The sequence below is a fragment of the Papilio machaon genome, chromosome 2 (genome assembly GCF_912999745.1).
Source record: "Papilio machaon chromosome 2, ilPapMach1.1, whole genome shotgun sequence".
Lineage (NCBI taxonomy): Eukaryota > Metazoa > Arthropoda > Insecta > Lepidoptera > Papilionidae > Papilio > Papilio machaon.
This window is the reverse complement of record NC_059987.1, coordinates 8,638,993-9,137,418: the sequence shown is the minus strand read 5'-3', so window position 1 is coordinate 9,137,418 and position 498,426 is coordinate 8,638,993. Positions and strand designations below refer to the sequence as shown.

The 498,426-nt window shown below is 34.1% G+C and overlaps 20 protein-coding genes and 3 non-coding genes across 38 annotated transcripts; 8 read left to right on the top strand and 15 right to left on the bottom strand.

Moving 5' to 3' along the window:
• Positions 1–1,212: 1,212 nt before the first annotated feature.
• Positions 1,213–3,183, bottom strand: LOC106716876 (N-acetylgalactosamine kinase). Its single transcript, XM_014510520.2, has one exon. The coding sequence runs from the start codon at positions 2,839–2,841 to the stop codon at positions 1,288–1,290; it is 1,554 nt and encodes a 517-aa protein (XP_014366006.2). The 5' UTR covers positions 2,842–3,183; the 3' UTR covers positions 1,213–1,287.
• A 2,162-nt stretch (positions 3,184–5,345) lies between these two features.
• On the top strand, positions 5,346–9,052 carry LOC106716881 (zinc finger protein 501). Its single transcript, XM_014510526.2, has 8 exons — positions 5,346–5,524; positions 5,898–6,035; positions 6,185–6,306; positions 6,632–6,770; positions 6,889–7,113; positions 7,271–7,426; positions 8,129–8,246; positions 8,667–9,052. Exons 1-8 carry the CDS (start codon positions 5,405–5,407, stop codon positions 8,933–8,935), a joined length of 1,287 nt encoding a protein of 428 aa, XP_014366012.2. The 5' UTR covers positions 5,346–5,404; the 3' UTR covers positions 8,936–9,052.
• Positions 9,053–9,072: 20 nt separating this feature from the next.
• On the bottom strand, positions 9,073–12,768 carry LOC106716896 (gastrula zinc finger protein XlCGF28.1). Its single transcript, XM_014510545.2, has 6 exons — positions 12,505–12,768; positions 12,092–12,353; positions 11,460–11,565; positions 11,248–11,386; positions 10,735–10,965; positions 9,073–10,262 (listed from the first exon to the last, which is right to left on the bottom strand). Exons 1-6 carry the CDS (start codon positions 12,616–12,618, stop codon positions 9,789–9,791), a joined length of 1,326 nt encoding a protein of 441 aa, XP_014366031.2. The 5' UTR covers positions 12,619–12,768; the 3' UTR covers positions 9,073–9,788.
• An 813-nt stretch (positions 12,769–13,581) lies between these two features.
• LOC106716855 (probable peroxisomal acyl-coenzyme A oxidase 1) lies at positions 13,582–25,162 on the bottom strand. Its single transcript, XM_045684656.1, has 13 exons — positions 24,756–25,162; positions 23,780–23,939; positions 23,376–23,544; positions 22,920–23,043; positions 20,544–20,788; positions 19,134–19,294; positions 16,988–17,150; positions 16,251–16,441; positions 15,306–15,452; positions 14,966–15,071; positions 14,446–14,598; positions 14,066–14,182; positions 13,582–13,894 (listed from the first exon to the last, which is right to left on the bottom strand). The coding sequence occupies exons 1-13, from the start codon at positions 24,880–24,882 to the stop codon at positions 13,751–13,753; spliced, it is 2,007 nt and encodes a 668-aa protein (XP_045540612.1). The 5' UTR covers positions 24,883–25,162; the 3' UTR covers positions 13,582–13,750.
• Positions 25,163–25,398: 236 nt separating this feature from the next.
• On the top strand, positions 25,399–28,234 carry LOC106716879 (60S ribosomal protein L19). Its single transcript, XM_014510524.2, has 5 exons — positions 25,399–25,469; positions 25,657–25,763; positions 26,232–26,395; positions 26,888–27,078; positions 28,045–28,234. Exons 1-5 carry the CDS (start codon positions 25,465–25,467, stop codon positions 28,178–28,180), a joined length of 603 nt encoding a protein of 200 aa, XP_014366010.1. The 5' UTR covers positions 25,399–25,464; the 3' UTR covers positions 28,181–28,234.
• A 476-nt stretch (positions 28,235–28,710) lies between these two features.
• LOC106716922 (probable peroxisomal acyl-coenzyme A oxidase 1) lies at positions 28,711–37,101 on the top strand. Its single transcript, XM_045683352.1, has 13 exons — positions 28,711–28,990; positions 30,041–30,200; positions 30,325–30,493; positions 30,633–30,756; positions 30,829–31,073; positions 31,177–31,337; positions 31,681–31,843; positions 32,890–33,080; positions 33,278–33,427; positions 35,350–35,455; positions 35,732–35,884; positions 36,110–36,226; positions 36,958–37,101. Exons 1-13 carry the CDS (start codon positions 28,873–28,875, stop codon positions 37,099–37,101), a joined length of 2,001 nt encoding a protein of 666 aa, XP_045539308.1. The 5' UTR covers positions 28,711–28,872.
• A 439-nt stretch (positions 37,102–37,540) lies between these two features.
• Positions 37,541–48,238, top strand: LOC106716923 (probable peroxisomal acyl-coenzyme A oxidase 1). Of its 5 annotated transcripts, none has more exons than XM_045683331.1 (14): positions 37,541–37,593; positions 41,012–41,143; positions 41,476–41,632; positions 42,036–42,198; positions 42,938–43,061; positions 43,140–43,384; positions 43,518–43,678; positions 44,038–44,200; positions 44,784–44,974; positions 45,667–45,816; positions 46,553–46,658; positions 47,191–47,343; positions 47,454–47,570; positions 48,063–48,238. In XM_045683331.1, exons 2-14 carry the CDS (start codon positions 41,020–41,022, stop codon positions 48,207–48,209), a joined length of 2,001 nt encoding a protein of 666 aa, XP_045539287.1. In that variant the 5' UTR covers positions 37,541–37,593; positions 41,012–41,019; the 3' UTR covers positions 48,210–48,238. The 5 variants fall into 5 exon arrangements, with proteins under 5 accessions (XP_045539287.1, XP_045539281.1, XP_045539291.1 ...); XM_045683325.1 differs by lacking the exon at positions 37,541–37,593 and adding an exon at positions 37,741–37,909; XM_045683335.1 differs by lacking the exon at positions 37,541–37,593 and adding an exon at positions 38,884–38,971.
• A 1,726-nt stretch (positions 48,239–49,964) lies between these two features.
• Positions 49,965–57,410, top strand: LOC106716854 (probable peroxisomal acyl-coenzyme A oxidase 1). Its single transcript, XM_045683345.1, has 13 exons — positions 49,965–50,241; positions 51,059–51,215; positions 51,656–51,824; positions 52,619–52,742; positions 53,650–53,894; positions 54,291–54,454; positions 54,630–54,792; positions 55,371–55,561; positions 55,665–55,814; positions 56,165–56,270; positions 56,454–56,606; positions 56,714–56,830; positions 57,103–57,410. The coding sequence occupies exons 1-13, from the start codon at positions 50,109–50,111 to the stop codon at positions 57,244–57,246; spliced, it is 2,016 nt and encodes a 671-aa protein (XP_045539301.1). The 5' UTR covers positions 49,965–50,108; the 3' UTR covers positions 57,247–57,410.
• A 1,299-nt stretch (positions 57,411–58,709) lies between these two features.
• On the top strand, positions 58,710–69,041 carry LOC106716871 (probable peroxisomal acyl-coenzyme A oxidase 1). The gene is made up of 13 exons (XM_045684669.1): positions 58,710–59,069; positions 61,752–61,911; positions 62,196–62,364; positions 62,478–62,601; positions 62,785–63,029; positions 63,212–63,372; positions 63,817–63,979; positions 64,293–64,483; positions 64,754–64,897; positions 65,156–65,261; positions 65,470–65,622; positions 68,165–68,281; positions 68,685–69,041. Exons 1-13 carry the CDS (start codon positions 58,946–58,948, stop codon positions 68,826–68,828), a joined length of 2,001 nt encoding a protein of 666 aa, XP_045540625.1. The 5' UTR covers positions 58,710–58,945; the 3' UTR covers positions 68,829–69,041.
• An 84-nt stretch (positions 69,042–69,125) lies between these two features.
• Positions 69,126–71,122, bottom strand: LOC106716897 (hornerin). The gene is made up of 2 exons (XM_014510546.2): positions 71,025–71,122; positions 69,126–70,903 (listed from the first exon to the last, which is right to left on the bottom strand). Exons 1-2 carry the CDS (start codon positions 71,092–71,094, stop codon positions 69,270–69,272), a joined length of 1,704 nt encoding a protein of 567 aa, XP_014366032.2. The 5' UTR covers positions 71,095–71,122; the 3' UTR covers positions 69,126–69,269.
• Positions 71,123–73,606: 2,484 nt separating this feature from the next.
• On the bottom strand, positions 73,607–73,686 carry Trnal-uag. The gene has a single exon. It is a non-coding gene; the product is annotated as a tRNA-Leu (tRNA).
• A 2,905-nt stretch (positions 73,687–76,591) lies between these two features.
• Positions 76,592–265,982, bottom strand: LOC106716939 (syndecan). Of its 3 annotated transcripts, none has more exons than XM_014510619.2 (5): positions 265,772–265,982; positions 79,843–80,224; positions 78,224–78,351; positions 77,760–77,886; positions 76,593–77,511 (listed from the first exon to the last, which is right to left on the bottom strand). In XM_014510619.2, the coding sequence occupies exons 1-5, from the start codon at positions 265,835–265,837 to the stop codon at positions 77,339–77,341; spliced, it is 876 nt and encodes a 291-aa protein (XP_014366105.1). In that variant the 5' UTR covers positions 265,838–265,982; the 3' UTR covers positions 76,593–77,338. The 3 variants fall into 3 exon arrangements, with proteins under 3 accessions (XP_014366108.1, XP_014366105.1, XP_014366106.1); XM_014510620.2 differs by having other exon boundaries at positions 80,047–80,224; XM_014510622.2 differs by lacking the exons at positions 79,843–80,224; positions 265,772–265,982 and adding an exon at positions 79,234–79,377 and having other exon boundaries at positions 76,592–77,511.
• Positions 265,983–267,865: 1,883 nt separating this feature from the next.
• LOC106716898 (ATPase inhibitor mai-2, mitochondrial-like) lies at positions 267,866–270,383 on the bottom strand. The gene is made up of 3 exons (XM_014510547.2): positions 270,228–270,383; positions 268,996–269,122; positions 267,866–268,151 (listed from the first exon to the last, which is right to left on the bottom strand). The coding sequence occupies exons 1-3, from the start codon at positions 270,281–270,283 to the stop codon at positions 268,020–268,022; spliced, it is 315 nt and encodes a 104-aa protein (XP_014366033.1). The 5' UTR covers positions 270,284–270,383; the 3' UTR covers positions 267,866–268,019.
• A 628-nt stretch (positions 270,384–271,011) lies between these two features.
• On the bottom strand, positions 271,012–272,750 carry LOC106716853 (putative uncharacterized protein DDB_G0267716). The gene is made up of 4 exons (XM_045681519.1): positions 272,323–272,750; positions 271,856–272,122; positions 271,199–271,348; positions 271,012–271,033 (listed from the first exon to the last, which is right to left on the bottom strand). Exons 1-4 carry the CDS (start codon positions 272,748–272,750, stop codon positions 271,012–271,014), a joined length of 867 nt encoding a protein of 288 aa, XP_045537475.1.
• Positions 272,751–275,552: 2,802 nt separating this feature from the next.
• Positions 275,553–298,634, top strand: LOC106716873 (protein scarlet). Its single transcript, XM_014510517.2, has 12 exons — positions 275,553–275,827; positions 284,204–284,426; positions 286,896–286,944; positions 288,431–288,614; positions 289,677–289,829; positions 291,806–292,044; positions 294,506–294,716; positions 295,473–295,501; positions 295,599–295,704; positions 296,526–296,756; positions 297,741–297,876; positions 298,046–298,634. Exons 2-12 carry the CDS (start codon positions 284,225–284,227, stop codon positions 298,429–298,431), a joined length of 1,926 nt encoding a protein of 641 aa, XP_014366003.2. The 5' UTR covers positions 275,553–275,827; positions 284,204–284,224; the 3' UTR covers positions 298,432–298,634.
• A 528-nt stretch (positions 298,635–299,162) lies between these two features.
• On the bottom strand, positions 299,163–315,952 carry LOC106716852 (protein white-like). Its single transcript, XM_045682757.1, has 12 exons — positions 315,846–315,952; positions 314,771–314,900; positions 314,393–314,441; positions 313,657–313,837; positions 313,238–313,387; positions 311,737–311,975; positions 309,591–309,761; positions 307,872–307,977; positions 306,052–306,276; positions 302,726–302,861; positions 302,058–302,264; positions 299,163–299,344 (listed from the first exon to the last, which is right to left on the bottom strand). Exons 1-12 carry the CDS (start codon positions 315,858–315,860, stop codon positions 299,163–299,165), a joined length of 1,791 nt encoding a protein of 596 aa, XP_045538713.1. The 5' UTR covers positions 315,861–315,952.
• A 505-nt stretch (positions 315,953–316,457) lies between these two features.
• On the bottom strand, positions 316,458–316,530 carry Trnav-aac. Its single transcript has one exon. It is a non-coding gene; the product is annotated as a tRNA-Val (tRNA).
• A 2,124-nt stretch (positions 316,531–318,654) lies between these two features.
• On the bottom strand, positions 318,655–338,993 carry LOC106716938 (ras-related protein Rab-32). Of its 7 annotated transcripts, none has more exons than XM_045681463.1 (5): positions 338,726–338,993; positions 321,812–322,025; positions 320,859–321,040; positions 320,437–320,580; positions 318,655–318,843 (listed from the first exon to the last, which is right to left on the bottom strand). In XM_045681463.1, the coding sequence occupies exons 1-5, from the start codon at positions 338,726–338,728 to the stop codon at positions 318,715–318,717; spliced, it is 672 nt and encodes a 223-aa protein (XP_045537419.1). In that variant the 5' UTR covers positions 338,729–338,993; the 3' UTR covers positions 318,655–318,714. The 7 variants fall into 7 exon arrangements, with proteins under 7 accessions (XP_045537419.1, XP_045537395.1, XP_045537415.1 ...); XM_045681439.1 differs by lacking the exon at positions 338,726–338,993 and adding an exon at positions 336,713–336,956; XM_045681459.1 differs by lacking the exon at positions 338,726–338,993 and adding an exon at positions 335,780–335,981.
• Positions 338,994–341,142: 2,149 nt separating this feature from the next.
• Positions 341,143–350,912, bottom strand: LOC106716878 (mitochondrial folate transporter/carrier). Its single transcript, XM_014510523.2, has 6 exons — positions 350,531–350,912; positions 349,032–349,185; positions 348,522–348,771; positions 345,513–345,626; positions 344,887–345,032; positions 341,143–341,344 (listed from the first exon to the last, which is right to left on the bottom strand). Exons 1-6 carry the CDS (start codon positions 350,679–350,681, stop codon positions 341,200–341,202), a joined length of 960 nt encoding a protein of 319 aa, XP_014366009.2. The 5' UTR covers positions 350,682–350,912; the 3' UTR covers positions 341,143–341,199.
• A 605-nt stretch (positions 350,913–351,517) lies between these two features.
• On the top strand, positions 351,518–353,161 carry LOC106716875 (mitochondrial-processing peptidase subunit beta). Its single transcript, XM_014510519.2, has one exon. It carries the CDS (start codon positions 351,620–351,622, stop codon positions 353,021–353,023), a length of 1,404 nt encoding a protein of 467 aa, XP_014366005.1. The 5' UTR covers positions 351,518–351,619; the 3' UTR covers positions 353,024–353,161.
• Positions 353,162–353,199: 38 nt separating this feature from the next.
• LOC106716877 (conserved oligomeric Golgi complex subunit 3) lies at positions 353,200–358,313 on the bottom strand. 3 transcript variants are annotated; one of them, XM_045682008.1, is made up of 11 exons: positions 358,094–358,313; positions 357,748–357,939; positions 357,320–357,446; positions 356,499–356,647; positions 355,831–356,087; positions 355,405–355,611; positions 355,189–355,328; positions 354,726–354,883; positions 353,996–354,640; positions 353,690–353,866; positions 353,200–353,523 (listed from the first exon to the last, which is right to left on the bottom strand). In XM_045682008.1, exons 1-11 carry the CDS (start codon positions 358,241–358,243, stop codon positions 353,269–353,271), a joined length of 2,457 nt encoding a protein of 818 aa, XP_045537964.1. In that variant the 5' UTR covers positions 358,244–358,313; the 3' UTR covers positions 353,200–353,268. The 3 variants fall into 3 exon arrangements, with proteins under 3 accessions (XP_045537964.1, XP_045537971.1, XP_014366007.2); XM_045682015.1 differs by having other exon boundaries at positions 353,690–353,863; XM_014510521.2 differs by having other exon boundaries at positions 357,748–357,936.
• A 1,414-nt stretch (positions 358,314–359,727) lies between these two features.
• On the bottom strand, positions 359,728–497,135 carry LOC106716899 (protein bunched, class 2/F/G isoform). 2 transcript variants are annotated; one of them, XM_014510548.2, is made up of 4 exons: positions 494,155–497,135; positions 430,261–430,395; positions 374,714–374,765; positions 359,728–361,269 (listed from the first exon to the last, which is right to left on the bottom strand). In XM_014510548.2, exons 1-4 carry the CDS (start codon positions 496,878–496,880, stop codon positions 361,057–361,059), a joined length of 3,126 nt encoding a protein of 1,041 aa, XP_014366034.2. In that variant the 5' UTR covers positions 496,881–497,135; the 3' UTR covers positions 359,728–361,056. The 2 variants fall into 2 exon arrangements, with proteins under 2 accessions (XP_014366034.2, XP_014366035.2); XM_014510549.2 differs by lacking the exon at positions 430,261–430,395 and having other exon boundaries at positions 494,155–497,134.
• Positions 453,922–453,994, bottom strand: Trnak-uuu. The gene has a single exon. It is a non-coding gene; the product is annotated as a tRNA-Lys (tRNA).
• Positions 497,136–498,426: the final 1,291 nt, after the last annotated feature.

The following is a 498,426-nucleotide window of genomic DNA, read 5'->3' as shown; positions in this document are numbered from 1 at the left end:
AATTATATTTATGAATTCATATTTTAAATTGTTTATAAGAAATTTCTTAAAGAAATTTTAGTCTAGGTCTATTTACAAAAAAATATGGATGGATTGTGTGCAAGAGGTTGAAAGTAAAAATGAAGTTATGAGGTATGCAATAGTAGTGCCATACTGTGCCTTTCCTACGAAGGACAAATGACCGGAAGGTGATTTGCATGTAGGTTCTATTGTGATACCAAGCCTACGATTTATTAGGTAAAGTATGTTTGGATGGCTGGATGGATGGACAGATGTATGTTTGTTTGTAGGTATCTCCAGAACAGCTCAACGGATCTCGATGAAATTTGGCATAGATGTCTTCCAGACTATGATATACATAGTCTAGAACACATAGACTACTTATTATGTTATTTTTAATTGAGCGCGGATGGAGTCGCGGGCGACAGCTAGTATGAAATAAATTAAAATGTTCTTCACCAATACATACACGTCAGAAGACCTGTGACAATTTCTTCGCACTATCAAGTTTGACCTTAACATACAAAGGTAAACATAGCTATAATTTTGCGAGGTCAGAGATTAATCTTACTTCTTACAAATGCGATGGATAGATGGATGGATTGGTGGAAGTTTGTTTGAAGGTATCTCCGGAACTGCTCAACGTATCTTGATGAAATTTGGCACAGATGTAGAACATAGTCTGGAAGAACACATAGGCTTATTAAGTATTTTTTTTAATTCCGTGTAGCGGAGTAGCGGGTAAAAGGTAGCAGATACCAACTCCAAAGACTACTTCTAAATTTTAGGTATGGGTAAGAAATAAATAAAATACAAACGATTTTGTTTCTGAATAAATTTATTATTCGACATATAAAATATTGGAATAAACATTTGTTTCATAACTAACAAAAACTAGACTAATCGAAAGTTTTATTGCAGCTGTACGAATTACGAAAAACGAACGAATTGTGACACAAATATGCAAAACCTAAAATATCACATGGAACATCGCCTTTACCTTGGAATTGATGTAAGATTATGGTAATTTTAATTGATTGGATGTTTTACATTATTGTAACACTGCTGAATGAATTAAAAAATATTTCATTTTAATACCTATATTTATGAAATTGGCAATCAGTAGAATGGTAAATAAATGCGTAGATGGCGTAGATAATAACAAATATGACCTAGTAAATATCTTTACATATAATTTAATTTTAATGTTTCTAAAAATATAAATCGTAGTCTTTATTGTAATAACTTTAAAAACAAATGACCTTGAAATCATCATACGATAAATTCTTATAAATTTCTATATATCAAAGCACCGTGATTTGGAGTTGTTGCGAAAACGTAGGATTCCGCGCTCTTTTTATCTAATTTGCAATATTTTACGTAAAATTCTTCTTTTAATAATTCTATATACTGCTCGACTTTTTCCTTTGGACATAGAGCAACAATGCAGCCTCCCCATCCTGCGCCTGTGAGTCGGGAATTAATATCGAATTTTTGAGATATATTAACAAGATGATCTAAATTTTGATGAGAACATTCATATAAGGTTTTTAAACTTTCATGACTTTCAGACATTAGTTTTCCAAGTGCAAGCAATAAGTCTGAATTGTTAGAATTGAGATGTCCATTTCCTGAGCCATTCGTTGCTCCGTTCATGGTATCGTGTCTTAATTCAGATTGTGAACATATTTTACGGAATTCTTCAACTCTCTGAGCTTCTTGATAAACGTGCAGTGCTCGTTGCTTAAGTTTGAATTCCGTTAAATGCTTCGTATTACTAGTTAAGAATATTTCATCAATTTCTGCTTCCTTCATATTTAGAATGTCGCATATCTCATTTTTTGTATAAATATCTTGAGGTATATACTTCTGGACTAGTTCTATCATCTCTTCCAATTTTTTATTAAGGTTCCTTTGAAGTTGACTTAGTGTTAAAATTTTCCCTTCACAGGGTAAGCCAGATAACTTGGCTATAATTTTAGCTGCTAATCTGCACTCTATTACCCTTCTATTAAAATCATTAGTAGCTGCTTTATTGGCTTCTGCTAAACTATGAGCTACAACAAATGCGGCGTCTTCTGGTAATGCAACTGGTGCGGCGTTTAATGGTTGAAATGTAATGTATTGAGCACTGTATTTTTTTGCGAGAAATGCAATAGCTTGATCCATACCTCCGCCTTGAGTTCCAATGTACCGCTCACTTTTAGCGCACAAGGAAGCAATTTCAGTCTTATCCAAAGTACCATTTTGAGCGTACAGAAACGCTAAACATGCTGCACTCACAAGCGCCGAAGAACTAGACAAGCCTGAAGCGGGAGGAATATTACCGTCAACGTACAGCTGAAGGCCTTTCCATTCGGTACTTTTCAAGTGTTCCATTGCTCCTTTAATTCCACATAAAATGTAATTATACCAATAAGGTTTTCCATTTAAATCTGGTACGATATCAAGTTCTTCTTGTGTATTTATTTTAATATCAACACTTTTATATTTATAGTCTGCGTTTCGTAAATATAGTTTTGGGTCGTCTATAATATTTGCTGCCATCAATATATCCTGTTCCAGAGCCATGGGCAACACCGGATATCCACAGTAATCAATATGTTCCCCGATGATATTTACACGACCCGGCACTCGGACATAATAACACGGTTTGCAGCCAAAATCTTTATAAAATTTGTCGCTTAATTTTAATATTCTTTCATTACTAGGAATGTTTAAAATAGGCACATTATTGACGTTGTCGCCCATTGTTATGTTTATGACAAATTTGTAAACAAAACACACAATACCGCACTGTATCAAAGCAAACTTGTTACTGAAATGTCTCGTTATCAGCATTGGAACTCCACAATGTAATCCATTTCGTTCATTAATGTTATGCGACCGACGACGTGTAATCTTAGCGAGTTATATTGGCTGAATATGTTGAATTGTATTTTTCATTATTTAACAATACGATGAAGGCAGTCTTTTACACTTTTAAACCTTGACAAGATTTTACGAACACACATTTTTATTTCATAACTAAAACGCGAAAAATATACGCAATGAACATTGTAAACATAACCTAAACTAACTAATGCGATGAAACATCTATTCTACGAAGCGTCTAGCGCCTCGCTAACTGACGTCAGCATGTCAGCATCACAAAACACTTGTTTAAATACAACGGGACTTAACTAATATATATGTATTAGATTAGTGACTATCTAGTATAGTTAATATGAGTGTAAAATAGCTGGTTTAGAATAAAACAACCAGACCCAAGCCGCAGTTGAACTTTAATTTTAATATGTTATTGCTTTGCTCGTACCTACTTACTTGGCGAACAGCGTATTCCTTTTATAAAAATGGCCTTAATATTAACTAGGTGTAATTATATATAATGATAGGTCTTATCATATCTGTGTGTTTGTGAGTACAATGTTTTTTAGATATTTTGACGCCTCTTAACTTCGCGCGATTCACTGCGCAGAACACAATTTTAGGTGCAGCAGGGCGTAAAGGAAAGTGGGGGAGGGCACAGCGCCGCGCGCTTATGACCTAGGGCCGCCAACATATTTGAAAAGCATAATACAAGACTTTGAAATTTTTATCATTATTAAGCATGAATACTTAACGTACTTTGTACAAAGTAGTCTGTGTTGCCGATGATTAATATTACAAAATACTTTAGATAACAATTTTCAATGAGACATTACAGATAAACAGTACTATCACTACAATTTAAGAGTAAGTATATAGGACACTGCAATTAAGTTAAGCTGAAGTTAGCTTCAGATACCTATTGCATTCTGCGGAGTGAGCGCGGAGCTCGATTATGCCATTAAAAGAGCCAGAATTAAAGTAAGTTCACGTAGAAGAGTTATGAATTAAAACAAATTAAACTTCTCTGTTGTCAATTAATAAATTAAACTGTTAAAAAGCTAACTTCAGAAACAGACCGGTTTGTGCATTTGTTTGTTCCTATGCGCCTACAATACGTGAAGGATGATGAATAAATAACTTCCTATAACCATGCAGAACCGCGCGAAATTCAATGGGAATATATGAGATAGGGTAGGGCGGTTCTCGCTCGTCCTTATTACAATGACGAAGGGGGCCTAAGGTGGCTGACCATAAATGCATTAAATCAACTAAAAATAAATTAAAGTAATAAAAGTTCGATAGCCACTTGAGGGCCTCGCGGAAGATAACTTGCCCACATTAAATTCTGCTCTTGCTCCGCCACTGCACTGGTGGACATGTGACACTGTGCTTATGAAATTAAGAATACCCACTTATTCTTGACCTATTAGATAAAGTACTTCAGTACTTATAATATACTAGCTGTTCCCCGCGACTCCGTCCGCGCGGCATTAAAAAAACTCTATAAGTAGTCTATGTGTTCTTTCGGCCTATGTTCTACATCAGTGTTAAATTTCATCAAGATCCGTTGAGCCATTCTGAAGGTAGCTTCAAATAAACATCCATCTATCCATCTAAATATTCACATTTAATGTTATATTAATATTAGTAAGATGGGTTTACGATAAAGTTAGGGCACAATGTCTCCACAGTATGCAAGCTCAGTTGATGTAACAGGCACGTTACTTATAATATTTCTATTAACGTAACAACTTTAATTATTGTAGTAATATTTTTACCTAGGTTTCCTGATCATGAATGGCACAAGAAATGAAAGTTAAGGAATATTATTCCCGCGAGAGTATATAGAGGAACCGATGAATATCATTTCGATACCGGCTTTTTAATCTTACTAATTATCATAGGGAACCGCATGAGACAACCATTCCCATCAAGGGGATCAGGGGTCAAGGGACTGGAACAATTTGGAAGCGTTAGTTTTGTCCAAGTATGACCTCTATTCCTTGAAGAGAAGGGTGAATAGGCATTACTAAACTAGCGCGTACAATCTTTCGACCATATCCGCACTTTACATCAGATGGAATCGGGGCCAGGCGCTAGCTTATACCTACATTGAAAAAAAAAATTCAAATGTTGGGTACCGTAATAGATTAATATTAGAAGAGGTAATCTGCTTCTTAATATATTCATTGCTTTTCACTGTGATGGTATCGGTTGTACGAATACACAAAAGAATTCTGAATTTTATTATTTAAATTTAAAGCTATAAATCTTCAACGAGACATCAATAGTGTTTTCACTTTTGTTTGATTTTTATGAACTGTACTGTATGTCACATATAATGTTTCTTTCTGTTTTTTATTCTATAGTTCATAATGTCATTTCAGTTGTCATTTTACTTATTTACAACATTTACAATAATAAATTTATTATTATTTTTATCAATTTAATATGGTGCTCAAATAGTTAATGCTGGATAAAACTGTTTGCAAACTGATTTAAAACTTTCTATTTTATTAAGTTCTAAAGAACAATGGAGACCAAAATGGATTTTAGCAAAATTTGTCGTGCATGTTTATCTGATACGGGTCCTTTAAAGGAATTATTCGTCGTCTGTACAGCTGAAGTATTTAAGTACTGTACATCCGTGGAGGTACGGATAACATAAAACTTTCTAATTTCCGCCAATAAATTACTACAATAGTACTTTGATTAAATTACAAAAGCATTAATTTAATTTTCAACAAAACTCTTAATTTTGTTGCTGACATAGCTAAGGCTTTTATTATCATCATCTCTCTGGCCTTATGTTACTCATGAGATCGGCGCACACTATCTAAATAAATTCCTATTTACTCAACTCTTGAAGGCACCCAGGTCTTTGACAGAAAAACTGATGCAGGCACTAATAAAGATGATTTAAAAAGATGAACTCTCGTCATAAGTCTAAACAACTGATGGTAGAATGGTGATTGAAGAATTGTTTCAACTTTTGATACTCATTTTTATGTACATACTTTTTTCAGATATCTAAGAATGACTATCTACCACAGTTAATTTGCCAAACATGCTTAGATTTGCTAAACAAGTTCTATTATTTCAAGCAAGGTGTTGTACGCTCAAATACTATATTGAAACAGCAATGTTATGGAAAAACTACCGAGGTATAAATTAAGAAAAGTCATCTTTTCTCATATTATTTAATTGATGAAACAAACAAGTTTTCGTTTAAACAATTACCAGCTAGACTGTTCTGATATATTTACATGTCTATTGTTTACAAAACAATTTCATAATTTCATGTTTTTTTTAGGATATAAGATCAGATCAGTGCAACAGTGAAAGAAATGAATTATTAGAAGTTTCAGTAATAGAGCTTAATGATGCACAAATACATGAGAACATGAATATTGAAGTGGAACAACCAAAAGTTAGGTATGTGTATATATGTTTAAACTTGTGTATTTCAAATTATTTCTGGCAAATCTCTTTTACATATAACTAATTAACATAAAAAATTAAATAGCATAATGATTACCTTTTTATGTGGAATTTGAAATTCTTCTGTTTACATTTTGTTCCATTGGTCATATACAGTTGGACCTTGATAAGTGACAGTCTAAGGGACTAATATTTTTCTTACTAATAGAGGTTTCTTAATAACTTGAGCTTCATGCTTATGGAGGTTGTCTGTCTGGACCAAACAATGACTCTTATCTAGGTTCTACTGTATATGTTGGACTATTTGGATGTATTTTAGGCGAAGAAGAAGAGCCATAAGACAGTATACAGAGAAAACTCTTACAGGAAAAGAACGAATGAAGTGTATGAAATGTGGGAAAAATTTCCAGAAATATGAAAATTTCGAAGCACACATGAGAAGTCATTTTGGAAAAAAAGTGAGTTAATACATTTTATAATTCATTCGACGAATTGACTAATATGTGATTAAACTGAATTTTTTTATATGGCTAAGATTTACAGTATGTCTTAAAATCTTCAAATATATTTTTTTAGCCTGATATCAAGTGCCAATACTGTGACAAGACATTCCTGAACCTCCGCAATCTGAACAGTCACATACGAGTACATACCGCAGGTCGCAAATATCAATGTAGTACATGCAATAAGTGCTTTGCATATCTAAGTGTACTGAAGAACCATGAACTTATTCATTCCGGTGTTAAGAGGCATATGTGTCATTTGTGTGATGCTAAATTTGTACAAGCTTATAATCTTAAGGTTTGTTAAGATATTAATTTTCATTAGTAATTGGCAACATGTGTACCGGCAGAGAAACGGGGATGTTGGATTTCTAATACATAGAAATGCTTCAACAAAATATTCATAGTTTGGTTTATATTTTATATCTGTTTATAATGCAACTGTAAAATTTCAGATGCATATAGAAACGCATAGCAGCGAGAAGAACTATGGATGTTCTCAGTGCGGTAAGAAGTTCTCTCAACCTGGCAACTTGAAGATACATCTCATACGACACACCGGTATCAAGAACTTTGCCTGTAATATGTGCAATATGAGGTTTTATATTAAGGTATCTTGTAATCTTACTAATATTATAAATGCAAATGTTTGTTAGATGATCTCGGCTAATATGGTCATTCATCATCATCAGCTCACTATACATCCTCAGAGGGGCTCGGAGCATACCCTAACTTAGAGGTGACTAGGCCATAGTCAACCACGCTGGCCAAGTGCGGGTTGGCTTCACACATATCATTGAATTTCTTCTCAGACATGTGCAGGTTGCATCACGATGTTTTCTTACACCGTAAAAACGTCGGATAAATAATGTACATATGTAAATCAAAACTCGCAAAACACATTGGTATGTGGCGGGATTCGAACCCAGGACCTGCAGATTGCAAGTCAAGTGAGCACTGAGCCACTGACGCTCTATGATCATTCGTTACGATGTAAGTTGTAACATATAACATATTTTGTTGTTATTTTGGTCATTTTTCTTTAGTATTGTCCGTTTCAATTATTTTATCCGCTTAAGATGAGCTGCACAGTAGCTCCCTTCACATCTCTTAATCCACACATGTTACATCAAAAATTGTGTTTTGTACAGCGATTCGTACGGACTTTCGACCCACCATGATGATGTTCTTGGATATTAAAATTGTAATGTTCTTATATTTAGCTTTTGGTATACATGTTTAAATTGTTTTGCTTATGAAAAGCTAACTTAAGATTAAATATTTCCTGTATTGTTCAACTATTTCTCTTACAGGCAGATTTAGTGAAGCACATGAGGTCCCACTCAGCAGACAAACCGTTCTCCTGTCAACTCTGTGATAAAACATTTAAAAGCAGAAGTTTTCAAGCAATCCATATGCGAACACACACTGGTAAAGTCATTATTTATGATTTAAAAAAAAAAAAAAATCAAGTTCTTAAATGCAACTTTTTAGTCCTCATTTTAAAGAATACATAATAAAATGTAATAAAGAGTTACAATTCTTCCATTCATCATTTTTATGTAGGTCCTATTCCTATAGTTTAACCTACGTAAGCCCAGAAAGTAAAAAGTCCCTAATTTTCGCAACGCATTTTGAAGCTAAAGTCAAAATCTACTAGTCTTCTAGTTATTAAAAAAAATTGAAATATTTTTTATCAAAATCGGAGCACCAGCGGTGGAGCTTCGCGGTAACACACATAAAAAAAACAGTCGAATTGATAACCTCCTTCTTTTGAAGTCGGCTAAAAAACAATAGTCATTTAAAAAGTTATTTGTAATTTAAAATTTTAATTGCTATTTTTGTTATCAGGTGAGCGTCCCTACGCTTGTGATCTCTGTCCAAAGAAGTTTATGGCACGTAAAGATCTAAGGAACCATAGAATGATACATACCGGAGAGAAACCACACAAGTGTCAACTATGCAACCAGGCATTTATACAGAAATGTGCATTAAACAGGCACATGAAAGGTCATGGGAAGGTTTCCGACACACAGAATGTGATGCCCGAGACACAAATGCAATTATTGATGAACGGGCCAAAAACACTCACATATAGAAACTGGAATGGGGAAGCTTGATACTAATAAAATATTTATATAGAAATCAAAAAGTTTGGGAACATTTTTAATTTAAATCAAGAATTATGAGAAAGTGAAAATAAAGTGGAGCTAGTTATCAGTGCAACGAATTTGCAGTATTATAATAAATAAATAAATAAATAAAAAAAATCCAGTTTATTAGCCAAAAACAAAACAAATCACACTTATAAGGATATCGATTAAAGAGAAAAACAAAAAAAAAATTGTTCTTGGCTAAATGGGAAGAGGCTCAGCTGATGCTGCCTCCAGCTTGTCACTGAAGGCCGCGCTGGTTTTCAGCCTCCCCGTAATTTATATACTAGTATATTACTCTAACAAGGTGCAGACAATTTAGTACAGGGGCAGTTGAGAGTTCAGCCATTCATTCATTCATTATGTTTATAAGGATTGCAGTGTATTTAATTTAACTTACTTCTGGAGGGTTTGTGATATAATCTAAATGTTGGACGAGTAATGAGTACAAAACTAAGAAAATCTGAGTACATTTTTATAACCTCACAAGCTTATTGAAGAAATGGTGTAGCAAAGAAAATATTAATAGAAGAAAATTGTTATTCCAGCCAATTTGTACAACTCACAAATCTTTATATATCAAATAATATAAAGCGTGTAACGCATAAAAATAAAAACAGTCAATTTTTTATGAATCGTGATATCAAAGTGTTAAGGATAATCTGTTTTAGTAATAAAAAAGGGTAATTATGAAAATTAGTTTTATTTCAATTTTTCTGAACAACTGAAACTTTTCAGGATCTCTAGTTAATTATTATTTGATGCGATATTCATTGCTGGCAACACTTTACACATTTTATTTCTTTTTATTACACATACATTAGATGTGGGTAGTAGGTAATTTATCATGTACCTTCATATGCCTCTTCATTGTACCTCGTTGTGAAAAGCCCTGATTACACACTAAACATTTATGTGGTTTTTCACCTGTATGAGTTCTATAATGTTCATTTAGTCTTTGCTTAGTTGAAAAACACTTCGGACAATCGGTACATGTAAACGGTCTTTCCCCGGTATGTATTCTTTTGTGTTCAATTAAAGCTACTTTTCTAGCACAGGCTTTGTCACATATATCACATTTGTATAACTTCAAACCTTCATGTAAGCGTAGATGTTTTTTTAAACAGTATTTATCTATGAATGGAAATGAACATAATTCACATATATACTTTTTTCTCTCCCTGTGGTATTTCGATATGTGACTTCTTAAATTTGCGTTTCCAAAGAATTTCTTTCCGCATTCGTTACATTCATATTTTTTTACTCTGTTCTCGTTATGGCTTTCTAAATGAATCTGTAAATAAAAATTTTTATTTCACGTAAAATCGATAGATAAAATTGAGCGTCAACTGAGCTTCAGATATGAATGTTTATAGCCTAACCAAGAATATAAAAGCATTGGACTAAGGGCCCTACTCTCGACTTCCATAACTCCATATCGACGCTGGAAAGCGTAAACGCTGTAACCCCGAAAGTATGAACTTTACAGGAGAGCCAAAAAATCATAACTCGTGAGCTGATACGCCTACAAGCATGCGGTATTTAGCAATGTTGTGTAGTTTGTGCTAACCTATAATAAAATCATTATCGTTTGATAATTTATATAATACTTCTTAAATAAATAAATAAATAAATAACGGTTGAAATTATTAACGTGTGAAAAACATATTCGCGATTTCAAGGGTTACAGCGTTTATGCTTTCCAGCGTCGGTATATAACATAATATGGCGAGTGTTTTATACTTCTGGTCAGACTATATCATTACCTTCAAACTTCCAATGGAAATTAATTTCTTTCCGCAAACATCACATATACAGAGCTTCCGTTCTTTATGCGTGTTCAGATGCATGCGGAGTGTGTGTCTGGTCTTAAATGCTTTGTCACACTGGCGGCATTTGAGACTTTCGGGATCAGTCTGTATGTGCCTCTCCTTATGCCTCCGCAGACCACTCCACGTCAAAAATGTCTTGTCACATGTAGGACAACATATTGTTACCTGAATTATATTAACAGGATTTGTTACATAAAATAAAAACAACCCCGACTGTCCAATGAGACTCCGGGGAAGAAGGCGAATGAAAATGACACCTCAGCTAACAAAATTGGTTAAGTTGATTAGGTTCTAAAATAACACAAAGGAATGAACATAATTATTAAATACAAAAGACATTTTGCTTATACATAAAATCAAAGACAGGATGTTAAGAACTAAACCCTAAAAACTCATTCAATAATTACCCTTTTGTTAGGTATTACTAATAATCCATTAGTAACTTACTTTTTTACCCTCATGTTCTAATTTGTGTGCTTCATATCGTTCTGGAAAACTGAAACATTTCTTACACAGTTTACACGATAAAATTTGTGGCTTTCTTTTTCTTTGTTTAGATAAATTTATTTTTGATATTTCTTGTAGTCTGTAAATGTAAAATATATGTATTAAAAAACTTATTCTGTGTACAATTTAATATTTAATATTATGATACTTACCTGTTAGAAATTTTCTTCTTTCTTTTTCTATTACAATTAGATGAGTCATCATCTGTATTAGTATCATCTGTATTAGCATTTTCAGTATTAATATCATTGTTATCATCTTGAAGAGAAAAAGTCAATTTTAATAAATTATTTTTGTAAACAAATGTATATGACAAAAATTGCATTAGTCTACAATAAAAAAATGCACAACAGCCACACAAGGCTTGAATACTAAGTTTTTACAACATATGTTTTTTGCATATCTATATATATAAAAGAAAGTCGTGTTAGTTACACTATTTATAACTCAAGAACAGCTGCATTGATTTGACTGAAAATTGGTGGGCAGGTAGCTTAGAACCAGGAAACGGACATAGGATAATTTTTACCCCGTTTTCTATTTTTTATTCCGCACGGACGGAGTCGCGGGTAAAAGCTAGTGTACTATATAACTATGTTTGTCAGTTTGTCAATTATATTGTGATCTGTAGCAAAAACAACTTAATCAACAACTGAGGTGTCAATAAAATTGTATTCTTCCTTAGAGTGTTATTGGGTAAATTCACTTAGCTTTCTTGGTTTAAATTAATTAAGTTAATAAATTTAACCATTGTCTGCTTTGGTTTAGAATAAAATTTACCTACCATTTTTTAATTCGTCCACATTTTCTTCCATCTTAATGGTTTCTGGTTCAAATCCATTTTCATAGTCATCATCATTATTTACCTCTATCCCTATATCTACATCACTAAGATTTTTTACATTATTTTCTGTTTTCACATTATTTTTACATTCAAGTAGAGTATTTTGGGATTTGATGCATGTTTGTTTAAAATTGAAAACCTTTGTAAGAAGATCGTAGCAACTATCACATAGTGTTTTAGGTAAATTTTCGTTTTGGTACACCTATAAAAATATTAAATAAATAGTCTTATGAGATAGTTTAATAGTACATACATTTAAAGTAATTTGGGATGTATAATTTGGCTATTAGTCGGTATACAAACTTCGAACCGTAATTATGTTATTACAATAAAAAATAAACAATAAATCTTACTTCAACTGATGTACAAAATGAATAAAAGTCTGGTGAAACATTATCAAATAGAGAATATTTAAAAGATTCTTTGGCATTCAAACATGCCCGGCATACTTTATCAAAATACGTCATACTGGTGTTAACAGTTGTCCTTTAAATTAAGTTTTAATTATTTCTATTTAACATAACTTCATTTTGCAATATAAATATTTGTGTTTTTATTTTTCTGCTTTAGGTTAGGGCTTGCAGCTGTCACCTGTCAGTGTCAATATTACATGTCTTGTGATGAGATCAGTAGATGAGTGTAAAAATCAGCTCTCAACCGATTCATAGTTCTAGTCACATAGCTTGAACCGTTGAGCTGCAGCTCAACAACTAAATAGGTAGCTCACATTTTCTTCGCGGTGTATACCAAAACTGTGAGAGCCAACGAGCTGCTTCGGGAATTGAAATTCGAATCGCAAATCATAAGGCTATGCAGGTACCAATTGAGCTATGTTGCTAGCGAGTGCACTGAACCTGGTTTTCGTTCACGTGAACCGCTGATCTGCAGTCATCAATTTTAGTTGAGTTAAAAAGTGTTAAAAAGCTATGAAAGTGTCTGTTTTAGGAAAAGAGTAAGTAACTTTATTACCGTAAAATTAATATTGACTAAATTACTGTTTTAAGTCAGGATTAAATTAATTATAAAATCACACACCAGAATTTACTATAGCTGCATATTTTATCGAAGTTGTGATACTTATTTAAATGGATGTATCTTTCTTCAATGATTTTTAAAACCTTTTTATGAAACATTTAATCAGGTAAACGAACATATAATTAGATATTACCTTATTAGCAGATCTTAAGAGGAAATAAAACTCCATTAAAAAAACAAATACAAAAATATATTATTAAAATTATAAAATCTCATAAAATTTCATAAAGGAATGTTTCGGTATCCATCACCATAAAGCATAAAATGTAAATATATTTCAATATACTTTCGTTCATAATTTTTTTTGTTATTTACAATAACATTAAAGACAGTAAAATATACACAATATAATGACATGAATTTGATATCACTTTTTACCATAATAAGTAGCTACTTTTTGTTAACCTATTTTTATTTATTGTCTCTATTACTTAAAAATAATACAGCTTTGTAGTCAAATGTGACTGATATTGATCCTTTCCTGCAATATATTTATAGTCAATTTTGAGTCAGTTATTGTGACCTAATTGAAAAAATAGCAACACTCAAACCAATTTACGTTGTTTATAGCTTTCCTTGCATAAATGGTTTTAGATATTTATGAAAGCTTTGATTAACTGGCTCTTTATTTAGTGGACTCTTCATAGCTTCCTCCATAAGTCTCTCATATGCCCGACCATCGTAAGCACCGAGAGCAGAGCGAAGAATCTGTAGGAGAAAATTAACATATTTGATAACGAAGGTTTAAAAAAAAGTGCATATGCAAATTAATGTAAAGAGGAAAATTACGACACTAGCAACATTTTATTACTATTTACCTACTCGCTATTCTCTCATTTTTAAATTAAATATGTTATGAAGGTTTTTGTACGATCTTACCTCATCTCTGATATCAAAAGCGTCGACTAACCCCACAGCGTTAGGTCGGAGCTTCACCAACAAATCTTCGTACCAGTTTTGTAACTCTTCGATATTGCGTTCCGATATCGATGTAAACTGGATAAAAAAAATCATTGTAATACTAATAGTTTAGACATTAAATTAAGAAAAAAAAATATCGGACAAGCAGAAAAACTCCATCCAAATTAAATATTTTCAGATAAATATTCATTTATTGTGTTAAAATTCATTTAACAAGTTTTTTTACAAATTAATTTATCTTCAAGAAATTTTAAATCGTAAAAGCACAATAGTATGAGTAAGAGACATTGTCCAAATAAGATCACAAGATCTTCTCTGGTGATAAAAAACAGACTGACCCTAAGCAAATCGCCGACACATTGCAGCGCCCAGTACACGACATACAGCTCGACGAGCTGTGTGAGTACGAGACGTAGCGGCGCAGATACATCTCGCGAGATCTTCTCTGTCTCCGTGTAGTAGCTTGACAAGATGATAGCGCGGCAGTGCGCCTGGCAACACACACTTTTATACTCTATGACCACATTTTGCACTAGCAACACAGACATATCTGTTATAGTTTGACGGATTTTAAAAAGGTTTTATAACAGTGGAACCTTTGCAGTAATAATAATTATCACTCCGTAATTGTGTTTTTCTAGTTATAAAATAAACTTTAAAAAATCTGATATACTATTAATGTTTCAAAGATTAGGACCAAAATGTTACAGACGTTATCATAATTTACGTAAAACATTAAATTTATTGTCAAAGATTTTTTTGAATTGATTAATTAAATAATTTACCCTAGTAACAAAATAAGAAAGTTTTTATTTTAAATTTGAATGAAAAGAACAAATAAGATGAACAGTATATCACCTCGGATGCGGCCGTGAGCTGCACAGAGGTCATGTTCCAGGCGTCTTCGTAACACATACCGCTCGCCTGACGTTTCTCAATCTGCGACACGCAGAGACCTATTTTCCTATTAAAAAAGAAAATATGTATATACTAAAGTGTTTTTCGTGACATCTTCAAATTTTTATTCAGATCTATGCTGCCGTTCTTGAGATACCTTCTAAAGAATATTCATCCATACATCCAAACTTTCGCATTTATAATATTAGTAAGATAAATGTCCTAAAATCAGTAATAATTAAATTTGATCTGTGTTATATATTTTCAAAATGAAATATTTGTATGTCTGTATGTTAGTTACCCGGCGGCGAGCGTGTGGAAGCCGCTGATGACGCCCCGCAGCGAGTTGTCCCAGGGGGGGGAGCGGCGGGGGGCGCGCGCCTCCCCCACGTACCGCACTGTGGGGGGCAGCGCGTGCGCGGACGTGCGCCACGCCTTCACCAAGTACCTGCAGCCGTACAGGTACTGTATTACTACACACCAGTTAATTTCGAATTCAAATCAGCATTGTGAAATTTATTTAGAAACCGGGATCCGTTCTGGATAAATTTAATAAACCTGCACAAAACTCTATTTGTTCATGAACAGAAAGAATTATTTTTGTATCTATGGCCAAAGTTTAATGTGGCAACATTTTTCTTGGACCAACTGTGATATGTCGTGTTTGTTCATTTACCTATTTAATTAAGTAATATTTACTATAATAGTTGAAATATTTTGTTTATTTTTGAAAGCATTTATTTACTAGTTACACAAGGTGATTGTTGTTTTTTTTTTTACAAGATGGCAAATGATGAAGCGCTGCCCTTAGCCATCTATAAGTACAGATGCGTTACCTACCTTTAATCATCGTAGAATGGGACGCACAGAAAGAAGATATTTCCCCTTCCTATATGTCTCATCTTCTGCCAAATCCAGTTCCCATTCCCATCCTTTCCTAATAAAAAAGGATGAAAACGAAAAGAGGACTAAAATTAGACCTCCAGAACGCAGTGCTATGAAAACTAACTAACTAGGATGATACAGTGATCCGAAGTGGGCCTTATAGTCTCCGACAACAAAAGTCGACACTTTCTCTGATCCCGCGCCGTCCCAACCCAGTCCAGGATCTGTAGCTCCCGAAGATCTTTATCCACCTCATCTATCCAGCGATACCTGGGACGACCAACTGGGCGCCGACCACTCGGTCGACCCATGTATGCTATATACTCTACGTAATTGTACGTTATATCTACGTTTAACTGACCTAGCAGTCTGCAGCAACATGACGGTGTTCTCTCCCTCGTATGTGCAGGCGGCGGTGACCAGGCCGTATGTGAGAGGTAAGTTGGAGGACAGCATGTAGCCGTGTCCTCCACACGCCAGACGACATCTCTCCACACACGCCGCAGCATCACTTGTCGTTATCGCTTTCAAGCAACACGATAACGCATGCAACTAGACAGACAGTTAACACAATGTAAAACTTAAAGTAAAAAACCTAAAGCTGTAAATAAAGTCTCTGACTTAACCCATGTCAAGGGATCTAGAAAAAAATAAAACTAGACAGACAAATCATCATCTCTAAACGTTCCCATAGTCATAGTCAACCAAGGTGTCATATATGTGTGAATTATGCGGAAACAGATTAATATTGCACATTGAATTTTACAATAAACAGGAACAAGATAAAGTTATGAAAGTAAAGTTAATAAGTCAAAAAGAAAATTTTAAAAATGTGAAAAGTTAATACATATAAAGGTTCAAGGAAACGCGACGAAACCCCGAGGACGCAACAATGTGTTTATCCTCCATCGTAGGAATGTCGGATAAAATGTACATAAATTGAAAAACACATTGGTACATCGCGGGATTAGAACTTAGGACCTATACATTACAAATCAAGTGCTTAACATCTGTACCGACGCTCACTAAAAGAAAGACAATACTTTAAAAAAAAAACAAGATGACCTAAAACACTTCGGAAAACAATTTAATACTAACTTCAGGCAGCCTCTCCATGTCTCCGGTCTCGAGTTCTGCTGTGACATTGTTGTACATATCCCAGAGCCAGGCGGCGCAGAGCCTGAACGCGTGCACACTCGAGATGCCGATCAGCAACTTGTGTTGCTGAGTTACGTACTCCAAGATCTGAGGCTCCGGCTCACTTGTCACATCACAAAGTGTACGTTAGCAACGCGAAAATGTCGCCTATTTTAAAACTAACTTAAACTAATAAAGTAATGACGTGCCGTGTACCGTGGAACCCCATCGTAAAAATTTGGTAAAACTTTATAGTTTTTAAAGATTTTTCGCTAGCTCCTAACTTAAAAATATGTTTCCCTTTTTATTGTAGTCATATATTTATCCTAGCTTACAAATACAGTTTTATGTTCATTAAATCGATGGCTCCTACAAATAAGGGCCAATGTGCAAATTGACAACTTTTCAGGAGGCTCTCAACGTTTCAAGCATATAGGAAAAGAGGCATACTTGCTCCTTGTCCTTTTACTTCAGCAAAAAAACAAGTTTACACTTGTAAATGTGTATTTGTGTTTACAAGGCATGCCTTTTAAGTTCTGTCGTTTTAATATTTCCCGGCAATTTTGAAATTTGAACTGTTTTATATTCGAGTGTGCTTACATTTTGAATCTTAAAACAGTTGAAAGTATTAAGATTAATGCTATTGTTTAGTCACAGCGTCGATTTGAATCTGCCAGGTAACGTACGAAAATGAATCTTTCTAAGGAAACTGTTCGTGCAATAATTTTCTACAACTTTAAAAGACGCCTGACACGGCTTCAGTGTTTTGAAGAGCTAACATCTGTGTTCAGTGATGAAGCCCCATGTCTGCGGACTGTCGAACGCTGGTATTTAGAATTCCAGCGTGGACATACTAGTCTTAGTGAAAAATCTCGCGAAGGACGTCCAAAATCCGCCTTCACCGAAGATAACATCATTGCTGTGAGACAACTAATTCTCGAATATCGTCATGTGACGTATCGAGAGATAGAGGTTCTATTAGGCATCTCAGGGACAACTATTCAGAAGATCTTGCATCAAGCGCTTGGTGTGAGAAAGCTAGTTTGCCGTTGGATACCGCATCTGCTTTCAGACGATCACAAGGCGGCCCGCGTCAGATGGTGTAAGAAAACTCTGCAAAGGTTGGACCGAGGAGAGTCAAACCACGTCTACGACATCATCAGTGATGACGAATCTTGGATCTATGCCTACGATCCTGATTCCAAACAACAATCTACAATCTGGGTCTTTCAAGACAAGCCAAAGCCGACTAAAGTTGTTCGTCCGCGAAGCACTTTAAAGAAGATGGTGGGCCACCTTCTTTGGAAAAAAAGGCCATGTTGCGACAATTGCACTTGAAGATCGTAGAACGGTGAATGCAGAGTGGTATACCATAGTTTGTTTACCACAAGTCATCGCCGAAATGCGAAAATCTAACTCAAAGCGACGCATTATCCTGCACCACGACAACGCAAGCTTACACAGCGCTCGTCAAACGATTGAGTATTTGAAGCAGGAAAAAGTAGAAATTCTTGACCATCCTCCATACAGTCCTGATCTAAGCCCTAACGATTTCTTTACATTTCCTAAAATTAAGAAAAGTCTTCGTGGTCAAAGGTTCCAGCCCGGTGAAGAAGCAGTCGACGCTTTCAAGTGAGTCATTTTCAACACCCCCACTTTAGAGTGGAATAAATGTTATAATAACTGGTTTGAGCGAATGGAAAAGTGTATTAAGCTACGTGGTGAATACCTTTAAAAACAATAAAAAGTATTATAAGATTCTAGTTGTGTTTTTTTCTTCAAACGACAAAACTTAAAAGGCATGCCTCGTAGTGCAAGTTGTTAACTAGACAAAGACGTAACTTTTAACATAAAAAAGTAAAAATCAATGTGTTACTTTGGCCCTTATAGGATAGGACCCATCAAATTAAATCTGTGCAGCTCTGTGTCTATGGTTGTTGGTACAATTTGTGTGACCTGATTGATCTAAAGTAGTATTATTGAAAAATATGCTGAGTGCTTTACTACTACGTTAGTTCTGAGCTGTGCATTGTGGACACCCTCTGCGATACATTGAGAACTTAACATTAGTACAAGTCTCTATGTAAGTTGAGTATTTATATCTTACTTAGGTCTGAGCTGCGACTGACGTCTGACGGCGGAGTATCTGGTGGCGATGGTGACGGCTTTAGCCATGTAGTTACACACGTCATGTACCAACATGACGCGCACAAACATCATAGTGCCGTACGTCAGCTTAGAGCTCGGAGCCTTCACGTATGTACCGTCCTGTTGGGTTACGCGTCGGTATTAAATTAAAGCAAGTTTATGCACTGATCGTGGGTTTTTGACACCAAAATATATGTATAAAAATATTGTTATCCCTGTAATTATCTTTGACAGAACAGAGATAATAATATGTTTTATGGAGATCTTGTTCTCAGAAACCAACGGTCAATGATGTAACACAGAAACGTATAAACTTAACACAGCCACGCTACCGCCTGTTGGTATTTTTTTTAAATCTAACTATATTTTAGTATATGTAGTGTATACACGACCACACAGAAGACAGGCGTGAAGTGGAAGCAATTCCACGTTTCGTCTGATGAGTGTGGTACTGGAGGTCTAATTTTTTTTATATTTCTAAATTGGATTTGGCGGAAGAGGGGACGCTTAGGAAAGAGAAATATCCTCTTTTTGTGCGTCCCCTGCTCCGTTGATTAAAGGTAGACAACGCATCTGCATTGTCTACCTTTACCGGTCTATGGGCAACGGTCGCCTCGCTATTGAGGCGAATCCAGGTGGCCGTTTGCACGTTTGCCACCTTATGATATAAAAAAAAAATATTTCATTTACATGTCTGTGTTAGGAAGAGACGATGTTAATTTTACTTTACTTCTTTGTGGGTCCAATATGTCAAATAAAATATATGAACTTCACGGTTAAAAAAAAATTGTAACTATTGTGTACATATTTTACATGTTGATATATTTATTTAGAAATTTATAATAATTGATATGTATTATCTTATTAAAGGGCTGCAGTTTATTGTATTAATTAGTATCATATCGGTTTTATCATCAAATCCAACCTCGGTACATTTTTACTTATCTTTATCACCCGGATATCAATGCATAAAGTAAATAAATTTAATTATGAACAATATGAAATGATTTAAAATTCTTACGGTTTTAGCTCTTCAGGCGTCCTGGGCGAGATTTCTGCGGTGCTCTTTTAACTATTGGTGGGGTTTAACAGAGAACGAGACATTTCAGACTTGTGGCACCCCATTCAGTCCAACGCCTCGGGCGGTCGCCCAACCCTAACGCCGGCCCTTTTTTTATATAAGGTGGCAAACAAGCAAGCGGTCACCTGAGTCATCCGCAATTGCAGATACTTTACCTTCCTTTAATAGACAGAGGAGAGGCCGCATAGGAAGAGGATATATCCTTCTTGTTTCAGCGAGATCCATACAGCCATTCTGTAGATACCTTCTAACGAACATCCATCATCAGATTAGTCAGATATAACTCACCTCCAATACTTTAGAATTTTTCATGAGCATGTGATCTCGCGGTATTCTAACATTGTCGAAGCCTAGGAAGCCATTGTTGGTGCCGTTCATGCCCAACTTGGCGCCGATCTCGCCGACCTTGATGCCGGGCAGTGGCATGTGCGTCTCCTCGTCTCTCAGCTGCACGATGAACGGGTGAATGCCGTGGCACTTCCCTTGTGTATACAACTGCGCCATTACCACACAGTAGTTGGCTGTGTGAGCCACTGTTGGAAACAGACATATCGTTGTACATGTCTTTAAAAGTTATTTCTTAAATTACTCTAAAAAATTCGAGCAGTTTGCTTCTCTGTTCACGGATGTTAAAATCTTTAAACTACAGTCGAACTTGGGGATAAGCGAGAGTCTAAAGTCTAAAGACCGCGATCTTTTTCTCGCTTATTTGGATTGTCGTCAGGACCAGACAATGACTCTCGATTATACTTAAAATACATAACTGAAATTAAACTTGTGACTTCCGAAGTATCAATATCAATATTTTGAAGGGATTACTAAAACATAAATGTGTATTATTTCTTTTATTCTATCTTTAATTTTTTATCAAATCTTTTCTCACTGTCTATTTCAAATGTTGGATCAAATAATAGATCGAACTGTTTACCTACAACATTATTAGAGGTAAAAGAGTCATAAAAAGCTGGAATAATTTATTTATGTCAACATCCTTTTAAAATAGACGAGGAAAACTTAATCTTATTAATATACTGCTGGTGAATATCGTAATAACGCTTAGATATGGATAGAACCATAGAAACATCTAGAACATCGACATCTCATGTCATTGAACTAATCTTTGAATTTCGTAATAATTGTTTACTTAATCAAAATAAATATTCCTTGCACTCAGTTATCACTTTGATAACAAGAAGGTAGATCCTCAAGGTATAGATTATTTTTTAAATTATGTACTAGAAGATCGATAAAAATAATCGTTATTTTCCATTTGTCCCAAATACAATTATTGTTATCTCATTTTTTTCTACTAGAATGAAATGGATGAAGATATATGTTTTATTCGATGGTTTGTAAATTCATAGTAACGTGTTTAGTTTACTCACTTCACACACACACACATTTTCATATTACTGATCAAAGTTCAATAAACAAGGACTCGATTCAAGACGGTTTATTCTATTTTATTAACTGAGAGGTACATATTTTGAGAATAGTTAGGATTATTTTTAAGAAAAAAAAAATATTCCAAGTCTTTCGAATTGTTTAAAGAACGCAAAAAAATTAATGGGTTTGTTGGTTTGATGTATTTTTTTAATCTAAAGGTCGTGAGATTAAAGCCGGGTTTATAAATTAATTTTACACTGACATTGAACCTTGAGTTTCAACTGTCTAAAAACGTGTACAAACATAAATGTAAAACATATCGTCATTCTAACCAAACTCTTTGAAAGAACAGAGATAATAATGATATTTTAAGTTGGTTGAACCTTTTTTTAAGGCCTTAAAGTGTGGGAAAACCGACTTGCAAAAAAATACAAATATGTTTGGTTTAAAACAATGGATTGCGTATTAAATCTAAGTACGGTTTTTAAACATTTTTATAAGATGATATATCTAGATCTAAGATATAAGATATATCTTTTAATGTTTTAAATAATTAATGTTTCTAAAGAAAAAAAATGGTTATTGTGGGAAAACTATAAAAGATAGATATATGCTATCGCGGACTTTTATTTAGCGCATTTAAAGAGCTACAATTCGCCATACATCATTTTTATGTAGGTCCTATAGTTTAGCCTACGTAAGCGCTGAAAGCCAAAATTTCCCTAATTTTCGCAACACATTTTGAAGCTATATTCAAAATCTACTAGTCTTCTAGTTATTTAAAAAAAAAACAAAAAAATGGGACCCACCTGCAAGCACTTCCTTTCGATTAAAATAATTTTTATCAAAATCGGACCACCAGGGGCGGAGTTTCGCGGTAACACACATAAAAAAAAAAAAAAAAATCAGTCGAATTGATAACCTCCTTCTTTTTGAAGTCGGCTAAAAATATTTGTAAAACTGAGTTTTCGGAAGTGCGAACTCACAATTATGTATGTATGTAAATAAGCGAGGACACATGTGTTAACTTTTATAAGTAATGAAGTTATTTTACACAGTAATTTAAATGCAAAATTAAAAATAGCTCTTGACGATTGTATTTTATGTGTTACTGTCGCAGTCATATTCTATAATCCGCCGTATTACATTACGGCTAGCTGTTATCAAAAACAGGGCCGTTTTGAAATGTGGCGGTTCAACGGTTGAACTTTAAGTTGTTGAAACCAAGTTAGCTGTTTGCTCAAGTGATTATGTTATCATAGGATATGATATACTAACGTCCGCCGGGCCACCACTTGTATGCGGTGAGCGTGGGGCTGTGCAGCACGAACTGTTTGGCAGCTGCGTCGTACGTCGCCGTCGTCTCCAGCCCGCGGATGAACGTGCCGTGACCTAACTCCGTCTGAACATAAATACGAATGTTAAAAAAAATGTACGGACAAAATTCGCTACTTAGTTAAAGTTACAGTAATATGTAAAGATATTAAAATTCTTTTTTTTTTTAGTTACATTACAATCCGAAAATACATAAGTGATTAAAAATATAAGCAATAATCAATTCGTTGGTAATTTGCATATTTAAACAATTATAATTAGGTAGGTACTATTATTTCATTTGTGGTGACTAATCAGTTATACAACATTTTGTCATCCATATAAGCATGGAAGAAAACTTCCTCCTCCCTTTTGGGATACGGGTGTGTTATGTTGTTTGAGTACAAAATTTGAGCAAACCTGTGCATATGTGCCAATGATGCTAAGATTGAAGGCTCTACCGATCCAGTATGCTTGCTGTTCAACTGTCGCTTGCCCCATTAGGGTGGGTATAAACATCACATAGTGCAACGTGAGCGGCGAACCGTCGCCCAAGATGGCGGACCCTAAATTCCCGCCCAAAAGTGCCCTGTCCAAAGATTTGACATATATAGAATCAAAATAAAATTGTCCTATTCCAAATGAAGGCAAAAATTTTGTAAACAAATGAACTAAAGATGTAAGCCATTGTTATGAGAAAATAGAAATGGCGTCAGATCAAATAATTTTAGGCGGTCCGTTGCTTGTTTGCCTTCTCCTATAAAAAACAAAAAAGGGTGGTAATTTTTTTTTATTCTTACATTCCATTAAATTTAAGCACTTACCTGTAATTCTCCATACCAGCGTTATCTTCTTCTTGAAGTCTACGCATCATTTTGAACAGCATGCATGCTTTCTTAACAGCTAGTTCATATTTTTCCTTGTGGCTAAGATAGTCCGATGGCACTTCATCAATATGGATTCCTTCGTTGAACACCATCTCCTCTGCAGTAAGAAGTTAATTAGTTATGTAATTTTATTACTAGGATTATTTTGCAATAAACTAGCATGATATGAGTGATGCTCTAGTGATTCTTCTTCAATCTTAGAAAAAATAAGGGATGAATTTGAAAGTAATCTTCATATCAGGGAATTTTTCTGATTCTGAATATATATACAAGTCAATATCGCAAAAAATGTTGCTTAAAACAAATAGCCTTTCACCCCTCGATATGAAGATTTACAGAATTGCTTGTAATTTATGCAAAAATATGTAGAATACACACATGTTTTAATATAAATAAAAACTTGTAGGCTTTAGTTATTGTGGAGTTAAACTATATGAATTATTCATTAAATTAAACATGTAATAAGTTTTTTTTAGTCCATTTGGCTAGTGTTCCAAGTTCCAAATGTTCCAAGTGGCTGCTCACACTTTTTCATCATACGAAATTCTTATTATTAATTTTAAAATCTTTGTACATGTTAATTTCCCTAATAAAATATACATTAACTATTTTGTTCAATATCTAAAATGAAATGTTTATGTGCATCATAATAAATATATTATTCAGGTCTTTAAGATAAATTGATTGAACTATGAACTTTACCTACATTACAAGATTTCTCTTTGTTCTAGTAAAAGATTCGCAATTAGTAGAAGAAATGTCGCGATTTACAGTAGATTGTATGTTTTAAGATAAATCTTAAATAATAAATCTTTATTTTAAAAGAAAAATATATATTTCTGCTCCAAGTATATTTTCTAATAAGAAAATCTGTATTAAAATTGTAGATATTTAATAAAAATTTGTTGATCACCTCGTTTCTTTCTTTCCTCGGTTTTTTGTGGCCCTCCATCAATTACGTTTGTAAGTTCTATAACGTTAAACGTACAATTGTCCCTTTCTTTCTGTAAATCTGGATTCACTTTCACTGATACCGACATTATGAGATACGCGGCACTGAACAACGTAACATAAAATATAATTAAAAATGAACTGACACTTGAAGCTGTATTAAAAAGTGAATTATCGAAATTCTACGTATGTGGTAATTATTTACGATTACGCAGTCAAAACCCGCGCCCCGCCAGTTCCTTGCAATGGTCAAGTGTGCGCAACTCGTAACCAACTCGCAACCTCATTATTTTTTATTGCTCAATGATTTGTTTTATTATTTATAAGAAGCTGTTATCACAAAAACAGCTGTCACTTTCTGTCAATATGTCAAAATTGACACGATGAAAAAGGAAATGACGTATGAGAAGACCAAAGAGTAGGTCTTGTGAATTTTTATTTTTCAAAACCTTTTATCACAAAAAACAAATCAATTTTAAAAATTTACAAACCGTTCTAGTTATTTAAATGTTGATAAAAGCATGTTTTGTAAAACGCTTAAATTTGGATAAGTTTTTACTTGAGGAAATCCGGTGTTGTTTTTTTATTTTACTCTATGAAAATGAAACACTTCAAGTCTAAGGCCCGCCATATTTCTTTCCTGTGTGCGTTGTGGAACTCACCGTTTCAAGATGAGGTTAGTTTTAATTTATTAAAAGTTTTAGGCTTTAAATGTGTGCTAATCTTTGAAAATTATTACATTTTCATCTCTATTACAAATTTGGAATAAAAATCATAGCCGAAAGTGCTACGTATTATTAGTTATGGATTGTCAACACGATCTAATGTACGCCATGTGGTCAACGAAATATTTTATTTTTCAGTTCTCTAAAGCTACAGAAGAGGCTAGCAGCCTCTGTTATGCGATGTGGTAAAAAGAAAGTGTGGTTGGATCCAAATGAAATCAATGAGATTGCAAACACCAATTCCCGTAAGTATTGCCGGTACTTCGATGTTGAATTTATTTGTGTCATTCACAACTACAGGGCATATAACTTTTGTAAAATGGGCTATAATGTTATTGTTTTTAGCACGCGTTCTAATCATACTGGTGTTTATATTTACATCAGTCTGAAAATCAAGTAGTACATTGATCAAAATGATAAAACTATCATTTTATATGGACTAAGTTTTATGGTGCACTAGGTTTTTGTAAGGCGAAGTTTTGGAACATTTCGGCTAAACATTTGCCTAACCGTGCACATCGACAGTAAAGAAGTGCATTATCACAGTGGTCATTGTTATGGAAATGACTGATTTTGGTCCTTAATGATTAGAAGGTATCAATACTTTTTGAGGTTACAGAATAACAGAAAATAGCACCAAGTCTTAGACAAAGTACCTAGATATGTTATCAACGACTTCTATAGATTATAAAGATCTTGATATAATATTCCAGGACAGAACATCCGTAAGATGATCAAGGATGGTCTCGTCATCAAGAAACCCGTAGCAGTGCACTCGCGCGCCCGCGTTCGCAAGAACACTGAAGCTCGTAGAAAGGGTCGTCACTGTGGATTTGGTAAAAGAAGAGGTACTGCTAATGCGCGTATGCCTCAAAAAGTAAGTGTTTCATGATAAAAATTATTAATTGTTCTTAAGATTAGTGTAAAATACATTATTTTTATTTTGGTCAATGTTACATTTTGATTTTTTATGTATTCAGAGCATATCACTTTATTGCTTCTCTTCTCTCTTCTAAATCTTTTTAGACACACACAATTCGGAATCCTAGAACAGATACTTGCAAAGTGTGATTATCAGCAATAAATTTGTCAACATTGAATAATTTGAATTGTAATTGGAAAGAATTTCTAATTTCTACACTCATAAGATTAACTATCATCTAATTTTTTAATTGTAATTATCAACATAAAGCTGATTTGATATGAAACAAGTCAACATTAAAGAATTATCTAAAATTATTTATTAGTCATTGCATAACCATAAAAATTGTATGAAAATGAAAACCGATAACACATTCAGTGCTAACAAGTTGCCTGGACAAGTTCACTTTCATGATGTATTAATTTACAAATTAAATTCTCTCTTTAGGAACTATGGGTACAAAGACAGAGGGTACTCCGTAAGCTGCTTCTTAAGTACAGAACAGCTAAGAAGATTGACAGGCATCTGTACCACGCTCTGTACATGAAGGCGAAGGGTAATGTGTTCAAGAACAAGCGTGTCCTTATGGAGTACATCCACAGGAAGAAGGCTGAGAAGGCCAGGACTAAGATGTTGAGGTATGACCTTGAAATCTTGTATCTCTTATTGTGGGATACCCCTAATTTACATATTATACAATTTTATTATTTATATATTGAGATTAGAACTGAACCAAGACAGGTGTGTTTCATCATCTTGTTCCACTTATGTAGGGTCGGTGCACTGGGTTTCCTTCAAATCAATCTGTCTGCCGTCATGTCCATTGTCACCTCCTTCTTGATCATGTCACCTTTCACGCAATCCATCCATCTCTTCCTAAGCCTATCTATACCGGTGTACCTCCACACACATACTTAACGTTCTCTTTGCCACATGCAATTATTCCCTCCTCATGTCATACCCATACCACTTTAACCTTTAAATGTATGGTTATGGATAAAAACAAACATTGTCATTAGACTATTAATTTTATTTTCTGATATTAACGTAAAATAACAAAATTACATTTGATAGTATTTTAGCTAAAGTAATAATTACGATAATTTTCTTTCATTATGAACACAATAAATAATATTTACTTGTCCATTTGTGACATATTAATTTAATACTTAGTATAAATGTAATTGTAGACATAAAACCCATTAAGGACTAGGGTGTGTTAATCTTTGCGGACTGATGATAGTAATAAATGTAAAAAAAAAACAATTATTGTTTTCAATGACTGAGGAAGGCATTATATTTACAAGTGTTTTGGTAGAGAAATCCCACAGTAAAGTTTTTCGCCTATGTAAATGCTTGTTGGTCGTTTATCCTAAGCCATTGCATACACTAGCTTTTGCCCACAACTTCGTCCGCTAGGATTTGAAAAAAAAAAACTTTGTACCAAAACTTGATGAGTGGCAAACTATGTGATCTTCCAGATTATTTTCTGCCAAATTTTATCGAGATCAGATGAACTGTTCTGTAGATACATTCTAATAAACATCCATCCATCCAAACTTTTCGTATTTATATTAGTAAGGAGGAAAAATTGTTGTGTATAGTGACCAGGCTGAGGCCCGTCGTAACAAGGTGAAGGAGGCTCGCAAGCGCCGTGAGGAGCGCATCGCCGCCAAGAAGGAGGAGCTCCTGCAGTCCTTTGCTCGTGAGGATGAAGCCGCCGTCACCGCGAAGAAGTAACTCTAAGTAACCCTATTGTAAAAAAAAAATGATTCAATAAATGTTTTGAATCCATCTTTGCCTTTTTTATTAATAGAATCCCAAAAAAAAAATTGTTCAAATTTTTAGTTTTGTTAAAGTTTTTCCGTAGCGCTTGGAGCAAAATTAAAGATCTCCAAGCTGTGCGAAATCGGTCAAATTATCTTGTCTTGTATATTATTAATTTATGTATGTAGTACATCACTGCAAGAGAAGTTTATTGGCGAAATGCTGCATAGGGTGTTCCTTACAATACTTACAACACACTAATACTTATTACTACAAATAAGACACTATAATTTATTAAAAAAAAAAAAAAACTATACAAGTTATACAGTTACTTACAGGGTAGCGTAGGTATCTAGTAACATAAAATACCTATAAATAATAATAAAACCACAATCTAGGCTTAATTGTTTTTATTATTAGAATTTTAACAATTACGTTTAAACGTTAATCGACTTCGAATCCACAAACATATTCATAGCTAAACCTTTTAACCGTAACGTAACAAGTTTTCTTAAGGTCACGAATATGAAAGTATGGTGGAGTTAAGTCAGTATCGTATAGTCGTAGAGTAGTGCACACGCGTGTGAGTGAGCACAATATAAATATCAGCTGACGACGCGACGTGTAGTGACATTATTCGCAATTATAAAACTCCGAAAAAGAAAATGAATAAAATCAATGAAGATTTACAAAAGGAACGTGATAAGTGTTCTTTTAATATTAAAGAATTAACGACTTTGATTGATGGAGGACTAGAAAAAACGAGGGAAAGAAAAGATAGAGGTAATTATTTTTAGGACTATTTGTAGCCGAATGATACATTTGAATAAGACATTGAAATTAATATATGCGCAAAAGTTTATGCATTAATTAATTCTTAAAGATGTTTCGTAATTAGATTTAACTTTATAGCAATTTTTTCACTCATTTTAACTTGTGTAATAAGTTTCAATTATAAGGTAATTACCTCCGTATGTAATCATAATATTTTGACTAGTGGTCACCCGCGACATCGTCAGTGTAAAATTTAAAAAGTAGCCTACAATATTCCCGCATACATCCGTCTAATTCCCGTAAAAATTTGTCCAAGCCTTTCGGAGATTATCCGAAACAAATACTGTTTTGCGGACAGACAAAAATTAAACAAAAATTAGATTTTCGTTATAACTAACGCAAATATATCATTTACGCGAAATGATTTTTTTTCGGTACATACAAACACTCCAATTTAATTACTTGAATAGATAATTATACGTCATTAATCCAGATAAAAACTAACAAAGCTTAGAAGTTGCAGAGTAAATTATTATATCGACGCTGGAAAGCATAAACGCTGTAACCCTTGAAATCGCGAATATGTTTTTCACACTTTAATAATTTCAACCATTATCAAATGATAATGATTTTATTATAGGTTAGCACAAACTACACAACATTGCTAAATACCGCATGCTTGTAGGCGTATCAGCTCACGAGTTATGATTTTTTGGCTCTCCTGTAAAGTTCATACTTTCGGGGTTACAGCGTTTACGCTTTCCAGCGTCGATAAGATTCCATTGTGAAACATTTGTACAAAAACATATTATTATGTATGTTTTTTAAAGAGAAGAAAGATGAAAATATGTTTTCGTGTATGTGTTTCAGTAATGGAAACCCACGGTAACGTCGATGTTAACAGTAACGTCAAGATTCCACTTTCAGGCGATAGAACTAGTTTTCTTGAATTATTTTTTAGCCTTTAAGCGGGATTTAGACAATAAACTAGTTAAATTAGAAAAAAAACACCCGGAAATAATAGGATGGTTATTTTTTAGATAAACTTTTTTTTTTTAGAAAATGTAATGCTTAGTAAAAGAGAGGTTTTCGATGGAGTACCAGAAGAGTATCTCAGTCACAAGGAGAGATATGAAAATGCGATAAGGAATTCCGTAGTTGCATTTAGTTTGGTGCGAAAAATGCAGGAAGAAGGCAAGACAAATATTAACAATTACAGGTAACTACAAAATGGTTAAACTTTGTAATAATAAATAGTCTTGGGTCATTCCATTTTTTTCTTATTTATTCTAGATAGTTTCTGGGATAAAGAGATTATATTAGGTTTTTTAATAACTTTATAGGGACGTGGTCGGAGGTCTTCTCGGATCGTCAGTGTTAAGAGATGGTTCTCCGCTAGGACTACATTACATCATGTTTATGCCCGCCATTTTGAATCAGGCCAATGAGGAGCAACAAGAAAAATGGCTGCCGCGTGCTTGGAATTGCAGCATCATCGGTAGTTATGCTCAAGTCAGTGAAAATTACGAAATTTTTTCTATATCCCGATTGATATGGTGCCTAATGATGATAAATGGTTCTTTTTATGTTTGGAGTTACTCATCTGTCATTAGAATGGCAAAAGACATTTGACAATTGTTTTGTTCTTCAGACGGAGTTAGGTCACGGCACGTTCATCCGCGGCCTGGAGACGACGGCGACGTACGACGCAGCTGCCAAACAGTTCGTGCTGCACAGCCCCACACTCACCGCATACAAGTGGTGGCCCGGCGGACGTTAGTATATTATAATATGGTAACGTAGTCATAACTTGGAATTCCTTTCATCACTTGTATAATTTTTTTTAGTTGGTCAAACAGCAAATTATTGTATCGTAGTAGCACAGTTGTACACAAAAGGTCAATGCCATGGCATCCATTCGTTTATCATACAAGTTCGAGATGAAGAAACCCATATGCCTTTGCCTGGAATAAAGATCGGTGAGATTGGCGCGAAATTAGGCTTGAATGCAGTTAACAATGGATTCTTAGGTTTCGACAATTATAGAATACCAAGGACTAATATGTTGATGAAACATGCACAAGTTTTAGAAGTAAGTAACTTTGCAGACCTTCAGAATATTTAACAATTATGGGAAGAACCTTCGCTTATAGTACCTACAAAGTTTATTATAATTAAAATATTCGTTGTTTTAGGATGGTACTTACGTAAAATCTCGGCACAGCAAGTTGAATTACGGTGCCATGGTATTTGTGAGGGTGGTCATAGTGTTTGATATGGTCAACTATTTATCCAAAGCAGTTACGATCGCAACCAGATTCTCAGCAGTGCGAAGACAATGTCAATTAAAAGCCGGGTATGTTGAAAAATTAGTTTTATTATTTTTAATTTACTTTCTATGGTCCTTTGATCAGCGGCGTCGCCACCCTATTGATCTAGGTTAGATCTAAGGAGTGGCTGCCTACCAATAGGAAAAAAAGTATTACTTATTAGCTAGGGAATGGAAAAAAAAACTGATAAATAGCTACTTACTGAGTTATTTTTGTGGACCTATAGGAATAGTAAGAATCTTAGTATTACGAAGTAGATTTTTTTGTCTATTTAGTCAGGTTTGAGAATAAGATAGAAATTTAAAGGAAATTTGTTTCCCCGATGATAATCGCATGATACTTTTTATTGTTTTTTTTGTATTGGTAAAGGGAAACCGAGTGTCAGATCCTGGATTACGTGACGCAGCAGCACAAGCTGTTCGTGAGCATAGCGGCCGCTCACGCGTTTCGTATCACAGCCAACAAGCTCTGGCTAACATTCAACGAAGTCAATGAACAGCTCGTTGAGGGTAACTTGCAGCGTTTGCCTGAAGTAAGTATTCAAAAGTTCAAAGTCATTACCATTTTTACGTACTAAAGTAAATAAGGCTTAGTCTGAATGTTTTAAGAGTTGTTTTTTTTATTATAAGGTGGCAAACGAGCAAGCGGCCACCTGAAATTGACCAATAGCCATCCGCGATTGCAGATGCGTTGATTACCTTTAATCGACGTGGGAGGCACAGGAAGAGGATATTTTCCCTACCTATGTCTCAAATCCTCTTCCCTTTCCCATACTTTCCTTAACAGAAAATGGTGGGAAAGAAATAGGAGTAAAATTAGGCCTCCGGCATTTGATGCTACAAATATTCTAATGTTTTTTTTGTTTAAGCAGCGATCTGGTTCCACGAGGTCGATAAGTTATCAGTCAAAGTGAATGTACTGACTTCAGCCTACGCATATCTTCTCGACCTATTTATTGTAATAACCAAGTTTGATGTCATTGTTGTTCGCTATTACTAAAGTAGCATGTTTTGAGAGAAAGAATTTAGAGTACCTAGTTGTTGTGAAAACTCATGATAGATTTAGTTGTTTTACTCATGAAAAATGGTTGAAAATAAATTATTCTAATATCGATAAAAAGTAGATGATTAAAAATAAAAGTTTGAAAGTTAATCGGAGGGTAATGTCTGACCCGACTTGACCACTATTGTTTGGATATGAACGGTATTAATTAAGTATACGGTGACCATCGCGTCATTTTTTAGACATTATTTTTAAATTAATTCTTGATGATTTTTTTAATTCCATTTTGTACATTAATGTATCACTTTTGAGGGAATAATTGCTTTGTACGAAAGGCTCGTACAAAGCAATTTTTACTTATTACAAAAATACTGCGATGGATGAAATCTATATTGATATCGGAAGACACATGAACATATGACCAATATCTCCAGCAAGTTTTAAATCAGGCTGGTTAAAATCTTAACTCGTTCTGCCAATTCCCACTTTCAGTAAAAGGTTAACACGTTCTATACCGTTCCACGATTTTCTTGTGTAAATTAAATTAATAACACCTATTTACTTCTCATCCTTCAGTTACACGCACTAGCGTGCTGTTTGAAAGCAGTGACGACAGCTGACACGGCGGCTTGCGTGGAGCGCTGTCGGCTGGCTTGTGGTGGCCACGGCTACATGATGTCTTCCAGCTTGCCGCTCACATACGGCCTTGTGACTGCTGCTTGTACCTACGAGGGAGAGAACACTGTTCTTCTTCTGCAGACTGCTAGGTTACACTTTTTGAAAATTAGTTTTATTATTCTAGAAAGAATCAGAGTTCTGGTAATTTTTATGTTGACTGTATCAAAATGTTTCTTTTGCCACATTAACAATGGCGACAAAGTCCAAATCTAAGTATATTTAAACAGATTTGCGTTTTATAGTGAAAGCAATCGTATTAATTATGAGTTTACTATTGTGATTTCAGATTTTTAGTGAAGACTTATCAACAATTAGACTCGAAGGCCCTAACGCCGACGGTGGCGTATCTGAAATCGGCAGCAGCGGAAAGATTTTGCGATGGTTGGTCAAACACGACGGAAGGAATCATTCGCGGCTTTCAAGTAGTCGCCATGAGGTTTGTCAAATGTAGTCAAATAATAGTTTCTAGAAGTGCGGAGTAATATTATGCCTTACCCTATGCCAGTAAAGAAGGGCAGTAGCGCTGTGCTGGCATGTACGGATTCAATAGCGTCAGTTGGTGTTTACATTATGCCAGCGCAGATTTTTAGCGCTACTGTCCTACTGTACTGGCATACTGTAAAACACGTTACCAGTCTGCTTAATATTAATATGTTAAAATACATAAGGATTTTGATGATAGTAAACAGAATGAGAATAACAAAGGAATGTTACCAAACTTTGTTAGAAAACGGGGTAAAAATTATCCTATGTACTTTTCCTGGTTCTAAGCTACCTGCCCACCAATTTTCAGTCAAATCGATTCAGCCGTTCTTGAGTTATAAATAGTGTAACTAACACAACTTTCTTTTATATATTAGGTCCTTACATATGAAATTGGCGTTTTTCGTACTGGCCAATTTAATCACGAATTTCTCCTCTTTGGTAAGGAATTCCAAATTCAAATTTGTACAGCTATAGACTCATGTATCTGTGGTTCGATGACCGTCATTCGTTTGTTTTTTTTCTTCTGTTTTTTTCTGTTTGCGTCACTCATTTTACAAAATGGAAAACTAAAAATATCGCATTATTTACGAGTACGAGTTCCACGGTGGCACTAGTGCTGCGGAAACGACTCGAAGGGTGAATGATGTGTATGGCGGTCGTGTTGCAAAAGAAAACACAGTTCGTTTTTGGTTCAACGTTTTCGTTCTGGAAATTTCGATCTGCAAAACAAGCCCCGTGGACGGCCTGAGACTCAAGTTGATAATGAAGAGTTGAAGGCTATTTTGGAAGCGGATCCATCGCAAACCACGTCCGAGTTAGCTGCAGGCTGCGATGTTAGTGATAAAACTGTTTTAATTCACTTGAAGCAAATTGGGAAGATTAAAAAGCTTGAAAGGTGTGTACCTCACGAATTGACTGAAGCAAACCGGCAAACGCGCGTCGACTGTTGCGTTACATTACTAAACCGGCACAATAATGAAGGTATTTTAAACCGAATCATTACCTGTGATGAAAAATGGGTTCTTTACGATAATCGGAAGCGCTCAGCGCAATGGTTGGATCCTGGCCAGCCAGCCAAATCCTGCCCCAAGCGAAAATTAACCCCTAAAAAGTTACTTGTAAGCGTTTGGTGGACTAGTGCCGGTATTGTTCATTACAGTTTTCTCAAATCTGGCCAGACTATTACGGCTGATGTCTATTGTCAGCAATTGCAAACCATGATGGAAAAGCTATCGGCTAAACAACCTAGGCTGGTCAATCGCTCCACACCACTGCTGCTTCACGACAACGCTAGACCACACACTGCGTAACAGACGGCTACTAAATTAGAAGAGCTTCAATTGGAAAGTCTAAGACATCCTCCGTACTCCCCGGACCTTGCTCCAACAGATTACCATTTTTTTCGAAATTTGGATAACTTCTTGCAAGGGAAAAAATTCAACTCCGATGGGGCAGTCCAAATCGTCTTCAAAGATTTTATTGATTCCCGTCCGACTGGTTTTTTTAGTAAAGGGATCAATGAACTACCTATGAGATGGCAAAAGTGCAAAGAAAATAATGGTTCATACTTTGATTAATTAAATATATTATATTAAAAAATATTCGACTTTTTTTCCTCCCATACAAAACGCCAATTTCATATGTAAGGACCTAATATATAGATGCGAAAGTTTAGATGGATGTATGGATGTTGGTTTGAATGTATCTCCAGAACGGCTCTACTGATCTTGATGAAAATTGGCACAGATGTAGAACATAGTCTGGAAGAACACATAGACTACTAATTAAGTTTTTTTTTAATTCTACGTGGACAGTATCTCGGATAACAGTTATTAAGAATACTTCTTATTACATTTATGTTTTTGTTTGTAGGAAGATAGCACACTGTGTTACAGTTATGACAAACAGGGTTAGCAGAGGAATGTCATTTGAAGATGCTTGGAACATGACATCAGTGCAGTTGGTTGCCGCGGCTGAAGTACGTAAACTAAATTTAACACCGAAGAAAACAAAAAAGAAAACACTATAATTCCCTTGATATAATAAAAGAAATCTACTAAGGGTACACAAAATGCCAATATTGTGGGTTATGTATATATACGTAGGAGCCATTGACGTATGGATTATTTACGAGTTTCATCACACAAGTCATATTTAAAAGCAGTTCTAGTGAACTCCAATTGTGATCTATCATCAGTTAACTAGTACAAGTTATTAACTAGAACTACTTAGTAACTAGTTGTTATTATTTCAGGCACATTGTAGAGTAATTATAATGTCTGCATTTAACGAAGAGGTGCAGGAAATGTCTAGAACAGTGTCGCCACAGTTGAAGGAAGTTCTTCACCAGCTCGTAGATTTATATTGCACTTATTGGGCATTGGAAAAACTAAGCGATTTACTCTTGGTAATATGGTCTTATAGCGTTATGAATGACTATTTTTAACTGAATTAATTAATAATTTACTAATTTGATCCAAATTTTAGACATAAACTTGTTGTATCTAATTCTTAGTAATTTTAGAGACAATCTAGAAATCTAGATGTTTAAAATACTAATAAAGTACTATATTACTTTCATGAAAATACAATTTTTTTTGGAAAAAAATATAATTATTTTGTTTTCTTCCAGTACACTCCAATTTCTCAAAATGAAGTTGAATCATTACGTTTGCGTTACGAAGAGACGTTGACAAATTTAAGACCGAACGCAGTCGGTTTGGTAGATGCCTTTGATTTACGAGATGAAGTAAGTAAAAATCTTTAGACACAAAATGAAAAATTTTTGTTCTTTTCTCAATTGAATACCTTAAAATTGCTTACCTGAGGTAATTAAATTTATAGTTTAATATATAATTGGTTTAAAAACTGATTTAAATATGAGAAAAACGTTGTCTATTCCGGTTAGAATTTTCAGAACTATTGAATATTTTTTTTTGCTTTACATAACTTCTTTGTTAACTCCTCAACAACTTAACTTTCTCATGTAATCAGTCGTGTTATTGGTTTTTTTTTTTTTTAAATATTTTTACATCTACAGACGCTTGGTCCGTACTCTTTTCTGCACAGGTTTTAGTTATCTTTTTTTTTTATTTTTATTAATATCCCTGTGCTACATTGTTTGTTCCTGCTTACTTATAAATACATATAATTTAACTTAATTATAACCATTTACTATACTAAACTTACTAGCTAAATTACTTATATTATAACTTGTTTTTTTTTTTATATTTAAACTGTTATTGGTTTAAATCCATCTATCTATATATATAAAAGAAAGTCGTGTTAGTTACACTATTTATAACTCAAGATCGGTCGAACTTATTTAGCTGAAAATTGGTGGGTTAGCTTAGAACCCGGAAAAGGACATAGGATAATTTTTACCCCGTTTTCTATTTTTTTTTTATTCCGCGCGGACAGAGTCGCGGGTAAAAGCTAGTTAAAACTAGTTGTGGAAAAACATAATGCTTTTTGTTTCAGATGTTGCAATCAACATTAGGGTCTTACGATGGAAGAGTTTACGAGCGTTTGATGGAGGAAGCTATGAAGAGTCCGCTCAATGCTGAACCAGTCAATCACACCTTCCACAAATATCTCAAGCCATTCATGCAAGGCAAATTGTGATATGCTATGTTAAACTGTGATTTATTGTTTAAAATATATATACTTTGCTATTTCCTTGTTAGTGTTTTATTTTTAAACTAAGTGTCGCCCGCGACTCCGACCGCACGGGATTTAAAAAAAAACTTAATTTGTAGCCTATGTAGTCTTCCAGACTATATTCTCTACATCCATGAGAAATTTCAGCGAGATCCGTACAGCCGTTCTGGAGATACCTTTTAACAAACTATCCGTCCATCCAAACATTCGCATTTATAATATAAGTATGATTTTGTTTGGTAGGAGTATTGTTTTGCAGTTTAAAATTTTGTTTTTTGTGTGTATTGTCAACCAAAATAATATTCTATGTTTATTTAAGTATTCTTAAAAAAAAACAAGTACCAAAGTAAAGTCTTACTTGAATTTGGAGGTTATGTTCCATTGTATAAGCAAATAACAGCACAGAAATTACTTTATCGTTGGATAGATTCGTTACAAAGGTCGACCGAGTTGCACGTAAGTTGCTTTATGTTTAAAACATGTATAATAAATTACTGTGACTTTGCATTAAAGCGTTTGAAAAATGACACAACCATAAAAAACTTGTTATCCCGCTCAAACTGTTTTATATCAACGGAGCAAACTAATAATGAAGTAGTATCTAGTTGTATCTAGTTGCAACAAGATTGTAATTAATTTTATGTATGTCATTTAGTACGTTCTCGGAGGATACTCGATACATTAGTCCTACATACCAAAAGTGAAAAGTACTTACGATTTGCATATTTAGTGATCACCAGATTTTATTATAAGCTCAAAGTTACCAAATAAGGTACGTATAATATTAGCACATATAAACATTAAATTGGATACCAAAAAAAATCATATACGATTGAAGTGTAATCATAATAAGTATAGACAACTATAAAATATGACCAATCATAAACTATGTTGCAAGCAGCAAGTTGTCTGTCCATTTACCATCGTGTTGTGCAATGAATAACTCAGTTTTGCTCTGGTAGATGGCTCTGCTTCATAAAATTAAAGTTCATCTTAATCTGAGGTTTATCTCGATAAAATTTGGATAGATGGCGCTCAAATTATATAGAAAAGACCGGATTTTTTGAACTTGTTATAAACGTTAAGGGTTGTCATATTCCTCAGAGGGGTGTTAAGACGGATTAAGGGCAGTCTGTAGGGGTTAGTCATTCCCGTTGCATTTGCCAAAGTGACAAAGTTTATGAGTCTATGAGGTTACAAAATATGAAAAGTAATTGGACTGCCGGTACGCCACCACTGATATTTTTATCATCAGATGCTCGAAAGTTCGGTATATTTTTGTTGTAAAATACAGGGTTATTTTTTAATTACCAGAAAAACGTAGCGACACTGATCATATTTGTGAATTAAAAAAATTAAAATCGACATTGAAAAATTATCTTATAAACACTTATTGGTCAATTGTAATAAATAGTGTAATACTAGTTATCGCCTCGTTCTATTCATAAATACCGGACAATTACACCCACTCCCCGCAAATTTACTTCACCTCACTATGGCCTAGCCATTTTCATGGGTGAAAATTTGCAGTATTTTGTTTGTAAAAATATTGTGTCCATGTTTTTACAGGATTTTTTTTTATTATTTGTTAAAAACTTTATCATTGTTAATTAAAAATAAATAATGGCCGTATATTTAAGATCGTATGAGTATTCTACATTACCTATTTGAGTTTATCAGCCGTGGTGTACCGGCTTTCTAGATAGGTATATATCATAATTTTATCAACATATCATCTGTTAGAATATTGCAAGAACGTTAGTAGATATTCATATTACGTATGTTGTTTTGTTACTTGCGTGATTTGTTTGTTTTTATCGTCTTCGCGATCAAGGTGAGGTATTTTTTACTTATCTTTTTTTGAGAGAAAATGTTGAGTCGTCGACGCGAATTGTCTATTCGGTCAGTTCAGGCATACAGAATACATGTCAACTTTATACATAGCTCCGCCATCTTGAATATTGAAGCGGCTTTTCTTACGACGATTCTCGCGACTCTTTTTGGAGATGACAGATAGAAATGTCGGCGACGCGCGCTGTGTACTAACCTCTATGATTTTGTGTTGCGTCGATTAGCGTCTAAAATCACCGGATTTCGAAGATTAAAGTTCCCTTGTGTACGAAGGGCTTCATGGAAAACGACTAGGACTAAAGTTTTTGTAGGGAAACTAGTACATACGTAACCATTCGAGACTTGGCATTTTTATATTTCATATTTTTTATAGGATTTGTTACGCTAATTTGTTATGTTACAAACTGCGATCTTCTCATAATAAATCGAAATTTTAATAAAGAATAAATAATAAAATTCGTATAAGTGAAATTATCACGTTTTTTTAAGTATCATCATCATCATCATCATCAGCTCACTATACGTCCCCACCGAGGAACTCGGAGCCTACCCCAAGTTAGGGGTGACTAGGCCATAGTCAACCACGCTGGCCAAGTGCGGGTTGGTTGACTTCACACATATCATTGAATTTCTTCTCAGATATGTGCATCACGATGTTTTCCTTCACCGTAAGAACGTCGGATAAATGTACATATGTAAATCGAAAAACACATTGGTACATGGCGCGATTCGAACCCAGAACCTGCAGATCTTTTTAAGTATACTTATTAATTAATTATATGCACGAATTTTTTTTAAATATTATAGGGTGGCAATCGAGCGAGCGGCCACCTTAATTCCCCGAAATAGCGAAGAGACTGCTGCCTATAGACATCCGCAATTTCAGATGCGTTGCCTACCTCTAACCGACGGAGGAGGGGACGCACATAAAGAAAATCTTTATTCTGCCAGTGCATTCCCTCTTTCTATTCGTCAAATCCAATATTTACTACGCAGTACGTACGATGAAATAAGAATATAAAAAGTTGTATAAGTATAATATTATACGTTGAATAGTTAAGGTTAAGAAGCTTTGAATTTCATTTGTAACCGACGCACGTACGAGATATTTATTTGGGCAAAAAAAAATTCCGCCAATGTTACTTAAAACGATAAAAACACATTTCAAGAGGTTTTTTTTTATTAATCTAACTTATAATTAGGTAATGTAATAATAATTTATCTTCTTTTAACAGCATTATAATGCTAATTACATGACTGACGAGAGGTAATGTTTTTATGCTGTTTGTAAGATTGTTTGTATGTATCTGTGAGTTTGTTTATTTGAAAGTTCCATTGGAGAGTCCTTGTCACATTTACGTATAACTTCAGGATACGGTGCCAATACACTATAAATTCGAAATTTATGCCGGCTTTGTTAGCTGAAAGTGCATGTCTGCGTACGTGTGTGCCTTCAAAGAGTGAGAACTGATGTACCTATCAACAGCATTGAAAAACATCTTGGCGATAAGTAAGATTGTGTTCCTCGTAGCGTCTCGTGCTACATTGCATTGCATGCCACCATGAACTTTGAATAGCATTGTACAAACTCTTATCGCAGATCGTGCTTAGTCGTACTTATTACCTGTAAAATATAATATTTAAAACAATTAATATTAATGACGTTAATCCTTAATGTGTTTACAATTTTTTATAACTTCTTTTATAGGACGTATAACAACTTATTCATTACCGTAGTATCTTGAGCGGTCGTGCACGTTTCGTGTATTTGCAGTAATTTGCAATTCGCATAAATTACCGTCTTTAAAGCAAAATTACTACCAAAATTGAAATTAATAGTCTTTTGTACTAAAAATAGTGGTTATCATAATGTTGCATTCAATTTTAACTTGGTTTTTAAATACTTATAGTAAGTTTAATTAAATAAATAATTTTATCTATATAGTTATGTTTTTATAAAACGTGTGTTTTAAAAAAGTTTTTATAGAATACGTAAGTAAACTTTATTGATGTTAATTTTTAGATATTAACATGAGTGAAGTTAATGTAAACGAAGATTTGGTCAAAGAGAGAAAGAAGTGCACTTTCGATGTCGAAGAGTTAATTCATTTAGTGGATGGTGGGAAACACAACACATTGGAGAGGAAAAAAGTTGGTAAGTATGAGAATTATAAAAGACTAGCTGGCGCCAACGACTCCTTCCGCGCCTACAAAAAAAAAAATGAATAAGCAGCCTCCATGTTCTTCCAGACTATGTTCTATATCGTTGCCAAATTTCATCTAGATCCGTTAGGCAGTTACCGAGATACCAGCTGTAGATACCTTCAAACAAACATCCATCGATCCATCCAAACATTCGCATTTATAACATACAATATTGACATTTTCAATCGCTGCTATTTTGTACATATTTTAAACTTTTTTACTTCTAATAATAATAAATAATAAGATAAGAGAAAATAATATCGAAACCGACATTTTTTTCAGAGCAATATGTGCTAAGTATAAAGGAACTGAAAGACGATGTTCCCGAGGAGTACTTGAGTCACAAGGAACGCTACGAGAACTCGGTGCGCAAGGGGAGCATTCTTTTCATGGTGCTTATGAAAGGAATACTAGAGCGGAAACGAAATAAAGATGAGGGGTATGGCTTCCATTTTAAAATAATTACTTATAGGTAGTTTATTATATAATAACGTCCATCACCTACCCTCAAAAACAAAGTCCTGTCAAAAAACGACCCAGCCGTTTCGGAGAATACTTAGAAAAGCGGCATTGAAAGCAAACAGAAAAATTAAAAAAAAACGGTTTTCCGTTATCAGCATATACCTATGTATATGATTTTTTCCGATCTTACATTCAGGCACTCCAATTTTATTTATATGTTCTGTATTGAAATTAACTGTTTAATGTACTTTATAGTAATCGGTCTATATCGAATATGCCCAAGATACTCGTAGAAGTGTGCTTGGATTATGCAATAAATCCGCAATAACTGACACGATTTTGTAAATTTAATTAATACATAATAAGATTTTATTTTCTAGAATTTCATATAACTACAAAATTATAAATGGAGTGGTAAAGGACGTAACACCATTTATGCTTCACTTTGGTATGTTCCTGCCGACGCTCGCTTCGCAAGCGTCGCCGGAACAGCAGCGGGAATGGCTCAAGAAAGGTAGTAAAATGATCGGTACTTATGCTCAGGTAAGTTCTTTGTTCTTTTAATTACACATCTTTAACGTAAAGGACTTTATTAGTAATCTAACCAGCATTATTATTGTTAATTTTAAGATTGTGTTTTTATTTCGTTCCGCTTTGTTAGAATCTGTTTAGTATTGTTACTTTCGGAGCGTCGGTGGCTCAGGGGTTAAGCACTTGACTTGCAATCTTCAGGTTCTGGGTTCGAATCCCGCCATGTACCAATGTGTTTTTCGATTTACATATTATGTACATTTATCCGACGTTCTTACGGTGAAGGAAAACATCGTGATGCAACCTGCACATATCTGAGAAGAAATTCAATGATATGTGTGAAGTCAACCAACCCGCACTTGGCCAGCGTGGTTGATTATGGTCTAATCACCTCTAACTTGGAATAGGTTCCCCTGAGTGGGGACGTATAGTGAGCTGATGATGATTGTTACTTTATAAGTGTTTTATATTTAAATTATTCAGTTACCGTGGAAAATATTTGATGACACCCGAGACTCCGTCTGTGCGGAATTAAAAAGAAAATTAGTAGCCTAAGTGTTCTTCCAGATTATGTTCTACATCTCCAAATCTCCAAATTTCATCAAGATCCGTTGATCATTTACGGAGAGACCTTATAACAAACATCGATCCATTAATCCATCCAACCATCTAAACATTCGCATTTATAATATTAGTAAGATTGAATTTAATTAACTATACTATTGTCTTCTCTTGAACTATTGTCTTCCAGACTGAACTTGGTCATGGAACATTTCTAAGAGGCTTGGAGACAACCGCTACATATGACGCTGACACGGAAGAATTTATCATACACAGTCCAAATTTGACTTCTTACAAATGGTGGCCCGGAGGATGTAAGTAACTTCTATACGAAATACTGTTTAATTGAACTGTGAAGCTGTTATTTGTCGTAACTTTATTCTATGTTTTAGTGGCGCAAACTGTCAACCACTGCATCGTAATGGCCCAGTTATACATCAAGGGAAAGAACCACGGTATTCATCCCTTTTTGGTACAAATACGAGACATAGAAACTCATATGCCGTTACCTGGGATCAAAGTAGGCGATATTGGACCAAAACTTGGATTCCAAACTGCCAACAATGGTTTCCTTGGATTTGACAATTATCGAATTCCAAGAATGAATATGCTTATGCAGAATTCTCAAGTGTTAAAGGTACGTTATGTTTTTTTAAGCTTATTTAATTTCCATGAATAAAAGTTTTACTTCAACTGTTAATACAACAATGAAATTACGACAATATACTAACCAGACGAAAGAACCAACTAATAAAACTTTATATTTACAGGACGGTACATACGTTAAAGCAAAGAACGATAAACTGACGTACGGCGCAATGGTTTTCGTACGAGTCACGATAGTAGCGGACGTGGCGTACGAGCTGGCGCGCGCCGCCACCATCGCCGTGCGCTATGCAGCAGTCAGGCACCAATCCAGACCCAAGCCTAAGTGAGTCAACATTTCATACAAGAGACATATTGGATCAAGATAACCACATCTTCATACAATATTTATCCTAATTTTTTTAAGCAGAAGAGGGGCAAGCGACTAGCGAATCGCTTAATATTAATTTATTTGAAACCTATGAATATGTGCAACATCAGATGAACCGCAGATGTGTTGTTCAGCTTCAAAAGTATTGTCTGGCTGACGTCAGCATTTAAAGACTCCTCATTGTTAAAAAATACTAATTGAGAACATTTTGATAATGGTTTGATGACACCGCTTTATCTGGTTTCGAGAATGACAGTAGAAAATAATGCAAAAAACATTCAAAGGAAATGACGTATCTATATGTAATATTGTAGTGAGCCGGAGCCTCAAATCTTGGACTACTTGACACAGCAGCACAAGTTGTTCATTGCGGTGTCAACGAGCCACGCATTCCGCATTGTGGGCCGCTGGCTTTGGAGCACATATACCAAGGTCGTCGCAGACATACGTCACGGCAATATGGACCAGCTACCAGAGGTGACTACTGCTGCCATAAGTGCTTACTTACAAATATATACCATGGTTAAAACCAAAGAACAAAAATTCACCGCCATATCTTAATAATATTATAAATGCAAATGTTTAGAGCGATGGATGAATGTTTGTTTGTTTGAAGGTATCTTCGAAACGGCTGAACAGATCTTGATAAAATTAGGTACAAATGCATAGCATAGTCTGGAAGAACATGTAGGTTATTTTTAAGTTGTTTTTTTAATTCCGCGCGGACGAAGTCGCGGGCGACATATGCATATATGCATATGCAATTTCTTTTCATTTTATCTCACAATTACCACAGAATTATAAAATGTAATGTTCGCCTTGAATTAAAATTTATATGATAGCAATATTATACGTATTAATTGGATTACAATATTATAATATGTAAAATGGAATGGAATGAATGAACGTCAACACGAAGGCAATCTACACTAAGACTAGAGAGCATAGAGAAGAGAAGATAAAACAGTTGATTAATCCAAATCAACTTAAAAGCTAGGGAAATATTGAACACGTAACTAAATATAAAAAAAGACAAAAACTGACTGAAGACGTGTTTCAGCTCCATGCCCTGGCGTGCTGTCTGAAGGCAGTGTGCAGTAAAGATGCCTCAGTTTGCGTGGAGCAGTGTCGTTTCGCGTGCGGCGGCCATGGCTACATGCAGTCCTCCAACTTGCCCATCATATACGGCATTGTCACGGCAACTGTCACTTACGAAGGAGAGCACACTGTGATGTTGTTGCAGACTGCCAGGTTAGTTTACATAGTTAAAAACTTTGGGTAAACGCAATAAATTCAAAAACCAGCGAAAAGATTATAATATAGCTTTCAGAAGGCCTTGAAAATTGGTAAGGTATGACAATGATGACAGATAACAGGTAAAAATATTGACGTTTATGCTTTATAACTCACACAAAGAAGACAGGAGTGAAGTGGAAGTTATTCCGCCTTTTGTCTGATGAGTGTGCATCCCGAGGTCCTGTTTTTAGACCTCTTTCCCTTCTTATCCTTTTCTTATAAGGAAATGATAGGAAGGTGGATTTGATGAAGGAGGGGACGCATAGGAAGGGGAATTATTCTATTTCTGTGCGTCTTTTACTAAGTCGATTAAAGGCAGGCAACGCACTTGTGGATGTCTATGGGCAGTGGTCGCTACGCCATTTCGGCGAAATTAGGTGGCTGCTTGCTCGCTTGCCACATTATAATATAAAAAAATTCAGTCGAATTGATAACCTCCTTCTTTTTGAAGTCGGCTAAAAAACACGTTTAGTTGGTTAGTATCACATGCATTAGAAGCGTTCTTTTGGGGGATAAGTAACTCTATTGAAATTTCTTAAAATCTTAATTTGATTTTTATGATCACGGAATAATTTCTATTGGTAGTATCGCTTTTTACAGATAACATAGTAAGAAATAATATTATTTGTTAATTTTATCTATTTCAGATATCTCGTAAAAGCATACAAGCAAGCCAGAGAGGGTAAAAGTTTAACGCCGACTGTCGCTTACATGGCCAAGTATTTGAAGAGTGGCAGTCATTGCTGGCAGAACACGCCCGAAAGTATCATTGGAGGCTTTCAAGCTGTCGCTGCTGGGTAAGAAGTTTTTGTCATATTAATTATTTTCTTCATGTGTCATATTCTATTCCAGGGATTGTGAACCGATGGCTCGCCATTCCTAGAATACGGAATAATAATTTTGGATACATCACTAATCAAAAAATCTAGGAAAAAAGTGTGATATAAGTATTATAGGGAAGATCCCTACATTCCGAAAATCTAAGTTCAAAGTCAAAATTATTTCATTGCTCGTCTATGACCTTATTAAATATTTATTTATACAAAAAAACACAGTCGAATTGATAATCCTTTTTTTGAAGTCGGCTAAAAAAACGGCACGTTAACGGGTGAAAGTTTGCCATCCCTGTCATGTTCTATCATACTAATGTTATAAAGTAGCTTTTACCCGCGACTCCGTCCGCGCGGAATAAAAAAAATAGAAAACGGGGTAAAAATTATCCTATGTCCGTTTCCTGGTTCTAAGCTACCTGCCCACTAATATATATAGATGCAAATGTTTAGAAGGATGGATGGATGGATGGATGGATGGATGTTGGTAAAGGCTCAACGGATGTTTATGAAATTTGGTACAGATGTAGAACATAGCCTGGAAGAAATAGGCTACTTATTAAGTTATTTTTTAATTCCGCGCGGACGGAGTCACGGGTGAAAGCTTGTTAAGTAATATATTAGACTCTTAAATTACCCAATAAGTAGTAATGGAAGCTCTATTATTAGTTTTATAACTTAACTCTTACCTTTTAAAATTTAGGAAAACAAAGGAAGCGTGTGAATCATTGTTCCGACATGTCAAGTCCGGGAAGGATTACGAAGATGCTTGGAACTTATCATCTGTGCAACTGATCATCGCCAGTGAGGTAAAGGAGCACCAAATTCTTTGACATTATCATTATAAATAAACTTAGTTTCATGTTTTTCTTGGTCTTCTACATGATATCTATATATATAAAAGAAAGTCGTGTTAGTTACACTATTTATAACTAAAGAACGGCTGAATCGATTTGACTGAAAATTGGTGGGCAGGTAGCTTAGAACCAGGAAACGGACATAGGATAATTTTTACCCCGTTTTCTATTTATTTATTTTTTTATTCCGCGCGGACGGAGTCGCGGGTAAAAGCTAGTCTAATATATAAAATTCTCGTGTCACAGTTTTCGTTCCCGTACTCCTCCGAAACGGCTTGACCGATTCTCATGAAATTTTGTGAGCATATTCAGTAGGTCTGAGAATCGGCCAACATCTATTTTTTATAACCCCCCCCCCCATTTAGTTTTTTTTTAATTGCGCGCGGACGGAGTCGCGGGCGACAGCTAGTATTTTATATATTATTGGTTAGGCTATACTTAATTTAATTGTCCGTAAGTATTAATACAATATTTTATATCGCAGGCGCACGCTCGCGCTGTTCTATGCGAGATGTTCTGGAAGGAGATTCAAAGAATATCATCCACCGTATCTCCAAGTTTGGCGATAGTTTTGAAACAATTAGCGGAACTGTATCTTAAGTATTGGGCTCTAGAGAAACGCGGCGATATGTTAATGGTAAAAAAAAATGGAATTTAAATTTAATAGTTAATATGTAATTTTGTCATTATTTGGTTGTTGATTCGACGTCTAAATATTTGAAATTACTCACATTTATTGGTTTACAGTATTCGAATATAACTAAAGAAGACATCAGCAGCTTGCAGAGAAGATATGAGGAATTGTTGGCACTCATTCGACCGAATGCTGTGGGAATTGTGGACGCGTTCGATATCAGAGATGAGGTAGTTTGTCATACCTGTTTTAACTGCCGAAATACTTGTTAAAACATATCATTGGTCTAATTATTTTTGAAAAGGAACAATAACAATACGTTTTTTGTTAGTTTAGTGAAAACCTACATAGGGTCTAGCATGAATATTTGTGACAATCCCTTTCGTAACGTCATCGACAATTTTTTTTATTAAAATATGTGATGCGCCTCCGTGTTTTTATCGAGCGTAAAGAATACCAAAAAAATCTCAGACTATGACACAGAATGTTACAAACATTTGTGGTAGACAACGATCAGTATAACAGATCTTATTCCATGTTGCTGGACAGATAGACACGAGTTGATTGTCGTGATATTATCCTGTGTAGGAAAAATTTGTGTTTTTCTTACATAAGAGAAGAGTAACAAAGAAATTATATTCTCTCATTAACACAAGAGAGAGTGAGAGACTGTCATCGCCAATTAAAAAACGCTAAAAAATAAAAGATAAAAATTGTTTTAGATTTTGTGTTCTACCCTCGGTGCTTATGACGGTCGTGTCTACGAGAGACTGATGGAGGAGGCGATGAAGAGTCCACTTAACAAGGAGCCCGTCAACCAGAGCTTCCACAAGTACATCAAGCCGCTACTGATACAAGCCAAGCTATAAAAAACCCGTTTAATATGAATATTATGTCCACGTAAACACAAGACATATATATAAATATAAAATTTAGTACAAGTTATTAATATTTGGTATATTTTGTTTTAAATAAAGTACAATAATTAAATTTATGACTTTGTTATTTATTCGGGGTTACGGGTGCATGAGATAATCTTTTTTGGAAACGACTCCATGATTTAAATTTTTTGAATTCTCCCACAGCGAATATATATTGTAGTTATTTGTCTTTTTTTAAGTGAATTACAAATGTGTATTTAGTATTTCTCAACCAGTCGAACAATGACACTGCATCGGATTGGCATTTTAACATATTTAATTATCAAACAATAGCAAATCAAATTTTAAATTTTATACCGTGTACTTGATATCAATAACACTAAATTGGGAAAATCTTTTAAATGTTATTTAACTAGCTGTCGCCCGCGACTCCGGCCGCGCGGAATTAAAAACGTAACAAGTAGCCTATGTGTTCTTCCAGACCATGTTCTACATATGTGCCAAATTTCATCAAGATACGTTGAGCCGTTCCGGAGATACCTTTCATCCATCCATCTAAACCCTTCGCTTTTATACTATTAGTAAGATTTGCTTTACTTATAACGAAAATATAATTATTAGAATTTTGTCTGTCGGTCGTGATTTTCGCAACTGGGTGATTAATATGGTTAAGACTAGGGTTGCCAGGTCGCCAAACCTACTAGCCGAACAGACCATCCAGTTTGGCCGGACATTTGGGTAGAAAGGTCGGACACCCTATATTATTTAGGATTTTGTCTCAGTATTAATAGGTACACTCTCGTTTGGAAAATATAAAAAGCCTAACAAAAGCTGGAAAACCGTTTATTTTGGCCGGACACGCAATCAAAATGCCTACCTATGTCCGGCTTTATCCGGACGCCTGGAAACGCTAGTTAAGACGGTCCTGTCTGCTTCGTAGTTATATTATCATCTTGACGTCAAATTCAATGATCTTTATAGATTGATAGGTTATAGCTTGGAAATTACATCGTTCCGGCTTAAACGCATGTGTTTCAAACGCATTCTATATTTTTTTATTAGTTCCAATCCTTTTCACCGCTACATAACGCAACCGCCAGCGCCAAAATAGCGAATATCAAACAGGAACAAGATACCACAGCTTATAGCCTGTCCGTGTATGTAGGTCAAATTACATATGTCAGGTACTGGATACATGGCATATTACTTAATTTCTATTAGTGGGATACACAGAGTTCACTGTGCACCACTAATTTAATTGCAAACATATGTCGGTGATAAACCCATGAAATGATATCCACATCATGATACTATTTTCGAAGAGTATTATTCTATTTTCTAAGAGTATTATACTATTTTCTACGAGTATTATACTATTTCTACGAGTATTACACTATTTTATAAGAGTATTATACTATTTTCTACGAGTATTATACTATTTTCTACGAGTATTATATTTTCTGCGAGTATTATACAATAGTCTACGAGTATTATACTATTTTCTACAAGTAACGTACTATTTTCTACTAATATTATACTATTTTCTTTCAATATTAGTCAACCATATTATTGATATAAGCGTAAAAGAGAGTGCCAAGATCAGCAATGGTAGTATACTTTTATTTCTCTAACACATTCCTGTTTTGATGAGAATTCAAATATTTAATCCTTAGTTAGTTAATACTGCAACTAGTAGGCTATTATAATGATTAATATGTCAATTTTATCATTGTCTGGTTCCCAGTCATTCGAATTGCATACTATAGTGTTCATTTGTTAGTGAAACTACGTCTCGAAATTCAGTACAAAAGTACGCTTTGTAGCGCGACGGCCGTCAATTTACACGAACATTTTAAGCGCTTTGCATATAAATAAATCGTAAAAAATATGACTAAAGGATCTCAGGCTGATGTGAATCCAGACCTTAAGATGGAGAGGTTAAAATGTAATTTCAATATCCAAGAAGTCACGTATATATTCGATGGCGGCAAAGACAAAACCCTACAGAGGAAAAAAATAGGTAAGAGAATATGTAATTTTAGAAATCTAAGTTAGTTAAAATTTATTTTGTGAGTTGAATACAAAATGCAATATAGAATTGTGTTTTGTGCCAACAATCAATTTAGGTCGCTGCGCCAGCGCAATAACTGATTGACCAGTCTGTCTATTGTTTTACTAAAGTATATTAATAGTTAGGTATTCAGATTGAAAATAACTTATGTATGTATATAGTATTAAGAGTGAAAGTTATTGACCTTTTTAGATTAATTTACTATCCATTTCATTTCTCTTCTTTCTTACAAAAGGTCAGCAAATTCGTTACTTTTTTGATAGTTCCTAATGATGTTGACCACGCATGATGGTACTAATGTAGAACATTAAGAAGCACTCTTCTCCTTAACCTTCTATTAAACGAGGTTGATACTTACTATGAAAATCAGAATAGCTAGCTATTATTGCAATAATAATTAAGAGATTTGTTGATAAATTTGATCATTGTTTACATTTCTTATAGATGGAAACACATCATGTAAAATATTGAAGGTGAACTAGTTTATAGAAGATATCAGTCGTTTGGGATAGTAGTGAAAGTACTGATAGAGTTAACTTGCTTAATACCAGAAGTTGGCAAACAACGAAATGTTTACTTAGTATTGCTAAAATAGCGAAGTTATCATTGAAAAAAGGGGGATGTACTTAAAAAAGGATAAATTCTATAAGTTAATGTCACTTTTAATGGATACAACAAAATAGATAGAATAGTTAAGATATAAATGAAAATATATATTTCTATATAGACTTTAATTAATAATTAGAGATCTATGACTTTCTTACAGAGGATGTAGCATTGAATATTGCAGCTTCAATAGACGAGGTACCAGAAGAGTGTCTCAACCTAAAAGAGAGATACGACAACGCAGTCAGAAAGTCCTGCGTTTACTCTAACATTGTTAAGAATGAGCTACTCGAAATAACGGGATTGGAAGCGCTAGGGTAAGTTGTTGATGTTATTCAGTGGACATTAAAGGACAGTAACAATATTATCACATTTAGTGACTTGTAGACATTCAAGATTCAATTTGATGTAAGTAATGCATACGCCCCAAGTCTTTGATACCGGATGAGCTCGCTGATTGTAATGCAAATATAGTAGGAAATTGTTTTGTTTTGTCATGAGTCCACATATTTATACCTTGCGGTCCTGTTCAAATGTCTAGCAAAGTAGCAAGAAGTTCAAATTACCTTATTTAAGTAATAAGCTAAAAAAGGCATGTAATTTAAGAAGTTTCTTGAGGTTGGCAGTTTTATTCCTTTTGTTTGTCAATATTTCTAGCTTACTAGACCTCATAAATGTAAATCGAAACCAATGTAAACCGTGGTTATAAACAAAAGATCAGCAACAGATGCATATCATGGCAATATTATGTTTCTAGAACTCCGGTGCTTCGACGGACTGCAGATGCGTTCTTCAAAGACGTGTCACCTTTCATGTTGCACCTGGGAATGTTCGTGCCAACCATCATAGGACAGTGCACGCCAGAACAGCAGGCGCACTGGCTGCCTAAAGCCTTGGAGATGCAGATCATCGGCGCCTACGCACAGGTAGAATAACTAGAATGTGTGGCTTTTTAGAGTTTTGATGTGAAACCTGACCCAGCAATGATCTTCTAATGAAAAACGCTTAAAAATAATGTACCCATTGTAAAAAATACCATTTATCTAAAAAAAAAAAGGTGATAGAATAGGATAGATACTCACAAAACGTATCTCATTTACATTGGAGTGTACATTAGAAAACAATACAGGTCAAATTTATTCATCCTTTCTAATATTATAAATGCGTAAGTAACTCTCTCTGTCTGTCTGTCTCACTTTCATGCCAAAACTATGGAACCAAATGAAATTCGGAAATTCAAATGAATACAGCCAAATTTCGTTTAAAACAGTTAGTTTGGTTTAGTGACTGTCTTGTAAGTTTAACATGTTTGGTTGTAATGTTTTAAAGTTTTAGTAAAATACAACAACAACCGGGGAAAGTGCTGCTTCCCGAAGAATTTTTTAAAACGTCGCAGTAGTTTCGAAGCCTTTTAAAGCTAACAATCAAACAATCTTTCCTCTTTATAATATCAGTATAGAGATAGAGAATAAGGATTAAGGCATTTTTTTGTCACGTAAATCACCGCACCGTAAAATTTTATATTGTTAAAAATAAATTACTTGCAAGTTTCGTTAAATTTGTAAATTCAATTCTTACTTTAGTTAATAACAAAAACTTGTCCTTTACCTAACGAAAAACATACGTTACTTGAATTTAAGAAATACCTATTCAAGTATCGATTGAATAAGTGTAATTTATACATCAGACGTGCTTAATTTGCATTTCTATTAATTTCCAGACAGAACTTGGTCACGGTACGTTCATACGTGGTTTAGAGACGACTGCAACGTACGATCCTGCCACTGAGGAGTTTATACTGCACAGCCCCACGTTAACCTCCACCAAGTGGTGGGCAGGAGGACGTGAGTAATAAATACTAATAATAAAATAAAGAAAAAGAACAACAAGAGCCTTGGTTTTTTTTTCGTAAAACACGAAGAATTTGTTCGGCAAAAAAGTTAGTTATTTTTAATTAATCACGATCTATTTGTCAACGTAAATCGGAAATATACGAAGTAATAACAATGAGACTGAAATAGACCAAAATAATAGAATTTATCAAGTGTCTTTGTTTCGTGAACTGATTTCATTAAGCAATGCTTGAATAAAGTTTTCATTGTAATCGAATGTGTTATTTCTATTTGTAGATTTTTTTCGCCGTACGAATTTTGGTATGAAAGTCAAGTTCGTATTAATTACGTATTCATCAAGTGTTTTTCCATATTCAGTAATTATTTTTTGATACTTGACTCTATTTGTTATTACATAATCATACTGCGTACTATGATGTTCTTCTGTGATCTTCAGAACGGAAAAAGGGATCTCGATGAAATTTGGCATACATGTCATAGTCTGGAAGAACACAAAGGCTACTTAATAATTTTAATTTTGCGCGGACAGAGTCGCTGGCGACAACTAGTCTATTCATATTAATAAAATCTAATCTAAGTGTCTTAATGTAATAAACGAGGAAAAAAAACACATTTGTACTTGTGAAATACATCAGCAGCATCAGCGTTGTTGATAACGAAAAATATTTTTTAAAATTTTTGTATGTCTGTCCGTCAAGGCGATGTTTGATTCTGGTAAAGTCCGGAACGGCTGAACCGATTTTAATGGAACTTTGACGGGAAGGCAGTTGAATAACGCACGATGAAATGACGAAGAGGGGGGACCGCTAATATCTAGTCAAAACACATTATATTCTAGATGAAAAATCATAATATTTCAGAAGATCGTAGATTTTTAATACTTGTTTTTTCTTCTCAGTTGGTAATACTGCAAATCACTGTATCGTGGTTGCGCAGTTGTACACCAACGGTCAGTGTCACGGTACCCACCCGTTCATCGTGCCTATAAGAGACTTGGACACCCATGAGCCCCTGCCTGGCGTGAAAGTCGGAGATGTCGGTATCCGTATGGGCTTCAACACTGCTGATAACGGGTTCCTTAGATTTAATCAGTATAGGATACCCAGAGAGAATATGATGATGAAGAACGCTAAAGTAATGAAGGTATAAGTAATTTGTTTTATTCGAATGCATAACTCGACTATATTATTATTATTATTATTATAATCCGGAGAAGAAAACGAACATAATGACACCTTTCTCTCCAAAATCGTTCAAGCTATTTCACAGTACTTTATGAACGGATTCTTTCGATTGTGGCTTTTTGTATAAACACATATATATACTTACAAAATATATTCCTAAGTGCTTTGTACCAGTTTTGCTGAACACGGTATTGCTTGAATTACTTTCGTAGTAATTACTTAATTACTTAAATCCTTTGTAACCACTTATAAACACCAAGTAGGGAATAACCGAGAAGTATAATTATTAAACGCTAATTTTGCAAATTGTCGTTTTACAACAGTTAATTGACAATGTGTGATTTATAATTGGCAGGATGGTACTTACGTAAAAGTGGCTCGCCATGAAAAACTCACATACGGAACAATGGTTTTCGTTCGAGTTACCTTGGTTATGGAAGCAGCATTCAACTTGGCGAAAGCAGCCACCATTGCTGTACGGTATTCAGCAGTGAGGAGACAGTCACAACCCAAACCAGGGTAAAATATGTTTCAAGATTTTGTAATTAAATAAATTAAAAGAGCCTAGAACATTTATACGAGTATGTCCATGACAATTATTTTTTCAGTATTAGTATAGCAGTATAAATAGAGCTAGGAACAATATTTCTAAATACAATGTTTACTTGCAACAACTATGGTACTAAATTCTCAGTGAGCCGGAGCCTCAGATCTTGGACTACCCGACGCAGCAGCACAAGCTGTTCATCTGCATAGCGACAGCGCATGCGCTGCAGCTGACCGGGCTATGGCTGTGGCGCACCTTCGAGGCCGTGCTGGCCGATATGAGGAAAGGCAACACTGATTCATTGCCAGAGGTTAGATTAGATTGTAAAAAATATTTTTCCAAGAGAAATACAAAAATTAATCTTAAGTTTCCAACATTCGTAGTAGACGTTAGTTCAACAAACTTTGTCGTCGTGTTTCGTCGTTGACCTTGGATTCTTGAATAGGTACCTGCGTTACTGGTTTTCTAGGAATCTGTTTTTCTTTACCACATGTTTACATTTTAGTTTCGGTGTACTTTTCTTATCACTTCATCGTCAGTGGACATTCTAAAATTTCAGCTGATTATTACTTTTGTTTGATTACCAGTTTCAATTATAACTATCACCTGTGGTTTACCGATCTCTGGTGTTGTTTGGGTTTTTATTTTATTAAGTTTTTTTTTTATAAAGGTTTTCGCAGTACTTATTACACCATCCTCCCCTTATTCCTACCAATAGAGTTTCATCGAACTGAGTAGTTAGAAGGTAAGTTCCCATGCGAAGGGAGTAGTGGCACGAACTTCTGCAATACAGTTTTGCAATATGCAAATGAATTTCATTGTGTATTGATTCTACTTGTTTCTCCTTTCTTTAAAAGTGTCCGTATCATAAACGTTGTATTGTTCCAGTTACATGCACTGTCAAGCTGTCTGAAGGCCGTGAGCACATCGGACTCTGCCGCGCTAATCGAGCAGTGTCGCTTCGCGTGCGGCGGCCACGGCTACATGATGTCCTCCAACCTGCCACTCCTCTACTCCTTTGTCACCGCCACCAGGACATATGAAGGAGATTACACAGTTCTACTATTGCAGACTGCCAGGTCAGTATTTTTTATGTCTCTGCTCTGTTCACTGTCCGCAGTGCCGCGAATGCGTTACCAAGTTACCATACATTCTAATTAGTAAGGAACATTTGCTTTCCAGGTTCTTAGTGAAAGCATGGGAGCAGGCAGAGAGTGGCAAGGTTCTAACACCGACCGTGGCTTACCTGGCAAGCGCGGCTGCCAAAGAGAAAGCTGTATGGAGCGACTCAGCTGACGGGATGATACGCTCCTTCCAAGCTGTCGCTGCAGGGTAACTATATTTTGTTTTTAATTAAAAAGGTAAATAGGACTAATCTAATCTCTGCCCAAAAAAGAAGTAATGTCAACTGAAGAAATATGATGCATGTAATTGTTATGGGGTTTAGATATGAATTATATCTATCTGATACTAGCTGTCGCCAGCGACTCCGTCCTCGTGGAATAAAAAAATAATTCGTAGTCTATATGTTCTTTCCAGGCTATGTTGTCAGCGTGATCCGCTTAGCCGTTTTGGAGATTCCTTCTAACAAACATCCATCCATTCATCTGTTCTTTGATATTTATAATATTAGTAAGATGTAAGATTGAAAATTATTAAATTTTAAAACTTTATTTTTCCAGTAAAATAGCGGCATGTTCTGAAAATATAAAGCGACTTACGAAGACTGGAATGAGTTTAGAGGACGCCTGGCAGCTGACCACGGTCAGACTAGTTGCAGCGTCTGAGGTAACGTTATACTGAGATACATAAACTTATTCTACCCTAAGTCCCTCTTAATAAAATCGCAGCAAACTTTATGTACCACAGCTGAAAATAACATCCCTCTAATGCCTACTTTTGTTATTAATTAAATTATTACGTTTATTAGTTACATGTCGGACATTAATTACTATAACTTTTAATTTTTAGGCGCACTGCCGTGCTATGATCTGTCAGGCGTACTGGCATGAAGTAACGCGGCTGACAGCTTCTTGTAGTGCCAACGTCAAGATCATTATGGAACAGTTGTCATCACTGTACCTCGTTTATTGGGCACTGGAGTTTACAGGAGATCTATTGAGAGTTAGTATACAAAAGGAAGAAGAAAATATTTTCTGATATTATTGGGTCATATTTTGTTTGATTGACATATGTAGGTAAAAATAAATAAAGCGAACTATTTGTTTCAGTATTCGACGATATGTGAAAATGAACTGAACAAGTTGCAGCTTAGGTACGAAGAGTTACTGGCTCTCATAAGACCGAATGCCGTCGGATTGGTGGACGCTTTTGACCTTAGAGACGAGGTTTGTTATTTTTTTTTAATGATTTGCTACTTTAAACTAGTCTCTACGTCTACATAGTGGAAAAATCACCGAAATTTTTCGCTTCGTGATCCCCCTTTCTACAATGGCTCCCTGGTGGTCGTGCTCCGAAAAAATTACAACTACTGCGTTCAATAGTAACTATGAAGTATTCATCGGCGCAATCATTTTGTTTTAGACTATATTAGCACTGAAATTGTGAGATAATTAAGAGGACTTGTGGGCAAATTACTTATTTAGGTTTTACTTTTTAGATCTTGCATTCAACGTTGGGCGCTTACGACGGTCGAGTGTACGAGCGTCTGATGGCAGAGGCACTGAAGAGTCCACTTAATGAAACATCTGTCCAGTCGAGTTTCCACAAATACATTAAACCATTGGCGAAAGGAAAGCTTTAATAATTAAAAAAAAATATCGAGATAAATATCGATAATATAATCGAGAATCTGCAATCGACTGATATACCATCGTAAACTAGGAACTAGGGACTAGGTTTTGGGAATAACTAGTAAATTACATATTAATATTAAGTAAATGTGAAGTAAAAAAAAAAATTATATAACAAAAAATATTGATTTGGGGTTAATACAAAAACAATACTATCTTAATCTCAGTTTATTTTAATGATAAAATATAGATATGAACATGTATTCTATCGGTGTGACAGGGGCAATTCATCGTTAACGCACTTCGTTCTGATCAGAGTCCAAAAGTCGTATTTTATATTTATACTAGTAGTTGCCTGCTACTTCAACGTAAAAAAAATACACTATGTTACTCCTGCACATAAAGCTATCTACCAGTAAAGGTACCTTCAATATTGATCCAGTCGTTTCGGAAAATACCCGGAACAAACGCGGACTTGCGGATTGACAAACAAAAACAAATAAATAATGGCGTTCGTTATAATTAACGTATATACATCATGTTGTACGTAATAAATATGATTTTTGTCGATATTACTAACATATATACACTCCAGTTTAATTATTATAATATGTATTCTTTATCGTGTTTTTGGAATGCTACTCGTCCGTGTATCTTATCAATCTTGCCTATTTGTTAAGTTTTATCTAAGACCAAAGCGGACTGATTATAGATAACTAAATTATATTATTGTTATTATATTATATTGCAATAAAAATATATTTTATATTCTTTTAAATTGTTCATATTTTTGCCGTCGCATTATTAAACTTATATCCAAATCTATGTATGATTAATGGATAATTAACATAATTATAATCATGGAAAATAATTATATATCAATTAATTAATTATGCCAGAGTTAAAATATCTATAATAATAGGTTATGGTTTTTTAATTACAAACAAATATAATTATTGTGTTTACCAATTATAAAGAAACATATTTTGTTTTACTCCAAATAAATTTTTCAACTTAAGTTGTATTTTTTAATTTATAATCATCGGCCGTTAGTTAATAACATCGAATCTTATATATAAAATTCTCGTGTCACCGGGTTCGAACTTGAACTCCTCCGAAACGGCTTGACCGATTCTCATGAAATTTTGTGAGCATATTCAGTAGGTCTGAGAATCGGCCAACATCTATTTTTCATTTATTTTTTTTAACTGCGCGCGGACGGAGTCGCGGGCGACAGCTAGTATAAATATAAAATTGATAAAAATTGCAATGATTTTCGTAATTATATATATAATTTAAAAGACAAACGATTAAAAATAAAGTGACAGACCGACAAGCATCAAGACGTTATATCATCTGTTCTCAATTACGTTCTTACTCATGCTTGTCGACACGTCAACACGGACTCTATTGCGTTATCGGTTATCGCAATAATCATTTGTTTCTATACATCAGTACTATTTTGAACCGTTAGCGAAGTAGTCATTGTTTTTGTGTTCTTTGTGATAAATAAAAAAAATATTTGTAAAATTTATATTTAAGAGATAAACGTGTAAAAGAGAACGAACAAATTAGTCGTACTAATACTATTTTGTTTAACTTTATTCATGTTATATGTTATTTGTGTACTTTGGTCGCAATAATCTAAGATTTCAAAGTGATAATTTACTTGCTTGTTTGTTTTAGTTGTTGTTTGTAGTGTTGCGCAATATGTCTGCTAACAAAGTTAATGTAGATTTGCAAAGGGAACGGGCGAAATGCAACTTTAACGTAGAAGAATTAACGAACTTTTTAGACTGGGGAGTTAAATATACAGAGAAAAGGAGAAACTTAGGTAGGTTTTCATTGGTCACGCGTAAAGTAATTGTCATAGTGCTGCACCGATTACTCGATATTTAAAATCGATTTTTTATTCATCGATTAAATAGGAAATATTCATTTTAGTAGTTTTTAATTATCTTATTAATTTTATTGTTTGTTTGTGGCTTAATAATAAATCGTTTTGATAAATAAAACTTTATCATTTCATCTTTATTATTTAGTTACTAGCTGTGCTAGCGACGACATAGTCCGCGTGAAATACTGTCTTCGGGTAACATTTCTTTTAAGCTAATTATTTTACTTAATCTACGTGCTATGCTTTGATGTATGGATATAGAAGAACATAGAGAGAGGTGTGCCAGGATCGCGCCAAATGTAGGTCCTGGGTCTCTGCCTACCCCTCTGGGTTACGGGCGTGAATTTTGTTGTTGTTGTGGTATTTTACTTAAACTTTCTCCCTATTCCAATACAAATTTTCATCCCCTATTCTCGTTTATTATATAGCAGCCTTGAGGGTAAAACTTTTACAAACATTAAATATCATATTTATTTATATCAAATCAGCAGCCTAAAACATAAGTTTCTCGAGCTTCTAACTGTAAAAATGACGATACTTCCATACAAATTTCCACCGCCACTTTCAACCCCTTACAACCCTTTTTTCGCGTCAAATAGTAGCCTTTGTAAAGGATTAAATATTGGCAAGGGTAAAAGCAAAACATATTAAACAAAACATTCACCAAAACCGCACATGTTCCCAAACAAAATTTCATCCCCTATTGTTATTTAGCATCCTTGAAGGATTTTATATTTATTTATATCTCTACTCTAGTTAGCAGCCTTAAAAATAAGTTTCAAGCTTCTAACTGTAAATATGACGATAAATCCAACAAACTTTCACCCCACTTTCAATCCCTTTTTCGCGTTAAAATGTAACCTACGATTTATTGTAAAATGTTTATATTTTAATAAAATAATAATAGCTAAAAATTATTTGTTTATTATCATATTGTTAATTAACTTTTAACAAATGAAAATTTCATTAACTTCTGGGTAAAAAAATGATTTTTTTATCGGTTACATGCGTTATTTATTTAAGTTTAATATTCCGAAAAAAAATTTCACTGTTCCCGATAAGTTTAAACAATATGAATTTATTTATCACAGCGCGTTGGGCGCTAAGCGCTGTCAGAACACCGGGCGGATGATAATAAATAAATAAAAAATTGAATTTGACAATAAATCCTGAAAGTTTCATTAGTTTATCTGTATCGGTTGATTTAAAATCTATTTTTTTTAATTAAAAGTACCGAAAATTTTCGTTGTAAAAAAATATTGTTAAAATTTAAATTTCTAAAAATTGTATAGGGGATTTATTTTTAATGGTAACTACTTCTGAAAAAAGTACATGGACTTAATTTTTATGATCAAGTGGAAAGCCTTCCAATTAATAATACATCTAATCATCTACATTATTTCTTAAACATATGTTATTCAACATATATATCATCCTGGCCTCCTCTTATCATTTCATGCTAATGCCAATTACTAATATGGTCTGTCTAATTCCCTGCATGCATAGAAACTGATATTACAAATTTGCAATGAAAAGATCGCTTAATTTTATTTAGTGATGACGGAATGAATTCATGACGGAAAAAATTTAATTGTTTCAGATACATATTAATTTATTGCAACAACGTAAATACTCATTAATTTATATGCAACAATATGTCTGGCATATATGCATATTAATCTGGTTTTTAGATTATTTAAGTCATTCCATCGTATTTATCAAATGACTTACTTCGTGGCTCACTGTTTCGTTTCAACTGAAATATTAAAAATCCTACTTCTGAGATATCATGTAATCTAAGACTTTGGCCGTACACTTCTAATATTCATATTAAAAAAAGATTATTTATATTACAAATTTTTAAAGCATAATAGTATTAGGTTAATACTATAATATTTTTTTATCTAATTCAGTTATGATGTCTCTGAAAAATAAATGTTCGTTTCTTAAAGACTTTTTTAAATAATAGGACGCCTGTTTTACTGCGGCAGCAAAATACTCGTACGTGTATTCAGCTGTTGTATAAGGATTGAGAAAATTTGCAGGCGCATGGAAATTATGTTCTACAAAATCATTAAAATGATAAGGGGTTATTTATTAATTACGTGATGTTTTTTTGCAACTTTTATGCCCCCACTTTCTTTGACTCTGCTCCCATACTCAAAATCAAGTGTATTATTTTAATTATTACATTTGAAATTTTATGAATTATCTTTAAATACAATTATGTTATAATAATTAATAATATTTAATTATATAGTTATAGTTATAATAGTTAATTAATATTATATTAATCGGATTATCGTTAATAAATTAATTAAATTTTTGTCATCAATCAGAAAATAAATACGTCATATCATTTTAGGCTCTCCACCATCCTCGTGATGTTTCGTGATTTTTATCGAAACCATTCACCTCCCTTTCGAGCCTCATGTGATTATTAGACGATGCCTAACTAAAATATTCAAGCATGATGGCGACTCTCGCTTAACTGCGGTTATAACTCCACTTTAGATGCCGCCAAAACCTAAACTTGTGTTATCTAAAATCTCGTGCAAATTAACGAGCTAACATTTAGTATGGAGGGTATTAAAATTTTATTAAATATCTTTATTTTAGAGCAAAAGGTGTTAAGCATTAAAGGCTTGTTGGATGACACTCCCGAGGAATACTTGAGTCATAAAGAGAAATATGAGAACGCCATCCGTAAATCTGTGTTGTTTTACAAAACTCTACATTCAACGGAGGATGAAAACATGTCTATTGACGAGAAAACTAAGTGAGTTAATTATTGGTCCTTGAATTGTTCTTATAGCGAAAGCAAACCGGAAACGAAGCGAAAGTTAACTCGCGAAACATGAAAATAAAACAATGTTATGAAAAATTAGCCCCACCATTACGTGATGCTGCTAAATTGTTCGCTGGATCGAATTAAATCCACGCTACGTTTATAGCAAATTTGGGATCGCTTCGCTTTCGTGACAAAGTACTAGAGGCAGATTCCTCCACTCCTTTACTGGCTGTTTTATAAAAAAGGTATATTAATTCTTATTTCTCTTGCAGGCTTAACTTCCGTAACATAGTAACATCTGCAATATTCAAAGACAACTCGCCATTCATGCTGCATAACTCGATGTTCATCCCGACCATCATGGGCCAGGGCACTGACGAACAAAGGGAGTACTGGATGAAACGGGCAAAGAATATGGAGATAATCGGCACATATGCTCAGGTATCTTGACTTTCCCTTGTTACCAATAAAATATGTAGTAGATATTTCGAATTATTTCATGAACTCATACTATATAAGCTGACAATCGATTAATTTTTTTATTACTTTTGCAGACGGAACTGGGACATGGTACCTTTATACGTGGCTTGGAGACGCAAGCAACATACGACCCAGACACGGAGGAATTCGTTTTGCACAGTCCTGTGCTGTCCTCTTACAAATGGTGGCCTGGAGGCTGTAAGTTATAAGTGTACCAATATTGTAATATAAACCCGAATCAATTTAACATAGCGCGCAAGCAATTTATATATATTTACATAGTACTTTTAAATACATTCAGATTAAAAAGTATTATAATTAATATATAAATTTACAGTGAAAAATAAATTTAAGTGAAAGAAGTAAATCATTAATTTACAGTGGCCCACACGGCGAATTATTGCATAGTTATGGCCCGTCTCTATATAAAAGGAAAGAGCCACGGAATCCATCCTTTCATGGTACAGATCAGAGATGAAGAGACCCACATGCCTTTGCCTGGAATCAAGCTTGGCGAGATCGGAGCAAAGCTTGGTTTCAACACTGTTAACAATGGCTTCCTGGGCTTCGAAAACCATAGAATATCAAGAGACAGAATGCTCATGAAGAATGCACAGGTCTTGAAAGTAAGTCACCTTTTTACTTTATTAAAAATTAACACAAACTGTAAAACAAACTTCTTTTAAAATTACAATGACACATTGAATCAGGTAATAATAAACTACGTAACTACGCTTAGTAAGCTAAAAATATCCAATCTGCTGTCTCCTGTTGTAATTCAACGTAATTCAAATAAATTATATTCCAGGATGGAACATTCGTAGCGGGCAGCAACAGCAAGCTGACGTACGGAACCATGGTGTATGTTCGGGTCCTAATAGTGAGTAACATGGCCAACATGCTGGCTAAGGCGGTCACTATAGCGGTGAGGTACAGCGCTATCAGGAGGCAGTCGCAGCCCAAACCCGAGTAAGCAACAATAAGTTAAACCCAATCTGAGATTATCTACTTCTCCCAAATAAATCCTCGTCAGTATCAAATGCCGTTATCAGCCACCGCAAAAATCATTACCATCAGCTCACTATACGTCCACACCGAGGGGCTCGGAGCCTACTCTAAGTGAGGAGCGACTAGGCCATAGTCAACGACGCTGGCCCAGTGTGGGTTGTATGACTTTACACATATCTTTGAGTTTCTTCTTATGTTTACATCACGATGTTTGCCTTCACCATAAAAAACGTCGGATAAATGTACATATGTAATTCGAAAATCGAATAACACATTGGTACATGGTGGGATTCGAACTCAGGACCTATATATTACAAGTTAAGTGCTTAACCCCTAAACCAACGCCGCTCGCATTTGGTTATTATCTTTAAAGATCGTGATGATGTAGTCTTTCTCTGTGATCAGTGAACCTGAACCTCAAATCTTGGACTACGTGACTCAGCAGCACAAATTGTTCATCGCGATTGCGTCGAGCCATGCGTTCTATATGAACGCCATGTGGTTGTGGGAGATATACTACAGCGTGTCCTTACAACTCGCAAGCGGCAAACTTGACAACTTGCCTGAGGTAATCTACACTGGTGATACTTCACCGACAAATTACCATCAGTTTCTACATATTGAAATTAATATTTTGTAGTTCAACTCTTGCTTACTTCGCTTTTTTACTGGAAATGAAGACATAAAAGTATATATTTAACAATATTGCTGAATTTTTTTAAAGATGCTTCATAAAATAAGATGTCTAACCTGATTTTAAAACGAGAAGATCAACATTATCAATCTTGCAAGTTTACCAGCTTACAGTACCCTGTACGAACTCCAGCTCCAATAACAAGAAAATGAAAATATGAACACAAAGAAACTATATTTTGTTCCAGTTACATGCGTTAGCTTGTTGTCTAAAGCCATTGAGTACAATAGACGCCACGGCAATGATAGAGAAGTGTAGATTGGCGTGTGGCGGGCACGGCTACATGCTGTCAGCTAACCTCGCGCAGACGTACGGTCTGGCCACTGCCGCCTATACATACGAGGGTGAGAACACAGTGCTGCTACTGCAAGCTGCCAGGTAATTGAACCTTTGGACATAATCAGAATTACGAACATGCCACAAAATTACTTTGGTACTAGTTTGTTATGAAAGAAGTAAATATTGAAATGTACTCGTGGCAAATATTCCTCAAGTTTTATAGAGACTTATCTTCATATGCCCTTAACGAGCTATTTTTACTGTACCCCTTTATTAATGACATCTATAAAAAAGCAAATCAGATATCCAAGTGAAATAAAATATACTTATACTATACTTATTCTTGATATGGTGCATATTTATTTGCAGATCATTAGTAAAAGCTTGGGTCGGTCATGTCAAAGGTCGACCTTTGAAAGGTACAATGGCGTACCTAGCAGGAGAGTCTACAGTGAAGGCGTGGGACGGCTCCATTGACGGAATAATACAGAGCTTTAAAGTTGTTGCCATACGGTAATTACATTTTCCTATATAATACTAGCTGTCGCCCGCGACTCCGTCCGCGCGCAGTTAAAAAAAGGGGGGGGGGTTATGAAAAATAGATGTTGGCCGATTCTCAGACCTACTGAATATGCTCACAAAATTTCATGAGAATCGGTCAAGCCGTTTCGGAGGAGTACGGGAACGAAAACTGTGACACGAGAATTTTATATATTAGATTAATCTACGCAAGTAGTTGACTTTAATAATAATTAAATATTATTTTTGTAGTAAAATATCGAGTGTTGTGAAGATTCTACAGGACTATGAGAAATCCGGACTATCCCCAGAAGATGCATGGAACAAGGCTTCAGTATTCCTTACTGCAGCATCTGAGGTACGTTTGTTTTTAAATTGTTACTCCGGTACAGACGCTCAGATTGATATGTGTATTCTATTGTACTAACATATAGAAGAACTTATAATATCTGTGGTTTTTGAAAAATAATGAGAAAGAAAACAAAGTGGTTTTTTTTTGCATGTGTTTCGGCAGCAGAAGCTGACGGTATGTTGTATGCTAAAATGTATTGTTTATTTTGTATCAGGCACATGGCAGAGCTGTTCTTCTCTCAGTGTACAAGTCTGAGATGGATAAGAGAGCCGCCGTCCTGTCTCCGCCTTTAAGAAAAGTTTTATTACAACTGGTGGATTTGTATGTGACGTACTGGGCACTTGAAAAAGTTGGCGATATGTTGCTGGTAAATATATGAAAATAAAATTGTATACTTGGGTCGCGAGTAGCGTTGAATAGTCGATGCATGTCGTCTATTCGGTCTACAGGCATAACGACTGCAAAGTTAACACGAATTTACAAAATGTCAACGATATAGATTTGCTCCGATATCTTCAAAATCGCAGCGACCTTATCTAGAGACCGGCTTAGGCGAGGAAAGAACGTTATATAGGCGATAATTGTTTGTATGACATTGTATTGTGTAAGTCACTTAGCAACTGAAATCGGGTTTCACGTAACCTTTTGTATGAATGGCCTTAGTTAATAAAGCAATTAATACTAGATTTTTTTGCTGTACACGAATAGATAATGTTGAATAGATAATTATCATTACTACTTTTATTTGAAATTGTTCACTTCTTACTAATATTATAAATGCGAATGTGTAGATGGATGGATGGACAGCTAGATAGTTGAATGTTTGTTGGAAGGGATCTCCAGAAAGGCTCGATGGATCTTGATAAAATTTGGCACAAATGTAGTACATAGTCTGGAAAAACACATAGGCTACGTGTTAACTTTCTTTTTTAATTCTGCGCGGACGGAGTCACGGGCGACAGCTATTTCATTTATAAATTAACAAACAAGTTTACTCTCAATTTAATTATTTTGCTAATGAAGTTTTTTAGTATGATCGTCCTTATGATAAATTATGCGTAAAATTTTATTTCATAATTAATTAAGCATTTTTAATAGCTTTTATTAATAGTTACAACCTCAATTATTGACAATTTTGCCATATAAAAAATCACCGTTGCCAGGATCGTTTCCGTAGTCTGCAAGATTCTATTTCTCAGAGTCGTTAAGACTAATGAGGATGTTTGATAATTAAAACTTGTTGATTGTAAAATAAATTACATTAATTTGATATAATAAATAATGGTAATAATATCTGGATCTTCTAAAGTTCATTGACACGAAGATGGTATAATCCTACTAATATTATAAATGCGAATGTTTAGATGGATGTTTGTTTGAAGGTATCTCCGGAACGGCTAAACCGATCTTGATGAATTTTGACACACAATATAGTACATCATAGTCATGAAGAACACATACGCTACTTTTAAGTCTTTTTTTAATTCCGCACGGACGGAGTCGCGGGCGATAGCTGGTTTAGAATAACTGTAATAATTTTATTGATAGAGAAATGGATTCATAAATTATGAATGAAGTCGGAAGCAGTACATATGTATCAAATAAATGCCTTATAGTTACTTACTAATATTACAATAATTATAAATGCGAATGTTTAGGTGAATGGATGGATGGATGTTTGAAGGTATCTCCAAAATGGCTCAACGGATCTTGTTGAAATTTGGCATAGATGTAGAACATAGTCTGGAAGAGCATAGAGGCTACTAATTAAGTTTTTTTTATTCCGCGCGGACGGAGTTGCGGGCGAGTCGCGAATTCTTTAAGCTTAGGTGTTAGCTTACTACTGAAGTTTAGGGGATTCAAATTTTCAAACTCATTATTAGTACTCAGGCCTAATGTTTAAGGATATGCACATCCGAATACGTGGTCGAGGGTTCGAATTCCAAAATTTGACTATTATCATATCAAACCATATCCTAGAATAACCCTAGACTTCGTTGGAATGGTACGAGAAATATTAGAAAATAAATAAAAATCTGCCAATATTTGATTGTAAAAAAAGAATGGACCTTTGTTTATTATAAAAATATTAGTCTCAATAGACACAAGTTTGCCAATTTGGTGAAGAATTGACTGATATGTATGTGTAAAATATTCGATAAAAAAGCAAATGGATGATTGGCAGATTTTAAGTTTTTTGTACGAGATCTCTACACGTCCTAATTAACATTGACCTCTGAATCAACATCTATTGTGGTTGTTCCGATCTCAAGCTTGCGGGTCAACACAACAGTTATGTTAGATAGCGGCCGACTGCACTACATTGCAGTAACAAAAAATATTACAAAGCGTCCCGAAAACGGCTTTTATGATTAAACTAGCTTTTACCCGCGACTCCGTCCGCGCGGAATAAAAAATAGAAAACGGGATAAAAATCATCCTATGTCCGTTTCCTGGTTCTAAGCTACCTGCCCACCATTTTTCAAACAAATCGATTCACCCGTTCTTGAGTTATAAATAGTGTAACTAACACGACTTTCTTTTATATATAGATATAGATATATAGATATAGATGAAGATGATAAAATCTATTGCATGTCCGTTAAGAATGTTTTAAAGTTATTTAATATTTTCTATAAACTCGCTGTTTAGCTATTTACATGTATTTTTTGCTATAAATTATCAATCGAAATTTCAACTCATTGAGTAAAATAAAAAACAAAATAATTTAATCTTTATGAATTTATAAATGAATATAATAATTATATATCTTTCAACGATAAGATTGGAATAATTGATTAAGAATCCGCAGCGGGCAAAGGTTATTCGATTAAGTAACACAAATGATTCACGTGTATGTTTTGTCAAAAATAAATCACCTTATAGATAAAAACTGACTTTGTTTTCAGTATGCATCGATTACGGATAAAGACGTCGACGAATTGCAGCGAAGATACATAGAGCTATTGGCAGCCATCAGGCCTAATGCAGTCGGCTTGGTAGACGCCTTCGACTTTAGAGACGAGGTTCAAAAATATAATTTCCTACTACTATTGTAACTCCCTAGGCCTCCCGCAAGATGGACCGTTGATCTGGTCAAGGTTGCGGGAGTATCCTGGATGCGGGTTGCACAGGACCGATCATCGTGGCGATCTTTGAGGGAGGCCTATGCCCAGCAGTGGGCGTAACGAGGCTGAATGGATGGACTACTATTGTCAATTGTATTCCAACACAACCAATATAATTATTTGTGGTAACAAAGTTATTGTGATTGGAAAGATTTGGAAATGAAAAATAGTTGATATCCAACGTTGAGATGGGATAACACGTTTTCTGGCGTTGGAAAAACACAGATAAGATAATTTTAATTACAACTTAAGGTTTTAATGTATGTAATAATAATATTTATGGTACAATTTATGTTTTTAGATTTTAAACTCAACTCTTGGTGCTTACGACGGTCGCGCGTATGAACGTCTGATGGAGGAGGCAATGAAGAGTCCACTCAACGCGGAACCTGTCAATCAAACCTTCCACAAGTACTTAAAGCCATTCATGCGCGGCAAATTGTAAACAGTAAAATGTTATTTTGTATTTATCGTACGTGTCTCACCTATTATAGCACTAATTAATTTGGTGCCAACTGACGGCAGAATATTTAAACGAATTTATGACCAATTTTGTCAATGTTTTGGCACTGAGACTGTATGATGGATGCGAGATAAAGATATAACTATATGTTTATTTTAATGTGAAGGGCTATGTGTATTTCATTTCAATGTTATAAGGGCATTATTTTACATTAAAAGAGTTTGTTAAAAACATTTTTTTATTTTATATTCTTGACATGAACACATGATCGATCGGCAATTACACTAAAACATGGCATGATTGACAATAATTTAATTAAATTCTAATAAATATGCAAGAAGGATTGCAAAAACATCAAGACAAGTAAACGATTGTCATTTAAGTCGTCTTGAAGTGATCGCTGAGTGTTTACAAGTCGCTTATTCACAAGCTTTGCGCGTTGGCGATAGCAGACCCGTAGCCGTTGGTGTTAGCGGACGTGTTGACGACCCTGTAGGCGGTTTGCAAGCCCTGAGCCCTCGCCGAGGACATGGCGTGACCAGAGCCCGAAGATTGGGCATTGGCGATCGTCTGAGATCCAGCAAAGTTTGGCCCATAAGACAAAACGTTAGAGCTGCTTGATCCGTTACCATTAACGTTCGAGACAGCCGATCCGTAGCCCAAGCCATTGCTGTTCGCAGCTGAGTTAGCGTAACCTGCACCATTCACATTGGCATTTGAGCTCACCGAGCCGTATCCTAGGTTATTGATGTTGGCGGAGGATTTGGCAGAACCATGGCCTGAGTTGGCAACGGTGTTCACGGAACCGTATTTATCATTGGCAACGGAATGCGCATAACCAGCACCGTTCACGTCAGCGGTTGACTGCAGGGGTCCATAGGGTCCTTGCGAGCTGGCTGCAGAGTTAGCGGTGCCGTAACCCTGAGTGTTAGCCACGGACTGCACGTAGCCTGCGTCGTGGACATTTGGAATCCATTGCACCACGCCATATCCCTGGTTAGGAGAATAAGAAGGAATTTGTCCCACAGTATTAGCAACCGTGTTTGGGACTACATGACCATCAGTACTGGCAACCGCGTTTGCGGAGTTAAGTCCATCGGTGGCACTTGATGTGGCGCTTCCAAGTCCATGTGCATTAGCAGAAGTAGTAATAGGGCTGTGTCCGTAGTTATTGACGGTCGGGGTGGAATGCCCCGCTCCGTTAGCGATAGCGTTTGCGTTGACCGATCCGTGGCCAATAGTTTGAGCTGTAGACTGAGCAATTCCAGGTCCGGATTGACTTTGAGCGTGTACGTTTGCAACATTGGATGGTGTCCCATAAAGGGTTCCGAATTGCCATTTAACTCCTTTTTTGCTTGTTGTCTTGGTGAAACCAGTTCCTTGCGCCTTTTGGACATTAGCGCTCGCTGACGACCCATGGCCTTGGGTGTTAGCTGATGTATCGACCGAGGTCCCTGATTGCTTTACAGATGAGGTGGCTGAACCATGAGCACCGTTCACTTGACTTTCTGCTAAGGTGGTACCCAGACCGCTCTGTGTTTTCGATTTGGCTGAACTCAATCCGTTGCCTTGCGTTTGAGCGGATGTTACGGTCGATTCGTGACCGTTGTTCACCGTTGACATTGCAGAACCAAATCCTTGGCTGTAGACGTTAGTGTTAGATGTGACTCCGTATGTGCCTGTGCCTTGGATTTGTGCAGAGGATTTTGCCGAACCAGACCCATAGTTGATAGCAGAAGATGTGGCAGACTCATGATTACCATGGACACCGGCAGAAGACTGCGCCGAGGTTGGTATTAAGTATCCCATACCTTGTGGTGCTTCGAAGTTTTGGTACGATACTACAGTAGCCGGCGGGGGAATGGGGAAATATTGTCCGTTATGCGCCGAAGCAATGGCAGCAGTGTTACCGGGAATTTCGTAAGCTTCGGCTTGGGCGATTGCGTTCCCTGGATACACTTCGGCAAACCCTTGTCCTGGAGGAAACTGTATGTCAATGACATTTGGTAAATTTGCGGCATCGATTGGATAGTTGCGACCCTCACGGTATATTACACCTGTAAAAAAAGAATGATTATAATATATGTTTCACCGCTTATTAACTTAATGGTTATTCTATTCATGGTGTTGGATATTCAAGATCTTTCATTAAAATATTCTAGTAATGGCGTTTCTTACCGTTTAAGAGGACCGGGGTGGATTGGCAGAGAGCGAAGCACGTCAGTGTGACAATGAACTTGGCCGCCATGTTGGAGCTAATACACGACAGCCGACGTTTGAATGAACTGATACAGTGAGAGCATTTCTCTGAGCTTATATACTTAAATCGGGCGTCCACCACTACGGACGGAAGTTTGGCCTAAAATTCATGAACTTCACCCAGAATAGTCGCCGATCGCTCGTTAATATTAGTGATGTGTTACGGTAGTTTTACATCTGATTTGAGTGAATGCTCTCATATTTTTTTAAAATGTCGATGTCGATATGAGATGTAAGTTCCGCGGCAAGTCTCGTGTGATGTGCGGCGAGTGCATTGACCCGCGACTACTTCACTATATCAAGTAAAAAATCTTAAACAACGAAATGTTGTCGTTTATGTCCTTGCCTGAGTTTTCTAAGAAGGTATAAAGTAACTGGAATCCTGGCGTGTGAATTACGTATGTTGAATGTGACAGTTAAAAAAGATCTAACAGTTACATAACTGTTGAATAAGTTAGCGGCAATCCTTTTTATTGAATTTTTAAGCAAATTATTAGTTGTTTGTTTCCCTGAGATTTTGAAATCTCAGTATGATGAAGGATTCAAGTACTAATAAGGTCTATGTAGTATAAGCGTCAAATTTGAAAGATTTTTTTTATAATCCTGTTTATCTGGTATGTATTTAGATCCTGGTTTATAGCGAAAGATAAAAATAAAATCATAATTTACGATCAACAAAAGAAAACGGACAACTTTCAAAATCGTTAAATGCAGTTTCTATGTCGATCGATTTTTAGCTGATTAAAATTTGCCTGTCTGAATTAATATCTATAACAGTAAAAACACATGTCATCTTCCTTAGCAACAACCTGATCTCATAAATTTTGTTTGGTAGAGTTATTAGAAACGATACAACTTCGTTATACTTCATTCAAACTGATTGAATTAGGAAGTAAGTATTTAAGTATGTTAAGTTGTGTTTAACATTCGTGTGCTTATGATTTAATGATTGTTAAACGATTCAAATGATAGGTCGAAAGATAACTAAATATCTATGTACAATAACATTATTCACAATTCGTTTAATGATGAACAAAGATCTTCCGTAATGCCTCAAACCAATCGAAAAGTGGCCCACATTTAGCCTCGCACTTCTCAGGTCAAAAATGCACGCAGTAAAGTATAATAAAATATTAAAGTCTGAAAAATTCGCGATTGTTCTAAGAGATCGTGTACGTCATGATTAAAACTCGCCGGATTTTGATTTGATACTAAAAGATGAGGGTTGTCACAGCATCAGTTTTACAGAAAATAATACATTTTCATTTCTAACAGCGAGTTTCCACTTTTGAAACTTTTTTTTTAATTCAACTATTACCATTGCAAAAATTCCAAGTCAGCATTTGTAGTCGAAAACTCCTCCCAAGTAGGATTGGCGACAGGATGGCGGGCGGCCCTAAAAACTTAAGCCAAAACTTTAAGGTTTATAAAACCTTGTGTGCCGACCCCAAGTGAGTGGGAAAAGGCCAGGGAGATGATGATGATGATGACGTGTTTCAATAAATTTAATTAAAATTAAGATTGCTTTAGTCTGATTAAATATATCTTTAAAATGTTGTTCCAAATTTTTTACACTAAAAAGATAAAAAAAATATATATATTTTTAATGTATTTGACAGCCCTGGAAAGTTTCTTTGTAAATTATAGCTGTTGATTTATTATCTGTACCATTTAGCGTAGACCAACTTGATTTATTAGTACAACATTAATTAATATTTTGATTTGATCTCACGAGCGCGAAAGTAGTGATAGTTGTATGTCATTTTTTGCTGAGAAATGGAGCTTTATTAATTTTATTTGGGGCAAAAATATATTTCAAATTATGATCGTTCATCTTTAAATCGTGTTCTTACTTGACATATAAATTGGTAAGTCTGTATGTATACTTCTGGGTTATTATTAATTATAGGTACATTTTTAAACTGAAATTGTTCTTAAGATCCAAAAAAAAAAATAGTTATAAAGCCTGAATTAATATAAATATACAATGTATAATTAAGTCTATAGTACAGTCATAGTTTTATTCATGATAACATATTTTTTTTTTTATTTTAATGCTTCTAGAATAAATTATGTGAACTTTGTTTTCTTGAAGTAATCTTAAAGAGAGGAATTAAACTCGCACTAAACTCTGATATATGGGTAGTGATTGTAATCAGTCTTTTAACACTCTTATACCAGATTGAGATAAACTGTTCAGATATAAGATATTATCTTTTTATAACGTCGTTCAAGAGGCGATGTTTCTGTCCCTACGTGTCATATTAACGGTAAAAAAGCGAATCTTTGATATTTTCTTTCTTTGAACTGCATGCGCGAAGGAGTCCTTTGTAAATTGTACATATGTATTTTTTCATTAAAAAAAAAATACTAAACGTTAGTAATCAAGATACTTATGAATCAAGTCTGCGTTTATTTTAAGCATTAAAGTAGGTAAGTAGTAAGTAAGTAGTAATTTTATTAAAAAATATTTTTTGCAAAAAAATTATCAAAAAGTCATTTGACAGCGGTGGGATTCGAACCCACGCCCTTTCGGACTGGTGCCTAAAACCAGCGCCTTAGACCACTCGGCCACGCTGCCTTGTGATGCAATGGGCAAAATAATTGGACAAAAACGTTGGATAATTTGCAGATGTAATACTCGTACACCTTATCAAAATTAACATTAAAGTCACAAGTACGCAGAAACTATAATTAATAATTACGAAAAAATAAAAATATTTGTAACATTCCATAAATAAAGCAAAATAATATGTTGAAATACCAAAACGATGTAATGTTATTAAATATACTAAAAGTTTTGAAATGATGAGTTCCTAACATACAAACTTAATAACTGGTAATAGATAACAACGCCATCTAGCTGTAGATATTCGAAGAATTTACAAAATATTTTTTTTTTTAATGTTATACTTTCATTAATCTTTCAGTGAATTATAATATAAATACTTAACAAACTACCTGTGTTATTAAGTGACGTGGAATGATTTTTTAAATTTTAACCTAAAAACAAGTTGACAATTTTTTTCTGTACATTCACCAGTAGATGGCATGACATGCACGTGATTATTGAAGACAAATGTAACCTTGTCTTATTCTTCAAGTTAGATGTGGTCTTCGAATAGTGAAGCCAACGAAAAGGCTGTACTGTACTTTTTTAAATGAAATTATGAAATAGGGAAAACGAAGTACCCTAGTATTATATTATAGGCGTAATAAATAAAACAACAAATTGTTCATGATGACCTTGTATATTTACCTATATGTAAAGGAGCATTATTTACAAGGTGGACACCGATATTTTTATGTCTACCCTACTTCTAAACGTTTCATAGTATAAACAGACACATCAGTGAACGAAAACAATTACGTGTAAAAAATATGATAAAGGGCTTATTTCATCAATATTAAGCTGTGTAAGGAACTTGCTGTGTAATCTATTTCGAATAAAATAAAAAAATTAAAACTGTAATTTAATGTAAGTAAGAAAAAATGTTGTATACATAACAAGTATAAAAGTTTATAATTCAAAATAAAATAGAAATAGTAAAAAACTTGCAGTCATATTTTGTGCCCTTTACATTTATAGGAATTGTGTTTTAATTAAAATATGGATAAAATAAGCCCCAAAAATCTTTATTTCATATAAAACTCACAATGTACAGTCAATTAAACAATTTGGTAAAAACAAAATAGCTTGTGTTGACTTTACAATTCACGCCCGCTGTTTTATATCCAAGTGAAAAAAAAAAACAATTTAAAAATGTTCACAAATTCTTTCTTATCTAAATTTACCATAAGTTATACTAATAAAATTACTTATGACAATTAAATATTACAAACAACGTACAGAAAAAACGTTCACAACATGAAAATCGTTATTCATATTTGTGACACAAATGAGGTTATATATTTCGTCAAAGATTATGTCACTTTTGACATTGACAGATTAGGTTATTATCTACAGATAAAGTATGCGCGTCAAAGATTAAAAATAAAATGTAAACTATAGAATGTTTTTTATTTGTTTTAGAAGAGTTAAAGAAGTCTCGATGTTTATTTCTGAATGTGGTTAGTAAAGTAACTTTTTAAATTTTTTTTCTGCAGAAACTCTACCTATTACAAAGCCGTTTATATAACTGTTAGGATTTTAGTAAACTTAAATACATATAAACTATACGGAGTAAGTTATCTTTAAATATTTTTGGTTACAAGATATTTTTATTTTATTTTAAACTTACGCGGTTTTAGTACTAAAAGATTTTTACAGTTACAATATACAGATCTTATCCTAGTGAGCGTTCAAATGGATTATTATGGCGGAATTACTTACTACCAAAGTATTTTCCGTTTTTATTCAAAATGAACTTATCGTTTAGATGCAATGTATTTTTTTTTTCTTCAGAGCTCGTTCGTTAGTAAATAATCTAGCCATATCAATTATTTATATGGATATATGAATCCCTTAGGAATGTATTTTTATTTTATAAATATGCAAAATCAATTGAATTAAAATAAAAAAAGCTTGTCAGGTAAAAGTACACAAAAGTGTATATTTTAAATGAATTTTATATTTTCGATTTACGTATAAATCCATTATTGATTAAATTCTTATATTTAACATTCTAGAAAAATCTATAGTTAAATACTAATATTTAATTTTAAATAGTTTCATCAATTCAGATATTTTTTTTTTACATACAATTAGTAGTTAATATTATTTAAAAATAATGATTAGCGAAACCCAATTTAATTATAATAACATTTAATTCATTGCCATATTAAAAAAAGACGATGTAAAAATGCGTAAATTTAACACACACGTTACCACAAATTAAAGTATTAAATAACATTAAAAAGTGAAAATGGCACAAAAGTACAAAAAAAAAAAGAATATTCGTTGCACAACCTAAAAAAAGAATTATCATAATTAAATTTGATTAAAAATGACGAGAAAATATTTAACTTATTAAAATAAAACTAGTCTAAAAAAATTATCCAAATGTTAGTAAAAACCCTAAATACAAAAATAATAAAATAAGGTTTAGTGGAAAAACAAAGACAAATGTTGTTGTGAGTTTACACTGTCGAAACATCTGTATAAAAACATATTGTTGTGTTCTTTCAGAAGATGAGAAAGATCACAATGTTTCTAAGAAGTTTCTAGAAAATTGGAAACAAAGATTAGATAAATATAGACAAGACAAAGATTGTAAAAAAACATATAAAAGAATCATAACTTCAAAGTAAGATTTTAAAAGGAAAAGAGATATGTTAATATTAATTTAAATATAGCTGCCATATTTCATAGTTTTAAACGCTTGATGGGTAAAAGCATCTATTGAACAAAAAGTATGAAAGAGCCACTAATTTTTCGACCCGATAATTTTTAATTCATTTTTTTTTAATTAAATTGCCATAAGTATATTCGAGAAAGTATATTTTTCATAACCACGATATTTGACAGACTATAAAACTTAAAGTGAAGTAAAAAAAAATGCGTAATTGATGACTTAGTTAATATTTTGTCAGTTAACACAAAAAACACAACTTGTATTGAAGCACCTTAGATTAACTCTACTGATGTCTTATAGCTTACGTTTTGGGTGAAAGCGGGTCATACAAACACATACAAAAACAATATATTACATAGTTATTACATAGATACTTGGGATATGGACGTACCATAGACATTAAATTATTTGTCTATGAATAAACTATTGCGGTAGCAATGTACAATTCAAGGAAGCGGATGGCACACATTTATTTTTACAGAAAACATACAAGATCTATAAAGATACAAATATAATGATATAATTCATACGTAGTAAATCTTAAACTAGAAATCAATATCAAGATGATACTAACATTTCTTAGTTTTCACTTTCGGTTAATATTTAGGCTTTCAAGATAGTCGATTGATATAAAATTTGGTCTTAAATATGTTCAATTTTGATAATTTCCATCATTTAAATTAAATATCCGACATTACAAAACAATGTACCCGATTTGTACAAATAGTACAATCCGTACACAATAATGTTTTAAAATTCGTAAATTAAATTTCGTAAGAGACGATCACAGAACAATTTTGGCCACGTCAAAGATTAAAACAGGATTCGAAATGGCGCGTAACTGTCAAAAAAAGTCAGACAAAAAAATTCCACAGATTAAAAACATTCTTTAATCTGTGGCTGTTAGTAAAGACGTGGCGCGGTTTGTTCTGTGTCGTCTCACGCGTAGAATTCGCGGTTGTTATGACCTTTGCCGTAGGAGGCGGCGGCGGGACTGCGCTTGGGCTCGTCGAGCGCATACGAGCCCTCGTCCTTCTTGCGCATGCGGTACACTATGAACATCACCACCAAGATGGCGCACAGGAGCCCAACTACCGCTCCGCCGATCACAGCTGGAATAGATAAATACAAGGTTATGCACGCAACATTCAGAGACGTTAATGTCACTGCTTCATTTTCTCAATGACATTTGTATTTCGATTGATTTTGAAAGAATTTTAATAAACTATTTTTTTTAAAACTGTTTTAACATTGAGATCTTTTTTAAAATTCCAAATAGTTGATGGCAGATTTCATCTTTATCTTGCTACAACATTCAATAAAAAACATTAAGAATTTTATTGTGAAAGTGGGCACTCACCAGCAAGGATGCCGGGCTGCGCGAAGAAGCTGGTAGCGCGGTCTTCAGGCTTGGCGTTCATGATGAAGACACCGGTGTCAGCCGGCCGCGCCTCCGTCTCGATGTGTGTGCCTGACGGCACCTGGTCCTGGAACACATACGAACATACTTATTCATAAAGCACAAATCAACTTACTGTCAGAACCACATGCATTACCACACATTAAAATAAAAAATAAAAATGATATACTATAAAATTGATCACCATCAATTGATTTACAGTATACGATGATAATATATATGTTAGAGGAGAGGGCATTCAGGTTGATGACTATTTTTTATGTTGATTTCGTTTTTATAAGTGCGACGAACCTACAGCGCCTAATATCAATGTCATTCAGATGACAATCAGGAGCTGTCTCGTCTTGTGCGTCATTTCCTTTCATATCTATCCACATTCACAAAGCCTCTTTCAAGTTACTTACAATCTCCTGTCCTACGTCCTCTCCGGATATATTGATGTCAGTGACGTCAGGACGCGAGGACTGTTCTCCTCCCGCGCCGCGCGGTTCCCCGCCGGACTCGCCCGCCTCCTGACCCTTGAGAATGCGAGCTGGAATTCAACAATACACAATCACTCACTACATACACAATGAGCAAATATTTCTGTACTTTTTTATTGTATTGTGTTTTCTAGATTCATGTCTATCATATTTAGTAAAAACTCTGAGAAATTTTCAGGAAATAGTCGACATGAGAAGTGTTAAAAATTAATATGAATCCTAACCTAACGAAATTAGAGGAAATTATTGTTAGTTTGACTTTGAAAGTTAAAATACTATAATTTAATATTCAAAACCTAATAATATCATAGTGTTAAAGTTTGTAATAGAAATAAATTACGACGACGAAGACTCGGGTAAGTTAGGGGGTTTTTTGGATTTGTTAGGAGAAGTAAGGATATGGAGTAAAAACTAACTAATACATATGAATTTGGAATAAAAAAAACTATCTAAATTATATTACACTGATACTACAATGATTGGTATCAAGCGTATGGAATGTAACCAGGGTTCATGCTAGGTCACTACTTGTGATGAGAGAATACTTGAATGAATTAGCCTGGTACGATTTTTGTTATTGCATCATGCAAGAATGTCGTGCTCAGTCACTTAGTGATTACTTAGAGTGTACCTTAGTATAGATTTATAACGAGAAATCTAAATTAAGGTACTAATCATTAAACGACTTCGCAGCGGGTAATATTAGATTTTTAACTACAAATTCGGATTTTAACCCGTCCAGTGCCATTCATACACATTAATGCAATTAATAGAAAATTAACGGTGGCATTAAACGGGTTAATTAATACACTATTTTGTAAATTAATTTAACATTATAGATTCGGACGAATAGCCGAATGTATAGTAAAAGTCCGAATTTCAGGTGAGAAAATATATGAAGTATTGTTACGATGTAAATGCTGTGAACTTACCAATTCCCTCCAATGTCGATTAAAAATACGAATATTGAACAAATAAGCAAATATTAATTACAATGTATTGGATTAATATAACACTGACATCCACTTTATAGTACGTGTTAGAGGAAACTAACGCGTTAATTAAAGAATCTAATTAAACATTCAGATTCATGGTGAGTAGACATTGAGGTTAATTATTAAAAAAACGCTGAATCCCAAACATGACGTACGTCATTTTGGCATATCGTAATTATTATTCCTTTTCACACGCTGTTGCAATTGTATTGTTTTATAAAGTTAGTTAAAATAATTATTATAGTGTTTAAAATAGTAAAGCTATTTAGTAGTAGTAGCGCTGTTATTGAACGTAGGTCAAGTATTTTGTTTCTGTCATATCTCTCGTTCCTTTCTTATCGTCGTTCATCCACGTTTTCACTCTTTATACATTATTTAATTTGTATTTATTATTTTTAATCTGCCAACCTACCAACGTGGTCCTTGCATCACTTAACATTTTGGTAATATCCAAAAAACATTATTGAACTTCAATTATGTTAAAAAATAAATATGTTCTAAAAATGTCTAACGCAACAAAACTGGCATGCTCTGGCCTCTACTCACGACTGACTAAATCGGGCTGCTGGACTTTTGGTGTTGGGATCGGAGGTTCTGGGCCCGTTGGGGTCGGGAGGGCGTTGTCCGGCTCAGGGAGGTCCGGATAGTCGGGCGGCGGGGCGGGCGTGCCGGGAGCGGCGGTGGTGCGCGGCGCGAAGTCTTCGTCATCCTCGGGCAGTCCGGACAGGGCGGGGCGGACGGCGCCGTCACCTGATCCGCGGCCGTCTTCGTCGTCGACGCCGGGGCCGGGCCCCCAGCCGGAGCCGGACGCCTCGTCGATGCCTAGGCCGGAGCCGGAGTCATCGTCTATGAAGACGTCCCGGTCGGGTGCTGCGCCGTCCTGCTGTATGTGCACCGTTATCTCCGTCGGCTGCGCGCTCACTCCCTCCTGGAAACGTTCAAATACATTCTTGAATACATGATTATAAAACACACTGTATGCGACGAATCTTGACACTTGCAGAATAGCTATAGTATACATGTAAATTCAGTTTTATACATTTATCATAATTGTTACATGCAACTATAGTAAATTTCGTGCCTTTTACATTGGCCTAAAACAAAAAATGCTAAACAAAACTGGTTACATGAACCTTTATGAACACATGATGATTATTATCTAAATTGAAAAGCATTATCTTCGAAGGTAAATGTGACGGATTACATACGGATGATCGTAGTTAAACCCAGTGGAAGATAATTTTCCTCGTAATTATTCCAAACGCGACCTATTTCCAGAAAGTTCTCACTGACGTCATTAACGCATCGCCCTAAAACACTTCAACTGCACCGAAACGTGTGATTTTAACACATAAAAAAGACACTAAATAGATAATATCTGCAATATAGTGTAATTTGGTCAAGTTTCACGTGTAGAAGATGATAAAAGCACAATAATCAAAATTTGAATAAGTATACGTCATCAATGGAACCATACAACAGTGGGGATGTAGATAAAAGGTCACTCACCTCTGTGTGTTTCCTAGACTGATACAGTCGTACACAGGAAGAGCTGTTTATTATATATTACAGATTGTACTGGAATCTGTTAATATTTTGGAATTACCACAAATGTGGCAGTGCACTTCGGTTAGCGTAGGTTGTGTAGTGCTCGTGGGGCGATCGATAGGCTTTCACGGAGGAGAGGGGAGGGCGCGGCGCTGACAAGGGAAGTAGGGGAAGGGAGGTACAAGCTTTTCGCATTCCCGACGGCCGCCAACAGATGCCGGGATGAAAATCGCGGAAGGCTTTCAATGGAAATGTTTCACGTTTTCTACGGCAGATAGCGCTGTATTCACTTTAACAAGATCACCTCCTTTAAGCTCAAAATTATATAGAATAAATATTTTGATTGTACTAGTTGTACAAGCATTAATAATAGATTGTTAATCGAATTTTAGTTTAATCGATTTTATCTCTAGATTAATTTATAAATTTTACAGAATTACAAAAAAGTTTTTTAAAATTCTACTAGTTGTATTTCATGAAATTTAGGTCGATTTTTACAAACAAAAAATAAATAATTTGGAGATGTCGATCGTAAAATTTAAAAACCGTATAGACAAAAAAAATCGTTAAATAAGATACAAAGGGATTTTAAATAGTCGATTTCGTAGGTATTTTACCAGGCAGCGGTTGCTAAATAGCTTACGGCGGCAATAAAACAAGTGGAAAGGTGCATTAGAACACATGGGGTGTAACAACGCAATATACCTCCACATAAAACGACGGGTGGTCGATCCTGCCCTACAACGGGTCATTCCGGCCCCGCATTATCTGAGCGCAATAAATAATATTTCTCATATACAGAGGTCGGCCGAGTCGTGATAGCAATCATCCAATAATCAGTATTCGAAACAGGTGCTACCAAAGCCATTTTTTTTTGTTGACGCTACACAAATTCCGACTCCGGTGATATTTAGCGCATACCTAATAAATGAAATCTATCTAATCAAACGATGCGGAATCAAGTTTCTACCGTATACAGATTAACAATAATGCTCTCTTTAAGTGAAGATTTTATTACAGTTATCTTTCAGTATTTATATAAAAGATACGAATTATATTGAAACTAGCTGTCGGCCGCGACTCCGTCCGCGCGCAGTTAAAAAAAACTTAATAGCGGTATGAATAGATGTTGGCCGCTTCTCAGTCTAGTCAATATGCTCACAAAATTTCATGAGAATCGGTGAAGCCGTTTCGGAGGAGTACGGGAACGAAAAGTGTGCCACGAGAATTTTATATATTAGATTTAATGTTGGGTTTTCGCTGTCAAAACATTTAAAAAGCATAGTGTCACCTGATGCATCCCTTTTGAAGAAATACCGATAAGAACATTTTGTAACAATTCATGGTAACATTCATCAAAACTTTACTCAGTACATAGCAATTTGTAATTCCGTTTGTAGAATTAATTTCACGGTTCAAAGGCGCTATTCAATCTCACTGAGGTGTCAAATAGAATGCTCTATTAGTTAGCACTAACGATTTGCATATAGGTCAACTGTTCGTACAAATTCGGCATCGTGTTTTTGCAGTCAGTACTACTCAGACATTTGTGTTATAAATTAGGCCTTGTAAGTTAATCCTGCTTAAACCAAACATACAATATGTAAATATAACAACTTATTTTTCAGCTTGTGCCCTTAAGTCCCAGGAACTAGGAGCTTAGGGAATACGAGGCATGTCTTTTAAGTTCTGTAGTTTCCCTATTTCCCGGCAATTTTGAATTTGGAACTATTCTACGAGTATATTCGAATGTGTTTAAATTTTGAATCTAAAAACAGTTGAAAGTATTAATGCTATAGTTTAGTCACAGCGTCGATTGGAATGTGTGAGGTTACGTACGAAAATGAATCTTTCTAAGGAAAATGTTCGTGCAATAATTTTCTACAATTTTAGAAGAGGCCTGACGCGGCTTCAGTGTTTTGAAGAGCTAACATCTGTGTTCAGTGATAAAGCCCAATGTGATTTGATAAATATAACGTGAATATATGATGAAGTTTCATGTAATTTTTATTTGCATATTATTATTTCTAACCCAAAAAAGCAGGGAATTGAAGCTGAAGTATAATTTAGTAAGTAGATCACTAGGTTTCTGATACTACGTTCCTATTTAAACATGGACTTGAAATTGCTTTGGCACTGTGCTAACAACGGAAACGATGGAATTACTCTTGTGTTTGTCGAGTTAATTAAATTAGTTAAGCATATTTGCAACCGTCCTGGTTGTATAGCAAATGATCTATACTAATATTATAAAAGGGAGAGATTTAATAGTTTGACAGTTTCATTTTTAATATTTTATTCAATTTATATTTATCTTTACATAGGAAAACACAAATATAAATTACAATTAGATTTAATTGTTTGTTTGCATTGAATAAACTCCGAAACTACTGAACCTATTTAAAAAATTCTTTCATTGATGGGAAGCTACACTATCCCCGAAAGTCATAGGCTACATTTATTAGGTACTAGCTTTCTTTTTAATTCCGCGCAGATGAAGTCACGTGCAACTGTATTTGTTGTGTACATTATAAAAGTAGAGATACGTCACTGCTGACACAATTTGTACATGTTGAATAGAGTAGTCACCTTCAAGCGCTGTATAATTTCTTATTAAATTTACTTCATACGTTATCCTCGAGTAAACGCTATTTATAATTACTTTGTAAAGGTTCTTATGTATTAAATTTGAATACATAGATATATGTATCACGTTCATTTAAAAGGCAATTAAAGATACAACAAACACTTCCCGGAAGTCGTATCTTATTATTTCACGTTCGTTAAGGTTTCATTATTCAAGCGAAAATCTCTCATAAAATAATTCCCCTTTAAAACATGTTTGTAAGTTAAACATTTTGCACGCGTCGCGTCACCCTCCAAAGCGGCTCAAAAAGTTAAACAAAGCACTTTGTGAGACCTTAAAATATGCGATGAATTCTGAAGTGGGCGCAAAAGGCAACTGTTTAAAATGTACAAAGTTTAATGGAAATCCGGGCCGCTAAGGGAATATTAAGGGGATAATGAGCCGTAGACAACGTATAGTGCCGCGTAGCTAGTGTAGGTAGCGGCCGAGCTTTAGTACGTTGTCTTATTGAGACATACGTTGTAAAAGTTAATCAAACACAGAATGTTGTTACGTCGAAGAAAAAAATCTTTTCTGGTCCTATCGTCTGCTCCGTCAATTGTTTCAAATGTGGGAATTTCCTAATAGAAAAGGCTGGAAAGAAAAGAAAGATTAGAATTTTCTAACACAACAGTCATCAGACCAAACGTGGATTAAATTCCTCTTGTTATCTGTGTGGTCGTTGTATTGCAACGAGCGGGCCATACTTTAGGACTAGAGAAGATACTACGGTGATTACAAATTAGCTATCAAGTTCTCATTGGAGGAAACCTTAAACAATGTTAAGAATCCGAAGCATTATTTACAAAGTACAAGTACATATGTTGTACATAATAGGAATAAACAATATGCAAATACATATCCAATTAGGTTATGTAATGTTTAACATCAAATAACTCGTTAGAAATAAATTCGCGCATAAAATTTTCACATTCAGATGTTTCGCAAAACAAAATGGTAACAAGCAAAATTTTGTAACATTCTGTATTCTGAATAAAGTTAATAATTTCAAACATTCATAACTATGTGCACAGTTTGATGATTGGAAAGTTAGAGACCGGTTTTACTCTTGTTTTTTAGATTTTATCCACTCTTTGATCCATCAGGATAAAGTTAACACAAAACAAACATCGTATATGCTCAAACCTTTGCGATATTTTCCTATATGTACGAGTATTATATTCAAGATGTAAGCGGCAGTATTTTTTCTTTTTTTTTTATATTCTACACCTTCGTTTTACTTCTAGCTGTCGTGATTTTCAAACGGCTTTTTAAACTATGAAAAATTAATCTTCATTGTTATATTAAATTCGAATGTATTTTTAACATAAACGGTATGTTTGCAAAGCGACCGTTACTTCACGGTAAACATCTTTCACGGGGAAATTTCAAAACCGAGTGAAAATATTGCTGACATAAAGAACAAGCGCGATGTCAAAGGCAATGTTTTCTTACTAAACAATTGGCGGCGTTCGCAAGCCAAACCGGCTCTTAGAAACGACGCCCTTCTTGTCTTCTTGAAATTGCCGCGGTGTCAATTGTTGGGTTATTCCCCCTCCCTCTAATTAGCCGACGTAATGTCTCTATGACGGTTCCAAAAACCTTCCTGACGATATCGCTAACGATTTGCCCCCATTTAGATTGCTCAGCTTCAATTAGTATGTTTATTAATTTAATTATCTATTTAACATTTAATAGTATAATAAAACATTTTAAAGTGATTTATTTTGTCTTCTTCTTGTTTCTATAAACAACACTATAACTAGTAATTTGTATTCGAATTGTCAAACAAATCACCATGGCAACGAAGTTTGCATGCTAACTGTACTTTTACCCATATGCCTCATTGAGTTAAACTTTTATACAAGAAACATCCAAATATATAATGTGGATCTCAACACTTATTACAGCGCAGATGTAAGTAAAATAAAGAATTCCTATTTATCTAAAACGAGTCGAACAAAAGCGCGACATTGTAATGTCTTCAGGGTCCGCTGGCGCTTTGAAAGACTTACAGAGAGTAGCAAACAATCCTATTCAAGTGGTGTCGAGACGTCCGAGGAAGTGAAGGGGGCAAGAGGGAAGTGGAGGGAAACGGGAGGACGCCGACAACAATGAATGCGCTCAAGCAACGCGGCCTGCGACTCTTCCACTCCGAGCGCCACTTAATTCACACCTCATTTGCCATTCTAAATACAACTGCATCTCTTTTGTATTTAAGTTCATTTTAAATTGCACCGAGTATAAGACCGATGGGCACATTAACTGAAATCGTTGAATTATTAGTTCATTATTGAAAGAACAAGTGCACTCTCGCCGTCTGGATGCGATGTTATTTTCTTTGATACATTTTAAGCAATAATAGACAAATGAAAACTGTACGACTTCTTTGAGCGCCTTCTGAATTATTTAAACATTTAAAGTTTACATTGAACACAAAAAATCTAAAAATAATCAGATATTCGATCGAGATATTTGATAGTGGCAGAGTTTTCAGAGGCCTATAGAAAGTCAACTTTTATTATAAATAAGTAATAGTATCAGTGAAAGAGTAATTAAAATTTAAATATTACGACGCAATGTCTCCGGAGGAAACCGACTGGCAGTGAAACAATTTATCCGAAGCAAGGTGCACTAAATTGAAGCAGATATTTTAACTTCTATTTGGTATCTGTTCTTTTAATGACATTTTCTCTTAAAATTTTGTTTTTCTAATTACCACTTGCTGAAATGACTTCAAAAAAATAACAAATATCAAAAGAAAAAAAAAAGAAAAATAATGTTAATATTAAACTAGAAGTTGAATCAAAAACGTTATTTTATTTTTTGGATTGCCCAGGATTTAAACATTTTCTGGCGGCCTTAGACCATCATACCAAAGTTTCATCGAATTTTGTTCAATGGTTAGTTTTTTTTTCAAGATTTAATATCGCATCATCGCTTTCATATAATCTTTATTAATTAATAAAAAATATCAAACTTTTTTTAAAGTCTTGATCACCAATTAATGAATTTTACGTAAAAGATATTTTGTACTGAGATAAAGAAGTTTTTCTTTAAACATCACTGGAAAAGGGATCGTCTGTTTGATGGGTGCGTAACAAATTTAATTAGACAGATTAATTAATAACTGAAGGAAACGTCCGTCGCAAGCGCTGCTACACAGCGATTGTAATTTTTCCGAGCGCTGTAATTTTTTTCCCTGCGAGCACTGTGTTGATTTATGGTGCGATCTTTTGCTCGTAAATCAAAACCTTTACAGCCTGCCTCCGAAACGAGATAGCTTTGAAATCCTTCCGAATGTCGGTTTTAACTCTTTTAATGCTGTTTAAATATAACACTTCATTATGCATTTGATACGACAAGTAAGCATAAAATTAAAAATAAAAGAACTTGAATGCGGCCGTATTTTATATAAAAAATATAAACTTTATTTACTATCAGGAAAATTGAGATGAATTAAATAATGTTTTTTAAAATACCCGATCCGAATTAATTTGCCTCAATATCAGTTAACTTACTAAATGAAAACAGGTTAAATCGAATGATTAAAATTACAGACTGTGCTGAAATAAACATAAATATATGGCCACATTAAAATTGTAAAATACACGATTGGGTACTAAATAATTTAATATTGAATGGTTATTTTTATAAAATTAAAACAAAATTAAAATTTAGAAAAATTACTCAAACGATAAAACACGGAAATATAACAGGGAGTGAAGAAGACCAAAGAAAGTATGGATGGATTGTGTGAAAGATGATATGCGTAAGACGGGGGTGAATTCAGATATGACGGCTGATAGAGATGTATGGAGTAGTACATACTGTGCCGACCCTCCATAGGGGTAAGGAGAGGTTGATGATGATTACATAATATCCATAATCTTACTAATATTAAAAAGGAATATGTTTTGATTGATGGATGGATGTTTGTTTGAAGGTATCTGTTATCGAGTGAACTGAATCGTGGTTTTAAATAATAAAAGATTGTACGACAAACATGTATAATTCAGAAAACAGTAACACACATAAAAAAACTAGAACTAGCAAGAAAAAAAAGTGAAAATCATGACATTTTACGAATATAAAATAAAAAACCTCTTTGACTGGCTCTGGCCAGTCATGTACATAGTCCCTTCTTCAAAGAAGCACTAGCTTCTTAGATGGACGCTTGAGCATTCCAGCTCCAGTCATCACGTCGGCTACTCTGATTTTTCCATCTCGTCCAAAGTAAACTTTACACACTCTTCCTCTTGGCCATGTTCCACGTGGTAGCTGGTCATCTACGACCAAAACTATGTCACCCTCTTTTACAGTTGTATCCGTTCCTCCACCACGTCTTGGGTTAAGAGTCGGTAAATATTCGCGGACCCATCTAGACCAAAAGAAATCCAGAAGTCTTACTGCTTTTCGCCAACTGGCTCTGCTCACTAAGTCTCTGTCAGTAACGGCGACAGGGATAGGCCGACCTGAAGAAGCTCCCAATATAAAATGAAAAGGCGTCAACGCTTCCTGACTGTCTGCCTCAGGTGGTACATGTGTAAGTGGTCGAGAATTTATCAAGCCTTCAGCTTCAAGTAAAAGTGTGCAAAATACCTCTTCTGATGGTGAACGACTGTGCAAGGTTACTCTTAATGCGGTCTTGACTGATCGGACAAGTCTTTCCCATACGCCCCCCATAAAAGGTGCGGAGGGAGGAAGAAACTTCCAGACGATGTTTTCATTGGCGGCAAAAGTGGTAATCGCCGCCCCATATAGCTCTCTTAACATTCTACTTGCTCCAACGAAGGCTGTTCCGTTGTCCGACCATATTTCGCTCGGTGTGCCGCGACGGGCACAAAATCGTCGTAAACTCATTAATGCGGAATCTGCGGATAAATTATGAACGATTTCCAAGTGAATAGCCCGAATGACTAAGCAGGTGTATAGCGCAACATAGCGTTTCTCAGTTCTTCTGCCTATAGTCACTGTAACAGGACCGAAATAATCCAAACCCACAAACGTGAAGGGTCTTCTATGATGACTCAAACGTACGGCTGGCAAATCTCCCATCGGCGGGTTTAGAGGCTTGGCACGTTTTATTCGACACAATGGACAATGAAAAGCTACTGAACGCACAGCGCTACGAAGATTTATCACCCAGTACCGCTGGCGGACTTCATTGACCACCATTTCATGGTTTCCATGCGCCGCCTTCCTGTGGTAAAAATTGAGCAAGAGCTTCGTAGTTGGGTGCTTATGATGTAAAATTATAGGGCATTTTATATCTTCGCCAATATCTGGAGCTCTATTTATTCTACCATTTATGCGCAGGAGGTTGTGTTCGTCGAAAGCAGGTGACAGATGGAAAAGTCTACTTTTGCGTGGTAAGGGACGGTGGTTCTTCAAACAATCTATTTCTTCGGGGAATGACTCAAGCTGACTATGTCGTAGCACATGAATTTCCGCAAGACGTAGGTCTTCGGCAGTGAGGTCTTTCTGAACAGATTTATCCTTCAATAGTTTTACAAATTTATGTGCTCTAGCCGTTGCTCGTATTAATCTTAGGTAAGAACTGAGTCTGTTAGGATCGATACTAAGTGGCATGGAAGTGAGTTCTAACGAAATGAGATTGCATGGAATGGATGATTTTAATTCTAAGTTACTCTTTTCGGCCATATCTACGGATGGAAATGATGGCCACTCTTCTATCGATTTAATCAAAAAACTAGGTCCAACTACCCAACGTGAATTTTGATAAAGTGCAAGACGTTTTGAACGAGTTGCGTCATCTGCAGGATTGTGTAATGATGGAACCCATCGCCATTCTTTTACCTGACTGAGTTCAAGAATTTCGCCAATTCTATGTGCTACAAACGGCTTATACGAACGCGCGTCACTACGCAACCATGCAAGGACGTTTAGAGAGTCACACCAAAACACTCTTTTGACCGGCTTGTACTTGTGAGAATTTTCAACAAATGATGCTAAACGTGCTGCTAATAATGCACCCTGTAATTCCAAGCGAGGGATGGAGATGGGTTTGAGTGGTGCTACTCTACTTTTGCTACATATGAGAGAGAGCTTCACACGACCATCGGAAAAGATAATGCGCCAATAGCATACCGCCGCGTATGCCAGTTCACTGGCGTCAGAAAAAATATGAAGCTCGCGCTCTTGAACCAACCCGCTCAGACTGTAATATCTAGGAAGTTGAAGCTGTGAAGTAGCTAGTAAATCTTCAAAAAGTTCCCGCCATAATTTCTGATCAGTCTGAGAGAGTTGATCATCCCAATCTATACCCTTACGCCAAATAGTCTGAAACAATATACGCCCCCTTGAGACTAGTGGCCCTAACAAACCCAAAGGATCATATATGCGCATCAAATGAGACAGAGCGTTACGTTTTGTAAGTACATTTGATACTGTAAAATCTTCCAAATAGTTAAAACTAATTATGTCCCGGTCAGGCTGCCATTTTAAGCCCAGAACTCTAGTAGACACGTTTACGGAGCTCTCACCTAAATTGACAGCCTCTAACTTTTTCGAACGTAATTCAGAAGGTAAGTGGCTAAGTGCTTGTGGATCATTTGAAATCCAATCCCTCATCAAAAAGTTAGCCTTTTTATTTAAATTTACAATGTCAGACGCTAAATTTGCTGCTTTATATACATTATCTACAGAAGCGATGTAATCATCCATGTAGACGTCGTAAACAGTAGCATGAGATGCATCGGGAAACTCACGCTCATGTTCTTTTGCGTTCAAATTTTTTACGTACAAAGCTGTGCACGGGCTTGAACAAGCTCCAAAAATCATAGCAGACATTCGGTATAGTCCCAAAGGTTCACTTGGGTCGTCGCGCCAAATGAATCTTTGAGAGTCACGATCTTGTTCTCTAATTAACACCTGTGGAAACATCTCCCTTATGTCTGCTGTGAGGGCAATAGGATCTTCCCGAAAGCGCATAAGAATTGCGAGAAGTGGTTGTAATAGATCAGGACCCGGCAATAGTAAAGAGTTTAAACTGATCCCTTGAAATTTTGCAGCTGCATCATGCACTATACGCAGTTTTCCCGGTTTATTTGCATTGACTACCCCAAAGTGTGGTAAATACCATGTGATACCTACTGGAGGACTCAGACATTTTTCTGCATAGCCCTTTTCGAAAAGTGCATGAATATTCTGTTTGTAAAGTTTCGCGTAATTTTTGTCTGCTTGCATTTTCTTTTCGAGCGATAAAAAACGCGAAAGTGCCAGTTTAAAATTGTTTGGAACGTGCGTAATATCGGGCCGCCATAATAAACCTGACTCAAACTGCCCATTAGGGAGGCGGTGTGTAGTATTTTCCAAAATTTTGAGCGCATGGGTGTCCGAATTACCCCGAAAATCCTTTTTTGAAATACCTATAGAGTCTAACTTAAAATATTCTTTAATTTCCGTATCTAATAGACAATTACTTTCGTGATTTTCATTCATGCTAACATGGTTAACGAAATCAACTCGCTTAGTTCTACTTGACATAAAACCATATAATACCCATCCCAACGCCGTTTGTACGGCTACGGGCTCGGAAGACTTCCTAAAGCGAGTAGAAGTAGATATCATAAGCTCCCAATTATCAACCCCTATAATTATCATTGGCTGCACATCATCATAACAAAGGAATTCGGAAATGTCGGCGAGATAAGGAAATTTATTTATTTCTTCTCTATCAATGTACGGGCGACGGCTCACACATAAATTTTCGACCGAGCGTACGCCGCGTAAATTATATGACTTCTCACAATATTTTCCTTTAATTCTAATATTTACATAATTTACATTACATTCACGCTTCAAACCACCAACGCAGTCAATACGTACTTGTTTGGATGGACCCACGGCTCCGATTGAGCGTGAGATTGTAGAATCTAAGAAAGTCGCAGTGCAACCATCATCTAACAACGCGTATGTATTTACATAACCGAGCGGACCGGACACAGTGACTGCAACTACTTTCAGTACAGGGTGACATAAAGATTTTAGAGTTCGACTCGGTGAATGTGTAGTAGCGGTATGAGCAGCAGACTCTATATTGCAAAACTCGCGACTCGTATTTTCAGTTTTTTCCGCTCGCGAGGCCTTATCTACATCAGAGTCAGAATGGTCAAGGTCCATGTCAGTATGAGCAATAACGTTCTGTTCCGTATTAGAACTATGTAATAAGTGGTGATGTTTGTAAGTACATCCTTCAATATTACAAAGAGATTTTACTTTACAGAATTTAAACCTATGCAACCTATTTTCTAAACATCTGTGACACACTTTATTTTTCTTTACCCATTGCCATCTGTCAGATATTGACAATGATAAAAATTTGTCACATTTATTTACATTGTGCGACTCACTACAAAATATGCAAATATTTACCGATTTATTTACATTTTTTTTCTCAGGATGTTCAGCGACAACGTTTACTTGGACTCTGCCTTTGTTATCATGCGAACTACGATAGCTTTGAGAGAAACCCTGTGAAGATAAAATATGTGCGCCGTACTTTGCTTGTAATTGAACCTCTCTAGTTAAAAATTCTACGAGAACCTCCAACCGACTACGGTTGTTCACACGATTATCTGCATAGTCGTACCATCGTGTTCTAATAAGTGGAGATAATTTAGACATAATTGCACCAAACAGTTCGGGTGAACAGAGGTAGTCACTTTGATCTAATAAACGAACAATCTCAAGACAGTTTCTTATTTTACAAACAAAGTCAGCTAAATCCTTACCTTCCGCATTTACTCTAGGTAAAGCGCGTACAGAGTTGATCTCTTGTAACACGATCACTTCAGCTTGTCCGTATTTCATTTCTAGTGCATTAATTACCTCCATGGGGTTGTGGGCCGCTACTAGTAGTCTATAGACGGCCTCACGCGCGGCACCGCGGAGAGATGAATTTAGACGAGCGATGTTTTCGGCCGCTGAGTAAGATGGTAAGGTATCTAAAAAAGAACGTTTAAACGCTAGCCAATCCGTAGGCGATTTACCATCGAAGATTGGCAGCTGAATGTTTGAACTTCGCGGTTTGTTTACAATGGCTTCTAGGGCCCTTACTAAACGACTTTCGTCATTATTCTCCATCTGAAAATTAGAATTTAATAAGTGTTTGTCGTGAGAAGTCTTATATGGAAAACGGTCATGTGCTGAAGACAATTTATGGGGCGCAGTGTCCAACGGGGCTGAAGAGCCTGGACACCCACGTGTGGGCTTTACTGCAGATGGGCCATCGTCACTGTGCAAACTGTGTAACCATTTCTTTACTCTACATTGACTACTAACACTATCCGATCCTTTACTACTACGGGAGCTAGCTCGCGCGCTGCCTTGCGCCTCAATGTCAGCGAGTTTTGCTCGTAGTTCGAGATCTGCGGCTTTCCGCTGTAAATTGAGCTCCTTTTTTGCTAATTCTGCAATACGTCGAGCGTGCTCCGCCTCAGCGGCAAGCTGCTGTGCTCTTACTGTGGAAGTACGTGAACCTGATGACCTAAACGTGCGTCTCTCGTAAGACTCTATATCGGATGCGACTGCATTGGGTGCAGGCGGGGTCGGAACGATACCTTTACCAAACACCACTTCTGGCACTTCCCCGGCCTGCGCTGGCGGATCGTTGGTGGAGGCGGACACAGACGGGTTGTCCTCGAACGGCGGCAGCGGCAACGCCCGCGACTCCAGGGCACCAATATTCGTATCTTGTACGAGATCCTGAGCGGTCCTCGACTGGTTGTCACTTCTTTTTACGGATTTATACCGAGTTTCGTAAACCATCTTCTATTATTTAACGAATGCGCGGCGAAAGGACCAATATGTTATCGAGTGAACTGAATCGTGGTTTTAAATAATAAAAGATTGTACGACAAACATGTATAATTCAGAAAACAGTAACACACATAAAAAAACTAGAACTAGCAAGAAAAAAAAGTGAAAATCATGACATTTTACGAATATAAAATAAAAAACCTCTTTGACTGGCTCTGGCCAGTCATGTACAGTATCTCCGTAACGGCTTAACGGATCTTGATGAAATTTGGCACTGATGTAGAAAATATTCCGGAAGAACACATAGGCTACTTAAGTTTTTTTAATGCAACGCTGACAAAGTCAAGGATGACAGCTAGTAGTCATACATAATATTCAAAGAGATATATTTTATGTACAACCCTTGTTATCCTAACTTACATAAAAACAGGCTTTCCGCGGGGGTAGGGTAATCAATATTTTTGTAGGTCACCCACGGTGCGCCGCGGTCGCTTACCATCAATTTTATAACCACTAACAATGTTATTGTTCCATTTAACGCCGACGAAATTTACCTGAAACAAAAAGGTTAAAACGTTAACGAAAAGTCAACGTCCCTTCATTAATTGGTTTAAGTACGCCCCTGGCAATCGTATCTTTTTATGTTACTGTTAAAATGGATGCTCATTTGATAAAGAATGGAAATTATAAGACAATTTCATTCTATTCTCAAGAATAAAACATTATTATATGTACCCAGTATTTCATTAAAAATATACGTTTTATTCAACATAACCTCATGCTGTGCTAATAAATAATTGCTATGAATTATATTGCAGGTGCATTCCTTAACTTTTTCTTTTTTAGCCTAATCTCTTATCCTTTTGTGTCGTCACTCAACCAACTAAACGTGAGTGCAACTATTTTGAATTAATTATTTAGACGTAGGAAGTAATAAAAATTATAGTCATTTATTAAATTATTCCGACAACGAGTATTTATTTAATTATTCCATAAAATGAGATCAAAGACCCGTAAATTAAGGTGCACAATATAAAACGAATCCTCAGAGATTAAGCAAATTTTCTTGATGGTGGGCGAAGGCGTTGTATTAATGGAGACGGGCATTCAGGGAATTGTGGGATATTATCACGTTTTTGTTGATAAATTACGGTGTAGTAGATCTGGAAATTCTTAATAGTAGTATTCAAGGTGAATTTTCCTTAGAAAATGTAGTATGAATGGTACAAGAAAAAACTGCGGTTTTATTTCTTCTTGATAAATATGAGAAATGCGCTAAAAGTACGAGTTATACAAAAGTATTTAATATAAAGGTCTAAATAAGTGCATTGCAACTCTCTAATGTTATAAATGCGAATGGATAGATGTTTGGATGTTTGCTTTTAGGTATCTCCAGAACAGCTCAACGGATCTTGATGAAATTGGCATAGATGTGGAACATAGTCTGGAAGAACACATAGGTTACTAATTAAGTTTTTTTTTAATTCAGCGTGGACGAAGTCGATGGCGACAGATAAAGTCGTGGGTTTCTGAGATCAAAAACTCAGTTTTAAAAATATTTTTGACTATGTTTTATCGAAGATAATGACAGGGATGACGATATGTTTTATACAGAGATTTTGGTCTCAGAAACCCAAGGTAACACAAATTAAGAGATACTGGTGACAAATTTTGACAACATTCCACTTTAATTTCTGTAGTATTCTTTCACGCAAGTTAATGGATCCGTAATTTAATGCGGCCCGGTATTAGGATTTTGTATGTCCCGAATCCGGATTGTCGAATCGTGTCAGTGGGTCAACTCAATTTGTTTATATTTCTACAGTTCTCTTCTAACAGTTCTAGTAGAAGCTTATTACAGTAATCAAATTAATTACTTTGAAGCAAAATAAACAATGTGTTAGAATTACCTAATTCTTTAGGTTTGAAGAAAAAACAAATTATTGTTGGTAATTTAAATAAAAAAAATATTTTAACGCGAAAAAATGACGAAAAAAAAAACACTTCTAGCTTCACGGATAAATAAAACTGGATTAAATCAACGCAAACTAAGGAGACGAACGAAATAAAAAGAAATCTCCGGAGATTACACAAATTTACCCCGTGATGGGTAAAAGCTGAATAATAATGGACTCAGGATTTAAGAGGGAACTTCTGTAAGCGCCTTTCTTGATAAATCACGATGATTTTGCTGATAATATCATATTCACTGGTGTATTAAAATTTAAGATTATTTGAAGAATAACAACAGTACATAATTTTTTTTTTTTATATCATAAGGTAGCAAACGAGTAAGCGGTCACCTAAGTCCGCCTAAACAGCGAAGCGACCGCTGTCTATAGACATCCGCAATTGCAGATGCGTTGCCTACCTTTAATCGACAGAGGATAACGCACAGAAAGACGATATATCCTCTTTCTATGCGTCCCCTCCTCTGCGGAAATTCTTTGTTTTTGTGCAAATAAAAAATACAGTCGATTTGAGAATTGACCGAAAAAAAGTATGGAGAAATTGAACAACCATCATACTAATATTATAAATGCGAATGTTTAGATGGATGGATGGATGTTTGTTTGAAGGTATCTCCGGAACAGCTCTACAGATCTTGATGAAATTTAGCACAGATGTAGAACATAGTCTGGAAGAACACATAGACTACTTATGATGTTGTCTTAACGCCGCGCGGACGGATTCGCGGGCGACAACTAGTCTCATATAATCGTCAGATAATTCTCATAAATTTACCTCTGTTTACAAATAACGTTTAAAATCGTTAGGTTCACTAATCTGCGCTGATTACAACTGAAATGTCAACTGTGTGTAGAATTATTTTATGTTGTTGCAAAGTGCTATTAACATATAAATTTCTGTATGTTGGCAACGTGTGTATAATTAGCGGATTTTACGTGAACAAGTTTCAAGCTTTTAGCGTTAAATGTAATGAATTCATTAAAAATAAACATTTCTATATCTCTGTACAGAAATAGAGAATGACATATGAGATTCGATATGACCTTATGAAATTAATGTTTTTTAAAAGCGCATAAAACATCAGATTTTTATTTATTAATATTATAATACCTTTGTGTAGCCTATGTGTTCTTCCAAACTATGTTCTATATCTGTGCCAAATTTCATCAAGATCCATTGAGCCGTACCAGAGATACCTTCAAACAAACATCCATCCATCCGTCTAAACATTCGCATTTATAATATTAGTAAGATTTAACTGTTATAATTACGTTATAAAAAGGAAAAATGTATATGTTTGTAGCGAATAAACTGAAAAACCAGTTGGACGATTATGAATCCCAAATAAGACTATAAGAATCCTAAATTATCCCTGAGTTACATAGGCTATACGACAGAAAAATATTAGACGTACATTCTTTGTCACCCTAAAAAAGCCGTGGCGTGTCGCTTATGTCAAAATAGCTTTCAATGAACGCGTAGCAATCTGCTTGTAAAATATATAGGATGGAGGTTAGCGCGGGCAATTAGTGGAACAAACGAAGCACACCTGCGTACTACGACAAATAGGTGGCGCTACTGACGTTTGATAATTAATGAGAACCACTAATTACAACGTTTTATGATTGTAACAGATTATAATAATACTGAACAGTCATGATTAGATTTGGTCTTTAGGGTGCAAAAATCGCCTAATGCTAGAAAATATAGTAGTTCCATATTTTTCCCGCTCCAATGGCGATGTTTTTTTATATTAACTGTTAGACCATTTCAAAAGACTTATTATCGCTAGGATGGATTATCACAGCTTTTTTTCAAAATTTAATTTGTTATTAATAGTGTTTGGTAGAACTTGTTACGGCATTTATATATTAGGTGGATGGAAAACTGTAAAGATATGAAATATTTAATGGAAGCTTAATAATTGTAAATTGTAATCTAAATTACGAAAGCTCCTACAAAAAGATGAAATATAAACAAAGTATCTTTTAATGAATAATGAATGTAAAGCCGCTTATTTGATCACTTCCTTTTACATTTAAATCGCAAAGATACAATTTGTGAGAAGAAATATCTTACTGAGATTTGAGATAAGTTAAGGATGGCCTTTAGTTAGAAATGATTCAATATTATTGTTATTCAATATGTTTAAAGGCGTCGTATTTCTCGAAAATTCTTTAATGTAATTTGAACATTAATAATTTAGTTAAGGTTTCCATTGATATCCTTAAATTTTCTATAAATCAGATTACACAACTTACGATTATAAATTGTGTAATAATTTTCAATAATTGATTTAAATTTTGATTACGTATTATATTATCTTACTTAGAGTTACTTTTTAAGAAGTTCATAATAGAATCAATCGCAATTTTAGCACTATTTTTCATACGTAAAAAATTGAAAGAAAAATTGCCTTTGATGACTTATCCTTAATTACAGTTATAATAGTGCAAGTAAAATTAGCGTTATTTAGCGTCGGTGACCCATTGATAGATTTATGATGGTAACAATAAAAGTCTTAGAGGCGGCGTTGGTATAATGTGGTTGCAGGTGTAGCCAACTGTGATATAGAGCGGACTTTGCTACCGCAATAACTTAGCGATTGGACATGTGCGATATTATATAAACTCGCCACTGAATTTATCTAGCGATAAAGGTGAATGTAGCATCGACTACACAAAAAGCTTAAGATACGGATTTATATAATAATGTTAATGTTAATCCCGCTGCGTGACAGATAGCGTTTGACAGATAGAGCTGCCAAATATCAAGAATAGACTTGAATAATGGCGACGAAAATAGTTAACAGTGTTAGAACCAGCAACATTAACATCTGTTGCACGAAAGGTCTTGCTTGAACGGTGAAATACCACGAACATACACAAAGACACGCGTCAAGTGGAAGCAATTCCGCGTTCGTCTGATTATTGTGCATACCTAATTTTGGTCCTCTTCCCCTTCTTACTTATTTCATATAAGGAAGGAAGGAGAAGAGCATTGCCAAATGAGAATTTGCCGAACGATGGGACGCATAGGGAGAGGAAATTTCTTTTTATGCGTCCCCTACTCTGTTGATTAAAAGTATTTGCAATTGCAGATGTTTATGGGCAGCGGTTCAGATGTTGCTAGTTTGCCACTTTATTATATATATATATATATATATATATCTTAATATATATATTTCTTGTGTGCGTGTGTATGTGACTGAACTCCTCCTAAACGACTGGACCAATTTTGATGAAATTTTTTGTGTGTGTTCGTGGAGATTCGAGAATGGTTTAGATTTACAGTTTTTTTTTTTTTTTTTTTTTTTTTTTAATTCCGCGCGGACGGAGTCGCGACCGACAGCTAGTATATATATATATATATATATATATATATATATATATATATATATATATATATAAAAATACGTTTATCGAAAACTTGGATATATCATTACAAAAATCCACAGCATTAAAAGCTTAGTCTTGATAAGGATTTTAATTGGTTTTAATAAATGATTAACGTTATACTTCGATAGAGTTTGCCTTCAGTGAAATTAAACGATAAGGAAGGACTTTTGCTAAAACCCATTTCACAAGGAAGTTGTTTCGATAATAAATAGCAGAATTATAAAGGGTTCGCTGAACTTTCTTACAAATCCCGATGGATTTAATGTCTAAAACAGTTTTCTCTATACGATGAAATTCATCCTCCGTCAAACACGGAGAATGAAGAAATTCTTCATCTTTTGTAAAGTTGTATAAACATTATATATATATGCTGATTTGGATTTTTATAGTAATACTAGCTGTCGCCCGCGACTCCGTCCGCGCGCAGTTAAAAAAAACTTAATAGGGGTATGAAAAATAGATATTGGCCGATTCTCAGACCTACTGAATATGTTCACACGACACGAGAATTTTATATACTAGAAGTACAAATCCAACCATATTGGATCATAAAATGCGATAATTCTTACCTATGCTTTTCTTTTATTTTTATTAAAAAAAAAAAACTTTTTTCAAGAGCTAGACAGTTCAGAAGGATGGAATAAATCACTTCTTTGTCCCGAACAATGTGATGATCAAACGTTTATCGAAGCATTTATTTATAAGTCAGGGTAGAGATCAGGAAAAAGATTAATTTTACTGTCTTTATTATCTTTAATATATATTAACAATCAAACTGAAAATGTAATTCCATAATCACTAATAACATTTACAGATTTTTGTGAAAATAAACGAAATGTCCGCAAAAAGTTCGCAATAAGAAACATCGTACTAATGGAAACAACACTCGCTTATGTAGCAAATATTATCCGATTACAATCTTTTGTGTCTTTTTTCCTTTGTCTTTTATTAGGTTCTTGTATAGATAGTATAGAACAGTAATCCCGAGCCCTCGGCTTTTCATTAAATCAAAACAGACCGATCCGCGCAGGACATTGCTTTATCCCTCTTTTTGTTATTATTATTACAAATTTTCGATTCGGACTAAGTGAATTTTTATAGCAAATTTCTTTACTTGGCTGATATAATGATACTTTAAATACGAAGTCCATTATTCTAATATTTTAAGTAGTTGGTGTTATCTTTTTTAATCTTGTCTGATAGTGATTATGCGGCACTCAGAGAAGTTTAATCCTTACTATACTACAGTATACTTACTTGACTGAGTATGTACTGTACATTTAGTATGAAATATTTACACTATTGGTTAAGTTACTACTAAACTGAGCAACTACTAAGTATATCTTTAAAAACGTAGTATTTCCCCAGACGAACTGATTCAGTCGTGCAATAATGAAGTAGTACAATTACGCTGGTAAGACCAAGTTTTAAAAGACCATACTCACTTATTTACAATGATAAAGTTTTTATAGTTTTAATTTTTAAAGAGAACTTGAATATATTCCATACGACTCAAAAGTTGCCAGATTTGTCCCCTAACAGCTATAAGATTTGAATAACATAAAAAATTCAAGCTTGACTCTATTGCCTACTTGCGACTTGAATGCTGATGCGGTGGATTTACAATTTGATTCTTATGCAAGAAGTTCATAAAGATGAAAATCTCAAAGGGTAAAGAGGTTCCATATTAATGCTAAAGGGACCATTCAAATATCTTTTATGACTTGTTCGTGAAAGGAAAACCTCGATGGGGTTAAAAGTTTTATTTCTAAAAGTATATTACCTTTTTTGATTTAAGAAAAGGAAAATTTAAATTTGATATTACACGAAAAAATTAGTCTTACTTATTAAAATTGTAATTATCAATGTATTGGAGGAATCTGAAAAAACATGCATGTGTAGATATATATAATATAAATGTGGATAAGGCGAACAAAACTGAGCCAGAACCTCGCCTAATGGAAATTAGTTATCTCTGTTTGCTCCTTTGGGTAACAATAGTTGGGAGTTACATTTTTGTTTTGTACGTTCCGAAAAAAAATACTTAGATTTTTTCTTACAATCTTTAACAGTAAAATAATGCTGTGATGTGCTCATCCTTTAATATCAATAAGCCTACGATGTAATATCTCAAATGATATCAGATGAAGGAACTTTTGTGTTGCCTGCCTTTGTACATTAATGGGCGCGTGTAACACAGAGGGGACATGAGACGATTATCCCGGATTCTCGTTTTTTTTTCATTAAAATGAAAACAGAAGGTCCGTGGGAACGAGCCATTGTTTTATCCCTTGTTTAACCTTACCATTTTGTTTGAGGATTGAACGTTGGATATGTTAACGAAAGATTACCTTATATTTTATCTGTTTTTGCTTTAGTATTTTAATATTATATTAAAGGAGATTGTAATATAGATTTGTTGTTTGTGGATACAAAGAGACGTATAGTATGAAGAATCGGTAAAAAAACGAGATTAATATATTTACACAATTAGATAAGTTTGAAAGATTGCATGTCCCCCTAAATTAATTTAACTTTAATAGTTAAAGTTTTTGTATTTACTATTTTCAGAATACGTCTAACTTAAATTTTTAAACACACAAAACTTACGGTAAGTGGAATCAAAACCGAATCAAATAAGTTATTCGTTCAAACATGAGTTGACTTTGTACATTCTACAATTGTATAAAAAAAATAAGAAAGGATGAACGTTTGCTTAAATTCATTTCGCGCGTGAGTTCTTTCGGTAAATAGTAGAATTACCGAGGGTCCGCTGAGTTCTTGTATTAACCCCGGCGGTCCGGGTCCGTACCTCGCAGAATTAATTTGCCAAATTATTTGCATCATGTTGTGACCTCTGTTTGGCTCCTAGTGTAACAATTTCCGGTTACACCTTAGCATCATTTGATTACATTCCTATGTTAGAAAACTACCATACTGTGAAAAATAGTATTATGAGTTTCAAACTGCCGAAAAAATTAAATGAAACTTATTGTTGTCTCATTCATCCTCTTTGAAATTACAGCGATAGCAATATGTTTTGATACAAGGATTCGGCAGTGGAATAGAGCTTTGACTGAGGACATACTAGTAACTACTATTATAAACGTATGGGACAATATTTGGATACTTTCTTCTTCTTCTTGAGGTGCCTCTCCGACTAGCGAAGGTTGGCGGTCAGTTCTCCATATTTCTGTTTATTCCTTGCGAGGCGAAACAGTTGGGCGGCACTCGCAATTCCAGTCCACTCTCTGATGTTGCGCAACCACGATTTCTTCCGACGGCCAACACTCCTTTTGCCGGCAACTTTTCCCATCAAGATGAGTTGGAGGAGATCATATCTATCGTGCCTGAGCACGTGTCCGAGATAGGATACTTTTCTCATCTTGACGGTCTGCAAAAGTTCCCTTTTTTGGTGGACTCGTCGCAGAACCTCCTCGTTTGTCACTCTTTGAGTCCAGCTTATGGCCAACATGCGTCTATACTGGATACTTGGATACTTTAATTAGAGAAAAAATTGATTAGGTCAACATGAGAGTGAAAAAATATTTATAAATTGTTGAATCAAATATGTCATAAAACTGTGATATGATACGCGTCAGTAACGACGTCCCTTAAAAAGCATACAAAATGCTGCGTTTTTGAAATGTAAATTAAACCCGAAAAGCTTCGACCTTCGCATTGCTTTGATGTGTTTATTTCAAAACCAAGGGATCCAGTGCCCGCTCTTATATGCTTTACATTAATTTGAATGTTTTGCGTTTGTCAGGTGAAAAATAACGACAGAGCATTTCTCTGTTAAAACTAAGTGTAACTCGTCAAAATGGTCTGGTTTCTTTTTATTAAATCAGCCTTTATCATCTGCCAATAGCCTCTGAATATTTAAACATAAGTTCAACACTGAAAATATTTTTTTAATTCTTATAAAAATATGCATTTAATAATAAATGAATAGCAAAACAAGCTTCGTTATAAAATAAATGAGATAAACAGAACCGAGAACTGTTTAATTAATTATTCTAAGTTACGTCAAAACAAGTTTACGAGCTTCTGTAAGGAGGCAAAAGTTGCGGGAGACAAAGTCGACGTACAAAAGCTTAATAATTCATTAGAGAATACAGAGTGGCTTTAAACTTGCAAACGCAACTCTGATGGTAACGCCAGAGACGGCGAGTAACTTGACGAATGATGGAGGATTATCATAATTGTTGTTAAAAATTCATGTACAGGATGATAAAAATTAATATAAACATTTCGTACATTAAATTATTCATAAATTACGTTTGTACGATATTTAAGTGTAAATATAAATTTATAAAGAAAATAATTACATTTCGATAATATTTTATATTCCACAGCGAATTCAATATAACATTGAAAGCTAAAATATAAATCAGTACATAAAAATATTTCCTCCATCAACATTTTCTCTAAGAGTTTTCAAAATATATTTCGTAAGTATTTTTATTGTATTGTTAAAGTAAATTGATTTCGAATTCATTTCATTTACGTCAAATATTGCTTCATCCTGAATATAAATATTTTCAGAAGTTCTTACGCGAAGTTTATTTTTTTATGTTGATAAAGAACCTTGACGATTATAATAAGTTTATCAGGAATATTTTGAAATTACAACTCTTTGTTTCATTGTTTTTTTTCATTGTTAATCTATAACTACTGCGTGCAGAATTACGTATTCGAACTCTTTGGTGAACAAAGATTAAACATTCTGCCAAAGAGGTGGCATACTGGCCACTGAGAATCTTAGACTTTAAGATTACGAAAAAGATAGATGACAATAAGAGAATCGCGCGGGAATTCAATGTGTTAACGAGATGTAGTAGTTAATATTGTAAAAATGTAAATATTGTTAGTATAAGCATTTAAACAATGTAATAAACTTATTTTGGCTGCCGTGCTGCTGTTTTCAATTTATGCAATATCTCACTTCTATAAAATCGTAAACAATTGACATTTTAGATCTTCATTAATTTTTAAGGTTTGTCAAAGATGTAATGTAAGTTCAAAGTAATTTTGCTATAAAAAATCTCTGTAATTCTAAAGCAATTCTCGAAGGCGTAACGGGACTTAACTTGATCTATGAGAATGGCTTCATTGATTAATAGATACTTATCAGCCAATTGCAGCGCAATCTAACCTAAGAAGATTTAAGATCACATTTAGAACATAATACTTAAATGATAAACATTGTGGCAACTTCTTCTTTAGATATGTTAAATGTTGTTACTTCATTAATTTAAAATTACATAAAAGAAAAATTAATTGGCAATTAGTCGAATATGTGACCTTTACTAGTCATGCTATTTGTCTGACGTATACTTTCGATGTCAATTACGTGTATTTTGTCCAAATAAGTAAAGTTGTTGCTAAAATTGGTCAACATTAGGGAGTGGAGTGGTAACATCAACATCGAGTACTATCTTCGATAATGTATGTTCATTTCACATCTTACTAATCTTATTTTACTAATGTTATAAACTAGCTTTTACCCGCGACTCCGTCCGCGCGGAATAAAAAAATAGAAAACGGGGTAAAAATTATCCTATGTCCGTTTCCTGGTTCTAAGCTACCTGCCCACCAATTTTCAGTCAAATCGATTCAGCCGTTCTTGAGTTATAAATAGTGTAACTAACACGACTTTCTTTTATATATATAGATGCGAAAGTTTAGATGGATGGTTGGAATTCATCCAATTTGAAGGTATCTCCAGAACGGCTAAACGAAATTTACTGAAATTTGTCATAGATGTAGAACATAGTTTGAGAGAACACATAGGCTAATTAGTTTTTTTTTATACCACGCGGACGCAGTCGCGGGTGACAACTAGTGTGTAATATTATACAATTCTTGTGAAATATCAATTACCGTAAAGATCCTAGAGAGCTTTGTAACAATATTGAGAGGCTATTCAACAAATACGGCGCTTAAATCGTACATCAAAATGTCTCTCCCGCATACCCCTTCCCCTTAGAGAGCCGGTCTCATTCGGGTCCAATCCTGTACCACACAATACAGCGAGACAATCTTTGGTCCGTACAAGGCACCACCATTGTTAGTACCCGGCCATCGCACTTCGACCGTACTCCCCGCGATTTCATTGTTTATTTTTTTTTTATTTATGAATGTACGGAAAGCATCTGGGCCGTAGTTCTTTTCATCGTCTTGGCATACTTTTTTTTTTTCAATTCGACACAATTTTGAGCGCGCGATTTCTTGGAATAACTCGCCATTTCGGAAAAATAAAAAGGTTTGGTGTAAGATGTTGTTAGAAAGATATTTTGTTGTTCCATACCTAAATAATATTAAGTTGAATGTAGATTACATAGAATACTTGCAAAATTAAAAAGTAAAAATTGTGTTTCAAGAATCATTATACTTAAATTAAATAAATTATTACAGTTTCGCATATGCCATAATTTTTTCTAACTTAAATGCCTTTAGCACTTATAATTTATAATATATACAACTTATATATTAGAAACAAGTATATAAGCTGTATATGTAATGGCATAATCGATGTGGGCTGTGTACATTGCATGACCAAACACGACAGCCCTCGAAGCCCGTTGACGCTGGTGTTGGGTTTGCAGGAGACGATTAAATGCGGGCCCATTGTAAACATCTTCCCCCTGGATTTGTTTACACGCAGCAAGTTGGATACGACTACCGGTACTGCGGACTTAATATAAAATCTGAGATAATCAATGGATTCTTATTTATTTCAAAAAAGGTGACAGTTGTTGGTCGTAAACATTTTAAAATTGTGCTGAAGTTAAAATGCTTACAACGATGAAGCTAAAAGCAATTATTAATTAAACTAATACGGAAGAGACACAAAATAACGTTAAGATATATTTTGTAACCTGTCCAGGGAGGACAGTTTATTAGATTAATTTAGGTCCAAACACAAAACGAGAACAAAGATTGTTGTCTCTAAATTTTTAATTTACATCTATCAAAATGTTAAACAAACTCTAGTATCTATCAGCTAATTGGATTATACTCAAAACAATCTCACTAGTCGATTATTTAATAATAGATATACATTCCAAGTAAATTAAGATATAACAAGTAAAGGAACTAAGTCCACAGTTTTAGTGTGCGGAGTACGGGCGTCAACTAGTTTAGTTGTTGCAGCGGGCCGGTTAATTGAAGTTCTGATTGTTGTGCCCCGCTTGATTTGCATTCTCGCACCGCTGCTGAACGCACGTGTTATTATTGTTTGCATTGCCTTGATATTGAGTCGTTAGCTGGGATTTGAATAAAAAAATGTTTTAATAGTTTCCAATATCGCACAGGTTTTATTTTCAATTTTGATTTTTGTATGAATTTGTTTTGATGATTTTTGCCGGTTTCATTTTAGTTTGTCACTAAAATAGTGACTATCATTTGTAGACGTGTTTGAGTTGAATCAATTAGCCTCATCTATCATTTCTTTGGTGTTGACGTAATACGGTGATGTTCGATGCTAATTAAAGACTTGAAAATCTTACATAACATTCTTGATAACTATTGAATAGCACCGTCCTCTCCTTAAGGATTTCGAGATTTAAAGAGCGAGCGATAAAACGCTAAAGGGGAAAAACGTTTGTCGGATGCTGGCAATAAATCAAGACTGCGAGATAAAATATTACAAATTTATCCTTTAGTCACGGACGGCTTTGTCTCGCACGTGTTTGGAAGGAAATTGTCTTAATTGAAATATGAATTTATTCTTGCAACTGATTATGAGAGAGCTCTTTAATTTACAAAATTGCAGTAAATAAAGATAGCTTTAGAAATATACATTTTAATTAAAAAAAATTAAAATAAAGCTAACTAATTTTGCTATTAGTAATTCGGTGTTTACTGTCATCTTCACTACCAGAAAACTTTATACAAACTTTTGAAGTTTCTGCGAATATTCGGATCTTAATCAACATAAACTGATTAAATTCCAGGGATATATTTGTGGAGTCGTCAAGTTATCGTTATAGAAAAAGTAATTTAATCTCGTATTTCGAGCGCATAATAAAATATGCTCGTGATACCAAATATTATAAAGATCGTGTAGATTTCTCATAACTGCGATGTTTGGCTTACTGTCTAGACTCTGCGTCAGACAGTTCATGGTTTAGAGAACGCAATCGACTTCTGTACAATGGTCGAATAAAATATATTTCATTGAACACTAAAAACTTTAACAATTTTATTGTGTTGCGGCTTTATTAAAGTTATTATTTATCGATACAATTATTGCGGTATTCGGCCATTCGAATTAATTTATAAAGAATGTGGGCGACAAATGTTCAGTTTGAATTCGGTGAAACTATACGAAGCAGAAGCATAGGTACACGATAAAAAATATTCAACCTTTTTATCAAACTTAGATAATTGTAACAAAGTCTAAAGCCCGTTAAGTCAAAGAATTAAGTAATTGGCGGGAAAATTTTCGCGATTTCCGCAGCTGTTACGAAATTTAGTAGTGATACTAGTGAAAGTCATGAAAAAAAAGTTGGTAAGGATTCTCCCCGAAGAAAACTGCGAGGCGTGACTGGGAGCCCGCGGCGTTTTCCCCGGCCCACTTGACAAATTATTATTTTTATTACCAGCCTGCAATAAAGACGGGGACACTCTGAGAATTAATTGACCGTGCTCAATAAACTTACGGAGTATAATTACGTAAACTACGGCAAAATATTACAGCGATGGGACAAAGTTTGTTCAAGGGAAAAGGTTGTAACGTTTTCATGGTTGCGCAATTACTATAGTTATTTTGTACAGTTAAATATTAATTAACTTACAGGATCCTAAGTCGTATTGTTTTGTTTATAGTATCCCTCGGGTCTTTATTGTAACATATATAAAGGGTTACATTTCTTCTTCAAAGAAGAAATTAATGATGCACCTTTGTCTTTTATATTAAACGTTTAAATCTAACGACAAACTAAAATAACAGTGTTCGAGCGAAAACATTTGAAAGAGAAACAATTTGCCTCGCTAAGTACGTAATTATAAAAATAAGTAGAGCTTTGAGATGCATCTGGTGGCTCGTAACGACACTATAGCGCCGCTCCGTCACAAAGACACGCTCTCAAAGCAAATTGCTATAACTGCGCACCAGACGTCTTTTTATTATTCACGAATCAAAAAAGGGCAAACGTAACTTTGTCACACACAAGTTGAAATACAGATAGATAGTCCGGTTCAACGGAGGAAAGCGCATTTCCCAGTCAGCCAAAGTACAATAAAAATAAAAATTGAGTTTTGCAGTATACAGAGTGGGTATTTAGTTATTCTTATATGTAAATTTTAGATATTTTACCGTGGGTTTCTGAGACATAAATCCTTGTTTTGATATCTCTGTTTTGTCAAAAAAATGACAGGGATTACGATATGTTTTATTCAGAGATTTTGGTCTCAGAAACCAACGGTAAGAAGTAAATATTTAATTAGTTGTAGTTTGATAGTTTTTAGCACGAGTTTTTAATCGATGATTAAATAAAAAAGAAAGTGTGCATATAAACACATTTTTGTGATTGCGATAAAATTCTATTTAGCAATTAATTACTTCAATGAAGTAAACGATGATAATATTCGAATATTGAAAATTTTCCGCAAAAAAATATGACTAAAAACTTAATTCTGTTCCAATATACGTGAACCAATTTCCATTGGCTTTTAGCTTTTAAATTAATAAAGTCGGTTTAAACAATTTCGGCTTCAACATTGCATTCCAATGCATATGGCCTCACAGTAGCAGTGAGTACACAATTTCAACGATATTGGATACAATGCCAATATTCGTAAGATTTTTGCGACGACATTGGTTTCAGTCAGATATAATATCGAGAAAAGATTTTCCAATATTTGTTATTAGAATATATTTAAGTAACTTTCATTTTCTTATTAATTTTATACAGATTAAATAATAAGTTATTATTTAAAATATGTTAGCATCTGCCTTATCTACCATCGAAATTCTGAAAATTCTTTAAAGATGACGAGTTACTAAATTAGAAAAAAAATCAAAACTAACATACAAGTCAAATATTTTTAACTGAAAGTTGTCTTCAAAGGTTCTATGAACTAAGTAACACTGAACACCTGTTAAAACGAAGCTCATAAGTTTACGTGACAAAGGAACAAAAATAACTGTGCGGGGAAATATTTAACTAACTCCGCGATCGAATAAGCAAACAGCCCGTGAGGCCAGATCGCTTCGTTTCGATTTCGCTCCGTAGAAAAAACACGGTCCCAGCCGCCTTTGACGACCGCCTTTTGTGGCCCGTGCGAGCTACGAGCAACAAATGTATTGGCGCAGTTTACGCCGATTAAAAGTGCGGAATTAGCTCAGCAACTTTGTGCGCTTTTTATTGACTTTTTAACTGAATGCAGTGTTACGTTTAGTCGTATTTTAAACACTTTTTTATCGGCTTCAATTGTAAATTACAAGTTTATATTTAAACAACAGGTTACCTAGCGATTTCTACTTTAAAACCTTTATATAAGCACTATAGAGCGTCGGTGGCTCAGGAGTTAAGCACTTGACTTGCAATCTTCAGGTCCTGGGTTCGAATCCCGCCATGTACCAATGTGTTTTTCGAGTTTCGATTTACATATGTACATTTATCCGACGTTCTTACGGTATTTTTTTTTGTGACTGAGTAGTCACTGTTTGCTTTGAGGAGGCACTTACATTTCACCGGGCTTGAGTTGGCCGGGCGCAGATGGCGCTTAGCCTAAACCTCGTTTAAGAGTAACTAGTCTCGAGGGCTCCCTCAGGAACCTTGGCTCGGGCTGTTACTCCATTAATGATGATGATTATAAGCAATCGGCTTAAGAATACAGGGTTCAGCAGATAAGGTACAATAGATGGAATTATGAACCGGTCATGGATGTTGTTAGGAAATAGCATATTACGGTGATTTATAATTATATGTTTCTCGCCTTTCAATGATTTATTATTATTTAATTTGGGTTTTATTTACACTAATTACTGTTTGTTTGTTCTGTTTGAACGATGATATAAAAGGCTTCAATTACAGATTCATAAGCGCTTCTAGCAATATGCGTGTGTTTTGCAAACAAATTGTATGGTACAAAGGACGACTAATGTTCGTGAAACGTTTTAAATTCACATTTGTTAAATCGTTGTTTAATTTACTTTGAATTGTTACTTGTAATGATAACGAGATATTTTATATTTAATGTTTCTTCACCTTTTAAGATATGAAACAAATGAGTACAAGGCAAGTTTGGAATATACTCGTAAATGTTCTAAGAAAGTTTTTAGGAAGTGTTTCTTACAAAAATTATTCGTCATATTTCAAATAGGTAATAAGTATACATTACTATGTTGGTATATATTTTTTATTATATATCATAGTGTAGAGATAATTTGAATGGAGATTATTCAACTTACTCGACTAATTTATTTTTATTGTTGCAATAATACAACTTTTTCTCTTTCTGGCAAACGAATAACAAAATATTCATATTTTTTAAAATGTCGTAAAAGAGAAGTTAACAGTATATTCGAGTGGCTATTTTGTTTGTCAATTATTCAGGGAGCAGCTGACGGAAGCCGTCCGTCGGAATACAAAGTCAGTTACGCGTGCGAAGAGATATTATATTTTTAATTTAATAAAGAAGAAAAAACAAAAATACTTTTTTTTAATAAACAATGGGCCATTATTTATAATTCAGTCATTGATATTTATTTTTGACATTAAATGATAACCTTTGAATTTTATTGCTTATTTAAATTGGATAATAATTTTAGCAAAATGCTACATGATATTATATATTTACAATATGCAATACATAGAGCTATGAAATAATTAATACCATGTGGAGTTCGACAGTTTGGATCAGGTTCGAATACAGGGAAGCAAACAGACAGGGCGGAACCGGAAGTGTTTATTGGCGCTACACGATGTGATTGACCCGTGAAATTGGGTAACTTGGGAACCACGATAACTGTCGGTAGCTTATTTAACAAATGTTGGACATTCTACAGAAATGTACGGTACAAATAGTTAGCACATTATTTAATAGAAATTATGTTTATGGAGATTTTCTTATGAAGAAGGACTCTACTAATTAATTAAATACAGGGTTGTCACGCATGTACAAATTCGGGATTTCTACTGTCAAAACACTTAACAAAAACATATTGTAAGCTTTTCATTACAAACGAGTTCGTAATCGTTTCATGGCGAGTGCGAGATGCGGGGAGTGTGCGGAGAGTGCGCGGGGCGGCGGGGCGGCGGGGTAGCGGACAAGCGCTCGCGTCACTTCCTCATAATATAATTTCGCAACTGCAGCTCAGTGCAATTTAATCTCCGACGAGATTCCCCTCAGCTATTTTATGCAGCTTACTCCGCTCTCTATCAAAACGCAAAGCTTAATACAATTTAAAGTAAAGGAAAATTGAAAACTGCAACGATACTTGTATTACTCTCCTTTTTACAGTGTTAAAAGGGACCGCTTTATGCAAGCGTAGTCCAACCTGATTATAAATTCTGTAAACGAATTGTAAGGATATTCACTGAAAAAATTGGTGATTTATTAAAGAAGTCTGAATCTTAACTGTTATAGAAAATAACAGTTGCCCGTCTTACTTCGTTTACGCGAACTACAAAATTGATTATCTTTGTTTCTCACTGACATCCTTGATATGAAGTCCTTGAAACACTGAAGGCACATTCGGAATCCATAATTTTATTTAAACAATTAGCTTAATGTATTTTAATACACAAAACTTAATAATTGAGAAATTATTTATACATTTATAAAATAAACTAGCTGTCGCCCGCGACTCACCGCGCGCAGTTAAAAAATACTTAATAGGGGTATGAAAAATAGATGTTTGCCGATTCTCAGACCTACTCAATATGCTCACAAAATTTCATGAGAATCGGTCAAGCCGTTTCGGAGGAGTACGGGAACGAACATTGTGACACGAGAATTTTATATATATATATATAAGACTAATTTATAAAGCTTAGTGTACCATCTCAAAGATAATGCAGCGTCTGTCGTGTAACACGTGCGCACATGACGTCATTTTAATAACAGTAACGAGTTTAATTAACTTTTATACATGTCTCGTAGGAAAAGTTTACAGTTACTTAGTTTAGCATTAAATTAATTACACGTCGTTGCAATTTGTAATTAAAAGTTTCTATTATTTCAGCAAGACTTAAGTTGGAAGTTGTGACGCATAGCATACTTATAATTTTGAAATTCACAACCCAAAAGCTTTTCTTTCAGTATAAAGTGATATATATATTTTATACTATAAATATATTTTATACTTTATATATTTTATACCACGAAATATACTTAGTTAAATTCATTAATATTTATAGTGCATTATTATAAAGACATGACATGATTTCAAATAACTTTGAACCGCGCCGAGTTACTTCTAATGCTTGTGGAGATATTTTTAATTAAAGCGAAGGTGCCATCTGTAGGCACTGAGGCATGTACAAATGAAAGCGAAGATTGCGAAAGTATGAAGAAGATGTGACGGTATTTAACAATTCTTAAGACGATCGCACGTATAGAGTACAATGAACGTAGAGACGTTTTAAATATTTTTTCTTCTTTGAGATAGTCTCCATCGTGAAAATGTCCATTTTACCCCAGTCTATGTGAGATCCGGGCTCCAGGTTTCCGTCCTCCATTACAATAGTACTTTATTTTAGTCGTTTACTCCGTTCTTAATCATGTAACATTTATCTCAATCCATCCATCTCTTCCTATACCCACCCCTACCGACTCTACTTTGTGAAATGGGTAGGAAGAGACACATCGGTTTAATATTATATAGAAAAAGATTTAATACAAAAATATTAAAACTTAAATTATATGCGTAAAAGTCGTAAGTTCTAGTTCAACTAATATTTGAACACCATCACACTTTCTATTCTTATGATCTAATGGAATAAAGTTTTGTAAGTGGGAACGCTCTTGCACTGAGTCTGGAGTTATTTGCCGAGATGCAAACGGTATGCGCGCAACGGAAGTTCACTTTGAAGCTAAACTTAGTTAACCCGTCGTTTAACTCATCTGAATGATGCGGTTGAAAAGGTATTTAAAGGATATGATCAATGTATTTAATACTTAATTTTTTTTTAATTCAATCTTACTAGTATTATAAATGTGAATGTTTAGATGGATGGATGTTTGTTTGAAGGTATCTACAAAACGGATTAACGGATCTCAATGAAATTTGGCATAAATATAGAACATAGCTTCGAAGAACACGTAGGCTACTTATTACTAACTCTGCGCGGCCGGATTTGCAGGCGACAGCAAGTTAAAAATAATAATTAAATTGTGGCGGTTATATGATCCCGCGTATTTCCAAAAGTTTTTGTTAACAAACTCAAGCTATGGAATTAATTTCAACGACTGTCCAATAGTTTATTATTCTATGTCTATTAATTTTTCTTATTTCTTTTGCTATCCTTATTACCTGAGCTCCACTTCATGTATTGTCGTAACATAATGATTTTATTTTATGATGATTTTAAAATGGAAATCCCAATTCCGTTGCCGCGTTGTCTAGTATAAAGATTTATTATTGTGAAAGCTCTGTCAATATCTTGGATGAAAATACAAGTAAAATAGATCTAAAACTAAGATTATTTCTATTTCAAGATGTCAGCGGGTTTATTGATTCGTGTCGTTTGATTTAAATATTTTACATAAATATATTTAAATTTTATAATTTTTAATTGGATGAAATAATACATAAAACTGTTATATATTCTAATTTATCTTATATATATAATTTCCGTGTCACAATGTTAGTTACCATACTCCTCCGAAACGGCTTTACCGATTTTTACCAAATTTTATATGCGTATTAAGTAGGTCTGAGAATCGGCTACTATCTATTCGTCATACCCCTATTAAGTTTTTTTTAACAGCGCGCGGACGGAGTCGCGGGCGACAGCTAGTATTACAATGAAACAAAAACTTTATTACTTGTATCATAAAGTCTGTTTAACGAATTCATAATTTCTTGTTTCATAAATTTTCTTGTTCCATAACTTAATTATTGTAACAAAAATTTGAAAATTAATATTCAAATTGAATCCGTGGTTACGCCGTATTCAATGAACAGTGGAAAACTAATTTTATTACCTGCTAGTTATCGATATTATGTAAAATTAGGTCTTTAGTAATATGTTATTATAACTAACATGAATATGTGGCTTGATCTAAGCACACTGAAACAAAAATACAACCTTTTACTCGAACACGCTATGAGAAAAAAAATCTGTTTCAAAAATGGAACGCCCAGTTAAAATGCAGTTGACATGTAAGTGAATTGCTGCTGCGGTGACGTATTCATTTAAGCCGAGAGTTTAAGTCGAATTTTGGTGATTCGAGTCTTTGTATTATATATAGTTTTTTTTTTACTTTTTACACTACTGGCCACATGTTTCTTTTTTTTAAGAGAGTGAAAGATAGTTTGTATTATATTTCTGTATTGCCAGAAGAATTATTATTATGTTGCATTAAATAAAATAGTAAATATTTACTCAAAGTTTTATCAAAGAATGAAACTTTGAAAAGATAAATTAACATATTATTGAAAAAAATTATCAAACAAGTAACGAGAACCCTTTTATTCCTGTTCAATTAATCAGAGTTCAATGGAGTCTCCCGACACCTGCTTGCTAGCTATTTTTAATTAAAACCAGGTCCCTTAACTCGAGCACAAAGAATACAATAGAGTCGCCATCAAGTAAAAAACACTTAATGCCACCACTGTAAGTAGCGCATTTGAAAGTAAATTAACACACCACAAAACGTTTACTCCACCGTCTTAAAGTCGAGTGCTGCTTGTCAGGCGTGCAGTTAGTGGACCACTTTCACAATGCGCACGTTAAATTACAATTGTGATGTAATATTTTGGGGAATAGCTTTGTTTCATGATTGTAAAAAATTATCTGTATAAAGTTAAAGTGGGTTCTCTACAATAATTACGGCTGAAATAATAATTTAGTGGTAGACGCTAGTGACAACTTTGTGGCACGAATGCCCCGGCTCGACCGGTGAAATACCACAACCACACAGAAGACAGTTGAAGCATTTTCGCGTATTGTCTGATGAGTGTGCGTTCAAATAGGCTTAATTTTAGTCCTAGAAAAAGATTCCTTCCCACCTTTTTATTATAAAGAACGCATGGAAAGCGGCTTTGGTGGAAGAGGGGACACGTCGGAACGGGAAATACTCGTATTATCAATCGGTGCGTCCCCTTCTTTGTCGATTGAAGGTAGGTAACGCATCTGCAATAGCGAATGTCTATGGATAGTGGTCGCTTGCTCGTTTGCCTCCTTATAATAAATATCCTACTCTTACACATGTAATATTAAATTCAATGTCGGATCGTGACTACACACTGATATTACCGTAGGTCTCAATAAATCTGTCTGGTTATCCGGTGCACGTGTTACGAATACGTCACGTCCGGGTGCCGAGGGCGCGCTACCAAAAAACCTTAATCAATCACTACGTTCAAGGACATATCCTTTACTTGAACACTCGATATGATGTATGCTCAAAGTATGTTTATTATGAAATACGACAAGCCTTTGGGTGCATTACAAATAGAAGTAAATGGTAACTATTATACATACTCGTAACATATTTAAGATACTGTTGCATTATATCATTTAGCCCTAGCCATAGGTACCTAATGACAATCTATAATTTTACGATGTATTAGGTGATTGATATTCGAATTTGTCATCCAATTTTGGTTACTCAAATATATACCTTTGGACTCTCTAAACGTACATAAAGTTTTTTTGCTCTCTCACAAATAATAAATTAAAATGTGTAGATTTAATTTAAAGACATTAACCGTAAGTTTCTGACAGAAATAACTTTATAAAACATATCGTCATTCCTGTAATTAACTTAGGCAAAACAGAGATAACGATATGTTTTAACAGAGATTTTGGTCTCAGAAACACACTGTTAAACATACATTATATCGTTTGTTCTGGTCTGAATTTACTATCAAACGTCGTTGGAGCGGCTACATATTATGGCCGGCGCCAATTTAAGCTGCAGCAGTTTAGAGCGGTCATACAGGCATTAAACAATTGCCAGACGGTCGCCAGTTATTTATAGCTTACATAGCACGCAAGAGGTCGCTGTTTATAGCTTATTTACGAGCTGAGCGCACACGTGGACGAGTCAAAGAGCGCAAGTTCAAAACACCAATTCAACGTATAACATATTTTTAAATATAAAATTACATAAATACAGGGAACATTTCTGAGCCTTACAACGTTGTTATAAGAATTACATTTTTTTATTCCTTATTAATAATACAATAAAGACGAGTATTAATTACCTTTAGTGGTTATCGAAATTAATGTGTGAATTTATTTTTAACATCTCATTTCGGATTCGTGCAAGCAGCACTTGAATTAGCTATCTAAATTAGCGAAGAATATTAAATACGTTCTTTCCATAATATATTATTCGAAAACTAACTTATTCGACTCACGTAACGGACTTTGGATTGCGATGGTCTAAGATTTACTTTAGCACGTTGGGCCATGAAGAATAATTGTCTATATTACTTATCCATATTAATCAAGATTACACAAATAAAAATATTTATAAGATTCTCGCAACATTTTTATAAAATAACGAGTATCAAAAATATTTATATTCATGACTTATAAGCAAATAAATACCGTTAAATATCTTAATATATATATGTGTACGAAATTTTATGATTTTTTAAAAATAATTATTAAATTGTAAGTTAACAAAGGATAAAGTTCAAAACGTCATTGGAATACGTAGTATTTCTACATTGTGCGTAGATCTATCGCTTGCTGTGCTACGTAGCTAATGATCGTAGAGCCTGCTACGAGCGGTCAGCGGTCGACCTCCACGGTCGCTTGCAGGTCGAACGGCACCGCAATTCACAGCTCAGTTATTCTAACCTAAGTTTGTGTTACAATTACAGTATAAATGGTTTGGTATTTCATTATTATCTTAATTTTATACTATAAGGAATCTTTAAATAATTATCGATAATTCGGATTAACATATATAAGTCGCGTTCATATTTAAAAGTAGCTCTTATATTTAAAAAAAAAAATAAGGTTCATTTAAGTAATTAGAAGTAATATTACAAATTTAGCAGTAGAAAATAGTAACTAATTTATTTCATACGCATACGTAATACGCAATAAAAAATACTTCTGTAATAATATTTTACCCGATTATTAATTTTCCTAAAAGACGACAAACCCTAAAAGTTGAAAGTCGAGGTACTATATTCAAATTGTTGCCCCGTACGCCGCCGCCACCGCTAACGAACCGACTCAATAACTGCCCTTGTAAAACTGACCGAGATGCTCTGTCTATTCATAAATTGCCTCCGCGATGTGAATCAGTGGAATTTTATATTTCGAGTGCCTTTTGACCTGAAATTTTACTGATTTAACACAATTTATTTTATATTCTAAATGTATCTTTCGATTAATGTCTACATTTATAAAGCTTATACAATATTTTCCTCTAACATGTTCCAGATATCTGTATATTTTGTAATTACAAAGGTCTAAAACTTAAATTTAAAAACTGTGCATTAACAAAACAGAAAATTTCACTATTAGTAGCAGATTTTAATGTTCCCTTTCTTTAATGTAACCTTCACAAAGAACATTATCGGCTCAATAGACAGAGTAGACAGAATGTAATTATTGGTCGTGGTTAACTTGCAGTTGACGTAAATTAATTTCTTTACAGTTGCGGTAACAAACCCATTGTCATACTTAATAGCTAATTCCGGTCTCTCGTTTGACGTTTGTTCACATGTTTCTTTGTTGTAGGCTAATTAAGATTCCTTTAACACAAGTTGCCATCCTACCATGGTACACATCGTATTACTGAAAACAATAATGAGTTATTGATCGTCAGTTGTTGGGCGGAGGTTGTCTCCTTGCAAGGAACAAAGCTATTTTTCTGTAAGTGGAACACCGCGAAGGAACCTGACTGTACTGTATTTCTGCAATAATTGAAAAAATGGTTAAATATTCAATTGGTATTCATCAATTCTTTCAACAAAATATGCTAAAAAACTAAAAAAACAATATCAAAAAGCATACCGAAAGTGCACTTCAAAGAGATAATAAAAAAGTAAAAGTACGTTACAAGCCTGACCCAGGGGAGATGTTCTAGGCATGTAAACGGATTTGGCAGTTGAAAAAAGATCAAAAAAACTTCCATACGGAGTTTTGAATTGGAAAATAATTTTAGTACCGCAGCTCGTTTATACATACTGAAAATTCGTTTAAAACGTGTTGCTTATTTAGTTCGTTATAACTTTGCGAAATTATTAAGTATATAATAAGTTTTAAAACTAAACTTTTGTCCATCATGTTGTATCAAATATTTATTATTAAGTTAAAGAAGTCCCATTTCACAAGGTTAAAACTTACTTGTTTCTTGTAATGAACAACAGCGTTTCTAACGCAAAGTAAGCCTTAAAATTAACTTTACATATTGTCGCCTTAAATCTTTTTTTGATATTCTATTATTTTTTTAATAAAATCACAATAGAGTTTTTATACGACATTCAGTTCTTGTATATAGGCGTTGTTTTTGCGAGGGCGGACGTAGCGTTAATAAAACATGTTCATGTGCCGATGGCGCAGTGCCAAAGAGCCGCAGCAAATCAATCACTCTCCAACAACAAAATAAAAACGAAAGTATATACACAGCTTCAGAGTCACAAAAATGATATACAATGTTAAAAATTTGAATTTCATTGTGTTTAGTAGATAATTTGTTTATCAACGTATAAAGGCACGTTTTTATGGTATTTGATGGACACAAACGATGGACAACAGAAATGCGATCGTCTGTTTGTCCGTCGAACTAGAGTTAAGCACTTGGAGACTTGTCGGAATACCTGTGCTCGTCGTCCATCAGTCCATCGGTAGATTCTTTAAAACGTCATTTTATAAATCTGGTGGAAATAATAAAAACAATTTCTTAATATATAATTTCCTAAGTAGTGTACAGTCAGTTGTTCGATAAAAGTGGAACTAGTCGGCAGTTTGTGTTTGAAAATAAAAGTTTTGAAATAGTGCTCATTGCCAACTGTATGTGGCTTTAAACTTTGGTTCTTATGTCACTTAGTGCAGCGCGGAACTAGTTAATGTGGAACTGGGAAATATGAAGGCTTAACTACTAGTGAACTCGATATTAAACGGAATGCACGAATAGGGACTTATTTAAAACTTAAGTAATGATAACTTGTGATGGAAATCGCATTCATTATAAGTACTAACAAAACGGAGAACCAATTATCTTATTGATTTTTTTTACTTAACCTGTTTGTACTTAAAACTTGTTATTTCTGTTTGATTTATCCCCGACTAATTAGCAGAGCCATTAGCTAAGCTATGACTTAGATGACGTAATTAATCATTAAGGAACATCAGTTATAATGACTTGCTTCTTTCGCGGACAGACACACTCATTCCTATATTAAACCACATAAATTTTCCATAAATAAAATTTATAAAAGTGTCAGAAAAACGGTACACGCTGCTAGGATTTTTTTCGTTTATAGTTAACTCGCCAGACTCGCATAATGAGTTCACCCAAATTTAATTCTAGTGCCGACAACTAGCGAGTGCAGTGAAATGTATACGTCATAAAAGACGCCAAAAAATAATACTTGCATGGAAAATGCTGAGGATATCGATACAAGCTTCCCTGCGTAAAATCTAATATCTCTTAGGTACTAGTTCTTACAATAGCCGTAAGAGGTCGCATGCAATTAGCGGGGTGGCCACAGTTGGCGTTCGCTTCAAGTTTTAATAGCCGGCGTAGATAAGAGCCGGGAACTCGGGTAACGCGCCTTAATTTAATAAGTTGTGTTTTAAGACCATGGCTGGACTAATTTAAGATATTCAATGCGCGGCGCAAACTTTCTTAGTTACCCGGAAAAGAGATGATATCTATATGATAAGAGTTTTCATTTTTCTCTACGGATTTAAAATATAAACATTATTAATGTAATGTTAAAAACATGGCCATAATATTCCAAACTCTACTTTTTATTACTATTTTAATACCCAATATCATAAGAAACAATGAAGAAAAAAATTGTAACCGAGTCGTGCGAAAAAAGAATTGTTATTCTCACAATATGACATTTCTTGTTAAAGTTGTCAGACGTAAATTGAAGCGGGGAAAGGTGTCACTTCCAAAGATGTTTACTTTTACAACAAAGTATGAGTATGACATTACATTTATTTCAAAAGAAGAATAAAGAAAAGTATAAAATAAACTGCAATTAAATTCGCTGTAATATAGCCTTATTTTTGTAAAAGGGGAAGAAATATCGACAAAATATTTTCTAATACCCTTACTATTTATAACATTATCATCATCTCCCAGACCTTATCCCACTCACGTGGTATCGGCAAGCATGGTTTTAGAAATCTTAATTACCCTACGATTTATAGCATACTAGCTGTCGCCTGCGACTCCGTCCGCGCGCAGTTAATAAGCTTATATGACACGTTCGTAGATTTACCATAGCAGCGCCATCTATTGATTACTTACTCAACCCAGTCGAAAGGTATCGACATCTGTTAGAATCATTTGGAGTTAACAGATAATTGTGACTGTCAAATAATAACAGACAAATAATTAGCAATAAATTAAAATTGCGACTATAATTTGAGATTTAAACTATTCTATCTCTCAAGTTGGATCGAACTGCACATGGTGTGCGAATTTTATTATAATCGGTTAAGTGGTTTAGGAGTCCATTGAGGACAAACATTGTGACACGAGATTTATATACATTAAGAAGATAGCGCATTTCAAAGGTATATTTTTTATGTCGCTGGTTGAATGTTCCAAATGAATATACATTTCTCAGTACTATTTGACGTGTCGTCTCATTCGGGTCACGTGTCGTGTTGTCTCATTCCCGTCACGTGCCGCGAGCTGGATTGCGGCGGAGGCGAACCTGCCTAGCTCGGCTGACCAAGCAACGATTTAGATAATCACCATCGGACTTTGCAATCGTTGAACACTGCACAAGTGACATTGTTACGTTGAATAGAAGTAAACATTTAGAGATAATTTAAAATAAATTATAGAAGAAGAAAGAGAGAGAATCTTCTCTAAACTAAAAAAATATGCTCAACTGAATGTATTTTTAATGAAGTCAAAATCGGTACAAATGACATACAAATTCATATATGAGGTTTATTTAAAACGTTAGAGTACCCATGAAAGTTCAAACAGTCTAAAAGTATTCAACATCGCCGACCGTACTCGCCTAAATTTTAACTCATATTAAACAAATTCAAAGCGACCTTATTAATGAAAACAGTTGCGAACAAGTAATGCTACCTGTAAACAAGACGAACTTTGAAGGAAATCTCAAATTTAGTATTAATTTACCGGCGCAGCTAAGTTACGCCGTCTGACGTCTACGTCGGAGTTCTACATAACGGCTCAATAAATAAGTATAAAGTCACTTGATTTGCTGCTACGTTGGCGATGCATGTAGCACTCGCTACGTAATTGCTACGCTTGTATACGTACGACCTTAGGCTTGCTTCATAAACTAATACATTTAAATTACTGAATAATTTTAAAACCTACCAAAACATTAACCATTGTTTAACTGGTGGGGTCTTAAACAATGTTAACTTTGTTATTACTCGTGCTTGAATTCTCTGTTTATATTTTACGTTCCTTACTTAGAAAAACAAAACTACTTTGAATAAATTTAAGAAATTTTCAACAAAAACATAAAAAAGTTATGCTAAATGCATTTTTATTCAAAACCTACCATGTTGATTTAAAGTATTTAAGAAGTCACGACACTTTTACTTGGTTTATGTCATCCGACAGTTCTCTGTCTCATGTTTAAAATTAACTTAGTACGTACACGAAACTGTCTCGTAGAAACAAGTCTAAGCAAGGTACCTCTGGCGCCAGTTGGTTCAACTTTTATTGGAACTTCGCCATTCAGAGCCGAGCCAAGGATTTCGAAATAATGAAAATCATATAATAAGTTGGTGATTGCAGTTTTCAATACTTTCGTAATGAAGAATTGATGCACAACTATACCTATAAAGAAAATTAAACCCGCTACAGATGTCCAGTTTAAACTGGACATCTGTAGCGGGTTTAATTTTCTTATTTGAAATAAAAAAATTAAATAAAAAAATTAAAAAATAATATTTTTTTTATTGAAATAAAAAATATATTATTATTAATAATTAAAAACACATTTATTATACAGATATCTTAGGTTAAGGTATCCTTTTAAGTAAGTACAAACTTGTGTCAGGAACCGTTCAGTTCTAACTGACAGTTAAATTTAAAAGTTATCAATATATTGTACTAGCTTTTACCCGCGACTCCGTCCGCGCGGATTAAAAAAAAAAGAAAACGGGTTAAAAATTATCCTATGTCCTATTCCTGGTTCTAAGCTACCTGCCCACCAATTTTCAGTCAAATCAATTCAGACGTTCTTGAGTTATAAATGGTGTAACTAACACAACTTTCTTTTATATATATAGATTAACTATAGTTTTTTTTATTTTAACTTTAACTGTAATCAGATATGGTAGCGGGTTTTACTTTTTTATGAATAATACAACAAAAAAATATTCTTTTTCTACTGTAAAGAACATACAAATGAGCTCATTTTAAATAAAAATCTATTTAAAAATTTGGAGACAAATTTGTAATAACACGAAAGCGTAATAAAGTACTAAATAATAAAACCAAAAGTAGACTCAACATAGCTGGAGTGTTAATTACTGTCGAAATTCGACTATGTACGATCACGAGCAGCTCTGAAAGAATTTCCCAACAGTCACTGAATTTCCGTTCAGAAAAGAGCACCCTTGTTCATTTTCATTACAAATAGGTACAAGCTTACTGCATAAAGGAATCGTATACCTCCTAATAATAACCATCTCTATCTATCCGTCTTGGAGATTACATTGTTTTATGTTCCTTGATTTTGTAGGGTGAGGTATCACTGTTATAATTCTAGCTATTAGCTGCCTGGTATTATTATGATTATTTAATAATGTAATAGTTTTGTAAATTCGACTTAATTTCGATTAAAAAAAAAAAACACCCGCTACATGAGTGCGAATGTATGTAATTTACATCCACAAAGTAAAGGATAAATTGGATTGTGTTGCGAAGCGCGCGGTGTTCTGACCGAGCGTTGTGCCGCAAGTATTTTGTACACTTAGTTTGTTATGTTTTTAATATACATTTTAATTGACATTAATTTAATACAGTGTCTGCATAAAAAAAATTGGTGTACTATAGTATTATAATTTTAAAACAAAAGACTTTTATAGAGTAGGTAAAAATGTGTATTTACATTATTAAGGACGATATTTATTATCTTTTATTAACCAGAATTATTACTTTAATTTTTCTATTATATTATATTCTATTATACATAAATTTCAGCTATAATTTTGTAAATTCTCATTTTTAACAGTATTATATCTAAATAGCCTCGAAAAAGAATTAAAATACATATATTATATTTTGATAAATTTAAAGGTCATTTTGTGTTTTGGCCAGACTACTTGGAATATGTATTTCGGTATATACGAAAACTATGGTAACAAATAATTTATTGTCGAGTTGCGGTTTGGCGGAATGTCCACTTTATAGGTCAACATCGGGAAACCGGTCTCGGTTCAGAAAATGTTGCCAATATTATTATACGACGATTAATTTATATATAATTCTTGCCACATATACCTTACGAAAGTACTCTTACAATTAAAAATCTTGTAGTGAAAAAGTTTTATTTTATATTTTTTTAAAATAAAGAATAAGAAGAGAAAAATAAATTTTAAACTAAATAAATAATCAATATCTAATCATACGGTATTTTTTGTTGGTTATAAACATCATATATGTATATCTTATAAAACAAAACGCCTCCCCAATGATAAATTCAAAGGTATCTAAGTCCTTTAAGCAGCAGTAAGCTACGTCAACAGCACTTAACTCGGAGCGAACGTTTAACGACTACCTAACTTCGTCCATTCGAGATCGCTAAAGGTGTTCCCGAACTTTATCTTCTATGGACCACTTTAAACTGTTTATTGTAACGTTTAAAACAAAATTCCAGTCGTAAATTTCAGACATTTCAACAAGAATCGTATTTTATTATCAAGTAACAATCGAAACCTTCAGTATTTTTTTGATAAGCATGCATAGTTTCAGAGACAACTAACTACTAGAAGCTAGTGCGTGAGTACTATATATTCCCCAGAGTATTCTATAAAAAGCCTTAGCATGTTACAATGAGATTGTTACAATCAGTGATACAAAAGCAAGGACAGATTTATCTTTTCCATTGTCGAAACAGCCGTACAAAAAGTGTTTGAGTTGGATGCCAATAAGTTTTTGCACTAGTATATTGGCAATAGAAATTCACGTTTACCATTGTCATGTACGTTATTGGCGGTAACTAATAAATATAATGTGTGGCTGAGGTATCATTTTCAAGTATTTATTAATTCTAGTGTTTTTTTTTTGTTTTGGAACGAAGTTCCTTATCGCGCGTTGTGAAAGGGGGCTAGACGGAAAAAATTCTTACGAAAAGTTGTCACGACACTTTTTGCTGTTTGTCTCTCTCTCACTTATGGAACACGACACTCTGTCTCTCTCTCTCTCTCTTATAGAAAGCAAGCCAGATATTTTCATTTCTATTTCGCATTGAACAGTGTGGTGTCGCGACTTAAAAAAAATTAAAAAACATTTATTACAATTCCTTCACTAATCAATCGAAAGGAACTTCGTTCCATCCGGGTGTCCCTTGACACCTCTCAAGTTTTTTTTGTTTAATTATCGGCCAATTTTCAATCACTTCGAATTAGAACGTGGCCACATATCTTTCTATATCATACCTCTAAGATTCTGTCTGTACGCTGTATCCCAGTTTACGAACTTTGTGAATAGCTTTTAATGAAACGCGCCGAAAGTTTCGCCTCGCTGAATAATTATGTTAATTGGAAATTAAAATCTACATAATACTCAATGATTTCGAAGGCGAAGCGTCTTGCGATGAAAGAGGGACAAATAAGCCAGATTAATATTTAATAAAATATTTATAAGTTTGCATCACTAATTATTTTAATATTGGAAGGAGAAGAGAACCAAAATTGTCACTTAATGCTAAAATTCTCGTCAGAAACCTTCTCCTGGGAAAAAGGCTTGGACTATTTAGAAAGAGGTTAGCTTTTCGCATATTGTTAACTCAAGTTCATTCGCCGACGGTCTGTTGCTAAGGGTCTAAATTGCATCTGCAATTACAGCTTCTAAATCCGAAATGTCTAGATTTAGTAATATATTTAGTCTAACACGACAGATTATAATAAAAACAGACTCCTCCCTGGTAAAGTTTGAACTCAACGTTTATTCAAAGAATACACAAAAGGTATGGATACGCGGCATACGGTGTTAATGGTACTCGAGGCAGCGACGCCCGTTTACATCGTCAAGTGCACACGCCGCCGCCGCTAAACAAACTCGATTAATGACGCATCGCACGCGAGCCGCAAACGCTTTTCTAATCATTTACCTTTCGCCACATTTCTCATGTATTTAAAACTCAATAACACATTCCGAACGTTTGATAGTGCAAAGATATTTACGATTAAAAAAATCACAAAGCTTCCCACTATTATCTGAAAATAAAGAATTTAACAAACAAAAAAAACAAAAAGTAATCTTACTAATATTATAAATGCGAATGTTTAGAAGGATGGATGTTTGTTTTTTAGGTATCTACATAACGGCTCAACGGATCTTGATGTGATTTGGCACAGATGAAGAACACAACCTGGAAGAACACATATATACTTACTTTTTTTTTTAATTCCGCGCGGATGGAGTCGCGGGTGACAGCTAGTTAAATATAAAGCCTATTAAATTCGATGTTCGTTGTGAGTCCAAAAGTTTATGAATAGCTGATAAGCCTTGAAATTTACGCCTTGATGAATACTAACATTAATTGCTAACGAAATTTCGTTTGCGCTATAAAACGCTTTACGGTCTCTAAATACATTGGAAAAGAGTTGCAAATTCAAAGTAAAAAAAAATCTAAACAAAAGTCTATAACCAGTTGAATAATTTCATTAAAGGACATAAGAACGACCGACTTAATATCAGGTCATATTTCTTCTTTTAGATCCTTCCAAAATTTCAGAAAAGTTTTATTATTTCACAATGTTACTATAATACAATTCAATTGTTTTGTTGTTACAAAAAAAAAAATTAAAAAGTGTGTCAGTTACATAAAAAATTAAAAACTCTTAAACAGCTGTAAAAATACAGTTGGTCGTTAATACGTCGGCGGGAACGTGACCGGCCCGCTAATGGTACTTAGCGACGACGCGCGTTTAAACGACCAAGTACACCCACCTCCTTTTACCCACCTGCCTCACTACCCTCAAATCTTTTAAATATAAACACGCTATCTATTTACCAAATATAACTTCTATTATCTATAAATTATCCTCCCTAAGCCTAATATTAAAAATGCGGAAGTAACTCTGTCTGTATGTTATGCTTTCACACTAAAAATACTGAACCGATTTAAATGGAATTTGGTACACAGATAGTCTAGAGCCCGAGAAAAGATATAGGCTGCTTTTTAATGCGAAAAAAATGTTGTAAGGGGTTGAAAGTATAGTGAAAAGTATCGTTATTTTTACAGTTAGAAGATTGAAAATAATTTTTTAATATGTTAATTTGATATAAATAAATATGACATTCAAAGTTTGTAAAACGGTATTTGCGGTATTAAAAAGAGAACTTGAAGTAACTCCGCCAAACTTAGCAGAAGACACACGGACACTCCAACAAAGAAAAAACCAACAAATTGTTAAAAGAAACAGAACACAAAAACAAAATCCATCTTCCCCCAACCCTATTCTTAGCTATATAAAAAGCACTAAAGATAAAAATAATCTAAAATCTCCCTCAGAGACTCAAAATGAAAATTAGCAACTAGCCAAGCCTCTTCCGAACGTACAATATATACAAAATCAAAAACGAAAAAAAGTAAATCATTTATCTATCCCTCCCCCAAAACGGCTTGTCACCGCGGGGGTTGTAGACTATAACCCTCCAGAAATTAAAATAAAAAGAAAAAAATACTATATTGCGACTTTCAACGTCAGGTCATTAGTAAATGAAACAAGAATAATAGAATTAGAACATGCAATCTCTCAAATAAAGTGGGATATTATTGGCTTATCGGAAACAAGACGAGAAGGAAATGTTATAGAAGACAGAGGATCTTACTGGCTCTATTGTTGCGGCATCAAAAGTGGCCAGAAAGGCGTAGGCTTCCTTATTAAGAAACAAAAGGATATTGTAGTGAAAAACTTCACTGGTTTCTCTGACAGAGTTGCTACTATTGCTGTGGACATCGAAGGAAAGCCTTTTACCATCTTACAAGTCTATGCGCCAACAACTAATGCCAATGAAACTGAAATACAGCTATTCTACGATTCTTTAGAAAGAGCTTTTACAGAAAATACTCAAAACATAATATTTTTAGGTGATATGAATGCAAAAATAGGCGTGCCTAAATATGAAGAAAATTCTGTAATGGGGAAATATGGGTACGGAAAAAGAAACAAAAGAGGAGAAAAATTTATACAATTTTGCTTAAAGCACCAACTTAAAATTGTAAATACAATGTTTAAAAAGTCGCACAAGCTAAGGTGGACATGGAAAGCACCCGGCGGGCACACAAAAAACGAAATAGATTTTATAGCAACAAATAGACCTACACTAGTTGAAAACATTAACGTGGTCAACTGTCTTAAACATCCCAGCGATCATCGTCTCGTGCGTGCAACATTTACAATAGAAACCTCCAAAAAATCAAGAACGGCGTACAGTAAACTTAACACAAAATATATAGATCTTAATAAGTATAAACACGAACTCTCCAGCTACAAGCACAATGAAAACCAACCCGTCCAGGCACAATACAACGATTTAGAAAAACACATCATAAAAAGCTCCACACTATCCTGCATCTCCAAAAACAAAAATAAAAATCAGCATATAATAACACAAGAAGTTATCGATCTTAAAGAACAAAAACATGTGCTAAAAAACAAAACATACAAAACCAAAGAAGAAAAATATCTACTTAGCTTACTATACAGGAAAATACATAAGAAAATTCGAAAAAATTTACACCGGTACAGACTAAGAGTCATAGAGGAACACTTAAAAAACACAGGGGCGGTTAAGAAAGCTTACAAACAGCTTTCGACATCAAAACAAATGATTAGCCAGTTACAAAACGAGACAGGCTCTTTTTGTACTAATAGACAACATTTAATGAATATAGCCACTAATTTCTATAGAAAGTTATATGCGAAATCAGGTCATCTTTCCCCATTAAGCAACCATACTCCTATTATGAATAAAGAACCAACACCATGCTTTATTACAAGTGAAATAGAATCCACAATAAATAACCTCAAAACAGGAAAAAGCCCAGGCACGGACGGAATCACCAATGAGATGATCATCGCAGGGAAAGATTTTCTTATCACCCCACTTACAAAATTATTTAATCACATCTTGAGAACCACACCGAAACAATGGACTAGTTCTGAAATAATCCTGCTATTCAAAAAAGGTGATCCTAAATCAATATCAAACTACAGGCCTATAAGCCTAATGTCGTGCCTGTACAAAGTCTTCTCATCAACTCTATTAAGACGATTATCAAAAATTATAGATGATAACCAACCGGTCGAACAAGCAGGTTTCATAAGCGGCTTCTCGACGGTGGATCACATCCACACTCTTAAACTCATAATTGAAAAATATACAGAATACAATAAACCTCTCTATATTGGCTTTATCGATTATAGCAAGGCTTTCGATTCAATTTCACATGAGTCAATATGGCAAGCACTATCGCAACAAGGGGTAAACGAGGACTACGTGGATATTATTAAAGAGATTTACCGCACAAGTACTGCAAATATAAAATTAGAAAGCCATGGTCCAACTATTAAAATTGAAAAAGGGGTGAGACAGGGAGACCCAATGTCCCCGAAACTTTTTATAGCGGTCTTGGAATATGTATTCAATAAACTAAATTGGAATGAAATGGGCTTAAAAATAAACGGTGCGTACTTGAGTCATTTAAGGTTTGCTGATGATGTAGTACTACTATCGGAAACCCCCCAAGAACTAGAAGTTATGTTAAATTCACTTGCTGCACAAAGTAACTTGGTGGGATTAAAAATAAACGAAAGTAAAACTAAGGTAATGACAAATAGAGAGCATGTCCGTATAAATTTGGAAAACATTCCTCTAGAATACGTCGAAGACTACATTTACTTAGGTCATTTGATTTCTTTCAAGTCGGGGACAGATAAAGAGATAGATAGAAGAATAAAAAGAACATGGAACAAATATTGGTCTCTAAAAGACATATTTAAAAGTAAGATCCCCACCGAACTAAAGACGAAAGCTATGAACATTTGTCTACTGCCCTGCCTCACGTACTCGAGTCAAACCTGGCCTTTAACTAGAAAAAATCTCGATAAAATTAAGATATGTCAGAGAGGCATTGAAAGAAGCTACTTAGGACTTAAAATAAGAGATAAAGTTAGAAATACGGTAATCAGAAAACAAACAAAAGCTAAAGATGTGGTGAAATTATTATTACGACTTAAATGGAAATGGGCGGGACACACGCAAAGAGTAAAAGACGAAAGGTGGACAAAAGTAATAACTAACTGGTTCCCCATCAACAACAAAAGAAGAAAGGGTCGTCCACATTTAAGGTGGTGCGACGATATCATAAAAATTGCTGGTAACAGCTGGACCAGACTAACATCGGACAGAAAGACATGGAAGAATCTGGAGGAGGCTTTCACCGCTCTAGGCGGCCCTTACACAGAAGATCAAGGAGAAAACTCACACTAACCATACTAATTTTAAATAATAAGTTTAGCATATACAGAAACTAACAAAACTAACACATTTCTTATTGGTAGTAAATATTAGCATTATTTTACTAGTAATAGTTTATTGTTCGAAAATTAGGTTTAATAATATGTAATTATAATATGTAACTGTGTTTAAGGGAAAATAAAGCTATCTTTATCTTTATCTTTTATTTGCGGTATTTCCAAACCGTTACGACTTGGGTCCTTCAAGAAGCGAGCGTATCACCTTCTCAAAGGCCGGCAACGCATCTGCGATTCATTCTGTATTCACTAATCATCACGCGATATCGAAACGGAATAACAAAAAAAAGAGTCGCTAATAAATTGACATTTTACATTAGATTTTGTGTGAAAATTAACTTGTCTTTAGCCGATAAGTTAGTATGTAAACTTGTTAATACGTTAATACACTGTCGACTGGAGCGAATAATGACTACTAAGAACTTTGCCTATGCACGATCGTACAAAGTCTTAGGCCCTTCGTACACAAGGCGATGTTTTCTGCCGATTGACGTCGCCAGAGCTAGACGCTCGCAAAATGTTTAGCTAGATCATCGCGAGAGAAGTCGCTCGATGATTGAAGGAGTAAAACTATACAGTTGATATTTTGTAAATACGCGTTAGCCGTGTAGTCGCTGAAACTGTACTGGCCGAATAGAAAACTCGCGTCGACGATTTATCGGTTTGTGTATAGAGCGCGTGCTACGCGATACTGGTGACGCAAGGATGCGATATTAATTTCATAGATTTACGTTGCCTGGTGTACGAAGGGCCTTACACAATTTACTAATTACATAGTGTGATATTACACATTTAAAATTCAAGAAAAGATACAAAAATTCACATCAAATTTTACACTTTCTTTGTGTAATAATAATGATTGCTTACATTACAGATGACACCATTTTTAATATAACTATTTTATCATAAGTACCTGAAACAAAAAACAATATAAAATTATTATGATGTAGGCGAATTCCACACACGTGTGCTTATTAACTAAAAACATATAAAATCCACTTTCTATAACCAATTAATATTGCATTCAAAACAAATATTAGAGCGTCGGTCGTACAGTTTAACTACGCTTGCCGATTAGAGCGACAACACTTGGCCAAGAAAGTTTAATTGCCCAAGAACTTCGGTCATTCGTGAGAACTGGGGGTTATTACTTACTTTGGTATAAAAGCCAAGAATTTAATGATTTTAATTTTTATCTCTTTAATAAAATACAATTATCAATAGTGAACCCATCAGATATTAACTCTACAGAAAGGTCATCAAATATCTCACTCATTAACTAAATTAATATTTAAGCTATTAACACTCTTCACTCGATGTGTACAACCTTTTTATTTTAAAAGCAAATAAGTACGTTATTGGATCCATTTACATAAACTCCAACCAATAATATCAATATCGTAATTGTTCAATAGTTACTAAGTGTAGAATTCTTACACATAACCTACACCTAAGGACTTCCTTAGTGATCTTGAAATGACTTTGCGTGCGCTGGGAAGTTTATATATATTTGGATTAGCTACTTTTCATATTATGTTGGAGGTTATAAAGATTAAATCATAAGTGACTCTTCAATATACGATACAGAAACACATAGCGTGGCTCGAATTTTTTGCCAGACCAGAGTTGCTAACGAATTTCATAGCCACACATTTCCTTCGGATCCATTAAATCGACATTCTCGAGTTTCATTCGGAAGTTTTGGCTTGATGTTGTGAGCGATGATTGATTGCCCCGTAATGTACACAACGGGTATGCCGCGCAATAAAAGTTACAGCGTTAAATCCAAGTTGCTAAAGAGCTTCACAAATCTCCAAAGTAGAGGGAACAATACAAAGTGTCGTTTCGCGCAGACCTCCGGCAACACGTAATCGTACTTGTTCATAAATAATGTGAGCTTCGCATGGTATAACGATTAAAACGCTTTTTTATGTTTCCTTTATTAAAGAGCAATTTAGGTGACTATAAAACAACAAAAAAAAAAGGATAAAAATAAGTTCACGAATTCAACATTGTTACTATTATTATTCTCGAGTACAAAGATCTTTGTCAAATTGGAATAAATGCGAATACAATACTATACAAATACTATAAAATAGAAACATCGTACATTTTTCCCCAAAAAGTTTTCTTTTAACCATAAATTTCCACTGCCGCAATACGTGAATAAAGTTATCTTTCTCACTCCGTTTAAATACAAAGGTAAAAATATTTTTTGTTTGATGTTTCGGCAGTGGAAACTGCGCCTTCTCACATCAATGAGCTCGAGTTTTTCACAAAGACATTTTTGACGTATTTACTCTGCCTCCTAAGTTATGAACTACAACAAAGAGTTCAAAGAACGCTTTTTGTGATCATTATTCCAAATCACTTCACCGTACTTGTATGGTGAAAATATATGAATCCATTAAAAGAAATATAATACAATATTTGATTTATTGTGTATCTTTATGTATAGGGGTAGTAACTATCAATTAACTTAATAGAACTATTGATCCAGTCAAATAAAATATTGAAGCTACAATAATTCGCTTAGAGCTGAAAGTTGTTAGAAATAAGATTAAATGTTAGAAAATCATTATATGTTAACCCTGAAAAGTTCCCATCGATACCGCATTTGGAAAAATAACAGTCAACGCTCAAAAATGTTTTTTTTTGCATTTTTCGGTGAATAGGTATGTTTTTTCAGCTCTATGTGAATTATTGTAGCTTCTCTACTTAAATTTGCTATATTTCATATTTTATTACTTAAATAAATTTAAATACAGTTGCCACATTTTAAACAGTTTAATATAAGATTGTAGATTTAAATTCTGAAAATAGAAAGATTATAATATCTCTAGAAATGATATTTCTAAAAGTAAGGTATAAAATAAATTGAACGTACATAAATTCTATTGATGTTCCTTAAGCCGTTTAAGTTTGCAAGGACATGATCAGAACGTGTAATCAGGGAGATCCGATCGGTAGCTACGAGACGACATTAACAAAATTGCCGCAGCTGCGACCTACTGGGTCGATGCAGACGATGCTCGAGCCTCATGATATTACACTTTGTAAGTAATTCTACAGTATTAGATGTTAGACTATATCGTTTAGTTTCACAGTAACTAGAAAATATTAATGTACACTTATAAATGAGTAACTAACAGAAACAAAGGAGCATCAGCGGGATGTTAGGGGAATGAGCAAAATTCAATCGTCAATTATTTCGTAATTGTACCAAAATATCACAGGCTATCTCAGAAGCGTTGTTTTAAAAGTTACGACAATTATTAAATGCAAGTTAATCTCAAAGAAAACTATAAATAATAAAACGATCTGAATTTTTGCAAGCATTAAGTCAGCGCTTTCGATATTGGTAAGAGTCTTTAGCTTTAAACATTACCGTTTTTGATACAATCAGGATTTATATTGTACCACTGCACCTTCAGGTACTACTGAGTGCTTCATAGAAAGATTAATATTGGCACGTACGTAGTATTAAATACTAGACGCGCATGCCCGACAAATAGTGGATTTGTGATCATACTGATTAACTTAGAATCGCTTAATAGTTCAAGTGCCTACAAACCAAAAGTGTAGAAGACTAATATTAAATCTCCCTTAGAGATTGATTAAGTAGTGTGTAAGAATGTGGCAGTAAATTAATTCTTTAATAACAAGAACCTTTAGGAAAAACCGTAAAGAAATCAAAGCACTAGAATGTCAATGCTACCAGAAAGTTTAAATTATTTTTAGAGCTGAAGTTTAATTAATTTCGTAGTTTCGTAGATTGCGTGAACATAATTGAAAACTTTCGAAACCAAATACCGAAAGTGAAAATAAACCCATCATTTTATATAGCCAGTATACTTAAGAGTCGAATTATTAAAATTAATTAATATAACAAACAAAAAGTTATCCAATTTGATCATTGCAACGATGTTTCCAAGATCCTTTGAAATTGTGTTCCCTGCGGTCGGGGCTCATTGTAACTTGCACTCCAAATAATAAACTGAACCGTTGCGTACTAGCTTGCTTAATTGGCAACTGAAAGTTATAGTCCGAATGTAGTACAAATTATGGTTTGTGTGTGTGATAAGACTAAACTACAGCGCTTTTTAGGTCTTTTATATTAACTAGATACAATATTAATACATCTGTTATAAGATATGAGAACGCATGAATAGTTCGAGACTTACTTTGTACATAGCTTCAACCTGGCGAATCAGCATTTTCATCTTGAATATACCTCTAAATAATCACAATAATGAAATAATTTCAGACTACGAATTCATTTTATTCTAAGCATCTTATACTTCAACTAAGAGCCTCTCTTAATGAGCATAAAATTACTGAGTGAGACATAAAATGGTAACATTTTAAGGATAATATTCAACAAAATTGTAAAGACAAAATACCTCATATAATAGCGAGCTTATGTGAATGCTTAGTTTGAACGAGCGGTGAATGCATTTAACGTTAGTGCGGTCGCATTGTTGCAAAGCACCATTAGTGTGGGAACTACATTATGGTTGCATTCTATTGACAATAGTTACGTCTTCGTTAGGATGGTGAAATAACACAGTAGGGATTAAAAATGTACTCTCGACTCCACCGTCTACGAAGTGCTACGAGCACCTGGAAATCGACTACGAAGATGGATGTGGTCACGACCCTCAGTTATAAGGTCGCGACTCTGAGATATGAAGACTACTACTTGAGAAGGATGTAAAATACACGTTATGCGTAAGTGACTGCTAGAATTCAACAAGATTTTCTTACAAACTCGCCAGGCGAGTTCACCAGGCCAGTACATTTTATTACTAAAAATTCTCTGTTACATGAAACGTGTTAATCTACAACGTAATTTTCACATTAGCTTCACTAATGACATCTTCTACATAAATTCCAATAGTCAAGTATACTGGATACTTAAACGTGCATATATTTTTAGAAATTTTATAATTTCTTCGACTTTCGTACCGCATTCAGTGTGGTTAAGTCTCCCTTAGTGCGAGAAATCTATAATAATCTCAATTAAAGACTATGTGTATCAGTCATTCTTACCATGCCCATAAAACTATAAATCGACTAGTAATTAAATGACTTGGTTAATTAATTTTATATTTTATGTACCTACAAAATCGCAACTTTATAAAAAAACATCTCGTTAACTACTCGTATAGTTCAATAATCGTGAAAGGCAATATACATGAGGCAGAGATTTTTTATGTCAGTCACCAAAAGTACTCAGTACGATATATAATAAAAAAAAATATCGAAAGCAATTTGTCGAACAGTTTCCATTACGCGAGATAGGGTTTATAATTGAAAACGATTTTTTGGCGGAACCATAAACGCTGCCACTTCGTTTTGATTTTTTAATCAATGTGCGATGTTACTGGGTGTGGCTTTACTATTAATAAAGTAGAAACCATCTACTTGAATCAACACAAAATAACTTTTAAATGCTTTTATTAAATACTAGCTTTTACCCGCGACTCCGTCCGCGCGGAATAAAAAATAGTAAACGGGGTAAAAATTATCCTATGTCCGTTTCCTGGTTCTAAGCTGCCTGCCCACCAATTTTCAGTCAAATCGATTCAGCCGTTCTTGAGTTATAAATGGTGTAACTAACACAACTTTCTTTTATATATATAGATAGATAGATAAGATGAAGTATGTCAGTCAAAGAACGGAATTTCATTACTTAATTCGCTGTCCTTTAAAAATACCTTATTTAAAACTGTGTAATTTATTCAAAATTAAAAACCATAAAGTATTTAAAAAAATCTCGTGCCATATATCTTAAAATTTCAATTTAACACACACTGACAAGATAGGTACACTGAAAGTAACTGGCCGTCAAAAACAATTTCACAAAACCACCGTCCGGCCGGAAAAGGTAGAACGTTTGTAAATTGCCTTTTATTGTGGTCACTGTAGTGACCACAATAAAAGGCAATCTATTGTGGTCACTGTAGTGACCACAATAAAAGGCAATCATGTATGATTGTTTTTGAGATCTGCAATATCCGATAAAACACTTTGACTTATCAATCTATTTTCGTAAAAACAATAGACCACAAGGAACTGTAATGAATTAATTTATTTTTCGCACAAAAAATGAAACGATAACGATATTTTTTCACTTCCATTTATATAATAACTATTACAAACACAATAACAAATACAACACGAATATCACGAACTGAAGATTTTTTTCATGTTCGAAAGAGCTTATCCTTTTTCTACGAAAGGAAGGTAATGTTTAACACTAATGGGACACTTTAGTTCGTCGATAAAGTCCTAAAAGACTTAACGGCCACTTAAAAAACTGTGGCTCAAAGCCTTCTTGCCTGAGTACAGATTAACATTGTCCGGCGTGCGACAAAGCGAAGTGCGGCATCTCTGATGTCATGCGTCTCCGCTGAACAATATCTACGAGGGTTTAGCTTTAACAAGGGTACGGACGTATGTTAATTTGAGAAAAGAAGAATACCTCGACATGTTAACAAACCTTTGCAAATATGTATACAAAAATGTGATTAAATTTATAAGAATTTTTATTTTTAGACACTTAAATATGTTTTTGGGTCTTTAAACTTTAGTTTCTGTTCAAAATATGTGGCAATATATATATATATTATTGGAAGTATGTACATATATTGGAATGTTACTCGAGGTTGCATTGCTAATTATAACTTGGTAAAATCATTACACACAGACTTAGGTAGTTTACAATTTTGATTTAACTTTCCCCTTTACTTTCGTGTGACGCGAATGTTTTGATTACTTCAGTGACATGTTTATCGGTTTGACATGACATACTACCAGTATATTTCATGTTTATCTTACTTTATGTACTAATTCTGTACTTTAAGAAGTTACCTTTTATGATATCAGAAAGATAGGAAGTGTTAAGTTTTCAAATAAGCGGTCAGAATACAACTTCTGCGTAGAGAATAAAAATACATTTTATTTAAAAGAATACGTCAAAAGTAATGAACTATTTCTTAAGCATGTGAATAAAAAGAGATATTGTACCAATTTTCTTTCATGAATCGAAGAAACCTTTCAATTTTCAACAACATTAAACGACAACATTCGCTTATCGTTGAGAGACGATCGGCAACCGTTAGGCAACATTAACCAAATTACTTCAGCCAGCCGTCACGTCGATACTGGCTTAAGCGAATATTCCACGTTGATCAATAAATGTTATTTATCCGAAGTGTTGGTATATCTCATTACTATTCAACGCTTAAATAATACAATCTGACGGACGTCAAATTCATACATTACGTGTTACATAGTTTTGTACAGGACCTAAGCAAGAAAAATGTTTAGATAAAAATAAAAAATGACTGAGATAAATTTTAGTTTTTAAATACCTTGTATGTTACTCAATAACATTTGATTATCTCTGCCCATTGAGATCTAAGATATAATAGACTAGATTCCGCGTCTACGTCCGCCTATGTGTTCTTCCAGACTATGTGACATCTATGCCAAATTTCATCAGTATCCGTTGATCCGTTCTGGAGATACCTACAAACAAACATCCATCCAGCCATCTAAACATTCGCATTTTTAATATTAAGTAAGATTGATCTTGCCTTATAAAAGAGAAAGGATAGTAAGGGAAAGTTGATGATCAGAACATCTTTAACACGTTAAATGCCTCTACAATATTTTCATATGAAAGTGAACTCTTGGTTGTGAATGTTTTAACATCAATGTTATGAAAATTTTTATCGATCTGCGGTCGAAGTCTTGCGGCGATAGTGAACGTGTTCAATAAATACGAATGTGGCGTGTTAGAGGTGCTCGTGAGTCGAGTCACGAACTATTCGCCTATTCGCCAATGTATCGAAAGTGAGAACACACTCGGCGACGTCATCTAAATATTGAACGCTTTCATTTGCCGAAAGAATGAATATGAATCAAATTGCTAGAATATATTTTAGTACTATTTAGAAAAGTTCTTACTTCTTCGCCGTGATCCTATCTTTTTTCCGTTCCAATAGAGTATTTTTTAGTATTAGGTGGCAAACAAGCAAGTGGCCACCTGGATTCGAAAAAATAGCGAAGCGATCGCTGTCCATAGACATCCGCATTGCAGTTGCGTGGCCTAGCTTTAATCGACAGAGGAGGAGACGCCCAGAAAAATTATGTTACCCCTTCCTATGCGTTATTCCTTAGTTATTTCCATATAATAAAAGGGTGGCAAAGGAAAGAAGACTAAAACGATGTCTCCGGCACCACACTCATAAGACGAAACGCGGAATTGCTTTCATTTCACTTCTGTCTTCTGTGTGGTCGTGGTATTGCACCGTGCGAGTCGGCCAATTCGTGCAACGTATGTTGTGGTGGCGACTACCATTGAGTAGATTAGAGCATTATCATATTGCCATTGGCTATTTCTTTTAAGTTTGTTTTTACATCTTATTCAATGGAAACCTTTACAATATTGCACATAAGTCAAAAAATAATTTATGAAAGCATTTCCTAATCTTCGTAAATGCGCTCTCCATAAAGCTCTTTCAGTGGATCGTATTTTTTTCTTTACAGCGGACCCGGTGGCTTAATCGAGGTTAAATTGCAGGGGCAGAGCTGCAAGATGAGCAAATAAATTGATTCTGATGTACGCCTCCCCCAGCTCCGCGTAGCCGCCTGAACATGTTTCCGCTACGTCGTAGCTACGATAAGGGTGTAACAAAAACATGCGATTTAATAGTAAAGTATTAATTAAGATGGAAATAAATTATATATTGAAAATAATCATTTATACTGAATTAATTGTTTCAGGCGCTGATTTCGGAACCTAAATAAGTATATGTAAATCTTAAATAGTATGTGGTTACATTTACCTTTTATACAAAAAGTTTTCTTTAATGTATTTTACCACTTGGAGAAAAAATATTTTAAGCTGATAAATGTCAGAATCATAATATTAACATGTTCGTAATATAAAAGCGTATAGAATATCGGTGGCCCTGGGGTTAAAAACTTGCCTTGCATTCTGCAGGTCCAAAGTTCGAATCCCGCCATGTACCAATGTGTTTTCGATTTGCATATGTACATTTATCCGACGTTCTTACGGTGAAGGAAAACATCGGGATTTCAATGATATGTGTGCAATCAACTAACCCGCACTAGGCCAGCGTGGTTGACTATAGCCTAGTCACCCCTGACTCCGAGCCTCTCGGTGGGGACGTATAGTGAGATGATGAATATAAAAGCTTCGTTTCATTCGCTAGTGTAATAAGTCAATTAAATTGTCTATCAGCGGTTCCATTTTCGTATAGAGCTTAGATTCTTATTACTTTGATATATTCAAAGAATTAAAACAAAAACACATCGACTATTTCTATCAATGTTAACTACTAACAAAGATTAAAATACATTTTCATACGGTAAGCTAAATTGCGTTCTATAGGCTTCTATTATTCTCTCACCTCTTTCTGCATTTCTTTTTTTTCCACTTCTGGCTACTTTATGATAATTCAAATTGTTCATTGGTAGATAAAATTAACCTTAGTTGTATAGTATATGGAAAAATTGACAATGTAGACTTTCATCTCTATATAGGCATAACACCAAAATATATAAAGCCTCGATGGTTGCTCACATCTTTTTTACGCCTTAAATATTTACGCACCTTATAAGAGGTTATATAAGAAAGGGGTTTTCCCTGTATAGATCGACATAGTCATATATCAAGTGGGGTAAGTGCTTGTGCTGACGCGAACTGTCAGACTCCACGTGTGGCGCCATCTATCAGTCGGTACCGACTAATGGCTCGTTTAACTTTACTATCCCAGTTGAGAGATGCGATGCTTTTGAGAATGCGAATTGTTTTTTTTAAATAAACATAACTATCAAAAGGTACACGACCAAAAAAAGCCAGGCTACACTCATCTAGTGGTCCGACTACCGACAAGATTTCTTGTACTTTTAATGATAGTGAAACTTCTAAAAATACATTGTTTTCGTTTAACACAAACTTCAGGATAATGAGGTAAATCGAATTGTACAGTACATTTACGTAGCCGCTCCCTCGGGTCTTGATGCTAATGACTTCCGAACACTGACAATCTCCACTTTACAATTTAAAATATAAAAACTTAAAGACGACTTATCTAATAAGATATGCGAAAAAATATTTTTACTTTAAATACTTTAGTAGCTTAGAATTATGTGTACTTCAAAATATAGACGGTTCATCTACAGGTTCAATGTTAACCTTTGAGTGTTCTTTTGTTACGAAAATCCATACCGTATTAGTTTGGGAACACACTTAGGAAACTATTCTTCCTTTTTACTGATGGATTATTTTGTGAATAATAATATTTTCAGCTTTGCGAAAAAATAATCTGCTATTTTATTATGAACCTCACTTATCGTTGGTTACCGAGACCAAATTCCTTTTATAAAACACTCTTATCTGTCTGTCAAATATAAAGATATATTATATAGAGGGTTTTGGTCTCGAAAACAAATGAATAAACATAGAAGTGACTACATTAAATTAACACCAATTTTGAGCACAGCGATCTTATATTCATAGTATTTATGTTTATATCAATAAAGTGGCTTAATCGACGTGAAATTGGGACATAACTAGGCGTTGAGGAAGTAAATTGATTTCGATCCTATAACGAAGGCTCCGTCACTCGAGGTGAGAGTGTCCCCTCGATGAGCCGGCCTTGATAACAATTTGGCAGCTCTTATTGGCTTTAGACTAAACTTAAATACAACATCCACTTCGCATTAGTATTAACAAAATTAACTTTAGTGAATTTTGTTTATTAGTTTTGGGATATTGGATAACTTTAAGATCCATTAATAACTTATAGCAAAATTAGTTGTATATTTTAAGATTGTAAGTAAGTTTAAGATCATTGGAATACGACAAAGAACTCAATGTACCTATGAAAACCGTATGACAAGAAAGTACATGTCGTCAGCTTTTTTAATTTCTTCACATATATGTGCAAGTTGCATCAGGATGTTTTCCTTCATCGTTAAAAAGTCGAATGTAATATGAAATTCGAAAATGGAAAAACCCATGGCCATCGAACCACTGCACGTGTAAATTACGAGTCCGGTCCCCTCAAGCATCTAACAACTACGCCACTGATGTTATCAGACAAAAAAAAAACACTAAGAAATAAATAAGAACTCTTTAACCTGTTTCACAAAACTGTAATGTTGAGCTAACAATAAGTAGAAATCGGATCGAAATGCACTATACATCAGTAAGAATTCTCAAGCTGTATCACAAACACGAATGGTAACGCATTCGATTGTACAAATATGTTCGTGAAACGAACCTCTTTGAGTATCGAACAACGAAATATTTGCATTCGTACAAATATTTTACTGTTCTATAGTTACAGTTACAGTTAAGTCGTTGTGGAATCAACAATACATAATACTCATTTCCACTATTTATTTTAGTTAACATCAGAAATGTTTAAACAGTGATCGTAGTCAATATATTGTTCTAAGATCCAGATAGATTTGACAATACACTACATCATTTACCGTGGGCTTCTTCTGTAGAAACACACAAAAGCATCCCTTCCATTCTTTTTATAAACGTAGATCACAACTTTTTGATTCAGCAGTGGAATTCCACGTTTAAAATAATACCCACTCATCAACTAAATAAAAAGGTACACGTACCGTATTTCACAATATTCATAAATCATGTAAAATAAACGCTCCACAGACGTACAACCTTCCCCTGCGGCGCCATCTAAAAAAGAGTACCAAATGGCACGTGTAACAATAGTTCTAAAAAAGAAACGTGTAAAACTTTTGAAGCATAAGTTATCAACAATCAATGAAGCAATGAACGAATGAATGGATAAAATTATCTAAAGGGCTAGGTAGATCCCCCTTTTTATTTGGTCGAGTTGTTTAGTAAACCGTAAGTCGCTGCAGAGAATAGTTGTGAGAACTTTGTAATGTGACAAATCAATTACCAAGACAATCTTCGAAGTGAAATTTTGAGAAGCACAAGAGTTTTAACGAACGGGTCCACGTATCGGTGAACTTATCGATCTGTCTGAACTGAGTAACTTACGATATCAAATGAAATATGCATGGAGCAAAACAAAATGGAAAATAATGTTGATTTCAGCAGACAGAACGAATCGCTGCAGGTCGATGTTCAATTATTACTTCGTTATATTTTATGTCAAACGACAGTTGAAGAATACAGTCACGTCATATACGTTCAAAATAGAGCGAATATCAGAAGAATTTTAGTCAGTATTTGATATTTAAAGCTCATTAATAATAAAATGTCATTCAATTTGTAGTAGCAGAGAATCGTATCTATCATACCGATCAAAGTCAGTGCCCATTAATGAAATGAATACACCTGAGTTCGTAAAACTCTAAACTAAATAATAGTTGCAGAACAGGAAAGTATAGTTATATTTTAAACGCAAAAAAGTAATAGAATAAGGTATTTTGGAATTAAATGTAATCGTAAGCATCCATTGCCAAATCACGTAAAGTCAAATCTGGATAAGCGAGAAACCTCTTTAAACGAGAGTCATTGTCTGGTCTGGTAGGACGAACTCCATTGATCCGTTACCTGTGGCTAGGGATCGACTTCCTCTGTAGTGGGAGTTGCTTCGGCAGCTGACGGACGCGGGGTTGCGGACGAGAGCGAAAACGTGCCCGGAGCCCCTCCATCATGTGCAGGAGAAACAGAGGGGTTTAGGCCGAACTCCATAACCGAGAAACTCGAGCTAAAAAGAAAAATATCGCGGTCGTTTGGACTCTCACTTATCCAGATTCCACCGTAATGCCTTTTTAAACTGTATTTAATAATTTTTATTTATTATCGCCCATATACCTAAATAAATAAAGGTTGGCATTATTATTTCCCATATCTTAACAAAAATAAATGTTAGGATTAAACGCAGTAAGAACACACTTAAATAAAAAAGTTAAGTCACAAAAGTATAAAAAGCATGGTAATAACATTACATCTTCTTAAAACATTGTCTAAGTTGTAAAAAGAAAAGACGAAAAACGCGTTACTTCTCAAGTAACATTTATTTTAAAAGTAGGAGCGGCATCCATCTTGAATAACAATGACTACAATTTTGTTTGTCGTGTAAACTGCCCACATTTAAAACTTTACATGATCACAGTAGTAAATTAAAAAGTAAGGAACTGTACTGAGCGGTTCTTTCTTTAACAATCAAACTATTTATAGGTATTAAATGAATGTATAAGTATTTAATTCAAGCCAGTAACTTAATAATTTCTAAGGTTGATTTTATAACTTTAACCGCCTTATTACAAAAAATCTCAACAACTCTAGTTTAAACCCGAACTACGTAGTCTAGCTTAATCTCTAAAACCATGGTCTAAATGAATCCGTATTACAAAACGTAGACCAAAGCAGAACTTCATAAACTAAGAATTTGAACCACGGTCAATCGATTATGACAGATAATCATTCGCTCACTAAATGTCATTCGATAATAAACGTTCCGTTTCTGCGAAAGTTGTAACATCTGGTTATCTTTTATCGGGTATGTATATAAAATGGAATAGAATAAAGCACGTCAAACGGAATTCTTTTGAAAGTGCCCGCCCCGCGCGATCTTTGCTTGTACGTGTGTAATTGTCAATAAACTAATTGAAAATGGATCAACGATATGCAAAATGATCTGCAAATTGGACTTCTGAGAAGAAAGTAAATAATTAATTACCTACTACTTCATTTACTACTACGTTTAAAAACTTTCTTTGATCCGGAAGAATTATTTAATTTTTAATATTTTAGGAAATACTGCGTCAATTAGTCGCACAATCGTGCGTTACTTTTTCGATCCACTATTTTTTCCGCAAAACGTTTAGTAAATCGGTACTTTTGTCTTAAATCTTCATTCGACAAAAGGATCCAAACGAACTCGACGTTTATTAGGTTGACGTGACATTTCTAATATCTCCATTGTTTCAATATCTTCAATGTCTTCCATGTCCATTAAATTAACCAAATCAGATTTTTAACAAAAATCCGATAAGGCACAAAACTCGTAACTAAGCGGATAGCAAATTCAAATGAATAACCTTAAATTTTACACTTTTGACATAAGTCTAAATCTGTGGTCTAAATAGTTAAACCTGGGAACGCAATGGTTTAAAGTTGTTACCATAGATAGTCCAGGTTTAACGTTAAACTAAGTTTTGTAATATGAATTTTAAATAAACCACTTCGAATGTAGGTTTAAACCAGATTTTATTGTTAGACCACGTTTTATAATAAGGCGGATTAAGTTTAAGATTGATCTCGTAAATGCTAAGGCAAATCGAAATTGTAAAAGCAAAGCGTGATAAGAAAATTAACTCAATCCCCGAAGGCGAAAACTGTTTGCCAAAATTATCGCTCAATTTTACTAAAGGGATTTATAGAATACTAGCAGTTGCCCGCGATTCCGTCCGCGCCGAATTACAAAAAAAAAAAATCGGCATCGGCAAAGTTTTAAAATTTAAATATTTTAAGTTTCATAAAGTATTAAACGTTTTTTATTAAAGCTATTAAAATTCAAAGTTAAAGAACAACAAGATTCAAGTTAAAAATTGTTCATTTATGACATTTCAAAAGATATTCATAATAAAACATATTGGACATTAGGCTCAAGGTTTAAAATAACTTAATAAATTCTGTTAAACAATCATAGCGACAAAATCGATATACACGAGACAGAATCGATTATTGGTCGAGAGATAAAATCGATTACAATGGCCGGGGTAATGTCACTCGGTCGGGTCTGACCGGAGATTTATGAACTAAATTGATACCATATCTGATTTATTTCTGCTCGATTGCAATTATAAATTGATGTTAATGCAGGTGATGATTCCACTAATTTGATTAGGATATAAGGTTAATGAAATTAAAGACAATTGTTGTATTTATATAGAATAGAGTTTATCTTCAAATAGCAAGGGACTGATTTTGAATAATTCTATTTTCGATGCTAGATACGAAGATTGTAACATTACTTTTACAATGGTACTATAATGTTTAGGCCGGGGATTCCAAAACTGGTCGATATCACCCCCCCCCCCCTGGGGAACCTAAAGCAATGCTAATTCTCACTCTGTTTTCTTTTATTGACCCAAGTCGGAATGAAAAAAATAATAATAATTGATCATAAAATTAGGTAATTTGGCCATGGGAGTCTGAGGTAACAGATCATTATGGAAAAGGGATCACATGTTCAAAACAGTTTGGGGATCCCTGTTCGAAGCCACGAAAACAAAACCATGTTTAGAATTCCGAAAGAGTTCTACCAATTTGATTCAAATATAGAGTACAAAAACTCAAGTTAGCGGTCAATGGAAGAGCGACGGTAGCGATACGAAACAGAACGATTCTCTTGCAAAACTAAATAAAATGAAGCACAGATCGAAGCGGTTCTTCTGAATAGGAACAATCTCTGGAATGAATTGAATTTGTAATCGACTTTAGATCAGGACTATAGGAGAGGAAAGATGAAATAAAATGATAGTATATCTTTTCTAATTTTTTTATATTGTATTTTTTCGAATGTTTTTCACCGGATCATATTTACAGCGATCATATTTACTAAGCTAGCGCATCCCATCTTTCGATCACATCGCCACATAACATTAGGAGGGATCGTGGTCCTAAGCTGGATTACACTTCCTAAAAAAATCGTATTTCGTGTAGATCATAAATGCTCAAATATTGCCAAAGAAATCTTTACTTCAGAAAACGTAGTGACCGTCGGTAGCGGGCCAGCGTTTACTGTCGTCAATGAACGGAGCACTAGTAAAGTTTTTATTCATTTTTTACGAGTCCGTACACTTAACATAAAAAAAGATATTGGGTGCGACTTCTCGGAGAAATGCACGAAGAAATTTGCTCTGCAGAACGTTACGGTCGTTGTCTTCGGAGAGATTTTTTACTGCTTTTGATCTTGATTGAATTTTTCAAGAGCGTATTATTTTTGTAAAAGCGAAGTGAAAATGTTAATGAAAGCAATGACAAAACGCATTTCAAGAAAACAGTTTCTTTTAGGAAACTTCCTATCTTATTAATATTATAAATGCGAAAGTTTAGATGCATGCATGGATGGATGGATGTTTGTTAGAAGTATCTCCGGAACGGTTAAACGGATCTTGATGAAATTTTGCACAGATGTAAAACACAGTCTAGATAAACACATAGGCTACTTATTAAGTTTATCAAACTGCGCGGACGTAGCCGCAGGCTATAATTCAATAAAAATAAACATTTACTAGAAAAATTTAACAAAAAAGTATATTCCAACATAAACTTTATTTATCCGAACACATTTTATATCTAATTACATTCAAAAAATTAAATACAACATAGAAATATAACAAAATAATAATGACAGTAGCTCCAAGCAAATTGTAAGATTCATTAATTATGGTAAGAACAATCGAAGCTACAAAAGACAATACCATTACGAAAACATGGAAAATAAGATACCAAATTCGATATTTGTATATTCTTCGTCGTCTGGTCACGCTTGCGATGAGCAACGCTGTCGCTACGAAGAGTTGCACATGCAGAATCCCTGCTACTGATTCTATGATGACACTACCCAAACTCCGGTATTCCATGTCCATGTTACCAACGTCCATCAGAAGCAGAAGAGCGCTGAATACTATGATGGGTATTACCGCTGACATAGCAATCAATACGAACGATTTTCTTAGTAATCGACACTGCGAGCATGGCGGATTTTCTGAATTATCTCTCGGAATCGTCATTTTGGTCATTGTAAAATTATATAGAAATGAATTAATGTATTTTATGATGTAGAAATTGACATTTGTAAATTCATTTGCTGCCTTTTGACAAGTGATAATTTTCTTTTCTTTACAGATTATGTTTCAAAGTATGTAATCAGTATGTTATCCAAATTAAGTCGGTATACAGCTGTATTTAGTTTTTCCCGTTTGTAATTAAAGTTGTGGCAAGATTGCCAATATTCTGGAATACAATATTACCTTTTATTATACGTTGAAAATAATACTTATTAATGGATTTTAACAAAGCATGTTAAAAAGAAAATTACGTGTGCTTCCAAACGTTTCGATGATCTATCATAGCAGCAGCGGTCCAATTTGCTTACAAGAAGGAACATTAATCAGGATCAGGAGAACTTCATCTTTGCAAGTGCATTAATTTGATGGCATATCACGCATATACTGAGAAGACAAGATTAATGAAGTTCCGCAGATTAACTTAAACTAAACGAATTCTAATTTAAATCTAAGTTAAAGTGGTCGTGAATGGGGATCTTTAACTTATCACCACGTTTACTCTATTGAAACTATTTTTTAAATTAATTTTTATTCTAGTAGGCTCTACCACTAAACACTGCTTTCTTGATATCATTATCTTTGAAAGACCAAAAAATATGTTCCGACAGATAATTCGTAATGTGTACAAAGCCTAAAGTGCATACAAATATCCAGAGCATAACAAAACGTCTGTAAATATAATATGTAAGTGGACGATATTTTATAGCTTACATGTGTCACAGCCCTTATCTTTTCGTTGCGAGGGGTGCTTGCGACGCCATTTTCTTAAACAGCCGAGGTGACAGGACGTCGATACATTTATTTATCGACTGTTTGAAGATTGTAGAGCCCTGTTTATATGAGGACAGTTTGTCTATGTGTGGTTCAAAGTGGCAAGCTATTTGTAACTGGTCACCTGGGTGAACTATGGTCGCTTGTTATTGAAATAAAAGGGATCGATAACGTATAATTTACTAACTAGCTGTCGCCCGAGAGCCCGCCCACGCGAGATTAAAAAAAGCCAAAGTAGCCTAAGTGTTCTTCCAGACTATGATCTACATCTATGCTAAATTTCAGCGAGATCCATTGAGCCTCTGGAAATACCTTCAAACAAACATCCATCCATCCATCTAAACATTCGCATTTATAATATTAGTAAGATTTCACAAAAAACCTTCCTTACAAGAAATATAAACTATAACAATATTACAGAATATAAGCCTTAGATGATTTTATAATTTAAAATTAATTTACAATTCATAATTTAAGGGTGCAAATATACATCATTTGTATTAATAAAAGTTATAATTAGTTTTCATCGCGTAATTTAAACCGTTGTATAACAATGGCCAGTTACATAATTGGATATATAAAAGAAAACCTACATGTAGTGTATCATTTTGAACGCACGAATTAAACCCTCGACCGTAACTAACAATTAGATTAAATGTATCTGAATAGAAAACAATCCTTTAGACCTTTTCGGTTTACATAACTGTGTTGTTATACGCCCTATTTAGTTTCGCCACAACACTACAATGAATCAAACTGACATATTCTGACAGCAAAACGTCACATGCTTTAAATGATAATTATAAATTTAGTGTATTTCAAATAGTTCCTTTCTCGCATCATTGTTATTACATAGAGCTATTTCTAAACATTAGAGCTGTACAAAAATAGTCCTTAAAGTGGTTAAAATAGACTAGGTGAAATGGAAATTAGTTTATCCTTTATTTACGAGATAATACGCTGTATCGATAAACAATAGTTGGAACACAACACTAGTGCACTTTCTAACAATATCGATGCAAGGAGTACAACACTATCGTTTTGAAGCACTTCTTGAAGTCTATCTCTTAACTAGCGCAGGGCGTTATCGATAAAGCAATAGGGAGGGTGTATGGAGGTTGATAAATTGCTTCCTGATAGCGCCCCTTACAGCAGCGTCGTTATAGCACCCGACGTCGCCTCGCTTTATTTGCTTCAAGTGATTCAGTTATAAACACCTGAAGTGTAAATGCTATATCACCGTGAGCTTCTAATATTCAAACAGTTGAATATATTTCCATAGCTCTCGTTTACTATGAAAAAATAGAGATAAAACTAGTTAACACAAGTATGTAGATAGTTTACGATTTTCTGTGAGCGAACGGTATTTAATTGACTTTTATCGTTATGTATTTGCACCTTTATAAATTCCTCTCCTGGAATACCTAAGCTTTTATCTGGAAATGTAGTTTTCAAATTAAAAAGACAAAAGGGTGCTCACTATCGACAATTGCTGCTCCGAATTGGAACGTATGAGTGTTCTTTTTGTACCTGCAACTGAAGATTAGACCAGCGCGCTAACTGTGAGGCTTACTCAATATTCTTTCCGCTTATTTTTAACTATAGTACTATTTTTTACTTTTAATTTAAAATAGTTATTTAAGCGATCGTGGAAATGTTTGTATATTATCGATAGCAAACCCAATACTTAAATAGCTGAGATTCTAACTTTAAATTGCATGACAGCTAAAAGTTTGACTCCAAGACTCCAACTCGTATACTGCCCTTGCTTATACTTCATACGGTATTACATTTTCATGACAACGCCATCTATTGCTGTAAGGCTACACTATAAAAGTTGGTATTGTATACAAACCCAAGATCTATCTACATTTCGTCATAATAAATTAAAAAAAAATATTCTAAACCATTAATTTCTATGAAGAAAAGTTTCCTCAACTTAAAGGTGAATTTTATTATTGTGAATATGATTATTATTCATAAATAGAAATTAACAAATAAGCTAAATCCGGGCGTGAACAAGTTTTATTATAAATCAAACCTAAATCCGTGCCTTATTACCAAAGTTCGCTAACAACTAAAACAATACATCACAAAACTCTATAAGTCAGGGATACAATGCCGTCATGCAAATAAAGCAATTTTTTACATATGTATATGCGCAAATGTAGAAAAAAAAGATTACATTACATTAAATGTTTTGGTGGATTTCCATTACGGAAACACTTCTTTTTACAAAGGCTAGTATAAAAGTTTAAAATAATAATCCCTCTAGCAGTTCAATCAATAAAATCTTAATCCAAAAAATACATGTAAAATCTTGACAATCTTAAAAAACTGCAAGAGTTAAAAAAAAACTTGTGAGCCGTCATGGGACGCCTGGCAGATGTGAAACATCGTGTGTGTACAAGTAATTTGCATAAAATATTAAATATTATAATTAAATAAATAATAATGATAATGATAATGATAATGATAATGACAGTGACAATGGCAATGATAGTAATGATAGTAATGATAATAATAATAATAATATTAAGAAAAATGTTTAAATCAGAAAATTAATAAATATGTGGATTAATAATAATAATAGTAATATTCAATATTCAATATTATTAAACTAAACACATAAAATATATATATATGTGTACCTTAGTATAGCTTGGGTCCCGTCGCCACGGCAAGCGTCGCCACGCCAACGATTCGGTTTACAAGTGATCCTATAGATGTTTCACATCAAAATCAAATGAAATTTTTTACGGTGCTAAAAGGATAGCATGATAACAATTTTAGCATATCCGAGAGTTGAAGAATAGTTTTTTTCAACCACTTCATCAATATGGAGCGTGACATAGGGACAGCGGGATATTTCGTGAACGTAACAAGCGAGCCAACGCGCCGCAAACGTTCAGTCGCTGTCAATCAACGGCTTTACCACACCTATTCCACCATTTTATCATTCTGCAGATTTCAAAACCGGACATTGAAATATGCATAATTTATTGATTTGTGATGAACATTTGTAAATGTATGTAGATTTATGTTGAAACATGAATTAATCTTGTTAAATACTTGTCATTGATGAATTTACAAAATTAAATGCTTCTTTAAATTTCACTTTCACTTTTATAATATTGGATTTTTTAGATGCAAAGAAATAAACTTAAAGACGAAAAACTTTGGAATTTGTTCTATTAAGCAAATGGAGACTCGCGAAATAATGTCCCTTCATAAACCTCCCGCGCAAGCAAAATATTCCATAGGAACTTTTTTAAACGACCATAATCCGTCTTATAAAATTTTAATACGCAAAATCGGTCCGCGCGGATCTCGCGAGTTTCCTCGTTACTCATAGAGAGGAAGTTTGTTTGTTTGTTCCGTGTACTATTTAACTTTCTTTCGGGCCGCTCTCAGAAGTTTTAATTCAGTTAGATGAGGAACGCTTTCCACTTTGTTTGAGGGCTTGACGGGTTATCTATAACGAAGGGAGATTGAAAAGTGGGAACTTTTAACCGAAACTTTTTTCAAACTTTTATTTATTCATCGGTTATGTTTTACACTATTCTACAAGAAGGTGGTAAACAAGCAAACATTTGATTATTGGATGTTCTGAAATTTTCATTCATTGATTAGAAACTCTCCCAATATTTACTGTAGTACAATGTGATTTAAATAGTAATAAATTCCTAATTACGGCAGCTCGGTACGTCAATAATTATTCACGCTTCGTGTGTTAAACGATTTTTAATAAGAGCTTAATTACAGATTAAAATGGTCGCGCGCTCGACTGTGAAATTTTGCTTCGATCAAGCATAATCAATCATATCTGCTACTACTAAGAATTTATGTCATAGCTTCGATTTATAACTTTACTATTGACTTGAAGTCAACCATAAAATTCCAGTTAAAATTTTTATTACTAATGATTTACGTTTTATGATGAAATGACGAATTTTATTAAGATTTATTTTTGCTTAGCTTGGTGAGTTCTGAAAATGGGAGGTGTAAAAGTAAACTTCGTTGTTTTTGTTCTAAAACCTTTTGATCCTAAATATACTTAAATGTATTAACTTCAAATCTCAGTCCATTAAAATAAGCGTTCCGTAACAGACCCTTTTGTAATTTCGGAATTATGTATTTTAAGAAGCATTAAAATCCTTTAAAGATGGCATCCGCACCTCAGAGGCAGCCTTATGATGTTATTTACCATTTAAAATCTCTTTTACGAAGGAGTAAACATTGAAATTTCATACATAGATATTTTTGCTATTACAGTGGTTTTTTACACCAAATCCAGCATCTCTTTTTTTGTAAAGTATCTTATGAATGCGGCTGAGGCATTTTTTCTTAATTTTTCATATTCATTTTTAGCAGATAGAAAAAATATGTAGGTTGTTATAATAATAAAGGTTAAGCCAAAAATAAGTAAAAGAAATAATTAAAATGTTAACGTATTATACCTGTTAATTTGTGAATAATAACCCCCGCTATAATCTGTAATTATAGTCAATAAATAGCTTTTTGCAAATGGGACAAATCGATATAAACATATTCGTAAATTCAACACAGAAATATTAAATAAAATAGCGTAATCTCATAATCCAATAATATATGGATTTATCCATTCGTGAGAGTGTGAACAACAAATGGCCCATAAAAAATAGTATTGCGTTAATAAAAGTGTGAATCACATAACATATTGGTCCGCGAACAGAAATAAATTTGAGGGAATTTCGCTTTTATGTCAACTGCGACAAAATCTATTTGTGCGTTTTATATAATAATAATCCGTACAGAATTGTGTCCATAAGTATACATAATAATGTGGCAGTTGTAAAGATTATATGTAAGGTATAAATAAGTGATTGAAGGGCGTATAAGGACATTTGTCTAGTCACGATGTGGTGGGCTCTGTGCGTGATCGCAATAGTAGCGGGCGACGAGGTGCTGCCGACACAAGAGAACGTTACATCACGTAATGTTTATTCAACGGTAAGCTATCAAATAAACTAAGACGCAGATAGTTCTAGAATCTAGATAATACTTTAGTAATCTTAAGTAATGTACTTGCAGTGACAAAGAAAAAAATATACAAAATTAAAGCAGAATTTACATTACAGAAATACAAGTTATATTCTAATATAAGACGTAATATGCTAAATCTCCATTAAAAGATCTTCCATCTATATGTAACATTCTCCTCAAAACACAACATAAGTAACAAAGTAATTTATTTACAAACCTTTTAATCGTTAAACCTATACTATAGAATAGAAGAATAGTGGTACTCAAAGACTGCACAGCATGTTAAGATTACACTTAAACATTTAAATTACTATTTCAGTTTAAAAATATCATAGCAGAAGGATATCATGCCGAGACTCATAATGTTATTACTGAAGACGAATATATTTTAGAAGTCTATAGAATTCCTTATCGAAAGAATGAAGATTCGGGTGACGAAAATAGACCGATAGTTCTCTTAATGCACGGCTTACTTGGTGCTTCTAACTCATTCACTATCTATGGCTCTGAATACAGCATGGGTAAATACAAATTTTGTTTTTTTGATTACCTCTTTGAACTGTAGATTTAATACTTTAAATTGAAGCAAACTTAAACAGACTCTTGCTTGTAAATGTTATGTTGTAATGTTACTCAATACATTAGTTAAAACAGTTCTTCTTACAATAAGCAATAACCAAATTAAATTATAAATATTCACTATTATAGGCTACCACTTAGCAGACGCCGGTTACGACGTTTGGTTGGGAAATGCAAGAGGCACAAAGAATTCACGTCGTCATCTTAAACTTGACGCAGACGATAATATTCAAAAGTTGCAATTCTTTGATTTCACATTCGAAGATATTGGTAGATACGACGTCGCTGCGATCGTCAATTATATCTTGAATCACACGAAACAAGACGGCTTGCATTTCATTGGTCATTCGCAAGGTGCCACAAATTTCTTGGTACTTGCGAGCATGAGGCCGGAATTTAATAGAAAATTTATATCTGCTCATTTATTGGGTCCTGTGGGATATCAGAATCACTTTCCAAATCAGCAACTGTTAAAAATTTCCCGAATCACCGACATGTTATATGTAAGTTTTTTAATTTATCGTAATATATTCCAACAAAAAAAAAAAAAAAAACACGCGAGTTAGCTAGATTTATTAGCATACTTCTTTTAAATGCATTCAAGCGTCAAACAAGGTCAAATTTTGTTGTCAGTCTGTTGGCGTGTCACTGGGCTACGTGGAGCTTTATCCACCTAATTCCACCGTGGCCTTGGATATCAACACTACTAGCCTCTGCCTCAACTATCTTCATTCTCAAAACCTTTGCGAATCACTGAATGATAAAATTGAACTGGTAAGAATAAAACGTAACATTATATTTGCCTAATACCTTTGTATGTTTTGGTTAAGTTTTGTTGTGAAGGGGTTTCGTTTTGTTTTTCTCTGCGCTGACAAAATCACGGGCGACGACGGCTATCTATATATATAAAAGAAAGTCATGTTAGTTACACTAATTATAACTCAAGATCTGTCGAACTGATTTAGCTGAAAATTGATGGGGAGGTAGTTTAGAACCAGGAAACGGACATAGGATAATTTTTACCCCGTTTTCTATTTTTTATTCCGCGCGGACGGAGTCGCGGGTAAAAGCTAGTATTTAATTAAAGAATAGACTTCATAATTTAATTAGTATGTTATCATTATAGACGACCAGTGAGGTTGATGTAGATTTGATCGGAGGAGGATCTATCAAACAATTCGCTCATTATGGCCAGAACATTAGAGACAGAGCATTCAGAAGATGGAATTATGGAATAGCAAGAAATTTACAGATATACGGATGGGAAAGACCTCCACCTTATGATTTAAAAAAAATCACAACAAAAGTTACATTACATTACACACTGAATGATAAATTAGTAGATGTCAGAGACATATTAGCGATGGCCCATGATTTGAGACATGCAGATATACGTAAAGTACCAAGGGATAGTTTTCTACATGAAGAATTCGTAACCGCCAAAGATGCAAAGGAATTGGTTACTGTATATATCATTGATGCGATTGCAAAAGATCAGTAAGTACAATAATTGCATTTAATTTTCTAACAAATCTTACTAGAATCTTGTTTAAATATATATTCTATTTTCAGTCAAAACAAAATAGAAGATGATAGTTATGAGGTTAGTGAAGAAGATGATGAAGATTATGAAGAAGAATCTCCGAGTTCAAGTCGCAACGTTGAGTCACAATGGATAAAATTGTTCATTACTTTTAGTTTATTCGTATTTTGTTATTTATAGGACTTTTATTATCTTACTTGCGATATAATAAGAATTATTTTTAATATCTGTCTAGAGCTATAGTATCTATAGTAAATAGATGGAAAACTAAATGTTTATGTTTAGTAACTACTTTATAATTAAATAGTTTTTATCATTATGTAGTTTTATCATCGCAGCAAAGAGTATATATAACAAAATAATGATTGACATTTGTATACCAGAGTCAGAAACAGAATACATGAGATGGGATAAAACGTTATTCAGAGGATTCCGTCATGCTTTGTTTAAGCGGGAGCATTTCGTCGCCTCCCGGCGTTCTCAAAGGGCAATATTGTGACGATTTATGCATTCCAACCAATTCTCAAAGTCATATATCTTTTTGACGCAGGCCGACAGTGTCTCTGTCTGAAACGTAAACTGTCGGAAATTTAAACCTTCTGAAATGATCCATTATCCTTTGAAGACCTTAATTTTTTGATATCATTCTGGTTTTTATAAAAATAGATCGAATATAGGTAATGGTGATGTTTATTCCTAATCGTAATTTCAATGCACAAAACGATTGAAGCCATTAATTAAGATTTTAAATGACTAAAAACATTTCGGATTAAACGGTCGCAGATGCAAATGTTAAAAGCAACATAACCATTAGCATCATAATGGAGTTGTGAAAAGTGTCAACGGAAGGTTGCAGCAACCAACAAAAGATGAACTTCGTTGTTAGTACACTCTCGTAGTGAGCGTACTACGCATTGAAACTGTCAATGTAGTAATACAGGTCTAGTAATACAGTAGTAATACAGTGTAGTAATACAGGCTACGTGGCGGCAAACTGGGGGGAAGTAGTTCTCATCGGAGTCTACTTCTCCCCAAACAGGAACCTCTCGCAGTTCGAGAGGTTCCTGGATGGCCTGGAACCGGTGGTGCAGAGGGCATCGCCGGCCCAGGTCATCGTGATGGGGGACCTCAACGCTAAGTGCGCGGAGTGGGGGTCCTCCATCACCGACGCAAAAGGGGCGCTTCTCCGGGACTGGGCTACAGTAATCGGCCTAGCCCCGGAGAACCAGGGCACCGCCTACACGTGCGTGCGCGGGCGGGGTGGCTCAGTGGTGGACGTAACGTTCGCTACCCCTGCCATCGGTGCACGCATAACGTGTTGGCGTGTCCTGGAGGAGGTGGAGACCCTGTCCGACCATTTGTATATCCGGTTCAGGGTCTCCAACGCGCCCTGCGGGCGTCAAACCCGGACGGTGGGCGGAAGAGGCGTGGGAGGCTTTCCGAGGTGGCAGCTCTCACGCCTCGACACGGACCTAGCGGAAGAGGAGGCCGTGGTCCGCGCATGGTCGGCGGACCCCCATCAAGGATTGGGGGTCGAAGAAAGGGCCGTCGGGTTCCGCCGGGACCTGACGGCCATCTGCGACGCTGGGATCCCCGGGCGCGACGCTTCGCCGCTCACCGCCGCCATAGGGGCCGCCAAGGACGCTGCTTATGCGGAGTTCTTGGCGACCCTTGACGCGGACCCGTGGGGGCGCCCGTACCATATGGTACGAGCTAAACTGAAGAGGGCGCCCCCCACGGAGGATATGGAGCCGGCCGTCCTCAGCGCGGTGGTTGAGGGGCTGTTCCCTGACAGCCCCCCATTCGAACCACCGCGCATGGCACCGCCAGATGCGGAGGAGGAGGACACCGCCCTTGACGCTCCTCTGGTAACAGAGGAGGAAATGGATAGGGCGGTTGGCCGGCTCAGGGGCCGGAAGGCTCCGGGACCGGATGGGGTGCCCGGCAAGGTGCTCCCCATCGCCCTCAAACACCTCGGGGCCCGCCTCCGCTGCCTGTTCAGTGATTGTCTGGCAGCGGGGCGCTTCCCTGGGGTGTGGAAGGAGGGACGGCTGGTGCTCATAAGGAAGGAGGGTCGACCCGCACACTCTCCTTCCGGGCACCGGCCACTCGTGATGCTGGATGAGGTCGGGAAGCTGCTTGAAAGAGTGGTGGCTTCCCGCATCATCCAGCATCTGGAGAGGATCGGGCCGCAAATCTCCGAGAACCAATTCGGGTTCCGGTCGGGGCGATCGACCTTAGACGCCCTGACCGCCCTGAAGAGGTTCACGGAGGACGCGGCCCAGAGGGGGCAGGGGGCTATGGCGATATCTCTGGATATTGCCAACGCCTTCGGCTCCCTCCCCTTCGCAGTGATAGAGGAGGCACTCCGATTCCATGGAGTGCCCCTCTATCTCCGGAGGGTTGTAGGACACTACCTGCAGGGGCGGGTAGTGTCCTACATAACAAGGCGAGGAAGGGAGGAAAGGCGGATGGCCTCCGGTGTTCCCCAGGGGTCTGTTCTAGGACCCCTGCTATGGAACATCGGTTTTGACTGGGCCATCCGCGGAGAGGTGCTGCCCCGGATGGCGGTTATCTGCTATGCAGACGATACGATGATCGCCGTCCGGGACACCACCTGGAGGAGATTGAGGCGGAGGGCTGAGGCCGGAGCCTCCCTGGTGACCCGGAGAATCGAAGCGCTGGGCCTCCGGGTGGCGCTCTCCAAGACTGAGGCCCTATGTTTTAAAGGGCCGAGGTGGAGGGTGCCGTCGGGGGCAACACTCCGGGTCAACGGGGACGAGGTCGGGGTCAAGGCCAGTATAAAGTATCTGGGCCTTGTCCTCGACGGGGGGTGGCGTTTTGGGGAGCATTTCCGGTCGCTAACCCCCCGGCTCGTAGGCGCGGCAGCAGCCCTCTCGAGGCTCCTTCCGAACCTGAGGGGTCCGGGTGTACAAGCAAGGCAGCTGTACACCATGGTCGTCCGCAGCATGGCCCTGTACGGCGCGCCGATATGGGCAGAGGCTCTAAACGCGTCGAACAGGGCCCTCCTCCGCAGGCCGCAGCGCGTCATTGCAGGACGTGCCTGCAGGGCCTACCGCACGGTAGGCCACGCGGCGGCCTGCGTCCTGGCCGGTACTCCCCCATGGGAGATAGAAGCGGGAGTGCTGGCTGAGGCATACCGGGCGCGGGTTGAGCGAAGAACCCGGGGAGAATCTCTCGCCCCGGAGGAGCTCGCCCACGCCCGGGAGAGGAGAAAGCGGAGGACCATGGAGCTCTGGGTGGAAGGCCTAGCGGACGTCGAATATGGCGTCCGCACAGTAGAGGCCATCCGCCCACAGCTCCCGGAGTGGTGCGGAAGGGGCCACGGGTCCCTCACCTTCCGACTCACGCAGGTGCTGTCCGGACACGGTTGTTTCGGACAGTATCTGCGTCGGATCGGAAGGGAGGAGACGGCGTCGTGCCATGGGTGCGGCGACGACGAGGATACGGCGCAGCACACACTGGAAGTGTGCTGCGCCTGGACAGAAGAGCGCCGCACCCTGGTGGCGACGATAGGTGGGGACCTCTCACTTCCTGGCGTTATACGCGCCATGTTAGGAAGTGAGAGGTCCTGGGACGCCGTTGCCTCCTTCTGCGAAGAAGTGATTTCGCAGAAGGAGGCACAGGAGCGGGAGCGCGAGAGAGACCCTCTGGCGCCCCCGCTCCGACGCCGTAGAGTGGGGCGAAGGAGGCGGCAATTCGCCGCCGCCCTTCACCCCACAAATATGTGAGAGGAGCCCCCCCCCCGTGGGCGACAACGCAGGCGGGGTCACGGAAGTAAGCTCACGCGTTCCCGTGGCCCCGCCATAATGCGTCGGAGGGCAGTCAGGTTTTAGTGGGTATTCCGGTCGCCTTCTGCGGCCGGCGAGTCCCACACTCCCTACGCCATTGCACAGCCCGGCGTAGAGGTGCGTAAATGCATTTCCTGACGTTAAAAAAAAAATAAAAAAAAAATAAATAAAAAAAAAAATAAAAAAAAAAAAAAAAAAAAAAGGTCTTTACTCTTGGTCGACTTGAATATCCGTAGCAGCTATCAGAGGCACTAAATGGATAAATACCACTAACCCGAATCTTAATAAAGGAAGCATTATGAGGTGTTTATTTTAAACAACTTTATTTCTAATTTCCGTGGTTTTTCATTACAAAAAAATATCAGTTTATTTTTTTAATTTAGATTTTTATTAGAAATCTTTAATTAAAAACCATATGTGTTTATGAAGTAACGCTCATGAGGATTCGTCTGTAATATTTATTACCCAAGGCGAAAGAAATTTTCGTAACAAGATTTTGGATTCGTTCAGAACATCCCAAGGTTTACCTGAAACAAAATAAAAAATAAATACATTATGCAACATAAGTAATTCAACCTTTTACTAAAAAACTTACATAAATTAAATAATACACAATAACTTTATTTTATGCTAGTTCTCTTCTGACTGACTGTGAGCATTAAATTGCTATAGAAAAGTACCGAGATTCATTGCACCTGCAATTTACATTAATGGCGGGCGTACTCGTGATAAACTAATGCGACGTGCAGAGCACATCAACAAGGTAATGCACTCCTACGTAACTGTGGACGACGCTGATTGTTTGAGAAACCAATTCCAAATACTCTGTACATCGTATTTCTAGTAGGTACTCGATAAATTTTAAAATATTTTAGATATTTTATAAATTACTGGATGTCGCCCGTGACTCAAAAAAAATCTTAATTAGTAGTCTATGTATTCTTCCAGACTATGCTCTACATCTATGCCAAATTTCAACGAGATCAATGCATCCGTTATGGTGATAACTTCAAACAAATATCCAATTATTAAGATAAATAATAATTCATAGAAAACTAAAAAGCCGAACTTTACCCATATAACAATGGGCCTAGCACGAATTATTTGCGATATAATATTCGTAACGTCATCGACAAAATTTGTATGAGATTTGTCGTTGTACTTTAAGCCCAAATTGTAGTGGCGCTGTAAAAATCTAAAACAAACTTAGACGATGACGCTACGAACACTATGTCGCAAATTTTCGTGCTAAGCCCCTAGGTCGTGGAAAAATAATTAGAAAGCCACAACTCACTTAAAAATTGGCCAAACGATTTAATCCACAATCAGTCAGAATAGAACATAACATATAGCATAAACATTGTTGAGCTGAAATACAGTAAACAACGTTTATACATCATGAGTTTTTAAAACTCCGGAAAGAAACCAACAACAATAATACTAACTATTGTAAAACGTACGCCAGTAAACTCCTAGCAGGTAGTTCTTATTTCATTCAAAAAGCAATCGCGAACTACCTTCCAGAGGCAGGTGATATTTTATTCAAACGCAGCGAATTGCGTCGCCGGCACTTAATGCTGGGAGCACAATATTGTAACTATTTATGTACCGTCAAAGCCATACATCTCGGCCGCGTGGGGAACGGACTACGTCCAAATGGAAATTTGCTTCAATAACTCAGACGATACAGATCTTAATGCTGACACATAAAGTAAGCTTTGCCTCATAATATATCAGTGCGAGGAATACAACAAAGATTATATGATTGTTGTATGAAAAACAAATTCGTGTTTTATAAACCAACTAGAGCCAAAAAATCAGACAGTGAAATTGTTCTTCTCTTGTCTACTTATACAGACTGGTGTGTAAGTTTTTCTAAGCAAGCAGTAGATTATGCTAATGATAGAACTCTACCAAAAGCCATCCAATCGATTTGCAAATTACTGTTATCGGAAATAAAAATTAGTTATTATAATACTGAAACCTAAATTGGAACTCCCCAAGTAATCATTACACGACTATTAGTGTGGCGGTTAATTTTATTTTTATTTGATGGCGAGAATTAAATAAAGTTTTGATTTCAACCAGGTGTAAATGTTTACATCAAATGACATGTTTTTATGAATTCAAACTTTGTTTGAATTTTAACACGTGTCAAAAACAAACACTTTTTTTTTAAGAGGGCTTCAATAGAGGATACATTTGTGTACATTGATTTACCCATCCTTTGTACCGTGTTGTTATCGAATAGTAGAAATCCCTGGATACACGATATTACTGTGTTAAAAATTCACATGGCGGAATTGGAATTGTTTAAAATTGGAACATGTTAATTTACAAATATTTTCTAACTAGCTGTAGCTCGCGACTCCGTCGAAAATAAAAATAAAACATACTAAGTAGCCTATATGTTCTTCCAGACTATGATCTACATCTGTGCAAAATTTCATCAAGATCGGATCGGTTCTATTTTATTACAAATTGATTAAGAAATGTGATATTAAAAATTCTAGAGTATACGTAGATAAAACAAATTTATTTTTCGTTTTTCCTTGATTTCCTTCAGAATCTCAATATAGTCGAAGTAACCGTTATCGAAGGGAAGTAGCTTCGAGAAGGAAATGGGGTAAAGGAATATTTATGTACAGTTACTGAGTATTCAGTATGCTGGCAGGATGGAATCTTTTTACTTTCATAAAATCTGAGTTTTATGAAACAAATTGCAAGGTTTGTTACTTACTCATAGTATTACTTTACCATTTTCATGTATAAAATTAGTAAGATTAATTAATGTTAAAGTAAATACTTAATTTTTTGGTTGAAATCTGTATTTTTCTAAAGATATTTGACGGATCGAAGTCATTGACGAACATATTTTTATTTAAAACGCTTAGCCCACATTCAAGAGGGCGTTTTTTAATATATTAAGCGTTCAAATAGAACAAATGCATTTCCATGTGTCTGTTCATACGGCAGCGCTTTAAAAACGTGACGCCTTTTAATCGCGCAGTGTTGCTCTTTGAGCACTAAGAAAAGGAAACAAGAGTGATTTTAAAGCGTTTACAGCTAACGTCGAGTTTTAACGCTGCGTTAAAAAAAACGCTCGTGCGAATGAGGATTTAGTATAAGATTTTATAATTTAAATTTATAAAATCAGATCCAACAAATAAATGAATCTCAGTTACTTAAGTGAGGAATCTCATTACGGAACAAATGAACAAAGTACAGACAAATAGACAATACATTTTGCTATATACTACATATAAATCGTGCTCTTTGTTGTCTCGAATACGTAGAATCGTTGCTAATTGGCAGCAGCACACGGCGGCGCGTCTGTACCCTGCTAATGATTTACCGTGTTTCCGATCACAATCACAATTTGTTATAATCGAATTTTAATCATGTATGATGTAGTGATATATTGTTCGGTGAAAATACTTGTCCTGCGACAATTTTATATGTAAAAGGTAATTAATTTTTTAAACCATGAAAAATATGACGTCCCTTAACATTCCGGGAAATACGATTAAAATCAAACCTGGTAATTAGAAATTGCCCAATAGTTCTTGTTAGCTAGTCACAATGAAACACACACTCAAGATAACCATCAAGATATCCATGAAAAGCATATTGCCTTTAGTCGAGTAATACGGCTCATTTATACGATAACTGTTTAATTTCATTTTTATATTCTAACTAGCTGTCTACCGCGACTCCGTCGGCGCGCAATTAAAGAAATAACTTTATTAGTAGCCAATGTATTCTTCCAGGTTATGCTATGCCAAATTTCCGCAGATACCTTCAATCAATCATCCAAACATTCGCATTTATAATACAGTAAGATATGTATTTATCCATGAGTCACTAGTATATATGCAAAATAAAAATTCATATAAACACAACATTAAACCTAATTAATAATATAATGAATGCAGCAACCGCGATCGAATTCCTCAAAGTGGGTTGAATAAACGTAACCTAGTCTACTTTATTCATTTGCCAAATTCACCACCCGTTCGGGTCTGGATTCGATTCCGAATGAATGCGGACGTAATTTCACGTGAAGGGCACTTTTACCGTCCGCGGCGACCGCGGCTACGTGCCGATGGACCGTTCACTCATTCGTTTTCCGCCACTTGCGCGTACTACGATTCGGAGTTTACTCTGCAAATGCGTCTATTATGTTTTCGAAGTGATTTTTAAATGTATTATTTAGATTAAAAACATATATAATGCCAAAGTAAATTCATAAAAAATTTTATGACGATAATTTTGTATATTACATGATTTTCTTACAGCTGAATCTGTAGCCGAAACTGCAATATCTGTTATCTTATTTTAAGTGCAATATTGAGAAAAAAACATAATCTAGGCTTATGATAGTCAATTGTCAACTTAGTAGTTAATTGTCCATTTGCATTGTGTTAAGAAAATATTATTTTGTTTAATATTAAGTTGTCAATTTTAAATTCCAATTTCAAACACTCCTTATAAATGTCCAGTCAAATATATTCATAGCACTATACGAAGTGTTTGCATCGTGATATAAGAATCAGCAATGTAAATGTGACATTGCACTCCACGAAGAAATAAACACACTGTAGCAGCGAGTACAATTTGACTTTATTCGCGCGTTAACATCCAGTTTTATTCAAATTTTATTGAAATGAAGCGAATTCGAGTGCAGTACTGTGCACTCTCAAAGGACAATATTACGACAATTCATGTTCACTCAAAGCAATGTATCCTTTTCACAGCGGACGGTGCCACTTTCTTTGGAATTATTCTTTTTCTTCTTCTTTCAAATATTCAAATGGCATGGAACTTGCGCCACTCGTCTTCTATAACTGTGTGCAAAGTCTGTCTTTAAGAGATTTATACAGATGGAGTAAAAAAGAGAAAAGAGAAAAATAGAAGGAAAATTAATTTCAGTTGCGAGCGATAAAGGTGTTCAAATAACAATAAATATTCTTTTCGGATCTACTTTAGAATGCAATGCAACTTTAAACTCCCAATTTTACAAATACGTTGTCGTGATTATTATTAAAGCATTCGTTCATTTAAAAACTATAAGTAGAGAAGATCCGATTTCCTTTTAATTTCCGTAACTATTACATTTTGAAGTTACAAATTGTTGTGAACAATTGAAATTGCTATATCACGTTTAAAGGTATTAAATCACAGTTTACAATAGAAATGACAAAATAAGAGACAGAAACAGTAATATTACAAGCGTGATATTACCAGCCGGCGCAGGATGTGCCCCCGGCATGACACGACGTCACAGGGTGCCAGGTGCGAGCTTATTGTTAATAAAAACATGTCTATTGCAAGCCTGAAGTAAAACTCTTCGTTGTATTACATATATTTATATATATTATATATCCAGCTTGTTACATAATTTCGGTAGTGAAAACTGACCCTTATAACTATAAACACTAATGTGACAATATAGGGCACTTACTGCCATCATTACAGCATCCGTCACATCGCCGGCGCCGGCAGACACTGCTTGCGTAATGGACAACCGTTGAGTGGCGCCGAATTTATTGCCTGCGACGCGACGGCACAATATGGACCATAAGTCAATAGACGGTCATAACGCTTAGATGTTGCTAGCCGATTTAGTATGTCCAAGTTTTCACAACCAACTCAAAATAAAAAAAATACTATTACAAAACTTATCAATATGAAATATACGTAGTATAGTGTAGAATTCAGCTTACCAAAACCTATTCGATACATTCTATTTTTTTCGACAATTTTTTGGTTACGGTTATGAAAATACAAACTTTACACAAAGTAAAGTATTTGTTAATTACCTTACTAGTGGTTTAGATAATAAAATCAAAAATTAAATTTTCCATGAATGTTAATAACACTTTCAAAACATTCGTACAGTATTTTACTTGCTTGAATTGTCTCATTAAAGCACACGTACATATTTATGAGAACTAATCGAGTTACACGCAATTTAATATAAAATGCACACCACGTCTTCGCCTAATTAAGATGTGTCGCAACTGTTTTAATATTCTACTCATTAGATTCGCCATGAAATTAAACACATTTAATTTATTTAAGAACGCTACGCTAGTGTTATCTATACATGTACACAATAATTAAAATTAAAGCGTGTGTATATAGTATAAAAAAAAAAATTTCGTAAACATCTTGTATTTGCGATGTTTATAACGAACAAAATATATATAATGTTTGACTGTTTGTTCGTAAATCAGTGTTTTTATTTTCGGGTAATCACCGAAATAGCTGGACCGATTTACGGGAAGGTTGCTGATGCGTTCGGTAATATTATAGAATACTTACGAAGATATTTCAAAATTGAATTAGCCAATGATATAATCATAAATCTTATTGAATTTCTCAATAACTATAAAAACTCGAACGAAACTTTATCGAGTATCAACAGTAATGTTGGAAGTTGTTTGATGAACTCGACGAAGTCTTCTCACGTAGTCAATAGCTCAGAGGCTTTAACTACTCCTTTGGGATTCGATTCCCCGTTAACGAACTTTCGCTCTCACCCGCGCCTAATATTTCACTGTCGACTTCATAACGCGAACCGCCTACTTATTGCTCTGTTAATTTGTAAGGATATAAACGACTTAAGCAAACTTGCTATAAATTTAATACCTTAGAAAATATATTTTAAAAGTTGTTTCAGCCGTCAAAAATTATAAAGTACTACAGACATTATGAGGATAATTTCAGATACAAATAAACAAACATAGAGCTAATCCTCTATGACGTGATATAAAATATTCATCGCATATTTTAATAGTTAATCACTAACTCCATTAAATGATGAATACATAAAACCGTATTACGTATATGTGTGAATAAAAAAAAGGTTTTGACAAAGTGTGAAGTTTTCATAAATGTGTAAAATTACTCACGTCAGAATAAGGTGAGGCTTTTAGCTATTCCATTTCCGTACGTTTTAGTAACAAAAGATGGCTTTAACGGGCAATAATATTGAAGTGAAATAGCGCGGGGGCTTCGCGTCCCAGAAGGGATTTCCGGGAAATAAGCAGCTGTCGGAGAGAATGGAAAGAAATGCAGACGGCGCGCCGCCCCGGGACGCCCTTCCCCGCGCTACGTTACACCGCGCCAGCCTCACATATTTCTACGTATGGTAACTACATATTTTATTTACTTTGATTAACTATATGAATAATTACTGAATTAGTTTTCAGTACTGTTATGTCGAGGCCTTAGTAATCCACACTGACTCAGAACATACGAATTTAATTTAAAATCGTACATTTGTCAAACGTTACGAATGATTTTAAATTTGCTAATGCCCAATGTAGATTTACAAATCCATACTGAATCCATTTTATAAAAACGCTGCCCTAGTAACCAACAATAGTAACTAGGTTATCCCAACGAATATTTTAACGCAGTACTTTTTAATATTTAACGTTTTTTAAAAAAACAAAAACAAGCACCTCTGCCATTACGTACTCGGCTTGCGCTTGCAATTTTTGTTGATGTAAATATTTACCTTAAAATTTTCCTACAATGTACAGAATGCACGTTCAACCAAGGCAAAATGTTACGGTTTATAATTTACAAAACATTTTGGAATTCCCTTTTTTTACAAACCAAGAATGTAAGCAAAACATATCTTTAATGCTATCACTGTACAAGTTACAGTATTTTTAATAGTAATTCATAATAAAAAACAAACAGTCAATCTGAAAAAAAATACGAATCTAATAACATCTGACACTTTAGTATTTAGTTACATGTCACAATGAAACGGACAAAACAATCCAACAACACTATACTCATTTTATGTTACTTGGATGACCTAATACAAAAATGCCCTGTCCGTTGTAAATTAAGATTTGGAACATAAATTATGCTTAGAATTAACGTGTTAAATTTAATTCAAGAGGACAATCTAATCCTATAGTAATTAATTACTGTCGGCTTAGACGTCCTGTTTATTATCATACTGAATTCTATTAGAGTAAATGTTGACAATTATACCTAAGATTGTTCAACTAAATTCAGTATAGAAATAAAATAAATTTTATTTTGTAAAAAAAACATATTTTAATATCTGTCTTAGCACATTCTCCTCGGTTTTATTTAAAAAAAAAGAATGATAGTTTGTTCTTGAACATGTGTTTCGATAGTGAAAATAAAGAAAGATAAATTAATTTTTTTTTTTAACTTTTTCATCTCAAAGAATAAAATAAAAATAAAGAATAAAATGCACCACGGTAAATAAATCCAACAAGCACAAGGCATCGTTGGCTTACGTCTTAGGGACTTACACCCATTTCGCGTCGTCGAGCCAAGGTGAAACTATAAAAGGTCTCTACTTCAGATAAGATCCGTGAATCCAATCTGCTGCCGCAGGTGTATCTATTCAATGTATCTTTTATATTTTTCCATTTTTAATAAATCTAGAAAGATCCTGTATCTGGACAACTATGTAAAAAAAGATTTAAGCAAAAATTATTACGTAGTCAAATAAACTTATAATCAATCTATCTATTGAATACAAAGTTAATGTGCTCCTTTTTATTTTAAAGTAACTGTATTTTTTTTATCTATATTAAGTTGCTACTAGTTGTATTTTTTTTGTTTGTTTTTTTTTTCTCTTGTTTAATTCCTTAATGTTGTAAACCAGCAAATGGGCACCTCTGAACGAGCGTAACAAGCCGTCGGGCGTTTCTATTTCTTAGGCTCATTTTTAACTATAGAAATCATGTCTTTTTAAAGTTGTAAGGGTTTTGTTTACTTCGGAAGATAGCAAAATTGTAAAAATAGTTTGCCATACATACTTCAAATATGATTAAAGTCTTTTTCATGTGAATGATACTGTGGTCGCAATGGTTAGCTAAATCAATCTTCCTCAGAGTATAAAGTATTGCAATACGTTAGCACCCGCCTCACGTACTTTATCATCGGCGGCCATCGATATTACTTCATACCACACGTCTACACACTAGTAATAACATCAACACTACAACAACCGCTATGAAAAGTATTGAGTTTTCATTTCTAAAATCTACATTCAAAGCAGTCATTTGTTAATGGATGGATAACGAATAGTATAATGTACCATAAGATATTAACAGTATTAATAAGTCGTTTCTAATCTTATTTATCTATCTACACAGTTAATAAAAATTTAGTGTCGGTATGTGTTATATAAAAAATATATATATGTACGTACGACTGGAGCGATTTTGAAGAGACTTTTACTGGAAGGTAGCTGATGTGTGCGGGCTATTATAGGCAACTTTATTACTAAAGAGTTGAAAGATTTTTTGGATCTACAAATAAACATCTGCGTACATTTAAAATCACACGTTTTCAAGTTACACTTAATTTAAGTAATGAAAGACGATAATTTTAACCTTATTTCTGTAATTTTAAAGAATAAATTCGCTTATATTTTTTTATCAAGGAGGTTATCAACGTGTATGAGGTGTCACTAGACCGTGCTCATCTCGCTTAATAGAGCAGAATGACGATAAAAATGCCTTATCGATGTCACCGGAGACGCGACGCATCAACCGATAAATATACCTTCCCGTTCTTACAACGATCTAGTTCGTACACCCTATTATGTCCTGACACGTACTATATTAAATATATTGATTGTTGACACTTATATGAACAAATATTCAATTAAAATACTACTAAACTTGATTGTTTTTGTTCCTTGTAGACCGAATCGAATATCTTATACTCTTCATCTGACGAACATCATTGCGTTTAAAAGTACAAGGATGTATATACAAAGTATGTACGCGTAGAATCAAGAGTGTGTCAGAACCGAGTATAAAAATCCATATTTCCTCAACTTCTCTAGTTGCAGTCGAGAGCATTTTATATATATAAAACAATTTTATAGTGTAACACACAAGTGTGGTCACACGAATGTCGCCGTCATTAATTATGTCCGGCCGCATTAAGTCGGTAATAGAGGCCATCTTGAATACCACAGCGCGATCTGCGGACGTGCTATATCGGGGAAATAGCCAATCATACTAAATAGTAGATTAACTGCCGCACTCAGAGACAAATAACGGTTACTTATACTCTTCCTAATAGTAGATTTGTAGAGCGCGTCACTAAATTAAATTAATTGATCCTATCTTTGTTTTATCAGAATTGAATACTTTATAACAGACAAATATAATTTTTCCCCATTCTCGCAACATAATACATTGAATATAAAACTCGTGGTTAAAGGCTTTTTGAGGTACGAGTACATCAGCGCCGGCGTCCAGTAACCTCTTTTAATCTTTTTTATACCGCAGATAACACCACGATTATGGACCATACGAAGTTTTATTTTGTTTATTTACGATTTTATTCACAAAAAATAGGTTTAGGTATTACGATAAAAACTTCTCATATAGAATACTTTAATAATAATATACGTAACCTTATGGAAAACATGAGCAACTGGGAAACGGTACGAAATTGAGATACGAGATCCTATATCGATTTCGGCCGTTAGACGTGCCATGAGTAGTTGTCAGTCGCAACGCATACCGACGTGAAGCCCGACACGTGTGAAGCCGCTATGCATCCTCAAAAGCGACGTTATGTGCGTGATAGCATTAAATACCTTTATGTTTAAATTAATTACACAAATTCGACGTAAAAAATGTGTTAACTTTTACAAAAGTTTTTTTTCACGTTAACTTATCTTGTCTTGGGCGAAAAGGGGGGGGGGGGGGGGAATTTTCAAAAAGATTCCCTGCCTTTTTAGATAGGGTTATGTGAGATTTCTACTCACTAAAACCCCTTCGGTGGCCATCCTCAGGTGCGACTGCGCGGGTTTCGGGGTGCAATGGTGATCTTTACAACTTCCTAACTGTGTAATATTTTAAAATCGATCTTTTAGGCATTGCTTCAATATTGCCAGTTTTACCTTTTCTGGAATAATTTACTTACATTTTCATTTTCCAAGGAACAATCTACATTTCTAAGAACACGAGCCTGAAAATTACGGTGTTACGTTTATATAACGTGACCGCCATTAATCTAACTAATACCGGTAGCACACAGCAGCAAATAAGATATGCAAAAAAGGTAACGCAGTTTCCTCAATTTTAGATTCAATGTCACGTCACTATGGCACACCAATCTGGTCGTTGAAGATTTGCTAGAATCCAATTTTGCCTTGCTTTGCTATCAGTACTTATGGTAGTGGTAGTAGTAGTTACAATACTTCTATTTACAGTAGAATTTATACTGTATTCACATATTATTCAACAAAGAGAATATATTGTAGAGTGTAGGACTACACTGTAGATATGGTCTTATTGTCCGAAACAATACAGTGAAAATTATTAGGGCGCAATCAGACTATTGTCACTAGTTGTAGACGTATTTACTTGTAAGGTTGGTTACACACGCATCCATCACAACGGCTTACCAGTAACAAAGAGAACGTACACAAATACACTTTGACCTAAACTTTAGAGGGATTACTCTACGTTTGAAACACTACGAATGTATTAAGCTTTGTGACTGTTGTTACATTATTAATATCACAATAATCATTTCAAAGATAACACGAGAATATAGTTTTGCATTTTGTTTCGGCAGAGGAAAAATCCACGGTAATAGCAACATTAGCAATATTAAAGTAAATTAATTCGCTTAGAACTCATTTTTTTAATATATATAAACATTGTGTAATATACAAAATTACAATAATAGTGTCTATAAACCCATTGCGGGTTTGACCAGACACTTTCGTACTACGCTATTATAAATATAAAGTAAATAATTTACTACTTTACCGTAAACTCAATGTGTCCGAATTTTTTAAGTTAATTAGAGAATGGGTTAAAAAATAAAAGATTATTTTATTCATCTATTTCTGATATTTACATAGTTACTTTACCTAACATTATTAATGGCATAATTACTTAAGAAAATACATCTAACACATTTCCATGAAAATAAATGAAGTAATAAAAAACTAACAAGAATGAAGTGAACCTAACGAGAAAATTCAACGTTCATTTAACAATTGTTTGGAACTTACTACAAACAAAAAGTACTTAGAACAAACAACCATGTCAATATTGTTCGTACTCTTAATTAAAAATTTCTAATATATTTCTACAGAAAATTCTTTAAAAAATAATTATTGACTGGCATCGAATCTTGACCTGGTTGTGAGTGCTCCTTGAGTATTAAAAATTGGAAAGTCAAACTTAATTGGTTGTAAACAATTGTATAAAATCTAATATCAGTGCTATGTTAAAAATAAATAAACATAATTTTCACAAAAATGGTTTATTACATGTCGATGAAACACTTTATGGATACGTTCATTTCGTTGAAATAAAGACATACGCCCACATAAAATTCTTATCCATTAAGCTGTTGTTAATTTAGTGTCGTGGCTTCCATGATAAATGTACAAAGATAGTGGTTCACTAACTAGTTCGTGGTACGGCGTTGTGAAATTACGTGGAAAACATTGATAACAAAAAGAAAGCACAATATCCAATACATTTACAGCGAAGTGAGCCCGACTGGGCGTGCCCCCGTCAAAAGCACGCGCCCATTACGCTCCCCGCCAAGTAGTACATTGGTGCAAGTTATTACAATATAGCGGTTTGAGAATTAAAGTTTATGTATTAATATTAGTAGGTAAGTAACGTCAGCTATTGTCAGTTTTTTGATTAGTAAATGTTTGAAAATTGGCCGTAGCCAAAGCATACTTTACATTCTTACTTCGTTATTACAGCGTAGAATTTAACTTATTTTTGACGCGAACTAATTTCAATAGATTTGAAATGGCAATTAATATTTTGCTCACTATTATTTACCATGCTTTCTCTTTTCACTAGTTTTATTAATGAACAAGGTGTAATATACACTACCAACAACAACCGACTTACCGTAAACTTAGCTGTTCCCCCACTGTTATGTAATTTGCTGGGCTATAAAAACAACACTTAAGTCTCTAGAGATATGCCAAATTAAAAATCTAACCATATTTCTATCATAATTTTTGATTCACTATAAATCTATCCACATATAACATATGGTGGGTGTCTTGAAGTCGCTTCCGCTTTACAATTGCGTCAAATCTTTATTAATGTTTTACTAATGACTGTGTGTCGAGATTTTTCCCCCCACTCATAAATATGCATTAATGATGGGCTTTCCGGCGGCAAGTGCAATTTAAATTTTAGCTCCGCTTTGCTAACAGCGGTTTCAAAATACGAATTAGTTAGTTCTTAAGATGGACGATGTTTTGAGTACCTTTTAATTCTTTTTAAACGGTTCAGTTTATCTTTCACAAGTTTGTTTTGTAGTTTAAAATTATTTAAATCAAAACAAATATTAATATTAACCACAGAGTGTTCGGCGTCCAGTTAGCCGTCCCAGGTACCGCTGGATGGATGAAAGATCTTGGATCTTGGACTTGATCGGGACAGCGTGGGATCGGAGAAAGTTTAGATTTTTGTTGTCGGAAGCCAAGGGCACACATCGTGTCATTGCGCCACCTTAGTTTGTGTAAACAAATATTAATACGGAATTTGAACATACATTGCTATCTAATAGTCAAAGTTCAATTAACCAATCTTTCAAAATTTCAAAATATTACTTTTTTTACATAATATAATAACTAATTGAATATAGGATATTTTATTTTACAACATTACTTTACTCAGGCAAACAAAGAGTCTACCTCGCTATTTTTTATAAATGTTAAAACAAAAACGGTACAGATGTGGAATTATTGCTAATTCGATATTTATTTCTGCTTCGTAAGCCTATTATTAGTACTGTGTTTCATGTAATTAGCGAAGGAAACCGAAAATCCAATTACTGTTAACGAGACTTTCTGCTTGAATACTTGAGAATAACAACATTGCTGTATGTCTTCTCATTATAACTAATGTACAAATGTATGGCTTTGATGGAATGATAGCTGAAGTATACTGTATACTTTTATTTCGGCATGATTTTTAAAGTCTGACAGAAAAGAACCTATCACTCTGATGAGTGGAATCTCTTCTCCAAAGTATACGATTACTTTTGCATCTGCATTCTATTAAATTTTATTCAAATAAAAAATTATAAAAACAAAGAATTCTACAGGACATAAAATTATTAAATTTAAATGTTAAAATATTACAAATAAGTGGTATCAAAATATTTAAATTCTAGTATATTTATATATAAATTAGCAGTCGCACGCGACATCGTCAGCGATGAAATAAAAAAAAAAAAGGATATAATATTTCCGCATACATCAGCTATCTTCCGAATTCCGTCAAAATCGGTCCAGCCGTTGCGGGCATTACCCGGAACCAACATGGATTTGACAGACATTTTTTTTATGTTCGTCTAATGATTAAAAAATTGGTTTTTCGTTGTAAGCATCGCAATTACATCGTGTTTGGGAAATATGTTTTTTTTTAAATACAGACACTCCAATTTCTTTTTAATTTTTTTGATTGAATAGTATTCCTCGTTAAGTGAGTAGACTACAAAGTTATGAAGACACCGGAACAGCTGGTTAACCATTACTTTGACGTGAAAGTTTGCGTTGCACCCATCATAGTGTAGGAGCCATTAGCCCACTGGCGGTTTCTTTAAACACGTAAAATAGCAAGAAACATGCAAGTCTGAAGTGTGGAAACAGTTTATTTTATATAACGAAGTTGTGTTATTTTAGTGTAGGTTGGTTTTTCAGTGTCACAACACGTGTATGAAAACATTATATTATTTATGTCCCTTAAAAAAAAAAAACAATTGCAACAATTTCAAAGCATATACATATATAATTAACTTCGTATTAATTAAAATAACACTAGGATATGAATAAGAGAAAAATTGGCTTAGAAAACTGGTGTACTTCGTTACAGTAATAAAATGCGGGTTGTAGAGAAATAGGGCGAGGGCCGTCCCCTTTACAAGCCTTTTTTATTTTTACGTTACTCATGTAGGAAGAAAATAATTAATAGCCATTAAGAGAAACTTTTAAATTAAAATATTTTAGTGTAGAATTGTTAAATAAAATCTACATTAAGTGCAGTTATTAGTTATCAGTAACAAACTGTGAGTGTGGCAGTAATGCTTACGACGTGCGTATTGAGTAACTTTCTTACGAAAAATCAAATCCGTATTTGCTGAATAGAAAGCAAATACGGAATATTTATTGTTAATTCATATTTTATTTTATTCCTGGCATATTTACAGTAATAAAAATTCTGTGTATAAAATGATTTTCTTTTGATTTTCGTACATGTAAACTAACTACATCAGACATTCGATACGACTTTAATAGGTTTAAGTCCGCAATCGAAAAACTTAATTGACAACGTCACAAGTTCCACTCGCGTTGCCGTGTAATTGTTCTCTCAATCTCTGTTCTGTTACATTTTGTTTTTGTAGCATGTTTAATTTTTTTTTTTTTTAAATCAATAAATTGCTAATATTTAAATGAAAAAGGTGGAAAGTGAGCGATAAACCTGTTTATTTCTAGTTATAAAAAAATACCTGTATGATTCAACTGTTAAATTTTCAATTACCTGCTGGGCACAGCTGTATAAATTTTTATGATAGCTTTTTATTAAGTTCGAACTTATGATGATCGAAAATGAATCGAATGGTCGAATATTAAAATAAATGATACGTTTAGAGAAAATCGTTTCGTAACGACATACAAATTGAGAGTAGGCTGCGATGGTATGGTCATATAAGGAGAAGGCCGCCGGACTACGTCGGTAATTTAGCACTACATCTTTCCCTTCCCGGCCGCAGATCCAGAGGCAGACCCAAAACTAGATGGAAAGGTGTAGTGCTAAAAGACATGAGAGAGTGCAAAGTCTCAGATGAAGTTGTCGAGGACAGGGCGAGGTGGAAGAAACTGATTGGAAAAGCCGACCCCACCACCATGTGGGATACGAGCTAGGCAGACAGAGAGATACAAATCCGCATTTTGATTAAAGAATATACAATATTTATCTACAATATCTAATCGGACGATTTATTTGATATTTATTGTCAGATCACGTTGCAGCCTATTGTCCTACACGAATAAAAAAGCTGAGCGATTTAGAAAGGGCACCGGATAAAGGAAGGCCTTCCGCTTCACTTCGCTCATGACACGACTTTTGATTATTTTGTTCTCTGTTTCCGTTTAACCTCGATTTTTGTTTTTTTAATATCGGTTTATATTCGCTGTAACCTTTAACCGAAATTTTGTTTCAAAAGCTTTATTTTAATCTGTAATTACAAAACATATTGTCCCTGTAGTTATCTTTGACAAAACAGAGATAAAAAAAGATTTAAACAAGAATTTTAGTATCAGAAATTCACGGTAAGTATTTATACATTTATCTTAAGCTTTTAATGACCATCAAATAGTTGCTGTGCCTAAGTAATACAAACTAAACAATCTCCACTGCCACTAGATGTAGCTGGTGTGCTACCTCAGCGTTGTAATGTGTAACACGAGAGGAAGCCATAGTAAACCACTGCGGCCGGCAAGGTTAAACTAAAGCCAGTTAAACTAACGAGGTAGTGGTAAAAACAACTTATTCTAGTCGAATTAATAAACTACCTTGGAACTGTAACTTTGCGTAGGAAATTTGGCTTGCTATATGTGTACTTACACTGACATACCTACCACTACTTCTCACTCTATGGTCAGCACAACAGTTTCATCCATCGGCCTATCTTTCTTCTTTTCAGTCGTCACTCCCTTTTTTCTACCCCTCCCATTCTCTAAAGTTATCCTTTTGCTATTGCTATTCTTACTCGAAAATACATAATTAATACGTAAAAAGTTAAGAAGTTAATTGCATTTAAAAATCGTAATCAACCTGCCGTTGTCCCTACGGCGGTCGGCAAATTATATAACTACTCCATATATCTCTATCAGCCGTCATATTTGAATTTACCCTCTTTCTAATATACTCTTTCACAGAATCAATTCATACTTTCTAATCATAATTGTTAAGTTAATTGTTTTTTGGAAAGAAATAATATTTAAAAATGTTAAAGACGTCTGGAGAACTAAACAATGTCAGAGAAGGTGAACCCTTTATTGAAAGGACCGTCTTGTAATGAAATCGAGTACCGATTTAATTTATTTCTTCGTTTTTCGTGCGTTAACTTCATTTATTTTAATTAATTAATTTAAATATAGTTTTCATCCTAAACCTTTGCACAATAGATGTATTAAATTACAAAACTTGAATATTATTAAATATAGTAATATTTTTTCCAGTCATAGAGTGATCGTGGAATCAATCAATTGACGTCTTAAATAACTTTCATTGTGTTTTATATCAATAGTTAAATATTTGTTAGCAGTTTTGCTTCTTTATAAAAAAGGAGAAAGTTTCCTTTCGGTAAATACGTCTAATTCCAGTATTTTAACATTTCTGGAGACGTAATCAAAAAATGCTACCCTATATACCATTTATTATCATTTTAAATAAAACAATACATGTCATCAATTATTCTGAAATTAGTAAAACAATACACTATAGAAAACTAAGGGCTAATAATGTCACATAAACGAGATAATTAAAGCCGTAATGAGCAAGAGCACCCTTTGTAACGTATTTGGATAGTGACGTCACAACTGTCGAAAGCGTAGAATAGTAACATCCTGTATGCTGATAACAATGCTGTAATGATACTATTGTCTCAAGTAATATCATGTATTAAATAGAAACGATTCATCTAATACGTTACCTAAGTGATTGATCCCACTGCCATAACAAAAACGTGTTGTCTCATTCATTTATTTTGAAAAAAAGAGAAGTAACAATATATTTTTTATCTGTGGAAACACGAGCTTATAAATTTATACCCTTTTCTATCGCAAATGCTTAGTTTATAGAGAAAGTAAACAATTCTATGTTGAAGTCTAGCTGGGATATAGAGACATATTACGGAACCAGCGGAACTAGAAAAAACCTTAATTAGTAGCCTATTGTTTTTCCAGACTATGTTCTACATCTTTGTCTAATTCCATCGAGATCCGTTAAGCCGTTTTGGAGATAACTTCTAACAAACATACTCATCCATCCATCCATCCATCTCAACTTTCACATCTATATATCTATATATATATATAGAAAGTTGTGTTAGTTACACCATTTATAACTCAAGAACGGCTGAATCGATTTGACTGAAAATTGGTGGGCAGGTAGCTTAGATCCAGGAATAGGACATAGGATAATAATTTTTACCCCGTTTTTTTGTTTTTTTTTTATTCCGCGCGGACGGAGTCGCGGGTAAAAGCTAGTTTATAATATTAGTAAGAAATAAGATTACACATCGTATTCTTTCTGTATTGTAATCTGAAGTTAAAAGGCGTTAGACATGATATTTAATTTACTGTGACCAGCGAATATAAATGTATACTAAATCATCTATACACATCCGACCCTTGGTTCCCAAATAGCGAAAGATAAGCAGAGGAAATCGAGGGTCCCATCCAGCTTGTTATTAGCCGCGGAACAGGAACCATGTAATTTGGTAGCAGACTCAATTTGATTGGAACACGGGGCCCCTTTTTTATTATAAGAGAATAATTCTAGTACAAAATTAAAAACCAATACTATGCACCCAAAATTGTTATTATGTTGTTCATTTTTTTTAACGATATATCCTTATGCAAAATATCTACAGTAAAAAACTTGCAATTTATAACTTCATGTTTACGTTAGAAAGAGAAATTGTGTAAGGACAATGTATAATAATATAGGTAAATCTTGTAAATATGTGGGTTTGGTATTAAGTCATAAAAATATAATATATAACCTTCCTGTGCATCTTCTCCTCCATCAAATCCACCTCCCCTTCCCACCCTTTCAGTATATTCAGTTAAACAAACTGAATGCTGTAACAGTCATCAAAAGCCTAGGGTATAGAGCTTGTTTATGAGGATAGCGTTAAAAAGAGCAGTAAACAAGTTATTCTCAACCGTTACATAACTTTTTCATTCTCCGCAGTAAATCTACAACGAGCTTGTCCGAACTTCAAACATGTAATAATAACTTCAGCCCGCAATGCCGGCCTAATAAAGTATCAACCATTTTTCTTCGCAAAAACTTGGATAATGCTCTTCACATGTGTTTACTGATGTTACGAATACTGTAGCTAGGAAATTAATTGTTCACTATTAATCTACAACGTTTAATATTATGCATAATGCTATCCACATCGCTGAGAACCGGACAGAGTGGAGAAACGCCCTATGGGAGATGGCCAAAAAGAGAAGTCGCGACCCTCACGAACGAGGAAAAGATGCACAAAGAGTGACCGATTAAGGTTACTAACATCTATAGTCTTAAAGGCATGTACCATAAGTGTTACTGTGAGTCTGTTAAATATAATTTTATTGCTTAAGTAATTTTATTAAATGAAATTTACTTAAACGCTTACTACACTTAAAATTTACGTATAACGCTTACTATAAATTATCTTAGTGAAATGATGACAAAACTATGATGTATCTCGTAAAACTTTAACATTCTTATTAGAACACTTTCTAACAATAATACGTCGTGAACTTCCGATATACGTCCGTATGACCCACCCCTGTTTTGCGACCCTCGCGTGTCCTTCCGCACCCTCAAGAACAACTATTAGGGTAGTACTTCTTATTATGTTTAGTAGACAAAAATTGTAATAATATTTCCGTTATGTTGTCACTGTAATGAGTAAAGTGGAAAGTACAATATGCGAGTGCGAGACGCGACGTGACCTCGAAGTCCTCAAAGAAACACTCGCCCTGAAGATGGACTCCCAACGGGTCCGAAACTAGTCGGTGCCGTCATCGGACGATCACACGCGAGTTAAGCCATTCTTAATTCATTAATTATTATGTCTCACGAAAGTTTAAACAATTTAAGCACAATATGCGCAGTATTTGGTAATTATTATCTCTTGGAAAGCAATAAGGAAACCTGTAGTTTTTTTAATTCCGCGCAGACGGAGTCGCGGCTAGTAAAATATAAGACAGTAAAAGTATAAAATTAATACAAATTGGATAGTATAATATATTAATATGCTATCCGTAGGTCACTTGCGCTCCAAGTTTGCGTATCCTTGGGACTCGCCCCGGGTCGCAAGTTTGCTAATGAGTTGGAAACACATCCCATTGAACTCAAGCACGATTGTTAGAGAAACTTGCAACGTTTCTGGTATCGGAAAGTGTACACTGCGTTTACTATTTAGTTCAGATTAATATCAAAATATTACTCAAACGAAGTAATAAGTTGTCTAGGACGAGCACGAGACCAAATGTAGGTAAAAGAAAGTGAATAAAAAAATTAATCGACGCTATGTTGCTTTCATAACTGATGGGTAATGTAACTAATATTCTGATGCATTTGATGATTAGTTCATTAATTACTTAACAGCAATATACAATATTCATTTCGGGTGTGTAAATGTGATTTTTTTATTTTTTAACCCGCAATTTGTGCAGGCAACAAATAAAAACCCTCATGCACGATCAATGTGTCCACATGTGTAATCAAAAAGATATGGCACAATCGTTTAGCTAAATTAAAGTCAGTTAATAGAGCAGAGTAGTGAGGCAGAGCAGTATAGCTACACTATTATAGAACAGCACGGTTTTGACAACAATGCTTAAATAATAACTGTACTACTATTCTACCTCACTGCTCTGCCCTCGTGTACAAAGCTTGAACGATCAAGATAGCGTGTTTTCACTGTATGAATCTGCGACCGAACAAATAAATAGCGAGTATGAGCTTTCGACGATTGAAAACAAACATTTCGTAGATGTTAATGCATTGAATATTTTTGCATACATGAATTAATATTTATGTCATATTCTTAAATACAACAATATTCGGACAGAGATTAAAAATCTATAGAATTACCATTCAAATTTTCTATCTTAGGATTCCTGATAACGAATGAATAAAGTAACTTTAAAATTTCAACCCGCATAGAACAATGAGATTACTTCAAAAACATAAGTCATTATCAAAATACTGAAAGTGAAAGGGAAATTCTGAAATAATAAAGTTAAGTTTATGAATTTGTGCAGTTGTATTCAATGAAAAATTTCTAGGTTATGTATTTATATTCCCAGAACTAGTAACAAGAATTACTTAGCAAAAATTAGTTATTACTCTAAGTAAAAAGTGTACGTGATCTAAATGCAACACAATTCTACACTAGGTCAGTATCTACATAACAAGAAGCAACATTTGCATTCCAACCGCACAAGTATAAAAGACAATTAACAACTATATAAAGTTTGAATAACTATACTATGACCAAAAATTATACAATTAAACGTAAAAGTACAAGATTCAATACAAAGAATAATCATTTAGTTCACTTTATAAAGTAAATGAAACGTTGCTCAATTGTTTCTACGACAAAAAATTTACAAGTCTGTGAACGTTTTTTCGTAGCTTATATTGTTTTAAGCTGTCTCTAGTGATGTCAAAGATGGTTAGTATTTTTACCCAATAAATTATAGGTTTTATATATATATATATTTGTTACATAGCTAACCGCGGTAAAAGCACCTCTGTCACCAAGCCAGATATCCTTGTTTGACTATAAACCAACAAAGTTATCTGGCCCGGTGGGCATTAGTCGAACTAAGTCATGAAATCTCACTAGGGCCCCCTGTCAATGTCAAAAGTGTCAAAAGATCCTTGTCGTACTGTTGATGTCATGTCACGTTTTATTATGTTTCTTTCCATTACTATTTACAAAGTAGGTTTTACGTATTACCTGACAGAAGTAACCACAATAGCAGCGCCTGACACCGGTCCAGATATCCATGTTGGATAATACTAATAGGTGATGGAATTCTACGGTAACAGGAATTAAACTAAAAGCAGACATGTAAAAGTTTCTAATACATATATTGTTAAGGATAGTTGCGCCATGTAACAATGGCGGCTTTTGTTTCGCTCAATGTAGCGATGACAGCGCCTCATCAATCATCCCGCCTGGTGGACAAACTAATCACTATACCAACTACTTTAAGCATACTGTATTAAATACGTTTAAGTATATTATTCACTTTAAATTAATTCCAATAAAAGAAAATAGCCAATAGGTGCTATTTGCAAGTAGAGGACAGTTTTTATTGAAAAGGTATACTTTCCTTTCAGAGAAGTCTGCTCATTCACCCTTCTATGGAGCTCGACTTTAGCTAAACCGTAGTCAACTATGTTGTTCGGCGGTTGATTATAAATATTGTTGACATTCACATATGGTTTCTTGATTGATCAAAAAATTACAAAATGATAAATTGATCGATCGACATTTTATTATCAATTTAAAAAAAAAAAGATTTCATGTTAATATAGAAATGTAGCTGTACATTTTTCACAAAACTGTGAAAAGATTCAATACACAGACATAATCAATTCAGGACAAATAGTGAGATAGTGTTCAGTTTTGAGCATTAGTGCGAGTGCATGGAGTGAGTAATGCATAACTAAAGCTCATACGAGCGGGATCGAATGCACCGACTCGACTGGCTTATCATAAGCCAGACTGAGGAAAGTTTTACGCCAGCGGCTTAGATTCTTGTGTGAACGTTCGCTTACGATATAAGAAATAGACTCAATTAACCACGGAAATATTATAAAATCTTCTATCTCTAAATAATAGAGTTTGTTTTTCGACTGCGACCTTTAGATTTGTGCCAAATAGATTAAAAATGTAAATCAAAAATACCGCAGATACGCAGAAATGGGTTGTTAGATCCCAACATGGGTTCATAGCCAATTAGGTTAACTATTTCAGTTGTCAATAAGATTAAACTCAACAAAATGCTGCAAATAGTTTTTTTAGATGTCACGTTTAAGTAATTTAAAATACACTTTGTTTTAAATTACGAATTCAAATTATATGTTCATTAACTTCACTACAATTTCGTTTAACGCTTCGCCTTCACGGACGAACAAACTCGGTGTTTAATTGAAAAACAAAACGCTACCAACATAAATATTTGATTCTCGGAATGCAATGTATATGGTCAATAACAATATTACAGTTTTTAAAATTCATTTGAAAATGCGAAAAGGAATTTATTAGATAGGAAGATAATACATCCATATATCATTATATATATATAGATAATGGATACATTTCGAGATCAAAAGCTTTTAACACGACATTTTCTTTTCACAAATCTAAATAAAACAGTTGCGTGTTGTACAGGACCGATGATTGTGGCGATATTTGGGTGTGGTCTTTGCCCAGCAGTGGGCGTTACGTGGCTGAGAAGAAGAAGAAGAAGAAATGAAACAGTAAATATCATATACTAATCTAACTGAGATTCCTCTAACTAAATCTAAACTAAGGCACTGTTTAAGTAATCATCAAACGTCACTGATTGAAGTTAAACAAATGAAGAGGGAAAAAATAGTCGAGTAAAATTTTGAAATGGAAAAGGAAAAATATGTACATACAGACGAGAATGAACTTCTTAGCTCTAAACAACGGACCTTATTTCTTATTCAAGTCTGTCTTGACGTACAGTGCTTGTTTTTCTTTCACAGTGACATCCTTGAGTCGACACAGACAGCACGAGTGTAACTTGAGTCGTAAGATTGTCGCCAGGTGTCACCACAAATTGCAGGCGGAATGTAACCGCGAGAGCTTTGCCAAGTGTAATATTGTCTTAATTACCGTTGTATTTTGTAAATGAAGCTACAATTTTATTTTATATTTTACTGGAATACCTTTTATTAATATAACAAATTTCGTACACAGTAAAAATTGGATATATATTTTTTTTCAGTTTATTAGGATAAAACAAGCCAGCGCACTATGACACCAGTCGCTTCCGCAGTGGCATCAATCACGTCAGGCCGCCGCGACAGCTGTTGACATTCTAATTTCTAAATCCGATATGATCCCCCCACTACCAAGACCCCTTTGCGGCGTCACGGCTGCAAGCGATGAGACATTAAATTTTAAAGTTACACAAATTTGGTGTTATTTTTAACATGTATCAAAGTGTTAATTTAAAATTTTGTGACCTTCTATCATGTAGGCTAAGATTGTTGAGAAACAATAAAAAAGAGGGCGGCTAGATTGGCTATTATTAAAATAATTTTTTATTATTAAATAATATTGGCCATTATTATATAATTATAATTTTTTCAAACATAATAACCCGACAATTCGTAACTGTAGAAGAAAATGTCGTCGAATATAACGCAAGAAAAATACAGGGAATATCTTCCAATATCACTGAATAAGATATTGAACGTCTTGGATATTGCCCTTATGATTTTCTAGATGTCTCAACGTCGCTTCAAAATTTCTACAATTTACCGGTCTCCCATTTACTTTTATATCTCGAAGGTGCCTTTTATATAAACGAGGTAGAATGAAAGCTGTAGAAAATGTATATAATATACTAGCTGTTCCCGTGCGGTTTCGTCCTCTCTATTAGGTATTGCAACACCGAAGAGAACAATTATCTTGTGTTATTCACTAAGCGATATTAAATATTCTATTTCTATAGCTTTTCATAGTAAAGTTAACTGTTAAATGCAAAATAAATGTTTAGTACCTTTGATTTAAACAAACACACTCATAGGTGAACTAAACTAACAAAAAAAAGTATTTTTTTTAAATATTATACCAATGGAAACATAATATATAACTATGTAAAACTATGCTTTGTGTAAGTTATAGTATAAATAAAATAAATCTAATGGTTACCTAACAATGTTTTTTTAATTATTTTTAGTTATTTAAGGCTAAGCACAAAAAATTGCATGAAATTATTCATTGACAAAATTCAAAATTCGAAAACGCATATCGAAAATACTTGTGATGGACCCTCTGATGAAAAATGTTAACAATAACCTTGTAAAAGTATGTATGTATTTCTACTTACTCTATAATTGGCTTATATTCATGAAACATTTTAAAATATTAAAATTTAAAGTAACTAAAAAAAACTTTGTCAAAAAAACTATTAAGATTGAATTCGCTATCATCAGCCATAATACACTATACCTGGAACCAAATAAACTAGGTCTAGTAACGTAACTATAGTAAAGTTACGTAATTCGACAATTGTTCTACTTAACTCCACTAAGTATATGTATTAAGGTTGCTTAGAGATCTAAGTACATTGCAGTTCTGAAACAGAACTCTAACGACCCCTGTATCTACATAACGTTATAAGATGCACTATTTGCATAACAACTGCTGCACAAGTGATATCGATCTTTCTAGAGCATTACAATACCAACTTTACCGAACATATTTCTTCGTTTGTAATGTTTATATTTATAACAGTAGTTTAAATTTGTTAACATTGATTCTAGAACAAGTTTTATACAAAATAAAGTTTAGAAAAATGAATAAAAGTGAATTTTTAACCTATAAAAGACTAGCTTTTACCCGCGACTTCCTGGTTCTAAGCTACCTTCCCACCAATTTTCAGTCAAATCGATTCAGCCGTTCTTGAGTTATAAATAGTGTAACTAACACGACTATCTTTTATATATATAGAAGACTAGCTTTTACTCGCGACTCCGTCCGCGCGGTGTAAAAAATAGAAAACGGGGTAAAAATTATTTGGGGCTATCCTATGTCCGTTTCCTGGTTCTAAGCTACCTTCCCACCAATTTTCAGTCAAATCGATTCAGCCGTTCTTGAGTTATAAATAGTGTAACTAACACGACTATCTTTTATATATATAGAAGACTAGCTTTTACACGCGACTCCGTCCGCGCGGAATAAAAAAAAAATTGAAAATGGGGTAAAAATTATCCTATGTCCGTTTCCTGGTTCTAAGCTACCTGCCCTCCAATTTTCAGTCAAATCGATTCAGCCGTTCTTGAGTTATAAATAGTGTAACTAACACGACTTTCTTTTATATATATAGATAGATAGATATGCTAATACGTGACATTTTTTTTGAATATCGATCGACGTTTAATCCGCAGATAATAGTTAGTATAGGTACTAATAAACTAAAAGATATGCAATGCCTTTATTATTTTGTAACAAATTTTGCCTTACGCCTTAGAAACCGATGTGCAATAACCATAGTTCTGAGGTAACACAAATTACATAACAAACTGGTATTGTTTAACTCTTATTTGGTGTAGGCGTAATATTAGTCATGTATTGCGTGCTTCGAACTGTAATCAATCAGAAGGAATGCCAAAGCAATTAATAATAGAACAGATTGTATTGTTCCCGCTGTGTAAATTGACACGGTTTCTGTAATTATTTCACCTTTAAATTAAATGATATTTTTAATTCCAAAAGTTTAATATAAATTTTCAATAAAATATCCGAAAGACACTAAAACCAAGTTCCTTTCGATTGATTAGTGAAGGAACCAATGTTTATTCTATGAATAAAAAACTTAAGTCTTCACAAGAAGTACATTTTATTTCTATGAATTTTCGTTATATGTTGTCACGTCGTTGCCATGGTGAAGTAGCGCTCATTCGTCGTTAACATACTTACTATAGCAAAAAGTGTCGTGACAACTTTTCGTAAGAATTTTTTCCGTCTAGCCCCCTTTCACAACGCGCGATAAGGAACTTCGTTCCAATAGTAGATGGTTTTTGATTCTATTTTAAACATGTTAAGTCATGACGCAGATGAGTTGCTTCAAATATCAATTTTTTTTTATATATATTTTTAATTTTTGCATAAACCAATAAATGAATAAATTATCTACGATAAAAGTAAAGTATACATTTATAAAGGTTAACGTTTATGAATATTCAATCTAAAATAATAAAAACTGTTTATCCACTACAGGTCAATGATACCCGTGCTGAAATGAGCACTTTAGTATAAACGAGTATGCTATATTAGAAAATACTGGCAGACTCCAGACGTTTTTGTTTTTACTACCGGTAACCATTCGAGGGTTGTCGTCCTTAGGTTGTTAATAATATTTCAATGCAAAATGCTTCTATTTTATACTAATTTCCATGAAAAGTTTTATGTTTTTTTGCCGTTGGGTAATGTAAAAATACTGGTGAACACTATCATGGATAAAAAAAAACATTGACAAAACTGAACTTGAAATAATAAAATCAACCGTTTTGAACAAAACTAAATAAGGTCTTGAAATACTCCTAGTATTTCAAGACCAAAAATTAACTTAGCTAAAGTTCAAATATTCGTGAGACATCGTCATCGATAAAATTTATATTAAGATTTGTGTAGCGCTCCTACCGGCCGTAAAGTACACTAAGAAATTTCATACAAACTTGACATAATTTGTCGATGACATTACGAATGTGCGTGTCGCAATTATTCATGCTAGGCCCTCAGTATGAAACAGGTGATGACGTAACTAAAACAGCTTGAAATCATACGTCCCAAAATAATATTTAAGTGTATTTTAATGATATCAGGAAGCGTGACTTAAACAGTTTGAGCGCAATAGTTGTAGCTAAAAACGTCTCGGAACGAGGAAGCTTTTCACATAAAACCATTACAATAGCTTCAAATTCTTAGAAGCGACCCGAAAATATATGAGTCGCTATCCTCATTTTAGTTGAATGCTTTATCCTTGCGTGAATGCGAACAATTCTTAGAGATGAGGCCAAAGGAATTTTAAACATTAAGCAATATTTCTTAAAATATCTCTGTTTTAAAAAAATGTTTCAAAGGAAAACATTGACATTATACGGAACATTACACTTCAAATAACTACGCAAAAACGTGAGGGCTATAGATTTAAAATAGTACACAACATGCAATCTTTTTTGACTTTTTGAACGTTGATATGTTGTAAGATACATTCCATTTTTCTTAATATGTATGTGGCCGTTCATAAAATACCGTGTTGTAAATAAAGTAAATAAATAATATCTAACTTCTATAATTCTAAGCGAAAGATATGAGGGTCCCAATTACAAGCTTTTAATGCCAATATTTAAAAGAACTTAAACATTTATTTTAAAAAAGAATTTTATTTTTTTCCTAAGTCATTGTAAACGAAAGAATCAACATAAAATTATTAAAATTCCCCAGAGTACTGTGACAGATTTTTCAACAAACACGCGACTGTCTAGACGAAACGTACGCAATATTCAAAATTTAGTAGCGAAAAACGTCGCACAAGACTGGAATGAATTTCTATTGGAGCTGCAGCTTCACAATAAGGCCACTCAGCTGCTTGATGCCGCACCGGGGACCGATCCGCCTCTACAATATTACTGCGTCGCTGCCACACTTGAATTTCGTGCACATATTTCTCAATAAAATTGCCATTTCGTTTTAACTTTATGAGCTGCGAATTTTGGAACAGATGTGTCTAAGCTCAGAAGAAAGTACAGTCATATCCATAAGTTACATATGATTATACTTTAATAATAATAATAATAATAATAATAAATTTTATTTATTTCAAAACACAATTATTACAAACAAATTTTAGGTTGAGGCACCCTTTTAAGTAAGTACATACTTGTGTCAGGATGCCCCGTTCTTCCATAACATATGAAATTTTATACATTTTTATTTTGTTACATTTCGTTATGACTTAGACTAATACATTGCATGTGTGTTTGCTTTTAAGTGTAAATGCGCGCGTGTTGTTGTGTTGTGTACACTTTCACACGCAGTAGATGAAAGACAGATCAATTTTTCAAGGTATATAACATAATATAATTTTTTCTTTTCTACATCAATGTACTTCGTCTTTTTTAAATCGTATTTTGATCTTCTGGTATTGATATACACGTTTCTTTGTCTCTTTTAAAGTACAATACTTCAATAATATAGAATAACAAAGAACAAAGAACGGATTTATATCCGTTCCATATTTTAATATTATAAACAGCATGTTTAAATAACAAACAAAGCAACGGAAGTAGTTCTTGAAGCTCTCAATATCTCCACCAACAAATATTGAAGCTCAGTGTTATTGGTTATTGTTTTCAAACTTATTGCAAACTTTATGCTTTCACTGAGAGTGCCTTTCATTATTTTTCTTTTCACATTTTGATATCAAGAGTTCCTAATAAATAGCAAGTCAATGGATATTTTTGATGGACATAATAACAAAAAGGCTAACAAATTTTCACTAAATACTGTCGTTATGTCTTAGATGTCTACTTAAATGACTACTTCATCATACTGTTTTCGGAAGAGTATACTTAGGTACTGTATCGACCCACCGTAGAGAAAGGGGCAAGTTGATAAAGATGATATCGTCATTTATAAAGCAAATTTCCACACATCTAAGAATATCTACAAAAAATCTGTATCCCATTTCTTTAGTTCTAGAAAAAGATCTAGGAATCATACTAATATAAATGCGAATGTTTGGATGGATGGATGTTTGTTTGAAGATATCTCCAAAACGGCTCAACGGATCTTGATGAAATTTAGCATAGATATATAACATAGTCTAGAAGAACACAAAGGCTACTAATTAAGCTTTTTTATATAAAAAGATCAAATAAATAGCAATGATCAAAGATGGGTTAAATACAAAGCATTAGCCGCTGTATAATAGACAGTAGGTATATAAGGGATCTTCATTTGTTTCATTAACAAATGAACTCCGCGAACGGACCGCTTCGGCCGCTAATGCCAATTTATTGAACTAAACAATACAGATGGACTTTCAACGGAAAGTACCTATTACATCCAAAACAAATAGTTAACTATTAGATATATTGTTTAGATTCTAGAAGATAAATACAAATTTGCGATATTTTTAACGTTTCATTAATTAAAAAGATTAGTGCTACTTAGAAAAATGTTTATCGATGTATGTAGGCAGTAATAAGTACATATGAATTTAATCAACTTTCATTAGAATTTAAGATTATTTTCGTATTGACTGTACAGTTGGTTAATCGAAAACTTTGGGGTTATCTAATTTACATCAATATTACAAAATTATGTTAATTAACATGTTCCTCAATTACATATTAATAGCTCTAGAACAATGAATTTATTAAACTGATTTGACATATCACGAACCAATAATTCATTGGTAATTGAATTGAAGTATCTGTAATTCTATGTTTTTCATAGATAAAGTAAATATTGAAATAGGTTTCCTTCTAAATGTTCCAACATTTAGTAACTTGCATGTTCTAATTAAGTGTATTGGAAAAATATACATTCAAGAGTCTTAAATCTTATAAAAAAGTATACTTAACCTTTTTCGATCAATTTTGAGTGATTCAAGTTCTCACAAAACTAGCAAACATAATACAAATGCTTCAGAAAATTATCGACCAAAGGAGTCTTACGCGAGATAAACTAAAGCTGCTCTCTTGACCGTCTTCAAGAAGCGATAGCGCATTCCCAGTCGTTTATCTTAATAAAACAACAATTTAACTTTATGCGCTCTGTTACTACGAAATATTGCAGAAACAAAAACTTTACATGTACACTCAAGTACGAAAATGTTGTACATTTACACTGCATTTGGTACAAACACTTGGAATAATAGGGGATATTAAATTCTAATTACAATAAATTTATTTTGCCAATGTAAATCTGGCTTAAAAAGTTTTTGTATTGTAGCTAACATAGATTGTGGCATATTTTAATAGGATTATTGTATTTTAAATGTCATTAAAGAAATCTTATTAATATTACAAATGCAAATGGATAGATGTATGGATGGATGGATGTTTGTTTGAAGGTGTATCCGGAACGGTTCAACGAATCTTGATGAAATTTGGCACAGATGTAGAACATAGTCATCTGGAAGAAGACATAGGCAACTTATTACGTTTTTAAATCCGCGCAGACAGAGTCGTAGGCGACAGCTAGTCTGAAATGAATTTTAATTTGGATGCAAGATGAAATTGAGGTGTATTTTTTGTACGCACACGGTCCATCGATTTCCACGCTCTAGTTGTGAGGCTAAACCAAATTTGTTTATAGTTGACAGCTTTTAATAACAAAAAAAGCTTTTTTTTTTCTTTTTGGAAGTATATTTTTCCAGATTCCATGTATAAAAGGCTTCTAACCATAAAAATATTAATTAATTCAATATTAATATTTGGTAATTTTAATTGATTTAATTTGTTTTCTAAATTAGGTTTTCACATCCAAGTGTTGTTTTTGTTTTTTTTTTATTTTTTACAACTGCATAATAAGATTTTATTAGCTTTTGTAACTGAATAAATTATTGCAAATTTATCTTTGAAGAACTCTAAAGCGTTGAAGGAAATCTACAATTTAAATGTGCTTTCTGTGTGCCAAATTTCTGACTAGTTTTCAGTTTAGTTGCATAAGTATGGAAATAGTCACGGACAGAAAACTGAGCGCTGGCTATTTTTCATAATTATTCATCTATCAGCAATAATATTTTTTTAGTAAAATCCAAAACCTAAAAAAATATAATTTCGTAAGAAAAATGTAATTACAACAACAATAACAACAAAGATTATTTTCGACAATAAAGCCAGAACAAACAACAAAAAAGCAGTTACAGTGTACAACAATGTAAGTAACAAAAAAAGAGAAAATGCATTCAAAAAGAATTACAATATTATTTAATTAATTAAAACCAACAATAAAAGAAATATTTAGACACAGTAAGAGCATCAAAAAATTGCTCAGTAATTTCTGTAGTGTGCATAGTTAAACGTAAACATCACGGTAAGCAGTTTGCACGCACCTTCCGTCACGCGAGGGAAACTAAGCCTTGTGTAGACTGAGCTTATCTATATTTAATTAGCAGTTCATTGCATGCCGTTACATTCATATTACCAACTAACTCAATAGATACATGGTGATATAGCTAAGATTCAGAAATTAAAATAATATTGTCGTTCTACATTGAAACTATAGCTGCCAAATCATCTGCCTTAATCCTATTTTGTGGTGAACAGAGATAATAAAAATAGGCCTTTATTGATTGATACACAAAACAGTCTTACTATAATTATCCGTGGTGGAAACTCTCGTATTAAAACTTATTGTTTTAATATTGTGTTAAAAAAAAAAACAAGAACACTGTGTTTTTTAATATAACAATTACGGCAGTGGAAATTCACGATCAGAGAATTTTAAATTGTATTATAATTGTGTGTGGGAAGTGAAACTAGTGAAATTTTTAGTAGAAAAGTTACTTTAATTACTAGAGTAAAGACTTTTTTCTATATTTTTCTTTAAAAAAATGTTTATTATTACTAGCTTTGCCCGAGCCTACGTCCGCGCGGAATTAAAAAAAGAACATAATAAGTAGCCTACGTGTTCTACCAGACTATGCTCTACATCTGTGCCAAATTTCATCAAGATCCGTTTCGGAGATAAATTCTAACACACAAACATCCATCCATCCATTCGCATTATAATATTACAATTATAAGATTTACCATAGGATCTTATATATCATTAGGAATAATCCACGACTGTTATAATGTACTAATTACCAATCAAACATAATAAAATACAAATTTTCGTATCTTCATATTCAAAGGAAACAAGACAGAGTAACGACTTGATGTGTTTACATCAGTTGTGCAATATGTTTACATTCATAAACATGCAAATATATTCATGAAACAGCATGAGTAATGTATTCACAAATTGAGTTCAATAATAATCCTGTCGATTCCAAGCATTACCATAATAGCATCGATCATGATGAACATAGTAACATGTAAAGTATCAAGATATCAATTACATTTACTGTAACTACATTTTATAGTCCTTTCAGAAACATATTGTTTAAAAATCATCAAGTACCTTCAGAATGTAGAGCAGTGATTCTCAAAGTGGTCATAATAGACCCTCTAGGGTCAACAGAAGACCCAGATATATATGATGACAGAAAAGTTGTCGGACAACAAATTAATGAAGATATGTAGCAATACACCCGTATCAATGAAACCAGTAAAATTTTGAGGTTCTACAAGAAAAAAAAGTTTGGGAATAACTGATGGACGTGTTGATTCTTGCCTTAGACTTGAACTGTCACTTATGTCATCGTATATTATTAAATAGATGAAAGATATTTTAAACAGACGAGAAAGAGGCCAAGAACGAATGCCGTCATTAAAATTTTAAAAAGGTAAACTTTCAGTGAAAAGATAGAAATCATATAGAAAGAGACCGTGCAATGCAAGAGACGTGTGAATCCTAGACAAGAACAGCTTCTAAAATGTCACCGCTCCCGCGGGACTCCGCTGTGCAGAATATGTCCTGAATTTAATCTGAGGAAAGTGCACGTGGAAAAGTGTGCGAATTAAATATTCCAAAACTCGATGCTCATTTTCACGTGTTCCACTTACGTCCGTTCACAAAGCTGTCTTTTGAAACAAATGATAAAGAAAAAAAAGTTACATTATTATTTTAATACCGGTAGAAAAAAGTTATATTGATATTTGAATTATTATATTAGTACAATTCAATTATAAAGATCAGCTATGATGACATTTGTCGTTTCGCCCAAAATGTTCTCTTCGTTCCCATTTCTAGAGATTTTGATGTTAATTTGAAAGTCTTCAATCCTAGATCAGTGATTCGGTTACCTGAAACAAAAAAAAACAAATCTTAGCTTTTGCCTGGGATTATCGTTGAGGAAACATCTTTAGTATTGTACCTATAATGTCATTTAATTTCTTGGATGTCTAATTGTAGCACAAAAGGTCTCAAAAAATCTTTAACAGTTTAATGTGTAATAAGAAAATTTCTAGTACAACGCAAGCTATGTGGGACCCTCAAATGAGCGATGCACAATGCTTTGGATCCGCCGGGTCTAAATGTGCAGCTATGTAACACATTCACAATTAGGTGGAGTGTAGGTTTGTTATAAGTGTGCCTGAAGCCAACCAATAATTTTTGTTTTTATTTTGTCTGATGTCGTAGAAAAAATGTGCAAGGAATTGTGCTATTTTTGCACAATATTCTTTTAAATACAAGCAAAGTTTTAAATAAAGACTTCTTGAACATTCTTTTATTTTGTAGTTTTCTTCGCGTAAATACATGCAAGTTGTAGTGAACACAATTATTTGTAAATACACTGATACCAAACTATACCGAAAAACCGCAGCTTTACAGTAATATCGATTTTCTCATTATGCTACACAACAAGATACCAAATCTTGAACCAATTTAATCGATATAAGTAAGAGAAACTTCCCAATAGCGATTTGTTTCGATTTCGTACCGAGCCCCTTGAAGCGAGACCGCAACCTCACGACTTAATGGACAGTGACCGCGGTTGCAGACAGTATATGTACCTATTACCCTGAACATGGAACTGTATACGGCCAGCACCTATTGCAATTAATTGAGCGAAAAGCGCTAACTGTTATACATTAGGGTTTACGAATGTTATTTTGTTACAGCTCTTTATTGCTAGCGGTTAAAACATTATTAAAGATCTCAGTATTAAATTTTCTTTTGTAAAGTTTTTATGTTTGATGTGTGTTCGTAAAAAAATGAAAATAGTGACTTTTTTTACTGCAGATTTTCAGTTTTTAATCACAGACAAAGAACACTTTTATCTATGATATTAAGTTTTATCTATTTTTATAAATAATTTTTTTAACAATAACTATACGTGTATTATTAAACTTTAAACTTAAATTGCTAGTTGTTTAAATTATTACCATTAACCATATGGAAATATCAGATAAGGTGAAATGCTTCAACTAACCAGATACAATGTATGTAAACAATATTGTGTTTATGGAGGAAGGAGCGCGGGAAAGTTTTCTTATTTTCTACGTTCCCGGCCGCGTATATTATCAGGTTTACCCAGACAGCTTTTTGTTATAACATAAAATTTTGAACATATAACGTAAACATGCAAAACAATCTTTGCAATGTTATAACAAGTTCTATATATTGTTACATAACATTTTTAAATATTTATTTCCTTCTTTCTAACAACTGGTATTTAAATTTCTTTCATTTCTTATAATTTACTCTATTACTAAATTACTAAGGCGCAAGGATCAAGAAGTATTGTAGGTAGTAAAAGATAGTCCCATTTAAAAAAAATATTGCTACCCCGAACACATTCCGTAGCGGTAATAAAATCAAAATTAGATGGAAATATCTTTTATAAGATGAGGCTAAAGCATTAATAGCTGGAACATTTAACTTTACGACCCGTCCCTTCCTAAAGAGAAATATAATCTACAAATGACAGTACCTAACTTTCTACAAGTATAGAAATTTAAAGTTTTATCCAATAGTTCTTAAAAGATTATTGTAGATAATTGAAAATAAACCTCGTACCATCATTCTCTTATTACCTCTTACAGATGTTCGGTACTATTCTATGCATCTCATTTTTCACACAATCCATTCACTCTTTCTTCAGTCTTCCCCTATTAGGAGACAGCTCGTATAAAATTCTAAATTCTGAATGGAATTATTTTTCCGAAACTCTTTCAGACGGTCCAATTACTGAATACGAGGGATAAGATGGTAAACATGTTTTTGAAACACGAATCGATTCTGATAAAGAATGGAAACGTTGAATCAATTCATATTTTAACTAGCATATGGTCCGCTATTTCTTATAATAAGACCCTATAATATTATATTTCATAATCCTTTTATAATGATACCCTTATTTGATTAGGGATACGTTGAAATTAACATACATAACAGACGTTAATCATGACAACATTTGATACCTTAAAATTATAGAACGCAAAATTTGTTGTTATTTAAACTTGAATAAATTAAATATTTAAAACTATCACAACAGATAAAACACATGTACGAGTACAAGTAATAATTAAAAAATAGAACATCTTCAAATACGCTTACTTGCTTTAAGAAATATAGAACAATTTAATGGGTGTTATTATTATAAAATCTGCAAAATACAACAACAAGATAGTACGACAGACATAATTATCACGTGACCTACAATTTATCTCAAGAGTCAAGCTGGCGATGTTATCATGGAATAGATAGCATAGTGCGAAAGTTTACCAATCTTGTTTTTAATTAATTCATGAAGTTATAAACAATCATGTCATGATGCTTATAATTTAAAAAAAAATGTTAAAATACATGTAAAGAAATACTACGAACTCCAAAAATACTTACAACTCATCCTGCAGTTATCTACCTAATCCCTCCTTTCAGAAGCACAGGAGACTTCTAAAATAAGGTAGTGTTTTTTTTTCGCTACTGATCACTATCCCTTGTTAAAACGGCAACTTTATGCATCTTAAAGATATAACGTCTTTGTAGTAACCATTCATATTATACAATTAACTAATCGTTGGAAGAAGCGGGTTAAATATCTAGATGGGAATACATAACTGTCTGTCATAATCAAACAACGTAAAAGTTATTTGGGAATTATTACGCTATACTAGCATCAGTTTGTTAGAATTTAAAGAGACGAAGAATAAGTGTTGATCAAAACAAAAGTGTATTTTGCTTTTTTTTCAAATAATATCAATGCAACGTGAAAATTCAGTCAGCTGGACGGATTTAGCTGGAAATATTTTGTTATTATCTGTGGAAACGTGCAGTTTGACCGCTCGACGAGGCTCAGCGGACTCGTAACGTGGCGTCGTGATTTTTCGTGTGTTGTATTGTGAATCTATCAAATATTTTTTGTTTGACCAGTAATTTAGTATTTTTACTGTTATTCTTTGTTTATTATACAATTTCAAAAAAAGAGATAGGCTTTTCAATTAGGTTATTGAAGTAGTTTAATCCTAGTATGTCTTTATCTTGAGACTAATAAGCTCCAACCCCATTAGACTGTTTTTTTTAAATATCATAATGTGGCAAAGAGCAAGCGGCCACCTAAATACGCCGTAATAGCGAAGAGACCGCTATCCATAGACATGCAATTGCAGATGCATTGTCTACCTTTAAATTAGCACAAACACTTTTAACTAGAGGAATTAGGCAGATGTTATGAATTTTAATTTAAAGTCTATATTCGGATAGTAACGGATACTTGAATAATACTTTGTTTTTATTACTTCATTATGGTAAATAATAAGGAAATAGTGCACTGAGATACAATTAGTACTCCTGCAACACACTATCGCTAGATTAGAGTCTCTACATTCTAGTATAAATTTACTTGCCTAATCCGCGTTAGTTAGAGCGCATATCTTTTTATGAGCAAGTGCGCGTAATGCCAGAGATAGTTCCCAGTTTTATGATAATGCTAATGTAGAAACCGCATAAATAAAAAAAAACATTTCTAAAACAAAAGGACAATATTGAACCGAAAAGATACAAAGATAACTTACGATGCTAAGAATTAGTGTGTGTTTAATTAAAAAAAAACATTATAGCATTGAAATAAAATTATTCCATGTATCTTTCTAAGAAAGATAAGCGTGTTTGTCAAATATTAAGACATTTGTCAAGTCTTTTATCGGGACTGTTATTTCCTTTTTCGGTCGACTAGAAGCAATTCAAGAGAAAAACATCGATTTGAATAATTGTATTTTTCATCATATTATTATTTGATATCTCTAATTGTCGAACTAACCATGGGTTTCTAAGACCAAAATCTCCATTTATAACAGACTAGCTTTTATCCGCGAATTCGTCCGCGCGGAATAAAAAAATGCACACAAGATAAAAAAGTTCCTATGTCCATCTCCTAGTTCTAAGCTACCTCCCCATCAATTTTCAGCTAAATCAGTTCGACCGATCTTGAGTTATAAATAGTGTAACTAACACGACTTTCTTTTATATATACAGATAAGATATAAATTGTTATCTCTGTTTTGTCATCAAATATAATAACAAGGATATGTTTTACACAGAGATTTTGGTCTCAGAAACCAACGATCAGTTGTTTAATCATTGCTCAAACTTAACCTAGACTAAATGTATCTTAATTTACCTCTCTGTGTGTAGTCAATATCGAGTGCAATTAATTATATGGTAACATTTGAAGTTAATAAGTAGTGGAGAAAAGAATTCGAAAACAGTAAACTCCATTTTAATTCAATAATAAAATATTATGAAAGAAGGCATGAGAAACAAGGTCGAAATGCTCTGCGTATTTTGAATAGGTGTGCAATTTAAAACCAGCTGAATAAATTATAAACGTAGAATACATTTTAACCTAATGCAAATACGTTTTTTATTTTATCTCATTAACACACTCGGATTGTTTTCAATTAATTTTATATTATATTTATTTTATAAATGTATTATGAAATTATAATTTAATATAATTATGTTTATTTTTAATGAAGACTTTGCGTAAGATCAGCTAAATTAGAAGTCATAGTGCAAACTAATACTTAATACAGTAAAAACTCGCACTAATGTTTAATAACATCGTTAAATTTTTCGTCGTTAAATTAGTAGATAAGCAGGTGATATTATGTGTCTATTTTCCAAAAACATATTCAGCTGATTTGCATACATAAAATGTAACTATTGTGTACCTTAACGATAGAAACATCAACTATTTCGTATTATAAAAATAGAATATTTCTTTTAAACCATTAAAGTCGGTAGACATTTCGTGCACGTCTCATGTGGGCAGCTCTCACTCGAGATGCAAACCTACAAGAGCCACTTCCCTCACCTGCATATTGGATGAGCATAGCATAACAACTGTTTGTGAATCAACGTCACAGCACAAGGGCGTACTTCTATTATTGTATACGAAAGAATATTCGAAATACGTTATTTTAACACGCCATTCTTGCTACTAGCTAAAAAGCCTCTGATAATAATATTATAAATTTCTTGAGAAATAGTAAATAAAAATGTAAAGTGCATACATACTCTAATAATTAAAGTAACTTTTCTAGTAATAGTTTCACTAAAATTAACGTCGCATCATAATGGTAGCATTAATTTTAGTTGAAATTATAACATTCTTTGTGCATATCGCAGTATAATTGTGCGAGATCACATCATATTTGCAAATTAAGTCATTATTGATCATTTTGAACACGCAACTTTGTTTTAAGTACTAATTCTATGTGTAAATACAATATCTATATGTTTACTTACAACATTCTTTGCTTATTGCAAATTGTACTTTCTAGTGGTGTTAATATATATTTTTTCCATTTTATTGGTGACTGACGACGTAAATTAGACCGTAAGAGCGATTAATAAAAAAAAAACAAATAACCAATAAAAACAATAATACAGTCAAAATCTGTTATAACGACATCGAAGGGACTACTCATATTGAGTCGTAAAAACCGATAGTTGTAACAACCGGTGACAGGTATTAATAGGAAAGATATGTATATAACATTCAGCCAGGACCTTTGATTTTGGTCAATTTAACCGGTATGTTGTTCTAAACGATGTCGCCATAAACGGTTTTGACTGTATATCTATTTAATTAAAGAGCATGACAGGGATGACAATGTGTTTAGTACAGAGATTTTGGTCTCAGAAACCAACGGTATATTCGTAATTTTTTATATTTTGAAACATTTCCAATAGTAAGGTTACTAAATACAGTAAATCCGGGACAAATTATTTAGAATGGAATCCTAAAAAGAAACCCGCAACGAAATGAAAGGAATAAGTAGCTAATACCAGGCTTATCAAGTCGTTGGGATCCGGGCCCGGCTAGGTCTTACTACTAAGCCTACTTGTCTATAGACGACGCAGTTTAAAGAGTTTTTGAAGATCCCTATTTGAAAAGAGTCAGTAGACCGCCGCGCGAAATTAAACGAGCTATTTACTGAGAACGCAAAGGGAAATTACCAAAATTAACTTGAAATAAAAAAACTATTTCGACAAATGTGTCATAAACAAATATGAAACATGAAATTTAATACGGAAGTAATAAAAGCGTAACAGACGATAACAAATTAAACGGTCAAACAGTTCATAAACTCAAATCCAAAGATTTACAGATTACAGATTTCAGAGATAATATTAAGGTCCTGGCAGATGACCGTAATTCCATTCTCAGAGTGTATTCATTAAATCCTAAAATTTACTAGTCACTGTTTGATAAATTTTAATACATTTATATGAAATATTTGATCGCGTAAACAATCCGTGCCCCAGTAGCACATAATATTAATGTCAAGTTGACTTTGACATCTTCGATAACAAGGCTCAAAGGTTATCGATTTCATTGCTAGAAACATCATTAATGTTAGTCGAAGTCGATGCAAACACTCAATGAAACATACGTCAATTTGCCATGAAAGATCTGCAGATAATGAGACGGCCTAGCACGAATATTCGTGAGAACGCTTTCGTAACGACATCGACAAAATTTGTACAGCGCCTCTGCCGGTCGTAAAAGCCAACAAATCCCATACAAATTTTGACATATATTGTTGATGCAGTTCGACGACACGTGAAATATTCATACTAGGCCCTCTGAACAGTAGCTAAAATAGTCAATTTAAAATCTGATCATGAGTTTCAAAACAATTTAGTCACATCAGCATTGAGAAACAGAGACAATGATAGATTCTTGTACATGCTTTACAGCGTTGTGTCCAAACGGCAAGCTCTCTCAAAATTTCTAGATTTGATTTGAGAAAATACTAGTAGTTATGTTGCTATAGTAAGCATTTCTTAAAGTATTTGCTAATATGTCAGGAAACTAATGTTGGCTGTCGCATTATTGGATTTATCCTTACTAAAAAAAGATAAAATGTCGCGATGTAATTTTTTCTCATCCTTAAAAAGCTTGCTCAATGGTTCCCCAAGGACCCGTAACAAGTGAGACACAATTCTATGGTTATTTGCGGTTAATGCTTAAAATTTTTACGAAAAAAATGTTGGAAAAAAGTTCAAAGATTTCTATGATTCTTTTACCTTGAAACATATTTTTATACTGACTGAATATTTTAACTTCTGTCTTTCAGTTGCGTAGAATAAGGAAAACTGTCAACAATTTTCCTAAAGGTATACAAGGCAATTGGAGCAATCTTTGAAAGCTACAGAAACTTATATGATTTCGATGAATGAAACTTGTTATTTAATAATAACTCCTAACTCATTACTAATAATCTAAATAATAATGCATAAAAACATAAAAAATCTAAACATACAAACTCACTAACATTATAAATGCGAATGTATATAGATGGATGTTTGTTTGAAGGTAACTCCGGAACGAATCAACGGATCTTTATAAAATTTGGCACAGATGTACAACATAGTTTGGAAGAACACATAGACTACTTATTACGTTTTATTTTATTCTACGCGGACGGTGTCGCGGGCGACAGCTAGTAATGCATAATGCATATCACCAACCCAAGTAGTTGTCCCATAAAGGCATATATTTGAACGGCGCCTAGCATATTCATAGATCAATAAAAGTAAACAAAACACGACTGCGTGAATAAAAAGCACGGGGAAATAAATGGCCTGTGGTAAAACATCGTTTACAGGAACGCGTAAAGGGTCTTGTGTGGCCATGAAACTAGTGAAACAAGACATGAAGAAAAATATCAACTATGGTGTAATATTCCGAAAAAAAAATCTAATTACATTATCATATCAGCAATGTTCTAATTAAGATTATATGGATCAAGACAAGATTTTGTTGTCATTTTATTTTAAATATGAATATCTATTTAAGTAAAAAATACTATGATCCTATTTTTCACAAATATTACGATAAGTATGGGGATAGTAAAGGTAACTTTGTATGATGTTTAGTATCAATAAAAAAGGTATGGCCAATCACTTGGCACACCTGTATATGCTGTCGTGCTCGATAAATTATATGAATGAAAAATAAAGTTAACTAGATTCAGGTGTACGTTTAAGATGATATATGTTTAGGAAAAGCCGGAGCATAAACATCGCACGTCGGCACACTCCATACGGTGGATGACAGCGGGGTACTTCGGGGAACGACGGGGGATATGGCATGGGAATCTCATTTCCCGTCTCTTCCCGCAAAATATTTGAAATAAATCTCACAAAAAATATTCAGCAATGACATTATTTTGTATAGGTTTAATAGGAAAAAGCAATCATTCAACGCAAAGAAATGTTATTTTTAAATTTAAATACGAGTTTAATTTATACGATTTTTTTCTTACAACTATTTGGGTAAACTAAACAATTGTTGTTTTGTGCAAAGCGTATAATAAATGGTTATCCTCCGCCACGAGCATAAATAAATTAGTTCTTATTGACAGTCTGACAGAGTACGAGGAGAAAAAGGAAAACGGGCACAAAAGTAATCTTAACACGAATAAAACATGACCATGAAAGGAGTAAATGTCAAAAGGTAAAAAATACTCTGTGAAAATCTCAAATTATTATACAAAATATTTTGTAAAGAAAATAATTATAAATTTTTGCATTTTTATCAAAAGAAAAATGTTTAAATGATTTAGTAAAAAAGCGTCTACTGGAAAAATATATTAGTATAATATTATCACAACGCGAGTGATATATATCTCATTATCATCAAATATCTTGGTTTGGCAATCGTCCTAATTTTTTTTCAAGCCCTGCACATGCTTAATAGCAATTTGGAAGTCCGCCAACTTTGCTGACATCCTTCAAGGGAAACTTATTGCGTTTATAGCCAGTCTGCAATCGTTGTGTTAATGGACGGCAAGATTTTTAACTGTCTATTTTATGAGTGACTGCCTTTTCATCTTATTTTAGACAATCATCAGAGAGTATTTTGATTTCATTTTGACATCGCATGTTACTTTATTTTTATTTATCTAACTGAGAAGAGGGTAATGTTTTTCGCGCTTATACATGTTTGTTTTGATATATGTGGATTTGTATTGTGACAGCTTGGAGCCTAAACGACTAAACGTAATATCGTCACAAAAACATAAAGCGGACGTAAGAAATAAAATTCTAAATTAGTATAAAACGGGTTCGAATCTGACTCGACATAACTTTTTTTGATGTTTTCGAGTATGCTCTAAAATAAGAAATAGTTAAACATATGTTACAGTGTATTTAGTTTGAATTAAAAACTGTTTTTTTTTTGTTTTATTAAATTAAGGTAGAGTTAAGTATTTAAACAGTTAACACCATATTCGCATTATATAACTGAAGTTCAAAAGAGAAAAAGTAAAATCTATCAGCTGGCGATCCTGCAGCGAATTCTTGATGAAATGAAATCTTACTAATATTATAAATGCGAATGTTTGGATGAAGGTACCTCCAGAAAGGCTGCATGGATCTCGCTGAAATTTAGCATAGATGTAGAACATAGAAGAAGAACACATAGGCTACTAATTAAGTTTTTATTTTTTAATTTTAATATATCCTTCTAGCTGCAGATGACAGCTAGCAATTATATAAAGAGAAAGGCGTTTAAACTAACGTTCTGTTTGTTCAGTCGTTAAGTAGTAGTAAAGAAGAAAATTTCTTATAAAATACTGTTTTATGACAAACTCTGACGTATATAAAATGTCTCTTAAGGCAACATATTGCTCGTGTTATTCACTAAACATTGTATTTTAACGACTATGTGAGAGGTTACCTTAAAGAGAGCGTCTGATATGTAAATTTTATTAAAAGCGGTATCCTTTTCGTGGGTATAATAAGGTGGCTCATGAATATTGAAGCTCAATACCTTTAAAGATCTAGTATGTAATTACGTCTCTTACGTGCTTTTTTTTTTTCAATGAAAAAATTTATATGTTTAACAGTTTAACTGACTAAAAGTTGATTATAAACATTATTAGAATTTTTCCATTTCACCAAAACGTTGATAAAAAATCTAAATTATGTTAAAAACGACGCGACGGCAATCAGAAGCTCGTCTGTTTTGTGCAAAAAATCAGTAGAACAGCGCTCGCCAGGTGTCGCTACCAAGCCGCATAATGAACGACTCAAAACGGTCGCATTTGTGCTAACATTTGTCTTTAGCTATTACTAAAATTGTTTTAATTTTTAAAATTTCGAGCAACGCTAAATAGGCCCGACCCAGTTTTATGATTCTTGGTCACTGAGGAAGCCCCTTAAGTGGAGATTTATATGTGTCTAACAGCCTTTTTAGTAAGCATAAACATATTTCAATATAAATAAATTAAACCCTTCTGAAATATTTTTACGTAGAAATATCTCTAAAGATAAAGAAATGCGTTACTCACCGCTGCCGCCGTCTTATATGTAAAACATTTGTGTTCGCACACGAGAAAGACGTGCGAAATAACTTTTACATGTCTTTTCTCACATAACTTTTGTTATTTTCCTGATTACAGGAATGACAACGCAATGACACTACAAAAGGAAAATATATTCCAAAGGATTATATTTACTGTATGGGGCATACCTTGTACCTTACAAGTTAATTAGGTACCAAATATCAGGCCCCACCCGAAATTGTATACCTCACAATCTTGTTTGGGAATTACACAGACAGTTATGTTTTAGTAAAATCTTTTATGTTTCTAAAGTTTATTTATATTTTTGTTACACTTGTGATACAAATCAATATCGTAGTTATAATATTGATAATGTAAAATATTAAAACAAAAGCAAAGCATTCTAAAATTACGAAGGTCGTTCTTATTGTATCCTTAAGGAATAACAATGCATAATGTCAGAGGCATTCAGGTGTAGAGGTAAACAATTGAGGTCGCAGATATAAGAAGAACAACGCGCGATGACACATTTTCACACAACGAGCCTCGCAGCGGAGGATCTCATTTCCCGTTTGTTGTCGCAAAATATTTACAACAAACCCTATTTAAGGTGCGGCTTTGTTCGGAACGAAAACTTCCCTTAGTACATAAAACATTGAAGGAAAAATATAAGCGATGTTTAAAAAGGGTTGACAATTGTATCTACGTCTAAACAAAGGATTACGAAAACTAGAGCCACAGATTCAACATTGTTTTCTATTTTTATTTGTTTTTTTTATTGTAGAAACAAATGAGCAAGCGGCCAGTACACAGAGTAAATAGGATTAAGCTCGCATTATAATCAAGGAAAGTAGGTTGAGATAAGGAATTGATATTTAGAACGGCCTCGGCAGTTTGGTCCAAGATTCGTGGACATGGCGACACAGCGTGGGTTATTTGGGGAAAATTGTGGAAATCCACTGGATGTGGATGGTGGTCGATAACAAAGAATTAAGTCGATTTACTTTTCACATTACTTTATAGTCTTATAATTATTGTCTTTTTGTAAGTTTGTTTATTGTTTAATTGAAAAATGGAATCACTAGAATTATTCCGATTTACAAGATTAAAGTCTTAATGAATTTAAAGACGAGAAAACGTCAATTTAAACTGCAATAAAAGATTACCATTGGATCCGTCCTTTATCCGAGAATAACAAAGTACCGGCGGGGTCTGACGGAGTTCTCATTTACCGAACAAACTTTAATATTCATAAGGCAAATAATCCGAAATGAGACGGCGCTGCACTGTGTACAAACTTTAAACATCGGAGCCGGAGTCGGGACTCTACTGCTTTATGTCCAAGACATATCTGTAAGTACCTTTGTAAACTGGCTGATGGGTAACATACTTAAATACACGAACCATAAACGGAAAAGCTACGATCCTAGCTAATTATTGAGTAGGTATCCGACATGATTCCATGTAATTGTTTTGTATTGTTTACTCGACTTTCTTAAGAAGTTTAAATGTACGAAACCTGAGTAAATTATTTTTTGTTACTAATATTATTTTAAAAACTTTAATTTTGATGTCAAAGCTTAAGTAAAGTCTGCGGCAGTTGACTGTATGAATTGAAAAACATTTAATATGAAAATTTCCTCCACAAAAACCTTTAACAAAGTGATCATCTTTAGATTTTCCAACAACAACATCACAAATAATCATAATTAAATAGTAATAAAAAAGGGGTATCATAACGTCAATATGAAGATAAAGGTCATACACGCGTACATTTTACATAATATGAATATGACGCATGTATGAGTCCGCTCTAATAAATCGGATTATCCGACGACGAGACCTCTCGCCGACGCTCCAGTCTCGTGCCAGCAAATTCAAAAGTAACATGTAAAAGCTAATCTGCACGTGGCGATAGGAGGCACTTGTCGCTCGTGTAGACATCGCCTTATCTTGCTAGCCGTAAATCAGAACACGAAGAAGACGGGTTTTTGCACCGAAATATTTTTAATAAAAAAATAAACTTGGATAAAGATGTAATTAAAATTAATTTAGTTCAATTAAATAATATTGTATTGTAATATTATCATGGTGAACAAAATAGTTGTTGGATGTGATTTACTTACATACCGAAATGATATTGTGTAATTAGACAGCGGTATTTGTAAAGATGCCATAGAAGTGATCCGTAAAGCTGACCGGAGAGCTCTTTGCAATGGTTTCACGGATTTGAGAATTAAAGTAAATCATGCGTATAGCAAAAACTACAATGGCATCATGTTTTTTTATCATAAGATGGCAAAAGAGTAAGCGGTCCCCTGAATACGCTGAAATAGCGAAGGGACCGCTGGCCAGACATCCGCAATTGCAGATGCATTGCCTACCTTTAATCGAAGAAGCAGGGGACGCACAGAAGCAGGACATGTATTTTTTCTGTGCGCCCCCTTCTCCGTCAAACCCACTTTCCCTTGGGAAGGGAAAGAAGAATAAAACTGGGCCTCTATCACGCACACTCATCAGACGAAACGCAGAATTGCTTTCACTTCACGCCCGTCTTCTGTGTGGTCGTGATATTTCACCGGCGAGCCGGTCAATTCGTGTAACAAATGTTGTCGTTGATTGCGTCTAATACTGTTAAAACGAATGAAATAAGTCATCATTATCCATTATCTGTCCTTAACTTTAAGCTTCAAAAGCCGGGCAACAGTGGAACGGCTCGTGAAAATGTATATCGACGAAATTAATGATAAAAATATGTATTGTGCCAGTTGTATATTGTGCCAAACAAAATATAATAATAATATAATACAAGGGGAAGAGAATAATAAACGTTGATTAAAGGTGACAGTAATTAAATACATATCCAGCAGGGATACAAAATAATAGAGGGCAAAATAAAATGAGAAACAAAAGCCAGGCAGCGCAGTAGCGGCTTTGAGCCAGGTGTTACAGAAACTGCGATGTATGATAAATGTTAATCCCTCCAACTATGACTGTGACCAGTTTGAATAGTAGCATTTCATTATTTGATTCAATAAAGCGTTTTTAATTTTATGTAATATTCCTATAATACAAATCTACATAAATGAAATAAAAGGTATGAAAAAAATTTTTTTTTTTGATTTCCGTGTTATTCATCGATATTTGTGATTTTAAACTAGTAACTTTAACTTAACTAATATATATTTTGGTAAGGCGGAATTTTGCCAATGATTTATTTGTAACTTTAGGTAAAAAAGACAGGAATGAAACCAGGAAAATGATGGCATCATTAATGAGGCGACTTTAATCTTCGAAGAATGACAGGGACAGAACCGTAATTTGTTTATTGTCGTATACATAACTTAATTACAATTTAACATATTATATTTGAATATTTAAATTACTTTAAAGATATATTTGAGTTCATAGTTGAAAGGGATATCGTAATTGTACACTAGGGACCTTCAAAGCGAACTGATGAGCATTAGGGTAGGGCGGGGTTAGTTGAGCAATTTTTCACTTGAGCGGATGTAGCTCCTCAATGATAAGTCTTAATGAGTTGTTATGCGGCTTGATGGATTAGTAATTTATCCCTTAGCAAAAGTGTCCATAGTAATTTTTTGTAGCAAGTCGAATTTAAGAGCTACACCTGTTTAAATGCGGAAAGTCAAGTATGCTCAATGTACCCCATAGGTGAGGTAAGTTGAGCAAGGGTATGGGGCAAGTTGAGCACTAAGAATGTCTAACCAAACTATGAGTTCAATGTTTACTAGAGATGAAGTAAAATACGTGTTTGACAATCAGCTCTTTATTAATAGTCTTTTAGTGACAGAACAACAAAAACTTACAATAATTTTCTTTGGATAAAAAACTGAAAATAGAATAAACAAAACATCAACGAATCTTAAGACTAACTTCAGGATTAAATTCAGTATTTTTGTTTAAAATCAGACTTAGATATCTTAAAAAAAATAATAATATTTTAGCAACTTAATAAGTATGTTAGTATTGCAGCTTTCCTTTCTTCTGTTAGTCTTATCTGCTTCTCTAGAGCCAGCCTTTGAGTATGGTCGTACAATTTCCGGGGAAAATACTGGTACAAGGTCGTCTCGTTTTTTTATTTGTTGCTTGGACAAGCTTCGGGTTCAGCTTGACTGGTTGAGGCACAGGGAGTGGGATTAGGATCAGTACTGGACACCACAGCTAGCTCTGGATGATCTTTTTCCGTTCAGAACGATCGATTACAAATGATGGAGAAAACTCATCCTCACCAAAAATGTTTACATTATACGGGAAAACGCCTGTCCTTTGGAAACCGTTAACAATATTTATACTTGTTTGAACAGACGGCAACGAATTAGCCACTATTTAAGGTATATCATAAATAGTGAGGGTTTTCCCCGGGTTGTTTCGTCGTATGGTAAGTTGAGCAACTATAGCTCAACTAACCCCAACCCTGAATTTTAAAATCAAAGCGTCTTTATAAATAAATCGTAAGAATTGTACCCAGAACCTCTTTACATATCAAAAGTACAATAACTCTATAGAAGATTAACACTTACCTGGTTGAAAACATTCAACAATTGACTAATACAGACGAAAAGTTGCGATAAACGACGTATTTACTTTTTGGTCTCAAAATAAACAAAACGCTCTGGTGCTTCACTCGTTCATCCAGCCACCATTAGCGAACGCGTGGTGATTATCCCTCCCGAAACTCTTTCTTTTCGCCATACAAAGCTTATGCGTACAGTGAATAGTTTGCGAGATATTTCGATTGCCCAACTTGCCCCTATGCTCAACTAGCCCCGCTCTACCCTAATATTTATAGTTTATAGGCTATCTCTGAATTAGGAGGAAGGCACTGCTTTCTATAATATAATATAAATTAGATATAAACCCCTATAAGAAGTTCTTTCAGTTAATCAAAAAACGTTTAATGAGAAACAATTAAAATTGAAACTTTTGTTTAACTGTCAAATAGCAATTTTTACTGTAGCATATTTTTTACAAGGTGATATTTTGCGAGGGAGAAATGGACAGAGGTGATGTGATCCGTTAAATCCATTTTATTTTTCGAATCTTTACCTTAAACTATTAAGATAAAATTTAATATCTCCTTCTATCTCCTTTATATTCCCTTCTTATTTTATTTAATTCATATTGTATAAGAGAAAACGGAGCAACGTAGATCGTATCATATAAATATCGTCGTAAAAGATTTCGATGTTTACGCAGGTGGATGGAGACACAAAACGGGAAATAACTTTTTCTATTTCCTTCTTTTGAATATGTTTGTGTATTCATAATAACATAGTATTAAAGTATTATATAAGCACAAAACATGAAGCAAAATAAAAAGATTTCATTAAATTAATTTTAATATTTTATTTGGAAAGATACCTCTTTGTATCCTTATCTAACCTCAAAAAAACTAAGATTTTATTTTCGATTGTTTTTTTGTATCAATAATTATTTTTTAGCTATATGACATTACTAAATTTTCTCAAATAATATATTTTTACTACATTTAAATGCATAAACTCTTGCAAAAGAAATCCAGAGACGGCCTCTAACCTTGCGGCAATAAATGTAAAATTCAAAACAGCACGGTCGTCGACAATAGCTGAAGTTTCCTACGTTGACAACCGGATTTACTTCAACTTATATCGCAAGAGCACCACTTGCGTCTGTCTGGTTCAACGCTTGCCTCTAGAGCACTGGAGAGCGACACTCGGCTGGGCTTAGACGAACACAACAGAACTCAGTATTAGGCCACCTAACTATAAATAATACTAGCAACCAGCTTTGATTTCGCTCAAGTAAATAGATAAATAAAAATATATTCGCTGATAGAAAAGCTTTCATGCTTGAGCTTTTTGAAGAAAAGTTTATTCTAAACACTTCGTTAGCGTAGTAGTTAGGTAGTGTATAACATACCCGCATGCATCAGCTACCTATCCCTCAAAGTTAGACAGACAAACAGATAGACAAACAGTAAACATATTGGAAGTAACGCAAATACATCATGTTCGCGAAATATGATGTCTTTTTTTTTATATTACATACAGACACACCAATTGTTTATAACTGTTTTAATAGGGATTACGTAAATACATATATTTTAAGGGGAAAATACTTATATTATATGTCAATTATTCACGCAATGATCTGTGATGCGTGTTATTGCTATAGACAATATAAGCCGCTTCATTAGTTCGACGAAAATCATACTGATATTTGTATTCTCTTTCGCAAATTCTTTTACTTGTAAGTGTTCCACTTCAATATTTATTATTGATACAATAATACATGTGGAATTTTACCCAATTTTTAAACAGGTAAAAAAAAAATAAGTTGAATTGACAATTACATAAAGTTACAGTATTAGGCATGTCTTGTACGCGTCCACTACCTATGTAACACACTTATCTCCAGCAGATATCGAGGTTTGGCAATCGGCCTAACTTTTTATGTGCCGCGCGAAGCGACGCCAATTTGGACGTACGCCAGTCCCGGTGACACGAACGAACTTATTGCGTGCGACTACAAACACAGGATATTTGACTGATCGACTTGTTTTACGTTTGAATTTTTCTCCCTTTGTCTAAACTTTGCGCTGATTCAGTTCTTGAATCTTTTAACGTTTTTGTTTCACACTATGAATACTTTGGTACTTTCTCGCGATTACAGAATTGTGGGAGAAGGGGAGAAAGAGAGATAGAGAGAGGGAGATAGATTGTCGAGAAGAGAGGGGTTGCGATTCTCAGGTAATCATAAAGATCAAAGTGTTATTTGTGCTTTGTGTTTTTTTATAAACCAAATTTTAAAGACCATTATAATACACACAAAATTCTCATAAATACGAATAAGACGTGTGCGGCACGTACACGTTTCTACGTAGCAATTTACATCAAACATGCAGCACCTCCTCAAATAAACAGCATTACGGTACGTGTGACGCGACCTTTCCACTTTATGAATAAGTAACGATGTATATCCTCGTACCGAGACCTTTCTCTGTAATTATTGGGAATAATTACAACTAACGATCTTAATAAAGACCCGCTTTCACTAAACCTACTAAGAAATACCTCATTGATCTATTAAAACGTACAATGTTTGATAATTTTTAGTAATTTTTAACCAAGTACGTACGAGGAAAACATCACAATCATCATTCTGTAAGAAAACCTTTTTTTATAGCCCACCAATACGCATTGTATTGGTGGGCTATAAAAAAAGGTTTTTCATACATATAAAGATACATGATGATCTATGAAAGATATTTTGCTCACTTCATTACATTTTAACCACGTTTAGAAGAAATTTTAAAGAATTTTCAAAAAGGTAACATCAAAGTAAAATATTATTTCTAAGATACCTTGAGAGTAAAGAAAAATAAAAAGTTTTTATTTCGATAGCAGTTACGGTTTTCAATTTCCGTTAACTAAAGACTTCCTCATCTTAAACTTAGATAAGTTACTAACTTTGATACCGAGTTGCGTTACGACCGTGATATAAGAACGTGAGTGCTTAGTAATGAAATTATACATGTTAAGTTAATATGTTACTTAACATTAGACTAACAAAGCACTACTTTATGTTAAGAACTAAAAGACAAGGTGTTTATTTTGAAAAGAGGTACCCAACTACTTAAAGGACATTTCAGAATATGAAAAAAATATATATTTCGCGTTTTGAAACATAAATAACTTGACTTAGACCGTGTTTATACAGAATTTAATTAAGTGAAACTGTAGTTAGCGACATAAACGGACCACAACACAAGAGCCACTCAACTGAAATAACTTTAAAATCCCTATTTATCACCGTAAACGCCGCTTGCAGACATAAATCCACACGATAATTTCTTATGTGGCAACACTCAGTTGTGTCAACGGTTGTACGCGCGTATAAACACGAGTCCCCATCGTCGAAACACATATCGCTATCTCAGTCTTTTCAATGATAAATAAAGGGATGACAATATGTTTTCATACGAGTGCTTCCGAAACCCGAAACCCCCGGTTTCTTCGTTCGTACGGTGTCTTCGTTTGCATACATATTAAAAGCGTATTTTGACGCCGTAATGTTAAAACTGAATCTGTTACTAATTTTATGTTTTGAAGTGAAAAAAAAAGTAATTCACCTCTTGATACTGGAATTATCACTATGAATTCGTTAAGAAAGATTTCCAAAATTACTGTAGTCTAAAATAGAATTTTGTAACAAGTTTGAATATAGTTCATTAATGTTTTAACAAAGCGAAAACAATGAAAACTTAAAGGAGAAGTTGTACTGACAATGGTCTGTTTGCCGATAATCTATTTATAAAGGAACAGAATACGAAACATTAATTTACAAATAAAATGTAATAGGTATTGTTTAAAATCAAGCAAACTTAACTTTGTGTAAAAGGTTTCTAGCGCGCTCACAGAATTAGCATTCTTAAGCTTCGGTTGTTCGAAGTAACCATAAGTTTCTTCTGCCCAAAGACATTTACAAAATCATTTTGTATTCTCTATTTAAAAACACACATCAAGTCCAGATATGATTGAATAATTTTAATTAAAAGTAGTTTGGTTGGAAGATACCTTTCCAAAGTTGAATATGTGCAGAAGTAGAAAAATGTAATAGGCCGGGAAGAGTAGAGACTTCTACTGGGCCCACGGCACCTACTTGATGACCTGACTACGCCCAATCTATAAAGACTGAAGCGACTGAGAAGAAGAAATAGAAACACCTGAATAGTGCAAACAAAACTACGAAGCTTAACCTTTATTTCAAAAAGATGGTAAATACAAATATTTATCTACATTTAAAGTTGAATTAATGTTACCCTCACCTTAAAAGTTTGTGAGTAGTTTATTAATCGAACAATAAATTTGACTGCCATAACCCAGTGGGATCTAGGCAGTATTAATTTCAAGAAATCGGGTCGATTTTAGGTCGGCCGGCTAATAAATCGGAGCGAGCCGTACTCATAGAAACGCCTCGGGCAATCTGTCAAAACGACAATAATAACTTCAGTCCGCCGATAATGCTGATTATCCAGTTAACGATATAATTGAAAAAAAGACAAACTAAGCAAAAATTACTTTCTTACTTAAAATAAAAGTCCTGTACTAAATTCCTTTTATTTTCGGACGTACCTGAAATCAAAGATAAGCACAGATTAGTTAACAAAATTTTATAATCTAACACTAAAAAAACCGCACATTGATTGCACAGAAAATGAAATTCCTTCTCCACAATAGCTTTTAAAACATAAAGTAATCCAAAATTAATCAAATACAATTACGGTTGCTTCTGTTAATTTTTTTATTATCCGATAAATATCTTGCCAGTTCGTTTTCTGCTAAACGAAATTTCCTTGTGAACTGTATTTATGTGTTTACAACGTCGATCTGTTTCCAATTCCAGTAATTTAATTGGTTAAAGGAAAAACGCGAGTAAAAGTCCATGTCGGGACATCGCACGGGGAGACAGGAAGACAGGGCGGCTAATTAAAAACTGTCACGGCCCTGATAGATTAATGCGGGAACAAGTAACATGGACCAAATGCTGTTTTTCATTACAACACATTCACATGACTACAAGGCATAACCACCAACCAACCTTAGCTAATAAACAATTTTGACATTTATAATAAACAAAGCTAAGATTTAGAAATAATAAATTAAAAGATATTTACAAGAAGACCAAAACAACATAAGTATCGTGAAATACAATAATGAAATAAATTTTAATTAAAATACTTGTAATACCACTAGAAAGAAACAATGAAAAGCCAGTACACGACGAAAGATGTTGAGTCAACTACATTGAGTTGAAGTTTGCTCTTGAAAACCGGACCACAAAGGAAATTCATAACAGCGGCTTTACAAACGGAACGAGTAATTACTTCTAAAAATATCCGAACGTTAACGTTTTAAAAAGCGAGTGGAAGGAACCATTTATTAAAGCGAACTTATCTGGAATAAGGTACATCAAATTGGAATTATTAATGCTGCATTTAATATTTTTAATTTTCTACAAGACTCGAGGTCTCAATCGCAGTGATGCCAACATTTATCCTTTTTGGATATCTAATAGTCTTTTGTTTGTTCATCGAAATGTTGACCGTCGTAGCTACTTCGATTTGCATTCTTCAATGAACAACAAATATCTCTACTGATTAAAAAATGCATTTTGTTACTGCACAATGGATGATCAGCTAATAATACATAATGTTTTGCTGCACAATTCATAAGTATAACTAATAATGGCCTTACCTATATTTTCTTTTACATATCATATTATCAATTTAAAACTTCTAAGATATTCATAACTCCAACTATTTTTTCAACCTTAGCAACATCAAATAACACTTTCGCTTACTTACCAGTAATTACAATCATCTTTTTTATATTAAATGGTGACAAACGTGCAAGCGGCCAAAGGTTGGAAAAGTTGTCTAAAATTAGGCCTCCGACATTTATATGTATGTTGATCTGTTAAATGTATTGGAACTCAAGATATGTCACGAGCGTCAACCGACTTTATAATTTGCGGCCTCGTTCGACGTCTGCGGAATGCAATATCTGCGATAATTCAAAATATCAAGGTACGCTCCAGTGGTAGGACTGCAAACGCTCAATTGTCCCGCAATTCTAAATGCTTATTTCAAAATTATTCCAATTTGTGGAAAGGAGAATATTTTTAGATCCGATTTAAATTCATAGTAGCATACGAAACATCACATTTACTCATATTTTAAGCTTAATGAGTTCCAAGACTTTGTTAGTCTCTCATTTGTTACAAATTATCATATCACTAGGTGTCACCAGCGACTCCGTCCGCTCGATATTTAAAAGAAACTTATTAAATAGCTTATGTGTTCTTCATCTATGCCAAATTTCCGTTAAATCCCTTTAACCGTTCTGCAGATACCTTCTAACAAACATCCATCCATCTATCCAAACATTAGCATTTCTAATATTAGTAGGAAGTAAGATGGTAGTGTTCTCAATAAATGTTAGTCTAACAATTTTTAATCAGTTTAGCCAAATTTAAATTATAAAGAGATTTACAGACTATGCTTCAGAATTGTGTAGTAGGTAACATGAATTTCCTTCTACTTCTTATCCAGTATACTTTCAAGTAAATGGATTTTGTTTCTCCAAGAAATAGAACTGGTTCCGAGGTTCCGATAAGATACAGCAATATATTTTAACTTTCAGTGTTTCCGCTTTGTAATATTCTCGCCCCTTGTTGCTCTCGGATAAACTTTACCTCCTAACAATTCCAAAAGTAAGGATAAAACTGTAACGTTGTACAAGTTTTTAAGAATTCTATAGCCAAAATTAATGTACATTGTTATTGTTAACTATGGTGGATTGTGGATAATTTCAAGACACAAAAAAAATGTCTTTGTTTTAACAATTTATTAATATTACGCATTTATTGTTTTAAATGATTCGAACACGGTTTTGTTTCATGCAGCAAATAAACTTCTAATAGATATAAAAGTGACAACCAATCTAGATCGTCTACTATACTACTGACATTAAAACTTTCGTCTTGCAAATACGTTCAAATTACTTAACTATAGAAAAAGCCCGCGATATTTGGTGATCCAATAATTAAGCCTAGCGTATACTTTAATAAGGAATATTAATTAAATAATAAAACTTTCTTAAAAAAACATAGAGTCTTCCCTTTCATTCTCTATACAAAAAAAAACAAAGATAACAATATATTATAAAAATAGTTTCAGTAGCGAAAACTCACAGTAATTCACCAGAAAGCTTAGTCGTTTAACATTTGTACACACCAGCAACAAAGGCACTAATATCCATAGAAATGTGGTAGATTAATGAAATAATTTTCGAGAAGATTGATACAAAGCTAAGCCACGAGTGTGGTCTGTCTGTAAGTCTGTATGTACCATGTATTAATTACTACGAACGATATAACTCGGAATCGGTATACCATTTCCTTTGTAGGCTAACCTATGGTTACTGAGATTAACGTTTAAACGGTTGTTGTGAATACAGCTTCTGTAATACAAAATTTGTTTCATGTCGGAGATAAAATGTTAGCAGTCAAGCCTATAACATAGAGGGGTAAGGAAATTATGGATATAATTCGGCGTGCGAAGTACTAGTACATCTCTCTTGTCTCTTGGTTTAAAAAATATTGAATTTATTAATAACGGTACTTACTTACAATATTATGTCATTTATCAAATTAAAAAAGTCGATCGACTTTCGTGTTCGTCTATCTAAATGTATAAACCGACGAATAAAACAAAACTTCACGTAACTAACAAATGGGCTCTACGCTAAGTAATATTGATTATGCGTAAAACATCGCCGCGCCCAAAGAAATGCGTGCCTACACGCCCGGAGTTAATGCACAACGATCTCGTACGCAATATTCGAAGTTAGAGAATTTCCAGCTTAAAACGTTTATTTTAAGAAAATTGCTTTTAAGTACTAATAATTTAGACTAAAGATACCATAGAGATACTTAAGATTTTTACAAACAAAGTATTAGACAAGTAAATCTAGCGATATAATAAAAAAAACGAATGTCACTGCTACCACATATTCGACACCGAGGTAAACTTATATATCTTACATAAAAAAAAAAAAAAAATGGGACCCATCTGCAAGCACTTCCTTTCGATTAAAACAATTTTTATCAAAATCGGACCACCAGGGGCGGAGTATCGCGGTAACACACATAAAAAAAAAATTCAGTCGAATTGATAACCTCCTTCTTTTTGAAGTCGGCTAAAAATTAAAGTTATAAAATATACTTTACTAAACAAGATCCTCCTGCGGCAAACGAAGTGCGACTTCAACATTTTGCAGCAAAGAAAATATACTTGAGCGGATAAAATCAATCTCCAAAGTAGGTCTTTCAGCTGACAAAGTAGCTTGATGTTAAGTAATATTGACCATAAGTCGCCATTCCCGGAGAAATGCGGTCACTTGGTAAAACAACAAGCTAAGTAAATACACATTTTTTTTCATAAATTCACTATCTTAGTTGAAATAAATTATAATTAAATTAAAAGAACTCGAGGTAAAGATGCTTGTAGCTCGGCTTTTTTGTAATCTTACTAATATTATAAACGCGAAAGTTTATATAGATGGATGGATGTTTGTTAGAGAGTATTTAAAAGAAACTTATTTAACTTAAGTATTTCCGGAACGACTCAACGGATCTTGATGACATTTGGCACATATGTAGAACATAGTCTAGAAAACCACATAGGCTACTAATTAAGTTTTTTTTTAATTCGCGCAGTAGAGTCGGGCGACAGGTAGTATTGCATATATCGTCAAGAAGCATACTTAAAATTTAAACCAACACATTAGACTATAGTATTCGCATAACACCTATAGTATTGTTTCTATTACGTTTATTTTTTCTTTGTTATATTTTCAATGGAAACAAGGAAATGTACTAAAAGCAGTATATATTTAATGTATAAAAGCGCTGAATATGGTTTAGCACCGGTAAAAAGAATAAAACTGTATTTACTAGGAAAACAGTTTCATTCGTTGCCAAGAATTTTACAATTCACTTTGCAATGGACGGGAAAATTTCTTGACAACATAAAAAATCCAACCACAATAGTATTTACTCGGTATTTTTATATACATGTTTTGAAATAAACTATCAATAGCGTACTAATTCAACAAAATTGTGGTTCGATATGTAAATGTAATATGTTACACTCATAACATTTCAGTTTTTTACGTGGTAAGGATGTTAACCCACCGCACAAATGCTGGGGGACCATATCCTACTTTGACCAGCGAGTCCATTGGACTTCCCCACCCGGGGGACGCTGGCTCCTCTGGCTCAGCCATTAAGAAAGATTGGATGATGTTCGGGGTGTTAAACGCACATACTTGGGACGACCGAGTAGTCCGCGGCCAGTTGCCTGTGCAGGGTATCGATGGATGGACGTGATAAGAATCTTCAGGAGGTTCATGTAAAAGACTGGGTCAGGACAGCGCTTGATCGGAGAAAGTGGAGACTTTTTGTCGGAGGCCTAGACCCACTTCGGGTGGCTGCGTCTCCCTAGTTAGTTAGTAAAAAGTTACAAATGAAATTAAATTTTTAAGAGCTCCGTTAAATTATAACCCAACAATGTAAAGTATGAGAGAAACTTTAAAATATAAATATATGGCAAAATGTGACATCTTTCCTGAAGAAATGTACATTTATATTAAACAATTCTTAAGAAAATAATTCAGGTCATTTACAATAAAGCAGCTTTATTTTTATACATACCGGAAAATGAAATCCTAGGAATAGCGTTTGTCATATTCCATTAATGTCGTATTCTTAGAACGGAATAAAAATAATATACTATTACTTACTTTTTTCCAGGAGAAAATAGTAAAAATCTGGTAATAATAAAACATCCATGTCTATTACATATTTGTCGATGAACATAGTTATAAAGTGATGAAGAAATACAGACGAAAAAAAGGAAGAATTTATTTCGTTTTGTTCGCTACTTGCGTATGATAATGTGTAATATTCAGTGAAATAAAAATAAAAGTTGATAAGGTAGAGAAACACTTCATATACTAGCCGCCACCAAAATATTATGTCCATAGCGATATCAATAAATCGATGGGGCATTGAATCAAGTCACGTACATAATAGGGGTGTGCGTCTCACATGGTGATACATACAACACGAGATAATTCGTTTTTATTCACCGCTAGGGACATCGAGCGGAAACGTGGAACATCCCTAATTTCACGGGTGACTCCTTGAATAATAAATATTTGTTGAATGACATTACTACTTTCTGTCGGTTTTTAAGACAAAGAAAAGATAATATTTACATCTTAACGTTGAATTAATCGTAAGGCTTTGTAAAATACCAAATATTTTGTGACATTTAACCGAGGATTTCTGAGACAAAATCTTCGTTTAAAAACATATTGTTATCTTTCTTGTCAAAGAAAATGACAGGGATGACGATATGTTTTGTGGAGTGATTTTAGGGTCAAAAGCCCACTTTAAAGTAAAGGCGTAAAAGGCGCGGTAAAGGCCTTCATAGAATAAGGTAAGATATAAAACTTGTGTGTTTTAATAACATCAACGGTAACTGGTTTCTTATCATTATCTCCGTTTGATTATTTCTAATCTCGTGGTCTTTGCACTCATTCATCAGAATGTATGTAATAATTTGGAGTGTTATTTATTCGATGCAGTTTGACACGAAACGTTTTAATTTCGAGACAAATTAAAATAACAATGCCTTTTACATATTCAATCTAAAGGTCTTGTGATTTGTTGGATTGTTGATACTTTAATAAAAAATATTGACCTAAATATTCGTCCTCTTTCTGAAGGTAATCCGCTTACAGTTTTGGAATCGTTTAAAAGAAATTGTTAACATTGTCCGAGTTCGTACAGTTGTTTGCCAAAAGTCGAAACAGTGACGCCAACCGCGACCTTCCCAACGTAAACAGAAACAAGCAAAATTACCCGAATCAAACATAACAAGAACACATTCTTTGATATCCAGAAATAAATCGTCTCCAGCACACAAACGATTTAAAGTGAGAATATAAAAATAATTTGTAGGTCAATCCCTCTCTGGAATTTGCCGATGACCAACAAACATCACCAACTGAAAAACAACGCAAGGTTTTAATGTTCTTTGTTACTTTTTTACGGACAAAAATAATATTTTTTATTGATTTAACACGTTCAGTACTCCCGTCTTATTTCTTGGCGCAAAAAGTTCCAATGTCACTGAATGTATCAAGAATTCAAATGAACGTCTTAAATGTTTGGTTTACAAATGTAAAAGATCTCTTAACGACGCGACGGTAAGAAGTGATAAATATAAGGTGACAGGAAGAATGAATACAAATAAAATAAAATACAATAAATACGGTAGGTGTTTTTTAAACCTACTTTGAAGTTTTTTTTTTTATTTATTAATCAACAAAATTTACAGTTTTATATATACAGTTACGATATAGATTTTTGCTAAAAAAAAAACTTCCGTTTTAAATTCAGCATGCGTATTTTTTTACAGAAAAAATAATTTGACGTTTATTTTAAATATCATCCAAGACCTAATATCAGTTTTGAATACTTTAATAGAACTTCGTTAGATCAATGATCAAAGCTTCGTTAGTTTATTTGAGAGCAAGGGCGACTTGTTAACTAACGGCGTTTCAAAGTGTTGCACTTCTTAAGACCCGTTCACACTGAACGTGTGTTTAATTTTACGCTTTAAGTACTAAGAATAACATAAATGTACATATTTGATCGCAGAATTTGATAATTTCCATGCTAAAAAGTTTTAAAATAAGAAGCCTACATTTCGAAGTTGCTTTTGTTACCGAAACTAGGATTTTAAGAGAAAAGGGGGTTATCCTCTTTAAAACAGATGATTAAATTTCGATATATTTAAATCCCTCGACAACAATATGTTTTGACAGTGTAAACCTATTGTTAACTGTTACTGAGCGTAGTTTTATTGTGAATGTGTTCTAATAATAACGGGTTACAAGATGCAATGCAATCCATTGTTCTCAGCGCTCGCGTAATTAACATCGATTCGCAGCAATTGATGCAAATTTATTGCGTTTGGTTTGCGTGAGTACTTTCTTGCACATTACTTTATTAATAACTACGATAGCAAATAGATATGATAGTTGAATCATTCAAAAATTTGATCACAAACAGTTGCACTTATTTCGTTAATAAGTGATGACAGAGCATTGTATTTTAACTGAGTTCGATCCCAGTTTTTCCTGGGTTGACAGCTTTTCCCTTACATGTAATAAACTGAAATTTCTGTAAAGAGTTAAGTAGTAGCAATAATACTAAAAAAAAAATAAGTTTAATTGAAAAATGATATTTTTCCTCCATATCGGGATTGAAATCGCAAATTCGTTTAAATTAAAGTAACCTTAGTTTTTAGGATTCAGACTTTTAATATAATTAAAATATGTTTGGCTACATACAGTTTACTTTCAATTTAAAATGATCCGATTAAAATGATGTGTAGACTCATAAAGCTTAGAGAACATTAATATTCATTTGACGCAATCGGATTACTTATCTGACCCAGTTCAGGCGTTGTTACCAGGTTCGACGGACCGCCCTCAAACTACTACACAATGAATCACACGTTACCAATGTTTTTTTTTAATTAATTTCTTTACCACATATCATGTATGTTTTGTTATTTTATTGTAAAATAGCAAACGTCAAGCAGCCAACAGAATTCGACGCAATACCGAAGCGACCACTAGAATAAGAAAATATTTACCCTTTACCCTTCCTATTCGTCCCCTCCTCCGACAAAATTGCTTCGCATTCCCAACCTTCATTGAGAAAAAGGTGGGAAAGGAAAGGAGTAAAATTAGCCTCCGGTACGCACACTCGACAGACGAAACGAGAAATTGCTTCCACTTCACGCCTGTTTTCTGTGTGGTTGTGGTATAATAATAGAAGAATAAATAGAGACTAATAAATAGAAAAGATTGCTGTGTTTAGTCCTCAGCTATTTTGTAACCGTGGCCATCGACCGCTGAAGCTCTCATACCAAAACATATCGTCGTATATTCTCATTAGAAAAAAAACAAAGATAACAACATGTTTTACAGATGTTTCGGCAGTGGAAATTTATCGCAACATGTTAAGTATTGATGTTGAGTATACACCTTTTTTATTAAAAAAAAAAAACAAATATAATTAGGATTAAAAGCCTTCGGATCATAAACAATACGAAGCCTATCAGAGTTGATTGATTGAATTACCTCGTGCCCATTTCACATTCAGTGGATCCCGCGCTCGGCAGTCACGAGCCAACGATAATGAATTGGCTAAAAGGTATTGTGGCAGACGTGTTTATTATAAGTATATAAGATATAAAATATTATCAAGTCAACTGGCATAAATATCTTAGGAAAACTTAGTTCAGTTCTTGTTTTGTATAACTAAGGCTGCAAAGAAACAAGCACCTCTGGAGTTAAGTGACCGATATTCACAGACCTCCAAAGTGTAACAGATACCTTGCCTGTATTCAATGAGAGCAGATAAAATTAAAATAGATATCTTCTTTTCTAGTTTCTTTCTTATTAAAAAAGGTAGATATAAAATTCTAACGTGAATCTAAATGAAAATTCATTCAGTTCCACTAACCGTGGTTAACACGTACGAACGTAAGGTGTAAACCTCAAGCTTACTCCGACAATGCACTACATTGCTTACAACTGAAAAAAAACGGTTGAAATGCGAAAAACGAAACGAATTCTCGTATATTTCGGTGCCTCGGGGAACGGAAAATGTAGGTTGGTATGCAAACGTTTCCTAGATTTAGCCAAAGCAACGTTACTTTTTTAATGAAATTATTTGCATTGTGCACGGTTGAGAAAGTTGACGCATATTTTAAAACTAAAACGCAACTAACAGATTAAGTTATTCAAAATTTGTGTTAACATTAAAATAACTACCATTTTAATGTTCATTTTGGCATTGTTTATTTTGTACCATACAATATGCAGTTCTTATTTTTTTCGCATTATAAACAGTAAGCAGATGTCAAAACATATTTTTTGTTCATAGTGAATACATCTTAATACAAAGGACGTTTAATTTTCTAGAAATTGTTAGACAATTTCTAATCAAATCGACACTGATAATGTGAATGACTAACTTTTACCAGCGGTTTCGTCTGAGCGAAAATAAAGAAAAATAGTTAAAGGTATGATCTATTATAATGTCTTATATAGTATAGTATAATGTTATATAGTCTAATATAGTATGTAGCTTTCAAATGGATTTCTTTTAAATCGGAATAGTAGCTTTTGCGTTTACACGTGACATACAAAAATACAATTTTTTCTCTTTATAGATAAGAAGTATCAAAATAATTTAATGTGGCTTCATTTTATTAACTCGTAAAACAATTGATAACCTCTTTGCCTTATTTAAGTGTGAATATAAAAATTTTATCAATATTTTTTTTACATAGGACTCAACGAGGATCGTTTTAAGTAATAATTTGAAGAGGCCCGTTTTCGGGTAAGTTGATAAAAACATAAAATTACCTAATTAAATCATCCCGGAGCAGCGGCGGTTGCTCGCACGACAGGAAACTTTTCAAATGAATAAGTAGACCGTAAAACGAAGGTTCAATTAAAACAAAATTTGAGAAACTTTGAAGTGAACGCGAAACTGAAGAAAATTTTCTTTTCCAAACCTACAGTAAAGGTAAATGAAATGGAATGAGCACAAGATAAAAACATTAAGAGGATTCATGTAATAATTACATTAAATACAAATATTGTCTCAACGTAGAAAAATATTAACATAATTTTCAACTTTGTCTTTGGTTTCGGCAATTTAACAATATTACAAACTGACGGTCAGTATAGATCACATTGTACTCATCCATACAAAAGTCCGGTCTTATTATTTCATTGAAGCAAAAATAAAAACCGTTATAATTCGTTTTTATTTATGCTTATTAATGAACTAGTTGGCTAAGTCAAAATAATGGTAATTAATATTTCCTTGTTGTATGAACTAAAATACGAGAGTAGACTTCATAATAAGCTGTTATACTGTTAAACTAAAGTTTCCTGCGCCAGCCGGCCGCAAAGGAAATGCACAACAATAGCGATGCAGACGCGATTCTTAATTAATACTGATAATCATTTCTCAGACAGAAATGCTGTTAGTTACTCTAGATAACTAGAATAAATTATCATAAAGTTTTTAAAAAAAAAATATTCTATGCAAGCGCTCCGCCCAGCTTAGTTTCGAGTAATGGAACATTAAGACCGGTACACACCTTCAGTTTTAACTGTACCGCCCGAATGTTCAGTTCGATCTGAAGGTATATTGTGGGTTTTATCACCGTCAGCATATCATATCACCGTCATTATTATTTTCTCGTACCACTAATATTTATACCGTATTCGCCAATTGACACAAAACAATGTGCAGTCCTGGCAATGTTCTCCATACATCAACTAAAACATGTTTGTCAGGTAACGGAACTCTTATCTGGTTTACTAATTATATCTCTAAATAGGTCGATAGTGATATTGCTTGAAAAAAAATTGCAAAATATTTACACTTTTCCTTGAAAAACAAACCGCTGTCAGTGTAATCAGAGTTATATTGGATTTACTTGTCCCAGTTCAAATCACAAGTCAAGGGACCTACTGACCCGGAGTGATATTACGCTTGATAATATTATCAGTCGGAATTTCTTGTGGACAAACGTTTTGTGGGTCAGAGGTTAGTAAAAGGAAGGACCAATCAACAAAAAACATCGAACGAGGCCAATTACATTGATAACCAATAAAGCGTGCAAGAAAATAAATACATAATACATTGGTTACTACGTAAGGCATTCGATAGCTTATATTTAATCAGTTAAATAGGTATACCATAAAAGTTTGACTTATTCATAACTAGCTTTTACCCGCGACTCCGTCCGCGCGGAATAAAAAGTAGAAAACGGGGTAAAAATTATCCTAACCTGGGGTAACCAATTTTCAGTCAAATCGATTCAGCCGTTCTTGAGTTATAAATAGTGTAACTAACACGACTTTCTTTTATATATATAGATATACGAGCCACACCTGCAGGTCTATAAAAATATAAGTCTGTGCAAATATGATTGAAACAAAAGAAATTGTATTAATGAAAATGCGATCGTATTTTATTTAAATACATCGACTGTTAAATAACTACCAATTAATTTTGATAATACAAAATTGATAAGTATGTCTAAGCATACATGTATGTTTTAGTTCATTCAGTGATAGAAGCAGAAGCATTACAAAAATTCAATGTAATAACTACAACAAGAGATATACCTTTGTTTTTTCTGAATGGATTTATCTACAATAATCTATTAAGCTAAAGAACATAATAAAAACCAATCGTCTGACACTAACCACTGAGAAAGGAAACTCTTGTTTGTCGGATGAAATGGTGTGTAAAATAAACACAATGTTCTGTACACAACACAAGAGTTTATTAAGCGAGAAATAACAGATTTTAAAGACAATAGAACCAATTATATTTTTTATTACGAATTAATAAGCTCTAATATCAAATTTACTTTAACCTCTTCCATTGGATGTAATACAAAGATCAAAATAGTTCTGTGACAAATTAAACGCTATATTTTTATATGAGCGAAAAATAACGAGTATTCGAACAATGGGTTTCTACCGTCGACATACTAGTATAAAAACATATCATATCCCTCTTATTTTATTTAAACATAAAAGGATAAAACTAAGTTTTTATACAAGTTTTACATCAGTGTAAATTAACAGCAAGAAATAATACTATTTGTAAGCTTTCGAAGTATAAAGTAACGATATACAAGAAAAATATATAAAGGCATTTATTACGGTTTATTTTAAGAAATGGAAAATTAAGGTTATTATGCAAATATCCCCAGGATTTAGCTGTCCACGCGACACGCTTTTGTTGCAAAATATTAACATTGCCCGCTTTAGTTCACTTTATACACATTACCATTATACAAATTTATATCTACCTTTTTTAGTCGACAGTCTCAAATTAGTAGTACTAGGTACTGGTGATAATATAATAATAGTATTAGCTTAACTACGTTAAATAATCTCTTGAAAAGAGATTTGACTTCCAAAGAAAAAATCAAATTACTAAAGTACTTGTGCCCATTGGAACAGAATTAACTGTATTCATAATTTATGAAGAAGACTTCTTAATTTTAATATATGAGAATCTTTCATTAAAATTTATTCCAAGAAACTTTTAAAAGTGCTTGTTAAACTTAGTTGAGAGAAAAAGAATAATTAGACGGTGAGATGTCGATTCAATAAAAAAATTCATTTAATATTGAATACTGAAACGAAAGTTATTATTTTCTTTCAGAGGAAAATAAAAAACTTGAGAGGTGTCAAGGGACACCCGGATGGAACGAAGTTCCTTTCGATTAATTAGTGAAGGAACCAATGTTTATTCTATGAATAAAAAACTTAAGTCTTCACAAGAAGTACATTTTACTTCTATGAATTTTCGTTATATATTGTCACGTCGTTGCCATGGTGAAGTAGCGCTCATTCGTCGTTAACATACTTACTATAGCAAAAAGTGTCGTGACAACTTTTCGTAAGAATTTTTCCGTCTAGCCCCCTTTCACAACGCGCGATAAGGAACTTCGTTCCAAAAATATTAAAAACAATATTTTGTATTTAGAAAATTTGTATTAGGATCTTTGTACACAAAGCAACTTAAATCGTCGATACTAATACTGTATGGTTGAAGAATCGCTTTGCGCCCGCTCCGTACAACGTTAAATAGTCGCCGCGAGTTGTCTATAAGGACAGTGAAGGTATAGCGACTACATGTCACCTTTTCTCACGACGATCTTGACAAACAGATGGCTAGCGACTTTCTTTGGCTATGACAGATAGAAATGTCGGCGACGCGCGTTTTTTACGAACCTCTATGACACCAGCGTAAGTGGTTTAGCGAATAAAATCGCCGGATTTCTAACCGGCCTTAGAAATAGAGTAGTCGATTTAAATAAATGTTTTTTATATTTATTGTGTTTTTTAAATTGATTTACGCACGAATAATTTTCTACATACTTATTACGAAGAAATTCTACATGCAAGACTTACCTCGAAAAACCTTTTATTATAAAAACGTCGATCTAAATGTTATATAAATTAGAATATTAAGCTCGGAACCCATGTCAACATCTATACCTTTTTTTATTCTTTCAAAAACATTCATATTCATGACATGTTTCACGAACGCAAGTTAAACTATTGTTAATTTATTTTTGTATAAAATAAAAATGAAATCTTTGTTATAATGATATCTATTTTATAAAATTAATATCAAAAGGTTTATTAAAAAATATTTATTTAAATGTTTTGTTAATCATTTAATAACCACATAAATATATAACGAGAACTTTCCATAAATGCAATGTTATAAAATTCGACTACACTTATATCATGAGGTATTAGTTCCTTTAATTAAATGTAACTTGATACATACAAATATATACATTTGCTAACAATGTTAGTCAGGAAAAACACATATGCAACACATTGTCCTTTTGTAAAAGCAGAAAAACAAACAAAAAAATATGTGCTCAATTATCACATAAAACGCGATCCCATGATCCTTATCAGAGATCCTAAGTATATTGATTTACGTATCACCAAGCCGATGCTTGTACATGTATGAACATCTAGGTCACGTGGCCTTTGTGTTTCATGCAACCTCACTATAATAAGTTTCGTGTAAAAACAACACTCTTGTGCTAGATATTATTGGAACAGAAACATGTGAAATGCTTCTGCAAAAATCCTGTACAATTGAATTTTTTACTTTTTACTCTGGAATAGCGATAATTTGAAGTATGAATATGGTAATGCAATATTTTTTGTTGTTTTTTTATAATGAAAATGTGTTTTCTGTAGTAAATTTCGACAAATTTTACTTCAAAACTGCAAATGTATTTCCACGGCAGCTGCTAGCATATTTTGTTAAACCAGAATAAATCTTACTAATATTATAAATGCGAATGTTTCGATGGATGGATGGATGGATGTTTGTTTGTTTGAAGGTATCTCCGGAACGGCTCAACGGATCTTAATGAAATTTGGCATAGATGCAGAGCATAGTCTAGAAGAACACAGGCATATTTTTTTTTAAATCCGCGCGGACGGAGTCGCGGGCGACAGCTAGTATTAAATAAATACAGAAAAACCCATAAATTGAGCATAGAGTACGACCGACATGCCCATTCCTGTGATTCTATTATTTATAAATTTTCTATCGTATTCGTTGAACTCGTGCGGAAAATGTCTAAAGTATAGAACAGCTAGTTCTAGTTCGGGGAATACGCCAACAAATCCTGTTAGAAATAAATTGTATTATGTGAAACGTGAGACCACGTAACTTAATGGAGTGAGCTGTACTTAAATTTCACAATGCGTGTCTAACAGATTGAAGATTTAATAGCTTTACGATATATTCAAGGCGAAATATTAATTTCCAAATTACACAATGTTAAGCGATTAGAAAATCTATAACAAAATAAGTACACTTCAAAACAAAAGGATTATTAAAATATATCAAAAAGGTATCTAGTGCAGCTTACGCAAGAATGGCCTCAGATATCAGTCCACTGGTTATTATTTGCTTACACTGTTTTCCACTCATTCAAGTTTATATTTCGACGTAAACTTAAGGTTCATTTTCAATTACAGTCAGTACTATACAGAAGGGGAGGAGAGTTGTTTATGTCCGTATGAAGTACTCCCACTTAATTTAGACAGTAATTTTTCAATTAATTCATACCAACTCAAGAACTGGTAGGAACCCGTATCTGACTGGTATGGGGAATTTGTAAAATTTAGTAGAATACGAACATAATAAGTGACTTCCGCTTGAAAAGTCTGCCTTCCGGGGAGAGGATGAATACATAAAGAAAATATCCTTTTTCAGGTAACCCTGTCCAACATTTCTATTATTCTTAATGTTAGGCAACATATCTGCAACACAATATATCATTGGAGATGTGTATAGATTGGTGAACATCAAGTATCCTGCTTGCACATTTGCCGCCTTCTTGATAGCATCAAAATATTTCTATCAATTAAATTAGATGTTAGACACGTGCGTAACAGTTGCAGAAAATTGCCGTTTTGATATAACGTATCCAAAAACGGCAATTTGCAGTTCAAAGGGAAACCATAGACTTCTTCTTGTGACGTATAAAAACAAGGCAGTGCTGACTTCCGTAAAAGGCTGGGAGCCACATAGCCGTAGGTACGTCGTATGAACTCTCGGCGTTTCCGCCTCGCGATACGAGCTACGACTTTTATGGATCTTGATGGCCTTTATCTTGGAACGATTACTCGGATATCGCGCAATAGCAAAAATAGCTAGCATCGTTCTCCAATATTTTCCAAAGGAAATGCATTTTTTAATTTTATATTGTTTTAAAAGACATCATCATTAATATTATAATAAGGAAAAATTTCTATTTTTTATATTTCTAACGAATAAATTCAAAAACTACTGGACCAATTTCACATGTTTTTACACCATTAGAATGTTACATTATCCCTGAGAAACAAAGGCATATATAATATGCTTCTATTTTTTAAAAATAAATGTCCACCCGCTTGAAGTAGGCTCTATTAGTTTTATAAAAGTTACATTTCATTAACTGGAAATTAATTTCATGGACGCGATTTTTAAAACGTCATTTAATACAGTCGATCGTTACCAAATTAATCGAGAATTAATTACCATGACGTAATTAAGAAAGTAATTAATAAAACTTAAACGAAAAATCGTCGAATTCTTACAAATTACAAGATTAGGGGCGATTAATTAATCGGTATTGGAGTAAAAATCAATCAGTTTTAATATAAAAAGGTATAAAGTTACTATAGTTAATCAAGCGATCTCGAGACATATCTAAAGGGGAAGGGTGAACGATATCCGAGGATAATGGGATGGCATTAGTTACACGGGTTTAGTTACATCGTGAAGGTAATAGGTATTACGACGGACCTTCGATTACGTCAAGACGGCCCTCTAAGTTATTTACCTTCTTACAAATGGCCCACAGGTAAGGTTTTGCTTTTAACAACAAAGAATAATTTTATTTATCAGATCGAGCGAAAAGAGCCGGTATACTATCTCACAATTCTTACAATGTTGTGCTAGTCTTTACTTAGAAACTATTAATCTTTCAGACTTGGGCTTTGGCACATATATAATTTTTAGATATGTAATGGAAAAATCTATCGTAAAAATTAATTCTTATGTTAAAAAATAAATCATTTTAATGAATTATTTTTTTTTGTATTTTTAACGCCATCTGTTAGGAAATTATAAAAACAGTAAGATATGTATTTATCCCATATTAAAATATGTACATTAAAAGATGTATTTTTTAATTTAAATTTTACACATTACGACGAGTTAGAAAAATTTCCGAGACCTCGTAAAATACCGCTTTTTGCTATTTTAATCTTTTTCACATGTAATCGTGTCTTCTTGCTATGTAAAAAATACAAGGGGGGAAAAAAGGAAAAAAATTAAATTTAAATATAGAACATAATTTTTCACCTTTTTTTCATAACGAATATCATTCCTTATTAAATAGAAAGGTGAAGATTTATGTTATTAATCCTAATACAATATCCTTCGCACGCAATTTATGCATTAATAATGCTACAAAGCGAACGAAAAAATTATAGACCTATACACGGAATGCTTAAAAAAATTACATGACAATTTAATTGTGTAGAAATAGACTATTTGGATTTAATTGAACTAATGGTTGTCGTGAGGGGATACAATGGGGTACAGGATGCGACCCCCATGATACTACGGGGGAGTTTTGACAAACGACCGTCGCGCCGTCTATCTGACGGATGCAGGAACGGCTGGTATATGTGGATAGTGTTAAAGGTTCTAATAATTCAGTTACGATTGAACTAAACGGTATTATTTTGATAAACTGTAACAAACATAATCCTTGAAATATATTTCAGTAATAAAAATATTGGAAACTAAATCATCGAAATGACGAATCTAGGTTTGAGATAGCCACACGGTAGGGTTTATAAAAATCAATAGTCAATAGCAATTTTGCCTATAAAATATAATATTGTTAATATTTACCAAGTTTTAAAATAATCCGTAACTTTTTAATTAACAATTATTGAGTGTGTTTGTGTGTAAGCTTTTATAATCTTACTAATATTATAAATGCGTTTTTTTAGATGGATGGATGTTTGTTTGAAAGTATCTCCGGAACAGCTGAACGGATCTTGATGAAATTTGGTAATAATAATAATAATAATAATAAGACATTTAATCCGTTCAAAGACATTACAACACTTATAATACAATTAAAACATTAAAAGAAAATAAAACCTAAAGATCACTAATATAATTAAAACTAAGGACACGAAAAGTAATGTACATAAAAAAAAAAAAAAACTAAAAATAATAATAAACAAATTATAACTAAGCGTTGCAATGCAGAACAGATAGGGCCTTTGCTCAGCTGTATGTTTCTTTGCCATGGGGGCAGAAACACTGATATTCTGCAAAAGCCTTGAACTCCGCAGCACGTCAGTTACAGCAGGTGATAAAATAAGTGAAGTATAAATATTCCTTTACAATTTAAAGAGCAGTCTAATGTTTTTAGGATAAATTCCGAGACCAACCTATAACCATGATAGTATGTACATCTGCTAATACTGCTAAATAAAATAATAATAATAAAAAAAAAAAATAATAATAATATAGTAACGTAAATAAAAAAAAATGTATTTCCATTTATCATAATAAAAATTGGAACCAAAAAAAAAAATAAAAAAAGAGATTCGATGGAGGTTCTACAATAAGTACTCGTAATTTAGTTATCCGCATTTTAATTAATAAGTTATTGTTATTTACTTTTTTGTATCTCCATGAGAAAGCATTTAAATTTATTTTTAAAAGTTAATTTTGTTTGCGCACTCTTGACTGGCGGCGGAATGTTATTCCAGCACCGGGTAGCAGCGTAGCGGAAACTACCTCGGAACGCCGTAGATTTGTGTCGCTGCGTGCTGAGCTGCAGGAACCGCTGCTTTCGCTCAGCGCATCTACCTTTTGACCACTTTAGTTTAGAGAACAGATATTTAGGGGCCTGCGACTTTATAACCTGAAAAAGTAGACACGCCAAGTGTAGTTTTCTGCGATATTCGATTTTTAGAATATTGTGCTCATTTAAAAAGGGCGTAACGTGACTTCTAGGCGGTATAGAAAAACAAAACCGGGCGCATGCATTTTGTACCCTCTGAATTAACTTTCCGGTCTTAGCGTATAAACAAGGGCCGTACACTGTATCAGCATAATTCAGTTTAGACAGTACCAGCGATTCAACCAGTTGTATGCGAAGTTGTTCATTGAGGTATTTCCGAACTTTGTACAGCACTTTTAACCTATAGAAGCAGCTCCTAATGACCCCGGAAATATACTTTTCATAGCGCAGGTTTGGATCAAGGTACAATCCTAAGCTTCTGGCTTCGTAAACACGCTCGATGCTCTCGGACCCTAACTTAACCTGACAGTCTGTAGGTACACTATTTAACTGATACTTAGATCCAAAAACGATATATTTAGTCTTAGCGGGATTGAGGACGAGGCAGTTGTTTTGGGACCAGTTCTGTATTCTCTCAAGGTCTTCGTTAAGTGATCGTATGGTGGAGGCCCATTCGGTGGCTTTAAATGAAATATAAATTTGTAGATCGTCAGCGTATAGGTGATATTTACAATTTCGTATGCACTTAACTATATCTGTTGTATATAAAGTAAAAAGAAGAGGAGAGAGGATTGTTCCCTGAGGTGCACCTCTTTCAAGGGTACTATAAGCAGAACGCTGCGTCCGACCCTCTTCCTGCACTATTTCGACGCACTGACTACGGCCAGTGAGGAAGCTTTGGAACCAACTGACCGTATCTGGATCGAATCCATAATAGGCCATTTTAGATAGAAGCAGGGATAAGTCTATACAATCAAAGGCCCTTGAAAAATCTAGAAGCACCAAGATTGTACACATTCCGTTATCCTGAGCAGTGATAATGTTGTCACTAACATCCAAGAGAGCCGTGGTTGTACTATGGCCTTTCCTAAACCCAGATTGGAGTTCAGGTAGTATATTGTTATTTTCTAGATATTCTGTAAGTTGAAACCAAACTACTTTTTCTACAATTTTTGATATACACGGCAGTACACTAATTGGACGAAGATCTTTAAATTCTTGCGGGTTGGGTTTTTTGGGTAAAGGTCGGATTAGGGCGGTTTTCCAGAGTTTTGGAAAGGTGGATGTTGTTATTGAACAATTAACGATGGAAACTATTGCTTTAAGGGAGTGTGGCAATGTCATAAGTAACATTTTAAGTGAAATACCGTCAATGCCAAGTGCATTCGACTTAAGGTTAGTGATAATTTTGGAAATCATCAGCTCATTGACAGGTTGAAGGGAAAAGGATGCACCAATAGCGTAGCGATTTGCGTCGAAATAGTTCAGGTACGATTGATCAATACATGGATGCCCAGGCAAGTTTAAAAAATGTTTATTAATTTTATCGGGGTCTGTCAAATGCGAAGGTAAATAAGTATCTTGCCTCGGTGGCAGCACAGTCGACTTTAAATTGTGCCATAATAATTTTGGTCTTTTAATATTATTATTAACGTTGTGATTGAAATATGCCGTTTTTTCATTGTGTATGGAGTGGGTAACTAAGGTTTTCAAGGTTTTATAATATGTTTTATGTGATTCTAACTTTGTTTTCAAATAACGTTTATGGGCCGCATTCCGAAGTCTCATCATTATTTTAATTGTATTGGTTATCCACGGCTGGTTTTGTTCTCTAAACACACAAGTCTTCGTTGGGGCGAATATATCAAAAACAGACGTGACGTAGGAATTGAAGAGACATACCTTATGATCTACGTCCGGAGTAAGGACTATTTTTTCCCAATTTACAGAATCTAAAAATAAATCAAGTTCTTGCAAGGGTATGTCTTTAAGAGGTCTGTAATTAATTTTTTTCGCATGTATTTTCGACTTTTCGCTTAGTAGTTCGCAAGTTAACAGGGCGTGATTGCTCAGGGGGGCGACCGGTTCTATCTCAATATGCCTTACTCTGATATTAGTACAGATAACATCTATAAGAGTTTGGCTATGATCCGTGAAGTGTGTCGGGGACGCTACCAATTGCACTAAGTCCAAACAGTTTAAAAATGTATTGAATTTGTTAACTTTCGCATCATTAGGACGGAGCATATCAATGTTAAAATCTCCAAGCAATATGATACTGTCACAAAACGCTAATGAGTTTATCGAAATGGTGACTGCGTCAAAAAATGAATCGACGTCAAGCCACGGTGGGCGGTATGCGGTACCGATAGCAAGCATCTTGTTGTTCATCTTAAGCGTTAGCCACATTTGTTCTACGAAAATGAGCGATGGTTCGACGGGGTGAGCAAAGACGTGAGCGTTGATACCGCGCTTTATGTAAAAACCAACCCCCCCACCCCGGCCTCCGCGCACAGCGCGCGGGCGCGACGCGTGCAGCAACCGGTAGCCGGCGGGGCGCGGGGCGCTGCCCTCCTCGCCCGCACGTAGCCACGTCTCGCCCACTGCCATAACATCTATAGCATGGCGCTCCACGACCGCAACAAAATCTTCACAGTAGGTGTTCAGCGAGCCGACGTTGAGAAAACCGAGCTTTAAAGATGACTTAAGGCCGGCTAATACATTTGCTCAAATTTAATGTAAAATGGTAAAAGATAAACGAGAAAAACAATAAAACTATACCTAAAAATAATTTAAAAAAAATATCGTTCATAATTCCAATTAGACTAGTATCATAAAATAATAAAGTTGTTCGCTCACTTACATATTTATTTAAGTACTTATATAGATAGTACTTCAAATGAACAATGAAAACACAACAAAGACCCCACCGGACTGCATTGCCACAATAACACAAACTATAACATAACAGCGAGACCAAAATAAAGACAACATTAGCAATATACACATTATATGAAAGAAATTTGATTTTGAATAAATCGTCTTCACATAGATTAGTTAGGTTAACTTTGTGGTGGTTAGTATAACATTTCTCCACAATGCAACAATAACAATCAATATATGGCCTTTGCAAATTAAAACGTATAGATGCATGAATAATTACATATGGATCGTCGGCGCTTACGTTGTTTAACATTACTATTATAATATTGCACCGTAGTAAAGAGTTGTGAAACAAAAATAAAATAAAATATAACTTATTAGTAAAATGAAAGACCAATGTATACTTGGTGAAAAATTTAGCAAGGAATAGGCAAAAATTAATTATGATTAAATCGGCGGCACGCAGACTAATCAGTTTAAAAAAATGATAATTAAAAAGAAAATTGAAATAGTATATAAGAAAAAATAAATTTATTGTAAGCCTAATATAATCTACGTATCTGAATAATGAGTAATAACTACTAGTTTTGAATAAATGTATAAAATAAATGTAATAAATGCCTGATAATTTATAAGAGATACGTGTTGTGATATTATAATTTATTATAGCGTTGCTTATAGCCAAACTAATTATTGACCAAAAATTTTGTTTATATCTCCTTCGGTGCGAATGCGTTCTACGACCTTACCATCATCCTTCCTTGTAAATACCTGTCCACCTTTTGTCCACACGTACCTCCATTGTGCACGGGAAGCAGCCTCGCGGGTCTTACCGAACAGTTGCCGGTTGTTGCGCGTGAGGTGTTCGTTGACGTAAACTTTCCTGACCGTTCCAGCGAGGTTCATGTCAGCAGTGGAGAGGCCGCGGCGGACACGTGCGGCGCGCAGCATGGCGTCGCGCTGCGCGCGGCGTGCCAGCCGTACGACCAGCGGTCGCGGCTGCTGCGACGCGCCCTCGCCCTCGCCACGGTTGCGCCGCACGGCTCCCCGCCGTTCCGCGTGCACGATGTCGCGCTCCTCCAGTGTTAGCCCAAGCTTTACAGCGACAACGCTGGCGAGATGAAGGGCGTTCTCGCTCCTCTCCTCTGGCAGTCCAGCTATTTCGATATCGTTTAACAGCAACTCTTGGTCACGTTCATTCAATTGCAACCTCAGGTCGGCTACCGTACTCTCGAGGTGATCATTGGCGAATGTTTTTGTCTCGAGTTTTTTTTCAACCTCGTGAACCTTTTCCTCGATTGAACTTATTCGACTGCAGCACGCTTGTAGATCCTCCTTGAACTGTTTTATCTCATTTCTTGTATCTTTCAGGTCGGTTCTAAGACCCTTCACCTCTTGGATGAGTTCGAAAAGCATACGGGTATGATCAGCCTTGCCCTTTCCGGGGACTATTACCTCTTCACCGGGGCTGGAGCTTTCCGCCGAGATATCATCCGTGGGTTTAGCCTTACAGCTCGGGCAAGCGAACCCTAGGGTAGTAGACCCGGCGGGTACGCCGCTGCAGCCGCGGTGATACACATTTGTACACTTGGCACATCGTATACAATCAGCGTTAGCCGTATATTTACCACACGCACGACACTTCGGCATTGCAGACAAGAGATGGCGCTACTTTATATTTTGTATATAATAATAAAATGTTTTATTTCTTTAGAAATTTAGGCGGACACTTTTATTCTTTGACCACTAATAACTATTTTACAAAAATATTACGTAGCCACTACGGTTTAATTGCACTTAATCAGAAATTAAAATTATATCGGAGAGGTACGGTAGACTAAGAAATGTTCCCGCACGTAACACGTATAACAAGCACTTAAGTGGTTAAATCGAGCGTATAGTTTTTGGATAACAATAACAATTATCGATATCACACTAAACTTCACTTCTCGGTATAATTTACAATGAAAAACACTTGTTTACTATTTTTTTTACGCAAAATATTTTCCGGTAAACCGCTGTCACTGACGGTCGGACGGTACTCCTACCGTCCGACCATAGTCGTAGTCGGTCCGTACAGATGTAGATCATAGTCTGGAAGAACATATAGGCTAATCATTAAGTTTGTTTTTTTTTATTCCGCGCGGACGGAGTCGCGAACGACAGCTAGTTATAAATAATGTAAACTGCACAACATTAATTAAACCCGCCAACAGGCCGCTGAATATTTAATTAAAAGTAAAATTACACTCGAACAAACGGAGATCGATGCTCGTCTCCTCGATATTAAATAATTCTACAGATCAATCGATTGAAAGCAATTCATTGTTTTAATTGCATTTCCACGTCGACGGCCTCCGACCCCGCTTTCGCCTCCTCCGAGCAAAGGTCATTCAGCGCTTTCTCATTCGCTTTCAAGGACATTTTCGTTCGTTAATTATTTAAATTATAAATAAAACTCTTGTACACGAGTACAACTAGAGTTACTAACTAAATAAAACATAGTTTGACACATAAACATGGAGATAAGATTCTTAGAATTTTCTTAAAAATATTTGCTTTTCGATTTGACGAAATTCTGAGTATATCCAAAAGTTTACAGTTGTTTCTTTTTTAAGACCGTAATTAGATTTTTCATAGTCAAAGAGGTTTTTTTATACCATGATAAGGCTTTATTCATTTTGGATCAATCAATATGGATCCCACTATCTCCACTCCTCACTATCTAACTTTTTTGTACTTGTATTCTTCATAAATAAAAGGAGTTAACAACAACAAACTCGTTTAACTTCAACATCCAAAATTAATTAAAACGAAAATCCGTAAAGTATTCATTAAAACAAACTTAATTATAAAAATGAACGTAAAAAAAAAAACTGCATCTATTTTCGGACAAAACTCGAGAAAAGTTTGTTGAAAGAAGTATTGTGTTGGCTGCGGCGGGTAGTTTTTGTTTTTTTACCGGCGCTAAAGTTAACTAGAGCAGATCCGCGGCGAAGAGGTGCCTAAAGAGATTGCAAACATTGTTTAAAATTAATGTTACATCCAACTTAATAATAGTACTAAAAAACAAAAAAAAAACAATTTTACGTAAAATACATGTACAAAGCGAAGCAGTTCTTAGATGTGACGTTTAAATATCGACCGCACGCTCGATACCTCCTTTCTTTGTAATGGTGTTTATTCAGCCTAATAACCACAATGTCAGGTTCGTTCAATCTACACATCTATATTCATGTTAATAAAATTAGAGTATCTGTATATAACATCAGAAAAAAAAATTACAAATTTATTTATATTGACAAAGACAAACTGATTAAAAAAATATATCTATCTGTCTGTCTGTCCGCATGGCTACGTTTGTTCAGGGTAATTTCCAGAATGGCTGGACTGATTTAACGGGGCTTATCATAGGGTACTTTTTTAAAATTTTCTATTGACAAAGTTGCCGGCGACCGCTAGGCTCTAATATGAAAATTATTACTGACAATGCAAATACCTTAGCAAGCTTTAAGAAACTAATTGCTACAACGTCGTTTCATGTTTCACTTTCCTTCGATGTAATAGATAAATAATTTGTATTTACCATAGAGACCCATTTTAAATAACAATTAATTGTTAGAGAAAGCTCTATGGAATGCTACGAATGGCAGTTCAGTCAGATCATTCAATTCGTAGCCGCAGACGTCTCCGGAATGCAATATCTTCAATGTAGAATATACAAAGCACCGCTGACATTGCTTGCGGTTTTACCATCTTATTATAATAATTAAAACAATTTCATTTATACCTTAAAATCGCTTAATATTCGCATAACGGTACTTGAACTGACTTACTGCCGCACGTGGATTCGTTAAATGTTTTTTAGGCAGTTACTTTGTTCATACTTATGTTTAGTCTTCTTTAAAAGTCGCCCTTAGCGATTATTTTGCAATTATAGCGATTATTTGAGTATGGCGGTTTATATTTTTAGAATTATAATCTTTGACACAAATAGTCGAAGTCTATTAAAGTTTCCATCTTTACGGGAGTGAGTAAAAGAATTAGTCGCCGAACTATATCTCGTACATTTTTTGTTTTACTATATAAAATAGTATATTTATTATTATAATATATTTATTATTTATATTTATTTTATTTATATTTATCTTTACAAGCAGTTTAATTTTGAGTAACCTTGAATCAAGGCTTAGCATACTTTAATTCAACGTAATGTTTCCTTCTCAAAACATGTTTTTTTAATACATAGTTGAAACTTACTCCCCTCTATGTCACGATAAAATATAAACTCGGCTATACTGTTTCGTACATTGAAAGAAGAACCCCGACTCCCAATTATTCTAATGGGACATTCAATCTAAGTCAGGGGCGACAAGAAGATCTTCGCAACAAGAAATGAAGATGTATTCATTTTGTGGGATAGAGGCGTCTTATTCCTTAGAAAAAGGATTCATAAATATGGACAAAAACAAACTCTACAACAGCATAGTTATTTTAAATCGAATATCTCGCCTATTTAAACAAACGACTAAGTGCGGGATTTAAAAGTGTAATTTTGTAAAAGTAAAATCGATTTAAAAATCATCGTCATCCAACAAAACAGTGAACGTGAACAAAATCAGGTCTCCATTGTTACATGAATTATACAACAGCGAGAAACCCATATAGTTTCATTTAGCGCGCGTTTGTCCAAACAAACGGTCGCGCTGGAGTGATTGATTTGATCGTACTTGTTTAATTTAGACTCGTCCATCTGACAAAATGCTGCGTTAGTTTTACAGCCATCCCGTACATTATTCCATCTTCTTTATTAAAATTAAAAAAAAGATTCGCTTGCTGCGTATTTTATTCGTCTTTATTTTTACGCATCAATCAATCATATCATCAAAACAAATACGAACATACGAATCAAAACTTTGGGAAATTTGTCAAATCTATCTATATATATAAAAGAAAGTCGTGTTAGTTACACTATTTATAACTCAAGTACGGCTGAATCGATTTAGCTGAAAATTTATGGAGAGGTAGCTTAGAACCAGGAAACGGACATAGGATAATTTTTACCCCGTTTTCTATTTTTATTTCACGCGGACGGAGTCGTGGCTAAAAGCTAGTTAATAATATTATCTGGGTGTGTTCTTCCTACATTGAAAAACGAACGATCTTTATTATAAATAAGCTGGAAGATATATTTAATACTTATTTAAATGTGTTGCGAATATAGAGCAATGAAATAGGTACCTACTTTCGTCTGTAGCAATAATAATCAGTGTGCCATCAACAATTAGGTCAAAGTCACACTCGGCCGTGGACCGAGAGGTTTCCTTTGATTTGTTTATCACTAAGAAGTACGTGATGATTGCCGCGATGCTTAAAAATATTTTTAAATTTAAATCTTCATTCATTCGATCTAATGAATGGCTAAAATTTTAACAAAATTAAAACTTAAAATTATCAGATTTAATTTTTGTTATGAGATTAATCAAAGATTAATTTTCTCGGCCTCTAAGAAATTCTACTTACTCTGTTAGAAATCAGTCAAAAGAAATCATTTCGCTCTATTCATCTAAGCGACAAGGAAAGGCAATTAGACGGTAAACGAATCTTCTTTAATAGAATGATTGGCAAATTATCGAACGTAATTACTTAAGATTGATCCTCCAATAAAAATTTTAAAACATTTAATTCATGAGCACTCCACTGTAATAAATGAACTTACTTTGTTTCTAAAAGCTTATACACACAAAGCAGATATCTACTTGTTGAGGTTGCATTTGCGAATGACCACGTGTGACGAATACGTAAAGTTTGTACAAAGCTTTCTATACACACTTTTACCGCAGCTTTTTAGGTGGCTGCAGAATCTGTTGCGTTGCGGTTTCGGTAAGCGTTTAGGGTCTTTGACCTTTATCTACCAACTTCATATCAATGTGAAATATGCACAACATAACTAAGTGAAATCGACGTTAATATGATGGTAAACATTTATAAAATTATACGAATGAAATTCTGCAAATGCAGGTTAGCACCATATTCTCATTAAACGTGTTAAATAACATCATTTACACCCGCCATACTAATTTTACCACAAATTCGCACAAAATTTAACAAACATTCGAACAATTTAGAACATAAATCTGTTGAATGAAACGAGGTTTTGTTGGGACTTCTAATTAATGCATCGTTTTTTAAAACCGTCCGTTCCGGTGACTTTCGTCTTTTCATCGAGGAATGAATGAGATTGTCTAATTGAATTCTAGCATCTGCATAACCTTAATAAGACATGTCAAGTAGGAACAGAACAACACTTAAATGCAATGAACATTTTTTTTTACTAAAACCGTTCCGGCTTTAATTACTGGCAGTTTTTAAACATTAAAGAGACAGTGCAATTAAAATACTAATAAATTAAAAGGCAACACGAAAGAAACCAATTGCTATCTTTGTTGGTACATCGCGAAATAGCCTGTTAATGATGGACGGGAACAATCGAAAGCGGGGCAGTGCGGGCCCGGTGGGCTTTGGCAATGCAAAAGGCCTTTGTCCCGCGGGAGACAGTACTCCGAATAGTTGCAACACTGCACAATGGCAGCGCTGCCAACGACTGATAGAGTCGAACATCAAGGGATTACTGTCGAAGAAATTTATGAAAAACATTCTGGTTCTGTTGTTTTTTTTTTGTAAGTATTTATACTGATGTAGATAAGACATGCCACACCATAATATAATATTTATGTTAGTCCAGGTAGTTTTGACGTCATTCGTGCTAATATCAAAATACCGTTAGGTAAATTATGAAACATATTATATTTAGAAATAGAAATTTTTAGACGAAGCATAAACGTAAAAATTTATAGTATAATAACAAAAAAAGTTTCACTTTAATATTATCTGTGTCAGACTACAAAGGTTTTAAAAAAAACGCTGATGCACATTATTTTCTATGACAATTGTAATAGATTTATAACAAAAATCTGATGAAATGTTTGAAATGAATAAATTTAAAAGGTATATCAAAATACACCGATATTAATGTACAAAACAAAGAATAGAAATTTTAACAAAGCATAAAAAAGTAGGTTGGTAAACAAAAACAGCGTCATGGGGGTATTTGAAAAATGCTTATTTGTAAAATAAAACATGCATAGAGTGCATGTATATAAACTGTTCCAGTTTGTTTTATTTACACATGGAAGGACTATACTTTAGTATTATAATATATAACATACTATTCGATATTGTGCACATAGTCAAAAATATAAATAAAACATCGCATTTCCACTAGCGTGACTTGATGCATGGCTGCTATTACTATGAGCAATGTATACTTTTCTCCTGGCGCTTCTACGACTCTCATAATCCTGCGCTGTTAGAATCTCGCCGCTAGTCGCTTAGTGGAAAAGTTGTCTAAAGCAGGCCGTTAGTATAGGCTCGATATTACAGCTATTACGTCCGCACCGTAACAAAGCCGAAGTGACTAATGCAATCCCATTATCTCGGGATATCGTTTACCCTTTCCTTTTTGGTTCTCATAGCCAGTCTACAACTCGAAGCATTCAAATCTACAACTCGAAGCATTCAAACTAGAATCGAACTCACTTTCAATAATAACAAAAGTAGGTACCTACATTAAAAGCTATTTAAAGCATACAATTGCAATACTTATTTCCCTGTCTTCTTTGAAAGTGACTGGAAATTATACAAAAAGGTATTGTTAATCAAAAGATTAACATCTCAAAGCTCGAAAAAATGATTGAAGCTGCAATAGACCTGTTAGAATCGAGTTACAGCAGTAATTTAATTCCAACAACGGCGAATGAAAGTGATTTTTGTTCTAAATTACGCCACTGAAGACTATTTGTAATGGGGGCGGAGTTTAAACCATTATCGCCTTTGCCATTCAAAGAAGAGCGTCTTTAATCTTTTGCATTAAATTAAACTTTGATTATCATCTTTACTACAAAGTCAAAAACATAAATACATTTTGTAATGTCGTTTTTATATTGTCAATATCCTTTACAAAAAGAAACAAAAAAAAAGGTGCTAGGGTATTTCATACATCTTAATAGTTCATACAGCAGTCTCTTTAAGGCCCTTCGTACACAAAGCAATGTAAATCTTCGAAACCCGGCGAAATTACGCAGTAAAATGTCATAGAGCTTCGTACACAGCGCGCGTCACCAACATTTCTATACCTAATATGTCTTTTCCAAAAACAGTCGCTCGCAACCTGTTTGTCAAGATCGCGATGAGAAAAGTTGCTGCAATTTTCAAGATGGCAAAGCACATCAATACAGTTGACATGTTATCAGTATACCTGTACTGACCGAATAGACGACTCGAGTCACCGATTCAGTGTTGCGTGTATGGAGCACATACAGTGCGATTTTCGTGTCGCGACAAAAGAAAGAAAGAAAGAAATACATTTATTCAAAAGAAAAGGTGTTCATTCGACATGTGCTGCGGCGGGTACCGCAGCGCCGATTTTCAATGAACCCTAAAAAATGAGTACAGTAAACAACATAAAAGAAAAACTATAAATAAATATTTAGAAAAATGCTCAGTCAATACTATATTAGTTTTGATGATTTTCGTTGCGTTGTGTACTAAGGGCCTAAGTATTTCAGTTGCAAATCTAGTATTATCAAGATTATATTTGTATTATAACTACGTGTTTTATAATGTTGAGTGTATGGAGCACTCGCAGCGCGATTTTCGTGTCACAACAATACTATATTAGTTTTGACGATTTACGTTGCGTTGTGTACCATCGGCCTAAGTATTACAGTTGCAAATCTAGTATTTTCAAGATTACATTTGTATTATAACTACGTGTTTTATCAACTGTTTTACACGAAAACAATTCTACAAAAGCTAACTAAGACCATATGTGTCAATGAAATTCCTCGAAATAAAACATTTCATGTTTTATTTAGTAATTCAATCTGTATAAACAAATCTTAGGATTAAAATCATTAACAAAATTCTAAGAAGTTGTCATAATTTAAATATTTGAATTTAATTGAAGCTGGTTATCTTAATGTTATTTGCAATGTAAATAAAGGTTATCCGTTATCTTCTAACAGTTTAAGAAGTCGTAGTCATGTCTAGGAAATTACTGATTCATTCCTAAGTCATTAAGACACACAAAAGACAGGCGTGAAGTGGAAGTATTTCCGCGTTTCGTCTGTTGATTGTGCGTTCCAGAAGCTTAATTTTAGTACTCTTTGCCTTCCCATCCTTTCCTTATACGAAAGGGGATTTAATGTAGGAGGGGTCGCATAGGAAGGGGAAAATTTTACTTTTTGTGCGTCCCCAGCTCCGTCGATTAAATGTAGGCCATGCAATTACGCATATCTATGGGCACCGGTCGCTCCGTCATTATGGCGAGTTCAGGTGGCTTCTTGCTGTTTTACCATCTTATATAGAAATAAGTTTTCAAAAGTTATACTTAAGATCATTTTACTAGGGTCTTTGGTTAACAAAATTCGTAGTTTTTTTAATAGCATATTCAGTGAAAATGTCCGTGCAGACATAAACAACTTCGATTTCAGTTTAATAATCGCTCAATACACATTGTTACGTTCGACGTTAGAATATGAGGAAAAAAACTGTTGCGTGAGAAACGCAAGCGACATCACAATATAGAGAAAAACGCCACCTAGTAATGACATACGCAATGCTATCACGACTAGCCAATAAAAGGTGTTGTTGCTAACAAAAGAGGAAAAAAAACGAATCATTATTGTCGGAAAGTAAATATGTAACGTGAAAGCGATTGTTAAACGGTTTATAGTTACTAATTTACAGTATTACTCCTCACGGAATCCGGAAACTCGTACAAAATACTATGTTAAAACGATATTTATTTAAACAACAGTTTGTAAATAGACTTATATTGCTAATAATGCTTCATGTATCGAATTGCTCAAAGGGAACACCAACCTCAGGCAAAACATAATCGAAACAAAGTTCCTAAAGTTTCCTCTTTGAAACATGACGCTGCCCTAAAATCCAGTTTTCCAATTTAAGTTGCCTTCAGAATATTGCCGATAAAAGGTGAAACTTGCCACCCTCGGGTTAGAGGGAGGTTGACAGTGAGGTAAGGGGTCTTCGGTCAACACGAAAAAGTTTGTTTTCTAATTAAGATCACTAGCTAAAATATAAATTCATGTAAACGTGTTAAAAAGAAACCAGGACCAATTAATGTTTTTAATGTTGGATCATTAATACATTTTTTTAATATTATAATATGACAAACGAGCAAACGGTCACCTGAAGGTAAGAAAAGGGTGTGAATGAAAAGACGACTAAAATTACATCTCCGGCACGCACATTCATCGGACATAACGCGGAATTACTCCCACTGCACGCCTGTCTTTTGTGTGTTCGTGTTATTGCACCGAGCCAGCCGGCCCATTCGAGGAACTAATGGTGTTCTTGCTAGCGTCTACCACGTTACGTCTACGTTTAACTAGCCGTAACTAAATTTAAATAAACCTTAAACTAGTTCATATTTTAAATCACGATTTTACGTGAAACATTCAAATGTATAAAACTCATATCGAAGGAATAATCAAAAGATCATTCATAGTAATCCTATTGAATGGTAAATAACCACGCATTTCTACCGGTTATAAAACACGTAAGCCGCATGAACATGTTAAATACCCAGTGTTAAAAAACCGAATGGAAACACTCTACGTCGAGTGTAAGCGTGATAAAGCCCGCGCCCACCCAACTTCGATTACAAAACGAATAGAGTGAGTATACTTTTACGGGACAATTCCACATTGCACCAGCTAAGCAAATTAGTGTGTTGAATTCTTTTATATGTGTAATCACATATCCAAAGTTGAAAATAAGGAAGAAAAAGTAGATATAGTTCAAGAGTTAGGACTACAAAATATGTGTAGTAGAATCTAGTTCAAATTGACCTAAAAATATAGAAATACAGCGGGACTAATAGTGTTAAAATTAAATAGAAATATTCTAGGATACTTTATATTCAAATATATGTGCAATGCGCAGTGTTTTATAATCTACTAGCTGTCGCCCGCGACTCCGTCCGCGTGCAATTAAAAAATGGGGGGGGGGGGGTGAAAAATAGATGTTGGCCGATTCTCAGACCTACTCAATATGCTCACAAAATTTCATGAGAATCGGTCGAGCCGTTTCGGAGGAGTACGGTGACGAAAACTGTGACACGAGAATTTTATATATTAGATTGAGGTTTCGTATAAAACTTACGTCTGATTAAATTATTTTAATGTTCACTATTGTATTCTTAAACATTGTGCGTATTTAGTGTATATGTTTTTCACTTATTACTAATAATATTTCCTGTGTATGTGTATTTCCAACATAATAAGGTTATCTTTGTTAAACTCTGTATCACTAGAACAAATATATAAATGTAATTCCACTGATGATTTTTAACCTCTGGGTTTTATCCCTTTGATAAGTTAGTGGAAAATGACGCAAAATTTCACAATAATACGCATAAATGTGAATCCCTTAATATATTTTATTATTATTATTAAGGTATATCTTAATTATTAAAAATCGTAGTTTAATTCTACACTTAGGATTGCTCTTAGTTACCACTAAGGGACTTTGAATCAGTGACTATTCTAGAAAGGGTTCGTTTATACGTTTTAACAGTGACTAATTGACACTATAGCGCACTTCTAAAGCATGATGGGTAACGTTGTGTACTACACCTGCGTATATTTACCGTCAACAAAGTTCACAACCTTTGTAATTTTAAATATTTGGTAACAATAAAAATAATAAAATAAATGCATTAGTAAGTAAAACCTTAAATTTCATAATATACCTACTTACAATATTTGGTTGGTCACACAACAATTGATCCAAAACCAAAAGTGAACTTACCTGAAACAAAAAAAAAATAGCTAGCAAAAGGTTTCTTTGAAATCAGGTAAGGGGTTTCAAATTAGTTAATATTGTGAGTCAAACTATACTAAGTCCACCACTTCTCATAGACTTAGCCCTCATTCACAAGGGCGTTTTTTTAACGCCGCGTTAAAATTCTGCGTGGGCGGCTCTCGAGCAACGAATGCTTTAAAATCACCCTTGTTCCGATCGTCCAGTGCTAAAAATGTCATAATTGCATGATAAAAAAATCGTTTAAAAACGCAGCCGTATGAACAAATACAACAGAAATGCGTTTGTTCTATTTGAACGCTTTTTTGCGCGCGATTAAAGCACCCGTGCGAACAAGGGCTAACATAATTTTTAACTAGATCTATTTATTAACCACCAAACTTTTGCATACATTAACTTAAAACAAACAACTCATATAATACATGTACTTAAAATCTGTATGAAATCACATAAAATACGGCTGAGGACAGCTGAACCAATAAAATAATAATGGGTCATAAAAACAACTAAAACGAAACGAAGCTATAAAAGATCTGACTATCTCAAATTCAAATTATTTTTTGTGAACCATTTTCTCACGGATATACGATAGTGCTCACATAATTTTCTGTTGATCACAGCTTATGAAGGAAAATGTGCACATATATTATACCAATAATTTGCCAAAGAGTAGTCAAACAAAATAGCTTTCAAAACGAGCCTCTGATGGTTTACTACTACTTTTTTATATGAGAAGATTGGCGAAATAGCAAGGCGACCGTTGCCTATTCTTCTTCTTCTACTTGTGCCTCTCCACTATTGGAGGTTGGCCGTCAGCTTGGCAAATTTCTTCATATCTTACGCCAAGCGAAACAGGTCTTCAACGCTGCCTATAAACATCCCCAAATGTAATACTTTGCATACCTAAATGTAACGGTATCCACGGAAAAGGGCACGCATAAAAAGATGATATTTCTCCTTCCTATATGCCCCCGCTTCTGACAAATCCACTTCTCCTTCCCATGCTTTTCTAGTAAGAAAACAGTGGGAAGGGAAAGAGAACTAAAATAGGCTTCCGGCACCATACTCATCAGACGAAACGCGGAATTGCTTCCACTTCATGCCTGTCTTCTGTGTGGACAACTGTGCCACTTTTCAAACACGAAATCACATAGAAGAAAATAAATTGATATAGTAAATTAGAACTTCGTTAAACCATAAACGTGATAACAACTAGAGATATATTTTGTTTCATGACTTGATAACAGAACTATAACAACTCGAATAAATTGACTAGAAGTTGTTAGGAAAGTTATTTTCTTGTTAATAATTAACTACAATAATAATTGCGTTACAAAGCTAACCGCCTACAATACTTGATAAACTTCGTGAACTATTATAAGATATAAAAGATGAGGTAATTTAGCAATTGCAATTATGCATTTGAGAAATTCTTTCACTGTTGGGAAGCTTCACCAGCCCCGGGGATGTCTTATCAATATTATAAATGTTTAGATGGATAGATAAATGTTTGTTTGAAGGTATCTCCAGAAGGCCTTAACGGACCTCGAAAAAATATGGCACAGTTATAGATTATAGTCTGGAAGAACACAAAGGCTACAATTTTTTTTTTAATTCCGCGTGGACGGATTCGCGTGCGACAGCTAGTAGACTGTATTCATTACTAGGTTATTTTTCAATTCCGTGGGACGAAGTCGCGGGCAACTACTAGTTCTGTATAAAAGATAAAGAGTTGATTCATTTTTTTTAAATGTTTATGGTTTAGGAAAAGTATCAAAAACAAAGACTAATATTTACATTATAAATGTGGCTATTTTAGAAATTATTACCTATACATTTATGACATACTAGCTGTCTCTGTCCGCGCGGCATTAAAAAAACTTAATAAGTAGCTTAGTAAGATTGGCAATATCAAAACAAAGTGTGAAATAACTACATACCATAATCCTAATAGGGAAGAAGCGAATAAGGCATAAGATCGTGTCAAATAGTAACTTATCGTATCTAATTACGGACATACGTACAATTAGATACGCTTATTGATCTGATCAATGAATCAAGAACAAAGCCGTTAGTTTATAACAAGTTCCTTGTCCGACATTAGTCGTTGAAAAAAATAATTCCTATGATACGTAATTAAAAATGTCTATAAACACATAGAGATTACAGATTAGAATAACATTTAGGAATAAAAAAATGTGGCGAACCTATTAAAAAACATACTGTCTGTAAATTTTAAGTAAATTATCTATGTTGTGAATTTTATACTCTTTTTACTATGTGTTCTTAATTCCAGACAAATGGTAAACAAGATGTCTACTTTCCATTAACTATTATAAACATTTCCGACATTATAACGTAAGCAAATTTTCTTGCGTGCTCTTCCAATATTATTACTTTTTTATATCTTATGTGTCTGTTTTGAGTAAATAAGAAAATTAGTTCTAAAACACTTAAATATAATGTTTCTATTTTATGGTTTTAGTACTGAATAATAGGTGACCTTTACATTAGTTGCTGTTCCAATGGAATACATAAGGATCATTACTATGATTTAACTATGCTAAGGAAGCATAGGATTGGCATCGACATAAGGTATAACATATACTATGTGTACGTAATATATTTGACAAAGAAATTTTCTAATTAAGTACAATAGAAAACATGTCTTTTCACATAAAAGTAGAATTAAGGCACTAGTTTTATATCCGCCTCATATGTTATATCATAAGTTGTGTAGGTACTCCTCAAATTATTTTCTGAATCTGTTAACACTTGTTTTCAATCACGTTACATCCAATCCATCAGTATAAATAGGGTTAGGTTAAAACAATCGACAGTAATTAAGGTGGCAGGCGAGGGGTTGACACTAAATTTCCATTATAGCGAGGTGGCGGGAGGGACGTTGACAAATTACCGTGCTATGTCACTGCACCAACGAAACATCTATTCCACTGCACAGCTCACGATTTTATCAGATGATGACACTATTACTCGCAGCTAGGACTGTTTGGCCCACATAATAATAGGAACATAACAGAGTTATTTTGCTTCTAGCGTGAACTATCAAACTGTTTAAAGACAAGTTGTTACAGATTTAGTTTTCCGTTTTGTTGATACATTACATATTGACAAATTTATCACATTTAAAATTTTTTTCTTAAAACAATCGGACACTATTTACTTAACCTCGAATCAAATTATTTCAGTTCGAAGTAGACGGCAGTTCAATCAATTAATGTTGTAAACATAATCAGTTACATAAAGTACAAATTAAATAATATATTTTTTTAATATTCAAACATATCACTGTTTTAAAATACATTAAAGGATCGAAATTATTGCAATAGTAATTAACCTAGTTCGCGAGATGGAGTTCCGCGGAGTTAATGCGTCGTTGTAATCAATTTAAATCTGTGCACAAGAACGAGCACGGATTGCGCTCGTCACCGTTGTAATTATGCTTTATTTAATATGGCATGGGGCTTCAGACACGGCACGGAATAAGGTGCTTTTTCAAGAGACAAGTAACTGGTCGCCTAAAGTCCTTCAGCTATTAACATCAAAAGTGCCTTTCTAGTATTCCCTTATTTGTCAGCTCCTATCCTAAGCCGCTATTGTAAGGGTGGTGTGGTACAAAGTTGGTAGTGTCATTACAATACGTATCTAAATATCTAGCTAGACATGAATTTTGAGTTAAAGTAAAATTATCTTATGTCTCTCACTCCAATTTCCTTTTAGTTCCATAACTAAGGTAGCAATGATCAGCTCCCGCGCTAACTAGTACTGCGACCTGATTACCAAATATTTGGTTTTCTCATCCTCAGCTTCGTAATTACTTGGAGTTAGATTATACAAGCGCCTGAGTAAGCTATTTGCTACATTTGCGCTTTACTCACTACACTAAGACAAACTTCGTTAACTATTAACAAACTTATCTGATTCAATGCCTGCTTCTAATATATTATAAATTAAAATTTTAAACAAATTATTTCCAATCATAGTAGAAGTAACGAAGATTAGACAAGGTCTAGTGTTTAAGCATCCTAAGGGCTGCTCTTCTAACGCTGTCAAAATTTTTTTGTCACGAATTTTCGTTGCGACTCTTCATACGATTCTTTAGAATCTTGAATCGATTTATAAAGTAGAGAAAAGACTGGTATTAGAGGATAGAAATGAAGGATAGAAATTTGTAAAGTATTCAGGTCTCGCGTTGAAATGAAGCCGACGAAGGGGTTTATAATCAGTTTATCGCTTAGCAATCTCGATGGTCGAATCGATCGGAAAAGGCCGCCTGAAATATTAATGACTGTGAACCGGTCCGGGCCCAATTGATTTTACGACGCGACACCCTGTGAAATTCTATTCAACTTTCAGGACATGCTGTAACTAAAGGAAAATTACGAAGATTTTTTCTTAGTCAGCAGTAAGAAATTCTAACTCTACGCATAAGATATGGCACGTAAAAAAACTTAATTTCACGTATACAACTTGTTTCATTACTTGCACCAAATGTTATGCTTTACAAATTCAATTCTACACGTTATATAACAAAACAAAATCTCGTACACACAAACCAACTGATTAAGACGCCACAAATGATAAACTCCGTAAACGCGTACATTATTTTCAATTTATTTTTATGGCGCATTTTAAAATTTAAATTTTTATAGAATCGTTAGATAACCATTATCATAAAAATCCTAGTGATATTAGAAAGTCATTAAACCATAGAACATAGTATCTTAGTAAACCGATCGTGGGAAGCTGGCTATATATAATTGGATAGAGGCGAAAAAAATGCAGTACAACTATTGAAATCACGTACTCAAAATTATTGCCTGCTTATTTAAAAAAAAATCATCTCACATATACACGTTAATATGCATGAAATATATAAAGAACCAAAAACAACGTAAAGGTGTTGCGACACTAATCCCACCAACTAACAGCCGGAAACGCCCACACCTTCCCACAACTGACATTATCACGCATTACGAAATTACGGCATAAGGTATTCTATTACTGTGCATTTCGACCGCCGGGAAACATGTATGAGAAACAAATTGTCAACACTGTCATAACTCTCAAGAGAAGAAAAAGAGGTATAATATTTTGTTCAGGTTTTTCGGCATTGAAAACGCACAGTAACATGTTGAGCCTTTAACAGTTCAGAACAGTTTCAGATTAAATATTTTTCTACGATTCACATACCATGATCTCACCCGGGGAAATAATTCCATTTTAATACGCTTTTTATAACAACTAAAGTTGTTTGTACACAGAGATTAATATACATTCTTCGAAATATTATACGTATCTGGTATCTGGTACGTATCTGGTACACTATTTTCAGGAGATAAGAGATCCATTTTTTATTAGAAAAAGAAAAAGTTCGACTAATAAAAAGCATTGTAATGCAATGCGATTTATTTAATTAACTCTCATATGTCTATCGGATAACACGTGTCTACCCTTCCCGCACGGCCAGGGGAAGGGATTATGAAATCAGTTTATCGAGCAATCTCCATCGTTCGGACGGATCGGAAGCGGTAGTCTGCAATATTAATCAGGATTACCTGCGCCGGAGCCCATTGATTTTAAGCCGAGACAACCTGTGAATAATTTCCATGTCGATGTGACGATAAAAAAATATTAATGATGTGACAAAACGCGCTAAATACAAAATTTGATACAAATTATCTTTTGCTCTTTTATTTTTAAATGCGTTGTCAATATATTTCGACTAAATAGCTCAGAATAAAACCTAGTGATATATAAAAAATATTACAATATTTCAAAATTTATACATGAATGTCTATAGATAATTTGACTATTTGTAAGACTATGTATCTTAGTAGTATAATATTGATCATATTGAAATAACATCTTTGTTTAATACCAGATTTAACATAACTCATCCATTGAGTAATTAAATGTGTTTGTTTTTATTTCACTCTCTGACTAATATTTATAAAATAAATTTTACTTTATCTAATATTAGCAGCAGACTTGCAGGTTTAGATAATATATTCTAGGGAAGTGTAGAATCGATTTAAATAATTTATTACCTGTATCGATACATTAATCGAAAACGTGCTCTTGCACTATAAATAAGAATAGCTGCTTTCCTATCAGTTATTTTAAAACCTAAAGAAGATTACGTAGATTTATAATCTAGATCATAAACTAAAAACATAGACAAATCTTTTTGTCCCTTTGATGGTAAATTTTTAGATTGTTACTGGTGGCCAATTAACATCTTAAAACCTCCTTTTGCGATAAAAATACTGGCACTTAATAATGCTCATAAAACAATGCATACACCGTTGATTTTAAAAATAGAACGTCGTCGTTATAAAATGGCTGGGAATCGCCAGAAGTGCTGCATTGATAAAACCACCCGCCCGGGCCAACAATGTGTTCGGATGAGAAATAGCCGCGTGCATGGGGTATGAGTAAAAAAAATTAAATACGTTTCGTTCTCGTCACGAACCACATATATTATTTTACAAAATATTTTTACACAATTACATGGAAACAAGCAATGATAAAATCTGTATTGTAATTCTGGAATACTTTTGTTCTGAATGAGAATTATGATTATTGTGATGTCTCTTTTTCCGCGAAAAACAAAGCCTTCATGTTACAGGGTACAGATTTAATTATGATGCCACAATGAGATACAACGAAATGATGAATGTTGATGGTGAACATATGATGGTGGATGTATGTATATAATACAGTGTGTATTAGGCGAATATATAACCATTATGTGGTTATTTATTCGATCTTATCATGATACTAGGACCTCTATTCTATTTTCGAACTATAATTTTCAACTTTAATAACACGATATAAGATAAGGTGCAAACAGTGTTAAATTTAATCCGAATTATCTGGCATAATACATTGACTTGGAAATTGGTAGCGACAGTCCGCCTCGTCGCACAAACGACCGACAATCGATTGATTTTCAATTAGCAGAGAACTCTTTGCAATTATTCACATTCGATTAATCGATTTTGAAAATCCAGTATCCAAGGGAATTTTAACTAACTTTTCAAGTTCGTTTTCTATGTTTGTAGAAGATTCAGTCAGTACTTCAACTGTTGAAGCACGGTCAAGCTATTTAATGAAGTCAATGTCATTCAATTAATATGTGAAAGTATCACTAACACTGATCAGAAGAATCATAATATGAAAATAGATTTTAAAAAAATAATCGTGAAAACTAGTTGTTTGTCTATACAAACGCAAATCAAGATCAGATTCGTTTGACACCTGCTCATTTACATTTATTTGTCAGTCTAAAAAATTTGAATAGTCTTAATAATTGTACGGAAATTGATTGTCACAAGTTGCTACAAAGTTATGCGTATAAATTTTAACGATCATGTACTAATAGAAAACCTTTATCAAACTAAATACCTTACCATAAAAAAACTTACAGTGTTTCAAATACATTTTTAGCTTAAACACACGTCAACTCTTGAACCCGCCGCGGGTTTTTGACAAATCATTGCTTTTGAAACATTATAGTCTTACGAAATACTATGAACAATAAATAATGTAGTACTTAAATCGAAAGCAGTGTGGTGATATTTTTGGCGAAACATATAACCATGTTGACGTCAATTATATCAATCAGCGGCAGTCAAAGAGTTAAAACACGTGTTTAACTAAACAGTGTCTAACAGTATATTTGAAGTAACTCAATTATTATTAATTTTGCCCTCATTTCTGGTATACCCAAAATATGCCCACTAGTACTAGGGGTAGATATTAACTGTATTAAATTGAATTAAATATTTACTCCAAAGTATCTAACTGCAGTCATCTATATATATAAAAGAAAGTCGTGTTAGTTACACTATTTATAACTCAAGATCGGTCGAACTGATTTAGCTGAAAATTGATGGGGAGGTAGCTTAGAACTAGGAGACGGACATATGAACTTTTTTATCTTGTGTGTATTTTTTTTATTCCGCGCGGACGAAGTCGCGGGTAAAAGCTAGTTTTTAATAAACAAATACTTGCATAAAACATAAAGTCAGGCGCCATATAATTTTAAATAATAATAACAATACTATTGTTAATCATATAATTTAATAGTTTATATTTAATTCAATACAGCATTGCAATGTTTTATTATCAACAATTAAGATTGCAGAATGAATCGTCTTAGAACATACGTTATATTTAGCGGTGCACGTATTATGTTTAATTAACAATTAGATACGTGAGATGCGAATGAATCAGAATACATTGCGCGTTTAGCATTAACGATGATTTAAATGTTTCATTCAGGGTCGCCAGTAAATCGACTACATAACATTAATTTCATTGTCTATTTGTATTAGACGTGAATTAAAATTAAATACGTGCAAAGCATATTCCGTTTGTATAATTTGAACTTTGAATACTGTATTGTTGAATTATTATATTAATCTGCCAAAGGTCAAACATGCCTGTTGTTACTCGTATTTTATCATTTAAATCTATCTTACTAATATTATAAATGCGAAAGTTTAGATAAATGGATGGTTGGATGTTTGTTAGAAGGTATCTTCGGAACGGCTCAATAGATCTTGATGTTTGGCACAGACGTAAAACATAGTCGGGAAGAGCACACAGGCTACTTATTAAGTTTTTAATTAATTTCGGAGTCGAGGGCTACAGCTAGTCTGTTTACAAACGAAACATTTAGTCTGCGGGCACGAAATTTGCGGTGAGCGGGACGAGGCATCGGAGCGGGGCGATGTAATGCTGCCCTCAAAGTTGCTTACCTTTACTCACGTTTTTATTTATTTACTCTTATATACACCCTGACTCTCACGTATAACCAGATGGGTAACTGTCCTCTAAAATAAGCTTAACCGCTCAATCATTCAACGAAAAAAAAAACTACTGTTACTTACCGTTGAAATTAGTAACAGTTACTTATAACTGCTTAACTACAAAGACAATTAGTGTAACGATCCGTAAAATCTTAAATGATGGAAATGGACGCTCATCGTAGGATTTACTGTTTAAAAAAAAGCGAATATCGGCTTCTTAAATACTACTAACGCTCGTAATTCAGAAGGGTAGGCAGACATTACACTTCACTCGTTATTTCCATCATACATCAACGCATGTTGTTTTGGGTGCTCAGGAAATAAATAAAATAACTATAAATAAAAAAGCACAATAATTTATAGCGCGCGTGCCCATTGTGATTAATTACTTAATGTATTGCCACAGATAATATATTAAAAGCGATAGTATCGCCAGCAAATATCACTGTTGAAGGCGATATCAATGTTTGCCAACGCATTATGAATATTAATTACCAAATTTCCATATATTTGCTTTGACTAAGAATTATACACACATTTTTATTATATATATTATATATTTGTGCAGTTACGTACCGTATACAATTTTTCTACCTTTTATAAACAATAAGTAAAAATTTTAAAGCATTTAGGTAACAAATTTAGAAACTTTATTTAGCTTCATTTAACACGAAACCTTTGGAAAGAAGTAAAGAGATGTCGCAACGAGGAACATCTGCGCACAAAACATGCATTCACAGCTAACCTGCTAACAACTAAGCCGCCATAAAGTTTGAATCTTGTAATACTATAGTAATATACAATGCGTATGATAAAACAAGGCAACGTAAGTCATTAACATGAACCGACTCATGCATAATTAATAATTGCAAATAAAATCGTCATTAAATCGTTTCGATGGAAGTTCACATCGCATGTTTCGCTTTAAAAATACAATTCGTATTAAGGAAACGATTTATTTCCTTTATTACATCGTTAGTGAAAAAGTCCAGTCGAATTCTAACGTCGAAATTAAAGTATTTTCTTATACGATCGATAATCTATAAAATGTCACAAAGAATTCGTAAGTGTTCCTTAAATGATGATCTGTTTCATAGTTATAAGTCAGAGAGAATTTTATAGACCGTGATTATGTAGTGCGTGTTTTTAGGTGCGTGTTAAACATTTGCCAATTCTCTGTGGCATTTTTCCATATACTGTAAAAGTTGCTAACTAACACACAATTTCTATTTAAATAGTTTTAAATACACATAAAATATTAACGTTTTAATATAATGATCCATTATCTTTGGTCATATAGTGTTAAAATCTTCTTCAAAACACTTGATAATTACGAAATTTCGAAAAAAAATGGCGTCTGCTTCATATTTTACTCAAAATTATTTTCATTTTTGTTTTAATTGTAAATAATTTAAATATTCAACAAAAAACTTTAATAAAATTAAAACATCTTATTTTGTAAAATTAATTTTAAAAATGTAATAGAAATTTTGACAAATCTTTAATTAATAATATTACTTATTTCGCTGTCTAAAATTTCACCCGAGTGACCGGGCATTATCCGGACAACTTAAAAAGGACTTCAATTCCATTAGCATTATATTCGGCAGCCTTTCAATTTTATTATATGGATTAAGTAAATTTTATGAAGGTCATGAAAAGGGCATTACCAAGGATGGAAATTTAATTTCAACGATAGTACAGTAGTAAAATGAATTAATTTAAATATTTCGTATAGCATAATAAATATTAATATGGGATCACGCTTTGTTTAAAGTTAATATTTTTATAAAGGTTGTTACTCTGGATTGGCAAAGTTTAAGCACTTGTATAAAATGTATTACCATCCCTCTAACTTTCTATGAACAAAACAGAGAAAACAGGATTTTTTAATACGAGTCTTTTGACAGTGAATTACGTATAATATTAAACTACATTAAAAACTATAATTATTGACATATAGTAATGTGTTATTTTCAATCGTATAAATCTGAACTAAAAATAAATTCGAAATATATAAAACCAGTAATCCTAGAACTCATTAAAGGAAATAAGGCTTAATCATTAATGTACATTTTAAAAATTCATTTCACTCCATCAAGTCGTGGTGTCAAAGCGTTTCGAGGGCATTAAGTTGAGGTAACCATTGATCTGAATTAACCAAGTCTACAACCTGCGTCTAAGAAGTTTGGTTAATACTGAAACTAATCGGAATTATAGTTAATGAAGCAAAGAATATCACGATGTATAAATTAATTAACCAACGTTTGTGAGAGAGTGAAATGACAACTGCCAACGAAAAATAAATCTCAATTAAATTTTTGTTAAATGTATGTATATCTGAGAACCTTTTCCTACGACAGGCTATGAGTTGACTCGGCAATATTATCAATATTTACATATTTGCTCTTCGTAATCATTTACGTCATATTTCTTTGATTGATTCACAATGTTTGCTTGATTTGTTGAAACCCATTGTTCAGGGTCGTATGAATAATAAAATGTTTACATTAATTACATCAACATAAACTTATAGGTGACCAATCATCACGCGTGCTTTTCACAAACCACGATACAAATATACACAAAGATCATTAATAAAACAAACATCACTGAACTCAAGTTCAGTCAAAACAGGTCAGATCCTTCAAATGTCAATAATCTTAGAGTCAAGAGGAAGATAAACTCTTGAACGGCAGCCATATCCTGATAAATTAGACTTATTGATCATATCAACTTCTTACTCGAAGTCTCAGCACCGATCGTTTTAATAGTAATAATCAATTACGAACTTGACTTATTTTTGGTCGAAGATAACTTAATTCTTAGTATCACACATTATACGATGTTTGTTCCCATCAATTGTCCGTTCTCTAATAGGTTTGGACATAAAAGTCCTTGCAAATAAAACGCATGTCGACGCCGCGACGCCGCAAGACGGATGCGTCTAGTTAAGAGAACGGGGGCCCGCAGCTGTGGTTCATTTATTAAAACTAAATAATGTTCTAGATACCTTAACACAACAACAAAACAACTCAAGCCTGTAATCCAGTGGGGTAGGCAGAGATCTCATACCCCCATTCGGTGTGGCCGAATGAACCTCGGCAATCTACTTTTCGCATTTCGGTAGACGACGTTTTCCTTCACCGTACGAACGTCGTATAAATGTATATATGTAAATCGAAAATCGAAAAACACAATGGTATATGACGGGAGTCGAACCCAGGACCTGCAGATTGCAAGTCAAGTGCTTAACCCCTGAGTTCAAAAGGTCAAAAGCTTAATAAGATATAGATTTTGCAATTGCTTCCACACTCAGGGTTGTTAAATGGGAGTCCGTCAGTATTCTTACGATTGCGGCAGTTAAAGCTCTCATTTACTAAAGAAACATTCGGAACTTAACATTCGAATTTATAATATTACTAAGATTACAATTCTAAATGTAATTCATAATCTGACCTAAATGGTTCTTGCATGCTTCGTAAACAAACCTAAGACACAAGAATTGATTAAAATTGATTATTCCAAAGTGAAACAGCTGTGCATTCCTACACTATAGAAACCAAAACCAGTAGGTGCGCGGTACGCATAAATGGATTGAAACAATTTGCATTGACACAACAATTGGACAGGCTAGTATCTATGTATGCAATGCAGTTGACTGTCCACAGTATATCCTTTGTATGACTCGTGTATACATGATATCCTTTATAAGGATCTAACTAATGTAGAACATATTTACAATTCAACATAGTTAGTCATTTAGGTCTGTAGTTGAATGAGCGGAAAATAATGATGCTGCGTTCATACGCATTAATTCTAAAAGTCACGACAAATTAGGAAAAATAATAAAAAAAATAGCAATATTACAACGTATATTCTCACTACTTGTAGAGAGAACATCTTGAAATTCAAGGAATTACTTGTCAATAATTTCAAATAAATGAAATAAAACAACAAAAAACTAGCTTGTGTGTATAAGTTTATGACAGTTAACCATTTTTATTACTAATCATACTAGCTTTTACCCGCGACTCCGTCCGCGCGGAATAAAAAAAAAATAGAAAACGGGGTAAAAAATATCCTATGTCCTATTCCTGGTTCTAAGCTACCTGCACACCAATTTTCAGTCAAATCGATTCAGCCGTTCTTGAGTTATAAATGGTGTAACTAACACAACTTTCTTTTATATATATAGATTTTTAATGAAGAAATTTACATGGATAAAGTGGAAACAGTAATTTAAGGAATAAAACACCTTTTGCAGTACGTTCAAAATTATTACTCTATTTAAATCCGACGGCGATATCAAATATCAGTAACGGCTTCTTACAAAGGTAAATAAGATATCGTGTATGCAATTTAAACGAATGATGACACCTGGAGGTTCTAATGCAGTTCTGTATGAGTCATATACCTCATACCATAAGTTGCATGTCGCATTGAAATGGCGGTATTTCCATTACACAACACTATTTCTAGCCATTAGCGTCTTACCGTTTGTTTCTAAGACCAAAATATCTGTATAAAATAAAATATTTTAAACGGAGATTTTGGTCTCGAAAACCCACGGTTAATGTCCTTAAAAGAAACAAAAGAACTACGCCGAGATTTCATATTGCTCTTTTGCAGCCAGTATTTTTTTTTTCAGCAAAAAGTTACATTAGCAGTTATTCTTTATTCGTAGATTAAAAATAAACGATGTTTCCCGTTTATTATAAAGTAATAGCGTTGTAAAAAATTATTGCAGTTATTACGTGAGCTTTTAATACTGACCTAATTCGAGACGATAGTAAACTTCATAATCGCGGCAATTTTAAATTGTTGTAATAAATATTAGCCTAGTTTTATGATGTATTATTTATTACTTTATACCTGCATAAAATTTCATTTTTTACTATGGTATAATTACACCATGAAGTCACTTTAACTACCCTAGAAGTTATTTGCTTACTTAAAGAGAATCTACACCTTTATGCAATAAATATCATGTTTCATAGACGTAAACATTTTATTCTTTCTGCTTAAATCTACAGCTCTATGTAAAAAATCCGTTACTAAAAAATAATAAAACGATGTATTTTAAATACGAAATACAACGTGGGTAGCTAAGAACTATAGGAACTTGTTTGATCGTTTTATTGTATAAGGCCCGTTGCACAGATGTTTCGAAACAGCCGCGAAACTCTCAGCAAACTGAATGGATTGTCTGTCCTCGCCCTACCAGCTGTAAAGCAGATGTCATTCGGTCCATTTTATTATGATTTATTGTTAACACCAAGTCCTTTTTAATTCTCGCTCAGTTCGGAGAAAAATTTCCTTTTGTCTACCCCATTCATTGTGTTATTTGGAATTGTAAATTTTATTAAAATTAGTTGCCATAAAGCAACCTTGAATATAACCTTATTGTCTGAACTTTTCATTACTTTTACATATATGAAATATTAGTAATATTACTTTATTCTTTGAAACGAGACGGAGAATTTCGATACAAATTCTGCTTTGAAAATGTTGTCATGTAAATATTACACAAATTTCTTGTTAATACCATAGTCTTTTATGTATAAATCCGATCGTCTTATCCCAAGTCGAACATATAGTTCATATTCGTGCTAAAAGATAGAAAAATTATAATTTATAACATAACGTAAATGTAGATTTCTTTTAAAGAAGCATACACCGCTTCATTTATAAGATAAAATTAATTTTCGATTGCTGATTTTTTTATACTCATAAACAACTTCTTATCGAATCGTTTTAAACATTAGCTTATAAATAGTGCTCATTTTAATGCACACGATAAAGCTCAAATGTTAGGATGACCCGAAGCCAAGAGTTTTAATTAAACAATATCGCATCTACCCAATGGACCGAAATTGGTAATCGATTAAATTAAATTATTGCCATTCGATTTCATTAATTAAATCGTGTGCCAATCGGATAGCAAACATTATGTCTGCAGTATCAATAGAGACCTTCGAAACATTTGTTATATTTTAACTGTCATTAAAAACTAACATCCTGTATAACTTTATTTCATTGCAGAAATTAATCGACTAAAATAACATCGACGTAGATGGCCGTATGGGTATCGCAAAAAAAACCTTCTTTCATTCATAAAACATTTATCTTCCACATCTTTGAAAACGGTTCAGCAGTTTAATCTACAAGGGCAAATGACCTAAAAGCATATCACATCATTACTAATATTATAACAAAATTATAACAATATTTTATGATAAAGCAAATTACACAAATGATCAATACACCATATTACAATAACACCCTTTATTGAACATATTTTATTGGTATTAGTAAACCAATGGTTTTATGCATTTCAGAATTCTGACAGCGCCTGATTAAAATTTGCAATTAGCAAACGCAATGCCCAGTATTTATTACAATACTGAAATATTCGTCATCGAAATTAATTTGCACCTGTCATGTGTATGTTTTGTGGCTTCTAATTAACATATTTAACAACAGTATAAATATCATCTAATGTTAATTAATAAACAATTACGGACGTAGAATAATTATGAGTATATGTTTAATTAAAACAGGCTTCATTTTGATTGAATGAAAAACATTACAAAATTATAACTTTAAACACAATTAACATTTAATGGGTTAACTCTATTTTCCTCCACAACTACCACAAGTATACAACTCACTCTCTCTCTGTCTTTCTCTGAGCATCGTTTCCGCATTCCTGATGATTACCTCTCTTTACTATATATTGCTCTACAAAAAAAAAAAGATTTATCCTTACCTTATTCTTAATGAAAACTGTTTCATAATAATTTTAATATAAAAAAAAACATTTTGTAAAATGTAACCCGTTACGAATAAACATCCTGGGGATAATAAAAAAAAAAAAATACTATTTCAAAAAGTCCTGCGAGGCAAAAACTTTAACCCGTCCTCTATTTCTTGTCCTCACATATTATTATAAAAGTTTTAACGTATACGTCAAGTAACTTAGCTCATAAAATGAACCTTTACTATGTCATATTTCTGAATACTAAGTCCCTTACAAATTTAAATCATAGTAATATAAATGCGAAAGTTTGGATGAATGGAATAAGTGTTTTTTAGTTTTAATGATTTTTTTTTCCTTTATTGTGACATGAGTCTTGCTTTGAATTTTGACATTATTTTTACTTTTCACCTTGGCACTGAATCACTTGCCGCATATAGCTGTACAAAAGTATACTTGTTTAATTTTTAATACAAATTTGTAAGTCAATTGATGCGTGTGCGCAGCCGTGAGTAAAGGCATGTTTACATGCGATCGTGTTCATTGTTTTCATTTTCCTACACCCGGATATTGCATGAATGATTTAAATGCGGGAGGAAGTGTCGCCTTTTACTTTTATTGTTACTACTATTGCTGTGACACTTGTACTGTTATCCCTTTAATCCCTTTTAAAAAAACAGAGATGAAAAATTGTACCAATAAACTCATAGCACTGGGTTCTCGTGGTTGTAATACTTATTTAATGGGTATTTCAGTTAGGTTTTCTGTCACTGCGGATTATCAACACAAGAGGGTAACAAGTTTAATTCTTTATTTAAATAAAAAAAACAATTTCAATAACTTAGTAATACCTATGAAGATGTCAGAATGTATGTTTCATAAAAATGACTCGGTGACTAGGATATTAACGAGTAAAAAAACAAAAAATGGCAATAGAAAGGATTTGTACATTTTAAATTCAAAAGTTTTAGATCAAAATATACCGGAAAAATACATCTATTCAAGCTGTATATAAAAAATGTCATCATTAATACGTGGCATGTATACCATTTTATTCAGTACTATACAAATAATTTTTTACATGTTTCATGTTCATTAATATAAATGGAAAATGTGTTCTTGTTTTTGGGAAAAATGTACGTTTCCACCATCGAAAGACGTAAAAAAACATTTCATCCCTCACATTCTCATTGAAAATAGACATAACAATATAGATGTAGAACACTAGTTGTTGTATCTCTCCAGTGGTAACTCTTGGATACCTAGGTTAATACATTGTGTAAATAATACGTGCACATTGTATATACAGTATTAATTAATCCGTACAGACTATTACCTAAGCCAATATTAAATACAAATTGAGATCATTTACACTTTGCCTTATAAGAGATACTAGTTGTCGCCCGCGACTCCGTCCGCCCAGAATTAAAAAAAAACTTAATAAGTAGCCTTCCAGACTATGTTCTACATCTGTGCCAAATTTCATCAAGATCTATTGGCCGTTCCGGAGGTACCTTCAAACAAACATCATCTATCCATCCATCTAAACTTTCACATTTAATATACTTATATTAGTAAGAAGTAAGATGACCTGTTTACCGCGTTCCTATCTGTCGAACAAAACCTAAGAATAACCTCAAAACTTGTTTTGTTGTGTGTTTGTTTTTCGAAAGTGTGTAATTTTTTTATACGAATGGCAGAATTTATTTAATAACGTCAGCTCTTTCCTAATCCGTTTCTTTACAGTCAAAATTGTTACAGTACGTAGATCAATAATCTCGAGATGGTACCAAGCTTCGTCTGCGTAACGCGTCTCGGTCAGAGATCCCATTGATGCAATTTATACATCGCCAAACGGAAGCCGAGCATTGCATGCAGACAGAATTACAAACCTAATTAGTCTATAAATAATACCAATTCATTTACTATTTTTTACTGACTCATCTTTATTTAAGAGTAATATTACTTTTTGTCTTTATGTCCTTGCCATCTATCTATGAAGTCAAATTAAAAAAGGTGAACAATTTTATTTTACTTCTCTTGCCTGACATTACACAATCGGAACTAGAGTTGTTTAATCCAATTTGTCAAAATAAAAAGAGGGAACAATATTATTACTACAAACATCCACTACCTATAAAGTCCATTAAAATTACTTAATTTAATCAACCAAATTTTATGAGATAAAAATAAACATGGCTGAGCATTCATAAAAGTTCTAAATTAATCACACGGCGACGTTTATTTTTAAAGCTGCTATAAGAACTAATTTCCTCCAGATGTGAACTCCGACATCGTCTTCCTTGATTAAAAAATAAACTAAATACTTATTTAGGAGTATAATATTTTCCTGCGAAAGCGTATAGATATTTCTTTTGAATGCGCCAGACTAAGTGTTTATTTTCCATTAGTAGTCTTAAATATTTGCTGAGGCCCCTTTTTACCGCTTCTTCGTTCTATTCGCGGTAAGAATTGCGAATCGTTATTTAATTAAAGTGTCATTTAATGTTCTACTACTAAAGGTACAAATAGTCTAGGACAGAAATTTCGGGATAAATGGGATAAATAATCAAGAGACTCGTCGACACTTGCAGAGACACTTCGATGTATATACAATGAGTGTATCGTGTCTTAGTGTCTAAGTATCTTAGTGCTACCATAACGTTGTTTAATGGTCACTAATGGCGATTTGGTATGAGCAACAGAAATAGTCATTATAGTATGTAGTTACACTATTTGTCCGCATATCTATGCCTTTCATATTGGTCTAATTATGAAAAAGTATGTAATTTTTCTTACGGCAATAAAAACTGTGTGAAATTTTGCATCAAATAACAAAATTATTATTATTATTCAATTTCGTCGGTTGATAAGTTTAAGACTTAATAGTAGCTTACGAAGTGTAGTCTTGCTTCCCAGAATTTTGAACCCCATCAAGAAATATATTTTGTTAAAACACTCAAAGTCGTTGAAGTTATCAAAAACAAAAGACTATAATAAGACTTATAAATGATTAACGAAAAAATTATTAATCGTCCTAAAAAGTGTCACAGATTAAAAAGTTCATCGTAAAAAAAAACTTTAATATGTACATTTACTGATACCTACATTTACGTGGTTTGGTCGCTTTCAAAGTCAAGTGTCAACGAAAATAGCGGGAATAGACGACGATTTTCGGCTGCTTTTTGTCGAGAGTAATGTTTAATTCACTGAAACCTTCCTCAAACGGCTTTCGACGCCGCTGTGAAAAAATACCGAACTCACCAAAGCAATATCTTTTTACCGAAAGGTGTTAATAAAACAATTCCTACCAGAAACCTAATAGTTACAGTATAAATAATAAAGATTTTAATCCTACAACAAGGAAGTAGTTTTCTCTTTTTGGTACGTATGAAATAGCTAGTAAAGCAGATGTTTATTCATTCTTTGGTATTCATTTGTTAATCGTTGTACAAAAATGACGATTATTACTATAATTTATAAAGGTGTGGTACCTTCAAGGTGACAAAAATATTCTAAAGCTTGAAGTCAAATAAAAAATAAACATATAGTTATATAAAATTTTATTGTACTCCGTACATACATCACATTATTGCATCCTGTATGGAGTGTAAACAAAAAGCCGACCGACAATAGGCTAGGTCGCCAGCCTACTTCACACGTCGCGTGGTTCTACATCCTGGCTGCGGCATAGTAAGTAGCTGTCAACTAGACTTAGATTAATGAAAAGCATTAACTTTATAATTAACCCTCCCTATATCGGATTACACGATAATGTTGTTAATAAGTTTATTTACCACGAAACCTTATAACTGGCCGATATACAAAACAGCTAAGTCATTAGACCTAGCCCTGTCCCAGTTCATATCGACAATTTAAAAGCCATAACATATATTTACTCTACATTATCCTCCCTTTACAACAGTGTACCAGTAATTTCTGGTCTTGGTACTTAAATAATTAAAAAAAATATTAAAATCAATACAGATTCATACCCTAGCGCGTCTTTATCACCGGATCTCAGCTCTAAGCTGAACTCTATTCCTATTCACGTCATTCCTTTATAATATCTCGGACAAATTGAATTTCAGGTTAAAAACAAATTGAAGAGAATTCAACCACAATTTTCACAATACAAAGTTTATGACAATGCGTTGTGCGAATGTTCAACTTGCTCAGAAAGAGTGATCTAAATTTTATACAACTTTATTTACGCAACAATTGTCTATACATTCTTTTAATCTTAAATTTTATATGTTAACGGGACTGACCCAAAACTATTGTCAATTTTATTACGACGTGCTTAATAAATAACTTGACGATTTCGAGATTTGAGATGTTTTATGAACAGTATTATTTTTTAGAGTGTCTTTCAATTCTCAAATCTGAAATTTATTTAAATAATTATTAACCAATAATAAAATATTTCTACTTGGTCAGTTCTTTAAACTGTCATATTTATGTATCTACTTACTAAAAGTGAAAAAAAAAATTTTTTTCTTTATCTATTACTATATAAGCTTTTATTACAAACTAGCTTTTGCCTGCGACATCACATGGGATTCAACAAATATTTCTAGTAATAAATATAGCCTATGTAAGGTGCTCAGTGATAATGTAGCTTTCAAATGCCAAAATAATTTTATAAATTGGTCCATTGGTTTATTTGTTTCATACAATAATACAAATCTTGTTTTTTTATTTTAGTATAGGCAAAGAATGTTTAGACTTGGCTAATAAATTACTCACGTACCTACATATATTTCACAGCTTCATATGCTAATGTTGTATTTCAATTTTATTAAGTGCTCGACTACTTAGAACTAAGGGGCAAGTAATTCGGAAGGAAACAAATTACGATTTACGGACATGACCTATGAATAATAGGACAAATTCATTTATCGTAACACTATTTGGAGTGTTACCGTTAGAAACACGATATATATAACCCACGCTATTATAAGTTGTATTTTATTACTTAGATAAGTACCAATCTTACGCTTTCTCCCAAACGTGGGCGATACGCCGAATGACCGACACTGAGTTTCCATTCATGGCACAGTCGTATTTACCTACGACTCGACAACGTGCGATAATAACAAAAAAAAGCGACCCCAATCGACGGAGGAATCTTGATAAACATTGTTTACTTGCAGATTACAACGCGCTAGGCGACGGTAAATATTGAAATGTCGGATCCAATTCCTCGGACGTGTGCGTACAGAATTGACAATTATTCAGTTCGTCGTTCGTGCAATACAACATCGTACAGATCGGATACAAGTTTACGCCGTGTTGACATTGAAAGTTACGCAAGCCAAACTCAAGTGCAGTCGGTGGGTTTTCGAGACTGCATACATAGTGATGACAATATGAGTCTACATTTCGTCTGACGACCAACAAAAAGCCGGAATGCCGCGTTTAAAGACGGCCCCTCTTACCTCTGTCGCTCGTACGTATCCTGCGAGGGCTAAACATGACAGCCATAGGTATATCCGAAAATGCATCACAGCAATGTTATCCGGCTCCGCCGCTCCGGTGGTTGCACAACACTAATATCACACCACAAAACAATTTGCTGTTATGTTATTACACTTGCACTTTACACACGGTCACAACAACGCGAGAAGCGACATGTAGCCTCTAGACAGGTTTGTAGTAAACTGAACGGCGCTTGGCGCTCTCTTCACTGCGTTGAAACCGCGCGCCCCTGCAAATGAATATCGGATAACTTCGTTAGTGTGAGTTTTCGTTTTCGTTTGCATTTGTTTTTTTTTCTTATTCTGAATTACATACTTATTAAAGGTACCACAATTATGTTATATTTTTAAAACTAGTTTAATAACGTTTATTACATTGATTTCTTAACAAACACAATGCGCAATGCAAGCCACAAAGCAGTTCTAATTTTACACATTACGGGACAGAAATATTTTGTTAAGGAGCGCGTTGACGGTCGGCCGCTTGTGGTACACCTTTAAAGTAGTAAAGTAGAGACAATAGACTCTTACTATTGAAATATGTAGGTACTTACAAAATTCATGCTGCAATATTTCGTTTCGTGCATAAGAATTCTAAATTCCAAAGGTAAGTAGTAGGTACCTTATCTTTTTGTTATCTTGGAAAATTATAGCAATTTATGAAATTCATCGATTTTCAAAGGAATAGGCAGGCATTCCGCCATTGAAAACATACTCGCAACACTATTGTTAAAAAAAGAATTAATTTTGATGGGATTTTTTTTTGCACTTTACTTTCGCTGGAGTAATGCAGAAAATAGATACTTATGCTATACATTTCTTTTAATTAAAATACGAAAATTTTCAGGGGGAACAAGGAAATTAAATATAAGAAAAATTTTCTTTAATACAAAGAAAATTTGTACTATTCACTCACGAGTATCCTCTGAAATAAACGCCATCTATGTGTTTATATAAATATCGCCACAAAAGCCTACTGACTATGTTGCCTATAACCTTTCCTAGATGTAGCTTTCATATACTACGCTTGTCACATAAAATAACAATGTAAGTATATTGCTCACGAATTATGCGTAAACTAATTTGCATAATGTAGGGTAGACCTTTGAGATAGATGAGTTAGTTCATCATCTACCTTTACCAAGTAGTTTTTCCGTTAGAGGAATCAATTAAGAAGTAGGAAGATACCTAATTATATTATAAGGTGGCAAACGAGAGTACGGCCAACTGAATTCACCGAAATAGCGAAGCAACCGTTACTCATGGACATCTGCAATTGCAGATGTATTGCCTTATGGTGCTCCCACATTGCCGTTAGAAAATGTTTGTAAACATTTTCTAACATAAAAACATTTACTCACAAATGTCGTCAATTGTTACATTTTGTTAGGAACTGTTACATGTTATAAGTGCTCCTACACTAATAGAAAATGTTTACTAACATTTTATAACATTTAAAATCTGGTATTGGCTCGCAGTTTGTTTGCGTTCTGAGAGCGTCTACACGAAAATGGAAGATGATTTGCTCATTGGAATGGCTTAAAGTTTTTGTTTAAAAAAGAATAAAAGGCGCCCTTATTCGATGCGCGAAACGCTAAAAGCTAGAGGAAAATATAGTGCCACAGACTATCTCAAGGATTCGAGCATTGATGGTTGCTTAAAAGATTAGTTGAAAAGAAAGTAACACATGTTTTATTTTATTATAATTTGTTAACTTAATGGTGCTCCCACATTGCCGTTAGAAAATATTTATAAACATTGTTGTAAACATTTTCTAACATGAGAACATTTTTAACATTTGTGATTAAATGTTTGCCAAAAAATGTTTACTAACGTTAGTAAACATTTTCTAACGGCAATGTGGGAGCACCATTACTTTAATCAACTGTAATACCTGATGGTACACGCAAGTCATGCACATACTAGCAATTAATAAATGGCAGAAGAAACTATGAATTGTTTGGTTTGAATCAATGTGATATAGAATGTTGTACTATAATTCCATAACGCATATTGATTAGGGTTAAAAACTATTATAAAATAAAACAACCATTCAGAAATATATTTCTTGCTCAAAGCTCAACATAAACTAAAGTAAATAAAAGCAAACATTTTTCACATTAAAACCTTACTCTTTTAACTACACTGTAAAATAATAAATGATCTTTCAAAGCGATATTGATGTTAACCCTTTAGCAGCTGATTGTGTTTACTTCTCGTCCATCTTTGCCATCTGCTCCTTGTGACGTCGGATAGCATCTTCATGGCGCTTGATCTGGTCTTGATGGAAGGCAATCTCTTGACTGAACACCTGCTTCATATTTGACAACTGCTCCTTTTGCTGCAAATCATTAAAATATGTTTTTCATTTTTTTAGTAACAACTTTATTTAACCTATTCAATGCCACTTTGATTTTAAGCCGACTTCAAAAAGAAGGAGGTTATCAATTTAACTGTATTTTTTTTTTGTATGTGTTACCGCGAATCGCTGCCCCTGGTGCTCCGATTTTGATAAATTATTTTGTGCTTGCTTGCAGATAGGTACCATTTTTTTTTTTATTTTTTTTAAATAACTAGAAGACTAGTAGATTTTTATGTACTAAAGTTATAGTTTTTATTAACTTTACTTATATCAATCTTATCATTATCTGGTACTGCTATTTCTACATATTGATGGCTCCTTTGTTTAAGAGCCAAAGTAACAATTACATTATTTTTCTTTTTTTTGTGTTTAAAGCTACATTAGTTTAGTTAACAACATGCAAACAAAACACACATTTACAGGTGTAAATATTATTTTTTGCTGAAGTAATAGCCTATGCGGCCTATTTTTCTATATGGTTCAAACTTTAAGAGTCTCTCCTGAAAAGTTATCAATTTGCATATTGGCCTTTATTTGTAGAATCCAACAATATTTAAGGCATTAATTAATGTTCTCTTATTAGTATTGTAACTGCTATTCCATTTCACGATTTTTTACCATGTTACCATAACTTGATAATGGCTGAAGATGGTAGGTACTTCAGTGATAGATAGAACATAGATTGTTCATGATTTTAATCAATCTCTTTTCTACTCAATATTCCTTTTAGTTCCATGCACATAATGTTGCAGGAGCCAGTATCTAAGGTAATAGGGATGTTCCATTGAAAATGTACACTTTACTAAATATCTCAAAAACTAACCTTTTTGTAAAAATACTCTTCCTCTCTAGCAGCCTGCATTTTGCCGAAGGAGCCACCGGCATCGCGAATGGAGCCTCCAGTGCCGCCACCCTTGCCAGCTCCAGAACCAGGCTCACCCGAATACATCCTGCAATGTTTGACAGTCTTTGTTCAAGTAAACCATAACATTATACAGATCTAGTAGTATTGTTGTAGTGTAAATAAGCATAACTGTTTTGATTAGCCTTACTTCTTTTTGGGCACCTCAACATTTGATTGGAATGGTTCCAAAGGCACCCAAAAAGACAAGCTTGCGAAGCATTCATCTAACCTTTATTGGATTTAGGCATATTAGTCAAAAGATCACCCCATTTCTGGTTATTGAAGCTACTTGACAATATGTATAATGAAAACAAAATTGTGAGCTTTAATGGGGAGTAAAACTGAAAGCTCAAGTAGGTAGTCCAGCAGCAGCCACCTTCCGTATTTGACATACTTCGTATAGTTGTATCACAATATTTATAAAAACCTACTTAGGCACAGAAAATGCCATAAAAGAAAAAAAAGATTGCTGCACTTTTGACAGGCTTTGAGATTTAGTAATTTGCATCTATTTGATTCTCACCGTTTTGGCAAAAGCCAGTTTTCTCCTCATTGAAATAAGTCCCATATTGTTCATAACAATTTAACTTTGTTAACATTTAACTTATTTATTTTATTTTAACATTTTAACTCATTTATTCCTTAAAGTTTTTTTACTTATAAAATGTAAGACTCACACTAACAACAGAATTTGAGTCTAAGCATCACATTTTGATAATACGACGATGATTATCCTCGTCATTTAGGCTGTTATAAATATTATAACAAAGTATAAACAATTGACAGTGACAATATGATTTATAGAATCCTTTTGTTTTTAAATGTTCTATCAAAGACAAAATGTACCAGGAAGACCTGGTATTTTTAACTTAGAATGTTTAATCCATGGTAAATGAGGAATTGTTGTATGTAAGAAATAGATATTTTTATAGTTAATATAAAATTGACGGGATTGATTGTTTTCAAATGATTTTGTAGGTTATCACAAAAAATTTGCTTTGACCAAGTCCAGAATAAACTAATAAGTATTACTAGATTAAAATTATGTAATAACTTAGGTTAATGGACATTAGCCCATATGTACATCAAAAATATGTAATAAATTTTAGATAAGGTTGCGTAATCTTTAAGCCGGCAGAAATTAATAATACCTTAAACTTGCAATTGCGGGCCTCAATGATGTTCTTGTTTTCGAAATGAAACTCATGACTTTTGTATCAATTAGAACTTTAAATGTAAAAAGTGGATATTTTCCAATATTGCTAAAAAAGTATTAAATGACATAAAGCCATATAGAAATTTCGTGAAAATTTAATTGTCTATGGATTTATTATAGAGTTGACACCAAGGCTTTTAGCCAAGAGTAATATTACTGAAACAAACCATAGTAATCAGTTATTGCAATATTCCGAGTTAGTCCATCTGTAGTGGTGCCTGGATAAGCGAGAGTCAAGGTACCGTGATATTTTTCTCGCTTACAGAGGTATCTTTCTAACTTCAGTTTTTCGGTTGAAGAGGTATCTCACTTATCCAGGTTCTACTGTATTACCCAAGATCTATTAGCCTCTGGGATAACAATACAAAACAAAGTTAATTTCTACTTAAACAACAAAACAAAAATATCTCTATGTCGCAGGCGAACTGTATGAATCCAAATGTAAGTGATCGATACATATACATAAAATTTCATGGTATTACTATTACAGTAATAAAAGAACGTTACATTTTTCGTTATATATTTATCAGTATGAGTGTGTGTTAATCTCCTTACTAAAATTTGTTGTTGGCGCGATTGTACAAAACCAGAAAGAATGTTCAGGGGAATACTTGGATATCTATTACCCCCTTGAGGTTATATTTCAGGAGGAATAGATGGACTCATCCGAGATTTATAATTTTATAAAAAACAAAGACAAAATATAATGTGGTAAAGGCCTATCTTGTTTCAATAGAACGCCTAAATATTGTATACAGAGGGAACTTCTAATTTCACACATGGAGGCCATTATGCTATTTTATTATTACAGTTATTTTGTAAAAAAAATTGTTGAAAGAGATAGTGTCCCGATTACCTACAATGTAGATTATGCAAAATAATAAATTATATACGATTTAAACTTACCCCATTTCTATGTTTTTCATCCACAAAACATGCTTAAGTTTTTGTTCTGCGATGATTTTATTCAGCTCCGCAGCTTCTCTCATTGCTCTTGCTACCTGTCTTTCTTCTTTTAGGGTCTCAAGTTTTAATTGCTTTTCTGCCGCGGAATAACTACAAGTATTTTTTACAAAGATATAAAAAAATTGTATACAATTCAAGACTCTTGGCCTGACATTGAACTTTCTATTGCACTTGTTATAAAAGATGCAGCAAGCGGACTGCCTACTGTTACTTAACCGTTACCTATAGGCTAATGAGTTGCCACGTATACGCAACTTCTCCTTTGCTTATTCAAAATAGTTCATATCTTTAATAAACAGAGTAGAAGACAGAATAAAAGACTGTACACCTATTCTTTATCTTTCTATCTTTTTAAGAAGAGTAATAAGACAAGGTTTGCTCTACGGCACCCTTCGTGGAATCAATAGAATGCTTGTCATTTCTCCTCGCCTTATTCATCAGACGCTTTCTATTTAACGGTCACTTGAATTTGGCATAGGTATGGTTGACGCGGGCAATGTCACTTCTAAATATACAATAAGATCCATATACACGTGAAAGCGAATAAAACATGTTATAAATCACTGTGACTGCTCCGTTCATATCGATGCAACTTACTTGAAAAAATCTCGAAATTCTGCGTGAAATGGATTAATGTTTAGTCCAGGCTTAAGGGACATATCGGTCATTGCGCAAACATTTTTCATCGTATTATTATTGTCGTTTTCTTCGGTCTGTTCATTATTTTCTTGCTCTGACATTTGTTCTGGTTGTTCTGGATAAGAAGATTCCGATGAGTCAAACGTAATATTATTCGTAGTATTTTCTTGATTAGGAACGTATTCCATACTATTATCTTCAACGTTACAGGACTGGATCATATCTCTGTAATTAATAACCTTATGTTTTATATTATGATCTTAATATTGTGAAAGTATGTAAGAAAATGTCATTACCCTTTCTTGTCAAATACAAATGTCAGTGGTCTATAATTGTTATTAGAAATTGACTTTAGATAATTTTAATGTTACAGTAACATTTAAAACTAAAGTCATTTAATTTTAAATGATTCAATTTACACTTACTCATCTACACTTTCAGCCTTAACCTCTATATTCGCACTGAGCGTAGTTTCATGAACACTTTCATCGTCTCTTTTTATGGAGTCGTCTTTCATAAACTCTAGAATGCTACACACTTCTTGAGATTGTCGCGTACACTTTTGTACATCAGATCCACTTTGAGATATTTCTTCACGTGCTATTCGTTTCATATTTTGCCACTGAGTTTTAACTTTTTTGATTGAACTTTCTGAAAACTTGCTACCAAATTTAGTAGCTAACTCGCTCAATATTTCGTTCCAGGCCGCGTCTTTTTCTTCAGATTGGTTAGGGCCATTATTAGGTTTAGTAACGATTACCTCTTTACGTTCCTTAATTAACTCTAGAAGGTATTGTTTTTCCTCGAGCGACCAATTGGGTGTTCGCGACCGACGACTAGTAATTTTTCTCATTTTCACCGGCACAACAGGGGGTATGTGATTAATCTTTTGCAACGATTTGTTGCAAACGATGCACTCGACGTCCAAAATTATTGGTTTCCACATTTAAAAACAATTGAAGGGCGAAAAACGAGCGAAAATATTTGACTTGACAAGCCGGCGCTAACTGCGTGTATGATTTTTAAAAACTATATGCAACATATGAAGTTTTCATTAAAATTTATTTTTCGATGCACTTCATAATATTGAAATTAGGTATTTTCAATGAGGCCACGGAATATCAAGGTAACTATTTAATTAACTATCGTGTTTTAGCCATTAATATTTTATAATTCGTAATAAAATAGGTTTAATTATCTGAAACGTCATGGTTTAGTAATAATAAGAACTTTTTGCTTTTATTAAAACAATATTAACCGTGATCTTTATATCCCAATTTATTATTAGAACAATTATACTATGTCCAATGTCTTAATTACTTTTTAAATAAGATATGTTTAGGATGAAGAGGTACCCTGCAACATACTTTTATATTATGTATACAGAACAATACTTTTATATTTTCCTTCAGGGTGAAATTAGTTCGCACATTACTTTGCACCACCTATCCGTAAAATCTAGTTTCTAAACGTGACAAAGTTAAATCATTGAAGGTAATGAGATAAATAAAAACGTGACCCAATAAAAGAAAATACGAAAGCTAATTAGCACAAAGCAGTAGAATAGGATTTGTGTATTGAACTTTTAACCTGTTTCTAAGTAAAATTTTCATAAGCCAATAAAGTTATTTAACTATTTTCTAAGTTACGTACATTTAAATCTGAATTATTGTAAAAATCATTAGCTGTTTTTGCCATTAAAAATCAAATAGTATATGGGATTAAAGAATGTTCATAATAGCAACACTGTGATCACGCCCCTCCTTTAGATTCGTGCCTTATGAATCTATTCGTGTGGCCTTGAAGGCAGCATCCGTAGCTATAAATGCACAAAGTGGTATGACACCGGTTCAAATGTAGCTCATCACACTCACTCATGCAAACTCAACGTTTGTTGTTTATGTAAGATGTTGTAAGAAGATGAATTGAGTCAATCGTGGACATCAATATATATAGGTATATATATATATAAATTACTTAAAACTACCGGTCTCCGTTGAACTTCGATTAACACTACAAAGTAATAAACATCGCGACATACAAATTTCAATAGTTATCTTATTGCAATCGCTTGCAAGCGGCAGCCCATGATCAAGGAGGGGAGGGTGGTTGATAGTAAATTTTTATTCCAAACGGAATGCTTATTAACATCCCAATCCTAAGGTGAATTCTTACTGATAAACTTACCTGTAGTTTATGAGTTTTCTATATGTACATGTATATATACATCTTAGCGTTTATAAGTAGTTTTTAATTCTATTCTATTCTATTTACATTTTGTCGATTCTCTAATAGGGGGCAGCTATCGCCTCCTGTCCCACCTTGGCGACGCCCATAATCGCTCGTATAAGTATTACATATTTCGTCATCATTGTTGCTGTATTACTGCCCTCGGTCCCAAAATAACAGTTCGAATCAAGAGACCCTTGCGTCATGCCCTCACAAGGTTAATAAATATAACTTAATAACCAAACTCGGTCGCCTCACTACGTCAAGTCTTCCGAACTGACGGCCCCAAACATGTTAAACAAGGTTTCCTTAAACCCAATTTCTGCTAGGCGGCTAACCGCGCGTCTCTGGATATTCGCGGCTTTTGTGCTGCAGTTGCGGCTGCACTATAAACATAACTAATCTGTCGATTAAAAGAAGGCAACGATTTTGCAATTGTGGATGTCTACGGGCAGCGGTCGCTTCACTATTTCGGCGAATTCATGTGGCCGCTTACACGCTTGCCACTTTTAATATAAAAAAGGCGCGGTTAGAGTCGCGCGGTTAAACGCTAAGTTTGACTTATTGCACTCGTACCTTAAAGTGAAAACCTACAATTAACTTACTTAACAGTGCGATCGAGCATTTCTAAATTTTGTGTATCTATGTATGTTTCATCATGGTTACATGAGCTATAAAGAAAAATGTTTAAGTATTTGGTCATCATAACCATGATAGCGTAGTAATACAAATTATGTAGAAAATCGTCGTCGTTTTTATCTTGACTTCATTCTTGCCAATAAATGACGATGAATCATAATGATTTGTAACTTGGAGAGAAAATTATTTCCGCCTCATCTTATCTTTATTAATATTATAAATGCGAAAATTTAGATGTATGGATATTAGTTAGAAGGTATCTCCAGAACGGCTCAACGGATCTTGATAAAATTTTAAATGGATGTAGAATTTAATCTGGAAGAACACATAGGTTACTGTTTCTTTTTAAATACGCGCAGACAGCGGATAGTTCTACAGCTAGTTATTTTATAATTTTTTTATCATGTTTTATGTCATTTTCTCTAATAGCTTGATCATCCTTGGCTGAGGAAGTAAGTTTCGATACTATGGATGAATTGCTGTGGACCATTTTAGTTATACTGTGGCATTCATTACACTGTGGTATTTTTCCTGTGCATGCATTGGCATGAATATATACATCATAGCTAATATTATTTCACAACATTCAAAAATGCATTAAATGATGTGGTTAGAGTCAGAATAAGTTTACCGAAAATGGGCTAATTAAATTAATTTTCGTAATCATAAGGGTAATTACCTTGTACGTAATTAATGTAAGATCATTGACTTAATTTAATCATTTTCAGTTGAAAATTTCATAAAGATAAGTTCAATTTGATGGTCACTAATTCAGTCGACGAGAGAGGCTCGTGTGTGTCGCATGTGATGTGAGCGCTATCGAGCAACAAACGCCTCTTTTAAACGTTTTTTTTTAAACTATTTGTTACAGTTGAATTTAAAATTAGTAAAAGTATTGGAAAATAATTATTGTAAATTTACATAATACTTTTTGTGTTAGAACCGGCTAATGAAACCGGATTTGACGTTTGAAAATACTGTGAGATACTGATGCGCCCGAATTGCAGTAACATAAATAACATTTAGTTTAATCAGTACATTTGTTTATTGTTTTTTTAAGAGGTAAGTTTTTAATTTTTTTACTTTTAATCTATTTTAATTCAATTTTCAATATTTTATTTTATTTCTGCATAATCTAAATTATCACGTGTTTAACAATTAACGTTGTTTATAATGATAAGTTATAGAAAAGGAATGTAATATTTTTACCGTAAAATTGTCTACTGAAGTTTGATTACTCTTTATAAAAAAAAAAATTAAAAAAAAAAGCGCTACACGAAACCTGTTTTTGGTTGCAATTTAAATAGTTCTTTAGACTTCCTATAGTACTTTAAAAATAATAACATCTAGTATTAGAGATCAACGCGATATTCAATTATATTAACATTTAAACAAATCAAGAATAGAAATAGTGATTATAAACGTATATTAAACAAACGATAAACACGTGCAACTAGCAAAAAACGATGCTTTAGGATGGCTTACGAAGTTTTATATCTTGTTACATGTCCTAGTTTTTTACTTATTTGAAATTAAAAAATCATGATAGAAAACACATCCAGAAATAAATTGAAATTAATATACTAAGAATCGCATGTGGCAAAGAGAGCATTAAGTATGTGTGTGGAGGGGTACACCGGTATAGATAGGCTTACGAAGAGATAGATGGATTGCGTGAAAGGTGACATGATCAAGAAGGGGGTGACAATGGAGATGACGGCAGACAGATTGATTTGGAGGACGGAAACCTGGTGCACCGACCCTACGTAAGTGGGACAAGGTCAAGGAGATGATGATACTAAACCCCAAATCTGAAACAATAATAGTTTCCTACTTAAGTGTATCACAAAATACATACTCGTATATTGTAGGACTCGCTTCGCTTGCCTTGATTTTTTACGAATTATTTTTTAAGAACTACAGTTTTGAAATTGATGCTGGCAGGAATTCCACGTATTCATTACTTTAGGAACTATAGTAATTAAAAATAATGCATCACTTTATTTATTTGTAATGATAAATTACGGGATTATTGTTTTAAATTCTTTACTTAATTCTATCTTTAACACTTCTATTCGTTAGAAGGTAGACTTCAATGCAATTTATGTTTTATCACTTTTTTTACTTACGAATATAATCATAATGATCAACTAGCTGTCCATTCATCCATCTAATTTCGCATTTCTAATATTATTAAGATTACATTAAATTCCAACGTAACGATTCTTAATTGATTTTTAATTTGAAATTTATGTTGTCTATTTGTTGCACAACATATTTAAAGATAATTTAGCATTAATTTAAACTATTAACATATTTTTGTAGTAACGGTAACTATGAGTAAGTTACATTTACGTAATATAAGGGTCTCGATTAGGAATTTGAGAACTACGTTCGAGTTCCAGAGAATATTGTAAGCTCAAAATATAATTAATATTATATAAAAATTTTAGGTTACATTTGTAATTGACGTTCGGAATTCTAGAAGAAGTGTGTAACATTTATTTTAGGAACTGGAAAAGGTAAAGAGAGAAGGAAAAGGTAGTGTTTTGGGATAGATCATACGAGTACAATGGAAACAAACAAATAAGAAAGGCTTCATTGCCATATATAATTTTATGAGGTATTTTCAACATAGAGGAGAGTTAAGAGTTGCATCAGAAGGCATATAGTATTAACTTTTAGGTCTAACTTTAAATTCATACTCTGACCACGTGTGTAGTCAAATAGTCACTACGGAAGACCTAAGTTAAAAAAGGATAAGTTAATTTTTAAAGTGCAAAACAGAAAGAAACTCTAAGCATTATAAAGAAAATTTGTACCCACACAGCATAACGTTATCAATTTTAATAGGATTTATTGAGTTTTCGTTAGTCAAGGATAACGACTAATGGATAGAAATGAAATTGATCATTACATCTTTTAAAACTACTGTAAAAAGTGTTTTTAAGAAAATGAGAGGATGATTTTTTTTTTGTTTACGATAAAAGATTGTAAATTATATTTACGAAGTGGAAACAATAGGTGAAAATACAAAAAGTGTTTTTTCCCGTCTTTCTGTTATTGCTGTATATGCACTAGAAATAACAGTTATTAAAATTCTTTAAAAAGCCGATCCTTAAAATTTATCTGTGATATAACTTTTAACTATTTCTTACATCAAAAGGATGTGTGGCATGTATTAAAAGCTATGAGAGATAAGTTTTTTATACAACTGCCTTATCTAAACCGGTATTTTACCCAGAACTAGTGATTAAGCTGCCTATAATACAATTCAAGAAATAGAGAAAATATTTGAATATAATTTTTATTAAGTTATTCTAATATTATAAATAGGAAAGATTTCATTGTTTGCTTGTTTTGAATTGAATAGGCTACGAAATAAATGAAACGATTAGAAAAATAAATTGTATTTTTTATTAGATATTTTTTTAATTCCGCGCGGACGAATTCGAGGGCAACTGCTAGTTAAAACAATGTAACATCTCTATGTTAGTTTATAGTTTTACTTCTATGCTAGTACTTTTACTAGTATTACTACTTTTCTGTTCACAATTTTAATATAGAAGGTGTTCTTTTAACAATTTTAGTACTGGCGATGTTATTACGTATTAAAAACAGAAGCATACAAAAAACTATAAAAAAGTTGCAACTCGTTTTTTGGTCAACCTATTTGTCTCTGTTTTTTGTTTAAATTAAGATTTTATACATAAAAATAGAGCAAAATCTGTCTTTTTCAGTTCTTTTAAATTACATTTTTATTAATGAGAATGAATAGACATTTACGAACACGCAAATGGACTTGTGATCAAATCCTTATACTGGTCTATAAATAAGTTGTCTTATAATGAGTTTTAGAACTCTTCACACCGCAGACAAAAAACTTACACGATTCAATTTTGTTTCATAATGTCTTTATTGATTACTATGTCCACTGCATACTTTATTCAAACTGATCAATCTTCGTCAGCTTCAATAAAAAAGGAATGCATTATAAGATTTTACATACCTTCACACACTAGGAACAAATGGTTGTCGTGTCCCGTTTTTTCAACCGATTACCAGATTTACGTAATTACAGATTTATGTTTTCCGTGAGTACTTTATTTGTCCCTACTATTATGACCTTCAGTTTACCAAAAAATATATAATTTCTCTGTCTTATTAAAAATAATATAAGGAATGATAAGTATAAGTGCTTCGATTGTAGAGAACCATGGTTTGATTCTTCCCTCGTCTGTCACAATCACAGCTATTATAACGACTTCCAAATAATTATAAATTAGACGTTAACTCATAAAATTGAGTCAATTAGAGCTTACGCCGTATATAATGAGCGTGAATAATGTAAAAATACATTGTATAATCTTTCTACAAACGTCTAGACGGCAAATGCGATGTTTATATTGTGATCAGTTGTAAGTTGATACCGGCCGCGGCTTGTCATTACACAAGTCTAGGGAAATGGCCGCCGTACCCTCCTCACCTCAAGTCTAATTTGAAATGTGCATAATCGAGGACGTTTATTTCCTAACCGTTTTGGTGAAATGTCATTTGCTCATTGGATACAATGCAGTTCCACTACCGTGACATTTGTGTTACATATCGTTATTCCTATTTTAGCAAAGGTAATGTGAAAGGTAGTGAAGTTCTCCGATTAGGTCGTAACTGTATCAACATTCATACGTGCTTTAGCTCATATGGCGACAGTTTAGTGTACAATATTCTATTCTCAATGGGATAATTTGATCGTTTACTTGTACAGCAACTTGTTCTAGTCGAAGATCAATTAAAAAATGAAATCATGGATTTCATGTCTATTGGAACATTTTTTTTTCATCCCCGCCTGTCACTCGACTCCTCAGCGACAGTCGTGTATGATCAGTTTTTTGTTATATTATATGTTTTGTTGTATTATGTGATACAATTATAAAACCGGGTTTACACGATATATTTTATAATAAGCGGTTTGGTAAATTTCTTAAAAATTTACAATCAACGTTTTTAGGCATTAAAAAAATGATGATGAACGACCTTGTATAATTTTAAAGTTGTTTATTTTCAATATTATTACGTATTATGATTTTTTTTTGTAGCTTTAACAATGAATAATTGGTCATTCAGACTTCGATTGCTAGATTTTTCTATATATTCAATATTTATTTTCCTCATCTTCGGATTGAAACCTCTGCTTCTCTCTTAACATACCTATCTCGTTTTATTTGAAAGGTTCGTTAATCGATTAAAATAACAATATACTTCGATTAATAATTGCTGTTTCAAATAACATTCATTTAAACACTTTAAAGTCCTGTATGTTTTTTATAGCAGTATACTATTAAAAACATATTCTTTAATATTTAAAATGCATTATTTAGGCATATATGTTTATATTTATTAGTCAAACTTTTATGAATAATATAAAATTAACTTAGCTATGTGAGTATTTTCTAACATTTACAGAGGAAGTTATACATTAATTTATATATCTTTGGTTATATATTAACATAGAAATAGATAATTATAGTAGCAACAATTTAAAGGTGGGGTTGTTGTAGATAAGCGTCATCATAAAATTATAATAATGAAAAAATTATGTTTTGTTAGGTGTAGAAGTAGATACTCTGTACATTTTATGCATGAAAGTTGACAAAGCAACGCAAATATACGTTGTCTCCTTTATGATGGAAGATGTAAGATGGTTACGTCAACAACTTAAAAGTATAGATATCCCATTAGTTTTAAGTTTGTTTTATTTAATAAGAAAAAAACATATTACTTGTCATCACGAGAAGTTAAAAAAATATTATGGGAAGTTATAGAATTAATTGATACAAGATAACAAGCAAACCATCTGCAACATTCTAACTAACAATCGGTCACTTCCCTATTTTAGTGATATCACGTAGCCATTTGCTCGTTTTGCCACCTTCTCCTAAAAATAATAATATATATAATATACGCGAGGATAATAAGAGTTTATTTGAATTAACATTGGTGCAACCTTTTGAGGATTTAAATACAGTAGCCAGTTCACAATGTTACGTAGTAAAAGCATCTGAAACATTAGACTATCAAAGCACGAACATATACTTAATATAGTTAACAAGGATTGAGGACGGAGCATTACCACATCTAACTGTATCCGTTATCTTGTTATAACAAACAGTGCATGCGGCAAAATTTATACAGAGTAATCAGTTATCAGATTGTGCATAATTTAGATTAAAATTAAAATTATTTCACGCCGATAGCAAACTGCATCGAAAACGGACCGAAAATGTAACAAAAATTTCGTACCGTGCTGTAATCCTTGATGCCAAGAAATTCGCCAGAATAGACCAAATCCATACCGTGTTCATATTATAATTGGATTTCTTTCATCTCCTCTGTGCTTTAGCGTTAGTTTGATAAAATATAAAAAAAGAAGTCATAAGTCACTCACTTTATGCCATATTAAAAAACTTGAAAATATTTTGATGATCTTAACATAACCTGTTTTGTATGACAACACGAAATTGTTAATTGTTGCGCTTTATTCTTTTAGTTTATATTGTTGTATCTTGGAGATTTAGTAGAAAATGTTATAATAAAATTGTTTAAACTTTCGTGCGACATAAATTAATACCCGTCGGGGGTTCGAAACTAGTCGCTGTCGTCACCGAAAGTTAAGCCGTTCTTAATTAATTTATTAAAAGTTAGAAGTAATTTAATCTTGGATTATCAGTATTTCTATCTTTTTATTTAATTATGTAAAAGTAACTATGCTTACTTTGGTTAATAAATTTAACGTCGTTTATTTAAAATCAGTGGTTATGCCTGGCTCCAAAATATCGTAGCGTAATACTGTCATAAGTGGGCTAATGTAATATTTCCTGACATTCAAACAAACAAACCTTCAACTTTATTATGTAATAATTATTTCAATAATAATGATATTACTTAGACATTATTAGTAGCTTGAGCCCAAGGCTCCGCTGCCGACGTATTAAATTTTTTATATATTTTTTAATATTTATTGTTTTAGATTATATTAAGAAAAATTTATAAAATCAGAAAATAAATAAATATGTGGAATATTACTAATAATGTTACCAGAATTTCATCTTTATAATAAAATATAGTATTTTTCTGAGATAATTTATTAATATTGGAATGTATATAGAATTTAAAGAAACATTATACCACAAAAAACTGGTCCAGACTAGTCAAGTAACATAAATTCTAAGCTAAAGATTATTAATTAGAGAATAAATTAGCTATTTTTAAAGAGATTAACAAGTTTAACGAAAAATATATTCACATTCTAAATGTGTCTGTTAGCTTTTTTTTTTACTGAATCTAAACAAAATAATATTTCGTAAGATTTTTTGTTTGAAACGCTAAAATTCACAAAACAGTTTTATACAAAAAAAATCACCCATGGTCAAGTATAATTTTCTCTCATATTCTTGTGAACGTTTCAATAATTAAGCGAATATATTGGAAACCAGTTATTTTATATGAGATCGCTATAAAGCTCATCCGGATCGAAGTGATTTTATATGCATCTCATTTAAAGTTAGAGGTCAGTACTTGATTCTAGTCAATATTATTCTTACCAAGGCAAGATTTAGTTTTTTCTTTTCTCTGACTTTGCAAAGATATCATGGATGGATGGATGGATGTGTGTTACAAGGTGTTTTCAGAACGGCTGCATGAATTTCCATGAAATTAGGTATAGATGTAGAACACAGTCTGGAAGAACATATAGGTTACTATTTTTTTTCTGTATAAGTTATATTAGCAATAAGAGTCAATAAATAAATAAATAAATAAGTTTTTAGTTCCGCGCAGGCGGAGTTGCGGGCGACTGCTAGTTTTTTTTAAATTACTTCTAGGTGCTCTTATTTATTTAAGAAATAAAAAGTGCCAGTTATTCCTAGTAATAATTCCTAATGTGAGACATTAGCATATGAGACAGGTCTTGGCGTGGACATTTGTCTTTTATAATTAAAAGTCTCCTGTAAAATGTTGTTATAATTTCGTTATGATATGTTAAGTAAATTGCACGTGTAGTAAGCACACACAGATACCTAAGTATTGATAATAAATGTTTCATCTCTGTAGCTAGGGTTGCCAGATCGCCAAACCTACTAGCCGGACAGTCCAGCCAGTTTGGCCGGACATTTGTTTAGAAAGGTCGGACACCCTATATTATTTAGGATTTTGTCTCAGTAGTAATAGGTACACTCTCGTTTGGGAAATGTAAAAAGCCTAACAAAAGCCGGAAATTTTGGCCGGACACGCAATCAAAAAGCCTACCTATGTCCGGCTTTATCCGGACGCCTGGTAACGCTATCTGTAGCGACACTAGCACTTATAACTATGTCTGTTATATTTCATATGCAAATTTTTCTCGTTACATTTTTATTACACTTTAAGATAGAATATATTAAAATCTTTTACAACAGACATTAAACTAGGTAAATATCGTCATGTCTTTTAAATTTAATAACCATATTTTCATGTTTAAAAACTTAACCAAGTCTACACATAAAATTGTCTACATCGGCCTTTTTTTGAACCTGATATTATTTTTTACAATAACAAGCTCGTTCTCAAATAGGTTTTTATTTTGAAATTCCAATGCCAAACTTGCGATCTGGTCGTCTACCCGTGTAAGCAAGACTGACGTATCGCAATTTAATATCTTAAACCCGCTCAAACGGCAGCGTCGAGACAGCGACAGTGACGAGGAGTGGAGCAATACGCGTTAACCTTTATACTGTTATCTTTTTTTAAAAGAAAATAATAGGAATAACTATGTTTTTACAGCGGAAATATACGAATAATTTAAAATCCTGCATTCTGGTATACTATTTGTATAACTATAACTGCAAATTTGTTTCACGTGTACATAAATACGTAGATGAATACATGAAATAGATGATATTCGTCTGAAGTTATGAAGTAAAATCATCATCATCATCTCCCTAGCCTTATCTTACTCACGTGGGGTCGGCACACAAGGTTTTATAAACCTTAAAGTTTTAGCTTATTTTTTACGGCCGGCCGCCTGCCTGTTGCCAACCCTACTTGGGAAGAATATCTTAAAATTGATTTTAAACTGAATAATTATAGCTAAATAATTAAAAAAATATTTCTGAAAATACAACAGTAAAAATTAGTAGTAAAAAATTATAAATAGAGCAAATATTTAGCTCTTGTTGCTTGGCAGTTAGTGATCATCGTATACCTACTTACTCTAGTGATACTGTCATTCTTTACCACTTTTATATTCTATTGGTCTTTCCAAACTTTATTCACTCCAATAGATAAGGTCGATTTTGAGTAAAATATCAAGGTTATTGTAACTAATAAGTGTATATTATTTTTTACTATCTGGATTGTTTTAGCTTTTATTAATCGAATAAATTTATTCCATCTTGTTTACAGTGCCAATGACGTAAGCCGAAAATGAAGGAACTAAAGTTACCTACAAGAAACGTCCTAACCGGTGCCATAGTGAACTGGGAAGACGACGAAATGGCTGGCATCAATGACAACCCGGAGAACCTTACTCTGTCATGGAAAGATTTGTCAGTGTACAGAAAGAAGAAAATACAAACTAGCATATGGCGGTCAGCGGTTTACGAAGAGGTCAAGGTCCTACATGGAGGTCAGTGTGCTTTAAAAAAAATTTACATTCATGCTAATTATGATTTCGAGTTTGATCCAAAACTAATTTCCGAAATGTATTTCTGTTTTTTTAAACTAGTTTTTTTTTAATGCGCTTGTTAAGCATATTTAATTTTAAAAACCTTACTAAACAATTAAACTATTACCACTTTTGATAGTAAAACTCTACATGACACAATCTAATTGAATGTTTATACTTGTCTTTGTGATTTTAATGCACCCTAAAACTATTTTCAATTCTCTCCGCTTGGGTTAAAATCCATTTTGAATTAAAACGATTGAAAGCTAGGCTAGTATGTATTGTATGGGTGGGGGTGATAGTACTTTAACACTGTTAACATGGCTTCCTGATACCCTCAAAGGCTTCGCAGCAACCCCTAATAATGTCGGATCAATGCAGTATATATGTAAATTCCGAATTATCATGAAACAATATACTTTTAGCTTTATATATTTTAACTCTATATTATGAACTATTTAAAACGACGGTTAACTTCTCGATTCTTTAATATATGAAAGAACAAGCCGTCGCCAGCGACTCCGTCCGCGCGGAAATAAAAAAAAACGTAATAAGTAGCCTATGTGTTCTTCTAGACTACGTTCTACATCTGTGTCAAATTTCATCAAGATTTGTTCAGCCGTTCCGGAGATACCTTCAAACAATCATCCATCTATCTATCCATCTAAACATTCGCATTTATATTATTAGTAAGATAAATAGCAATACAATTTTAAATAGACCAATGAAAGCTCGTTAAAAATAAAGAATTTTTAACAGTTGATTATAATCATATTTAATGTATTCGCCGTTAACGAGATCATTTAAATAGGTAAACAACTGATGTGGTTATTATCGAGATTGATTTAATAGTCGGGTTAACAAACGTCAACTGCGCAGGGTTTATCCATAACCTATGATTAAGAAAAAACTGTAAACCGTTGATGTCATTAATGTTGGTTAAGTTACAAGTAAATGTCGGTAATTTTATTAATCGTTTACACTTAAATAACTTTAACGACAACTGTGTAACTACAATTATAAAGTTTTACAATGATATGCTAATTACTGCAAACTTTGTTGCAGTCTAATACATGAAGTATACCTAAATATCATTCTAAAAAAATGTTTTAAACATTATAAATAAATAATTTAAACAGATAATGTGGACATTTCGTTTTCCACCATTGTAAAATCTTGTTTCTGACATTGGTCGTAAGATAATTTTTTCCTTATGTTGCCAGTCTCATCGTTAACAAATAGCGTAAAATTGTAACTAAGGTTTCAAGTGACATTAAGTACAATTTAACCACTGTCGTGTCACTTATTTTAATGACTGTCATTTTAAAATATCGTAAGTCTGGCGCCGTACAACCTACCACAATAAACGTTGTAATAAATACCATGTAGAAAAACATAACTATCGATTTCCACACCTTAATCGTTTATATTTAACATCGAAGAACCGTGGAAATATTTTTATAAAGGTCATCTGCATTCACGTTTCCATAACATAATGATATTGGTCAACAACAAAGTAGTTATTTTTTTTATGATAATCTGTTGTGATATATTAAATTAAATCTAAACTTACTATACGTTATATCTAAAACAACTCTAGATCTCAATCATCATCAGCTCACTATACGTCCCCACCGAAGGGCTCGGAGCCTACCCCAAGTTAGGGGTGACTAGGCCATAGTCAACCACGCTGGCCAAGTGCGGGTTGGTTGACTTCACACATATCATTGAATTTCTTCTCAGATATGTGCAGGTTGCATCACGATGTTTTCCTTCACCGTAAGAACGTCGGATAAATGTACATATGTAAATCGAAAATCGAAAAACACATTGGTACATGGCGGGATTCGAACCCTGGACCTGCAGATTGCAAGTCAAGTGCTTAACCCCTGAGCCACCGACGCTCTCAGTGATTGGATTCAATTGAAATAAGATATAATATTAACACATTTCACCGATTCACTGGCTGACAATATCATTTATTGTCTTCTAGCTGTAGCGCGGAATAACAAAAACGTTATTAATAGCCTGTAACTAAAAGACTTTACAAGTAGTATTCCGGACTATGCGCTCCATATATGCCAAATTTCATCAAGATCTGTAGAGCCGTTCCGGAGATACCTTCAAAAAAACATCCATCCATCCATCCAAACATTCGCATTTATAATATTAGTAAGATTTATTTTATTTGGAAAGTTTCAGTATTTGAATTGATGATACAAACATGTCTGTTTTTAATACTCTGATTACAGTTTTAAAATCGGAAAATGGTTTAATTAGGTTTATTATAACTTTTCATTTGGACTATAAAATCAAAGTCCGATGTATATAGTAATAAGTGAATAAAACAACGAGTAAGGATAACATTTAACCAAGAAATAATTACATGAAAAACTAGAAAAATATTTTATTATATTATTTTGTTCCCAGTGAGCGGTGTTGTTTCGTCCGGCAATCTGGTGGCATTAATGGGTTCAAGGTAAGATATGGAAAATTATGCATTGCGAGATTATCTCGAAATTAATAATTATAGTACAAAGTTTAAACAAATAAACGGATAAATATGTCCATGTATTTTTTTCATTAGTTTTGCATGTTACAGAATTTTAATATTTAGATTTTTTTTCTTTTTTATATCATGATTGTATAAATAGTTTTACCCATGACTCAGTCCACATAGAATTAAAAAAAAAAAAAAACTAAATTAGTAGCCTATGTGCTCGCCATTGCCAACTGTTTAAAATCTCATAAGAGATTTATGACTCCTGCACTGTGAATCTACCGTAGTGACACTTTTAAAAATACATAATTTTCTCTCTTGTCTCTGTCTATTCAAAGAGAATGTGAGAGATAACAATATCTGTCAAATAAAGTGTCACTCGGTGCAGTTATAGTAACAAATGTCAGTTACAATAATAATTTCTATTACATACCTATATTCGATAGGAATTAAGACTTACATAAAAAAGAAAGGTTAAGTAGTTCTCATCCCAAAAGTCGTTCTTTTTTTCAATGATAGTATGTTAATTAATACGATTTGCTTCTTAATAATAAAGAAACAGACTTGTCTAGCTGACATTTACTCGTATGACCGTGGGAATTGGATGAAATCGGAACATAATTATCATTTTGTTTGGTAGAAACATCGATTTTTAAATCAGTTAAAGGTCATTTATAAATATTGCTAATAATTAAGTAATCAATAATGGTCAATTGACACTCATTTATTCTATTTCTTTGCCATTAAGGGCCAAGAGAAGTTATTCACTTGATATCATTTCTTTTTTTTGTTACATAAATCCTATTACTAGTTAAGTACTTAATTAATCATAATTATTCTGAGATCCTCTCCCACAATGCTTTGGTACAAGTATTCACCAATCCACGTGATGATATTTATGTAAACTTACATTATTGTACAATATTTACAAACTGATCTTTGTTGCGTGATTTATCAAAATGCCGTGTGAACAGCAAATATGAATAATTAAGCATTTATTTTTAAATTTTAATATTAAAAATTAATTATGTATACACGTAGATGATCATAAATCATTTTACAAACAAAAAAAAATATGTTAAGCGTGACCTTATAACAGAGGTCATACCCTACCACTGATTTAACCTATCTCTACAAGCTGACAGGTTTTACTTAGAGATGAGTGTAATGTTTTGAAATACATAACCTTAGTTTACCTGTCTCTGCTTTATCCAAAAGAAAGACAGATAGAGTTAATGGAGTTCATTGCTTACTAAGAAGAGTATTGCTTTAACTACATATCCAATTGAAATCAAATCAAAAGGTTATGTAAAGTTGAAAATGTAATCAAATAAAACTACACTGTGCAATACGTATTTGTTAGTTAAACATAATTAAGTTGTCAGTCTTTAAAAGTACTGTAATCTTTTTTTATTATTGAACTATATGAATGATGGTTTGTTATATATGAATGTTTTATTTATAGTGGAGCGGGCAAGACAACGTTACTGGCGGCGATCAGTCGGAGAGATAAAAGTGCTATCACCGGCTATCTCATGCTGAACGGCCGTTTAGCTGGCGCTGACCTCATATCCCGTATATCAGGGTTTGTGCCCCAAGAAGACTTGTCCATTGGCGACCTCAGTGTCAGCGAACACATGGAGTTTATGGTAAGCGTAAGAACCATTCACTTTAATTAAAAACTCTGGAGTATTTTATTAATAGAAATGCAAAGGTATATGGCTAATGCCGAGCACTTTAGCCATATACGGACCTTTACATGGCCCGTGGACAACCGAAGACAGATAACGTGTAATTTTTTGCCTCTACAATTTCTCCAAAGTGTCATTTGTATAAAATAGTAAATTATGCAGATATATAAAACTGTTTTTTTTTTCTATAGGATGTGTGGCTTATAATGTTAATACAATAAACATGAATAATATTATAAGTTTTTAAATTATATAATTTTACTATCTTGTTATTTATCTTTGATATAAAATATTGTTGAATAATCTAGTTTGTATAAAAGATTAACCTTTTCATTATAAATTTAAAACCAGATTTTGAAGTTTGTTAGCTAAGCTGATTTACATCCATGATGATATGGAATAGTTTTAATATAAATAAGTCATATTTCTTAAAATATACAATCGTGTCTAACTTTTAAAATTTATCATCGTTAATCTAAACATTTTTTGAACTTTCGAATGAATATTATTTTATTTTAACAAATAAATCTTATCTTATTAAATATGCATACAGAAAAAGTTACTGTACTGTACTGAAATTGAATGTCCATAGTTGTCAAAATGAGAGATTTAAATCTCTGATATACTTAATTACTGCACTAATTAAGCAAAGTATATCTCATTCACCTAATAAACATTAATTTATGTATCTACAATTTCATATACAAGTGACGGCCATTAATAGCACAAGACTCAAATGACGTAAAGCTCAAGTAAAGTAATGTTTTCTTATGTTCATGCTGCTACATGGCATTTATCAACTATAATAAGTAGTCTACAATATGTTAAAATATAATATGTGATATGATTGAAATATATGATTTAATAGTCAATAATTTTTGAGGCAAACGCTTACGGAATATGGGAAGAGCATTGGTCAAACCGAACGGTAATCTCCATGTTGGCTATTTGTACTTAGTACTAGCTCAATATATTTATACCTCCCTAAGCTGTATAAATACATAAGAACACATTTTTAAGGCACGCATGATGATGGACAAGCGGTCGACTGCAGCGGTCAGAGCGCGAAGAGTTCAACAGCTGCTGGGCGAGCTCGGCGTCATGAACTGCACGCGCACAAAACTGAAAGCACTATCAGGAGGCGAGAGAAAGAGAGTCGCTTTAGCAGTTCAGGTGAGTAAAGCCACTTTTAACACATTCAAAACTACTGCTAATTTCACTTAATTAGATTAATCGACTGGCACTGAATGTATTAACGGAAGAAGGAATTAAAGAATATAAAAGGTTACTTTATGGTAAGTGACCACTTTAATAACCAGACTACATTCTGATAGTCGACGAAAGTCGACCTTTATAAAGCCAGTTAAGATTAAGTAAGTTCATAAGTAATGAATATAGTGAATGGAAATCTTCATACAAGTATGATAAAACGCCTCTTTTTCACACTGGTATTCCATCGTGGTTGATTGTTAGGTCGTTTGTAGTAGTTTATGGTCCTTTCGCATACAAATGTTAATAGTTTCTTAAGTTAAAAAAGTTTTCACATATTATAAACATTACAAATCCTTGACATTAGTCATCGTGCAATTCTTATGCATCACGATATATGTAATCTATTACATAATACCTAATTTTAATTAGATATTTAAATAAGATCTCTATACATAATTGGAATTCGTTAAATATTATTATAAAAGCCAACTCCTTAACAAAGCAATTATATACAGTAGACAAACAAACCGATAAATTAATAACAACGACATTAAAACTGGCTGAGAGGCGTTGTAGAAGATTAGAATAAAAAACCGGAATTATTTACATAATTAAATTCTGTAGAAAGATTCCATGTCGATGTGACAGCTTTAATTCGGCTTTTTTAAATCTATCGCCTGACTGACAGATAAAAGATTGAATTTATTGAAATAAATGTAAAAGTTTCGTACATCTATTAAATTCTGAATAATAATGGTATCTTTACACTAAACCTTTACATTAATAAGATGCATACCTTCATAGGCATTTACATTTTCCATCAGTTTTATATAATATAAACAAAAAAAAAACTTTTGCCGCTTTTGTTTGAACTCATTGAATCTAATAAGAACTTAACGGATTTGAATTTAAATTAATAACTATGATTAGTTAATAATTAGCTTCCATAATATTCAGTTGCAGTTGGACGTCTATGGTCATATTAAGAGGCACAAAAATTATGACATATCATGAATTATAATGTTATACGTGACATGAATGCAAGTACAAATAAGCCCTTAAAAATCACTACAAGTCTCACGTTCTTTTTGAAAAAACTATAAAAGATAGATATATGCTATCGCGGACTTTTATTTAGCACATTTAAAGAGCTACAATTCGCCATACATCATTTTTATGTAGGTCTTATAATTTAGCCTACGTAAGCTGAAAGCAAAAATGTCCTTAATTTTCGCAACAAATTTTGAAGCTTATTCAAAATCTACTAGTCTTCTAGTTATTTAAAAAAAAAACAAAAAAATAGGACCCATCTGCAAGCACTTCCTTTCGATTAAAATAATTTTTATCAAAATCGAACCACCAGGGGCGGAGATTCGCAGTAACACACATAAAAAAAAATCAGTCGAATTGATAACCTCCTTCTTTTTGAAGTCGGCTAAAAAGTAGTACATATCAGACAAATGAATCTCTTCACTATTAATATGATCATCAAATGTCTATGTAATTAATACAGATCACGTTACTGGTAGGTGTTTTAACACTTATCGTGTCATCAATTATAAAGTTAAATTTAGACACTGTTAAATTATAAATTACAAAGTGTATCCAATTTCTTATATTAATTGTCTCAATTCCAGTCTCTATATTCTGTCTTATTCATAAATCTTTTCTAACTTGTATTACTTATAAAATTATCATTAACCAGATTGACTTTTACTGCTTTTAGTGTTTTAAATAATTGAGAAGTGACTTGGTAGTTAACGTTAGGCTATACATAAATAGAGGCTTACTTATTAACAAAACATGCACGCGGACATTGACGAAACATGTTATGAACATTCCTATTACGTCTATAGTCAAGGAAATTAATTTCCGAACCTCCTATAAGTGAATATCTTAAAAGTGAACTAACCGTTTAATATTTCTCTTTGTTTTAGTTACTAAACGATCCACCAATTCTGTTCTGCGACGAACCAACAACAGGCCTAGACAGTTCTGCAGCCAGTGCTGTCGTCAGTAGACTAAGAAGGCTGGCTATCGGGGGGAAACTTGTTATATGCTCCGTACACCAGCCCGCGTCTGGTGTATTCGAGTTATTTCATCAAGTTGTACTTCTGGCTAACGGAAGAGTAGCATTCCATGGAAGTATCGAACAAGCAGATCAATTCTTCGCTTCGTAAGTACATATATTTGAAGTATTTTATTATTTGGTTATCGTTATATTTCTCATAAACCTAGTAAACGTCACTTTTTAGATTCTCTAGAGGATAAAAATTGTCTATATTAAAGTGTTAAGTTCTGTATGTTCACATTGTCTATGTCATCAATAAGATAGTCAGAGACACTTTACATTTACACTGGATTTATTTTTTGTGAAAGACAATTTCGTGGGCGGGGACAATCGCCTATGATCGGGTTAATGGCCTGTGTTTTGACTCATAAAAAAGGTTAAAATTATCTTCCATTAGACAGTTACACGTTATTCCAAGTCCCTAATGTGCAGGTAAAAAACTAAAAAAAGGGAATGGATAAGTTCTTTGACCGATACACTAAGATGCAGTTAGAGAAAAAGAACATAAAACCTCTTATGAAATCAAGGATATTGATTAAGCAGAAGCTAAAAAAGATCTCGTTTTAGTTTTGCCTAATTGACCGACACTCGAATAATTTTTTTGCTTCGTTAAATTGTTTCGCCATTAAAATAATCCTCACGAAACATCGGGTATCCACTGTTGGAAAAAACTTTTTTTTTTGTGATAAAAGTTATACTCGGTGATTTAACTTTTAATTAAAGATAAATACATATTTTTAAAATTAAATCCTCCACATTCCACTTCGTGTACTTTCTTTCTTTTATTCTTTACAGTTAGGTACGATGTATATTATAGTAATATAGCTAGGTAATTCTTTACAGGTAGGTATGATGTATGTATGTGTATGTATAGGTATGTTGTCCCACATATCTTTTTTTAATACGTTGTTCCTCAGTTCATTTCACGAGACAAATGGTCCATCTTCATCGTCCGTGCTTTCTTTATTATTTTAACTCTAACATAACTCCATTAACCTTTTCGTTTTTTTGTTTCGCGGCCTTTAATTGTAGCGTGGTATAAGAAATCTTTAATGTCATGTTATATTTGACAAGATAATCAAACGTCAGTCATGGAATTAGCCGCCATAGATGTAGCAATCGTAAAGAGATTATAAGTCAGAAAGAAGTTCAGTGAAACCTTATATTACCTTTTTAAAAATCATTTTAAAGGTGAATTAGTGTAATATGCAGCAAGTAAATTTATTTGTGACGTCATTTAAATGGAAATTGTTAAATTCAATGAAAGTAAAAATTATTATTTTTTTCGGTAACAGTAATTTTATTGCATTGTAAAACTTCGACATTTATTGCTGTGTTCTAAGTGCCATAGATTTTAGCCGCCACTAATTTATTTTTAATTCGAATTTGATTGAATTAATTCTAAAAAAAACTTTGTTACCTGCCACTACAAGGAAATAGAAACTCTAGCTAATCTTGAACTTTTTAATTTTGATCACAATGTTGAATATATTTGTATAAGTGCATTTTAAAATTTACCACATTACGATAAATTTATCTTGCATTCAATTAACTAAACATATTGTTACAATATATTTAAATATTTTGTAATTCAAACCCAAATTCATTTAATACCTTAATTTATTTAATAATTTCATTAATAATTTTTCGTAAAACTCATAATATGACAGATTTACATAACAATAAAACAAATATTATATGCCAAGGAAATACACAGCATTGTTTATGATCATTTATTATCTTTGTATACTTATATATTAATATTAGTAATGCTGTATGTTTAAGAGGCATAAGGCTTATAATATGAGCGTATACAAGAGGAAGAAACTAGACAGCAGTTATCCGCTAAAAATATTCAAGTTTTATCTTAGTTAATAACATCTGAAAATATTTTATTATTCGTATTATTTTTTTTTATATTTTAGAGAAAAATATCGAATATAAGATAGTGAAAAAAAAAACATAGTAAATCGGAGTAGTAAAGTTGTGATCCATGTATCCACTTACGATAATTAACACAAGTGCAGGTTATATTTCCAGTTGCAAAACCTGTTTATTTATAACGGGATCACCTGTGGTAATCGGTTTAGTTACTCTTTTTTACATTACTGTGGTAGTGATAATGAACTTTTTGCCGATATATCTTATGCCTGACGTTTTTTACTTTGAACTGAGGAGATATCTACATTTAATATATATGTTTCTTGTGGCGAGTGAGGTGCAGTTTACGTACATTTTCCATCAATTTATCCTTTTCTTTACATTAATAATTTCGCTACTTTAAAATCTAAAACTATATATATTTGTGTTGATGTGTAGTGGAGATCATTGTCAGATGTCATCAAACCCACCCATACCTATCGAACGAGGTTAAATAGACGATGCTCTTAACCCTACGCCAAACCGTTGCCTTTAAAATATTTTCTACAGCCGGTCCTAGGATGTTTTAATAAGTAATTGCCTTAAAGCATCAAAGGATCAACATTATTTGTCTATTTTACCAAACCTTGTACTGACGGGAAGTAATATGTACAGGCCTTATAGGATTTTGAATCTCTTTATACAGTTTGAACTTCAAATGCCCGGTTGGGTTCAATGCTGCGGAGTACTACGTGACTTTACTTGGTGTGGACGTGGAAAAGGAGATGGAAAGCCGCGAAAGGATACGTCGCATTTGCAATGAGTACCAACGGTCGGACTTCGCAACCGCCATTGAAAATAAGATCGGAGATGTTAAAGATGAAATTGAATATTTCAACGGTACTTTAGATCCGAAGGTAAGCGTCAGAAAATTTAAAAGTAAAGCTATGCTGCGAGCGTCTTTTATTTTGATTACTTTACTATTTTACCGTTGGTTTCTGAGACCAAAATTTCTGTATAAAACATATCGTATACCTGTCATTATCTTTGACAAAGCAGAGATAACATTATGTTTTAAACGGGATTTTGTTCTCAGAAACCTACGGTTAATGTGCTCTTTTATTGAGGAATATTATGTTTGTAATTTTTGATAAGCGTATTAAATGAAAGACTTTATTGTCTTATGCAATATCAGTAAAACATGCTATCTAAAAATTGTACCAATTTGATTCTATTAGGACGAGATGAGGGCTTTTTTTAAAGATACGATTTCTTGTTAAACTAACCCGCCATCTGATCTGTACATAATACAGCTTTGTTTTTATTCTTCACATAGTCACATGAATCAGTCGCCTTTGTTTCACGATATCTTTGGATGTCCAATTAAAGAGTTCTGGAGGCCGATAAAAACGGGCTGAAGATTCGAACAAAAAAGTTAACTTACGAGTATATTCGCTCGTATAAATTCTCTTTTTGGGAGTTCAGTTCTACTTTAATTAACTTTGTAGTAAGAAAAAAATTAAGTTTAATTTTTGAATAAATAAATAAAATAAAGAGCACTGTGATGCTGTAATTTTTTGATCCATTCGAAATTCGTTTAACAGTAAATAAGTGAATTTGCTATAGAATGTGTGTTTTGTAGCATGATATTAAATATCTTTTATCTATTTTAGAACGTCTACTTCGAGCGATATTTAACACTGTAAGTATATCTTTACAATATTTTTCTGTGTGGTTTATTTATGTATTGATAAATATATAAGTATTTCTTAAATATTAACACCAACTGTATTTTGCAGGGTTAAAGTTAATTATTTCGTCCAGTTCTATTGGCTGTTGTGGAGGAATTTCCTCGCTTTAAAACACAATAATTCCGTGTGGCTAGCTGAATTCTTTCTTCTAATGGTAAGTTATATAATCTCATTTTACTTAAAAAAAAGCACTTAAATGAACGAAGATGTAAAATTTACAAGTCGAAAATTTAATATTTATTAAGCAACTTTTATTTATAAAAAAAAAAAAAAAAAAATCATGCATGCTACATTGGTTATACTAAATTGGAATAACATTGACCGACGATACAATACCGGCATTATTTGAGGGACATCGGCATATTACGAAACAGTTTGTAACCTTTACGAAACGAATTTTATACATCTATATTTAAAAATTAAAAGGCGTACTATAAGAAGTTATAGGGTTGGAACGAGTTCGGCCAAACCTGATCCAGAATTGTGGTAAAGTAGACTGTTGCACGTGAACCGGCCTAAACGGGAAGTTCAATCACCTTACAGAATATCCGCACATATATTTTGTAACTCTGTATTTGATGGCTTCTGACAGCTATGAATATGCTATACCAAGAAGCTGATATATGATTGAAGAATTAAATAAATCTCAATTTCCACTAATACCTATATCTGTCTCCCCTTGAATACATAATACTGATCTTGTCTACGAGTTGACGAATAAATTACAGACAAGATCTAATAAGACTTATTGAACATAATGCTTAGAGAATTGGTGGCTCAGTGGTTAAGCACTTGAAATGTAATCTACATATTAAATCCCGCCATTTAAAGATGTGTTTTCGATTTTCTATTTATATATGCTCATCCGACATTCTTTTGCTAGATAAAATACTAAATTAAAAACAGTTCGGAATTGCGTCAGAATTTAAGGACTAGATTTTTAGGAGAAATTGTAACAAATTTATTTTCTTACAGTTCGTAGGTCTTATAATATCGGTGCCTTACGCTGGTCTATTCCAAGACTTGGACCAGAGGGATATACAGAACGCGGAAGGTCTTTTGTACCTCACCATCACGGAGACCATCTTTCTCTCAATCTATGCTGTCTTCATCACATTTCCTAGTGAAGTACCGGTACTACTGAGAGAGACAGCGAGTGGACTCTATTCCCCGTTACCGTACTATCTGTCGAAAGCTATATTTTGGGTAAGTAGCACATAGATTAATTAATGCGTCAGATAAATAATCCTGCATTTTAATTTATTTTATAAATTAGAACAAACTATATTTTGTATATTTATCTTTGTTATATTTATGTATTCTATAATGATATATGACATCTTTTCATCCATATGATAATTATACTATTTAATTACCGTGTGATTTGACTTTACTTTCTTTGACTGACTTTAATTTCGCGCTTACTTATCTTATCAAAGTCATTAATATTATGTAATATCTTCATTAGTGTCAATTTCTTTGGTTGTTTATGCAATTTATACAGCGAAGATATCAAAGCTTTTTTTAATAAAGTATGTAATGAACAAGTATGATTGTCGTCGTGTCCAAATCGGGTTAGGTACTACCAAACTAAACCCGGACGGTTTTTGGTTTGACGTTTTTGGTAGTGAATGCCTACTGTATGTGGTTGATTCGCGTCACGCGTTGCTGCGTACCTCTGATGGGCATACCATTAATTAAGTCTTAATTAACTGGATATACACATTTTAAAACACTTAACTTCTCGTTAATTATCTCGTAAGTTGACGCGCTACAGTAAACGGCGAGTTGACATTGAATTAAAAACATGAATCTTTATTGTATACTGTAAACAACCCTTAGATAATAATTACCTTAAATATTTTTCCTATTGCTCTTTTTTATTAGAAGTAAAATGCCATTCTCAAGATTTTAAAATATTCAATCAATTGTTTGCAATTTACTACTGATAAAAGATGGTGCCGTAGTTAATTAAATTTTTAAAATCATATTTGGATATATTTTATTTGAAGACAAAAAATATGACGGAACGACACTTATTTCACAATAAAAATTCAGACATCTGCATCCGACACCTTTTGATTAGTATTTGCAAACTAGTTTATTATAGTTATTATTACTTTATGGCCAATCGATTAAGTGCACACGAATTATGCAAATTCGTAGAATAACACAAGCTTTTTTTTGCAGATCCCGCGAGCTGTGATCGCGCCGGTGCTTTTTGCTTCATTAGTTTTCACCGTGGCTGGTCTCCAAGGCGGCTTTATGAACTGGCTCGGCTTCTGCTTCGTCTGCGTTTTGTGCGCAAACTACGCAAATGCTTATGGTAAATATTAAGAAAGAAAAACATTTATTGCTACTTACTTTCGTACTTCTGCCTACTTACTCTGTACGTCAAAGCTAAGTGTGTGGCTATCACTTACTTCTTACTATCTTCTCCAAATATGATTTGTATCTTTCTGTTGTTATGATTAAAAATGTATTAATATTCTCAGGTTCATTCCTCTCCTCCGTGTTCGACAAAATGGAGACTGCAGCTTTAGTGTCCGTTCCCTTCGAACTGGTAGGGACAATGTTTTCCGGGATCTACCTCAACCTGGCCAGCGCGTCTCCCTATGTTTCCTGGCTGCGTTACATCTCAGGTTTCTACTACGGAGTTGAAAGCATTTCTATTCTTCAATGGGATTCTATTCAAACGATAGAGTGTAAGTCTCCAGGATCACCATGTATAAAGACTGGATCCGAAGTTCTGAGGAAATTTGGCTTCGCTGAAGAGAATTTCTGGAGGAACTGTGTCTGTTTGGTAATCATGTACTGCGTAGCTCATGTTACGGCTTTTATTATGGTAGTGAAGAGAAGCAGAGGAACGCCTGTTTATTAAACGACCTGTATTGTTGTAAGGAATGGAAATGTAGATCTGAGATATTGTAAAGCGTGACATTTTTATTGTGTTCTAAGAGATGTCGTCCGTTTTACAAACAGGGTATTTTTTACATAATTGCAAAATGACTTGTTCACTGTAATTTAAGACCAACGATAATGTAAGAGTAAATTTTGTACAATGTTTTTACTTGACTTTAATTTTGCAATTTTTTAACTTTACAAGGAATACATTTGACATTGCATTTTTGCTCTTGATGATAAAGTTTAATGTGAATTTGCTAGAATTTAAATATAACAGGAAATATTGTGAATCTTTAAAACGTTCAGTTCATTTTTAATATTTTAAATAAACTACAATTTTTTAACTAAGTTTTTTATTCATTAGTAGCTGTTTAGCGCAACTTCGTCAGAGTGGTATTTTAAAAAAGTAGCCTAAAATAAGTATCCTTAAAAATCCCTCAATATTGATCCAGCCGTTTCAGAGATTACCCGGAACAAATGCGCCTAAATAATAATTAATAATTCCCGGAACAAATAATTCTTCGAAATGAAAATAATACTTAAATTTAAATAATCATTTTATTGCTCAAATTTTATTTGTGTAATAAATTGTACAAATATAAAATTTAAAACAAGTATCCAGATAAAAAAATACACAGATTGAATGCAATGTACCGGTAAAAATAGCAAGCATGTTATAAAATTCTAACCTAAAAATTAAAAGCCTCTTTAATAAGCGTAACCTTTTCGTTCTTCTCTCTTCAGTCCCCAATATCCCAGTACACTCCACAAGGTTGCTACGAACAGAAGACCTATTGTATCTTCCACTACGAAGTTATTGGAGTATCCATTCTCCAACAAAACTGCAGCACCATCCTTCACACAAATTCTAGTTGTGTTTGTTGGACACTCTGAAAATACTTTTAATTATGAGTGATAACACTAAGACACGAAACAAAAACATTCACGAGAAAGAAATTTAACACGGGAATTGTTCCTTTACCATTAAATTTTTCAATCTATATATATAAAAGATAGTCGTGTTAGTTACACTATTTATAACTCAAGAACATCTGAATCGATTTGACTGAAAATTGGTGGGGAGGTAGCTTAGAACCAGGAAACGGACATAGGATAATTTTTACCCCGTTTTCTATTTTTCATTCCGCGCGGACGGAGTCGCGGGTAAAAGCTAGTTGTCAATATTTCATATTGTGGAAAGGAAATTTGTTATCATGTGGAAGGAGGTATAACTGGTGCCTCAATTCTTTGGGCAAGCAGTTAGTTAGTTTCTTAAAAATATTAACAAAAAAAACACGATACGGAAAGATACGTAGTATTATCAGACAGTCTCAATTAACAGACGATCTCGTAAACCAAAGTTACGATTAGAGTTGGTATAAAATATATTTCAATGCAGTAACTCGTACACGTTAAGTTATTCATGACACTATATAATAAAATATTGTAATATTCTACGGTGGTCGGGCCATCAACGTGTTTTCTATAATAGGACCGAACGTAAGTAAATGTCGGAACGAATAAACATTTTACTTGTAAATTTTTTAATTAACATAAAAATTCTCTACGTTTGATACCATTAGAATACGTGTATACGAAATTAAATAAACATGAATTATTCAAATATATGCTATTATAATAAATTTAACGAATTCACTTTATTATGTAGCGCAGTGGTTTTCAACCTGTGGGTTGCTATCCAAAGAGAGGTTGCAGAGGGAAGGTAACGTAGCTATGAATATTATCGGAGGATTTTTTTCGCCTTACGTATATTTTACATTATGTCAGTACAGTAGGAAATTAACGCTCAAAATCAGTCCTAACATACAACTGGCATAGTGTAAACACTAACAAGCGCCAGTGTGCCCATACAGTTGATGTCAAGCCAGGGCTACTGTCCTATTGTACTGGAATAATGTAAACCAGGCATTATACGAAGCAACAATTGGGACAAGTCAATGGATCATCTGACGTGTGACGTTCATATACTTAATAGATTATCATGAAACATATTGAAGAACACTGGTGTTTTGTAATCGTTATCAATCTTTAAAAAATTGCTAATACTTAGAAAAGCAATACGTTCTGCTGACCTGACAAGTCTACAAACAAAAGTGAAAAGCCGCCTCTATGAGATTTCTATTACATACATATTTGATTAGGATTTACTTTAGGAATATTTTTTATTTTTACTTTTCTTGTATTATTTCTTTTAATAACAACTTCCATCAAAATATCAACATCTAAATTCTTAAAGACTTAATGACTGTTGTTCTTCGTTACTGATATTGTTTTGAATAACCTGTAAACATAATCTTCTATCTCCATGTATTTTATCTTCTCTGTCTTTCTCCTGAGAAAACTGAGAAATATGTAGCGATGTTTATTGGTTTAGTGGAATAAAATTTCCATCCAAATTTATTCATAAATAAACAAACATAGCAACTTAGCAACGCAAATTCGGTCCGTGATCGTCGTGATTCCGTCAGATAAGCTATTTATTTTGTATGCTAATTTTAGAGTGTGGGAAAACGCCTACAACTTAAACTTATGTTTGTTATTTTACTATTATTAATACAATGGGGTTAGGAAAATTAACGAAACAATCATTTTATAAGCGAGATATACATCACTAATCGCTTTCACATAATTGTAAAGCGTATTAAACCTTTTCAATTCTTTTCAAACTCAGTGAAAGATAAAATAAAAAAAAATCATCATCATCTACTTCCTCTTATCCCTTCGAAGGGTCGGCACAATTTGTACATCTCTATTAGGCATATCTTTTTCACACAAGCCAAGAAAGTATACTTTCCTTTGTCTTCCTTTCCGTCTGTTGCCATCCACATTTAATATCATTAAGTTCTTGTATATGTATAATAGATATAAATAATATTATTATTATAAAATAAAATTCCTGACTATACTTTATATATACATAATTTATTTTACTATATACATAATTGTCACACTAAGTGGCGTTTAATCGTTACAAAAAATTACCCTTATTTTGGATTTAAAACGAGAAATCCGCACTAATGTACTGCTTTAGTGTAATCACAAAAATCTCTTATACAATTATCTTCTATCCCAATTAATGCAGGTATGTATTTTTTCCATCAGAAATAACATATTCATGCGCATACAATCTTGTTATGGCCGGGCCTTCGTGGGCTGTGAAGATAGCGAGGCATATATTTTTTTATTAGTAAATTGAGTGAGCTATTCAACCGGTTATAGTCCACGTTTAGTTACAATAATTTATAGACTTTATAGACTAGAGCCGGAAACTCCGCCTCCGTTGACGTACTGCGATTTCACAATATTACACATTACTAAACAAATACTCAATATATACGTTATTAGAGCAAATAAGCTTTTAAGCGATTTTTTGAGTCGACTAGAATATATTACAGTATTGGAAAAATCTTTACGAAAAATGATGTTGTTAACGTAAAAATGGAATCTACTTAATTACGTATTAACTATCAACTGACATACAAGATGAGCTTGGTATATTTAAGTATTAGATTTTATTTGATTTTAAGCTGTAGGTAAGCTTAATTTTAACCTTTAAGATATATGAATATGATAAATTCTTACCAATATCTCCGATTTGTCGCCAATAGATATTACTGATAGCGTCCATAGCGTAATAGAAATGGGAAATGAATTTGAATGGATATAACCAAAATGGCAGCGATGATATTCGTAGAAAGGCTCCAGACATCAAGAATAAAGGTAAATCTGCACACGGCATGACGTCAGCCATCATGCCAGTCGATATGAACAGGGCTCCCATACCGAGACCTGGAAAAAAGGCTGAACTGTATCTAACACGCGGTTTCTGAGACAAATGACTCTGTATAAATCATATTGTTATCTTTTGTCAAAGAATTTGTTAACGAATCCAACTATAAGCCGTGGATTTCTCAGCTGTATTTTGACAGTTTAGAACACTCATACAAAAATACAATCACCATCATGTTCTTTTTTGTAAAAAAGAAAAAAGTTTTTTTGCAAATGTTTCAGCAGAGGAAACATGCGGTAAAAGTCCCTGAAATTATCATATCGCTACAACACGACGAATTCCACATTCAAAACTATGTTCTTTGGTAGCCAAATGAGAGTACATTTTTTACTTCATATACGTGTGGGCGTACTGGCTGAATATACAGAGGTATGTTTTTTCACACAAAACTTTTTGCTTCTAAAAATAACAAAGTATATTTTGCACAATTGTTTTTACAGTATTATCGTATGCCACTTACCATATGCAGTAGACGCAAACCCAGATATAATAAGAGCGAGGTATAGTTCTAGAACTGTTAAAGAATGGTTTGGCAACTCCACAGCTGATGCTGTTATGGTAACAAACGGAATTGGCCAAATTATACAACGAGGCACCTGTAATAAAATGTAGGTATATTTATAATAATTTAACGATTATGTGTTTTTTAACGTAAAAAATAATAATAAACAACTTTAAGTTATAGTATGTTACAAAAAAGGGAAGTATCATTTAGCTGAAGTTTAAAAATAGATAATTTTCAAAATAAAATTTTCATTTTTAATAAATACTTGAATTAAAGTAACACGTCTAACAGACATACAATTAAATATCATCCTCGTCTATAAATGTACCTTTATGTACATATAAAATTGTTAACATCAATAATGTAGACAGTTTAAATAGAAGCGAATAGCAGCCTATAACCCTTAACCTTTGCAATAGTAAATCTTTACATACATTCCTTAAAGGTGCTGCATCACAACTTTAGCGCAGTAAATAATGATAACCATCAAGTAACTTATTAACCATCTATAATTTATTGAATATTGATGTTTATTGATTATGTATTTTAATATGCAAATATTGATTACATTACGTGTAATCCTTACTTATTTAAAGTGTCAAACTGCAATACCTAAACAAACGATGCAATATGGCCAGGTTTAAATATATTTTATTCTACGATTTTGATATTTCTACAAAATTTATTATTTATAACTGTTTTTTAATGGCTACAAAATAAATGAACAACGACTTTTTTTTTAATAAAATGTAATCTTATTTAAGTCTGAACAGTGTTATTTTACGGTTATGAAATCGTAAAAATGTATTCAGTCTACAGTTTCGTATTAAAACTTTACATTGTTTCTATAGATTATTAATTCAGGTTTAGATATTTAAAAAGTTATTATTACGAATTGCTAACTGGGTATGGAATTTTAATTAATAATTTGTAAACTGGTGTAAGGAATTTACACCAGTTCTTTCTAATTATCAAGATGTCATAAAAATCAATTTAAAACCAATTAAAATGCCTTGTGAAGCCAAATATGCACTTATTTATATCAAGGAATAAAATTACGTATATGTTGAGTGTAGAATTATGCATCCCATCTCTTTGGCAGACAAGGAGTTTGCGTTCTGCCAAAGAGGTGGCATACTGGCCACCAAGACCCTATGCCTTTTTATGTAGGAAAAAAAGAGAACGCAGAAGTTACCAACGAAATGTAGTCGCAGAAGTCGTAACAACGTGATATAGTAGTTATTATAGTGTTATTGAATTTTAATGTAAATAGTGTAAAACAATTTTAACAACGAAAAAAATGTATTTGTCTGCCGTTCTGATATTATCAATTTATACAAAATATAAATATAAATTATTAATGTAACAGTGATTATATTTTTGTATACCACTACACATATAACGTGTAATAATAATAAATATTTTAATAAGATATTATAGACAACACTTACATTAACAACGCAACAAAAATATAACATATTTTCTTATTTTAGTAACAACATTTACATTCAAATAAATTATATTTTATCGCTACATATCATGACTTTTATTTGCTTAATTTATAAGAATTTTAATAAAATTTGTGGAAAAATAACATAATCATGACTAGCTTAATAGCTCTGCGTTCTGCTTTACAATTTCATGTCCTTGGTTTGTTCAAAAGATGACGTTAGTAATAATTTGTTTTACTCTATTGTGTACAGTAATATTCATAATAATGTCTTGTTTGAAACATTGAAAAAAAAATCTTACTAATATTATAAATGCGAATGTTGAATGTGAATGGATAGATGTTTGTTTGAAGGTATATCCGGAACGGCTCAACAGATCTTGATGAAATTTGGCAAAGATCTAGAACATAATCTGGAAGAAAACATAGGCTACTTATTAAGTTTTTTTTTTAATCCGCTCGGACGGTGTTTCGGGCGACAGCTAGTTGAATATAATTAAAAATATTGTTGCCTGTTAAATTAAATGTCGCAATAAATTCTGTCATACTCAATTACACAAACAATTTGTCTGACTATCTATAAATAGTGTAGGCAAATTATTATTGTCGCTAAGGCAATTATTTCTGCTAACACGTTCTTAAACGAATAAGAAATTAGTTTAATTATAGCCAGTGTCTAAAAAGAATTACTAAGAAACGGTTCTTTACTTTAAATAAGAAATTCACTCATTTATTCTAGTTTAAATATTTTAATTGACATCTATATATATAAAAGAAAGTCGTGTTAGTTACACTATTTATAACTCAAGATCGGTCGAACTGATTTAGCTGAAAATTAATGGGGAGATAGCTTAGAACTAGGAGACGGACATAGGAACTTTTTTTATTTTGTGCGCATTTTTTTTATTCCGCGTGGACGGAGTCGCGGGTAAAAGCTATCTTTTATAAAAATGTTTTTACATTATACTATCGCATTAAAACATCTTTAGTTTCTCTTCAAATTTAGAACGGTCAACCTTCACGATATTTGTAGATTTAATAAATGTCATATCCGAAACAGATATGTAATTAAACTGGTCTACAGTAAAAGTAGAATAATGTCCTTTTGCCATATTACTGATGTCGATAATTATGTCATTACCAAATTTATTTATTTCGTTTAAAGCAATTAAAATATGAATATCTACAATTTATGTAGCAGTAAGTCAAGGCTGTAGTTACAAGCTTACAAGATCTTGTTTTCCAACGTTTAAGTAGAAAATGAAATTTAATGCGTCATGGAAATGTTTTGTTATTTGTGCTTGTTGATTAAATATTTTTACATACCAAGCTGCAATTTTATTACGATAGCTAAAAAATAAAAGACTGAAAGGAATTCGAATCGATTAATACGTCACTTGTCAAAATCGGTTCAGTCGTTTAAATTACATTTACTATTGTACTAAGAGCGTCGGTGATTCAGGGGTTAAGCACTTGACTTGCAATGTGCAGGTCCTGGGTTCGAATCTCGTAATGTACCAATGAGTTTTTCGATTTACATATGTACATTTATCCGACGTTCTTAAGGTTAAGGAAAACTTCGTGATGTAACCTGCACATATCTAAGAAGAAATTCAATGATATGTGTGAAGTCAACCCGCACTGGGCCAGCGTGGTTAACTATGGTCTAGTCACCACTAACTTGGGGTACGTTCCGAGCCCCTCGGTAGGGACGTATAGTGAGCTGATGATGATGATTGTACTAACCTAAATACAAACTTAGATACATAAAAAAACTTACATACCTGCGAAAAATATACGAGTATAAGTTAGAAAATGATTAATAACTTACTTCATTTATAAATCTTGCGACGAAGTAAGCAGAAACTCGGTACATGCCAACTTCTCTCCTGAACAAGGATAAATCTGTTTCAAACGCGTAGAGCGCGGCGTAAGACAAACTGAAGGACACTTCGCTGCAGATCAGCCATAGGAGACCTCGTAGGTTCTGTACCCCTCTCTGTGTAGTCCCTTTACTGCCAGCGAAGCATATACCGATCACCACTGCACCTAGCACCTAGGAAATACCAAAACCTTTCTCATAATTAGGTAAATAACGGCTTAACTCAAGTGTAGTCTGATATAAATATTATTTACCGACTAGGTTCGACGTCGGGGCTCGTCTAAAAAATTAGCCGTTATTTACTAAATTAGTTTTTTAAACTATTGTATTTTTTATTTTTTTATTAATGTTTTCTGGCCTGGATACTAGTCCTTTTGGCCGTAAACTATTATAGGTACTAAGATGATACCATAATTAATTAATCTAAAGTTAAATGTCACATCTATGGTATGAAACAACCAAATATTTTTAGTAATGAACTATTTTTACAGAATTCAAAATGCAGTGATGTCCTGGATTTATATATATATATCCTATATAAATAATGGCTACTTAATAAGGGCTACATAATAATATATATTAAATTATGTAATTAAGTTTTCGCTTTACATATATTTTGTATTTAACATACACAAGCTAAAAATAAACGTATGTTATAAATTGCTTATTTTAAACTCAACTTACTCATCAATGTAACGTCCAAAATGTAACGAAAGATAAGTAATGAATGGCAATGACCTAATCTTAGATTATATGTATAAGGATTCAAACAACACAACCTGTTTCTACATTAGCAAGGGACATATGAAACTGAAGAGAAACGTAAAAAAATAATAATTTATCAAAGTGCCGATGACATGTGTTATGGTATGCCACTAATAAAAGACAATGTTTAGACGATGTTTAGTCTTGCTTTAATTAATATTTAAATTATGTTAGAGTCTGCAGTAGGCGATCTAAAGTGGATGACAGGAAGTCCATGTATGCGAAAAAAGGACTGCATTCTGTGATTGAAATTGGGGAAGACTATGTCTAATAGTGGGCTGACACAGGCTGATGATAAGAGTGTGCTACAACATCTGTTGCACAAAGGCTCTACCAATCTAAACCCTCCAATAAGAAGTGCGTAAAATTATTTCTGTTAATGCGAGTTTTGAGTGATGTACTTTAAAGATTCTTACTACAAAGAAATATTTGAAATTTATCTTCAGAATGTTTTTGAGTGGGTTTTCACTGCGAAAAATACTGTACAAACATTTTGTATTGTTATCACAGTTTTTTATGAGAATGTGAGATTTGTATGCGTGTGTTTCGGCAGTGGCCACGGTTATCTTTTACTGTTGCAAAATATCTTTTAAGATCCTATAAATAACATCGTGCTTTTAATACAGTTCAAAATCCTGTTAATGTTTTATTAAGTAGTAATCGTAAAATATATTCATAAACATAAAAGTTATTGCAAAATTGCGATTACTAAGCAAAATTGTTGTAAAGACCGCTGGAAACCCGCTTTTGATCAAAAAGTGTCGTTTATTATTTAGATCTTCTTATTACAAGATAACGATGTACTCAAGAATTTCTCAGCAATATGTTAAATTTTACCCTAATCATTTTACTGGGAATCGATTCCATCAATAACCCTGTGTCATAAATGCCTGCGCTGGAGTTGGCACGTTGGGTACATGTGTACTCTCGTTCCCAACGAGTCAAGTCAAATAATAGGTACTGAAGTGTGATAACCGATATAATTTATCAATTGAATATCGTACCGTAGATAATAGGAGTGAAGCTGCGAGTCCTTTATAACTTCTTCTGAGCCGTATTGAATATCTCCACATAAGTAACTGTACTTGTTTCGACCAACTTCTATTGCATCTGTAAGAAAATCGAATATGTCATTAGCCATATTAAAAAAATACATTTTCGTGACTGGAAAAGAAGTTTTTTTTTGTTTTAAAATAGTTATGGTTAAGTTAAGGTCTTTTTTAGTAACAAATTACATAATTCGGTAACAATCTTGTCGTATTTAAACCAATATCTATTTTACGAATACATTTATTGGATTCTACTAATACAGTAACATTAAGCTTGTAATGTTCAGTTTGCGTAAGTATTTTCAAATCTTAATAACAAAAACAAATATTCTATCTATTTCAGTTGGGATAAAAACGTGAGAGCTTTTATCTTTACTTAATATTACGGCCTTGCGTGCCAGACGTGTAATTTGTAAACTATGTAATTTTGGTTCGAGGCGGTAGGCATACATTTTTTGTCCCTTCGCTCCGGAGACGTTAGTCAGATATACTGAAGATATTTCTCAATTATTCTTGTGAATATTTCTAGATGTTCTTTATTATTTTTAGAGCCATTCATTTAGTTCATTCATGTATGCAAGTATATGTAAAACTGTGCACCTCAATGAAGTATTTGATTTTTTAAATAAAAAATTATCTCTAGTTTTTTTATTCAAAGAATTCTTTTTAGCGATGGGGATGTCAGTATTACTTGGTACATATGTTTCGGGAGAGTTTATTTACAGAATAAGGCTGTAAATATATTAAAAATTCTAAACATAATATAACACATATAATAAGAATGTTGAGCTATTGTAAACTCGCATAAATTAACTAACCTTAAACGTAACTTTTATTTCACAATGTTGCGCAACTTTAATAGGCCACAACGTGGAGGACGACACGTTTGATGGCATGCCGTGGGACTCTATTACGAAACATACGAACAAAAACATTATCGTATGTCTTACAAAGAAAATGAGCCAGATGATAATCTATTTTTCAAACAAAACAATAGAAACCCACATTTAAAATTAAGTTTAAATTATTCGTTCTCAACGGTTCTATTTTTGATCATGGTAAAGTATTTGATGCATTTGTCAATGTTAAGAATGTTGATAAAGTATTTCTTTATCTATATCACTTAAGATAACCTTTCATATTCAATTACACAGAAGTTTTTTTTTGTTGGCTAGGGTTATTTTAATCACTAAAACAAATTGATTGGGCCAGGAAATGTCTAGGAAGTTAATACTAAGTCAATAGTAAGGTCAAATAAGTTAAATTGTTTCTATTAAGTCTAGTCTATTTCTAAATGTTGTAGAATAGACAGACAGACTGTATAACTAATGTATATATATTCTTAAACGTATCACCTTGACGATATATTTAAAAATAATTTGACTATAAGAGCACTGGAAAGGTCTATTAAAAGGCACAAATTACAAATTTTAGTTTAATACTTCATACATTAAAATGTTTAAATAAAATCCCCAACTGAAATGAAAAAAAAAATCCACAACAATGTAAAACCACATCAAGTGATATGATTCTGACATCCATGAGTAAAAATTCAAATTTATCAAAGTCCGGTAAAGGCAGTTAAGATTTTCTAACAGATTAAAAACAATTAATAAATGTATCGAAAGTTATGTGGGCGTTTCATGTAAGTTTCGTCGTATCACTCACACTGGCGGGCGCGGCGTCGTGTGAGTCTCGCAACATGTTTCGTCGCACTCGTGAAACCGGTTCCGGTTATTTTCCAAGATTCTATCCACATAGTTAACGTTAGTAGCCGGAGAGGGCGACACGGCCTTGATGTAGAATTCAGCCGGATTGTAGTTCTTCGGGCAACGTAGGTTAAGACTGAAAACTTACAAAATTAATTTAGATTCAATTAAAATGAAATAAGTTATCTAACTTTAGTTATAATTATTGTTTTTGTTAATCACGTAGTTGATTATATAATAAATTGCAATATATAAATAAATATACTAAAATTAAAAATAACAAAATCTTATTATTTCATAAGCTGATTTTAAGTCGAATATTTTAAAAATAAGGCGAGGAATAAGTCTTAATTTTAAATAAGAATCGTATAAAGTTTTTTCTTCGTATCGCTAGACCCGTCACCCGTTAAGATCGTACGATAAAATTTATTTGACCACCCAACATTGTTTTAGAAGGAAGTGGTGGAGGTACCAATTTATCGTATGTAAATAGTATCTTATTAAATATAAATGATAGCATTTAAAGTCGGATATATTGTGGGATGAACGATGATAAGTTTTATGTACTAACAATGACTAAAAAGAAAAATGTTAGTTGCGGTAAATAAGTGTTATGTATTAGGTGCAAGACATTAATTGAATAAAGAATATTAGACTTTATTTATCGCTTTCTAAATAATATAATGTATTATATATGTATACATAGTTATTTGATACATTATGATAAATTAATTTCGCAAAAAATATATATACCAAGCCTAAGTCAGCCGAGCCATTCAACTCAGAGTTTAGACACTCTAGACTTAGGGCTTGGTTTTACTGACGAGTTAATGACTCTGAGTTCAGCGGTATTAATTCACTAAAATTGGCTATGTTAAGCCGAGCAGGTGACAGATTAAAACAGGATCCACGATTCATTAAAAGTAACTTAACCAGTTCCTAATGCTTTTAACCGCTTCGAACTACAATGTTAAATTTAGTGGACAAGTTACGTTTTTAAATCTATCGGTATAGAAAGGTGGTAAACAACTTTTCAACAAACCTATTAGACATCAAGTATGACAAGGGGCGGATAAACGAAATCAATTACTTTGAAATTTCTCCGAACTCAATTACCTATAGAGTTTCATTTTACATAGTTAAAGATATATAGCTAACGTGTCCGCATTTAAAGTAAATTACGGAGCTAATGAGAATACCTGGTAAGCAGACTAGTTTTGAGAAATATTTATTAAAAATACTGGGTATTACAGAAACCCTTGTAACCTGTAAATGCTCATAGACACTGCTGAGAACAAGCCGTTTATGGCAGCGTTAAGTTATAACTTTTTCTTGTCTTTTTATAAAATCTCGCGATAAAGATTAATATTTAAATGTTTGTATAATAAAATAAATTATTTAAATTATTTACGTAAACTACGATTATTGTAGTAAACAGATTATTTACATAATTCCTTGGCCTAAATTAAATACCTTATTGGGTACGACGACATTTAACTATTACTCTACTAAAGTTAAAATAAAATATATAATCAAAAAAAAACTCACAACACTCGTGCAAATTACTTTTACGTGTGTTTAAAGTATTCCGAACATTATCCTTAAAAGGAGAAGTGTAAAAAATAATATTTTGAATTTAAAACTTATATTACTCTTTATTTTATCCAATTATGATAATTTCGACGTAAACATTGTCGTAAGAGCAAAAGTAAAGCTTTAATGACAATACATGACCAAAATAAGAGGCTTGAAAGTTCAGTTAAAAGGTCGTTCACCTTAACCATGGATTGGAGTTACAGCATGTTATTTAATTTTTTAAATGGACTTCATTTTCAAAGAGATAGAACACTTTGCCCTTATAGCTAGTGCTAAATTTGTCAATCACACGATTAGAAAAAAAATACTTTTTACATTAACTGAATAATTTAACACAATAACTGCCACCGACTCGCCCTGCGTTTAATACGTAAAAATTATATTTGAGATTTTGATATATTTTAAGTTTAAAGGCAGTGAACGTGTTAAACTTAAATGTAACATACGAACAAACTCATACAAATTGATTTTTACATCTATTTATTAGTTACAAATTATTGTACTTTTAAACTTGCCTTTCAAAGAGATTCCGACAGTTTTCATGAGTGCCGTGAAATAGTAACTTGCCCTCTGACATTAAAGATATGGAGTTAAACTCATTAAATAGATCTGAGGAGGGCTGGTGTACGGAGCAGATAACAATCTTGCCGGTGAGTGAGAGACCTTTCAGCAGACCCACCACAAGAGATGCGTTGTAACTATCCAAGCCAGTTGTTGGCTCGTCGCATATTAGAATTTGTGGGTTCGATAATAGCTGGAAATGTTTTACTAAGATATTATTGTACATCTTTTAAATTTATCTCAAAAAGCATCAGGGGAGCTTAAACATTATCCTTCTAGAAAAGTCCACTAATATTACCGGTATCATTTTAATAAATTTAACTGATGCTCTCCGATCGAAATTGGAGATTGACTGAGTGGAATGTGTATTTCGAACCACTCGGCTTATGTGATCAAAAAACTTAGTAGAAAAGTCTTTATTTTTAATTCTTTAAAATTTTAAGACTTTCGTACAATCATACCACAATAATATTCGTTAAACTTATCATGCCTTTCTGAGACCAAAATCACTGTTCAAAAAATATTGTTATCTCTGTTTTGTCAAAGATATTTTGTATAGAGAATTTAGTCTCAGAAACCAAAGGAAAGCGCATAATGTTGACAAACACAATGAGGAAGCTGATAGTCTAGCAAGAAAAGCAATAATCGATGCTTAAAAAAATTACTATATCATTTTCTATAATTGTATTATTTAACTCCACGTAATCCACTGAATATTAATCTTAATTTGTCGTAATGCTGACAAACAACTGTTTAAAATAATATATAACTTGTTAGACATTATAATTTAAAAGATTCTTAGATTTATGCACATTCAAGGCAATTGTGAGCCGGTTATTTGAGGTAACAAATCATGGTATTAACCTATAAAGCTATTCAACAGCTTAACGATGAAATAAATAGCCCTGAACCATACAAACGATCTAATAACAGTGTCGATCCGCCTCTAATGGCCGTGGGACGGAGTATTACAATGGACGATACAATTTTATAACAAAGTAAGCTTGTAGAAGCTTATTTCCGTCTTATAAGAGATTAATTTCTTTGAAGTTTTGAATCATTTCAATGAAAGCGTTAATGTTACAACATTGAAAATTATTTGATTACGTATTTTAGATTTATTGTTGGAAACGGATCAAAGAAGCCGTGTTCCTTTGTATTTGGTATCAATTTATTTAATTGCAATATGATATATGAGTTCATATAAATAATTAAGCATTACAAACCAATATTATTTAATGTATTTTATTTATTAAGACATTATATTTCGTAGAAATTTCTTTCTTACTCTATATATTTAGGAAAATTTGAATTCTCATATTTAAAAATTGTGAAAATGTTCGGATATCTTTTCTCTCGTTGCAGTCTTGTCAGACTTGTGTCTTGACAGATTACTCGAATACATGAAGACCTCGTCGTCTTTAATGTGTTAATTTATTCTTTTTCAATACTCACAGATGAAGCTAATGATAACAACCTTCGCTCTCCACCAGATAATGATTTTATCAAAGTATTTTCATGAGCTTTCAATTTTAGCATATCCATTATTGTATTTAAAACTGTGTTATTCCTTGAGTTTTTGGCGCTGCCAATTTTCATTTCTGTCTGGAATATATAAATGATTCACATTTTCATTTTGATTAATTTGAGCTTTTGCGACAATTTTTTTGTTAAGAAGTCTTCGCGATTTTCTTGCATGTTAAACAATGTTACTGCATGATCTTTGCCAAAACGACAATTTTGAGGCTAATGAATTGCAGCAGAAAAAGTTATGGTATTACAAATAAACATGTATTGTCTCTATTTATTTAGTATTTCACAGATAAACAATTAAAAGTATAAAATAGTCCAAAAACTTATAATCAATCTCTCACCATAAATATCAGATGCTCTTTAACACTAAGGCAATCCATGAAGACATCCATCTGGGGTAGTATCTCCACTTCGCCTGGTTCTAACTCGCTGACATTTCGGCCGTTTACAGTCACCACGCCCTCTGACGGCAGGGTACATTTCCCGCACAATGACACTAAGTACGTTGTTTTTCCTGCACCACTACAAAACAGAATAAGACGCTCGAAGTCGAACCTCTATACGTGGACAGGCTATGAACCGTGATATTTTACGCCTATAAGATTTTCACCCTTTTGGCTCTGACGGTCGCCGTTAATAGCGGCAGTGAGAATTCGAACTTGTAATAGAGATAGAATTAACTGTTAAGAACTTCAACTGGCTCGTTTAAGTCGGAACGAAGCAAATGCTGTCATTTCAGTTTACCAGTTCAGTTTAACAGCAATTACCTTTCCGTTTATAGAGATCAGTAGAATAAAGTATAAATTACCAAGGGACCACGCTCAACGACAGTCCGTGGTAGTTCCTTTGAGTTACGAGCGTGGGTTGTGTTGTTTCCTATTGTTCTATCTTAATGTTATGCTATATACTTTATTATATAACTAACTACAACTAACTATACTTTATTATATAACTATTCGTTTGTATAATTTTTTGATGTAAATAATACTTTTAATGTAACTGTTATATTTATTTTTGTAACTCCATGATAGTGCACAATAAAGTATATTTGTATTTGTATTTGTATTTGTATATTACCTCGGGCCAAGGATCGCTAAAAATTCTCCAGATTTTATACAGTCGCTGACTGAAAATAAAATTTGCAATATAATAAATTATAAAATTGCAAAACATGTAAAGTATAGTACAGTAAAAATATATAGTTACACAGTTTAAAGTCAATAACCTATAATACAAACTACGACATAATTTAACAAAAGAAACTGGTCGTCATTTGACGACTATTTTTATTACAGAATCTTTACCTGGGATGAAATAGTTAAGGATACCGCAGGTAGAGAATTTACTAATTAAATAAAAAGTAAACAGGTGGTCGCAATGATAATGTCGAAATGTGACCCTTTGGAAATCTCACGCGGGTATATCTAATCTAATCTAATCTAGTATATTTTTTACCGTTATTTAGTATAAGGGCTTTGGGTTTGCTTGGTTTTTTCTTCCACCATGATTTCTCTTCGGGAGTCCACACTTTGAGCTCTCTTACCTTCAGAACTACGTCTACAAAACCCAGAGTATCGTCATTTCTCTAAAAAAAAAAAAAACAATTTTATATTATCTATGTCGTGTTTTATACTTTAGGTATATACTGTGTGACTGCTCTTTCAATTTGTACGTATGATAGCTAACTGCGTTGTGACCACCAAATGACGTTTCACTGGCATGGGTAGTAAATAAACGTCCTCTACTGTAAAAAGGTTAGCAGTCAACTAATTATTACAAGTTCTAAACTGTTTAAAGTTTTTTGACCGCGCAGGTCGACCCGTTTCACATTTAATATTGCATCAATAAAACACGAGATGCCGCTCTGTTACCCTTCTGTTTGGATTCAAATCAGAAGTAGCAACATAATTTCACTGTCGGTAATTGTGGGAATCATCGTTTACGAGGCAAATTTATTTGAAACAAATATTTTTTTTATTTTTTTTCTCCTTATTACCTACATCCGGACCCAAGGAGGTTTCATGTGAGAACACCTTTATAATTGCCAGTTTACGACTATGGTCTTCGATGAATATTGTTAAGTTATAATACGCATATATTTTGAACTTGCTGTTTTGTAAAAATTGATACCAAAGCCAGATAAGTTTTAATCCGTAAAGTTAAAGAAATCATTCATTTCAATTAAAGTTGGTTAGACTTAATTTAAGATGATGAAACTTGTAAGCTTAAAGGCGCTTACTCGAAACTTTTTAAACAATAACTAAAACAAGGCTTCTTAGAAATAACCTTGGTTTAATGTACCGATTTTATAGTTACTACGGAGAAGACTGAAGTCATATACATCTAAACTTCAGATTAACGAAAAAATCAATAATAAGTCGTACAGTTGGCCACAAAAATCTAAAATTATTATCTACATAATGCGTTATTCACGAAACTATGGTTAAAAGTATGCATTACAACTATTAAACTTACAAAGAGTTTTTTTGAACCGTACGTAAAAATAACGAATAAATAAATAAAATTATACCTTAGTTAACTCCATTTATATGTAACAAACACTTCACAAAATACACTACATTTGACAACGTACGGTATAAAGACGTTACGGGAGCCAGACCGAAAATCCAGCACAGGAATAAACAAGATGAGGTTAAGAAAGAATTGCCGGCGTCATATCTCACAGTGAGATTCTTGTTCAAACAGATAACAGATTGCTTTATTTATATTAACTTGACGTTAATGTAGTTTGTCCTGTCGTGCACTGAGTAAACATAATTTATTTCATCCGCTTGATTCGCTTTGGTATCTCATTTTATTTAATTTCTTTTTGTGAACAATAGCTTGACATTTATAAAACCAGTCACAGTGATTGTAGTGCTTTTGACAGAAAACAAAGAAATTGAAGAAGAGATCTCCTATTAACAGAAGTATGAGGTAAGACCTACGCGAGACAAATGACTTCTATCAGTTCAAAAGACAACACAAACAAATGATAACATCGATAACTACGAGTATGTCTAGCGTTTTTTAATTAACAAAACATATGTATATTAATTAATTACAATTAGTTACAATCGAAAAGTTTCTAAATTGCATACTATTACGGTCCGGAAAAACGTGTGTAAAAAGTATAAAAACATGTTTCCGCCCGGGATCGAACCGGGGGCCTTCTGCGTGTTAGGCAGATGTGATAACCGCTACACCACGGAAACTTGATCGAATATAAATTAATTAACTTGCATTTTTGAGAAATTATGCATGATCAAAAAAATTTTGGTTAACACTAAATTAACGGATAAACTTTGGATTTTATAACATTAGTAAAGGTATATATTTATCAATAAGCCGCAACTAAATTTCTATTATGCTGACCTTTATCCATCGCTCTAAGTGAATATGTCAAGGAGTAAAATCATCCAATATGTATTTATTTTCATCACGCTTCACATTATAAAATACTAATATTAGATGTTATTTAAATATGGTTTATACTGTAGTGATAAAAGTAATTATTGGTAAAAGTTCGCAGAACTTAGCTTAGCAGAAGTTAGCTTACCCATCTTGGTGATGTAGGAAGACATTTTCATCTCTATTCCTACTTACGTTTAAACATTTTTCAACCAGCTCTACTCCTCTCCTATAAATGGCGGCAGGTATCTGCGTTTCTGGTGTTGAGAATGTCCATGAACGTCTTCTCAATTTGGCGATCCGTCGCTCGTTTGCTCTCTTCTCGTAATTAATTTTTAAGTACTACTGAGAGAAGGGTTTTATGGCGCTTTCCTAATATCCGTTCCGTTCTAAACAATGTTGAAAAGTAAGATGTTAACATTCGAATTAATATGTTATTTCCCAAAATGTTATAGTCATCTTAATAGAAGATTTACTTTCTTTCTTCGGTAATATGAAACACAAACACCTATTCGCTAATTATCCAAATTCAGTTTATGTAACGCTGACCTTATAAAGTAACAAACAATGCAGAAACATTTGTAAATGCCAAAATACTTAAACTTGTTATTCAAGTAGGTTAGTAGCAATAGTGTGAACGTATTTAGCATTTATATTTTTATTATCCAGTATTTCTAGATCAATAGAAGATAATGGAAGTTTTCTTTCATTTTGTTTTTATATAAAAAAGAGGGTACATACTATACTATACTTTTCTATTTCATACTCGTATTAAGATTACTTACCAATCCATGTTACCAAACAGTCGGTAAGTAATTTCTCCGTTATTCTCAACATTGTTATGTGACGTTAGCATAGTAAGATATTAGTGTCTTTAATGAAGTAGATTTTAAAATAAATAAGAGAAAAAAACTTTTGAAAAACAAGCTTTTTATAACGTTCCATTTACACATGATGTACAATTTCAGCTCAATCGGTATCCGCGAAGTGGATCAAATTTAATTTGCAAGATTTAATGAAAAATATCAGGACAGCTTAAACTAAATAAAAGCTAGTAAAATTCTAGAAAAAAAGAGATTTCATAAAAAAAACAAACACATTTCTGTTAAACGCTTTTTATTAATATTACAATAAATTACAATAAATTTCTCTCGCTCTTGTAAAATAAGTAATACTTATAACACAACGTTACAGATGTACTTTTTATACACTCTTAAAATAATGTACTTTATAATTGCTTATGACTTTAGCCGTACATGGCACTTAATAACTGCATAGATAAATGCTAGTGCTTCGACAATTGATGGATATTACGCGGTCATATGTTACGAAATTAAAAATAAACAATAACCGGACAGATTATAAAAATATACACAGCAATTGCTAGATTAAACTTAACGTCTTTGATTATTTATAAGAAAAATGAAAATAACATAAATATAGCCGCTTAACATTATAACAAATAACTGTACCGCATAAAATCCATCCTATAGATAACCACACTTAAAAATAACAACTATTCAAGTATCAATAATAGACAAAAAACAATAATTAAAAGTCAAAATTACAATAATAAAACATGTCATAAATTCGATCAGAGCAGGCACTTTAAATAATATTCCTTTTAATTATCATCTTAAGAATCAAACCAAAACACACGATCAAACTCATTATTACTTATTACATTCAGTATTTCAGGAACAACCTAAAGATTATATTTATGAAGACACATTTTAAGGTCTAGTCGAAATTGTAAAATTATAATTTTAGAGAAAATTTTGTTGGAACAATATAGTTGTACTTATCATTTCTTGTGGACTGTACAAAATTATACATCGATTCTGTTCCTACATTATGATGTGTTCCAACTTTGACAATTGTTCTTGAAAACATATTTTGATGACTTTCCCATTGGTCCAGATCCATCATTTTGCAGAGTTTTGATTGGTCAGTTGCAGACTGCAGCATGGGGGCGGCTAGCGATTGGGTCAGCAGGCACACGACTTGCCGCCACCGCCGCCGCTTCTACTGTTCTCGCCGTTAGCAATCTTGTGATCGAGTGCGAATCTTTCGCCGTCCTTGTCATTATTGTGTAGTAGCTTGTCGTTTAAAAGGATCTAGTGAAGAAAAACATAGCTTAAATACTGCTGGTTAAAAACATTCAACAAATTCATTTTATCATCAAATCTCTTTTAAATTATTTAAGACATAGCTTTAAACAGTTTTTTAAATCAGATGTTAAACTCGTCATGTTTATCGAGTAGACATTTGCCCTGGTATAGTGTTCCACGCGTATTTACGAAATTATTAGGTAAAGTAACGAAAACTAAAATTAGGCCTAAACTAAAATTAGTGGAAGATGATAATTAGTGGAAGATTTTTTTCTGTTTTATGTATTTATAATTATTTTGTAATATGTTAGTTTTGATTGCGTTGTAATGGTGCGAAGGATTAAATGTTATTTTATTTTATTTATTTTATTTTTTATTTAATTGTCACCTATTATAGTAAAAACAATAAAAAAAAGTTAGCAAACTTGCATTCTTTCGAACTTCTCAATATAGAAGTTTCTTTAAAAGATGAGATTGTTCCGCGCCCTAAATTACACACGATATCATTTAAATGTAAAAACCATCTGACCGCAATTTGAATCGATTCAAAATAATCATTACGCAATTTAAAACCCATTCAAAAACGCTAAAGAACCTCTTTACGCATCTTTTATGTTAATTTCAAACTTAAAATTTTATACAATTGTGTTGTTATATGGAAATAACAATTCAAAATAAAGATTAAGACATTATCCTTTTCGAAATCGTACTCACACAAACATATACATTAGCTATATTACATAACTTTATCAAGGTTTTTTGTATTTAATGTAGGTACCTAACTACCTAGTAATATATTAAATTTTTAAAATAAAAATCAATATTTCGGACATTGTGATTCGTTTTGTATTTTGATACAAGCTGTGATAACTGATCTCTATTTATCAATTAACTAGCTGTCGCCCGCGACTACGTCCGCGCGGAATTAAAATATAACAATAAGTAGCCTATGTGTTCTTCCAGACTATGTTCTACATCTGTGCCAAATTACATCAAGATCCGTTGAGCCGTTCCGAAGATACCTTCAAACGAACATCCATCCATTCATCTAAACATTCTCGTTTATAATATTAGTAAGATTATTAATTAAAATAATTTATATTTTAATGCTAAAGGCACAAATAATATATGCAACGTTACAAGCATCATTCGAGGTCATTGCATTAAAACATGATATTATGTTGAGATATAATCTATCGGATATATTAAATTTCCGTTGCACAATATTTATAATATTATCATTAGGTAAAAACATTTATATTAATCTTTAATGCAAAGAATTTCCGTTTCTTTTGATACTTTTAAATTTTGATATATATAATTTTTATCAAATAAAAAAACTATTAAGCTAATTAGAAAAATAAAAAATCTACTGACCCCTATAATAGAAGAATACAAACCGAATAATACTTCACTCCTCAAAATCTGTTCAGATACAGGATATAGTCACAACAGAATAGTTATTACATGCAAAGCCGCATACGTTTAAACATACGCGAAAAAAAAATTCCTTCCTGAGTCTGGTGAATAATTTAAATAGATTTTTCACTTTTTTGTTCATTCCCCTTTGCGCTAAGTTATTAAGGAAGTAAATATTACCTTATTAACTAAGGAGCGTGCAGCCTCTTCGATGTTTATGTTCTCTTTAGCGGAGGTCTCAAACCAACCCGCGAAGCCTTTCTCGCGGCAATACTCCTCCATCTTGGCTGAAGAATTCACGATACCTTCTTTTTGCTGATCACACTGTAAACAAAAAGCTCAAATCAGATTCGCTTATAGTCATAACGCCACACATATATGAACCTTGCAGATGCCTAAAAGGGCAAAGTTAGTTTAGCATCGATGGATAAAATTGTAAAGAGAAGGAAAATGCACCCAAGTCTTTTGAATGTTCTTTCTAACCCATGTTGTAAAACAAAAGTACTAGTGTCGAAAGAAAGTATTAGTACTAGAAAAAAAAAGTTAACTGAACCATAAATTTTGCTACGAAGAAGAAGCGTTTCATGCAAAAAATTAAATACCTTGTTAGCCAGGAGTATACAAGGTATGGGCGTGCCATCGGGCAGTTGCACCTTGGTATCCAAGTCGTTCTTCCACTTGACCACAGCATCGAATGTGGCTACCCGCGACACGTCAAATACGATAAACGCGCCCACAGCCTCCTTGTAGTACACACGCGTCATGTTGCCGAAACGCTCTTGACCTAGAATACATCAAACATAATTTACTATAATTGTATTAAGATTTTCAAATACACAAAAAAAAGTTTGTAAGTCTTTCGTCTCGGAAGAAAGTATTAAAGAGATTTCTTGAAAAAAAATTACTGATATGCGCCCGTGCGCTGTTTTGCGCTAAAATAAGGAATATTAGTAACTGTAGCCGTTGTCAGCAGACTTACATTGAACACTTCAATGTTCATATACATAAATAAAATCAATTTGGAACCATGATTAACAATGCAAGAAATAACAGAGAATAAATCAACATTAACACAAAAAACATCCAAGCAAAATTAAGACAAAGTTCATCCATAATTCATTGACTTATTTAATTATTAATTGTCAAAACTGAAACTTGTACTAAAATTGTCACTATAAACTTTTTGCACCGATTAACCAACACAAAAAATAGGTTATCTTGTATTTTGCATTGAAACTTTTTCTAATAATCTTAATAAACATAAAATGAGTTAAGAGTAGAAATGTAGAGACGATAACTTCATTTTTAACTTTAAGAAATGTAGCGATGCTTTGTACCAATTCTGGTTTAAGCCCTACCGGTGCCCTGGACGAGATTTCTAAGAGGTCCCCTTTTTTATATCCTTTTTTCGCAGAACTCTCTGTTCAACGCCCTGGGCGGTTGCCCAACCGCGCTCTACCCTCCCGCCGGTACTGACTAACTCTAAGCATGGGACAGCGAAAGCAGACTTAAGTTCTACTTTAGTTAGTAAGCGATGTTTTAATAATGTACTTACCTGCAATATCCCATAGCTGCAAGCGTATGATTGTATTCGAGTCCCAATTGAGAACTTTCAGGGCGAAATCAACGCCGATTGTTGCGCGGTAGTGCTGACTGAAAAACTGGTGCACGTAGCGCTTGATAATGGACGTCTTCCCGGTACCCAGTTCGCCTATCACCAAGATCTTGTACAAATGCTCCCGCCTCTCGGCACTAGGGGTCGCGTGCGACTGCAACAATAGTATTATCTTAACATTTGTTTTTTTAAATTGATTTTGCTCGAAGCAAATTCGAATAATTGGATTGAATATATATTCAAATTATTTTCCAAAACTTATTTACCTAAGCTGAACTAATTGATTGTGTAAACGTTATATATTTATCGCTCATATATAATCTGTAGGTTCTTAATTTACAGGTATAACTGTACTAAAATACCGCATTCTAGAACAAAGCCACAAGCTAGACGGTCAAAGTACTAGACGTTAAATACATAATCCCTTCACAACACATGAACGTATGGTTGTCGCATAAAGACGGGGACACGCAAACGTTTTGTTTACCGCGGCCATCGACTGACAACGACTATCTTCTAATTAGTGTCAATTAAAGACCTGGATGTAAGGACGTATTTAATTACATATATACTATGATCGTATACAAAGATGACTTTATTAATCTATCGTAATCTTACTACGGATCGGATTTGGATTTTGAAGAGATAGAACATAACGTGGCAAAGGATACTTTTGATCCAGAAAAATTGTACGATTCTGCAAAATAGTCACATTTTTATTATATTTTTTAATAACTACGCACCGAAATAAGCATTCACTTTGTTTTTTTTTTTCAATCGTATGAAGTCGTAGTCAACAGTTATTATTTAAACAAGAACTTGTGTTAAATACATGTAAATTTATTTTTAACTTATAGTCCGTTCATCTTCTGATCCGTTATATTGTGTTTATATCTACTGTTACAGATAACAAGAGCGAGTTTTATTTAGAAGAAAGTACTCTAATCTAATTGTAATTTATGTATCAAGGACATTATATTAATAAAATAATAATTTCCCACGATACATTATGAATAATAAAAGAACAGAATTAATTTTGTATTGAAATAAAGCAAGAATATTTTCAACACAAATCAGTTACTAGAATGATGATATAATATTAGATACGATTTCATATTATTTTACCACGGTAATAAAAATTATATTTTATCTTAATTGTTAATTTTGCATTAACTTTATTAATCTATTTATTTAAATTTTTTAGACATGTGCTATATTATTGATGCAAAAAAAATCAAGCTAATTAAGAAAAAAGCTTTTTTTCCCGAGTAGTACTTACATATAAGCGGAAGTATGACATTTTTAGGCCTATTCAGCTCGACTTACTTTCAAAAGTAACAGACGATTCTATTCGAATTCAGTAAATTAAATGCATAAAATCAGTACGAACTTTTTTGTAAATTATCTGTCGGTTGTAAAATTTTTAAAAAATGACGGAAAAATTGATCCTGTAAAAAAAATGACTGGTATTGATAATATGTGTTTTTATTTTGACACAATAATGTAAGTTAGCAACAACAAAGTAAATAAATTAATAATGAAGTATCAGTGTACATTGTAAGTGATGTTTATATTTCACTATCAGAAAATAAATGGTCCATCTTAGATAATACAGCATTACATACATAAGTATTGAGTGGCTTAGAAGATATGAAATATTTTTTTTAAATAACAAGCATAATACATGAGTATTTCCTAAGAATAAAATTTTTCTTTAGGAAAATTTTTAACAAAGATTATTAGTTCAACGGTTCTAATTTGCATTATAACATGCATGCTTACGGAACGGTATTATTATAAAAAAACTTGGTGAAATGTCTGACACACTTTTATATAAAAATAAATAACTAGTGACACGTACTAGTGGTATTTTACAACCGTCCTTCAAATTCCTTAACGTTAAAAACAAATTGAAAAAAAATATTTAATCATATAATAAATTAGATACATTAGCGAAAACAGACTTCATAATATAAAAGATTAAATTTTGTGTACATTCCTATTACATGAAAACGTGGCTCAACAGAATTATTACCTACGTACTCGGATGGAATTTAAAAAAAAACTTACGCGTGTATTCGGCTTCGGTTTGGGCGACATCTTTGTTCACGACCGGCCTGATCGAGATATCGGTTCGTCAAGAAACTCGGGTATAATTCCAATGGAGCAAGATACGTGAATGATATAGAATATTCTCGATTATAAACTCGCACATTTCTGCGGGCGCTTACGGCTTAACGCACATTTTCCTTTTAATTAATTAAATTGATTTAAAAAAATGGAATTCAAGTCTTTCGCTTTTAACCGCGTCACACGTTTATTTACGTAAACAAAAAAAAAATAACTTGAAAATAAAATTACAAGAAATAGGTGTGCTTATATTCCGATTGAATAAAAATTACAAATTTAAAAAGCTAGTTAAATTCACAATGGCGGCTGCAGTGACACTATAGTGATGTACCGAAGACACGCCATTTTATTAAGTGAGTTGAAGTGGGTGCACGATTTCTTATCGGACATTTGATAACAGACGAGTGTTTATTACAACTTTTCCTTACCACTCGAACTGTTTATACCAATTTGAGGATTCGACATTACATCTACAAATTTAGGCCTATGTAAAATATAATCAGGACGGTTTAATGAACAATGATTTCAATCTGTCGCGTTACAAACTGAACAGTATTTTAATTTTATTTAATAACTTATACTTACTTTATCTATTACTACAATCTACAATGTAATATTATTACAATAATCCAATTTAATATCCAATGTACTTTAACACCACAACCTGACAGTTGTTATAAAACCTCGACCATACGTTTATCAAGTGATAAATTGTTTTATCTGAAATCATTTCTTATGCTATTTTTCTTATGGTTTATATTCCTCGGTGGATCTATTCCTTTAGTAAATATTTTATACTTAACAGACATGTCAGAGATATTTGCAAGGATTAAGAAAGACCAATCCAATAACTTTAAAATCTATTTTTACATAGGTAAAATAATAAGTATAGGTGCGTAGGTGTAGGTTATGGCCCTTCCTAGCTCCCCTAACATATGATACGATATTAAGGATTTGTAGCGTAGGTGGAATAGCAGAGATTATTGTTGCGACTATTATAATCGAATTTCCTCGCAGAAGCCGTATACGTGTCATATACTAGTAATTAACAAATTAGTTCATATTACAGGAGCCATTTAATGCGGTGGAACACCTAAATTTCCCAAAAAGCATGATTGTCTAAACTATCACGTTTTTATAATCTGTGCGGTGTAGTGAAAATAATAACAGTTACTCTGTCTTTTTTAGGTTCCGATTACCAATATGTGTTTATCGTTAAGAAGATAAAAATTTCACGGAAAATTACTGCACTCAACTAATATATTTTAATTTAATTAAATAATGAAATCACTTTTAAACAATAAAGAACTTGGTTCTATAAAAATAAGATATAATTCGTAGTAAGTTCACAATAATCAGAATGATTTGTTTTATTTTTTGTTCCTTTCAAATAGTTTACTAATTGTTGAACCACTTGATACTATTTGGATTTGAAACTGTATTACATTTAGAATTAATTTTGTTGCTACTAAACTATATAAAATAGTGTGGATATTATAATTTTTCAACTTATCAAATGACTATTTATGTCGATCCCAGATTATAAAATCAACCAAGATTTGCGCATAATTTTAAGATTATCTATATCCCACGATACTAATTCAGATTATTAACGAATTCTAACAATCGATGTTAATGAGCTTTGACTATAAAGATACGGACTAGCCAAAAAAACAGCCGTAGCTACACTAAATACGTTCTGTAAGTAGTAAGTACTAAATAAATTCTATCACTTTTCGCAGAGGGGAGGTAGAGATGACTGCATCATATGTTGAAATATAAATTTAAAAAGAATTAATCAATGCGTAATGAATCAAAATTTTACACATACAAAACTAGCAGCCAGTAAATAACTAATTGTTCGGTTTTTTACAAGTCCTGTCTCTTAAAATTCAATGACGATGAATAAGGGTTATGAATATGAACATTGTATATCACTAACCGCGAATGGCGTGTAACACGACACTTAGGTTAGGGTTACCGTATACGGATCAACGACGGCCTCAAACCAATCACCACGAATGCTCGTCCGATTAAGCAACGATATCGTATTATTTGTCTAACTTTCACAAGCCAGTAAGGTCAATTTATAATAAATATTTGAACACTAGTATCTATAGAAATACCTAACGATACAATGATTGATAACACATGAAAATACAGTAGGTACTGTTAGCTTACAGGTTAGGCAAAACTTGAATCTAGTGGTTACTTTGATACGAATTTAACATGTTTTTTTTAATTGTTTTTTAAAAAGATTGCTTTTGTTTTTGGGATGTAATCAATGAGGTTCAATCTGTGACTCTGTGTCACAAGAAATAACTTCGTGATTCATAAATAGATTAAGTAATTAAATAAATAGTTAGACACTCATAAAACGTCATTTAAGAATAATTTAACAATGAATCAAAATATGCAATCACTAATGGTTTAATTAGGCAATCATAATTTCTATGTATTTTCATAACTATCTACGTTAATGTACTCTAAACTATTAAGGTATATTACTTAAGATATCTTTTAATTTCCAACAAAAATATTGCTTAACACAATTAATTTAAAACCGATAAAAAAAATTATCACAATAGAATACGGCACAAAAACTTTGACACAAAGAAACTGTATTAAATAGAGTCTTTAAATCTTTTTGCAATTAGTTTTTACTTTGTTTAATTCCATTGCCAATGGTATGCCATTCACAATCGTTTTGGGAGGTGATCGAATCTGTGGCAAAGACACAATATTTTATTAGTAATAAGCAATTGTCCTCGACTTCGTCCGAGCGGAATTAGAAAAAAAATCTAGTCACCTGGGGATAGAGTAGTTTCCAAACAGTGAAAAATAATTTTAAATCGGTTCAGTAGTTTCATCATCATAGAAATTTTAGAATTAATTTCATACTAGCTTTCGCCCGCGACTCTGTCAGTGCGGCTTAAAAAAACTTAATAAGTAGCCTATGTGTCCTTCCAGACTATGTTCTACATCTTTGCAAGTGCATCAAGTTCCGTTTAGCCGTTTCGCAGATAGCTTCAAACAAATATCCATTCATCCATTTAAACATTCGCATTTATAATATTAGTAGGATTTTACGTTACATTTGATCGAAGGAAATACTAAAGTTTATTATTAAATTATTTTACTAGTTAATAATTACCACCATTATATAAAAAAGCGATTGTAACTTTCTATTCCGCCGTAAGGGTGGCAGGTTTTCTGAGCAGTCCTTACATAGTAAGGTTCCACTGATTTTCGACGGACTTATGGCAAAGTAGAGCACTTTCTATTTGTATATGTGTGAGGCTAACCCAGATTTAATGTGAAATTTCGACCGCAGGCCACTTCGAGTTAAAAATAAAGCTTGCCGTAGTTGACGTAGGATCATTAAAAGTTAAAAAAAAACAGTAATTGTAAAATTCCTATGGCGCAAGTTTTATAACTAAATATTTTATGGCTTTAAAAATAATGAACCATTTAATTTATTATCAATTATTAAACGATATCAACAAGGCTTCTTCACTACGGCAGTATCAAAACAATGGCATTTGATTCAAATGAATGGGAGTTATTCGGATGAAAAGACTTCATAACTACAACATAACAAAGCTTGTATCTAATAAAATATTTTCTGTAACCGTTTTCAAACATGATAACATATCACAAAACTTACAAAGAGGTTACTGTACAGTATAAGTATTTAACTTTCTGAATGTTTTTTTTTTTTTGTATTTTGCGTTAGTTGTTTATTTATTATTTTTACGCCATATTTTAATAGAACAGTTGCTTGTATGCAAAATGATTAACCGTGGGTTTCTGCAACCAAAAACTCCGTTTAAAACATATTATCTCTGTTTTGTCAAAGATAATGAGCGGGATGACTATTTGTTTTTTATATAGAGATTTAGGACTCAGAAACCTACGGTAAATGACATTTATTAGATAGAAAAGTTTTATAAAAATTAGTAAAAAGTAAAATCTAAAAGTCAAGGTTCTTTCAAAACTTGTTTGAATTGAATAATTTAGATAAAAATATTTTTTTTTAAATAAACCTCTTTCGTTTCTTTTTATTATTAATGTGAAACGAAATGTGATAATATAGATTTGCATTTTTTCGTCGCCCATAATAATGCGACGCAAATATGGTGCTATTAATTACTAAAAATATAAATGTTCTGTAATTAAATATTCTACATATATTTTAGTACCACATCACTTTCACATAAAACTATAAAAATATTGAATTATCTTCGAATGAAATCTAAATACACTTATCATTGTTACTAATTGAATCTTACTTGTCTTACTAATATTATAAATGCGAATGTTGTGAGATGGATGGATAGATAGATCTTTGTTCAAAGGTACAGAACGGCACAACAAATCTCGATGAAATTTGGCATAGTAGTACACATGTAGGAACACAGTCTGGAAGAACACATAGGCTATTAATTCAGTTTTTTGAAATTCCAACGAACGCTAACGGAGTCGCCGGCGACAACTGGTACTTTATAAAAGTTTTCCTTTTTGCGCAAGATCCTCATTAATTAGAATGTTGCAATTGACTTATTACTAGTATCCTAGTTATCAAAATCTGTTAAATAGTACTAGAATTAAAAAAAAACTTGTTTAAAATTCAAATAGAGAGGAGCGGACAAATATATCTGAAATAGTCATTAAAATAACTTCTCCGGTTTGACAGGTTTAATACGACCGGTTAACCCAATATCGTTGTTACGGGATTTATACACAAAAAAAGCTTTTAGGCGCCTACATGTAAGAAACACTATCAAGTGAATGTTATGCCTTGAATACATTTATTTGATTAATAAAATGCTTTTTATTATACGTTTTTTTTCCTCTTTTATATTGTCTATACTCCAAATTGTGTACGCAATTTTAGACTCTATCGCATGTAGTTTTTTAATTTAGTAACAGTGTTATTTTTTTAAAAACTAAATTAATTTCGTTAAGAATTGAGGTGTTGGTAACCAAGAGGGATAAGACGAAAGTAATACTTATTACTTATATAAGTATATTGTTTGGACCTTACACTTGATATTAGCGATCATAAGATTATTCACTGTACTTGATAATAATTAGCGTGTCAGCTTTTGATAAAAATATATAAAGCTTCACTTTTCAACTGGCTATGAAACGTTTATCTATATATTTTTGAAATACTATGATTATAAACATATTATTTAAATAATACTCTATACTAATAAAGTTAGTTTTGGGCTGTTGTAAGCAAAAGCAGTATATATTGTGTCAAATATAATACTGAATTTAATTCACACCCAAGCGCCAGCCGTAATAAATGTTAACTCTAAAGTTGTTTTTTGATAAAAGTATCAACAAGTGCACGTGTCTATAGGCATATATTGAATTCAAAAGGACTGGGCAACGCAATAATTTCTAAATTGAAAAACTTCAAGCACACGAGAGCAGGCAAACTATCGGCGTGTACTCACGAAGGGCATCGCGACGCGGCGTCCGCTAAACTACCGTAAAGGAAACGTACAGGGAACAAGAGTGATGTCTCGGCGCTGAAGCCGCAGCACTCGCACACCGTGAGGTAGCACTCGTCAGCGCTCTCCTCGAAGGTCATGGCGCGCGCGTCGCTCGGCCAGCGCGCGCCCACTGACCGTCACTCGCTACTCGCTACCACTCACCGGTCCCGCGCCATTGCCCGCCTTGTTCTCCGGCTCGATGAGGTCTCCGTACGCCGGCATCGTGTCCGCGGACCCCTCCTCTTCGGTATCGTCGTTGTCGCGCGACTGCGGCGGTGAGCGCGGCGAGCGTGGCGTGCGCGGCGGCGAGGGTGAGGGCGCGGCGGCGGCCAGGCGCGCGCGCGCCATCGCCACCGCCTCTTCCAGCGTCCCCACCTCCTCCCCTCCCCCCACTTTGACCTTCACCTCCTCTTCGTCGTCATCGTCGTCGTCGTCGTCGTCGTCGTGGTCCTCGGAGACGCCCACGGAGCCCGGCGTTACGAACGCTATACGCCGCTTTAACGCGTTGCCCGGACTTGGTTCCTCCACCGGTTTTGGTATTTCAAGTGGTTTCGTTTTACGTTTCCAAGCTTCCTTGGTGAACGGCCGTGTCGCAACCGCATGTTCCACAGCGATCGGACTGAGTAAAGGCTCCGGCGATGGCGTTAGGGGAATGGGTTCTGTTGCAGTTTTACTAAGCGGAGAGTTATTTTTATTTTTTTCATCGGAATGTGTTGTATTTTGTTCCTCAATAGAGGTTTTCGGTTCTTCTAATTGCTGCAGTGGCGGTGACGGAGGTGGCGGGGGTGTCGATTCTTGCAATTGCGGGGGCGTCGTAATTTTATCTTCTATTTCCGCCGGAGAAAAGTTATCCGCCTGGGACGACGAGGAAGACACGTCTATAAATTGCGGCGGGAGAGACGATGGAGATTCATCTATTTGGGATGTAGAGGGCGAGGAGTCTTCTCGAGGTGGCGTCGGAGAAGATTCCTCCGCTCGTTTCTTACCGATAGTGCCCATCCGCCGCATGAAACCGCCCTCCTTTTTCTTTTTGTCGATACTCGGCGAGCTGTCGGTGCTACGCGAGGCGTCGCTGGACGCGTCGGCGCGTTGTTTTTTTATTTTCTTACGCATCGTGCGTTCGTTGCGCGCGATATCGCCGTCTGAGGCGGAGGATTTAGTGGAGCCCGAGCGTTTGATCGAAGCGATGTGGAAGGGCGAGCCGGAGCGGAACGGCGAGCGCAGCGAATGCAGCGTGCGGCGGAGGTGCGACGGTGAGGCGGGGAAGGGCGCGGGCGCAGGCGCGCACGCGGGAGCGGAGGCGGAGGCGGGCGCGCACAGGGGAGCGGACTCGCGCTGTACGAGGGAGCGGTCCGTGTCCATAGCTGCGGCGGAGGCGATCGCTTTGTGGCGAGCGCGGGGTGTAGACTGCCGTGCGCTGCGCCGGCGGCCCGCTCCCGCTGCCGCTCGCGTCGGCCTCGCTCCTGATCGCCCGAGCATGAACCTTGGATAACATTTCGACAAACCCTGCGCCTCTGACATTAAGAAGCCCGTGCAAACGCTTCACTAAGTCATCTCGAATCCAATTCACTCTCGCAATAATAGCTAAAAGCAATAAGTCAAGGCAAAAACCAATGAGTATAATTAATTATTTATTTGAAATTGCTAAATACATACCTTTTTAATTCAAAATATTAATATAGGTACTAACGCTCTATTATAAATATACTCTAAAAAAGGAAACTCTTAGGAAATTATAAACGTTATAGATACAGTACATTTTCTTTTTCATCTGTCTCCATAATCTGTATATTCTACAGTATGTATTGCACCTTAGTTGTAAGAAATTTTCCTCAGTTGTAGTTAGATAAGATAATTTATTAATGCATATCAAAAGTATATTTACATTCATTGTTATTTAATGTTGATATATTTTTTTAATTAATTTTAATGTATTTATCTATAGTTACTTAGTTTATAATTACACACTTAATTTTAATTTATTCCTCCCAAGTGTTGACGACAGGCAGACGCCGGTCGCAATAATTAAGCCAAAACCTTAAGATTTATAAAATCTTGCTAACCGCTAAGATAAGATAAGGCCAATGAGAAGATGATAATTATAATAAAGGTCTGATGAGTGTACAATTCTTAGCTATAATTGCAAAATATCTTTCAAAACTTCTTGAGACCAAAGCGATTCCCACACAGCGACTTCCTTTAAAACACTACCTGTCGTCAAGCTGATTTTAAAAATATTGAACACGCTAAAAAGGTTATAGTTTATAGGTTTTTTGTTTTTTTTTTTTTACAAATACGATTTATTTCTTTCAATTTTTTTATTTTTTTTATTAACAATAATTTATTTTCAATTTATATGAATTCAGTTTAACCCTTGAATGTATATGCTATCAACAGTTACGTATTTCTTTTATTACCTACTTGTCACTGAGATCTTCATTGATAAAAATAGTAATAGATAATTATAATTAGATTTACTAACAATTCGACCTAGAAACAAAACTAAGCCGTATTTAGTAACTCGATCTAAGAATCGTCAGCCCAAAAATCTTTGAGCGTACATCAACATAGTCTTCGTCATTGCCAAGTGACCCAATAGCGAGCTGTTGAACCATAATTAGTAAATACGAGCATTTGTAGGGACTCCTTTAAAACGAAAGGGAAGCCCCACAAGCGAGGTTGCTAGTTTTGATATCGACCGTCATTTTATATACAGGCTGGAAAAATCACGCGCGTTGATTAGAGCTAATGCCATAAAATAAAAAACAATCCATTTCAAATATAGAACGGTCTACATCTGCATGTTCTCAATAGGATATTTTTTTATAGCTTCAGTTCGCAAACCGACTCCTTTACTCAATTGTGCGGAATTGAAAAAAAAATAGTTCTTCCGGACTACATTCTGCATATATACCAAATTTCAAAAAGATTCGTTTAGCTGTTCTGGAGATATCAAATAACAAACAACCATCCATCCAAACATTATCTTTTATAATAATTACAGTGAGAAGTGAGATTTGCTTAAAGTACTTGCTTTTTAATCAAAGCTTTCAACGATTTGGGGCAATGCATAAAAGATAATTATAAAAGGTAGCAAAGATAATTTCTGTTTTTAACAGTATTTCAATATTTGCTATAATATCATAAAAAAATATACACAATAATCCTTGATCTGGTTCAATTTCTTGTATTAACAGGTTTAAAATCCGTTAAACAGAATGTATCTTAGCAGCTCAACCAATATGGTATAATTGCACTTCATAATGGGATATGATATTCGAACATTATTGGGTTAATGTTTAAAGCAACAGTTTGCTTAAACGCGTATTATACATAATTTGTAACTTTAAAATTGTGAATAACATTACTTACCGATTCTACTAACAGATATTATCGATTGGTAATATTATATGAAAATATCAAATCTCAGTTTGTCGAATTGTGTTCGTTAGATTACAAACTATTGAAAAAAATTACTTAGTTTGGATATTTTGTTTAATAACAATTGTAAATGAATAAAATGGCCAGTTAAATTAAAAATTACCAATTTTCATAATTTTGCCATAACATACACATAATATAAACTACACTCCAAACTTTGATAACAGATTTGCGGTATTTTTCCTATTGGATGTGGTATGCAATAGTGGAACAGTGTCAACCAATAGCGGATGCAGGCGAGCATAAAATCGACCGCCCTCTGTAATAATCAGAATCATTATGAAAGAATTCAACCTTTAATAAACGATTATTATGAATATTATAGACTGGAAATTATTAAAAACTTGCTCGAATATTCAACGACTATGGTTTTAACATTTAGTTAATGTGGATATACCTACAATCTTTTTCATACTACGATATAAAATTTCTTACGAATGTTAGGGGTTAATTAAGCAGAATTTTATGGCCGTTTAAACGGCACGATCTTTAACAAATATATATTCACACTTAAGTATACAAAATAGCCTATTTTTTATTGTAAAGTAACAAAAAGCACACGTAGATACAACGCTAAAAAAAACCTTACCATACTTAATGACATTACTCATTTTATAAATAGCTGGCTTTTATTCAGATGTATTGCATAATAATCAATAATTTGAGGTTAGTTTTGGTGGCTCGTTAATATGTAAATTAATGTTCGTAATATAGATAAGATACAAAAACTGTTTTTTTAATAGCACAAACCTGTTAGACCTTCAAATGTTGAAATATTTCCAGCTAACTAATTTGGTAAGTAGTTTTAATGCGTCATAATTATATCTTATTAATATTATAAACTAGCTTTTACCCGCGACTCCGTCCACGCGGAATAAAAAATAGAAAACGGGGTAAAAATTATCCTATGTCCTTTTCCTGGTTCTAAGCTACCTGCCCACCAATTTTCAGTCAAATCAGTTCTACCGATCTTGAGTTATAAATAGTGTAACTAACACGACTTTCTTTTATATATATAGATGAGAATGATTGGATGGATGTTTGTTTGAAGGTATCTCCAGAACGGCATTAGGAATCTCGATCAAATTTGCCATAGATGTGGATCATAAACTGGAAGAACACATAGGATACTAATGAGGTTTATTTTTCATTTCCGCGCGGACGGAGTCTTGGGCGACAGCTAGTTTTAGACTAATTTAAAAGTTATTTCACAATAATCTGAATCTTGCAGAAGTCCAAAAATAATCTAGAATCTAGACTATGATAATAAGCAATAAATAAATAAATTGGGTATAAAACTAAAAGCTTTCTGTTTGTCAATTTTAAAATATGTTCTAGAAAGTTGCGATCATTCTTTTAATGTATTCAGAAGAAAACAATATTTTCTACATAATATATTCTTAAATCGTATGCGGAATTATAAGTAGATACAAAAATAAAATCAAACAATATAAACAACAAAATTTTTGTCGCTTAAACTTTGTTCATATCTATATCATATTGTGGCCAGAAACAAGTCAGTGATGACGACCATTGAGATTTTATTGCACAACACAAATGTCAAACGATTACATACAAATAATAACAACAGCCGGAACTAATGAAAATATTTAAATTATGCATTAAATTAAAAATACAAGTTTTTAATTAGCTCATTGGTTGTTGGATACAAGGTAGGAAATATAATTTGAATCGGGTGCAAAAGAGATAAAATATTTATTGTGAATCATCATAATTGATGCCTATAATGCACAACTTACTAGAGAGATAAAAAGAAAGTTCGAGATGTACAATAAATTAAAATATATATTTCCCTGTTAACATGTCTTATACATACATGAAGATATTCGTTGTTCTTTTAGCGCCTGCGCATTGTGAAATAGCAAATTAACAGAAAGACTAAACAACTTTTTATCCATACTCGACTGGGCTACTTGTTATTTAAGTAATTTAATCAAAGACTAAATTCGGTCCTATATAAGAAAACGCTCAAAGACAAACGCAAACAAACAAACACAGCCAACAAAGTAAATTGTGCTGTTTTACAGCTTCAGTTCAAATAAAAATTAATGGCACTGACGCGGCAATTGACATTAATTTCAAGTAAACACATACAAATAGTAGCAAATGCACAATATATCAGGTATTAAAAAGCGGATGCAGATGTAATAAACCGAACTAAGTCCAAAATCGTAAGAAATCTGAAATGAATGAATCACCTCATTTAATAGACCAATCGAAAATATTACGTCATATTTGATAAGTAAACATATATCAGATTAGATAAGGGCGAAGCATCGAAAATGACCACTGAAAATAAACAATTTAGAGAAATCAATTTAAAAAAAAAGGTTTTTAGAACTCTTGGACTTGGAACATCTTTATATATTTGTGTCAAAAATAAAAATACAAAATCATAGTATCAAGCCTCTCATCGTCTACAAAAAACAGACGTAACAAACGTAACGTAACAAACGTTTGGACATTTGTTTCATCCGTGGAAACTTACTGTTACAAGATATTTTGGTACGGACAATAATTTAAATCTTCTAATTTAGATGATAAACTTATTTGATATTTATTCAGGGGTTATGAGATTTTTAGTAAAAATTAATAATCAGTATAGAATATTCACATGACAAAGCAATTCTTTTAGTAATACGGTTAACTATCGACACTATCACGAGTCACGACAATTGACGCGCCAATTTGTGATTTTATATTTATATAACTTACAAGCTAAAAGACTCCAATGTATTGTTTATTTCTGTCTATACCGTTATAAAGTAAAAGCTTATTGTTGATCAGAGAACGTAAGAAAATTACTTACGTTGAACAATCCGTTTGTCTGTACTTCCATTGTTTACACAACACCGTAAAAAAATTTCAAATGTAGGTATATTTTCGCCACCATTCACGTCAAATATTCACTAAAGTAATTAAACAGATCAATATGATGAACTTCAATCGATACTTAAACCACGAAAACAATAAAAAACTAAACTAAACTCAAACGTATTTAATTATTGTTAATTTTTCACCAAAACATACAAACAGGCAACTTATTTTGCACTTCTGCAAACATGTTTTTTAAAACGTAAAACGGTGTGCATAGGTGTACACTTGGTCATGTATTTTGATACACTATCTATATATAACTTTATTATCACATTTTATCAACTTAGTAACTCACGTCCGACATCATCCAATTGACACGCAAAAAATACAACTACCTGCACTACACGAACATTTTATATGTTTAGGATAAACGTATTGCATCGTAATACAAACATAACAACTACAGCGCGTTTTCTAGATATATTTATAACACAATAGAAGTAAAAAAACTTCTATCAAATTTACATATTTAAGAAGCTTGAAAAAATAGTAAAAAACAAAAACCTTTAAGACTTTGCCTCCACTTAATATATTCTATCAAAAACAATAACAGACTTTACGATTTTATATTGAAGAAAAATTTGTGTTACATCACCTACAAACTAGTCAGTCTACTACAAGGTCAAAGGTTTTTAATAATAATATGAATTATTAGTTAGTTAACATTCTAAAAGATAATACTGCGTAGGACCAATGATACAAAGGTCGCGGGTTCGAACCCGTCATTATTTCTGCGTACAAACGAAATCACATAAGTATATGGATAGAGGCATTCGTCATACTCTACAATATGTCTTTCTATTTTTATATTTAGTGTACTTTGTACTTTGATTTTATATTTTTTATGATTGAAATGAGTACAAACCTGCAATAATAGCTTTCCATTTCTTGTAACTGATGTGGTGGAGTTGAGTTTTTGCTTAGTTTTCGATTCGACCAACCTCTCCTGTTGCAACAATTGTTCGTGTACCGAATGTTTATTCAGTTGCTTAATCATTGTTAACAAATACTCTATAGATTAATTCTTAAAAAGAAACACCGCTTCTAAATGATTGCAACACTTTACCAACATTACAATGTAATTTAAATAATTAATCTAGGATTAAATGTGAAAACTTTAAACTTGTTGAGATTTAAATCCTTTTTCAAAATGGCGGCACATTCAATAGTGTCTGAATTGTATTAAACAATTGAATGAGTACAAGACTATTCTTATCAACGGAACAAAGTAAAATGAAGTGAGCATATTTGCCCTCTCGGAGATAATGGAGACTATTAATAAATATCATCGGAGAATAAATTTTCAATCCAGATCGTTCACCGTCAAGAGGTCGCTCGGATAATTTATTGCGATTTAATTGTTTCAGTTCAAATAAAATAAACTATTCATTATCTCATTTGTGTAAATACACAAAAATAATCATTTTTTATAACAAAAACACTCATTAAATCTTTATATACGGAGCAGAATTGACGCTTCACATTTCTGCGCCGCAAGTCTTTTGACGCACCGTGAGGCAATTCTCATTTTAATTATAAAGCTGCTCTCTCGTTGCTTGAGAATGGTATCTGTTGCTTCGTTTCGATTTAAGTGCTCCTTTTGATATAACTTCACAGTTAACTCTATCTATGTTATTAGTTCGAATCCACATTACCGCTACACACCGCTACCATAAGTGCCAATAAGCGAAAATCAAATAGGCATAAAATACTACGTCTCATAGCCAGTCCATTTATAGAAGTCAGTGCCTATCCTTTAGATATTTCTAGTGTATAGATACGCATAAAAACAATTGATTTCGGAATACATCTATACCAAATTTTGTTGCATCGGAACCAAAAAAACCTTAACAGACAAATGCAAGTGTTGAATTTGTTATGCAGCAAAATTAAAAACGAGTATACTTAGTCAGAATACTCAGAACCTGATTTCAGGTTACGAACATTTTCGAGGAATTAAATCAAAAGTACGTGACATAAATGTTCGAAGAACGATTGCAATTTGTAGTATGTGTAGTTTTACGTTTATTTCTTTGTTGTAACGGCAGTGTTGTAAATGCATTACTATTAACCGTGGGTTTACATTGCCAATTTACCTTTCATACCTCTCATTGACTAAAAAAATAGTAATGATAATATCTTTCTTAAACCGTAATTCAATTTTCCGACAAATATAATTCGTTTCATATACTTTTGCAAGGGTTTATCCTCCTCATTTTCATTATTATTTCTTATATATATTACTAGCTGTCGCCCGCGACTCAGTCCGCGCGCAGTTAAAAAAAACTTAATAGGGGTATGAAAAATAGATTTTGGCCGATTCTCAGACCTACTGAATATGCTCACAAAATTTCATGAGAATCGGTCAAGCCGTTTCGGAGGAGTACGGGAACGAAAACTGTGACACGAGAATTTTATATATTAGATAATTTGTGAAAAGAAAAAATTACTAGCTCTATCTACTGTTGCGGTCATCATGCTAGATATTCGTTTACTACTTCCTTTAAAATACGACAGTAACTATTAACCAAAGCTAATAAACAACCTTTAGGTTATCTCTGACTAACTCGATAACATGTATGTGTACATAATAACAATGTAAGAGGATTTAGTAAACCAACAACATTATCATGTTTATTAAGATAAGGTTTTCCAAATTAAAGTGTATTTCCCATTCAACTAACCAAAGCGAATTAGTAATTAAAAACATTTGAAAACGATGATTTTTCTTTTCAGAACATTCTAAAAGTCATAAAATGAAAAATCTTCAATAGGCCTTTCATTTTGTATCAAGAGACGTATGAATGAAACTCATTAATAGCTAACAGCGCCATCTACAAACACAAGTTACAGACTATTGATATTGAAAAGAACTTACCATATTATTTGAATTTCGAACGAGTTTCGAATCAAACGAACGTTGAAATCTGTTGAAATCCTTCGACAAAAGCAGCCGATACTCTCCGTCCTCGTGACGTCGACATCTGTTTCCCGCGTCACGACTGCCGCGATGCGCGCCACAGAACACATATTTTAGCGCATTAGATAAGGTCTGTCTCCACTGTATCACGACAAATTTGCCATCCCTCTCACTGTCTTTGAAAAAACAAAGATAGCAATATTTGCATACAGGTGTCTCTAATGGAATTCTCGCTAACACGATACAAACTTAAGGAAGATGTATGCAGATTTACGACAAACTTAATTACTTACAGATCACCTCGGAACGATTGCGTATCGCGTAATCAACAATGTTCTATCTTATTAATGCTAAGATCTCGTCTTTAAATCTAGGGTACGAAAAATGCTAATGCTACCAATATATCGTGATTAATTCTGAACAGCGAACCTCAATCGAGGTAAAAAAAAAGAAAATGACGTTTATTAGCAATTTAATGAAAAAAAAAACAGAAAAGAGACATTACTCCTTAATGAATAAAACATAAAACCCTAACCTTAACCTTAAATAATACCCTAACCAAACCCTATTTAATTTATGATAACTGTTGAATTAAAGTCGAGAGTGTCTATTATTTTTATTAGAATTAGTGTTCAAATAACCTTAATTTAAAAAAAATAAAAAACCCGACTGACTGAGGCTCTTATAAATGAAACTATTGTCTGCATTTTAAACAGATTTTTTATTTATTTTATTTAAACTAAACTGTTAAACTCGAAAACATCGAAAAAAAAATAATTAGGAAATAAAACCATGTTACGACAATATTTGTACTCATTCTTTTCAGTATTATTTAAAATTCTCTTTCACATCAACTAAATGTGTTCTATGTCGATGTACTGTAATCTATGACACTGTGGGCAAGAAGACGAATCGTATGCCACCACATTCGTCAAAATAGGTTTAGTCGTTTGAGCTCTAAGCAGTCACGATAAAATTTACATATTTATATACAAACACACATACATATAAACATATAATACATATAAAAGATATTACCCTATTTGTCAGTCGGGTAAAAAAGTGAAAGTATAAACCTGTCTATAAGCTAAACATCTAGTTTTCGTATTCACAAAGCTTAATAAGAAATGTTAAACGTAATTTGTCATTTACTTTATAATGTAACTAAAAGGAACATGCTTTAACACAGCCTACAAAATAACCAAAATAGAAATTAACTTATAAAGAAACATTTTATTGTAAATAAGCAATTTAAAAACAAAAATTGCAACACCGAAGTTGTTTATGGTTTTGAACTCTATGTCCGGCTGATTTTATTACCTGATCTCATAAGTTAAAAACCCAATAAATGTTACTTATATGATATATTAAACCCAAAATAAAAACTTAATAAACAAATTCACAATTAAAAATATATCCGTAGTACACAATAGAAATAGTTTTTGAATAGTTAAAAACAACCTCACATTGTACCTGTCTTTTGAACTAAATCCTTATAAATAAAAATTACATCTTCAACACTTTGGTTTCACTAGTATTTCGACGCCCCCATCGAATAATCCTGTAATGCACTTTTACCGGGTTCTTGCTTTTCCGTCGAATTCGGCATCTTAAGGTCCTATTTTCACGTTGTGAATTTTTTTATATTTTTCTTAATGTTAATTACGGAGATAAAAAGTCATTATTGAAACAAGTTTTTTTTTTATTTCCGGTATTATCATTTTTCCTTCATAGCACAGAATACGCCCGGAATACATGAATGAAAATTAAATACAATGTAGCTATAAAAATTAGCTTTGTTTTGGTATCTAAAAGATTCTTGTACAATAATTATTGATGAAGTTATTAAAGAAATACGGTTTTTTGCTTCTGAAAAATTATTCGGTGGGGGTGTCGATTTATAATCAATCAAAATGAACATATGAAGATTAAGACACAATCATTGTGATAATTTATACTAACAAAATAAAAAGAAATAAAAAGAATAAAAACCATTTGAACTTTAAAATTAAAAAAAATAAACAATTCGTGGAACTGTATAAGGGTAATAATAAAACAAATGCAACATTAAATATATTATGGCAACATTAAAGTATATACTCACTAACCATAGACGAAGAGAACTGAATTAAATTAAAAAAAAAACGTTGTGTATGTTAATTAAACAAAGAAAACGATATTTTGATGATCATCAATTATTTAATTAATCTACAGATTTTTGTTTTCAAAACAAGTAGCAGATAAACTCGCGACGAAAGACTTTTAGCGAACAAATCTTAGAAGCAATAGGTGACTTAAAATTGAAATGGCAATTTTATCCTAAACATAGAAAAGCAACTTTAAATACAAACAAAATTAATATAAACTATATCAAGATAAAATTATCTAGATTTGCTAAATTGTTTGAAGTTGTGTGGTTTCACGTATACTAATTACGATGATATATTTAATTGTTGTCTCCTTCGCAACATGTAATGAGACATGTTTTCATAAGTGAGGAATGTGATCATTGTAGCGGGCACCACTCGTACGAGGTTCGGTTGTAAACCTTTGTAGAATCCCCTCCAGCCCTCGTGTCTGAAACCAATGCGGCTGCTATTTACAACGATAACCAAATATTATTCGCTAAAAAATTTTACTTACCGATATTTGACGTCACAAAGCATTAAAAAATAAAAGCGTATAGTTTTTTTTCACCTACCTTTTAATAAATTTAACTAACGTAAATATTTATTTAAAATTTTAAGTATATTTATATAGGATTTATTGATAAACTATTTATTAAAAGGGTTAAAGTTAGTAAGATAAATAAAATTAAAACAACATCCCCATTATCAATTTGCTATCTTTTATTGATTATACAAATTGAATAGGTGATTTGAAAACATTTGGAAACTTATACATTATATAAAAATATATAATATGTCTGAATTACGTAATCACTTTGTGGCCAGCCACTGAACACTGTTACAGTTCAAAGAAAAATATATGCGATTTTCTATTCAATGAAATAGTATGTGAGATATAATATCAATATAGTATATCTATCAAATCCCTACAGAAACTATATATATATATGTGTACAACAAAGCGTCAATAACATACAAAGATTATTGTGTCTATTTTATGTAAGATTATATACAACAAATATAAAATTTAATCAGTAAAAATGACAATAAAACAATATTTAGACATTTTTTTCATGACAAATGTCGATAATATTTGGAAAAAAAATGTTTTTTTAACATAAACTTCAGTAAAATATTAAAGTAAACATAGTTAATCCCAAATGACACAAAATAATTGAAAGTATTTTTTTTTTTCAAATAGATTAATTACGTGTGTGAATATAAAAAAATGTATGAATGATATACGACATTTTTTTCCATGTGTTTATTTTTTAATTGTTAGGTTATGTCTATGCAAACATTAAGATGGTATCACACTAGACAACTACAATGAAATAGGCACTTAATTTTAACACATACAATGCCACTTACTCGCCCCGCGAGTCCATTTTAAAATCGTAGCAGTATTGAAAGTGTTAATAAAAAAACAATAATTATTGATTCAATTATTCACTAAGGCAAAGGATTAAGGTGTATTAATATATGTATTAATAAAAAATACTTATATAGACGTATGTTTCTTAAATTTTATGTTACTTATTTTTGAAGTGTGACAGAAAAAAGGTGTTTTTTTTTTGTAATTTTTTTTTATTATTTGATTAATTTTTTTTCTAATTTCAAACTATACTTATTGTTGATACAAGTAAATCGCAAAACGAATATATTTTTCTCTGAACCGAAACAAGTCAAAAACCAAATTTGCAAGATCAAAAAAATAATGCGACAGTAATTAACATCACATTATTTTTGTTTTATTTTAAGAACCTCACACATATCAAAGAACGATACAACCAAAGTCACAATCAAATATAATAATAGTATTTATAATTGTGATACTTTTTTATATAAATAATATTTATATGTGTGAATAGAAATATTCAATAAATACTTATTTTATTATTTTAATATTAAAACCCACCTGTGGCTATTAAATAATTGAACTATTAAATCTGAAATGTGTTTATTACTGCAAGTTGTTTGAAATGTGATTTAACAAATACCAAATGGTCATAATATTTGTGTGTACACAAATTACATAAGCGTCTAAGACAGAATAGCTTCAAGCTTGCATTTTTTTATATAAAAACATAATTTACTAATATTAAAGTGTAATTTCTAACTAATTGTTAGTTTCAAATAGAGAAGCAAGTTGAAACGAATCCATCTTGTAATTTATTTCAACTGAAAACTTAAAGTTTGTAAACAAATAATCTCCTTTACAAAATTTGAAACAAAATGTATAATATATAACATATCATCAACCTTCTAATCGTATGTTTCTGAGACCAAATTTTCCATTTAAAAACATATTGTTATCACTATTTTGTCAAAGATAATGATTACGATATGTTTTATATCGAGATTATTGTCTTAGAAACCTACTGTTAGTGACGTTAGTTTGTTTACAAAGTTTAAGTGTTGAGTTGGAATAAACTATAACATAAAGAGTCTGACGTCGTCTCACCACACATGTAACGTTATACAATCGAAAAAAATACTTGTCTTTTATAAATGGAGATTGGGAAGTCAATGTTTAATATAAATCTAAGTACTATTATCACAAAAATTTAAAATTACAACTAAATTGTGCTAAATAGTGCAACTTGGCTAATTTGGTGTTGTGTTGCACAATTTTTGACGCAATCACGATCTGATGGGAAATGCTTAATAAACACGAGATTACGGTAATGGCGGGACTATAAGTTATTTAAAAAAAAAACACAACATATGTCGTGAGACAGGTTATAATAACAATAACTATCAAATATTTTGATCACATACAATTTTTTTTTTGCAAAAATTTATTAACAATTATAATTCTTCATTTTATGTGATTATTTAAAAAAAAAATTACAAAAAAAAATAACCTGTCAAAATCTCTTAATTTAACATGTCTACTGATATCTGATTTCTTAAATAACATAAATGTTGTCAAATTAATTTTATCTCATATATATACATTTAGAAAAAAATAGTACTCTCACAAAAATGCAATTACTAAAAAAAAAATTAAAGAAAAAAATAAAAAAATCCTGCTTAAATTACTAATCTTACCTTAATAAAACACTCCATATATAAAAACGACACCAAAAAGAACCCTGTTGGTGAACAGCTGTCAATTTAACGGTCATAGACAAAATTTTAAATACACAGATAAAGCATTATAAAATCTATGATTCTATAATAAAATGAGTAAAACAATAGATTATATCTCATTTTATAAGTAAAATCACAAAAGTAATAGAAAAAAAAATTAAAAAAAAATGGTGTGACACATTTTTTTATTCTATTAAGTCAAGGAGAAAATTTTACAAACCATTTGTTTTTGTTATTTGTTGAATTTATTATTTTGACAACATTAAATACTTGTTTTTTTATTTCTCAATACCTTTTTTAATTTAATTTGTTAATAATAATGTCGACGACTTCACAATAAATTATTTTATTTAACACATTTTTGCTTTTTTTCTGTATTTGTGAATACTTTAAATAATAATTATTTAATGTAATTTTATCACAAACTTTTAAGTTGTAATCCATTTTTTTTTTATTCATGATGTATTTACATCAATTTAATTAAGTTTTTTTTTAATCTTTTTATGATCAGTATCATCCTGTATACTTTGTCATTTGTTACATAAAATGTTAAGCAGATTATTTGGGTCATATTTTTTTCAAGCTATTAATTTTTAAAAAGCCTCAACCAAAAAATGTCTTTCAACATAAAAACAATCGAATCCGTAATCTATGCATGAAGTCTTTGGTCACACAATAGCAATTGGAATTTAAAAATATATATATATATATATACAATATTGAACTATTTAAGAAACTAGTCGTGCACGTTTCCCATCAGATAGTCGTCGATCGGTCGATATTCAATCGTTATTAGTGAATTTTTCCCATATGAGCATAACTAGACATATATTGGGCGTTACATGTAGGAGATACGGCGTGAGGCCCTTGTAGAAACCCCTGATGCGTTCGTACCTCCAGGTGTCGGTGACGCAGTGCCAGGCGCCGCGGTAGCTGCGGTGCTGGTCCTGGAGACGCGCTCGCACCACCTGGTACGGGTACGTCGCGCCCGCAGCTATCAGCTTTGATATCGCCGCGAACGACAAGTATTCCAGTGATGTCTGGAATTAACACATTCTTACTAACAGTCGCCCGCGACTTCGTCAGCGCAACAAAAAGCATAAAAATTAGGCTACAATATTCCCGCAAGCATCGGCTACCTTCCAGTGAGACTCCCGTAAAAATCGGATCAGCCGTGTCGGAGATTACCCGGAACAAAGGGGGTTTGCGGACAAACGGAGACAAAAATTTAAAAATTAGATTTTCCGTTAATAGGAAATACGATTTTTTATTTCGGTATTACATCTAGACACACCTAATCTAACCTAAAATAACACGAACTAGTTAACTGCAGTATCAATTTGAGTTCTATATTGCGCAATAACGTGTAAATCCTGTAAAAAACTTTACACTGTTCAATCTAAGATAAAAAGAAAGATAAATTTGACTAGATAGAAGACGGTATAATTTTTAAAATATCTCGATCATAAATAAAATCTAAAACAGTTATTCAAGAAGCTAAAAAAATAAATAAAACATACCAATTTAATGTCAATGGGCAGGTTCCTGTACTCGTTGTATCTGTTCTTCATCTCCTCGTATGTCATGAATTGCAGCGCGCCGTGCGACACACCAAACATGCCCGGCACAAAGCCCTGCAATACACAATAAACATATATATTGTTATTACTCAGAGTACCTTTTGCTATTAGATAAATTACAATATTTTCTTGTAACAATAAAGTCTGTTTATTTAATCTTCATATAAATCTAATTACTCTAAAAGAATGAGGTTAAAAGCTTACTATTATCGAGCAACATAATCTAATATATAAAATTCTCGTGTCACGGGGTTAGAACTTGAACTCCTCCGAAACGGCTTAACCTATTCTCATGAAATTTTGTGAGCATATTCAGTAGATCTGAGAATCGGCCAACATCTATTTTTCATTTTGTTTTTTTTTAACTGCGCGCGGACGGAGTCGCGGGCGACAGCTAGTTTTGTAATAAAACTAATAATGTTTGTAATAAAAGTAATAAAACTAATAATATTAATGTTGGGCGACAGCTAGTATAATACATAAATACAATCTTATTAATATTATAAATGCGAATGTTTAGATGGATGTTTGTTTGATGGTATCTCCGGAAAGGCTAAACGAATCTTGATGAATTTTGGCATAGATGTAGAACATAGTTTGAAAGAATACATAGGCTACTTAAGGTTTTTTTAGCGCCGTGCGGACTTAGTCCCGGGCGATAACTAGTATTGTGTAGTGTTTAATTTAAAATCAAGGACATAAATTAGTATTAGAAAGATAAGATAAAACAATTTAAGTGAGTAAAATATTTTGTTTTGCCAATAATTTATGCCTTAATAAAATATTTGGAAATTTAGTTACCTTCATTTACGCGGGTAAAAATATATGACGCTAATTTAATTACATAATAAATTAAATACACAGCAATAACTTGATCGTAATTAAGTTGAAGAATGTTGAAGAATAAATTGTTTAACTTAATTTATTTAACAAGAAACGATAGTTAAACTAATTAAGTGGTTATTTTTAAATAAAAACTGCTAACTTTTTTTTTAATTAGCGGAAATGAACGCAATTTAACCTTCTTTCTAAGAAACTCTGGAATCGAACTTCGTGTGTTGTAACATATACTGTACCTAACTAGCTGTCGCCCGCGAAATCGTTCACGCAGATTTAAAAAAAAACTTAAAGTAGCCTATGTGTTCTTCCAGACTATGTCCTACGTCTATTACCAAATTTCAAAGAGATCCACCAGCCGTTCTGGAGATATCTTCTAACAAACATCCATCCATACATATACATTCAGATTTGTATATTAGTAAGAAGATGCGGTGGATGGACGATTAAAAACAGTGATGATAATAATATTTGCACTTTTTGAATCAATTGTAACTCAATATTTTTTTTTATTATGAGTAAAGGTAATATTTACAAAGAATTATAATAAAACTAGCTGTCGCCCGAGACACCGTTCACACTCAATTAAAAAAAAAACTTAATAAGGTATGAAAAATAGATGTTGGCCGATTCTCAGACCTACTGAATACGCTCACAAAATTTTATGAGAATCGGTCAAGCCGTTTCGGAGGAGTTCAAGTCGAACCCCGTGACACGAGAGTTTTATATATAAGATGTAAACATCTACTGAATATGATTCTATGTCTATGACACAATTTATTTGTAAAATATCTTACAGCTCTTAAAGAATTCGAAATATTATGAATTTTGAGATTCATAATATGCTATCTGTACTAATACGATGAAATATCCAACCATATTAGTTGGTATGATTATATTATTTAAAGGTAGGCAACACATCTGCAAATGCAGATGTCTATGGATAATGGTCATTTCACTATTTTGGCGAATTAAAGTAGCCGCTTGGTCGTCTTTTGTTAAAAATTATTGATATTAAACTAGTCTAATATATAAAATTCTCGTGTCACAGTTTTCGTCAACGTACTCCTCTGAAACGGCTTGACCGATTCTCATGAAATTTTGTGAGCATATTCAGTAGGTCTGAGAATCGGTCAACGTCTATTTTTCATTTTTTTTTTAACTGCGCGCGGACTGAGTCGCGGGCGACAGCTAGTAAGACTATAAAAATGAAAAGTAATATTTTCTTCTAATAAATCCAGAAGTATTTGCTAAAACATTGACGCAACAAAGACAGCTCAAGGGCACTCTGCGTATTTATATTCAATCATTCATCTTTATCAATGTTATATTTACGAAAACCGAGACTGGTCGTAATCACAGCATTAGATAAAAAAAAACTTTATGCAATTCAACATTAGTATTTCTATCCCATATATAATGAGATATAAAAGAGAGAAGTTAATAGGTTGTCATTTATATGTTTACGCTAAATGAAAATAAATAATCTCTATAATTTATTCACCTGGATTAAATATAGAGTGTGTCCCAAAAATGCGATATTAACCCGACCTGAGACATGAGTCTAAAGAGTGTATGATTACACATTACTTTTTAAAATACAATTTTACAGAACAAACTTAACATTTATTCCGTCTTACATGGCATCCTTATTCAAACATAGGTCTCTTTTTTAATGTTATATCTCGCATGGGAATAGAACTCAAGAACTTAACATAAGGCTAAGTTAAGAAGTGATAAATTCAAGGCAAAACATGCTAAGCAATTATGATACATATTGAATGATCTAATAAAAACAGTTTACGTTGACTATCAGCTGTGTTTACATCATTATTTGTTTATATTTCCAACATACTTAAAATAAACTGACTCAATTACATACATATAAAATGAAGTCAATTGCATTATGGATGATTCTCGAGATTTTACAAGAAAATACTATTTCTTATAAACATTTTACGTATTTTATACAAATCTACTGAAGTTGTTAAGGAGTGTTTTGTCTCTAGTAGTGATTTACTTTACATTCTCGTTTTAAAATGTTAAACTTCAAATTACACCCAAATGACGTAACTCACTAACTTTCAACATTAACTAATGAAAATAACTCACCCTGTATAGCCCTCTGATGCCTTCAGTTCTGTATATTTTTGTGAGGCCATCGACCATGCCCTTGTACCTCTTATTGTCAGCTAGATGTTCATCACTGTACTGAAGGCAAAGGCGAGTTTTCACCACCCAGATAGGGTTGGTCATAATGAGAGAGAGAACTCCAGCTTCGGCCGCTGCTAACATATGAAGGCCAGGTCCCAAAGGTGTCCGTGCATTGCCACCTTGTATCCATGTTTTTATTGCATTGTAACTGAAGTCATAATTAGAATTCGAATAAAGTACTTGTCATGAAAAATTATACATCTTTTTATACAATTGTATGAAAGTATCAGCACAGATATAACATAAAACAAAAAAAAATTATTTGTGTTCTCAAAGCTGTAATTAATCAAAAAAATTTCTACTCTAAAAGTATTGTAGCGTGAAAACCGAAAAGGAAGATCAAAATTGTAAATATATAAAAAATTATAAAACTTAAATTGAGATAGAAATTACACAAATTATACTTACAATAAGAAATAAAAGCCCCAAGCAGATCCAGAACCCCAGACGTTGGGAGTAACCCCACGGTACAATCCTTTTACACCTTCCTTTTTAACTATTGTAACAAAAGCACTACCAAGGCCATCATATCTCGGTACTGTTGCGGTCCTGCCGTCATTAACTGTAAAAATTTTATAAAATAAACAAATAATTAATGAAATTGTTTAAGCTTTCGTAAACCATAACAAAAAATTAATTAAGAAGGGTAAAGAATCAGTGCGAGACGCGACGCGACTGCAAAGTCCTCAAAATAAACACTGAAACTAGTCCGAAACTAGTTGGTGCCATCAACGGACGATCACACATGAGTTATATTTTTAAGTTAAAGAGATAACCAGTATCAATCGCTACCAAAATACTTTAAAATCAAGAAATTATTTGTATACCTGTAAAAGCATGGAAAAATTTAAGTTCAAATGCTAGAATTCAAACCAAAAGATAAAGACAATAGGAAATCAATAAACAATTTACTTCAACATACAAAGAACAATGACTGTGTTTTCAGAACAATGATACTGCATTCAATAATAACACATCTTCATTCATTCATTGATTCCTTCCGTAATGAACATTACTGTGTTTTCATTGTATATACAATCAAAATCTGTTATAACGACATCGAAGGGACTACTCATATTGAGTCGTAAAAACCGATAGTTGTAACAACCGGTGACAGGTATTAATAGGAAAGATATGTAATAACATTCAGCCAGGACCTTTGATTTTGGTCAATTTAACCGGTATGTTGTTCTAAACGATGTCGCTATAAACGGTTTTGACTGTATGTTGATTATATTTTAATAAATAAGGTATTATGTGTGTAATAAGGTATTATAAATAAGGTATTCAATTGAAATAAAAAGATAATTTAACATCATCTGACTTATACTATTAAATATTTAATAAACAGTTTATTTCAACTTAAGAATAATAATTTTAAGATGTTATTGCTTTCTATAACATTTCCGTGTCAAATTTTCCCAAAATTACATTTCGTTGTATGGCAAATTACATTTGTTTATTTGGAAAACACTGTAACCTTCTAGATTTTAAACAAATTCTTCAAAATATCAAATATTAGAAAATGTTAACATGTAATTTTTTATTCTGTCTAGTAATTTTTATAAAATTAAGTATATCCACATTTTTATTTCAAATTAACTTTGGATAAGAATTTACTTTCATAAGCTAATATATACACATATATAATTAATAGAATAAGTACTGTTTGCGTCAAATAATTACGCTACGAGTTTTTTTATTATTGCATCAGGAACTCGTACCTTCGTATAGTACAGATTCACTTTCACTAACTGCAGATCAAGTTCATGGTCAAAAGATAACCAAAAAGTAAAAAAAAAAAATCAATCTCAGACATTTCTACAAATGCATCATTTTGTTAAAATAGAACAATTGGTGGCGAAAATGACAAGTGATTTGAAACTGCTAAAAATACAAGTACGCACCTGCAAATCTGATTTTGATAAGGTCCAAAGGGTGCAGAATTAAAGTAGAGGTGACACCACCTGATATTCCAGCTACCAGGTGTTCGTATTTAATATGACTGAAGAGGGCGAGTTTAGAAGACGACGTATTAGGATTCTTCATTGTAGTCATGTTGATTAAAATAAATCACAGTTGAAACATTGTGCAAGGACCTAAGGACACCTATACTTGCCGCGCTATATCACTTAGACAACTGAAAAATTTCACTAAAAAACAATCACCACTGAACATCATTGCTTTCGTAATATACCAACAAAGTATAAAATGTGTGAACAGGATGATTTCCACATGATTTCTTTCATTTCGTCGTATTCTTACATGTTCCGTTTTACGTTAATTGTCTGGCTTAATTACTCTTTGCTAAATTTAGTTACCCGAAACAATGTTAACTTCGAACTTTGAAAATATGTTCTTTGCAATATAAAATAAACTACATTGTAACAAATCATTCAAGTTTAGATATAAAAGATCGTTATTAACTACGTCAAGATTTATTTAAGCGCATATTGCAAAATAAGTAATAGCCGTATGTCTAAAGTGTCTTTTACTAAAAAGAAAACAATTTTTTGTAGCGGTGCTACCAGTATGAAAAAATTGCAAAACGTGTTAATAAAGGTTCCGGGTATTTTTTGTGAGATGCTTTAATAATCGCTTTGTATATAATTATTATGCATTTTGCTTACTATAAAGTTAATAATTTCAATAATTTAGGCGAATATTTTCACGTTTTACAGCGGCTTATAAACATTTTTTCACTTGAATATACTGAACCTAAGAAATATTTGGTTAAAAACGGATGCTAAAATATAATAATCATTTTAAAGTTTTTTATAAATTGTTACTCTAAAAATTTTGAAATGTTTACTTTAACCATGAAGTATCTAAGAAATTTAAATAATAAGAAATTTAAAATTATGATCTGGCAGCACTGGGTTCTCCTACCAATTTTGTCATTTTAATTTGACTTGACGTTTTCTTCGATCATTATTTCACCATTACGTAAATCGGCGAGCGAAAATTTTTAGCAAGAGAAAGAGATAATAAGAAAAATGTTGAAAGCTGGAATTACTTTTAAACTACTCTCAAAACAGAGTAATAATGTGCGACTCCTGGCAACTGCCGTTGGTTATAAACAAGCTTTAGTTAACATCCCTCCGACGAAGCTGACAGTCCTCGACAATGGGATCCGTGTCGCTTCTGAAGATTCTGGGTCTCCGACTGCAACCGTAGGCCTGTGGATTGACGCTGGATCAAGGTACGAAACCTCAAAAAATAATGGTGTTGCCCATTTTCTGGAACACATGGCTTTCAAAGGCACTAGCAAAAGATCACAAACTGACTTGGAATTGCTAGTCGAGAACATGGGAGCACATCTGAACGCATACACTTCTCGAGAACAGACTGTGTTTTACGCAAAATGTCTGGCAAATGACATACCAGTCGCAGTCGAAATCCTTGCTGACATAATTCAGAATTCTTCGCTCGCCGAACCCGAAATCGAACGAGAACGCGGTGTCATTCTCCGTGAAATGCAAGATGTCGAAAGCAACTTGCAAGAGGTTGTGTTTGATCACCTCCACGCCACAGCTTTTCAAGGTACACCTTTAGGGCAGACTATTCTCGGACCAACCAAAAATATAAAAAAAATCTCTAAAGCTGACCTCCAACAATATATCAAGACTCATTATCAACCGACACGTATAGTGCTCTCTGGGGCTGGTGGAGTTGAGCATGAGAGGCTTGTAGACCTCGCATCCAAACATTTCAGTGGATTGAAAAATACTGCTTTGGATGTACCTGAACTTGCACCATGCCGTTACACTGGATCTGAAATCAGAGTGCGTGATGACTCTATGCCCCTTGCACATGTAGCCATTGCAGTAGAGGGCGCAGGCTGGACTGATGCTGACAACATTCCTCTTATGGTGGCCAACACTCTAATTGGTGCCTGGGACCGCTCTCAAGGTGGTGGTGCCAACAATGCATCCTACTTGGCTCGTGCAGCTTCATGTGAAAATCTTTGCCACAGTTTCCAATCCTTTAACACATGTTATAAGGATACTGGACTGTGGGGTATCTACTTTGTAGGTGAACCATTACAATTGGATGACATGGTATTCAATATTCAAAAGGAATGGATGAAGCTGTGTACATCTGTGACAGAAGGTGAGGTTGAAAGAGCCAAGAACCTTCTAAAGACAAACATGCTCCTTCAGCTTGATGGCACCACTCCTGTGTGTGAAGACATTGGCCGTCAGATGCTGTGCTACAACCGACGTATTCCAGTACATGAATTAGATGCCCGAATTGAAGCTGTGTCAGTTCAAAATATCCGTGACGTCTGCACTAAATACCTTTACGATCGCTGCCCTGTGGTGGCCGCAGTAGGACCGACGGAGGGTCTGCCAGACTACACAAGGATTCGTGCTGGCATGTACTGGCTGAGGGCGTAAATTAAAAATGTAGCATACTCTAGCAATGTCATATAAAATCAAGATTAAATTACTGACCCAAATGTCTGTGGTTTTATTCTAATAAAACACATTGTCTTTGGTCAATGTATTTATTATAGAAGCATAAGTTAATAAATCAATGTGTAAATAAATCTGTTCTTTTTTTAATTGCTTTTCTTTATAAATAAATTATAATCATAATAATAGTAACATATGAACTTAATATTACACAATAAACAATAGATTTATGGAACTGGGTTACTAGCACTTTCTACATTGCTTTCTTCGATGTTGGCAACATTAGGCTTGCGAGCTGTACTTGTTTTTCGCTTCTTGCCATACGGCAGCACTGGTTCATTGTAGCTTATAAGACTGGCAGAAGATATAAACACGGACACTTGTTCCGGAGTGGGACAAGCTACAATGAGGGTATCTTCATATGTGTACCCGGAGTTAGTGAGGAACTGTTCAACTTGGATGAAGTAACCAACAACATTATTCTGAAAACAATAAGCACACATTTAACAATAGTTTTATAGCTTTTTTTACAATAGGAGACTTAAGACTAGCCAGATATAATTATTAGTGATAAAGATAGAATAGACAAGAAATAATGAACAATATCATTTGTTACTTAGTCATTGTAAATTATATTTAAAAACATACCCGAATAGGCCGAAACAATATGAACTCTGTTTCTTTATTGGCCAAATATAGTTGCATGGAGCGTTGTAAAGGTGCGAGGTGAGCTTTGATTCGCCTCTGCGCTTCTTTCACCGCAACCGCAATCTCTTCAGGTAATACTTTTTCTTTCGTCTCCGCTGCGGTAGGAGTTTGCACCTTCTTAAAAAAATAACCAAGAGTATGATTAGGAAACAACCATTATTATGTCCTCATTTTTATTTAACTTCGAAAAACATATTTTCATGAGTTAGTAATTTAAATTGTGAAATATGAGATTTCAAGAATTACCTTCTCAATAAAGTCCACAATTGGTCCTGCCAATATTTCTGTAGCATGCTTTATAAACATTTCGCAACAATTCTTCAGCTGCCTGTCCACTTCCTTTCTTGAGTCTAGAAGATGTTCCTTGACCATAGGCGTACCCTCCAGTAAAAACTCCAGCAGAGCATTGTTGCTGTTCAACGAAAATATCTGTCTCGGCTTCTGCATGAGACCGTACGCCGCGTTCTTCATATTGCTAAAGTCCAACGTCGTCTCTTTAATAACAAAGTCTACTTGGAACGGTGCAATTTGCTCTCTTAGAATCAGCAAATGCTTTATTTGGAATAATTCTCCGTCGATGTTCGTCTTCGTGGCTGATATTTGTTTTGCGGCGTTGTCGACGCTTTGGACGCACAAGGATATGGCTTCCTGCGCTAGACCCTGGAATACTCTCTTCTCTAGACATCTATAGAGTCTGGAGAGTGCCGCCAGGGTCCGCCTGACGCCCGGGTACCACATGCCGTGCAGGTCCGCGGGCGACGCCTGAGGTCTCCTCTGGGCCTCGATGTTAATATTGGCCACCTCCTGCGACGTGGCCGACACGTCTGACACCATCGAATTACGAGAGTCACTACGTTTTAAGCTTTGCTCTTGTATAGAGAGAGCGATTTGCTGAAAATACAACATAAAGTTCAATTATTTGATTATTCTGAAGTGTGAAATGTAAACATGTGTGAGGTATGAATGTAGAGTGCACCTCCATCATCTCCAGCTTGTCCGGGTACGCGAGGTCTCCGGGCGCGGGGCGGTACAGCAGCACGTCGCGGCGCAGGTGCACGTGCGCGCGGAACACGAGCCGCTCCTGCGCGTCCTGCAGCAGCGCACGCGCGGCCGCGCCCAGCGCCGCCAGCGCCGCTACACAACAACTCTACTACAATTCTCCACGTATGATGTAACATACATTTAAGTGATACTTGAAATACGAACGAAAATGTTGCAGATCTTATATATCTGACGAATTTTTGAAGTTAAAATTCTTTATAAATGAGTTACATGAGTTAAAAGAGGATTTTATGAAAGAAGTTTTAATGAGTCAAAGAAAGCTTCGAAACGGTAAAGCTATTGATGTGGTAAGATCATTTGAAGATCAAAAAATATGAGTTACGAAGTTATAATAGACTGAAAACTTGAATAACGATGATAAAAAAGCATCATCTTACGGTCATTGTTGACCTGCTCCTCGATGACTTCAATACGCAGGATGACGCACAGCTCCGCGAGCGTCTCCAGGTGGTTGATGTGGATTATCTGCGGCCGCAGCCTCTCGTACAGCCCCGTGCATAGCGACTGCAAGTACTCACTGCACACAACATATCATCATCATCATCATCGGCTTCACAACCCCTATTGAAAGTGATTATGTGTATTAGTCTTACTGCAAAGCGGGTGATGGTTGAGAGAACAGGTTGGAGTAGAGAGCCCACTCGTCACGACAGGCGAGCGCGAGCAGCGAACAGGCTGCTCGCAGTGCGGCGCAATGTTCGCGTCCGGCAGCTCGCAGCGCCGCGCTCGCAGCGAACCCCGCCCCGCTACTGCGTCGCGAAAAGTACTCGCGTTGTGCGTCCGATAACAACGCTGCATACCTTAATAATTAGACATGTGTAAATTAACTCTAAACCGGTTCAAACATTCAGGTCACATAGATTTGAACCATTCAGCTCAGGCTGAACGACTAAATTAAATTTTTCTACTAATTAAATGCACTAACATTAGACTTGATACGATAACTTTCAAGATTATAGACGGATTCAATGTCAACAGTCGACAAAATTAATAATAATTGGGTAATAAAAAATACTTACTCTTCATTAGTTTCAGCTCTTTTTTCAATCTCACTTATGACCATCCTTAACTTGGGAGCTACGGCTTGAAATTTGCCAAAGTACACTGCATATGCGGTATCCATTGTCTCCTGATCAGCTGAGTCTTCATCAGTAGTTAGAACTTGCTCAGTCGCTTGGTTGAGCACTTGTATGATATATGATCGTATGAGCGAGATCCCACGGTTTTGAAGATGTCTATATTTCACAAAATATGTATGTGCTTCTTTGAAGTTGTTCTGAAAATTTACAAAACAAAATTAAGCTTACTAATGTTTAAATGTGAATGTTTAGATGGATAGATGGATGGGTGTTTATTTAAAGGTATCTCCGGAACGTCTCAACAGATCTTGATGAAATTTAGCACAGATATAACACATAGTCTGGAAGAACACATAGGCTACTTATTAACTTTTTTTCATTCCGCGCGGACGCAAAGTCGCGGGCGACAGCTAGCTTTCTTAACATATACTAGTGGCATATTTTGGGGTACATGAATGCATATTTAATTATAACATTATATAACAACAAACATAATATTTTTTACATGCTAACAATGAATGTTTTTAAAATACATTTATTAGGTTTCAAGTTAATTGGTTGCAAATAATTTTATTTTTATTATTTTAGATATGAAGTATAAGACTTACATGTGTTCTCATATAATCCAAGCATTCATCAATCTTAGCTAAAACATTAAAGAATGTCTCGCTGTTGACTGACATTGTCGGACTGTTCAGTCTCTGGGACAAATGTTCCACTTGCGTAAAGTAATGCAACTTCTGTTTAATATCATCTCCTGCAAATCGAAAAGTAACAAATATAAATACATAAAAATAAGAAGGCAATAAATAATAAAAAAGAAAACTGTTTTTTGATTTTATATAAATGTATAAAGTTAAGTAAAGTAACTTCTTACTGAGAGTGTCTACGTTAAAAGCACCTGTTAATAAACATAATGTTATATCTGTTTTATTAAACAGAATAACAGGGATGGCAATATGTTTGTGTTTCTGTAGGGGTAACATACAGTTTACGAGTGACAGATTTGTTGATCCATTATAGAGGGAGAAGCAGGGATTTCAGGATTTACTTGAATGTGGTAGTGGAATATGTTTACATAAAGAAGAAATTATTCATGCAATCAAGTACTCACACCACACATAGAACTTTCCAATCAGAATACTAAGTAAAAAAAGGTTTTTAAAAATGCTCAACCATGTCTGGTTGAGACAGGGTGAATTAATTACATACAGAAAAGTCTATCTACTAATCTAATATATAAAATTCTCGTGTCACAGTTTTCGTTGCCATACTCCTCCGAAACGGCTTGACCGATTCTCATGAAATTTTGTGAGCATATTCAGTAGGTCTGAGAATCGGCCAACATCTATTTTTCATTTTGTTTTTTTTTTTTAACTGCGCGTGGACGGAGTCGCGGGCGACAGCTAGTATTTTATATAATTCTCACCAATATTAGAGAGCTTAGTCTGATCAGCTAACAATTGTTCACTCATGGTGTGAAGAGCATTTGTTTTGTTTGACACTGAGTTATATTCCTCTGACAATTTATTCAAATCTGTCATTGTGGCTTTTATCTGTAAATATCAATAAATATAATACAAGTAGTAGTATTTTCATAGTAATAGAATCTGCAACAACATTGTCTACTGCATGAATAGCTACCAATACCAAATATGCAAAGTATTAAAAAATCTAATAAAATTCATTCATCAATATCTCAGCTTAGTACTAGTTGGTCCTTTGTTTGCAAATGTGGACAGTTTTTTTTTTTTTTATAACATAAGACAATCTATGATACAAAAGAATAATTTTACATTCTTATAATGCATGAAATTTTAAAATTGGACTGATAATAGACAAGTGTACAGGTTTTACCTGATTAGTTAAAGAGACACATTCATTTCTTCTGTCCTCCAATTGTTTATAATATGCTTCAAATGGAGCATCATCTGCTTTAACTCCGGTTTCATTTAATTGTTCATACCAATCTAAGAATTCAAATGTATTATCTATCTCAGGCATTGTATCTTCTGGAACATTTTCACTACAAACCTCTGCTTTCTCCTGCTATAAAAAATTTACATGTTTAATTTTAAAAACAAGAAAAAACTATATCATTTTAATAAGTTGAAATGATAAAGAATACACCTTGTGGTTATACACTTAAGATTCAAGGTGGGTTTATTAAAAATAAATAGCAAAATAATAGGAAGATACTGACTTGTTCAGATTCAGGTATTATACCAAGTAGCAACGATTCCAAGTCAAGAATTGCTTCCCTTTGATTAGAAGTTAAAGGCGCTAAGGGATTTTCAGACGTTTCCCATTGTAGCAGCTTTGCTTGAATTTCTTTTAAAGTCATATTATCCATTTTTTCATGGAAAACAATAATTTGATAATCCAATGAAATATATTACAAATATTTTCAATTTGATTTGACGACAAACTCTAATGACGTTGACGTTGACATTTAATTGATGTTATCAGAGTTCGAAAACCATCAAGTCAACGTCAATTCAACACGTAAACTCTAAAAGAGATAGTTCATTTTTGCTAATCGATTTCATTTAATAGTTGGTAATTTTTAATATATTGTTGGTAATTTCATATTCAAATACCTTCTCTTTGGAGTGAATATTAAAAGTAAAATAGCAACAAAAATCTTCAACAAGACCAGTCTGTTTTATTCAAATTGTCCAGCGCCACCTGGTAGGGAGTAGCAGTACCACATCCATGGTTAGCTTCGTTTGTGATTAAACCGAGCGGTGACATCTTCCGCAAAAACATAAAAAACTAACGTGCTTAGATGGCGCTGTAACCAAATAATATAATATCGTTGTTTTGTAGTACTTTGAATGGTTGTGTAAGAAAATCAATTTCTATAAAAAGTTTTTATCTTTTTCAGTTCGTTCACAATTAAATTTTCAAGATATATCGCCTTCTGATAAGTATTATTGTTGCTAAGAAATACCCTAATAAAAAAATGATCCTTGCATTAAAAATAGTTTAGCATTAGATTAGTTCATTGACGTTTAGCGCAACATGTTTTAATATACATTTGTTGGTTGTATTAACACACGTTTCGTTTTATAAGCGATTCCACGAAGCGGTCAATTTAAAAACCATCATATTAGAATGGAATGGTGCATACTGTGTAAATGAAACTCTAATGTATAAATAATGTGCAACATGCATTTGTAACAGCACCAACACTAGCTATGATTATTTCAAAGTTTTCGAATTTGGTGCATTAAAAATGTTAAATGGGGAGGTTCTAGGTTTTTAATTAAGTAACATAATAGTACAAGAATAATTAAGTTCAACAGTTGTTGTTTATAACAGCTCAGACTTGGTCATAAAATATAAGCATAATTCACACTTTAAAAGTAAGTAATACACTTACTTTCAAAGTCGGTAGTTTCAGCACATTTCTCTAGTTATAGTTAATGATACTCTTAGTATGCGAGATCACAAATTGTCAATAATGTGGCTACTTCTTGCGATGAGTCTTAACAAACGTCATTGGATTCCCAGAACAGGTTGTAAATGGAAGTTTTATTAAAAGATCGTTGGTCCTTCATTACAATTTTTTAAAGATAATCTTGCTTTTGTACTCAACCCAACCCTCTTAAAGACTTTTTCATTTCTTCAAGTGTAACTTATTGTTTAAAATAATCTTGCTTCGTGTTAATTCAATGATCATTGTTTGTTCAGTCAAATATTTTACTGCTTGTAAGAACACAAAAACAAAACAAAAAGAACTGAGTTATTGTAAAATTTTATTTGAAAATTATTATTATTTTTTCTTTGTTTTTTGTATAGGGATAAGGAATAAGGTTTAATAAAAATAACACATTATTAATAGTTTTGCATTTATTGGGTATGAGGAACCTTTCTGGTCAACATAAGCTACATGGACATTCTCTGTTTACAATTATATTTACAATTTTCAGAATCACATATAATATTATTCATATCTAGTAACTAGGGTAATGCTTTTAGGATTTGATTACTGCAAGTTGACAATAATCACGAGAACCTAACGACGAGTGCAAAGGAACGCGGCCGCGTTGCAGTACTGTTGCGGCACGCGACAGCGCTCCTCTACATACGCTCACCGCACACTTTGTTCATTTATTAAACGATAAACAATGAAGCGAGTTAAAATACAGCAAATATACTTATAGTTTCATCTAGATATATCTCTTCATCTGATAACTGCAATCCAACTGTCACAACACTTCCTCACTTCGTCATCATCGCGTTCTCCCGTATTTACATCCTCCATCGCACAATTCTATTACAACTTGTACTATATACAAACAATTTATTAATCATTAAAAAAATACATTAAAACGCTATAACTTCTCTCTATCATCGATACATCGGCCTGGAATTAAAACTGTTTTTTTTTTTTTTGTTTCAGCGTGTACTAAGCCAGCTAACGCAAGAGGCGATTCTCGCGACTACTAGTTCTTCTAACCTTAACGTCTCTCAGCGTATAAATCTACGGACATCAAAGGCAACTCCGATGCCTCCAATGGTTATAATATTTGTCATCATTACAGTAAAAATTACAAACTAAATGAAACCCCACAAAGTGCACACTTTACAATCAGACTACTATCGACAGATCATTGTAATCAGGCTGACGAGGAACAAACGCTTGCGAATTTACTGTTAGCACGGTACAACTCGGATAAATAACTTAAAATTATTACAAAAAATGTATAGTAAATAAATAACAGTCATTGTTCAGTATGCGTAGTTATAATCGACTATTTCATTACATTACATTATTAACACACGACCTTACAGATATCTTAAATGGAATACATTACGCGAATAGCGATATCTAACTTTAAACAGAATAAAAAATATAGACGTTAAAAATCGACACACTAAAAAGGCTCGTCGCCGAGTTGCATAGCAAAAGCATGGCAGTTAGCACAAAGTTCTGCACCCTAAAGATTAAATAACAGAAAATATATTTCTATGAGTCCAAGCGTGGTAATGTGAGCGAGCGCGCGGCTCGGGCTAGCGGCGGGCGCTACGGGCGCGGAGTGCGCGATGGGCGCAAAGGGCGCGACGTGCGCGGCGGGCGCGCGACGTTCTCGACCCCCTGCAGCTAGCCTACGACATAACACAGCACGGCCGTGGTCTGGCCGGGCGAGGGTGCGGCGCCTACGAGACAGGCGGCTGCGGGCCCTGCGGCTGCGGCGGCGGCTTGGTACCGACGGCCGGCAGTTGTGCCAGCGTGTCCTGGCTGGCATGCGCGCGCAGGTACGTGTTCTCCACCTCGAGCTGGTTGATCCTTTCCATCAGTTCCGCGATGCGCTCTTTCAATACTTCCACTTCCTCGCGCACCGCGAACATCAAGTGGCTCTTAACCAGATCCTGAAATAACAAAAAATTGTCCGTTAGCGCCGTTCGAATTATAAAAATAAGTCGATACTCCACGTCCGTGTTTTCGACGCCAGATCCGAACATTCAAACCGGTTTTGAAACGCATCGCCGGTAAACAGATCTTAAAGTTCAAAATAATACTTGACATGCTAAAAATAAACCCGTATTACAGTTAAATATAGTAAAAATTTTTTTAACAATAGCAATAATTCAAACGTGAGAATAAGAGAACTTAAAAATAAGGCAAGACTATATCGCGAAAAAATTAACACTACACTTAAATAAGATAAACCTACTTCTGGATTAGGCACGACCACGTAACAGGTATCTTTCGCGCCCTTTCTTGTGATTTCGTAAAGGCAGCCATCTTTGGACTGAACGACGTCAATCATGTTTCAGAGGTGCAATTGATTTTCGAGATGTGAACGTGTGCGTATCGGACAACGGACCGAGTACGACTGAGCGCGAGGCGAGCGCGTCGAGTGAGGTATGGCAGCGAGAGATTGCGCGCGCGCGTCCTGCGGCCGACTGATGGTCTGATCGCGCGCGCGGCCTATTTAAAATGGCGGCGCACACGTCACCGCGCGCCACGCGGCTCGCCCGTGCATCCTGAACTCTACTTCGCTACATATCGTCAATAACAAACCTCTCGTTTTCTTCACACTCGACATTTGCGAAAAGAATGTATCCTACCAACTATTACATTAATTATATTCGAATTCACAATACTGTGTACAAAATAATATGTACTTAGAACTCGTGTATTTGCATTATTTATCTGAATATAAATCAGAGAAAATTATTAATGCATGTAACACATTGAAAAAACAAATCGTGGTTCTTTTGTTTGCACAATAAATATTAACATAAATAATCGGAATGTTAGCTTTACACACTAATTTAGATAATTTCTTGACATATGTAACTTGCAACTTGAATTGATGGTTATGAACATCTTAATGTGTATTCAAACAAATTTCGAGAACGTACGAGCGGCAGAACAAGTGTTTGTTTGCTAAGACGATTCATTGTCGACAATTAAACTTCATTAAATTCTATTTTCATTCTGAATAAAGAGGACACGGGCGACAAAAATAAACAAAACAAAGGAGAAATCAATTACGCGATAAAGCCAATGGAAATGTTAACAAACCAATAAAATTCACGCACTTACAGAAAATAGTAAATTATAAAGATAGAAATCTGATTAGCAAATAATGATAGACAAGAATGCGGATAGCGATTAAACTTACATATATAGAAAAAGATAAATTATGTTACTGTTGTTAATAACCAATTAACCTAACAACATTGATGCTGGTATTATGTATTACGCGTTTATTAATATCGTACATAATAGTATATAATATATTACATACTCATTGTTTATGGATATCGCGGAAATATGCACATAACGAATAACTGGATCCAATAAACTAATTTAGATATGATAAATATTGAGACGGCGATACTAAGATCGTCTGAGCTAAATATTTAATGCTATAATTAGAGGATGGTAAAAATACGATTGAAGAGATTATTTGAGCGTGGGAGCTACGACCTTCAATCAAAGCAATTCCAGATCTGACTGGCACGCACTGAATTACTCCAATCGCGACATATCAACGCCAATGCTCTCGATGAGAAATCGATAAAGACTACAGCAAATAACAAAGCGTTCGGAATTACTTTACGGTTAAAATTATAAACATTTGTAAACTGCTGGGTAAAAAATAAATATTTGCACAAACAGGAAAACAGAGATCATGAAACATTACACTTTTGAAATGATAAGTTTGAAATTAAAACCTTTATCAAGTTTACAAACGTTTATATGCTAGTAGGTAACTGTGATAAGGTAAGAAAACAAGAAATTGATACGACTAAGATGTGATAAGATTCCAGACGATATCTCAGATTCAATAGAAGCAAGCCTACCATTGCGTTTGGTAGGAAAGTGATCGAAATCAGTGCATTGTCCCCATCGAGAGTGCACTGAACTTTTTTTCGCAGCCGCACACCAAATATAGAAGGCGATGATATAATGAGCCCAAGGGCGCATGATAAAACCAGTCGAGCTGTTTAATGACAGTGGCGTTAAACAAGTTGCATTTTCATTCTTTTAAAGTTTGCAAGTTTTGATAATGAATGCAAAAGAATATAAATTAGATAGAACCGTGACGTCGGCTGTTGATTTAGACAAAAAACTAAACAATAGAAAAGATGTAAATAAGCAATAAGTTAAAATATCTTTTCTGATTAAAAGAGGTAAATATATCTTATTAAGCCATATATAACTTTAAAATTAAATTGTACAAAGTCTTTCTAATGAATCAGAACAAAATCTCGTCATCTTAAAGGACAATGCTTCACCTTGGGAGTTCATCCAACGATCAAGATTATTGCAAATATATTTACTTCGTATCTATATAAATAAAAATCACATAGATATCCGCATAGTAACATTTTTAGAGAACTAATGACATTGGACGTAATCGTTTCCTTGCGAGTGATATCACATTACATAAAGATAAATATTATTTGACGGAAAGACATGGTTTTTAAATATGAAGCAAATACGTTTGAAATAGATACCTTAAACCTCATGTGTTTTGTTTGTATCTCATCACTGACATACTTAGCAGGGGGCTATGTATAAATCTAGCCCACGTTAACATTATTCAGCGTATTTAAATTTACGGTTGTTTACACTTATGCATACCAAAAATAGTTGTTTAACATAATTCTTATTCTTTCTTACCAAACAAATAAAATATTTTTTTGATGTTCATATAAAGGTATTTGTACTTACAATAACAATCTTACTAATATCATAAATGTGAAAGATTAGATGGATGGATGGATAGATGTTTATTGGTAGTATTCTCCGTAACGGCTCAATGGATCTTGATGAAATTTGGCACAAATGCAGAACATATTCTGGAAGAACATATAAGCTTTTTATTACATACAACTTCTGCGCGGACGAAGTCGTAGGCCACAGCTAGTGGTTTATAACAAAAATATAGGCCTATAATTTTAAGGTCTTGTACTACCACTGGTGATAAAGATTTGTTTAATGAAAACAAACAACTTAGCAAGTTGTAAACATCATTAAAATATGAAATGGTTTGATAGTTAAATAATTTGTCGGTTTAATTTTTCAATCAGAAAGTTTTATTGTATGAAAACAATAAATGTGATAGCAATACCAACATGTAAGAAAATGTAACGGTCGGCTTCTATTGTTAATACACTCGTTAACATATTGTCATGCCTTTCATTATATACGAAAAAAAAAAACAGTATTAGCAATATGTTTTCGAACAAATGTGTCAGCAGTGGATACTTCAGTTAGCATGAAAATAATTCATGTATTTAAACATAGCTGTTACTACATGAACTCGTTAATATTTTTGTTATTATATTATGAGCAATGTTTACGCAGTTGGTAATAAAATCTATTAATACTCGTGACACAGTTTTAATGTTATTCCGCTACCGTATTTTAGCACAGCACTTTAATTGACAATGAACAAAGAAACATCAGGCAATTATATTATGAAGATATTGACAACAGTAGATTATTGAAGCCCTGATTTTCATTTTAATGAAAAACTGCTGATAACTTTATTAGAAAACCTCAACGTTTGAGATTTAATCTTACAAAAACAACTAGACAATTTTTGACTTTATTTAAAAAAAAATAGTTTATAACGTTAATCTTCAAAAAGATTCTCATGCATGAATCGATTTGACAAATTTATATGAGATTTGTGCAGCGCTACTACCGGGCGTAAAAGTAACAAAAAAACTTGCGGACACAAACTTCATTGACGTCCGATGAACTTTGAGGACCAATAACCGTGGGTTTTTAAGACCATACTCTTCGTTTATAACATATTGTTATCTCTGCTTTGTGTAAGATAATGACAAGGATGACGATATGTTTTATACAGAGATTTTGGACTCAGAAACCTACGATAAGACATGTTGTGCACAATTTTGTACATTATAAGAAGTGGAGATTAAGAGAGCATAATCAAAAACAAATTGTCAAAACATAGATCGCTGTTGTTTTCATACGTAATTGCAAATTGCAATCACTTTCGGTGCGAAGGAAAGCTAAGGTCAGTTGCAGATAACACGGCTTAGCGAGATATCAAAATTACGACGTCTGTAATGTTTATGTTTTGACAGCAAATTTATATTGACCTGTGTGATAGCAAAATAATATAAATAACAATTTCAAACAAACTATCAAATATCTCATCAATTTGATAAAAAGATAGAATAGTATAAAATCGAAATATTCTTCCAAATAAATGAAAATATGACAATAAAGTTTTAAGCCAATACAGGAAATAATGTTGAATATTATATTATTACCGGTAAAATAATAAATCAAAAAATAATAATCCAATCAGTCAATATTATAAAGAGGTCTAAAGCAATTGTTTTCAAGTCTTATAAACAAAGACTAGAACCGGTTTCATAAATATTTATAGGCATGGCGTTTAAATCAATAGAATAATTTTATTCCAGTATCGTAGTATGTTTATAAGGTACGGTTTGGAACAGATCTTACATGTTTTTTATAGAGTTCTTACAATCGGCGTTAGACAACAACAAGACAATATGTAGGTATATAATATATTTACATATATCAAATAAATGTATTTTCGTTTAGCCGAAGGTCACACTGTTTTTTGCATATCAATGTTTGTTGATCGCAAATCTGTTTACATTAGGAAGTTTTGTATTCCTATCGTGAAAGATATGAAAGAAAAATGTTTGATATATCGAATACATTAGCGTCATGTTTCAGTATTTTTCCATCGTTGAATTTATTATCGACGATGGGTAAATAGCTCTAGCCGAGCAAATACATGATAAACATCTTGCTTGCACGTCGTTATATTGTTATACAATAAACATTTGTATATCTATAGATTAGAATCACTACAGGTACAAGGTTAAATAAAAAAAATTATATAACAAACAAGTCGTAATAAATGTCAACTGTTAAATCTTTACATTCTAGATTATTATCCAGAGATTGTATTCAATATAATTATTTAGGTTGTGTCAATGTTTGCTAATGTCCAAGACCTTTTTATTTGTATATACTTTCTATATTAATGCGGCACGCGACCATTGTCCCCGAACATCACACGGGCGTCCCTATTTCATCTGTGCAGGCAAACACAACCATTAACACTACAATCAGGAGACCACGTGTCCTCTGTCCCTCCTAGTGCCACATCGGGGCCAGCTTTCCTTCCGCGTCTATTCCAAGCGGCCTGCCGGGTCACGCCTGACTCATGCAAATCAAGCGCACAATGAGGGAATTAGCATACTGCGACAGGCTAAGCCGTCGAACAAATTAAATTTGCAACTACGCACTTACTTCAGAACCAGTTTTTAAGTATCTTACTAAGGACGCAAAAAAAAAAAACAAACAACCTGATAGATATAACAGATAATAAACATGACACTTTACATAAAGTCTGTTGTTTTTAATGATCAAAGAGCAAAGAACTTTGTAGGGCGCTTCACGGCGCGCGTAAATGTCAGAAAGCGGGTCAGCGGCGTGGCCGGCCGCTTCTAAACAACGATTGGATGAATATCTGGTAAACATAACCGAAGTGACGCAACACCTCGGAGGCGCGATCTTTCGAAACGAACGATAGTACTTTGGTAGCGGACGCGATATTCAATATCGTAGATCGAGTCGGCGTGCGCGTGCGTTGCAGTCAACGGCTAGTTTCAAGGTGGACTAGTAATGTTGGCCATGTGACTGAACTAGTTTATAATTCGATAGATAGAATTCAGCACTTGTTACTGAGATAAAATATATTAGATCATTAAAACACGACTTGATTCTAGTAGTAATTACTAACGCTAATTACTAATCGCCGTAATTATTCATTAAACCAATATAAAAGTTACTTCAACTATATTTATTATGTAGAATTTAATAGAAAATGAAATCAAATATTTTATGCAATAAAACATTTAAATATGAAGTACAAGTAATTAATGATAAAAAGAAGTTTATACATGAGTTTCCTTGAAACGGCTATAATTAGATCTAGTACTAGAGATAAACATTAAATTGACGATATTTTGCAAGCAATAGAAATTACTTAGGACAATCTTATTGATAATTAATTGTTATTAATTTGCACTTATTTATTCCAATTTATTCCATAGTTTCATGTTTATGTCAATTAACTAGTTTGCTTTTGTTAGCAGTTTACTTTATTACAAATAATAGGGTAATATTTTATTATATACTAGCTGTCGTTCACGAGTCCGTCCGCGCGGAAATAAAATAAAATTAAATAAGTAGCCAAGTGTTCTTCCAGAAATTGTTTTAACAACACCCATCCATCCATCCAAACATTCGAATTTATAATATTAGTAAGATTACACAATTATTTGGTAATTTTAACAGTATGATGTAAAGGAATATTTCTATTTGCGTGTTGTTTGAGGTCACTCATAATATTGACCGTTTGTCCAACCGAGTTGTGGCAGTCGGTCGGGGTAACATCAAAGCCGGTATAAAACGGGAGAACAAATAAGCAGAGGAGCGTGGCTGTGGAACATGGAGGGATAAAAATACAACGTTAGACGAGATGTAGTGGGCGAATAGGGACGGATTGGGGTCAATCGCTTGAGGCCATCTGCAATAGCTAATTATAATGGAACATACAAGCTCAGTGGCGCAGTGCTACTTCTCCATTGATGAGAAAACCAGTTCACACGTGTACTAACAACATGGGATAATTTTATAAAAAAGTAAATTTGTCTTTGTGATACGTTGTAATGCTTTAATATGTAAAATACTCGAAATAAATTTAAAAAATTACTACTGCTAGATTTTTTTATCTTCGTCAGCTGTTTCAAGCTCTTTGTAGAAATGTAACCAATGACCGTATTTGGAACATTTTACCGTTGCATTGTGACATATGTGCGGTGATCTCGGGACCTACAAACGCAATAGAGCATTATGGTAAGTGACACGTTATGCAAGCGAGCTGTTCCCACGCACCGTGAGTGTAATTACAAATACGTACAAATGCATCGGATATACAAGTACATTGTGCATTAGTATTCACGCATCCACGTCTGATTTCCATTACTTTATCACAAACAAAATACATTACCGGACGAAATGGCATACATTTTTTTAATGCACCAAACATGCTCCGCGGGTCAATGATCGGATATTTTATAGATAGATAATTCGGACATTTACAAGTCGATTAGACCTAAAAACAATATTTTTACAGTTATTTATACGATAACTCAATAATGCAAACACAATAAATACGAAAACAAAACAAGTAAGAAATTAAGCAATAAGCTATTAATGCAATATATCTTGCTTAAAGGAAATCAAAGAATAATGTCTTAAAGCATTTATTACTATTTATATTAATATTATTAATATTTTAAATCAAAAGCTATAAATGTTGATGACAATGTTTCATAAATATACACGTTTACTTCCGTTAAAATGTTTTATCCTGTAGCAATAAACAAACAAGAAAATGCATTAATATATTGCAGCCTACAGGGATATTATTTAAAACAAATTAATGTTCGGACAATACATTAGAGCGTTAGTATACCGGGAGCCGTTTCCTGGGCATTTTATAAGACGGGAAGTCATTAATGATTTGAACTGTGTCGAAGATCTTATAACGGTGTTATGTAGTAACATTACTATTATAATGATGAGCCGGCCACTTCTCCGGAGATTGCAGCTTTGCGCAACCGTTGCGTGAAAATCAATTCGTGAAGATAAGGAACAGGTGTGAAAAGTTGGACCGGAGTCACTGGATTAATCGTGAAAGGTTACAGTATACAAATTAAAGCCACACTATTTTAGTTTGCGGAATAAAACGACACAACTTGACCATTGTAGAAAGCGTCTGCAATTGTTCCGGATTTTACGATTTGTTTGCTTGATTATTATACGATCATTGAACGAATCTCGATAGATAGATAGAGACTAGATTGTTCTAATTAAAAAAAAGTATTTTATAAGGCAGATTATACGTTGAACTGCTGAATTTCACGTCGGTACCTGATGATAAATTTGTAATCCTCTTCAAAGCCTAACCACGTACGAGATACGAGAACATGTTTGTGCGTAGTATTTCGGCATCGTGCGGTGTCCCACTTAAATTTGCGTGTATTTTCATAACTGAACATTAGCCTCGTTTGAAAAATTATTTGAATTTTACCGCTGTCTTTTTACACAGCTATTCTTGTCTCAATTGTCAGTTGTTTATGTTTTTTATAATGTACAATTGTATAATGCTACAAGTTCGGACGAAATATTTTAAGTTTATGTAGGAATAAAATAAAGTGTACCTGATTACGTTTTAAGGAATTGCATAATAAGGAGAGTCCGAAAAACTGAGTGTAATTTGTAATCTTGACATCTATTCGTGGAAAAGTAATCTCTATTTTCAGTTCAGTTTCAAGACGATAATGGATCATGTAAAAGTAACAAAAAACACGGGCGAACACTTTGTGTTATTTGGTATGCACTTAAATGGGTACATTGAAATTGCACACAAGCGTTTGAAACAAATTGACTTTTAGTTTTTAGAGTAACAACGTTTTAACGATCGACTTAAAAGGTACCGAGAACCGGCATTGAGAAATAATTTGGTTATCTGGACACCAATTCGGATCTGTTGAATGCATGTAAAGTCGTTTACAAACGAAACTGTTACAAAATGCGACTAGTTAAAAAATGAACAGAAATATCTACGGTTACATATGAGTTCTAGATCAGTGGTTTCCAAAGTACTTGGACCGATTGGGGTTCACAGGAGACCTGACCTAGGGAGAGCAGGATGCCAGTATCAAATTGAGGATTCATAGATTGAAGACGAAATGTATTAGCAGGAGGTTCATAGAAAGCACTAAAAATTTATAAGTGGTATAAGAGGGTTGGGAATCTTTGTTCTAGACATTGATAGCATGCGTGATTTTTTTAGTGTTTCACTGAACAAACAACGCTCAGAGTTAACATGCCAGAACAAATATTTTGCGCTATCTCGACACTTGGAAATCATCCTTATTTGTTTAGTGTCGTGTGGGCGTTCGCTAATGACTTCCACCACTTTAGGTGTGTATATCTAATCAAATAGCGATAAAAAAGCTAATCGCTGAAATAACTCAGGCAGTTTGTCTAATGCTTGTTGTTTTTGTAACTATATACATTTAAATTATGAAGAATATACCACGGAAAACACATGTTTTTAAGGTCGGAAAATTTTAAATTTTGTTGGATTTTATGAATTATTGTAACAAAAGTTTTTGTTTTTTGAAACACGAATGAATTAATTATGGATGGCAGTTCAATTCAGAAAATTAAAAACTATTGTACAGACCCCATATAAAGGAAGGCAGAGCTATTAAACAATTTGACCTTGATTATGATAAGGTTTATCCGTATTGACATTCTCTTTGTCTTCGCAATGTAATAATTTACAGACGGTTTAAGCTCGGAATTAGGATGTTTTAAACACATTCAATGTTTACATAAGGAAGTTACACTATGTTGTAGTGATAAACTGGTGACACAAAACAAGATAACCAGAACGAAGGTCTGTGAGGCCTCGTTTCGTAACCTATATGCGTTCGGATGCGCTGCTTTCTAGCAAATGTGACGAGTTTGTTTTTATTGCGTCTTTCTATGCTTTTCTGAGAATGTCTTGCATTGGGCACACGCGGAACCCGGTCGCCGACTGACATGCTGCCGCAATGCGACATCTCAACCGTTTCCTTATACCGTATGTTGTGGTAATAGGGACTATTCAGTGATTTCTCACTAATTCACTTTTTATTGCATGCATCTAGTGTTAAATAGGACAAAGTATATCTTTAACCAGTTACAAATGAAACCAGGTTTAATTAAAAGCTAGATTGACGATACACCGATACGATGACGATAAAAACAATTAACCCAAATGTTTTACTGAAATAACACGCAATAAACAAAACAATTAAAGAAAATATCAAGAGATGGACGAGAAAGATTTGATATTTTGTTTTACTTTTTTTTAAGGCCTTTCTTAAGTAGGTATGTTTGTACTTGCAATAATACGTCTTCTGTTATTAGTCGCTTTAAGCTTGTGTTGAACTATAATATCTCTATTCTAATCTGACAATTTTACTTAAATTAAAATTATTTATTTTTAAGAAATTGTAAACTGTAATTACAGTTTTGGTACTAAGCAATAAATTACAATTAGAAAGAAAACAGTTACATGAATCAATTTATTCCATAAGTTATAAATTAATTAATTTAGACATTTTCAATGGCCATGGTACTTTCTATAGTAATGGACGCGGTAACACAGTAGCCCGAATAGCGGCGCAAGTAATTAATTCTCGACGGCTGTACGTTTTCCTTTAAGCGTTTTATCGCGCTCGATTTCCTCCATTAGTAAGTAGTTATGATAACAACCGGCGGCGACTACTGACGTTAGCGCGGAATATGCTGAAACAGAGCTGCTGCGCAAACTTACAATGCTCTATTTTGTTTTGTTTAGACATCCTTATTTATTAATAATGTAATGTAGAGCACCGGGTATTTGATTTAGAACAACAACACTCTTTGCCTCGTAAACTCAAGTGCTATTAGATTTCGGTAGACAAGTGCACTTTACGTCGTAAGCTTTGTTTTAAAAAAAGTAACAGAGAAGAATCGATTAATCTTATTGACGAGTGTCAATGTTTTTTTTTGTTTTTTTATCTAGTGATTGTGGTGTTGCCTTACAGGTTGTCATGAAAGCTATTCCATCAAGTTTCTATTAAATGTGTTGTGTTATAAATAAACTTAGATACAGGTCGATAAAAAAGTCGTTAAGGTGAGCAGGCTGCTATCGTTGACATTGGAGCGTGTACTCAAAGGTCCTATTTTCAGCCTCAGTGTTCGGAAAAGGTCGTATCAAATATCCTTAGCAAAGGTTGAATATAAAAATAGTGAAGCGGAACTGATGTAATAGTACAGGTATAGACTAATTAGTAATTAGTTTATTTAACAATTTTCTCTTTTCAAAATTTTTTTTAAACCTTCAAAATTTTTTTTGATGTGAAATTTCATTAAATTGTTAGTAAAATAATTTCAAAAACAAACTCCATCTTTAGCCTTTATCGCCAACATGTTAATTTTGATTTTAATTGAATTTTGTTTACTTTTCTAAATTTCTTACAGATCTTAAGTTCTCGATTTTATTATATACTAGCTATCGCCCGCAACTCCGACGCGCGGAATGAAAAAAGACAACATAATTAGTAGTCTATGTGTTCTTCCTGACTATCTTCTATATGAATGCCAATTTTTATCCAGATACCTTCAAACAATCATCCATCCATCCATCTAAACTTTCGCATTTATAATATTAGTAAGATCTGCGCTATTAAAATAAATTAATATTTTTGATTTCTCTATGATGATAATAAGAGAATGTAATTTAACGCATCAGTGTATTAAATTGTTTGAATCTCTAAGAGCCCGCTCTGATCCTAATGACTTTGAAAGTGTTTTGCATATTCATGAGAAACTTTGAGAGATCAATAACATTGCCCTTAGAGGGCATGTCCAGCAAGGTTAGAGAAAATACCAGTTATATTTGAAAAACTTTTTCAATTTAAAATAATAACGAAATTTATAATAAATGCCATGAAACTATATAACAATATACGAGTATACATCTATCGTGGTAAACCCTAAAGGTTTTGTAGGTATTTACATATATTTACACATATTATACCTTTTTCATTTAAATACTACCCATATATTTTGTAACAAATACTCTTCTCCATCAGGAAGATATTCGCATTATCAGAGAAGATATACACATGGCATATTAAAAATTAAAAAATAAAATGTTACACGTGTTTGTGGTAAAAAGGGTAATTTCATGTGAATAAGAAATCGGAGGCGGTTAATTAGAGCGTGAGGATTAACATCTCAATATGACGTCATTTATTGTGTAATTAATTTCGTCATTGTAAGAAATAAGGCGTAAAGAATTACAGCTGTTACGTATTAAGGCCTATTACGTGATATTTATTCATTTAAATCTCCTTTGTTGTGGACCTTCAATAATTATAACCGTAGCTATCGATTCGGATGGTTGACTTTAAAATAAAAAAAATAAAAATTTTCTTTAATCTTAATTGGCGATATTGTGCAAAATTTGCATTTATATAAGACAATTTTTTTTTAAAGCTTGGATTCTTGTTCTCACAAAAAAGTAATGACGTGGAAAACATGTGCGTCTTCGTTTTGCCGCCCTTTTCTAAAGTTATCATACTCTATATGTCTAGAAATTACATTCAATCTCTCTATCAAATACGAACACAAGCACAAATGTCGATAAAGACAGAGAGTAGAGTTGGTACAGACTATAATTGATACTAATGTTTACCAAATCAATTAATAAACAAACTTGTCGTATATGTCCAAGGAAAGGACACTTTGCGACTTTTATCGTTATCAAATCGTATTTAATGACAAACATTTCTTATTTATTCTAACATCGTACATTTGCCTAAATAAACAAATACACGGAACGCTGGCGCCAGAATGTGCTAATGAATTGTTTAATTAGACAACGCCGGTTTAGTTAATATTTTGTATAATTAACCTTCGCAATGTTATTGCGACACCGTTTTTTGTTGTGTTGTTGATACGCTTTAAATAGCTATTCATATAAAAAAGTTTTACGCATTGTTTTCATCACACTTAATAATATTAGTGTCTAACTAGCCCTCACTGTGATATACTATGATTTCTAAACTGTCACAATTTAAATGATCGTCTGGCGTAATAATTAATTAGCATTCAAATGTGTGAAGGTGATGCGAGGGGTGTGTTTTCACAGTTGGATTTTAAGTGAGCCGGGTATCGTAAACACAGCATGCAATGCGGTCGTATATTCTATAACGCGCTACTTCGTCCTTGTACGAAGAGTCTTCACCCGGTAGTGGGGCCTCGATTACTGTATTAACTTTACATTAATGAAACCGATATTTCCCACGTTATTCTATTTTGTTTATAGTTTTCGTCGTTGTTTGTTTAATACGAAACGATAATTAACATTTTATATATGAAAGTACAGCAATGCGTTGATCAGATTTGTTCACTCACGCGAAAATATAACAAGCTCCAAACTTTATGGAGACTCGTGGTTAGGTGGCGTGCCACATGAGTTGGCGCAAAATGCAAATCTTTACCCAAGTTTGCATTTTGCGCATCGTCTCGGTCGAACTAGCGAGCTGTTATAAAGTTTGTATGGCTCGATACAAATTTGACCGTTCCGCTAGCTGACCCTCAGCCGTCGGCAGTGACTGGTTGATATCGTAAACAATGGAAGTAAAGTGCGGTACTCACCATAGCTTGCTCGATCTTGTTGTCGATCGCCACGGCGCTGGTGCCCGACGCGCTGTGAACAATAACATTACTATTAGAGATACATAAACTGTCTAACTGTACATGTTGTTTTCTAAATTGCGGCAAGTGTACCTAATTACACACACCAAAATAGTTAAACGCATTACGTTTAGGACTTTCTAAATTTTTGAATATATTCAATTATATAAATTTATATATCAATACATATAAATTTCATGAAATAGTGACTGACAATAGGTAAGAAATAACTTGTCTTATTATATGCATTGACTCTTGTGAATGTTTCTTAGCAAATACATTTACACAGGTTAGTTGACAAATGTATTTATTGATCTGAACTATTATCTATATGAATTATTTAACAATTAAATACATAGTACCATTATTTCATAATAAAGTGATGCAATTAGTAGATTTAAAAAACTGTATACGAATCGCAGCGATGTTGTAAAAGTATAAATGTCAAAAGATTGTTTTCAATTTTTTTAAGGCTTGCACTTTATTTGAAAATGCGTAATTATTTTTCAAAATGTGTCAATAACATTATGGGCACCAAGGTTATATCTGCGTCCGGATCGAAACAAAAATTCGCATTTCTCGCACAATTACGAGTTTCACGGTAAATCGATAAATCGCTGAACGAACTTAATTTCATTTTGACACATGTAGTGTTGTTTATTGAGTTCTGTGGCATTTCTATTCAAAACATAATCATAAGAATGCGTGCATAATTGACCTTAGCAAATGCATTCACTTCATACTGCGCCTTAGTTAATAGTTGAACGAAATCGTACTAGGATATTTTGCAACGAAAGTGTTTTGCATCAAAACACCGTAGTTACTATAACAGTTCACATATCCAAACAATACAACCATAGATTTCTGTTTCTGACAATTGCAGCACCGATTATTTTTGGTATATGAGGTGTTTGCAAGATTGGTGATTTGTTTTGTTTACAAGTATAATTACCATTTACATAACCCACGAGACATATAATAAACTAACATATAAAGAGCTAAACAATCACAGTATTTATCTGGTGTCCGCAGAGCCATACTGAGCGACGGACTGCATCCGCGAAATAATGCCAGTCCTACTCACCCTGATGAAGGGCCCCGATGGGCTCGAAATTAGTCGGTGCCGACAACGGACAACAGTACGTGAGTGTTTAGCCGTTTACATATTATTTTAAGTACCATAAACACACACTTCCAAAGGTATAAAGGAACTGAATAATGTGTTGCAGAAGGCGATCAAATAAAAGACAACGAGCGTTTTACCTGCAAATAAGTCACGAATGCACGTTTTCATTGTGTTTCGCCACGTGCGGCCATAGAGCGATACAGTCTACTTAGCGTCAGGCCGAGATACAATTATCGCGGACTATTGCCGGACTTATCTATTATGATACAATCTTGTCCGTAATCATCCGGTAGCCAGTATGTGGCACGACGTACGGCTGCGTACTTGACTTTCTCCGGCCTCGGATTCCGTGTCGCGTCAATGAGGTGAGCAGAGCGTCGTGAGTCGTGAATCGCGACCGTTGTCGCGGATCGATTTCGTCCAGTCCATTACTGCAATCTCCGATATTAAATAACGGCCGTTTAGCGCATGACCGCGGCTGCAGCGGATGACAATAACCGACAACCAATTCAGGATCCTTATGTAAACGCCGCAACGTAATAAGCCGATGAAACGTTCATGCGAATTAGCGTTTGCTGCATTAAACATCGATGTATGCAGTGACAATAACATACAAGAAGCAACTTTCACTATATGTAAGCACAACATGTTTCATTTCAGTGGTTATAAGTTACATAAGTTATTTAGTTGACAGAAAATTAAGACCGGGAGTAACGAATTTGGACAGGCTTACAAAGATCATTTGGATAACATTATTATGTAGCTAATGCAATATATGATTTGACGGACTGTTTCTTAAACTTCAGACGACATGTTCATAAACTGTTGACTATGATCTATCTATATTGGTAAAAGCAATAAAATTGTTGTAGAAACCAAGATGGAAAAGTCATTTCTTTTCTACTGTAGTTTTTCCTCATGTTTAAACTTGGTATTTACTAATATATCCCAGATATCTACACGTAATTTTACAAATACGCATAAGTTTCTTTGGCTGTTTTTATAAAGCATTAAAGTAAAAAATAAACATATACCTTTATTGCAACAAAATTAATTATTCAGTCGATTAACTGAATTAATAAAACATATTACAAACACAATAATTGAATAACACCCATTCCGCCATTGTGTTGAAATAGAAAACGCACAAATTAAAATCCTTTCAAATTCATCAACCGTTTCGAAATAATACAAGCTATAAAAAACTTGACTGACGTGCCTATCAAGACCAATACGTGAGAGATGATTTGTTGCCAAATCTAACTCCGATTGGACGGTTCACGTATGCCAATCGGAATGTACCTGGCAACGTAGTTTACAACACACCTACCAAGAGTCACACTCCTTAAAATAAAATTGCACTCTTTGAGAAACAGAGGTTTTACCGCGCTTTTTATAGATTCCCTGATCATTGACACTTGTAAAACAATATAGCTTAAGCGACGGGCAAATAGTGCGTTGTAGGTGGTATTCTGTAAATATGAGATGCGGGCAAACAAAGGCAAGATAAGGGTTTTGTCACCACGCACGTGCATACTTCACATTAACGCGTTCTATGAAGTACCTTTGAACAGCATTCATATGAACAGAGATTATGAACGTCTGCTGAAAAGTTCAAGGAACTTAATTTCTTTTTCCACGAGTTGTTTACTTCGAAGGAAAGAAGATTCGAAGATCGGATACTGCTGTTAATTGATCTAAAAGCAAAATTTTCAGTTTGTCGATACTAACTAAATCAACCATCAATGAATAAAATTTTTCATGTCACACTAAAATCATTGTCCTCAAGGAACTAATTAATTTAATGACTCATACATTGTTTCTAAAGGTTTGTTCGTGGCACTTACACAAAGGTCACGATATAAATGCGTCTCATGAAAATTTAATAGCTACATTACTCATTGTAGCAGTAACCACTTATTGTTACCTATAAGTTACTTGTATACGCAGAACCAAATCAACGCCTAGAGGACGTTTACATTACACAGCATAAAATGGAATCAATTACGTTAAAATGATTGGGCAACGATAAAATAACCATTAGCGTTTATGAAGTGATTCTCATTATTGCGAAACATTCAATTACATTCGACATTGTTGCTGTCGTGATAGAGGACGTATGATTATATGCACACTAATATATTAAGCGATAAATAACGCTATCGCTGGTGTGCAATAAAGCCGTATACAGTTTATCTCGAAGCGAGCGCGCAGCTAGAACAGTCAAGGTCGTTTTAGGGAAATCGACGGCGATCGTTGTCGACATGGCCACCGTGTTCATATTTTAAGTCGATGCCTTCACTTGGCATGTTAACGTGCAGAATAAACTATTACGTAAACACTACTTTTATGTTAACGCAAAGAACGTACTAGAATCGACAAGCTAAGCACCATGCTATTAAATGTTGCGATTCCATATTGCAGAAAATCACGTGAGGTAACTAAAGTATATATAAGCATAATTTAAACAGCTGATTTATAAGTGTATATTGATCGCGGCGCTGCGACGCATTTGAGTAAAATCAAATTGACAAAAAGGACATTAATGGTGACCATAGAATATAAAGGATTGGATTCGGTGTGTGCTGGTCACGCGAAACGGTCACGCGACATTGCTTTCCCTAAGCTTTCGTAAAGGAAAAATCAGTTATGAATGGTAATTTCATAAAATCTTATGGGATGGCCATTGATAGTGCGTTACGTTAAATTTCCAAGGAACGCAATCACATTCAGATCGATGCTTTTTGCATATGTGAACATAAACAGGTATGGCAACTTTTTGGTAGAAAGTAGTTTACCATCCGGCTTCATCGAAAATCATTCACTTGGATTCAAATATTACACATTTTCAACGTGATGTAACATAAATCGTAAAGCCATATTGTTAAAAATATCTGTTAAAACATTAGTTATGGGTATCAAAAATGAACAAGGGGCAATGTCGCAATTAATAGAAGATCAATGTCGCAGCGGGCGGAGCTTTTCGAGGTCAACACTCTCGAGGTAGACATATAGACTATATGAATGTAGAAGATTTTAGTGCTTTGTGCAGCGGATCGATACAGCAGCAGTCAGGCGATAGAGACGCCTAGGTTCTATAGGCGGCGCTGACGTCAGCCAATGGCAACGGTTCGTCTGGCTGCAGTCGAACACGTTGCCGACAAACCTTCACCGACTTACCGGTTCGGTAATTAGTTAATCTTTTGTGAGAGCCTTCACAGCATTTCACCTCATCGAAAAAGAAACAAAAAAAAAAAACAAAAGATTCTGAATAAAATAAAAAAATCTAAATTTGGCGTTGGCGTAAACAAAAAACATAAATGAGGAAAACATATACTTACACCGGATAAAAGTAATCGATGTACTTGACAACGACTTCTCTGAGCAAATCCTGTTTGTTCATGATGGACGAGTAGGGCCCGTTTATGAGTTTGGTTTGCATGGTGGCGGCTGGCGGGCCTTGCGGCTGCACGAGGCGGGACCGTCGGGTCCCGGGCGTCGGGTTCAGCGGGGCCGTTTTGGTGTTTTGTATCCGTGAGCGTTGTGCGTGTCGGAGGTAGAGTCGTGGGGAGTGGTTTGCGTGACGGCGCGCGGGCGGCCGGGGCAACGCGTTGCGGCGGACTGGGCCCAGGCCCGGCCGGGGCGAGGGGAGGGGACTGGCGAGCGAGCGGCGCGCGCACGCTCTGCCTACTACGGGGCTACAGCCAGCGGTACGGCGGCGGCGCCTCCGAGCACCTAAACGACGCTTTTGCGACACACCCGAACGCCGCACTTTTGAGCGAATGAATCCGTAACAATCGAATCGCGCATTCGAAGTTGCCGCAGTTCGCTTTGAATCATACCGATGTTTAGGTTCAAGGCTGACAAGATTTAGACGGCTTTTTTATATCGCATAGAATAACGCAACGAGAACAGGTGCGCCCCGCTCAGTTCAGATTCGACTCAATAATCGTTTCGCAGTTCGAAAACGAAATCCACGAGAAAAAAAACCGTAAGTTGTTTGATCGTTAGTGGACTCTTTATTTTTATTTAGACTCATACAGCAATTTATCCACTTAGATGATAATGATCTTTGGGAGACATTGTCTACAACAAAGTAAACATGATGGCCATTTATTCCCATAAATTAATCTCCTTTTAACTTTGAAGAACATCATGATAAAATTGCATGAAATGAGCAATCTTATGTATTTCAGCTTATGTCAGTAATTGATTAAATACAAGTAGGGTTGAAACAAAAAACAAAAGTAGAGTATAGCGTCACTTGTATGGAGAGCAAATCATTACAATGTGCATTATTTACTAATGAGAGGCAGACGGCTAGACTAGGCGAGTGCCATCAAAGCACTATCGCTGTTACGCCAAACGCTTCCGCGAATTGTTCTATGAGCGTCTACTTGCATTCTATTGACAGGTTTGAAAACTTATACCCTACCGACTTTAAATAGTGCTCTTCTATTCCATTGTTTGATCCAAGTTAAGAGAATTGCTTGCCCCTACCCCTATTCAGAACATAATATTATTACGCTTATTGACATAATTCATTTAAATTACGTGACAATAATTTAACCGCATTCTAGGTCGGTGAGGTAAAAATTCGAACCGTAGTAGTATTTTTTTGAGATAAAACTGAATGAACTGTTTCGTAACGAACATTTAATGAAATCGTGCAATTGCTTAAGACTTATGTAAATACTACTAGTCATGTATTACTTACCGCATTCATGGGGTTTTAAGTCTGTAAGTAATCACATACGTTTGACGACGTCATCAATGCGCAAGTAACTAAACGGATTTGTTGAATCTGGCTTCTGTGCTCATTAGGAATACGCAATAAAGCCGGCATTAAGATGTTTCAAGGAACGGTTTACTACTATTATTATATAAAGAAACTATTGAATTGTCGTTAGCAGATGTAATCGTATTAGTAACGACAAGGTTGACTTGAAATTTATAAACACAGTAAAAATAATATACTTATAATAGTTTCTAGCAGATGTATAATTGTCTATTTTAGATGAAATTATTTAATTTACACATTAATTTGTCTTTAACCACACGTAACTTAACGAAATTTACTAATTTACTCGCGTCTGACCTTGAAAAAGTCGATTAGTATGTATTTAAAAAACATTGTCAATGCTCGGTTACCTCATCATTATGAAATAGTGCTGAGAGGAGCTAACATGAAACATCGTTTTAAATAAGGAACGTGTTGGAAAAGTTAGACTCGCCGTCGGACTTGGCTGTGGTTCAAGGCTGCGTTAGTGTTCGCTGCCTGTTTGTTCACATGGAAAACTTGATTATCAGAAAAAATATTTTCCTTTGAAAGTCCAACTTATTATTATGTTTTATGGGTTAGTTTAATGCAAAGCTCGGTCTTCGCTCAGTTATTTAAAAGTAAAATGTATTTGTTCTTCAAACTCCTTTTAGTTTTTTTATAGAACTGCAATGTTACTAAAATGAAACAACACTTTTAATTTGATCAGCTTACTGTAAATCGACATTAGGGACTATGTTATTGTTGTTGACCGACCTCCTTAATGAACTTTCCGAACCCTATTCTGCTATGTACATTTGTAATAATTGTATGTAAAGCGTGCCCTCGGTTGTAAGAGCAAAATAGATTTATTAATAAAAATAATCATTAGTTGTCTATGAATGAGTTGAATCTAGTGACAAATAGAGCCGAAATGAACATGTAAAGGAAGAAAAGCGTCTGTCAACCTGCCCGTATTTTTGCGAGGTGACAAAACATTTTGGCATCTCACAAAAACGCACGTATGACGAAAGGAATTACATGCGACCGTTGGTTAATATGATAAAAGTAGAAATAATTTCGTAACGGACGTGTTCGAAAACAATTCGGCGTGCATAAATTTAGTTTCCGCGGTCGCAGTGTCCATAAAACGTCCACCTGTGTCGGCGCCGGTGTCCGCGTTGATGTCGGCTCTCGACACTCACGTTGTGTTAGCACGCGTCGAAACATTGTTTGCGGTTAAATTATATAAATTGTAATAACCTTGACGCTTTAAATACGGATTAGTATGCCGACGTTCTGTAGGACGTTTTGTGTTTTCATGTTTCAATTACAACGATTCTAGTATCAATAAAACTGTGAGTATATGTAATCGGGAAGACTCTACGTGTTTATTTTTTACAACTTTTTTAATGATTATGATTTTGACATAAAACCGCCGCTAAACATAGGCTCTAAAGGTGGGTATAGACTAGAGCATTTACTTGTAACAAAACAACGAGCTGCTCTATGATATCGACGCTGGAAAGCATAAACGCTGTAACCCTTGAAATCGCGAATATGTTCACACACGTTAATAATTTCAACCATTATCAAACGATACTGATTTTATTATAGGTTAGCACAAACTACACAACATTGCTAAATACCGCATACTTGTAGGCGTATCAGCTCACGAGTTATGATTTTTTGGCTCTCCTGTAAAGTTCATACTTTCGGGGTTACAGCGTTTACGCTTTCCAGCGTCGATATGTTGTTGTGTATCACCCTTTCACGAACCAGACGTGCTTTGGAAACTATTCTTTTACCTGTATCATATCATTCGTTAAAACGTTACAATACATAGAAATGCTTGAGAAAATGCTCTAGTGTATATTCACCTTAACACAATAACTAACTGTAATAAAATTACTTACGACTCTAAAATTAAGAACAAGCCGTCATTTTGACATAAAACTTTGAATCTTACTAATATTATAAATGCGAAAGTTTCAATGAAATAATGGGTGGATGTTTGTTAGAAGGTACCAGAATGACTACACAGAACTGGATGAAATTTGGTGTATACATAGAAGACTGCCTGGAAAAATATATAGGATTCTTAAAAGGTTTTTTTAATCCTATTAATTATACATGATTGTTTTTTAATAACATTGAACGGACGGACGAATATGAACGCAGGGAAAATGAATTGATGAATTCCAGGTGGTACAAGCACCAGGTCTACCGCCTTTTAGATTATTATAATTTAAAATGCATGATTACAGTAGGTGCGATAAAGAAAACAACTGGTGCACTGAACATGAAATTAAAAGGCCATAAAACTCATATCGTAGATGTTAGTATTTGATTTCAATTACGACTATTACAGGATTATAAGAATGATTTTGTAAAACAATTGCTCGTAAAACTGTAATAGCAAAAAGGTAAAGAAAAAATTGATGGTGTAATAATTATAAAGTCGCGAGATGATCACGTAACATATGTTACGTTAATGTGTTGTTGCAAATGCTAATGGTTGTGTTTTATGACACTCCGAAGAGCGGCAGACTTTGCATATTTCCACAACAATGACATCATGCATGCATAGACTAAAGTTATTAGTGCTGCATGTGTTGCGACAATTATGCATTCAAGGTCCGATACCAAAGGTCGCAATATATTTCTAAATATAAAGGAAATAATTTAATATTTAATTTGATAAAAGACCTTTATTTTAAGTAGGTATTCTTCGAATGTATCGTCGGGTAACAACAAGTTTATTTTCTACTGCACGAAATGTTTTCTAATTCTCATTTTATTTAGCCGACTTCAAAAAGAAGGAGTTTATCAATTCGACTGTATTTTTTTTTTATGTGTGTTACCGCGAAACTCCGCCCCTGGTGGTCTAACTAGAAGACTAGTAGATTTTAAACTAACTTGTTAACGGTTGTTAACTAGGTTGTTAACTATTCATTAATCCATGTAGATACACACTAATGAATGATCATGCAAACGTAAAATACGGAACAAGGAAAATTAATTTGGCAATAGAATTACTCATCTTTTACCTCTTTTGACATACAATGTCATCATTACTAACAATACATAATAAAAAATATAAAGAATTAAAGGTGAAATTTATTTTTAACAATGATTCTACATTTTACATAAATGTAATTCGTGTCGTAATTCACCTTCATCCATCTATCAAATAGTAAACATAAATTCTCGAATGTTATCTATCTTACTATATATGTTATAAATGAGTATGTTTAGTTGGATGGATGTTTGTTACAAAGTATCTCCGAAACGGCTGCATGGATCGCGATGATATTTGCTATATGTAGAACACAGAGTGGAAGAACACAAAGGCTACTAAATAGGATTTTTTAACCCCGCGCGGACGGTGTCGCGGGCCATAGCTAGTACTAATATAATTACATAATACAAAAATATTACTTTAGATTTTTTTCTTCCATATACGAGAAATCGTAGACGAAATAAACTAAATTGATACACATAAACAAACTTAAGTATAACCTTTTAAATTTGACAAAGTTCGTTAAACTAAGAGGGAGTTATCAATGTCAAAAAATGTTTTTATATACTGGGTAGAAGAAAAAAATGTTTAACAAGATAAGTAAACTTAACAAGTACGTTTTCAATTACACATTACAAAATCGATCTCTGCATAACACACCGTAATCTTCATTAACGAACTATGACGACAGCCACTTGATTGTGATGCCGACTATTACAGACCAATATGGTATTATCTAGTTTTTGTCATTCACAACGGTATAATTATAAAGTTGTTATCTTGTATAAAAAACGATAATGACCGGATTTAGCACTAATGGTAGGAATAAAAATAAACTATCTTATGACGTCATTTCGATGACACACGGCCATGATGAAGTAATAACGCTTGATGTACACGTGTGTAGGATCACGTAAACACAAACAAAGGTGTAATTAATAAAAAAATATTTAAAACTTCTTATTGTAGTTCACACGTAGATGTACGTAAGTGAGCATTACATTTTGTAACGAACCAGATAAAAAAAAATCTTTGAGAACCACTTTTACTGTTTCATATTTTATTGTTCTTGTGAACACAAGGTTAGTTTTGTATTGTTGTTTGTATTGTTGTTTGTATTGTTTTGAAGTTATGAAGAGAAAGAAACTGCGAAATACACCTCCATAATTAGCTTCTATACTAATTCGGAATTCAGTAGCACAAAAACATACAGCGATTTGATTCTATTCTACACCACGGATTGACGTCACTGAAGACGCCATGACAGGTTATGTTGTATTCGCGGGACTTTGAAATTGATTTTAGAGACCACAAAATTTTAATTGTAATTTTTCCCAAATAAATTATACATTGCTTTACATAATTATTTTTGAAAATTTGGTATACAAGCCATAGTATATAAGCAGAAGTTTGGATCTTGTACGGTGGCAACTAAAGACATCGCTTAATAACACATTTTGTTAAAATTGATTTGGTCCTCTAGAACTCTATGCGTGTTGATTAACCAACAGACTAACTTTTATTAAAAATTTCACTACTTTTATAGTGTAATATAACAGGTAAAAGAGGTTTTAATTGTTGTAGTATTTGAATCTGAATCTTTAGATGCATAGTGGGAAAACTATAACATCCTAGTGATCGTGAATAAATAAATCGTATGACGCAAAAAGTCTGTCATTCCTGTATTGCATTGCTATCGCCAATCTTGTTTCGAAGAATGTAGATTCTTTGGCAATGGATAACAGAAAGTAGTCAATTACAGCGACCTATGTTTAGAATAAAACCTATGTGGAATGCTGATAATGGATGCGGCAGACTTTTGCCTATATAAAGTGGTACACTAGAAGCAATCTATTAGTTGTATGTTTTTTAGTTGAACTGTCAACAAGAGGGTTAATCATTTTGTTGTAATTATTGGGTTCCACATCTACAGTTCGCTAGAACCTTCAATTACTGCCACTCTTAGAATCTTTGGATAGTTATGAAAATCATGCTGATTTATTTTACAAAATTTAACACAAATTAAATTTAAAACACGTGACAATTCAGTCGGGGAAAAAACAGACTTCCGATTCATGTCTAGACTAGCGATGAATAATCACATGAAAAGCTCTCGTTGCATTCAAAAACTTAAAGAGCCGTCTCAAGTGACAAGTTCCTGGCCACATTATTGCCTCAACGAGCTGAAGTTGGACAAATTGAAATTTCCGTTAGTTTCATATCGGACAGCGGTAATGCGATACAGATTATGCTGCTCTTGAACAGTTGACGGAATGTTATATTACACAAATGTAATATGAAAATACCTATATAATAGAATAAGTGGTATAGGTCAGTAAACAAAACATTCTATTTCTTTTGATGATTATAAATCGATTCCTGGTAAAGATATGTACATTTGTACACGTCTCGTTAAATTCGTTTCGTTGCAACGGAACGTGTTTATTTGGCGATAAGATCGAGACATACAATCTTATAGATCTCGTTACCATAACAACAAAATATAAAACAAAAAATATGCAGCAAAAAATCATATAATTTCATCACAAACATTAAAAAAATCACGAGTTCGGAGTGAAATCTTACGAGGCAATAAAATTGATTGTGATTCACATATAAACACATAAAAGTATGATAACAAATACTTGTGATAACAAAGTGATAAAGTTGTTAAGATACTATACAACTGTTTCCTTGACAACTTCGGATTTATAGTTATCAAAGTACTTAAAAGGATTCACGCAGGAAAAGATAATGAAAAACATGGGACTTACGAGCACCACGTATTCCTGCGCGCGAATGTAGACCTGGGCGTGTCGGCTGGGGTTGACTTTGGAGCTGTGTCCTGGGGTAAATTAAGCTTGAAGCCAGCTATCGACTTGCGTCTTTTGGCGGCGAGGGCACGCGTGGCGAGATCAGAGCTGTGTAAGTTTTCGGGCGGAGACGAAGCGTGCGAGCATGTTCGTATGTGCGCTTGCGCCGTCGCCACTTGCAGCAGCTTGCTGGAGAGGCTGCGCCGGCCCAAGGCCTCGCACGTCGCGCATCGACCGTCCTCCATGAGGGATTCCGTGCGTCCGAGCCCGCCACGACGCGGCCACTGCGCGTCTATTGTTACCAGCGGTCGGACCGACTCTAACTGATGTCATCCGACGAGCAACACGCGCGTCGCCGGTCGTGCACGCGACTCGTAAAATTTAAGACTGCGTTTCGTCCGACCGTGAAATCGATCAATACACGAACGAAATAGGCTTAACGTGATAATGGGAGCGCGATAAGACGTACACGCGAATAAGTATGTTGACCTAGAACGTGGACTAGGCACGGCTTCGGGGCGGCGTCGGGGAGCCGCGGCCGTGCGCGGGCGACTGCCCTCACCACTACAAAGCACCCCCGCCGGTCGCCAGCCGCCGTAATCCGAACACGGGCGAGCATATCGATGTTTGCGGTGAACACGTCGATGCGGCATCGTGTGACTTGCGGTGTCGCCGCTGCGTCACGCGGCCCACGAACGTACCGGCATGCCGCTAGAAATAATAATCCAACTGCTCATTAGAAGCCATTACATGGTTTCATACAGCAGAGAAGCGTCGTACCTCATTAACGACGTTAACTAACTACCGATAGTTATAGCATCTCTGTTCAGCACATTCAGCTATTACACATACATATTTGTTATTTATTAGTACGTAGAGTGTTAGCATTAATGGAACAGTTCAAAAAATGTAATCTGGTAATTTTTATATAAACAAATTAGATAAAATTCGACTTGAAAAGATTTCATACTCATATTTGTAAACAGTTAACATTTAAAATGATTTAGATCACTCTTGAATATCAGAATGTTTGATATAGAGACCGTAGCAACATTCAAAGAAGACGACGACATATCATATGCCAAGTTGATGGCAGACCGTCGTCTGTCACCGCAAATAACGTGATAAGCTGGCCGCGCGTCAACTCCGTCACCCTCTGACACGCCCTAAAGTACTTCCGCCAAACTGACCGTGATATTTAACACTTGTATTATTAGACGATAGCGTTGCCATAATCTAGAGCTTCTAGCTAAGTCCACATAACTACAAGGTATCCTGAGGATTTGTACTTATCACTAGAAGTATTTAAAACTTGGAGTACTCGTAGGTGTAAATAAAATTTACCTTCACAAAGGGGGATTGGGGAAGAATGTTGAGATTTAGCATAATATATATGTAAATCATTATTTATATACGCTAAAAGGAATTTCTGCGCTACTATAAATAAATCTTGGTACTTCATAACATTCATAACGCAACTTTAGCTTCGAATTCCAAATTAAATCATTCTGGAGTTGTTATTGAGGATTGTGCTAAATATAGCAATCTATTTAGGACTGCTCAGTGCAAATTGATACATCTTTTCACTACCAGGACGTTAGTGCGATAGCCTTGAATTTGAATGTCGAAATTACAAAAAAAATATTTGTTTCATGTTTTAGAATTTTATATTCAAATTCAATATTTATTCAAAAAAGCATTTATTTCAACACTGATACAAAAATAAAAGCAAGATTTCTTTAAGATAGTTATTTCAAATTTCACATGCTCTGTTATTTGCGAATAGGTATATACTATGAAAATAACATTTACAACGCAACACAAACACTTGAAAAAATATATTTTATTACTTTTAAGCACGGATAACACTTTAATTGCTTAAAAGGCAATGTTTACAAACAAAACCTTTCCTAATCACTGACCTGTCGAGAACTATACTCATGTGCCTATGGAGGTTTGCTTTGAGATCCCGCCGAGTGTATTGCGGCTGCGCGGGGGGCGGTGCTGTCGGCGCGGGCGGCGCGCCCCCCAGCGGTGCTCGTTTCCCTATGAGCACCTTTAACTCTGCCATCAGCTTTTGCACCATACGGACACGGCGTATCTCTACCGCACACCTTATACGAGTGATTTGCCCTCAGTCAACTACCGCCTTGCCAAAAGCCATCAGTCGTGCGTTGCATCGATTTCTGACGTCGCCGTTGCACGTGATAATTGGTGAACTATCGATATCGATACGGGCGTCTTCACGACGCGCCAGCGGGCTCAACACTGTCCGTTCGCTACCGACGCTTTGACCTCGCCTCTTTTTATAAGCGCGCGATGAGCGTGCAAGGTACTGTACGTGAGACTAAATACATTTTGCTGATATATTTAGGTGAGAATGCCACTCCCGCGTGGCGCTTTCGATCGTGTAGCAAAAAAATACTGAATCGTGATTGGCAAATTATTATCAAAATTAATCTTGAGCAACTGCTTATACGAATTTCAAAAAGACGGGCGAAACAATTGGTTAATTAACATCGAAACGAAATGTAGGTCGATTGCAGCGCATCACAGTGTGCTCCGCACGGAATAAGGTCACGCGAGTATTGTTTAAGTGTGTGGTGAGAGTTCACAACTAAATGGGACGCTTCCGAACTCTCTCTTCAAGGACACAAATACGAGAAGTACGGATATGATATTAGGTTTAGGTTATAGGTCAGCGAGGAAGTTGTGCGTCTCGTCTGGTATTAAATGATCAGACTAAATTAAGTTTGGAAGAGTCTTACGTTAAATATAAACGAAAACAAGCTTTGTAGTTTTAGTTTTAAAATATTCGACTTTGAACGTGTATTGTGAAACAAGAGGGTTCATGGCGAGGTAGAAATAGTCGCACCTGACGCCAGCGACACAGGAAGTGTGCACGGCCGGCCGATAATAAACTAAAATAGATGGCAGGAAGAATAACTTAAGAGATTTTTGAACTTATTAAAACATAAATTAGCTACTTCGCCACAGTATCATTTTTTCACTTAGACGCAACCAGATTTAATTTTAATTATTTTGCGAGGACTTGCTTTAATTAAATATTCTATAAATCTTTTTATAAATTTTATATTAAGGCATTAACCAACAGTTGTGACGGAAGTCTCATTTCGTATTGTATCAAAATTGGGAACGATTTTAACTTGTGACCGAATTTCGCAATCTTAGATCTGCATACTGCATAGAAAACGATGTTACGTTGAGCGTGCCTAGACGTACGAAGAAATACAAACATTATAATGCGCTTCAACAAATTGGCGATTGTATAACAATGACACAATGTGATTTCCATAAATTAAAACGAACAATTCAGGTTCCGAATGTACTACAAGGTAACCAGCCATTGACTTTCTCCGAACTGGAATGAAACAGGCGGCAGATTAAATCGGGATTATCGGAGCGTAATCGACAGCCACCGAGACGAATGCTTCCGACTTATGCCAAGTGCAAATAGCTAATAATTTCCTTGTCTGAATATGAATCCAATTGTTATGTATTTTACAGAAACGAAGAGGAAAACGATTGACAATGATACACTTTAAATCCCCAATAAAAAAAATTATGAAGCTAACAGAGCTAGTAAACTAGATCACACTTTTGCATGCGTTCCTTCACCTTCATACATTTTAAGAACTTATACTGGAAGAAAAGGGACTTCGCTTCTTTTACATATAATAGGTGCTGCGGCGTATTGAGGTTTTTAATGTGGATTTTACCATTAAATTTTAACATACAACTAAAAGTACGACAACAAGTATTTTAGAGTTTTCATTTTAATTTGTCTTAAAATACGAAAACTATGTATATTGTGTATAATTTACATGATAATAAAAGTAATGTAGTATCCTGAGCAAGACCCTATATTATGAATAAATAAAAAGCGTTGGGTTGAGGAAGCGGAAGCTTGACCTAGATTCACGTACTATGGGGTCAATTCACTCGATAAAAAGTGCTACTTACAAATGGTATTTGAGTCTGTCCTCCAGGTTTACAAGCCTAGGATGTAAATTAATGCGATTTGGTGTTTCACTATCACTTTCACGGTTTTCAATCGCTGTAAAAATGCGAAACGTCGTCCGCCCACGGGGGTCGCATAAACACTGAGCGTGCGCGCGTCCCCTATTCCAGAGCCAACGTCCTTGCGTGAATGGGGCGGCTTCGTAGGGTGGCGCCATGGCAGCACGTTGTGGTAAAGCGTCAATCAATATGCGAGATGTGATCCCTTGCTAATAGGCGAGCTGTCGGCCGCCAGTTATCGAAACTTGTTATGTTTGTTAAACATTTTGTTGTATTTGTTGTTTTTTTGCTTATCACTACTACTAGCTTGACTATGTCATCATGGTACACAATTTGTTTAATTGCCCTTTAAACTATACACATAATTCAGATCTCACAGAACTGATTTGTATATAAACTAAAGTCTGGAACAAAAATGTGTTAGATATACGATAGTCCACGGGCCTTATAACGGTATCTCTGCCGGAGCATAGCCTACTTAATAAAGTAGTTCAAATTTTACTAGTCAATGTACATCGTGTGTTAACAGAGCCTTAACAGGCGTTGTGTCTAAACGAAGAGCATATGAGCATCTTCAATATTAGCTTGCTTTAGAAACAATATCTTAGGAATAATGTCTTACAGAACGATTGACAACAACGGAAAGATAGAGAAAAAAAAATTTATACTTCTAACAAGTTAAGTAAAACACTATAGAGAAATTCTTAATAAAAACCAATATAAAATAGGCAAAAAAATACGTCTTAAAATGCAGCAACATAAAGTATAAGGCAGCAGTGCACAGCTGCGAGAGACACGCAACAAGGCTTCACTTATGCATATAAACACAGTGCGTATGCTATAGACTTTGCGTAAAACACAGCGACGCAATTTTTATCCCCCCTTATCCTTTTCAACTTTCTACACAGCATTAACCGCAATAAACAGAGAAATAATGCAATGGCGAGCGTGATAAGATCGGTTTCGAGAAAATCGTAGAAAAAACACAACGCACACCGGTCGACTGCAGACGCCTCTTGAAATACTACAAAAACCACGACTACCTGCTTTATGAGACTTGGTTTGTTTGGACCTGTTCACTAATGAACTCATCGAGGAAACCATAAAAAGAATAATATTTGTATGACATTTATTAATCATGTAACTCTTTGCTTTTCTAAATCCTGGTACCGATTCCATCTACTTAAAATTGGTACGTCATTGTTAGCATTTTTATAATAAATCATAATTCAAATGATTTACTTATTTTGTAAAATGTTTTTAAACAATCATCAGTTAGGTGCCGGAGGCCTAATTAAAATCCTCTTTCCCTACCAACCCTTTTCTTATAAAATAAATATGCGAATGGGATGGGTATTTGTCTCAGGAGCGGACGCACATTAAGGGGAAGTATTCACTTTCTGTGCGTCCTCTCTTCCGTCGTTTAAAGATTGGCAACGCATTTGCAATCACGGATGTCTTTGAATTTGTTATTTCAGCAAATCAGGATAATGATAAAAAAAGTTACACTTCTCAAACTTGTAATAACCGGACATGTAATTCGTGTAAGTAAAGGGTAACGAAGCGAATTATTATAGGTAATGAGTCCAAATCACAGATTTAGATGTTACGGACGCGATATGACATAAGAGTGCGTATGCGCACAAAATATGTACTGACGCGTTACACAACGGTAAGTAACATGCACAATCAGACGTCGGACGCAGCGACGCGCGAACACATCGTATTTAAATAGCTTACAAGCCCCGACTATATATTATGTTCAAGTATATAGTACGTGTAATAATGTATATAAGAAAAGACAATAAAGTAAAACCGGAACGATGTAAGATATTGTAAATGAAATAGTCGAAACAACCTTGAACCACAATGAAGTTACAATGGTAATACGTTTACAAACAATAATAACATTTATATACAAAAAACGTTCTCATTATGTTTTTCTTATTGTTGTATTATTTCTTGAATTAATGAGATATAATAGGACCAAGAGTTATTCTATAATACGTGTAGAAATTAATAGTAGTTTTTCAAGAATATAGAATACAAGAAACTATACTAGCAAAACTGAAAGATCTTTTTTCTAGTGTTTAATGGCGACTTGCCTCAGTGTTTACTTTTTGCAACTCACTGAATGGAAAGCTGGTCGTGCACTTGAGACATTCAACCGAAACCTTTATAAAGAGTAACTAGAACAAGGATTCCCAAGAGGGGAACCTCGACAGCAACTAGTTAGTTGCAGTACAGCTGTAAGTGGGCGGACTGTCACAAACAAGGACTAAAGTAATAGTACCAAGACATGTATATAAGCCGGCATTGCAAGAAATAATTAGAGGCATTTAAATATTTTATTTACTCGAACCATGAAAGTATTTCGAAACCAAGGAGAAAGATTCCATAAGAAAGCAATAAGGGGGCTGTAACTGTAAACAAGTGTTATCAAAATATAATGTTTTCTGCTTGGTAGACGTGCTATGGATGAAACTGATACCTAATATTACAAAACAATGACAAGTACTATCCGCTGAATATATCTCCGGTTGAGATTGATATGAGGATAAAATCAGAAAACGTGCCATCGATGTTATCAACAGATTGTTGGGAAAGATGATATAAACGCACGCAGCGATTGCATTACGCGTTACATAACCACAATAAAAACGTCGTCCTTTACGAGTCGAAGTAAACATAAAAGAACAATGTGCGCCGTGTAAAATTACAAGTTACGGAGTGAAATCGACGGATATTAGTGGGCAGCCATTAGCGTGAAATGAAATAAACAAGAGGAATTAGTGCCGGCCAATAGCCCAAGCTATCTGACCGCAAGGGAACGGGCGCCACCGTGACTTTCCTTTTTCTTCTAGTGAAAGTGATGATGGTCAATTTAAAACAAAGCGATATTATGCATCAAAAACCCATCGCAGATTCTTCGACGACAAAATGTTGTTTAGGCTTATTTCCTATTTTGTCTATTCGTAAATGTAGAAACAGATAAGAACATTAAAAGTAATTAAGGCACTAAAGTTTTTTTAAAAAACACGGTTTTTTTTATTGTACAAGTTTAAATAAAACTTTATATAAATTGCATTGTAACACATGTCGAAACTATGATACGTAATAATCGTTCGTTTATCACGATCAGTAGGTGTTCGAAATTGAACAATGTTTGTTATTTAGACTACTTAAAATTTTCCAAGTTTTAATTTAGATTGCGATATCGAACATCGTGAGTGCTGTTGTACTCAGTACTCACGTAACCGACGAAGAAATCGTGATAAAGTATTGCTAACAAATGATAGTGAAACAAACGTCGATCTCTATTAGACAAAATGTAACGGTGGGTATCCACTGTGGTAACACCTGTGTAACGAATATTGCCATCTTCCCCCATTCTCTTTGAATAACAAAGACAACAATAACGTTCTTATACATGTGTTGCGACAATTGAAATTCGCGGTAATATCCTATCCGTTTGTAAGCACGTGCCACATTTCTCTGCTGAAAATATAATGGTGCCAGTTAATCTACAAAATGAAATTATGTGTCGTTAATTGCGGGCGCATGCATTAAGACAGATATCTAGTAACACCGACCCCTGCCAACTCGGTCATTGCAAACTGTACAGCTCTATCTAGATTTAGTGACGCGCGAACCTTTTTCATTCTACGACATATCACAACAAATATTATTTTTTATAGTACATACTTCATGTTAATTGACACAATATTAAATAATTGTCTAACCACAAAAAAAAAAGAAATTTTTGGTTGACTAAATTAAAACTTAGAGAAATATTTGCTCCGAGTGACAAGATAATTTCATACAGATAAAAATGATTTTGTATTAACAAATTGCAACTGACTTAATTGCTCCAAAAATAAATGGCCTTCAGTTATCAATAGCCTCAAAATTATTAATGAAGATTAGCACATGGGCAAATGTTGGTATCAAGGTTACAGCCACCAAAGAGAACGGAACTCTGCTGCAAGTACAGTGCATAAAACGACAGTTAACTTTATTAAGCACGTGTGAAGATCAACGTTGTGTAACTATTTTACACTTCAAATGGGCACATTGTCACTAGGTCTGAAAATTTAAAGCATTGATAAACAATTTTGACATTGACTAGAATGAAAGAATGAGGTTTGCTTATGTAAAATGGTACCAAATGAGTTGTACCTGTAATTTCTTAATCGGCTAGAATACAAAACACCTCTTTATTAACATGCAACACATTCATTTATCATATCTTACATTTATTATATCTTGACACGTTAATTTCTTTATGTTGCTAGAGAGGTGGGTCAGGAGCTGTTTAATTGGTTATTCCAATTTGACCTTGTTGCTGTTTAAAATTACCGCGTTGTTTTTTAACTGCTTTCTAAATTTTTATTAAAAAAACATTTGACTAAGTTAAAAAAAATATGGAAATCAAAGATCGTAGGCCAAAAAGTCAATGGAAAAACGCAGCTGAGATGTTTCCCGCGTTCTCTGCAATGATATCACATGGTTATCGAGCACGTCACTCACCCGATAAAGTTTTTGATGAAGCAATACACCGCGAAGAGCGTAGCGTCGCTGAGGTCGGGCTGCAGGCGCGGCAGGGGCAAGGGTAGCGGCAGCGGCAGCGCCAGCTCAGGCGCGGCGTCGTGCGGCCTGGCCGCGCTCATGGCGCTGCGCTGCGCTGTGCGCTGGGGCGCTGGGGCGCGCGGCCGCGGATGCGGGCGAGGCGGCCGCTCACCGCGCGCTCCGCATGCCAGCCGGCACGAGCCTGCCGCCGCCCGCCGCCGGACGACGGACGACGGACGCCGGCTGCCGCGACTATCGATCGCGGGACTTACGCGCCTGCGCGCCTCACACGTCCAACATCAGAAATGCGAGGTACACCACGAGAAAGAACCACGGACAGAACAGATACATGCAAACAGACATCGTATCGCAAGTGGGATTGTTGGCAAAACGAGAGTTCAGTGATCGATTTGGGCGAGCGTTATTGATGGCGCGTGCGAATCACGCGTGCGTCTGACGGCGCGGCGGCACTCCGACTGGACGCGCTCGCGCCGCGTGCTCGCTCGTGCCCGCTCACCAAAACACCTATGCCACAGTACATGCTATGCACGGTGTAACTTCAAATTACCACCTTCGACACTATACAGAGCATATAATACCTCGTGTATGACCGAGTGCGAATTTTAAGTTATTTGAAAAAAGGATTCGAATAGAAACAAATCCTACCAAGAAAATAAAAGAAAATTAATTTGGAATTAAAATAAAATCTGATAAGAAATCCGCCCAAACTTGTCACAAAATAATTTTCATTTTGAAAAATTTATTTTATTATTTTAAAGTATTTCTTTGCAATTAATTCTTATAAATAGAAAAATCTCAAAGGCGAAACAGGAAGTAACGGCTGTCCACATGGAAACTAATCCCCAAATAGTAGAACCACGGTCAACGTCCTCGCGTTGGAATGACAGAGCATTTGGTCGAGTGCTTGTGAAAAAAACAATCTCAAACAAAATGCACTGAAAAGTAACCTAAAAAAACCAATTTCAAACAAAATACACTCAAAAGTAACATAAAAAAACAATTTCAAACAAAATGCACTCAAAAGTAACCTAAAAAAAACCAATTCAAACAAAATGCATTCAAAAGTAACATAAAAAAACAATTTCAAACAAAATTCACTAAAAAGAAACAAAATAATGTCATGAAAACTCTCTAAACTCTAGTAGTTGCTCTCGTTGCGCTCTCTAATAGTAGGGGCTCAGTTTTCCGCAACTCCACGACAAGCGCGTATTTTGCGTGTCTCTAAACTCTAAAGAAAGTTCTCTTCTTTCTTGTAACATGTCTATATTGTATAATTATTGTTATTTCGCAGTCGGTGTCGGCCGAAGTAAATAGATGACATTTTATATTTGAGATGTATTAGACATACGTTTATGTCCCTACTTAGGCCGAAACCGACTCCAAAATAACAATAATTATACAATATAGACATGTTACAAGAAAGAAGAGAACTTTCTTTAGAGTTTAGAGACACGCAAAATACGCGCTTGTCGTGGAGTTGCGGAAAACTGAGCCCCTACTATTAGAGAGCGCAACGAGAGCAACTACTAGAGTTTAGAGAGTTTTCATGACATTATTTTGTTTCTTTTTAGTGAATTTTGTTTGAAATTGTTTTTTTATGTTACTTTTGAATGCATTTTGTTTGAATTGGTTTTTTTTAGGTTACTTTTGAGTGCATTTTGTTTGAAATTGTTTTTTTATGTTACTTTTGAGTGTATTTTGTTTGAAATTGGTTTTTTTAGGTTACTTTTCAGTGCATTTTGTTTGAGATTGTTTTTTTTTGAAGTCGGCTATTTTTTTTTCTTAAAATTTTTGTTTTATTTCACAATTTTTAGTGAATTTGAAGTTCAATTACAAATTTCGTTAATACGTATAAAGACATAAATAAGACAAATAAAGAAAAGGACTTTCCTATTTGATATGTGTGTATTTCAATTCAAAAACTAATTTAGAATGCAGCAGATAACCACTTATCCTTTAAACAATGAAATAATTATCAAAATCGGTATACAAATTGAAAATTACCGAACTAATACATCGTAGCGTACCTTTAATTTGGTCCAGCCGCGCGCCGCACTAGCATTTTTCGAATGCGCGTAGTTTTTAATTATTTAATATCTCCCAAACTATTGATCAGAATTACATAGTTTAAAGGCTAATGTAATCTGCATTTAATACTCTTGCCATAAAACATATTTATTTGGATAAGGATTCATATCGAATATAATATAATAGTGCCGTAAGCTTACGGCGCTGTTTTTCGTGTCCATTTTAATCGAAGTTTGTTCACAATAACATGGTTTTTGTGAGACATCCATAGATGATAGATATATGCCACCGAAGACTTTTATTTAGCAAATTTAAGGATCTATAATTACTCCAGACATCATTTTTATGTAAGTCATGTAGTTTGACCTACGTAAGTCCAGAAAGCAAAATTGTGCTTTTCATGTAGCATTTTTCGTTTCCGCGTAATTTTATTCTTACGATATCTCCTAAACTATTAGACAGAATGATATAGTTTCAATTGCAAATATAATCTACATTAAATTCTCTTGATAATGAACATGTTTATTTACATAAGGGTTAATACTGAACTCGAATAATAGCGTCGGAAATAGGGCATGAATTTAATTGATGTTTCTGAAGAAAAAAATGGTTATTGTGAGAAAACTATAAAAGATAGATATATGCTATCGCTGACTTTTATTTAGCACATTTAAAGAGCTACAATTCGCCATACATCATTTTTATGTAGGTCCTATAGTTTAGCCTACGTAAGCGCTGAAAGCAAAAATGTCCCTAATCTTCGCAACAAATTTTGAAGCTATATTCAAAATCTACTAGTCTTCTAGTTATTTAAAAAAAAAAACAAAAAAATGGGACCCACCTGCAAGCACTTCCTTTCGATTAAAATATTTTTCATCAAAATCGGACCACCAGGGGCGGAGTATCGCGGTAACACACATAAAAAAAAAAAAAAATACAGACGAATTGATAACCTCCTTCTTTTTGAAGTCGGCTAAAAATACACCATCGTCTATCGAGTGAAGGCGAATTGACGCAAAATGTTTTTTGCCATCGCCATAGCTAGTAGATTGTGCTATACATATGAACTGTGAGAGTGCTGAGGCGGAGCAGAGCTCGAACATCGACGACATATCGCGTTTCATCTTGCTAGTGCGTTGATCCCAACCTTGCTACTGTATTGAGCAAGTTTTAATACATCTCGCGTTACGGTTTTTTTTAACCCAATCAATCGGAAATTTGTTGTTAACGGTGGTCAAAAACTTTCTAGAAGCGTATGTGAGCAATTTGATCTTAACTTGAGAAACAAGAAACGTGTCCTTATTTTTTGTTACCAACCGTGTGTATATCAATTACACTGTTAAATTTAATCGATTTCTTCTGGTATACATTAATTATTACTAATATCTAGAACCTTAAGCATATTTATCAAATAGCAAGAAATTCAATCCTGTACTTAAATTTTATATTCCCAATAAACTTTAATTAATACTATAAATATAAATGCTACAATTAAAAATGAATAACGCAAAAGAAAAATTTAATTAGAAAACAGCAAAACAAAGATTAGCTTCGTAGAAAACTGCAGTCTTCCTATACGTAGTCCTGTTACATTTCTAGGAACGGCTTGAAACAAACGGAGCGACATGTTCGCCGGCGCAATTAATAGAATCCAGAGATACTGTTTCATTATGACCAGTCATTTTATCATAGAAACAGATAATGCATAACTGCAAAGTTTTTTTTTATCAAAATAAATTGCATTTTTTATAATTGATAAAAATCATGATGTAACAAAAATTGAGATACCCACAAATATGGATCTACTCGTACATTAGTATAGCGGCTTTCTATTTTCTTTATCCATTATTGTAAATGTATAAATGTAAATTTACCAATGTATACTTCACTTATTGTATATAACTTGTATATAATTTTTTAGTTAAATGTTTTCCTTGCTTTCTTTCCTTCAGTTCTAGAAATAAGTCTACATACTAGTGTGTAATGTACAAAGGAAGTCTTGTTCAAAACATCAACTGTAAGATGCTACGAGGCTTTCTGAAAAGACAGCTCCTTTTTTGTTATGCTCACTCTCAATGTTGAAAGGCAGTCCGCCATTAACACACGAGAGTGCTTTACGTACGAGAATCGTGCAGTTCTAATGTTTGTAGAACATCGTCTTCTGTGTACACATTTACATGTTTTTGCAAATTATTTATTTACAACGCACACATCTTGGTTGTTTCCCGCCTCATAGAAGTTAAGTCACATAGAACTTGGCCTAATTTTCTAAATTCATTCTAATTATCGTAATCTGTCATTAACGGCGTTTTAACATTCAACTTTGATCTGTATAGTTTTATTACTTTCAATAAATTTTTGATTAGTTGTTTCAGACGGTAACGTTTAACAGTACGCGCGAGTACGACACGTTGACATAGCATTTGCAGAAAACCACGCTACGAGGAGTAACCAGGCGTAACCAGTTCCATGGTGTGATGGCGTTGCGAGCATCGCGTTGACGCAACCCGACCCAGTTTCCGCGGCCGTCCGCCTTCCAACTGAGGATACGTTCGCTTTATTGCATTATCTAGCATCAAAGAAATACGTTTCTAAAAACTATTTTATTTATGTGTTTTGTTTCGAAAATAGATGAAACTAAATCTTGTTTCTCTTCCGGTTAAGAAGTTCAATTTAAGTTTTCACTTTTGATAGAATATTGTCCGCAACACTTTTAGAGAAAAGATAAACAAATTCATATGACTGTTTTATCTTCATCGTTCTTCATATTTAGAATGCTCAATAAAGTATTTAAAATAATATCTGAAAAGAAAAATATCTACAAAAATTATTGAAGTAAATAAAATTGAACAATCGATATTGATACAGCAAGGCGCACACAAAACAGTATCTCCGCCGGTAGCGACTACCGCGCTTACGCAATTCCAGGTCGCTTAAGCCCGCTATAGGCTGTGCATGTGAGAATATATGGTGTATCTAAGTATTATAAAACATCGTCGTTATGTCGAATATTGTTTGTACAAAATGAATCCAATTTTTTGGTATATTTATTTTTATCTAATTTTATGATGCAAAAAACGACTTAGAATTCCATTAACACGTCGCCATTCTTTGTCAACAATCTGTTGGTTTATTAACGTTTTACTGCAAATCGATAAGAACTCTATGAACTGATAAGGACGAGTTCAGTGCCGGTCTTTAACGGTATTAGATATTAATTATATTGTCTTTAATAGCAGCCAAGGAATGTTCTAGAGTTACGTCTGGGATATAGAAAAGGAATGCCACCAGTGTTGGTTTGACATCGCATTGACCGGGCTTGATAGCTGGTGTCTAATTACACATCTTAGGTAGCCATTACTATTTAGAAGTATACATATTTGCTATATATATAGCTCTAAAGTGTTATTATGGTCAAAAGTAATTACTTGCAAAATATTTCGTTGGCAGCTGTACTGCAAGAACATTAACGATTCGACATGATTTTGTAATATGCCAGTATTGATTGACAGAGAAATAACTAACGCCCGGCGGCGATTGTAGTCTGTTAATCAAACTATTTCAAGACTCCAGGTTTGATAGCTAGCAGTTTGGATAAACGTTAATTAGCTGGTGCGTAAATAAACCTGGATATTTCGAATGTGGTTACTTCTTACTTCTACTTTTACGTATTATGTGAAGGAATTCGTCGTATTCTCGTATCCTTTTGTCTCTCTAAAGACATTATTTTATTAAGGATTGCAGATTTTACTCTAGCGCTCCTTTAACAAATTTTATCCTTTTTGATATAAAACTATTTATACGAGTGTTTTCAACAACAATTATTTGGTAGACCGTTTAATTATGCTCGAGTCACGTGCTTTAGAAAGAACGAATAAACGAAACCCCAAATAGTGCGCAAAACTTTTTTAATTAAAAACATATTGGAAAATTCGAGTCGAGTAAAAAAATGTCAAAGGTGTCTTTAAATTTAAGCAGACAAAAATGTTTTAAAACGTTTCTAGCATTAAATATAACTGACGATGATCACAAAAACAATAGTTTTGGAATCTTTTTTTAAGACAAGACAAAGTATGTAGCCAAGCAATGTCATTAATACTGACTTCATAATAATTTCTTGTAAGTAAAAGATAAAGATGAGATGAATAAGCATCAAAGACGATCAAACTGCAGTGGAGGAAAATTATGAAATAAACCAATAAGAGTTTTTGAAATGGGACAAATTAGTACGGGTGATTACGCACGTTGAGTCAAGCGTATTGTCTGGTGGGATGCCCGCGACAGTCGGAGCGCTTTCTGTGGGCGATTCTCTCACGCCAATGTTTATCTTGCGTCCGTAATTAAAGTGAGTACGACTCGCATCGCTTCTTAGTACTGCACCTCAATATCCCAGCACATTCTACGAAATGGGGCAACCGGAAAATTATTTTGGATAAGTTACAATTCAAACGTATGACTAGTATATGTAGATTGTAGATTACCTAGTGATAGTGAACAAAGGCGAAAAAAAAAATGAATTTATAGGACAATACATAATTTTAGGGGTATGCTTAGTTATTGTAAAATACCACAACGAATTCTACATAAGAAGCCAACTATAAGACAGATGAGACAAGAAGAATAGAACGTGAGAGATGTCATGAGTAAACCAAGAATTTATTGGAAATAATTATTTATTATTACTACGATAAAATAACAGATTTTGCTTCAATGCCAAATAGGTTAACACCGTATTAGTGCTGTACAGTATCGAACAATAACATATCTGTTACAAGTACGCGTACCCTTTTCACAGCCGCTAACAATAAATCACGGCTTTACCGCCTTGTAGTGGTCACCATTGTGATCATTAGTTACTTCGTGACATGATGCGGCTCTATTTCTGAACAACGTCTTATTTTGCGAATGTGTGTATATTTGGAATTATTCAAATGCATGTTGGCATGACAATGGCAAATATGCGCGGCGGAGGCCCAATTTTAGTCCTCTTTCTCTTCCCGCCCTTTTCTTGTAAGTAAAGGAAGGTAAGGAAAAGTAGATTTGACGGAGGAGGGAACGCATAATAAGGGGAAATATTCACTTTTTGTAAATAACAAAATAACATATACTCTCTGTATATAACAAACTATAATATATCAAAGGTTTGATTGCTGTTCCCATCGGCGTTTCCTTCATTTTCATATGAAGTAAAAATAAAAAAATCATAATGATACGATTATTCAATAAACGTTCCGCGCTTTCTTCTATTGTTGTGACGAGGTAAACTTGCCAAACTTGAAATATCAAGTACTGTGTAAATCTACAGAGGTTTTAATAAAGCGGTACAGAGGCTTAACATTAAAACTAAGATGCAAGTAGGAAGTCAAACGCACGTTGTAATACCTTGTTTGCTAGTCGCCATTAATTCTCGAGGCTGCATTAGAAGTGAAGCAAGTAAGGTTGGTAAGCTTTTCTAATTTATCATAATAAAATTTATTATCTCTGTGGACAGGCCATAAATATGATTCGTTTCAGTTAATTAAGAAGCTTTCAATAACGCATCTGCACTATAATTGCGCATAACTAATAACAATAACATGATACGTGCCAGCGGGATAATTTCTTCTGTACAATTCTTAGAAAACCCACCAGATTTGGCATGCTGAAATCAATTATCGAATCAACAAGTACAATTCGAAGTATTTCTGATCTCACATTTCTGTTACAATACCAGTCATATTATGGAATAGTAATACTACCTGCTACAATGTCAATAACACTGGTCGACCAAGTACTCTTCTGCTAAATTTGAGACGAAAAAGTTTTATTTAATATTAAATGTAAAGTAAAATCGAGTATCGGATAACCAAACGCTAAAATACTCTACGCTTCCGTAATTCGACATAGACAAAGGGTCAAGGGTGGCATTCAATCGATTTACGACAACCTCGGTGTGGTCGAAATAGTTGACATGGCGACAGAGTAGATATATTTGTATTCTAGCAGGCTAAAATAGAAGTAAATGCCTCAGTAGTAGATATGAAAGTTGTGCCTTTGACAGGTTTCGTGGTTAACCGTAGACATATCAGTTACGCTAAGCTGAGCGCGACAGTACAACAAATAAAAGGGCACGGGCCTCTGTAATCTGACCAATTAGTACACGCGTCACTTTCAAAGTCAGTGTCTAAGCGAGCCTTTGATCAGCTGAGTAGGTGGTGTTAAACGATCGTCGCCCGCTAAAATTAAAGACACTAAAGGTTAATAACACTTGGCGGTGGACAAGTGTTTTCCAAGAATATTCATTAGTGCGACATGTGTCAAACTCTATAGGCCCGTATCCCGAAATTGGACTATGAAACGACGTCAGCGCTGCGGATTTATTTTTTGTTAGCAGTCAGGAAGGGAGCTAATTGCGTAAATACTAATCAATGTCGTTGCATATAATTGTCTTTCACTAATCATAACCACGTCGTATATCAAGGTGTAATTCGACTGGCAACATCGTCTTTCTATATTTTATTATAAAGGCAATTTTTTATAAAGAATCAATGTTCGCATTAATTAACTTTAAAAGAAATAAACAGTTATTCCTTGAACTTAATTTAAAATCTTAATTAGGGTATTTCTTTCCTCCACTGGTTACCTTAAAATGTTCGGTCGATGTGAGAACCATCAATTGAAACGTCAAAATATAAAAATGCTGATTACGGTCATGAACAACTTTGCAAATTAATCTCATAAATTTAAAAGTAGATGAATAATGGCAATACCGAAAAAGAAAAAATATGTGATTATGTAATTAAAAGAACTAAAAGAAACAAAAACAGAACGCAACAAAAATAAAACTTCAATTAAAGATTTGTAGCTCGTTCTAAACTAGTGCTTGCAACAACACGTGATATCTAAGTTTATAACGAGAGTTGCCAAGGGTACGAGTAGAGTGTGAAGGTAAGCAGCAAACGTTCAACATTTTGCTGCAACAGAATATACAAATTAACGTGTCCGCAATCGGCCCGTGAGAGGCCATCACACCCGCCGTCCGCGACGTCTCGCTCTACAACCGGCAATTTTCAACTAAGTATAATTTATCCCTAAACTGTAATTACTATTCAATTTGAAGCTGCGGATATTCTGTTATGGAGCAAAATTTGAATTACAATACGAGAGCTGCGTTAACGATTTATGTAATGCTTTTGAAATAAACATCAAGTTGACGTGATAACGAGTACAAAGTTCAATCATTTCCGCTGCGCGCTGTATAATTATAAAGTACTAATTATTGGCACACATTTAATGTTCGATAGTTGTTACCAACACATATATTTGAACGGAACATAGTCATAGACAATTTAAACCGTGGGCATTTCTTAAGCTGTGCCTCTTTAATAGCTATTAATCGTTGTCTTTAAATCAAATAAAAAAATCATAATTGCTCACGTTATACTGAAGTCATTATAAAGACGTCATTGCATTATAACAGTACTTATTAATAAAAAGTAGTCCTAGAAACGGATGTATAAAATAGTTGCATGCAGATTGAAATGTGTCCAATAAAAGAGGAAGTGGTCAATAAAATGACCGCCAAGGAAGGTGCCACGTGTTTCCTGCATTGGCTTGCCAAGAAATGTCCACGGCGAATGTTTAGGGAGGTTTATCGGGAGTACAAAATTTTCTTATTAATGTATAAAGAAAAAATTAAGGAAGTTAAATATTATCGCATCCAGAAATGTTAAACATTAAGCATGTCCAGAATGAAAAAACATTTTTGAATTTTACTATTTTAGTTCAAAAGAAGTCACGCATTAAAAAAAGTTTCCACTCAGATTTCCATAAATACTCAGATCTTGGCAATGTAATAACTAAAAATATATTTTGTATTGTAGCCAACAGTAGAAATACTTTAAAGGATGAGCAAGAGAATGGCCAGTTAAGCGTTCAAGCGTATTTGAAGATAATTTTGGTTTCGGCGAAACGAACAAAAAATATTTAAAACAGCGAGACGTTTGAGTTATTTCATTCATTTTCGTGATGGATGTCTTTCTTAAAGCAATGTTTATGATGAATAATTATTTTAAATTATACTTGTAGAAAGGTAGTTACTTGCAGAGTCTATGTTAGAACCTAACTGGAAATTTAACAAAAATATACTTTGTCCATTAGGGCTTAGACATGCCTCGTCTTTACAAACCTTTAATGCGGCTAAGCTAACACCATCTTGACATAAATATGTATTTTCGTAATCTGATAAGATACTATGAAATCATTTTTACAAAAACAGTTTAACAGGGCTTTGAGCTGTCATTTTTAAAGCCACTCTTGATCCCATGCTACACTCAAATACGCACAAGTAGACATGGTTTACATTTTTAAGTCATAAAACTGAATATTACATATATTCAGTTGTCTGTCATTCAGTTGTCATTTCGTTCTGTGATATCGTTTTAAAGAACGGCGTGGGTATGACGATTACGAGCTAATTAAATTGATGCGCAGTTAGGTTATTATGCACTGTTGGAGAGTAATTATTATCGAGTTTTGCGAAAAAAAATTAAGCGCAAGGCGTTTGTTCGCGTCTCAGCCGGGGGCGTCGCAAAAGGTAGTCTGACATCATCGACCTGGTCGGGTTTGCTGCTCATTGTTGTTATGCGGCGCACCGCTGAGCGAAAGCCGCGAGATGCTTTATCGGCTATCGTTGAGTGGCGAGAATATTAAAGCGGTTTCAAATCGGCCCGCTATAGACTCGTATTGTTTTGCATTGAATTTTGAAGTTCAATGCCACGGGCGAAGGTTTGCGAATGTTCTTTGTTACATTCTTGGGTGAAGTTTCTCTAATATTGTACATTTATTTAACCGTAACCAGTCGTGTCAATTAAACACGCTGATAATAGAAAATCATGTTTTTAATAAAATTACATTATGAATAATACTTTCTCCTGATGTCGATTGTCCTATTCTTATGGTTACGAAGCTCTCGCAGACGTCCCCGGAAACACCCTACCAACGTTTCATAACATAACAACATAGTTTTTTTTAAGTTGTACATAACTCTAAAACACTTAATATATTTTTTATTATGCTAAGCGTTCAATCAGTGTCGACTTTGACAGTGTTTGTTGTAAAACTTACACAAACACACTAAGGGTATCAACTGGAATACCATGCCGACTGTTGATATTTGCATAGTCACGTGGCGATAAAAACAAAGTTTCTAAATTTGTCCATGACGGCGGCCGTGGAGGACAATTAGCATTAATTACGTCTTAAAACGTTTTTAGCTTATTATATGTGATGTTTACATTTTACAAAAAAAGCATTTACATACGTATTTAACTATACCATATTTAGTACTATATACATATATCTACTGTTTTAGTTGTACTTTAGTAAGTTTGTGAAATATCTTGGGGGTCCAAATATTGCTACAAAACATTGTTCGTTATAACGTAACAACCCATATAGTCTCTAAACCAGTTCAGATCAGAATCAGCTACATTATTGAAACTGGTGCAAAAAAAGCTTCGTAATGTAATTGCAAATACATACCTATTGTGGAATCGTCAGTTGTCGAAGTTTCTGGTAGCTGAATGTGTATAAATTTCAAAATGGAGGAGGCATTTTGTTGTGTTACTAAACGAAAGTAGGTTTTAAATTATTGCTCGTATATTTAATACTAGAATTTACGATGGAATTTGCTGTGTCTTAGATTTTTGCATGTTATTTTATTGTAAAACAGTAATGACTTGACAGCAATTTTTAAATATGAAATGAGTCTATTTAGCAGTAGTACAGATACGTATATTGCAAATTAAATAAGTGAAATACCTACACGCAGATAGACTTAATAAAATGTGATTTATGTATTGTTTTTCTTTCAGAGTAAAACCTCAGATGAAATGTTTTAAGAAAAGACTTCATCCACTTCACGGAATATTATCTACTTCTTTTGTTTCGCATTTAAACAATTTGCAATTGCAATGAAGCCCTTCAACTCACGCATCGTCATTCTCATACATCTCATATTTACACATAAAATAACACTAATGTGCTTGTACGGCGATCATCTTGGATTTAAGATGTACTGATGTAAACTCTTAAGGTTTCACAGCTGCTTGTTGTGACTTGGTAGCAGGAATGCGACATCTTAATGGTTGAGTAAACATTATTGAATATAAGCTAAGCCCGCTTTTTATAGTAGAAATAAAGTTTATAAATCATTCAATACCAGACTAGATTACTTTTTTAAGAGACGAATTGCCAATAAAAAGCAATGTTGATATTTAGGTCAAAATAGTTGTACCGGTAACTGTATTATCAGGCGATTAAATTATCGAGCTCGATATGTCGGCGGGCGATTGGTTTATAACTGGTTCTCGCAGTACTACACTTTGGCCAAATTGTGAGGTCATGGTATTTTTTTGGTCGCTGGTACGCTTAATGCAAAATGAACGAGTTTTTGTAACTGCTACAAAGATGATGTTTAGTATACGTTTTAACCACAGGTGGGCACAGTTAATCGAAAAGTTAACTTCGTTAATCGTTAATTCGTTAATAAAAAAATTAACTTCGTTAATCGTTAAAGCGTTAAATTCTCGAAAATTTAACGCAAGTTAAAGTTAATCGTTAACAGTTAACCATACCAAAATTATACATACTAATTTCACACTTATGTGGCGACACTTGTCTAAAATAGTAATTTGACTATACATTTATATAATGTACACATAAGTATTAGAGACAAATATGAATGCATTATACGAGTAGTATATTTCATTACGAGTGCGGAAAGACTGATATTGCAAAGAGTTCCAACAAATGTCTACCCGAGCCGAGGCGCAGCCGAAGGTGAGGGTTGACAGTTGGAACAAGTTGTAATGACAGTTTCACACGTGTACTGAACAACTATTTTTGATACAGTTGCGAAAAAATGAAGCAATTTAATAGAATAATAAAAACACAATAAACTCAACTAACTAAAATGTTTGGAAAATGGCACCAACTGTAAAAGAATACGAACAGAGATTTCTTTTGTTTTCTTCACCCATTCTGGGTCGGCAAAGTGAACTATGCCCAAACAACCAAGTCTTCAGTAGATTTTTTTTTTTTTTTTTTTTATAAGAGAAGGGGGCAAACGAGCAGCGGGAACACCAAGGTGTTCATCGACGCCCATGGACATCTGCAATACCAGAGGAATCGCAGATGCATTGCCGGCCTTTGAGAAGATGATACGCTCGCTTCTTGAAGGACCCTAAGTCGTAGCGGTTTGGAAATACCGCCGAGGACAGACCATTCCACAACGCGGCGGTACGCGGTAGAAAGCTACGCGAAAACCGCACGGTTGTGGATTGCCAGCCATCGAGGTGGTGTGGATGGAACTTGGCGGTCTGTCGGGTCGTCCGATGACGGAACTCGGCGGCAGGAATTGTTCCAAACAACTCTTCTGAGCACTCCCCGTGGTAAATACGGTAGAAGATGCAGAGGGAACTAACGTCCCTCCGCAACGCCAGAGTGTCGAGCCGATCAGTAAGAACTCGGTCGTTGACGATTCGAACCGCTCTCCGTTGTATGCGGTCAAATGGAAGAAGCTGGTACTGGGGTGCTCCCGCCCAGAGATGCGAGCAGTATTCCATGTGGGGCCGAACTTGCGCCTTATAGAGCTGAAGGCGATGGCCCGGTAGGAAATACTGCTTCGCTCTACCGAGCACACCCAGTTTTTTGGAGGCCAGCTTGGCCTTGTCTTCCAAATGACCGCGAAACTGAACGTCGTTCGATATGTCAACGCCGAGAATACTGATACTGGCTGAGGCAACCAGGGGAGTGCCCTCGAAACGAAGATCCACGACAAAGGGTTGTTTTTTAGCGGTAATGGCGCATACTTGTGTCTTTTTGGGATTGAAATCAACGAGATTTCGTCGACCCCAATCCGAAACTTCACCCAGTAGGGTCTCCAGTTCAGACACAAGTTTGGTCCGGTTCTCATCGGCAGTAGCCCGAGAAACGTTAGCGCGGGCCGTGTACAATGCATCACCCGTGCTATCGTCTGCATAACAATGGATGTTGCTAATTTGCAGCATGTCATTGATATGCAGAAGAAACAGGGTGGGCGACAGTACACAGCCCTGTGGGACACCAGCATTAATTGGTTTGGGGTCCGAGCATGCACCGTCGACAACGACCTTGATGCTTCGACCCTCCAAAAAGCTGACAATCCAGGCGCGTAGTTTCTCGGGCAGCCCGTAGGAAGGCAGCTTCGAGAGAAGTGCTCTGTGCCATACCCGATCAAAGGCCTTGGCCACGTCCAAACTAACCGCCAGGGCCTCCCCCTTGCCCTCGATCGCCTCCGACCATCGATGCGTGAGGTACACAAGAAGATCACCAGCTGATCGACGCTGTCGGAAACCGTACTGACGGTCGCTAATCAGCTGATGCTCCTCAAGGTACCTCATGAGTTGGCAATTGATGGTCGTTTCCATGACTTTCGAGAACAAGGTGGTAACGGCGATCGGCCTGTAGTTGGACGGGTCTGAGCTATCGCCTTTTTTCGGGATCGGGTGGATTATGGCAGTCTTCCATGATTTCGGGACAACGCCTAAGGAGTAGGAGAACCGGAACAGGCGCGTTAAAACCGGTGCCAACTCAGGAGCGCAAGTCCTAAGCACGATGGGGGGTATCCCGTCAGGCCCACTCGACTTATGGATATCCAGAGATTGCAGCGATTTTCGCACTGATCTCTGGATAAACTGGATTTCGGACATAGAGGTCTCACCGCGTGGGATTTTCGGCGGCGAGTTACCTTTGTCATCCAGAGTCGAGTTGGCCGCAAAAAGAGAGCCCAGAAGATCGGCTTTCTCTTTTGCGGTATGGGCCAACGAGTCATCCTCCCTGCGCAAAGATGGTAAGGACGGCTTACAGAAATTCCCCTGGACAGCCTTGGCAAGAGACCAGAACGCACGAGTTCCCGAAGGAAGGTGCACTAGCCTCTCACCAATGCTGGCCACGTGTTCGGACTTTGCCTTGGCAATCACTCTTTTGAAGGACCTGGAGGCAGAGTTATACTTCTTTTTTAACTGGCTGGTATTTACATCCCTAGCTGCTGACGCCTCAGCCCAGGCTCGATAACAATCCTGCTTGTAGCGCGAGGCTAATTTGCAGGATTTACCAAACCAGGGTCGAGAACTGCCTCCGATGGGCACAACTGAAGATGGAATAAAAAGATCCATCCCCTGAAGCACCACATCAGCGACAGAATCGGCAACAGCGTCGGGATCATCCAGCCTGAAGCAAACTCTCTCCCATGGGTAGGATGCAAAAAAGGACCGCATCTCATCCCAGTCTGCTGACCTATAGTGCCACACTCGGCGAAGGCCATTCGGTTTAAACCGTGGGCGACGCGAGATGGGCACTGTGGTCCGGATCAGGCAGTGGTCTGACGAGCCCAAAGGGGCTTCGACGGAAACCTTATAGCTGTCCGGATGTGAAGTCAGCAGAAGGTCCAACAGGGAAGGTGTATGATCTTCGACATCTGGGATTCGCGTGGGCGAGGTGACCAGCTGTGTTAGGTCATAAGACAAGGCAAAGTCGTGGACAGATCTCCCCGCATGATCGGTGGTACGAGAGCCAAGCCAATCGGCATGGTGGGCGTTGAAGTCGCCTAGTACCACGATTTCAGCGGAGGGGATCTGTGCCAGAACGGAATCTGTAGCCGTTTGGACTTGCTCCATGAGTCGGTCTGTTTCGGCATTACCGCTATGGGACCTATAAAGGCACGCATAGACCCGCGGATGGTCGTCGCCATCTACGCGCAGCCATAAAAGAGATAGGTCCCTACCTTCAAGAAGGCTGAGGCGACGAGAACAGATATCCTCTCTGACGTACACGCAAACCCCAGCCCGGGGCAAAAAGGACTGTTCTAATTTGTATCCGGGGCAGGACAGATACGAGGTGTCCGCCGGAGAGGATATCTGCGTCTCGGTAAGGAAAAGCAAGGCCGGCTTTGCCGTCCGGAGATGGTAGTAGACGGCCTTTAGATTATTTTAATTGATATGAAATGAAAATGAAATATAATGAGATGAAATAAAATGAAAACTAACCTAATTCATTGAATCAAATCATTTAACAAAATAATATCTGATATTGTAACAAATTAGAAGCTTCTTTTTAGAAATATTTGCATGAATCATAAAAACTTCAATGATTTTTTTTGTAAAAACTTCGTGGTTGGTTATTCTTTTTAACAGACATTATTTTGACAGTTGGGAAAAACAAGTTTAGAAAAGCAAAAGAAAAAGCACGAGTAAAAAAGTGTTTTAATACAGTTGCTCAAAAAGTGGCGTATTGCAGGGACGAAGAGCGTTCGGAATGTGGGCTATTACATACTCATGCTTTTATATACTCGTAATGAAATATACTACTTCGAACCTTCTTTTGATCTTGTCCTGTTGGTCACGTCTTTCCCGGACGCTCTGATGCAACACACTTGCACGCGAACTTCACATATATCTATTATCAACTCGTTCGTTTTACCATTCGAGTCGCCGACAGTCGCCCAACATAGCTGAAGTTACGAGCGTGGCGTGGCACGTAATTTAAACAAAATGACAGCACGTCTCAAAGTTTCTAATTTAACGATTAACGGACTTTTATTAACGGAAGTTGAGTTTAACGGAAGTTAACAAAAGCGTTAACACTTTTTGAAGTTAACTTAAAAGTTAATCCGTTAAGCAAAATGTTAACTTCGTTAATTAACGATTAACGGATTAACGAGTTAATGCCCAGCTCTGGTTTTAACATATGAACAAGTGCTTACATTGCAAACTTAATATCTTATGAGAGCATCGTTTTCGGTAAGATAAAATCTGAAATATACTACAAGTCTGTCTTTACTTTCTTAATAATTGTAAATTAATCTTATAACTTTAGGCGTCGAAATTTCAGTATTTACAATGTTACATAAAATATTTTTTATGTAATCAAATTAACGTAACTCGAATCAAAGGATGTTGTGTGGTGACTACATAAATAAATCTCATAACGTGTGGGCCGTTTGCTTCGTAAAAATGCGACAGTTTCCAAAAGAATAAAAAATATGGAAAAAAAGTTGAGACATAGTACCGGAAAAAAATTATGCAACAGAATATTACTTTAACTACACGAAAATAACGCTAAAATTGTAGAAAAGAGAAATGGTCGACGACTAATAAGTACCTGATCCTGACCTGGTCAGAGTAAATATTTTCCCAGAAAGATACAAGTTGCTTTTAGCGGTATGTCAATTTACCTGTTGAAGTTGAGAACATTAATCAAAATTTGTCGAAGTGTTGTCGATTTTACTAAGGAAATATTTAATAGTGTAAAAATAATTTAACGTGATGAATTTAATGGTATTTAAATTACAACAGTTAACAAGCAAAATGCAAGAGAAGTAAATTTTGCAGCCTGAGAATTACAAAAGAAATTTTTTAGTTAAAATATTTATAATATCATTTGGTAACATAAAGAAAACTACCTAAGATATTTCATGCTACGTATTTGCTAAATAGACATTAAAAAATTGCTTTAATTGTATTAATAACAACTTAAACATGTTAAATTTTGTTACAATAGTAACAACAGAAGCCGGACACGACAGTGCGTGTCGCATTCGTGTGAGTCGCATGTTATTTTTGGGTAATACATAAAAACTAACAACAACAAAGACCACCGCATTGTTGCCATCGGAAACCACGCGGTGTTCCGTCCAAACCGAAAATAATCTGGTCATCGGTAAAGCGACAATGTATTTCTTTATTTCTCTTAAAAAAAAAAAACATGACACAAAATATTTAGCTCAAAAAAAAAAATAAACAGACTAATTATAGATAACAGATCACTAGGTATTAAAAAGACATCTAACTTATTAGGCTTCTGGAATCTGGTTTTTTAGCCTTCTACATAAAAGTTCGGTTTTAAGTTTCGTTTCATATCGTTTTGGAGAGCCACAACGTGACTATGTTAGCTAGATATTTTAAAACTAAATAATTTTTAATACTAGCTAACATTTTTTAACTTCACGCTTGTAAGAGCTAAATTTAAAATATGATTTATTGAGTCATAACTTATTTAACACCATGACACTTCATCGTGTGCTGTAACAACATCGTTTTCTAATCACAATAAATCCGTGGTTACTTTGTCGGTCATATTCCTTGCGTGGAGCCATTGTGGCCGGCGTAGAGATGAGTAATTGCGGTTTTATGATTTATTAGACGGCGCGGTTGTTGTCAGAGACGTATTTAGTATCAATTGGCGCGGAGGCACAATTAAAATATCAACCTTTTATGATGCAAGCGTACACACATGGACGTTTCGACCGAGTCGTGCACTCTAGAATATTCCATACAGTTTTATTATTACGAGGTTATCGTATTGAGTCTAGGCGGCGCATTAAATAAATGCAAATGATGATGTAATATTAATGTACAAACTAAACGGATTTGTTACCCATTTATTATATCATATAACATTAATTACAAAGAATTGATTAAGTGTCCCATCGTGAAGGGTAGACTAAGGTTAAATGTCAATAGTTGTGTAATTTATATGGGGAAATGGTGTTTTGGGGATATTAATGATAAGATCTATGTAGGTACTTCAGTTATGTTGGTTTTACACGATTTTCAATTAAAATTGAAGGAAACCGACTGGCTTCATAGATTTGAAAGCGGAAATATTGTACATAAGTTTGATTTGCTTCATTTGTTTCCTTCTTAGCACAAATTAGCTTTCCCAACAAGTACTTAAAAAAACTACAACTAGACGAGAAGCGAACGAGAATAATATCTATGCCCAGATGTAGTTTCATCATCATTGTTATTTCGGTCGTGGTTTACGTTACGTGGCGAATCAGTAATGGCATACAGGCAAATTTTGCGTCCATCGAGTTCGTCTTTCCGACGTCGTGTGTTGTGTTGGTGCTGCGCTGTCTCAAATGAGATGCTAATGGCTTTCCTGGCACGTCTCACTGCACCGACAACGTTTCATTACATTACCAGATTCAAACTTTATGGTCGCTTGTGGTTAGCTGTGAGCGCACCACGGTGCGGTGCCACTTGAGGGTGAAGAAAAGATCCCACATCCAGCCGATATCTAAAATTGTGTTCCGAACTGCGTCTTGTGAGAAATTGCGAGCCGTCTTAAACATTGGAAAACACTATACCGTGTGAACAATTGTTTTAACGTAAGTAGTGTTCATGAGATTCCAAAAAGGCATAACGGTAACTACATTAAACTGTTCCTTGAGACTCTGCCAGGTGGCAGCGACTGAAATAAATTTATGTTTCTTTTGGCTTCAAACAATGTGACAGTGACATTGACAATTTCTTGTAATGTTTGCATATTAATCAATTTGATAAATGAAACAGTAAAATAAAGAAAAATTCCAATTTCTTCGATCTCATTGCATATTTCAAAAAATTCAAAACTCTGTTATTACTACAAACAGAAATTTGACTATTCTCTGATTGTAATATTAAACAGAACGACTTATGCTAGAATAAGGAAAAATTAAAAATCATTCTTCATAAATTTTTACTTAATTACAGATATTAAAAAAATGTTTCGAAGAAGTATACATATTTTATTTTTAGTATGCCTTATAGTCGTACGTAACGTTCATAAAACAATTAATCCATGAAACAGAAAACAGGTATAAAGAGTTATAAAGTCTAAATACCCTTGACTGAATACCAGTTTGACAGATTATAAATTACAGTAAATAAATTAAAAAGGTAAAAGATTTATTTTACCTCAGTAGTCTATTTCAAGGTCTTCCAGGTAACGGGTGAACAAGGCCCGACAGTTAGGGGAGTACTACGAACAATATTATATTAACAAAAAAGAACCTAGTTCCTTACAACTTTGAGTTTCTTTTGTTACGCAGTTGCTTCTGAGATACTCCAGACGGCTTGTCGCCGCTGTCGTCGAACAGAGACAGACACATTATTTATAGCAGCGTGCGAGCGGGATAGCGCTAATACACGTAGCGAAGCGTGACAGTGGCTGTGTGAGAGAAAAACAACTTTTTGTAGCTTCTAGGCACCTAATGTTTTAATTTGCATAGTTTTCGTAAGGCTGTTATTTTTAATTATTATATTATTTACATAATATATATTTAGCAATAACAGCAGTATATATAATATATACTAACGCTAATTACAATTTAAATAAGCAATACATTCAAGTTACTACATACTACATGTTCTAAAGATTTAAAACTGAGAAGTAACATTATGGTTTTAAATATTTTCTATAAAACAAAATGGTGTACGATACCGATACCGGATAGATAAGTAGACAAGATAATAAATTATAACACTTAAAAATAAAAACCTCGTCGATAAAGGAACGTAGAATGTAATCAACATTGAATTATAAATGGATATAATTTGGCTTACAACCAGTTCTTTTTTTAAATCGTAGCTGAATCTGAGCTTGTAGAGTACTATAGATTTAAATTATACAATGTAAAATAGACATAAATAGATTAAACTTGTTGCAAAAACGTTAATGTTGTCGCCATAGTTGTAAAATGTAGCATTTTCTAATGCAAATATTTTGCAGCACTAAGCAACGACATACTTTTTTTTCTCTAAACAGCAATTTATAAAATTGTAGAAACCTAAAGAATTTGTAAAAACCTAAAGTATGAGTAGCAACAATAGTAGCAAGTAGCGCCATCTTTTAGCACACCTAGAAAAATTGGGTCTTGTTTATCGTGTAAAATTTATCGGCGTAACGATGTTACGTAATTGTTGTTGTTTTTAGTGCTTTGACACGTTTAGGTAAGATCAAGATTATCATTAACTCACCAAATCTGTGTGACTGTCCTCCTTAAAAGATAGCTGGCAACAATAATACGTTAATTTACATTTCAGTGAAATTGTTTGATATCGCTATCGCTTCGAACTTAAAACAGACTAGACAGTCCGGCACCGAATGCTAATCAGCTGTGTCATAAGCCACCAACTTAGAAACGCTCCACTGACAACCTGCGGAAATTAATGAGAGAAAGTACGAATAAAAATATCCAAAGCGGACAGCAGAAACCTAAAATACTAGCCAATAAACATGCAAATAAGGAAACTGTATTCGAGATTCGACGATGCTTGTTCGTAAAATACAAACGATGACGGCGAAGATGACATCAGCCGGTGGCGTGACTGTACCAGTCGCCATTTTGAAAATAAGCTGCTTGTGACGTAATTGGACAGGATTTTACAGACTTGTGATTGGACGGCCGTATGAAGTAAATTAATGCTCGACTTGATATTTAAAATGATACGATACAATAAAATTTTTGAACATTTTAAAATTAACTTTTACTAGCTGATTTTGACATAAGTTTTTATGTTAAATTCAATAATACTGTCAATAAACAGTACTTTTAAATAAGAAAAATAAATAAAAAACCTTAAAAGACTTCGATACCGATGTTTCATGCCTGTCTATGTACTCTTTTGAGAATTTAATAATGGATCGTCGACATTGCAGCAAAATGATTCAAAGACAAAAATAAACCAGTGACATCGGTTTGACCTGTGACGTCACATTCAGTGACATCACCGGAGGTCGTAGGCTGGGCAAACGAAACAGTCACTGAGCCAAACCGATAAGTTTACATTTATGAAAAAAATATATCATAATAATGCTAAAACAAAGTAATAATAAATAGAAATTTAGTCCGTGGGCGAAGGAGTTTTAGGAGTTAAGATAAATAGAAATTGTTTCTGAAACATTTTTATTTCAGTTGAATTTTTTCAACAATATCTAATTTTAATGAAAAAATCTTTGCAAATACAAATATAACCTCAGTCTGTATCTGATCGATGCAGAACAAAATCGTATTATTTTTACATTTAAACGATCAAAATCTGGGACAAAATCAACACAAATATTAATGTAAACTGGTACAAGAGAATGACATCAACCTACGGTTGTCGTTTTTAGAGTGCTTATGTAAATCGCCACATCTGGATGTTTTTATAGCTTATAAAAACAGCTTTGAATTTATTTCACAATCGCATATGTAAACAGCGCTATAATCCAGCAAATCGTCTTAAAGAGATGAGTTACTTTATTGACGAATATTGTTTAATTTCTAAGTAACAGTCACATACTACTTTGATGTTTTAAGATAAAATGTATTTAATAAAAGATATTCTGGTGTTAAAAATTTACTTTGTCAAGAAATTAACACATACAGCAACGAAGATCTCGAAAACACAGATAGACGAGACTAATAGAGAAGCTTAACTCACCACTATTCGGGATAAAAGCTAGGAAGTAGGTAAGGGAGACTGCAAAGACGTAAAGAAATTGAAAAGAATTACACAAACCTTAAATTCTCCGAAAGGGTAAACCATAACGACCAATTAATTTATAGTTAAAATTGTTTTGCTTTAAGATCTGAACCTGTGACCCCAAGTTATCGTAAGCAACATTATATGAGACAAAAAATTAATAAGCCAATTGGCATAATGGAAACACTGCCAAAATGGTACAGGATATCATAACATGGTAAAACGTAGTAACAGCATTACGCAAGAAGAATGCGCGTTGTAACAAACAAAACTGTTAGCGAGTTTAACCCTATTGGCCGTGCAAACAACACTTTTGGGGCCACTGTGCATCTTACAGTCCTTGTACTAAATATGTTACCAGCACGTTCTATTTAATATCATTAATGCGGTAATAATGGATTGTGTATGAATTTAGGTTTTATTTACTTGCGATACATTCGGTTTATTTATTAGTTTATCGGTATTTTAGGATGTTATTGTTTGCTAGAGGATGGAATAAATACATAGATGATACATAGATTTTTTCAATGATTTGATGGCATTGTAACGACTAATGAAATATGGTAGCATAAGAATTACATCTGTCAGACGTAAAAGGTACAATTAGAAAGTTATCTTAGGATCATTATTGGTTGACGTCAAAGTGACACGTGTGAATTGACCTGGGACCTGAGGGCAGCTAGTTGAGCGTTAATAACGCTGATAGCTGCGTGATCGGCTTTCTTCAGATTGTATACGCCCTGACTGACCTCTAAGCCGGAGCCGGGCTTAATAAGGCGTATGGAATGTATGAAGAAATCTTATTAGAGTTCTAAGTATGCTGCGGTTCAGTTTGGAAAGTTAAATTACTTACCAAACTAATTTAGTATGCTCCATAATTACGGAATTGTTATTATGGGTGCTGAAGAAATTACTCATAGATCTCTTTTTTTCTTTTCTTTCTTTCTTTCTTTCCAATCTTTTGGATGTGGAAACGGTAAAAGACTATCTACGGTAACGTTTACAAGGCTACCTACACAACCATCTGCGATTAGAGAGCAGCTTACAGATGCGCTTACCTTCAGATTTGTAAAGAATACCCATGATAACATTGTTTTCTTCACTAGGGTACAGGTACAAACTATGTCCCACTTATGTTTTGATATTCATTTATCTGAGTTCCATCGTCAAGGTTCACATAAAGTGATAGCTATGGTAACTATGATTTAAAACTTTTTTTTTTTATATAAGTTTTTGATTTAAAACTCCAATATTGCTTACTTTAAATTACTTTAATTCAATCGGAATATTATTATCAGTGTTCTTGTTAATTGTATGAGCATCGCAGGTTGCGTAATCACAACTCAGATATCTTAATTAGCTCCAATATTTACGCACAAATGGCAAAAAATGTTATCATTACAAACGTAAGCCACAAAAAATAAATATGTATATGTACAAATAAATGTTGACCTTGTTTTGTATTATTGAAAACAAGCTTTAAACATTTGAAAAAGACATTCTAAAAAAAACTATTATACAAGTGTAATTTAGATTCAAGGCGCGTCTTATTCGCCTTTGTTGTTCACTCGCTTGTAAACCGGTTGTAGCCCGATTGCCGTAAAAGGTTTGAGATATAATCGGGGAAGGTACCTGGCATATTAATCTGTTGTTCAGATTTAAAAATCATCAGTCTCTATTGTCAAAATAATGTACCAATTATTTGCTAGCGTTTTCTGATTTTGTTGATAATGATTTGGAAAAAACATGCAAAAATTCACTTGTGGACTAAAATTGTGAACACGTATTGATATACCGCAGATTTTATGGAGATGAAGTATGACGTGTTTTATGTGTTACATTCCACGATAGGTTTGTTGTTCTTTTGGGTCCGGCGTTCCCATTGATGCAAATTTTTTTTTACATTAAATGGCAAAGATATCTCCAGTTGCTAGGTTAAATATAATTTTTATATTAAAAAGTATCCGTGCGTAAAGTTACCTTAGTTTGTCATTATGAGCCCTGCTTCCTGATTTGAAGATGCGGAAATGATAATGGTGGAATTATATTTATCTCCGTCATAACTGGCTGAATGTAAAAAAACATTCGATTCGTAACATTCTTTATCGAAATGATTATTATTACTTATGCTTAAATTATGCCAAAAGTTTGTTTAATATTGTAAGTAGGTATAAAACGATAAGCGTGTTTTGGTGTGTTTTTTTATAATTTAAATTGATGAATTTTAATCAGTTCGTGTGTTGCCAAACATATGTTATCTTGGCGTACGGAATACAGCTGTGCTATGTAAACATACGTAGATAAAAAATAAAGATAAACTGGTTTCACAAAGATGGCTGCCACGCTAGAGACGGCTTATCGAATGAGACGTGTGACCTCTTTACCAATTACCCAGGTTATCTATGGCCAAACAACGTATTATATTCTACTAACTGCAAAACATATGATTGGTTATTTATTTAACCCTTATTAATAAATTACATAGGAAACAGATATCTTATGGAAAGTTGCAAGCGCAATCAGTTTTAATTTCATATATAGTTTTGTAACAAATGACGATAGTGAAAAACACATGAAAAACGAATTAAAAGAATTGTGCAAAAATTTGAATTGATATTTGAACTTAACTGACTGATTATTATCAGAAATCGACAGGAGAAATCTATCATACAGCAAATAGTAATTCCTTTACACATTCGAGGCACGCGCCGCGTAACTAATTGAATAGCAACAGAGTAAGGGGCATTCGGGGCACGATCAAAGAAACAACAACTGATTCACAACAGCGCATTATTACGTTATCACATCTGAAGATCTATGTTACGGCGGTCAGATGTGCCGCATGCGGCCGATAACATTACAATAGTCAATTATACTCTAGCGTCATTAGCATACTCATGAAAATGACCATTAATGTACGACCACAAGTCACAACTCTCTTGTTATTGACGAGTGTCATCTATATATATAAAAGAAAGTCGTGTTAGTTACACCATTTATAACTCAAGAACGGCTGAATCGATTTGACTGCAAATTGGTGGGCAGTTAGCTTAGAACCAGGAAAAGGACATAGGATAAGTTTTACCCCGTTTTCAATTTTTTTTTTATTCCGCGCGGACGGAGTCGCGGGTAAAAGCTAGTATAATATATTTACAATTGAAGTGTTATTAAAGTTACTTATCTTCGTTTTTATTACTATGTTTAAATGTTAACACTCGCTAATTACGCGCTAATGGAATATATAATAGATATAACCATGTTGTTAGAAATAACTGTTAAGAACCATAAGTAAGATTGCACCCGTTAAACTCAATTAAAATTGATTAATTGAAATTCAAATAATTTCTACAAGTTTTGAGAAAACAAAAATCGATAAAAGACTTGTAAAAATGTAGTCTTTAGGTACGCCTAACGGTCCATCTTTTCCTTAGATTTATTATGGCGCAAAAATCGATTCAGTAATTTGATAAAAATATTAAATAGACGGAAATAACCGGTGTTTAGAATAGTCAGACAAAGTGGTAAAAATGATTTGCCAAAGCAACACAGTAAGATGCGAGTTGACCGTTGGCACGGCGCCCGCGCTCCGCGTAAACATGCTATTTCAGATCTGAAAGTCAATTCGATCGCCTTATTGATATTCCATAGACCTACTTCCCTCCACACTGTCGACATCATTAAGATGTACCAGCATGTACGGCCCAAGAATGATGTACTGAACGTGTTATTACCAAAAACATGTACCAAGATATCAGAATATGAGACATGACTTCATAAAACTTATTAAATTCGATAAAATGATGCAACATTTTTGCGTGGGTACGGTGACTAATTTTATGTAAAGCAAATATTTGATAAAGTTATCAAGTTGACGTTTACAACTAAAACATACGGACAAATATGACGATCGCAAGTCAAATATTTGGTGTGGCCCGTGACTAATTCGATGAGCATTAAGTAACCATCGCCGGGGTGGACGACCGGCTGTTTGTCCGACGCACCGAGGGCAGGTTCATGTATTTAAAGCGCAGTCAAACAAACGTGTACGGATGAGAACCGGTGTCGGCGTCGTCCGTGATAACAATTGTTCCACCGTGGCTCGAATTTGTTACGTCGCCCGCTGCGACCTTTCGCGTCTGTCAAGAAGAACGATGGAGATATTTTGATGGATTACTCTAGGACATCATACCTCATCCGTACGAAAGATGTCATCTGCTTAGAAGACATTGCCTTACCTGAAAAAGAAAAAAATATATATTAATTTTTAAACAGAAAATTACAGCGAAAACATATTAATTAGGACTGAAATTACATTTCACAATTCTATTGAAATATAAAGTGTATTTACACATGCTAAAATGCAAAATTTTAACATTTAAAATCATAATCGAGCAATGAACTAATCTTTCCAAGTAAAAACATTTTGTGTTACCGAGTATAGTATGTTGATTTTTTTATTCCACTCCAATTGGTTACTGACCTGATGGTAAGTGATACCACCACCATAACCACGTGAATGGACCCAAAGTTTTGTAATACAAAACTCACTGCGCTTAACATCCCAGTATGTAATAATAGGCCTTTGAAACAAATAAATTTAAACAAATAAAGCATCGCACGAAAGTCATTATTTTTGCAAGTAGCAATGCAAAAGCAAGCTTTCTTTGCGGCTGTAGATTTTCTTCTGTTACATTGTGCAATATAGAGACCACTATAACAAAATTAAAATAAATATATATTATAGAGCAGCCAGAATTACCGTTGATTTCTGAGACGAAAATCTTTGACAAACTTGCGATTTTAGTCTCAGAAACCCACGTTTATTGTACATATTTTACATGATCTTAGGTTACAGATAATTTGCCTAAATATTCCTATTTGACTGTAATAAAATACACAAAAAAAATTATAGAATATATACTAAGATACCAACTATAAACATCAATTCGTAAGCTTATCGCCAATTACATCGATAGGTTGAAGTATTTATCATTCATCAGCCAAACCATTGTTTTCGCGAACAACGACTTAAATGCAAACAGAATAATGTATGTATAAATAATTTGTTTACAATAGTTATCGAATAAAGCTCTTCGTTGAAATTTTACAAGAGAAACTCCTTTCGACATTAGGTACAAACACATCCTATTATGTTATCAGGCCAGTAGAAAATCTAATCTTGAACAAATATTACAACATTGTTTTCAAAGACTTTGTATTGTTCTGTATTAATTTATCGCTCGATATAACAAGTTAGATATATTACTCTGACTTATGCAACAGAGGGCAACGCATACCGGTGGTAACACAAGATGACATCAAGACACGTTGCTTCCCATGCGCCAGACCACGTAATATAATCACTTCTCAGTCTATTCTCGATACTCATTGAGCATTATGTTTAATATATTTCACATTACTTCTGGTTACGTACATCGAATTGTATCTTTAAATGTAACATTCTAAATTACCCATAGTAAAATTCACATTATTTAATACAAAAATCGTTTCTCGTTGATTTTATTAAAACGCTAAAAATAAGGGTGGACCAAATAAAACAAATGTAACATAAAACGATTTCTAACACTAAGTATAAGACCCGGTGACTTGTTATTTTCAAAACTTGCTAGTTGTGACATTCGTGTGTTAAATTCAATTTGCTAAAATTAGAATAGAAGATCACCTTAGTGTCAAGCGTGACCGAGTATACCTACACAATGAGACGTGGGTTGCAAGGAAAGACGTAATACGACACAGAGATCAAATAAGCCATTAGGTACACTTTATGTGATTTTACATAGTAATTTACTTCGTTCACTTTTTAAGACTAATATAAATTTAACTTCAAGTCCAAATGAATAATAATAGCGTATAACTCCAATGACTATCGTAATTTTTATTACAGAATTAATTCGAAAAGGGACGTATGTCAAGTGGCCGTAATGAGTTTTTAGATCTGCTTCTAAGATAGCAAGCAATCAGACATGCTTCCTCCGTGATTGTAGCCTTTAACTGTGTAACTTTACCATGGAAGCTCGGACCGTTACAGAAAGTGAGGTCCGCGGATTCAATACAAAACTCCTGATAGAAGTAACGGTACGCGTCGAAGTTTGTACGCGATAATTCAGCCAATGGCCTAACAGAATTCATTGTAAACGTGACTTGAATGAGTTGTAAGATGCATCTTCATCGCGTAGTCACGAGTAACTATATTATTTCCCTGTATCGAAGATCTGAGAGAACGAAATGGCATTGAAAGTACAATCTTAAAAACAAAGAAAAAAATTACACAAATCTGTTCTAATGCCTAAGGGTAAAAAGTATCTCTGTATATAATTCGTGAATGTGTGATAAACTTTGGTACTTTACAATACACGAATTTCAGAAGTAATTAATAATCGCGCTTAAGTAATTAATTAACCACTTTTTACGTTACAAAAACTTTTTGTTATTTGAAAAAATATGATCACATAAGAATTTGTATTGTCTCATTTGGTTTCTGTGGTTTGACGTGTGTGAATTACTTGTTATGTGTACCTACATATTTATGCAGAATCATGGTCCCATATGACAAATTGTAATAACCTTCGCATGACGCTGACGAGGGCTCGGTGTCAACGTCGTGGGAAGACACAATGTCTCATTAGAGGTGTGTACAAGTCTATTTGTGGCAGGGGTCAATGTCACTTAGGAGTTAATTACCTAAGCAACAAAAGCGCATTTAATACTGTCGGTTTTAATTCATCAAATGTCCACGTACGAGTTGATTTCAAACGTACAATATTCTATTTAGTATTTGTGGCAATTTTACATCGATCTTTAGTTTGAATATCGACTGAGAAGTCGAAAAATAAATCTGCTTTCATCAAATATTTAAGGTTAATTTGGATTAATCAAATAAACTATACTAGTGTCCTATAAATTACAAACGAGGTCGAAATGTCCACAGCTCTAATTATCTATCAAATTAAAACGTTAGCACTTTATCTAATGACCGCAACTTACGTAAAATATCTCGTTCCTCTTTAGAACTTGTCTCAGGAGTGCAAGCGTCAAATTACGACATACCGAATGGCCTACTATCACACTCGTCTGCGACACACCACATGTTTATTCGCATTATTTTAAAAAGTTAGTATTGGCTAAAAAAATAGAATTTCAAATTATCTAAATCATATAATGTAATATAATAAAAATAAATCAACTAATTTGTAAAAGTAAATGAAAACAGTATAATGTCGTTTGGTCCCATTTTGTGGCCACACAAAAACTTTATACTTTCACAGTTTTTATGACTCATTTAAATGACTAGTTTTTTCATCATCATCAACTCCCTGGCCATATCCCACACAAGTGTGGTCGGCGCGCAAAGTTTAAACTTTAATGTATTGGGTCATTTTTTACGGCCGCCTGCCTGACTTAGTTTTTAAATTATTTTAAATTATTAAGTATAAAATAAACGAATATAATTTTGTTTATAAACCAAAAAAGAAGAAATCCATTTTGATAAAATAATAACATTTTCCCAAAGTATTTGTTGTACTTACACCTTCTTCAATTAATCTAAAATGTATTCATTGAACCGTAAATAACAAGCATCTGACCGTAAAAGTTATTATTTAAAAAGTAAAACTCTAATGAAAGAATTGAAAAAAATGATCGAAATTAAACCGAGTAATGACAATAAATAAGTGAAAACGGCACTCTTAAAATGTAACAGGGTTTGTATGTCACCAGAGATAAGTAAAAGCTGTTTAATTTTATTCAAGTACTAGCTGTTCCCGTGCTACATCAAATTCCATTCATTTTTGTTTCACAGAAAAACTTTGTTTTATTATTTACATTGGGTAAAACTTTCTAATGCAAATGTCAAAATTCTTGCCATCTTTGTTGTTATTGGCTTGCAATTTTTGTCCCTTTCTCGCATAACAGATAAATTTTGCTCACCCTCTAAGATTAAGCGTGTCGTGTTTAGCGTGTCGGAAGTATAGAGCTTCACATTCTAATAGAATTGTTAAAAAATATGCCGTAATTGCTATGACCCTGTGTTATAAAGAAGTGTGTGTTACGCTTTATTATATTTGTATAGATTTAAAACTAATAAGAAATATGTCACGTGAATACTCATTAACACCTTTTTTAAGTATTGCTCATTGCAATTTTCCGAAGTTACTCGACGGTTATTCTATGACTTTATTTTGTTTCCATACAATTCTTGCTTCTAGTCATCCTATGTCGTTAATCTTTAATACTGAACACATCATCTAGAAACTTCTAAATTAATTTACAACTTGATCATTGTTTATGTTCGTATTATTCTTATTTTTTAAATACAATAATCTAATTTAAATAATAAGCTAGATAATGCCTCTATGAGAACAGTACAAGGTCTAATAATCAACAGCACTTAAGGTAATTTTGATATTGAATACGCAATTTATAACGGCATTAAATTATATGGAAACTCTACAATGACGCTGTGGAACAATGAAAGGTAACCGCATACGTTGCCAAGATTTCTCCAGAACATCAGGTCCGGTTCAAGGTGATCTGAACCTTATTGCGCTCGTAGAGTGCTTATGTTCTTTGTGACAATTATCTCGTAAATAAGAATGAGTCCTTGCACGGTTGGGTGCATGGAAGAATCTCGAGGATCATATTACGAGCTCTTCAGACAGGTTTCAATGTCATTTGAAAAACTTTAATTGTTGCTAAGTGGGAGGAAAACTTGACGTTCATATATTTTATAGAGTAGAGGAAAAAATAGAAGCCTTGCAGGAGCTTTAATACTAGATCCAAATACCATGTGATTAGCACTGTTTTCCTTTCTCCTTGTCTCTACACTTTATGCCGGAGTCGTGATCAGAATCCGACGTGACTACTGAAATATCGCAATACACCGCTTACGGGTTTTCTTTTAAGGAACGGAACAATTACGTTTGCCGTACAAGTGGTTTAACAATCCGCACTGTTCAGCATTTCTGTTACTGCTCTAACTTTTATGACAGCTACACGGTGACCACAAAATTAAACTTTAATCAACAATAGGACCATGGGACAACTGTCTGAACCTAGCAGAGCTCACTTTTAAAATTAATCGTATGCATAGTTTTAAATTTTGAAAAAGTACAAACACACTGGTGTACTCGCAATGGTTACAGTTTGATGCCTATTTTCAATAGGAAAAAATGTATATATTTTGTCAACATTTGATCGAAACTTTTCGGCTCCACATTTACAGTTTATGTGACAATTGAACAATGCGGACTATCCGCAAAAAACAAGAAACTTTGTCATCCTAGTTTTCTAAACACAATTGATTGACAGGCTCAGTGTAACATGATAAATCGCGAATAGTGAATCTATGAGGTCGGCACATTGCGGCTTTCGCCGGCCATCGAACTCCTCCGCCTTTCGTTACTAAGCAAAAATAACGGTTCATTTAAAAGTAACGAGCCAAAGAAATTACAACGCAAATGCCAATTACTTTTCAAATGTATGAAATGTTACATAGATTTTTATGTACCCAAGGCTTGTTCAATTACATACATTTGCATTTAGCATATTATATTTAAGTACAAGTAGAGGAGGAACGGAACATCATTACATCATTGCTATTACAATTTTTTGTATAACATATACATATGTTGTATCATTTTCCTAGCCATTTGGTCGGAATCTTTGAAATCTTGAAAAATCAAGATACAAACAACATAAAAATATACCGAATATAGTGATTACATAAAAGTAATATAAGTACAAAAACAGTAAACAGTCGTTCAATGTTTATATGCACATAGTTGATTCGAGTGTCATACCTATATATTACATAGTCGCGTCGCTGTTGCCATTCAGTGTGACATTGTCTATAGGCCCCCTTCGTCGGTATAGTGTACTGAATGGCATCGTATAGACATATTCATGCATTATTTGTCTCAACTTCCGCACAGAGTATGGGGTAACAAGTGGAGCGTGCAGGCTGGGGTTGGGTCCGCACATGCGTCGCGAACAGACACCAGTTCACTTGCGTTAACCTGCCACCATCACTTCAGCCAACTTAAACCGATATTTGTATAAATGACGATGAATCTATATGCATGATTTTTTTGTATGCCAATTATTTAGGCGGTTCATGTATTTATTTTTAGTTAAATACATTTATATCGTTCAATTAAAAAGGTCTAACGTATGACTGTTGGACTGTTAGCAATAATACTGTAGAAGTAACTTAAACGTCGCCTGACACATCATTATGTATTATCTGTTAGACATTTATAAACATACGTTGTCAGCTATTAAAAATTCATTACATGCAACGCCATAAAAAAGTTTAAAGCGTCAGTGCATTGCCGCACCTTACCACGCATACCCTTGCAGTGACATCTACCGGACGCAGCCGAAAATCCCGAGGTAAAAAAAACTTGAAACATCATACTTTATTGATAGCCGGCAAATTCTATTTATAAGTTATAACGCAGTAAACTCTTAAAAATCTCGCAACACTAATTTCTTTCAGTAAGTTCATGTTTTCAATCCAAAAATATTGACGTAAAAAGTATATTTTCACATAAAAAAATGTAACATTTCTTTTGAAGCTCACTTTACTATGAAACATAAGACTGTTATTAAAATTACAACTTTTAAAAGTGCCTAGTAGTGCCTGTAAATTCAGTGCCTGCACTGTTTACAAGGGATGTGAATTAAACAAGTAACATTATTATTTCTTTAAACTACATAGTAGAGGTTTATTTTTAACCGAGGTTAACTTGTTTATTGCATAAAGTTAAAATTTTGAGCAATGTTCATTACATTTATAAAATCATTAAACTTTAGCACTCAAGGCTATAATAATTAATCTTTAACTGATCGCTGTGATTAAATTTTAAATTTATTAAAAATCTAGATACAAATAATCCTTTTAAAAACATTCATTGATCCATACATCCAAAAATTAGCATTTAATATAAGTAAAAAGTAAGATTTACTTCTTATTTTTAAAAATAAACGTTAGTAAAGATTAATTCCATCATAATACCTATATAATATAAGTCACAAGGTTTAAAAAAGGCACGTAATCTGATACCGCTACATAAAATTTAATTTTAGGTGTTATCTAATAGTAGACATTTCTATATTATGCAGTAGAGAATAACAAGCGACAGCAGATAAACCTGTCTCATTTAAATTCATCATGTTGTGTTAGTTCGTGACAAGGATACACACTACTGGATAAATAAACGTTTATTTTCTGACCATGTCTACGGAACGCCTTAATAAAATGACCTACATAAACATGTCCTATCGGCCAAAGTCTCGAAACGAGAAGAAATAATTTTTATTTCATTGAAAATAAACCTTGGGTTCATTTAATGCAAAAGTAAAATGTCTGTTTCGATTGAAGATAGTCTAGAATAAAATAGTAGTTTAATTTGTATTGACTTGTTATATCTGATCTTTAATAGTGCAAGTACGAATCAAGCTAAAATTAGACATCATTGAACTAAATCATGGCGACAGAGTGACGAGAGATTAGGACAAGTGTGGAGAGGCATACTGATGACATAATTGACTCGCTGAAAAAAAACGCTGCTTAACTTGATGAGCGTATGCTAAGTCCTAGCTTGGGTACCATTCAAGGTGCCATTTTTGTAAAGAAATGTTTAATGACATTTTAAAAGTGCAATCAGATAATTTCGACTTTATAATTAGTGGGAACACTGCACAGCGTAGGGATAACTCATGTTCGCTCGTCTTTTAATACCTACTTCACATTTTTTCGTACTGGATAATACATTCTGTAAAAATATTGTGTTGTTATGGCACGCGTACCATAGTTACGCCATCCTAGTCCCTAGCTTATTGAACGACGCCTTTCATTATGTATATTACATTTCCTGGTCACAGGAAGGTTAACCCAGGAGGACAAAATAAAAATAGTGTGTTTTTACGCTATCTATATTAGTTTTATTGGTAGCAAAATAATCTATGGCCCTAATATTAAACACTGTTGAAGTTCATGTAACAACCGGACACTGGTCAGGAATTTTTTTTTAGTATTTCTTTCAGAGTCGCATTCATTGATTTCTATTTTATACCGCGACTGACTCTCATTTATTCGAGCATCAATTCACTACTTAAGAACACTACGTAAGTGAAACAAATTACCTCTCATATATATAGTAGCTGAGTGCAGTAATTACAATTTATTCAAAGTATCTAAGGCTCTTGGCATTTGTCCGCCTTTCCACAACGACATGCGACATTGACATTGGACGGACCCACGGCGTTAATTACACTTAATTCTAGTCTTGTCTTACTAATTATTTTCAAACGCTTACATTCGTAGTTTGCCATTTAAAGCGAGTAATCTATCCTTAAAGTACACAAAAGTACACAAATTTCACGAGGAATACCTATTTTAACTATAATACGAATAAACACTACAATCTAATTTGCAAAAACAAAAAAGGCAATCACATTCCTACACCAAAAATATAGAACAATGAACTGATATAAATTATGCATGCACCAAATATTCCATAAGGCTGTTGACCTATTGACATATTAAAGAAAAACCAAAACCACTAGAAAAAAAAACAAAGAAACACCAACACCAAACAAACAACACGCTAGTTTTTGAATATAGTTAAATTGTCGCATACAAAATTATATAAAGTCGTATAAAGTTTAAAATTGAAAGTACTATCTGACAATATACTTTTTTTTAAAAGTTGTACAAGAACTAGCGTGTATCGTTACAGAACAAAAACAACCATGGACACATAAGCCAAAACGTTCCTAGCGTGGCGCTTTCTACCTGGAGTGCTGTTGCCTGTCAGAAGGTGGCGGAGAGGGCGCGCGGGACGAGGCGGCGGTGTTGTCGCGTGCCTCTGTTGCCGACGCAGGACTGCCCGACCCGCTGCCGCCGAGCGCCAGCGCCAGCCCGCTGATGCTGAAGACACACCACCACGTCACCACAGCCCTAGTAGCCTCGGATACAATCAGTCACCTTGACCTAGCTGCTCCAAAGTACACAAGCGCACCAAACACCATCAAACTACGTCAACTACAACTTTAAATTTAAACTATGAAAACACATTTCTCTAATGATGTTTTTGGAGCAGTTAGTTCGTTAAAATGGAACTAGGATTGATACGCTATCGTACTACTTTAGTTATTGTGACTATATTTAGTGAAGTCATCAATGCTTCAGTGTTCTACATCAAACAATGAACTCAATATATAATATCCCGCCTTGCATTGTTAAAAAAGTTGTGTTGTAAACAGCCGAGCTAAGCAGAACATTCTCAGCGGGGTGAAGAGATACATAAGCGGTGATGTTTAGTTAGTGGCAAGGCAATGGAGGTGTCATTTGTATTGAGGTAAACGCAAGCAAGCATATTTTACGTATCTGTTTAGTATTAGACCTATCATGCAAAAACCTAACAAAAATGTCATATTAAGTTACGTTACGTGCTATTATTGTAGCACCAAGATCTTTGTCTTTCAATCCCATCAAGAGCTGGGAATCGTTTCACATGGATAATGAACAGTACAAAGAACGGTGACTTGAATTCTAGTCTCTCGAGCAGTTCAGTGTTAAGACAATAATGAGCATTCAAACGTCAATCAAAAAGTCTAGGAGAATAAAGAGGTACATGGAAACTGGTGTGCATCCAGTCATTCAATCTTAAGTGGGGGAAATCTGGCAATTATAGTGAATAACGTCAATGAACGAGAATACTCCGCGCGGAACGTAGCCAGCATGTGAATGAAATGCGTCGGTTAACGACCAGTCTATACCAGTTGCTCTCAATCTTTCTACACATTGACCGTGAATCTTTCTTTAAAATAACTTGGTAATTGTAGTATGAAAGATGTTAATTGTAAACAATAATTTTAGCTGAAGATACATTTACTTTGTAACTTCAATTAATTGTGAGTTACCAATTAAAATACAAGAATAAATTAAAGAACACATACAAAATTCTATGTGTATGTGAAATGTTGAGTTTATAAACAACATTTACTAAAAACACTATTCTTCGTGAAAACAACGGAAGTCGTTAAACAGAACAGGTCAACTTCAATGTTGTTATAACGCTGAAGGTTATAATTTCTAAATATAATTTTGTATGCGACAAATTAATTTTAATAACAATTAATTTTAAAACAAGGCGTGAATATAGAGTGTGGTGAGGCCAAATTTGAGGTTGAGTTTATGCGGAAGTGTGTAGTACCGTAAAAAAAAATAATTGCAACAAAGGACAATACCATATTGTACCTAGTTAAAAAATATTACCGGAAAATTTGAACTCATTTTCTTTAAACTATTCAATTAAAACATGTAAAATTTACGATTTATTGTAATATCTATTTAAACAGTTCTATCACTGAAGTTGTACTAGAAAATAAGAACGACATTCGCATTTACAAAATGTTCATGATTGCTTCTTGTTATAATTAATTATCACCTATCTTTGTTTATACTGATCTATGGATCAATGACGCAAATCGTCTCATCTTAGAGACCTTTCATGACCTAACTGGTACTAAAGAGGTGGTAATAACTAGAATGACGTCATCCGTCGACAACGCATCGTACAATGTGTACAATGTGTTGTCGACGGTGGCGGTTACGTACGAAGGAGGTCCAAAGTGGATGACATCAACGTAATTATAATTCGTTACGCGTCAACAGACTTATTGGCAGACTCGCTGATTGTTTCCGTGACATGTAATAACTAAAGCGCCATTTTGATTCACCGGTAGTTTGTTATCGGATTAATAAGCGGCAAGTTACGTAAATTCTGCTATTTTCACATCATAGTTGTAAGCAGAGATTCCCAAACTATTCTCGTAGACACCTTTCAAAATTTTACTTTTAAAATCGATTCGAATCGAATTCCAGGTATCGTACACCTCCGAGGTTAGGTCTCTTTGACGAAACAGAGTTAACAATATTTTTATACAGTGTTTATTGTCTTAGAAACCAATGGTTAGACCATTTTGGGACTCATTGGTTTAAAGAATAATGATGTTATAATCAATATCTTCAATAGGATCGTTTTCCTCTAATGTAAGTTGTGTACTTTATAAAGCGATTACGTCATTCCTTTGGTTGTGTACAAATATTTTATGGCCATAAAGTACAGAAATAAATTAAATTTCTTTGGACAGTACTTTATATCTGAAATTGTCATGTTTACATTCCCTTTATGTATAAAACGATCGTTTTATTGCCATCTTGGTATCAAAGTCAGAAATAAAATTTCGATTAAATAAAGTTAACATATAAATGTTTTTCATATAAAGGAATAAGTAAACAATTTTTACTTGATGACAAATAAAAAAAACGGGTTATCATTGTAAATGGAAAATAAACATTTAACGATGTTTTAATCTGACTACATCATGATTTTATAAGTTTTTAATTCGTTCCTTTCACTTAAAACCTCTTTGTTTTGTCTCTCTCGTTGTTAAAGCCTGATAAAGGATATGATCAAAACTGTTTCGGTTATAATCCTATTGTGAAGTACCTCCTTCCAAAAGCGTACAATTTTGTAACTATTCTAATAAATTTTAGTGTCATTCTCAAATGATTTTGAGTGATCAGAAGGTTTATTATACCCCATTCTCATTATTATGATGTTTGATTAACCTCACCTGACTATTGCATCATGCAATTATAACTAAACTTTAATTTTGCTCCAGAGTCGGCAAGGTCACAAACCGCAGCCGGTCCCAAGGTTAGGAAAGTCGATCATACGATTTATAATTACAAAATAATTATTAATATATGAACCGTCGACGCGTTTTATTTGTTAAATAATAAAAGTAGCCCACGTCACGATATGCAATATAAAACTTGTATATATTCCTTATTTAATTGCGTCTAAAATATAACATTTCATCTTTATAGAGACGTTCTTATTAAACTGAGTCATTCCAGTAGAGTTCTGGTTAACACGCGATATCACCGTAAAGTAAACAAAAGTCCGTTGACGTTGACGACGAAAGAAAAAGTTCTACGAAATTTACTCAAAGTATATATTTCATAATAGTATTAAACTATTTTATCTGGATAGATTACTCATTTTACATGTATTTGCGTTGATAGTAAACGTAATTTTTAAAAAACATAAATAAATCTTCTTGTGCGCAAAATTTAATTACATTCGCAGACACAAATTCTAGGCTGTCTTCCAAAATAATCATCATCTTTAATAATTCAATATTTAACATCTTAAAATACCGGTCTGGTCACGGAATTCAGAATATGAATACACTTGGCAAGATATCAATACAACTGGTTATTTATGTTATTTGTAGCGAATTAGCAACAAATAGTAGGAACATATTGCTACATGATGTGATCAGATGATTTTAATATGGACATGTAAACATAAAGCGATAAGATATTGATATGCAATCAGGTAGGTACCGAAGGCATTTTATGCTAATGTAGTATCTTCCTTATGGTAGATCTAACATTTTATATCTGTTATAAACTGATACGACAACGATGCAATCTATAAATAAAAATCTCAGTGAGGTTAAATATTTGTAAAAAAAAAAATATTTTTTTAGTACGAGGAGAGGGCAAACGAGCGGCGGGAACATTAGGTCGATTATCGACGCCCATGGACATCCTCATCACTTGACATATAAAACCATCTCCGTTCCAAAAATCAATTCATTAAGAATCATTCCCTTTCTTTCATCTCTTATGAATGGATTTACTTTCTTCTAAATATATTTCAATGTTTATGGGCCAAAGTAACAAATTACTGATTTATAACTAAACTATAGGCCTATGTGGCCTATTTTCCTATATGGTAGAAGAAACTCTGAGAACTTCTCCTGAAAAGTTGTCAATTTGCACATTATCCCTTATTCGTAGGAGCCATCGAATTATGCTTCTTTTAAAGTAAAAGATATCATGTATTTTTTTTTATTATGAAATATCGACGGCAGAAAGCGGAAATGTCGTATCTCGAAAATTGGCCCAAATAAGTTAACATCAATTGCTGTAACTAGTAAAAAAATAATCAATGGATTAGTAACTTTAGGACATACCAATTAACGGTATCAAATAACGCTTAGATTGATAGAAATACGTTCCAAAGTTCAACTTCCTATCTTAATTAATTTAGGAGTTGTGATTTTTTTGAAATAGCTTTTTGGCTCTGGTGTAAAACTAGATATTTTGAGATACGACATTTCCGCTTTCTGCCGTCGATATATTACTTAAGAATTTCATATTTACAAAATAAAACCATTATTAAAAAAACACGTTACTAACTTGTGAATCTATAAAACTCGCAAACATAAAAACTCTACAATATCGTGAAGCTGATCGTTCCGTCGTTAAAGTCAAAGTCACTCTTGGATTCCGATAGCATAAACCTGAAGCATTTATGCTTATTACTGACACGGTTTATTTTATTGCATCAGTATCTATTTGCAATGTATGCTGTTGCTGCATTTTCAATTGCACATTAACGGTAACTACCGGTACGCCAGCGGCCGCGTCGATAATGGCGTCTCGGACATTCGTAAATGTTACTATTATTTCAGTTAAGGACAGACAATCGTTTACTTGATTGTAACTCTCAATTGGAATTAGTAATATCACAGATTGCAATACAAATAAGCACTACATTTGTTGAAAATCAAAAAGTCTGACTGACTACTGACAGATAACTCCTGTAGGCCTGTAAGCTCGTATAAAGTCAAAAAATTACCCTCTTGGCAGTCAAGCTACAAGTATATCCCTTGAAGTATCCTAAATAGTAACATGCGCTTCACAAACAGTAGTAAAATATTTTATTAATAAGCAAATGTGTTACAAAGTAAAGACAAATGCATATCGAATACTCGAAACGTGTTCAACAACAACACATCGAAATCAATAGAGCTGTTGAACCTTTCAACATCTCAAGTGGCAAATTGTACGCCTTCGATACGATCGGAAAGATCGAGAACGTGAAATACCACAGTACGTTCTACAGCCTACAAGTACACACTTGTACATTGAGACTGGTCAACTTAAGCTGACGTCATGCTGTAAATAAAAAGGAAACTTTCGTCAAAGGATAAAGTTATTAATATTTTTGTAAAGCAGTGTAGATACATATAAAAAGCTTTGTAGTCAAAACCTGAAAATCCTCTTGTATCACATTTTACTGCATAAATGAACAACAATATGTATTGTTTTAATAACAATGGTACAAACGCCAATAATCATTATCATAATTACGAGGAATCGAGTGTACAATCATCTTAACAGTGCAGCAAAAACGTGCAGTGCGAGATAACCTTCAGCAAACGTCAAACGGGCCGATTGTGTAATCATGTTATATCATGTAACAGCCCCCGTTAAGCCAACAAAGGTACCCTTCAAAGTAGTACGTTGTAAATCATACAAACGGTCGTTAGAGGCGCGTGCGGAGACCGATAATGGCGATAATGTTACGCCGATGTAATATTTATCTTAATGCGTTACAACTTAGATCACACTTTACTTTGTCGGTAACATTTAAACCATTTGTTTGGCCCGTAGACCGTGGACCGGTGATAAATGGTACGGAACAATCGCCTTTTGATCCGGAATCACGTTCGTTTCGGTCCTTACTCCTTGAAGGATATGACATTTAAACTGTAATCGGTATATCTTTGTTACAAAACAACAAAACGAAATTATTTCAAGTTACTTGGCCTCATATTTTCCGATACAAATTCTTTGTTCCGTGTTAATTACAAAACAAGACTTATATTAATCAGACAATGACGTCCTTTGGATGGAAAAAAAATCAAGAGATGTAGAAAATTGTTTGATTGACCACTCGGCAAACTGGTGTATTATACCGATCGCAATAATATAAGACATCCTCAATACTCCTCAAAGAATAACTCAATAACCACATAAACTATTTGGAAATCACATCTTTATTCTGTGAAGAGATATAAAATAGGGAAAAAAGCATCAAATTAGGATATACCCGAGCAAAAATTTATCTCTTCTTCGAAAACGAGCAATATCTTCTCAAAAGTTCTAGTGAATGCGAGTCAATATTTATCTAGAAAAAAACAAAGCAAATAATGAAGCATACAGACATCCATTTAATAATAATTTATGGAGTAAACAACAATGTTTAATGAAGCTTATTGACCTGTTATTGATAAGAAGAGTCATACTTTGTATAGCATTTACATGGCCTTCTAGGCGTTTGTAATAGAGAACGAACTGATAAAAGTAAATATTAATTTTAATACCAGTCTTATCATATAACACTAATCTGTTTTTTCCGCTTTCCTAAGTCCTAAAATAAATCTACTTTGTGGCAATCTTAATATTTGATAATAATTTTAAAATTTAAATTCATATAAACATAACGTAGGACAAATAACAAAATAGAATGAAATTTATATTCCACAAAAAAAAAAAACTGACATGAAAAGAAGACGATGTTCGAATTTGAGCTGTCGCCTAAAATAAAAGCTTAATTTAAAAATAAAATAGCGCCGCGGGGGCAGCCGCGTCAATAAATTATCTGAGCTAATACTTCCGCGATGCCACAGAGCTGGATTACATCAAACACTAGAGACGTGCCCCGATTTCGCACGAATGGTTATATTTACCAAAATACATCTACATATTTTTATTGGAACGATGTATGCTAATTCGTTAGGAAGAATTTGGCTGGCGATTGCTTCATGTCAGGTTATAACAAGTTTCATTAGCTAATGAAACATAAATTGGGTAACGATAAACTACAAGTTATGGAAAATTAGATAACAATTTGAGAAGTTTTTTTGATAACTTGTTGACACTTAAATGTAGTAAACTTGTTGCGTTATTGCCATTTCAGTTACGATAATTGTGGTATATTCATTATTTTCTCTGGAGAATACTTCTTTTCCTATTTAGTAAAGGGATTATTTACTATGTGTTTTTTTACATCCTGATAACGTGATATAAATGCGCAACATTAATCTTAGTTACCTCTAAAGCTTGAAAACATCTGTACATGAAACAGGTACAAACAAATGAGTAACGTTTTCATGATTGTTTATTTTCGTTCAATTCCGTAGTGGCGCCTGGTTCACCTTGACCTGGGTTCTTGCCTGGCAGATAAACCTATAAACATTGACCTTCCCACCCCTGCAAAAATATTACTGAATTAACGCCGGGAGGGAAATGAACAAGAAGTTTGGAGGACCATATTATATTGGCCCTTGGTTTTAAGCGCTATATACGTTAACGCCAATTCTCATAACAGTTTTGTTATTTTCATGGTTGAATTTGAAGATTGTTTAACATTTTGTTCCGACCGACACACAAAAACTCAAATATGGAACATTTCCATATAGAAATTAAGACAAAAGAACAAAATCATAAACAAGTTATTGTTAACATTAGAAGATAAAGTCAATATTTAAGGTAATTTTACGTACACAACCAGTTCTGCACACATTAATTTCAACGTGTTTACCTGAAGGTTGCCTTGATTCAGTACCGCGGTGCGTGTTAAAATCTATTTCAGGCGCGAGACACGTATATAACTGAAAACAACATTTCAAAATTCTGCTAAACGTATTCGCTTTCCTTAAACAAAGTTTTATAAACAATTAAATCGTTTAAAGGGTAAAAGGAAACGGGAATCGTAAAATTAAGGTAATATTTAAAACCTTACATTTCCTGGATTGCAAACACAATAGCAATTATTGTAAGTTATATGGCACCTTGATACTTAACATTTCACATAACTACTTTTTAAACAGAACGAATTAAGGAAAGGCAATTGTATCAAAGGCCAAACAATTTCAATCGTTATCCGGAGTCAATCATTTTTTAAGGTTATAACACAAATAATTAATGAATTTATAGTAGAACGTTTATGAAATAAAATTACTACTAAAATAAAATTTATTTAATGTGAGATAAAGTAAAAACTATATTAACAAAATAAAGTTAAATAAAAGAAAAAGTAGGGAACAACAACAAAACAATAGCTCATCATAACAAAAACACAGGACTGCAAAAACAATAGCTAGCGTTAATTAGAATCAACGACAGGCGTAATAAATTTTAATATTTGACAAGGATAAAAGGTTCTCCAGCGGACAATAAACCGAGTAATTGATTCGATGCGAAATCGAGCCGCCACCCACAGTGCACCAAAATACGCTAACGATGTAGCCGTGCCTTGCTCCATGTGCATTTTGAATTGTTTGATTAATCACCGCCGATATCGAGTTAAATACAGATGATGAAATAATCCTATAATCTACATGTTTATGGATGAGTAGAGATAGACCCAGTATTTAAAGCATTATATTTACGACGTTTGAAACATCTCAAGTTGGGCGTCTAGTTCTAATGTCGGAGATTATTTGAATTCATCGCAGTGTAAACCATTAGATTGATCTTTCCAGTTATTTGGAACGAAACTGGCAAGTGCTGTCTAGTGATTGATTATTCAAGTCGGTGATTCTTATAAAAAAATCTCAACCCCATGTAACGTAACCCCAAGGTCATTAAGCTGTACACAAAGGTCGTCCGTCGAACCTTGCCAGATCCGGACGAGAGGGGATGATCGACACATTGCGGTCACGTGTCTTCGGTTACGGGTCATTGACCTACCCGTGCACGCAATCTACGCAGGGTTGCTTTGCTGTACAAAAATTACTAACGAAGACACGTTTAATTTTAAATAATGTTTAACGTATACCTAATACATAAACACATATATAACATTTATCAGGATCAAATACTTGTGCATATTAAAAGATTAGTAAGTTACAGTAATAAGTTACCTTTGATATCCAAATTAGGGAACAACGAACAAGAACCGGCGTACAGTTTGCGTGCAGAAAATTCCTTAGTCATTTCCTTAGTCTTAGCTTAGTCACTCGGAAATTTCTTTGCATTTCCTAATTAATTTTTGTAGACGTACTATAAAAATTAATTCCATAGCATTTTTTTTTTAGTTTCAATAAAGTTTTTTGAGTTCAGAGGTTTAACCAGTTAAATCTTTTTAATTTATATCCACCGTTCACTGACACTATGAAAGTATTCAGGTTATATAGCACTTCCTCCTGCAGCAATATTTGATCTAGAATGTTCCCGTCTGAACTAGAGATAAGGTTATGGATAATTTCCGTCAGCAGCATATCTCGATTGCGTTCCCACAACTATCAAACGTCCGGATTGTGAATCATTTTGCGTGAACCCATGAGTTATAATTCAATTTATAATACACTAAAGTTTGTCAATGATGATTTAAAGAGGAAAATTTTATTTATAATTCTTTACAACAGGGACTTCCCATTCACGAATAATGCACACAAAAATATTGGTATCCACTTTCTGCAAGGAAAATGACTGATGACAATTTTGTACGAGTATTTCGGTAGTGGAAACACGTTGTTATAATGTTGCTTCGCTAGAACAATTAAAAAAAGGCGGCTAACAAAAGGATGTAGGGTAATATGATCAGTGAGCTTGTGACAGGCTGCAAGCATGACGGTCACATTACACTTGTAGTGGTGGTCTTTTATCCATTGTAATGGACCTGTTCCCACGGACTCAGATTTTATTTTATTCTTTTAGGCAAATGTACGAGGGGAGGTCCAAAAGTTCGCGGAATGAAGGGGTTGTCAATGAAATATAACAATAAATTTATTTTTCCTTTTCAATATAATCACCCTTAAGTCTAATACATTTATTCGATCTATGAATTAATTTTTCTAAACCATCGAAAAAATATTTTTTGTCTTTGGCCTCAAAATGGGCCGAAATTGCCTCCTTCACTTCATTATCGTCGGAAAATTTCCTTCCCCTTAGCTCTTTTTTTAAATTTGGAAATAAATAAAAATCGCTAGGAGCCAGGTCTGGACTGTAGGGTGGGTGAACAAGTGGTTCGAACCCATGTGTGTGCAGAGCAGCCATGGCAACTCGGCTCTTGTGAACCGGCGCGTTGTCTTGCAAAAGCAACACACCCTTGGCCAATTTTCCTCGACGTTTTTCTTTAATTGACTCCTTTAACTTTTCTAATATGAGTGCGTAGTATTCTCCGGTTATAGTGGTACCTTTTTCTTTATAATCAATGAGTAATATTCCCTTACAATCCCAAAAAACAGTGGCCATCAACTTTCCCGCCGATTCTGACACCTTGAATTTTTTGGGAGGTGGTGTACCCTTTTTGTGCCATTGCATGGACTCCTGTTTGGACTCAGGTTCAAAGTGATGAACCCATGTTTCATCTCCAGTAACAATCCGCTCCAAAATCTGCACGGGCTCGTCTCCACACAACTCCAAAAAGTGCTTAGACGCGTCGACGCGCTGCTGTTTTTGAAGCGGCGTGAGCATTCTCGGCACCCATCTTGCACTGACTTTTGTCATGCCCAGGTGGTCGTGCAGGATACGCAAAATAGTTGTATCTGATACTCCAACAAATGCAGATAATTGTTTCTTCTTCAAACGTGTGTCTTCGAGTACAAGTTTTTCGACTTTTTCGACGATGTCTGATGTGGTGGCGTCAGCTGGCCGCCCAGAGCAAGAGTCGTCTTCAATTGAATCTCGACCATGTTTAAAAAGACCATGCCACTTATAAACCATTGTTTTACCAGGGCACTGATCTCCATAAACGGCTTCCATTTCATTTAAAATGGTTTGAACGTTTTTTCCTTGCTTGGTAAGGAATTTTATCACAGCGCGATGTTCAATTTTCTCCATAGTTGCAGTTTGCTTCCGGATTGACTTGTTCAGCAGGCGAGTACTCGTAAACGAATGGCACTATAGGGTTGAAATGTTATATATATACTAATTATGAGTGCCCAATTAGTATGACACTAAGCGAGCTACCCTATCCCCACTCCATCCCCTCCATTCCGCGAACTTTTGGACCTCCCCTCGTAAGTGTGCAATGTTTATGTTATATCATCTCAGAGAATGTTTTATGGACAGCATCTTACTAATCCTAAAAACTATTATACCGATTGATCTAAAACTTACGTTATTGATCATGTCCTTAATAAGAATCAATAGAGATCTATTTAGAGAAGCATTATATTATTACAAATATCTAGTTTATTTACTTGTAAAACAATCCGAGACAAACAACATGACTTTATCTTGAAAAGTTTGAATTATCAAAACATATTTTATGAATTTTAAAAAGGATAAACTACCATTTTATAGAGTCGTAGAGAGATTATAAGCACGTATAAAGTGTGGACCACACCGTAAGCAATGCGGAATTGCATATAAATAAGCAGTTTAGCAGGTGGCAGATTTAGCGGGCAGTTGCAAAGTGTTCGCGGCTCAACAGTTAAACCTTTTAACGTTCAACTATAACTGTTAAGCGAAAATTATCGCGCCACGCTTGACAAAGCACCCCACGTCGTCCCTACAATGTTAAGCTGTCGTCAAGCTATTTACTAAAACTTCTTATTTGTAAAAGAGATTGAGTTAAGAGAAAATTTACTGTGAATAATTATTTTCCTTAATTAAAGTGAAAAGCAACAGCGATGCGCATGAATCACTAAATTAATGAACTCGACTGAAAGCAAATAGAATGCACATTTCGTGCCAAAAATCTTGCGATAATTTGTACACCACTGCTCTTTGTGTAATTTGAATTTACGTCATAAAGTAGAAAAAACAAAAACATAATTAAATATTATTCAAAACGTTATCAGGCTAACAGGTCCCTCGATAAGGAGCAAAAAGAAGTGCAAAAACGCACCTCTCGTCGGTCGGCTGACGTCATCCCCCGAGTGAACGATGAGATAATGCCGACTTTATAATGACAGCCGGCTCAATAACAAATGGTTTGTAATTTAAGCGAGGTCATTGGCAGGATCTTACGAGAGCGAAGCTACCTGATTCCAAAGAGCCAAATATGCTTTGTTTTTATTTCGTTTAGTTTTATAGTAACAAAACTTAGTTGAAATTCACTTGAAATTAAACAAACTTCTTTAAAAGTCTGTTACAATTTAACGGTAAAGAATGGTGTACGCAGAAGCCTATTTAGGAAAGCTTTAAAACTCTTCCTGATTTTTATTGGGTGATAGATGCCAGAACAACATCAATCAAAATTAACCACTCAAAAAAAAAAAACACTAAAGCGAAATTTTTCTGTTAATGCTTAGTTACAACTGTATCTAATATGTCCATTAGGGTGTTTCAATAAAAAAACTTTTTTTTTTTTGTTAATGGTGTCGAAAAGTTGAAAGTACACATAAAAACAAAAATTTTAGCGCCTAGTAAAGCCCTTAATATTAATATTAAGGTTTGCCTCTATTCATTCGTAATTTTTCTATTTAAATAACACGGGAAAACTTTTTTTTTATTTTAAAATTTTAATTACTTTGGATTGGCTTGTTTGCGCTACATCTCAAAGCAAGGGTCTATAGGAAATTTCACGCTCTACAAAAAACGTCTGATGGTCAAAGTTCCTCAGATCAACCGTTTCAAAGATATCTGCGATCAAAAATAACACTAATCAAAAATTTCAAATATTTTCCAATAAAACTGCAAAAAAATATCATACCCTATATTTATCTTATTTTTTTCTGTAAAATCACTTGAATTTTGTTTGCTTGAGACGGTTAATTTTTTTTTTTGCTTATTTACTCAATACGTAACTCACAAAAAGCACAAATACATATAAATATAAAGGTTAAAAATATCAAATAAATGATTTTTGGGTTTATTTTATGACAAATTTATTTAATTTTCCACCGAATACTAATAAATTTTATTGAACAATCAATTTTTTATAACAAAAAACAATATTCAACAACAAGTAATAAAATTTTTTCAACTTTAAAATATTACAGTTTTATAAAATTATTTTTATTGCAATTAGGATATCGTTTTCTATGTTCTGTCACTACTTGTAATAAATACTGAAGCTGTTCTTCATTTTTTGTTAAGCATCGATTATACTGCTCTATCAATGCCACACCGCGTTCTGCTACATCATTTACAACTTTAAGTTTTTCAAAATACTCCAAGTTTTCTATGAAATTTGGATTCTGAGGCCACAAAGCTACATCCTCATCAGTGAAATCATACGACAAATTAAACGATTCAAACAGATTTACCGATTTCTTAGACACAAATTGACTAAGATCTTTATTTAATAATGACTCTAAATTTTTCTTATCTATTATAAAGCGATTTGTTGTAGTTTCATTGGTTTTACAGTTTTTGAAAGCCTGAACTATTCTTCTTTTTATTTCAACTGATACAGTTTTGTCAAAGAGAGATAAAACAGACAACTCGCTGTTTAAATACCACAAGTGATCGGCTAATTTTTCTGAGCATGTCCGTGAAACAGTATTATTAAATTTTTTATATGAAATTAATTCTTTAATTAAAGTTAAATCATTATTAGGTGCTGTTATAGCACACGGCGCAGTAAACCAAGCTTTCAAATAGAATATTATGATAAATAAACTAAGTTCTCGTAATCCAACTATTTCTGATTTAGTAAGATGAAATTCATTTCTAAATAAAAACATTTTTAAACAATATATTGCTTTTGCCATCCACCTTGCATGATGGACGGCTCCGGGACGCTTAAATGTAATATTTGTAGTAGTAGCACCCAAAAATATCAATGATAATTGCAGAAGTTCACGGTAATCGTCTCGACAATGATCCATCTACAAAAAAAGTTCAAAGTCAAAATGAAATTTATTATATTGCAACCTCAAAGTAAAGAAAATTAATTATTATCATCTCATGTGAAGTGAAAGTTTCAAAATATTTTACAAATGCAATTATAATCATTAATGATGATTAAGAGTGTAATAGTCATGTGAAATTGATTTCCAATATTTTTAATCAACGGGAAGTTAATTAATCAGTGTAAAATCGATGATTACAATGAATTTGAAGCATTTTTATGTTTCACTTTAACATCAGTTGATAATTCTTCAGCGCTAGATTAAAAAAATTTACTTCTATTTGATTATTAACGAATTTCAGAATTTTATCTTTGATTGGTGTTATAACTTCCAAAACTTCTATGTCACAAATACCAGCCGTAAAATTTGATTGATCAATTTCATCCCACGTTTTTTTAAATCTCTGATAAATTGGAACGTTTGGGCCAGACGAAGCAGGCCAGTATATTTCAAATGCACTTCGAAGAACAATTTCAAAAACATGGTGTCGACATGGCAAGTATAACAGTTTTCGATTCAGAGCTTTTTCTACTAATACACACGCACCATTTCTGATTCCTGTAAAAATAAAATAAGAATTTAGCATTTAAACATTACTATAATTAACCGCTTTATATTTTTGTCATTAATAAGTTATTTACCCGTATTTGACGCTGTAGTATCAGAACACAATGCTTTGATGTTATCAGTATTAATATTCCATTGTTTTACTGTTGTTATAATAGCTGAAGCTTGGTTTTGTCCAGTCCCAGATTCTAGTTTAGGAACTCCTAACAGTTGAAATTTTCCTGATGATGATAAAATAATAGGAAGCCGGTCAACTTGTTCCGTACCTGTAATATCTGATAACAGTTTTCCATCAAAATGTAGTACATAATTATCAGTTTCCAAATTAGTTTTCAGATTTAACGTCGCTTCTTTCCGGAATTTTTCCCGTGCTCGGTGAATAGTCAGATGACTGAAGTTTACGCTTGCACAATCAATATTTAGGCTAGTTAATAAAGCGGCAATAATGTAAGTTGCCGCCCGACTACTCACGTTAGATCTATCCAAAGCCGCAGCAAGTTCTGGTGTCATTATATCAATTTTAGGAACTTGTTGTTTTGGAATTTCATCTTCATAATCAGAGATTATACGAGAAGTATTACTTTCCAATGATTTCTGAGATAACTTAGATGTATGACTTGATATTTCATGATTAGCAACGTCATCAGTCTCAACTGCACAAGGATAGTCAACATTGTCACTACCGAACTCTCCGATCTCAAATGTACCACTATCAATATTATTATTATAATTGATATCAATGTTCTCTCCATTATTGTTATCACTATTACTGTTATTATTATTATCATTGTTTACATCAACATCCATGTCTTCGACATCTTCTGAAATTGGTAGAGAATTATATAAAATAAAACCACGTCGACTGGAAGATTTTTGTCCCAAATAAAATAATTTTTTTTCTTTATCCAGAATATTTAAAACATTGGCATGAGCTATGTCAAATAGTTTATTTAATTCGTCCCGAAAAACGGCTTCATTTTTTTTTTGAGATTTTGACTTTTTCTTCTTACGATTTTTTTGTAAATTCCTCCATCGATTGTGATTTGAGGTTAGTTTTAAAAAAGCAGATCTTTTCTCTCTTGTCGGGATTTGTGCCACACACCAAATTTCGAAAACTTTGTCGACAGTAATTGATATACTTTCTTTCACTGAAAAATTTTTCGTTTCAAGATAATAAAATAAAAGTGACATAACCTCTTTCAAAGAAGGTAATTTTTTTCCAACTAATTCACTTAACACATCACCAATCAAGTACACTGTTTTTACCATTATGATCACAAAATTTATATCTAATATATTTACGCAAATTAAATTAATAATATAACGGATTTAAAAAACAATCAGTATCAATGAAGAAAGACAATGACGAGAAGATATAATAAAGCGTTAAAAGCAGAGCAACAAACTGAAGTTGGTACCGAACGGCCAGTCTTACCAACACAGAGCTTATTAGCTACACTACTCAGATCAAACGATTATACTACTTTTCTCGACAGAGCTAAATAAAGCTCTGTCGAATTTTTTGAATGGAAAAATTGATCAAATTTTATAGTTGATTCAATTGATTTAAAATATTTACATAAATTTTTTATTATTTTGAATAAAATGCAATGATGAGTGCTTGGTTAGTTAATGTAATGAGGAACTTTACATTTTCTTCTTACAAAAATTTATGAAGTTTATGACACATAAAATAAATTTGCTATAAAATAAACCCAAAAATCATTTATTTGATATTTTTAACCTTTATATTTATGTATTTGTGCTTTTTGTGAGTTACGTATTGAGTAAATGAGCAAAAAAAAAATTACCATCTCAGGCAAACAAAATTCAAGTGATTTTACAGAAAAAAATAAGATAAATATAGGGTATGATATTTTTTTGCAGTTTTATTGGAAAATATTTGAAATTTTTGATTAGTGTTATTTTTGATCGCAGATATCTTTGAAACGGTTGATCTGAGGAACTTTGACCATCAGACGTTTTTTGTAGAGCGTGAAATTTCCTATAGACCCTTGCTTTGAGATGTAGCGCAAACAAGCCAATCCAAAGTAATTAAAATTTTAAAATAAAAAAAAAGTTTTCCCGTGTTATTTAAATAGAAAAATTACGAATGAATAGAGGCAAACCTTAATATTAATATTAAGGGCTTTACTAGGCGCTAAAATTTTTGTTTTTATGTGTACTTTCAACTTTTCGACACCATTAACAAAAAAAAAAAAAAAGTTTTTTTATTGAAACACCCTAATGTCCATCAAGATAAAATTAAAGGTAGTTATAGCATTTCCACAAAATACACTCCGTAAAATACCCTTTTCGTCAGTGGCTAAGATTAAGCATGAATTCATGTCGAATAATGTAGCTACCAGAATAAACACAATCAGCAATTGCAATTGGCTGTTTAGAAGCTGTTTAGATCTCAAAACTGTAGACATCTCGCAACATCTACCAAAAATAACAAAACTCGAAAAATTATCCATGATAACCATACATGAGTGAGCTGAAAATTGAGCTCATAACTTTCAGATAAAAGTAATCCAAACCAAATTTAAGTCATTTGGTTACACTTGTCTTTGCTTGTTATCCTAAGCCAGGTAACAACATTAGAAGAATAATAAATCAGGTGGATAACCTTTGCGCGCATAAAACATACGAGTCAAGAGCGAATTTAACACGTTTCTTTGTATACGTGATGATAAGTAACGACCTACATTTTACATAATGTAAATCTCGCAACCGTGCGAGCACTCTCCGATGGGAAATGGAATTAAATTTTATTTCGACAGTAATTTCTTTGCAATTGCCTCAACAAAAGGGTTATTGAAAGGCTAGTTTTAAACCGGACTTTCAATCGACTTTATGTAATAACTTTGACCCACTAATCCCGTCCCGTTTTCGACATCGAACCCAAATAGTTTTAATGACTCATCTGTTGCGGATGTTTTTTCAGGTTACGGTCTCGCAAGTGCAAGAGATAACACGCATCTAGTTATCTATAACTAAGATCATATATATAACAGTCTAATATTCGTCAAATCTTGACAACACAAATATTGGCCAATGAAAGTAGGTTTTATTAATGCAAACATGTTCACCTTATGTTAATTTATAGCATGCTAACATTTGCACAGTATAGTAAAATATAAACATTCAGTACGTCAAGTATCACGCTAAACAGATGTTAGCTGAATACATTATTATGAGTTGAAATACATATGGACATATAGAGACAAATACCACAGATTATACGGTTATTATTAGTAACTTATATGTTTTCTACTACCACAATTACTAATAATCTAGTGCTCTTTAAGGACATGCTCGAGAGAACGTAATATTAGCCGAACACCTGGCTCCACTTAAAGACTGTAAGGAGTCTGTGTGTTTAGTCATTGCAGACATCTGCAAAACTACCGGACCGATTCAAAAATGTAATAAATCGCTACTAGTCGTATTAAGGTCGATAGTATGGGTACATTTGATTTTTAAAAGATGGAACCTGTGGGCCTCTAACGAAAATTTGAGAATACTTACTTCGTATCGACACCGACCCAATAAGGGCACTGCACAAATTTCATATAAATTTTGTCGATGTCGATACTAATATTTTCTCGCAAATTTTCATGTTAGGTCCACAGGTCGAGATACTTCACATTGTGTATTTGTGCGTGTAAATGTAAATGTGTGATTTTCTTCACAACGACAGCCCCTCGATCTGTGCCAGAATGCATTTAGTAAATCGGCCACTCTTTGTCTAGTTCGTTTCGTAGTCAAAGGCTAGTGCACCGATAGTGTGAATACGGGCTGCATAAGGCCAAGCGAGTTCGGTGGAAGGACACGCTTTACGCAATATGCATTGTTCGCAGCATTTGTTGTACGAATGAGCGTTTTGTAACGGTTTACGATCGTAATTACCGACGACGGTGACCCGATATTACGTTCACTAGACGTTTATTAGCCATATTGCACAAAGGGCTACAAAATGATTATTATGTGGGTGACATTTGTAAGGTATTAAGACGGGAATAAATAATAGATTTGTTTGCACGCTTGAAAGATCGTATTCCAGTAGTTTATTTTATGACTGACACTTATAAAATTAATAAGCACTATTTGTTTGACGGGATTGTGACAGACCATCAAACCGAAAAATAGTTGCTATGACCACATGATATTATGTTGTATCAAAGCTTTCACAACAGCAGTGACTAACAAATATGCAAATATCATTGCATTAAATTTACTAGTTTGTTCGTATAAGAACCCACACCAGCTTTGCAAAAATCGAGCTCGACAGATTTGTGATAGATAATCTTTTTACAAATTCTTATCGATATCATGTTACTGCACATCACTATTGCCGTAATATGATAGCGGATTTTTCCGAGTCCTATCAATCATAATAATAACATCAATTTATATGTGACGCGAAACGGCGCGCGCCGTCTATGCTAAGTGGAAGTACATTTTGCAATTTAGATTGCAGTTATTGTGGGCGCGTGGCAGTGGCAGCCTGGCGACAGGTAGCTGCAACTATTTGATTACTAGCATTAGTTATGTAAACACGTACAGAGAACTCACTATGAGAGGCTTAATATAGAAATTGAGTGTTATATTTTTTAAACCAGTCGCAATCAAGCAATAAAAGAGCGTCCGACCTTCATAAAGGGCATACAAGGTGATCTAGACTTGTGGGTGTTAGAATGCTTGTGCATTTGCTCCTTTTATTGTGGAACAAAAACATAAATTATTATCAAGTCCACATCAGTGAGGTTTCCGATTCATATTGTTTGTTCCTCTAACTGTAGGGTTCCATTGCCACCTACACAACCAATACATATTGTATAGGTTTTACTGTAGTGAAATCCCACCGTAAAAAGAAAAGGAAAGCCCTTGATGGACACAGCATATCGGTAATAAATCATTTCGTCGGTCCATAGCGGTAACATCAAAAAACAGAATTTATTTGTTATAGTGAAAGACGATATACATTTTTACATAGCTACTAGTTCTTAGTTTATTCAAGCTACTTTCATTTGATTGCCTCAATTAATTGATCAAATTAATTTGACCGGGAAAATACCTGACCGAGCCACTTCGGTTAGTTAATTACTAGATCATTGCTCTGCGTTAACACATCGCAGGTATTTTAATTGATACAAATAAACAACTTCACAAATAGATTCAATTTTATTTTAAGCGGTGTAATAGATATTAATTTAACAGCGAAATGGCGACTATAAACACCTTTTTTTAGTTTTCACAATATGAATTTAACTTTACACAAATTCAATGTACTATTTCTATATTCACTTTAGTAAACTGGAAATTTAGTTTTTGTGTAAAATGGGAAAACTGTTATTTTAGCAGTGTCGGAATAAGAAGTTGAAAACGTAAACAATGCAACTATACATTTTATTCCTGTTAGTGAAAATAAACAGAACATCACCAATAATGGTCAGTTTCTGATAGATTTGATGAAAAGAACATCAACAGGAAAAGCTAGTACAAAATAAATCACACAACCAATATCGTATCCTCGAAAGTATCAGAAACGTCAAGTTTTGTTGGAACTCGTTACGGATGTTCTCAGAACGGAAGCACGCCGACTATTTCAAACGAGCCTTGAAAGAAGTCTTCACCGTCTACGAAGATATGGTTGCTTTAGTGGCAAAGCCCGTCTATATCTGTCGTCGACGTCTTCGGGAAACGTATGAAATATATCAATTCTGACCTCAATTTCATTAATCAAAAACGACCCGTGAAAAGATTAACTGGTTATAAATAAAACATTACTCTTCAACTTCCGTTACTAAGAATACAATTTTAGCTTTATATTTATAAGCGCAGATGACAGTTTGACTCTGTTGTTAGTGGCTAAGAGTGATGACAAATTAATGAAATCTATATTAATTTTAAATTTAAAGAAAAGACAAAGGTATCGAGGGAGACACAGTCCTACTAATTTACCATTATATTTCTGCATCTATTTGCAGTTAGTATTTCTTGTTAAATCTTTCTAAATTGAAATATCAAATAGAAAAACCGTACCGACTCCTTTCTTATTTTGAAGCTCATTTGTCTATTAGATTCATGCAACACATTTGTCTCTGAATACGGATTTTGTTTTCGTAAACAAGTATTGCAACCACCTCGTCCATTTAGATACGCTTCGCGTGCGATGTGCCAATAAAAATCAATCATCTAAAAATAGGTTAGCAGTGTTTAAAAATATCGGACTGCAGACGGCGTGTGCACCATTCTAGCAGTTTTATAGCGCAATAAATTGCCAACATGTTTATTCACATCAACAATGGCCACTGAATTAATTACTTTCGAGTAAGGGTTAACGACGGTTGTGATTGACATGATTTAGTTAATTATTTCCTGTTGAATGTTTGTTGAATTCCATTCGGAATTAAATCTACGATACCCAGTTTAGTTTCAACTATAAATCTTGGAACTGATGCTAAATTTATTTCTTCCTAAAAACTTGAACCGAATTTAAATATTTCATCGTAATATCATATAATGCTCTCTTGTCATTTTTATACTTCTGTTAACTAAGTTGTAATTATAAATTTCCAAAACATTTTTTAATATTATCAAATTTAAATTACAGATCATTATCGCTTATTACTAAATTGAAAATAAAATTTGTTTATTATGAACATTGATTATTGACGTTTTATTACAAAGATAAACTAATCTATCGTGCGTAATAAATAATCCAGTAGCAAATCCACCAGCATTATTGCAGACTGAACAAAACTTTCCATCATATCTATTTATCGAGTTCACAAATGAAATGTTCGTTAGTAAATTCTCTACTTCTTACATCAGTCTGTCTTCTCTTGTTATATTTATAATATCTAAAGACACTTTCATATCAAACATTAGTCGGCTTTTTTCTAGAACAAAGCGTATTGCGTAAAATAAAAATCTTTTGTTGTAATAAATTTGTTGTGCTAAAGTATCAAGACTAATCAAACTGCAACGCAACTTGCACAATGCACTTCTTATATAACTGTTACGTATGAACACAGAGATAATTGTTATTTGGAGCGGAGAAACAGTCCTGAGCCTTATTTACTGTGGACAGAATGATATACTTTTGATGTGTTAATGCCGGTGTTATGCTAGTTACACACGATTACAGAACAGTGAGGCAGAGCAGTAGACATTGCAGAGCTATTGTTTGGAGACATATTTACTGTCAAAACAGTATCGTTCTGTCTCAGGCTGCCTTCATTCTCCCCTCGTGTACCACTGACATAACGGAGCCAAGGGGCTAAGCTAAGACGCACACGGCACCTTGACTTGCGGCCAAATAGCACACCGCGGCAATGACAATGGCAAAAACATGTGCCGGTGTAACTTCGAGATGTATTTTAACTATTAATTGTGATTAATTTAATCAGGAATAATTCTCATATGACCAAGTTTATTTAAGTTTTTATTAAGCAATTGTACTATTGTTTTCTTCGTGTCATCACTTATTGAGAAATGTCCATTCATCAAAAATTGCATACAAAACTAGGATAGCGCATGTGCACACGCTTTAACATGGTAAAAAACTAACACATTGCTTAATAGATATAAATTATTACATTAAGACACGTTACGTACTAAAAATGCGATCATTACAATTAATTGTTGTAAGAACATGTTCTTAGACAGCTATTAACATCTTTCTTGTTCCAGTACAATTCACTATATATTTATTATGTTTATAATTTATTTCATATTAGATTTATATAAATTATTTTCGAATAGAAATTTTTATTACTAAATGTTTTTGATACATAATAATAAGATAATTGGATAACTGCACATCTTACTAATATTACAAATGAGAATGTTTAGATGGATGGATGTTTGATAGAGTATATCTTCAAAACGGTTCAACGGATCTCGGTGAAATTTGGCATAGTCAACATAGTCTGTTAGAACACATAGGCTACTATCTAATTAATTTTTTTTTAATTCGCCGCTAACGGAGTTGTGGGCAACAGCTAGTTTGTTGTATAAATCATAGAATATACGATAAGTTGCTAGGCGCCTAGTAACCAATTCCTAAACGTTATGTCGATTAAGCTCGGCTGCCGCATTGCAGTTCGCTTGCTGCGAAATCGCTCGAATCAACGTAATATCCAATTTATTATGTTGTCAATTTTAATTTAAAGAAATTAATCAAGTTTATTGAGAAAGCTTTCGGTAAAAGTATTTTAGAAAAATTACTGATAGTAGAAGATTTGAAAGGAGAAAGAAGGAGAAGAATGTTTGATACATTGCTCGTAGTATGTTAAATCCAAAATGCACAGTTATTAGAACTTACAGAAGATTATTTTTTTTATATTACAAGGTGGCAAACGAGCAAGCGGCCACCTGAATTCGCCAAAATGGCAAAGCGACCGCTGCCCGTAGACAATTGTAGATGCGTTGCCTACCCCCAATCGACGAAGGAGGAGATGCACAAAAAGAGAATATTTAACCTTTCTATGCATCTCCTCCTCCATCAAATCCACCCCCCCCCCTTCCTAAAATGAAGGAGGACTAAAATTAGGACACCAGCATCACACTCATCAGACTGTACGCGGAATTACTTCCACTTCAGGCATGTCTTCTGTGTGATCGCGGTATTTCACTGGGCGAGCCGGCCAATTCATACAACGGATGTTGTTGTTGCTGGCGTCTACCACTGTTTTAGGATAGGGGAAGCCTGTGACACCCCAATTTAAAGAATAGAAATGACTAACTTGCCATTGTACAGCGTGAAATTTTAATTTTACTTAGAATACGTGCTGCCATCTTTTGAGAAAATTATTAATTAAAATATATTCTACAGTTACGCCATCTAGTAATAGTTAGGGACACTACGTTACCCAGCAAATATTATATTAGAAACAAAGAATCGATCTAGATGGCGCTGTTGTTTTATACCAAGCTTTAGTAGCTATATTAGGATTTTAAACATAACTAAGTAAGCATAAGATCTTATATGTAAAATAAATACCATTTCTTCGAATCAATTTTATAATTTGTAATGCAATTCTGTAATTAAAAAAGTTGTGTGTTAATACAGAAACAAAAGAAAAAACAATTTTATCACATCAAATTAATTTGGTAACTGAAAAATAAAACGGAAAATATTTACACGTAAGTTTTGAAATTTAATCTTTGAAGGAAAATACAAAAAATAGCCCGCCCGAACAGGGACTTGAACCCTGGACCCTTGGATTAAAAGTCCAATGCTCTACCGACTGAGCTATCCGGGCTCATGTCGGATAGAGTAAAATTCTGTATGTATTGCTTAAAGTTACAATTAGCAACAAAAATTGTTTTATATTGTTAAAACTTCGTATTGGAATTATTTTTCTTTTTTTTTAAATACATCGATGTTCTTTTACACCACGACATAATATATTACAAAATGATAGTAATCTATATATATAAAAGAAAGTTGTGTTAGTTACACCATTTATAACTCAAGAACAGCTGAATCGATTTGACTGAAAATTGGTAGGCAGGTAGCTTAGAACCAGGAAAAGGACATAGGATAATTTTTACCCCGTTATCTATTTTTTATTCCGCGCGGACGGAGTCGCGGGTAAAAGCTAGTTTTAAATAAAAAATATTCTATTAAAAAATCAGAAAGTGGTATATTCAACCAAGACTAAAATTTTTCCCAAAAGAAAATATAAACAAATGATGTTTTTTGTTTTTAGTTAAAAATACATTCGTATAAATGTAGTATTAAGTAAATTAAAACTTCTGTATTTTAGACGACCAGCGCCATCTCTTAGGTATAGAAGAAACGAGTATCAAATCTGTTTAGTGTTGCTACTCGCCGCTAGATGGCTAAAGTATATTTCTTGCTATGTAAAGAATGAAAAAAATAAAACGAGTTGACTAGAAAAAAAATTAAAACATAAGAATTATGTATGTAAGACGAATGTATTACGTTACATGGTGAAGTGGTAATTATGATCAGATGATTAGCCTTGCCAACATACCATGTAAAACTTCAAACCCTGAGGACGGTCTGCTCCCACTTCGCAGGTCACAGGCGAGAAATCGATATGTTCTATCTCAAACTGTATCGTAATACCATTCATTTTTTTTAGTAAAAACTTTTGGTGGGCGATAAATACAACTTCAAATAAATTCTTTAAAAAAAGTATTAATAAAGTGAGCTTTGGCAATAGTTGCGCTAAAATGATTAATATTATGCAACTTAAGTTTGGGAAGATAAGTTATGTACGAATAATTGTTCAAAATATTATTTTGCGATTGATAAATGAGCTGAAAATAATATGTCTTGCTCTTATTCCAATCTTTATGCCATCTTTACTATTATTATAAATAGGAAAGAACTGCTTGTTTGCATTGAATAGGCTCCGGAACTACTGAACAGATTTGAAAAAAAAAATCACTGCATGGAAGTTGTACTACCCGTGGGTGTCATACGCTATATTTATTACTAGATTTTTATAGAATTGCAGAAGTCATGGGCAACAACTAGTTAACAATAAATTTGATATGAATCGTTTAAAATAAAACAATTTGAATAATAATAATATGTACTAATAATCCACTTAAAATTAAATTCGTAATAAAAAAAATTCTACAGAGACTTTTATACATTTGGCGATGCAATTTTGTTTCTTTTGTATTTAAAAAATGAATGGTATTAAAATATACTCTAAAATATCGCTCGCTACGTCTAAATATTTTTTTGATCTAGCCATTTAATTAATACTTGTTAGGCTAGCGTATATTTGTTAATAAAATTATTAGCTATTAATATCGTTACTTACGTTTAGTTACTGAGATTTATCTATAAGCTGTAAAACTCCTACTAGTTGATTTCAACTATTATATTTCGATTTATATTATTTAAAGGTTGTTCTTGCGTACTTTTCCGTACTCATTTGCGTTCCGGTGACAGCCCGGTATGGTGACGCCGTACCGAGTAATTGTAATAAACAAATTCCACAACTGCGTCACCAATACAGTATCTGTTAAGTTTAATCTACTCATTTCCATACGTCTGCGGGGACTGACATACTTATGTCTTAGAAAATAATTACTTTGGTGTAATGTAAGATAGAAATAACGCTCGCTGAAGAAAAAAAAGTTAAAAGGTGACTAACGTTAAAGTGTAGGGAAAGGAAAAAATCATTGAGTATTTCGTTTATAAATAAATCGTCAGCGGGCGTCATTTTAGCGGCGTTTGACTCACTGTGTGCGGTGTAGGCTGGCATTGTACCTGTAAACAAAGGTAAAGCTGGTCAGTCGGTTATCATTGGTACAATTTAAACAATATTGCGTCGCAGATGGCGGACGATTCACTCACCAATAAACCTATTTACGTTTATGATAAATGTTTGAGCTCAATTTGCAAGTAACCGCGAAGTATGCGCCCGTTTCCTTCATTTATCAGTACTCAGACAGTTCTAAAACTTACATTCTAGAATCAGTTTCTCACGTAGATATCGACGTTGTTTCTCGCACAGTGAAAGCCAATTTGCGTTTAATCGAATATCAACGAAAATCGCTTGCACAGTTTTGCAATTATTTAGCATTATCCGTATAGACATGCAATGTAGGCTGCAGGCGATTTTAAACTTTACAGTAATAAGCTGGGTCTTTTAGCGATTTAATGTTAGTTGCAAGAAAGGTGTGCGGTGGTCATTATTGGTATTTAAAGATCTAAAAATACAAAGTCCGGTCTCGTGGAATAAGTGATCTTTGTACATTCTCGTTTGTGTGACCATAAAGAAATGTGCCAGAAAGCGGCGTCGAGTATACGATATGGTAGGCTGTTGCAAGTATTTGTAGTGCGTGCGTGTGTTTAGCAAAAACAATAGGTTGCAATACGTTGCCATCATACAAATAAATATGTATTTCTCAATATAAGCTTCAATTGAACCTCCATAGTTTAAAGGTGGTACAAAGATAAATATGTCAGTTAAAATAATGTAGTGTAGTTACTTATTATGTAAAATAAACCTTCGAATTATGACCACTAGATAAAATAACTGGGTATTGTCTATAGTAAGAAGTGTCTGACTTGCGGGTGGCGAAGCGGGTCGCGTGTAAGACGATCGTTTAATTATAAATTACTTTCAACGAACCGACTCCGCAAAGATTACAAGTATTCGTGAGATCAATTATAATTTCTTTGTACAATTTTTATGAAACTTAAACGGGGACAAAAATGTATACATAGTAAATCATTCTGCAAAACCAACATATACACAGTTTGTATTATTAGTTACTAAGGCACTTTGGTGTTCGCAAAATTTAAGAAGGAAAAATCGATTAGGAAAATTAGCTCAAAGACCGATGCATTGATGACTGCAGATGATTCAATTTATTGTTAAAAAAACAACATAAATTCGAAACAAAAAGCGGAATGAGAAACGTAAATTAATAATCGTTATGAATGGCACTAGTATGTCTCATCAGCATAAAATATGAATGAATCGTGTTCGACTGATGTCATAGCTTGGAACAACGACACTTGAAAATAATTACACTACAGTGAAATACACTGTCTGAACTAGTAATGTGGCCGACGCCTACTGACGCGCCTAGGGCGGTCCGAAAGCCCTCATTTCCAGCCAGTCTAACAAATAACCAAGCAAGTCTAGGCGCGACTGATCAATAAGCTTTTAGCCGGCTAAACATTTCTCAAGGATCGCATTTCGCATGAAATCCGGACCGATGAAACAAACAAATCACATTTACACATACTCACAAGTATATCTTCGCGTTATTTTACAAGTGTTCACGTAAACACAAATGTGTACATATACGGGTTTTGTTCTTGTCAGTTATGTTTTCAATCTTGAATAAATAAAGAGAAATCCTTGAAGCCCTACTGCGTAGTATATCAACAATATATAAACATAAGGTAATCTAACTACTCGAGTTCAAAAATGATAAGGTTATTAAAAAAACCACTGCAGTTTTTTATCATGGTTAGACACCAGCAATAAATCAGATGTACGTATAGGCTGGCTCGTCCAGTGCAATACCTCGATCACACAGAAGACAGCCGTGAAGTGGAAGTAATTCCGCGTTTCATCTGATGAGTATGCATTCCGGAGGACTAATTTTACTCCTCTTTCACTTCCAACTCTTTTCTTATAAGGAAAGGATGCGAAGGGGAAAATGATTTGATGGCGGAGTAGTCTCTGTCAATTTAAGGTAGGCAACGAATCAGCAACTGCGGATATCTATGAACAGTGTTCATTATGCCCTTTCGAAGAATTCAGGTAGCTACTTGCTCGTTCGCCATCTTATAATATATAAAAATATCCTTTTTATTGCAAGTGTATGAAATTTTCATCGCATAAACAGTTCAAGGAGTGCTTGTAGAAAATAAAAAAAAAATAGAAAAATAAAAAAGAAAAATAGTCAATAAAAGAACCTAGATACTTATTATAGTTTGTTACAATAATTTGACAACAAGAATTACGACGACAAATGTTACTTTTGTTCCAATAACCATAAATAGTTGTCTTACCGTGGGTTTCTGAGACCGAAATCTCCGTTTAAACCATATCGTTATCTCTGTTTTGTCAAAGATAATTTAACTAAAGGTCAAGTTCAACTAAAAAAAAATAGTTAGGCGCTTTTAATTGTTTATTAAAACTGAAGAATAGATCGGGCGTTAATTATTTCTGTGTAAAATTTCGTAAAGATACTAAACGAAAGCTAAAATCTACATCATTACTAAACATCATGGTTTAATTTAAGGCGATTATTCACTGGCTAATACCATTTACAACAATACTAAAATATTACCGTTTGCAATCGCCTTAACTATTTCTGCGTAACTAGCGTTTAAGTGTTGACGTAAAAACACATATTTCATACTCAAACAACTAATCATTTGTAACTTATATTTGTATTGGTGTCCCGTTGCGTTCCTTTGGAGATCCCGGGGCTCTTACCAGTTGCACTTGAGGATGGCCACCGAGGGGCTTTTGGTGAGTCAAGTCTCACATAATCACCTTCTGGGGGAAGGCAGGGTATCTTTTGAAGATTTCCCCCTCGAAAAAAAAAAGATTTGTATTGGTGATTATATTTAACAAACAAAAAAACAATTGAAATTTTTCAATCGACAACAAAATAGAAAATGCTTAACGAATATCAGTTTACACTTTATTTTTAAATCGACATTATTCACATGATAAGAGCAAATCTGCGCAGATCACTGAGACTCGTTCTGCACTGCGACTGTCACTACAAGATTATTACATTACATTAACTGTTAAGGATTAACCGTTTTTTACAAGATCTAGAATCATTTATAAATCTCAAGGAGCAAATTTAGTTGCGAAACTATTACAATATGAAATTTGTGCGCAATCAATAGCTCAGCTAAAGCAAGAGAACAATAAGTTCCAAAGTAGGATGAACAGAGATACATAACGATAAACTCTTATCCCCAGAGTCCAATAGGTCTCCTATGTGATAAGCGCCAAGCGTCTTAAGCAGAATACTGATAAATAATTGTATTGTTCGTGATAGTCTCAAAACGTGCATATTAATCGCTACTAGCGATCCAGATTAGGAATTACGACATTGATATTGATAATTAGATTTACCACAGTCTTCGATCAATTTATAATTTTTTTTTTTCAATTCATATCGTATTTCCTGACGGCGAGTTCGAAATCGTCCACAACACGATAACACACTACTGTGGAGTTACATCGTTCATTACAAATATAGGAAAAAAAAAAATTAAAAAGAAACGTTTTACCAATTTACTAGCCAGTTCAGCCGGTATTACCAAATCGGCCAATACGAATTTTAAATGCAGGAAAAGCTTTCGCAACTAGCGATCGGAACAGCACATTGTCACGCAAGTTCGGTCAAAAGGTTTCGGCATCGTTTTTCACTGTTTTTCAGTGAATTATTGAAATGCATAAATGATCAAATCCTTTATATATTAACAAGTCATTTAGCGTAGTTTAAGCACTTCTGATAAGTTATTTTAGTTTTTGGGAAACGGAGTAACACTACTTACAAATGTAAACTCTATTTTTCTATTTTATTATGTAATGAAACTAAGATAACACAATCATAAACATTCTAGGGATGTCATTTGATAGCCAATAGGCGAGTTGCTTAGCCAATTCGTCCTTTAGTTTTATTATTAATTAATAAATAATTAAGTCACCGAATTTTCTGGTCATGCCAATCGTGAGAAGATATAGACATTAAGATCCTCATCTCGTTTATTTTTTCTTAATATAAAATAAGTATCCTATTTTCGCAGAAAAGTAGCGATGTTTTGCAGATAAAGTTTCCAACATTTTTTTTTGTTAAAAGCTTACTTTATTAAAGCATATTATTATTAGATACCTCTTTTTAAAGATAAACTGAGGATGATCATGTTTTTATACGAATGTTTCAACAGTGAAAATCCGCAGTTAGACGACAGACAAATATTACTGGTTTAATGTGTTATTTAGTTAGGATTTTTGCGAGTCTATGTGTAAAATCGTAGACTGGCTAGACGTGCTAAAAACTGGTTTCGCCGATACCCTATGCGAGTGTAAACAGGCAAACATGTTTATTGTACGGATAGGTATTTCACTACAGAGAAAACCTCTTTCACGGACAGACAGCGCGTTGTTTAACATTTAGCTTCCATTCACACGGGCGCTTTTTTCCATGTATGTATTCATATTATGGCAACGCTTTTAAAACGCGACGGTTTTTTATCACGCAGTATTGTACTTTGAGCACAGGACGAAGGGAACAAGAGTGATTTTAAAACGTTCAACTATTGAGAGCCGCTAAAACTGAGTTTTAACGGGGCGTAAAAAAACGCCCGTGGGAATGCGGGTTTACTCCACACAACGCGATGATCATTTATACCAATTGAGTATGCTTGTGTGTGGCCTAAGAGTTGAACACTTATAATAGTGTAAAGATTTTTTACTTCAAATGAAATAAAAAATTATTAAGTTGAGTTACGGTTATTAAAGGAGATATTGTTGACTTTCTTAACGAATTTTGTCTTTCAGTACCGAGTGAGAGTAACTCTTAAATACGTGAGATAACAAACCAATAATTGTCAATAAATAATAAAGAGCTGATTCAACACATAATTTTTTCTCTTACTGAATTTTCGTTGCATATGTATTTTTTAGGGGGGTAAGGGGGGAACGGTATCTACATCTTAACCGACCCAAATGTCAACCTCACCTGCTCGCGTCTAATGACGGCGAAGACTATTCTAGCCTTCGCGGTACCCTCTGCTAGACAACGGACGAGGCTCTGGCGACCGAGCAGTGGCGGGATAACCACGAACCCAGCTGGGAAACCGGCTGGAGGAGGCTACAGCAAGCCTTGGGGTGTAAATGACTCCAAAAAGTGCTGGTGCAGAAGGCAAGGGGAAACCACTGCAACTATTTTCCCAAGAAAGTCATCATGTACTCCGAATCAAAGAAACAGTATTGCCCATGCGACCCGCGTAGGCGGCGCCATACTGTGTCCGGGACAGATGGTGTGAAATGTGCTACCGGCCATGCGGGTGTAGGTAACCAGGCACCTCATGGAAACGCTACTACTGGAACATCTATCAAGTTACGAACGACCCAAAAAATAGGAACCTGGAATATTCGCGGCTTACTTCAACCAGGAAAACTCAAAATTTTAGAAAATGAGCTATCACGGTGTAATATAAAAATTTGTGGTATTAGTGAAACGCATTGGAAGGGAAATGGTCACTTTCACACCGAAACCAACACAGTATACTTCTCCGGAAATGACGACAATAGCAGAAACGGAGTTGGTTTCGTGATTCTAAAAAGTATCTCCAAATGTGTACTCGGATATGAACCTGTAAGCGACAGAATAATAAGCATCAAGCTGAAGTCGTCGCCAGTTAATATAAATATCGTACAAGTTTATGCCCCTACTAGCGCTGCTACATGCGAGGATGTTGAAAAGTTCTACTCTGATCTGGAAAGAATAATCTCTGGGATGCCAAAAAGAGAACTTCTCCTAATCACGGGTGACTTTAACTCAAAAATAGGTTCCGAATCTCATATATTGAGCCCTTGTGTAGGAAAGCATGGTCTGGGACAACGCAATGAGAGGGGAGAACGTCTCATACAATTTGCCACAGAAAACAACCTGGTGATATCAAACACTTTCTTTCAAAACCACCCTCGAAGACTTTATACGTGGACATCACCTGATGGCAACTACCGAAATCAGATTGATTACATAATGATTCGGTCACGATGGAGAACATCCATAAGGAATGTGCATACATTACCAGGGGCTGATTGTGGATCAGATCATCAGCTATTGATCGCAAAAATCCAATTAAAGCTGAAGGCGTCTAGAAAACTATATAAACCCAAAAGACTCGAAGTAAAAAACGTTCCAAAATTCACAGCAACTATAGAACAGAACTGGCAAAAGTGGTTGACGACGGACTCCAGAACAGAAAGTCCGGATAAATTATGGGAGCGCGCAAAAAATCTTTTCAGTATCGCTGTAGAACAGACAACAACACCCGTCATACACAAAAAACAGCACTGGATGAGCGATGATACTTTAGCACTGGTCGAAGAAAGAAGAAAGATGAAGACTATGGGAGTCGATATAAAAACCATAAATAAAAAATCCGCTCAAATACAAGCAGCGTGTAGACGAGACTATAATAATCAACTGCAGAACATATGTGAAGAAATAGAAGCCCATGCAGATAAACATGAGACAAAGGATCTTCATCATAAAATCCGGCTTATAACCAAATCGCTTTCCGCAAAGACATGGGCTATAGAAAATAGTCAAGGCCAAACAGTCACTGAGATAGAGAAGATCTCGGATACCTGGAGAAGTTACTGTCAGTCACTGTTTGAAGATCCACAGTCACGGTGCTTTGAACCAACGGAACCCACAGAGGAAGAAATGGAGCCGGACATTCTTAAAGACGAAATCAGAGCTGCAATAAAACATCTAAAAAAAGGGAAGGCTACGGGGTCAGACTCTGTGCCTATCGAGATTGTGAAAGCCTCTGGCGAGTACGGAGTGGAAATCTTTCATGCCCTTTGTAACAGGATCTGGAAAACGGGACATTGGCCACAAGAATGGACGCACTCTATCTTCGTCCCGCTACACAAAAAGGGTTCAACAAAATTATGTAGTAATTATCGGCTCATTGCACTTATCTCACATGCCAGCAAAATTTTACTGCACGTACTAAACGAGCGATTAAAAGCGTTTTTATCAAAAGAAGTTGCTCCTGAACAAGCCGGCTTTGTAAAGGGTAAGGGCACACGGGAGCAAATACTTATAGTACGTCAAATTATTGAGAAATCACGCGAGTTTAATAAAGCAACTTATATCTGCTTTGTAGACTTCTCAAAGGCCTTTGACTCTGTGAAATGGCCTAAGCTCTGGACAACCCTTCTAGAAATGGGCGCTCCTAAACACCTTGTTCATCTGCTTAGGCGTCTGTATGAGGACGGTACCGCGTCGGTAAGAATAGACGATAAATTATCGAGTCAATTTAACCTTGGTGCAGGCGTTCGTCAAGGATGCATTATATCTCCGCTACTTTTTAATGTATACACAGAGATGATAATGAGACGCACTCTTGAGACTTGGACCGACGGAATCACAATTGGAGGCCACAAGCTATCAAACCTGCGCTATGCGGACGATACGACCCTTTTTGCATCTAGTGCTAGCTATATGGAACAACTTCTCAAGAAAATGGAGAAAGTCAGTCTCGAGTTTGGCTTAAAGATCAACCGCAGCAAGACAAAAATTATGATTGTTGACCGAATGAATAATAACGCACCAGAAGTCACACAGGTCGCGAACTGTTCAGTTGTCCAATCATATATTTACCTAGGCGCGTTGATCTCGAACAACGGCGGTTGTATCGATGAAATTAAGCGACGAATGGCGATCACTAGGTCAGCAATGGACAAGTTACAAAGAATATGGAAGAACCGCGACATTACCAAAGCGACTAAAACCCGGCTTGTACGATCGCTAGTGTTCTCCATATTCCTTTATGCATCCGAAACGTGGACCCTACGAGAGAGTGAGAAACAGAAGATAGACGCGCTCGAGATGTGGTGCTGGAGAAGAATGCTGAGGATACCTTGGACCGCATTCCGGACTAATAAGTCAATCCTCGAGGAACTTGGCATCAAGCAGCGTCTGTCATCCATTGTTCGGACTCGGATACTCACTTTTTTCGGTCACGTCTGCAGACGTAATGACGAGTCTATCGAGCGCTTGGTGGTGCAGGGGAAATTAGAGGGCACCAGACCACGGGGAAGGTCGCCCATGAGATGGGCCGACCAGATTAGAGCGGCTGTAGCTGTCCCCCTGCACGAATGCACAAAAAAGGCAGAGAGTAGGGAGGAGTGGCGGCGCTTAGTACAGCGGGTCACCGATACATGATGACCACGACCAGTCTGAAAAGACTGCAGCGACGAAGAAGAATGTATATTTTATGCACTGGCATGCATTTATGCGATGCTCAAAATAGTTTAATTCTAAAATTGGTAAAAAAATTTGCAAATTAAGTTAAATATTACGCTTATATAGGTATTATGAAACAGAAAATGCAATCTCAATTAGAAATAAAAACGACAAAAAACACAAACTCACACAACTATTCAACTTGACACCTCTTGACTGACTAAAAGTGTACAACAAATATGTGTCACTAAATAGACACACAATTTATTACGACATTTCGTAAGATTGACTTTAGTGCAAACACTTATTACCACTTATTCATTCCATGTTTTTAGAGGAAAAAAAAATGTCATTATATTTTTATAAAACGCGTGTATTGATAACATAATTAAATCTTACATTAATATTAAAATATAGACATGAGAAAAAGTTTAAGGCCATGGCCAAACAGCATATTTATCAAGACGTATATCGTTTTAAAGCCTAAGGCCATTCGTACACAGGGCAACGTAAATCTTCGAAACTAATATTGTATCCTCGAGTCGCGAGTATCGCGTTGATGAGTTATCGACGCGAGTAGTCTATTCAGTCTGCACAGGCATAGCGACTTGCTCCGCCATCTTGAAAATCGCAGCGACTTCTCTCACGACGATCGTGGCAGACAGGTTGCGAGCGATTCTATTGCGTAAGTCGCTTGGCAAGTAATATCAGCAATGGTAACAGAAAATTTACATCGCCTTGTGGATTAAGGGCCTTAGTTTCATAAAATAAACGTCCAAATAATATGCTTGTCACCATTTATATAATGAATACATGTAATACAAACGCTGAAAACTTTCTCAAAGCTATATCTCTATATGAAATGTGAGAAATCAAAGATTAATTACATTATCAATGACGACAAGAATGTGCTTTGTCTTGTGGCTTCTTAATCGTTGCATTGAGATCTATTATCGAAAGCGACAGTCATTACTTATCAGCGGGACGCAATGTTAACGATCTTGTGATGGTAACATAATACGATATAGGTACTTCCTGCTTTCAATTGCTCCACTCACACAAATTCACTTCTTGTACACCTACTAATCATTTTTTGACAGTCCTATTGCTTAACATCGAAGCTTATCGTATAAAAGATACTAGATGACACAAGTCATGTTAAGACTTCAGAACAAGATGTAGAGCAACAGTGACTTGCTGAAGCTGGTTTAGCGGTAGCCGGTCAATAACTAATACTTCTGTCAAGGCAAAATTTACTGCATGTCCTCGAGTCTTATTAGAGATTATGTTTACCAGTTCAAAATTTACGGGCTGACTAATGAGTTATGATGTTTATCTTATAGTATAATAGTTACGGTGATCCTATACGTCTATAGTTACTAATATTATAAACTAGCTTTTACCCGCGACTCCGTCCGCGCGGAATAATAAAAAATAGAAAACGGGGTAAAAATGTCCGTTTCCTGGTTCTAAGCTACCTGCCCACCAATTTTCAGTCAAATCGATTCAGCCGTTCTTGAGTTATAAATAGTGTAACTAACACGACTTTCTTTTATATATATAGATAGATGCGAGTATTTAGATGAATGGATCGATGTTTGTTTAAAGGTAACGACAGACAGTAATTTGGGGTTATATTTAATTTTTTAGGAAAGGTTTACGAAACGTAAATCGCACAATATAAACGTATGTTGGATCAGCCTTGCTAGAAGGACCTTGCACAAAATTCAGTATGAATATCCAGTAGTCGACCTATCTCTTAAAGTCAATAAGCAGTGGTGGCACTCCGCCAACCACATCTGGCGGTTTACGACAGCAGCATTGGAAGAAAACTTTCAAGTAAACCGCATTTGGGAAGAAGGATCGTTATGCATAGTAGATCTAAAACATCATAAATATACATTAAACATTTACCCATACATAAGACTAAATTTTCCAAGTTAGCGGCCAACCTTCAAGACTGAAGAGGCACTGGAAGAAGAAGAAGACTAAATAATGTCTTAATATCTGTCATTAAATAAATCATTGCATTAAATAAAATAACGTTTTTTTTTAATTCCGCCCGAACGCAGTGACAGAGGACAGCTAGTTGTGAATAAACAGAACAAAAATATGAAGGTGTTTAAAACAACAAAACAAGTTTAGACATAAAGAAGATTTGCACAAGGTTTCTAAGTATCAATTTGTTCGTTACAAGTCAACACAGAGTATAAATAGATGATTTAAACGTTGGCGCACGTTGAGTAATTGATATTTAAAGACTGGAATGTATGAGACGGTTTTAATTATTCGAAATTGAACCCAGAGTTCATGTTAAAATATGTAAATTACAATTACAATTTTTTAATCAAAGGAGGACTATAATTATGAAATAAAATGAATGTAATGTAATTATGTTTTTTTTTAATAATTTCCTGGTCCCTGGTATTAAGTTTATTTATATACGGTAATGATATGTTATTTATATTGTAAATCCCTTAAATTTTATCTGGGCTTAACGACAGGTGGAATTGAAGCCAAACGTAGTTTCTTCCCTAATGTGCGGAAAAACAAGAGCTAATCTCATTTGTCGCATGGATTATTTAAAGAATAAATCAATAAACTTCTACTTTTCTAGATTTATTTATTTTCATTATTAAGCACTTAAATTAAATTTAATAAATTTATTTTATCGTGTGATTTATTATTAAAGATAAATATTATTTCGCATTATTTTAATATTTTAGAGAATAAAACTGTGTTAAGTTAATTAAAAAAATGTCTTTTAGGCAGTATAATAGATAGCCTTGATTTTATCAGTTTCCTGAACTACACAGTATATTAAAATAATTTCTGAATAATAAAACAAAAATATTTCTATTATTAATTTTAAATAGGAAACAAAATCCATTGTGTAATATTCTGTCTAACATTTTAATAAAATAATATGTGAATGGAATAAAAACTTAAGATTTTTTCTCATTTTTGGAGAGAATATAATTATATTTCTAAATATAAATAATTTTAGACCTAATTTTAGTCCTCTTTCCCTTCCCACCCTTTTCTTACAAGGAAACGATGGGAAGGAGCAGTGAATTTGACGAAGGACGGGGGGAAATATTCTCTTTCTGTGCATCCCCTCCTCCGTCGATTAAAGGTAGGCAACGCATCTGCAATTGCAGATGTCTATGTCAGCGGTGTCAGGTGTGCTTGCATGTTTGCCATCTTGTAATATAAAAAAGAAATATCCCAAAGTGCGATTTTAATATTTTTTTCATTATCCTTGGACATTTTCAAGATTCATCTAGTAGCCAGGATGAAAAAAATTTGGTTTTCTTTTTCATAAAAAAATTCTATATTACACAGCCAAAACATTAAAAAATCTATACACTGTATGTCAGGACTCCAAGGAGAAATATACATATTTAAAAATGTTTACGTGCCAATTGGGTCAGTCGTCTGAGTGATCTGTCAAGAGGTACGGGACAAGTCGCAAAAAATAGCCATGCGCAAAAACTACGTATATTTTTACACGTTTCAGGTAACCGGTATAATCATCAGAGTATGAAATATTTACCACATCGATAATTATTAGAGCTTAAACAAAACTATGATAATCGTAATCATCGAATTTGGAGCAGTCAAATAAACATAACAGAAGCAAATGACATCAAACATGGCAGTTAGTTGACTCAATTTACATACAGAAATTTTCATTACGGAATATTTAACTTTAGACATCTTACGTAGTACATACAAGTTTATGAAGAAGGCCTTTAAAGACCTTTTGTTATGCTATTTTATGCGTTCAAGATTTTGTACCAAGTTAGACGTCTGATCAAATATTTATGAAACTTTAGTTCGAGTTAAATGTATAAAGAAATGAAATTTATCAACATTACTTACCTCCTTTGTGTGTAGTATAACAAAAGGTAGGCAAACTTCTAAAGTTATTGTAGATTATAGCTTGTATAGGCACCATTGTATGCTACCGATTTAATATTTTGACATAATTCATGAAGAAAAGGTAATAAACTTGTAAGTGAATAAAGAAAATAACCAATCAAAACCTGACATAATACCTAATTTTTTTTTTAATATTTGTGATTATAACATTTCGTATAGTGTTTACCATACAAAGACTAAAGAACCACATTTTTACGACGCAGTTTAGCAAATTATTTTCTTCAGAAGTAAATCAATAATTGTGGAACCTACATGTGATACCTAGCCACAAAAGAGACGATACAATGTTATCAGATTGACATTTCTCCTTGCCTCATAGTTGGAGGTTCTTGCACGTGCTGCGCAACTTAATTACATAACTATTATCGTTCATCCACAGCATTATTTATGTAATAGTATTGAGACTTAAAAATGACAGACGGCATTCATATAGGTGTCAACGAGTCTTTAAATTGGATAACAAATGAACAAATAATTTTGTTAGTAAGTAACATGAGCTTTAAGATACATATGTACTTGGAAAATATAGAAAAATAACAATTGGGTACACACAAAGAGGTGGAACAAAAAGGATATAAAAATGAGAATCGAATTCATCTAATATACGATGGACGATCTCCTTAACGTCTGGAAATAATATTTATAAAAAAAGTTAACCGTTATTGGTGGCATATTTATACTATAGTTTTTTATAATGATTCAACAGCGCGATGAAGGAAAGGATGTCTGTTGATATAACAATGACAATAATACTCACACAGGTGTGGTCCGCGCTCGCATAACTGGCTATCGGAGCCCCAGTACAAACCTCGCTATACTTATACTCATTACGTCGGAGGGAAGAAAGCAGACACGGCGCAGACTTAATACAATGACCGAACAAGAAGTGGGTTAATTGAAGACAACAGCGCCCATCGCCGCCGGCATTCGCCGAGATCAAATCTCGCTACGGCTCTAAATTAATATTGTAGCTACAACTCATTCGTAATGACGCGCAAAGTTCTGCTAAACGTGTAATGTGAGGCGTGAAGCGGAGTAATTTATTTGAATACATTACTTCAACTACCAGACGTTAAAAAAAAATCCAAAGTATTCAAGTAAGCAAAAATCACAGATTCATGAGAATACAAAGCTGTTAGGAATTAACAACGTTAATACTCCGTTTTAATTCACCTACTTACAGAAGCACTAAAAGTAATGCTTATCGCCTCTAGTTATAAAACAATCAAAAAAAAAAGTTTGAATTCCATTAACAGCAAAACGATCGCTAGTCATTTCCTAGCGTGAAAGAAAAAAATGGCCTGACCAATAAATAGTTCAAGCCACTTTCTCCGATAGACGTTGGATATAATACCTCTTGGTATCTGCAGTGCGACATCTATTACATTGATTTTAGTTCTTACTACGAACGGTTTTATTTTGTTGGCCAAAAATGACAAGAACTGTTTAACTAAACACAGTTGTTATCTATTTGCACACTTTTTTATTTTTTTATTTATATTACAAGGTGGCAAACGAGCAAGCAGCCACATGAATTCGCCGAAATGGCGAAGCGACCGCTGCCATAGACATTCGCAATTGCAGATGCGTTGTCTACCTCCAATCGACGAAGGAGGAGACGCACAAAAAGAGAATATTTAACCATCCTATGCATCTCCTCCTCCATCAAATCCCCTTCCCCATCCCATCCTTTCCTTATAAGAAAAGGGTGGGAAGGGAAAGAGAACTAAAATTAGGCCTCCGGCACCACACTCGGACGACGAAACGCGGAATTACTTCCACTTCACGCCTGTCTTCTGTGTGGTCGTGGTATTTCACCGGGCGAACCGGCCAATTCGTGCAACGGATGTGATGGTGGTGCAATTTTGAGACTGATAATCGGTACAGATCTCTTTTTAGAAAGTAAAGGGAGTAAGTACGATTCAGGTTTACATTTATGATACAACCTCAAACAAACATCCATCCACCCATCCATCCAAACATTCGCATTTATAATATTAGTAAGAAGTAAGATTAAAAAAAATATTATGATTTCTCAGGTTAAACTTTGGACTGACTTTTTATATGGATATATTTTTTTTCTACAATACACGATATTAGAAAGGAAAGCTCATAGCGCGCAAACATAGAAGGCTTCGTCGGATTTTAATGCAAACCGTCACTTGCTGAACAATACGCCGTAAATACAATAAGCTAACGTAATGTGAGGTAAACGGTACACCACTTCCTGGCCAATGAACATTAACGGAATACTAAACGCGGCCTCAAACATTAGAAACTAGCTGGTGAGCAAAATTGGCACACGAACTTACTTACTCGAAGGTTAAAAATATTGACCAAGATTTTTTTTAGATGAACTATTGCATTATTCTCTCTTTACTACGACATAAGATATCATCAGCTGAATTTCTTTTTAATCTTGGTGCATCCCTACCCTTATTTGGAAATCCCGTGACTCCTCGTTAGTGCTATGGGCGACCACCGTGGGGTTTTAGTTGGTGCAAGCCCGACATAACTTATCTTTACCCCTATAAAGATAAGTATGCGTAAGGCATTTACCAACGTTAAAAAAATAAAAAAGGTGCATCCTTACCCCGGTTAATGTTGTCTAGTGACCTTACTTAGAATGTCACAATATTAAGCGATGATAATTCCCAAGGCCTCCTATCTATAAGGATTACTAAACTGTATGATACGTAGCTTCATTACAATTTAGGTGTAAATTAAGTCATCGTTTTATCTTTAGTCTGATATAACAAGATGTTAATTTAAAAAGTAAAGCCGCATATTCATCTGTACCTGGCAGTTTGTAAAGAAGTATGAGGGTATGCACATATATATAGCACGTTTAATTAGTTTTAACACCCACGCCGCCGCAACGAAACCAGAGCAAAGTTCAATGTACTTGGATAGTGAAACCCATTCATCAAACTCACAGTTAGATCGGTGGTGCGTCGGCCTGCTTGTCAGAGACAATAGTGGACGTATTACAGTCACGGTTGACGTCATCGCGTAAAAAGTAAATGAGAACGAGCGGCTTCAATTTCTTCGTAGCCGTTTAAGGACCACGCGCACTTTTTATTTAGATCACGTCTGTTGAAAGATACTTTATAATTATTCGAGTACAAAATTATGTATGCACCTATACTTAATTAGCGAAAATTGCGACTAAAAATTGTGACTGTCCATCCAGTACATAAGTGTATTTTAATTTAAAATCAATTTAATATTTTAGTATACAATCAATTCGGTTTAGCATAAAATACAATAATAATGTGTCTTCAAACACATTTCTCAGAAAACATAATTTAATCCTCTACAGCCGTAAACGTTTGGAGAAACTATCCTAGTGGGGAGTGATGGTTAAATAAATGGGGATTGTTGAGTGTTGATACGAGTTCATTATACCAGTGATAATGACTGCTACAGGAAGGCAGCGCGGGCGGTTCCGGGGAACCGCAGACGAGACGCAGACGGCGGTATAGGGTTCCCACACCAATTTTAAATTTTACTTTTTATATTTTAGGCAAATGTAGATTTAACTGTTCGATATATTATTATATTTACGAAATTAATATTTATTTATTTATTATTCAGCAAGTATATTAAATTGTTGTAATTTAATTAAATTGTATCGCTAATTCAATTCTAGCTGGTATTATGATTACTTTGGTTAACATCACGCATTATAAATACATGCGAATTTCTATTAAATAAATGCGTACTTTTGTTTTAATTTTTTATATCAGGTAATATTGACAGTAATAAAACATTTAATATTGACATAAAAATAAAAGGTGGCAAGTGGCAACCCTAACGGTGACGTCATGTCGCGACCCGCCAATTGGGCCAGCGGGTCTATCACGTTTTAGTTCTTTGTCAGTCAATTCATCGTGCTTTGGGAACAATTTTTATATCTATTATTCTGGTTATTTTCAATTTTGTTGGTGTGGTTTGATTTGAAAGCAATTTGCATCGTTCATTTTTAAAGTTACTACACATCACTAGCCTAAGCTACAGGTTATGTTTATGCTACAATAACTATGTTTGGTGCATGAGAGGCTATAAAGATAACATCATCATTTCCCTGGCCTTATCCCACTTCTGTGAGATCGGCGCAAAAAAAATTATATTATAAAATCCAGCATAATAATATAGATAATAAAAAAGCTTACAAACTTAATCTATGCAATATAAGGTACGAATCAAAAACTCATAAAATAAATATGGCTCAAAGTTGAATCGTGTAATGCATCATGTGAAGTGGAAAAGTATCAATTGGCAAATAAATATCGGTAACCAATGTTATTCACATCACTAATTAAAATAAGAAACCTGTATTATATACATCGAGGGTTTTGTTAAAAGTAGTAAGGGGACATGGTATGATATATAAAGTTGTTTTCCGTACAAGTGTGAAAAATATAAGTACGACTGCGTTGGCTTGGAAGCGTTGCGGTTGTCGGCCGTCGCCGGTCATTCTTTTAACAGGAAACTGACAAGCGTAAAAGCTGCGTGAAACCAATAACAAGCCTCATTCGTTAATTAAAAAAATATATCTATAACATTTAATTAAAAAATTCGATAAGTTCCTTTAGTATATCAACTTATTATGTATATGCAATTGACTCTCTTCCTCGGCTATCTTCAATATCACAACAATATTTCTTGACGCGAGCAAAATTGTGCTCTTCAATGAATTATAAATAATGTGAATCAAATGAAAAGAATTCTGCTAACAAACTGAGAGATAGAAAATTCGCGTGATGACGAAAACGAGACCAGTATTTGTGGAATTCGAGAGTCGAGCAAAAAAGCTGTAGAGTAACATTTAATGAAGCATCAGCGTTAACTTTAACTGGCGTAGAGTCATTAGCCTTGGCTGTGAAAAAAAAAATAGCACCGATACCATAACACATAGCGTGCCATTGAGACGGGTGGCCGCCAAGGTCGAAAAGTCAACGTACAGAACAGGAGGCCACCTGTCCACGCCAATAACGATCTACGTATTAATTATTGTGACACGAAATGAAACGATACATAAACTAGGGTTGCTAGAACTTTACTTCAATAACGAGTTTTTTTTTACCCATTTTTTTTTTTTTCCATAATCACACTCATAGAATAAAGTTCACATTCATAGAGTAAAGTTTTGCCCGCGACTGCATCCGCGCTGAATTAAAAAAAAAACTAACTAAGTAGCCTATGTTCTATATCTATGTCAAATTTTATCAAGATTTGTTTAACCCTTCTGGAGATACATTCTAAGAAACAAACATCCATAAAATTAAAAATTCATATATTAACAAAATTTATAACAATAATAAGATTAACATAAAAAAGGCAGACAATTCACGATAAAGTTAAACTCGAAACAACACCACGACAGTTTAAAAGATCGGGATACAATATGATATTTCCTACCAGTAACAATATTAGGAAGCCTCGCTTTAAGCCGACTGTTTAACGGAAGTCTTATGCGATAAATGAAATTAATTAAAGATAATTTTCTATAACAAATGGGGAAGGTCGCCTTAAATTCACGCTTCAGCAACCCTATTCAAAGATAGTTGTGAAGGCAGCTCGCAAAACTTGTCGAGAATTCTAACGAGTATTCTTATACGAAGAGCCTCCTTTCCACGTTTAGATAACTTGTTCAACAAATGTATTAAGATAATATTCAAGAAACATACAACGGAATGTGAAACCAGAATATAAAAATGCAAACGACGCAATTCCAAAGCTGGATAAATAAAAAGACGATCAAAGAACTTGAATTATTTGCTCCCGGTCTTTAAAAATAACATAACTATATTCCATTACAAAATCGAGAAAACACCACAGTAAATATGAAATTAATATCCATATAATTTGAAACGGCTATAATTAAAAGAACATTTTTTTTCTTTTAAAATAATACAGAAATGGTAAAAATATATCTATTATTTCAGGAAAAAATATTGCCGACAACGGATGAACTACGGAAATAAGTTTTGCTATATTCGATGGAAAACTGTCAGTCAGTCAGCCAGCACGTACAATTTCCTCATAAAAGACTTACTGCAACTGTTACGTGGAATTCTCTTGGGGCGTGGAATGTTATCAATATTAAATTAAAACCTAAGACATAAAATAAGTACAATGAAACATCCTTTACATTTAATGAACAGAACATATGATTTCACCAACACATAACCGATCAAAGCATAACTCAGTCTTCTTCCATTCCATCCAATGTATGTTTTTTATGAGCGTATGAAGTGCTCGTTACGCGTTTTGAGGCTGGATATTCTGTAGTGATAATTTGTGAATAGAGCCGGTTACTTACAGGACTAATATACCATCAAAAAATATGACAGCATGGAATAAGCAAGAATAACAATAATAATGCAGATAATTTTAAATTTGGCATATCTCATATGCGCGATATAAATTCAGAAAATAAAGTGTCACCGTAAACGTTCTTGTAACAATAAAAGCGCAAATTATATTGTTAATCAACTTTGAACGTTATTTGTAGACTATATTTCCGTAGATTTAATCCATTTATTCTTTATTGAAAATTCATTCGCAGCATAATGAATTTGGTACAAAATACACAACAAAATGTAATCTTAATCGCTTTGAAAACGAGAATTTATTATTGCACTTGAAAAACTGATAGAGCTTTATTTATCGAGTACTGTAAACCCACAACGATATCTTAAAGACAAATACGAACAGATGGCGCGCAATAAAGATAGTTTTCGATAGAAATTTCATTTCTACGTAACGTTGTTAGCTCCGTCATGGATGAGTCGCGACCGAGATGTGATATACAATAATATTCCCGTAGGCGTTGTGGGCGAATTGTATCTGATTCCAGAAATGGAAACGAATGTTCCAGAACTTCTTTGTTAGCTTAGGGGCGGGTCGATGTACTATGATTCAGTATGTTCCTATGTATGAAAGTAATGAATAAGCGAGGCGAGCGTGGATGGCTCACTATGTCGACTTACTAATGTAAGCATTGCAGCTAATAATTAATTCATCCGTTTTGTATAAGATAACTGCATATTTTTGAAAAATGATATGATTTATAGAAAGATACTCTTATAACAATAAAAATAAAGACGACATTCGGATGTTGCTAACTCATTAACTTTCAAAATTCATAGAAACAGTAGTAGAATTACTATGGTATGGTATGAAGTGTTTTTTTTTTCTTTTTGTGTGTAATATACACACGGTGACAGAAATTGTATCAAAAGGCAGGTTCATTAAACGGTAATCACGATATAAATCTCGATGTATACACACCACGAAAATGTATTATAGACTAGCAGTTGTCCTCGACTTCGTCTGCGCCGAATGTAAAAAACATCTATTAATAAGTAAATATTATTATTAGGATAGTGTAGCTTCCTAACATTGAAAGAATTTTTCAAGTCGGTTCAGTAGTTTCGGAGTCTTTTCAATGCAAACAAACTCACAAAGGATCAAATCTTTCCTCTTATAATATTAAAAGTATAATATATTATGTTAAATATTTAGAAATTTCCAATAATATTTGTAAAAACTCGAATATTTCCAAATTGTTCAATTGAAAAGAAAATTTTGTTGGCAACGATTTTCTTCTTTAATGTGAAAAGCCGGTCTTTATCAAAACCTTTTGAAGTGGTGTACTATGGAAGGTAATATTTTGGAACGGTCAAAGCTGAATAAAACCTTGTTTCATAGCAATTTCGTTGAGATTATAATGAAAATATACATTAGGAAAACAAGTAATAAAATATGAACAGTTATAGAGCAGTTGAATAATGTAGAAAAGGAAACTTCGTGACTTTACAGTGATTTCAAAATGCAAACTGTATGGTGGCAAAAATTAAAAGGCGGCTATGCTTTTCAATTTAATAAGTATAAGAAAATTTCTAACATGCCTCTCGTTCTACTTGCACGTGAAGTGCGCTAGGTTCGTTCCCGAGTTCAAGACGCCATCTCGACCGGATTACGTAATGACATTTTTTAAATTTGCAATGTTTATACGGATGCGGACTGGCAGTATGCCAATTGGTGCTTTTAATCGGCTCAATTCATTGGAAGGCTGTTTTATCGTCTGCTGATTGTGAACAGACAGTGGCGACCTCTACAAGGTCGAAGAATATTTTAGGAAAGTAGCCTATAAAGCGGATATAAGCATGTGTATTTAGAAGAGAATTCTCACATATGTGTTCTGAAAATTGACAACCCTACAAGAAATTCCTGGGTGGTCCTTAGCGAAGTAATATCGAACTATACAAGATATTTTAATGTGGTCTTATAGAACATAAATTACGAGTAGGTACTTTTATACTTATATTCCATGCAAAGTGAAATATTGGAACGCATTCAATTTAAAAGCAACGAAGAATATATCGCTACATACAGGTACGACAAGGATTTACTAAATACAATATATTATACGTAAAGAATTTATGTGTATAATGAACACAAACGTTTAATCGAGATTTGAATCACACGCTTTTTATACAGTTTTTCCATATCTTTGGAATTCGTGTAAGGCATGATTAATTGTACAAGGGTTTTGTATAATGAGAATGTCACCCGCCGCTTTGTTCAGGACCTTGAACTTGACATTTTACGTTTGATGTAACATTTCTAGAATGTTTGATAAATCGTACGACAAAAATTAATTTGCACGAAAACAAGTTTATGTCTGAGTTTGGGCTTTCGGAAACAAAGTAACGTAAATAGTCGAAACTAACATTGCACGATTACGTCGCAAGAATCGCGTTGCGCGCGCTTCGTACACACAACGTTGAGACACGGACGAATCGTCTATTTGGTCAGTCCAGGCATAGCGACAACATGTCAACTGCATAGATTCCGCCATCTTGAAAATTGCAGCTAGTCTTCTCACGACAATCTTGACAAACCAGTTGCGAGCGACTGCCTTTGGGGATAACAGATAGAAATATCGGCGACGCGTGCTGTGTACGAACTCCTATGACATAGCATTGCGTATGTCGCTTAGTGATTAAAATTGGCAGCTTACGAAGATTAACATTGCCTTGTGTACGACGGGCCTGAAATAACACCTTTGCTATGTATAACAGAAATTAATTTATTTCAGGTGGATCGTGAACCCAGGTCATACCGTACGAATAAATCACTGGGTAACGAGGCCATAGTATTATATCTAGCAATAGACAAGTTGTACGTCACGCTTCGTCGGAAAATCGAGAATAGCACATTTTTATGTGTCCGATTGTTTACATAAATAGTTTCCCTCTCGTTCGCCCCACAGTCCCCGCAGTTTAAAACGAAACCGTCTGATACAATGGCTTCAATTACAACTCGCTTTGCATCGACGCGTTTTGTAATAACACTAGTTATTATGCAAGGGTTATTTAGAAAAGTGGCTGGAGGCGGAGTCGAAAACCGAAAAGAGAAAGTCCCGACTTCAAAAACTAATAGGCAATATAGTAAAAGCAAGTATAACAAATAGCTTTAATGATTTTTAAGATAGTTGCCCACAATCAATCATATTTCGTTCATTATCAATCTTCAAAGCGCTGCAACGAAGATGAATTACGACTATTTATTTTCATCGATATCAAACGGTTTCAACGCCGCCGTAGATGTCTATGATACAATCAAATAAATGTTTATTAACGTATTATGTTGTATTTATGTTTGAGTATTATTGGTTGCTTCGTTACATACGATCTTTAAAAACATCTCGCACGATTGTATTGTGTTATTGTTGAGCAGCCTTTCTAGGTTTCATTTATTCGTTCTGATACACCGCTGCGCAGGTCGTCACTATGTGATGGGTGTGTCTACGATCTTTCTACTAACTACTTTAATCTAATTTCAATTGTGTATTCTGGTTACTATAGTAAATCACTTCCCGACCAAATGAAATTAAACGTATCTTTTCATGTATTGCTGCCGTTTTTCTTATTTACTTATATATCAACTTGCTTGTGTCGACACACTAAAACGCATCATCGAAAAACAAAATACTCTTTATATGATTATTTTATACTGTAATCAATCTTACTTCACTAAAAAATCAACTATTAATTATTTTTTTTTCAATTAAATAAACAAAATTCGAAACGCAACAGTATTCGTTAACAGCAGCTTGTTTATCAAGAGGCCGAGTAGTTTTGACAGGTCCGGTCCGTGCTCTTCCGGCGCCTCCAATGCCGTATCTTTAGTACGTTCGACGTGTACGTAATTATCAGGCCGCTTAAAATAGTCCTTATCTCGTTGACGTTGAGGTCAGGCACTGCGTAAGCGCAGCTACAAATGACTACTATTATAATCCCTATCAGAACTGCGTAGTTTTCGAATGCTTATGCGTCTAAACATTTGTTAGTTTTGTTGTGTCATACTAGCTTTATAGTAGGTTCATTGCCATCTTGGAATGATCTATGAGCATCTGGTTAGATCATTTTCAAACCTCATATTCCATCAGAAAGTCAAATTAGTGTTGTTCTTATTAGGTATATTGTAATCAGGGATCAACTAGAATAAGGTTAAACCCATAAGGCATATTAATATTTAAACACTATGCTGCTTATGTAAAAGAATAACATTTCTTATAAAATTGGCAACTCGTAGGTACATAATATTTAAGGTACATAAGTACAGTCTTATCCACCCAAGTGTATTTTATCGGAAACAACAGACAATTCCTTATGTGTTGTCTATAATTTCACGCGAACCCGATAGGCTCTTAGACATTTATGGTTGCTGTTTCTAAGACCATTCTACAATTGGTATCTTCAGAGGAAACGTACTTAAAGTTTTAGTGTCGTCGTAAATGCCTTTCGTTATTACGGTACAGAATACGACCCCGCATAGGGAAATGGTATAAATAATACACCCTGTATGTGGGCCCGTTGCCGACTTCCTGCAATAAACTTACCACTGATGTATTTATAAAAACAGACTAATTAAAAAAATAATAAGGTAAGTTTTATTAAATAATTAGTAGCACGGTATACACGTGAAAGTTGGCTTTAATAACAAGGGAGCAAAATATTGCAAAAATGTTTATCAGTTTCGCATACGAGATACGGTTTTGACAACGCATTGTTACACTTACATAGCAACCCACAGCTAATGCATGTTTATACTTTGTCATAATGCGATAAGTGGTTGCCCCCGTAATCGCCACCAACTAATGTAATGATAAAGAGATGTTATGGCATTTTGTGATAAGAAAGTCCATTAGGTACCAAAAAAAATTGCCTACAAGTTACAAACGCTGTTACGAATCGAAACTCTTGCAATTTAAACGTAAATGGAACTCCAATAAGCAATTCTCTCGGTTCGTAAAGATACTTAAAAAGTTTGTTTTGTACAAACGTCATCGGTTGACTCATTTAATGATACATATTATGTGCAATCAGGAAGTGGAAACGAAAATGCTTTAACTGCAACAAACAAAACAATTTTCTCGTCCAGTATATCTTCCTTCGAAGATGGCTGCATGTAAAGACAGTATTTTCGTGTCCTCTATTTCAAATTAAGAGTTTTAATTCAATGAATAAATCATGCCATAAAATTATAATACTTGCTTTTATGTTTCAGCTATATTTTTTTTCAAAACTGAACAACGAAACTGACTGTGTATTTTTATTGTTTCAGAAAACTGTAATTACAAAGTTGTTGTACAAATAAAATCCTAATTTGAACGTAAACACGAAAAAGAATGTAGGATTGACGCTAATTAGGTTAGTCATAGTGATAAAGAGTAGAAAATTCGTCAGCAACGTGTTTTGTTTGATATAAATCAATATCTATAACATTTCTATGCGACAGTCGCAGAAAGTTGGGACGTAATGAACGTACAAAGAATATGCTACCTTAACGGAAAGACCTAATCATCGATTTTCTACAAATAAAGTTTGTCGGCGAGACAAGACGGTGAAAGCCCGTCTGCCCTTACGCCTCTAGATTCACAAGAACGCAATTGCACATGCCCGGTAAAACGATTCAATGAATCAATAACAGTAAAAGATCAACGTAAAATTGATATGAAGGCGATAAAGCAATCTCTACGATGGGAAAAACTCCAAGGAACCAGTTTGTGGAATCGATCTATTGGATAAGTGTGCTTTACAATGTTGCAATTGCAGACCAAGTCGAAGGCGCGAAATTTGAAACTGACCTTTTTTATGCAAGGGAACTTATTACTGTTTACTGAGCGAACACTTAAACCACTGAGCCAAAGCTATATTTTATCAATTGTTATAATTGAAGGCATCGAATGCATCACGGTACACGTGTCATCCTTTAACGCTTGCGCCGGATAACAAACTTTAATGACATTAGAAAGTCGTAGATTCAGCTTTGGGCCGATGACCGGCACAGTGCACAATTCCCGCACTGTAATTGTGGAACGTATACTGCCGCACTGATACGATTAACACAGTCGTTTAATAAAAACATAAATCATTATACTAATTCAAAACATTTTATGAAGATTGATCGGTAGCCTAATGATTTTGAAACTATCTGGTTTGTTACCATAACAAAAATTAACGTTTACTCTCCTTGGAGAAATGCACTGAGGATAATATTACTTTTTTTGGAGCAATTTGACATACAAGACGTGTTGCAAAAACATTGACTAGTGCTACTAATGACAAGGCATAGTAGAGTATAAGTATAATTAAATTTATTTATTTCAAAATATATTTGAAGATTTACGAGGATAATTTTGAACGTAACTTGACATCGTGTTGTTAATGGAAGTTTTAACTTTCTAATTAATTGGAAATCTTTAATGTATCAACATAGTATAAAAAATCAAAGACACGAGAAACGGACACGCTCTAATGTGGTGTCTGCAATAGAAACAAAAAAAAGTTTAATTCATGATAAATGTGTGTTAAAAGGGGCCGTGTCAGACGCTGCGTGGATTCAAACAGGAAATTATAGGTGATTTTCGTGCCATCAGCGAACAAAAGAGCGAGAGTGAATCTATTCCGTGAACATTTTTTACCGTCTATAAATAACTGTACAGAGCGTTAGAAAAGTGAAATAGTACGTATAGAGGTTAATATTTTAGAGAGTATGTCGGCCGTTTAAAGTGGATGTTTCTTTTTTGTTTAATTAATTGCTCATTATGCGAGTAGTTAAAAATGTAGAGCAACGGTGCAGCTATTTTATGACTGCAGAAGATACATGTGTTGTTTCTTCTCAACAAACACATAGTGGGTTAATAGATTTATTTAAGTTAAGATAAGGCAAAAAATACCTAAATAACCTCATGTAAATGTGGACACCTTATAAAGTTAAAGTATTTCACCATGAGCTTACTGCTAATGTATGCAATGTGTTGTTTGTAATTTAGGAAGGAAAATCAAAAGAGGAAAACTTTTCAAATGTACCTCATGTGTAAAGATAGACAGGAAAAGATTTTTAAGCGATAAAAAATGACACAGTTTTTGTTAATTTTAGTAGTAGTGTCCACAGAAATTGTTAAAATTAATAAAAAAAAGTCATGAAATGTGCACAATGCTTATATCTAATCTAATATTGAAAACATTATCTTCGGTGGGACATCAAAAGGTGCACTTGGGTTTATCATTTCAATATCTACAAATCTAGCGATTAATTGGAAGAAGAAGTAAAGTTACGTAAAAATTACACAATACGTTAGCGCCATTACCTATTATTTGTAGAAAGAACTTAACAAGTTATTGTATTTCATAATTAAAATACCAAAATAGAAACCTGATAAGTTTTTATTTCATATTATAATTTCGGGCTTGTGGCTCGCAATGATACTGTTAGCTTTGTACATGTATTGTTATCCAATGAGTCTGGCAACGCGACACTACTTCAATGCCATGCATTATTGCATTAGTAATGCCACTGTTTCAATATTTATTTAGATTCTCGTGGAACCTCACAATTCAAAAAGTTTAAGACATAAAATTTCTACTATGTATCTTACTAATGTTAAAATGGATGGATGGATGGATGGATGGAAATGGATAATATCGCCTAAAAATAAATAAATCAGTAGGTACTTCAAAATGAAATGACATAAACTGTATTATGACGATAACCAATATTTTTGCCTATTGTAAACTTTAATACATGTGCATCAAAGTCAAAGCTTGTCTCGTATGATCGCACCGCATACTTGCACGATGAAAATTCCTCGCATCGATATTTTTAGTACGATCGCCGATATCTTGTGCTAGTGCTAACGCGAGTGAAAATTACGACGTCCATTTCTTAAGGTGCAGCTGTAGGCGTGTTCCTCATTAAGACGAGAGCTATCGGACTTGTTAACGTGGAATGTGATTATAATTAAATAGCATTATCTACTACGACTGATGAATATAAATTTATTGTAATTTAATTAGAAATTAAGTGTAAAATGTTTTTACAAATTAGTAATTCAATTCAAGAAACAACGAATATAACGAAAGAAAAAATTTGTGATTGACTTATTCTAGATTTCCTAAGAATGTTAATAAAACTGTTCAAAGAAAAGTATTGCACGCCGTTGCTTGGTAATGGCAGCCAGCAAGCGACACCGGAGTCAAATCCAATTGAAACTCAATCTGATTCCTACAATCGAGTTTCTCAGAATCGTCAAGCCATATTCACCGAGGGAAGAGTAAAGAAATTCGCGTGGTACGGACTGGTGCGATACCGTGACCTTGCAAACGCTAGGCTGCCTTAATCTAATCGATGTTATTTATAAAAATAGTACTCAGTGCTAAAATGCCATTTTTTAGGAAATTGCGTCTAATTGTTTGATATAATGAACTTTCCTTAATGATTTAAGTCATGCATTGTAATGTTCTTACTGTAAAGTTAAATTAGTTTTTACAGTTCGATTAAATTGGTCACTTTTGATGTTTTATAAGGTAGTTTATACAATTGGGGTGATCATCAAAGATTGGTGAAATTCTATAAGCAATTTAAAGTTCGCATAACGTTTACACTGTTTTTTTTTGTCGTTACAATGGAGTTCAAGACTTGACGAGTCCTTACGTAAAACAATAAGCTATAAATCTTGCTACACAATGACAATGTGGGTCGGCAGTGTGCAACGAGGCTCCCGTTGTATTAACAACCAAAAAAGGCAATATAACCGTGTCGGATGCAAATGCGATGCATTTCGCATGCACGCGGCCAACGAGACATCCGATGGTGTCTCGTTTTATGTAAATCTTCATTGATTGCAAATCTGCTCCGATCGAGCGCTAACAGAGCAGATAATAAGGTGCGCCATGAGGTTGACTCAGTGGCCACTGCGAACGATTCAGCTATAGCCACTTAGTCATAATGTAAGTCATTTTTTTCTCTTAGGTACATTTCTATTTACGTCGCACAACTTAGGACTATATTAGATATCATAGATGTAGCTTGCTTAGTGAAAATAATAGACAACAGTTTCTTAAATTTATAATTATTACAAAGAGTGATTGTGCCAAAAATTCGATGACCCATTTTAGAAAGGAAATATTAAATGTGCAGCAACACATTATTATCTTGCTTTATGAAACGAGATTGTTTTATTGTTTGATAACATGAACACTTTCTTATACTACGAGTATTTGACCAGCTAACTGAACCACTCAATCAGTCTGAATGAATTATTATACATTTTATACTTGAAAACTGTCAGCACGTTCATAGTCTGCCGATTCCACTTACGACAGACTTTTTGCGACGCCGTGGAACAGTTGATGGTAATTTGATCGTCTAATAAAAATAGACGTCAATAGCTGAACTGAGCACTTTCTATTTACCAAGTTAATATCATGTCAGTTTTTACGTTCTGATCTGATGTGAACGGGGAGATCCGTGGTGGGGAGGAGCGAGAGCAATGAACTTGAAGAACGGCTGCGAAAGCAAAAAGAAGCCGCACTGGGTCAACAGGTAAAGTAAATTTATTTTTAAATTACGATGTCCTTTCTTATAAGAACTTTTGATATTTACAACCGATCGCATCTGATTATTGCTAATTAATTTCATGAAACTTAATTTTATTGCGGTTAACTTGATATATTTTATTTACTTAAATTTGCGATTCTAGTTTTTTTTGGCTGTATATTGCTAGACGAAGAACTCACCTATATTAAAAATGTATATACATAAACACAATTGTTCTCATCCAGTGCAACCTTACTTATTAACTAAGTTTTTGGTTAGAATGGGAGATAATCGAAAACTTTGTAAAATATCTTCGGGGATGCAATTCCTTAAAACTCACTTAGCGTTATGAAATGCGATGCAGTTGGCCTTTTCAAAACTAACTTTTCAAGTCAGCCAATTCAAGAGTATATAAGTAAACAGTTCCTTTTTTATTCACATGGAGAGGTCTGAAAGTTGTTTATGTAATTTAATTGAAGTTTAATGACCTCAAAATAATCGAATGCAGTTTGTTTTTTAAGAGTACGACAAAAATAAGCTTTCTTGTCTATCCACGACAAAAACTAATTGTATAACAGATATTAGAGAAGCTTAAAAATTTTATCTATTCAGCTCATCAAAAAGTTAATTAATTTGACTTGTAGCTGCTGAAAATTTTAATAGAACTACGTTTCTCGCGTCTATTGTTTGTGACACAATATCAGAATCTGGTAGTATCGCTTTGAACTAGATCGCGACAGAACCGGGACGGCGCAAGAGGCAAATGGGTTAATAGAGTTTCATAGCAGGACTTCACAATGCAAATATTTAATCACTAGGATCAATCATATACAGATACAATGTAACAACGGTGTTGCAAAATAAACGTTTGAAATTGCGTTAAACTATTTATTTTCTATAGTTTTTGTTGCATTATTGATATAAAACTATGAGTATTTTAACAGAAGTACTAATTTTCTTCGCATTCTGCGTGTTGTGTGTTCACACCAGAGTGTATTTCCTCTTATAATTGTGTCTGCCTTTGTTAGTAAAAACCAATGATATAATTTAAGAAATTGTCAATTTACATGCAATATTCAAATGTGGCGTGTGGCAGGACGCCAGTGTGGTAAGCGCCGGCGATGAATCCGTGCCATATTCTATGCGTCGCCGGCCGCTCGTAATCGGATGTTACAGCCGACGGTTGGCGTGCGTCACTAATACACAACAACGCAATTTCTACGGCTTCGACGTCACTCACTTTACTCTCGGTTGTTAGAAACGTGTCACAGCCGACGTTCGATTTACCTATCGCATGCAGCGCGTGCGATTAGCCCCGCAAGGTATTTCATGTCATCGCTCTGGAAAACAACGTGTGCATTTTTAAAGTTCTCATTTAAATCTTCTTGTAAGCCTTGATGCTTTAAATAAAAAGTTGATACCTTCTAATGCTGACATTTGTATAGAATTATCCAGAGTTATAAATCACACACAAATATTTCCCAGCGTACTGTGCATAACTAGTCGGATCTAGTTGAACTAAATCCGTGCAAGGCAGCCAGCACGATCGACCGAATACTTAAACACTTAGCTCAATGTACAGATTAAAATCGGTGATATTCTCGCCGGCCGTTTGCAGTTTGCAGTCGTATCGAATCGCGTTATTATGTATTTTCGTGCAAATTAAGAATTCCGCATTCATAAAAAGTACGTTGACTCGCTTCCGGATCGTTCGTTTAATTATTTTTTGCTTTCTCCTTTAAACGTTGCCCTTCGAATATATGAAAGTAAAAAAAACATAATATTCGCACATATATTTAATATTAACTAGATAATTATATTATGAGTATAAAAACATATAAGTATAAGAATAAAAACCATTCATAAACAAAAAATAATAAAGATTTTATTTATTTTCAAATCATCGATACGCTGTGGTTAACTATAATTATTACTCAACTAAGTCCTGTGAAAACATTCATTAAGAAATGCAAATAAGTTTAACGCTCGTTAGCAAAAATCCTCTCACAATGTTGTGGGTCAACAAACTTGGTGCTTTATCAAGAGCCATACCAACGATCGCCTAGTTTAGTTGGAACTCTTGCGCCGATAACAACTTTACTGTAATCACGCTCCCTTTAACTTATCGCCACTCCTACGCTTCCTATTTCTTTGTATAGTACATATATTACAACGTAAATCTAAATGTGTGCAAGGAGCGCGCCAAATAGGAATCCGTAATCTCTCCATACGTCCTGAGTTACGGGCATGAGTTGTATAAATTGATTTATTTAAAATTCTTGTAACTCGGTTTGTTTGATTGCATTTTTCAAAAAAGATTAAGCATTAAATAGAGACTAAATGAAGATGAGCAGCTTTCGTCTAGAGTCCGAATGCACGAGCAAATGTGCCAATTTCCTATTCAACTACATAGTTGCCTTATTAAGAATGTCTAAAATCAAAATATACCAAAGTTATAATGTTTTAAAAGGTCATTTAGTTCAAATTCAACGAATAGCAAGTAGTAAAACAAAGTTTGTGACGCAATGTTTTTGTGCAAATATACACCATGAGATGAAAGTTTTAATATTCATTCAATTTCAACAACTGTTTGCCAAATTCTCAAACAGAATATTTGTCAGTAGTTCAAATATTGACAAACGAGAATCGTTAATAGCGTAGCCCAATAAACATAATAATATTTAAGCAAAAATTTGAGTATTTGAAAATTACAAGCTGAAGACCATTTTACCCGCATTTCTAAAAAAAATGAAATAATCGTTGCCTTAATTCAATGATATAATATTACATTGATCTTAAGTTAATTTTATACGCCTATATCGTTCGGTTTAATAGTTAGAATTGTAAGTACTTCGGCATCCTTGTTATTCTTACTTGAAAGGAAAGCTTTGTTAAAAGACTAATTATAGTCATAACATTATGGTAGTTCATATTATACAGATAATTGTATAAATAGCACCCTATTACTAAGTACTAACAACAGGACAAAGAATGATAACGGGGTGTGTATTATTAGACGCACGGCGAGTACAGAGGTCAACGCGCGATGCAGCGCCCTGCAACCAATAGTCCCCTTTGTACTCTAATTACATACAGTTATTTAATTAATGAATCGCAAGGCTTATTCTCGGTATAACAGATAACGCGTACCAAAGTGTTTATCCTCATATAAACTGTCGAGAGAGTTAATTATAGACATTGTTTTAATAGAATGTTCCGGTCGGTTGCGAATACTATCTTCTGTAACATTTGAACTCTACAAAAATTACAAATATACCTATATTATAGTCTGACAAATGTATTACAGTCGCAGGCGACAGCTAGTATAATAATACTAGTATTAAAAAAAACTTTACAAGTAGCCTATGTGTTCCTCCAGACTATGTTCTACAAACGGTGCCAAATTTCATCACGATCCGTTGAGCCATTCTAGAGATACCTTTAAAAAATCATCTATCCATCCATCCATCAATCTAAACATTCGCATTTATAATATTAGCAAGATTAAGTTATAAAGCCTGAATTCGGGTGTGTTTTAAAATGCTCCCCTAATGCGTAAGAAACAGCATCTACAATATGACTGCATAGATAAGTTAGCTCCTCGTCAAAGTCCAGTCAAAATCGACCCAGCCGTTCTGGATATTAAACGGAACAAATGCAGCCTTGAGAATAGGTAAACAGACAGACAAAACTTGAAAAAAATTGCAACGCATTGTGTACGAAATATGACTTATTTTTTAGATATTACATACTGAAAGACACTGCAATTTAATTAATATGTATACCTATATATGTATTAGATGTAAAGATTACTAGATCAAGTAAATTAAGTAAATGCAAATGTGTAAAATAGAAAGGCATCTTTTTCCAAACTGAAATCATTAGCTAGAAAACAATGAGATTGTTCCATACCAAATGATTCGTAATAAGGATAGTGGTTGATAATTTGTTAGCATTATCAGTTAACGAACCGTGATATCGATTTATTGGATACATATTCCATGTTTACTTTTGTTCGTTAGATTTTTGCTTGGCTATAAAAGGTTGACGCGTTTAATTTGAATATTAAAAGACTTGCGGAGACGAGACACGACGTCACTCGACCACACACTTCATTTGTAAACAGTTTGTTTACACTGAATTCAATTTTAAAAGCGATTGTTTGCGCCAAATGTCAAAGCATATATAAATGTATGTAAGGTGCGTATGTACGAGGTACAGTCAGTTGGAAGCGAAGGTCGCAATCTAATTAGTGGCGTGGAAGCACGCTCGGTATGCGCGCCGAGATCCTCGGCTCATCGGCCTATTAACGAGATCATTATTAGCACGAATTCGCGAACCGTGGCGTTATTAAACAAAATACTCCGAAAATTCTCGTTTATACTCTCTTTCCAGAATATTCCATAATAACAAAGACTTGCTGTTTGTTCTTTTTAACTAATTAATCTTTTAATTGCAACAAAAGTTTAGGCAAAATGATGAAGCATGGTTCTCGACCTTTTAACGAACTCTTGCTCTGCGTATATTTAATAAAATAGAAAATTTAATAGAAGTTATACTTGTAATAATTTAAATAATTAAACTAGTTTACATTTTATTATATAATAAATTACAAAGTTACTTCCAAATTTTGTCAGAACTCAAGAATCACAGGTGAGTTCAATGCTCACCTATGAGTCAGTCTAAAACATTTTTATTACTCGTTCGTAATCGACACGAGGATCATTAACAAAATGATGTAAGGCAATAAGCATGGCAGTTTTTATGACCAATTTAATTACTGATGGATAAGGCATCGAACGAATAGAAATAAATGCCTACCGCCCTATAGAAATATGTAGTAAACTTAAACATTTAAATCAAACTTAACAATGAATTCTGACAGAATGTATGCAATCACGTTTACATTTTAAATTAATTACGTTGTTTGAATATTTTTAAACAACTACGCATTTATAGTTCCGCATTTATATTAAAACATTCGATGTCCTTGTATTATACGATAATAATTATAAAAAAATCCTTCAATCAAAAAAATCTCCGTCTACTATTGCGTCGCAAAGTTAGTGTCAATAGTACGGTTACAATGTTGATCATAACACGATCTATGAAACAAGTTCCTCAATGCAAGGACAAAAATACTTGCAGTCAAATATTGGTGTCCATAAAATTATATGGGATATGTCACATGTAATTTATTCCACGTAATATGAACAAGGTAAATATATATTTTTTTACCCTATCAATATCAATAGATAACAGCAGAATAATAGATACGGTAATTTCAATTTAATTTTCTCAAGACCCATTTTAACAATAATTACATTTTCGAAAATTTTACTAGGATAACCCTGAATATTGTTCGTCATATTTACAACATAATTGTATCATCACCGACATAAGTTATACATAAATTATTGTCCTAATAAACACTGTATTTTTGGTAACTGTATACTTTTTTAAGTCTACGTCGTCCTTGCCCACCACCGTGTGTCACGCACCGTCAGACCGTACTCATTTGTTTGACAACAAACTTGCTGCATATTCAATATCATAACGTTCACTTTCATATTATTTTTGTTAATATAAGGCTACCTTCCTTCATAATAATATCAACTTTCATGCAATTCATGTAATAAACTAATACAAAATTTGGAAAAACTCGGGTATAACTCAAATCACTTAATATAACGAATCTATTACACAGTGAAACAGCAGAACTTTATTATGATAATATTTGAAATAATACTTTTATGTTTATTCATAAACTAGCTATCGAAAGCGTCTGTCCGCATGGCATTAAAAAAACGTAATAAGTAGTTGTGTCCTTCTAGACTATGTTCTACATCTGTGCCAAATTTCATCAATATTCGTTGAGCCGTTCCGGAGATACCTTCAAACAAACAAACATCCATCCATCTAAGCATTCGCATTTATAATATTAGTAAGAAGTAAGATAAAGTAATTAAACACTTAAATCCAGTCGATGATATTACAACCTAGTCGTACAAGATTATGCACGCGAACTAGTCTAATAACAAAACTTTCAACGCGATAATTCTCCACATTTGAATCTGGACTATTTAGATAAAATTAAATTATTATAATTTGTTGACATTTAATTATATACAATTCGTTAACATTCAACACCTTAAAAAATACATAAGAAAAAATTACAAAATATTAGTCTACACCATTTCGGACCGATCAATCTCTAAAATCTGTACATCCGTTTTTACGAAGTAGTTTAATATAAAACATATTTATTATATAACCATGTTCAACATTTGTATTGTGAAGTAAGAAACTTACTAATATAAATGCGAAAGGTTGGATGAAAGTTAATACGTATCTTCAGAACGGCTGAATAGATCTCGCTGAAATTTAGCGTAGATGTAGAACATAATCTGGAAGACCATATAGGCTTATACTTTTTTTCTCGGTGTCGGTGACAACTATTTTTTAAACTACCAATTTAAGTATAAAAAAAATTCCAAACAAATATTGCATTAGCTACATACCATCACGGACACAGTTTCTATCGAGTGCGTTGATGAATATGTACAAATTCACAAAATGCGCTAATAGTTAGCTTTCATACTAATGTTATGTTGGACACATGAGGTGCTTTAATTAGAACACGATGCATCGATTAATTAATATTGACTAATTAGATAATTAGACGCTTTGAATTGGAACAAATTGCTAGAGGTGCAACGGAACAATGTATTCTTTATTGAAATTAATGTAATTTACATGCAACGTTAAGTAGTGTTGTTTATTACATTTAATAATTGTTAGTACTTTTTCGCAAACATTTGAAATATTTCCTTAACTGAATATAAGAGAGAGTAGTTGGAGGACTTTCAATCGGAGTAAATTTCCTTTAAAATATTACTGCGCATAGGTTGCGAGGTAAAGAAGATAGCGAACTTAGAAAGCTATTGAGATGGAAGATTTTGTATGTCTTTTATAAAAAGTTTCTTAATATCAAAGCAGATAACTATTTTAAGATAAAAAAATATTATCGATGCAGGGAAGCGATTTTTTTATAAACTTTATAAATAATAACATACACAACTTATTTTTTTTTGTAAAAACAAAACAGAACCCAGTAAAAAATAGGGTTAAATTTTAATTATTGATAATTAACGCAAAATTATAATAAAAGTAAAGGGTATTGTGCACACTTTCACAAGTACGCTAATAGGATGCATTGTTTGTTAATGTTGAGCCGAAGACAATTCTTGGAACTTTCGCCAAAAAACCTTACCAATAACAAATTAAACGAAATGAATTATAAAGTATATTGTAATTAAATCGATCCGTTATTGATAGCATTCATTATGTCACAATTAGTTATAGTATAAATGTTAAACCATCAGGAAACAATAGATCATTGAAAACTATTACTCAAGAATTCTGTAGCTCAACATCAAGGTACGGAGGGTAAAATGATGACAATGAGAAAATCTTAAATACCAGTCATAAACTACAGCTACTTAGGCAAGGATTTAATTTGCATACCCATGAAGGTTAATATAATTCAGCCTTTTTTTCAGTTCAATCTATCTGAAGCCTATCGTATTACAAAATTCAGTCGAATAAAAAAGCTCCTCTTTTTATACTTGTACATTTGCCTGAGTATCTGAAAGTAGATTCTTTAATCGCTACTTAAACGTGAAAATATGTTTGTCTAACTGTATGTATAGTATGCTATGTAACAGAACTAATAATTAACGACAACCACAAAAGAAGCAAATAATTAGACATTACCTATACATACCTACAATACCGAATCTTAAATTCGGTAATCTTTGCCATCTACTTAAAAAGACAATTTGCACTACTCTTTGATAACTAAAAAGTATAGTTACTCACGTTTAATAACACTGCATTCTTTTGCTAGTGACGCTGCGTATTGTGATAATAGGTATACACGATTAGTTGATAAACTATAAACCACGGGCATTACTAAGTGCATATATCGGTTGTGCAGTGTGATGCATACTGCGATCAGTTGGGAATGGAGGGCTCAAGTTTCGCGACCTTCCGTTCTCGACTCGATTACCACCGACGCCGGCGCTGGCTGGCGCCGTGGGCCCTTCGCGTTAGGACATCGTGACTCGATTACTGACGGCCTATACGTGATTATAATATAATGGCTAATGAACGAAATCTGCAAGTATGCATTGCTCATTGCTTACAAAGGTTTATTCATGTCAAATATAACAATTAAAATTACAACAGATATATGGAAGAGTAATAACGTCCTGCCCTTTTGCATACGAAGGAAAAGTGAAATAAAATATGTAATCTTAATTATCTTACTTATATTATAATTGCGAAAGTTTAGATGGATGGATGGATGGACGGATGGTTGTTTGTTTAAAGGTATCTCCGGAACGGCTGAGCGGATCTTGATAACATTTGGTATAGATGTAGAACATAGTCTGGAAGAGCACATAGGCTACTTATTAAGTTTTATTTTAATTTCGCGCGGACGGAGTCGCAGGCAAAAGCTAGTCAAAATATAAATGGTGTTTTGTTTAAGAATAAATCAGTGTTTTTTCACAATTCCAATTGAAGTTGAATGGTGATGTCGCGTCGAAAAATAGAAAAATCACTGTACTAACTACATTTTACATATTAAACTTCAAAATTTTCGGTATTAAGTTCAGAATTGTCACATTTAAAGTTTAATATAAGAAAATGTTGTTACCAACCCTTGCACATGTAAGCTACATTGGGCCAACTGCGACCAGATAATAAAATAGTCTAGTTGAAGTCTATGAACATCTATTCTGAGTACAAAAAGCAAGCAAAGAGATCGCGGCCGATTCGAACTCTTTCGGAGAGTTTCGGAGTGCGATGCGCGTGAGTCACCGGGCACTGCTTGTGTCAAACGCCTATTTACGTCGCAGGACGAAGCAGCGTTAGCAACCTGAAGTGGACTGACTATCGTACCAGGGGCGTAAAAATTATCGTACATGGATCGAAATTATCGTATTTTTTAGGATAATGTCTATTATAGGTAAATTAATCATATAAATTGTAATATTGATATGCATGCAAGTACTTTATAGTTTATCTTTTTTAAACCACCGCTGTCAAATCAACAGAACACTGAAACCCAAATGTTTTACACGTGGTACAGACCTGAACTGATTCCCTTTCCATTTTAAGTTCAATAAACGCGCCAAACTTAAAATTCACTTAGACAAAATTTCACTGTTCTCATGCAAGTTGGGTATGAAACACGTCAAAATTTTGTATTTATAAAGAAGAAATGGATATGAATGGGTGGTGAAATAAAAAAATTTCTACACAAAATATACGATACATATGAAGTGTGAACATAATCGAAATATCGAAATATCGAACTTATATTCTCTTGTTCGCATTGGTAGATGCTATACTAACCAATAAGAAAGCGTGTACAGCAGGCGCTGGATAAAGTTACAGTATTGGCAGTGGTGAAACTTAGTAGAGCGGATCGTAAGGACCAATAGGAATAAAGAACTTGTATTTCCCGGTATTTTCTCAAGATTTTATTGGACAAAATAAAATCATGCTACTGCGGTTTAGACTATCAACGCATGAGTGAAATAATATAAATTCTCAAATTTTGCATCATGATAGAAATTATCGTACAATCTGCGTACGATAATAATATGCTATCGTACATCGTATGTAGGCACAAAATTATCGTATGTGTACGATAATTATCGTACGGTTCCGAACGCTGGGACGAAGCGCAAATAAACAGCATCAAAGGGAATCCGAATACCAGCCGCTGCGTTGGTGCGAGGCGCGCCCTAACGAGACGAAAACAACCTCCATTGTCTACAGATGCGCTATTTTCGCGGACAGATTCACCGTCCATTGCCTGATGCTGTCGCTAAGCAAACTGGCCAACACATCTCTATAAGGATTCAACCGACATTTATATGTAGGTGCTCCTAATAAATTAAATAGATTAAACTCACAGCTTGAAAACATACTTCCGCTATAGTTATGTATTAAATGTACATTATGTTTAGCTAGTATAATTAAACTGATCCACAAAATATCACATAAAAATAAAAAAATAATGAGAAAAACTGACCTTTCATCTTCCGGTGGTGGGGCGGGCTGCGTCTCCTCCTTGCCGTCACCAGAGTCGGCGGGCTGCAGGCCCTCTGCCGCTGGCTCGGGAGCACCACTTTCACACGCATTCACATTCACATTGCTCATCACCGCGTTACTGACCGCATGAGACACCGCACTCACAGGGCTACCGAAGCCCTGGCTGTCGAGACCGGCCTGTGCACTGTTGGCCACGTACCCGGTCGAGCTGACCGGCATCGAGACCACTGGCGAGTTAGTCCCCGACACGGTGGCTTCCACCGGCGCCACGCTACTCTGCGACATGACGGGCACCACACCCCCGTAGCCCAGCCCCATGCTGGTCTGCGATTGCACCACGCCCGCGTGTACGCCGCCGCCCATGCCCACAGGCATCGGCTGCTGCATCGACATCGGAATGTTCTGGTGCGCCATCGACACTTGCGGCACAGCCTGGCCCGGCACGTACTGCATCTGCGCCTGCCCCCCACCCACCTGCTGCTGCAGCATGTTCTGTTGCTGCCCCATGTGCTGGCCCACGGGCATCTGCTGGCCGACGTTGCCAGGCTGCATGAATATAGGATCTGAGGCGGGTATCTGCATGCTCGGCTGATTCCCGTCCAGTGTCATCTGGATATTCTGTGGTGGCGCCGCCATCATCTGTAAGTTTCCTTGGGGTACTGAACCTTGTTGGGGTGCCATTGCGTGCACCGCGGATGGCTGTTGCTGGCCGGCCAGACTTTGGAGATTCGCAGGCAAAGTGGAGCCTTGTGGCTGGGTAGCCATCGACTGAAGGTTTGTCGGAAGGGTGGCACCTTGTTGTGATGTAACAATACTTGAGAGCACCTCCTGAGGCATAGTCTGTCCCTGCTGGCTCATTTGAGACGGTTGCGTGTGATATTGAGGGACAGTATGTTGCGCTTGAACCATCGGCTGTTGTGATGATGCCATACTAGCCGTTATCATATTCTGTGCATTTGATTGCTGATTTACTCCTTGATTATACTGAGGCTGAACACCTGTCATAGCTTGTGGTTGCATTTGGGGATGCATTCCGCTGACCACTGACTGCTGTGGTTGTGTGGGGAGTTGATGAATCTGTGGTTGCATCTGTTGAATTTGTTGATTCGGAGCACTTAACTGTGTGGGCAATTGCATTTGTTGAATATGGTTAGGTATTTGTTGATTTTGAAGAGCTTGAATTTGGGCCTGACTAGGCAAGTGTTGCAACTGGGTCTGTTGAGGACCAATCGACTGCTGTCCTTGCAGATGATGACCCGCTCCAATGTTAGGCATCTGAGCTTGCTGCATCTGATGTAATTGTTGAGGATTTGGTTGCCCTTGCATTGGCTGCATTTGTATTTGTTGCATCTGGGGCTGCTGGCCTGTGACTTGGGCCATCTGGCCCTGATTAGGTATACCTTGCATCTGGGGTATTTGTTGCATATTAGTTATCTGGGCCTGGGGAATATGTTGATTGATTTGTTGCATTTGCTGGTTCGGTATCTGCTGCATCTGTTGTGGCATTTGTTGGTGCATAGGTATTTGTTGAATAGGTATACCCTGTGACTGAGCAATAACTTGTTGCAATTGATGCTGAGGAAAGCTTTGAGGTATTTGTTGCACTTGTTGCTGCGAGGCAGGTTGATGACTTTGTTGGGCACCTTGCATTGTTATATGTGCCATACTTTGAGGGTGCTGTTGCGCAACTTGTTGGTTAGTCATGTTCTGTGTAGGCATTTGTTGAGGCATTTCCAAAGGTGGGGACTGGACAGACACAGATTGGTTGACAGGCATTTGCTGTTGCATGTTGATGGGCTGAGTAAGTGATTGGCCAGGAGAAGCAATAGGAAACTGTTTCTGCACACTTTGATCAATCTGCTGTATTGCTGGTCCACTTACTTGGTGATCTTTAGGCCCTTTGCTTGTCAGATCGTTGCACATTTCATCATGGTGACTATCATTAATAACAACCCCACTGTCCGGAGCTTGCAATGAGTTAGTATCATTTACATCTAAGTTGTTGTTTAATGTGATTGGTGCATTTTGTTGTGTACTTGTATGATCCAAATAATCCATACACATCCATCTTCCTCTTCTAAATGGCTCCGTGCTTTCTATTTTCACAACTTTGAACCGTTCATTTCTAACATGTTCCTGTATTTCTTTCATCCCTTCTTGTGGTTTCGCATTACCAATTAGATTGATAATACTCCCTGCTCCGGCGTTAGTAACACTTACGTGCATGTCATTCACTTCCGTGTTATTACTATTTGGCACTGCACCTCCGATTTGATTAGTGTTGTTATCCTGGCCCACAATAGCGAGACCGTACTGCGAGCTAGTCGGTATGACAGGCGCACAACCTAGGGAAGCACTGGACGCGTTGTAAAACACATCGTCTTTCGAGAACGTATCTTCAGAATAACTTGGCGTTTCATTCTCGATGTCGGTCACCCTTGAGATGTCATCGGTGTGAGATTCATCTAGATCATCTGCGGAGTCTTCTCCCGCATCAGTGCTCACACGAGAGCCAACGGTCACACTGGTGATCTGAAAGGAAGATATTTTCCTCGGGTTATGGCCGGATTGAAGACTTGTCGGATGACTCACTCCTTTCTCTGACTCGTTCAGACGAAGAGATTCGCTTGTCGTACGATGGACAACGTTGTTATACTTGTTTTTTTCACTAGTTTTATGTGACTTTTGAATCAGATTGTCAGCCATTATGCCGTCCGACTCGAATGACTACCTAAAGAAAATTTCACTGTTTATTGGCCTCTGAGACATTTGATAGACGTTTCAATCACAAAAGCATATTTATTATGAAACCCTTGTACACTCACAATTTCACAAACACAGTAATTTAACTTTCAATGTTCTTAAAAACCATTAGTAAACACACACAGATGTGAACATCTTTCAGACGGCAGCAACATGGCGGCCATTTATGCGCAATGCATTATGGTTGACATATTGCCGTAGATTATAGACAGCGCAGACCTACTTTTGATTAGTCTAACTCTATGGTCACTAGATGTCAGTAGTACTGAAAATTTAATTTCACAAAATAAAAATTGACAATTTAATTTATTATTTTAGTATTAACTGTTTTAATTCCGTATTACGGTCGTATTTCACTAATCTCTTTGTTAAAAATACGAACAGATTTAAAGTGGTTTGTCCAAGAGTGTCATATTTTTTAAAATACATAAAATTGTTTTAAGGTTTATAAAACCTTGTGTGCCGACCCCACTTGAGTTGGAAAAGGTAAGGGAGATGATGATGATTATAAAATTATTTTAATAAATGAGTTATAGACCAAATAAAAAAGAAAGTTCGTATGGATATGTCATTACTCGTATTTAAATACATTCCCATGGGCGTGCTTTAGTTTCCTTCTATCTTTTAAAAGGGTGTCTGCCAGATCTCTAGCGATTTTTTCGAACTTTCTTGAACTGAAACTGTTAAGAAAATTCAGTTATTTAATAGAAAATTTTAAAATACAATCTTACAGTACGCTACTTAAATGTTGTCTATGGCTATGAAATTACTTTTAAACTTTACGAAAGATTTTGCAATAGATGTCGCATTAAATCAAGAGCAAAAAAACTTTGACTTGTTGCAACTTTTTGTTCATAGATGGCAGTTATTTTGTATATCTGGTTAAGTAACAGTTTTTAAGCCAAAGCATACAATTTTAGATTTTTTTTTGTAAATTTACACAAAGGAATTACAAAAGGCAAATGTAGAATATAATAAGACTACCAGACTCATAAGTCATTTCTATCGGATCTATTTGCTGTCTGGTGTTTGGATGTAGATTAAACATTTTATTTTCAAATAGCAGTCGCCCGCGAGTTCGTCAACGCAGATTTAAAAAGAAAAACAGCCTATAATATTCCCCTGTGTATCAGCTGCCACCTTCCTATCAATGTCCCGTCAAAATCAGTCCAGCCGTTCCGAAGATTACCCGGAACAAACATGGCCTTGCGAACTGACAGACAAAATTAAAAATTGGTTTTTCGTTATCAGCAATACAATTACATCTAGTGTATGAAATACATTTTTTTTCGGTAATACATACAGGCACTCCATTTATATTAAAACCTATTGATACAAGCGAGGGGTTCAGATCTTATTAAAATAATTATACGAGTAATACTTTACAAGTCGATTTGTACATATCATTAAAGAAACCCTGTAAATATTTTGTTTAGAAATCAAAATCAACTTAAGAAAATTTTTATACAAAAAATGCAGCCCAATATTG

Excerpts from the sequence above, each read along its gene's own strand:
- LOC106716877 (XM_045682008.1), bottom strand. The coding sequence starts at position 358,243 with ATGGATAATATGACTTTAAAAGAAATTCAAGCAAAGCTGCTACAATGG. Across the intron at positions 356,648-357,319 it reads GACTAAGCTCTCTAATATTG|GAGATGATATTAAACAGAAG; the intron begins GTGAGAATTATA and ends TTCGATTTGCAG. Across the intron at positions 356,088-356,498 it reads TGGATTATATGAGAACACAT|AACAACTTCAAAGAAGCACA; the intron begins GTAAGTCTTATA and ends GTAAATTTTCAG.
- LOC106716898 (XM_014510547.2), bottom strand. The coding sequence starts at position 270,283 with ATGAGTTTCATTTCGAAAACAAGAACATCATTGAGGCCCGCAATTGCA. Across the intron at positions 269,123-270,227 it reads CCCGCAATTGCAAGTTTAAG|GATGTATTCGGGTGAGCCTG; the intron begins GTATTATTAATT and ends CAAACATTGCAG. Across the intron at positions 268,152-268,995 it reads AAGAGTATTTTTACAAAAAG|CAAAAGGAGCAGTTGTCAAA; the intron begins GTTAGTTTTTGA and ends AATGATTTGCAG.
- LOC106716879 (XM_014510524.2), top strand. Across the intron at positions 26,396-26,887 it reads ATGCGCGTATGCCTCAAAAA|GAACTATGGGTACAAAGACA; the intron begins GTAAGTGTTTCA and ends TTCTCTCTTTAG. Across the intron at positions 27,079-28,044 it reads GCCAGGACTAAGATGTTGAG|TGACCAGGCTGAGGCCCGTC; the intron begins GTATGACCTTGA and ends TGTTGTGTATAG.
- LOC106716899 (XM_014510548.2), bottom strand. The coding sequence starts at position 496,880 with ATGGCTGACAATCTGATTCAAAAGTCACATAAAACTAGTGAAAAAAAC. Across the intron at positions 430,396-494,154 it reads CCACCACCGGAAGATGAAAG|CATCAGCGGGCTGGCGCTGG; the intron begins GTCAGTTTTTCT and ends GTGTGTCTTCAG. Across the intron at positions 361,270-374,713 it reads ACAAGATCGAGCAAGCTATG|GATCTGGTTAAGAGCCACTT; the intron begins GTGAGTACCGCA and ends TTGTTATTTCAG.
- LOC106716923 (XM_045683316.1), top strand. The coding sequence starts at position 40,459 with ATGTACCTATCAACAGCATTGAAAAACATCTTGGCGATAA. Across the intron at positions 44,201-44,783 it reads ATATGGACCAGCTACCAGAG|CTCCATGCCCTGGCGTGCTG; the intron begins GTGACTACTGCT and ends GACGTGTTTCAG. Across the intron at positions 46,659-47,190 it reads AACTGATCATCGCCAGTGAG|GCGCACGCTCGCGCTGTTCT; the intron begins GTAAAGGAGCAC and ends TTTATATCGCAG.
- LOC106716854 (XM_045683345.1), top strand. The coding sequence starts at position 50,109 with ATGACTAAAGGATCTCAGGCTGATGTGAATCCAGACCTTAAGATGGAG. Across the intron at positions 54,793-55,370 it reads ACACTGATTCATTGCCAGAG|TTACATGCACTGTCAAGCTG; the intron begins GTTAGATTAGAT and ends GTATTGTTCCAG. Across the intron at positions 56,831-57,102 it reads CTTTTGACCTTAGAGACGAG|ATCTTGCATTCAACGTTGGG; the intron begins GTTTGTTATTTT and ends TTTACTTTTTAG.
- LOC106716896 (XM_014510545.2), bottom strand. The coding sequence starts at position 12,618 with ATGACGTATTTTGATAAAGTATGCCGGGCATGTTTGAATGCCAAAGAA. Across the intron at positions 12,354-12,504 it reads CATTTTGTACATCAGTTGAA|GTGTACCAAAACGAAAATTT; the intron begins GTAAGATTTATT and ends ATATTTTTATAG. Across the intron at positions 10,263-10,734 it reads TTTCCATTGGAAGTTTGAAG|ATTCATTTAGAAAGCCATAA; the intron begins GTAATGATATAG and ends TTTTATTTACAG.
- LOC106716938 (XM_014510615.2), bottom strand. The coding sequence starts at position 330,870 with ATGGACACGGACCGCTCCCTCGTACAGCGCGAGTCCGCTCCCCTGTGC. Across the intron at positions 321,041-321,811 it reads GCAGCTATGGGATATTGCAG|GTCAAGAGCGTTTCGGCAAC; the intron begins GTAAGTACATTA and ends GATGTATTCTAG. Across the intron at positions 320,581-320,858 it reads GTATACTCCTGGCTAACAAG|TGTGATCAGCAAAAAGAAGG; the intron begins GTATTTAATTTT and ends TTTTGTTTACAG.
- LOC106716871 (XM_045684669.1), top strand. The coding sequence starts at position 58,946 with ATGTCTGCTAACAAAGTTAATGTAGATTTGCAAAGGGAACGGGCGAAA. Across the intron at positions 59,070-61,751 it reads AGAGAAAAGGAGAAACTTAG|AGCAAAAGGTGTTAAGCATT; the intron begins GTAGGTTTTCAT and ends TCTTTATTTTAG. Across the intron at positions 62,602-62,784 it reads CAAATGGTGGCCTGGAGGCT|TGGCCCACACGGCGAATTAT; the intron begins GTAAGTTATAAG and ends ATTAATTTACAG.
- LOC106716939 (XM_014510619.2), bottom strand. The coding sequence starts at position 265,837 with ATGCATTTTCGGATATACCTATGGCTGTCATGTTTAGCCCTCGCAGGA. Across the intron at positions 80,225-265,771 it reads GATACGTACGAGCGACAGAG|GAGGGAGTGAGCGCGCAGCC; the intron begins GTAAGAGGGGCC and ends GAACGTTTCCAG. Across the intron at positions 77,512-77,759 it reads GCAGCCCGGCATCCTTGCTG|CTGTGATCGGCGGAGCGGTA; the intron begins GTGAGTGCCCAC and ends TATCTATTCCAG.
- LOC106716873 (XM_014510517.2), top strand. The coding sequence starts at position 284,225 with ATGAAGGAACTAAAGTTACCTACAAGAAACGTCCTAACCGGTGCCATA. Across the intron at positions 286,945-288,430 it reads GTGGCATTAATGGGTTCAAG|TGGAGCGGGCAAGACAACGT; the intron begins GTAAGATATGGA and ends TTTTATTTATAG. Across the intron at positions 295,502-295,598 it reads TTCGAGCGATATTTAACACT|GGTTAAAGTTAATTATTTCG; the intron begins GTAAGTATATCT and ends TGTATTTTGCAG.
- LOC106716897 (XM_014510546.2), bottom strand. The coding sequence starts at position 71,094 with ATGGCGGCCAAGTTCATTGTCACACTGACGTGCTTCGCTCTCTGCCAA. Across the intron at positions 70,904-71,024 it reads CACCCCGGTCCTCTTAAACG|GTGTAATATACCGTGAGGGT; the intron begins GTAAGAAACGCC and ends CTTTTTTTACAG.
- LOC106716876 (XM_014510520.2), bottom strand. The coding sequence starts at position 2,841 with ATGCTGATAACGAGACATTTCAGTAACAAGTTTGCTTTGATACAGTGC.
- LOC106716878 (XM_014510523.2), bottom strand. The coding sequence starts at position 350,681 with ATGACTACAATGAAGAATCCTAATACGTCGTCTTCTAAACTCGCCCTC. Across the intron at positions 345,627-348,521 it reads GCATCAGAGGGCTATACAGG|GGCTTTGTGCCGGGCATGTT; the intron begins GTGAGTTATTTT and ends TGTGTATTGCAG. Across the intron at positions 345,033-345,512 it reads TGCCCATTGACATTAAATTG|ACATCACTGGAATACTTGTC; the intron begins GTATGTTTTATT and ends TGTTAATTCCAG.
- LOC106716881 (XM_014510526.2), top strand. The coding sequence starts at position 5,405 with ATGGAGACCAAAATGGATTTTAGCAAAATTTGTCGTGCATGTTTATCT. Across the intron at positions 6,771-6,888 it reads GAAGTCATTTTGGAAAAAAA|CCTGATATCAAGTGCCAATA; the intron begins GTGAGTTAATAC and ends ATATTTTTTTAG. Across the intron at positions 7,114-7,270 it reads TACAAGCTTATAATCTTAAG|ATGCATATAGAAACGCATAG; the intron begins GTTTGTTAAGAT and ends GTAAAATTTCAG.
- LOC106716853 (XM_045681519.1), bottom strand. The coding sequence starts at position 272,750 with ATGAGAAAAATTACTAGTCGTCGGTCGCGAACACCCAATTGGTCGCTC. Across the intron at positions 272,123-272,322 it reads AAGGCTGAAAGTGTAGATGA|AGATATGATCCAGTCCTGTA; the intron begins GTAAGTGTAAAT and ends TATTAATTACAG. Across the intron at positions 271,034-271,198 it reads ATGAAAAACATAGAAATGGG|GCGTTCTATTGAAACAAGAT; the intron begins GTAAGTTTAAAT and ends TACAATATTTAG.
- LOC106716855 (XM_045684656.1), bottom strand. The coding sequence starts at position 24,882 with ATGTCGGTATCAGTGAAAGTGAATCCAGATTTACAGAAAGAAAGGGAC. Across the intron at positions 23,940-24,755 it reads CGAGGAAAGAAAGAAACGAG|AGGAGATGGTGTTCAACGAA; the intron begins GTGATCAACAAA and ends TTCTTACTGCAG. Across the intron at positions 19,295-20,543 it reads AAAATTCTAAAGTATTGGAG|GACGGTACATACGTGAAGGC; the intron begins GTGAGTTATATC and ends GTAACCCAACAG.
- LOC106716852 (XM_045682757.1), bottom strand. Across the intron at positions 313,838-314,392 it reads TTAGCGATCCTTGGCCCGAG|TGGTGCAGGAAAAACAACGT; the intron begins GTAATATACAAA and ends TCTGTTTTGTAG. Across the intron at positions 313,388-313,656 it reads AAGAGCATCTGATATTTATG|ACAGAAATGAAAATTGGCAG; the intron begins GTGAGAGATTGA and ends TATATATTCCAG.
- LOC106716922 (XM_045683352.1), top strand. The coding sequence starts at position 28,873 with ATGAATAAAATCAATGAAGATTTACAAAAGGAACGTGATAAGTGTTCT. Across the intron at positions 33,081-33,277 it reads CTTCTTCTGCAGACTGCTAG|ATTTTTAGTGAAGACTTATC; the intron begins GTTACACTTTTT and ends TTGTGATTTCAG. Across the intron at positions 36,227-36,957 it reads CCTTTGATTTACGAGATGAA|ATGTTGCAATCAACATTAGG; the intron begins GTAAGTAAAAAT and ends TTTTTGTTTCAG.
- LOC106716875 (XM_014510519.2), top strand. The coding sequence starts at position 351,620 with ATGTTGAAAGCTGGAATTACTTTTAAACTACTCTCAAAACAGAGTAAT.